Source organism: Chroicocephalus ridibundus, chromosome 14 (genome assembly GCF_963924245.1).
Source record: "Chroicocephalus ridibundus chromosome 14, bChrRid1.1, whole genome shotgun sequence".
Classification (NCBI taxonomy): domain Eukaryota; kingdom Metazoa; phylum Chordata; class Aves; order Charadriiformes; family Laridae; genus Chroicocephalus; species Chroicocephalus ridibundus.
Genome location: NC_086297.1, coordinates 4,671,957 through 5,224,274, shown reverse-complemented (window position 1 = coordinate 5,224,274; position 552,318 = coordinate 4,671,957). Strand labels below are relative to the sequence as shown.

Sequence of the window (552,318 nt, the reverse complement as noted above, 5' to 3'; positions counted from 1 at the left end):
TGACTTGGGTTTGGAGGTGGCTGCTGAGCCCACACCTCCCAAATCGCTGGACTCTCCAGGAACCTTCCAAACACCCAACACCTTTACAGAGAAGGCACCAAATCTCCTATTTTGCAAGGGAGAGATGGGGATAATCAGACTGATAGTTATAAAGCTGGATCTACCTTCCTGCTCTTGCTCACAATCTGGGATTCCTTGTGAGAAATCCTTCTCTTGTTTTATTTCCCAAAGCTGTACTATCGGAGCAGCCCAGCACCTGGGCGAAGCCAAGCCTGGGTGCTGACCTGGGGAAGGAACGGTGAAAGTCATAGCTGCACTCAGAAGTCAGGTAACAGAAAGGGGAGAGGAACGGGTCCATCATACCTGTTTAGGAAAGACCTTGGTTTCAAGTTTTAAACAACAGAAGTATTAGTAAGGACATTATTCTGACATTTCTAAAAGCTAGCAGCAAACCCTACAGAATAATGAAGTTGGACATGGTGATCCCTGAAACAAGTCTTTCTTCTCCAGTTCATACTGCAAATTCATGCATTTCTAGCCCATGTCACTCAGAAGAGCAGTGTGGTTTCATGAGACAAGTTTAGCAGATGTCATGCTGACCACGAATACTCCTCGAGCTATGTGAGCGAACCCCTCAGCATAATGCCAGCAGTACACAAACCTACACCTGAAAGACATACAGGTGTTTAGATCTCCTAATCTGAGCTCCAGATCTCACTCAGAGCCATCTTGGGTTCCTCATGCACCTTTTGATCTAATCCTTGTCCTGACTTGTATTGGTGATATTGCCACTGGCAACTGGCAAGGTCAGGAATGCAAGAACAAAGAAATGTAGAACAGAGAGAGACCATCCAGGCCATAAAGCCCAACTTCATGAAAAACTCATGAGCCTGGAAACTTATCTGCTGCTTCTATCCATTTCTTCTACCTTGTCAAATAAAAGTTTTTACATCACCCTGTAAACAGACTGGTACAGCCATTTTCAATTTGTTCAGTGAAAGTCTGGCAGGTTTTTTTTCAGTCAAAAAATTTTCGTATCAATGAGACTAAAATTAATTTGAGCATTTTCGTCTTTCAGATTAACAGGAAACTAAGTTATTGTTAAAAAATTGATGCTGATTTAAGTTAGCAAGTGCTAGAGTAGCTGGCATCTCAAAGACAAGGTTGAAATGATCTATTATGCCCAGAAGATCTTCCCTGATTTCCCAGGCCTTACACAACCGCCTGGCTCCTGCGTATCAGTCACGCACTGGACTTTACAAGGGGAGAGAGCGCACTTAGCTATCCTGCACACGTCTGCTCGTCAAGGCAGCAAACAACGGAAATACTAACACTGACTGTCCAAAGGCAGATGAAATAAGAAAGAACAAACTCTGTCAATACCGCAAGAGTCAAGATATTATAGAAACAGATGCCAGTAAAGCGGACAGAAAAAGAAACATCTATTATTATTTACTGGGAACACTATTATTTTCAGTAGCATCACACATAAAATGCCTGCTCCTGTTCCCATCGAAGTTAAGAGCAGAATTCCCACTGGCTGGCTCAAGGATCAGGCCCACTATATATTTTAAAAATTTAGATCAGCAGCTTTCAAAGTCTCTAGAGGGTTTTTATGATGCTGCCTAATTAATTCAGAAGCAAATAGATTATTTCTCAGGAGGTGAAAAGCAGGAATTATTTAAAAGCTGCCTTTAGGCAAACTACGAGAGAATAAGAAAAATGTAACTACTGGTTATGTCAGATTTCATTTTCCAGATCAAAATTCATTTTGTCAGCCCCTTTTCTTTGTTGTGATTCTTTAAAGATGTAACGAGAACCCTGCATGTGTGGGAAAGAAGGTGCTGCTTTGCAGAGCAATGCAGCTCCAGATACCCGAGATCTGCACTTTACTGTACTTTTCCCCACCTAATATCTTCTAAATGGGACTGGGAGGGGAGGGCAAGGCAGTCGAGTAAACAGAAGACAGAGGTGCTTCCCCCTCATCTCCAAGTTCCCTCTACATGGGACGGGAATGCTTTTCACACACTGAACTGTGCAATGCAAATGATATTATGGGTCAATTATTTAAGTGGCACATGACTGTAACCCCTTAGACTAACTTCTGCATAAAAGAATAATAAAGGAATCCTTATCCAGAGGTCTTGTCTTCTAAATACGTGAAGATAGGGTTGAGGGGATAGCAGAGCTGCAGATAAAGTCCCATAGTAGGTGAGTGACAGAACTAGAATTAGCCAAGGCCCTCTGCCGACACGGGCTGCCTCCAGCTTTGCAATCACAGTAGTTTGGCACAGATCTGCTGAAGCAACTGAAACTACGCCTGGCCACACCAGCTCTGGGTTTGCCCCGGGAAGGTGGCAAGCGTTTTTAGAAATGATGGCTGGAACATCAGGAGACCAAGAAAGGCATCGAACACCCAAGTCCTGGTGGAAGTCAATAAACCCAACTTCCATTGTTTCCCTCAAAACAACCCAGCTGAGATGGAGCGTGATAGGAGAGCTCTCATCTTAATACATCACGTATTGGTAATTTAGAAAAGCTTACTTAGTATTAGCTCTGTGTGTAAGAGGTTTGTGCCTCTTAATCCCATCTAAACTAAGACACTGCTTTTTAATTCAAGGTTTTACAAGGGAGAGTGTTAAGCCCTGTCCTGCACAAAGAAGCAAATGGTGCAGGCTGGGGAGCAAAGGAGCCCAGGAAAAGCGCAGCAAGTCCAGCATGCTGCAAAACTCAGCTGTGTGGCAGCCCACAAGGATTTGACCAAAAGTCTTTTATACTTTGCAGTATTTCTTCTAATTTGCTGCAGTACTGCTGCAGAGGCTCTTCAAAACTGCTTTGCCTGAAGGACGTGGGAATCATTCCTATGCAACAGGACAAGCAAAGGCCTCTGCGTTATTCAGTCCCACGACACTGTCAGCCTTGTTGGTTCTCTCCACGCACAGAACGAATTTCACCCACAGCAATAAAAGCCCAGCTTCTGGAAACCACTAGGCTGGAATAATAGTGTGTCTTTGCAGCGGCTGCTGGCTCCCAGCACCGCCGAGGCGATGGCTGCCGCTCCCCGGCCATAGTCTGGCTTTCCAAGGGAGCTGGTTTTTCTTTCGGGGTGGGGGGTGTTACATGGGAATTTTGAAGACCTTTAAATATTCAAACTTGGGCTTAACCAGTCAGATTCAGAAAGCACTTAGAAAACACCAGCATTTGAGAGGGCTGGCTCAACCTCCTGTTTTTCTGGGATGCCCTCCAGGTACCTGAGGACTGTAACGCGGAGAAAAGGGGAGAGTCAATAATTCACGCTTTTACAGGACAAAATTCAGATAAGCCTGAGCAAACCAAGCCAGCCGTGCACTCTGCTGGGGCTTAGCTGCTTCAGTCCTTAAATATTTTTGGCCGACGGCTCCTTTGAATCCTAAAGGGAAAATTAAGAAGGCCGCTGTTTTAAGAGGTTTTGCAAATCTCCTTCCTTTAATTCTCCTCATGTACTCTTTCTGGGTGTGTTCTCATTACAACTAGGAAAGACCTGAAGATCTTGTTTCCAGGTTCTTCTTTGTGGGGCAGATTTGAATTCAAGTCATAAGAATGTGAAAACAAAAGAGCTAAGGTTGAAGAATTTCCTTACTCACCAGCTTTCCCTGGTCTTGACTTAGATCTTGGTGACTCTACTAATTTCTGTATCTTTTCACAACTAACAGAGCCAAAATTGTATTTGATGTGAATGTGCTGAAGGCAACATATTTACAATATTTCTTTATAGAGTTGTCTATATTTGAACATATTTGCTGCCTGGGCCTTAGACAGCCATGAAGAAAATAAAGGGCCGATCTAATTCCTCTGGAGTCAATAGGAATTGGTTTTGACTACGGTGGGTTTTAGATGTCAAGTCTACACAGTGAAGCTGGTACTGTGGCAGTGAAAGTCAGAGTGGACTTCAGAGACAGCCAGCGACAAAGGACTAAACCCCTCTGTGCAATTCACTGACGCCTCTGGAATATCTGAGAGACGCAAAACTCCTCTGCAAATATCACACAGGTGAAGCGCAGAACACAGAGCTGTGCACAGTCACTTTTCATGTGTCCTCCCAGGAAGTCTGGGGTGGGATGGAGAGACAGAGGGACAGGGAACATCCCTGGGACAGGCAGCTTCCAGTTCTCCTCTTTCAAAAAAGATAGAGAAAAAAGAAGAGTAAAGGAGCAAAAGAAAAAAACCTGCCTGCTGAGAGCAGACCCTCATTTAGTCATTATTGTAGAAGCCTTGGATTAGTCTAAAGGAGATTCAGACAAGGACATCTATTTATGATTATTTTATAGCCTTCATAATGTTCACAGCAAACTAATGCAAGCAAGGACTCATTTCTGTTACATTCAAGAAAGTGTTTACGTTGGCAGAAAATGGATCTCTTCAAAGCCTATTAACGCAGCATTACAAAAGACAGAAAAGTTACTCAAACTGGAGACCAAACCTGTTTACTTTGATGAAAGAAATGGTTAAGGGCAACAAGGGGTGCAGCAACATCTGACAGGCCAATACGCGGAGCCCAGTCCTGCAAACGCTTCCTCTTCTGACAAGGCCAAAAATCTAAATAACACAAATGGTACGAACGCACACAGCAGCTCTGTTATTTCTAGCTGTAGTTAGGAATAAAACCCATCAGGCCATTTGTCAAGGTGCAGCCATGCAAAACACAATGGCGTTATCTTAAATGACACGTAAATAAATAACATTTCCTTTAAGTTCTTTGGTTGCTTTAGCCGCATATTGGCAGTCACACTTGCTAAGCAGAAAATGGTTGGTTTTTAATAGGCTCTCCTGGGAGTGACGGACAGCAGGGACACTTCAAGAGAGTTTATTAGTATTTTATCACTCTGTCTCCCTTGGGTGGCTTGTGGATTAGCCATGCCAAGAGAGAGACACTTGGGTTGCCTCCAGGCAGGACAGCTTGCTTCAGCAGAGCCTCTTGGTTTGTGTGAATGTGACCGTGCTGCTCTCAGCAGGCAGCCGGAGCGTCTCCGTCCCACATTCCTGACACCAGGACACCACTCCCATGCTGGGACGTGCAGGGCGCAGACATCCAGGCACGTTGCGTGGAGCCAGCCTGAATAGGAATTGCTGGCCCTGAGCCAGAGCTACGAAGGCTGGTGAGACCTGAGCTGACTCCTGCAGTCATGAGCGCAGGGAGCCAGGTCAGGTCCAGCGCTGCCCCAAGGCATCACCCTTGGCCAGGAGCGCTGGGAAACATGGCACAGAGAGTAGCTCAGATCCAGCAGAGTTTATTAGCACCAGCTAGACTTCTGTCATACCTGGGTATTTTATACTGCTCTTCCCAGTACTCATATTATCTAGTTTCTTTCCTTACCTGAACTATCCTGGTCTCTAACATGTAATGGTGAGCTGACCATGTTTGAAATTAATTTATAAAAAAATTAAAATACTCTCATGAGTTACAGCCAATCTGCCGTGCAACAGTTTTCAGCCAGATGGGCAGGCTATCATGACCATCTAGTCTGAGCTCCTGATTAACGTGGGTCACAGACTTTCCTACAGCCAGATTAGCTCTGAGATCTATCAGTCAACAAAGCACTGGGCCAGTGTGGTTCTCCGTCACCTACACGGTGGCTTGAGCAATGCAGTCAGGCAGGATGGGTCCTTTTGGCTAGTACGTAGTATGGCTGTCATGCGAGATTCAGAGAGGTGCAGAGGGCCTCAGTGCACTGGCAGTCTGCGGGGAGCTGTCGAAGGGCATCGGCTCCGGGAGCCGGCGCTGAGCTCTTGCAGCCAGCTCCCATTGGCAGGGGCCTAAGTCACAGAGTCCTGCCCCTGTTCGTAATGAAATCAAGTGGAGTTTTGCTTAAGTAAGGGCTGAGTCAGTCATGAGTCAGGATTCATGGACTTGGCCCAAAACACACATACATTTAAAAATAATTGCCTTGAGTGCTTGGATAGCTTTTCAGCAACACTGGGGAGATGTGAATAATTTTGGTCCAGTAGGAAGATCAAAGAATGCTGAAAACATCCATGTTCCCCAGCCTCATGGGCACTGTCCAGCCCAACCACAGGAGCTGTTCGCTTCCCAGGGTGAGAACCTCAACCCATGGGTGTCAAAGAGTGAAATCATAGTTACTCTTTGATGTATTTATATGGGTGGAGATTCCAGGTCATGCAATGAAATGGAATTACTCACACCCTTTTGTTCCCAAGGATTAAAGCCTTTATCTTCATATTCTCAGCAGGAATATCATAATAGTTTGGGAAAGAAACCCTAAGATCTATACCAGTTATATGCTACTGTTCTTTTAAATATATATGATATGTGGTTAGCCTTCAGGATAGAATACAGCGGCATAAGAGCAAACAAATGAATTAGCAGTAAAGGATGGCGCATGACTGTGAACAACCGAGTACGGCCTATCAGTATGGGCCCAATCTTTTTTTTTCCTCACTCCCACGGAGCACTCATCACTTGTAATCATATGGGAAAACTGCACCAGCAAAATAATGTATTGTTAATATTCCTATGTTGATTCTTTTCTGCCTGTGATATCTTGCCCTAGCTTGAACAGCCCCAGGCACATCTATTACACTCACCCAATGGAGACAGTTCCTTATGGTTTGAAGGTAATGAGGAGATCCGTGAAAGTGTTTGCCTGCTTGGTACCAAGTTCATATTTCAAACGATGAGCATGACCCCAACATATAAAGTAACTTTAGGAACAAGAACAATAACTCGAGCTAACAGGTATCAGCTATTCTGTAATAACTATCTTTGTGCTTGCTCTCCCCGCTTGGCAAATACAAAGTAAGCCAAAGTAGCTTTCCCCTTCCACAAAAAAAGGGGATAGCTGCATTGCCTTTACTGGGGTGAGAGCACGAACAAGGCAATTGTGGTGAAGAACTTGACGTGCAGGAGCTTGTTACGCTGCGGTAACTCGCCCGTACGTCAGAGCCCTTAGCGCAAGCAAGGCTCAGAACCAGTGCAGATCATAAGCTGGAAATGGAAATAGGTAATATCGGGTAGTCAAAGCTACAGAACCTCAGCACTTCTGTCATGGATCATACAGGCAAAGCCTCATGCTGTGTATTGAAATCATGCTAAGCCATTTGGCATTGTGGTAATTATTTGCTTTGGTGACATCTCCTTGTGATCTGTCTTGGCTAGGTAGAAGAGGCGTGAAACGGAGCAGCTATTAGGACTAATTATCATTATTTGCCTTCAGCAGGTGCTGAGAACCACACCACAGAGTGGTAGGTGCTGCACAAGACACAGCAAGGAACAGCCACGCCACAAAGAATACGCAACTGAAGTGAGTGGTATGTGTCAATTCACAGTTTTAAAATATGTCTTACGGTATCTGTGTGCTTCTCAGTCATTTAGTAAATCAAAACTTAACCACAGTTTCTGTAGGACTTTACTACGTACCAGTAATAGAATACATAATTCTCTTTTTATTCCTCAAGCCAAGCCATTAGGTGAGCATCGTGTATCCACTGCAAAAGAACGCGATGTCTACTGCTCATGGTTGCAAGGAAAAGTGTAAGTATCTTGAGCACACCCTGAGGCAGAGACAGCAAATCCCAATTAAAGACTGAAATTTAAAAACCTATGCCATGACTTTATGATGCCAGCTTTGGGTTTGGTTTGGGTTTGGTTTAGTTTGGTTTTTTAACATTTGAGCAAGATGGAAACTTGGTAAAGCCCAGAACAAGTTAGGGAAAACAGCCGACGAGACAGGCAAGTAACTGTGAGTGAGGAGGACAGCACAACACGCAGCAGCCGTGCCACGGGCGCTTTACTGGCTATTCAGCATTTTGCAGACATATTTAAGAGGACCTTAATAGGGGATTTGATGCTCTATTCCTTCATTGGACAACCACAAATTGCACTCATCTGCCATCAGGGCAGACCACTGACCATAGGCTCAGAAAAATGCTTTCACAGAGATCCCAGTGAGAGCCTCTTCCCCATCCTGCCATTACTCGGATAATGAGCGTGACCCAGTTGTGACTGCGAGAGGGCCAAGGACTTGCGAAAGACTTAAGCACATGCTTAAGACTGAGCACAAGAACAGCTTTAGTGAAGTTAAGCACATTTATGAGTGATTTCATAGCGTTGGGCTGAACTCTGCAACTGCTCGGCATTTTTGCTGATTGCATCTGCATCAATAAAAGGATTGTTTCAAGAACATGTATCAGCTGGGTGTTACATGGAAGGGAAAGGTGAAGAGAAGAGAAATCAAGGAGGAAAGTTGGTTGCTAAGGGAAAATTAGGGTCTGAAGAAAGACTTTTTGGCTCTTCCAGCAATTACAAAACCTCCCCAGCTCCCAGAAGGGAGAGCTCAAGTGAGCTGCCTGTCATAGTTGTGACTCCAGTATTCATAAAGGTCAGCCTGGCTACAGGAAAACACAGGCACAGCCAAATGCCAGGCATTTGTTTGGCTTTAAGAGTCACTTACTGCTTTGAAAACTGCAAATGAAACTCAGCACGAAGCTGGAGCACACCAGGACTTGAGCTCTCTCCAGCAGCACGGAGCATGTGGCAGGCTGCCTGCGTGCCAGCAGTGCTTGTGGCCCAGAGGTGGCCAGGCATGGGTCTGGGCTCCTCACCTCCTCCCAAGCCATCGCCCAGCATCGCTGAATCCCGCAGCGCCCTGGGAACGCCGGCAAAGACTCCATGACTTGACAGAGGTTCATCCGTGGTGGAGGACAGGGGACAGGACAAGTTACTGATCTGAGATGTGGCACTGGGACTTGATGAGCAGGGCCAGGACTCACAGGACCTGGTTTTTATTCCTGGCCTGCAGGATGACTGTGGATAAAAGCTCGATTCCTCAGTTTCCCCCTCTGTAAAATGGGGTTAAGGGTATTGACCTTTTGTAAAGCACTGTCAGACAGAGATATTCTCGTATTTCACAAGAGAGGTAACAGTGCTATGCCTGGCATTTATTTACACGCTTTAGGGCACGTATGGCTTTTTCTGTGTGTGTGTGGTGCACTGTATCACGGGGCTGCTGTCTCCGCAGAGCACCACTCTAACAGAAATCACCAGCTAAACGAATAAACTGTGTGTGTGAGCACCTGAACTATTGCGGTTGGTCAGTTATTGGAAGGATGACCAGACTGCAACAGAAATTCCTTCTTCTTTGAGGGCAGGCAGCCAAAAGATCAGCATTTACCAAAAAATGCACAGACAGGGCATCCCAAGCATTCCTCCCAGGAAGCGTAAGCCTCTGCTCCGGCCTGTGTGTTTTGGGGTGGGCACGGCACCATGCAGGGTATGAGCGGGCCAGGACGGGCCCACGCAGGTCACCCAGAGACATGGAGTCACGGGAATTGCGCTTGAATCGCTGAGCCCAGGATTTGCCCCCACTCCCCGTGAGGGTGACCATGGCATGAAGGCTCGGAGCAGGTCCCCAGCTCTCCCTCCGGCCGGCAGCCGCTGGGCAGCTCAGCCCTTCACACGCAGGCACTGTACCGATGAACTGAACAACTTCTCTCTCGATATTTTAAAAAATCTTATTTTTGAGTAATGTCTTTTTTTTAAAATCTCCACTAACTGCTGTGACCCTTTAATCCTTTCATCCCTTCCTTTAATTTCATAAGTCCCGGGGGTCAGGTCCCACAAGCCCACGAAGTCAAACCACGGGCATCCTCTGGAAGTCCGAGTGACCAGAGTGCTGATGGCAGGACAGGAATAACGCAGGCAAAACGCTCGGTTCCGTGGGGATCCCGGCAGCAGGGAGGAGACGACTCCCTGGCTTTCTCCAGCAATGCAGCTATTCCCAACAGCAGCAACATGCAAAAACTGGGGTTAAAACGATCACACTTGAGACGACGGGCTATATTTAAACCCAGCAGGCAGAGACCCTGCTCCAGCTGGCCCAGGATCAGGTCGTGGGACTGGACCCACACCCCGGAACCGGGGAGGGATCCCCAAAAAGAAGCGAGACTGGCCATGGCACTGCACGGCCCCGCGGCCAGCCCCACCGACCACTTCCACGGCCACTCGCCGGGGGGGATAAGCCACCCCCTGCTCGGGAACAGACCAAAGTGGGGTTGCGGTTTGCCACAAGAGGGAGCAAAGTTGCCGGTTGGGCACGGCGGGGAGAGCTCAGTGCCCGGGCTGGGGACCCCCGGGCTGGGGACCCCCCACCAGCCCCCGGCCTCTCCTCACACCTCGAGAAGGTCACGTCAATGCGCGGCACTTCCAGCAGGCAACGCGATTTCTACCAAAAAAAAAATAAATGGTTGCACGAATATAGAACAGGCAGAGGAATGAGCCATGAAAACCAATCAAGCAGTGATCAGCATCTCCAGATTTCACAACTAGGTATGCGTGTGTGTGTACGTATAAATATATATATATATATATATAAAAAAACATATACATGTCTATATAAAATCTTCCATTATCCCTTAAGGTATTTTATTGTTTTGTTAATTCCCAGGATGTAATCTGTTTTGCATTAAGTGGGATGTTAAGCATCTAATTGTCAAGTGCTGATAAGCCATGGGAAATTTTATTACAAGATAGGCATCAGCTGAATGGAGATAAAACACGTCAGATGTTAAGGTGCGATTTCCAGGTGAGATCAGTGTACGTACCTGGGAATACCAGAACCCGGGCATGCCAGGGGTGAGCTACAGAAGTGCTACAGGTGGAAATGGACAAATTGAGGAGTTTTAGATCAAAATCAGCTATTACCGACTGCTCCACATTCCCAGCTGTGCGTGGAAGTGGCAGTTTGCACCTGGGCTGATGTCATCATTTGGAAAAGGCCCCAAACTTCATGCATTTCATGTAAACCCTGTCATTTACACCTACAAGTACCACAGCATCTAAAAATACCATCAAGTACCCATAAGTACCAGAGCAGAGACTGTAAACATGTTTTTCTGCCCCCTTTCATCTCTTCAAATGAGACAGAATTTGCAGCTCAGCCCCAGCCTGACGACTGCCCGTCCGGGAGCCAGTCCCTCACCAGCCAGCCCTGCCGTGTGTAGTTCATGCCCTTCTGAGTGAAGATCAGAGACATTTTTGCAATTCAAACTGAGCTTATTGTCAGCCCAAGTAATTGCTTGATCTTGCGATTGCCAGCATTACCTTCCGCTTCCTCCTGCCTGTGAACGTCACACCATCTCCTATGGCAGGCAGTGAGGTCTCCAGGCAGAGACTCCCTTCTCGTGTCTGCCACAGCGGCTCCAAGGCTGCGTGACTCACGGCATGTGCTACCATCCAGCTAGTATCAACATCCAATATTAGAGTGTCACAGGCTACTCCGGGTCCTGGTCCGTTGGTTTTACTATTAAAATTCTTTAATCATCAGTAGGCCATTGAGCAACTTTGTCTGGAGCAGCACAAACACAAGGGAAAGGGAAGCGTGTCCCCTTGGCGCTGGCGCGTGGGTAACAGCTCCTCCACCAGACGCAGCATTGCGTCAGCCGGGTCCTACTTATCTCCATGACCTCCTGACACTTGCCGCTCTCTGTCATGATTGTGGAATGGCAGAAGCAAGATGCAGAGATTGGGTTTTGTGATGCTAACACACTTTGAGCTTTTTAACCTCGAGTACTATTTGTTTTGCTTGGCAGTTCCTCTGCGACCGACCATGCAGGGGCTGGACCTTGGAGCAGCCCTGTGGTTAGGAGCTTCTGACCAGAGACTGGAAGTGACTGTAAGCCTGTCCCTAACCTGCCCCACTGTGAGATCTCTGGTTCCTGTCCAGTGAAGCTCAACAGGTAAAGGGAAGGCCTAAGAAGTGCTGTGAACTTTGTGTATTTACTGGGAGCTAGAGAAGAGGACAAATAAGCCCTGTCCGCCTCCAGCACCTGGCTGGGGCAGAGGTCCCCTGCTTTAGCTGCCATCTGAGCTCGGCGGGGACAAATTGGCAGCTTGTACCCTGTGATGTTCATGCAGGAGTGGGAGACAAGGACCATCAGGGAAGCCTCACTATCTCCCCCTGAGCTTCAGAGAGTGGGCACAGGGGAGGCAGCGCAGGTCGGGGGAAGAGGGAAGGAGGCGGAGAGCGCTCCTGGCACCCTCCACCCTGGAGGAACCTGCCTTTACGCCCCCTGTGGCACTCTCAGTCCACACCAGCTGAAAGATTCCCCAAAAGCTTTAGCAGGGGTAAGGAGAAAACACTGCAAAACCCCAATTTAGGGAAGAGTCAGGAGCTCTAATTCATTAAAACAAACAAAACCTGAGCCATCACTCTACACTGCTGTTCACCCTGTGCTATCACCTAGCCCTGGCCGAAACAATTCTGATTTCTTAATGTTTCACATCCCCTTGCCCACCCAGGAATGGCCACAGCAGGTACCACACAGGAGCATTTCAGAGAATCATAGAATGGTTTGGGTGGGAAGGGACCTTAAAGCCCACCCAGTGCCACCCCCTGCCCTGGGCAGGGACACCTCCCACCAGCCCAGGTTGCTCCAAGCCCCATCCAACCTGGCCTTGAACCCCTCCAGGGATGGGGCAGCCACAGCTTCTCTGGGCAACCTGGGCCAGGGGCTCACCCCCCTCACAGCAAAGAATTTCTTCCCTTGGTTTTCAGGCTCTTGGTCATTTCGGTGTCACCTGCATTAGCATTTATTACTCTCCAGAGGCAGCAACTGCTGTTGGTGGCCTCACAAACGGCCCTTCCAGGGCATTTGGCTACTCCAAAACCAGTGTTTAGCACATCCTGCTGTTACTTTAAATCACAGCAGCACAGAGGAGAGATTCACATCCCGGTTTCGTGTGCTCCTCCTCAGCAGCTCCTGCCCTCTCGAGTTCTGCAACAAATGAGTCTCCATTTGTGAAGGGCTCAGCTGAAATCACCTTTTCCTCCTCTCTGGACTGCCCTGACAAATTTCTCATATTCTCTAGGTTCTGGTTGCAATGTCTTTCCTATGCACAATTCTTTTCTTTTTATTTTATTACATGTAAAAGATGACCATTTTCAGGTTACTGAAATTTCCTGATTATACATTGTTAGAAAGCAACTGGCAGTAAGTTCAATTCTAGTTCTTAAGAAGCTGCTTTTTTTCCTTTACTTTCTTTTCCCATTTTTGCCTCAGAAGGTGGGAGAGGAAGCCAAGGAGGAAACATTGTAAAATTCCTACATATTTTAGGGACAAAAAGCAGTTGTCATTTCAGAAGGTATTTTTAAGAAACATTCACTTCGTCAGTTGTCAGGCAATTCTGTTATGCACAGTGCTGCTGCAGGCAAGGTAACGACACAAACCAGTATTATATTGTACATAAAAATAAGCTTATATTCCCAGCTGAATCTGAGCTGCCTTCAAACTAGGGCTCTGACAGTCCTGACTGGCACTCGGGGCTGGTGACTCGGCAGCCGCTGGTGACTCAGCACCCACGGAAATCGATGGAAGCGCCTCCAGCATTTTTTATAAGAGCTGAATCAGGCCCTAATTGCATTTTAGCGGGGTAAGTGAAACGCACTTCTGACAACTTCGCTTTGTAGCTTCGAGTCATTTTTTGTATCTGCTCTGAACTAGCTTCTACTGTCTTTTGACAAAGACAGCATTTCCCCACTGGCTTTTTGACCTGAAATGGGCTGAATTTCAACACTTGGAGCTATTTGAGATCAGATCTTGTATGTGTTGCTTGCAATTACTGTAGGGATCCGAGAGACTTTTGACATGAAATCCTTTGGCTTCACGGCTTCAAATCAGCATTTCGGAGCACAAAACCTTTTTTTCTCTCTCTCTTCTCTCTATCTCTTTTTTTTTTTTTTTGTCTCGAGGTGAATTGTACATTCTTTGGGTCAGAAAAAGCGATCTACTGCTATTAGGACTCCTAGTACCTTGTTATTAAATCATTGAACATACAATCAGGCACTGCCAAGGCAAGTTTAACATGACCTGTTTACTGATTTGAAGCAGACTGCGCAGGCTGATGGGTCACTCTGTGGGCTGTTCCCTGGCCAATAATCCCCATTCTCCCCATTTACGTACAGGCCCTCTGCTATCCTCGGTGAATTTTTTACTGGCAAATAAAATATCTTAGAAATACCTAAAAGCCTGCCAAGCTGTAGCTATTGAAAAGCGCTGTTGCTGCATTAACTGCTAAGTTAGAAAGACTTAATAAATTCAGATGACAAGGCAATTTCTTGCTGGCCTTCCTTTCAGCATAAGCCCTCGCCCAGCTCCTTCCCTGGTGCGGTGGAGGTGTACGTCTGCCTCTCAGACATTTGCCAATTTTATCTAGGATGAAATTCTTAGTGGTAAAAGCAGCTTGTTAAAAAATGTGAGGGGGAGGGAGGAAAAATATTCAGTTGCTTTGTAAATAATTTTGCTCTGCTTTATTGCTCCTGATGTTTCTGGCTGCCTGACTGCAGCCCAGCTCTGTATCTCTTCCCCACGTACCACCCTCAGGATCCCCTCAAGTGATGGCTCAACGCTGAGTTACCCTAAGCCAGTTATGGTGACCCCACAGCTCCACGGCAAAGTCCTACCACAGCAGTGGTGGGCACCTGAAAGCCACGTATGATAACTGAAGCCATCCTGAAGAAACATCCTCCTGAGTTACTGACCACCTTTGGGTCTGACTGGAGATCACCACGCACCCAGCCATCAGGTTTTGCACTGCCAGGGAGGAGTAGCAGCAGCCTGGAGACAGAGATGCCGCCTCTTCTGGCACTTGAACCACCAATTCCCAGCCTGTGTACGCTGGGCAGCCCATCGCACGGGTGCCAGCCCGGCCGCTCCGTGCCAACGCTAGCCGCTCAGCTTGCGTGTGGGAAAAACACAGCACACCCACACTCAGAGTCACAGGCTCCAGTCCCAGCTGAGTCAACTCAGCCCCTGGTTTTTGCAGAGAAGATATGCAGAATCTGATGGAGCTTATCACGTGTGTGCGGGCAGGGAGCGGCTCCTTGGCTTCAAAGAGCAGATAAGGCCATCAAAGTGATTGCCATCTTTAAACACTGCCTACTTACTCACTAGACCTGATCACCGCATGAATTCAGACTCAAAGCCTCTGACTTCAGCAACCACGTGGATGCGTTTACTGCTTGCCGCTCCTGTTAGCTCATGGAGTCAGTGCAGCCCTGGGGAGAAGAGAGTCACTCCTGCTTTCTGCTTATGCATCAGCAACACTTTAGTTAGAGGCTTTTGCCCTGAGACGCAACTGTTGTACCTACACGACGTGGTACACTGAGCCTGGGGAGCGGGAGCCCCGGGAGGGCTGTGAGCGGGGACTGACTCCTCTTCTGTTCTCCACGAACGTCGCACAGGTACGTTTGGGAAGTAAAGGAGTTGTGTTAGGACACACTGTGGGTCTAGACAGTGAAGACAGCCACCTGGGAAGGAGAGGAGTCCTGTTTCATCCCAGGAGCCCGTTCCAATGGTGTAAGTGGAAAGAAAAAGCAGGCAGGCAAGATGACAAGTTCCCCACACTGGTGAGAACAGAAGATGGGAGGCACCACCCTCGGAGGCAGATGGGATGCCAGAGGGGAGGCAGAAGCAGATGAAAACAAAGCAAACCTTCTCGGTTGACTCAGGGGCAGGAGTAGGGACAAGACAATCTTCTGCCAAGGGCTCCACTTCACCCAGCACCACCTCCGGAGGACTCAGATGGAAAGAATTTCACTTGCGGGCAGGAGGGCAAGTCAGATACAATATCTTAGCACACTACCCCGCCCTTCCCTAGGCTTGTCCTAGGTTTTGATATGCAGTGTGCAAATCTGGAATGCATTCATAAATAAATGTCAAATTCTCAGATGTATTGTCAGCCTTAAAGAAAACGAGCAGACTTAATTAAAAATCCCACTGTTTCTTTGACTCATGACCTGAGTCACATCTCCAGCCTTGCTGCTTTTTATATATATTTAACCCACATGCACAGAAATACAATCAATACTTTTCCACTTCAGGAAGCCAGCAAGATGATACTCCAGTGTTTGAGAAAGTCATCTGTAAGCTGTAGCAACAAGAGGTTCAAGATCTCTGAGGAATCCCTGCGCAATACGCTTAGGTGATAATGATACACAGATTGCAATTTATTGAAATCACAAGATGCCATGACTCCGCTCCCATGTTTCTTAACCAAAGATTATGTATTTTGCTGCACTTCAAATATTTTGCTCCACCAGGTGACGGCACAGACCCATTGAGATCCAGATGCCTATTACTAAAAATCTCCTCATAGTGGGCTGACACATTTAGCCCTTAAAAAATAAAGTCAATTTGTTCCAGAATCAAATCCCTCACACCCATGTCTGTGCTTCCTTTTCTGTCCACTGCGAGTTCCTGTATCTCTGACCTGCGGGAACGCAACACTCCCGCCTGGCGCCCAGTGTTAGAAGGAAGCCAGTTGTGACCACCTACCCCACAAGCCATTCCCATGGCTGGCAATGGCCCATTTTTTTTCGGGCTTCAAAGGAGTGGCTGAGGGCTGCAGGCAAGATGCCGTTTGACAGGACAGGTTGGGCTGCGTTCACGGCGCCCGTTCTTGCTCCCGGGGAGCCAGGCGGGCTCTGTCCCGGCGCAAGGCCCCAGCAAGTAGCTCCTCTGCCTCCAAGCAGGACCCATAGTGTCTGCGTGTCTCCAAGGCGGATAAAAGATGCTCCAGAATCCCACCCCTGACCACAACTGACGGAAGACAACAGAACCCGCAGAAGGCACCTAGCCCTTGCACACAGAGGGTTGTACTTGCCAGTGTTACCCTGTGAGAAGGCTTCATCCAAACCACAACAAAGCCCATGATTTCCATGGGATTTGGCTGAAGTCTGTTTTAAAACCCTTCCTTTTCCAGGACAACCTCATTCTGGGCCCATTTTGGCTTGTCACAAAGCCAGTGGCAAACGCCCAATGATTTCAGTAGTAGATGTGTTTCATCAAAGCTTATCACAAACAGGGTTAAACCCTACTAAAGAAGGCTACAGACATCACCTACCCATCAAACACACAAAATAACCCTCTGGCTGGTGCGTTCTGTTGCTGGTCAGTGGGCAGCAAACTCTCAGGAGCTCAGCAGCAGCCCTTCCTGCTGCCCAGCACCGTGCCCAGCACGCCAGGCACACACAGGCTAGGTGACCCACCAGGATCTCTTCCAGCTGTAGTTGCTATTATTAGAGAGTTCCACCGTTTCACTGTATCTTATTTGCTACTAACAAGGTTTATCCTTAAGGCTCGCCACTAGAGAACAGGCACTTAGACCTTGACGATACACATAGAGAGAACAAAGACAACGGGCCAGCTGCTGCGGTGGTGATACTTATCATTTTTCAACAATGGGAGCGGACGTGTAAGAGCAAGCAGAATACACCTCAGGAATTTTGCAAACTAGGCTGTCAACCTCCAGCGCCAGGAAATCTACCTGTTGCAAAACGCAATCTAAACACCACATCCCGGTAACATCTGCACTGCCTACTCTTGGCTATGATCAATAAAAAGTCGCCATCTCCTTTTTCAGTAAAGCAATGTGGTCTGTATTTAGGCCCATGTGAGGAGTTTAGCACCTCTCTTATACCGCCTTTTCCCAAGAAAATAAATATTTTACTCTAGAGTGGCATTTAGCAGAGACATCGTCTTGGCTCAAATGCCAACACTTTTTTGGTAGCAAACTGAAAGAACCTCCATTCAAGCACCAAAGTGCCCAGACTGTGACACCAGTGTAACCATTACCCCAGGGAGGTTATTTGCCTTCTCATCTGTTCTACCAGACACAGGCCCATGCAGTAACGATAACCTCATTTAAGGCTCACTGAAGGGCAGCGGGAATTTTCCTATCACCTTCCAGAGCCGTATTAAAACATAACTCACTGACCAGTTTTCATTCATTTGCTTTTTTGCTAAGCATGATTTTACCTAAATCAAGCAGTCCAGCTCTGCTCAGTCCAGAACATTATGATGACCTTTAGTCACAGGATTTAAGAATGGACTTAAAAGCTTGGCTGATACCAGAACTGAGCGTCCATTTTGTTCATTATTCATGGCCCTAACGGTGCTGGAGCTGCCTTCTGAGATTGCCTGCTCCGCGATACTGCTTTCGACATGCGGAATCGCCAGCCCTTGTTGGCAACCGCAGCAATCCCCCTCCACTCTGGGAATGCATCATTAATTGTGGAATTTGGATACTAGTGGATGTCCTTACAGTTTCCAGACTCTCACTGTTGAGAAAGCAGAGCCCGTAAAAGGACTTGGTGGAGCTATTTCCTGCTTAGAAAACAGAGAAAATACAAATCCAGCAATTTAGCCCACTTTGGACCTATTGAAGACTGAAGGTCAGGCTCTAACCTCAGCTACTCCACTGCTCGTCCAGAACGCACGCTGAAAAGTTAATGGAATTACTTCAGACGTTCCCCAGCACGGCTGAGATCAGACACTGGCCGGCACTGTCTGGGGCTGGAGATATTCTGAGCCAGACTCTTCACCCTCAGCCTTGGGAACGTTTTCATAATGGAACACGATGTTTGCAAAAACTAGTCCAAAGGTGGCTTCTCCATCTGTAAATATGTCAAGAGTGAATTGGCAAGGCGACTTCTCCGACCCTGGAATGCGCAGGAAATAGCTGTGACTATACTTATCCATAAAACAAATAGCTTAATTCCCACCACCAAAATGGTCTCTGACATGTCATGCTCACAGTAGCGTTGATAAAAGGCCGTAATACACCGTATGCCCCGTAAACGGCTTTGAAATCTCAGCCCAAGCGTTTCATTACGAGCTCATTAAAAGATGACTGTTCCCTCAGACTGGCTGTGGTCACACAGCAGAACAGGAGGTAATTGGAACCACTTCCCCGGTCTTGTATAAATGTGTAACGTAGCAGTCAATGTAAACCTTCGCTTCGGTTGCCAATGTTGCCATACAAATCAGCACACTAGACTTGGCAGGAGTTCAGCCAAATTTGGCACAAGCTCTGAGCCAGTTCGCTTCACAGTTGTTAAGAAAAACAAATCTGTATCATGAACGTGCTTCAGAGCACTCACGTTTCTGCTTTGTTTTGGCAAAAAAAATAAGGGGCCGATTCTGCTCTGATTTACTTTGGTGCAAACCCAGAGTAACTCTACTGGGTTTGATTCTTCCAGGTTTATGCTGGTCTGTGCTCGAGCACAACGTGGCTCTCAATCTGACACAAGGGATGATTAAATTAGGCGAGATAAGTTTTTTTTACCATGTCATTAGCATCAAAATCTTATTCACACAAATTAACAGCATTTTTAGCTGGCAACATGCCACTCTGGATTAAGAAGAGACAAGCAAGAAAGAACTTAATTTGTTTTTAACTTTGAAATAATGTTCTAATTTATGTCCACTGAGGACAAGTATTATTTTTTGACTTGTGGTTTGGTTTGGTTTTTTTCCAAAAAATATTATTATCTGGGAAAAGCTATCATTGTCTTAAATTTGGGTTATTTTTTGTAAGGAGAGAGATACTGGTAGTTCACTAGTTATATTTTGCAATGTCAGATAAAAGAAAGGAAGTTAAATATCTGACAGTACAAAGTAATTTTGTTTTGTAAGGGATTTTAAGAGAAATCAAAACTGGATCAAAGCTACGTTCAGTACTACAGCATGTTTATCGTGAGCAATTTATCATTCTTCCTTTAACGTGGGCTAACTTCAATAGCCAATAAAGTGGCTTTAATTTAATTTAGAGTCTGATTAATTTCAGTAGTGAGGACTGGATGCTATTTGAATCACATATATTTTATTTAATATAATGTTAATTAAAGGCCTAATACTACACTTTATACACTCGCCAGCCAGCGACAGCACTACACAGCTGCAGAGAACAGTTACAGCCTCATAACAACATCCAACAATAGGCACCTCCTTATAATATCTAATTATTCATTTCCTACTAACTGCACTAACGTTTCAGAAATGGATTTTCTATACTTTAATTTCTTACAAATAATACCCTGGCTGTAAACTGTGCCCGCTTCAGATGCCGCAGCTGAGCATCCCTCCCTGCAGGGATGCAGGCCGAGGGTTTGCCAACCCAGCGTGCCGCGGCGCTCAGCACAGCCCACAGCGCATCCTCATCCAGCTTCAAGGTAGTACATAAAAAGCTTTAAAAAGTAAAGTAAAATATAGCAAAAAACCAGAAACTTTGAGGAAGAAGATGACAATCTGGGAAAGCAGTGAGGATGCCGGTCCGACCACATCAAGGCTCTTTACAAGGCACGGTCACAAAACCTGGGAAACGCCAAACATCAAAGTTCAACCATTAGAAATTCGTGTCACTGTGGCTTTCAGTAGCTCAAAAAAGCATGTGTTGGGAAGGGAATGAGAGCTCAGCTAAAATGCAAGGCACTTAAAAAAAGATATTTTAAGTCTATGTTCTGTAACAAAAAGAGTAGCATAACTGCAAATAATATCTCGTCAGGACAGTAACAAGAAAGCCATGTTAGACGAAATACCAGATAGCGTGGTGTTTGTGTGGAACCTGTCAGTAGCATTTGTCCCAAAATATCCCCCGACACTCAATAATTTGAACATATATCATCTCCTTGAAATGAAGCTATGCTGAAAGCATAAAATAGCAGTTGCCTAAAATAGGGTTTTCTGCACAGCCGTTACAGGAAAAGAAGGAATGTGACAGGCCAGTGCCCGCCGCTGGGTGGGGAGGGACAGAGACCTCTTCTCTGCTATCACACACCCACTGCATTACGTAGTCTCCATTTTAGCTCGATCAAACTCCATCATAATCATTATTAAGACATTTCTGCCACCTCCCCTTTAGCTGAAGGTGGCTCCAGAACTTCCCTGTTCTGTACTTGGAGACTGTCCTCCAGTTTCCAGCTTAAATTCATCCATGGCCAGTTTATAAACACTTGTCCTCCGGCCAGAACTGGGGTTCAAACTGATTCAAACCCATTGAAATTAATGAGTTTTTTTTCCCCATTGACTTCAGCGAGCCTTGAATTAAGGCCCTGTGTGTGGACAAAAAGGTTTAGGGCAGTTTTTGTAAAAGGAGAGTTTTATCCTGTTGATCTTGGCCTCTCTCCTCAGCCTGCTGTGAACTGTCTGCCTTATTTTAATGCTGTATTCTCATCCTGCTCTAGTGCAAAACTCCTATTGAAATCCAGGACAGTCTTGCCAAGTTGTTATTAATTACTGTGGTTCTCCAGGCTCAGTCCTGCAAACTGATCTGCATGAGCTCAGAGGTCCCTCTTCAAGGATCTTCTTTCAGGATCTGGGCTCTAGGGCTACAAAACCAAGCACTAAAGGGACTGATCCGATTTGGTTCCGCTCTGCCTGCGATCCTGGTGCCACTGCAACCCAAAGGAGCAGGCAAGCCCAGCGCTGCTGTTTTGGTTGGAAGGCAGGGGGCCAGCAGGGAAACGGTCCTGTACAGGCAGCCTGGCCTTGAAACAGAGCTTTCCAGGCCAAAATAACAGCCTTTTTGCTTGCTGGAGTTGAAGCACGCTTCAGCTGTGCTGGAGGAGGGCACAGTTGAGCTCCGCTCCTGCCGACGAAGGGCAGAAAGCTGTGCTTCACCGCGAGGGCCGCAGGCTGGGGATGGGAACAACTGCTGTCAAATTTGGCTTCTGTGGCTGGAGCACAGAATATTTCTTATCCTAAGAAATGGCAAGATGTCGCATAGGATGCGCTTGAGGTCAGAAGTGTATCGATACATGGGCAATTTATTGTATTTCCAGCACTGGGAAATCCTTCTTTTATTACAAAATGGGATCTGGACGAGTTTGCCCTGCCTTCATTACTGAACCTAGTACTTGGTGGTGCCAGGACCACATTAAAAGCAAGTTTTGGATACACTTGTGTTGTTCGTTTTAGCTGAATGGTGAAAAAAGCTGGAAAAAGCTGCTTTGCAGTGGAAACAGAAAAATCTCAACTAGTTTTTTAAAAAAGTTATGAGTTCTTCAATTAGACCACAGGCATTTTATAAGGCAAGCAGGTCAGGATGTACTTTACTCCCTGAACCTGAAATGTTAAAATAGTCATGTTAGGTATTTGCATAGAAATATGTAGGATGAGTTTAGATCTCACTAATCTAGCTAGTCAGATGCCTGTAAAAATAAATAAGAACCTAAAAAAGAATGACATCAGCCACAACTACTTATTCTGCTCCAGATTTGGCAGGTAAAAATCAGCAAGAAACCAACTGCATTATGCTGCCTGGGCTCTGCGCCTATTTCCCATCATGTAGGGAGCCAGGCCAAATCCTTGACACAATAGCAATTTTTGCCCAATGCCAACTATTCCCAGCCTGGCAGTGAGAATGCAGAGCCGTCTCCTGAGGTCATGGAACTGTAATGGCATCCAAATTGCAACGAACATCCCTGCTCTAGGAGGCGAAATGTCCGTTGCATGTGAGACCATTTCCACCGAGCCACCGGATTCAAATGCAAGCTGTCAGAAGACAAGTTGCAGTGACAACAGACCAGGACACCCTTAACGGAGTCACAGCTCATGCCAAGCAGCATGTAACACAGGGACCAGTGGCCTCCAGAGAGCCTGGAAAACAACTGGGTCAGAAGTATTGCTAAACACCCCAATATCAGGTATCTGTGCGAGCCATGACATAGCAACTGTCAGTCCCATTAAGTGACAAGTGACTTCTATTTAGATGTGCTCCACTCAGTCAGTGCCATGATAACAAAAGCACTTTACTGCACTACGTCCTTCCACGGGGACAGGGACATCTGACAACGGCACAGTAAAGAGTTTAGCTGCTAGACTGCAATTCACTGCAAGCACAGAGGAGCTCTTCCTCACCTTTATGGCTGATCATCATGTCCTCTATATTGAACAGCGGGTGGAACGGCACTGGCTTAATATTATACACCTACTGAGATGGACAAGCTAAAAAAATAAAATTATGTGTTATTTATCTGCCACTAACCAGCATGCCCTGCATGTGTTCTCTCTGTAAAGGGAGACTTTGTCTTCATGCTGGAGAGTCACAGCAATGGAGATGAACCTGCTCGCCTGGGAAGATGCCAAGCGCTTTATAAGTAATTCAAAGTCAAAGCGTCCTAAAAGCTCGCTGTGACATGAGTTATGGTATCCTCAGAGGTGTAGGAATGTGCTGGAGCACTCAGAAAGACAAAACGCAACACTGCTGAGCACCTGTGTCCACAACGCACTTGGACACACATTGGTAGTAGTAACTACAGGTATTGTCACCACGAAGCCTGGGACATCCCTGGCCTGTGCTAAGTCCTGCCCAGGGCCACAGTGTCTCCACCCCCCGCAGCTCATCGCTGGCTGACACCGGTAGTGCCTGTACCTGAAGGGGGTTAAGAGGCTCTGTCCCACTGCGAGGCAGGGAAGCCACAGCAGGACGTGACAGGACAGTTGTGATTTTGGGGAGCGTTACCATCTATTTTTTCATTCTAAAAACATTGCTGCTCACTTCTTGTGCACATTCCAAGTACCTCTGGATTCAGCACAGTCTCCGTGATGCTGCTTCAGACAATCTGCTCTTCTCAGCTGCTGGTACCAAGCTCTCAGGCTGTCTTCAGCAAACCTGCTCATATGAACCTTACTACAAATGCAATATTCCTTCCCCTGTCTGCCCCCCCAGTCGCCTCTCCCTGTCCTCGCGCCCTCCACTGTAACACAACAAGGTAATGCCAGAGCAGTCTAGGGCATCGCAACTAAATATGATAACTAACAAGAGGCCATATAGCCAGCGGCACAAAGCACTCTGATTCGCATCTCTCTGAATGGCAGCATCTGCACAGGCTGGACAGAGGGGAAATCAGGTTCTTCGCCGTGTGTCCTGGCCCTGGCAGCAGCAGTTTGCATGGTTTCTGAAATCCCATGGCCTAGCATCGAGCTGGCAAGAGAAGAAATATCCCCATCACTCTCTTTTACTTAGGCATGCAATCTATATTCTTCTGCAATCAGGAGAGAGACGAAGAGTTCTTAGAGCTTTATGGAAAGTGGATTGAAAGTTATCCAACCATTTAAAAACTACTTTAAGAGCGATCCAGAGTAGCAGCTCCACTGATGAGTCTCTGCATGTCAGCATCGGCAGAAAGCTCCCGCTGCCCGGGGGAAGCGCAGGGACTCCTCGGTGGACAGCCCCATCTCCCACATGGGCAGCGCAACTGCTCCTCAGCTCCGTGAGCAGGTCACGGGCACCAAAACAAATGCTAAACGCGTGGTGTGACCCCACAGCACGTTTCAGGGTAGCCTGGCCTACAGAAATAGAGGGATAAGAGCCTGCACACAAGGAAACAGTGCGGAGTAGCTGGTACCTGCAGTAACGCATAACCCTGTCAGAGATGATTCACATGGCTGTAACCTACTTCCACACAGGACTCACAGCAGTTCTTTCCAAAGACTAAGCAAGAGCATTACACTTTATGGCAAAGCCACCTCCCACTGACTGAGTGGAGCACTACAGCATGCAAACTAGTCAACGGAGCGCAGCTGCTGACCCCAGCAGGCATGCACGAGGCAAGCCCATGCCGAGAGACCCTCATCTGCCTGCACGGCAGAAGGCAGCAGCACTTTCCAGGGCACAGTAGCCGCAAGGTGCTCCTCTGCCCCCGGTCAGGAAGCTCCTGTCCTCCCCTCTTCCTGCTCAGCTGAGTTAGATGGGAAAGGATTCCCAGCACCCAACAAGCCGGAGGCAGACAGCCAGGTTTCCAAGCCCCTTTGCCGAAGGGGAGACCATGCTTCTGCTTTTATAAGTGCTCTGTGATCTTGCACTTGCAAGGCTTCTAGAGGCTTTTTCCTCCCACTGCACATTAGCAATTCATTGAGTGGTTTCTACAGGCCTCAAAGGGAACAGACGGACAAACTTTTACCATATGGAGAGATGGAGTGGAAGAATTGCAGAAATTTCCCTGAGAGACCATCGTTAAGCCCAGAGCAACAGGGTCAATAACCCGCTGCACTCTCCCAAAGATGGCACAGCCAGGGGGAGGTAAAACGGTCACGGGTAAGAAACTGGCATCTCCCAAGGGAGAAGAGGTGTGCGTCTTCCAAAGCTCCCCAGACCCGTGACCTCAGGTAAGTCATTTCTCTTTCCCAGTTTCCCTCTCTGTAAAATGGTGATAAAACTTCACAGGAGGCTCAATTCATTAATTCTGAAAACATTCAAATACAACAGCAAAGATTCTCTGTTAATATGCAAATCCACAACTCGGTGAGTGAAATTCGTAGGGGAGGAGAAATCACGGGTGGGGCTGAGAACATCCAGAATTTGAAGTCTCCACCAGCAACCTCCGCCTCCTGCAGTTTCCTGGAAAAAGTCAGTTCTGATACACGCACTGCCCTTGCAAGGTGAATTTTGTTCAACGGTCTAATATTATTATTTCTAAATTTACTAATACTGGATATAAAACCATCTGTATTCATGAAAACCTGCAAGTTTACAAGCTCTCGCACATACAAACAGAAGCCATTCCAGACACCGTGCTGTATTTAGAAGGCTGCTTTGAAAATCTGCCTCTTAGTATCACCTTTGGTTGTTAAATAAACTCGTCTGTAGATTAACCACAGCCTGCACAAAAATAGTTACAAAACGGTTTTATGACTTTGAGTAGAAATGGGTGCTGGTAAAGAAGCACGCTCGATTTTTTTTTCACTAAAGTTGAAATGTAAAAAAAATACAATATAAGCTCTGTAAGCAGATTCTTCATGGTAAATAAATATGCAGAGATGCAGAGAATGCTAAGTGATCATTTTTAGAACATTTATTTTTGGCAGGATAAACACTTTCAGACCCCAAGCAACTTCCCTGTGTGTACAGAATCTCCAACTGTGAAAAGAAAACAAATAGCAGAGATTCATTTGTTGTAATCAGGATTTTTTTCATGACTGTTTAGAATAAAGCTGGATCACATTTGAGTGGCTTGGAAATTCATTGTTTAGGCATTAGTCTCCAGTGGTAAACATCCTACAATATGTGTATAATACAGCAACTATTTTTGTACTTCAAAGCCTTCCCTTGTAATTTGGGAAGGTGCAGGATACAAACAACCTCTTCTTTTCCCCTGTAGGGAACGGTGGCTTCGTTGCTTGTCTTTACCTAGCAGAGATCCCTCATCGTCCTGCACTGGGCTCCATCTACGCACGTAGAAATTAGACACAAACACCAGACAGCAAATGGCACCCGAGAAATAGAACTCTCTCGAGAAACATTAATATAATGGGGGGACTGTACAGTCCAGGAGCCTTATTATTCCCCCCCTCTTCTGGGCACAGGGTTTTTTTAAATACAGGAACTCACTGTTGACTCTTCAGGATTGAATATCCTGCAGATGAGGAAATCTGGGACAAGGACAGATGCTCGGCTGGTATGAAAGGCCACAGCTCCATGGCCAGTGCCCGACTGCAGTCCCAGCTACCATCGCCCCCTTCTCAGAGGAGGTAACTTTCATCACTTTAGATAGAGGAATGGAAAGTTCAGGAGCAGAGTTGAAAAATGTATCCTCTTATTTTGAGCAACCTAGTGGAAATCTGGCTGCTCAACACTTCTGAAAACACCCATCCAAACTGTCCCACACTAAGTGTCCAAGGAACGAGCAGCCAATATTAGTCAACGATCTGGGAAATGTCAGCTTGCCAAGGTCACGTAAGTCTGTGGCAGGAGAAGTAACAGGATCATCTGGCTCTTCTCCTGTTTCTCAGCCACAAAACTTTCTTCCTCCCCTAACAATTACATATGTGGGTTTCCTTAACAGTTTCTTTTTACATTCCTGTTTAAATAGCACAGGGAAAGGGAAGAGGAGACTTGATGTGGAAAATTAGTTTTGGAAATGTTGATCAGCGTGGATTTGCCAACTTCTGTTCCTCCAGTCAATTCACTGTAGATGCTCTCAGCTCTCACCGAGATGCTATTTTTAGGCTGTACGTCAGATTTCACAACTGAGACTGACAGGATTTTTCTAAAGGCTTCTCCCTGAGAATTAAAAAAGAAAAACAATGTCGAAATTCTGCTTCCCCCTTTGTGCTGCTGGGGCTCCACCACAGCTACTCCAGCGCAAAGCGCCAAAGGGACCCAGCCCCACAGGAGAGGCTTTTTCAGCAAGCATCACGAGATTCCCTGCAGGAGGGAGATGGGCGGGAGATTCCCAGCACAATGGAGACGTGCAGGTCTTTCACATCTAAGGAGGCACGTGGAGCCTGAAACTGTTCTGGGGAGACCCTCTGCAGCAAAAGAAAGCACACACGCTGAGCGGGGCTTCAGCAAACGCAGCTTTCTAATGGAATCCTTCAGCTGTTGCCGGAGCTGCCAGGGGCTCCTCGGGGGCAGAGGCAGCTGCGGAGCCCCCAACCCAGCTTGGGCACGAGGGCTCCCCGGACCTTCCCCACCACTTCTTCCCAGTGCTCGGTGGTATCCACTCAGCTGTAGCCTTTAAATGAGAAGGCCAGAAATACAGAGGTGGCACCTTTTGTTACAGTGAAATGCCAGCAAAGCCTCCAGCAGCAACAGCCGGCTCCGTTGCGTTAGTTGTTGAGCACTTGTCATGCTGTTGGACACGCATATTAAGAAATTACGGTTTCTACATGGTTATTTCCTGAAGCTAACAGGTGTCTAAAGCCAGCTTCCAGCTCCGCTTGCCATCCAAATATAAGGAACTTGAATCAGGTTTAACTTTGGGGTTTTTTTTAGAGAGAGACTCTGTGTTTAAGATGTTTGCTATAGGTCTTTTGATCAGGCCAGGTACACGCTGACAGAACGGGGCTGCAGTGAGGACGTCTCCTCTGCACGTACATATATGGCTCAACCAAAAAAAAACATTGCTGCAAAAGACTTGCTATTGCAATGCTGCTAAGCATTTTTATTCAATATCCACAGGGGTATTTGAGACTGCCTGATGATAACGCAGATTGTTTTGAATAGCGCAGGGCCATTTATCTGTAAGAGGCTTTGGACAAGTAATCCAGCTAGATTTCAGTTTGCAGATCAATGTGTCTAGATATTTGATTGCGCGGTTCTACGTAGCGTCAGTGTGCTAGCCGAGGGCGGTGAGTTCACACAGGTGTAACTGAGCGCAGAATCTACCTCCCAAGGGTTTTCTGGTGCTTCCTGAAGCTGACAAGATTAATTTAGCGATTTGGAAATCTGTTGCCAAGCCCAAGTCCCCAGAAGACTGCATAGCAATAGGAAGATTAAAAGCAGATGGTTCAGCAACCAAGGTTTTACAGTTAAACTTTTAACAGACTTAAAATTCTTGGGCTTCATATCAGCATCTTCATTCTTTCCTTCAATTCAGTGTGTGTTACTATCTTTTGAGCACTTCCATAGGAAATGAAGCCAAGCACATCATGCTAACAATATGACCACAAAAGAGATACATACCTTTATGATAGGCTTAATAAGAGGTTAAGGAAATGTTGATTCTAGCTCAACCAAAGCACTATTGCAATTAGACCATCTCCACGTTGTTAATTTCCACAAAAGGATGCTGGAATTTATGAAGAGAGAACATTTCCGGGAGGGGCTTTAGCAGCTGTTAAACACAATTTCAAGACTGTTGCAGTTGACAAAAAGCCTCCTCCATTAAGGTGAGGCATTTGAAAAGGGTTAAGGGTGGCTCCTGGGAGACGATGCCCACACGCTGCTCTGAGTTCCAAGTTCCTGTTCCTGTCAGACCCACACGTCCAAGGAAGAATGTGCTTGGCTGAGTCTTTAGTGACTTGCTCCAAACTCCCAATTAATGTCAGAAATGAAGGGAGGAGAAGTGTCTGCCATTTGCCTACTAGAAACCTTCCCTCTCTGCAGAAGTGGCACTTAAAACAATCCCCCAGACTTTCCACATAAAGCCCAACAAACACAAAATACAAATCAAATACACAGAAAATCTCTATTGGGCATTCCTTCCTCTCTAGTAGCTTAGAAAAGATCTTTATAACACAAGCCCAGGATCACAACTGACTTTATGGCCACCCCGTGCAGAAGCTGAATGCCGGTGCAGAGCTAGCAAGGACACGACGACCCTTTCTTCATGTCGTCTGCACTGAACAGCCTCAGGATTTGCTTTCTACAGGTCATTTCAGTCAGCTCTCACAGAGGTACTCAGGAGGGACAAAGCAGCAGCTATTTCTCTCCATGAACGGCAAAAAAAAGAGCTTTACATTAACAGCCTTTCTTGCCCAGAAAACCCTGTGATACCACAGCAGCCTTTCACAGCGCCAGCCTTGAGGTTCCCGGCTGCCCGGGCTGAGGCATTGCAGAGACGGGTTTCCATCTCACAGGTCAGGCCCGTGTCAGCACACTCCCCGCTTCAGAATAAAGCAAGAGTAACACAAGTAACTGCAACGCCTGATACTGAAGCCTTCAGCCAGAGAACGCAGCTGCCCTGATTCTTCCCATCCCTGAAAACGGACTTGCAGGAGTGTTTCAAAGCCACCCCACGGTTCTGGGTGCCCACTGCGTGGTGCCGTTGTGCATGCCGTGGTGAGTCTCGCTTTACCCTCTCCCAGTGTCACTTTGAAGGCAAAGTTAGTTGCAAGGACAAAAAAACTGCACCTGCAAAAGCTGAGGAGGCCTGCTTTGAAAAACCAAACCCCAAAATACATTTGGACACATGACTGTAGCGGCCAAACCTCAACTTAAATCTTCCATATGAAGTGTAAGGAATCAAATAACCATCCAGAAAAGATGTCTGCAAAATAACTTGGCTCATAATATTTTCATTTGGGTTAAATTAAAATAATTGTAAATCTTCAGCGCACAGCACGAGAGCTTCATTCCGTGTCACACTGTACGTATCCCATTAAGCTTTACACTCAGTTCAGTCCTACAAAAATGCTTTGAAAACCAGAGCAAGTTGCCTTTTCTTGGGCAACCAATCACAAAACTGCAAGAAAGCAGAATAAACTCCGCGAGTGAACTTTCTCCATTGCAGTTAACCAGAGCTAAAAGAGGCAGGAGAACAGGAGGGGCAGAAGAAACATTCCTTGGAACGAAGTGGAAAAGCATCATTACACGCTGATCTCTTGGAGCGGCGTTAAGCCTCAGCTGTGCATGAATTAGAAGCCAGTGCCAAGTTGACTATCTCACACATAAACATGGTTTATCTAATGATCCATTTGTAATGATTTCCAAGTTGTGACTTCCTGGGCATCCTGGAGGTTTAAGGAAAGAAGGTATCCGGCCTCAAAGGCTCCTCACACTCAAAGAATTGAGCCCTGCTTGCTGCAACTGAGCTCTGCGGGGAGCAAGAAACTTTGGACATCATTTGCCAGGCTTTCTGCTAAATCCAGAGGATCAAGAAAAGCAAAGGAGGTGAAAAATCACCTCCATCCACAGCCCTGTTAAATCACTGTTCATCACTACAGCTCAGATTTTGATAATGTGATCAGAAAGCTCAATCCACACATTGGAATGGGAATTTACAGCACACCACGTGTGCAGTTGCCTGTGAAAACCATGCTAACTCCTGACGCTCCTCCCCTCATTTTGGAATATTTTGCCTCCACCATCCTGTCTTGACAACCCAGTCCCTCAGGGTATTCACAGATTGGTGTGAGCGAAGCATAGGAAGAAGAAGGGTTTTTGCAGACCCTGCCTTCACTCTCCAGGCTCAAGGATGGTCCCAGCTGGGTGAAACACAGACATGTGATGAGACCGCTCGGCCCCTTCCCATACACAGCACAGTTGCATCTGATCCCGTGGGATGATTCCACAATGCAGACGCTACGCAAAGGTACCGCAGAGGTCCATGTGGTACTCCTGGACTAGCAACAGATCACCTGAGCTCTGGTCTTCAATACAGGAAGCTGTCATGGAGACCAACCCTGCGTAATACGGCAACTCCTGCCGGCTCACCACAGTGTGCTGTTGCTGTGTGCTACCACCGCACGGGGAGCTGCATCTAGATCTGCTAGTGAAGGACGCTGATATTCCCTGCTGCCCTCATGAGCATCAGTCCGAGTTCTCCTGGAACCCCTCAACTCCTCCTTTCCACAGCACTGCGTTTTGTAGGAACTCAGCCCTAGCCATGCGGGTAGAGCAGAGTCGGCACTCGCGCCTGGGTCTCATTGAACCTCTCATTGACTTTGTGACGCTTGGAATTAATCACTCCATTTCTCCAGTCCAGCTGTAAACAGAGTATTAAAATTCCCACCCCACAGTTGTATTGGCACCAAGTGCCAACCTTAAAGAGGGTTTAAGAATTTTTTCTAAAGGTGGCACAGAAGGGCAAAGGTTAATGATTAATTGGCACAGTTCTGCTCATTAGTTCTTGTAAAGGAAGAGTTCAGAGTAAGTTAAACCCCAACACATGAATTTATTTCCAGAGCTCTTTCTGAAATTGCTCCTTCATATTGGTGCCAATAAATCTTACATTCCAGCCATGCTTCTCTAATAGATACAGACATAAATTCTTATTTTTAGTTGGCCAGATTCATGACAAAGAAAAAAGGAAGAATTAAGCAAAAGCTGCAGCTAGCGTTTCTCTATCTCTGTCCTGCAGCCTTCTTTCTCATTACTCCTGCAGCTCTTGTATTTAGAGGCAGCCAAGCTCTCCACATGCAGCTTTAATGGAACGCCTATCCCCCAGCATCCAACTGCAGCGTTCAGCTGGGACCACAGCTGCAAATAAAAACCATTGTACACTTCCTGAACAAACACAGCAATGACAGTGTGGATAATACCTTGTACCGCTGAAACAAGAGCCATCCAAGGATTTCAAAGTGCTTTACAGACATTCATAATTTAAGATGATCCACATCCCCCTAAAAGCGACACTGGATCCTCACTTTGCAGATGAAGAATAGAGGCACTAAAAGATTAAGGGATCAAGAGGCACAAAAGAGTAAGGCCGCACTGGACAAGGTCCTGCTCACGAGCCCATACATCACAGCAACTGGACTTTGTGATGGTTTCTGCAGGCACTGTAACCATTGCTGTATGCTTCTGAAGTTTGCATATCAATTTCTGGTTTATTTCCTAAATTACACTCTTAGATACTGTTAACCCACCCCTATTACGCTCACCACCTCTGATCTGTTTCCTACTGGTACCAATTATGCAGTCCATACCAAAGCTTTGGTGCAACAGCTACAGTGTTTAAGCTCTTTTCTACACATTAGATATTAGTAATAACTTACTAAACATACCCTACTTTTACTGACTTTCCTGCCCGGGCAGTGTACTTTCTGACACTGTACAAGTTATGGCTTTTATGAGATGAGCTCTCCTTTCCAGGAGGAATCTGGGGTGCCAGTCTTCCTAAGCAGGGTCTATTCTAGCCTAGGTTTTTCATTCAGCACATGTTCTGTTTACTGAATAACCCTCAAAGGTTCAGACCCCGGTTTAAAAGTTTTAATTGATGCACACAAAAAAGTTAGATGAGGCACTGTCTCTCCTGATGGGTCTCTCCCTGCAGACCGTGAGACTGGGGAGTTTTAAAGAATAGATTTTACTCTTCCCCTTCACCGCCATAAAGCCTACCTTCTCACTCTATAATTAATCCCAGTGAAATGAAACACAGCAGCCTAACGGATTCACCTGTTGTGGTGCAAAGTGCAAAAAGGCTGATTGAGTATACAACTTCAGAGGCGCAGTTCGGCTTTTCTAAAGTACCTCTTAATGAGCATCTTGTACATGAACATCACAGAGCACAGGACAGGCCAGAGAGACAACAGAACAAAAGGCTTCTACAACAGTAGGCAGAGGTGAAGCAGCGCTGCAGGATGCTGAATTATAAATGAGAAAAGCAAATGTAAAGACAGTCTGTCTCATGAAAAGCCAAAGCCAAACACAAGGCTTGCTCCAGCCAAAGTACCAGCTGAAAATAGAGAACCTGGTTTGCTTCTGAGATGACCTGAAACAAAGGGCTAAACTCACACCCAAGGAAGAACACTGGAAGGGAAACCAAACCTAGAAAAAGCCTCAGTAGTACGGTGGTATTCTTGTAAGCGCAACAGTTTTCCTCACTCCAAGTCACGGCTGTAACCAGGTGGAGTTATGCCGAGAGGGGAAGGGAAACATTCCCTGCTGTTGTGGTCTCGTTTGATGTGTGCATGGTTCCACCTTTGGGGAGAAGTGCTGGGTGAGGTTAATATATCCTCTGTGGTCCTTTCCACTTCTGTGATGCAGAAGGTGTCACTCTGGTAACTTTTAAAACCAGATACTTATAAAGGCTACCAGAGGACTATCAAGGGTGCAGTCAGAATAGCTTCATGAAAGAATGACCATTACAGCTACTGAGTGAGGCTCTTCACTGAGTGTAAATAGGTGTAAATCACAGCAGGCAGACAACCACTGCGCCTCTGGGCCAGCTGCTGGCCACCTTCTCCCCCTCCTACCCTTCCCTCATCAACAGCTGAAGGAGGGCAGAATCAAGCTCTGCCTCTCCCCACCAGCTCACTATGGGAATAACCCCTGCACAGGGATTGTTCTAGCTAAAATCTCAGGTCCATAACTCTGGCTGAACAAGGGAAGCAACAAAGTCCTTGTACAAGGCAACCAAGTCCTTGTACAAGGTGACAAAGGTGAAGAGAGTCCTTGAAAAGCATAAACATCACTCAGCAACAACTAAAACAATATGCATTATTGACATTCCTTTCAGGTCAATAACTAGAAAGAAAATTAACTCTTTGCCAGCTGAAACCAGGACAAGCAGAGACAAAAGAACAACATCATTATGGAGAAGAAATAACGATATTTTGTACTTCAAAATTGTACGATACAAATCTGAGATTCTACTGATGGACTTTAGTTAAGGAATTAGGCATCATTATACAATAGCAACTTGAATATCCTAGCACAGGACTTGTCACAGGAAAAATCATTCAAAGCTTGGCTGCATTTTAGCTATATCAATTAAAGTTGTACAACACAGTATGACATCAGATAGCAAAACTTATTCCAAGCAAGTATTTATATAGTGCTATTAAATGACAAGGATTTGGTTTAATTGGTGAGTAAATGGAGCTGGAGGTTGCTAAAGTAGTCTCTAGCAACCAAGAGGATCACTGAGGCAGAACAAATTGTTTTACTCTGTTTAGCGTGTCTGCATTTTAAGCCTTCCAGACGCTACAGTAAATGTAATAATAACATTGTATAATGAAGATGGGTAGAAATAATGAGTTTGGGGTGAGAGGGTGAAGCACTGACTTGTATAGCAGTATTTCATCAGGGAAGTAGAGAGAAGCTGACAGAATTTCTGCCTGGAAAGGGATAAGGAAAAGTGGATCACTGCGACAAACTAATGGAAATCCAGAAACAAAGGTGGCAGTTTAGATATGTAGGACAGCTTTACCCAGACTCCGTGAATTGCTGCAGTACCAAGAAAACTTGACAAGAGTCAAAGCTCTAGGAAATAGTGAAAAAAGGTTTGGAAAACACAGACAGACAAATCCAGACTTTTCATAAGCTTTCATGCAGCACTCACTTGAATGGACAAGGCACTGTAGCACCATCCTTTCCAAAAGAGTCGACCCAGAGGCAAGATCAAGAGACTGCTCTGGCAACATGAACACGTCCTCACAAGTACTGATCTCTTCCCTCAGCATCTCTGTTAGCAAAGCTTTACTCCTCCACATCTCCAAAAGAAGCTGCAAATACCATCTGGGCAGATCTATCGGTCAGGATAATTTACACCAGCTGGAAATCTGACCCACCTATTTAATGCAAGGGAATAGTCACGACTTCTTTCTTGCTGCATTGACTAAGATCTCCCCAACCCTACTCTGAGAACTCTCTAGGCGTTGGGATATTGACCACAGAAAACTGAGTGGAAATCCCCAGCCAGGAATAAAATATATGTCTAATAAATGGTTCTTCAGGAAAAAAAAAAAAGAAAAAAAAAAGAAAAAAAAAGAGGAGGAGGAGGAAGAAAGGAAAAGGTTTGTAGTTGTGAGATCACAAGAGTCCAACCATATAAGTGATGACTAAGTGTAATCTTGTGTTTCAACAAGATGAAGAAAAACATGTTTTTGAAACTGTTGAGTCTGGTGTTCCCAGCCAACAGATACTCCTTTATTGGCCTGCGAGTGACCCTTTCAACTTGGGCTTTCCTCCAGCCTGTGGGTCCACGGCAATGATTAGAAAGTAGAAAATCCCTGCTACTGGCCAGCTGTGCTCCAAATTACCTTACTCAACTGTGCCTATAAATGCAATTGCTTGTTTCCATGGAATTGCATCAGAATGACCTGTTCACCCCTCGCATAATTCATATATCTGCGATCTCTGTCTCTGTAGATAAAAATCTCTTTCTTCTGCAGATGTATGAAAGCACTGTGAGGACACAGTCAATTCTTCATTAACCAGGGAAATGGAGGGAGCAGATCACCCAGATACAGCAAAACCATGAAGAGTGCAAAGCATAGGTAAATTATGTCCTAAAGTGTACAATAAGAATATGGAAATAGGGAAGAGTTTAGTGGTGCTGCTGAGCGTAGGCACCATGTGTCAACATAAACTGGCAGGTCTACACCAGGCAGCACAGCACATGTGGGTATGGCATGTTGAGCCCTGCTTAACATCTCCAGTAGTTGAGTTACCATGGGACAGTCTGATGAGGGATAACTACAATTCACGCTGGCGGTGTACAAACCGTACGGAGAAACACTGTAAAAACACAAGCCCCAGTTCAGGTGAGAGCAGCAATGTCTCCGGCTAACCCGGAGGAAGTGCTTTCCAAGCTGAGTAACCGAGCACTCTCTCCTGCCTCGGTTCAGCCTCTCTTTTCCAAATTCAGGTAGCATTCCCTCCTTCTCCTGCTCCTTTTCTCCTTCCTGGCTCTTCCCCCACAGGCTGAAGGAAGTGGTACTCATAATTTCTATGTTAAATGAGTGCTGTTCCATCCCAAAGAAGCCCCCAGCAGAGCAGGCTTTCCTGTGGTCCAAGCAAAGGGGAAAGTCAAGTACAAGCAGAGGCACAGAAGGAGGAAGTTTTGGTGGCTCAGATGAAAGAAGAGTGTCCTGGTGCAAACTTCAGTTTGGGCCACACCGTGAGCCTCAGGTGGCTACAGGACAATGTTTGGCAAGAGCCTGTGTGATGTAGATAGAAAATTTTGGATCTAAGACCAAGGAAACCCATAGTTCAGTTTCAATAGGATCAGGTCATCCATGAAGAAAGATACGGACAGAGAGGAGGAGAGGTGAGAATTCACCTCTTTTGCTTTTAAAAGAAAAGCCAGAGAAGAGGAAAATCAACTAAATGTCACAGCCAGTGAAATAAGTAAAATGTCTGGGAGGCTATTTTCTTGGTAACAAGCTAATGTAAGTAGACTTTTGTATTAGGACATAAATGTGACTTCCACAAAGATGTAAGTGAACTCCCTTCATTCAAAGGCTGCCGTAGGATGGACATTTTCATGGCACTCCCTCCCTGCCCCACCAGACCCACCACCGTTTCCTGTCAGGCCCTTCACACGGCAGGGCAGCCCCGCTCCTGACAATGACTGAGGCTCAGGACTATTGTAACCAAAAAATAAAATATGTTCCCATTAAAAAATGTGGATGATAGCAATTAATTCCACATTTTTGTGAATAAATATCATGTGTTTAGTGCCAAAGCAATTTGGCTTGTTCGTAGAAGCTAACAGTGACACATAAATCTATTTTCCCTGTTGCTCAACAGACCATCTCTCTCTGCCGACCAGATTTTGCTGTGGAAGAGGTTTTTTCTTTCTGTCTTTCAGTCAGGACCTTAAATGGTACTTGCCACCCATCTTCATGTCAACCTGTGGGTTACAAAACTCATTCAGAGCTACAGAAGTCAAGGTAGTCCTGTGACTGTTCAGAGTTTTCACCAACCACTGACACCAATGACTTTATTTCCAAGGAGTGATGTCATTTGACTGGAGTCAATGACCAGGATCTGTCCCTTCTCCTGCAGCCAAACCCAGCAGAAGAGATGTGTTGCGAGCATCCCTGCCACCATGGCTAAGCTGAACCACCCATCCTGCCCTCCCTGTTGCACAGCTAGGAAAACGCTCTCCCCTGGCATCCGTGGTCCTGGGTTAGTGAGTACCAAGGAAGGACCAACATCTGAGCAGAGAAAGGTCAAGGCATTCAGGAGAAAAGCTAATATACCCCTGCCTTCTCCCAGCTGTATTTACTTTGTTTTATTCCACTGATTTCAGCATATTGAATTGTAGAAATGTAAAACCAAAGTAAAGCTGTATGGATTCTGGCTGTTTTGAAGCTTTACAGATGTTTGCTGGCTTTACATGGGAGAAGCATCACTATTTTATTGACCAAACTCTTTTTTGTTTTAATATGGAAAATCTCAGTGGCACTTCACTCCATTTGTCTTTTTTTCTTCTTTAGTCATATGATAATGTACACTTATAACCGGTGAATCATCCCCCCGAAAAGTCATAAAGAGAAAAATAGCTCGTATGTATGCCTCAGCGGTCAATGAATCATTGACGACAGGTATAATGGGAATAATTATATACTGCTGAGAAACTTTACCCAAAGCCCAGCTCAGAGAGCTAGTTTCAAAACTTCTGAGTTGTGCAGATCCAAGGTTGCGAGTGCCAGGTTAGGAAACAGCCAGGAGAATTTCAGATTTGTGTTATTGCAAGGAAATATCCTCTCCAAGTGTCTGTTATGTGTTGACAAATTGTTTATACTTAACCAAGCAATAATAATGAACAGTCTAAATAGACATTGATTTCTATGTTTTTAATTCACTTTTAGTGGGAAAATATCCTGGCAACAGAAATATGGATGTTAAGCTTTGGATGCCAGCCACTGCTTTATAACTGTGCTATTTTAAGCAGTAATATGTATTATTTGGTATAACAACATATACTTTCAGGGTCTAATCCTGGAAGTTCCTACTCCAATGAGCTCCAGTCTTCCAATCAAAGTTTCTGGCATTACACATCTGAATGTGAATTTGTATCAGACAGCGTCCAGACAAAAAAAAGGGTTCAGTCTCAATACAGTTTGCCTGCTGCCTCCTAGAAAGTCAGTCAAAATACAAAAGGGATGTAATTGCTCCAGAACGCAAGTGTAAAACCCTTCCTACACCAGCTCAAAAAAATGTAGCAACTACAAGAAGACATGTTTATTCCATCAAGCCCAGCTATAGAAGACTTTAATATCCCAGTGCAGTGACATTACCTATTTGGAGAAGCGTACATCACCCAAAGCAGGCAGGACTGCCTTGCAGTCTGCACGGGCTGCTGACTCCACTTTTCAGCTGGATTTTTATCCTGGGCTGAGCTCAGCCCCAGTGCCAGCTCTGGCAGCCCCCAAACTTTTGCACATCTTTAATCAAAGTGGAGCCAGGTCCCACAATCACCCTTGCAAGCAAAAACAGCAGCTATTTTGTTCTCAGATCTGCTGAAGCCTGTTAGAGAGAAAAGATGCACAAATGTCCCTCTCACAGTAACATACCTGCGTCCACTCCTGTCAGTGTACGACATGAATTCTCTTAAAGTGCAGAATTCCTCACACAAGGAAAACTAACAAAATGGATTTGGGATGAATTGGATCCGCCGTGTGCAGCATGAGCCCTGCCATCTGCCAATGGCAAACAGAAGTCCCTAAGCACCAAATATGCTCTTCCTCCCAAATATCCCAATGGTGCAAGGACATGGTGATCAGCACCATCCTGCTCCTGTCCCAGCAGTACAGAGCTGTACATCAGCATTCGAGTCAGTGAAGCGATAATCGCCCGTACCTGGGAGGAGAAGGTGGTTACAGGAACTCCTTCAGTGGAGAGAAACAGGCACCTTCTGAGAGCAATTCATCTGATCCATCTTATACGTCTGTCTTAGGACAAGCTGAATCACCCTCTGGAGGTTCCCATTTCTCCTTGTCAACTGCAAGGGGAGCACGGCTCCAGTCGTGTCCAGCTCAAATGTACATGTCTGATTTCTGGATGCCTTGAGTTAGAGCAGAAACATCTCACGCTTAGCTGGGAAAGTAGTTGAAAAGAGATGAGTGGCTGCTGTTGCATTTCTGGGAAATGTGAGATATTATATGACCTGTTAATTTATTCCAGAGTTTCCCTTTATGCTTTAACAATACTGTTCAGTATTCAATTCAAGTCATAACACTTAATGGCTTGTGGTCAGCTAAGCTTATCCTGCATTTCTGTGCCAGCTTAAAAAATAAACAAAGCTGTGTCTACTGAATGGCACAATTAGAGGGATTCATCCTGCTCCTACCCCAAAACCCATACCAGAACATAAAAATACTATTTCTGTATAATTCAGAGAAGATGGGAAAGTCCTTTACATCCTGCTGTAGGAGATTGTGAGAGTTGAACAGTTTGTTCAGATGAGAACATCGCTCTTTAGGGGACCTGCACACTTGGAATGGCTTCAAATTAACACAACTTTCACTTCAAAAATGTCTAGTGGCCTCAGATAAGATCAGAAATGCAGTGCGTTAGGGACTGCGCAGTTACTTAGGACTTGTTTCCACCACTGAGTTAACTCAGCTAATAACGCGACTCTTGTCCTCACTCAAAGTACCACTCATGCAGAAAGGCTTTGACTTTGGAAGATGCTTTTAATAGCGGCTAGTTGCTACGTAGGAGCAACGTGGCATCATCACCTATGAGCCACCCGCTCTGTCAATTCCCTGTACAGCTCACTGGAGAAGAGTTAACTCCACTGTAGAGTTAACTCTGTGCTGCAAATAATCACCCCAGTAGGAGATAATGCCTGTCCTGAAGAATTTACAACCAAAACCCACACACAAGGTGTGGCAGGAGGCACAGAGACAAAAAGTGGTACAGCAACTCTTAGAAAAGCACATCAGTTACACAGCTGGGAACAGTATTTAATACCCGGCTGGTGAAAAACTAAAACTAACAACCCCCAAAACCCCAACAACTTGCCGAAGATGCTCCATATGTCAGGCAATGGGAACAAAACTCAAGCCTCTTCAGTCTAGAGGTATTTTTCTCTCTCAATGTTGCCAGATCTTAAGCAAAATTGAGATTCCAAAATTGTTTGAAAGTAAGATCCAAGGTTGACAAGGTTGACTCTGAGGTTTAGGCCTAACTCCCTCAGTTTCTCTGCAGGCCTCTTCTACTATCCCCAGTTTCAGGCATCAGTGGAACAGACACCCCCGCACTGAGCCGCGTCTCTAACTGGGTAGTCATCCTGTACGGAGACACTGCCTGAGCATTAGCTTGAGTGTCACTGAGTTACACGGCCAAACCTCAAGCTCTGTAGAAGTCTGAAGCTGTAAGCGAGGACCAGCCACTGCAGGTGCTGACAATGGGTTCAGCTCTTCCAGACGTGCAATGCTAAAATCCTGACTTACAAAATATGTGCCACGCCAAGCTGCTCTGGGTAAGCTCACCAGTAAACCTTCCTCTTTGGCATCTGCGCCACCTCAAGAACACCCCTCCCTTACAGGGTCTGTGCACACTCAGCTGCTCCCATCACAATTCATAAAGGTAGATTGTAATTACTTGGCCCCAAAACAGTTCTCTAGAGACACCCAGTCTCTGAATCTGCTGCACGGACCTTCTCCGTGTGCTCAACTTTCTGGTTTAAAAGCCATCAGCCAACTTAAATGTCTCCATTTCTTCAAAATCCCATTTTAATTTAATTTCAGCAAATTGGATTGTAACTATTTAAAGCTGTTTTGCGGGTTGTGTGCTTTGAAGACGAAATCATTCCAAGAGACTTTAGAAAATTTCCATTTATCCTCTATTGTTTCTCTGCCCCTATGCACCTTTCCCACCAGCCGCTGGAACGCCGTCTGCCATCCCACCTCCTCCCGCTCCCGCATTCCACATTCAATGGGCTCCTCTGCAGTCAAAAGCTTTCTCCTACCTCCTGGTGCCTTTATGAAAGACAAATAAATTCTGTTTGTTACATTCAAAAGGGAATTGCTCGGCCCTGTCTTTAAAAATGTACGGCATATTTACAGAGCCTATCTGTCTTTTTTACCCTTTGCTTGGAAATCGGTACAATTATGATCTTAGGATGAAAGTGCATTTTTGAGTAGATCATGCAACGAGACAGGCCATTTTATCCTAAGTGTCTATATGGAACTTTGAGTGGTTTCTTAAATCCATCATAATAAAAGCACAAAACCAAACTATGAGGCCATGTCCAAAAATTCAAGCTCTTTCCCAATCTAAAACAAACTCTGTTTCTGCTAAACAGAATGCAGTTGGCCAATTTCAGGACAAGAGGGTGAGGAAAAGAGGGAATATCTAAAATATGTTTTCTACATACTCTTCCCTATTCTAAGCTATATGGTTCAGGTTTCACTCAAATGGAGACACTTGCCATCGCATGCTATCCTCTCCCTGCTGTACCACGAAAAGCAGTATTTAACTACTGAGTCCTTTGTTTCCTCCTTTAAATGTCTTCAGCATCTCTAGTTCCTGCAGTTACGTCCTTGTAATCTATAGATTCATATTTAATAATATCAAAGTTCTTCTGTAGCATCTTCTGAAGCAGGATTTCCAAGCTGTGCAGTGAACATACATTAATTTGCAGATCAAAGCTGCCGTTGTCATGACATTAAAATCTTTCTTCTCTTCTGGAGGACAATGTGGTGCTCAGAGCAGTTGGTAAAGGTGCCCCACAAGCACAGGAGATGAGTGGGGGCATCTCGCAGCAGTGTCTCATATGATAACAAAAACCCAGGGGCTGCTGGCACAGCACCCGGATGACGCTGCTGCCAAGGCAGTGGCACCACCAGCAGCAAACACCGTTACCAGCCTTTCCTTACACCTTGCGCAAAGGTGCAAATATGATGAGTCTTGTCAGAAGACCCTCGGTGCGAGAGACCCTCTGCACAGGGCGGGCAAAATCCCTACCAGCCTTTGCTCATATTTCCCGAGAGCTGCTAAAATCATGTGCTAATCCTGTCGAAGCTTTCTGCCCCCACTGCCAGCGGTGCCCACATAAATCTGCACCGTGCGAGCACCAATATGAGGACACATGCAGGAGGAGGAGCAGTCTTTTTTAGCACGGATCTGCTTTCAGGTTACCCTGCTGGGTCACCTTACACACCCAGTCACAACATACCGAAAGACAGTATCACGCCAGAACAGATTTGCAACAAATTCTCCTCCAGCCGCCCAAGAAGTGCCTTATCCCCGTCCCAGCCCAACGTACAGGACTGCGGTGCTCCCCCCAGCCAGCCCCCGGGCGCAGCCGCACAGGCACGACACGAGCTCGAGGGGAGGATGGCGCTCCAGAAATTGGGAAGGAGGGAGAGACAAAAAATGTATCCTCTTGTTTATCCAGGTTTCACATGCATGCTCTGTATGGCCGTGAGGAATTCCCTGTTTCCTTCATAAAAATGAACCGAGGACCAACTGCCTGTCACGGAGGGCGGCTGCAGTGTGCAGCAGGAAGAGGAAAGGAGGGGAGCACAAGCATCCTACCCGGCGCTCCTGCTGGGAACACAGAGGGTGGAAGCTTTAACAAATCTGTTTTGCAACACCTATTGCTCTAAAATGGAAGAAAGGGAAGGGGCGAGAGAGGTAGGGAGGCAGCAGAGTGAAAAAGTTTCATTACTGGGAGTCAAAGGATTTATTTTGAAATCCCGGCCCCATCCACGAGGTCACTGGAACTCCTCAGCTTGCCATTGACTGCTGTGTGGCTACAGGGCGGGCAAACCTCTGTGCCGCAGTTTCCAAACCTGCAAAGGTAGGAATATGAGCATTTCTCCTGCTTCAGCAGGGCTTGTTGAGGCTTGGAGGTTTGCAGTGTGCTGCAAGATCAAAGGATCAGAATAATATTACCTATTCTGTACACGGCCATGGACTATTTGCAACATCTGGAGGCGTGGCAGGTTGCTTAGCTTGCAAAGGAAAGCAGGAAAACAGAGATTTCACAAGCCCTTATAGTGCAATTACTTGGGTTTGAACTGGTCCTCTGCGAGATGGGCATGCAAGGCTGTTATCTCCCCAAAAGCACTTACCTCAGAGGTAACAAAGTTTCAAGATTTGCCCTAACAGTACCCTAGAAGGGAAGACACTGAGCTGGTTCTCATCTTTGTGAAAACACAAGTTTTTTCTTCAGCTTTTGAGTTGCCTCTCAACCATTTGCCCCTTGCAGACTTCCCTCTCTCTTTCTGAGGCCTTTCAGTTCGTTGCAAAACACACCATAAATCCTGGCATTCACAACACTGCCACAGGTTGTGGTACCCCGAGAGGCCTCGTATTTCTGAAGAAGTAACGACTCTTTTGCTTGTCACAGTACGTCAAGGTCTTTCTTACAGCAGGCACGAACGCAGAAGAAAATAAATATATTCCAGGAAAGCACAGGGATGAGTTCACGATTACAAACGGGACTCAGTGTTTTTGTAAACACATACAGACAAAAATATATGATACAGATCTCTTGTTCTGGCTACAATGAAAGGTCACTTAAGTTTGACAACTTGACTGGGGACCTCTGGTAGCAGATGGACTCTGTTCTTCTCCCTCTTCTGCCTTCAGAGCCTCGTGCTGCCACCAGTACACCCGCAGTGGGCAGGCTCCGTCCTCCCTGGGGCTCCTTGAGTCCGCAGCCCCCCGAGCTCCTGCCTCCCAGCCAGACGGGGGGGTTGCTGTTCACAATACTTTCAGGATTTTCACGTTTCCTAACTCGTGTACCACAAGTGCTCACAGTACATACCTATCTCGCTAAAACCAATCCCCTGCTTCCTCGTCATTCTTCCCACCCACCACACAAGACACATGACGAACACAACAGGCAGCACTGACATTCCCACAGACACACATACACGTCCACGGATCTCGTGTCCGGTTTAGGGGCTCCAGCCACCACACCTCTGTTTTTCAAATTTAAATATCTTAAAATGTTTGGCAGTAAAGTGTTTGCCAAAGATTAAATGTTGATCCAGTGCTTAATAAAATCAATGAGAGTCTTTCCCTCACCTTCAGCAAGCTTCACAGGCTTGGGCCCCCGACCGCCTGGCACAGCTCTGACCACACAGACCCCAGCCGGGGCACTCAGCGCCTGGCAGGCTCAAGACCTGGTCTTGCCAATGCAAGCAACTGGGACAAAACGGAAGCAAAAATCAGGACAGGTATTTTTTATAATTTACCTAGGCTCCTAATTTAGGGCTGAGATGCACAGAGAAAAATTTGTAAAAGGTGCAGAAAATGCAATGAAATAGAACTGCAAAAAACAGCTGCCAGGAAAGGTTGGGTTTGGTTCTTTAGAAAAGGGCACGTTATCAGAAAATATGATCAAACTGTGGAAACCTATGGAGGTAATGTGAGATGGCGGAAATGACTAAAACTTTTACGTGAGTATTGTAAGAATGCAAAGCCTTAAATGGAGGGGGGGGGGGAGGGCAAGCAAGAAATGCCTTGCTTGCAAAACCTTGGAAAAGTGGTCAAATGAAAATCCACATTAATGCTGGTCCTACCCAAGATCCTCATTACAGAAACAATGCTCGAGAGCAGACACCACCAATCCTGGACTTTACTCAACAGCAAGGACAGCCAAGATTTTATAAAAAAGTTTCTCAGCTGATGCAGACAGCAAATAAGCTGTTTGGGAATGATGCCAAATGCAAGAGGAAGGACGATGAAACCAGATCTGAAAGAACCAGGAAAGAAGTTTACATGGATACCGCCTGCAAGTTTGACAACAGGACTGAAAAGCAACACCCTCCACCCCATGCAGACACAAAAAGCCACAGGTCGCTTTACATCCCACGACCTGAACCAGTCATCTCCTGGCTGGAATGATACTGGAAGACCGTACCATCGAGGGGCCCAAAATGGAACAAGCTACATGATGTAGCTTAATCTGCTACCTCTGTGAAGCAGAAACAGGCATTAGTGACTACAAACTGAATCAAAAATTATTGAGACAGGAAATAATGCAGAAACTCTTCACACTAATTAACAATTATATATGCATGCTGTGGGACATGGTAGCTGGTCCCTCACCTGAAGTCTTTCAAGCTGAAGTACTCCAAGGGTCCTATGCATATCTGGAATATTAGAAATTCATTTCCTTCTAACTCTATGAGGTCCTTTTTGATAAAAGAACTTTAAATTGAGACTGGATGTTGTTCTCGGAGATATGTTCAGGTTCAGCCACATGTTAATGGCTGTAATGCAGAAAACACTAGATGAAGTGCCACAGGCTGTAATATGCAGGTGTTCAGGCAAAAGAATCACAGGGGCCCCTGTGGGCCTTGAAATCAGTGAACTGTGCAGAGAGCAATTAAACACTCTCACAATTGGAGATGACTTTGGTTTCCTTTGCTGAAAGCCTCAGTGTGCAGCTGGTCACCTCTTACTCTGAAGTTTTGCTCGGCAACTCTGAGCATGAAGACAGAACAGAATCTGATGTGTGTGTGCGTATACATACACACACACACACATATATATATATGTGTGACACCATGGAGCAAAACAAGACAAAAGAGATGTGAGAGATGAAGAAGGAGAAGACCTGATGGAGCATTTGCAGCTGCTCAGATTGTGTGTCCCACAGCGCAGTGACCTACCAATGCCATGCTCTGGGGTGATGCTCAAGTCAGAGCTTTGGCTTCACAGCCAAGTAACAGCTAAAGAGAAACTGCCCTTCAGGTAAATTGAGATCCGGGACTTGGGGAGCTCTCTGCATCCCTTCTACCAGGCTGTTACTGGTAAGTAATTCTACCAACTGAATTAGTCGAGCCAGCAGCTCAAACCGGAATGTGTCCTTATTCCCAGTGACCAAAGAAATGAAACTTTGCTTGGTAGCCTGTACAGAAGTATTGTTCTAATTTGGGAAGCATCCTTATTCACAAAAGCAATCAGAAACATGCTTAAAATTACACTGTGTTTACATGCCACCCTGAATAACAAAGGTCTTAAGCATATACTTAACAGCTTTCTTATGCTAGGTATTTGGAAGTATACTGGGGAGTCAAGAAGAAAAGAAATACACTTGTCCTCCTGCCAGGTGTTTTACAGAAGACCAAAAAAAACCTCAGACATCATTAAATAGTAATATCATGCTGTGAACACAAACTAAAAAAATGCACTGATAGAAGACTTTGGAGCATGGGGATTTACAAAACTGTATGCTGAAGTGAGGGACAAAAAGGATACTGGATAGTCTAATAAGCACAAAGGAATGTAACACTGCGTCTGTACGGCATTTCCCACCCTAATATTCAGTGAGTATCCTCATCTCCCAGAGAGAGAAACTGAGGCAAAGAACGGTTATATGACTTGCAAAATGCCATATCAGATCTGGGAAGGCGCCCTGCGAGGCTGACTCATTGATCTCTGCACCAACACACCAGCAAGAGGAATTGTTTCCGAGCCAACACCCCAGGTCATTGGAGCCGATAAGGAGCCAGGACAGGGACGTTACTGTTTGCTGTGATCGCAATCATGTGTCAAAGTTTTGCCGATACCTGTTTTAGGACAGAGGGTGACTATTTCTGATAAAAAGTTTAGGGTATCGTACAGCAAGCCCACACATCTCACAGATCCCAAAGTCTCATCTGGAATGAATCAGTATCAATTCAGACTTTATTTAAACATATTGTTTAAATACAGTTTATCCCTCTTGATGCTGGGTTGAGAAGTTCAGTCTTTCAAGTATACTCTTTCTTACACTGAAATTTTCTTCTATTTAGGAACAACTCGAAAACACATGAATGCAGAATTAAGTGCTCAGATACCTTAATCCTATTATCTGTGATGCTTTTCGCAGGACATTAGACTGCCGTGTCTGTGGGACTGTGCACACCATGCCACAGCCCTGCAGCGCTGTCTGGGAATAGCTACAACAGGGACCATATGAGCTTACAGCAGACTGTGCCACATGCATAATATGCACAGTATATTATGGAAAGTATCTGGAAAGAAAGCTCCCAAACGTCCTGAGCCAAGAGAATTTAAAGCAAAATGTATAGCTCAGCTTTATCTTTTCATTTTTATAACATTATGTTTCTCTGTGACAAACAGCATCTTCCTAGAAATTCACAGTTCAACTTCATGTAAGCTTGTCCTCTGAACAATATTATTTGCTGTTTCTCCTCAAAACCATCTCGCATTGTTCCCTACATTAATTCCTTCTTGGTGAAATACCTAGTATGGTAAAATGAACGATGAATGGCAAACTTACTAAATTTGAGCATAAACTTGTCCAGGAGTAAACCTTTTAAGGACACTTTAAGGAGACAGAAGCTTAAATCCCATTTTCAACAGTAATCTAGGGCCAGATTGTAAGGCTGCGTTGGCATCTAAAGATTTAGAGCAGTTCCTATTTTTATCCTAAATGGCTATATACCCTTCAAAAATCCAGCCGCTACAAACCAAAGACTGTGTTTACACGGACTGAGAGGAGGGCACAGCGATCTCTGAAACAGCAGCACAGTCCAATCCACCCACATGCTGAAGGAGAAACTATACAGGACTAGAGGCTCGGGCCCTGCAAGCAACACAGCTGGGATAGTGGGGCTTTAACAGCCCAGGACAACCGCTCAGTGCCACAACTCCGCTTTTCAGAGCTGGGCTGGCTGGTGCTGCGCTTCACTGGCCCCAGGTCCTTCTGAAATGGGCTGTCAAAATCTCACCCGCCAACCTCTTTCTCTTTCTCTCCTTGGTACAACTAGGTTCATACGTTTAATAAAAGATCTCTAATAAACAGCTAAAGAGGCTTTTTACAAGTTTATCAGCTGTTGTGAACGTTTACAGGTGTGATTGTGTGTTGCAGAATCTCATCGTCAGTATGAGATTCCTCTCCAGCCCAACTCCTCCAGCTATAAGCAGTCAGTTGCTCTCCAACCACTTATTGATCAGTAAAATTTACTAAAGTAAACTGGTTTTGACTGTTTACAAACTAAACTTACTTTTAAAAGGAATGACTGAGAGGACTGTGAACACTACCAGCTTCAGTGGTGTGAAAGGTCCCAGAGGGGAAATATTGTGCGTGGGGCTCTGCCACACCAGGGTCAGAGATGTTTCTGTCCTTTGCAGAAGCCAGTATCAGACGACGCAGGTGTTGCTGTGCACATCAGCACTCACTTCTCCTGCAGCTCCCTTGACTGACAGTGTAAAAGTGCTGGTTGTACTGATGGCACAAGATGCTCAGCCTGAGACAGAAAGCCCTTTCATGAAATGCACTTATGCCTTATCCAGAGAAGACATCACGAATTAAGGACCTGCTCCCTCAGCTCTGGGGTCAGGAGTTCATGCACTTAGTTTGTCCCCACTCAGCAAAGCAAACGCACAAATGCTGAAAGACAATAAGACTAATAAGCCCATGCCTCAAATTAACCATGTGCTTAAGTGTTTTCCTGATTGAATCTGGACTGCAGCCTGAGGACCAACAGGGCGCCTTCTGCCACCTCCCAGCACGCAGAAGAGTACCTGGCTCTGAAGAGCAAGAGCCTCTACTGGTTTCCACAGCAGTTTTTCTCTTGGGTAAGCATTGGCAAAATCCAGCTCAAGAGTACCACCTAGCCTTCCTACAACATTTTACAAACACTAACCAGTGAGCTCAACATCACCAAATTAGGTAGTTATCAACTCTTGCACCTGTCCTACAAAAGACAGATTTAAAAGACTAACTGACGACTAGGGCAGGTCTAGCTCTGCCACAGCATTAAGGACTGCAAGAAAAACAGACTTCGTCCCGTGTCCCACAAAGCCTGTGCTTGCCAGGCAAACTCCCCTCTCCTCCCTCCTCTCGCCAGGAGCTTCGCTACATGCTCTCCCTCTGAACAGCCGAGCTGGAGCTGAGCCAAGGTGACCGACTGACTCAGCAAGGGATGCTCAAGCCTTGGCTTGGTGTGAGATTCACCGCTGTCAGCCCCGTGGCAGTGCTATGCCTCACAAAGGTGACTGGCTTGCTAAGGCCCTTTTTCCTTATAACGATGGACTGGAGAAGGTTTGCATGTTTCAGGAATAATCACAGTGTAATACAACAGCCTACACTTAGTATTTTATAACACCCAAGCACCTTTGATTCATACACACTCCGCAAAGGCTCACTATGCCCACCAGTGACTGCAGTCACTTCTGAGCTGAAGCAGAACACCACATAACATCAAACAGCAGCATCTTCTAATAGTTCAGCCTAGGAAACAGAGGATATGAGCCCACTCCAGGAAACAACAGCACGTTTTGCACTGGTGGGTAACTCCAGCCTAAAGCACAGTCTTCCCACATAGCCTGGTATGTGGGAGGTAGGATATAAAAGCACCTATGTGGTGTGGTGCGATTGCTGCATCGAGCTGGCCAGAGGTGAGTCAAACTGAGCCTGGAAGCAGCTACGCTGCCCTCGTACCAGCGTGGTCACAAAGCAAGGGCAGTCAGACCACTCCTGGGCATGAGTTAGAGGCCTGAGCAATGCTGGCTTGTGCCTCTGGACTTACTGGCTGTAACTTCTGATCACTCAGGAAACACTACTCCAATGCACAGTGTAAACATACCCAGAGTTATCCAACCTGGAATTACGCCAGACCTCTGGCATGAAATCCCTTTTACTTGGGGAAAAAAAAAATAATAAAAAAAAAAATCAAGATGATCTGAGTGAACAAGAAGGGACACGTTGCAAAGGCAGTGCAGGAGGTTTGGGTTTTGTTCTTAGCTCTACCCAGCCCTGGTGATGATAATCCTTTGTTTGCCTTTTTTCTCTATTTAGATTGTAAGTTCTTAAAGATAGAGACAGTCTCTTGGTATTTTGTTTATACAGAGTTTATAGATCAGTCCCAGGGATTACTGCAATGATTAGAATAATCTTTAATGACCACAAATCACTGCGGCCCCTGTTTTATGAATCCTCTAAGGACATGCATGTCAAATAGGTGTTCAAAAAGAGGCTCTGAACTAATTACAAGGCGTAAGAAGCACACTGCTATATTCCTCCGTGCCAGTTTCTGTCCAGTATATCCAGCTAGGAATCAAATCCCTGTATGCTTGGCTGTAACCTACTTTCTAGCGTTACGGAGGCTGGCAAGCGAGCCTTAGTGTGACTGGGAACTCTGTGCCTTTCCTCCAGCAAGCTCACACTTGACAGAGAATGAAGAAAAGTTGCTTCTTTTTTTACCCTATTAAAAACAAAACAACAAGAAAAAAAATCAAACCAAATAACCAAAACTAAACTAAAAAAACCCCACAACTAGAGACAAATTCAACAACACTTCAGAGGAACTAGGACAGACAGAACACTCTTGTAACTGGGAGCTTTAAAATAAAAGCAGGAAGTCCAAGGCAGGGCTGCTGACTTTAAATGTATAGCTGGGGCACAGACGGGAGGGAAAGAAAGGTGCCAGGAGTAGGAGGGACTCGCTGATTGGCACCTGTTAAACCCAGAGTTGCATCTTGAATTTGGTTTTCACTTCTGAGCAGCAGCACCAAGAGGAAGTGCCCAGGGACAGAGAGGAGAGGGAAAGTGCAGCGAACCGTCCCTCAGCCCAGGCAAACCCAGAGCCCAGAATGCGCCTTACTGCCAGATTTGTTTCCCCGGGACTGCTTGCCTTTCTCCAATGGCTGACCACAGCTCCTCCAACTTCATTCATCTGCTACAGATTACTTTAGCACAGTCCTAGAGCTAAAATGTATTAATAACTGAATTCTGTACTTACAATATTTTTTTTCTACCCAACAAAACCCTGGCTCAGGGAAGTTCCATCCTGTTTGTCCTCCAGAAGAAGTGGCATCATGAGCACTGCAAGCCCTGTTTTTAAAGGAAGTTTGGTTCCTTGCTGCCACTAGTTGACCTCTCTTCAGTAACTATCCCCTGGTTAGGGGTGTCAAGTCCTCCAGCATGTCTAGCCCACTGCTGCTCATCCAAAGCCCAACAGAGTCACCAAAAAGGCTTTCATTCCCTTTTTGCAGGCTTTGGCTGAGGCCATAGACAGGCAGCTCTTTGCCCTAATGACTCGTGACACCTATTTCAGCTGTTCCGTGTGCATCCGTGGCGTTTCCCTTCCTCTCCCACAGCACAGTCCTGCTGCTGCAACAGCTCCTGGGGAAGCAGAATCAAATCTGAACAGTGCTATTCTGAGATTAGCGCAGACGAAATACAGGTTTGCCCATGTGCGGACTGCAGATCCAGGGTTTGTTTAGAAAAATGACTCTGTTTTACTTCAACCGTCCATCCCTATATGCTCTCCTTGCAGTTGAGATAATTAACCTTTTTGAGGAAACATTGATTGGTCCCTAATATTTGCTCAGTCCTGTAGAATGAGGCTCATTTTGATTCTGAAGTCAGTCCTGTTCAAGTAGAGTGTTTGTTTGCATTTAAGATCTTACTGGATGTTAAGATGAATCAAGGTGCTTGGGGCTGTCAAGTTGAAAGCTTAATATCTTTAAATTGCTGCCCAGGTTAGTTTGAAATATTTATGTAATGTACCTTTCTTTTCTGGCAAATTACCATTAATGGGAAAGGAGCTTGGAATTACCTAATAGAAGCACCAAAGTCCCTTTAATGGAAACAATTATTCATTCTAACCTTTTTTTAAATATATATTATTTTTCCTGTAGTATCTTAAAAATACCTGCAATTCCAGCAAATTCTTTTATGTTAAGCTAAACTCCGATTCCATCTTACTCATTTTTCTCAAAGCTGCTGCCTTGAGGAACCAGCCAAAGCAATAGATGAGCACTGATTTCACTCTTCTGACTACACATTTGATGTGAAAAAGCCTTTTGCTAATGTAGGCTGTTTTTAAAAAGACTGAAACCACTTCAGTCGGAAAGCATACTATCATGGTCTCAGTCCAAGACCTATTGAAGCCAAATGGAAAAATTCCAAAAACTGCTCCTCAAAAGGGTTAATAAGTCAACAGCGGACATTTTCATAAGGAGTTACTCAATTCTAAACAATTATCGTAATCAGAAAGGTCAACAGGCTTTCTCTTAGCTACCTAAAATACTCAACAACATGTTTATTCAAAGTTCGTGTTTTTTTAAAAAAAGCGTCCATTTGAAGAAAATAGTGAGTTTTCAGTGAAATAATGAAAAACAAAATATCTCCATGCTGAAATGCTTATATAATGCTTCATCCCCTCCTCCAGGGGTAAAGTGTCCTATTGAAACTCATTTAAGAGAACTGCAGGAAACTCGGGAATCTAGAAGAGGAAGGGTGGTTTGGGACTGCGCCAGCAGGCAGGACATTTGTGAGATCTGGGTTAATTTCCCAATATTGCTGCCGAGTTCCCACGTGAGCGATCACCACCTCTCCCCCGCCCCAGCCCCCTTTAGACTTCCACTTCTTTGGAGCAAAGAAAGACTCCCTCAAAACACATCGGCACAGTAGGTTTTTAACGCAAAAAGGCTTCGTTTGGGAGGAGGGAAGTTGGCCACCACCGTAATTCTAACAGCTGCTAAATGCAGTGGAAGTCATTGCCCTGCTGTGAGTGGTGCAATAAGCCAGAAAACGGTGGAGCTCGGACCAGCAGCGGTTCTGCTGTGTATACGCCCAAAGCAACTCAACTAATTTTTTTTCTGATGTACCCCAGGCAATTTTAGCAGGGCCTGCTAATTCATACTGTGCTCACAGAGTAATTCTACCAGCAGCCAGAGGCAGCGCGGCAGCCCCAGTTCTGCTGGGCCAACCAGCCCCACACCAGACTGGCACCACTGGCACCATGGCAGATGCTCCATGAGACACTGGAACTGGGGTAAGAAAATGTCATCTCCTGTGGGAGTTCAGAAGGTACCACACATGGATGATGCTGCTTGAACATCCCCGCGTGCAACATTGACTTGCATTCGGTTGATATGTCTGAGTCTCTGATCAGCGAGGTTCTTCATTTGCCCTGATTTAAGGCCTCCTGGGCTATGGAAAGCTTATAAAATTGGTAGGTCCCCGTATCAAGGTTGGTGAAGCTACGGGCAAGTGTGGAAGCTGAGGGGACAAGTCTCTATTTGCTGCCATGTATTGCACTTTTTACTGTTCTCTTAGTGTTCTGTCAGAGCAGGGAAAAGCTGCCTGTAAATTACTTGCCGTTGCTGAGCTGGAGAATATTTCAGAGAAGATGGAGACCTGGAAGGATAAACTCTTGTCACTGAAGGACTGCACAAGGGAAACACAGGAAATTCAGCTGTACGCTAACAAGTTCCAGGGATAGGCCAAGCTCTTCCACAGATGAGTATTAAAGTTAGTATTATTGCCCTCTAGGATAAGAAACATGAAGACAGAAGAAAACAGATTAAAGTTGTTGGGAAAAACACTAAGCACCGCACCTATTACAGGCACACTGTAAATAATCAGGCAAACGGCCAGCTCAATACATGCTCTGCTTTCTTCCTTAAGCTGATTGCAATGAATAGTAGGATGCTAAGATGATATTTTCATATGAGAACAAAACAAAATAAAACCAACAAAAAATGGCACCCCTCCCAGGAACTGCTGCCTGTTTATAAAAAACAAATCCATTAAGGGTCTTGGAGAAATGGAATACTCCGGTCCCGTCAATAGTGAGCAGGTAAGTAGGAGTGAGATCTAAAAGCTATGTAGGACTCTGCAATAGAATTGCAGCTCTTTCAGAGTCGAGTGCAAGTACTTACCTTCACAGTTATTGGTTTCAAATCAATCTCATATGCCCTATATTTACCCATCTGTACTTGTGCTCTGGCCTCTCTCAGACTGCAGAAGAGAGAGACTTCTTTTTTTTAAAAAATACATGTCTAGACATTTGTCTTTGCATCAGACAAAGGGATCACACAGGAAATTCAAAGGAAAATTGATGCGGGCTGCTACAAAATAGAGGTATTCAGGATGAGGATGGCAACTCTGTTCCCTAACAAGGTTCCCAACGTGGGGCGGGTGACCCACCTGCAAACTCTAACCACCTCCCACCACCACCCCCCCTGGCTTTGCCCCCAGGATGGAGAAAGTCGAAGGAATTGTTCAGTCCTCATCCGAGCTCCACTGAAACCAGTAAGAGATGCCCCACATAAATCGCCGCTACGTCAATAGGTGCAACACCAAAGATCAAAATCACCCACACGGGTCTCAAGTCAGTACTGAGAGAGAGAATCAAATGGAAGTCAGTGTAATTCCCATGAATTGGGAGTGAGTGAGTGAGTGGAAAACAGACACCCAGTTGAGCTCTGCTCCTTCCCTTTTTTAAGCCTAGTGTACGCTAACAAAATAGATCTTTGAATCATCTTATGATTCATCATGGCATAATATGAAGTATTAAGTTACCTATCTAGTTACATGGACAGGTGACACATGGTCGGAGCAAAGTTTCAAGACCAAAGAAAGAATCTGGCTACGTAAATAAAGCAGGCGTGAGCTCGACTCATTTATTTTCATAGTAACCATGCCTCTGAATGAACTTATTAAAAAGGAGAATTTAGAGGTATTTTAGATCTTTTTGGAGCTACGCTGACAAAACAAGAAGAGCTCTGATACGTATTTAATGTTCTTCTGACTTTTCCTTTTCCGCCTCAGGATGTATTACAAACAGGATGGGCAAAAACTACGACTATTTATGCAAAAACTGTCAAAGTTGTCAGTTTTTCTTTGCTCCTTTTTTATTTTATATGTTATACAAAAATGTTAATTATATTTCTCTATAACGGAAAATATCTGTAGACTGATAATATTTTAAATGAAAAATTAAACTACAGTAAAAAAAAATATGAAACAAGTTTTGAAGAAATGTACATTTTAGTGAGTTTTTATTTTAGATAAAAGACCATTTCTCAATGAAAGTCTTTCCCGATGAAAAATGTTTATTTTTTGTGTGTTATGCTTTCAAAATTCTAAAAACTGCTTAGGAAGAAAGAGGGGAAGGAGTGAAGGAGAAAGAGGTTCGGACGGGAAATGGACCCCTCTCTTTTAGAAACACTATCAATTTATCTCAGGTTCTGAAGCCAACCTAATTTACAGTGGTGGTCTTAAAGACATAAAATTTATCTTTAAACATAACCTTAGCTAACTATGGAGCACTCACAGTTAATAATTAAGTGCTTAGATGCTGCAAGAAAGTCCTATTGTTTTAACAGGAGCACCAAATTAATACTACCATTTTAAGTCAAAAATGATTACTGAATTGCTGTTGTCACCCAAATGACAATATTTTAAGAGACGCTAGGAATAACTCTTCCAGAAGCAATTGCTTCATCTTCTATAAAAAGTAGTGCAAGGCATTCGGTAAGACAGTATTCGTATCAGAGCAGCTGAAACTCCCAAAGCAAACATGAAACGAGGATTCCTCGTGGACCTTTTAATGGTCCCATAACATTTTTTTCTTGCCTTTTTTGGTTTTCAAATAATATACATCATTTTTTACTGCCAATAAAGTTTACTGGTATTTTCATGGCTAACGGTCACTCATGGTGGAAATCAGAGCCAGGGATTAAAGAGGATGCTATTTTTACAGTTCTTCTGGCATAAATTGCCTCTCCTCCAGCCCAGGAAGCGAGCCCCGGCTGGCACCTCTCCTGCAACAGGTACGGCCTGGCTACAGGGGCCAAACCAGAAAGCCAGGGGGGAGGGCTTAGGTTTGGGGATTGTTTTTTATTAACCATGGTGTGCCACACAGGGTGAAATCCATCCTTCCAACAAAAAAAGAAGCAAAAAAATTAGATAGGTATCATGTATGCTTTGTTTAGAGAGCTTAAAGGGGAAATGAGTGGCAGGCCAGCTTCAATTTCATCTGACTTGAGTCAAATCCAATTAATAAAAGAATTGCAAAATCAGAGGAGGGGGCAGAAAATCCTCATTTCCTTGCAATAACTTCGAGAGGGGCAGGCAGGGCAGCAGCCCGGCAGTCCTGCCGCCACTCACATGGGTGCTCCACGTCAGGGGTGCCAATTATTTATTCCTTCAAAAAATAAAGTAAAAAAGATTTCTGTTTGGAAATGATCATGCTTAGAAGTCTCTAACTAAGCAGTGACGTGATCACACCTGTGCTCCCCTGTAGCTTTGGCACTTTCCTTTCCTTTTCTTTGTCATGTATTTGCTAAACTTGCTCAGTCTTTTGCAGCTGTGGCTGTTTCCAGTTCCTCAGCCAGCAGCGTCCTGCCCAGGGCACCATCATAGCAGCAGCAGCAATGAAAAAAGACAAAAATCATCCAGTTATCTCAGGAGAAGTATTAAAATCTGGTATTTAATGAATTTGAAATATAAAGATTTGAAATGCAAAACTTATAGTACTAATAGTGCATAAACCAAGGAATCATGGTCAAGCATTAAGGCAAGAAACTGCAAGCCCTATCCGAGTCCCCAGCCTGCCACCTCCCTGCGGTGGGACAGAGTCCCACAGGCGTCTCCTGGAGCGTTGCCAGGCCGAGCCCTCTCTCCTCTGCTGCCTCCGTCTGCTGGTGAGAGCCATCGCTCGCCATCGCCAGGCCTCCTGGGGAGTCTTGGTCCACACGGGGAGGCAGAGAGGAGCTGGGGTAGGAAATAGGTGGAATTCCTGAGCCGGTCGGAAAGGCTGGCGGCAGTAGTCCCACAGACTGCGTGGAAACAGGCGTGTTGCTTTGTTTACCTCAAGCTTTATTTTTTAAAGCACCGTGACAGCTCTGAGACTCTCTCTGTCTCAGACTAATCTATTTTCCCCTCAACACCTTGCAGCAAGCTGTCTGCCAGCTTCCCGTCCAGCCCAGGGGTCAGAACCTCCCTCAGGGACGTAGCCGGCGGCTGAGCGCTGGACGAGCCGTGCGGGAGCAGCGGGATCAGCACAAGCCGACCCTCTGATAGCAGCTCTCCATGTTCAGGAGCTCCCCAGATCTCAGTCTCGGTACTCGGCAGATTCCACAACTCAACGCATACGCCTCTGAGAAGTCCCACCTCCTCTACAAGCAAAGCAGCAAGGCTTCGAGAAACCAAAGCAGCTGAAATGAAATACTGCTTTGTTTGCTGGCACTTCACTTTGGTACAGGTTTGAAACGGGAGGCTCCCGTTTCTGCATGACTCTGGACAAAATAAACTCTAGGCAGAGCAATGAAAATCCCATTACGCAACAAGGACTCATGAGCCTCCTGTTCGGCTGGATCTATCTCATGAGCATTTTACCAATCTTTCTAACACTAGACATTTAAAAAGTCATGAGTCAGACTTCTTAAAATCACAAATTAGAGTTTTTTCAACATCTCATCTCCTTCAAAAACCACAAAGACGAGAAACTTAGAGGGTATTTTTATATGAAAGCTGAGTCTTAAGCAACATCTTAACTCTAGGTGCTGGGACTTTCCAAATAACACTAATTAACGCAGCGCTCGTGATAAGATCCTGAGAACTGATCCTACAATTTTCGCAGGATAAACAATAATAAAATTAATCATTACTACAACTAGATGTGGGGCTTCGGATACCTCACAAAAAAATCACTCATAAATGGGAATCCTTAACTTCTCCCAAGTTTTGCTTAATCCCAGTTTGTTTTCTGTTTAGATTGTAAACTGGCTTGGGCTGAATCTTACCCTACTGTTTATATAGCATCTGGCACAGAGGGATAGTGAACCTGTTTGGAACTTCTGAACACTGACATAAAACAAAAAATACCAGTGTGTGTGTAATTTTATTTTGGATTTCAAAATATAGGTGGAAATTCCCTGGTGAGAACTATGGAGGAGTTATTGTGCATATTCCACTTTTTTATTGTATTCCAGAAACGTTATTTTTTCTGGAGGTTTTGGATTCATCAGAACACAGCCAAGACAAGAGTCTTTCACAGTAAACAAACAGATCAAACAAAACAAATTTCTGCCATTTGGGATTTTACAGGCAAGAAGCTAGAAAAATGTGCTTGAAGCAAAATCGTTTTCTAGGTGTTTATGGCTCTTCTTGCACGGCTGCCCCCCATTTCAGGAAAAAAAAAAGTTAAAAAATAGGATCTAACTTGTGACAGAGACCTCTAAATATTGGCACAGCACCAATTAAAACCAATAATGAGATAAGTGAGGTTTGCTGGCATAGTGCAGTAGGTGGAAAGCTAATTATGTCATTAGAGGAGGAATGGGTAAGTAAGATTTGAGCCGCAGGACACTGGCAAAGGCCCGGGAGCGCGCACATAGCCCGGCACGGCCCCGCCATGCAGGCGCCGGAGGTGGAAGCCAGGCTCAGAAGAGCACGAGAGCCATCTGTCCTGCTTCGGCCAGGGCAGGGGTAGCCCCCCCGAGGGACACCTCGCCACAAGACAGAACCAACAGCACAAACCCAGCCGCTCTCCCCGTTCCGTTTGGCTGGGCAGGACTCATCCTTCGCAGGTTCTGCGGTGTGGCGCCATGAACTGTCCGTGGAGCATGCTCAGTTAACAGCTCAAGTGAACATTTTAACTTGAAAAATCCTAACGTTTCCCAGTGATGGGTACAACACAGGTCACAGCGTTTGCTAATTAGCTCATTCTTTACTAGACATATTTGAGTGGTGTTTTGGGTTCTCTTAAAACTGTTGCCTAATGAAGTAGTTCATAATTAGTATACTCTTGTCACTTAGAAAATCATTATTTCACACACAGGATTAACAAAATATAAATTCATATCCAATATTTTTCTTTAACAGCCACATAGTCGCAAAGCAGCAAAGCTCACAGACCAGCTCCCTGCTCAAATTCAAAGTTATATACCAGTATATAAAAGGTAGAAAAACAGGGCTGGCAGCTCATGTCATCAACATCCTCTCTGCTACCGCAGCCCAAGAGGGATCAAGGCCAGGAGGGATCAGAACAGGGAGGAAAAGAAATCAGTACCATCTAGGGGACAGAAAAGCCTATGAATGAAGTAAGGAGCACGCCGGGTCCTCCTCCTAACTTTCTCAAGTTCTTAAATAAGAGGATCACAGCCCATGCGCTACCGATGACACCCAGGGAGAGTCCCTTCTCTGGCTCCTCTGAAAGCCTGGATTTCAGCTGGGAGAATTCAGAATATTTCCATCCCTCTCCAATATACATCTGTGTTTATTATTTTTTTGCCTGCAAGACTGACAATGAGCAACCCTGTTCACATATTTTCTTAAAGAGAGCACAGTTTGTTTATCTGTCAGCTATAGGTGCCAGTGCTTAACATGTCTGGGGTGACAAGAAAATAAATGGACTTACTATGCCATATTTAGATCCCCTTCCCGTCCCTCACCAGTCCCCTGACATGTTTGTCTCCTTTTCGCTCCCACAGGGGACTTGCAGCACACACAGCACTGTGCCCTCGCCTGTATTCACTCTGATGCTCAGAGAGCATTTTTCATAGTATGGGATATTTTTTTGAGGACTTGACCGTTTATCATCCCAATGGAAAAAGTTCTTAGTGATTTCACGAGGATTAGCCCTTCATCAACACTGCAACAGCTTTTACAGACTGACCAGATTCTGTCACTTCAACCACTTCCTCACAGAGAAGCAACAGAAGAATTTCATCAGATTTAAAGCCTGCAGTGATTTTTCTTCCTGGCATAGGAACCAGCCTGAAGGGAGGTGAAGGTCCCCGAGATGTATTTACAAAACAGCTTAGACTTTTTTCTGAGCATTCAGTTCTTAGACCTGCAGCCTAAGGCCCAGCAGGAGTGTGTTTTTCCTCAAATGCGTTTTTACACATAAAATCTGAAAAACCCTAGAAATGAAAATTCCAAGTTAGAAACCATCATGCCAAAAACCTGGTCCTGGATGTGTGTTTGCAAGAAATGCTGCCCCACACATCAGGCCTCTTCTGCTTCAGTGTTTTAGAGTAGATTTAGATGAGATCTGAGGAAGAAATTCTTTGCTGTGAGGGTGGTGAGCCCCTGGCCCAGGCTGCCCAGAGAAGCTGTGGCTGCCCCATCCCTGGAGGGGTTCAAGGCCAGGTTGGATGGGGCTTGGAGCAACCTGGGCTGGTGGGAGGTGTCCCTGCCCAGGGCAGGGGGTGGCACTGGATGGGCTTTAAGGTCCCTTCCAACCCAAACCATTCTATGATTTTATAGGGACCAGCCTGAGCCGAGGAGTGCAGGACTGGCCCCAGCCCTCCTGACACTATGGCAGGGATGGATGCCTGCAGCACTGTCAGAAATGCCTGCTGCATGGATATTCAGCTAAAGGAGAATTAAATGTGTCAGAGACTCAGTTTTCCCATCCTTAAGGAAATGTTGTAAAAGCCTGTCAATCACATCCCTGTAGATTAAACTAGATTAAGTATTTAGATGAAGTATTTAGATGTCCACTCTTCCTTTATACTAACATAGGCAATAAGTCAATCTACAGCCTAACACCAATGTGAACATGATAAACGCTCTGAATCCATTTTTGAAAGCTACTTACAAGAGCGAGAGTCCAGGGGGGAAGGAAATTCAGCAAGCAAAGTTAATAAAAACATTCCCAAACTGTCAGCATAATTAGCTTCAGCACAATATTTAATGTGGTTGAACAGCATGGGATGGTTTGGGAAACTCAGCATCAACTGGAGCAGACATGCAGTGCCTCAGTGAGAAATGGATGAAATCTCTTCCTGGTACACAGCAAACTTGCTGGGAAACATTTTGTTTGCTGGGAAACAATATCTGGCTGCAGGATGAATCTACTACCCAGTTTTGGCCAGTGGAGGGACTGAGGACGGTATTCATCCTTGGCTGCCAATCACACCAGGCTGCAGAGTCCTTTTGCTTCATGTCCCAGCGTATTACGCAAAGTGGAGCACGGGGGAGAGCCTAAGTGTGTCCCCCACCTTGAAAGGACTTCCAGGCTGGTTGGGTGAGATTTGGACATCTTTGGAACAGAAGGGAATCAAACCTGGGGCTCCCAGGCTGGAGCTGAGCCTCTTACCCAGTGAGGCACAGTACAGAGCAAGTGCCAGCATTTCCTCCACCTTGGACAGCTTTGCAAATCTTCCTTCCCCTGCCCCAAATGCAACAGCCCCAAAATTAAACATCTTATGTGGGGTGGAGTGGTAAATGGAACAACTTGTTGGACGCAAAAGGAATTCAGGGTTTGGTTTTTTCCCCTTTCACTTTCTGGTTGTCAAGCCAAAAAGTCATATACAGGGAGGGCATTAGTGAAATATGCAAATTATTAAAAAACTTAAGCATTCAGCCTAACAATCTGGCGCTATTATCTCCGTCCTTGCAAACAGAATCAAGATATCTTTAAATGGTAGAAAACCCTATTTTTGTAAAGGCAAGAACATAATGTCATCAAACCAAGAGTCCTACCCCAAATTGCCCCCATCTACACAAATTTCTAAGGAGGCTTATGAGGATCAGCTTTAAAGATCACTGCAAGACCAAAACCTTTATCTCTTAAACTGGCCCCATTTCCTGAAGACATCCAGAAACACTAAGCTCAAGCAATTTGTCATCTCTACAGTCATTTGAAAAATATGTAAAGAGAACCATTATATTAAACCCAAGATTAAAATGGCTGAAAACTTCTGCCACAAGCATCTTCTGGTGGGGGAAGGGAAGCTACCATTGCATAGAAAACTAAATCCCTGCTAAAGTTAATTCGCAGCTACATTTATGTGTTTGCACCATCTGAGGATCCTGGCCCCATAGTTGTTTTAAAGGAGGTCAAAGAACAAGTCTGAGAAGCTATGTACCACTTTCCTAATAAGATTGCCTTGTCTCACATTTCTGCTGATTTCTTTCATACCTTCAAAGTTGTTACAGCAGCTCATAAAGAGAAAATAAAGATTAGACACAAGCCTTTGCCCTTGAGACCATCCCTGACCTCTGGTTTGCCATTTACATTTATTACAAAAGAGCCTGAAATGTTTTTGAGTCACGGAAAAGCATCTGATGGTTACAGAGGGTTTTGCACCAATACTGCTCTGTTCGCCGGGTTTCCTCAGACGGAACTTTGCAAGGATATTGAAACTCCCTCAGTCACAGGCAATAAACACAACTAGGCCAAAGTTGGGAGGAGGGGAAGGAGGGGGATGGTTCCTTGCACACCACTGTTCTCTTATCCATCTGGAATTAGGAAAGCACGCCTGGAAAGCAAGAGCCAACAGCTTTGGATAAGTCAGCCCAATTCCTCGGCTATGACATATTCATTGTATGCACGCGCACGAGAGAATGCAAGTAACTCATTTGTCTGTATTCAGTCATTATTTAAAATAGAATAAATTAAAAGATGGACCATGGCAGTAGCAAAAGACTTGCTTAAAGGATCTGCAAGCCAGCCTGATCTCGGCTGAGCCCCTTCCTGCAAGAAATGAAGCAGTCCTGAGTTCAAAATGGGATTTAAGAGGACTTGAGAGCGCTCACATCTGGTAAAATTTGACCCCAGATCAGCGCTTCCCTGCAGGCTTGTGCCATTGAAATCAATAGGAATTACACTGGAGACACAAGTGTGGTTAGCGGGGAGTCACAGCAATGAGAAGGCAAGAGTGAACTGCCGTGACTGGTGGGATCCTGAAAAAGAGCATCCGACTCAACCCTTTCTAGCTTCAGTTTTCTTCATTAAACTAGCTATGATTTGTCTTTGCTGTGTAGCTATAGCTTCCTTTTTATCTGCCACTCACAAACTGCCCATTGCTACCACATGCTGCACTACAGCCTAGAGCAGAAAGACAAACTGTTTCTCATGAGTGTTCATATATTCATTTCTATCCAATTTAAATGTGAGCTTCATTATGACCTTGTTAGCACTCCCTCTCCTGTTTACCTTCCATTAACATTCAGGCTGTCAAACTTTATTAGCACAAATGACCACAGAAATTGGGAGCTGCTTGAATTCTCACAGTTTGAAACATATTTAGTGGGTGAAATTCAATCTGTCCAGTAGGCCAGGGGAGCTCTCTGCCGTGCCCCAGTCTTCTGCTGACTTGCAAATTTTAGAAGTGTTCGCAAGCAAAATGTGATGACAAGAATAAGTCTCTCTGAGTTAGGGAAAACAGAAACGATGCACGTGACTCCCAGGCAGCCAGCCACAGGTACGCTCACTCTGGATTGTCATAGACTGAAGAAAATGTAAAAGGGAAGAAACTGATTTCTTTTTTCCCCCAAAAATTAGGAAAAAAAAAAAACAAACGAATTAGGGGAAAAAATACTTCAAACCCAAGGTTATTCTACAAAGAGACAAAAAGTGGGGGAGAAAAGTCAACTAAATTATGATTCATGGAGCTCTGCAAACCACACAAGTATTTTGTATGCAGCCCACACTGTCACCTCTGTCTCAAGAGAAGATGACTTCTTTACTGAACTCACCCTTCCCTTTAGTCTCAGCCTGATTTCTTGTCCCCAGAAGAATATTATAACATATGGTTGACTTTTTCACATAATACCTAGTTCACAATCTCACACAAAAACTTCCACAATATATGTCATTTTGACACGGGTTTAAACATGATAAACAGTGTAATACAATCTCCAGCTGTTTGAACAATTCTGGTCATAAACTGCCTCACTGCACTGTCATCAGGCCCGTTTCTGCATCGAGCCTTTGTTCTCTTTTATTCCCTACATTGTTTCCCTTCCACTCTAAGACATTTTGAAGGAAAAATGCATAAATGCAATGTTAAAACCAACATTCCCTTGGATCTTCTATCTCTATGCAAATAAGAATCGCAATTTTCTTTTTTATTAAAATCAGAGATGGAGCAGAAAAAAATCTAGTGGGTTTTTTTTTAAAATCTGGTCAGGCCGTTCTGAGATATTATGCATAACTTTTCCACAAAGGCTTGTATAAAGCATTTCAAGAGTGGGAGAAAGTATACGAAAAGAAAATCCAGAAAAATCAAACCATTCCAATTTTTCAATTCAAAATATCCAGGTCAATATTTAGTTCACTTCTATTAAAAAAACATTTAAAAGATCAAAAAGCTTGTAAACAAAACATTTTGTCTATTTATTTATTAAGTTGTCACAGAAAAAATGTTTTGTTTTCAATCAACTACAGTGGTTTTTTTTTTCAATTTTTTTACTATAGCTAGAAGATCAGAAAAAACCTTTCCTTTTTCTGAGCAGTTCTACTAAAATAAACTTAACATCTAACAGCGAAGCAGATGTCGATTAGAAGAGGTTAATACCCACTGGCATGTTGCTTTCTAAGCCCCGTTTCCGAAGGTTCCCTGTGCTGGTCGATCATGAAATCCTATCTGCCTCTGCTCTAACGACACACAGTCCTGGCAGAAGACTGCCGAATGCTCTTGTGATGTTTGAAAGTTCTGGAGAATATGTATTTTCCTACTGTTCTTCTATGATGGTACAGGATACACTGAAAAATTGAAGGATGAGAGGAAACGAAACAGCAAAGATGAGACCTATAAAGGCGAGCCCGTGTCTGGGTCTACAACTGGCTGCAGTTGCAGGGGGTTTATTATTCCCATCAAGTTACGCATTTCTTCAGTGCTCCAGCATGCTGCAGAATGGATTTAAATCCCTCCCTGCCAACCCAGGTGTGGAAGAATGTATTTTAATACCACCAGAAACACAGAGAGAAGGGAAAGGACTATTTTACTTCATTAGTGTGCTTTAAAAAGGGAAGATCTAAGATAAAGATGAAGGGAAATTTAGGGTAGGCTAAGGAACGAGTTCCCCAGGGAAACCATAGAAGCCCCATCCACTGACATGTTTAAAATTAAACTCAGTAAAGCACGAGAAAGTACACGGGGCAAAACAACCCTACATCAGCAGAAGGATCAGCCACATAAAGTGTCTTTTTTCACTCCTGGTTTCTGTTGTTTCTCTTCACTTGTTGCCCAGTGTCCCAGGAGCATCTGCTCCCACACAGCATCGCTGTCACTCCTCAAGCACAGGGGCAGCTCCAGTTATTTTGTTTAGCTTCACGTTAGATTCCTATCTATCAATGCAGATGGTCACATTATTATAGGTTTACTCGTGCTGAGTAATAACTTACTCTCAGCTAGCTTGTAATGTTTGCTCTGAATACGGCTGGTCACTGTTCCACTACTCAGCTGTGAAGAAGGAACCGGGACCTCCTGCTAGATCTTGCCCGTTTGGTTTGCTTTCCCTGTGGCCATGAGACACCACCTTGGGGACAGCCGACAGGGCCACGGGACAAGGCTTTCCAAGTCCACACTGCTGTAAGTCAGTCGAGACTTAGTGGCAGTCCCCGATGGCAGCAAATGGGCAGGTACCTGCACGGGTGACTCATTCTTTTCACTGTGCAAACTTGGGGCAAAACTGGGGTAGTTCTGGTTTGCAAATACGATGGGGTTATTCCTAGTGTAAGAGAAAGAATTACCAAAACCAAATAGATTAAAAACCATGTTGGCTCATGCCAGGAAAGCCATTAATATAACTAAATACTGTCGACAGGGAAAAAGATAAAAATCACATGTCAAAGCTGGGGAGGGGAGGATTTGATTAAAGATGGCCTAACTGATTCAGCAGCAATTAAGGTTGCTCTTCAAGTGGTGCAGTTCGTTCCTGCCAGGAAGGAGGCAGCGGGTCCCACTCTCTCCTCTCTTGCACCAGCTTTACGTTGGGCAAACCTGCCACCTCTGCTGGGGCAGCTGCTGCCTCAGCTCAGCGCTGAGCGGAGCAGAATCCGGCCCCGGATCACAAAAGGCCTGTGGCAATTGTACAGGATCAGATAAGACACCTCAGGAATGCAGCACTGAGTGGAGCACTTCGGTAATGCTTTAATTTTCATCCTTGGCTCACTCAGTCCCAGCTTTCATTAAGAGACTACACAGTGGTTGGAGAAGAAGTTTTTACATGAATTAGTTTAAAGGGCAGGAATTACATTCGCATTTTAATGGTGTGGAAATGAATAATCTGAACAGGGAGCACCAAACGTGGGAAGGGCTGCTCCATGCTTTCCGTTCACCAAATGAAAATAACACTTGATTTTCATACTCAACTACGTCTCCGGTTGGCTGGCAGCAGTCTGGTAGACACCGAGGCTCCAGCCCTGCGGAGCGCACGGATGCCCTCTCGTGCAGCACGGGGGATCATTTCAGCATTTGTACTGGGGACCCCAGCTGAGCTCAGACCTGGCTGGGCTGGGCTTTGCACCACCATACAAGGCCATACATGATAGAAGGATGTGGTCCAACACGGCAGGCGATGCAGCTGCAGGGGAAGCAGGTAGCACCCTCTAACGCGGGAGGCAAAGCGAAGCCATCTGCCCACCTTCCCACTGTAGCTCCATCACCAGTGCAGAATCAGACCAGATTTTAGGAAAATGCACCAGTGGACCAGAATGAATCACAACACTTTCCAGGATAACCTGTCTCCTACTGCTGAGTCTAAAAGTGCTTTACAACTAGTTACTGATTCCAAATGCACCTGCTAGGGAGTTAATATTTTTATCTCCCTTTTATCAATATATAAGCTGATGTCCAACGCGTTAAGATGTTGCAGTGATCAATGGCAGAGTCAGAAACAGAAGCCAGGGGTTCTGCTCCAGTGGGAGTTTATTCATTGGGTAAATATGTGTTTGCACAGATGTTTTATACCTGCATAACTAAGGGAGACAACACACTTGCCTGAGGTTTCACAACGAGTCACTGCAACAGCCCGGAAAGGACCCCAAAAATTCCCTTAAAAAAAAAAAGACAAAAGAGAAAAAAGCAAGCTTTGCCCTAATACATTTTTACTGTATGTGCTTCATCGTACACACAAGTCATGTACTGACACTTGGAGCGCAGCATCCATCCAAAAGAAGAACCCTAATGAGGCTCTGACTTGGACACAATCAAGGCTTTTGATTTTTCCAAGGAGAATCCCACGGACTAAGAGGCCATGATTACATGTCACTTTAATCTAGCAGAAGAACATGCTGCTGCTAAAAGAGGCCAGGCACACATGGATGCTGGCTTTCCCAACGTTGTTGACAAGAATGAGCAATCAAAGGGAGGGGACGACCTCAGACACAGGGCAGCGGAGGCTCCATCCTTGCGCTAACCAAGGCCGCCAGGTTCTTCTTGTGGTTTGCCCCTCACAGCCAGCAGTGCGTCAAGCCCCCCACTAGCCCCAGGAGCCAAACCAGGCTCCAGAACCAGTGCCAGGGCTCTCCCAGTTGCTGCACAGAGTGGATTGCAGTTGCCGTCTTCATCTACTTCCGAAATGCAGCAAGGGGCCTGTTTGAAACACCTGACCCTTGTGTCTCGGGAGTGAAAGCTCCTGGGTGGAGCTGGTCTCCATATGGTTGGACTCGATGATCTCAAAGGTCCTTTCCAACCATGAAGATTCTATGATTCTATACCTTGCTCTAAGAGCTCTATAGTCTGGACTGCTGAAATTGCACCAGCACATGAGCTTAGGACAAGAGGCCATAGACAGACGTATCTTATTTGTGCCTATTTCCAACCAGGCTCCCGCCTGAAACCTCAAAACCACAATATCAGCCATTTGGAAATATGCAATAGCAACCAACAGGGCAGCGCTGCTGGTTTAAGACCAATAAAACATGAAGTTGGATGAATGCCAACCACGGAGCTGATTTCTTCAACATTTTCTACACAAAAACCTACCTGCTGACTTCAGTGGGAATTGTATGCATGTATGGTTACGAAATCTGAAGTATAGTTCCTGGCAATCAGAAATAAGAACTTGTGTCCAGTATCAGAAATACAGATTTGTGGTTGTGCAGGTAACCAACCTGCGTGCACACATGCCTGGCCCCTATGAGTAAGTGGACAAACCAGCTCCCCCCTCACACGTGCTGATCCACAGATCAGTTTCTCTTTAGAAAAGAAAGTGGTGCCATCACGACTGGGGAGTGGGGTTGGTTGATTGGTTTTTTAGTATAACTTGATTTTGTTTACACTACAATGCTCAGTCTTTGAAGAGAAACGATCACAAAGAGCCTGCAAAAAAACTCAAGCACGACTGCCTGCTCCCCAGGGAGCCCTCTATCACAACAACTGATTCTACTTAGAGAAATTAAGGAAACAGCACTCTTTTGCTGTTTGCTAGCTCTCCCAAAAGAGCATCCCACCCAACAGCAACACCACAGAGGATGGGAGCACGGGTGTGTATGTAACAGTGCCATCTGGTGATGGCAGCCTCAGCCATAGTCACATGTTTTGCATATGTGTACTTACATGACGTATTCAGTATGTATTCACTACGACAGCTTGTATTGCAACCGGTATTTTAATTTTTTCCTAGCTATGGCAGTGGTCTTAAGGTAGGCTACTGGTAAGGGCATCATCTCATTCTACCACCAGTTTTTGGTTGTTGACACACACTTCATGCTAAAAGAGTGCTGGATTGACTTGTCTCAGGGGTGCTGCTTCCCTTCATAAATCAGTATTCCTGCCGTGGATGAGGCCTCGCTGGCTGAACATCAGTCTTGTCATTAGAAGCAGCAGCAATTTTCAGCCAGCACGGAGGCACACCCACTACCTGAGAAAGACCCAAGGACACAAGAAGAAAGAAACAGGTACAGCTTAGTCTACGTACTAAAGTTGCTGTCTGTAAAGAAAGCAATGAACATGAGCTCTAAAACTACAGGCTGTGAAGGAAAGAGAGAGACTTGGGAGAACAGCAGAATGATCTGGAACAGACAAAGGGAATTTGGTGTTTACAAAGGGCAAGGACAGGAACAGCAGCTACGTGAGCTGGGAGGATGTTCTAGGATGGCACAGAATGTATAACTGATGGTCATTAATCTCTGCAAGAGAAGGAGCTCTTCTTTTGTGCCATCTGTTTCTAATTACTGCCCCACTCAGCTCTAGGCCTAAATTGTGCAATTCAAACTCGATTCCAAACCACCCAAAGTGCTAAAGGTTTTGGAAGGCACAGGAATGGGAGTATCGGGCATAAATTGCAGGGTTTATGGTATTTACACAGGAGTGCCCAAATAGTTCATGCATGAGTGCCAAAACCATATACGGGAGCACCCCACCAGTTCATGCATGAGCACCCAATAATTACACACATGAGTACCTAATCAGTGTGTGCATGAGCAGCCAATTAATTTATTCATGAGTGCCCAATTAACTCACGCATGAGCACATGATTAGGTTATGCATGAGTGTCCAACTGGTACATGCATGAGCACCCAATTATTTGTACGTTGAGTGCCTAATCAGTACATGCTTCAATGCCCCATTAGGTCATGTTTGAGCACTCAAATGCTTCATGCATGAGCACACAAATAATTCACGCTTGAGGGATGTATTTTATGCATGAGTGTCCAATCAGTACACGCATGAATGGCCAAGGACTTTATGCTTGAGGACCCAAATATTTCATGCATGAGCCCCAGTCAGTTTGTGCATGAGCGCCCCATTAACACCCAAGTGCTGCATTGGGCATTCACGCAGGTTTTGGTAGCTGGGGCTGCAGTGGTGCTTCTGCCAGGTGCTGGTCACAGCCAGTGCCCAGCCAGCTGTGAAACTGGTGGAAACACCCAAAATGCCCCAAAGCATCGGCCCATCAGAAGAGCTCCCAGTACCCCCAGCTCAGACATATTTAAGAAAGAGCAGCAGCTGCAAGCAGTGGAGACACGTGGGAGGGAGAGACGGCTGAGGACGTGCAGGGCTGGAGATGCGCTCTTGGAAGGAGGCACTCCACGCAAGGACTGCACCCCAAGGGACTGGCTTCAGAACGATTCATAGGTATTTTTATCTTCTTTACTTCTGCATGTTTTTGCAGAAGTATCAGAAACGTCACATCTGGAACCAGGAATAGAAGTTGCCTAGAGGCTCTGATACAGGCCAGCTGCTTGTGATTCTGCAGCATGCCCACAAGAACTCAAATCCAGACAATAATGACCGGCAGCCTCTAGAGAAAAGTCTCACTCTAACAAAATGTATTGGCTTAAGAAGGATAAAGGATGAAGCTCCACAGCCTGTGTTACACAGGAGCTCAGATTAGATGATATAATGACACACAGTGGTCATAAAATCTATGCTTTTATCAGCCCAACTTGCTTATGTCTCTTAATCACTGGTAAGTCCAACTTGCACAGCTTTCCTTGTTCAGGCGCAGAGAAAACAAGGTGGTATGTATTAAGCCTCACTCATGCCAATAAAAATGTATTACAGGAATGAATGTATTTATTAACTCTCAGCAGTGATGCCAATGGTTTTGGCTCAACTACAGTTTCCAGGCTTCAGACACAGGGTCACAGATCTCTAAGACTGTTGAATCTTGCCCTGGAGTAAGGAAACTTCTAAAATCTGAGCTGAAGCTGGCTGCCACACGGGACAGAAAGCAAAGCCTAGGCACCCTTGAAACAGTATGATAATTTTTTCAGCATTCAAACAGGACAATTTAAATATTTGCAAGAGCAGGGGAAAGGCTGGCTTCAAGATGTTTTGGATCGGGTATTTGCACTTACATCCAGTTAGATGCAAAGAAAGGGGCCAGGCAGAGCACTCTGCCTGCGAGACCCTGCCGCGGCCTAAAAGGGGAGGCTATTCCTGAAGGCACGCAGCAGCGCGTCCGTCATCCAAGCCCTTTCAGGAGCAAGACAAGTGCAGGATTGGCTGTAAGGAAAGAGGAAGCATGTGTCTACCTGGCTGGCAACCAAACTCACAAATGCAAAATTATTTATTATTTACCAGAACCAATTATTTCCTGATGTAACTGGCAAAAGCTACAAATGCAGTCCTTTTAGCATTTTATTAGAGATGCAGAAAATTACCATGGAAAGATGGCAAGTCATCCTTCTTACTACCTAGAAAACAGCAGATGTGGGCATAATCAAGTATCACTATTATGTATCAGTCCTAGCCATGATCATCTCATAACTGTAAGAGTCTTGCCATTAACTTCACCCCCCACGCACCCCTTCTCCTCTGCGTGCCTGAGCTCTCCTGTCCTTCACACCAGGACAGGACATATATCTTCATTGCTTGCATATTCAGGGTCTACCCAGTAAGAGGCAGATAACTCACTGGAGACTACTTATGCTCAAAACTAACAAAAATACATTTAGCATTTGCCCATGGCTAATCAACCCGGGTCATGGTCAACCTGAGCATTTTGAATGCATGCAAGCAGGCGTACCATACGCAACTGTAATGCTGGCACGTCACTAAAAATAACTCACTTTGGAGTCCCCTTTCTAAAGGTGGCCTAAGTTCTTAGAAAAACACATCTCGGTGAAAGCTGGTCAAAATTATGTTCCTAAGACCCAGACAGTCTAAATTTTACTTTTAAAAAATCAATGCCTAGTGATTCCTATCTGTAAGGCATCTCTCTAGGTCACATCCAACCAACAGCAAATAGTAAGCACAGGGAGTACGAACTGGCTGAATCTGGCCTGAAGAATCTCTTCTGAAAAGGGGTCTTGGCCTCTTAAATCTCTAAACTGTTACTGAGAAAGAAAGTGAATACACCACTAGATTCAGAGGTAAAAAGACTATATATGGCTGAAGAAGGGATTTAGTCAATGGATTTATGCAGAAGCATTTGGAGAGACTGAGCATATGCTCTAAGCAGAATTTGCCAAACAAGGTTTACTGAGGCTCCTCCTCTGCTTTCAGGCTGATGCTTTTTCATAGCTCTCCTGGGTTTTAACCTGGGAGAGCTAGAGACACATTTCTTCTAATGCAGGCAAGGAGCTGCATATTTGGGAAGTCACGAACCTCACCAGATGGATCCATCCTCCAGCCCTAAAGGACAGGACCAATAGATTTTATTAGAAATCTTTTGGATTCAGATTTCATTTACACCTCTCTGTCAGTTCAAAATCAGGGACGCTTTTCCCAGTCTGACCATACCCTGGCCACAGAAGCACCAAGTTTTACATTTCTCCAAGAAGCATAAAAGCGTTTTCATTTCTTAAGCAAAATCCATAGATATTGAACATTTCTTCATGCGTTGAAATCCCTGTTGTTAGTGCTGAAATTTAACCTATCAGAGTTTGCATTTAAGGAGACCATCAACAGTCTGTGGTTAAATCCTCAAGGGGAGATAAGGCACCTGAACACCTGTGAATGCCTGGATTTATAGGCTCTCAGCAGAATCCCTTTTGGCCCATAGCACTTAACATAGCCATGAGCTGTATGGAGAGCCACTGAACAGCCACCCCCACCGGTTTCAAAAAACAGCGTTCTCCTGTTGTCCTCCCTACCTACACGGGAGGTTTTCAGGGGAACATAGCCAATAATACTGTGAGCTAATAACAACATATTTTGGACAGAGAGCGATGTTAGCAAGGCAAAAAAAATCAAAATAAAAAAATTTGCATAATTAGGCTAGGATGTGATGTCAACCATGATATAAAGCATCATTAAATATATTTGGCCCACCTAATGAATTGCAGGCTAGTTTTACAGGCATAGATGATCTTTTCATAACTAAATGGTTTACAAATCCCTGACATTAATTCTTAGAATTGAGTGTCAGTGAGTTTCCAGATGAAACAGAGAAGAAAAGAATGTTGCAAGAAAAATCAGCAGGATGATTTAGCAGCCTGCTGTCTTGATTGTTTTTTAAGTAGGGTTTTGCAATTAGGCGAGAGGATGCCCTGTTACACGTAGACTTAGTGTGCAGACACAGTAGTTGAGAAATAATACGTCCTAGAAACAGAGGTTCAACCTACTGCATACAGATGGGAGAGAGCCCACACTCCTGCTTCCTCTCAAGACGAAATAACAAAATTCAGACCACGCACATGGGGAGCTCCTCTGTGTTCCTGCAGCCTTAAGTACTTGCCTGACCCCGATTCCTGCAGCATCTAATCACTACTTTGTGGTGCAATACACTCTAGATGCATTGATCCCCACAATAGTGGTGTAAGGTGGAAAAAACTTTAATAGCTATTTTACAGATATTAAGAGGAGGCATCAAGAGATTAATTGACTTGTCAAAAGTTACAGAAGGAACCTGTGGAATAGCAGGGAACTGAACACAGGTTTTTCACACTTCAGATCAACGTCATGACTTTGTTCTTCTCGGAGCTACTTTGTGAAAGATGCCTTGGTTGCAGCTGTTAAACTCTTTATCATAACAACTGATTTGTTTGCAGAAAGATGATGTGCATGCGCTAGATTGTGCCCATGAACCACGATGAGGTTATTTCATTTTCAATCACAAACTCCAAACATTCCAGAGTTAAAAATAAAAGTAGCATTTAGCTCTACGGTACATGTTTTTTGTTCCAGAAAAGGTTAGTGCTGCTCTTGTTTTGAGAAACTAATCATGTTTTTGTTTTTATCATTCGTACACAAGGTGTTTCTAAGCGTGTGTTTGGCCTCAGAACAGCTCTGGATCAGGCAGCGGCACGATGCATCCTCCCTGGCAAATGACTCTCTGCACTTTTGGGAGCTACAGGCTAGAATGAAACATAAATCTCCTCCAGTTTGAGTGCCTGGACTCTTCTCCAGGTCTGTTACAAAGCAGATAACAAGTGGGGTCACTGAATAGCACAGAAGAAAAGTTTGTATGGGGCTGGAATATGTCAAGCTTTACAGTGAGACATAAGCTTTAAGATTTGTACTTCCAATGCACTTGGACTCTTCTAGAAGCATCAGCCAAGGTACAAAGACAGCAAGAAAAAGATTCAGCAACTGCCTCCGTGCTGCGTAAAGCTGCAAGGCTGGGGGGGCAGCGGGACACACGTTACTCTGTGTTACAGCTACATACGGTAACAACCTGCTAGAGCCGTCAGCAGTTGGACACTACCAGTCCCGTGGCTGGACAAGCTGCTGTGTGCCCCTTCCTCTCGCCATGTCTTTCGCTTTTCTCAAGGAAGGATCCACACAAGCATGAAAGAATTCAAATAACAGCTCAGAAAGGAAGCACAGGAGTGAAACTCCGGTGATTCCCAGCTCTACCATCGCACTCTGTTTCCGACCATTCCTGAATAAGGATCCCAAGAAGAAAATACAGCTGTCTCTAACATGGGCAGTATTTTAAAACCTCCTGCAAATTTCCAGAAAAAAAATAAATCTGCTTTACATTGACATACCTTTTTATTTAAAGCTAGTTGAAGCGAACTGGATGTGTTTCCTAGGACATTGGTCAGAATTATCTGACCGATGTCCCAACACTATTTATTGCTTTTCAAGGCACGTACTGGATATTATATCAAATGCCTCCATAAGGCATCGTGAAGAGCTCTTTTCTTTCCACATTTGAAATTCCCTGTACGGGGCAGATCTTTGGAAAAGAAAACATCAGTATGAAGTGAAATACTTGTCAGAGGGAAGAGAATCACATACTCACACTTTACTAAACCTGCTTTTATCAGAGCAAACTTTCTTCTACAAAGAAATATTCACAGCTCTGGGAAAGGAAACACACTTATCAGATCAGTGCTGTTCGCAAAGGAAATGAAAAATGGTGAATGTTTATAACTTAAAGTGTTTTTAATGAGCTTAACTGCTGTATTTTAGTCTTGGAGGAAGAGTAAACGTACTTTGAAAAACAAGCAGTACAACAGAGATCACGAGCTCTATTAATTCCCCTTGAGCCACTTTGTACTAGTATGTGTTTTCACCATCTTTGCCAGTCCTGTTTTATGGCATGTGGGATAATTGCAGCCTGGCATAGAAGGAACATGCCTTTTGCCAAACGCCAAAGTGAGCTACTAGTACCTGTGCAACCATCCTGTTGGCTTCAGTAGAACTCATGACTGAATCGCCAGCCACTTCTGCCAGCCTGCTCACTATCTTTAACTTCCCAGGGGGATTCTTGCATGACAATCTCTGAAGACAGTGAAGCACATTCCCATTTTCCTGCTTCTGTGGCTAAAACACAACATCTGTGTTGCAGGTAACAGTACAGATGAATCCAAGTTTGAAACCAGTTAAAGACAGCAAGTTAGAACAAGAATCTGGGAGTGTAAGGATTTCATTAATCATCTTCATTATCTTGGCATACATCAGGGACTTATTAGCAAAACTTAGGCACTAAGCAAAAGAGTATGAATACTCGAAAAACTGCAATTAAAAGAGGACAACACACACCCAAGGGAAGATCAAATAAACACTAATCTGTTAAGAAGGAAAGAAGAATACAGAATATTGGAGAATAGGTCCTTATCGCCAGTATGTACGACACAGCCAGCTCCTTCTGCCTCCACTGCGCCCAAACGAGTTTCACTGCTGCCCCATAGACTTGAACGCAGGACTGGAGCTTGAGTGCTTTGAGAATCACGTACACGAATAGGCAGAGACTGACCGTAAGGTAGGGTGACCCTAAACAAATAGTGAAAGACAGAGATAGCAGCTGGGTCAGCCTGTAGTGGGCTTACTACAGCCCAGGAGCTCAGCGTGTTTCCAGGTTGCCACTATGTCCTTAAACACTTACTGGCATCTACAATAAATGCACTTACAGACCAAAGGGAAAGTCCAGCCCCTGCTGCCGCTCAGTGTGAATGACAGCTGAAGACAGATTGAAGAAACCTCCAACAGGATTTTCTGGAAAAGAGGTTCCCAGACAAGCATTAGAAAAAAAAAAAAAATCTCTCACATGGTATGTAAAATCTCACAAATTTGGACTAGGTAAAAAGCCAGCTGCCTGGGGAATTTTGTTTGGGTTTTTTTTTCAAGATGTAGTTTAAAACATTCTTCTTTCTTAAATTTCACTAATGGAGAGAAAGTCACAGTACCAACCTCGTTTTAGCACAGGGAAACCAAGGCCTGTCTGGGTTTACATGGAAAAACTGAGACTTGAGGGAACACTGAGCTATCGGTAGTCCCAAGGTATTATGATGGCAGACACTGAACCCTGGGCAGGCCATTCTGTTGTGGAAACACCAGGCGACAATTTTGGCTGAGCTACGTTGGCACATGCTACAGTCTGACATTCCTAAACATTGCAAAAATTTCCTTTGACTGCCAAGTGACTGGTGTTGCAAGGATTTTTGAAAACCCATAGCGCAAGAACCCTTATTACCTTCAACATAACAGTACAACTGGAGGAAAGAGAGGTGCCTCCCCATGACGTACTGAAGATGGAAAGGAGATATTCCCCGCACCAGAAGCTGAGACACAAGACAGTCTCATGTACTGGGATTTCAATGTAAGACAACATCTGAAAATTGCACTTTCTAGGAAAAACTTGAGAGAACCAGCTGGGCTATTTCCGATTAAGATGAAGTCAGACCTCCAAAGAGAAACTAAAATAGCAGAGGACATCTAAATCAGCTTATACATAAAGACAATTAAAAAGACAGACAACTCCCTCCAAGTACCCAACAAGTGAGTGAAATGCTTAAACACTTCAGATCTAACCTCATATTTAAACTCGTACCAGTTTACACCACCTTAGGGGTATATAAAATGGCCTAAATATGAGTATAAATAATTATGTGTAATCAAGAATTCAGGCTCCCCTTGCCTGAGGTGGAAAAAACCCATATTCATTCCAAATCCAAATTCATTTTGGAAATGAATTTTCATGACTGATCAGCGTTATCTGCTAATCAACACATCTACAGTCTAGCCCTGTAGCAGGAATGCCAAGAACAGACGGTACTGATGACAAAAGATGATACAATCTGCATGTTCATTGAATTTATCAGAGTCTGACGGATACCCTGTGCCCTGGGCAGATAATTAAATGTGATTGATTGGGGTTGGAATGGACCAAGCTGAAATCCATTTCAAAAATCTGTTTTTTCTCCAAAGCAGTAGCCAAGAGCAGTGACCAAGTCCCCAGCACACAACCTTACCATTCACTGCAGGATTTCAAGGTTGTTCTGCTCGGTCGGAGAGCCACAGGAAGACCTGCTGTGCCTGTATAACAGCAGGTCATGACTGCGGACATGAACTCTGAAGATGCAGTTGCTAAGCATCTTGCAGTGATGACAACAGTGCCTCTCACCACCAATTTTGACCTCTGACAGCTATTGCCAAGACAAGGCTACTTGAGATAGTGATGACTTGGTTCATGGAATCTCTTTGCCTTACATGTTGAAATAAAACTGTGGTAGTTTCAGAACATGATAGATAAGCAGCACAGACCTTCCCTGCTATGCCAGCCCCGATCTCAACTCCATGCCAATAAGGTTCACTTACTGCATTTTAAACTCCTACCACACATCCTTCAGAGCCTTTTAGCCTAAGCCATTGGCAGAGAAGGATTTGCAATGAGGTGATGGCTGTAAAGCAGTGCCCAGACGTGCCTTAGTTTCCCCAAGAGTGGTATGAGAGTGATACCCTGCAGTGGGTAGGCAGCCCTCATCTGCCAGAGCCCTGCACAAGTGATTCCTCCATCCATTAACTTGCTCGAACTGCCAGCCCATGAAAGCACACAAGTTTTGTGCAACTAGAAAGACTGAGTAAGGAAGCAGGCAGGCGGATATACTTGTTTCCGAGTACAGTCAGAGCTTACAACCAAGGAACCATAAAGGCAGACAGCTCTAGCATAAAGCTTAGCAATTTTGCATGAGCTTGTTGAAGCATTAGCAGATGAAACCTAGAAAGTCTAACTACAAAATGCAAGCCAAAAGCATTTGAGTAGTGCTCATGTAGACACTATCAATGATTAATTGAGATTTAGAATCTGGCCTTTCTTACTGCTTCCCAGTTCAGTTACCTGCTCTTTTAAAAGGACTGGTTCACAACCAGAAGCTTCTTGTTAGCTCACGCGTGACAAATGCCACTTTGGAGTCTACCATTTTCTAGACACTACTGAGGATGAGGAAGAGCTGAAGAGAGAATATAGAGATGAACTTTTGTTTTACTGCCTCTTGCTCAGCCCTTACTTCCCTGCAGCTTCATGAAAGAGAAAAAGGCAAAAGCCCAAACACGTGACAACATTTCAAGAATGACCTAGTTAGTTACTGTAGGTTTGGATCCTTTGCATTCTTGGCACCCAGCATTTGCAACTGCATACATGAAAACCAGCACACAGAAACAGGGATTGTTTTTCCCATGGCACTTCAAAATAAGGTAAAGATTGAATACTGCCTGGAAATTCACACTGAATGAACCCATCTGTCTGCAATCTTCAGGCTGTAAACAGCAGTGCTGCTGGCAAACAGGAAAATTATTATTTAAAGGGAAGAAATAGCCCGAGTGCGGTGATTTGCTGCACTGTGCCTGTGTTTTCATCCAGTACTAGAAGACTGCAGAGGTAAATGAACGTCTACTAGTTATTTAAATCTAGAAATGGAAAGGCAGCATCTACTGGCCTAATTCCCACGTCTGTCTGTTCCCTGGAAATATTTTACTTTGAACTTCAACACCAGTAACTCTTGCAACAAACTGAGTGCTAAGGTACATGATCTGTAACGGGTACTCAAATTTGGCTCTTGCTACTCAGCTTGTTATGGCAAGTACTGAGACGTGACAAACCTTCTCGCTGGCTCTTCATTCCCATCCACTGACCTCACATCTGGTAACATATTTGCTATATGAAGTCACCCATTATTCAGTAGCAAGGATTAGATGCTACAGCTAAAACCTGTGGGCCCTGACGTCAGACCTGAGTGCAGACCTATTGAATTGGGAAACTAAAAATTTGTACTTCCATTTACAATAGAGATAATTTAAACAATCACTCTCTACTTGAAAATCCCAAGTAGACAGGAGGAACGGGCTCAGCACGTCCGCCTCACTCCATATTGCTGGCCAGTGTCACATCTCTGCCGGCACATCAAGGCACGCACATGCTTTAAACAGGTACTTTTAAGAAAGAAAAGCTCTCCCTCAGACAATCCTGGCTCTGCACAGAATCCGCTGTTAGCTCTTCTAGCTGAGCACGCTGCTGCGTATCCACTTGGCACAGCCAAAGGAAAGTGCACTTTATCCTGCATCCGTCAGCATCGGTGACAAGCAGATTCCACATAAGGGCATGAAATAGCACATATCAGGGACAAGGTACTCATAAGAAACGTCTGATATTTAAACAAGAATTTCCAACTTTGCACCTCTGCCCTGGGAGAATGGACTTGAGATGCTGCTCAAGATGAGGAAAGATTTTTCCAGAACTGCTAAAGAAGTTTCTACAGCGTGACAGCAAATTTTCCTCTCTCTGCACAGTTTCTAGCATACAACTGCCGTGAGCGGTGCTGAGCCTTCTGCAGCTCATCTGAGCTTTTGTTGGCATCAGAAATCTCTGCAAAGAAATGCAAGCTCCCCTTTTCCCAAAGGAAGAAGCTCAAATAAAACAGCAGCATGTCGAGCTGAAGTGCAGCTTTTCAGAGGCCAAGGTCACGTACGGACAGAGCAAACGGGACAGCAAGTGCCTGGGCTCTGGGACGGTGCTTGGGTTGTGCTCCTGAGCTCTGCCGCCGCACAACTGTGGTGCCTGGAGAAGCCCATTCAAGTGGACCGTGCCCCAGCCTGTGAAACAGGTCTCTAACACTGCTCTGAGAATCAAATCCATGTTTGCTGTAAAGTCCTTAATACTGTCATAAAGAAACCTTTTTTTTTTTTTTTAAACAGTACTATTACTAAAATAGTACAAAAGTTACTCTTCTGGGGCTCACTTCTCCCTTTACACACATGATAGGCCAAAAAATTTAAAATACCTTACTCACTAAATTCATATATTTGCAAAGGCGTGGGTGTTTGTAAACGCACACACATATATACGTGGACCCTGCTGCCTGCCTTTCATTTCAATTCCCAGGCAATTCCACAAGTTCTTAAACCCCCCTTGGCTAATCACTTCAGACTATATATGGGCAGCCCGTTTCTGGAGTAACAGATGCTCCTAATTTATCCTTCAACATCACGCCTAGAAATTGTCACAATTGGATGCCAGAGTCCCTAATTTGGAGCGTTGCCTGTCGGAACAGGGATGGCCACGGAGCGAGCTTCAGAGCCGCTCTGCTATTCAAAACAACATGAACTATTAAAAAGGAAAAATAAAGAAATCAAGCCAGAAATCCCTGCTCAGTAACACACGCTGCAGAGAGAGGGCAAAGCTGCAACAACTTAGCGAGAGCTGAAATTCAGGCAGAGGAAAAGAACAACCAAAAATAGCTTATTAGTGAATCAGAGACATAGAAGGAGAGACAGTGAGCAATGGAACAGCACGTGGAGGAGCCCTATTGGAAAATAAAAGCACACATTATCATGCACAGAAAATAGAAGAAGTGGGACTGAAATAAAGCTACTCCTAAACAAATATTTCTGTGAATAGAAACATTTTAAAATTATTTTCTTCGTACTGAGTCCACATGGTTCTTTTTGTGTTTGCTCTATGTGACTGTTCTAGCAAATAAGGTTGTAAGTAGGAATGTGGTAAACAAGAGCATTTTAATCATATGTTGGCATATGCTTGAAGAATCCACATGCAAAAGCATTTTTACTGAAATCCTAAGAGTTATGTTCATCCAGTCCGAGAAGAGAAACAAAATCACATGTGTAAAGTGAAACAGCATATTATCCAAATTTAAAATACAGTATTGCCAACTCCAACCATTCAAATGTCATCAATGAAAACCTCCGCTTTCCATTTTTCTCATGGAAGCTGATATTACTGAATTAAAAGAACACTCTCATCAAATAGCGAGGCACAGACTAACGTGGTAGTGGCCATAAACTTGTGTGTCTTTTCCGAGCCTTCTGTCACCCTAGCTAAGTAGGTGGAGAAAGGAAGAATGAATTAGCCTAAAAGACGTGCTAGAAAGATCATCATTTACAAAAGGCAAATAAGTTTAACAACGGCTGGAGCCCAGTTACTGGAAAATAAATTAAGATCTTAGATGAGATATTTCTTGAGACTGTTGGAGTCACTTTCCCAGTAGCCAGTTCCAGTGGTCTTCAGAGTATGTGGCAACATGAGGAATTGATGCCACGTTGTCTTTAAAATACATTAATATGGCAACCAGGCAGCAAAAATTGGAGATATTTTTGCAGCCATATATCACATATAATGAATGTAAAGAAAACTTTTTTTGAAGCAATCTGCAGGTTCTTTTATGTGGGAATTGAAATGAAAATGTTGATTTGCTTTATGAGAAATCACCGAATTATGCACTAGTCTCAAAATATCAAGATGCAGTAATTAAACAAAGATTTCTAGACCTGCAGCAATTCCATCTTGGAAAGGTTTATGTTAAATTAACAGAGAGCAGATACATTTCTCAGCCTATTATAAAACAAAGATCTGATACAAAGGTATAGAAAACGCAGGCCCTTTTGTGGGATAAAGTCTGATTAATAAAGACATAAAACCCAACAAAATTCAGTCAAAGCCTTCTGCCAGATCTGGCTGCTCTTGGAGTGCCTCCATCACTCACGTCCAGCCCAGCTGAGGCTCTCTAGGGAGTCGCTTTTGCCTCTTTGGGGTGCATAAACCAAGAGGAACTGAAGACAGGCATGGCTCTCCTGTGCACGTTTGCCAGTGGAATCCCTTGAAAAGGAGCAGAGTTTGTTTTAATTTTCTTAGATGATTTGGTTCCACATTTAACAGAACTAGTGGAGACTTTAAAATATGAAGTGAGTCATATACTGCAGGTTTTATTTGCTTCTGCATTTTTTATATATAAATAGTAAAAAAAGCAATTTTTAGTATTTATTTCTCAATAGAGATAAGGGAGTTACCATGGCTACCAGTCTCGAGTACCAGGGTTTAAAAGGACGAAAAAAAAAGAAGGAAACCAGACTGAAGCTTGAAATAGTCAGGTTGCTTGGCCCAATACTCACACCACACATGTTATGATAGGAACAGGAGACTGAAATCAGTCAAACTGGAAATATACAACACTGAAAACAAAGACAAGGAAAAGGAGTCAAAAAGGTATGTGAGCCATGCATGCAACTTCAGATTCAATATATTTTCGAGTACACAGAACATCTCAGTAGAACCTAAGTGGCCCTGGATTTCAAGAAAATGCAGTAAAGTCCCTGAAACAAATTCAAAGACAACTCCTTCATAAGGAGATTAATTCAACTCCATGGGCAGCGTGCACAGGGTAGCCTGGTCTGTGGGATGAATGTCCATTTGAAGGCTCCGGTACAAAGATTAAACACTGGCCCAGCTCCTAAGGGTGCCACAGACCAGTTGTGAGTGACCTGGAAAGTTTCTCAGCATGTCCTTGCCCTAATTCCCCCCAGATAAAAACACGGATAAGAAACACTTCCCAGTGCTGCAGACACGTGCTGGAAGTTCTTGGGTTTTATGTGCTCAGATGCCCTGGCAATGAAGACAAGAAGGGAGCGCAGTAAACGCTGCTCACCCAGGCTGTGCCAGCAGGACGCTGAGTGGCAATGCACTGCATTAATTAAATGCCAGAGAATAATATTACATTTGTATTACGGGAACAAGCTCCAAGGAGAGAGTACTATTACTTTACTACTGAAAAAATCAATTTAACACTTTCAGGATGCATCACATCACACGCAGTTTAGATGGGAAAAAGTACACAGCCTTCTGCCCCCGCCAAGTGCCTGAGGAACCAAACTCCAACCTTCAAAATCACAGCAGCCCCCCAGCCTCCAGACCTGCCCCATACACGTCCCCACCTTGCCATGAGATCCTGCCAACTCCACCTGCCGCGAGGCATCACACCGAGGCCAAGGGCACCCAACACATTCCGGTTCCCAAAACCTTTGGTGGCAGCTCCAGTTGGTCACCTTTGAGTCCACATCAGCTGCCGGATTCATACATGAATATTTATAACAGGAGTAACGGCACTTTGGTGTACCTCCACTTACAAGTGGAACCAGCATAACCTGTTTCTACCAGCATTTTTTCGTCCTTCTGTTTTTATTACACAAGAGAGTTCAATTGTCTTCAAAAAAGGAAATCTGATGCTTCATATGCTTGATTTTCTGATATACTGAAGGCCTTTCGACAGATGTTTGAACTATTTGTTGGTACAAGGACTCTTTGTATACCAGACTTTCCACTAAGAATAAGCAAAGATATATTCTTATATTTCAAAAGCTGAGCAAAGGAGGTGTTAAGTAAAGGCCTGAGAAGAATATGTGAGTGTGATTCCTTTTATACTGATACACATGTTGTTCACAAAAAGAGTGAACATTTAAACGGTGTAATATATTTGGAGGAGGGAAAAAAATATCCAGCTGCATAAGATGATGCTCTTTCCAATTCATTGTCATATGAGTGAGCTGCGTGTAGTGATAATTTATTGAGAAAAAGAGATAATCTGTACTTATACAACTGGGTCTTTAATATTTAAATCATAAATAAAACTGTGGCCCTTGTTTTTTTCAAAATTATCTTTTTTTCTTCCCCCCCTCAGCTCCTTATATTCCCTTACTACTGATACCAAGTATTTAGAATGCTTTTGCCCATCCGGCGACAGGCCCCATTGTGTACACGTCTGAATACTGCTCAGCAGCGGTGGGGAAGGCTCGGTCCTTTCATACGATCTGCTTCCTAATTTGTCTCATCCTGAATTTTCTCATTACTTTAAATCATATGAGCAAAGAACAACAAGATGCCCCCTTGGCAATGCCAGCAGCATCAGCAAATTTTAACAATAGTTTGTTTGTGTGCTTTTCAACCTCATGATGGCCTCTGCATGTTTGGCTCAAGAGCTTGATATTTGTTGGAAATTCGGTAGTGCCAGAAGTGTAATCTTTGTGGAAGAGTTAGAAGTGTGAATTGTTTCCAAAAGCATCACAAAAATATCTCTCTGAAAGATGAGGGGACAAATATTTTTTTAATATATTTAAATTTTAAACAGCCCTAATTATACAAGCAAAAATTATCTTTCTGTCCCTCACTAATTTATCCCCACATGCCACTCGGCCACAGACCAATGAATTGCAGAAGTACTACATCCCGTGCAATGAAGCAATTTTTCCTCCAGCTACTAAAGCAGCGCCTTCTGCGGAGATGTGACTGTTCAAAGCCTGCATGTTATTTTAATGAAATATCATGATAGCTCGTTAAAGAAAGATGGCAACGGAATTGTGTATTCTCTCCTGTTCCCATGTTATGTATACAAATGAATGCTCACTTTCTTCCAAAAGGTACAAGCAGAGTTCAGCTGAGACAGATGTCTGCTGCATCAATTGTTCTAACAACCACCTCTGACAGCCAGCCTGCAGTCTGAGGCTCTGATTACCACAGCTAGACCCAACTTATGGGTCACTTGGGAATTATGATTAGACCATATACGTTTTTCTTAGAAGGCAGAAAAACAGGATAGGATGAGTAAATTTTGGCTCACTGGAAGCGTTTTCTTTTTTTTTTTTCCTCCTCCTCCTCAGGATGGAGATGCTCAAGTTTCTAATGAATAATACTTTGTAAATGGCCGAACATGGATGGAAGAAGGGGGGAGGGACAAAAGACAGCAAACAAGAAAAGCAAGTAATTTGTACTCGTAGACTACATTCTGCAATGCTTCCTGGGAAACAACATGGGGACTGACTTTGGCAGAATGAGACACACAGGAGAAGCACCTGAACAACCCACAATTCAGTCAGAAAGGATGCAGAGATGTGCAAACACTCCATCTACAGGTTTCAATACAAGTCCCGGTAGTTAGCAACCTTCTTCTCCCCCTTCCCTATGATGCTCTGGAGAGTCTCCAGGAAGGGCGCTTGCACGAACAAGATCCTGGACTGCCAAGGCTGAAAGTCCGTGAGTTTACAGGGAACCACCCTCCTGCCCTGCTGTCTATCTGAAGATTCGCAGCCAGGCTAACGAGAGATGCACAGCGAGGATATGCTCTGCTCTTGTGCACCATGTCCCTGGGTTCTGCTTGTGATCTCACTACTGATCAACCACCCGAGTTCAGGAATAAAAGTGAGAAAGGACAGATCAAGCCCTTAATTTCTTGAGTCTGCATAAAATGGGGAAACAAACTTTGCTGCAGCCCCGAGGCACCTCTAGGTAGAGAGGTCTTTGAGACTTTTGTTAGCTGAAGAAACTACAGAGTTCAATTATCATCTTGTAAGTATCACAGGAGGCTGGAGAGGACAAACGTATGCATCGGTTTTATTCCTTGTGATACCACTAGCTTCGTGTGTGACCTTAGCGACTCATCAGCCTCTCCTGGGCCTCATTTCCCAATTCAGTTTTTAAAGTCTGTGGTTTCTACCCAGACAGGTAAGATCAAACGATCCAGATCTTTGCCATTATAAAGTTCCCCAACTCTGTTTTATATCAGCAAGGAATTTGGCTCAGCATTTCTGCTGGAACAGTTCGTTGCTATTGCAAAAAAATTGTGGAAAATGGAGAGAGAGACTGAGAGAGTATGACGACCCTTAATTTAAATACTAGATGTTTAAATGCTAAAAGCGTGGCATGAGTGACACAGTTAAACCCTTCCAACATGGAGATGCCTAGGAAAAGCCTCCAGAACAATAAGAAAATGGCTTGACAGGAAAAAATACCAGAAAAATTGCCTGAGGCAAGTTGTGCCTTTTAGCAATCCCTCGGTCGTCTGTGTTTCCATCCTGAACAGAACAAAGGAAAAGGTTGAAGGGGAAATAAGATCATGGTTATTCATCAGATTTACCCTAAGAGACGTAACTGAACAGAAGATAAATCATCATTGTCATCATCACACAGATCAGGAAAAGCATCTGACAGCCTGCAGCAGGTTCACTCTGGAATACCTCGAAGCACCCTGCCATGCCAAGGAGGATCACGAACCTCCTCCGGGCTTCCTATCAAGATGCAGCACACGGAGTTCCACAACCAGAGGCTGGAGCAGTTGGGTGAAGTGATGTCCTGCCAGCCTGGCGCTGCCCCATGGCTCCCAAAGGAAGGAGAGCAGAGAGAAACACAAGTGACACCACGCACCTCTGCGCTGCTATACTGGGAGAGATGGGTTTTGTCAGAGACGCAGTCCTCTTCAACAGGGTCAATTTGAAGTGCCATCTCTTTCTCCTGCCAGGCCTCTGGGTTTTTAGGGTCCTGTGAGCACCCGCCAGGTGAGGAGCAAACCTTCCTGTAGACTCATTTGTTCCTTATGAGTGCACACTTGTACCCCTTTCCTGTATGTTAATCTAGTATTTAGTGTGCTCATTCAAAAATGGTTAACTTGAATGGTTAATTTGTACTAACCACTCCACTGATACTGTAGGACTTTACACACTCATTTAATGCAGCATTATCATTTAAAAAAAAAAAAAGTAGCAAGACTAGTATTTCATACCCACCCATTCTCTTTAAATCGACCTAGTGATTCAATTAAATTAATAATAAAGAGGAAAGGAGAGCTTGATATAGCACACTAGTCTGGAGATTAGACTTTGCTGCAAACAGAAAAGAAACCACCAGCAGATAATGCAGAGAGCGTGCAGGAAGGCAGAGAGCAAAGGAGGAGACGAGAGCAGGCAATTTTCAGGGCTTTGTTTTTTGTGACCTGCCATTTTCCAGTTAGGCTGGACTAGGATGGGGCGTGCACCAATCACCCACTTCAGGTGAAATCCAATCATTTGTGGAAGAATCTGTTTGTGGCTTTGATTTGGACTGAACTTTCCTGCTGCGTATACTTAATACACTCTCCACTTTCCTGCTAAGCAGAGTCTGTTCGCTCTGCTGAGGCACATGTGCCTACTGGCGTCTAGAACCTAGATCAGAAAGAAAAAAACCCAACGACTGCACAATACTTGATGAACACTAAAAAAAATGGGGTTTGCTTCACTGAATTCTTAGAAGTTGCCAACGTTGTGCTTAGAAATTACATGCTTAAAAAGGTAGCTAATTATTTTTCTAGACATAAATAATTAAAAAAAAAGGACTTTGCTAAAATGTCAGGGATTTGTTTGTTTCAATAGAAAAAATATGGAGTGGAGTTGAATCCCAGCAGATTTCGTTGCTTGCTTGTTTGAGCACTCAATTAACCCCCCAAAAAACCCAAACAGCTCTCCACACAGCGCAGGATGCTGAGTCAGGATATATATTAATGTCCACCAGCACATTACTGCACTGGTTGAATAAAAGTGGCCTTCAGGATGAGTCTTGAGAAAAGCTCTAGCTCACCACTCTGCCAAAATACTTTAAATTAGTCATCACTGCACCTGCGGCTCTCCAGGTTTCTTAGCTTCTTCCCACCACACAGCTATAAAAATGAAATGTCTTTACCCCATGTTACAAACGTGAGGCACAGAAAGACGAAGTGACTCGGCAACAGTCACACAAGAGCTGTGCCGCAGGTCAGAAACCGAACTCAGGTTCTTCGTGCCAAGGTGGTACTTGGCATAAGGCTCGTATTTAGAAAGAGGTTGAGCTCCAGCTTCACACAGACACTTCATAAAGTACAGAAAGCGTTCCTGAGAGAAGTGCCTTGGAGATAAAAAGAGTGCTGTTGTTACTACCTAAGTCTTACATACATTTTTATGTATACTCAAGTGATCAAATTAACAGTGCTGCCTCATTGCCAGGGTACACCGTCTCTACTACGTCTCACCTTCTGAGCTGAATTTAAGATTGAAAATAAACGGATCTTTTGGAATATCCTCAATAAAGTTTTGGCAGTTACTTCTACAATAGGACCTTTCTAAATTAAATAGGAATAACAATATGAATACCCAATTGAAAAAAGGAAAAAAAAGCCACTAAGAAGAATTCTTATTATTAAGATTTATATCTATCTCAATTTGTATCCTAATTATTGCAGAATCTTTTATTCACATTCTTTTATTTAATTACAAAATGTTATCAAGTTCAAAAATACATTAACTGTTAAAATCTGTACTTTGATACATATAGCCACCAGCATAATGAGACAGGACATTGCAAATCCTAACAGCCACCTCCTCCAAGTCATTCATTTCCACTGCCGCGAGGAGGAATTCCTGAGAGCATCCTTCTGGCTTAAGGTATATAGTTCATTGATTTATATATAAACTCATTTAAAAGCAACTGAATCTACCTACATAAATAAAGGTTATAAAATACCAATTCTAAAAGACTTTTTATTCTGTTAATCCAATAATGCATTTTCCTTTTATTTTTTTTGCCTTGATATTTTTTCCACCCATATTTTAAGGCAATTTCATGACAAGTAAATCCAGGCAATAAATATTTTTGTTGAGTCTGATCTGTGAATTATCAAACCAAATGACACACTGACACAGCGCGTTCTTCCTGCCATGCAAAATTTATCACATGCAACTTGAGCACCTCTGAGCAGGAAGAGTCTACCATTTTTGATTTATGTGGCTTGAAAGGAAATGGACACGTTTTAAAGTTGCAAAGCTGCAATTCCATTTTGTCTTCTGCTGGGCGTGTTTGATCAAATCAGAGCTTGCAAACCAAGCTCTCTACTGCGGTCTATGTTTGAGAGGGGAGGGAGTTCTTTTTGTGGGAATGATCTAGCTTGGGAAAAATGCCGAGGTTAGCACACCCTTGTGTAAAACACATTGCCGGCATTACTTGGCACTGCTGCCTGCAGGTCAGGCTTCTGCTCATGTCAGCAATCTTGGCTCTTTTGGAGGAAGCTAGGCAGGATGATGGAAAAAACCGTACATCTCACCGCGATGAATCCTCCCCTCCTCTCCTCACCCTCTGGACACTGGCAGCAGCACCACTATAGTTGGATGGTGCTGCACACCTGGGCTAGAACATCATCTAACACTATTTTTAACCATGGCTTTCCTCACGGAGAAATAAAAGTTATCTGGAGTTTCCTTGGCACCTCCCAAAAAGTTGTAAAGGATGAGAGAGAACGAAAGAAATAAAGTACTACTAATCACAGGAAAAGCAAGGGCAGATGGAGACAGGTTGAAATGACTTGATTAAGTGGCTGATTAGAATTGAAAATAAATCATATTAATGTGTTGTGATGAGAAACAAGTATGCTTTGATAGGCTAGTACGTATCACTTCAAATTCAGTGCACCTATGCAGTGACGTACATCCACGTGTTGCAACATCACCTCTTTCAAAGAGCGTTAAGCATCCCAGTGAGCGTGGCACTGGCTCTAAGAAACTGCTTCACAGAAGGTAAGGCTGACTTGGCAAGAGCAGGCATGGTGTCCCTGCCTCAGAGGACATGGGGGAAGGACAAAAAAAAAATAACGGAAACGAAAATAGGACTAAGATTCAAGAAAGGAAACTGCTGTAGCAAACCTCAAGGTTGTCTTGATGCTTCATGCTACAGTGAAGAAATATTTAACACTAGGGAAAACCAGGATTCAGATTCTCCTGCCCCATAAACCGGACTCTCGAGTGAAAACATTCCTGATGCATCAGTGACACTGGGACCAGGCACGCAGCTGAGTTCTCCTTCTATCCACGGGAGGGCAGAGCCGCTCACACATGTTAGACATATGACACAAGCATATTTTTACATAATATTAAGTCTGTAACTTCAGTACCAAATATCCCTTACACAGCTTCAAAAAGCTTTGCTTAGAGGAAGCAAAACTCTTGTCTTTTTAAATAGATGTCAGACAGCTGGAGGAACAAAAACCCAACTCAGTTCTTAGGAGATATCTGCAAAAGAGAATTGAATTAAACTCTATAAACCGCAGCTGCAGTCCCATATCCAGGATGAGGAAGTTCCAAGAACAGATGATTGAGGTGGCAATGGGATGGCAGGAAGAGTATTGACCCAGGAGAGGAAGAAAAGACTATTTACACAACTCTGATCGGGTCCTTCTTAAGCAGAATCATAAGGGCTTTAGTAAAAAGAAAGGGCAAGTACAGAACTTCCCCAATTAAGAAGATACACAATGACTAGGATTGTAGAAAATGTAATGTAACTTTGCTATATTAGGAATGAAGTTACTGAGATTTGTTTGCGTAGAGATTGAGTGACCAGTCCTTGCATACACAAATCTCCAAAATAACAACCTAATGTAGCTACAGTATTTCTATTTTCATCCCTCAATAGGTGTGCATGTTACTATTTTAAAGAAATCATAAGCTAAATGCCGTTCTCTGTAACCACAGCGTTTTCAGCTCATGTTATTCCTGTCACTGATGGAACAGAAAGGACTCTGAATACAAACCATACGTACACTTCTGCTTTTCATAGTTTAAAATAACACCTTAAAAATAACAGATTTTAAGGTTTTTACTTCACATGGAGTAAAAATGTTAACCTGTTTATTCACTTTATCAGGTCCATCAGTTCCAACTCGGACAAGAAAATAAAATGAAAGACACCACGCAGACCAGTGCACAAATACCGCACGTGAATCTTCCTCTAGCAAAAAGAGCAAAACCTGCCCTTTTTACAGGGCAGTTATATTAGTTTATATTATTTTCATAAAGCAGATCCAAGTTCTGCATTTGGCACGCATTATTCAGCAGCCAATAGAAGAATTAAATAAATCAATATAGCTGGCAGCGTGGAGCCCTGAACAGCTGGCCACAGAGTTGTGTGTGCAAACGTGCAGCTGCATGCATTGCTAATCCGTGCAAACATGCAAATGTGCATATAGCAGGAAGGTTTAAATTAAGCCATGTCAATTTAAAATACCTCAGGTATGAGAACTGAAACAAATACTCCATTGTGGAGCATTTCAAGGAAGACAAACATTTCTTTGGCAGCTCCAGTTTTTCTCTTTGGGACTCTCCACCTGCCAGGCCGTAAGGTTCCTTGCACATTTTATCTGAACACAGATTTCTCTTCTACTCGAAAGTCAAAGGAAGCTGGGCAGGAATTAGCACCTCCTGGAGCCATGGCTGTTAAACGAGGTGAGGTAACCCCTCCCAAGCTTTGCTACAGAGTAAGCAGAAGTGAAATACAGCACGGGAAAGAATCTCCAGACTTCCTGAAGGTCTCTCTCCTATGTCATGCAAGGACAGGTGGAGGAAGAGACCTCCTTTGCTCACACGTTCCCCTCAAAGGGCCAGTCCCCACCGTGCTGCCAACGGCTCTTTGCCTTTCTTCAACACATCCACTTAACAGTGATTTATTTCATTGTGCCTTCATGACCGAGATCATCTTAAAGTTTATCTTCCAAGACGATTTGGACCTTTGGTTTTGGGGAACAGCTGTTTGAGAAGGCGTTGTGCTGAATGTCTAGATTTGTGATCCTGCATGCTCCAGCGAGGACACGGGTGCAGAGAGGTTGTCTCCAGGCTGAGCACATTATTGCCCAGTAGCTTCAAGAACGGAGCACTGAGGAGAGGGCAAAAGAGTGCGTGAAATTCAAGTGCCCACAGGTGGGCTTTGCCCTACCACCTCCTGAAATACAGGTAACTCTATAGTAGAAAAGCACCGTTAGTGCTGGATGCCACAGAGAAACCACCTACATTATGCTCAGTAGGAATGAATGGAAAGCTGCCCACTTCACACCCCTGCCACTGTTTTGGAAAAGCAGATCAGAGCTCAGATCTACTATGATGGGAATTAAAGAGAAATAGGAAAGGGTGGAGGGAATTAAGAACCAGTCTGCACTGACATTGAGGTGCAGCACTCTGGGACCTGTTTGATAATCCTCGCCCTGAAACACACACCAGCCAGGTTCTCCTCAGGTCCCTGACGCTGCTCAGGTGGTCACTGCTAACTTCAGGCAAAAAGGGATGGATAGCATCTTGTTTGCCCCGTATCAGCGGTTAGATACAGCTCTCTGCCCTGTCAGTTGATGGTTCAGTACATCATAAAAACAAAGTACTAATGTTTAAGCAAGCCCCTCTCTCCTCTAAGCCCACCATGTCTCAGCCAACGGAGAAGACAACACACAGAGACAGATGAAGTCAGCAACAGGCAATACTAAACCACTCCTGAAGAAATCTGAGCTTGAGCCAATATCCACAGAAGTCACTGTGAAATGTTCTTCAGTAGGTGTTGGGTGGGAACTATACAGTTCATCACTCATTACTACATTAAATGGAGGGGAATAATAATTCCAAAACTAGAAGCCTTGGGGATATGATGCTTTACACGGAGATGGAAGATTTAACGTTACAGGCAAGATTTAACACTACTTTTACAGACAGGTGTTAACCAGGAGCAAACCTATTGAAGTCAGTGGACTTACGCCAGCATAAAACCTGCACGACTGAGAGAAGAGACAGGGTCAACATTAAATGGAGATAGCAGAGGCGGGGATTTTGAGAACCGCCTGTGGAAAAATGTTCACACATACTTTGCACACATCATTGCTATGATTAATTTCTTGTGCATGCATGAAGTACTCAAAATGTGGGCTTGAACTTGCTAACTCCAGCAGTATGAGAACAGACTCACACAGCAGATACTCAGCTGGAGTAAATCAACATAACCCTATTGAAGCCAAAGGAGCTACATCAATTTATAGCACCAAAAGATCTGGTCTGGAGGCATTCAAAAACCGCATGAGGAAAACAAACCCACCAAAAAACAAAAACAAGAGGAAACACATTGCAGGGAATGTGCTTTTCTATCCTAAAAGGCAACTTTGGTTTTCTTTCCCTAAAGATGTACTTATTCATCCTACTCCTCTGGGAGTTGCTCACAAAGCCTTCTTACATTGCTGTCCGTTTAGTGTCAGGTTTCACTCCCACCAGCCATTCAGTTTAGGGGCTCCCTTGCTGATTAAGAGACTTACAGTAATTCAGTAACAGTCCAGATGCTAGACACTGCCCCTCTAGGTAGCTGTTTGAGGCCTGGTAATTTAAAACCTTTTATTTAAACCCCCATCATCTTCCAAAATACAACTTTGGAGACCTAACTTACTGTGCTTTCAAATTACTGAAAGCAGCAGGTGGGCTATAAGGAAGCAATTTGTTATAAACATGATGCTGCCTACATAATGGTAGCTGTTTAATCCCTGCAGTGGTTAATGGCCGGCATGCTGGAGAAGAGCGCAGAACAATTTATGAATTCCAAATATGCTTTTTGTAACAGAATTCTGGCATCCAAGAAGAGTAATGTGATATATGGAGCCGACTACTCTGATTATGCCTCAACCCTTCTGCTAGAGCCTGAAGGAGAAGGAAAGATTTTAGGCTATTCATAACCTAGGGTTGTTTAGCAGCCTACACTTCAGATTGGAAACACCTTGAATCCCTGGGGTCAATTTAGATTTTCATCTTCTCAGTGTACAATAGGGGCATTGAGATTGGGACCCATTTCTGAGGATGAAAGCACTGCGAACAGTAAAGGAAGCACATCTTGGATTAGACCGTACAAATCAAGAGGCTCTACGTTGCTTACAGATACCCACAGCTTGGTGGCATGCATAAGTGCTGCCCAAAACCCTGACATGACACACCCCACCCCACCCCCCAAACAACTCTGACAACTATTTTCTGTTCATGTATTTGAATCTTGAGCATCTTGCCTGCAAACAGGCTCTGTATATGCTGCTGGGCAGTGAAATGTGCTCCTTGAAAGGAGATTTTTCGGACTTCATTAATGATTCTGAGAGTCCCTCTGAATGCTCTCATCCTAGCAAACATACCAGGGACTGACCATCACTCACAAAAAGGAAGAACTGCGAGGCACTTCAGAAGTTTCAGGCCACAATGAACATTTCTAACTGCCTTCTTACATTATTATAATAACAATGATAAATGCTTACAACCTGCAGTGGCCAAAAACTCACAAACACTTCTAACCCTAAAGCTTTGGACAGGTATGGAAAGGAAACAGATCGTATCTTTGAGTCTCTGTGCTGCAATTAAAGATGGAAATGTAACAAGACAAACATCAATCGATGTTGGTTCACAGAGCAAAACCAGTAGGAAAATAGCATTAATAGTGGCACTGGAAGGTTTGTTCTGTTTTGGGGGGGTTCGGTAAACATCTGAAGAATGAGTCGGAGCTGTACTGATGATGCATCACTGAAGACCAACGCTGCACAGGGGACAGCACAAGCTCTATTTATGAGTCCTGGATTCAGGACTGAACCAGTACTTTCTAGTGTGCGTAGCAAAAAATCCAAATGTGCAGAAGAGGAAACAACCCCACAAAGAGAACAAGGGAAAGCTTGAAAGTGATGTCCCTTCTAAATGAACTGGAAAGAAAATGCACTTACTGCTTTGACAGCAAATCACAAGGTAATTGTTTCTTCCCACAGACATTATTGTAACGTAGACAAAAATTGGTCACCATTAAACAAAGTTTACTCAGTGGCATTTTTACTGTTCTGCTGATGGGCCAGTTAAGAAAACACTGAATAAATTATGAAACAATAGAAGGAAGATGGCTCTTTATAAGCAGCGTTCGATATAACAATTTTAAAAGGCTATAACACAAGTTTATTGAATTTGGCAGGGCTTATAAATCCTAACTCCCATTACTGCGCTGCAACTTAAAAAGAAGTATTCTTCAATTTGTCATTGGAAATTTCAAGTTTAAGTGGTCCCAGTGCAAAATGATAACTTACTCACATGCTCAAATGTTTCCATGCACAAACCACAGGTCAAACATCTGGCTCAATGCAGCACTCCATGCTGCAGCCTGTCTGTGTATGCAAGCATGTGTGAGACATTGGTCTTTACAGATCCAGCTGACCAAATATTTATCTCATTTGAGATCTCATTGGTGGTGTTGGTTTGCTTTTTTTTTGGTTGGTTGGTTTTTGTTGCCCCCCCTCCCCCCTTTTCTTTTTTTTTTTTTTTTTAAAGAATTCTGACCCTTTTGAACAGCTTTCTACAATGACTTGGTGTTGCATAAGCTCAAAAGGAGTGCCACAGCATTTCAGTTAGGATGCCCGTGAGTACACCCAGCTGCTTTAATGACAATCAGGTAACCAAAGGGTGTTTCGGGAACCTTTGATTCTGTTCCAGGAACTGAAGTGCTTGTCTACAGATGGTTTCTGGCACGCAATGGTCTCATTTTGTGGAGTAATGCTCCCCAGTAATTAACTCGGGCTTTCCAGACCTTCCTCCCCATCCAACGACCAGGAGATCTTTAGAGCCCTGATTTGCAGCAGGGAACAGATGAGACACAAAATGCATCTGGTCACGAGGCAGGACTGTAGAACTAAGTCTGGAGGATTCCAAAAGGAAGGAGGTTCTTTTCCCCTTCCCTACATAACAAGCATGCTAATATGAAGCTGTTCTAAACACACAACTCTTTTCCAGAATATTGTCTTACAGGTAGGTCCAATTCATTAAGAGCAGAACAGGACTGGAGCATTTAACATTTATTTTAAAAGTAGAAAAAAAAAAAACAACTTTTAAAAGGCTTAACTAAAAGAGCTTCTAGAAATGCAGCTGCTCCAAGCCTGAAATACCAAACTATGACCAGAAGTAAATTATTCCAAAATTTGCCAAAAAAAGCCTGAAGCTTTCATTCTATGGAGGGCTCTGTATATATGCATATATATATGTATATTTGTGTGTATACATATATCTCTCTATATATATATGCAGGAAAGATAAACTGCTTTTTCACTGTGACAGAATGACTGGTAAATGCAGACTTTTCAGGGACTAGGCTGTGACATCTATTTTTAAATCTAAAAAAAAATGCTTTCCAGGGTTGTATTCTAGACCTACCTTGAACAAAATGCAGAACCATTTAAAAAGAGGGATGAGAATATCCATAAAACAGAGACATATCTGTTCCTCCAGACAGACAAATAGTTAAATTAAAAGCTTGAAGTTCATCACTTGTGTTTGTGTGAAAGCGCACTTAAGTCAACTGACAGGCTGCACGTTTCTAGCAGGAGATCAGTGATGTGATGCCTCTTGGGCCGTGCTGGCTTCTGAACACCAGCCTTCATTTAAGAGCTTTCTTTCAATACCAGCAATAATATTTGGACAGCTCCAACAGAGCAGGATTTACCGCGCCGCTTCTACAGCCCCCCTCTCTAGAATAAGTGCTTTCGAAAAACTAATGATTTTTTAAGCCTCCTTTTCTTGGTGAGGCGCAGAGAGAGTAACAGCTTTGCCCAAAGTCAAGTGAAGTGAGAGGAAAGCGATATTCCTGCAGGCCATGCTGAAAACCCAAGGCAGACTAAAAGCTGCGTGCAGATCGTGATTCTCAGCTCTGATCCAGGAGCTGCTGAAGTCGATGCAAGTCTCTCTGCTGACTTTAATGGGCAACAGACCAGGACCCTTTGGCCTTAACCCGTGGGTTAATCCATGGCACAAGCCTGAAGGTAAGTAATTGCAGAGCAACTATGCTTCTTACAAAGTAGCACATCACGATAACCGCCAAATTAGCTTCACACGGACTGAGAACACGCAGCACACTAAAAAGCACAATTCCCATTGTTATCGCATTGTTGAAATCCTTAGGAATTTGAAAGTGCAATCTGCTGCTTTGAAAAACAACCTCCCCGTGCATGTTTCATGCCACATCTCTCTGTTATTATAGGCTCATATGTATTGCCCAGGATCCATAAACTCTGTTGTTGGTTAGGTTTGCTAGACAAGACCAAACAAGGACATCGGGTCCCTGCCATTTTCTCACCTAAAAGTACTTTTTAAAATTCAGGTAGACTGATAAGGATTGCACGTTTTTATATGAAAACAGATCAAATTAAGGTATAAAGAGGGAGATTTTTCTCTAAACATAGGTTTTGTTTATTTCAGAACAAATACTCCTTATCAAAAGCACTGAACTCCTCTACATCTGAGAGTCCAGCTGTATTTTGATTCAAGGTAATCACATTAGCCCAGACACTGGCTGTATGCTAACAAAATCCTTTTTTGAAATGTGCTCTAAATAACACATTCTGAGATGTCGCTAGACTAAATGCAAACAGACCATGAGCCTTGAAGCGCTGTACACATAAAAAAAAAGGATTCCTAGAAGTTGCACTTTATGGGACATATCACACACTGCTGACGTCCTTGGATGCTTTGCCAGAGCCAAGATTAATAGCCCATTTTAAAGCCTGAAAATGTTTAAGAACTGAAATGCTAGTGCTGATGGCTGAGCTCCCTCATGTTCCACTGAGATCAATGAATTTGAAAGCATTTGGCATCTTACATGATAGGCGAGCTTTGCTCTAGCTACCAAATCTTGATTAGTCCAAAATAGAAGAACTTTGAACACAGTCTTGGAAGAACGTAGAGGAAAATGTGAGCTGTCATGGAAGAGAAGTAAATCTCCTCCCTGCCAGCCGCAGTAAATCTCTCTCCCTCTCTCATCAGTTTCCCTTTCCCCCCACAACCCCAAAGGAAAAAAAAAAAAAAAAAAAAAAAAAATTGATCTTAATGGACAAGCCTGGACCACCTGATAGTGTGTTTCTGACCAGCTACTTACAGCCTCCTGGGATTTTCAACAAACATCATAAACAAAACCAGGTGGGAAACTGGTTTCATTTATTTTCATTTTACAGAGAAGTTCAGACTGAAATTGAGTTGTTTACAAAACTACAGGACCTTGAGGGGCCAGGAGAGAAACCTATGTCAATCTGAAATCCACAGTCCACATCTCACTAAAAGCAACAGTATATTTATGTTATGTGCCCAGAATTAGCAATAAATAAAGAAACTCTGTTAAAGATGCAGAGGCAAAAATCCTAGTTTACACAGCTGCACCAACCCAAAGCATTTTATAAAACTATGCAGTACCTGAAAAAGGTTGAATTGCAGCCTCCTATGAAAGGGAGTTTCACAGCAGTTTACAACAGGATGTAAGGGTCATCAATACACAGTTAGAACTGCAAATTCATTTAAAAATAGGTAGAAGTAAGAAGTTGGAGTTTAGCCTGAATAGAGGGATAATTTGCAACATGACCTCTTTAAAGCTGACAAGTCATTTGCAATAAATGTTTCATCTCATTGCAAAGATGAAGAGTAGCCATTTACACTATGTGAAAAAGGGCTCAGATTGAGAACAAGAATGTCAGCTACCTGGTCATCCTAAGTATTCCTGAGAAATCTCTCTCCAAAGCATCTCCATACCCTGAAACTATGGGTAGAAAATACCGAATGAAAACTTCCATCTCAGAGGTCAGGTTAAGATCCATCTGTGGCCATACTTAACATTTGAGAACAGCATCATCTCAGCTGACCATGGCTAAGATCATACGGTGATACAGACCTCACTGTAAACAAGGACAAGTTAAGGCTGTGAGATGAACTCTTTGCTTAGAGGTCAGCAGCTCTACAACAAACACGCACCAACAGCTGAGTCAGGAGCATGCTCAAGCACAAGCGAAACTTCAGAAGGAAGCACGTGAGGCTTCGCCGCCTCCCCAGGTTTCTTGCTTATGAATGGGTGAATCTTAACAGCAGAGCACGACGAGGAGCCTTAACTGCAGGGCAGAGACATCGGTGTTTTTCCATTCTTATTGACATGACAGTAAGTGCTTGTCAAAGAGAAAATGGCAACAATTCCTTTATCAAAGCAAGGAGCAGTTTTCACCAGCTGAAAACATAGATTAAAACTTAACTCTGATGAAGCTGCTGTCAGACCAGTATGACTGAAAAAAGATTCACACCCTCGCAAAAGTAGGCTAGAGAATGTCATTTAAAAGAAAAAAATAGTTGGCCAGCACAATCTGATCTGCATGCAGCTCCTGTGCCATTTTTCATGCAGATTCAGAAGGTGCAATTTAATGAGAAAAGGAAAAATTGCAACTTCGTAAGAGATGAAAATTCAAAAGGCCAGATCCCTTTTTATATGAAACAGCCCCTTTCCATCATTTAGCTGAGCAAAGGAGCTTAAAAATACATTAAATTTAAATTTACTTTTATATCCTGTTAGACTGCTGGGGTGGTACAAATAGTCTTCCACGTAGTTCAGAATCAAATCACACTGCAAGTTACAGAGAGTCCTGAATACCCTATTTTATTAGCACAGAGAAAAGCACCACTCAATACCAAATAGCTTTCCACTGAGCTCTTCACGAAGTGGCGCGGCGGTGCAAACCCCTCCTGTGCAGCTGCACGTGCGCACCGGTGTCCTTTGTGCTATTCCATCGTAAGAAGAGAGGAGAAAATGGACAGATGGACAGTCTCCATAGTCCAAAAAGTGAGCCACTGTGTCCAAGCCTAGAGCTGTTGATGGATTAAGGTAATGTTGGGCTCCGTGTTGCCCGGATCAGGCAACAGAGGGATGAAAGTGGCGATATGTGTCTGAACAGCACTGCCACCCACCTCCCACTGCACTCATCTTTGCACAACTCCATTGTTATTTCTGCTTTCATGGCAATGAATGAATCCCTAAGTTTCAGTCACAGGAAAGGTTCTCCCAAGAGATCGTATGAGTGTATCAGTTCCAAACGTTTGCAGGTCACAAAGCAGAGATAAATGTAGAAAAGAAAGATTAGAATAAGAGCCAAGAAGAAAGCACAGACGATTGGCCAATATGTAACCTGCACTCCCCAGTGCTCAAGGCCTTCCCCCAGTATTGCTGAGTTCTAGCTGGTTACTACAGTGGCAACTGGATGGTCATGCAGCCACCTAGTATAAAGGAATTCGCTCTTCTATGTACGGCTTTAAAAAGTGACGTTGGCCACCCTCCACAACCCCAGCTTTGCTGGAAGCTGTCTTCTGCAATCACACAGCTCCTCCCAGCCAGATCACCCCCAGGCGTCTCTGATTTCTCTCTTCCCTAAAGCTGAAAACAGATACAAGACACAGGAAGCTAATACAAAATAATAATATAAAAAAAACCTAACCAATTTGCACTAATATTCAGGAGGAACATGTTGTGGAGCTAAAAGCACCAGGTAAACCCTTGCATTTTGTGGGTTTTGAAAGATGAGAATGTACAAGATGAGGAGAAGGCCAAGAGCAATAGATTGAGGGCTGTGTTGGAAAAAAGGCAGATGGGCTGTTCTGTCCTTATATGCAAAATATTTTTGGTTAATCTCTGCTGTGGTGGGAGTGTTCCGAAATGAGACATAAAATAAACTTCAAGAAGATTATCTGGTTTCCCCGTGCCTCAGTTCTCTGTCTACAGTTCCCTAACCAGCAGGGTATGATAAACATGCTAAAAGTTGTGATGCATTTCTGAAAAAAGTAGTTTAGAGAAGAAAAATTAACTTACTCCCAGTTGAAACCAAAGCCAGATTTGTGAAGCAATATTAGCATAAGACATGACACTGAAATGGCCTAGGCTGATACTTGATTGACGCAGTAGAACTAATACCAGTGGGGATCACAACAGGAGCAATCATAAATTTGCAAACGCGTCTAACTCAGGCAGACGAGCTCTCCCTGTTACATTCTGATCATTAACAATTTTACCTTCACTAACAGGGACAGTATTATGAAGTGCAGTAGTTCAGCTCTCAAGGTAAGAAGAAAACACCCACACATTCACTAACAGCATAACTTCTGTGTTCTTAGCACTTCTCGCCTCTATTTGTCAACCCAGTCCTTTTTGCTTGGAGACCTGCAAAGATCTTAATACAGGCATTCTAAGAAAATTGTGATCTGCATCCCTGCCTGTCTCTCCCTCCTTTTCTTTGTGTTCATAAAGAAGACAGATTAGCTTTTTTTTTTTTTAGGGAGATACTTGTGGCCAACAATTCAAGCCCCATCTGCTCAAGTCAGGCTTTAATCCATTTGATTTGGGAATAACCATAGTTCTCATGCTCTCGTTAGAAAGTAAGTTTTCAGCAGAGTCCAACTCGCACTTCTAAGAACCAAACATTTGTTTCATTTGCAACATGCCTGCTTTTTTCATGTTTCCTTTGCAATATGGATGCAGAGAAAAACTAGTAAACCAAGATTGAAGACTACACAAGAAACAGATACAAAATTTAAAGATTATAAGGTATACAAAGCAGATTTAACCTTTTTGCAGTCAGCATCAATACATCCATACAACTGACACTTTGCAATTCACATTCTCATGGTGGTCCAGTTATTAGACATAGGTTAGTTTACTGATACAGTTTTGCATCATAAAAAAAACCACATCAAATTATTTACATGAAGTAAAAATAAGAAGAACAAAAGCCAATTATACCCCCTCTGTCATGGGCAGCGTGTGCTTTTCTAGGAATCTGCTCTGAGTACTAACCACAAAACCACCCAAGCTGCACACAAGGAGGACACTGTTGTGGGAAACTGAAAAAGGACAGTGCACGGAATAACACACAGAGGAATCGGGCTGACTGCCGTTATCAGGTGACAATAAGGCGCTTAGTTATGTGTTTTCTAATTTGTCATTCCTAGTTTTCGAGAAATTTGTTGCCTTGAGCACTTCTCAATTTGGTTAATTCAAGGAAAAACTGTTGCTTTCATGGTAGGCCATGGTCACACGAGGACAGCTGTGCTTCACAGAACCTCCTGACGGTCAGAAACCAATTACGACTGTGTTGCTTATTCATCAGAATCCCCCAAAAGTCGTAATGGCTAGAAACATTGCAGATGTGAAACTGCAGATGGTTTGCCCTAAACTGGGAATTTTAACTCCAAATAGGATTTCCAACAACTCCATTAAAACACTTCAAATATATTGACCATTTTAGTTACAGGATGAGACATCTCGTCAAAGTCAGAAGAAAGTGAAGGCTCTTACAATTTTTCCTAAGGGTTTCTTCCTTCCTCCAAGTGACCCTTATGTATTTCCTGGAGAACCAATTTTTACTGTTACAACATTTACAGTCCTTCAGTTCCCACCTCCTATTGAGTCAGCTGCTGATACCTTCTAAGAAAATGTGAAAGTGCAGACATTTCTGTTTAATAAAAAAATCAGGGAGTTTTGTTGTCTAGAAACAATCCTGTAGGCTGCAGCACAAGAAGCAACAGACTAAGATCGCAGTCTAATGAGCCAGTTTCTGCTAGCGAAAGCAGGAAGAAAAAGGCAAGTAGCCATGTAATCTACAGTGGTCCCACAAAACAGTCCAAAAGACTGCAAACTGCTATAGTGCTGGCTTGGTTCTTTTGGGCTTTTTTTTAAATATCCACTAGGTCTGCACATATGTTAATTTGGTAAAGTTGTCACAGGGATCTCAAAACAAATACTTATTCATGATGTGGAGCCACATAGATCAGAGGCAGAGCATGCAGTGAAGACTCACACTTACTACAATGATAAACATCTCCAAAAAGCTTCATGAGTCACTTTTATAGAAAACTCCTACTTCAAAGGTCCTTATTCTTAATCGAGAAGTATAACCTTAAACATCTCACATGATAATCCTTCATAGTGTCTCTGAAAGGATTAATCTTTCCTTTTGCACATACTGTCCTGAAAAAGTTACAATGAGAAAAAAGCAGTTATCTTCAGTCTGATGCTGAATTTATGCATGAACTTGAAGAAGTTATGAGATACATAACTTAATATGAAAAGCAACCTTTCATAGTCAGTCCCATAAAGTGTTATTTGTAATGCTTTGCATCTACTGAATAATTAATAACACAGGAAAAAAAATGAACTAGCTCAAAGACAGATTCTCAGCTGAGTGTTGCTTGCATCGACCCTTTATAGAGAGCTATGTATGTTACAGGTTCCGCAAAAGGCATGATCTGTATCCAGGGTCTATTATGCTATATTCTGACAGCCTCTGCCACAGAAGAATCTTACAGCTGAAAGACAGAACAGATTGAGAAGGGAAAGCATCATGGAGAGAGATTTTTTAAGTACTCCGAGCAACTCAGTGGCGCAAGATAAAAAGAGGAGAGTGCAGCCACATTACCGCACTCAACAAAGCCCAGACGGAGAGCTGTGCTGCTGGGACCTTCCCTCCATGCCAGGTCAGAAGACGTCCTCAACAGTACTGCCAGCTTCCCCCTGAAACTCAAATGGGTTAGAAAAAACACCCATAAAGTTTGATCTTTCCCTTCTGCCAAAGATACCATAAAAGGCCTTTGACAAAAAAAAAGCTAAGTGAGTGGATTTTAATACCATCAGAGCAGGATTTACAGTTCTTTTTCCACTGTGGATTGGCCCCTTTGACTGTCTTTTCATCTTGCCTACACTGCCTGAGCTGTGTTCATCCTTCCCTCCTCTCCTCCACAACCGGTCTGCTTAGCTGCTCTCTTCCCAAGATATCACACAGTTATAAAACAAAATAATGCCACTAAATCAGTCTCCAACCCTTGCATCATTCGCTGTGCTTGCACGCAACGTCCTTTTCTCCTAGACTAAATCAGTCTTGTCTGTTTAGGAGAGGTCAGCTCCTTAATACTTACATTTCTACAGCGCTGACAGAGCTGTATCCTTGTCAGTTCCTAGGCTCTAGCATAGCACAGGTAATGATCTATTGAGGACACCAACTCACCGTAATCAAAACTTCAAACGTTTGCATCAGGTGATGACCCAAAGGGCTTTTATGGACACCACCTGGCAATACCCATGAGAAGGTGTGTTCAGCCGCTTTCTAAATCAGACTTAAACCAAGTCACCTTAGAAAAAGTCTTTTCATTCAACTGTAAAAAAAGACAAGTCACTGTCACCAAAGTAGTAGTAGTAGAGAGCAACCTAGATTTAGTGCTTTGACCGGTAAATCTCCAAGAGACACTGCAAGGCTGACCAGACAATCCAAGACTCACATGCACCACCCAAGCTGCGTGTTTAAGGACTCAGTTCGTGAGCCTTCAATAAATCCATCCTGAAAGTTCTGGCAGCAAGTTATCTCACACCAGAGGTGCTATGAGTGAAGGAGCACATCTTCAAAAAATAAATCATTAATGAGTTGGTGTGTATCATTATGCAACTCAAGAGCACATTGTGTACCTGGCATCCAGTGACACCTTGGAACAAGATGAGAGAGATGTTTGCTAGTGCACAATTCCAAACAACCACCACTCATTAAAGCTGCTTCCTTCTGCCATCTTCTTCCCTTATGGGATGAGCAATTTCTAGTTTTCCTGACATGACACGAAGTACCAAAAGTGAAATGATCTCTCTTATTCTCTTTGCTGCTGATGCACAGCAATGGTTTATGTCAACAGCAGTTATTTGACAAGTTGCCCCGAGGTTTAAACCCACAGATACTGTATATACAAACTGAAGAGATGAGTCCTTGCATCTTCAGTCATGCACACATCAGAAGAGGTAGTGGCACATTGTTAAGGAGATCAGCCTAATCCTGGGATTTTCCACGAGGATTGGTGTACTCACTCAGCCTGCTTTCACAAAGCCCCCCACAGGCATGATACAGTAACTACTCGAACACATACAACTATCCATTTCCTCCAACCAAGTTAGCTATTTCTCTATGATGATCTGATGCAGAACAGAACAGCTCGGGAGTCTACCCCTACAGAGTAAACTACAGCTAATACAAATTCTCTCTAATGCACTTCTCCTCCTCTCTCCCCCCTTAACCCCCTATTAGGGAACAAAAAAGTGTTTAAAGGTAAGGTTTGTTTTGGTCAAAGTTAGAAAGGAAAGACACTAACATGCTGGGATGAACAACTTGGAATTGAACTCAGTTGTCCCCACTCCGCATGTCACTGAGAAAGTTATTCCCTTCTGTGTGCCTTACATGCCAATCTGTAAAGCAGGGTAAGACCTACTGTTCCCACCTCTTGTCCACCTTGTCTTTTTAGACTTTAATTCTTCAGAGTGAACTTTTATTTACATAAGCTAAACCCCCCTCAAAATAACAAAAAACCCCAAACAACTCTCCTGCACCCACTTTTTCCATTTCTGCTTTTAATTTTTTTTTTTATTTTTTTGAATTCACGTAGATGCTGTCCAGATGTCCCCCACGCAGAGGTTTTCAGGGGTTAAATCTTTGCCTGACGCGTGCTAGCCACAAGGAAAGCACCATCAGCCAGTCCCCACCTGCAGACAGCCAGAGCTGAGCACAATCCTAGGGAGACGCAGCACTAACATCTGAGCAGTAAATTTCTGAAGAGGGAGTAAAGCTGCACTGCTGCTTTATTGCAGCTACTGCCAGCTCCCCCCAGCCTGTCCTGGCCTTGCTCCTCTGACCTCTACTGGGGCAAAAAAGAAAGGAAAAGATCACATCTCTACGACATACATCATTCACAGAGGCTGCAGCAGCCAAGCTGAAGGTGACTGTTTTCTATGGATCTCTACTTCAGAGAAAACTAGCAGTTCGGGACCAGAAGCTATGGCAAACGCCGTGCTACTGGGTTACCATCAGACCAATGGTCCTTTTGATCTTGGTATTTATTTTCTTTGCAGATACAGAGCATGCATCTTTAGAAAACAAAAAGTTAATTCACAAGCAGTTTCAAAGCTACAGACAAACACCTCCAGCAGGCTGCTTACTTTGGTCTGCAGCTGTGCCAGTGATCTGAAGACCAAGCTGGATAATACCATTAACAGGAATAATCAGTGGTTTAAGATCTAAAGATCTCAAGGTACTTTCACAGAAAATAATACAATGGATAACATCCATAGGAGATAAGCATCATTATTATAGCATATTTCACAGTGGGGTGAAAAATAATATAGGCTAAACTGAATTACCAAGAACATTACTAGAGCAAGCCAGAAATATAATGAAAATCTGATTCTCAGTTCCCGGCACTGGCTGGGCTGTGTTGCTTCCCCTGTTGTGCAATTACTACAGAACCCTGCTCATCTTCACTGCTGCAGAAACTGAGGAGAGCTGCTCAGAAGCAGAGTTCACCAGAGATAAACAGAAAAGCATTTCTGGTGAAAATTCAAAATGCCAACAAACAAAAAAATCCCCTTTGGCAGAAGAGATATTTTCATTTGGAAACGCTGCCAGTGTATCTTATGGGAGTTGTAGCCTGGGACCGTGAAAGCTGACAATCTGCTACTGAATGGCTGCATTCTTACCCTGCCACAGTTTTACTTTCTGAAGCAGGCAGGACCATTTCTTCAGAAATGGGAGACAGTTATGAGAAAAGGCATACCAGGGAGCCCAGTCCCAGAGAATATAACGTGAAATGCCTTGGAAGCAATTTGACATTTCATAAAGCAAGCACACTATTTCTGAAGAAACATTTCAGATCTCAGAAATGAGGATTTTCTTTTTAAAAAATAGACAAAACTTTTGGCTGAAAGCACTTTTTTTCACCCCCCAAAAGACGACGATTGCAACAAAATATAACTCTATTTCCCTGAGAGTTTTCTTTTGACAAACATTACTTCTGAGTATTTAAGCTGATGCTTGGGAACAAAAATGGAAACTGTGCAACTTAAAAAAAAAAAAAAACATCATTTTTATGTAACATAGAGGATAATATGGCCCACTATTTTTCTGATGAACTCTATTTGTTTTTTCTCCCTCAGCCCTTCCAGTACCCTGGATCCGTTTGCCTGTTGTGTCCACGTCCTGCACTCTGTTTCATATCTAAACTAAACCCCAGGCACAATGACAGCACAATGAAGCCTTGATCAAGCGCTCTGAGCTCTACTGTAAATACATCAGATAGGATGAGATCTTCCCATTTGCCCTCTATAAGCTCTGGATCAAGTCCAGGACAAAGAGAAGTTTATTAATGCACACACATTCCTACTGGCCTTTGAGCTCTTTGGCAAAAAATGTTTTAAAGAGGCCTCTGCAGAGACTGAATGAGCAGTATTCAAATATTTACATCGAACAACAGAGTTAATTACACTTCAAGACATTAGTAAGATTCACTTTGCTGCAACCTCAGCAACATACTACAGCAAACGAGCAACATAAACCATTTTCCACAATCTGAGGCGGGCAGCTTTCCATCTGGGTTTCAGCTAAGGCAGGAATGTTTCTGTCTACAATAGAACCTCACTAATCAGCACTTCACTAATCCACACATTTTATTAACTTCGCCAAAAAACTCACAGCCTCTCCCTGCCCCTCAGCAAAGATTTAATAGCAGAGACCTCAAGCGAGGTCTTTCATTACCAAAACATATTTTTCAGGCAAACGTTACGTGCATTTGAGTCAGACATTACAAAGCAGTTTGATAAATAATTTGAGCAAAACTAGAATTGTCGAAGACGGAGCCAAATCTTATGCATATCTGGAGAAGAAAACCCAAGGCAACTTGAAGTTGAATCTACAAAGGAACATTTTATCAAAAAACACTTAATCCTTAGTATCTCTCAGGATTTCGCCCTTTGTGAACAAAATAACACACACAAATGAAATTTACTTCCTTGTAAGTTAACACTGCATTTGCCCACTTACTTACTGGCTCACAAATTCAATAACTTTCAAAGAAGTCTCCCTCCAGCCACTTTTGACACTTCATTCTTCCTCTCACAGAGTAGTCCGCATCCTTTAAATGTAAGCCAACAGAAACAGCAAAGCCAACAAAAACATTTAACAATACACTGGAATGAAAGGCTCTGTCCATCCTAGTGTCTTAGCTCTGTGTTTAGCAGCTGTTCATACCTCTCTACCCTAACCATTATCACTTAAAGTTTGCAGCTATGACAGCTTCATTTTTCAAGCCTACCAGATATTATCCACATGCCACCCTTAAAAATGAAACTAAATGACAGCACACCGTTAATTATCCTTCCACTTCCAAGGGCATTTTTAAACAAGTGAGAGGATAACCAAATATTCTAACTTGCTGGGTTTTTTCTTCCTCATCAATTATGCTTGCTATTGATATAGAATATGAATAATACAATGTATAAATTATGTACATGCATTTATAGAGGAACATAAGGGAAATTCATATACAGAAACCCAATAAATTGGATGGCATTTATATTGATCCATTTCTACATTTTTGTATGAAATATTTAACAACGCATAGAAAAGAATGCCATTTAAAGTCTACAGATGCTATTTCATTACACCTGTTGTTTTTTGACTTTTTAGTTACAATTTCCGTTAGGACTCAAGCAATTAATTTTAGAAGCATGAATAAGTACATGCAAAGAGCATAGTTTCCATTATTTTCTTCATTCCAGAAAACTCATTATAAAAAGCTACCTTTACCTGTAGGGAACAGACACAAAAAACCAAGACAGAATTTAAGAAGTTCTTATCTTGTATTATTATGTTTGGAAGTGGAAGGAGAAATTACTAATTTGTGAGACTGTGTCTTTTCAGGTCATCAGCTTGAATTGGAAAGCCATACACACTGAAAGCTGTACATTCACCTAAATAACTTGTGAATGTCTGTTTTCCAGCACACAGGCATTCAAAACCCCTGGATTTACACCTTTGCATGGGGTCTCAAACTGGCCAAGCACTGAATTTGCACAAAGACAACAGGAAACGAAACAATACCTGAAAAGCAGCTTATTCTCTCACGTAAATTAAACAAACCAATGGATTAGAGGCCAGATTTGTCCAAAATACATTTGTGTACCCCTTTAAAAATTCACCTGTTCAAGAGATTTTGTTCCCCAGGCAACACTCTGCCCTTGCAGTCGCTTGGAGGGACTGAGCACCTGAACCCGCAGGGATTCTGCCAACCCCCCTTAGGTTACGATCCGATTCACATCTTACCAAACCCACCTCTCCCCATACTTCCCTGGTGTGTAACACAGTACAAGCATTCACAAGTTCTCTTTGGAGTGACAGATCACAGTTCCAGGCAAAGGTATGATAAAGACCCCACATATTCTCCTCGAGAGCCAAGGAAAAACAGAAGGGAAGGCTCATCAAGCCGATGGAGTACACAGAGGAGGGGAGGAAGCTGTGATCTCACACGTTCAGTCCAAAAGCTACAAACATCCTTGCTTCATTTAACATCCACTGTACTGCCACAGCCCAGAAGAGCACAGAATCTGGGTGCTTTTACACAAGCTCATTTAGAGAGCACATCTTCCAATTAGCCTCTGGTGGTCGAAGAGTACATGCAGGTAGATACAGCTGGAAAAAGGCCATCAGTTTGACCATCCCCATTTGGCTCTGGGCTCTTCAAAATCCTGTTTCCTCAGCCTAGCAAAGTTCAGACGGATACATCAAAAGCACAGTTCCTCCAGAGCTCTCAGCCCTGGCAGCATTCCTAGTTGCAGATGCATTGTGCTGGATTTACAGCGAGTAGTGCCACAAGGCTCAGGAATATAATAGTTTATGTCTGTTAATGATCTAACTCAGTTTATTACACAAATCTTGACATTTTAAATTAAATTATGCTCTTAAAGTAAAGAAGCATACAAGAAACCCTAAAGAACCATAACTTTAAGTGATAATAAATAAAATAAATAAAAGTAATCCTTGTACCAAGCAGTAACACTGTATGACTGCATGTTCACTATAATTCTCCAAGTTAGGATTTCTGCTCAATCCTTGCGATTAGCTCAGTAGGTCAAAATTGGAAAATACCACATTGCATTTGAAGAGCTGAATGCTGCTTCTGTCCTTGAGAGTTAAAGCAATGTTGAGATGTTCAGACTTTCTAATCCAATATTCCGCTTTGCCTCTACTTGAATGACGCTGGAAAGACAGGCTCTGTGCCTCACTAGTGGCAAGACCCATACACCCACTTGCATGTCATTCTCAGCTTCCCACTAGTGTTTACTGGAGGATATTTTCAAATAGATGCCCTGCAAAACACCCACCTCACCAGAACACACATGATACTGCGGCAGGCTTTGGCTTCGCACATCTTTATCAGTTACTCCCAAAGCCTGTGTTGTCTTAATTTTGGAAAACTACTCTGCTCGTTACCTCTTCATTTGAACTGCATTTAATAATAACATACATTTCGACCTTCTAGAGCATATACTGCCCATGAGTAAAAATCAGGTCTCACACAACTCTTCTGCATGAAATGGAGATTTTGTTCAGGATACCAGTGAAAGAAGTTCAGAGAAATTAGAAGATATGTCCTATATGCACAAAGCTACGTGGCATAATGAGGAACTGATGAGAGAACAACTCATTCTGCTGGTTTAAACAATCCTAAGTGTTCATTTTAAAAAGGCAAACATTCTCCCCTCACAGGCAGATGAGGAACAGAAGGTGCTTGATAGCAATCCTTCTCAAGCTTTGGAGCAGCCCATGGAACTGCAAACAAGGCAAGAAATCCCTTCTTAAAGGGTTTGTTTAAATGGCTTCTGAGGTCGGGTCATCTGATCTTCCCTGACATGCGGGCTCCTCTCCACTTCCCCCTTGCTGGGTTAACTCCGCTTTGCATTCTTCCATCTACGCTGCCACAAACACACCTCACTAGCTAAACTCTGTCTTTCTTAAGAAGCACAGAAACTTTCAACAGACCAGTCTGAGATCAACGAACGAGGGAATCCTTCCGTGATCTGCTGAAATCACGGAGCTTAATGCCAAATTGTATCCTTAGCTGAGCACGAGGGAGAGGTGTGACAAAGCCTTCTCTCCTACGGCTTGTAGAAAGCCGCTTTGCATCCAGCAGAACAGGAGAAACATACCCTGCTCTGTTATCCATCTGGAAATCCATCTCTGGCATGACTATTTCAGTCAGCTTCAGTACATGTGGTGTGATGCATATGGCAGAGACACTGCCTCTATCAAAGAAGCATCTAGCAGCCCAGTGTAAATGATACTAAGGAGAAGATTAAAACAAAAATATATCAACAGATCATTTCTTATTTGAAACAGTCAACCAATGTACCTGAGAAACTTGCACGCTCCATTTACCTATTGAAAAGCTAAGAAAACCATCTCTCCCACTTTATGGATTACACCTCATTTGTTCTCACTACTCCAAATTACATTGTAAGATTTCAATTAAATTTAGGCAGGATGCCAATGCCATATTCTGTGTGCCTCCAAACACCTACCTGTAAACATGCACATGATTCATATAAACATATGTACACACACAAAGTCACTTTATAAACAGAGGCAGACCACACCTCAAGCTTCCAGTCTGCGCAGAGATCCAACTCCTACACCACTGGGAATTTCTAGATACGTTCAAACTTGAAGTCAGTCCTGGGCGTGCTTTGACCCCTGAGGTTTTGGACCTAAGACGGATCTCAACTCGCACAGAAAGGTTTCACAGATATCTCCTCAATCTCCAAATCACACCTCCTATTTTGAAGAACCAATTTATCGATAGTAGCCAGCAAAAGAATTACAGCACTTAATGTAAACATAAATTAACAGCCTTTGGAATAAAATTTTTTTATATGCATTATTTTTATAAAGGAATTTAATATAACAAAAATCAGGAGAGACCTAGCATAGCTAATAAAATCAGTCTGAGGAGACATTATAAAATTCGTTAGGTCTTTGTCTCCATCTACTGTATGGAGGAATAACACTCATAACTCCTTGATGGATACAGAGAAAGATACTGAATACCTTTCTCGTTATAAAACCCCAACTTCTATTCCATAGAAATCACAACCTTTAGCAATTGTTAAAACAGCTACTGTTAAAAATCGAGTATCGAGAGACAATCACAATGGCTTCTTTTACTTAGAATAGAAGAGATCATTAGCCCATAATTATTGCAAAGTGGCAACTGTTACTGTTTTATGGTACACTCTTCCGTTATAATAAAAAAGTTTTGAAATACAAGAACCTGTTGAAAATAACTTACATAAGCATAAAAGGTGATTTGGAAGCTTCCTGAACACAAATGAAAATTAAAAGCCTTCATAATATTTACTTCAATTTTTTTTAATGACCAACAATTACATTTAAAAAAAAAAACCTGCAAGAATCGCAGTCTAAACTTGCACAGGCCTGTGAACACTCTCAGGTGTAAAGGCAAAAGGAATTAAACAAAACACTCTTAATTAAAACTGTCAATCTGTCAAATTCTAGAAGAGATTCCAGAGAAGTCTGATCCATGGTTGCTCTATACTTTGCACTTCCTAATTTAACAAAACAAAAATGTAAGTTACGATTTTTTTTATAAAGATAGCCCTTTCCTGCTATTTTAGTACTCACTTGACCAGTCCATTTCTTTCCTACCTGTCACTAAATTTCTGTACAATCAGAAGCTAAAATAAAGCTTTTCATCGCTATGGACTTGGGAAGACTGGTACCAGACTCTGCCTGAACAGAAACTGGGGAAGCCCCAGGAGTCCATTAAAAACTTGATTGAAATTGTCAGGCTGATGGCAGAGAAAGAGCCAACCTGTGCAGCAAGGGGGCACAGATGCACCCCAGGCAATTTCATGTTTTTATTTATTCAAACCAGACGGTGTCCTTTTCCAATCCTCAGAATTTGTTCAGGCAGCAGATTCAAAAATGCCAGAAAATTGAACTTTGAAACACGCCGATATTGGTGAACAGGCTCTTTCAGAAACACGCCCTGGATGTACCCAAGTACGTGCTTGCAAAGGTACATAGGGGAACCACTTTGTTTTCACAAACAACTATCTTGGCTGTGCGCTGCAGATCTGTGAGGTCTTTCAGCTATTTTCAAAACCGTTTGTAGGCTTTAAATAACCAGTTCCCTGTTTATTTAACACAAAAAAGAGGATATGGATACTGTGGCAATTTCAAATTTCAATTCCTTTCTTTTCTGTGTACAAAATAATATTGATTGTTCTTATTCCAACTCAAGAGCATGCAAAGAGGATAAAGGCTCTTACAGAGCAGATGGACCTAAAGATGTCAAAGGCTTAAAAGAAACGTCTTCCATTCAACTCCTCATAAACCTCAGGAAGGTTGGTATAGTAACCACCTATATATTTCATCTGAAATAAACAAGTAGTTTCATATAAGGGGTAGGAGACTTTATATACATATCCAAGCTGCAACAAAAGTCGCAGTCAATATTGCTTCATCACTTGTTTTTCACCCTTACTTAAGGAAGCCTTCAGGCAGTCCTAGAGCCTGCAGGAATCAGTGATGAATCTGGCCATGAGTGGTGCCTGAGAGACCCGTGATCACCCTCCTCTGTGGGTGCAGCAGGCTGAAAGGCATCGCACACCCCTCCGGCAGGACCAGCCCAGCCCACAGCAGACAGGACGGTGAGGAAGGGAATAGGGAATCATGTCACCAGGAATGCCGTGGCTTGGCCAGATGTGCACACGCACAACTAACAACTGAATGCTTTCACGTATCCTGACAGACTGTTTTCCTGAAGGACAACGCTTTGCAGCTCTAAAGCAAACAGACTTAATTCAGTAAATACTTTCCTTCCACTAGTTGTTATTTACACAAATGTACTTGTTAAAAATAGTTTTAAACCATAAGCAGAAGCTCTACATTGGATAAAAAAGGTTTGATAATATGTACATATGGCCACAAGAAGAGAGTCATCTTCGCATAATAACCCTAGCGGACATGATGGGAAACGCCTAAACACGCACTCTTTTGTGCTCAATGTAAAGGGAACAGTCCCTGACAAACGTAAGCAGCGTCAGAAGCACTTTGACCTTTGCTGGGCAGATGTGCTGGTGGTGCAGGCCAGATGCCACGATGACAGAGCAAAATCCTTTTTATTTCCTCTGCTTCACTCTGTATTGTTTATAACCTTCCTAATATTATCATTTATTGAGCTCAGTGAGGAAAGCTGGGTAGGAATTGTCCAACAGGATCTCACCGCGGAGCTTATGTCCATCCCTTCACATTACAAATAACGGGTTATATTTTCCAATGGATTCACAAACATTCCACAGCAATCAGCCATGATGACAGTGGTGGCAGCACCTGCAGCTTCAGAGAAAATGAGTCCTAATGGAACAATAATGGCATATCTTGACCATAAAAGTCATTCCTCCTTAACCTTTCCATTTGCAAGTTTCAAGAACAAGTGGGCATAAGTCACTCATGTAAACACAGTCAACCGTGTGACTACACATTCTCTTCATAACACACACACGAGACCCACGGTAGTGTCTGTTAGAGCTCTACCCACATTCAGTGGGTCGCTGTAAGCTGTACTTGTCTTCCCCAGCAAGGGACGGGTCACCCCTGCCCTACAGTACAGAACTGAGGGATGTGATTTAATGAGATGTAATTCAAAGATGTTGTGAAATAACAGCGCATGTTTTGGGAACAGCTATATTTACAGCTTTTCTGATTCCTCATGGCTAAAAGTTCCACCAACTAATTCATGCTAATTAAAAGCACTTTTGAAAGTTCTATTTCATTATACTGAAGGAAGGGGAGAAAAGAGATTCTTCTTTGAAGTGAAATGCATTGCAGTCCAGGAACTAAGGAAGCTTTGGTAACTATAGCAAAATTGTAATTTTCATTATAAATTTTAATAGATATTTAATTTGGCAAATCACAGACTGGCATTCAAGCCATGTTTTTTCAGCAGACCCAGGCTTTTCAATACACACTCAGACATTCCTGTAGTTGCCAACCCATCACTACTCTTCATGTCTTTGCTAGCACATGGGTCATCTCCCACCTCCACTGCAACAACAGGCTGCAAGACCTTGCTAGCGCTTTTACCCACCAGCACTGGCACGCTGCTCCCAGGCACCACTTTAGTCACTCTGGTTACATCCCTGTCCCCCTTCAATCATAGTTTAAAGCCCTTTCAATGAGTCCTGCTAACTCCTGTCCCAGAATCCTTCGCCCCCTTTTGGTTAGGCTTTCCCCACCCGTTGCCAGCATGCCTGGTGTCCTGTGTATCAATCCATGATCAAAGTAACCAAAGTTCTGCCGGTTGCACCAGTCTCTGAGCCAGGAGTTAATCTCCTGACTCTTCCTGTTTATCCCCTCATCAATCCCTGCAACTGGTGGGATAGAGGAGAACACTACTTGTGCTCCTGATCCCTTAACCAGCCATCCCAAGGCTCTGAAGTCTCCCTTCATTGCCCTTAGACTTCTGGTAGCTATCTCATTGTTACCTACTTGAAATATCAGTAAGTGGATAATAATCTGAGGGCCGAACCAGAGTAGGGAGTTTCCTCCTTGATCCTGGCCCCAGGGAGGCAGCTGACTACTCTGTGGGATGGGTCCGGTCGACAGGGCCCTCTGATCCCCTCAGAAGGGAGTCACCTACTACAATTACTTTCCTTTTTTTCTTGGTTGAGGAGGTCCCGAGTCGTGGGGGTGAGTGGCTGTGTTGTGGCTCACTAGGTGGACAGTCCTCTCCATCCTCATTTGCCTGGCCCTCCAATTCCAAAGACCCAGTGACTACAACCCCTCTTTTCTTCCTCGTGGCTGTGGTAATAATACACGCAGTACACCTTTCTGACTGCGGAGATGTCTCTAGCACAGATTGCACATCATCCACATCCTCGTTCGACTGGCCTTCCTTGTTCAGTACCTCACATCTGTTGTTCAGAGGTACCATGGGTGACGGGGGGACAAGGAGAGGGTTTGCCCACTGCCCCAACCATGAACTCACCTCCATTCACTCCCTTCATTTAGCCTTCTGCGTGGCAGGAGCAGGGTATAGGGGCCTCTAGATCCCGGCTGCTTTCTGCTGGGTGCTCCTGTTTCTGTTCCAAGCAGGGCAGAGCCTGGCTCCACCAGTCTATTTCTTCCTCGGCCTCCTTAATGCTTCTTAACCTTTCAACTTTCTCTCTCAGCTCTGCCACCAGGCTGAGCAGATCATTTATAGGAGATTCGTATGAGGAGAGGCTGAGGGAGCTGGGCATGTTTAGCCTGGAGAAGAGGAGGCTGAGGGGAGACCTCACTGCCCTCTACAGCTACCCGAAAGGAGGGTGTAGAGAGGTGGGTGTTGGCCTCTGCTCCCAGGTGAATAATGACAGGACCAGAGGAAATGGGCTGAAGCTGCAGCAGGGGAGGTTTAGATTAGATATTAGGAAGAATTACTTTACTGCAAGAGTGGTCAGGCACTGGAACAGCTGCCCAGGGAGGGGGTTGAGTCACCATCCCCAGAGGTGTTTAAGAAACATCCAGATTTGGCACTTCAGGGCATGCTCTAGTGACAGAGATTGTAGGGGTTATTTTGTGTGTGTATGGTTGGACTCGATGATCTCAAAGGTCCCTTCCAACCATGAAGAGCCTATGATTTACCTGTTCGCAACGTACGCGGCGGTTCCCATAGCTGCCTCCCGTTGTCGGTGAAGGGCTCCAGCACTCCCTGCAGCCGGTGACCTGGACGCCCGCGTGTCCCTGTGGGAGCTCTGTCTGGGTCCCCACATCCTTTCTGGTTGAGGCCTAGCGCACCGCCTTCTTGCAGGTGGAGGCCATAGCTAAAATCTTCACTACGCACAGCTGATCTTCACTTGAGGGAAGTGCAGCACCTCATGTCCTGCCCAACGAGCCACAAACAGCTGCGGCACCCACACTCGGTTTGCTCACCCCGTGGGCAGTGGCCTCCCGGAGGCTTCTTATAGTCTGATAAACGGCGGGCTTTGCTGGGCCCGCCCGCAAGCTGCCAGCCCCTGGCACAAGTAAACCGCTTTTCCCAGCTTCCAAGAAGACCCAAAAAGAGCTTTTCCACGGCCCTTTTGGCTTCAGCTGGCTTCCCCAGAGCACACACACCCACTCTCAAGCTCGTCTCCGCAGCAAATGGCCGCTGGGCGTGTTAATGCCTCTTTTAAGCCTTCCCGGGCGTCGCTGGGCCCGCCCACAAGCTGCCAGCCCCCGGCACAAGAAAACCGCTTTTCCCGGCTTCCAAGAAGGCCCGAAAAGAGCTTTTCGACGGCCCTTTTGGCTTCAGCTCGCTTCCCCAGAGCAGACACACCTGCCCTGAAGCTCGTCATCCTAGATACAATGACAGAATCAAGATTAAATGAATGCTAAATCCTCGGTCATACTTATTTCTTTTTTAAAGTGAAGTATTTATCTATCTAGCCACAAGTACCTATTCCTAGATTGCAGTCCCCAGGAAGACATGCAATGAGATCCCTCGGGTGGGAATTCGGAATAGCCAAGAATAAAGGAATTTCTTTGTTATTATTAGAACATGGAGGATATTTGATAAGACATGGAGAAAACAGCTGTTGCCCACATCATTAAGATAGCACTGAACGGTCAAAGAGAACCTGCATGGATTAATCATGGGAAGAAGTGCTAAAAATAAATACCCCTCTCACATCAGTGTCATGTCTAAGGTACCATAGCAAGTACAGCAAAAAAGGACACAAGGCACTCTAAACTAGAGAAGGGAAAGCTCTCGGCTCAACTAGGTGAGGCTTCAATTAATCAAAGAGGAAGTAATCAAGCCAAACGTGAAGCATGCTCCAATTGTAAAAATGAGCACGGCTCCTGCACACCCTCTCTCTCTCCGTATTCTCCCATATTTACCTTTTTTCAGCCTCTTCCCACACTCACTGTTGATACATTCCTAGAGTTGTTACACAAGGTGGACGCTACCATAATAGAGAACATATTTCTTCTTTTCTTTAGCTAGCATCCATTGCTGGGTCTTAGTACTACAGTTGGGAACAAAAACTAAATTTAACCCCAGGCAGAAATAGCCACGAGGTACAAAAAAAACAAAAAAAGGAAAAGAATCCTTCCAAAATGGAAAATTCAAGCATAAAGTGAAACACAAACCATATAGATAAGACCTGAAACCAGTAAAAATCCTATTGCCAGGCCTTGAGGACTGAACTGTGGTGGAAGCTGGCATTAAAGGCTCAGCAATATCCAATACCAAGGTAAGCTGAAAGGAAATAACTAACCCAAACTTGAAAGGATAGGTAGCAAAGGAGGTTGTTTCCCAAGTACCTGGAGTCTCAATTGTGGAACAGTTAAGTCCATTAGCAGGACACTGAACTTAGCCCTTTTGTTTACAGGCAGCCCGGATCACGAAGGCTGGGGAAACCGGTAACACCCATCCCCGTAACACCGAACAGCCCCACTGCTACGCGCTGGCAAAATGGCCACATCTGCCCCCTTTTTACAGAGAACCTAATTAAAAGTAAATAACAGCAACATAACCTGTAAGTGACAGAGAAGTGTGTGGCTGATTTAAGAAGTCGATACATCCTTTAATCAGAGTTGTGGAGGGATGGAAGGTGCCTCGCGCTGCCAGCGTACCCGAGAAGGGCTTCCCCTCGCGGTCAGTGTTAGGTGCCGATTTTAGGCAGTTTCTCCTTCGCACAACAGAAACCCTGCTGCATTTAATGGGGCACATGATGAAACTCCCCGTTCTTTGGGGAGTTTCCCAAAGAGTTTCTTCCCCAAAGAACTCTCCCCCCCCTGCCCTGAGGCCTGTGGGGGGCAGAGAAAAAGATGAGACAACATAATTCCCTCCCCAGGTAGGGCAGAGCCCCCCAGCATAGCCCAGGGCAGGGGGGAGGGAGGGGAGCAGCCATACCCCCCACCCCGCCCCATCTCACACCGCTCCATCATGTTTTTCCCACTCACCCTCTTCCTCCTTTCTCATCTTTCATCATTCTTCTTCCCATCCTGTTTCTTTTTCCCTTCTTTCCTGATGTTTCACCTCCACCCTGTTCCTCCTTTCCCCATTCCTCACCCCCGTTCACTCTTCCTCCTTTTCTTGCTTCCTCCCCGTCCCGTCCCTCCTTTCCTTATTTCCCCATCCTTCTTGTCCCTCCCCTCTTCCTCTTCTCCTTCTCACCCCTTTCTTCCCCTCATCCCCAGTTCTTTTCCTTCTTTTCCCATGTTCCCTGTCCCATGTTCCTACTTTCCCTCCCATACCATGTTCCTCATTTCTTTCTTTCCATATTTTTTACACCTGTTAGATGTTCCTTCTTTCCGCATTTATTCCCCCATCCCTGCTTTCCTTCTTTCTCTGGCCCCTGTCTCTCCTTTCTTTCCCCATTTTCCCACCCCTGTTCCTTCATTGCCTTCCTTCCCCCTTCTTTTTGCCTGTTCCTCCTTTACTTTTTCCCACATTCTTTCCTTCCCATCCCTTGTTACTCCTTTCCAAGGGTACAAGAAACATAGTAAAGCATTAAAAAAAAAAAAAAAAAAAAAAAAAACACACAAAACAGGGACAGGGAGCATAACAGAAGTAATCTGGGGTGGATTGACCTTGGCTGACCCCTGGGTGCCCACCAAGCCGCTCTATCGAGACTGGAGAAAAATTAAAATGAGAAAGTTTGTAGGTTGAGACAAGGACAAAGAGATCACTCAATTATTGTCACAGGCACAACAGATTCAACTTGAGGAAATTCATTTAATTTATTGTCAATCAAATAACACAAAATAAAAACAAATCTAAAAAACACTTTCCCAATACCCCTCTCTTTCTTCCTGGGATCATCTTCGCTCATGACTTCTCTACATCCTGCTCCTGGGCAATGCTGGGTGACAGGGAGTGGGGGTTGTGGTCAGTTCATCTCATGTTTTCTCTGCCGCTCCTTCCTCCTCCTGCTCTTTTTCTGCTCCAACATGGGGTTCTCCATGGGTTGCAGGAGACTCTGTGCCCCCGGCCAGCGTTGCTGATGGGCTCAGCTTTGGCCAGGGGCAGGTCCGTCTCGGAGCTGGGACTGGCTGTGCCCAACATGGGGGCAGCTCCTGGTGTCTGCTCACAGAACCCACCCCTGCAGCCCCTGCCCCCCGCGACTCAGCTAACAAAACCTTGTCACGTAAACCCAATACAACAGCAATCGGCTACAGGGCAGAGAAGGGAGCGTGAAAAATAGGGAAAGGGAGCCACAGGGGAAAGAAAACAGACCAGAGAGGAGGATGCAACAGGGAACCAGAGAGAAACAAAGAATAGTGATGAGCTACAGGGCAGAGACAGAGGAATTAAAAAAGGTGACAGTGAGGTGGACAGAAATAGACTGAGAAATACCAAAAAACCCTCGATGAACTGAAGGAGAGAGACAGAGGAATTAAACAACAGGGGCGGGGAGCCAGACAGAGAGAATGATGAAGGCAAAAATTGGCTATAGGACAGATGTTTTAATATGATAACATCCTTTATATAATATAGTTGATACAGGTTTTTATTTTGAACTCCTTTTTATATACATAAATTCATAGTTTTCAATAGGTATAAAAATGAGAAATTGGTCTTTATTTCAATGCCTCATATCCATATATACAGGTTTTATTATTTTTTTAAACACACATTCCCCCCACGAGTTTTCAGGAATTTTTGGGCTGTGAACCGCCTCTTTTACGGGTAACCCCATGTGACACACATCACCCCCCCAAAATGTCTTGTTTTGACTTAGAAATACCATCCAGAGTAAAACTACAACCTGCCATTAAAAAAAACAAAACAAACAAACAAAAAACCCACAAACATTACACCCCACACAAAGCAGCCTTAACATCTTCAAGGTGCAGTCTGCTTCCCTACTGATGAACAGCCCCTCCCACAGAGCTCTGCTCATCCCCAAAAAAACCCACTAATTAAAGAGCTGCCCACACCACCTGCTGATGGCTACTTGATGGGAGCTGACTGTACCACCTTTGCCTCAACAGTCTCATTAGATCAACATATGAACCGTAGACTCTTTTGCTGTTCCACCTACCCCTGACTCTACACGACCGGGCAGAGCAGCTACGAGCCAAACACACACAAACACAGACCAACGCTACACAGAATGCTACAAACAATGCACCTCAAAGATGAGAGAAAACTCTCAGCAAGAAGGATGACACCCAAACATAAGTGATTGTCAGGCAAGAAGACTTGTGGGACCATGATGGTGACATGAGAAGGCTCTAGGGAAACCCCAGGACATGAGTACAACGTAACGGCCCGGGACAACAGGTGACTCAAAGTGAGAGGATGTATGCGCAGGAAGCCTGGCTTCAAGACCTAAGAACTTAACGATGCAGGGAAGAAGTCCCAGTCACTGAAAACAGATGGCTAGAGAACAGAGCTGCTCACACAGCCAGGAACAATGCTGCAAGTGAGGACCACCCAGAAACTTCCGAAATGCAATATCAATCCATGCTTTAAGCTCATAATGCAAGAAAAGCAGCACCCAACTGGGGCAATGCCATTGAGTACAGGAATTCAAGATTCTAGGGATGGTGCCTGAAGTACAGGCTGTGCTCCTCAAGCGTAAAGAGGACATCAAGACCCAAGGAAGGTTTAAGACACAGAAGACAGACCACACAAACAACACAACAGACATGTGCTGGAAACTCCCTGCCTGGTTCATGCCAGCATTGTGCTGAGGACTAACCCGCTCCCTTTACCTGCCCAAAGGGGACTGCTCCAGGACAGCCCTCTGCCCTTCTCTAACTTTAAGATGCTGTCGCGTTAAAACGACTGTAGTTTCGATATTTGTCTGTCAGAGTCCCAGGACTTTCACTGATTTACTATCAGAGTCCCACCAAAGGGCTTTCACTGAATCAGATTCACAAATAATCAAAATTAGTTATTTTATTGAAAGCGATAGTCACAGACTCAAGATTGCCATTGATAAAAATCACTAACTACAACAGCACTAATTAATTAAGGTTAATATTGCTAGCAAAAATAACGATAGTACAACAGCCCGGGGTAACATTCACCAGAGAGTGAAAGGCGCAGCGCTTACCCAGAAAGGCGTCCCTGCCTGGGGTGGAAGAAGCCCCTCAACTGCTCCATTAGGTGTTGAGTTTCTTCTCTCCCAATTTAACAGTCATTTTCTCCATCCTTTTATCCCCAAAATTATGAGGTTTCCCTCCCCTTGGTGAGGTGTAGTATGATTTGGGTGGAGAGACAAGTGCTATAGTCATACATGTTCTGTATGATCTCCAAAATCTTCATTAGCATATACAGGGGTGTCAACTTTAATATGCATTTCACTGCTAATGAGGCAAAGGTCAATTATCGGGCATGGTAGCCTCTCAAGGAAACAAAGAACTACACAAAGTCTCTGTTATCTTGATTTTACTGTCTCTGCTGATGAAAAGCAGGGCTGTCCTGGCTCCCCAAGACTCCCCCGTTACTTACGTATCCTGTGATAGCCAGACAAGCCTTCACTCCCCTGCGTTGCACAAGAGATAGCAAAGCCAGTCTTAATTGCTCTTTGAGCACAGAGACTTCACCTCATTATCCAAATTCCATAGATGCTTCCCTGCAACTCCCAAACTTCTCCCCTCCTCCCAAACCCTTCCCAGGCCTGGCCACTCAACTTAGCTTTCAGAGGGCTGGAGGTCTTAAATCCCATGTTGACCAAAAAAACCAGCATATCAACTGTCTGGGACATTCCTGTAATCACCAGGTTCCTCTTCATCATCTGCAATTAAAGAAAACCAAACAATGACAGCAAGAAGTTTCAGAGAGGTCAGTGCCAACCTCTTCCACAATTTCCCCTTCCTCAAAAGCACAATGGGATTCCACTCACCTGCTCATTCCGGAGTCAGACGCTGTGGCCAACATTGCTTGAGATACCAAGAAACAAAATTACTGTTGCACATGTGAGAAGTCACCAGCCCCAAGTTCCTCCTCGCTCCTGCCTCGGCTCACCTCTAATGCTCACCCATTTCCAAAGATGGCTCACAGGGCACCTGCAAAACCAGAAGATAAATACTTAACCAAGTTGCCGTATAATACTTCACTATTAGACACCAATACGGCCCACAACTGCCTCACCTTCTCAGCCCGCTCATCAGCATGCGGCTTAGCCCCTCTGAGCCTGTGTCCTGCACCTGGAAAAAAAAAAAAAAAAAGCCAACCAAAAGGCATATGCTGAGATACTGCCCGAAACCTCAGCCTGCCGCAGCCATTCCTGTCTCCTACTCCTTTACCCTGGCCTCTCGTCCACCTGTCCTCCATGGTTTTGGGCTGCCACTTTGAGGCTTACAGATCATCTGTAAAACAGACCCAAAGGACACCTAAAACTTCACCCACAATGTAACATCTGAGAAGAACTGCTGCTTCAGCCTACTAGTCATTGCTCACCTTGCCCGAGTCACGCCCAGTGCCAATATTCTGCTTTACTCATCACTTCACACCTTCAAAATTAAAAAAAACCAAAAACCACCCCATCACCAACCCATAATATAGTCACATAGCCACCAGTCACATCTTCCCTCCAGCACCATGCACTGACCCACGTTCTTACGGGGTCCCGCTTGGCTCCTCCATCACTCCGTAGTGCACATCTTGTCCCTCTGCATCTGAAAAAATTAGTAAACAAGTCACCCAGATGCTAATCAGTAGCTGAACAATTCCAGGAGTCTTGTTTCCATTTAGGAATACCATCTAGGCTCCAACTACAGCCTGCCATTAAAAAAAATTGGACCCAACATTAATCCCCACACATACAAGCCTCAACACCTTCAATCTGCTTCACTACTGCCAAACAGGCCCTCCCAGAAGGCTCCAATCCTCTCCATAAAACACTATGGAAATTACAAGGAGCCGATGGCTCCTTGATCCCAGATGACCGTACAACCTTTGGCTAAACAGTCTTGGCAGATCAACATATTACCCATAGACTCTTATTGCTGTTCCACCTACCCCTGACTCTACACCCCCAGGCAGGGCAGCTCCACGCCAAACACACCCACGTGCAGCCCAACACCACACAGCACTACAGGCAATGTGACTCCAAGATGAGGGAAAACTCTCCACAAGAACGACTTTCAGACAAGAGACACTGTCAGGCAAGAAGACCTACAGGGCCGCAGCGCTGATGTGAGGAGGCTCTATGGCAAAGCCATAAAAGAGTCAAATGTAATGGCCTATTACAAGAAGTTCCTGTCAAAACTGAGGTGACATATGTGCAGGAAGCCTGGCCTCAAGACGTGAGAACGTAAGGATGCAGGGAAGAAACCCCAGTACGTAAGAGTAGATGGCTAGAGCTGCCAGAGCGTAGAGAACAGAGCTGCTCACGCAGCCGGGAACGACACTGCAGAAGAGGACCATCCAGGAACTTCTGAGGCAAGTCCGATCTGTGCTTTAAAGTTGTTATGCAAGAAAAGAAGTGCCCATTGGGCACTATGCCAATTAGCACAGGCATTTGAGACCCTACAGGTGGTGCCCAAGGCACATGCTGTGCCCCTTGAGTGCAAAGGGCAACGAGGGCATCAAAACCTAAGGAAAGTCCAAGACACAGAAGACAGAGCACACAAACTACGCAACAGACACACGCCAGAACTGCCCTGCCCAGCACACACTAGCTTTGTGCTGAAGAGTAACCCGCTCCCTTTACCTACTCAGAGGAGACTGCTCCTGGATAGCCCTCTGCTCTACCCTGACTTTAAAACTCCTCCCTGAAACTGTCAACCTTGGCCCCCCTCCAGTGCCTGTCCCTCTACTTAGCTTTCAGAGGGCCAGGGCTCTGAATTCATCCTTGACAAAAAACCACAACAAACAGCTAACTGATGTGTTCCTGCAGTCACCAGGTTCCCTCTCATCTGCAAAACAAAACGAAACCACAGCTCCAGCAGTGACCACCATGACAGTGGATGCCAACCTCTTCCACAACACCCTCATCCTCAGAGGTGCCACGGCAATCTGATCACCTGCTTCACGCCAATTCCCAAGTCAGAGGCTGCAGCAACAATTATTTATGGCACCTAAGATACCAACAAACACAAAATTACCATTGCATTTCTGTGAAATCACCAGTCCTGTGCTCCTCCTCGAAACTATCCAGCTCACCTCAAATGCAAGAGACTAGAACAGAACAGACCCTGTTGACATCCAAATCCAAAATCGATATGACAAAGACTGATGAACCTGCCTCCCTTTCCTAGCCAACCCCCAGCGCCAAAACTTTAGAAACCCCTTCTCGTCTCCTCAACTGTCAGGGAAGGACCCCCACTTCTTCCTGACAGCTCCCATCCTGTATTTACAACCCTGAACCCCCTGCATCAGCCACTCCTCAGGAGCGGCTCTTCCAAGCCGTGGCCTGCGTCCGGCAGGCACCTCCTATCTTCCCACAGACTCCGGGCTCTGCCACAGACGCACAAAATAAGTGATGCCCTGACACAATCTACGAGGGGCCTGCTGCAAGCTGCAAAAACTCTAGGGACACCGGGGCACTCTTTGGGCGATGGGGAAAGGTGATGAGCCATCCCATACCCTGAATGACGCTACGCCTTACATCCTGCTGCTTTCTTGAGAAATGCTAAAATGCCACATGCAGATGCACACAAAACGCTGGCCCTAACCCCTGCGAGATAAGCTCATCATCAACCCAATTAAGAGAAACAATATCGGCAACTTACACAGCATGCTGCAAAACTGGTGGAAAAAACCACAGTTCCATCTTCAATAAAGTCAGGAATTCTAGGAAAACGCAGCACTCCCAGAATAAAAGCAAAGCATACTATTAAACCACCTGGGCACCCCCTAAACCCCCATTACAAAGTTACCGACCTGAAAAAGAGAGAAACAAAATAGCAGCATACAAGTCAACTTTCTACTAAACAGGCAGCTGGATGTTTACCGGTCCGGAAGGCTTTAGCTCAGCCTTCTCACCTCCGCCTCTCTAAAGGCCAAAACGCGCCCGCCCCGGAGCTGCAGCCAAACGAAGGCCCAGCGCCGCGCGGGGCCCAGCGCAGCCCGCCAGCGGCAGGAGCCCCTCAGCCCAGGCGGGGGCTCGTGTACCCCGGGCCCCGCCCACCGCCCTTCCCACAATCCCCTGGGAAAGGGGCGGGGCCACCCCCCCCCCCCCCCCGAGGACCTCGAGGCGGCCACAGGCGCGGCAGCTGCCGGTCTCCTGCCTCGAGTTCCCAGCAGGCCAAGCGCCGCCCCTTCTGATTTCCGTTTGGGGCTCGCCTCTGGTGATTCTCTTACCGCTTTTGTTTGAGTTCTGTCCAGTTGTTGCTGTGGAGAAGAGAGTTCCGCAGGGGTCGCTTTATTTTTGCGGTCTTCAGATATTTTGTGGTTAACTGTTAATCGTGTTTTATGGTTTTGGAAGAGTGCTGGGAGCGCATGATTTCTGGAAGACTGATGAGCACTTCCGGGATCCTGGAGGACTAAAGTGCCATAGAGATACGTGTCGGAGGACTGAGGGGGCACTTCCGGGGTCCTGGAGGACCGGGTTGCCATGGAGATGGACACCCGGAAACCTGGCAGGCGCTGATGGGGGCGCGATAACGCATAAGAGCCGATAACGGAGCGCCGATGGCCGCTCTCGAGGCCGGGCGGGCGGCACCGATCCCATTCCAGGTGGTGCGGAGCTCGCCGGAGTCCCGGCGATCCCGGTTCGCCCTCCGCTCTCTCGAGACCGGCGCCGGACCGGCCTCCGCGAAGCCGCGCATGCGCACGAGCTGCGGAACCAGCGCACAGCGCCGCCGGGGGCGGGGCCAAGGCGGGCCGGGGAGGGCGGGAGGAGGGGCCAGGGCGCACGCGCGGCTCCCCCCCTGCAGCGCCGGCCTTCAGCCGCCGGGCGGCAGCACGCCCCAAACTATCCCGCTCCCAGCGCTCATTAGTGTGATGAGCGGTGACCGCTCTCAGCCCGCTTGAGTCCGGCCGGGGACCGGCCCTGCCCTCTTTGCATTCGCAGCCCAGGCAGCGACAGCCAGCGCCTCCGCACCAAAAACCTGCCGCACAGGGGCTTTCCCCCGCAACGAGCCCCAGGGACGCTGCATCGCTCAGCGCGGGGCACTACGGCTGGGGGGGCTGACAGCAGCGAGTCTGCTGAAAACTGGGGAGGGAGGCTGGGCTGGTGCTTTATCCGCAACATAAGAATTGGTGATTTTGGCTTTCCTGCATGATTTTATTTTTATTTCTTCCTTTCTGCCTGCACAAATCCATATATAGCACAGACATTTACACTCATGCATCTATCTACACATGTATATATATTTTATATTATCTGTTTACACTTCTATAGAAAATCTGCTTAGACTTATCCATTAACACTTATGATACAGAATATCTGTTTAGACTGTCTGCTTACACATCTATTTTGACACTAATATCTTTTTATAAATACATTTTTTAAAATTATTTTTATATTCTAGGATCTTTTATATAACACAGAAGCACAGAATTATAGAATCCTTAGAGATAGAGGTTTTTATTTTGAACTTATTTTACATACATAAATATTATTTCTCAATATATATATTGCTCATATATAAATGAGAGATTGTTCTCTATTTCAATGCCTCACGCCCACAGTTACAGGTTTTCACTTTTTTTTAATGCATCCCAAGAATTTTCAGACATTTTGGGGCTGTGACCCACCTCTTTTGGGAGACCATCACATAATGCCCCCATACCCCCCTCACCTGCTCCTCTGCCACATCATCGCTGCCCCAGTGACATCACGGTGCCCCAAATGACATCATCACCCACAGAAACACACACACAGAGACACCCTTCTATTCACCCCAAAAAAAGGCCCCAAACGCCCAGACCCAGGGCTGGCCCCTTCCCCTCAGGGGGGCTCCGCCACCAGCTGCAAACCTGGGCTGGGGCATCTCTCGAGCAGCACGAGACGCCTACAACGAGGCACCTGGAAAACAAAAATCCCCAATTATAGCTCAGCATCTTAAAAAATAGCCCAGAAGAGAGTAGAGGAATTCCGTCAGACTGAGGGGTAGAACAGTAGCTGAGCTACAGGAGGATTCTGGGGAAACAGCTCAGCTCAAAATACAGCACAGCCTTCAAAAGCCAGCGCCACCTCAACTCTTAAAGTCAGGATTAAGTGTAATTGCTACAATTTTGAACACGTTCTTAGCATAACAGTAAACCTTCTCACTGGTGTTGGGAAATGCCACGTCCCTTCCCTTTCGGTGAAAAGGTGTATGTTAAGTTTATACACACCACATAAAAATACTTATACTATAAAAGTATTTGACCTTCCTCTGGCACTAATTTCACTTGCACAGCTGTGAACTGATACCATAACACTCTCTCTCTCCAAAATACACAGTTATAATTGGACTACAAGGTTTTTTGTGTGCTACACGAGGGACATCTGGCCAGTGGCACTGCCCGAGAGAGATGCTACTGGGCTGCCGGGAAAAGGTACCACTGAAAGCCAGACAGAAATAAAGTACTTCAGAGTGCGCCATCTAAATATCAGGGGGAAAAAAAAAGCCCATTACATTCAGTTGCCTCTTTTTAAAACTTTAGAGCAAATACCTCCCTCGATCTCCGAGGCACCTTGTAGCACTTCAACTCCCTTTCCCTCTCTGTTGTCCCGTTAGAGCCCCCATGTTGGTCTCTGCTATGCAGCTCCTTTACCCTTCTCTCCGCCATCCAGGGGGTCCCTGCTCCGTTCCTCTCTCACTCACTCATCTTTCCTTTGCCAAAATGCTCCGTGGGGCTCCAGCGCTCCCAGAGGATTTGGCAGGAGCTGGTGGCGTCCCCTGGGAGGGGGAAGCGGGTGCAATGGGGCTCCCAGAGGGTCTCAGTGGGATGTGGGGGGTACCAGGGGGGACTCCAGGGGGTCCCAGAGGGCTCTGGAGGGGGTGTGGTAGGGTCCCAGAAGGGCACTGAGGGAATGTGGGTGTTCCCAGAAAGCTCCAGGGAGTCCTGGGGGAACATGAGGGGTCCCAGGGGGTCCTGGAGGGCCCTGGGGGCTCTTGTGGGGCGGGGGAGTGTCCCAGGAGAATGTGGCAGGTACCGGCAGGGGCTCCAAGGGGTGCCAGAGGGCTCTGGGGTGTCCTGGGGGGCTCCAGAGAACTCTGAAAGATCCTGGGGGGGTGGGGGAGGGTCCCAGGGGATCCTAGACAGCACTGGGGGCGCTCTCAGGAGGTGTGGGGGGTCCTAGCGTGATGTGGGGGGTACTGGGGGCCACTCCAGGGGGTCCCAGAGGTCTCTGGGGGTTCCTGGGGGGCTTTGGGAGGACCCATGGGGTGCTGGTAAGGCTGTAGGAGGGTCCCAGGCTGTCTCAGAGGGCTCTGGGGCAGGGTCCCACTGTCCCCATAGCTGGGACGTGGATGGCGATGGCACAGGCCCCCAGGGAACAGCTGGTGTGGAGGAGGCAGTCCCCGCTCGGGGGGAAGTGTGGCAATGACAGGGGGGACACTCCATTGAAGCCGAAGACAATGACCTTGGAGGAGTCGCTGAGCCCCTCGCAGATCCTCAAACACCAGGGGATGCCTTAACCCTCCCCTCCCACCCCCGGACCCTCTCCACACCCCCCCCCATCACCCCTCAGCCCACACCCATGACCCCCTCACAGCCTCCCTCAACTCAGGGCCCTCTTCAGGCCACAACCCCCCACCCCCCCAACTCAGGACTCCCACAGGCCCCCCCCCAACCCTCCAGCTCAGGGCTCCTCTCACACCCCACCATCACCACGGCCCCCCCAGGGCTCCCTTCAGACCCCCATGTCCCCTACCCAGCCCCCTACAGTGCTCCGCAGCTCAGGGCCTCCTGTTTGCCCCCATAACCCCTCAGGAGGCTCTCAGGACCCCCTCCCCACCGTCTGAGGCCCCTCAGCCCCCCCCTCACCCCTCAGGGCCCCTTTGGTCCCTCCGATCCCCCTCAGCCCCCTTGTTCCCCCTCAAAGTTTTCCCCCCCCGAGAGTCCCCTCAGACCCCCCCATCACCCCCAGTCCTCCTCGGGGTCCCCTCAGGAACCCCCAGCCCCTCTCAAGGCCTCCCCATTACCCTCAGGAGCCCCGTCCTCCCCCTCAGCCCCCCCGTTCCCCCTCAGGGCCCACGTCCTCCCCTCAGCTTCCCCGTTCCCTCCCCATCCCCCTTAAGACCCTTCTCATGACCCCCCCCACCCGCGTCGGGGCCCCGTCAGCCCCCCCCCGGTCCCCCTCAGGGCCCCCTTTCCCTCCTCGACTTCCCTCAGAGCCCCCTTAGCCCCCTCTCAGTCCCTCCGTTCCACCTCACGGCCCCCGTCTCTCCCCCTTCAGCTCTCTCCACCACCCCTAGGGGTCCCCACAGCCCCCCTGTTCCGCCCAGCCTCCCTCAAGTCCCAACATCAGCACTCCCAATCCCCTTCGGGATCCCCTCAGCCGCCCCCATCATTCCTCGAGGCACCCTCAGGCGCCCCACCACTCCCCATCATGTTCCCCGCCGCCCCCCACTCACCTTGACGCGGGCCAGATGCCTCACAACGTGCTCGCGGCGGCCCCACGGGCCCGGCCCGGCCGAGGACCCGCCCGCCGAGCCCCGCTTTCCGCTCAGCCTGCCCTGCTCCGATTTCGAGCTGGCCGCCATTTTCCTCCAGGCCCCTCCGCTTCCGGAGCGCCCCGGCCCGGCCCGTGCACGGCGCGCTCCCATTGGCCACCGCCCCGCCGCCCGCCCCCCTACTTGGACAGCCCCGCTCCATTGGCCCGTCACCGCCATCAATCCCCACCGCTCTCCACCCCCGGCAAGACGATCCGACCAATGGGAGCATGGCGAGGCGATCCGACCAATAGGAGCGCGGCACCCGCGCTCTGATTGGCCCACCCTCCCCCCCGGGAGCGGTTGCCATGGTGAAGACGCCCGGCCGGCGGGGAATTCACCCAAACTCGGCTTTTTCTCCCGTTGCGCGGCCTGCCCCCCCCGCAGCGCTCCCTGGGCTCCGGCACTTCGAGGGTGAGCCGGGCTCCCGCAGCTCGGGGGTGGCACTGACCGCTGCGGCTGCGTGTGGGTGCGGCGGGGCGGGAGGCGGGGCTGAGGGGGACGGAAGAGGAGGGCGGAGAGGCGGGGCCGAGGGGGCAGCCGGCGTCTCCCCGGCTGCAGTGCCGGCTTTTGGTCGAAAAAGCCTTGGGTTTGGACGAGCAGTCCCGCCGGTGCCCTGCGGTGCTGCGCTCGCTGCCGTTCCCTTGCTAGCAGCAGGCGGTGTGCTGTGCGTGCGCCGTACGGCAGGAGCGGGGCCGCGCGTGCGCAGTACAGCCGTACAGTAGGCGGGGGGGGGCAATAAATAAATAAATAAAAAAATAAAGATTTCTAAAGAAATCTTTCGAAAAATCTTTTCGTAGTCTAAACTCCTTTATATAATATAAAATCATGGAATCCTTAGAGATATAAACAGGCTTTCTTTGCGTTTTAGAGACCTCCTATGGCACAGACATCTACACTGCTGTATCGATCTACACACATATACATCAGAGAATACATAGTGGCTATTTACACTTCTACAGAATAGCTGTTAAACAGAGTCAGATCTATTTAGACTCATATGTTAACGCTTATTATACAGAACATCTAATTAGACTAGCTGTTTAGACATATATTCTGACATTTGAATAGCTTTATAAATACATCTTTTCAAAATCTTTTCATAGTCAAGCTCCTTGATATTGTATAGGATCCTGTGAGTTTTTTATTTTGAACTCCTTTTATATACAGAAATGAATATTATTTTTCAATAGGTATAAAAAAGAGAGATTGCTCTCTGTTTGAATGCCTCACACCCATATTTACAGGTTTAAACATTTTTTTAACCACCACACACACACAAAAATTTTCAGACATTTTGGGGCTGTGACCTGCCTCTTTTGGGGAGGAACATACCATAACCCGCACATCCCCCCCTCACCTGCTCCTCTGCCACATCATTGCTGCCCTGGTGACATCACGGTGCCCCAAATGACATCATCACCCCTCTGAACACACCGCTCGCCCCTTTTTTATTCATCCAAAAAAATGAAGAAAACGCCCAGACCCAGGGCTGGCCCCTTCCCCCCAGGGGGGCTCCGCCACCAGCCTGCAAACCTGGGTTGGGGCATCTCTCGAGGAGCACGAGACGCCTACAATGAGGCACCTGGAAAAAAACCCTCCCCGTTCAGTGTGCTAAAAATACGGCACAGAAGAGAGTAGAGGAATTCCGTCAGACTGAGGGGTAGAACAGTAGCTGAGCTACAGGAGGATTCTGGGGAAACAACTCAGCTCAAAATACAGCACAGCCTTCAAAAGCCCGCGCCACCTCAACTCTTAAAGTCAGGATTAAGACTAATTGATGTGATTTTGAACATGTTCTTAGCGTAACAGTAACCCTCCTGGCCAGTGTTGGAAATCCCTGGCCCCTTCCTCCCAGCATGGCCGCAGGGGGATCACCGTGGGGGGGCGGCAGGACCAGGCTGTGCCGAAACCAGATGGACCCACCGTAATGCTGATGGACCCACTGCTGCAGCTACAGCCCTCGTGCTGCTGCTGCTGCTGCTGCTCACCTCGCTTGCTGGGTCAATGCAGCCAAGAAGGGTAAAGAAGAAGGGTAAAACTGTGAAGAGCAAAAGGAACAATAAAGAACAAAGCTCGATCATTCACTTTATGCTGAAAAGGTTTATATACATCCCATAAAAATACTTATACTATGAAAGTATTTGACTTTTCCTCTGGCACTAATTTAGCTTGCACGGTTGTGAGTTGATACTCTCTCTCTCCAAAATACACGGCTATAATTTGACTATGGGGTTTTTTTGCATGCTACACAAGGAGGAGGGACATCTGGCCTGCTGCACTGCCTGAGAGATGCTACTGGGCTGCCAGCGAAATGTGCCACTGAAAACAAGACAGAAATAAAGTACTTCAGAGCACGCCGTCTAAATATCAGAAAAAGAAACCCCCATTACATTCAGTTGCCTCTCTGTTTAAAGCTTTAGAACAGATACCTAACTGGTAAAGTACACCTCATAAATTGTATGCTACAGCTATACTGGCAGTTGCAGTTTAAACCATGCAAGTCAGTTTGTAAATTATACAATTTAACTTTTTTTTAAAAGTTTCATTTAGCATAGAAAAATCAGCAAGATAAAAGGTCCCCCAAATTATTTTACTTTTCAGGACAAGGGGGTGTGTGGAATCAAATCGCCAGTGCTGCAAGCCATGAGGCTGCCAAAATGGACTAGAGGTTGGCTAATGCTTTTGGCTGTGCTGAAATGCAGAGAAACACATTTTTATGGTATTACAACTGAGAACCCAAAGACAGGCCATGCCATCCACTGTTGGAAGATGTGCTGTGCTTGGGCCTTTGGAAGGAATTTTCTTTTTCTTTTTTAAAAGGGAGCGTAAAGGCTTGTTGCTGATGACTTCTACTGCCAAGTGCATCATCCCTGAAGATCCACTCTGATGCTAAGTTCATAAAAGGCAACTTCTTTGAATGAGAAACTTTTATATTTCAGAAAAATTTCTTTCCAACTGAAGTGAAAATGACACACTGTAGGTTATGGACAAAGGACATTATTGGAAGCAACAGCTCATGAAAACCACACCACGACTCGCCATCACTAGTTACGCGGCTGCTGATGCTTCATGGGAAAGCCTAGAAAACATGCAGAAGCGACACTGATTTGTCCCGTTTTGTCCATGTCTCTTTGAGCTTGATTGCTTTCAGTACAGATGCCAGTATCTCAGTAAAGTTTTTGAATACTACATAAGATATTTTTTAAATTTACTGACTGAAAAAGCATAAAGCTTTTATCATGAAAACAAAGGCTGCTTCTTCTGAACACGTGAACCCTTACAAACAGTTTCTTCCCTCTTTTAGTATAAAATATTTTCACAGTATCATTTAATAGATAGCAGGCAGAAATAGAAGGTTATGCTTTCAGGAAAAGATAAATAAATGGAGGGAAGTAAGCTTTGCATGGGGGTAATGTGTTCCAGAACAGACCTTAATTTATTTTTAGTATTTGTATTAAAATATTTCATAGAAAAACTACAGAAGGAGAGCTGTCATATCCTTCATGTTAACTTCAAAGGCCATTCTACGAGGACCTTAGGGAAAAATGCAGGCACACATCGGAGATGTACCTTATACTCGCAGAGCACGCCAGATCCTTTCCGTCTGTCCTGTACTGTCGTGGCAGAAGAAACGGCGACCATGGAGAAACGCCGGCAGTTGACATTCTGACGAGAGGGGAAAAAATCCTTTAGTATAAAGCTTGGTAGGAATCTAAAGCTTCTTTCTTTCATGGAGGTTTGTGAAGACTACAGCCAAGTGGAGGAAAAAGTATCTGGCACCATCTCTGGCACAGTTGTTGATACGGGCCACTAGAGCTTTTGCATTTTTGGGACAAACCTGCCTTTTTTTGGCTCACTGGCAGCTTTAGTTGCACTACAGCCACTTTCCCAGACACACGCAGGTGACAGACACGGACGCCTCCACACATTTCTCGAGCCTACATAGAGCCAAGGTTTCCTCACCCCATACGTCCCAAGTTGAATATTTTTGTTAAAGGGTACAGCAACCCACCTGTCCTTCTAAACTGCCTCCTTGCAAAAAAGCGGTGATTTTTTTTCCAGGCTGTTTCTCCCAATGGTCAAGATCTTTTCAAATTGCCGTTGCAACACCAAAACTGCTCAGGCTCCCTCCCAGCTTTTGACTGCTCTTGGATTTATCAGGCACATTCTCTCTTCCACCTCCCAACAGCAAAAGTATGGCACGCTCTCAGACCAGACGGACCCACCACCACAGCTACAGCCCTCGCGCTGCTGCTCCTGCTGTTCACCTGGCTCGCTGGGTCAATGCAGTCAAGAGGGAAGGGTAAAACTGTGAAGAGCAAAAGGAACAATAAAGAACAAAGCTCAGTCATTCACTTTATGCTGAGAAGTTGTGTGTACATTTATATACATCCAATAAAAATACTCATACTCTAAAAGTATTTGGCTTTCCTCTGGCACTAATTTAACTTGCACAGCTGTGAATTGACACCATTACACTATCTACCTCAAAAATACACACTTATCATTTGACTGGGTTTTTTTTGTGTGCTACACAAGGAGGAGGGACATCTGGCCAGCAGCACTGCCCGACCGAGATGCTACTGGGCTGCGGGGAAAATGCACCACTGAAAGCCAGAGAGAAATTAAGTACTTCAGAGCACTCTGCATAATGTCAGGAAAAAACCCCAATCAATTGCAACTTAAAACAGAGTTCAGAGATTTTAATTTCTTATGGCAGCATATCCACTTGTGCATTAGATATCCTCATGTGCTTATATAGTAACTGTTGGTTTATGTTTTTCTGTAGGACATTGAATTTTACTGTATGTTTTTGAAGAATGACAGATTTTACCACAACTGCATTGATAAGCAATGGCTGACAAAGTTATAATGCCACGATGGAGACCGTGAGGCAAGACCGAGGATCTGAGATACACGGGCTGCCAGAACATTGCTCAGCAGCGATTGCTACCCTTCAGTTATAGGTACTGTGCATACATCTCTCATTCTGTCACTTGGAGACATTTTCAGCAATTGCAGAAATTTCTCACTTGGTTCTATGCTCTATAGTAATAATTTCAGCAATTATACTTAGGTTTATGAATTGTGTTAGTTATAGACATTTAGCAAACCACATAATGGCCATGCACTGCCATGAAGAACTACAAACTACTACACTGACCTTTCGTGGCCATCACGAGGCAAGGCCAGAGAGGAGAAAGCAAATGACTCTGATTTGTCTTGATCAAAAAGCTTGAGTGATAGGTAGTTTTGCAACATCCTTGCCAGAGCTGTGAGTAATAACCCATGATTTGCAAACCACTGATGGAAAGGGGGAACGCTGACCCATAGCTATCCTTTGGTAGAAGACGTTCCAAGACACCACACTGTTGCCTCTATATACCCACACCTACACTTTTTGATGAAAGTCAAGGGCATTGAAACTCTTACTCAGCTGTGATCAACAGTTCTGGTCCTATATTCAGCCTGCCTCCTACCACAAAGGCCAAGACTGAAGAAAAAAAAGTTTCCGCTTCCATACCAGCACTGCAGCTTCCTCCACAGGTACAAGGTTATGTATCTAAGCAGAACTCAACAAAGCTTGCCCTCTTGTGAACACAAATAGAACCCACTGCCTCTGCCATTATGCTCTAAACCTTAATTGCTTTAAGTGACTCAGAATGATCTACACAACACACATCTCAATCTGTACATATGGTCCAACACCCCAACTAATAGAGCATTGCTTCCTCCCCTGCCTCTGGCTGACCGCTCTCGTTTAAGCTGCTCTTGTGTACTCCTGCTACTAGTTCTGCCCATCCCATCAGAACACCCCCAACTCCAAGGCTGTGGAGCACAGTCTTGTACAGTGCACTCCCTAATACACATGCAAGGAGTACACTTGTCTCATTTTCTCCACATAGCTTCCTCCTCATATTCTAGCACACGGCTTTTCCTCTCAGCACAGGAGATTGCGGGGAACCGTGATTATCTCAGCACTGCTGCAGGCCAAATCACAGGGATCACGTGCATGACAGGGAGAAAAACAGCCGAAGTCCCTCAATGTTCAGTAAAAAGATCCCTTCCAGTTTTGAGTCTGCAGTGCTCTATAAGCACTCCCCATGCAAATCTGACACATATTCACACTCATTTTCCATAGGAAAACTCTGGGATACCACAACCTGACACATAAAAAGTTTTGCTGGTATTTGATCCCTCCCTTTGCAGCAGGACTCAGACCTCAACGGTTGTTGTAAACGGAAGTTTTGCTTAGCATACGTAGCTAGATTGGTGAAGCCTGCCTTAGGCCATGAGCTGTAATCCAGCAACATAGTGAATTTAGGCTGAACTCCTTCCTAGTCCAAGAAGGATGGCTAGTAGTTTTGTATGACTTTGATACATTATAATTTAACTAACATAAAAAAATTGTATAAGTAATAGTAATGAAGATTGTATGCTCAAACTATAATTCTTGGAAATGAAGAAAGGAACCATTCTACTTGGAGTCAGCAGATGACACGTGAATTTCAGGTGCAGATAGTAAAGAAAGAGACCATTCCCCCCAGAGTCAGCAGAAGGCGGATGAAATCCAGAAGACAGATGAGACCCAGGTGCAGATGGGACAAAGAGATTATGAAACTGTGTAAGGAGGTAAAAGCACCTGCCTCAAAATTCCAATCATTGAAGAGGACACTTGATTGGACAAAAGACATGCCTTTGTCGTGTGGACAGGTGCATGATCAGCTTATGTCATAGATTGTGAGGCTTAAAAAGCACAGAAAAATAACCAAGGGGGTCCCTCTTCTTGGAAGCACCCAGCTTGAGCTGCATTAAACTGACTAGAAGCAGTTTAGAAAGCAAAGGGCTCCAGTCTGAACCTCACGAGTCAGCAAGAGGGTCTTCCTGAACTCTTCTTCAGCAATAGTGCACGGAGGAATACACTACACATGCCACACATCTGAAGAGGAGTGACACGGTCCCATCAGGTTCCTAATGCATGCATTCTCTGACTCACCCCTCCCTGCACACTTATGCTGCAGGTTCTTAACAACCACCCTCCACAGGAAAACACGGGTACCCATATACCCTTGTAGCCTAGTCCTCCTGCTCAGATGCTGCTTCTTACGTCCAAGGGGTATACTGCAGCTCCTGCTCGACAGGCAGTTGTAGCTCAGGCCTTGGCACACAACACAGCAACCTCTGCCCTCACGGTTGGGTCTGCAACACCAACCAGGCAGAATGATCCAGAAAACCCTGCATCTCAGCAGCATCACTGGCAGAAAGCGTCTCCAAGATGCAGGCTTATGCATTTCGTTCACTTTCAGGACACAGAAAAATTCCCCCTCGCAGGACAGCACAGGAAACTACTGGAAGGGTACTCAGAGACTCTTTGCCTAGAAACTTACTGTGACTTAACTTTCCCCCCCTCTGCCATCCTACACCTCCACCACACACCTGTCTCAATACTCCCAGCCCTTTTACACCACCGTCCACTGCCATCTGCAGCCCAACCCGGCTCATGTCAGAAGCTGCCTTCATAACCCATCTATGCACTGGCAAGTGCAGTCCCCCGCTTCCCATAAGACAAGGCAACCTCGAATCATCCAATATAAGACCACTAGCCTGTCAAGGTCGTGCTTTCAAGGGGTCTTGCTGCAAGAAAAGGAGAAGACATGCAAACAGTAACATTTTCTCACCACTCATCTTCCACTGTAGCACAGGCACGTGGTTCCTCCACCCCACAGCAGGCCGCAGAGATCCCAACACTCCTCCTCAGCAGGAATGACACCTTTTTCCCTGAAATCCGCAGGGTCATGACTCAGACTTTGTCCCTGACGCCCCACGGTCAAACGAGCGCTCCTCGAGGCCCAGCGCAGCCGGCGTACCTCTCCACCGCGATGACCCGGGAGGCCACAGGCCACATTCCCCGCCCGGCAGACCCTCGCGGCACGGCGCTGACGGCCCGAGCGGGCCCGGTCCTTGGGCTGACGCGACGAGGCAGCAGCCGGTGCCGCCGCGAACGGCTCCTCCCCTGGGGGCGCCGCGCGGCGACGCCTGAACCGAGACGGGGCAGGCGGCAGGCGCGAGCGCAGTCGCGCGCCTGGCGAGCCCGGCGCCCGGCCCCGCAGCCAGCACGCCCCGCCCCCGTTGCTAGGGAAGTGAGGTCACGCAGTATGGCGGCCGGCAGCCGGAGAGGCTGAGCGGCCGGTCCTGCGGGGAATCCGCGTCCATCCTTCCCGGGAGCTACGGCGACGGTGCTGCCTGTCTCACTAGTATCGAGCGCGATCAAAGCCGCGATGGCATCGGGAACCGCAGGGCTGTGAGGCGGCAGAGCGCGAGCCGGCGGGGCGGGTCGCGGACGAGCCGAGTTGCCGCCATGGAGCTGAGGGTTGGGAACCGGTACCGGCTGGGCCGGAAGATTGGGAGCGGCTCCTTCGGGGACATCTACCTGGGTAAGGAGGGTGGCTCGCTGGGAGCGAACGTGGCGGGCCCGAGGCTCTGTGGAGAACGTCGGGGGACAGGCCGGGGTGGGCGCTCCTCGCTGCCGTGCCCGCTTCCAGCCCGGCGGGGTTGGGCCGGGGGCAGCCCTCGGGACCTCGTTTCACCCCGGCTGGAGCTCAGGCTGCGCTGCTGCCCGAGAAATGCCCTTTGATATGAAGTACCTTGCTAGGGACACAGCAATAGCAATTTAATATTTTGTTGACATCCATGTCCTAATTTGGACAGTGCGGAAATTCTGGCTTATTTAGCTGCCTCGTCTCATTGTTGTCTTGTGACCTTGGGCACCGTTAATCTCCTCATCTGTAAAATGGGGGTAACGGTATAAATCCCCTGATTTGAAATAAAAAACCCACCACGGTCAGAAACATATTTTGGGAAAGAAATATGTGCATCAGGGTTAAATATCACTGCAGTGGACTAGGAAAAATTGCTGTCATAAGGATGTTGTTTCTCTTGCGAGGCCTAAGAAAAAAATTGCACAACTACGGATGACTAGGTTGCAGTTAAAAAATCCCTCAAGTCCTTCAAAGAATCATCATAGTTTGGCTATCCTGTTGCTTGAATGGTGCCCTAATGCATATATCTTATTCTGCTACCATGATTTCTACGCAGTTGTAAAGTTGCCAGGATTGGCATTGTCCTTGCCTGTCTGTTTATGTGGTTCTCTGTCATAATGGTTTACTGCTTATGATTATGACAAGCAGTAGTGGGTACAACAAGTTTTGAAAGCTAGCATTTTTAAAATACTCAAAATGTTCTGCAGACTCTTAAAACAGAAGAAGTGGGTTAAGTTCAGAGAAATATAAATTTTATATCCTGCCACACAGAAATGAGTACTCTGCATTTGAAAATTGTGGTAACTTAAAAAAGCAAGTGAAAAAGCAGGGGAGGTGGAACTTGCAGGGGCTAAGGTGCGTTTGCTGCATACGTCTGGAGGGTAAAAGCAACGTCACTAGCTAACGTATGTGGAGTGTTTGACAGTGTATGCAGTATGAGAGGTGTTTTTTCTTCCTAGACAGCAGTGCTTCGTGTTGCAGCGCACAGCTGGCATTCCAAAATAATTTGTTAGATAAAGCTGCTTGTTAGCAGATAATGGTTATCCGTAATATAGATCATATACCTGATGGAAAATCTCATATTTCTAGCTGAAGGCATGTGGTTGTCTAGAGGCAGAGAACGTGATTCTTTCTCTCTGCAATGCTTGCATTAAAGATCGAAGACTGTTGTGAGAACGATGGTATGCTTGTGCAAAAATCCTCATTAGCTACCACTGGGATTTTGGGTGGAGATTAGGATAGCAGTTAAAGTCTGAAAAATTTTAGATTATTTGAGAAACTCCTACTTTAGCATTTGACTACTGCTCAGGTAAATCAATTTATATTATAGTATAAATTTAAAGTGAAAGTAAAATAAGCATTTTCTTATTTGTCACTTTTATGTTTATGCATACAGCCCACACCAGTAAAGTTGCACAGGAAATAATAGTTCTCCGTATATCAGTACTACTGCCATGCTGCCTTTTGCACAAGAATTCCTCATCCTCAGTTTTTGACCTCTTCTTTTTATCTCTTAAGTAGCGAACATAGATTTACTTTTAGGACTTGCTGCAAATGTCATGCCTGAGCCAGGAACTAGTACAGAATTAGATACCTGGAAGATCCAGCTAACAGAATGGGGGGGCTGTTTCTCAAGAACCGAAGCCTTTTGTAGAGGCCCGTTTGGTTTGCCTGCTGTTATGTGGTAAAACAGAAGCATTTGAAATCTATGCTTTTTGTGGTAATGAAATGTGTTGTTTTTTTAAAAAAACCCACAAGTTTCTACTTGGACACTCAGACTGTACAGTAGGACATAAGTGCCTTAAAATAACTTTTAAAATTCTTTCAGAAGTCATTAATTTTTTAAGTGCCCATGCCTTCTGATAGCCCTTAGTAAATTTGTAGATTACCTCAGTGTAGATTTTGAGCTTGGATTTATGCTTTGAAAAGGAAGATTTGATTATTTTTGCCTGTTTCCAGTCCTCCTCTATTTTTTTTTAATGCAGCTACAAGGGTGTTGAAGGCATTCCAGAGTACAGGGTAGGGACCTTCTTTCTTTTGATCAGCTCTTTGGAATACAGAGCTGATGTCTCTGTTGTTATTGTTCTTTCATAATCTCTTCTATTCTCCCTCATACTTCAAAATATGTCTTCTGGAATTTGGAATGGCCTCAGCTTTGCATGCTTAGAGTGGCGGGGTCTGTGGGACAGGATTTTGAAAGGTAAGGCACTATTGTAAATAAAGGAGTGTGGACAACTTAAACAAAATAAAATTTAGGAACTTAGTGTACCTGCATCTTTTGAAGTTACCATCCAGAGGGAGATATGAAAGAAATGGATTCCCAGATATTCTAAATAGTATAAAAAGTGGAGGGCAGAGTTTTGTTGCTTAGTCCATGAAATACGAGTCACAAAGGCATTGCAGTCGCTGTCTTTTCATTATTTTTGCATTACCTATATATTTTTTGTAATATTTAATTTTGGGTTTTAAACTAACTAAAATAATTTCCAAGGCTTTCCTTATGGTAGAGGATTTTACAATTCCAAGTAAATTGGAATTTTGCAGTTTAAAAGAAAATACTTTTGCAACTCTAGACTATCTTTTTCACTTACAAATGGTGAATTTCTCATTATACTGCTTATTACTACTTTTTAATTATTGATCTCTCTCAAATTACTGCTTCTTACTACTTCTCAAATATTATTGTGTTTTCCTTAAAGGAAGCTAAGGTTTTGGTGGTTACAGTTATTTTAGAAATTTTGTCCTAGGGTTTAGAAGTCTATGAAATCCTGATCATCATGGATGAAGAGAGTTCAAGATGATTGCTTACTGTTTCTTTCCAAACAAAAACTAGTAGGCCTCAAGTTATGCTTTTAAGAGTGGGGATCAGAACAAACAGCAGGTGATATACTTCATGTGATACTAAACCATGAGGTAATGCAGAAAAGAGAAAGCCAAATTCTGAAAGTAGAGAGACTTGGTGATATGTCTGAAAAGTGTCACGCATCTCCTTTTGCCAATTCCTGTTTCCCCATAGTTCCTAAATTGCTTGGCTGTGACAGTATGTCACAGGCAGGGTGGAGGCAAACGTTTCTTGACTCAGTTATTTTCCCTACATACGTTCAAACTTTGAAAGTGAACAGGTAAGCCAGTTTTTTAGTCACTTGATTCCTGAAACAAGAATTTAATGAAATTTTGAAAAAGGGTTTTGAGAGGACAAATTATTGATTTTAGATAATCTGCCTTCCAACCGGATAAAATCATAAGGTGTCTGAATACATCTGGAGTATGTTGAGATTTAGGGAAGTTGTAGTCTATGTTTCCAAGGCATAAGAGGAGGTGATCTGAATTCCTAGCATTTCTTAGGTTGGCAGGGATACATGCCACACCTGTAAACACTCTGTTGCGTGAAAGGGGCAAAGCAGTTTTGGCAGAAGATAAACCCCCTTGCGTTCTAACACTCCTCACCCAGGTGGAAGGCTAGGTGTGGCTAGGTTTAAATTCTGAGTGATGCCCAATTCAGCACTATCAGTCCAATTGCATTTAATACGTATTAAACTGTTACGATTTGGATACACTAATAGTGGACTGCACCTTCAGTCTAGTCATGCTCATGAACTAGCACGGCCACTCTTGAGTCTTTGGTTGCGTTCAGTGAGAAACCAAAATGGCTAGCTACTTAAAAAGTGCAGTTTATTTAAACAACAGATATATAGGTTCTTAGGATTGACGGTGATAAATAAATACACTGTCTGCAAAGCACGTGCAAATGAAAGTACCGTTACCTATACAAAACGCGACAAAGTTATAAATGATACAGCCTGGCTATAAATGTAGGAAAGAGATTCTCTAGAGAAATTTCTAAGTTTCCTGAGAAAGCACTCAGATTAATCTAAGTCTTACCCAAAGGCGTCCCTATGGTGGGGAAGAAAGGCTCAGCCCGTCGACTGATCCCGAAAGTCAGTGATGGAATTATTTGTGATGGTGTCTTCCCTTGGTATCCCCCCTCTCTCAGGCTATTTTTATACTATTTGTTATCTTCAAGGTGGAGTTTGAGTGACTTCAGTCATATATACTTTTATCGTGATTGGTGTAAAATTCTCTCGCTTCACAATTAAAGGTATAGTTTACGAGAAATTCAGGGCGCAGTCTCAAGAAGGAGTGGTCGCACCTTGGAGGCAGGTAGCCTTCGGGATGGAGGTGTGTTTTGGTATTATAATGACATTATAATGAGCAAAGTTCGCACAAAGGACAGCATTTCATCAAAATTTGACAAAATGTTGGCTCCGAGTATCGAGCGGGCAGCTAATTGGCAGCTTATCTGTATCATGGTATCATCCCATTCCCGTATCTGCTATACATCATAGGGTAAAGCCGCAGAATAATTGCATCCCGCCCCGTACCTCATGTAGCTTCACAAGCATCCTTATCAGGGCACCACAGGTGTTGTATTCTTCATGCCAACTGTGGCTGTTTTCTACCTCAGAAGCCTCTTGACTTTATACTTTTCCTTAATGTGTGAACAATGCTGTACTTTTGTATTTTTAGCCAATTTAGTAATTCCATACACTCATTCTGAGCACTTCCACCACCAACTGGAAGTGGAAAGACACCCCTCAGAAGATGTGCTCGTATTATGTTTGGAATGGGATAGCAGCAGGTTTGGCTTCGTGTGCTACAGCATCTGATAGTTGTCTCTTAAACTGCTAGTCTGTTGGAGAGAATCTGTAACACTTCAGAATAACTTTTAGATAATCGTGGTTGAAAGTACTTAATAATCTCTGGATGTTTCTCATCGAGAAGTAGTTTGCCAATATTTGTTTCATTCCAGTCTTGATAAAGGAAATGGATCTTAAAACGTATTTTGACCAATGTTTTAAATTATTCTGGTTTTAGGAACTGATATTGCTGCCGGGGAGGAGGTTGCAATTAAGTTGGAATGTGTGAAAACCAAACATCCTCAGCTCCACATCGAGAGTAAAATCTACAAAATGATGCAGGGTGGAGGCAAGCAAATTATCTTACTTCTTCTGAGATTTAACTTTTTTTGTCTTATGTATCTGCCACCTGGACGTATTTAATGGTTAAGATCTCTTTTGACATATAAGAAGATGGGAAAGGGGGCTGTGTGCACTGTAGAGTAGCAGCCTCCAAATCCATGGCTACAAAAAACTTCATGGTAAGCACTAAGACCTTCCAATGTTGCTCATGGTCCCAGAGCGTTAAAATGTGAAAACCTCGAGCAATGTGGAACGAAGTATGGTCCTGTATGGCAGTACGCTGCCATTACACTTTTGTTTCTCGCAGGTCAGTGAAAGATGGTAACCACTGTTCTGGAGCTTTGGCTTGCTTTTATAGTAGCACAATTCTAAACTTAGTAAATTCAGGTTAACTTTTGTTATATATGATAGTTAGTATTCTTTCTTCTGAGTTAAAAATATTTCCTTGCTGTGGGAATTTAACACAAAATGGCATTAGTAGTAGAGGAGTGAAGCAACTTTGTAGCTACTGCCTGGCACTCTGCTAGGATAACTCACTCCTATATTTTGGAATTCTGCAAATGTAAGATCCCCATGCAGTTCTGGGACATAAACTCTGTGTAGTTAAGTTTTGCTTTTGTTTCATAGTCCCCTGAATTCTTCTTAAGTGAGGCTATACTTTGCATAAAGACTACATTCCACACTGTATCTCAAATGCAAAGTACAGTAATCATACATCTGGGAATGGATGATCACGTGTATTTGCGTTTAGTTACTTTTTAATTCCTGCCTCATTCAGTTGCCGCCTGCGTGTAACCTGAGTACCCTTCATAGAGTAAAATGCTTCCTTTAGGGGCTTACTAAGGCTATGATGGCAGATTCCTTCTGAGGATGGATGCTGCAGAGGCAGGTGGCAGAAGGTTAAGTTTCCATCCGAATAAGGGTTTCTCTGTGAAGGGAATTCAGGAAAAAATAATGCATATCGAGTAAAGGTAAGAGTTTAAAATGGATGCATTATACCATTTCACTTTCAAAAGGCATACAATTAACTCAAAGTAAAGGCATCTGAAATTCTGAATAAGGCTACCTCTGTACAGGTTTAATTGAAAATTTTTCAGCAATTATATAGTTTTGTGTGAAATAACTTTACTGAGATTCTGCATAAAGCGAGGCTAATTTTATCGCTCTCGAGCCTCTTGTAAACAATGCTACTTTGGTAGATATTCACCAAACAGCAAATAAAATGGAACTATAGAACAAACAAGAGTATGAAGCGAGGGTGAAAATTAATTGCAAATTGAAATAGGAGAGAGAGGTATTTTATGGTGATCTTGTAGGCTTTGAAAATAAGAAGTTAATTTCTAAGGCCTTCTTCAGTAATAATATTTAGTGGTTTGTCAGTGTTTTTATTTTCAGACTTCCAGTTTGCTCCTTGTTGCCATCTCGGTAATACTTGTAAAATGTTTAAGGTTCAAATCCAGCAAAAACACTAAACACTTCCAAGTTACAAGCTAAGCACAAAGACTGGGAGGTTTCTGGGGAAGAGGAAAAAGACTATTTTTAGACCTCTGTTGCTATAATTTTATGTTGGTTCTGCTGCGAAATTATCGAACTTCATTTTGGAATGGCTGAAAGTAGCATAAAATATTAAGCTACACTGTAAATACAAACATTCTTAGTAATGACCCTCTCAGAGAACCTTGAAGATTTGTGTGTATGAACTGTATAAATCCAATTGTTATACTGAATAAACTGTTTCCTTTTTTTGTAGTGGGTATTCCCACAATTAAGTGGTGTGGAGCGGAAGGGGACTACAATGTAATGGTGATGGAGCTGTTGGGACCAAGTCTTGAAGATCTCTTCAATTTTTGTTCAAGGAAATTTAGTCTCAAGACAGTCCTATTGCTTGCTGACCAAATGGTAGGAGGCTGCTTTGTTGATCTTGATAGTGTAGTATGTTGGGATATTAAAGTTCCTTGAGAGACCATAACCAACTACGTTTTAGTTCTGTAATTCAGAGGGGAATAGGCTGTGTCATTAGAGAAAAGACTCGAAAATAATTTTGGTTCTGTAAATATAAAGTGCCCCAACAAAAGTGAAACCAAAGTCTTAATTTGATTTTTAAAAACTGGGCCTGTGCTGTTTGCAAACCAGGTGTTGCACTGCTCAAAGACAAAGAAATTCCCTGAAGAAAGTTTTTGGAAACAAATGTAAAATAGTTACAGGGAAAGAGCTGGAGAGAAGGTTTATCTATTGTCTTCTAAATTATGTTCTCTTTAACGCCCTTAAATTTTACAATAAAAAGTTTTGTTACCTCTTTTATCATTAAAACAGTTTTGCTAGTGTTTTTATAAGAAAAACAGTGTATGCCCAGTCTCTCTGATTATTTTTTTTTTTTTAATTTTTTTTTCTCTGTATTTAGATTAGTCGGATTGAATATATTCACTCTAAGAACTTCATTCACCGAGATGTGAAGCCAGATAACTTCTTAATGGGCCTGGGGAAGAAAGGCAATCTTGTCTACATAATAGACTTTGGATTGGCAAAGAAGTATCGAGATGCTCGAACTCACCAACATATTCCATATCGTGAAAATAAAAACTTAACAGGAACTGCCCGTTATGCATCCATCAACACTCATCTTGGAATTGGTGAGCTGGGGAAAGCAATAAATAGGAATAGTGTCGATGCACATAATTTTAGTGCAAGTAGATGTTGCTTTATGGAAGCACAGAAGACAGTCTCCTTAGTTCTGGCACTAACAGTGCAGCATGCTTGGCTTCCTGTCTCTTGATGGGGTGGGATTCGGTCACTTTGTAATTCTCAGGAATTAGCACGTTTTTTACTAACTACAAGGGCGATAGGCCTTTTCTTATACTGGATGAGTATATCATGGGCATAGTAACTCTCAGATATCTCTTGTTTTTCTAAGGGTTTTTATGACAGTCTTGTTGCACAGTCTTTTGTTTTTCCAGTAGAAAATGAAACCTAATGAGTCCACTTTTTTATGCTGTTGTAGAGCAATCTCGCAGAGATGACTTGGAGTCCTTGGGCTATGTACTGATGTATTTTAACCTGGGCTCCCTCCCCTGGCAGGGACTGAAAGCAGCAACAAAGAGGCAGAAATACGAACGTATCAGTGAAAAGAAAATGTCTACACCCATTGAGGTTTTGTGTAAAGGATATCCTTGTAAGTTACTCTTATGTGGCACTAGGCCTACATGTTCACGTTTGTAGTGGTATTTCTTTTTTCTTTACACTGAATTCTACCAGTCTTTTTTATTTCTCTCTCTCTCTCTCTCTCTCCCACCCTCACCCCCCCCAACCCCATGATTGGATACATCCATGCTAAAGATACTGTGCTTTCAAGACCAGGATCTTGGCAATCGTAGACCATTTCTATTTATCCCTGGTCTTAACTATTAGTAAACAATTATTGCGGTGCCCTCTAGTTGAAGTATAGCGTGGTACATCTGATTTGCACTGCACTGTGTGTGCATGCATCGATGCTGGCTGGATAACTCGAACAGACAAGTAGCTTTTTGCAAAACTACCCGTTTCTTCGTATGTGTGGGTACTGTTTCTTGGATAAATCAGATTGTATAGTCAGATGCACCTCTTAATTATTGCAGTTGTTTCACTTGGGAATTGTCATTCCAGGTTCATCTGGTTTGGCCTGTTGATGGTCAGCATCTATAAGAGGCATAAGAAACCCACCTATATCCTAGCATCATGCCTCAAAGCTGTTCTTTTTCTCAATTTGGTATTTGCACCACAGTAATAACTAGGCATTTTTGAACCCTGAAAAATTATACTTAAATCGGTTTTAAAACTTGTTAACATTAGCTGCCACTGGAGAACATTGTTGATCTTTCATGACTAGTTCTGTCTCTATTCTTTACACGTTCTTGTCTTCAGCAGCTAGGTACGGTAAGGAGAACTATAGTTTTTGTTGGGTTATATGAAAATTTACTGTCTTTGATCTGTTTCAAATGTTGCTTCATATGTGTTTCTTTAGATTCAGTGTATTTTTTCTCTGGGGTTAACAGACAGGGAAGACTAATCAAGTTTTCTTGTGCTGTTTGTTAGAATTTCTTTCTTAACGTAAGTTATTAATATATTATTTCAGCTGGAAAGACCTGAACTCAAAAGCTGGTATTTTGATACTGCTGTTATTTCTGGCGCATTGAATTCACAACGATATTCGTTTCTTTGCTGTGTAACTAATACTTTGTGTGCCATATAAAACAGGTGTTCAGTTTATTGCAAATCTAAAATTATAGCATGACGCATATGGGAAATTTATGTGGGTCCCCTAGTTTTTGCATGTTTTGTTTGGTAGCAGACATAAATCTTTATGTGCCTTAACAACCAAGAGATGCTAGTCCATGTCCTGCAATAAATTGCATTTAAATATATTCAAAGCAAAGAAGGGAAAAAAAACCATTCTCTTTTCTTTGCTCAACTGTAGTTTTAAACTTCTCCCCCTTCCCCCTTTCTCCTTTCCCCCCCAGCCCCAGCCAATGGTTGGGTCAAGAAGTTTAATATTAGTTCCTCTCTGATGATGACAAATGAGATCTACTCTGTGACAGACAAATAATTTCCTTTTCAGGGTTGACTTGATAGGTGGGCTATAGTGTTGCCTGTCGTAGATTTCTGGTATTACGTCATTATTCTTTTTCTTATATTTAGGAGATTCCCTATTTGGTGGGTTTGGACTGGTTGGGAGGTTTTTTGGGTGATTCAGAATTATAAAAAGCAAATGTGAAGCTGAAGGGAAAAAACAGGCTTTTTTTTATTACAGCTGAATTTGCCACGTACTTGAATTTCTGCCGTTCTTTGCGTTTTGATGACAAACCGGACTATTCCTATCTAAGGCAATTATTCAGAAACCTCTTCCACCGACAAGGGTTCTCGTATGACTATGTGTTTGACTGGAACATGCTGAAATTTGTGAGTAGCTGACACAGATTTCTAAAATTTTTTTTTTTGTAATGGTATTTTTTTTACTGCATTGTCAGTTTTGAGTATCTTAACTGATACTATAAGATTGTCTTGCCTTTCTCCTCCTGGAAGCTATATTGTCTAGAAAAAAGATCAGGAAATAAGGAAAGGCAGGAGATACAGGAGCCGTGAGATGGCTGTTGAATGAGTTGAATGACAACTAAGCTGAAGTTATAGAGTTTTAAATGTGTCAGGCTTCTGAGATACTTCCTTCAGGGCAGTCACCGTGCTAGGTTGCGGAATTCTTATTTTCTCCCACCTTGATCTTCAGCACAGGTCATTTGCAACTGTTGAGGAGGTGTCTAATGCCCTAGCAAACTTCAATTAATGGGTTGTCCAGTTCTTTATTTTCAGTATTTTTATCCGAATATATAACTGTAAACTCAGTAATCTCCCAGGTTGTTCACTACTCTTGACCCGTAGGGTGCAAGCAGGGCGGCTGAAGATGCTGAACGTGAAAGACGAGAACGAGAGGAAAGATTGAGACATACACGAAATCCAGCTGTGCGTGGATTACCCTCCACTGCTTCTGGCAGGCTGAGAGGAACGCAAGATGTAGCTCCTCCTACTCCTCTTACCCCAACTTCACATGCTGGTAAGTAAACAAATACCCAGATAGATGCACCTTGTAGACAACTCTTAATTTGCAGTTTGCTCCTGGTCATTGAAAATTCTAAATGAGAATTAGGATACCTGAATGGTAGTTGTCTGTGGTCAGGGTCTGGGTTTTTTGTTTTTTCTCCTCCTTGGTTTTCAGTAGATCGAAGGTAATTGTGTACACTCATTACCTGCCAGTTGCTATTTAGATTTCTGTGAACGTAAAACAAAGGCCTTGATTTCTCTTGTTTTAATCTGGAATTCTCATGTGCAAACAACAAGAGTGTAATTTTATCAGTGACCAGGTTATAATCGCATTTCTCATTATGGGAATCTAATGCAGTATTTTCTCACAGCCAACACCTCTCCTCGGCCAGTATCTGGTATGGAACGAGAAAGGAAAGTGAGTATGAGATTGCATCGCGGTGCCCCAGTCAATATCTCGTCGTCTGACTTAACAGGCCGACAAGATACCTCTCGCATGTCAACTTCACAGGTAAAAAAGATTGCTGTGTAATGGAAAAATGAGGATGATATGATAAAGTTAATTTGCCAAAAGAACATACCAGCTAGTTGATGTGATGTCATAGTGATTTTGCAGATGATGTTGGCTCATATAAATACTTGACATTTTAACTGAATGTTTGTGAGCTGGCTGTAGACTACTGTAAAGAAAACTTTTTTTTTTTTTTACCTTGGCAGCAATAAGCATAAAGTACTCAAAGTAATACAGAGTCATTGGTGTACAAGATGATGCTAAATCCTGGAGATACAGCATTTTTACCTACAATTATAGTGTTTAGCTCATTTGCTTATCGAATTTCTTTTATCTGTTATCAATGAGGAAGCAGAGTAAGTTAGAGGCAGTTGTGAGTCATTCTTCCAAATCAACAGAGCAGCGAATGTTGGTGCAGAATAGACAAGAAATAGTTGGTGAAGAACAGAAAAGTGCAAAAGTGAAGAAATGTTGTAGTGCAGTACTGTAGTTCAGAGCAGATAAGAAGCCACATACGTGGATGATGGATAGGTCGCAGAAGGCTCATTTGAAGAGGATGGCAGGAGGATGAATGATACAGTGATTCATAGCCACAGTCAGCACTGAAATCATCCTCATTGGTCACAGTGACTTAGCAAAGAGATTTTAGGAATGCTTCTTTTTAAGTCTGATAAACAATGTTGAAATATATTTTTAACTCTTTATGCTATAGCTGAAACGTTCCTTTTTCAGGGTATTCACACAGACTTGTCCTAAGTAGTGTATGGTCTAGCTTTTTACAGCTTACCTTTAGTCTTACTTACAGAATGGGGAATCACCTGTACAGTAGGCATACTGCAATATTGCCGGGAGAGCAGTCTGTCATGAGGACTGGTGCAGTCGCCTAGGGCTCTTTCCATCATGCCCCAATGCTGTGCTGGAGTTCTAACTGCATAATTTTTGCCGTGGACCCATTTTATTCCTCGTTGCCAGAGCATATTGATAAAAATTAACTCAGTTCCTTTTGGCTTCATCATTTAATTGGCAGAATGAATTATTTTGGATGATACATGTTCTTATATATAAAATCATACTGCTCGAGGGAATGCTCTTTTAGATGGAGGCCAGGTGGGTATTTCTAATGAAGACAGGGTGAATTGAATTGGAGAAACAATTCTTCTGTAACAAAAGTGGGATTTTTTTAGTTGATTTTCAGCTGAATGAATTGTTTCACCACATAGCTGCACAAAAATGTTCATGCTTGCACAACGGATAGAGAAAAATGACTGGATGAGAATAGGAGACAGGTGAGGTTTTCTGTGTTGACTTTGGTGGTGATTTTTGCCAGCTTAAATTGCTCACTGAACTACAATTCTTGCCACCAGAAATTCTCACGTTGAAATATTTTATGGCTGAAGCTTGTAAACAGTATGAAAACAAAGAAGGTAAAACTGCATATAGTTATGGATCTTGTAAATATGCGTAAATACCTGACAGAAGAATGTAAAGAAGGTGCAGCCAGACTCTTCTCAGCGATATCCAGTGAGTGGACAACGGACAGTGGGCACTAACTGAAATATAAGAAATTACCATTTAGACATAAGAAAACTTTTTTACTATGAGGGTGGGCAAGGACTGGAACAGGTTGCCCTAAGAGGTTGTGGCGTGTCCCTCTTGTGAATTATTTGGAGCCCAATTGGACATTGTCCTGTACAGCCTGCTCTAGTTGACCTTGCTTTGGGTGTTGGGTTTGGACTAGATGATTGCCAGGGGTCCCTTCTGACCTCAGCTGTTCTGTGAGGGTGTGGGGCCGAGTTCCCCCTGAACATTTACTCCGATGTAAAGATGGTTTCCTGGTATAGTGTGTGTGCCCAGGGTTTGTCTCTGGCATTCTGAGCAAATCTCAGATGCTTTGTCTCTGTTGCCAGTCTGATAACTAATTAATGGGAGTAACAGAAATAAGCACAGCGATGTTACTTGCCTGTGTTAGGAGAGACTTCATCTTTCATTTTTTTGTTACATTGCTGATGTAACTCGGTGTGCCAGTGATGCTTTTCTAAACATCGTAATGTATAAATAATGCAGGTGGGTTTGCAGATACATTTTGCTCCTGCCTAACTTGTAGAGTGGGAGTACTCTGAGATTGTGTAGGACTGTGGGTTCTTCAGAGTAATCTTTGAGTAATCAGATGTATAATTTGTGGCGTGGGCCAACAGTACAGTCTGGCTTAATGGCACATTTCCATACCCGCCCTTTTTAACACTCTGCTCCAACTATGGGATCACTTGGTTGACCTCTTGATAATCCCAATAGCAGCCTAGTCATGATCTTCTCTGAGTTTGTTAGAATTAAGCGTTCATCATCTGTTGTCTTCATTTAGTTCTTATCAAGGCAGTGAACCAATGCTGGTCTCCACTCGTGGTGACTGAATAACAGTGTGCAACCATAGGATAACTTAAACAGCTTCCCATGGGCCTCTCGGATTTGGAATGCAAGATAGATTTACTTAGACTCTACCTTATAACAGTTCCCCTTGAGCTCATTAGAGAAAATTTGCTTTTCATTTTCCCAGTTTTCACTTACTCCGTAGCAGGTGAGATGGCTCAAGTTGCAAGTCTTCACAGCTTATGCTCTTACTGTCTTCATAACATTAAGGTAGTTCTACCATAATCAAAATTTATCCTTAGATGTTTACCAGGTTACCAGTTAAAGCCATGGGTTTCCCATTATCTTATACCCTGTTCTTAGTCAGGAAAACTTAAAGTATTGAACTCGCATGGCAAGGTTATTAAGGAGAATTTTGATCGGCTAGGTGCAAGAATATAGAAAATAATCCATACTGCTTCTTATCAGGGGAACAGTAAAGAACAGCAACTCTTTGTCCATGCCCATTCCAAGTGTCTTAGTTTCCTTTGTAAGTCTTAAGTAAATAGGCTACCACTGCTCCTTTTTCAGGAAGTGCTTAAATCATACTGCTGGTAGAAAGCAGCTTTTAAAGTTTGCTGTGCAGATCTACAGATGTCTTATGTTAAGAAGTGCATTTGTAAGAGTTGCTATTTATAACTTGATAAATTAGTTTTGTTATTTTATTTTATTTGGATGCCTTGGTTTGGTAAGGCGATGCTGTGTCTGTAATCTCCACCTCTCATCGTCTAGAGGAAAGGCTACTGCTTGTTAAACTCTGGGCAATGGAAATGTGCGGAGGTTACTCAAAGAAATGATGAAGCTGCTTAGCTCTACGTAGAGTTCTTAAAGATGTCTCCACATTTTTATCTTTCTTTTTTCCAAAATGACTTCCAGTCAGTTCAGACTGAAACTGAAAATGAAGGCTGGGAATGTATATTAATACAAACTTACATTCTCTTATGTAAAATAGTTCTTCTCAGAGAAATTTAACACTCATGGAAAAATGGTAATTGGTAAGGATAGCAAAACAGGTGTCATGTATATTCCCCACCTCCAAGGTATGGTCCACATAGTACCTAAACCATTCTCATTAGAAAGACTAGCACTTTGTAACAGGAAGTAATGAGTGTTTATTGGAGTAACATCTAGCATGTCTGTGAAACTTAAACATTTCTAATGAAATTACATAAATTCTATGGCAGACGTTATTCAGTACTTTTCTCGATTATATGGAATTGAAGGCAACAGCTAAAAATCTGCAAGTTGTCAGATGTTTGACGGCCATAAACATCAGTGAGAGCTGAGCAGTCAGGTGAAGCCTATTCACATAAAATGTGTATTACTGCAGTACTCCAACACCTGATTAGGAAGAAGCAGTGGAGACCATTGTCTTATATTTTGGGAACTATAGCTGTGGTAACCAGTGACTGAGGAGGCTTTAGGTGTAATGTTGGAGCGGTAACTGTGATGTCTTCATGAAAGGGAGCGATTTCATCCTTGCATTTATGTATGATACAGTAATGACCAGAAATGGAGAGGTTCTTTCATGTCATTAATGAGACGGGTGCTGGAATATTATGCTTAGTTCATTTCTCAGTATCTTAATTGGAAAACTGTAACACTAAGAAGAGCAATAAAAATTGACCTTGGGAAAACAGGTCTGTTTCCTTGAGGAAACAGATTGTACAATGCAAGAATTTCAAATCAACATCTTTCAGTTTGTCTGAAGGGTAAGAGGTCATCTTGAGTTAGTTGGTGTAGTATTTTAGAGACAATTATTTTAACAGGAACTGACATTTATTCAGAAAATGTATGTGAAGAACTTATTACTTAAAATTAAAACCACTCACATTTAAAGAAGAGTGAAACAGAGGCCTAAGTGAAGGCAGCCACCTGCTGAACTAAAAGAAGTAGGTCATCTGTCCCCTTTGCCTTTGCATCAAAACTGTATTCGTTTCTAGGTGGTGTATTCAGGTCTAAAGCAAGCCTAAATTACAAGTCTCTGTGCAATGAAGAGCTGTGATCTGTGCTGGACAGAAAATCATACCAGCTGTTAAAAGATCCCTCTGCTCTTGGGCTCTGTGAGCAAACTGTTCACTAAGTCTCCTTTACATAGTCAGTCTTTAAACGTTAAGAAACCTAGTAAAGGAGGTCATGAGCATTCCAGTAAAGACTACTTTGAATCAGTTCTGTCTGTCCACATTGCACAGACTGCATCCCGAAAGCAGTGCTCATCTCAAGAGTCTAGTTGTGGGTGAGTAGCCTTCATTCCCTTTCACAGAAGGTTCAATCCGACTGCTCATGGTATACAGTAAGTTGTTTAATTTTTTTTTCCTGAATGTGGCATGTTCAGCACCCAACAGTCAAAGCCGTGCATATTTCCTGCTGGTAACAGAGGTATTCTCTCCATAGTTGGAAGAAGAGGTTGGAGTGCTGCACAAAGAAATATTTGATTAAGTCTCTTTGACAGAGGAAGTTTTTAGAAGACTGTAGCCAACACCGGCGTTGAACAACTGAAGTGTTGTGCCGCTTCCCTAGGGAAAAAGCAACATGCTTCCAATGCCTCTGCATTTTCCATCTCCTCATGAGCAAATCTTTCTCCATATATCCATCTTAATAGGCATCATACTCTGCGTTGTTCTTCTGACCCTGTCAGCTTTCTTTGAGGAATATGATTTGTTCCTTTTACGTATCTCTTAATATGATAGAAATGTCTTATAGAAGTCTGATTGCAGAGTTCCTCAAGAGATACATTTGCTACTGCAAGTTTAGGTTGGGTATTTGTTAGACATCTTTATATATTGGGGCAGTGGAATTGTTACAAATTGCTGTCTTTTCCCCTACCTCAGAATAGCATTCCTTTCGAACACCATGGCAAGTAGCTGCTCGTCTCCTTTCGTTGGAAGGCAGCACTGGGTGAGTGCTTCTCATTAGACACCAAAACTTTGGATGGGGCGGGGAAAAAAAATCCTTGGAAACATCCGACTTTGCTTCTTCTCCTCACATTATCTCATAGTTGTACCTGGGCCTTCCGGTCAGATGCTTGATGAAGCATTGGTTTTTCTCTAACTCTAACTAAAAGTAAATGTCCTTCCAAAAGTTGAATTATTGCTGCTGTTCCTCTTGGACTCTTAAGCAGAATTGACAAAAATAGTGACTTAAAAAGTCCCTAAAACCGTTCAAGTGTCAACAATAAAATAAAATAATGAAGTCTAAATTTTAGCTGTTTGAGAATTGCATGTCTTTCCAGGGATGTTCATGCGGCAGTGTGTCATCCATTCAAAACCAGATCGGCTTCAGAATTGTAAAATCAAAATACTTGTATGAAGACTCAATTGACTGTATTACTCGAATAAGGCTCTGTCTTGTCGTGAATGGAACGTTCTGCTACAGCTGTATCCATTTCTCCCTGGTTTATATTCTTATCCATTCCTTATGAGCTGTCATTTTAAAAATAGTCAGATCTATTCAGATCTATATTTTAAAAATGTTCACACACTAATGAGAATAGTTTGAACACGAGCATCTCGGAGGTAGGCAGACTTGGATCTGGGTATTTAGAACTCCTTTCCACTTTTCAGTGCAGTAGAAGTTTCTGCCTTTCTGTGTGCAGCTTTTGGCTTTTTAGTCTGTTCTGCTTTTGGCATTAACGGGTTTCATCAGGGAAATAACAAGTTTCAGTTGGAATCTGAACCTTGATGGCTGAAGGATGCTTTCTTAAGTATTTCAGGAGCTTCTTTGCTTTGCTTCTTATTAAAAAAAGGCTGTGAGATTTTTCTGTTCCTTAAGAAATTCTGTTGTATAACTGTCTGCTGCCTCACGTTCTCTATAAAGCCTAAGCTTGCACTAATCCCGTATCTCTAGTTGGTGAAGAATCCTGCTGTTCCTCTTCTGTTTTCTCCTCCTGCTTTGTGTGCTTGGCTGACTGTGCACAAGCTGCTTCGTAGTTTGTAACATTAAAAAGATCCAACTGTAAATGGCAGCTTAACACTTTTAAATTACAATTATCAGACCTTGGTCAAAAATAAATAAAAAATTAAAAAAAAAGGGGGGGGGGGGCAAACGTAGAGCTTTGCGTTGGAAAGAAAGCTTGTGTGCGGGAGACGTGCAGATTCTGGTCTGCTTAGGGTTACGTCTGCATTGGTTGGCCTTTACTGTATGCCTTACTATTTGTAGCTGTTTACAACTGAAATTAATACTGAATACCGATTCAGCTACTTCGACGTTTCTCGCTTCTTAAATTGCAGTGACGTATGGTGGTCGTTTTTCACTTTCACAGTGAAAGTGTTACTGAAATAGTGTTACACTGTTATTGAAATAGGTCAAGCTATGGAAATAAATGAAGTGTCTTTTAACACAATGTCCCATGAAAAATTAAAAGCCATTGAAAATAATTAAATTTTGTTACCCTCTTATTGGAATTTTTTTTTTCCAACTTAATTATTCATTGAGTCTGTTTCTACACATTGGTGGTGTTTTCATCTGGTTTGTTCTTTCTTCTGTGCATGTTTATGCTCTGTTTACTTTTCTTCAAAACATCCCCTCTGGCTGGAAAGGTGAATTTTCCATGTTAACTTCTAATAAAGAAGGAAAATACAGGGAACTTCGTGTAGCTACAGGTGGGTGCGAAACATCGTATAGCTCATTGGATTTTAAATTCACACACTTACTTTTGGCAACGAACTATTTAAAAGTACATTGAGAGCCACTTGTATGTTAACTGGAATGATATGTGCTGATGTTGTCTTGTTTTTTGGCTTTGGTAGATTCCTGCTCGGGTAACTACCAGTGTTCTCCAGTCTGCTGTGCACCGATGAAAATTATTTTGCCATGGAGGGCAGATAATGCATGGCTGATCTCCTATGTTACCAATGGCTTTACTAGCAAAAATACCTTGAACTAGAGCGGAAACATTACAGTTGGAGTTCTCCATGTGACTTAAAAGGTACTTGGAGGAACATGGACAGACTCCAGCAGCTGCCATTACAGGATGCTTTTGCCAGAAACCCAATGACCTTAAGAGAACCCTGTGGTAACAGGGCTGGAAAAGAAAGATGGTTTACAGAGTTGACCGCCTGTTATCGGACGGCCGTTTCAGTTTTCCCTCCACAGGCGGCAGACTTTACCCCCTTTTTATTATTCTACTGTAACTATAAATCTTTTACTTGGTTTAAGAAAGTTTTTTGTATCATTTTGCTAAAATTATTGGCTTAATTCTCTGTAAAGAACTCTTGCTTTTGTCTGATTTAAAAATGTAGAATATAAAGAAACCTAAACTAAAGACAATGACTTGAAATTTCTTGTTTAAAAAAATTAGTCTGGCAGGGAACATGTAAATGAATCAAAACCATCTGACTTTATTTAAACTGTTTACTTATTTGTATGGTCCCATTCTGACTGAGACGGTTTTCTCATGAAATTTTAAAAACTGTTAGAATTTTACTTTGCTGTTTGCTGTCTTCGTTCACACTTAACATTTAACTTTCCGTGTACCACAAAGGAATTTTTAATAATTGTTCTTTTTCATAAAAGAGGAAAACTAAATACCCTGCTGGAGAGTGTAAGTATAGTAGAGATGGTGATAATGGATTTCTTTTTTTGTAAAGAAAATGAAGGACAAAGTGAAAGACTCTGGCATTTGAGGGATTTAGAATTTGAAAGTTTGTCCTATCTCTCTGCTTAGTTTGGGTGAATGGATAGTTTCAAACGTCACTTTTATTTTGTTTCCTGCACTCTGAGGCTGGTTAGCTTAGAGGGTATTGCAAGTGGAAAATACGTGTTGCTACTGAGTCTTTGGTGAATTTGCACGTTTCATTCAGCATCTACATGTTTAAAAATAAATAAATAAATTGATTCAGGCCTTCTGTTTCATGCCGAGACTCAAAAAAGGAATTCTTTAAAAAAAAAAAAAAAAAACCAAACCCCAAACTAAAACCCAACCCAAAACAACCTATTCTTGCTGTGAAATCCTGAGACTTTTTACAGTTCAGGTGCATGCCATTATTGCTAATTGTATTCAACCTGAGTATGCCCAGAATCATTAGCTAGGAATGAATGACTCATCATGCTTAGGTTGTCCAAAAAAACTGTTGCAGGTGTTGTTAGCACCTGTTGGTTATGGAATAGGGGAGATTCTTCATATTGTTTGTTACCGTAAACTGTCTCATAAAATAAAAGTAAGTATTCTGTCCTCACAGTACTTAGAACAGTATCAGAAGTACTGTTGATACTAATGTGACTGAAGTAATGCGGAATTCCATGTTAGAAACGATAGTATACGCAGAGATTTTGTTTGAACAGTTAAGTATTTTGAGAAATTCTTCCCTGCTTGAAAACAAAATTTTTTTAAAGGCATATTGGTCTTCAAAGTTTTATGAAGAGTAATTTTTATTGTTTCGGTGTTTGTTTACAAATTCTTTTTTTGCCCCTCTCAAAGGTCCACATATTAAGTATTAGTCATGCTCTGGATGTTTTTAGAACACTAGCGACTTGCCCGTATGTACTCTGGGTCTGACTGGGACACCTGTGTTTGGGGAGAGTATAGTGGAAAAGCTTAAGAGTTTGATTCATTGATAAGTTTGCATAAGAGAATTATTTCCTCAGTTACTATAAACTTCAGTATTTTAGGCATGTGCACTACCATTTGAACAGTTTTACACCTCACTGTGCTTTCCTTGTAAATATCTGTGGTTAATAATGTACTGTTAGAGGGACTTACAAAGGCAGCCTCTTTATTCTCTCTGTATCTGGAACATTAGATTGCTGTACTCTACTTAAAGTTGACTGCAGACTTCTTGAATTGTACTCACGTGTGGGCAGTTTTTGTCCTTCATAATAGTTAAATTCCATCATGCGGAAAATAGACTGTCTATATAAACCTGTGTATTGGAAACCAGTATCTCAGAGCACTTCATTTGTACTACCACTGTATTTGTGTACTTTAACAATTGTGTAAATACATTCATAATAACTTCTTCTTTGGTGTAACTTACTTAAAATGAATCCTTACTCTTTACTTGGTGTAACTTCTTAACTTCTTTCTTCTTTCTTTTTTTTTTTGATTTTTTTTTTTTTTAAGGAGTCTCTGTACCTACAAAGAACGTTGTCAGTTGCAAACATTTGAAGACATTGTTGTGGTACTAAAATTTTCACTGAAGGATTTTGGTAGTCACGGTCAGAATGCAGCAGTTAGGGCGTACAGGAAGAAAGAGAAGGCATTCATTGCTTTGCTCACAGAAAGCATGTCTTTTGTCTCTGGAAAGGTAAATGGTTTTGTTTGAATGTTGCTGCTTTTCCAGAAGTCTTTTACAAATGCTTTCTCTTGTCAGTAATCCATTGTATTGATAGGAAGTATGGGAAGAGAATTGCTGTTGAGACTTGCGCAGTTCTGGGAGGTAGGACAGAAGCCAGAAGAATACTGAGCTCTACCCGCAGTGCCCTGTGTAATAAAAGTCCTGGCTTTTGCTATGTAATTCTCAGAAGTCTATTCATAATCCGAGGGCAAACGCACCTTCAGGAATCCTCTGTGTTTCTGATTAGCAGGTCTTTAAAAATTGGGAAGATACTTAATTTATCCTCACAGTTTTTATTTAGAACTGGCTGTGTGCTTTTATGTGGAAAAATGGCACCTGTGCAGCTGTTTTGCATAATCTTGATGGTTACAGAGTCCTTGAATTCTTTGCAGTACAAGTACCATGAAAACAATTTAAAATAAATCATAGGCTTTAAGACAGCTATTAAATAAAAGCATTGAAGGGGTCCATATATTCCACGTTAACTTCATAAAAGTACTCAAAATCTCCCTTGGAGGAAGAGCATGTAGAACTCGGAGACATCCTTCATTCTCCGATGGGGAAAAACATCACAAGCACAGCTATTTGTTGTCTTTCTCTCCCCAAGTTACAAACTTCTGAGTGGCAGCTCCTCTGTCAAATGTCAGAGGCAACACTTTCAGAAATTGAATTTCCCGACAAGAATCTTTACAATGAGTTTAGAGATTTGTAAGTAGATCACTGGCTAGAGCGTACATGTTTGTTTCAAGGGTATTTATTTTCACTTTGTAAAATAATGAAATAAAAAGGTATTTATTTTGTTCTTTAACTTTTGCTTTACAAAAGCAGCGCTTCATGTATACAAAACACTAAGTGAAAACAAGCAATGCTGATGTTTCTTTAATAGGGCTGAGCCATCTGGTCAGAAATCTAGATTGAATCCAGTTGTGAGGAAGTGTAATCCACCGTGAATTTATCAATCCTACAGCAAAGTAGCTCCTAAAATTCACTGGATGAGACAGGTCAAGAATAAAAAAGTTTTGCTGTTAAAGAATACAGTACACTTCCCTCTGGTTCATTCAAGGGACAAGTACCGGAATTACACGTACACGTCGAGATTTAAGTGATTGTAGGAACTTGTGTGCTCGGTTTGCATCGTTGAGTGGTTTGGTACCAGGAGGGTGCTTAGAGGCCTGGTCTTCAGTAAGAATCTGTCTGACAACAAAATCCTACTAACTTTATCAGCAAATATTTGCACAGGAGGAACACTTTATGACTTTTTCTCAGCCATTGGTGTTTTTTTTCCTGCTTAATCTTAAGACTAGTATGCTTTGGTTCTTTTGACGAAACCATTGCATGCTGCAGGCAGAGGGACAGCAGAAAATCAGATGAGTTCTGTATATACATGATCTACAAAAATACACAGTCGAACGAAAAAAAAATTTTTTAAGATAGTGGTTTTTGTTCTTGGCATTTTGGGAAAATTCTTGACTCAAAATGCATAGATAAGATGCAAGTCTGAGAAATATAAGTGTAATGGACAAATAGGAACGTGGGAAAACACAAAATTGTATATATCAGCCTAAAGCATTAAGCCCTAGTCTTCCGCGTCTTTGCTGTGACCAATCCAGTATACCTGAGGTGGGGTGGGATGGGATGCGGAACAAAACAGGAACTGGTTTGGTACATTATGCACTAGGAAGAAAAATCCACGACTCATAACCAGACAAACCATTTAGTTTAATTACAGTCCTCGGCCTGGTTCAGAGCTGCAAGGCACAAAGGCAGTGCAGCTTCTGGTATTTCCCGTAATCCTTAAGGAAGGGATACACCAGCAATTCACAGTATTTTGAGGTTGTGTGCAGATTTTTTTCTTAAAAGACCCCAAACAGCAAACGTTTCTCTGCTCTCACTGCTAAGAAATTGTATTTTAAGTTTGTCTGACATTGTCAACCACTGGATCTTAAGCCATATTTTTCAGCAAGACTGAAAAGTCTTTTGCTATTTAAGAATTTTAAATACTAAAATCTAGATAGGCTTCTTCATTGGATTCAGAGTTTTCCAGTGAAAGGCTTTAAACTGCTGAAACAGTAGTAGATGAAGGGTCAGAAGAGCAAGAGCTATCCTCATTGCTTACTGCTCCGAAGCATTCATCTAAAGGTAACGAGGGAAGTTGCCAGCTGGAATATTGCTGAGATGATGAAGCAGGTGTCGAGATCAGTCAAGGAACAAACAGCATCTAACTCGACGGGTAAGTAGCTTTTCACTCTGTCTGCCTCTAACTTTCTGTACTTCTTCAGACAGATGCAGGACGGCTGATCTCGCAGACTGGGTCACCAGCAAGATACTTTTAAGAGTCCTGACTTTTGCAGTAGATGGGCCTTTTTCCTACTGGCACAAAACTGAGTTCTATTCCAGAGGCATGGAGAAAGCTGCTACAATAATACATTCCAAAGCCGTTGCTTCTCACACGCAGTGCCTTTGCTGTTGTAAAGGTGTTTGCTCTTCAGATATTGGTGGGTCACCTTCCTATAACAGGTCCAGCATCAGGGAACAACAGCTGTGCGACTTGGGTCGTGCCAGTTTTCCTCCACAGTTAATGGCCTGAGTCCGTCCTTTTGGACTCGGAGAGTAACAGAAGCAAAGATAAACTCTTTGGTTTTCTGTCACAAGGATATGCTGACTGCACGCTAACAAATTCTGTCATTTCGGTCCACCCGGTAACGTTCCTTCTGCAGCAGCACATGGCTCGATCTGGCCAGCGGGATAGCAAAGCATTTGATTACACCTTAAGTTTTACCAATGTTTTACTAGCATAAAAAAGGTAATGGTATGTTTATTCAAACGTAGAGTTTTATGTAAACTAGACCTACAATCTTTTCAGTGTAAATAACAGAGAAACTTTTGAAGCTGAGCTTAGAGATCTCTCCAGAATTTCTCAGCAGCGATACTTAGAATTAGGCACAAGTAGGTGTGAGCCTCCTGGACAGCTTCTAGATAGCAAAATGTAGCTCTTGTTAAATTGAAGAAACTGTAATTTTGATTCACTTGGGTATATCCTTGAGAATTATACCTTGAGGAGCCAGTTGTAGCTGGGGCACCGCAGGATCCAAAAAAACCCCACCATAAATATATTCTTAAACTATGTTTTCTTAAGAACTTTCAAGTTCTATCGTCAAGTTCTATCACTTGACGATAAAGACCGCTTGCTGGCAAGTCAGTGCTTAAAATATTTAGGGCTTTATATGTCATAGCAGTTCACAAAACTACCTGCAATCAAAACCTGGAGCGCTCTTCAGAGGACAAGAACGGTAATTTCTATATGGACCACCACAAAATTAATAGCTATTATTTTAAATTAGTTGATGCTTTAAAATAGTCTTCAGGATCATTGACGACAGGAGCCCGTTTCTGCGTTGGAACTGGCAAACTGTGAGTCATGGCAAAGCCAGTCCCCTTGCCCAGGTGACCTTCTGGCTGCCCGTCAGCTCGGTGTCGCCTCCTACTTTCCTCTCTCTGAGCATTCTGCTTCCGCTTAGCCATTGCAGCAAGCCCAAATGACGCCCAATTTCCAAATCTGGGTGTTAAAGTTGGTTTTTCTAAGCTTATTTCCTCACACCCGCAATTTTTGACAACCAAATAAATATTTATTCACTACATTTGCAACAGTTTACTAGAAAAGCATAAAAAAAAATCTTAACTGTAAATGTACACGTTACATTAAAGTGCGTTAACAAGAAACAAAGTTATCTGACTTGCACAAAGCTGAAGTGTACTCCCATTAGCCTAAAGACACGCAGACACACGTACCCGAGCCAGTACTTACCGCTGTAACATGGAAGAGTTTGCGTTCTCCTGAAAGCCCTCTGGTCACCATTGCCTACCAAAGCTTTTCTTTGGGATGTAGCAAAGGCGCACACCGGAATGAATCTGGGGTTTTCATTTTGGAGTTCGATTGCTTGGCTAGGCGAATGTTTTAATTTCTTTTTAGAGAATGATTTTTACATTGTCTAACACGTTTGTTTGGATGGAATTTAATATTAACAAGCACAAGATCTGTCCAGTCCTTCACATCATACCTTCGTAGCGTCTCAAGTCTCAGCTTTAGGGAACGGGCTGCTTTAGCAGCAGGTACGGGTAAAGATTTGCTGTAACGTATTTAAGGACTGGAGAAAAATAAAACCTAGAGATTGTGGTAGCTGCATCACTTTCAGATTTTTAGTTCCACTGAAATCTTCTATGCCCCAAATAGCTACAAGATATTTTGTTTAGAAATTTTAAAAAAGCAAACGTATCTTTTTATAGGAGGAAGAAGAAAAGAGTTTTAACTCTGCATTGCTCGTTGTCCAGTAAACAGCCAAACTGTCTCTGTTCTGCTCTAGTGGGTATTTGCCATGTTTGATATAGATATAGATTGATACATACATATATATATATGCACACACATGTACACCTCTATATAGTCTCTGTGTGTTACAGGCATTTATACACACGCTCTCTCCTTGCATTAGGAAATTAATGGCCTAAGATCCATTACATGATCAAACATAAAATATTTTAACCATAAATCCTATATTACACAATTTATACAATGTACAAAGATCTAAAAAGCTTTAAAAACTATGCCAGCCTGTACACTAAAAGACCATTCATTAGTTTCAGAGACATAATCTATGGAAACTATCTTTCAACTGGTTTATAGTATTATACTTGGATTTTTTGCACTTGTGTTTTTGTTTCCCTCACAGACTTCGTAAATAGATTAATGAACTATATGTCTAAAGAAATTACATTTGTTCCGATAGTGTGTGATGCAAGAGTAAATTGTAACGTTGTCTTTGGGATGCTTGGCAGTTTAGTTGTATAATTACCTGCCTTCCCTTTCTCCTTTTCATCCCTTTTCTTTTTTCAAATCACAAGACTTTAATGAGATGAAGCTTGAAGAAAGGTTCGTCGAGGTAGATGTTGCACGGAACTGTTGTGCTTGCGGCGCTGGGCAGTTACCGTCTCCTTAGCAATGCTTTATGGCTCTGGCCACGCGCATCCTCAAAACGTATGAAAGAGCACATCTCACAAACTGCTCTTAGGGGATCTCAGTGGTGTTGAGATTAAAGAAATACTGTACCAAAATACCTAGAGGGGTTTAAAAGCAATTCCTGGTGAATTGACAGTAAGCAGAGTTAAATTAATAAGGAGCCAGGCTACTCTTGCCGAGAGAAAGGGTTCCAATACAACCCTCGCCTTCTCTATGTAACATTTTCTAGCTGGTGTTCTGAGACAGCGCTGAGCACCTAAGGACTTGCTGCCGTCTGTAAAAGAGGAGCTCGAGGTACAGCCTTTGTGACCACGTCCGCAGGAGCAGCCGGGGGTACGCCTCGGCACAGCCCGGCATGCTGTCCCGCAGTGGCCCAGGCCAGGGCTCTGGCACGCGTGGAGGAAGAGTCCATCTCTTTCCAAGGAGATAAAGGCAGCTGAGGGAAAGAGGACTGGAGGGGCTGGCACACACCCGAACGGGACGGAATGGAAGCAGGGAGCGTAACTGGCTCCAGAACTCAGCGGTACTCTCAAGCCTGTCAGTTTTGATATTGCTCAGAGATCTCCATTAGGAGTTTCTCATCCCTGCGTTGATGCTTCTTGTCAATAATGAAAAAGGTAAAAGATTTGACAGCCTGTGTGAAACTCCTTAGCAAATGAAATTCCCACCTTTATTTCTCACAGCCCTGTGACTTGGCCTCTCTCGTGCAGTGCGCATCTCCTGCTCTCAGGAATACTGCAATCCAGTGCTAGATCCATGCTGAAAATGGCACACGAGCACTGCCCGTCCTACGCAGAGCAGTTCACCTTTGAGTCCAGGAAAAGAACTTGCATAGGCCAACGAGGCACATTCTGTGAACACTAGATTTACTTCAGAAATTATTTATGGTGTCTTGTTAAAATGTGTTTCCCGTATCTTAAAAACTTCTGCCCCAATCACATAAAATTGTAACAACACTTCTTGTTTCCAGCGTAACCCTAAAGGTATTATGTATAGAAAATGAAACATAGTCTGGAAAGTCAGTATGATAAACCCAAATTTTCGAGATGTTACAGTCTAGACAATTTGCAGAATGTTCAGAAAATTAAAATTGTGTCAAAACCTGAGGTCAAAGGAATAACCATTTAGTTCTGTGATAACAGGATAGCATCGTTTAGCAAAGAAATCTGGTGATCAAAACCCACAGTAAGACAAAAACGGCTATTTGAGAATCTGAATTGACCTTTGGGAAGGTTTCTAGTTTTTGCTTTTTGAAACGGAACAGGGAACTCCAACCTGAAAGCTATATCGGGTTTTCACGTATCATCTGAAGCAGCTGCCAGGGATATCATAAACTGATCTGTGGATTCCATTTTCCTCTTGCCGTCTCGCACGGCGGCCTCTGGAGCCAGCAGTGTTGTGTTCCAGGGACTGACTGGAGCTGAGTTCGGTGGCTAAGTTCTTACAACGAGGACGTGCCAGCGCAATTCCTGCCACTAAATTAATAAAAGGTTTTAAAGTAATGCGCTATATACGATATAAAAATAAACGGTTTATTCAATGCAGCATCCATTTCTTTTTAAAATCATTTAAAAAAAAAAAAAATCATTATCCTGACTTTTCAATTTCTGTGCAACGTTGTCCTAACAATGCAAAACCATTTTGAAACTACCAGAATGGAAGCTGGTATCTAAGATCGCTCCATTAGGGAATGGTTCGTGGTTTTGGCACTTTGTTGGATTCACTGTACCTTTCTGCTAAAGTGGTCAAGTATGAAACAACTAATGATGCTATTTTTAAAAGGGATGCATGGTTTTAAGGGATTAGGGTCTTTCAGTCTGGGGTTTTTTTAAGTTTGCAGTTATTAAGTGGAACAATTTTGGCACCGGAAAGCCAGTATTCCTTTGCTACCAAGAAGAAAACTGAATCTGTTACAATTAGTCTGCTTTGAAGACTGTGCTGCAGTCACAAAGCCTAGAGAGCTTTTTATAACCATATCTGAAAGGTGGTTTGCAGTAGCATTTCGTGTAAAAGATTGCATTTCTTGAATGTGTTTGGTGGGAACAAAAATATCTAGAATACCTTCCTTCCTTTTGTATTCAGCGTCCTCACAATGAATCTTTTCCCTTCCCACGTTTCTTCAAATGTGCCATCGATGCCTTGTCTGATCTGTTTCTCGTTCTCCTCCTTCCCCCGTCCCAATGTCAGAGAAGATTTAAAGACTGGCCAGAGACTCCCTGTTCTGTTTGTGCAATGAGTAGCGGAGCCGGCCCCATTCTCGATTGGTCCTGAGGCTTTGCCGTCACAAATGCGATCAACAGTTCTTTCATGTTTCCTCAACCAGCAAGAATGGCACCTTGAACGTCCATAGATGAAGCAAAAGGATAAGGAAGTGGGGTAAATGGAAAAAAAAAAACCAAAAAAACTTAGGACCTTCCCATGTTGCATTTGAAGGGTGGCTGACGTGTTTCAAAATAGTGCAGTCCCTTCCCTAAGTCTCCCCGCTCTATTTTATAGGTCATCTGGAAACTTACACTGTTTCTTTTATAGACCAAATGGGCAGTCCTTCAGAAGACTCTTTAGTACTAAACCTAATATCTGTCTCCTCCATGTTACTTGTGGTATTTTTCAACGCTGCAGGGAAACTGTACTGAAAACTGGGTATGTAAAAGTAGGCTGACTTTGTTTGCTTATGGTGTGCCAGGATCGATTCTGCTCATTTTATTTTCTTTTAGTACTACCTCGGAATACCGCTTGCGTGATCTGCGGAGGGTAGCGTCTGTAATGTGCCATACACATAACAGTATTTCCAGATGATAATGACAAAGATTACAGGTTTAGACAAAACTCAGAAATACATTTACATAAATCAAAGTAACAGATATTATCAAAATTAAATTAGGGCTGAGCCAACTAATCTAAAAATCTAAAAAAGTAAGAAATTCAAAAACCTAATGGAGACCTTTAAGTTCCTGAGATTTTTCTCCATCTCAAACTCTTTCCCCTTCACAAAGCAAACAGAAAGGGAAATTATATTTAGCCGCACAACACAGCGATTTCACCACTATTGTCTGAAAACGTACATATAATTCCACTTTTCTTAAAAAATATTCTTCCTATATCTCTTCCAAGTGAGCAGTTTCTGGTGATGCATAGCAAGACTCTACTTGTGTTTATAAAAGCTTTTTAGTTTACATAAAAAGTATAGCCACAATACTCCACCTTTTACTGATAAAGCTAATTTTCCGATAAAAGGTTGTCTAGCTCATCAGCTTCCAGAGAGACCTGATGAGCTAAACGGCCTCCAGTTAATAAAGCAGATGGCCCAGCCCTAAACTAGTTCTATTTCTAAAATAAATAGTGTTGAAAATCTTTCTTTTCTAAACACTTTGTTGGGTTCCTGTCATGCTCACACACATGTTTCTGGGTTAGTTACAACTTCCCCATTTTTTTCAGGCTCATCTTTCAGAAACTGCTCCACTTCAATAGAGTCCACCTTGGCATCTTCAGGAGCTTTGTCTTCAGATTTGTTTAATTCCTCTCTTTCTGCTGCTTCTTCTTTTGTATGTGGTTCTTCTGATTTTTTCTTAATGCAGAAGAAATTTCCCAAGGCCAATACAAGTGCCGAGGTGGTAACTTCAATTCCAGCAATAATAAAAACAAACATGTATCTTCCTGTTGCATCCAAGAGTTTTCCTGAAAAAATACCACATTACAGGTAATTAACAAAAGTTACTATCTTGCAATGAATTTTTTTCTGTTTTTTTACACCACTGAAATGACTGTCTAGAAGAACCATGACTACCTAACCAAGGTTCTTGAAATAGCATTTTAACAAGTTTATAACAAAATATTTCTCAATAATTTCAGCTCAGTTTAGTGTTCACTGCTGTTACGTCACATCCCGAAACACATACTTCCCTGCACGCACAGGGTCGTGCAACTCCGCTGGAGTACAACCAGCCTTGCCTTCCTATGCCAGAGCAGAGCCAAGTACCGTGTGTTTCAGACCCGCATGTGTGCATCCGTGGCACGCGTCTCTATCATCAGCGGCCTCTCACTCCCTGTCTCATTTCCTTGCCTACACACGCGGTGCGCTGTCTGCTTAAAATGCAAATCTTGTTCAATAGTTGGTCTGGAGTAACTGGCTGATGCTGATGCTTTAGGAGTGAGGTGGAAGTGAAAGAGCAAGAGGGGAGGATGTGAAAGACGCGCCTCTCCAAACCTCGAGATCAAAGGAAGCTGTGCCTAGTGCTGTTTTTTCCCTGAGGAGTTCCGTCACACTAAAGATACTTTAGTGCTATATGGAGCACAATAAAGATGCTTTTAGTGTCTGGTATAAACAGTAAACATTTTACGGCAGTGAACTGCTGGGTTGTGGGTTTTTTCAGTTCAGGGTCTGTAAAATTTATGTTCTTTGATTAGTAATTAATCTGCAATTTTGAATTCAACTTAATGAATTTGAATTATTTTGTAATGTCCCCTTATTCTTGGGTTGTGAGACCCATCCAACAGAAGCAGTCTAACTTCCTTAAAACAATCCAGTTTTATAGTCCTCCTGGTAAGATTATTTTTTTCCCTCCTCCTCCTGTTGTTTTCTTTCCTCCTCCAAAGCTACCATGGGTATAGAGAATCTATCCTAGTACTTCCCAAAGAAAATTGACAGGTTTCATATTCCGAATCCCAACTCCAAAGAGGTCTGAACTTCACAGTGTGTGTAAAACTCGACTCATACAATATTAGCTGTCTACTAATAAGAGGTCCAGTGTAGGCTTTCAGTGAAGAAAGAGCATCATCTCCAGATGGCAATTCAACCAATCTTGAAATAGATCCAAGGAAAAGATTTATCCCACCCTGTCTTGAACTGTCTCAGATTGTAACTGCTGAAAGTCATTGAAGCATATGCAACACTAGCACAATACGCACTTCTCGAGTGACTCATGTTGTCTATTCCTCTGCTCCCTTCTCATACAATTTGTGTAAGTTGACGTAATGCAAATGTTTTTGGATTCTGAACGGAAGGCAGTACTTACCCGCTGATGGTGGACCGATAAGAACAGCCATAGCTTCTGCCAGGAGCACTAAACCAATCGCACTGGAAAACTTCTGAGTACCAACAATAGCCATGAGAACTTCAAACTGAAGAGCACCTACCATTCCATACGAAATGCCAAAGAAAATGCAAAAGACCACCAGGCCAGCATAATCAACAGACATAGAACCCATGAGATCTGTAAAGCCATTGAAAATCATAGCAAAACTGAAGAGGTAGACACAGCGTGGTCTAACCCATTTAAGACCAGCTACCATTCCACAAATAGGCCGAGCAAAGATATCAATGAATCCCAGAATAGTCAGAAGAAAAGCTGCTTTGGTGTCTTGATACCCTAAATCCTTGGCGTAACTCACAACAAAAACTGGGGGAACAAAGAGGCCTAGCACCATGATAGATGCCGCTAGCGTGTAGATTACAAAACCACCGTCTTTAAACACACTGAAATCCAGAAGTTTCTTCTTTGCTTTCTTCTCAGCTGGTTCTTTGGTAGCTTCAGACTTTTTGGGTGGCTCCAAAGGTCTCATTAATGCTCCACATACACAGCAGTTGAGCAGCATCCCGCCCAGTATAAGGAATCCTCCTCTCCAGCCATACTCGTGTTGTAGTATCTGCCCCAGCGGCGAGAGAGCACAAAGAAACACCGGACTCCCGGCGGCGGATAGCCCGTTGGCTAAGGGACGGCGTTTGTCAAAGTAACGGTTTAACATGATCAGCGAAGGCTGAAAGTTTAGTGCCAGACCCAAACCTGCAACAGATGGTACATAAAAATTAATACTTGCCTACAATATCAATGTTAAAAAATTCTAATTACAGTTTTTCTGACTCATGACTTCAGAGAAAAGAGTTTTATTTCAAATGGATAAAAGAATTCTAAGATAACATTTGTCAAAGCGTTCCACCCGCATAATATTCTTGTACTCTATGGTTACCCTTCACCGATTACAGCAGCAGCTATTAAACATACCAGAAAAATTCACGTTCGTAAAAAAATAAACAACAGTTTAATTCCACATTTATCTGCCATCTTTATAAAAGCCCATTTGGACGATCCTGATAATTTAGATATTTGTCACTTATACAAAACTTCAACCCAAAGCTAAGACATTAGCTAACTCATTTTCAACGGTGCATACTACTCACCAGTAATCACCCCTGCAGTCAGGTAGATCTGAACAATGCTGGTGCAGAAGGAGGCTATCACCATCCCCAGGGAGGCAAAAAGGCCACCCACCAGCATGACAGGGCGACAGCCAAAGCGATTGACACATACGCTACAGAGCGGACCTGGGCGAGAAGAGAAGTTACAGTTGCTAAGGTAAACCAATTTTTGCAATCGATTTTATGTCAGTTTGCGTTTCTTGGGTGGACTTGGCCACGTTAGGTTTACGGTCGGACTCGATAAAGGTCTTTTCCAACCTCAGTGATTCTGTGAATCTTTCCGTACTTTGTCCATACTGTCAGGCCAATCCGAAGAGTGTTCTTGCCTCTACAGTCATCTTCAGAGTGCCATGCAATTTTTATTTTTCATTTTTTATTTTTCATAGTAGCTACCAAGTTACAGACATAATTTTATATGCAAGCTGGATGTGCTTAAATAACTTTTGGATTTATGTGCTTAATAGTAATTCTTCTTTGGAATGCCTTATTTGCACACCAGTAATGATATGCAATCATGACTCATGCTGTTAATGGCTTTATGATTTACAAACATCATCGTATGACACGATACTGTTTCAAAAACAGAGAACTACCTACCTGTTCCATAAAGCATGGCCAAGAGAATGGAGGAAATCCATGCAGTGTCACTATATCCAATGCCAAATTCCCGGATAAGTTCTTTAAAGAAGACACTAACTGCCTTAGGAAAGGCGTAGGAGAATCCTGTGATGATAAAACAGCCGAAAAGGACAGCCCAGCCCCAGCCTCCATCGGGGGCTTTAACACCAGATGGTCCATCATCAGCTACTACAGCTCCCATGACGAAGCTCAAGAGTGTTCCCTAAGAAACAAAAAGAAATGACAGTCTATAGACACTGGGAAAATTATCAAACCAAAACAGGCAGAAATTGCACTACAGTTAAAGTTACAAATAAGATATGGGCGTATTTTAAATACAAATTTTGAAGATGCAGTGCAATTTTAACTGATCCTTGTTCGGGTTTAGTCCTTATGAAGCATGCAAAAAAAATACAAAAAAAAGAGTTTTAAATGAACAGCTCTCAAAGCCAAAACTGGATTTCAACAACATCATTGTTTCACAGAAAAACTGAATCCATTACAGCAGTTCAGGGGTGTATCTGACTCTCACAAATATGTAATAACTACTGCATTAAAGTCTGCGGGACTTTTGCTATAGCACCTTGTTATATGAAGCTCCTGGACTATTCCCTTAGGAGACCTGGATGCGAAATCCCGGTGCATTGCCAGTGTTCTGTGTGACAGCGTACAAGTCACCCGGGCTCTTTGTTCCCTACTGAGAACAGCAATACAGCCCTGATCCACCGATATTTTGAAAAGATGGACAAATCCCTTTGAACTTCTGATGAGCTATCTGTTTTCATGCATCAAGGACGTACCTAAGCTAAACTGCAACGAAAATCTGCACAGGCAGTTTTTGTGGATGACGGGAGCGATGCTCAGTATCCCTGTCTGCCTGAAGCAAATAACTTTAAATACTTTCCATTGTTGTTACTACATTATCGGTAAAATTTTTTAATATTTTATTTGATGAATCTTATCTTTCACATCTTCCATAGCAGCCACAAGCACCTGTGCATCTAAAAAATGAAATCTTTTTTCGTAAGAATGTTATGTACTAGACAGTAATGCTGCAAAGTTTTAAAAGGGCGGGGGGAGGCGAGACGCTGAAAGGGCAGATAGTGTCCCCGTACGTGAGGAGTGCAGGGAGGTACTGCATCACAGCAGGTAGGGCTTTGCAGGGTCTGCATATTATAGAAGTCTTGAAAATGTTAGAGTGAGCTTCAAACAAGTTATAAGTTAAATTGTAGATGTCCAAAACCTGCCCATTTCTTTTAAATGCAATTGATTGCTCCTGTTGGGTCAATGTGTCTCTCCGACAGTATTTAAAAGGGGAGCGCAGGCACAGCTGCACCGCAGGGATGTTCATCGCTAAAGAAGGCTTCTGCTTTCAGACGTGTAGGTCTGCGTGGTGACTGCTGTGCCTTGGGAATGAGGTGGTTCTTACAGCTCCATTTCAGAACCAGACTACGTATGGCACAGCCATCTAGCTGATGCAGGCTCATCCAGACAGCTAAGCACCCAGTGCACGCTTGTTAATAGGCCCGTATGAACGTACTTACTATGGCATTCAGACCAGCACTCCCACTTCTTGGAAGACACAACTTTACATACGGGATGCAGAAATGAACCCGGCCATGACTATAGCTGTTCTACTACCCTGGGCTGTACAAGGACAGTAAGCCTCGTACTACCGACTTCAGGTCTTGTTTTCTGGAAATCAAATATAAATAGAGAGCAATTTGTCTTAAGTCCATACAACTAGAACCTAAAATGATTAAATGATAAGTGAAACAGAATACCTCAATAAAAGTAGGCATCTAGGTGCCTCATGCTGCAGAGGGATGATTCACTGGCTGCCGTGTGTACAAATGCACAGCTCGTTAGACTGGGAAATTTCTGCACCAGGCTTTGGGGCACTAAATGGAAGTTTTAAGATGCATCTCTGCCAACCATCATGACACCGGGATCTGTCCACCCTTCAAAACGGTTTTTCCCAATAACTTCTGTATGATACAAGGTACAAAGCATTCTTCAAAAAAGGGACTGTTATTTTTTTTAAAGCAATAACCAGACAGTACAGAGTAGGTGCACAAAGTGTAATCCTTCATGACACTGGCAGCTCTGTAATATGAATGATAACGGGGAAAACGCTGATTCAAGTATCTCAGCTCAAGTGTATAAAGAACATGAATAAGATGACAGAGTTCAGGGGCAGGAGGAATCGTCGCTCCCACTACTTCCAAATTGCCAGAACGTTTCATTTGGAGTGAATGTTTAAAATCCTGGGGGAAGAGTTGGCTAATTTTTATTCATTTGTATTAACCATCTAGCGGCAACACAAAGTCAGTAATAACAGGTGAGCACGTTTTCTTGAAAAATAGGAATCGTCAGTTCCTCCAGACTGCTCACACAGTGCCGGACCGAAGTACCCAGCCCCAGGAAGAATCGGCTCATGGTGCTCGGGGCAGCCCCCGCCGAGGCTGCGCCCTCGCGGAGCCCACAGCAGAGGTGCCGTCGGGGCAGACCCCCGAGACCCGCGGAGCTGGGCCCCGACAGCCTGCGCCCCGCCACGGCAGGCGGCGTCACAGACGAATCGCCGCCCAAAGCTCCTCGGCCGCGCGCTTCCTTCTTCAAGAGAGAACCGTCCGAGCGTCGCCCAGTTTCTCCGGCGGGGCCGGGGAGGGAACTCCGCACCGGCGAACCGAGACCGAGGCACACGCGGCCCGGAGGCGAGCCCGGCTACCGCCGCGCCGCGACCCTCCGGGCGGGCGCCGCCCGGGGCCGCGCCCGTCCCGTCCCGTCCCGTCCCGTCCCGTCCCGCCGGCGGTGGCCCAGGGCAGGGGCCCGCTCGCCGCGGCCCCGCGTGACCCCACCGCGGTGACGTGCGGCGGCGCGAGCCACCCTAGCAGGGCGCGCGCGCGCGCCGGCGGCCGCCGCACTGAGACGTGCGGGACGTGACCGGGCGGGTGGGCGGGGCGGCCGCCGCCACTGCAGCAGAGGCTGCGCGCGGGCTGCCCGCCCAGCGGCCCGGCGCGGGCGGGGCCGAGGCCGCGCGCCCGCAGCGCTGTCGGCTGCCGGGAGGTGGGAGCCCGGCGCCTCCGCCCCGGCCCGCGCCCGCCCCGGGAGGAACCGCGGGTCTCCACGGCGGCCCGTGCTCTGCTGCAGGGGCACAGCCGGGCTGGCGGGCCCAGGCCTACGCCCAGCGCTTCACAAAATAAGCCTATGGGGAAACCGAAACATCCATTTAACTCTTCTTTATGTCATGTCCATTACCGTGTTTGGCTAAAAATCGCCATAAACCAACACACTGGACCTCCTAACGCCATCCTTTTAAGATTGATCTACATACGCACGCGCATACATCAATCTTGTTCATCTGGTTTGGTCCCTCTACCGACCGACTGTTAACACGCCCCAGTTACAAGAGCATTAACCAGAACTAACTGAGGCCCGTCCCTGTCAGCGCAGCAGAAGATGCTCTTCACCCTCTCCCTGCAACCCCCGCGACCCGGCCAGACGCATCCACCACACAAGGACGGCCGAGGCCGCGGCGGGGAGGTGCCCGTGTGAGGTGCTCCCGCTGCGTCTGCACGGGCAACATTTTTCTTATAGTTTTGCTTCAGCACCGGGACGCTGCCAAAGCCTCTAAGACAGGAGGCTACTGCGTAAATATTCCAAGAGTTTGCTTTGCTTTCTGCTTTTGCTGGCTCAGCCCTGTTCAGAGACAAAGGATTGCATTTAACGGGCTGCAGCTCAGCTTCCATGTGTCCACAACAGACATGATAGTATCGTCAGTATTTATTCCGGATTCCTCCTATTATAAATGGGTTCTTGCTTTGGTAACGTGTAAAACAAAGGGAGCAAATGTAGTTAAATCTGTGGGGATTCATGCTCCTGAGATTATCTTCCTGTTGCCATGGAGACTAATACAGGATCGGTTAGGAGGAAATATTAGGTGATTGTAGGTAGCATTGTGGGTGGTGTGTTTGGTGTGACGGTGTAGCGTATACAAAAGGAGAGCATCTGTATTACAAAAAGGAGCAGCTAGAAGTTGCAAGAATCTAATATCGGTGTTTAGCTAATACCCTTATTGGCCACGTAGCAGTACTTCATGATCTGCAGTATGGGTAGGAAGGACATTTGTGAGTACGTAGGCTGACCTATATATGGTACATATGGCAGAAACCTACCCAGCCTTGGAATTCCTAGGATAGAAATAAATAATGGTATCAAAAATAAAACATGAACTTTCATGTAGGGAACCCAGTTCAGATTGGAATTCGGTCTGGAACCCCACTAGGTTGAGAACGGTACAATTACAAAACGAGGAAGACGGTCTAAGCTGAGCAATGTAGAGATCCTCCTTCAGTTTCTTATCTGTGGAATGAAGAGGACAACGATCCTGTCTTCACAGGGTGTTGGGAGTATGGATACACTGAAAAGCACAGAGCGCTCAATACTGTGTTAACAGGAGTCATAAACCTCCTATATTTGCCCCACGGTATTAAAATCTAAGCAGACTAAACAAAAGATGTATGTTATCCTTGGTTTCGAGTGAAGAATCCTAAGACTAACCAACTCTACTGAAATTTTGCAGGAAATGACCCCTGCAAAAATAATTTTATTCTAATATCCTCCAGACCCTGGTTATAGCCCTCTACATATAAAGCAACTATCCTTTGCACTGACATCACTGACATCTGCCTTTTCAGCATGACTTTAGCTCTCTCCTGGTGCTCTAAAGCACTAATGCATCCATCTTCAATTCAAATTTTATTTATTGCAACTTGTTCCTAGGTACTTCATACAAGCCATTTTGATGGGCCTCTGGTATGACACAGAAGTACATTTCTTGTGGCTTACCTGCTTAAATATCAGCCAACTGAACTACACATTCATTTCCAAAGGCTGCTGCAAACTCCTGTTCCCTACAAAATCATTACCGTATTTAGCAATGCCTGCCCTGACCGCCCATCCTCCCCGCAAGGCCCTGCGGTGACTTTCACTCTCCCATTTTGGCCTCCTCCGTTTTATCACAGTTTACCGGCTCCACTGCATCTGCATCTCTTAAGGGTTTACCAGCTCTCACCAATCTCTCATCTATCTCTCAAAACTCCTAGGATAAACCATACAGTAATTCTGTGCTGTCTGTAGCTGTAGGTGATGTTCCAAACCCTCACTTACTGTTAATCAATCTCCAGTCCCCACTTACCCTCAAACCAGTTTAGCGTTCGCTGCTACACTACAGTAAGTAACATCCATCACAAGTTACTATCAGACTGCAATGACACACTAAATTCACACTGCAATTTTATGTGTGGCAAATACTACTAACCAGCGTGGATTCCATTATCTGGGTAAAGTGCTCTACAGGGGAAGTTGTGCTTATGTTTTTATTTATATGATGAAAGTGTTAGAACCTTGTTCTTTACATTATCTGGGAAAATCAGATTACATTATTGTTTTGGTTTCTTGTGTTGTTTTTTTTTTTTAACTTTTACTTAATGAATGTGTTACCAATAAGTACCCCTAACTTAAACTGGGCCAGAAGCAAAAGAATAAGTCAGAGCTCTGCATGCTAACTTCACATTTAAAGAAGAAGTATTATTGTGGCTTTCTTCTTAACAAGAAACAGCTCTTTTAATCTTGAGATAAATACTTGGAAAAATATTTTCTTTAATTACAAATACAACAGCAACTAACAGTTCAATCTTCTCAGGTCCCACCTTCGAAACAAATATACTAGTTCTATAACAATAGCATCGTCCACCTCTCCCTAGTTATTATCTCTGTATCAGATGCCCAGTTTCTGGAGAATTGGACTTATTTTTCTAAAGCCTACAGGTTTTTTTTACACCACATCCATTATGATAAATGCATTAATGTCAGCATCACAGCGGCACCTTAAGACTAGACAGCATATGCCCTTTCTGTCTGCCCAGAAAAAGTGACAAACATGCCTTCAGTTGCACTTGAATTATCTGGCTGCTTTCCATATGCTTTCAAAAATAGAAGTTGCAGAATCCAAACTTCAGTTGAATACTTACAATTCATCCTTCATGTATCATGAAAATTAATTTCAGCCCTGCAGCTCTGGTGGCTTTGCAATGTGTTGGAGCTTTAGAAAAATAGAAATTCTTGTCAATTGTTTATAGTAGAAAAGTGTCTTTATTTTGTCTAGTATAAAATCAAAAAGCTAGATGAATATTAATTAAGGGTCTGGTCCTGTCACCAGATGGACAGACGTGCTTATTTTTGCGGAATAGCATGGAACCACCCTGCTACAAAAAGTGCTTGCATGGATGTGCGCGGTGTCTCAAGCGAGGTTAGCACACGTAGCTGAATATAGCGGGAAAAGATCTGCCTGAGGGGTGTCATTTTATACAATCACCTCAGACAGTGCAGCTGCGTCACATGGTGTCATACATCCAGATACGCGAATTCCCACTTCACTCACAACTTAAAAATGTCAACTTAGTATTCTTGTAATTTACCTTGAGTTACAGGTCGGACTGAACCACAACAGGTGTACGGCACTCACAGATTCTGGTTTACATTTTTAAACTGCCGACTGCCACACCTTAACAAACTACCACTCCCTCTGAAATAAATATTGCAAAACCGTACATGACTTCACGCTGTGACATCCTGAACCAAACGGTTTTCCAACTGCTTTACGCAAAAAGCACGCAAACCCGCTGAGGAAGAGCGTGTTTCCACAACCGGTGCTAACGGTCTGCGCCGGTGAGGAAGTTGTATCCCTGCAATTCACCCACACCCTTGTGCGCTTTTTCCTTTCTCCACAGAACCGTTCCGAGTAAGGCAAAGCCGGAGACCCCTCCGCGCGGGTCGGGAGCGGGCAATACAGGGCTCTTCCCCCGCCCAGGCCGGGGGGCCGCGACGGCCCCGCGGGGGGAGGGGGGCGCGGGGTCGGCAGAACAATAGTGGCGGTGGCGGCGCCGCCAACGGCCAGGGCCGGCCGCCCGCCCGGCGCTCCGGGGCGGGCACGGGGCCGAGACGGCTCCGCCGGTGCTCAGGCAGCCCCGAGGGCCCGCCGCGCGATGCCGCGTCCCGGCGCCTCACCCTCCTCGGCGCGATCGCGGAACCGAGTTAACGGCGTTGGCGCCCGGGGCCGCGGCGATGTCCCGATGAGGGCACGGTCCCTCAGACCGCGCGTCGCTCGCTCTGGCGGATCCAAGCCGTCCCCGCTGTGGCAACGGGAACTCCGGACCTCTCTCCCGCCGGGGCTCGACACCCACGCGAACGGTGAGCGGCAGCGAAGGGACCGCGGAAGCGGGGCTGGGCGCGGAGACCCCCGGCACCGGGCTGAGGCCGGCGATGGCGGGAACAGAGCCCGAGCTGGCGGGTGCCTCACGAGCCACCGGCGTGGCACCGTACGTGCGCTGGGGCCGGTGGCATCGCGCGCCTCGGCGTGACCGGCCGCCGAAAGGGGAAGCCGGGGACAGCGCTCGCAGCCGGAGCGGGGCTCTGCCGACAGCACCGCTCGGCGCCCGGACAGCGCTATCGGGCCGACGGCGGCCGGGACGCCGGGCGACGCGAACCGCAGCGCGGGGCTCCCGAGGAAGAAACGCGCCCGCCTGGCCCCGTGCGCGGGGATAAACCCAGCAGGCGGGGGGCGGCGGGGGGGTGCCCCGCCGCCCGGCGTGAGGCGGCGCCCAGGGGGGCGAGGGCAGCCCGCGCCGTGACCACTGCCCCCCGGCGCCCTGCGCAGCCTCTGGCACAGGGATGAAGCCACGCCGCCGGCGCCGCGCTCGAGCGCGTCCCCCGGCCCGGGTAGCCCCACGCAGAGATGCGCCCCTGGCCCCGCCCGGCTCCGGACCCACCCGCGTTCCCCGTGGCCTTCGCCCCCGCGCGCCCGCCGGGCGCCCCGCAGCACCACGCACGACGACCCCGCCGCGGTACCTGAGTCACGTCCCGCGCCTCGGCGTGAGGATGCCCGCGCGCGCGCCGGACCGCCGCCCCGCCCGTCTACGCCCCGCCGAGCGCCCGGCGCGGCAGGTCGGCGGCCGCTCGCCCCTCCCACGCCAGAGCGGGGGCGCCGGGTCCTAGCGCCGCCACGTGACTCCTTCCCGCCGCTACAGGTTGGCCCGCGCAGGGGCATCGCGGCCGCGTGCGGGGCGGAACCGCGTGGGCGCCTCGGGCCCGCGAGCGAGGCGGCGGCGGCGGGGAGCGGCGCGGCCGGTCCCGGTCGGTCCCGGTCGGTCCCGGTCGGCGGGCGGGTAGCGTTGGCCTGTGGCCGGAGGAGCCGTCCCCAGCGATGGGCTTCAGCGTGGGCGTCGGTAGCTGAGGCTTGTTCTGTGCTGCCGTTTCAGTTTTCCAGGGAGGGATCACAGGTTCTTCGTTGTCTCCTCACGTAAGAAAGTCTTCTGTGAGCTTCCTGGGTTTTTTTTCTTCTTCTTAGTCATTTTGATTGTGATATTATGCATTCTGTAGATAACTTACAGGCCTCCCTCCGCATCCTTTACGGAAGGAGCGCTGCCTGCAAATAGGCCTGCTTGAGATTCCTCTTCTTTTACGTCCAGATGGAGTGAGCTTTCTGCACTCATCTGCTGTGGCTCTACTGCTATCCATACAAATGTTGAATTATAAAACTGAGAGGGTGTTGATATTGCTATTATTTAGCATCCACACAAGTTTTGATGGGCTTCGGAAGTGCAGTACAGAAAGTAGCCCTCCTTAGGCTACTCAGGGCTTGTGAAATTGGGGAGTGGGTGTTCCACTCCTCTGTGTGCTTACAGCACACGATCCAGCGTATGGGGGAGTGATCGTCCCCCGGTACTCAGCACTGGTGAGGCCCCACCTCGAATACTGTGTCCAGTTTTGGGCCCCTCACTACAGGAGGGATGTTGAGGTGCTGGAGCGTGTCCAGAGAAGGGCAACGGAGCTGGTGAGGGGTCTGGAGCACAAGTCTGGTGAGGAGCGGCTGAGGGAGCTGGGGGTGTTCAGCCTGGAGAGAAGGGGGCTGAGGGGAGACCTTCTTGCTCCCTACAGCTCCCTGAAAGGAGGGGGTAACCGGGGGGGTCGGTCTCGTCCCCCAAGGAACGGGCCATGGGACAAGAGGAGATGGCCTCAAGTTGCGCCAGGGGAGGTTTAGGATGGATATGAGGAAAAAATTCTTCACTGAAAGGGTTGTCAAACATTGGAACAGGCTGCCCAGGGAAGTGGTTGAGTCACCATCCCTGGAGGTATTTAAAAGGTCTTTTCCAACCTAAATGATTCTATGATTCCTGCTGCCTGTGTGGAGGGGTAAGGTTCTAACTAGAAGAGGATACAGTGTTGTCTTGTGAGAGCTATGGTGTTGCACAAATTAGTAGCTTCCAATATTTTAGAAGCTACTTGCTGAAATCAGGTAATACAGAGGGAGCGTCTGAAACTCTTTTGACTCTACAGAAGTTTTTTCTTTCCCCTACACATTATGTTTGCTTTGGCTTTTGATTAAGTTTTGCTCTAGTACCCATTTGTACCTGCTTAGGGATTCATTGCAGTAATGTGCAAAGATGAGCAAGGCTGGGTGGTTTGTTTTGGGTGGATAGCATACAGCCAGTGAGACATACATTGCTAATCTTAAAGATCAGTAAAACCAGTTTTTGAGTGTCTACCATTACCTGAGTTTAGGCCATTTGCTTAAAAAATAGATGAAGGGAATTGCAGAAGAGCAAAACCCACTGATCCTTGTGGAGCTTCTGAACCAAGCAATGGGTTTTGCTCTTCTGCAATTACCTTCAGGTACTTTGTGAAGATATTTTCAGGAGGGACAGAGGTGCCTAGGAGTGGAGAGGAGTAACAGTGAAAGTGAAGTTGGCAAAATAGCTAAACCATCAGTATCTCTTATAGCTACTCAAATGATATAAGAGGCTGGATAAGGAAAGAGGTTTTAACCAAACACGTTAAGAAGACAAAAAAGAGGACTGGTGTGTCCTTCACATCAACATTGCCCCACCAAAGCCTTACCTCTCTGCAGCCTAGTCAGCAGAGTGCAACACGTACTCTGTGTTTAGCGTTCAGTTGTAGAACACACACACCATTTAAAAGGTCAGTGTTTTTTTTCTGGAGGCAGAAGAATGTCACTGCAGTTGGTCTGTTTTTCAGAAGTGGACGTCCATAAGCATAGACCAGCTGTTGAGAAAACTGACTGGTCATCTGTGGTCTCACTTTTGTAGCTGATGGCTCCTATTGTTTTGGAAGAATGCGTTTTCTGAAAGAGATGTGTTTGTAGAGGATGACGTGCCAGGGTAAATGATCCCCCTCCAACATCAGCACCCAGATCATTGGATTTGATTCAGTATTCAACAAGGCAGTAGTGTAAGTGAGCAGAACACAGGGTTGCTGTGCTTGCAGAAGCCTGCACAGTCTGGATAACCTCATAAACAGTTGGAACTGAGAGGAAGGCACAAACCCCCTGTTAGGTGGTGTTATGTTGCATGTGTTTAAGCATTAGATATGCTGCAGTACACTTATGGGTAGAGGGAATATTCAAGTGCAGCAAAGAGAACTCACAGTGACTTCAGGCCTCTAACTACAAAAAGAGCTTTGAAAAATTCTTCTTTACAGTTCTAACTAAATTTAAAAAAAAAATCTGCATCTTAGTGTTGTTCATCTGTAAGTATACCACTTATTACAGATATTCTCAAAGTGTTATTGAACTCACAAGGAATCGTTAAATAGGCAAATTCTTTGTCCAGAGTAGACTGTGAAAGTGTCAGTTTAATTTCTTGCTGAAGGGGATTCGTAATAGGAAAGTATAATGTCATTTGGTTATACTTAGTAGACTTAGATTACACCAACCCTCCACTAGACCCTCAGCGTTACAACTGCCTGGCTCCCAGGCTGTGCAGGTGCATGGCGTTATTCCTCACCAGGTACAGGACTTCACATTTTCCTCTGTTGAGCTTCATGAGTTCCTAGATTGCTTCCATTAAAACCAGAGTGATGTAGTGAATCCGATATCTGTTTACCATTCACATCAGTAAAGACGGTCAGACAATGCTGGAATTTTTTACCTGATCAGGCATTCAAAAAGGCAGAAGTGACTGGAATATTGTTATTACAGAGTAGAAATAGGAAGAGGGTAGCTGACATGAGGACAGAGCTTCATTGCTCTGGCTTCTGGTGGCAAACGTCTTCCTTAGCACCTCCTGAACTGTAGAAATGCTTCTGTGTATTGTAATTGTTATGAGGGGTTGTTGATTCCTGTTGCAAATTTCTGCTGTACTCTTTGCTGTTCCTGCAGTTTGTAGGCGAGACGCAAATATTACCTTAAAAGTGCCGTATATGTTTATTCTTATTAAGCTTTTATAGATATTTTAGTTTTAAGGCTATATTTTCTTATTTGTTCTGGAATGCAGTCTGTTTTATTAATTAGGGATTTTTACTGCAGTATTTTTAAGAATGTTAACAGTAACATTGAATATATCAAATGGTTTCATACACGGTTAACCGTGCACTGTGCAGTGCGTACACGTCTGCCTTTGATTCAAAAGGTAAATGTAGCAGATCATGTTGTACAAAGAGCCCTTGTAAGATCTTTATTGCAGAAAGGCCAGTAATATTCAGAGTTGAGGTTTCAGTAATGTTTAGTTTGTTTCTAAAGCAAGTATGAAAATAAGGTCTTTTTATATGACTCTCCAGATGCAGTTGAGAAACATGAACTGTACCTACAAAGATGTATATACTCTTCAAAAATGTGAACCCACAGTTGTTGTACAGGTAGACATGGAAAAGAGAGACACGGAAATCAAGTTCTTCTAGGCTGGATGAAACTGGAATTTAAATGTGTCATTTAGGACCTAAGTAACAGCAGATCGAAAATTCCTCTGGAGTCCTTTGCAAGCTGTAAAGTAGGCCACTTTTATTTAGGAGATCATCTTTAAAATGTTAGTTTTTGAATTTTTTATATTTATTGTTTGTGTACTGTATACTAAATACATTTCTTGGGTTCTGTGGAAAGAAATTTATTCATTTGAAGGAAAGCTGCACTTGAAAGAAAGACTTTTGTGAATCACAGTTTAACTTCTATGTTTCATGAAGGTAGACTATGTCCATATTCATTTACAGAGTCCCTGCATGATATTTCTCATAAATCTGTTCCTCTGATTTTCCAGGTAAGCAACTTTGGAGTGTGCCATGGCTCTTGTGTGGCCCGTGTCTTGGAACTACTTTTCCATAGAAACAAGAATGAGGGTGGCAAAATACAGAGTTTGTGTAATCCTGTGTCTTGTCTTGTTATGGAGTTGGGCCATGATGAGTTGGGTGTAGCCTTTGGACTGGTGTTGTGGTTAAATTAAAAGTGATTTTGAGCCTAGTAGTATATCTGTAGCCAGGATATACCCTGCTTTTCCTATCTAAAATGCAGCATTTTCAGAGGGTGCGTCCATTTTTTTTCTTTTTTTGTGAAGCTACTTGTAAGTGTTGCTATTTCACAGTACACTGGTGGGGCCAAAGACTTGTATGCAGACTCTGAAGGTGGTTCTAAAGGTGGCTGAAATCTACCTTTAACATAAACCTTACAGAACTCACTAATGTTCGATAAGAACAGAAAATCTGTCTCTCTCTTCTAAATTCCTGTTCATTTTTGCTAAGAAGGAAGAAACGTTTCCTTTCACTTCCATCTATGAAACCAGGACATTTTCTGCATTTATTTTAGGTGTATACAGGTTTCTACTTGATCCCAAAATCCGTGTTGTGTAGACTGTAATCTTTTTGACTCACCACTTAAGATTAAAATTTACCCATTTCAGACACTGTTGAATCAGTAGAAACCATCAGTTACTCATTTGGGGAACCAACACACATTTAACTACATGACCACGGATTGTCTGAAGGTACTTTGGAGAAGATGACAGCTAATTTGAAAAGGGGGGTTGAGAAAGGGTTGCAAAAGATCATGTGGTTGATAGGTTAGGCAATTCTGGGGCAAGACAAGGAAAAGGAGTGCGCCACCAGTCAGCATGGTATATGGATTTAGACATTCACCTGCTATGTGTTCATTCTGATGAATGCTTTGAGAGGTCCACTGCAGAGTATAAATTATGCTGGGACTTGCACTATAAGTTTTGTGTGCTCAGATTTGGAAAATCATTTGAGGCCATATTTCACTGTTGTATTTTAAAGCAGAGGTGATTCATAGAAATAAATGAACTGTATCCCTTTAGTAATTGTAGTATTCTGAAGTTATATGTCATATATGTAATATGTCTCTCTCTATGTATAAAACCCCCTGTTTTCTTTTCATGGCACAGGGTTAGGAAATACAGTTCTTTTCTGATGACCTAAGGACAGCTAACAAGAACTACTGATAATATTCTGTTTTCTTCGGTGTACTTCAGAGAGAATTCATGCAGCGTACAGGTTTCTGAAAGGTCTCTCACCTGGCAGAGCTGTTTGTATAACCTAGAAACACGAAGACGTGAGAGAGCATTGCAGGAAGTTTGCCTCATGACTTCCAGACAGGCAAGTCATCTAGAGTGACTAAGGGAAAACCGTGCATTCCGGCCGGTTCCTGTGTCACGTCTTCCCCACTCTCACGTAGGCAGCGTCGGCTGGTTTAGTTGGTAGATATATTTTTTAATAATTAAATGCCTTGGTAGCAGAACTTGCCTGTGCAGCATGACCTCGTGTTGCAGTTGGCTTGAGCTTGTTTTACAAGCTTTTTAAAGTTTTTTCACGCAAGGCAGTGGCAGTTAGGAGAGAATGGGAAGTTTGTTCCAGTTTGTGCCCGTTCCTGACAGCTGGACTTGAAATGGGCCAAGGCTTCCCTTCCTGATCTACATAGGGAGAAATCGCTTGATACTAAACCATATGACAAACAAAGTTCATAGGAAGACACGCGAGCAAAAAACCGAGGGTATCGAACGAGCGTTCGCTGTGTTTTGTGAGCCCGGGGGTCATTAACAGCCGGAGGCTGCGGTGTGTCAGTGGCGAGGATGGAACGCGGAAAATACGCGGAGGCGGAGGCGGTACCAGGCGCCTGGTAGCGAGCGCGGCCAGCGGCACCGAGCGGCACCGGCTGAGCGCAGAGGGGGAGGCGCGGGGACCGGCGACCCCCGGCAGGAAACGGGGGGCGGGGCCAGGGGCGAGGCCGCGCGTCGATTGGGCGGCGGCGGTGCCCGCCGCTAGGCCCGCCCGGGGCCGCGGTTCCCATGGAGACGGGCCCGCCCGTCGCGCCGCCCGTGAGACGCGGCCTGCGCCGGGAGCGGGAGGACGCGCCGGTTCGTGCCGGGCGGGGCCGCTCCGCGGGCGCCATCGGGAGGCATCAGCGGCCGCGCAGCGCTTTGACGCGGCAGCCGCGCGCCCTTCTCTCGCTGGGGATCCGCGGCCTTCCCGCGCCCTCCCCGCTGCCGGGTGCCCCGTGTCCTGCCTCTCGGTCCCGAGGGCGGCCTTCTGCCGCCGTGTGCTCCTCTCCGCGGCCTTCCTCTAAGGAGCTCGACCTCGGCAGCCTGCCTGCCGTCCGCTCTTCTGCCTGGAGCATCCGACCCTCTGGGTCCTCCATGGGACTTCTCGCCCCTCCGCCGGCGATCTGCCTCCTGCCTGCTGGCTGTTCCCCTGGCAGCGCTTTCTTTTGCTCCCACTAGATGATGTCTTTCTCTCCCTCTCTGCACTGAAGGTGTACAACCTTCTGGTCCTGCAAAGTACGTGAACCCTGGGTTGCCAGTAGCCTTCCCGTCCCCCATCCCTGTGGCTGCCCCTTCCTGTCATCCCTGGGGGTATTTGCTCTGGAGACTTGGTGTCAGCACCCCTCATGGTGTGTTGCCCTCGGTCTGTATTCCTGGACGCTCTCTAGAATATGTACCCATTTCTCAGTCCCAGGAGCAAACGTTTCTTCCCACCCTGCCTCGTCTTATGCAGTCCCTTCTGCCTCCTACACTTCTGTCTGTCCTGCGTAATGGCAGAGCCTGCCGTCAGGCTGTCATGTACCCCGCAGCATAGCCTGCCCCGTGCTTTGCCAGAGGGGAATCCCTGCTCAGTACCTGACATCCCAGCTTTCTCTGGTATGTTATTGGTTCTTATCCTGTCCCCCAGCTTCTGCTAAATTTTATCTATTCTGATCAGATTGTATAATGCACGATGTATATTTGCTGTTTTACATGTCTAACCTTACTTTTAAATAGCAAACCAGCTACTAGCAGTAAAGAAAGAGATAGCACCAAGTGACGTTAACTTGTATCACTGATTGTCATAATCTTTTTCTTGGAATGGTGGGGTTTTTTGGGTTTTGGGTTGTTGTTTTTTCAACAATGCTATGGCACAACATGAGTGTAGCTGTGGCCTATGCTGATTGCAGCGCATAGTGAAACAGCTGTGCTAATGCTCAGGTGGTCTTGGTTCTGTCTGTTACTGTTTCATCAAGGGAAATAGTTGTGGCTAGAGATAATTAACTGATGCTGGCTGTGTGGCATTTTCTTTGTCCTCTTTTCTGTAATTTTGAAAGGACAGGAAGCAATCCTGGCTTATTAGCTCTGCTGGTCTGTTATGTGCATCTTATTCTTTGTACAACAAGGAAGTGTTTTCAGGACAGCAAGGAAGAGAGAAGCAAGTACAGCTTCTTTATACTTTGAACAAAACTTTAAAGCTTTACATCCCTTTGACAAATAGGGGTTGTATGGAAGTCTGAAGGTTCTCAAGTGTTACTCTAAAATGTTCTTTAGCATCACCTTGTTCTCCTTATTTGGTTGAAAAGCGACTAGCTCAAACATGGCATCTAACTTCTTATTGTTGAAGTAGCGTTTTAGTAGCAACAGTTGTGAAGTCTCCACTGAATCAGATATGCCAGCCGCATTCAATGACGTGTGATTTACAGCCGAGCCATCGCGTCTCCTTGGTAAAGAGGCTGATGTGAGTCCCGCTAGGGCCTGACGTGTGGGAAGAGCAGCACCCTTCACTCTTCTCTTTCTGGATGTGCTTGAAGTAAGTGGTTGGATTGTAATGGGTATCTTTGGTTGGATTGTAATGGGTATCTTTGGTTGGATTGTAATGGGTATCTTTGGTTGGATTGTAATGGGTATCTTTGGTTGGATTGTAATGGGTATCTTTGCCGTTTAGGTTGTACGGGTAAGCTGTGCTCGTTGTAAGGTGTTGTCACTTACATGTATGCTGTTTCCTAAATCATCTCTTAATCTCATCGTATATAGGTTTACTATTCTTCTTTTGACTGTGAGACATCCAGGCAATTGGCACAATTTGTATTTAAAATTACACTGTTGTTACATTATGGTCCTTATTAAAACTAACTTGCAATTATAAATACTGCTACTATCAAAGGCAAAATGCTCCCTTCTCCCCTATTAAATTTCTAAGAAATACAGCTCTTTGTGATGGAAAGCAATATTTTAAAATTACAGGAAGGTTAGTTATACTGCTTTCTACATGGTAACATGATTTGAAGATTGCCAACAAGAAGCAGAATATGAGGAGAAAACATAATTTATTTGAATTGCCTTAGGGATAAATGTGAAATCTAGACTAGCAGAATTGAAAGACCACCAGATCATTGTGTCCTCTAGCAGTGTTTGTTACTCAGTGTACCTGGGAAGAGCAAGCTTGATTTTATTTTTCATTTTTTTTTAATGTTTGTCACATCCAAAGATCAGAGACTCATTTTTTGATCCTGGAGAGTTAGAATTGTCTAGTTTGTTGGGGGGGGGGGGGGGGGGAAGAAAAAGGTTGTTTAAACTGTGGCATCTTTTATCATAGAGATGTTGCGTTGTGTTTGCTGTTCTGGAAATCTCTCTTTCATTTAAAGAGATTAAAGAGCCGCTATTTGAAAGGCATGCTTGTCTGATTTGTTATCTGCATCCCTGTGCTTATCCAGATGGGATTATCTGTAACCACTGACACAGAATAATACTGTACAGTGAGAGAAGCTGTATTGGGGAAATCTCTGGAGAGATCTGAGCAGAAATTACCTTTTTTTTTTAAGAAAGAAACCATGGTGCTTAGAAAAAACGTTTTTTCTCCTACAGAGTTTATAATTAGATATGAGGCAAATATGGAGAATAAACAATAGGAAGTGATGGAAGTGAAGCAGATAAAGGGTTTTACTGGTAAAAACACAACTTCTGTGTTGTTTATTTGCTTTTTAGGTTTAAAGGTACAGTTAATATATTACTGAAATTCAGCTATTTCCTCATACCTGTTGGCCTTTCTGAAAAGTAGCTTCAAGGTGGATTTAACTTTAAACAGAACAGTAGCTTTGTAGTCCTGTGAGTAATTGTGGAAGAAGACTTACAGGAAGAAAAGGGCTTATTAGAAAGATGGGCACAAACTTTTTAGTGGGGCCTGTTGAGGTAGGACAAGAGGTAATAGTTTTAAACTAAAAGAGGGCAGCTTTAGACTGGATATAAGGAAGAAATTTTTTATGATGAGGATTTTAAAATTCACTGGTAATTAATTATCAGTGATGCAGTAGATTGGGAGTGACAACATAATTGATTTGTATTAGTTATCAGTCTTAACTGTCTTCTGCCAGCTCCTGTTTCAGATTTATAGAAGTATTACAAATGGAGAAAGAACTAAACGATCTCCTTCAGTGGAAAGAAAAAGAAGGGAAAGAGCTACATGCGTGCCAGTTCCCATGTCAAACGAAAATGCTGCAAGGTATCAAAAAGCAACTCCAGGACATGCATGAAAAATTTAACAGATTGAAAGAAGATTTTGTCTATAACCTAAGAATTTTAGAAGAGAGAGATAAAGAATTAGAACACTATGATTTCACAGTTGCTCATCTGAAAATATCCGTAGATGCTAAACAGGCGGAGATTAGTGATCTTAGAGTACACCTGGGTAAAGTGCAGCAAATGCTTGTCAAGGAGAGAAGAAAAAGACATGAACTTCATCATCACTATCGAAAACACATTGAAGAACAAAAATTTGAGCTGGAACGGTTCTGCAGGTGAGATGTGACTTCCTTAGCGTAGTATGCAGGAAAAGAGAAATTTAGTTTCTCGAAGACATATTTGGATTGGGATAAAGCAGTAACATCATTCATAGAGTAGAGAGCACTTTGAGCATGGAGATACAATTATCTATTCTGACAGAGGAACACCTAGAACTTGAACAGAGTGAGGACTAGCAGAGGTGACTTGGTCTATCTTTACACCTCCTTATCTTGGCTTACACAGTAACTTGTTTGATTTCTGGCAACGTGTTAGAGAAAGGATAGCATTAGGTGAGGATGCTCTTAAATGTACAGCATGTCCCTACACAATTTACAAGGGTGTATGTTGGGGAGACAATATGACTGGGTGGAGATGGTGTGATTATAAGGCAAAGGTAGTGTGGGGAACAGAAAAGGATTTTTCAGAAAGAAGTGCTTTTTAATTGGGCACTGAAACACCTCTGGGAAATAAGATGAATCTGAAAGTGTTGTGATATGTCTCCTGTATCAAGATGCACTTGTCGTCTGTGTATGTGAGGAGACAAATGGTAATGGTATCAACCATTGTCAATAATATTATCTAAGGTTACTAGACATTAGTTGCTATACCGTGCAGTTGTTGTGCTATATTGTGAGTTGGGTTTGTGCACACTTAAATACATTTTGTCCCACCCTCTCTGTTAGGCCTCTGTGAAGGAAAGAAGTTGGTTTGGGCATATCAAGTCACAGGACCAAGATTTATGACTAATACAACCAAGTAAAAGATGAAGATAGCTAAGCAATGCACTTGTTTAGTTTGGCCATTCTCACTAATTTTTATTATTCCATATAGACTTCTAAACCTTGGGGGGGGGGGGGTGTGGAATAAACACTTATTTCTTGAGACCTGTCTGCACATCATTCTTGTTTGATATAACTACTATCTTCAGATATAACAGTATCTTTGGGAGTATTCTCTGTTTGATGTGGTAACTGCTGTAAAGTGTTTTGGATCAAACTGCATTTATAATGTAGAGATGGCTGGATACATTTTAAATAACTTTAGTTATTAGAAACGATCCGGACACAGATCCGGAATTCCTTAAAAGTCACTAACTGACTGATGTTACTGTGGTTCTGGAGCATATGCAAATTCATTTAAAGCCAGTTCAGGAATTTTATATGGAGCGTATCCTTTGGGAATGAAAGGGGGAGTTTGTCTTACGCACAGCATTGCCTCTTTGCCAGGCTGAGCTGGGTACCGATGACTGAGCAGTACCTCTGCTGAGGCGTTAGTGCTGAGCAGTTATTCTCCTGATCTACCTTGCCCTGGGGAGTTGTGGGATGAACGAGGGAGGTGTAAAAGTGCCTGGACAGGCTGCACTGAGACGACACTTCTGTTTGTTAGACTTTATTTATGTGCAGAAGTGTTGGCTATAGGATTTGGATTAATTCAGATGGAAGTGTAAATTCTGAAGCAAAATCTAGCAGAATATGAAAGTGAATTTGCATATAGCTGTTTGTGACCATACAGTTCTAGCTTGCAGTTCTGTCTGTGGAGTTATTATATGATCGACCTTATCTAACTAAGTGCAGGGGTCATTCAGCTGCATAAAGAAACTGTAGTATAGAGTTGAAAGTAATCGGAAGGCTGCAGAACTGCACGCTATCAATTCAGATGTGTTTGGCCATGTAACAGGTAGCACCAAGCCTGTTGACTCTTGCAGGGATTACTCCAAAGCTTGAAAAGGCTCAGTGTGTCATTAGAGAATTTACTGGTCGTGGTAGCAGTATCAGCTCTTCGGATTTGTTGGAAATGCTGGCCTTACTGGTATTCTTCCACTGTATCTCAGAGAAACATTTTTTGTTGATAGCAAATAAAAATAGGGAGGGGGTGAGAGGAAAAGAGATAGAGCTGCTTCTATTTTTAAATGTATCTAAAAGCTCAGATTTCTGCTGGGCAGCCCTTGGGCAATTTCTTCTCATGTAACAGAAATTTTTGGGTGGAGGAAGAACTCTGTTGTACCTAAGTGGAAGGCTTGCGTTACTTTTCAGCAGATCCTCAATATTCCATATGCAACTAACTTCTGAAGTATAGTTTTGAGAAATGGCATATACTTTTATAATTGGTCTCTAACTGACTGACACTTTTATGGTAACTGTTTCTTTAGGAAACTACAGCATCTTGTATTTATAGTTACATGTGTATGCCTCATTAGGTCACCAGAGATGCTCTTTAATGTAAGTTTGGTTTATTTTTGTTTATGGCTCTAGGAACAGTCACATAGATCATCAGCATGAGGAGCATGTGAACCTGAAACATCACATGGAGAGAAAAACCCAAGAACTGGAAGGAGAGCTTGCCTGTCAGAAACAGGTATAAGAATATGGAGAAACGATGTTGTGTTGCTGTGGTGTCATCTATCAATCCTTTTTTCAATTTTTTTTGTTTATTTGTTTGAATGTTCTGGTTTAACATTGCTATAGTTGTATAAGCTGTTATTTTTTGCATCTTTTGCTTAAATTTATGAGATTTGTTATGACAGTTTAGAAAATTATGCAGTACTTGTGTAGTAGCTGTTTCTTTGCTTGTCTGGCAGCTGCCCCTTGTAAGGAACTGTTAAGAATGTATTTAGTAATCTGAGATTGTGTAAAATGATTTTATGTAGACAGCACACTGCTAAATTTGTTAACCTTGAAACTGCAGGAAAGGTCAGCGTCTCAAAAGCAGGAGCAGCCTTAGGCAAGATGGGTAAATGTACGTTGTTTATCGTACTCCTAATTGCAAGGCTTTTTTTTTTTCCTTTTCCTTTCTGCCTTTTATATTGCCATCATTTCATCATAAAAGGGTGATCTTACTAACAGTGAAATTTGACCTTCAACTGTGATACCTTAAGGGGGCATTATACCACCTCTAGATATATATTACAGACTTTAAAAACAAAGAAGATTTTGTTGTTCTTTGTATAAAAATGTATTTGATATTAAAATGACTTTTAATTATTTACATATTAATGTGTTTAATCATTAGAACTAGAATGGTTCATTTTGGGCCTGTCAACCAAACCAATATATAATATAAATGGAAGTGGTGAAAGAGATTGTTAGTACCCGACACCTGTCGATCCAAATCCCTCTGCCCCTAGTGTAGTAGTCCTGCTAAAATACCCCCTCTTCATCCAGGAGCCTTTTGCCCAAGGGCTTCCCAAAGACAGTTTATGAACCTGCCCAAAGGAGTATGAGCACTTCTCACTTGAACAATACCTGATAACTGGCTTGATTTAGACGTTATCTTTGTGTGTTGTGTGGTTAAATTGTAATGATAAAGCTGATAACTGCTGTTCCGCAAGCATAAGGGCACATCATGTAATACACGCTATTTCTCTTAATTTCTTTTTTTTCTCCTCCAGTGTAGCATCTCCATTGTTTACGACACAACTAAAAAAGCATATCTTAAATGCTTGCCATTGGGTCTCTTTGCAGTCATTCCCCTTAACCTAACACATGATATTGCATCGATTAGGCAAAATCCCTTGTGGCCTCATCCTCTTATTTTTCAAGTTTCAGTCACGATTTATCAATTGAACTCCTGGAAGTAATACATCATAAACCCTTTTTTTTAATACTTTATCAGTCTAAGCACCTGAATGGCCGCTCACTGCAACAGTTTAATTTCTGGAAAATCAATGGCTCCCTTATTAGTGGTATCCGTAGGTTCCTGCATCTTGAATGTTGACGCAACTGGAGTTTAGCTCCTGGTTTTGTTTTCCTGCCTTGTCTCAGGCCTTCTTTAGAAGACAGTCCTGTCGTAATGGACCTAAAACCACTCTGTGGTTTTGCCTGTAAAGACTGCATGACCAACTGCTGCTGACTCAGTATGAACAAAGAAACTGCATGAATACTTATTAAATATAAATGTGCACATATTGCTTATTCTGTGATATGCAGTATAACTCTGATAACTTCAGAAGAAACCTTTAATCTGTGCAATTTTCAGACTTGACCACTTGATTGGATATTTCTAATACTCTTTCAGTTTGTAATACTGCTTGCAGCTGCACCTCAATGTAATAGCTCTCAGTAGGCCTCGTATGCTAGACGCTATTACATCGTTTTCTTTCTTTACGAAACATATTGTCTATATTGAGTTATGTATTTATATATCTATTCTTTGCACCTGAATTGGTGGTGGAAGTGTTAAGCAAGGGAAGGAGAGGTCATCTGCAGTCATTTGCCCCTTGTATTAGTGAGACCAGCTGCAGGGGAAGCCAAGAAGTCAAAGAATAAAAAACTTTCTAAAAGGAACTTTAGGCAGAGATAGGAAGAGGTAGTGTGGAGAATTAATGTTAATGTAGGTAATAGGTATAGGAAGAGGATATAAAATGGATATTTAGCAATAATATGGGAGTAGAAATCTAAATAATAGCAGAGGTTATAGCTTATGGAGAAGGTGTTTTAATGTGTTTTGTTGATCTAATGTTTATACCATGCAAAATGTTACTTACAAATTAAAAAAAAAAAACACAAGCAAACAAAAGAACTATACCCTCCCAAAAAAAAATTTCACCGCACAACTTTTTGTACTGTTTTGTTTGTTTACGGAGCTGATGTGAACACCTCAACTGTATGGACCTCTCAAAAACTTAGGTTACATCAGGCTCTCATTAGAATTCTTAAGTCTTATTCTCCTCCTCTCTAAGGTGAAGCTGCTGACCAGAGAACTGGAGACTCTGAAAGAGACTGGAGTGCAAACAGCAGAAATGTTTGATTTGAGACTGGAGAAAGAAAACCAGTTCAACGATTTTGTTGCTGTGAAAGATGCTTGGTATTGTACAATTTTTATTAAAATTGAAATAAACTGGTTTTTTACAGACTCTACAACTCCACAACACTTTCAACTTACTCTTCGTCACTTACTCTTATTTTAGCAACAGCTTGGGATGGCGTAAGTCAATTAATTGATCTAGTAATATATATTGTTACAACAGAAAGAGGTAACCCTTTGTATGAAATATTTGCCGAGTTGCATGGATTCAGGTTAATTCTGCTATATTCTTTCTGAATGTAACTTGTCTCACTTTAAAAATAAAATGTTGTCTTAGAAGTTTTAATGGTTCAGTGGTTCCTTCTGCCTTTACTGCAAAAAGGAGTACCTCTTCCAAGCAGTAAGCATAATGGAAAAAAAACCTTAGTTCATCCCACTTCTAGAGCGTGTGAGTTATTTTGATCATATTTCACACGCTTGATTTGAATCCAGTATACAGAATCACAGAATGGTCGGGGTTGGAAGGGACCTCTGGGGATCATCCGGTCCAACGCCCTGCCAAAGCAGGGTCACCCAGAGCAGGTTGGACAGAAACACATCCAGGCGGGGTTTGAATATCTCCAGAGCAGGAGGCTCCACACCCGCTCTGGGCAGCCTGTGCCAGGGCTCTGGCACCCTCAAAGTAAAGAAGTTTTTCCTCACGGGAGTTTCCCGTGTTCCAGTTTGCGCCTGTCCTGTCGCTGGGCACCACTGAACAGAGTAGGTCCAGTTATGTTCAGTCACAACTTCATACTTTCTCAAGCAGCTGCAGACAGATTGTGAATATTGTGACAGAAAATAACTTGTTTAAACCAGGGTGTTTTTATCTTTTGTTTTGCTCATCACTGGTTCAAACTTAAGAAATAAGAGTTACTCATAGTTCAATTTCTGTTCCTTCTGTTTTATCCTTTATATCCAAAACTTTGGATATATTTTAAAAATTTATATGCAGGTCAATTTCAGAGGGTAAGAACAGAAAACGGCTGTTATTTGCATGTCTCCTTTTTTATTTACTGTTCTATTTCAGTTTTCTATAGGAACTATTCAGTGGTCTTTTCTTCTAACAACTCACTTCTGTCTTATTTTAAACCTAATCTCTATTTTTCTGTGGTTGCATGCTCAGGAAATTAATCTGTGCATGAAAACTGAATATTCAAGGAAGCATTTTTGCTCCGTGGATTCCTGCAGTCTCTTATTTGGGCCACCTGATCATAGCTGTCTTTCAGTTGTTCAATTACTGTGAAGAATATTTTCAGTATGGTAAAAGTGAGTGTTGAATGGAGTAGTTCACCTGTTAAAATAGCTTCCCTGTGAGTTTAAAAAAAACCTAACAAAACAATACAACTTATTTTTTAGGATCACCCTGATCCTATAATTAGGTGAAACACTCTCTGCAGGTATAAGAAGGATTCAGCTCTGGTCCTAAGTCCAATTAATTAGTGGCATTCTTAATTTGAAAAAAAGAACGCAAAAGACCTCCCTGCAACCTGTTCCACTGACAAGTGGACATTGACTTCTGGTTCCACTGTATCCGACTGATTCTGTGAGTTTGCTCGAACCAAATTGATAAGAAAGCAAATCAAGAGTACCAAAAAATAATGTGCCTGTGTTGCTTGAAACCTTACTTTATTCCATCTCTCTACATCTTCTAGGCATGAAGAACTAGCTCATGCTGCTAAGGAAAAGGATGCAATGCCAGCTTCAGTGGAAGACGCCCAAGTTAAACAATCTAAAAAGTTGAGGCAGCAGATTAGAGAACTGCAGATGAGACACAGAAGTCTGGAAACTGAGCTACGTAGAAGAGAATGGCATCACAGTGCTTGTTCAAGAGAGAAAGATGCTCTTATTAGAAAGTGAGTGACTTATCTTGTTTCATATGCTGTGATGAAAGAAATTCAGAACATCATACTTACCAGTTTTGTGCCCAACTTATTTATGTGAAAAGCTCACAGTAATTCATGGTTAAACAGTTACCATGACTAGAGTACTGTGTCCGCTTCTTATCCCCACAGTTGGAAAAAAGACATGGACGGACTGGAGAGGGCCACAAAGATGATCAAAGGGCTGGAGAACCTGCCCTGTGAAGAAAGACTGAAGGAGTTGGGCTTTCTCTCCCTGGAGAAGGCTTGGGGGGACCTCACTAACCGTACATAAAGGGTGGCTACAAAGAGGATGGAGGCACTCCCTTCCCAAGGAGCCACATGGAGAAGACAAGGGGCCATGGGTACAAGTTGCACTGGGAAAGGTTTCTTCTCAGTGTAAAAAAGATTATTTTTTTTACAGTGAGGATAAGCAGTCACAGGAATAATTGCCCCAGGGACATCACTAGAGGTTTTCAAGACACAATTGGACAGGGTACTAGACAATCTCATCTAGGCTCTCTTTCTCACAAAAGGTTGGACCAGATGATCTTTCTAACCCGGGCTGTTCTATGTATATTATTGCAACCAAATATGTTGCAAAATTTCTATATATGCATATAAACATTAGTTTTACGATTGACATAATCAAGAAGCATCTCCTCAAGGTCGAACAAGAAACTGAGGTCACATGAAAAAGAAAGTATCTGGGAACTTAGAGAAGGAACAACACACCAGAAGAAAAGATCTTCTTTCGTAGCCAGGCTGGAGAGGGACAGCTGCCAGGCCAAGGCGGCCGCTGGAAACTAAAGAATTGCTTAGGTGGCCTGCATTTTGTATGGCTGGAAATCGTTTACAATATGCATTTGGCTCATGAAAAAGTCCCTTTGAGCTCCTAATTAAAAAAAAAAAAGAAGTAATTTAACAGTTTTATATCCAAGATTGCATCCCATGTTTTGTTAATTGTCTTAAGCAAGTAGGACTAACATGGAACGGGGGTTATTCTTTTATGTAGACTTGAAGAAGAAATTGTATTGCAAAAAACGGGCCAAGATTCTCATCTGATTGAGACTTTTAGGGAGTCTGCCTCTCCAGAATTCAAAATTCTGTCAATGCATGGGCAGGAAGAGAAGTTGAGGGCACAGTTGGCCAAATTCCAGAAAGATGCAGAATGGTGAAGATGACTAAGACTTTGTCTACAGTGACATTTACAACCAATCTTAACAGTGCCCTGAAGTCTTGATAGCTTTGTGTTTTAAAAGCGTAGCCACATTTTGCCGAGGAGATCAGCTCCAGTGCAGGTAAGTCTGTGCTGGGGAAGGAAATCGCGGCAAAGAAACGGCCAGGGGCTCGTTTTTGAGGCTTTTAAAGCCAGGAAAAGGGACCAGCCCGAGCCGGTACCCGGCCCTTCTGGGAGGCGGGGGCAGCTGAGGAGCCGAGGGCGGAGCCACCACCCCCGGCGGCAGATTTAAACGAGGCGTAAACACGCTAACGGTCATTTGCCGAGGAGATCAGCTCCAGTGCAGGTAAGTCTGTGCTGGGGAAGGAAATCGCGGCAAAGAAACGGCCAGGGGCTCGTTTTTGAGGCTTTTAAAGCCAGGAAAAGGGACCAGCCCGAGCCGGTACCCGGCCCTTCTGGGAGGCGGGGGCAGCTGAGGAGCCGAGGGCGGAGCCACCACCCCCGGCGGCAGGTGTTAACGAGCAGAGGGTGGGACCACTCTCTCCCCTCATAAAAGAAACCCCTTGGGAGCACTGAGCAAGCGAGCTGCAAGTGGGCGTTCCCTGGGTGTGACCCGAGGTATCACCCAGGTGCACCACAACGAGAGTGTACTTCCTGGGCTGGAGAAGGGGGTGGCCAAGCAGGGTGTGACACACCAGTCCAATCACAGCGGTCTGCACAGCAGTTCGTGCAGGACAGAGCTGAAAGACTGCTAACCTGGCTAGGTAGTGATGGTAACTACTCGCAAGATGACTGTGGCGTCCATGAGCTCCACAACCACCAGGTCTGATGCCGCCTCTCAGACGGAGCTCTTGTGGGAACATGCTACCACACAGACATCGGGCTGTAGGGTATGCCCTGCTCTTACGCCAGTGTCGGATGGCAATGATGGGCATACCTGTAGGAGATGTGCTCAGGTAGAGGATCTTCTCCGAGTAGTCATGGAGCTCAGGGAGGAGGTAAGTAGGTTGAGGAGCATCAGGGAATGCGAGAGGGAGATAGATTCCTGGAGCAGAATCCTGCATCCCATGACAGAAACCCAGCAGGCAGATAGAACCCCTGCAACAGAGAGCTCCATATCCTCTCTCACCTCAACTGAAGGCGGTAACCTGGAGGACAGGGGGCAATGGCAGGAAGTTCCTGCGCGGCGCAACAGGCGCTGCACTCGAGACTGCCCGATGACTACCCCATCTTCCCAGGTGCCATTACTTAACAGGTACAGTGCTCTACAGAGGAACCTGGATGATGACGAGCACAATACTTCTCCTATTTCTCCTACCCTGGAGCCGTCAGCAAGGCCTAGTCAGACCTCCCCCTGCATCAAAACCTCTGCGGTAAAGAAGAAAAGACGGGTCCTTGTCATAGGTGACTCATTACTGAAGGGAACAGAAGGCCCAATATGCAGGCCGGACCCGGTACATAGGGAGGTCTGCTGCCTCCCTGGGGCCCGGGTCAAGGACGTGAAGAGGATGCTTCCTTCCCTGGTACGGCCCTCAGACTACTATCCGCTTTTGCTCTTTCAGGTAGGCAGCGACGAGGTAACGAGAAGAAGTCCAAGGGCAATGAAGAAAGATTTCAAGACCCTGGGACGGCTGGTCAAGGGATCGGGAGCGCAAGTTGTGTTCTCGTCTATTCCCCCAGTTGCGGGGAATGATGAGGGGCTAAATAGAAGGACCCAGCAGATCAATGCCTGGCTTCGAGCTTGGTGCTGCCAGCAGGACTTTGGGTTCTTTGATCATGGCCTGATCTACAAAACGCCTGGCCTGCTGGTAGCAGGCAGGAATACCTTGACCTCCAGGGGAAAAAGGGTTCTAGGACAAGAGTTATCGGGGCTCATTGAGAGGGCTTTAAACTAGATCTGAAGGGGGGTGGGGATGGTACTGGGCTTGCTGGTGAGGTGCCAGGGTGTAGTTGCTCAGCGCTCGTGGGCCAGTGTGCCAGTATTTCTGAAAGCCAGAAGGCACACCACATCTCAAGGGTCAAAACTACACACACAACTCCCTCTCTGAAATGCTTATACACCAATGCACGCAGCATGGGGAATAAGCAGGAAGAGCTGGAGGTCTGTGTGCGGTTGCGGGGCCATGATCTCATTGCAATTACTGAGACGTGGTGGGACAACTCGCATGACTGGAATGCTGTCATGGATGGCTATGTCCTTTTCAGGAAAGACAGACCAGCGAGGCGTGGTGGTGGAATTGCACTCTATGTGAGAGAGCATTTGGAATGCATCGAGCTCTCACTAGGGGCGGATGAAGAGCGGGTTGAGAGCTTATGGGTGAGGATTAAGGGACAGGCAAATATGAGGGACACTGTTGTGGGTGTTTATTACAGGCCACCTGATCAGGATGGGGAGACTGATGAGGCTTTCTACAGACAACTGAAGGTAGCCTCGCAAGCGCAGGCCCTGGTTCTCATGGGGGACTTCAATCACCCCGATATCTGCTGGGAAGACCACACAGCCAGGCATGCACAGTCCAGGAGGCTCCTCCAGTGCATTGATGACAACTTTTTGACACAGGTGGTACAGGAGCCAACAAGGAGAGGAGCACTCCTGGACCTGGTACTGACAAACACAGAGGGATTGGTGGAGGACATTAAGGTTGGGGGCACCCTAGGTTGTAGTGATCATGAAATGATTGAGTTCAGGATCATGGGTACTATCCACAAAACAACAACAAGAAGTAAAATTACAACCTTGGATTTCAGGAGGGCTAACTTCGACCTCTTTAAGAAACTGCTTGGAGAGATCCCGTGGGCTAGGGCTCTGGAAGGCAAAGGGGCTCAAGAAAGCTGGTTGATATTCAAAGACCACTTCCTCCAAGCTCAGGATCGGTGCATCCCTAAGAGAAAGAAATCGGCCAAGGGACGCAGGAGACCTGCATGGTTGAGCAGGGAGCTTCAGAAAAAGCTCAAGTGGAAGAAGGAAGTTTATAATAAGTGGAAGAAGGGACTGACCCCTTGGGAGGATTACAAGAATGCCACCAGAGCGTGCAGGGATGAAACAAGGAAAGCCAAGGCCGCCTTGGAATTAGACCTGGCTAGGGACATCAAGCAAAACAAAAAGAGCTTCTACAAGTATATTGGAAGCAAAAGGAAGACCAGGGAAGTTGTAGGCCCACTGCTGAATGAGGCAGGAGTCATGGTGACGGAGGATGTGGAGAAGGCAGAGTTACTGAATGCCTTCTTTGCTTCGGTCTTTTCTGCTCGGCCCAGCCCTCAGGAGTCCCAGGCATTGAATAAAGTAACAGGGAAAGAAGACGACTTCCCTTGGGTTGAGGAGGAGCGAGTGAGGGACCAATTAGATCATCTAGATATTCACAAGTCCATGGGCCCTGATGGGATGCACCCGAGAGTGCTGAGGGAGCTGGCGGAAGTCATTGCTGGGCCGCTCTCCATCATCTTTGAAAAGTCCTGGAGAACAGGCGAGGTGCCTGCGGACTGGAGGAAAGCCAATGTCACTCCAGTCTTCAAGAAAGGCAAGAAGGAGGAGCCGGGGAACTACAGGCCGGTCAGCCTCACCTCCATCCCTGGAAAGATGATGGAACAGCTCGTTCTGGGTGTCATCTCAAGGCGCGTGGAGGAAAGGAAAGCTATCAGAAGTACTCAGCATGGATTCACCAGGGGGAAATCATGTCTGACTAACCTGATAGCCTTCTACGATGGCATGACTAGATGGATAGATGAGGGGAGGGCGGTAGATGTGGTCTACCTTGACTTAAGCAAGGCGTTTGACACGGTCTCCCACAGCATCCTCATAGGGAAGCTTAGGAAGTGTGGGTTAGATGAATGGACAGTGGGGTGGATAGAAAACTGGTTGAAAGATAGAGCTCAGAGGGTTGTGATTAGGGGCACAGAGTCCAGTTGGAGACCAGTGACGAGTGGTGTTCCCCAGGGGTCAGTACTGGGTCCAGTCCTGTTCAACATATTCATCAATGACCTGGATGAGGGGATAGAGTGCACCCTCAGCAAGTTTGCTGATGACACCAAGCTGGGTGGGGTGGCTGACACACCGGAAGGCTGTGCCGCCATACAGAGAGACCTGGACAGGTTGGAGATCTGGGCAGAGAGAAACCTTATGAAGTTCAACAAGGGCAAGTGTAGGGTGCTGCACCTGGGGAGGAACAACCCCATGCACCAGTACAGGTTGGGTGCTGACCTGCTGGAGAGCAGCTCTGTGGAAAGAGACCTGGGAGTCCTGGTGGACAACAGGATGACCATGAGTCAGCAATGTGCCCTTGTGGCCAAGAAGGCCAATGGCATCCTGGGGTGCATCAAGAAGAGTGTGGCCAGCAGGTCAAGGGAGGTCATCCTCCCCCTCTACTCTGCCTTGGTGAGGCCGCACCTGGAGTACTGTGTCCAGTTCTGGGCTCCCCGGTTCAAGAGGGACAGGGAACTGCTGGAAAGGGTGCAGCGGAGGGCTACGAGGATGATTAGGGGACTGGAACACCTCTCTTATGAGGAAAGGCTGAGGGATTTGGGTCTCTTCAGTCTGGAAAAAAGACGTCTGAGGGGTGACCTTATCAACGCTTATAAATACTTAAAGGGTGGGTGTCAGGACGATGGGGCGAGGCTCTTTTCAGTGGTGCCCGGGGACAGGACAAGAGGCAATGGGCACAAACTGGAACATAGGAAGTTCCACCTAAACATGAGGAGGAACTTCTTTACCCTGAGGGTGGCAGAGCACTGGAACAGGCTGCCCAGAGAGGTGGTGGAGTCTCCATCTCTGGAGACATTCAAAACCCACCTGGACGTGTTCCTGTGTAACCTGCTCTAGGTGACCCTGCTCTGGCAGGGGGGTTGGACTAGATGATCTCCAGAGGTCCCTTCCAACCCTATGATTCTATGATTCTATGATTCTATGATTCTATGACATTTGAACCTGTCTTGAAGCCCTTGAATTCTGAATATGAGGTTTGTATCATTTTGTGCACCTCCTGTCTCTTCTCTTTGTGTGTTTTCAATGTATGTATATGCAGCAGCCTTTGATCTTGGGAATTTTACCCTGACAATCCAACAACTTTGATTCCTAGTTATTTTGTATCCCATTTCCATTATTGGCAAATGGGAAACATGCTGTGGATGGTATTGCCAAGAGCAATATCGGTGTTGAAGAGCAGTTTATGCCACTTGAGCTGAGGTGACCTCCAAAGTTGATTCTAAATACCCATACAGATGGACCCTAGGAGACTGCTGAGCCCTAAGCAATTAAAATGCTTTTGTCCAGTAAAATACTTAGAGTGGAATAGAATAAAATAGTTAATTTGGAAAACAGAACAAGAAAAGGAGATGAGAACAGCAAACAAGGCTGAAATTAAAAAAAAACAAAACAAACTGAAACAAAAAAAACCACGGAAAACAAACACAAAACATCCTCAGTATTTTTGCTGCTGAAATCAACAGCTTTGCTCTGTGTATCATAGGTACAAGCAACAACTGGCTCTGGCAGCTGAGCGAGAATGGATTCTGGAACGGAGTGAAATGCAAGCAGAACAGGACTGGCAGCAGCTCTGTGAGAATGCTGAACGTAATCGGTATCAGAAATCACAGGATCTAACACAAAGCCTGTCTTCAGCAAGAGAGCAAGTGAGAATTTCAAATTAACGTTGTTTAGGAACCATCTGTTACATAGAGAGCTACAGAGATTTTCCATCATGGTGTTTCTCAGGGGAGGCGTGACTTCAGTCTTCTTTCAAAAACCTGTACAATAGTAGTTCTGTATTGTGCACGGAAGTTTATCAAATATATTTGATCAGAGACTAGATTAATTTCCATGGGCAGTCTCTAGTAGCAGTCTTTTCTCCTTTGTAATGATGTCAAGTCAGTCTGAGAGATTCCACTGCTTTGCTCTTGGCATTGTAGCAGCAGAAGAAAAATCCATCTTAGAGCAGCCCCAGGCCAAAAGGAGTTTCAGATCACAGTACAGCTTGAATTCTAACAAGGGAACAATGTTAGTCCTGGAAAATTCAGAGTATTTTTGTAGGGAAAACAAACAACCCCAAACTATCTTGTGAAGTGTACAAGCTTCTGTTTCTGAAAAATTAAATACATGTGTATTGTTTAGAGCTATTACGCAGTGGGCTCACAATAAATCTCAGTGACTAGTTGCCTGGTAAAGTCATTGGTACAGACAAAACACTTGTTTACGGAGTTTAGAATGCAGGCATTTACTCTGGTGTTTTATTTTACCATTATCTTACCAAAACGATTCATAGGCATCAATAGGTGTAGCATAGGAACACGTGAGAGATGAATTAGCATTGTCCATTTCACAAACGGAAGACGAGTCATTGAAGCCAAATTATTTTTCTGTGAAGGCAGTTTTTGACAGAGCCAAATGCTTCAAGTCCCTGTCCTGTGATTTAAAATATCTTTTTATTTTATTTCCTTCTTTTCTTTTTTCTTTTCTTTTTTCTTGTTTTTTAATCTCTACACCCTTTGTCCTTGAGATACTGTTGTCCTCTGCTTTCGCTCCCTTCTCTCCCTCCGAGGTTGAAGCCGATCCACAGAAAACAAACTACGAGTTGCACGAAGTGAAGGCTGTTCTTTCTGCTTTGACGGCTGAGAGAGAACAGACAACGCGAGCATCATTTAATCACAGTATTTTACCTGAAGGGGAGAAACGGGTTAGACAACACTTAATGTCTTGACTTGGATGAATTCATTCTGAGATGACAGCTTTATGGGGCTTGTTTCCACTGGACTTCTCGTAAGCAGATCATCTGATTCATATGTTTAATTCAAAATATAGACACATCTAGCCTGGAATACCCGTAGATTGGGTGTCACAGGCGTCATTACAGCTCTGATCCATTACTCACTAGCAAAATGAGCAAGCTGGATGTAGACAGTTGCTCCAAAACGGGACAAGGTACTGTACCACTATGGCACATCATAATGGGAAGAATTAATTTCTGGAATGTTCCTGAGGCTCTGTTTTAGCTGCAGGTCAGGGTAAAATTTTTAAGGCAATGCTTCAAGATATGAATTTGCTAGCTGTTTAAAATAATGTATTTTATTTTAGAATCACAGACTAGTTATTATTTCATTGCTACTTATTAAAATACATCTTTTTTAAAAGCCATTCAAAATTGCAAACGTAACGCTGGTTGGAAGCCATGAAGGATAATGCATTGTGAGTAGAAAATTGTCTTTTGTAAAAGAATGAAAGTAAAGAGTGTGCTGCAGCGCGCTCTACTGGGCAGCTGCGGGTGGTCGGCAGGGAGCCGGTAGGAGAGGTACCAGAGCTTGCTGCTAAGAAAAAGCAGTGTTAAGCGAGCCTGGTCGTTTCTGAATGCAGAAAGGGTTGTATTCAGAAAGAGACTTCCTGAAAACAATTTTTGTAATGGATTGACAAAAGTAGACTGCTAGCAAAAGCTTACTATGGAGCAAGTTGTTGTTCCAGTTTCATTTCAAACTGGACTGATTTGCAAACTGATCGTTCAAAGACCAAGAGAGTCAGGGTTGGGGCGCAATCTTCTTTTACTGTTCACATTCACTCTTGTCGTCCACTGTAACTGACTTACTATTGTTGGCAAGACTTCGTTTTTGTCGTCACGCGTTTCTTTCTGTTGCTAATATATTCTGTCTCTGTTTTGCACTTTTGGCTTGTAGGATAAGCAGTGCCCATCTCAGCAAAACTGCTTTTGTCTCTGCTTTGTGTGAAGGGACACTGTTTAAAAACAAATAAGAAAAAAGAAATCTGTTATACTGGACTACAACCTTTTCTCATAATTTTTCTATACAAAATGAATTTTGAACAAACAGGAGGGGGAGAAGTGATTAAAAGTTTAAAATTGATAACATTTGTGTCAATGAGTCATCTTGAAGAAGGAATTGTATGTTGGCTAGCCTCTGGTTCAGACAACTGAGGCAAGAAAGATTAAAGTTTAAATACACCCTATCTTCAGCACGCAGGTCCTTTCTTCAGATTGGTCTGAGAGCCCATGAGGGTGTTAGAAATATTGCAGTAGTCATTCTTGGCCTTTAATTAAGCAACAGAGATGTGAAACACACCAGCCTGGAAAATCTTGCTTGTAACTGATTCTGAGTATGGCTTAGGTCATGTCTGCCTAACTCAAGTGTGCTAATAATACCATACAAGTGCACAGAGAAGAAAAGATTGCTTACAATAAGTCTGGATGATTATGTAGTCTTCTGTCTAGATCCTTTTCCACTAGCAAAAATCTGGAACGGTTGTATTTCTGGTTCAAACTGTGATAGTTCGTGTGTATGTTGCAGGTCGAGACGAACTTCTGGGCCCCAAATTTCAGAACACACCTGGGTGGTGCGTGCCTGGTGCTGGTGCCTTTTCCTTCATACCCTTACAATCTCCCTTTCCCGTCTCCTCACCTTAACAGCCTTGGAGAGATTGTAAAAGCAGAATGGAGATTATCCTCGTCTTCTGCATGCCCTGTGCTGTTAGGGCAGAAAGAGCTACAGGAGGGAGAGGCTGTAGGGCAGCTGTTGTCTTTGTGACAGGGAATTTTAACCTGAAGGCCATTAGCCTTCCAGATCACACTCACGGAACAGACCTATGACTGATTTTCCTAAACATACGTTGCTGACTATTGTCAAGAGTTGGATTCTGGAGCTAGCAACCTTTGGTGTAACAGAGTAAAGCAATTCTTAAAGTCAGTGATCCAGAACGTTTCACATTCTGGTCCTGATTAGGCCATCACCTGATTCACACAGGACTAGATTTCCAAACTAAATCTCTAAGATAATCTTTAAGGCTGTGTGCAGCCCATAAAGCAAATGCTGAGCAATTCCCCTCCAAAAATTTAAGAAATAGAATGATTTTGGGATGTTTTACTCTATAAGCAAGCTGCTCGTATTTCACTAATATAAATTAGGTTTTTTATGGTAGTTAAAGCCACTTTGGCAGCCTGGGTTTTGTCAGCCTCTTCAGTTCTGGAATTCTGTAAGAATGACGTTTGCTCATCAATTCATACTTCAACCAAGTATAATTCCAAAAGTCAGATTTCAAGGCCTTTGTGAAGGCAGAGCTTCAATCATTATCTGACAAATGTTCCTTTTACATTGTTTGCTGTTAGCTTATCTGGAACTAATGCGCAGAAGGAAGACATTACTACTTATTTTAGAACTTAAGTGCTTAGAGGTTTTGTAGATGTTGTCCTTGTCCAGGTTATCTAGATGTAATCCATACACTCCTTCCCCTTTTCCAGTTTAGCAGAGGATGTCCAGCCTCTTTATGTTCTTGTGAACAAATGATCTCCAATGACGCTTTCAAGAATTTGGCAGGTCAGAAAGGGGACTGCTGTTGAGCCAGTGAGTTCTTTAAGGAGGTGGGTTACCCATGCGTGGAAGAGATAGAGGTCGCACACTTCAAAGAACAACAGTGATAAGACAGAGCCACCTCTGTGGCTGTTCTCTTCCCCATCTGTGCCTGCTCCCCCATCTCAGGTTCTCATCATGGCACTTTTTTTCCTGGCAAATCTCCAGAATAACCAGATCTTTCTTTTCTTCCTATAGTTCTTTTCTCGCAAGCCTGTTAATGGATTGAAAGTATTAGGATCTCTGTGCGTGGTGTTGTGGAGAGAATATGTGTTGCTCATTAATGAAGAGGTGTTATTGTGTTGTACTTTTATTTTACAGATATTTGAGTATGATGATAAAAGTTCTCTGAGCAAAGATATTCCTACCTTGGAAATAAAAAAGCTGCAGGAGCAGAATGCCAGCCTTCGGGCTGCTGTGGCACAAATGAGGAAAGAAATGGAGAGTCTTGATGAGCAGATGTTGTCTTCTCTTCCTCTGACAGAAAACAGACAGCTTGCAGAGCAAGGTGACAACTTTCACCACAGAACTATAAATTCAGTTAAGGAAGCGTAGCGGTCGCTGTCATGACCTATGAGGGCTACGCAACCCACAGGTGTGTAAAGATCATGACCGTGGGGTTCTCAGGATTCCACAATACACAAGCACACAGAGGTCTGAAATTCTGAGAATTTCTTTATTACAAATTACTACAAAACTATTATTAACAAAAGCAAATCATAGAATCATAGAATCTTCATGGTTGGAAAGGACCGACCGTTGAGATCGTCGAGTCCAACCATACATATACAGTATAAGTCACTACAAAATTACCACTAGGAAAGCAAATGTATATATATTGCAAGAGTAAAGCAAATATATGTATATTACAAGTTATTACAGAATTCCAACTAGCGAAGCAAGTCTATAGAATCATAGAATGGTTCGGGTTGGAAGGGACCTTTAAAGATCATCTAGTCCAACCCCCCTGCCACGGGCGGGGACACTTTCCACTAGACCAGGTTACTCAAGGCTCCATCCAACCTGGCCTTGAACACTTCGAGGGATGGGACATCCACAACTTTGCAGGGCAACATGTTGCAGTGTCCAGCCACCCTCATCATAAAAAATTGCTTCATAGGAGAAGGAGTCTAGCCTTCTGATAAGTTTCATGGACCCCACCTTTAACAGGTTCATGTCTTTCTTACAAACCTTTATCTGTGCACGCGCCTACAATTATATGAAGCGTTACTGGTAAGACACTCACCAAACTGCTCGCAGAAATGGGACTAATCGACAATGAGAAAAAAGTCTCACTTCAAAGATGATCCAGATGACTGAGTCTGCAGTCAGCCAGGTGTCTCCAGGGGGGTCTGGTCTGTCCCTGAGATCATGTGCAGGGAAGATCTTGCAGAGGCTCATTTTGAGCAGGTAGTGAGTTACTTTTTATACCTTTTTGGTGTAGATACGTAAGTGGGCATAGGGCATCAGTTCCAGGTATAATTGTTGCTGACTCCTGTTTTCCTGGAAAGTCAGTTTGATATCACAGTTTCTTTGTCGTGCACCCATCAGGCTTTCTTTGGCCTGTCTACTACGTCTGAGCACTAAGGAGATACCCTTCTTTGTTAGTATGTTGACCTGATGGCCTTTCCTCCATCAGGAAGCTAAAAATTTAAAAACACCTCAATATTAAATATATATAATACTTTCAAATGCACTCCTTTACCAGATATTGTCACACATTAGTTGGGTGATTTTTAGCATCTCTTAGAAACGTCTCCATATCTCATGTCTGTCTTATTAATTTTTTTTCATTATCCTTCATGGGAAAGTCAAAGCTGATAACATTAAAAAAAACCAAACAAACAACTGCAGAAGGTACGTCCATTACAACTAGATACATTTTATAGTACATTTATGAAAATTTGCTAGGTTTGGTTTTGATCAAACACTCTTGTGACTTTTAGACGTCTGTAGAAAAGAGGAAAGGGAATTAACTGTAACTTGGTGATGGAATAACCAGGCCCGATTTGGTTTAGTTTAAAAAAAAATAGGCAAGGTGTAACTTTTTCAAGGACGTCTTTTACTTCTGGGGAATAAGTAGCCCTGTGTTTAGCACCTTTTACCAGTTATATAAATGTAGGTAGATAGCTGCTTTATACATCTCTGTGCCTCATCTATGTAAACATTTAATTTCTAATTGCTTCACGCTATTCCAGAGACACCATGCATTGTTTTCTGTATTTCAGAAAAAATAAGATGGGTTGATGAAAGGTGTTTTGTTGTATCAACTGTTTTGCTGTCGTTATGCTTCTCTCTTTTAATTTTGCAGTGAGACTGGATCTGTGTGTTTCCAGTTTGCAGAAATGGTTTTAAATTGTCATTTGTACAGTAGCATGAAATCATGAGCTAATTAAGCGTGCAGGTATTTTTAAAGAATATAAGCATATTCTAGCTTTGTTAATAATGAGACATTAATAACCAATTAAAGTAAAACCTCTGGTAATTTTAAATAAAAACCAAATTCAAGCATAGTTTTTTGTCACAGGCAGCTAAAGTTAGTCCGCTGTTTTTTGAAGATGTTGTAGCCCAATATGTATGGGGTTAGCAGTGTTCAAGAGAAGCAATAATCTTGGTCAGCTGCTAAATGTAAGTTTTCAGAAATGTATTCTCCATTTTCTTTACAGATGAAATACTTTATTCAACTGAAATAATCTTTCTTATATCCCTTTTAAAAATGTATAGAGATTATATTCTATCACTAAAAGAGATGATAATGTTAAAATTTGAATTTTTAAGACAATGGGAGCGTAACTTGAAGGGGCACTTCTGGTTTCCAGAGTCAGCTATTCTTTCCCCTGACTTGTCCATATACATGAATATGTTCAGACTCTACATTTTTATTGGAACTAAAAGAAGAATTTTGGGGGATTAACTTCCATTTATTGGTGGATTTTCAACTGTGATTGAATGACGCTAGTGTGTCTTAATTATTCCTCTTATATTCAATATTGCTAGTTTCCCAAGAATGATTAAATACTGCAGTATTGAAAGAAATAAAACCTTCTCTGTGCTCTTTACCCACAAGTTGACCTTTCTAATTGTGTCATCTCTAGTCACTTCTGTATTTTGTAGCTGGCTGATGTCTGTGTACTGTGAGACTCTACTATTTTTTATATTTCTTCAGCTCTGTTTACAATATATCTACTGAAGATATACTGTTTACAATATATCTATACATGTATATTAATGAGACAAAGTTCTGAAGCGGCTGTTGCTATGAAAGCCTAAAGTCTGTGTAAATACGTATACATTCATATTATACTCCTCTTCTCTTTTAGGTTCATTGTGCACAAACAGGATTTCATCTGGGACCACTTTAAGCAATATCAAAGTCAGCTCAGCTAACTTGGATTATGTAGTAAACCCAGACACAGAAAAGGTAGGAAGAGGTTTAAACTACCTAAAATATCCGTATTGCACGTGTGTGTGTAATAAAATACACAGCATATTCTTTTTGTTTGAATAAATATTAAAAACTGAAGCAATATACACTTATGTGGTCGGTTAAGAATGAGTGTAAGTTAGATGAGAGCCAGCAATGTTTTTTTCAGCCAAACTTGTGCTTATTCTTTCTAGGGAATAAATTTTGACTGGTCATTCCCTGGCACAAGTCACTCCTGATCTTTCAAGCCCTTCTTGATATTTTTTTTCCACTTGCAAATTCTTAAGCTACTGTGTATCACCTCTTTGAGTTTTCCATTGTAAATCCAGATTTTAGCCTTTTTTAAAAATACCCAAAATCTTTCAAGGTGCCTTGTAATAAGGTGAATAGAGGTGAAACTGTAGGTACTCTGTCACCACTGGACTCTGACGAGGAGGTCCTGGGAAGCCGTGGTTGGAGAGGCAGATGCACAGGGTTTGCACAGTTAGTGGGTGGGTGGCTATTCCCGGGAGAACCTCGAACTGCCGGCTCGGGGCTCGCTTCCGCCAGCCCACGCCAGGGACCAGCTCCAGCCGCGGAGGGCTCCTGTGTGTGCCCTGTAGTCCCCTGGGGAATGAGTCGGTGTGACCAGGAGAAATAACCGAGCGCTATTAGGTTTGCAGAGACAAAACCGATGGCAGAATCTTTAGTTTTCACTCGCAGCCTTTCTCTTTAAAACAATGTTTTAAGTCATATCTATACCATATGTGTGTGTGCACATGACGATTACACAAAGAAGGGTTTGTGGTAGCTTGCTATGTGCTGTAAAGTGGTTTTTCCCACATTTTATCTTAAAATTAACCACTTATATGTTTGCATGTTTAACCTATGTCTATTATTTTACACTTACAGTTAACGATATTTGTGGGAACGTCCCAGGCTGTTACAGTGATTTGCCCCACAGTTTAATTTGCCCTGTATTGCTAACAAAATCCTGAAAACGGACCCTCAAAAATGGGTCATAGAGTTCAATTTTACACTTTTTTTCTTCAACTGGCTTCTAATGTGTGTTTGTACAAATCTCTAAACCTGCAGACCACACTTTCAAAATACTCATGAACACTACCTGTTTTTTTCAGGGGCCAAACCCCAAAGTTCTTGAAGAAAAGATGGTAGATCTTGAACAGCAGTTACCTGACGTAAGTCCTGGAGTTGGTCTTCAATATGGTGTCAGCTGCACTCTACAAGGAATGCAAAATAAACTGAAGGAAGCAGCAAGAAAAATCTCAAATCTGAACCAAGAGAAGCAGCAGCTGATTGAAATGGGAAACGGACTCCGGGCAGAACTTGGAATGGTATTAAAGGAAGGTAAATTTATTCTACAGAAGAGTGCTAGCTTATACATTCAGAATAAAACCTGGGAATCAGCTCATCCTTTGAGCTGGAGAGAGCTAGGCTTTAATGTGAAAACGAAGTGTTGAACCTGACTGATTCTTGACCTGCATGGCTTGTGTGAGACTGTGGTGCTACTTGTTGCAAGTAAGATTATCCTGTGATAGGAGGTGCTAACATAGAACAGTGAGAGTCTGTAGGCAGTAATTTTTTGTTGATGAAGATCTTAGATGGGCTCCCTGGTGCCTAGACGTCAGTGTGGGAACTGGAAGTTGAACTAAGACTTCTTTTAAGAGTAGAAAAGAGGTAGTTTATCTCTTGGAATAAAAACTAATGATTTATGAAAGTGGAAGAGAAAGCAGAATAGACTTACTATAGAGTAAACTTGAATCAAGAGTGTACGTAATGTAAGAAGATTTCACTGTGGACATTTAAGTTCCATGCAACAATTGCTCTGGCAATGAAGCAAAGGAAAAAAACAGGAGCGCAGTTTCTGCGTAGCGTTGAATCCATCTGCAATGAGAAGGCCTGTGTTCTGTGATTCATCTATATCTGCTATAAACACTTGCTGAGAATGTAATATTGATGACAAAATAACAACAAAGAATGCCTTCCTCGGTATTTTCTCTCCCTTATAGGACTTTGGCATCCTGTTAGCTCTAACCGCTGCACAGTTTGTGTTGCCTCTGGTAGTCTTCTCCCAAGAGAGCTTCTCAGAAGGACACAGTGTCAGCTATCAGCCTTAAAGCATCTACAGCACAGGCTTACAACACAGGTAATGATCTGCTCTCTGAAATCTAGTGGTAACGAGCAGTTAAGCCAGTTCTAATTCCATTAATATAACTTTCCTTGAAATTCTGCATTTAAATGTCTTTTTCTGACTTTATCTCAAATCTTCCTTTGGGACTTGGAAGATTTCATAGAATCATAGAATATCCTGAGCTGGAAGGGGGACTCATGAGGATCTTCGAGTCCTGACTCCACACAGGGCAACCTAGAAGTTAAACCATGTACTTAAGATCGTTGTCTAAATGCTTCTTGAACACTGACAGGCTTGAGGCCACGGCCAGTCCCTGGGGAGCTTGCCCCAGTGCTTGACCACCCTCTCAGGGAAGAACCCCTTCCTAATACCCAGTCTGAACTTCCCCTGGTACAGCTTTAAGCTGTTCCCTCACATCCTATCACCAGACACCAGGAAGAATAGATCAGCACTTCCCTCTCTGCTCCCCCTTGTGAGTAAGTTGCACCAGGGGAGGTTTAGGAAAAATTTCTTCACAGAAGGTGTTATCAAACACTGGAACAGGTTGCCCAGGGAAGTGGTTGAATCACCATACCTGGAGGTATTTAAAAGACGGGTAGACATGGTGCTTGGGGACATGGTTTAGTGGTGATTTTGGCAGTGTTAGGTTGATGGTTGGACTTGATGATCTTAATGGGCCCTTCCAACCTAGATGGTTCTATGATTCTATAAGGTTCAGCCAGCAATGAGGTCATCCCTCAGTCTCCTCTTCTTTAAGCTGAACAAACCAGGTGTCCTCAGCTGCTCCGCATAAGTCTTGTCCTCTAGTCCTTTCACCATCTTTGTTGCCCTCCTTTGGACACATTCTAATATTTCTATATCCTTCTCACATTGTGGAGCCCAAAACTGCACACAGTACTAGAGGTAAGGCCACAGCGATGCTGAGTATGGTGGGACAATCACTTCATTCAGCCAGTTAGCTATACTGCGCCTGATGCTTCCCAGGAAACAGTTGGCCCTTTTGGCCACCAGGGCACGTTGTTGACTCATATTGAGCTTCCCATCGACCAAACCACCCCACATCTCTCTGCAGGACTGCACTCCAGCCTCTTGTCCCCCAACCTGTATGGACATCCAGGATTACGCTGTCCCAGGTGCAGAATCCAGCATTTGCTCTTGTTAAATTTCATACAGTTGGTAATTGCCAAGCACTCCAATCTATCAAGATCTCTCTGTGATGTCTCTACCCTCAAGAGAATCAACGAGTCCTCCTAATTTAGTATCATTGGCAAACTTACTTCATGTGCATTTGACTCCTGCGTCCAGGTTATTCATAAAACCGTTGAAGAGAACTGACCCTAAAATTGAGCCCGGGGGAACACCACTAGTGACTGGCCACCAGCCGGACGTTACCCCTTTTACTTAAGGGGTTATATTTGGGACTCCAAAATTAACTTTTCTAAACATGATTTTCATCCAAGGAATTTCAGAAACACTTGTGTTAATGCAGCATAAATGCAATCCTGAATTATGAGTTTCATAAAGCTTGGTTTTGAATAAGTACAATAAGCATTTGCAGTAAATTCTAAGATAAACTTGAAGATGATTAATCAGTGAGCTTATTTCCAAATATCCACAGTGGTGGGATTTTAAAGCACCCTTGTCCAAATTATTGTAATACCACATTTTGCATACACAAGAGCAGGGTATATCATTAACCTGTCTCTTACATCTTGTGATTAAAATACAACTTTTAATAGTTAAATTTCAGCTTTCATCAGAGACCCAAATGGATAAATCCTGGCTCCCCTAGTAGTTAGTGGCAGACCTCCCAGTGACTTCGATAGTCAGGATTTCATTGTGTACTTTACTTAATTGATCAGCAGATTTGTTCCTGTGAGGATTGAGTCAGAGCAGCTGATTGTCGTTGTAGTTTTGAGGGCAGTAAACAGTGTTCTTTCAGAAAGGGTGAGGTTGTTGCTCCAAGGTATAAAACTGCAGTAGAATTATTAACCAAGTTCAGTTGGGGAAATACTTCCTCTGGGAACCTCTCCAGGCAACTTGTTCCAGTGTTTGATCACCCTCCCAGTAAAGAAGGCTGGGGTTTGGTTTTTTTTTTTTCCCCCTTATGTATAGGCAGAGTGTCCTGGAAGAGTCTGGCTCGTTCATCTGTACCTCCTCCCACCACCCCCATCAGGTGCTTATACATGTTGGAAAGATCACTCCTGACCTATCTCTTCTGGAGGCTAAACAAGGACAGCTTCCCTAACCTCTTCTCCTATATCCGATGCTCCAATTTGCTCATCATCTTTGTGGCTGTTTGCTGGACTTGCTTCAGCATGTCCATGTCTTTCTTGTGCTGGGGAGCCCAAAAGTGGACACAATACTCTAAATGTGGTTGCTCCAGTGCTTGGAAATCATTCACCTCCCTTGACCTGCTGGCAGTCCAGGACGCTGTTGGCGGAAGGCCTCAAGAACGCATCGGTGCCTCGTGTTCAACATGCAGTCCACCACGTTTCCTGTTTCTTTTCTGCTGAGCTGCTTTCCAAACAGTGAGCCTCCAGCCTGTTAGATTTAAACTGCAATCTCCTCTGCCTCCGGGGAAAAATCAGCTGAAGTAAAGCTGATCTCCTCTGGAGGATCCTGTTTATTTTTAATTCTGTCTACGCATTCTTATTTCTCTTAACTGGAGTCAAGAACAGATTGAGAGCCTTTTTGTGTATTACTAAGGTTCATCCAGGAATATGTAGGAGATTGAAGTTTAATGTTTCTCTTTTTACATGCTAAAATCTCTTGATAATACAAAAACTACACAGGAGATAATCCTGTCATGTTGTCAGATTGCACTAAGAAATCACAACTGTCAGTCATTTACTTGAAAATTTTACCATCTGAACACATTCTAAAAACATCTTGGATGTTTTTACATCTAGACACTTTCTAAAAAGATAAGAGGGAATAACCGCATATTAGTTTTGAGCGTGCCATCCTGTGATTTTTTGAGGCTGAAGTTATCACTAATTTCTCAAGATGTTATCTGGTTGGCTGAGGTGTATTACAAAGTATATGTCCCATCTGGCCAGACAGTTTGAATGACAAAGGTGAGCTTCTTAAAAGAGCCAGTGGAAGTAAATTCTAATGAATATTTTACTTTTCTTAAATCACAACAAGAATGGTGTTAAGGAAAAAAAAAGTATTAATCTCTGTAGTTGCTTAGAATAAGTGCTGCAAATTAGAAAAATGAAGGTTAAGTGGCTCAGCTGGTACTAATTTAACCAGTTATATGTCTGGGGATGATGCATTTTCAATTTGCAATTTAGTTCTGCCAAAAAGAGATTTATTTGTTTCCTGTGAAGTAAAACAGCGCTGCAGATTAGCCATGTAATTATACCCATGAGGTGTGTTAGTTGGACTAATTACAGAAACTTGTGGGCCAGTAGATTTAAGAAAATATTGTAAAAAGTTGAAGTGCAAAAATAATCCAGCAATTGAATTTGAGAACAAGTGTTGACAGGGTGAAGTTCAGTGTTCTGCTGTGAGGTCTTTAGGCAGACAGTTACCCAGCTTCTGCACAGGATTGCTATTCTCTTGGATAAAGAATAGTAGTAAAAACAGGTAGTACTTGTTTGGAGGGCTCAAGTGTTTGAATATGAAAGGAAAAGGCTCTCCAAGCATCCAAAGTATGTATCAGTATTTCAGCCTGGAAAGGCATATATTTGGGGAAGAAAATGGGTACACGCGTTCCTTGTCTAAGGTGATTCTATCAGATTGAATCTTTGGCAACATTTTGGAATATGCTCTAAGGGAACCTGGCAGGGAAGAACTCTGTGATTGGACATTCTATCACAGGTGCTTGAATTTCTGTTAGCTTCTTCCTGGCGGAAGATATCCAGCGGGAGGGGCACTCCTGTTTGATAGAGAAACGTTGCCTGAAGTCCGAAAGGCTATGCTGTTAGAGCCAATTAGAACCAAATTTGAACAGATTGCTTGAGTGAAAGTAAGCCCCTGTTCTTCTTTACTGCCCATTAGTCAATGAAGAAGTTTTAAAGGTTGCAGTGTGAGCAAACATTGTAAACCATCCATCAGACGGTGATAACTGAGAATGCCATCTGGTGTACCTTTACAGAGCTAATGGAGACTTACCCTTCCTTAGATATAGCCGTAGTCTGAGATAACAGAAATTGAGATCGGTAACAGGTTAGTCAGGTAAGTGCAATGTGACCTAGACAATCTGGTATATCTTACCAAATTTATCTAATCAAGATCTTTTGGCATCAAAAGTATTAGGGAAGGTATCAAAAATATCAGTTAGAACATACCATAATGAAAGCCACATGGTTTCGAGACTGGGAAGGCTCAGATTGTTCGAGGTCTGTGAGAACAGGTCCGGGAATGCAGTGTTGTTTTTCAACCCTTCATTGGCAGTCTGAGGACCTGATGAAAGAGCTGTCACAGCAGCGCTGCCACGAGAAGTATTAGCGTCTTCTTGTACTGTGAGGAAGGTCCTTAGAGAAAAGAATTGGGGAGCATTAAATAAAGAGCCTCGCTGGCATATCAATGATGCATCTTATGGGCTAATTCTGGAGCAGGAGATCTTAAATTTCTTCTAAAACTCCAAGGTGAAAAGGTCAACTCTGGTCCTAGGTGACAGTCCTGAGCTTATGGTTTGATCTCCCTCTGCTGGGGTGTCAGAAGGAGATAGGTGAGGCAGCTGTTAAAGTGCGCTGGCAGAGTGGTCTGCCCGCAGGTGAGCTTACCGTGGAATGCCTCAGCAGCGTTCCTGCGGATATGTCATTTGTTCAGGATCCTTGTGAACATCTCAACGTAAAGGCACAAGCCTGGCATCCTTTGTTCAGTGAACTGTTTCTTAAGATCTTTAACACTGGGAGTAATTTTTATGAAGGAGATTAGTGTCCAGCAAAGCATGTGGATAGACCTTTTGTAGCCTGCTTGTTTCATCTGTGCACTGCTTGATCGAGGTCTAAAAAGGATTCACTAAATGCATATACTAAACGTATGTAAAAGCTGTTTCCAGATCTGGGCCAAATTGCAACAATTCAAACACGCATGTTTTACAATTTTTTTTTTCTTCTTCACCTCTTTAATTTTTCTTTCTTTCACAACTCATCTTAGAACTTAATCTTCCCGTGCCTTATTTTTAATGAGCTAGGTACTGTGTTTTCTATTTTTTCTGACATCTCGTGTCTCCCATGTTCTTGCTTTTGTACGAATAAATCAATTTTAAAAATACGATGTGTCCACAGCTCTTGTAGAGGTAGCATTTGACTCTGAGTTTCCAGAGGTGCTAAACTCCAGGAGTTTAGTCCAACCTCTTCAGCTCATGGATTGCTTGGAGGCCACAGTTGAAGTGGCTGTCACTGAGGACCTTTCCTGCTCTGGAACCTTTGGGATCATCTCTGTTACTGCTGGACTTTGTCCAGACTGAAAAACTGGACAAATACGTATCCAAACTGGGCATCTTCAGTAGTCCCATTCCAGGCTGCTCTTTACCCAGAACATACCTGCTGAGGCTGAGCTCCGGGTTGAGTTTCCAAAGACTGCTACTCTAGTTTGGGTGTTTTTCTTCTAGGTAATCACTCTTACTAGCCACGCTACATTGCTCCTGTGTTCAAGATCATCATCCTGACCAAAAATTGAGAGAATTTATTACTATAATACCTGCAGGAATTTCAGTGTCAGTTACTTTACATGGTGGGCTCGTGTTTTGTTTCTTTAGTCTTAAATATATAGCAAAATACTTTGATGGTTTATTTTCATCTTCTTTCACAGGGCTGAAGGAGTTTGCTTTTCATCAAATCTCACTTTAATTGCTACATGTTGAAAGTTGGTGAAACTTTGTGGGGTAATTAGGTTTTTTTAGTTGCTGACAAATTACTTTTTCAGAGCTGCTTTATTTCATTTGGGTTTTTTAGGACTTCTATGTGAATATTTCTTCTGTAATTTAATCATGGGAAAAGACAAAAGTGAAGAATGACCCTGACAATATAAACTTGAGTAACGAGCAGAATGATAGTAACAGCAGCAAGAAATGTAGATTTTGAACAGGTTTAGTAAGAGGTTTATTAGGAGGGTAGTTTGGCCCTGTTGATCTGAAGGGAATGTAATTTTAATGTTATTTATAAGTTATTATTTTAAATCTATCAGTGTAACAGCAAACTGAGATATAAGTGTGTTTTTTTTAGAGATCATGAATTTTGTGCTAACGTAGTATTTCATATTAGGAGCTGCAGTGTGCAAAGCCACAGCGTCCCTCAGGGATCTCTTCTCTACTTGCCTGCCCTAGCTTAAAGGAAGAAGCAGCTCCAAGCGCCTGTGGGGAAGAAACAGAATTGCCATCCACTGAGGTACGGTGCAGTTTTATCATCAATGTCATTTACCTTCAGTTGGGTTTTTCAATTGCAGTGGCTCAACAGCCATCTCCTGGAAGACTTAAAAATACTTTTTTTTTTTTAAGTTACGGATTGTTCCTGTACAAAATAGTATTTGTTAATACCTAATAAACAGGGTTTCTCAATCACTTTCATGACGTTGTAATTAATCTTCTGGTACAACCTTTCACAATTAAAAATAATTATTATTTTTTGTCTTGTCTCTTACTGAAACCTTCTGTCTTCCCAAGACCAAGATGCCACTATGAGATTTAATGAATTTTCAAATGTCTTTGATGTGAAAAGTATGTATCTCTGTAAGACTGTGTTTGAATTTGAACAGGTTCGGGTAGATTTCTCTGTTGAAAATCACGGGCCAGAGCAACGAAAGGCTGATAGATCCTCAAAGATCGGTCAAAGTCACCCACTCAGGCAGAACACTAGTCAAGCCCAGCAGGTCCAGCTTTCTTCATCTAGAGCACATGATTTCTGCCAAGGTGTTTGGCAAACTTTAGAAATGGGATCAAGCCCTTCTATTCTCAGTCCTCAAAAGAACGCTGACCAAGGTAAGCATGCTTCGTAAAGTAGTCACAGTATTGGACTCTTCTAGAATTGAACTATGGTAGTGGATTCTGCCCCCTACCACTAAATTTTTTACACGACTGCTCCTGTTGTTACAGTTCTGTAATCAGAATCTGAAGATCTAATGAGTTACTTGAAAAGAATTTAACTGTTGCCAACAGCAGTAAGAATTAAGAGGAATGCCTATATAGCGCCCTGGTTTTAACGCCAGTGTTGCAAATGCTTCTCCCCTTTTATTAAATACTCCTGAAAAATTCAAATACTCTTCCATTTTCACATAGTCTAAACTTTATCTGGGGCAGATATGAAAGTGTCTATCTGAGAATTGCACACTTTGTGTGTTGCCAAGTGACTGTTAGATCAAATTGTAATTTGGCAAATCCTTGCTTAATCATTATTTTTGTGGCAGATTAATAGCTACAATACTGCTTAACGTGCTAAGACCTAAAGGCCGAAAGTGAGATCCTGGGCCTAATGTGGTATACGCTGCGGACACGCATTGTTACTCACTAGAATTTTATAGTCTAGTGCAACAAGTTGGAACATAAAAAAATAAAAGCAGACACAAATTCTTATATGTGAGACAGCATCCGCACCTTGCACATCAGACAGTATCACGGTTAGGGTGAGGGCGGAAGGTGAAACCTAGGACACAGACTGAACATTAATCAATGTTATACTTTACAAAAAGTACCACATGTTCTTGGAATTTTTAGCAGAAGCGCCATTTGTAAGATATGTGCAGTAAAAGTGTAGCCTCTTGACAGGCAAATTGTAAAGGTTCTTTTTCATGGTGGCCGTTATGTTGAGCAGTGTATTGCAGATGAATGTTATGTCTCCCAAACTATTGGCCTGTTCATGAAGTAAACCTTCATCTGCGAAACTTTGGAAAACTGTTCTAACACCTGCTGTGGATGGGACAAAAAGCAATGGGCTTAAATTATAATACTGGAAGAACTTAAGGATGGCTAATAATGAAGTATGTTCCCCAGAGGATCATACTCTTCTTTATTAAAGGTCTTTATAAATAGACAGACAAACATTTCTCCAGAATGTTCCAAGTAAAGGTGATTTTTACTTTTTAACAAGAGGCGTAGCATTCAATAAATTATTTCTTACAATGCTGTGGGGTTTGTGTGGGTTGTTTGTTTTTTTGGTTTTGATGTTGTTATTTTTATCATCATTATTCCTAGATCTGATGCCAATGCCAGCTGTGGAGCTAATATGGCAGCTATTTAGCTTTTTCAAATGAGCTTTATATTAATAGTGACCGGTTACCGTTTCATAGATATTGGTGTGCTGCTAACCACATACCAGAATGCAGGAGCAAGAATGCAACTAGTGGGTTAAGGGAAGTGATTTGTTCCCCTCGATTTGGTACTTGTGAGGCCACATCTGGAGTGCTGCGTCCAGTGTTGGACCTTCTGGTACAAAGGATTGACACACTGGAGTCCAGTGGGGAGCCACTACGATGGCTGGGGTGCTGGAAGACGTTACACGAGAAGAGGTTTAGAGAGCTGGTTGTTCAGTGTGGAAAAGAAAAAGTCAATAGGTGGTCTGATTGCTGCTTTTTAGCTACCCACTGAGGGATTTTGGAGAAGACAGAGCCAGACTCTTAGAGGCGCACACTGAAAAGAAAAGAGGCAATGGACACAAGTTGTGTCAGTATATATTCTGAGTGCGAAGCGCTGTGACATTTCACCCAGAGATCCTTTACAACCTATATTACATCTATTTTTAAACCAACCTACAGATGCAATGAACCATCTTTGGCAGCACGCAAGAAGAAAAATAGATTTAAAAAGGCTTTCAAAATGAAGAATGGATTACAAGTGTATTTATTCACAACAGCAGGGCATTGCGGGGACAAAGCAATGTGCATGGGCAGACCTGTAGGACTGGAATGGACATAGTGCTGACAGACATGATTTGTGTGCTTTTTTTGTGGGGCTGGGACTGAAATAGAAGGAGTATTTCAGGTCAGGCCTATATTGACAGGATAAGCAGAAGGATGTCTTTGAAACATTACTGATAGTGCCATGCAGTTTCGTGCTGCCGTATGCATGATGCAACACCACTGGCAGCCTTACAAGGACATCAGTTTCTTAATGTCTAGAAATTTCCAGCCGCCGTTGCAAAACTTACTGTAGATTTTTGGGGATCTAGAGAATAGCAAAAGGGAAAGATTACACTGCCAACATGAAACAAGTGAAACATCAATAAGGGATGATATTTTCCTGAGAACAACCTTAATTTGATCTCTGTGTCCAGGTTCTTGAGCGGAGCTTCTTACTCAAACGTGCAGGCCCTGAAATACTGCATTGCAAGAATAGGACTTTTAAAAACTCTTTTATGTTTCTTAGCTTTCTCCTTCAGGAAACCACACAAATGGTATCTTTAATTCTACTATACTGAATACTGCATTTCAGAAAACAAGATTGTGAAAGCAAGATCTTTCTTTTTTGGAAGAGCGTCACCTCAGAGCAGAATATACAACATTTTCAAGGAGTTCTGCTTCTGATTTTTAGCAGAGCCTTGCATTATTTTTCATGCCTGAGCTATGGAAAAGTAATTCAATCTTTCCTGTTTACAACCACTCACCTGAATTTAACACATTCATCAAACACATGGTTACAGTGGATAGAACCACTATTAAAACAGGGTGACTCGGTCCTGGGCTTTCAGGTACAAGTGATGCACACACAGACTTGAAAGCTCAGTAACAAAAAATGGTTTACAACAAAGCAAGCAAGTTAGTTTGCTTATTCAAACATTTATTTTACAAGTTCAACTCTGTACAAATCTGTCACACGAGTAGCTGTGCGTTATGGGCATTTCTGGTGAAACAGAAACAACTGTAGTATGAGAATGATTTTTTTTTTTTTTTTTTTTTTTTTTTTTTTCCTGAACCTGTTGAACAGCTTCATTCATTTTTTTCGTGTAGAAAACAGCCTATTGGGACTTAAAATGGTTGGCATGTCAAGTAAGCCTTGCAATTTGCTGTATTTCCAGCATATGACACAATTAAATGACTCAAATGTGTTTTGGAGTGTTTATGACTACCTGTTAACACTAAATTACTGGACTGTTATATACTTTATTCATTTCATCATCAAATTCAGAACTTGTGGAAGTTTCCAAGCAAGTCAGAAGGCTATGAGATATTTTAACATTTTCTCTCCTTACCCTACCAGCTGATTTTTAGTTTGTACTGTAGGAATGAGATGGATTTAATAATATGTATGTTAATTTTGCAGATAAGTAGAAAGAAAGGGTTTAGAAGAAACGCAGGTTCCTTCTTAAGGGGTTTTTATTGTTCTGTGTTATTGAAAGAAAAAGATCCTGCTACTGAGGTAGACAGGTACGGGCCACAATTATATTAAAAACATCAGTGTTGCATACATAGGCTGTTCTAGTAAGAAAAACGGTTCTGTATTTCTTACCTTTTTATATGCCCTATCCCAGAGGTTGAGAGCAGGTGGGAGACTTTGCCTGGTGATCCATACCGTATATGTCTGGAATGCTGATGACAGGCCACCCCCAAAGGAAAGCTGTTTTTCAGAAGAGTTGTGTGCTTTCCTCTGAAAATCCTGACAGATGGGTACAACTGCGTGATTAGCTTCTACACATTCTGCAAGGTGTCTCTATTCACCTCTGGGCTATAGGGCCTTTTTTTGATTTTAGAATAAATGTTAGGCAGGAGGAGGGGAAGCTTTGCAAAACATGTAGAAAACTGGAATTTCTTTTTCTTCAAGTAATTCGGCTTAATAAAGTTTTTACTTGCTATTGGAAACAATAGGTCTTCTGGAAAGAAAGGCAGCATCACCAATTAAAGTTCAACTGTGAGACGGAGCTTCGGGTGACGCCAATACGGTGAAGGCTGCTTTGTGCTGCCATGTGGAAAGTTCCTGATCAGCTGTATCTCCTTGGGTCAACAGAGGCTGGGGTCAGTGCAGAGGGAATGCGGGTGGAAGGCAAGCTGTGTCCGCACTCGGAATGTCCCCACTGGTCACTCGTTTTACACATTTCTGGGGTAGAGGAAACTTTGCAGTTTCCATGCCAGAGGAGGGCTCCGGTTGGGGTGCAGGGTCCGGCTGGACGTTTTGGGAAACCCCACCTCCAGAGATACTCAACTTGTGTCCTGGGCGCCTTGATTTGAGTTTACATTGTAGCCTAACAAAGAACGAGATTGAGCTGCTTTTGAGGCAAAGTAACTTTTCTGGTTTACTACTTGAACTTAGATAGGGGAGTTTCTTTTACTATAATTCTCATTGTTACTGTTACTTGCAAAGCTCTGTGGTCTGAAATTCTACACTTTATGGATCAAAAGTTATCTTAAGTGTTTCCACACTAGACAGAATTTCAACAGCTTTGACATCACTGACAGTTCTAAGAGCAATCCATGTGGGTAAAAAGCTGTCCAGAGAAAGAATCTGGTAAAATATTAACAAACAGAAAGAGCGCTCTGGCTTCATTCTGGCACCAATCAGAGAAAGACTCATGATTTCTTTTCTGTGTTACATAAAACTTCATCTTTGAAGTGTTTCACAAATATTAACTAATCCCCTAGTTACATTTTCTTCACTCATATGTTCTTCTCCTGAATAGGAACTTGTTTGAGTTGGTGTTCCTTCAGAAACACTGTTAGCTATAAGCAAATATCTAGTGACAAGTTTCTTAAATGAAATTTTCCATCTGGGGAAATTTCAGTTTGCTTATACAACATCTCTACCTGTGTCTCTTTAGTTACAAAAAAAAAATAATCTGAATATTAATTTCTGACTGTAGTTAACACATATCCAATAGAAAATATGTTAAACATTTCAATACACTAAACATTTAAACCCATTTTCAAAAGCAGTTTAGGCTCTTAACTATTATCTTACTAGCTCTCGTTGCCAAGGTCACTTCTGAAAGTAAGTTACAGGCTTGTAAATTAGGTGTGCTTTTTCATTGTTTCTTTGTGAAAACCAAGCTACTGCATTTAAATTTTGCTGCACAGTCCATATTCGTGCTGATTTTCTTCAAGGTCCTTCACACACGTGAACAGTCCCAAGAGAACCAGTAACGTGTGAAGGCCCTTATTCAGTGTTCTCTTAGGATGTTTCACTTTAAATAGCATTTCTGATTCTGGGGTATTGGTTCTTTGTCTTTTTCTACTTTGTAGAGCTAACCTTACAAGTTTGCAATTTTATGGTTTTCAATTTCTGTGTTAACACAGATTTTTGACATTCCAAAACTTTACAATAACCATATAGAACGCTTGTGCTCTGTGTTGTTGTTCCAAACACCTAACTAAGTAGCCTTTACTGGTTATAACTGTAGTTTCTCTACTAATGTCAAGAGACAGACGTGCAAAAGACTTCAGAGAAAGGGATGCATGTGACGCATTGGTGCTTGGGTACTTTGCATTTCACGCATTATTTCTGAAAGTCGTCCCCTTGGTTGAATACAGAAGACCCTTCCAAACTGAGGGAGTATTTCAAAAAACAAACCGTCTGTAAGCAGTGTTGACTGTAGACTATTTATGGATCTGCTCGTTGCTGTTATTTAGACCACAAACAAGAGGTAATCTCATTCTGCTGCAGCTCCTGTTTGAGCAAAATGATCTTTGAAGCTGTGTCTGGTACCTTTCAGACACGGCTGCCTGCACTGTGCTAGACTGGAATTCTGCTTTATTATCTGCTAGATGTGGTAAAGGTCTAGGGTAATGCACTATAATGATTAAAGTCCTTTTTCCAGGCAGGAAAATACACCCAAAGGTCTTCCCTGGGCTCAGGCATCCTCTTTGGCATCTTCTGCGTCTGTAGGTGACCACTAGGTGGCAAGCTGAACAACGGGATTTCGTACCCACAGCGCAAGAGCCCACTGAGCTTCTGCCACCTGTAAAAACAAATGCCACCAAGCTGACTCAATGCAGAGATTGCACACACATGAGTGAACAGCTGGTTCAAACTAAGCCTGAACATAAAAGTTATTTTGAAAAGTGTCATGTTTTGACACTAGCCACAGTGTCGGGCTTTGCATAGAGCTATAAACCCTCAACAGATTAATTCATTCCATAATTCAAGAGTATTTTTTATTCCCTTACTTGTAGAATTTTGTTTGGACTCTCTGCCATGTTCTGTTGACTATGAAAATTTACCTTATCCTACTAATAACTTATCTTTGTCAATTTATGCACCTCTTATTCTTGCTCTGTGACTAAATAATACCTGGGACTGAAGCCTGTCATGGTCAAAAAATTCAACGAGTAGAGAATGCTGTAGTGTGTGTTATGGCAAGCACATTATGACTGCTTCTGCTGTCTGCTTTGGCTCTCCATAGGAAAATCTAAAGTTAAAATCTCAGTGCCTAGAGAAATAAGGACTAAGTGGCTGGAGCCAATCATCTGTAAATATTACCTCTACCTTAATGAATACTGTGATTGACCAGTTCCACTTGTCTTTTATTACCTAATGAAACCTGTGATAAGACTAAAGTTCAGTTAGTTGGAGATAGTGGTTTTCAGAGAACTATGCGAGAGGCAGCGGAACGGACTCCGATTGGTATTAAGACCAGTCTCCCTGCTTCACAACCAAAGATGTTACTTTTTGAGTTAGTCCTCTCTAGCACATACAGATATTTTAGACAATAGAATGAAGATTTCCACAGTAAATGCCTTCCTCTGTGAGAGAAGATACTAAAAAAACCACAAACCAAAACCCAAAAGATAATAGTAATAGTGCAGCGTTCTGAAGCACACAGAATTGCCTTTGAGCCCTTTGGATCGTGCATATCCAAGCACGTTTTGCTGCAGCTTTTGCGGCTGCTGGTGATTTCTTGAAACAGATCAAACTATTGCAGCCAACTACGATCGAACTATTGCAGCCAACTACTTTATCACCATTTCACAATAGGAGAACAGGTAGGTCCAAGTTTGTGCCGTGTTGTCCAGTGTGTTGGTGTTCTCTCACAATGGAGAGGGGGGTAAACTTGTAAAATGTGATGTTTAAAAACAGCTGGACAGATAGGTAGTGCTTGACTTGAACACTTACACTGACCTTCCAGCTGTCTTCCTTTCCCTTGTCTTAAGCAGTCTGACGCTAACGGAGAACGAACAGGTACAGGTAAAGCGAGGCCTGAGCAGCAGCTGCTGATGTATTTTACCATCAGCGTAGTGAGCGTTAATGGATGGTTCTGTGCCTCCTGGGTACAGAAATGGTTCTGGTACTCACTCAATATAAGACTTTGACAATGTGGCGCTATGGCAGCAATATGTTTAGCGAAAAAGAGTAAACCGGTTCTCTTCAACTATCCAGTCTCATAATTAAATACAAACATAACTACAAAGTATTTTTATTTCTTTTTTTGAGCAGGGGAGTTTGAAGTTATACGTTCAAATGAGCAATCTGAAGAATCGCAGCAAAATATCAAAGCCAAGGATAAACTTGAAATGCCAGCTGCAGATTTGACGGTCAGAGGAACCAGGCTGGAAGTTCATCAGAAGTTAAAATCCAGGAATTTGTCGTATGCTCATCCCATAAAACCAAAAATCTCTTCTAACATGGCAAAAATCCGCAACTATAATATTAGAGACTGATTTCTTTGTTGGCAGCAAGTTCCAGGTCCACACTCGCTTTTAACTTACTTTGAAGTCTATAAATCAGATGTAAATACCGGCTTCATTTTTGTATGTTGAGTTGGGATTTTTGCAGCCAGAAGAGAGAACAAATACCCTGTTTCATACTGTGAACCCTAAAATAAAGGGTTAATATGTGTACATTATGAGATCAGTCTTCACTGTTAATACCGATTTATTTTAATTATATATGTTAAATATTGCTTGCATCATGGATTTAGAAATGCCCAATTAATACATATGTAAAGCCTTGTGCCTTTAGGCAGGGCTTGGAGCTCTTTAGCAAATATTTTGTTGAGAAACTGTAGATGTGAGTTAAGCTTAGAAGTGGGGTGCCTCAACTTACTTGTTTTCTTACAGCTAACAATGCAACCGTTAATCCTGCGCAGCTATCTTTCTGCTTGAAAGGGGTTTGAAAAGATTGCACCCAAATGTGTATTGTTTCTCATTTTACGTAGCTCTTCCCACTTGTTCAGGCAGCATGCAAGAGTATAAACCTAAACTTCTACTGTCCCACCGGTTATTATATTGTTCTTTAACAAGAGATCGCGTAGAGCTTAAAGCAATGAACAACACATTCATTAGCAACACTTAGAATCATACAGAAGCATTGGAAGAAATAAATCTTACAAAGATGAAATTAAAAGAAAACTTGAACACGTTGCAGTGTAATGAGGGATATCTATACAGTTATGAAAACGCCAGGACATTGAAACAAGTAATCAGTGTGGTTTCGTAATATTTCCAGTAATGCTGGGCTGTCTTGGGATATTACAGTGATGAGCTTTACTAAAAGCAAAGGAAATACACATGAAAAAGGCAAGAAAAAACCTTTTTTAACTGTGAGGATGGTCAAGCCCTGGAACAGATTGCCCAGAGAGGTTATGGAGTCTCCATCGGTGGAGATACTCAAAGCCCAACTAGACATGGTCCTCGGCGACCTGTTCCAGCTGACCCTCCTTGAGGAGAGGGGTTGGACTAGGTCATCTCAGAAGGTCCCTTCCAACCTAAGCGCTCCTGTGAGTGGTATCACTGAAGTGAATAATACTTCTCAGTTGCTGCGAAAAACATACAAGCTCTAAACAGGATTAATGAAGGAAGAGAGCTGCTTGCCCATGAGCGCTTTTTTTTCCTGTAGTGCTTTTCTTTTTAGAAATGCATTTCGGGTGCTCTTTGCAAGCAGCTGCTCTCTTTGGCATCAGACAATGTGGTAGTAATCATTTTGAGAATTTGAATAATTGTTTTTCTACTCCCTGCTGAAAATGTTTTGCGTTAGTGCAAAGGAGCTATGATACTATAACCAGATGTTAAATCTGCAATAAATTTCATTGAGATGTTACCAAGCCAATATGAGGCCTGAGAGACCTTGTGAGCTTCTTTCTAAGACATTTAATTACTTGAAAATCCTGTCATTGGATTCAACATTTAACATTGTTCATGAGCCGGAACAACATGATGCATTCCCTTGAACCAGGCCCTGAATGAGCTCTTTCTGTAGCTCAAAGCATAGTGGTTTCTCACAAGTACAGGAATTTTGGCCCAGATCACAGCAGTTACAGCTCTCACTGGTTATTTCTAGAACATAGTGTGTAAATTCCAAAGTTTTTAATACCCGTAGATTATCCTGAAAAATGTTTTTTTAATTTCCAATTACATGTTTAATATTAAACTGTGGAGATGCACGGTATTTCAGAGCTATGAGATTCTGTGCATTTACAGGTGTTAAAAGCAGCGTGCACTTAGAAAAAGAGCAGTTTGTTCCATCATCTTTGTGACACTGCCTGCGAGCCTGCAAAACGTTAACTCTCTATTCCGTACATCGTGGATGTGAGCTCATGGGCTGCAGACTTCGGAAGTGCCTTTGTGTTGTTTTCGTTGCAGATTTTTAGGGTTTTTTGCGTGCTTGTTTGAGGGGGTTTGGGGGTTTTTTTTTGTGGTTGTTTGGTCTCCCCCACCCCCAGTATGTCACCTGGCGTGCCTGGTCATGCAGACCTCTTGCCAGAAACACAACTTTAATTTATTCAGTTTCCCTGAGAAACAGGTTTCCTTAAGGCAAGTGTAGGTAAGGGAAGGTGATAGCTCTTGGTTGTTTCATTTTGTTTTACTTGTGATAGAAAAAAAGTAGTTCAATCATTGCATATATATTTCAGAGTAGCTATGAGAACATAGTGTATAAGTATGCTGAAAATGAACAAAAGTATGCATAATAACAATAAATAACACAATCATAGTATTTGGGTGACGAGTGGGGAGGTTGTGCTAAGTGTGTACTAAATACGGGGTGGGAGGGGGGGAATTCTCATATGTTTCTCTTATGACCAAAATACTTAACAAATTGGGCACTGATTCTTACAATCCAGAGGAGAAGGAGTGGTGACAAGGTGGCACCGTGGGTGCTATTGAGTTGTACAGAGAAAACAGAGCCTATAAAAAAAGAGCATTCCAGCTGGCCACGGAGTACTGAAGAGGTAAAACACAGTAAATTGCTGAAGGGTTAAAAAACTATCATAATATTGAGGAATAATAAAGGCGAAGGCTGAGCCGGAGGAGGTGCTGCCCGCCGTACCGCGCACCGGCCCTGCCGCGGCCTTCCCGGGTGGTGCGGGAGCCGCAGGTGATGCACCACAAAATTCAAATTTGTTTAATATTTTGCCGTAAAACGAGGAGTGTAAGTTACAAAGCGGCTAAGGGGCGCCCGCACGCAGAACCATCTGCGCCTCTCCGCCCGTCGCAGAGGTGGGCGTATCGGGGCCGCGGGGCCGAGCAGCCCGGTCACGGCGGCGCGGAGGGCCCGGCACGGGGCAGCGCATCCGCGGCCGGCGTGCGCGCTGCCCTGTGGTAACCCCGGGGCCGCGCTCCGCCGGGGTGAACGACCGCCGCGCAGAGCGGCGGGCGCTGCTCGCTCCGCCGGCGGCCCCGCCGCCCCCTCCACCGTCACCACATCGCCTTATCGCCTAGCAACACCCCACGGGCCCGCCATTGGCGGGGCCGCGCCCCCGCCCACACGCTCCCGCCCCCGGATTGGGTGCCGGCGCCGCGCTGCGCCCCCAGGCCGGCGCCCCTTCCCTTTGTGCGCCGCGGACGCCCCGCAGCCCGGCCTGGCCTGGCTTGGCCTGGCGCTGCGCCCGCCCGGGCCCCGCCGAGCCCCGGCAGTAGCCCCCGCAGTGTGCACGCCCCGGGGTTGGGGTGGGAGAGGGACACGAAGAGGCCCCCGCCCGCGGAGGGTCGCCGCTGCGTCGGCCCCGGCCTGGCAGGCCCCGAGCCAGGCGACCCCCGCAGCGCCCGGCCTTCCACGGACTCCAGTGCGGGGCGGGGCGCCAGGGCTTGGCCCGGTGCCGCGGGCGCGGGGGCCCGCGTGGGCCCGCCCCGGCCTGGCCAGGACCCCTCCTCCCGTGGAGCGGCTCCGGCGGGCAGGGGCTGGCATCACCCCGGGGCCGGCTGGGGGTGGCCCTGCCCCGGCTCTCATTGGACTGCGGCGAGGAGTAAACTGTCAGCCCATGTGGCGTGGCCGCCGGAGGTGGCGGCTGCTTAAATAGCGGTGGGAGCTAGAGGGAGACAGTGAGGAGAGCGCGGAGCATCGGCCGTGCGCAGACAGGCATCGGCCGCCGCAGCGCCCACCCGCAGCGCCCGCCCCTCAGCAGCCCGGTTCGGCGCTCGGCTGACGCCAGTCTCCCCGGCACGAAGCCCTCCGCCCCTGTGCAGGTACCGGTGGGACCAAGGATGCGGCGGGGCCGGGGGAGCGGCGGCCTCCGCTCCCGCCTCCGCGGGCCGCCGCGCCCGGCGGGCGCGCCGGGGAGGCTCCATCTTGCCCTCTCCGCCGTGCGGGGCTGCGCCGGCGCCTCGCGGGGCGAGTGGTGGGGGGTCCGCGGGCTCGGCCGAGGTCCGCGGGCCTGGCCCGCACGACCAGAAGGTTCCGCGCCGTGGTCGCCGCTCCCTGTTGCCGCGGGCCGTTCTCCCGTGGCCCAGCGCGGCCGCATCGAGGAGGGTCCCCGCGAGCTCGGCGGCTGGTTACCGAGCCGCAGCCCCCCGCTCCGCCCGCCCAGCGCGGCGGGAGGCTGAGCGGCTGCATTGTGGTGCCGGCGCTCGGCCATCTTGGCGGCGGGCGGGGACCCCTCGCCGCGGGGCCGGGCGGGCTCGGGGGAGGCAGGGGCGCGCCCGGGGATGCGGCCAGGGGCGCCGCCGCCCGCAGTGCCGGCGGCAGGAGCCTTACCGCCGAGACGCCCCCCCGAGCTGCGGCGTGCCGCTCCCCGGCGGCGCGGCTCGGCGGGTGGTGGGGGGCCGGGCGGCCTCGGCGGCCCCGCGCTGCCGCAGCCCGGGCGGGCGCCGGGGCTGGGGGGGCCGTGGTGCCCCGGCGGCCGCGCCGCGATCCCCTGCAGTGCCGAGGGCGTGAAGGCACCGGGGGGCCGGCCGAGGAGGCTTGTCCGGGAGGAGATCCGGCGTTCGCTGTTGCGAAAGGTGACTTGTCAATAGGTACTGGGAAACCGTGTCCAAAAAGGTGCCGCATAAACTGCTAAACTTCTTTTTTTTCCACTTCGGGACGAACCAGCTGCCCACATGAAATAACCCATTGATCGTGCACCAGCCTGGCTTTGATGATGTGATTCTGTCAGGAGCATGATGATCATCTTCTCTCTTGTGCTGTTTTTGCTCCTATTTGGTTTTTCTTCCACATTCTTTCCCTGGCATAGGGCCCTTTGAGATACTGAACGCGCATTTTCCTAGCTAAGAGCTTTATCCGGATGCTTAAATTGAAACAGGCAGCGTTAAAGCTGTGTATGTTAACTTGCATTCTCGTTCAGAGGGCGGTGTTGGGGGTTTTGGAGCGTGTCTTGCCTTAAAAAAAAAAAAAAAACAAAAGGAAGGAAAAGCCTCAAGCCACATGAGCAAAGAGTTCACCTTTTCCTCCAGCCTCTGTGCTTCTTGAAACAAACTGAAAATCATAGTACATTGAGAAAGGCTGCGTTTAGCAGACGAATTCAGAGGATGAGCTCTCTACACGGAGGGCAGTTACAAACATGATATAGTGATACTGGGGACTTAAATCTCTCTATAAATCAGTTCTGACCATTTGGGAATCAAGAGAGCTGTGTTGATTCCATGAGCAAGATCTAACCTACTTTTCTCAAATAACATGTCTGAACCAGATCGTGTTTCCTGCTAAGTAGTGCATTTTAAATATGAAAGCACACTACCATTTTTCATTTGTCTTGTGGTCAATGGGACAAATCCAGCCTTGAAACAAAAAGACACAGTGAAAAGGTCTTTGTTAAATCGAAGTTATAGCACACCGGTTGATGGTAGACAAACGCTTTCAAAAAATGAAAAGCAGCCTGTGTTTCCCTCTGTTTTTGTAAAGGTTTTTTTGGAGGCGGGCATTATTGCTATTCACAAGTGAAGTTTCTATGCAATGACCGTTCTAATTACAAATTTTGGAATTGATAATCCAAGATTAGGAAAACTGGATTATGATATAGTAGTACTGAAAAACTAAGGAAGCGATCATTTTGCCAGCGTCTGTGCTGAAGGAAGCTATGGAGGAGTCATGGACGTTTCAGTTTACAATAACGGGAGCTCCAAAAAAGATCAAGATTTGGACTGCCTAGAAGCGGTAGCAGAGTTGGCTTTGAGGACTCTGTCCCACTGTGGTGACAGCCATTGAAATAACAGTGAGATAAATATAAGCGATGGCCTCCTGTCTAGGAAAGAGAACTGTGCATCAGGCAAAATAAGATGGGATTTTATTTGTTGTTTCTTTGCAAACAGTTTCTTTGTAGTTTCTGCCTCCTTCCCTCTCCCCCTCCTTTCCTCACTGAACCTTAGGTGGACATAGGTACAGCAGAATAAGATAAATATTGGTGGTTGGCAAGTCAGGTATGAATGGGAGAAGAAATAAAATTTTACCTTCACTTTTTTTTTATTTTTCTTTTTTGTCTTTCCCCCTCTAAAAGCTTACAAGTTTAATGGGCACAGAGATATCTTTGTAGGGAAGCAGTAGACAAAATTGGAAAATGATGATTAATACTTTTCTTCTGGATTCAGTATTGGTGCTGGATTAGTGAGGTACTTAAAGACAACTGTTTTAAATGCAATCGAGAACAGTATTTCCATTTAAGAGTAGGTTTAATATTAGCATTAAGCTGACAAGATACCAGTAGGTATCCAGTACGTAGAGAACAAGGTTAAGAAGGTACAGCATGATTGGGGAAAGGAACTGGCATCAATAAACACACCAACCTTGTCAAGTGGCTAATGTGGGAGGTAGATAACCAGAGCACAGGTATAAAGTGATGAAAGTTGTTACTAGTCAATAATACCAGAAGGGATTGTTAGTTATTACCAGACACAAACTGAATGAGTCAGCAATGCAATATCATTGCCAAAAAATATTGTGTAAATCCAATGAGGTGGTAGTTTATGCTTAACTGAGGTGTCTATCAGACTGACATATTGGGGGTGGGGGGGTGTATGCTTCTCCCCCCCTCTTCTCACAGTTAAAAATGCAGGCTGTCTAGGAAGAATTCACATAATTCAAGCAAAACCGTGGGGTAAACAGAGGAAAAAGGATGTTAGGTGTCTGGTTGTGTCTGACAAAATACAGCCTTAAGAAATCGAAGAATCCTGTTTGTCCCCCTTTATCATCTTTGGCTGCTTTTTTGACCTCTTGCTTTTCTTCACTTTGGTCGTGAAATATAGTAGGAACAATCTCTTCTGTATATTTGCTGTAGTCCAAGCTCCTTTAAAACAGCTGGAGAAATAATTTTCTTTCTTGATCTGTGCTACGTCCTCTACTTCAAGAACTGTCAATGTACTGTGTGTGGTCTGAAAGTGCTCTACAGGGAAGAAAAAAGTCTCTAATATAGTAACAATACACCACTGGGGGCTAAAGGCAGACTTTAAAATGGTCTACCTGCTTATCTGTCAAGGAAGACCAAAGACATTGTTGGTAGCTGTAACATCTACTTTAATCACTGTTTAATCAGGGATGACTTAATATTCATTATTTTTCCTCTTGCCACTCTTGTTTTCCACTGCAAGTCATCTCTACTGTCTGCTGCTAAATCCACAGTTTGCCTGTTATCTTAGATGTAGGCATTTGGAGCGCTCCGTGTCAAGTCTACATCTTTCCCGTTCTTCGTGTATAAAAAATCCTTAACTTGTGGCTTTTCTTACCCATTCACCCAGCTAAAATTAACTTTTTGGCTCTTGTTCTTCTGCATTTTGATTACTGCAGCATCTTTTTCTCTGCCTTTGACACAGTCTTGCTCAACGACATTCATAACATGTTGGCAAAAATTGCTTTGCTGATAAATTCCCTGACTTCGCTGTCTCGGAATAACGTTTTGTCAAGATTGGCTGTAGCTGGATGGATTTTTTTTTTTTTCTGGTAGTCCGGGAGAGATGTGGAATGGGAAAGAACAATCCCAGAAGTGACGTTTCAGTCCCCTGACATACAAATTATACTTCTCTCCCTAGAGATCATCACCCAAAGAGGTGAGGCGTAAAATCGAATCATAATCACGTTATCATCTTGTACATCTCTTGCCTTACGCTTTATGCCCGAGATCCATTCTTGCCCTGCCCCTAGTGCCGAACTGCTGCAAGCACGGGGAGTTGTGGCCCTTGGCTGGGTTTTCCAGGCACGGTGGTGATGGCGATAATAAAGTTGACTCGGGGAGAGCCTCTCGGAGGGGAGCGGACTGGCCCTGTTGCTGCCAACTTCAGTTTTGGAGAATAGGCTTCTCAGTAAAGGGCATTTGGCCCTTAGTTGTTTCCCCTTTTAAATGAACAACCGGAGTGGGACGGAACTTCTGTTGTCTGGTGTTTAGCATAAGACTGAGAAATCCAAGCTGTCCTTTTGGGAGCACTTCTGTTTCTGCTCCCAGAAGGGATGGACTGGATGAGGTAATCATCGCTTCTGCTTCAGCGTTGCATAATTCCACAGTTACTCCACAGGTCTCCATCAAGATAACTGCTGAAGGAAAGACGGGTAAAAGAGATCGGTCAGCCTCTGCGGGGCTGTATGCTGGCGGGGCTGCGCCTCGGCTGACAGAGGGCTCTGCGCTCCCTCCGCCCCACAGCCTCTTCTAGCCGCAGGAAGGCTTCGGCCTGAGCAACATGCGGATGGAAGAGGTGTCTATTTCTGGCTCAAAAGCATCAGGAACTCCTGAAAGAGGCTGCAAAACCATGCCGAAATGGAGCGTCTTGTGTTGGAAGAACAGCTGTGAAGCGTTCCTCAAAGAGTACTCGTTCGTGCTGTTTTGTGGGGGAGATGCTCAAGCACCAGCAGCATTTAAGCGAAGTGTCTGCATGGCACTACGGAGCATAATCCGTGATGGAAGTCAAGGTTTAGGTCTTCTGTAGCAGAGTCTTTCACTCAAAGTTATTAAGGCAGACTTTCAGCTATTTGAGTCGTCTTTGTGGTTTTTACTTGTTAAAATTCCACACATTAACTCTAAAGAATATTTTTCCTCTACTTACCAGAAGGATTGTGAATGCTTTCTAACTCTTCGGTTCATGCAACCACACTCTTATTTATTTTTTTTATAGCTATAAAAATAACCCATATATATGGGATTCCCCCCCCTTTTAACTTGCCTACTTAGGGTTTAAAAATTGAATTTGAACCTAACCAAAATATCAGGTTAACTTTCCTTCTCTCTGCTTATTTGCTAATGTATTTTTAGTGTAATAGAAAATAAATTAAATGTGTGTTGACTGTAATACATGCGCGGTCACTCGGTGGTGTGATCAGTGTAGATGGCCTGCCATGCTGCATTACGCACCGTGATGCTCTCTGGTGGTCTTTGAGACTGGGGTCTTAGAATGCAAGTTTCTTGGAACAGCGGCTAGGGTTTTTCATCCCATCTGGAATCCAAATCTGTTTTGCCAATTCTTACTTCAAAGCCCCACTCTCTATCATACGTGCTCAATTCCCCATTCCCAGCCCTCCTAACGTGTGGCCGTGCAGGGTCCAGTTGGGAAGCACTTCTTATGCCAGACTTCTTGTTTGGGGTATTTAAAATGCTGCTAAGTTGTAATCTTTGCGCTTTTGTGTAGGTTTTCTCCTCTGTGTGTGTCTTAGGGTGGTGGGGGTGTTTTTGGTTTGTTTTTTTGGGGTGGGGGGAGTGGTTTAGTTTGTTTGGTTTTGTGTTTGTTTCTGGTTTGTTTTTTGGCTTGGGTTTCTTTTTTTCCCTCCAACAAACTTTCTGATTATTGATTCCTAAGTTAGCATTTAACTTTGTAATGATCGTAGAACTTGTTTTGCTACCTGTTAGGTTTGCCTTGTAATTATGTATTTTACTATATGTATTTCATAATTTCTCCACCCACCTCTGCTCCAGCATGTTAATCTCTCTGCTGACTTCACAGAGGCTCTGTTCATTTTCTAGTTGTCGTGTAGAAACTGTTGGTTCTAGGAGCCTGAGTCTCCTCCGGGATCATTTTTTTTCTCATCCTCGTTGTCCCCATGGATCTTATGGCCCATTTGATTAGTTGGGATGTCTTTTTGTAGTAAGAAGCTCCATGGGCTCTTCCTGTGTGGGTGTTTCTCCTGCAAATATGCTTGTTTGTCACAACACGTCAGGAAGACAAGAGACACACATACTCTCATCTGTGTGAAATCTTACTAGTCTTACTGCTTTCTGGATCTCAGCAACAGGGAGAAGCTCAGAGATGGAGGACGTGGTGATTGCAGGCATAGCAGGAAGGCTGCCAGAATCGGAGAACTTGCAAGAGTTTTGGGAGAACCTGCTTAATGGAGTTGATATGGTCACAGAGGATGATCGGAGGTGGAAACCAGGTGAGTGCTTATTGTCTCTCCTTTTGGAGCCCTGAGTTCTAGAGGTATTATCGTGTGAAAGAAAAGGACTTATCAGATGCAACACCCTGACAGAGCTTCTGAATTCCCTTTTGATGTATCATCAAGACGTTCAGGAGCAGAACACTTTTATGAAGGTCTCATGCAATCCATTTTATAATGTCATGTCCCATGCAGTAGTAGCTTATAAATATCTAGCTTACTTCCAAGTAAAAGAACATTCTGACAGAGCAGCTAGGCAACATGAATCCTGAACCTCCTGTTGATAGCTGCGGCACTAAGACAACTTGGTCATTTTTCTGGGTTCAGGAGTAGAACAGGAACTCCAGTCCTGTGATTTATGGCTTTCTAAAACATTCCCTTCTATCTGATTGTCTTTCTGAAGTGTTTGGCACATGCCTGTCCGATTCGAGCTAGTGATTTGCAGAAGTGGAAAGTAACTTTTGTTTTTCTTCTGCCTGGTAACTGACAGGAACCACTGATTTGGACTCTGATTATGTGCTTGGTACAACTTGCCAAAGCAAAGATGCTTAAACTAGATGGATGTCTTTTGCTGCCATATCTGTAAGAGACTTAAAAATGACACTTGTTTTTGTTAGTGCAGCATTGTCATTTCCAAATGAGATTCAGGGAGCTGGATAGGTAGATATTAAGGCAGCACTCTGGGTGCTGCAACAGGGAAGTGAGACTTCGTGCGTAATTGAGAATCGACTGTGGTCATTCTGTACTTCGTCTCAGCTGGTAGCTGCTTTAAAACTGATGTATTCTGTGACTCAGTGTCGAATTTTTCTTCTCAGGAATTTATGGACTGCCCAAGAGAAATGGAAAGCTTAAGGACATAAGCAAATTTGATGCATCCTTTTTTGGGGTTCACCCCAAACAAGCTCATACAATGGACCCACAGCTTCGCTTGCTGTTGGAAGTTTCTTACGAAGCTATTTTGGATGGAGGTAAGCAGCTGAATGACTGAAGAGGGAGAATTATGCTGTATTGTCTCTGTGCAGCAGGCGCACACGTGCACCTGTGCGATGAGATCTCTAACAAGAGAAAGCCATCACAGTAGAGAGACCAAAGAACTGGTACAGGCGTTAGAACAAAGCTGTTTCCTCTGGAACTCAGTGGTGATTGCCAGCAAATCTTTATCTACCTCGTATGGTACAACCAGTATGACAGAAACACTTAAACAGTCAGCAGTTGTAGAGCTTTTGTATGTTCTGCTCTACCCTAATATTCTATAATAGATCCTTTTGTTAAAGGCTTATTTGCAGTGCAAAAGGAAGTTGACTTGATTAGAATTCTCATCCATGGTCTCAAAGAATGGCAGATGGCCTGATGTATTCCTGTCTATTGGCTAGGTTCATGGAAAACTTGTGGCATTTGATCTGGTGCTTCTATAGAAGGTTTGCCCAGGCAGTGTGCTTTCAGAAGTAGAAGCCTCTTTCCTCCATCACTGACAGTATCTTGAGATTTTGAGTTACATACCTATGGAGACAAAAAGTTTATTCTTCGTGTTAATCAGTATCGTGTCTGAACATAAGAAGCACATGGGGGAAAAACTTGTAATCATGTCACAAGTACTGACTTACTAAAATTACCACTTAGTCTTCTGCTGCTGAGCCTCAGTCTGAAGGCTTGAATATTTTGCTTGTCTCCAGTACCCCTGAAGCACAAAGAAGAAACAACAGAGATCACTGCAAGTTGAGCTTGCTAAGCAGTTTTTTAAAGCAGAGTTGTTTCTTCTTATGATTGTTGGATTTTGTGCTTAAGAACTTTGCTTTCTGTCTTGTCCTCCAGATCTGGGCTTTGTGTGTGGCTACAGATAGATACTCATGTACTCACATGACATTCCAAGTGCTGTGATTTTTCTCCCCTTTCCTCTGCTCCTTTTCTTTACACTGGAAGTTGGCTGTTAGCTTATCTGATCAGCACTTGTCTTTGATAGTCCATACACTCTTTTACATAAGACTCTAGCAATGCCCAGCTAAGCTGAAAAGCTGTCTCTGGGCATCGTATGTTCTGGCCAAAAGCCAATACCAAAGTCGTGGTGGACTTTGCAGAAAGACTTGCAAGGTCTGCAATTGAAACAGATAAAAGGTGACGATAGGTAAGGGAACAATGCTGCAGCCCTGCTAGAAAGGGAGAGTAAGTAGTATTTCATGAACTGGTGACAGTGTACCTGATGTCTCCTGAGTTTGTCTCCTGTAATCTACCTTCCAATATCCTTATAGGTATTAATCCGGCCACCCTCCGTGGCACGGACACAGGTGTATGGGTTGGTGCCAGTGGGTCAGAAGCTGCTGAAGCCCTTAGCCAAGATCCAGAAGAGCTTTTGGGATACAGTATGACTGGCTGCCAGCGTGCTATGCTTGCCAACAGGCTTTCCTACTTTTATGACTTAAAAGGTAAGTGCCCCCAAACCTGTTGATGCTGATCAGCAGTTGCAATTTGAGCGTGATCGTATCACAGTTTCTGTAGACAAGTGGGATGGATATGATGACGTAGACCCCTTTTAGGATGAGAAAGTAGCATGCAACTATTGTAAGGAGGCATATAAGAAGCAGCAAATGTATTGTAACTGTGTCATAAGACTTGTTGTAAGGTTTTGTAACTCGGTTGCTGCTGCTGGGCATAGCTGGCATTCATCTGAAAGATGACGATGTCGGGAGGCCTTCATAAAAAGGCCTCGGTTCTTTCCTGAGTTTAGACTGCTATTTGGTATCTAGTTATGCAGAAGTTGGATAGCCCACAGACAAACAGACTGCAACAGTTGTCTCTGACTAAAGTGGAAGAAGTGGGAGAGCCACCAGAATGATGTAATTGAAGGCATAGACAGGACTTGAACTCTGTGTGGCACTGAAGATAAGAATGGAGGGATAGGAATTGCTCGGGAGAGCAACAGAGATACTGGGAAGGGAGTGGGATTTTTATTGGTGAGAATGAGGAAACTACCTGCAAAGCTACAATATCTCCCTTTGATGGAGATAGAATTCTAAAAAAAAAAAACCAAAACCCTTAAAGCCAAACTATTTGCAATTTTTTTTTCCACCTTTCTCATCCTTGTTACGTGGTAAGCAGGCAGAGATGGTGATTCTTGTCTCCCATTGTATCAGGATTACCTGTTATGTTCTAAAGCAACTCTTTTTTATCATTTTTTTGAATATGTTTCTCTTGTGATCCTATCTTGTAGTTTTTGAAGAGCATCTCTAGGAAATAACCAGTAAAAAAAAGCTTTTTTGTTTTCCCTTTCTGTTCTGTAAGGACCAAGCATAGCTATTGACACGGCCTGCTCCTCTAGTCTCGTCGCTCTGGAAAATGCTTATAAGGCAATTTGTCATGGACAGTGCAGTGCAGCCCTAGTAGGAGGGGTCAACCTTTTGCTGAAACCCAACACTTCTGTGCAGTTCATGAAACTGGGTTTGCTTAGTTCTGACGGTGCCTGCAAGGCTTTTGATGCTTCAGGTAAGGCATCAGTACAAAGAGTTACCATGTTGTATGAGAGGATCTTATTGTGGAGTCTGTGACCAGATACTCTTGTAATAGAGCAAAGAGCTGGCCTCATAGTTGTTCCTAGATGTACTGTTTGGGACATATGCTGGACCTGATCTGTGTCGCATGCTCCATTGAACCTGGAAAACTAACTGTGGGGAAGAAACTGTATGGTTCATGCCTTAGCCATTGGGGAGAGGAAATAGCTGTCTCTTGGTGGCAACTTTCTGTCATCATTTCTGATGAGCAGCGAGCCTTTCTAGGACATAATTGTTATTATTTTTAAAGAAATGGATGTGTCATACTCTCAAAGTCGTCTATTTTAAGTGGTAGCACAGGAATGAGGTGATCTCATGGCATGGTGTTTTGCAACTTCATTCAAAGCAGAGCAGAGTTAGTGACTTGTTCTTCTTTCTCTACTCTCAGGAAGTGGATATTGTCGCTCTGAAGCTGCTGTTGTCGTTCTTTTGACTAAGAGATCTATGGCTAAGCGGATCTATGCCACAATAGTCAATGCTGGAAGTAACACTGATGGCTTTAAGGAGCAAGGTAGGCCTTGAGCCTCTGAAAAGTGAGATGCCTACAGAAATGTTCAGTCTAGAGTCTTTGTCATCAAAAATGGGCCGTTAGAGGGTGTCGGCTCTTTCAATGTGTGAAGGGGTTTTTTTTATTGTTCTTTTTTTTTTTCTGTTTTGGTAATGCAAAGTTCAGGACCCTATTTTATAAAGAAGTTAAAGACAAGTGGTGGTTTCTACTGTACAAAGCAATAGGAATGTCCTGTTGCTAGTTCGGCCATCCTCAGGACATCTCTACAGTAACTTCTGCACTGATGGCAGAAATGTAGGTGGTGTTATGACTATAAGGTGCTGTCCCACTTCTCCCCCTGTCCAGTTATGGAGACAACAAGTTTCACACATTCTGCTTGATCTAGACGAGTCCTAGTATTTTGCTAACCAGTATCTTCCCACACTAGTCTAACTCATTGCTTTAGGTCTGTTTCTGGTTCCTCTGCTCTTCCTCCAAAGAGCCCGAGAAGCTGATTGTGTCTGGTGATAAGAACATTGGGGTAAATCCTTAAAAAGTCTCTCTCTGGTTTTTTTTTAGTTTTTTTTTTTTTTTGGACCTGGTAGCCCCAGGCAGTAGAAAAGGTGCTAAAATCAGAACAGAAAGCATCTGATATAAGATAGGAATTGATGGCAATTTTGGTCCTAGGTGTGACATTCCCATCTGGAGAGATGCAGCAGCAGTTGGTCAGAGCTTTGTACAAAGAATGCGGTATCAAACCTGAAGAAGTGGAGTATATTGAAGCTCATGGGACGGGCACCAAGGTCAGCATGGCCCCTTTGGGTTTGGAGTGTGAAGGAGTTTTCTTGTCCTTTATCTTCTTCTCTGCATCACTTGCCACACTTTTCCATCAAACTGTTCTTTGTTTTTCCAAAGCGAACTATATTTCTCCCTTCCACAAGTTACTAGAATGTATGCTGCTTTGCCACTTCTGGATTTTGCCCAAGCTTCTTAATCTTTCAGGTTTCTCTTTTGTGGTGTGTTTTGGAAGTGCTCGCTAATAGCCATTCTCGTTCTCTTCCTACTAGGTTGGAGATCCACAGGAAGTAAATGGCATTGTAAATGTCTTCTGTCAGTGCAAGAGAGAGCCACTGTTGATTGGATCAACCAAGTCAAACATGGGTCATCCAGAGCCTGCCTCTGGGCTTGCTGCATTAGCCAAGGTAACAGGTGGTTTCAGAAGGAAAACTGGGGGAGGAGGGGAACACAACAGCGTATGGGTTTTTAATGTTTGTTTGTTTTAAGGAAAATTTGCACCGATCCAGATAAGATGTTCACTGGTAATGAGAACAGCTCAGGTGCTTATCATTAATTACCTACTTCTTGCTTCACCTGCAAATACCTTTAAAAGCTCAGGTGGCTATTCTGCAAGCTGGACACAAATGCCCAGGTGGCCCTCTGCTGTGTGCACACACACTTGAGTTCCCCCTTCCTACTGAATCCAACATGAGCATAACTCTGCTCAGAATAAAGGCTTTGCAGTCACTTTATTGATTATCTTTACACTGGACCTTCCAACAGAACTCTGCTGTGAGTCGTTTGGGTTTGGGAGGTGTACAAGTAGAGGGATTTAAATCTTTGGACTAGTTGACAATGACCAACCATAAGAGGCAGTGTGGGCTTGTGGTGCCAGAAGTGTAGCTGATCCTTCTGGCTGTTTGTCATCATCTCTTCCTCTTCTCTCTTGTGTTGGCAGGAAGCCAGGTGAGCTCTTCGGGATGAGGCTACCAGCTTGAATAACTGGTTGTCTTAGCAACCAGCCTGCTACCTACTGCGGTAGGCAGACAGTCGTCTATTGGCTCTGGCTGCTAAACTGCTTAGCGGAGAGCTGGCTAATGTTCACACTTGGTTCTAAGCCTATTACTGACAGCCTTGGAGCCATGCAAGTTGAAGTCACGTACACTGTCACTGCTAGAATTTTGTGCTTTTTAAAGTGGTTATTGTGACCTGAATGCATACAACTTGCTTTGGATAGCCTCATCTGCAAATAGATCATCATGGAGACAGCGGTGCCTTATCTGTCTGTAGAGGAAAGTTTACTTTTCTTAGCACCTCTATCCCTCAGATTGACACCCTCTTAATAAAAGGAATGATAATTGAGTCTGAAAGTAAACCTCTCCATCCATCCTGTATGGTAAACTATGAACAGTTTGTTTAGTGCCGTTCTGCTGTGATCTGTCAGGACAGGATCAGAACTTTCAGGTATTGTTTCCCTGTCTGTGTCTTAGAGGATGCAGAACTGCAAAGACAAGGGCCGTAATGTCTTTTTGAAGACTTCTCTGACACCATGTTTTCTCACTCTTTTCATCATTTTTTGTCACTTAACTTTGCATGGGAACTTACATCTGCAGGCAAGAGCCCATGGCACCCACCATGCCTGCTAGAGTATCTTTTTGCTGTGCCTCTAAGTTGTGTTGTGTCTCGTTTCCAGATCTGGCATCTTGAAAGTACTTGAAGCTTTGTCTCTATCCTCAATTCTTTGAAAGTTGGGCAGCACTTCATATTTAAAGCTTTGGAAGTTGATCAGAATGGCAGATCAGGCGTCCTTGAGACCTAGACAGAAACTGCACCAAGGCCACTGTCTCTTAAGACAGTAACTATCTCAGGAAGTTTGCAGTTTCTATAAATGTTTTCTTTTGGAATTCCATAAAATGGGCTTATATGGGAGATGTCAGTTAGGAAAATAGATCTTGAAAGTATCTAATCTCAGACTTGAAGAGAATCCATTAATTATGTGGATAGCTACAAAAGAAACTAGGGCTTGCCAGAGCCACTTAAGTTAAATTCTGGTGAGGGAGGGAAAACTCACCTGCAGCTTTGAAGTACTCAGCCTGTCTAATTACTTGCTGTACAGTGAAGACAAAGCTTCTTGGTGCTCTGGTGTATGCCCACTGTACTGTACTCTCAAACTTGTGTAGAAGCCGTGGCAGACTTAAAAGTACAAATATGTGTGCTGTGTAAAGCAACATCAAGTTCATAGTGCGTAATGTTGTTGGTGTAGGACAGCATGCATGAAAATAGTTGGGTCATTGCAACTTTAAACATGCTGACTGGAGTTGAAATCATGCATTTATGCTGGTTGTCCTCCTAGGTAAGCTGCCATGTCTCGTTGTCAACTTGGAAGAACAGTTCCCAAAACAATATCTGTTTATCTGACCATTTTGGGGGTGATGAAGGAACAACCAAACATGCAGAGCACTGAGTGTTTGCAACGGACCTTGTGGCCTGTGATTTGCTCGACTTGTGCTACAGAGGAGCTTGGTGTCATGGGCTGTTTGTAGAGATGCTGCTGAGAGAAGGGAATTCTTGCTTTTTGGCACAGCTATTCTAACTCTGTCTGTTTCTGTACTTCCCTTTGGCTTTGCCAGTTCTGACCAGTCTGCTGTCCCTTCTTTTTTTGGATCAAGAAGACAACAAACGGGTGCGAAGCAGCAAGGAAACTCCTTAACCAGTGCTTCAGCTTGGCTCATTTGCAGCAAAGGCAGAAATGGAAGCATTCATTGTGATAAGAAAGAGCATGTGTTGGCTACGTGTGGCTGGGGAGAGATGAAGCCGAGCGTGATGAAGCAACAGGATCTGGAGAGGGAGAAAGAAAATGTGATATTCTTAGTAGCCAGGCTGCTTTTCCAGCAAGGCTGCACGGCTTTCCAGTTAGAAAGGGTCTGGAAGCTAAACTTAAAACTATCCCCCTCACCTTCACTGATGGCTTCCTGCATGGACTTAAAATTTGCCTAGGTGAAGTAGGTGCTACCTCTGTAACATCAATAATGCTGTTCTCTGAAGTGTCCCTTTATCCAAACATAGAGCGCTGCTTTAGTGTATGCTACATGGTAATTTACAGTAAAACAATAACAACAAAAGAATGTTTGTTACAAGAAAATGTGGAGCACAGAACACTGTTGGTTTTTTTTCTTCCAGGTCATTCTCTCTCTGGAACATGGGGTGTGGGCTCCAAATCTTCATTTCAATACCCCAAATCCAGATATTCCTGCCTTAAAAGATGGCTCTTTGGAGGTAGTTTGTAAACCAACACCAGTGAAAGGTGGCCTTGTCAGCATCAACTCTTTTGGCTTTGGAGGTGCTAATGCTCATGTCATTCTGAGGCCAAATAAGAACAAACGCCAGCCTGTGGAGACTTCTGGCGTGCCAAGACTGGTTCAAATTTGTGGCAGAACCCAGGAAGCTGTGGAAATACTAATTCAAGAGAGCAGAAAACATGGAAGCTGCAGCCCATTTGTAAGCCTGCTCAGTGATATCTCTGCAGTTCCTGCGTCCTCCATGCCCTACAGGGGCTACACACTAGTTGGCACTGAGAGTGACATAACAGAGGTTCAGCAAGTTCAAGCGTCTGGGAGACCGCTGTGGTACATCTGCTCAGGTAGGTGTGCAGCAGTGGGTCCAGGCTTCTGTTTTCCTCTGTAGATCTGGGGCTTGAGCAATTAGATTCTGTGCTCTAATGTTTTCCACTCTAGCATGAGGCGACACCTTGCAGCCCTGTGATATGTCAGGATGCTCATGTTTCCTGTGTTTTATCTAATCCTTCCAACTTCGCCATCTTCTGATGATAGCGAAGTCCAGGAAAATAAAAAGCAGTGCCGAATTCAGAGGATGTTAGGAATGTACACTTTGCTCTTAGAATTCTTTCACTGCCAGAGCGAGCGTGTGGCGTCTACTGTTACGGAGCGTTACTGAAGCTCACTTTCTTTGCCTGTCCTGCAGGCATGGGAACACAGTGGAAAGGTATGGGCCTGAGCCTTATGAAGTTGGATTTGTTTCGCCAGTCTATATTGCGCTCGGATGAGGCTTTGAAGAACACAGGCCTAAAGGTCTCAGACCTCCTTCTGCAAGCAGACGAGAACACTTTTGATGACACTGTCCATGCATTTGTTGGATTAGCTGCTATTCAGGTAAGACTCAAAAGACTGGTGGAGGGGGTCATGCACTCAATCCATATAGGCCTGCTCTGCTAGTGTGTCTGTTTAGCCAGTAACGTTTCATACTGATTAAGGGAAGCTTGTTTTGTGTAGCTAGCGAATGGCAGCTGTTAGAAGTACCTCTCTGGTAGGAGGGAGCATGTTACACCCTTGACAGTTTTGGACTGCCACTTGCAGGATGCTTGGACGAGTATTGATCTAAACTGATTGGAGGGGGAGGGGGAGGGGCAGTTTCTCCTTTTAAGAGGCTAAGGAATATTTTAAGTTTTACATAAAGGCTCGTGCCACGGAACAAGGTTCCATAGAATGCCTTCTAAAATCTGTTCTGCAAATGAACTAAAGGATGCTGAATGAAGTCTCTTTTAATTTTGGGTGACAATGTGGGATTCGTTGTTTCTTAACAAACTAAAGGCAGAGCTTTTAAAGGGATCTGGAAAACTGGTCTTGCCTCTTACTTTGTACAGATGTGCTCTAGGCGACCTCCTGTTGTTGGAAATACTTTCCTAGTGGAAATGTACATAGTGGAGAGGCCCAAACAATGATGGAGTCACATAGTGATTCCTGGGATTGTTTTGAAACAGGCTGGAGCTGCAGTTGCGGGGGGTGGGGGATAGCAGTGAGAGTCTGTACCAAAAAGCCATTTTGTAATATACTCACTTCAGCTGCGTGCCTTTGAGGCCTGACACCCACTTAACTCTGGCATGGAATCATTAATCCCTACTTTTCCTTGCAGATTGCTCAGATTGATCTGTTGAAGGCTGCAGGTCTGCAACCTGATGGGATTTTGGGCCACTCAGTGGGAGAACTAGCTTGTGGCTATGCAGACAACTCCTTAAGTCATGAAGAAGCCATTCTTGCCGCTTATTGGCGGGGACGGTGCGTTAAAGAGGCCAAATTACCCCCAGGAGGAATGGCTGCTGTCGGTAAGTATACCCTTACCAAAGGAGTGGTACAGGAGAGTTCACCTCATCTCTCTTGTATGGTCGGAATAAAATTGGGCTCTGAAATGTGTTGGTGGAGACAATCATAACTGTAAAATTTTGGCTACCGTTGCCTCTTCTTTTTCTTCTTATGTAGAACAGATATTAAGTGTTGAAGTTGATATAGTGGTAGGAATTTCTGACCTGGAATAGAGCAGGATTTTGGTAATCCATCCAAAACTTGAGTGGAAATTGAGAGATTTATTGACAGGTGACCAATGACAGAGGCCTGATAAATAACCTGCTTGAAAAGAGGTGAAAATCTTGGGCAGGGCACTGGAGTTTTTGTTGGGTGTTTTTGTTTGTTTTTTTTTTTCTTAATAGAGAGATATCTCTATAGTGCGTGTATATGTACACACATATATGTATTTAAATTACTGAAAAAAAATAGAGAGAGATATTTATGACTGTCAAGAGTAATGAGATGTGAAACCAGTAAGCCACTACTACTTAGTAGGCAACTAGCTAGTGGAACTTAATGCCAATAGAACTTACATGGGACTAATAGCACTGAAGCAGCTTTCTCCTGAACAAGCTTTGCTCAGTGTTTCTGCAAGTCCTATAGTTTTTGCCCACTATTGGGAGAAATTTTGAGCTTTGGACCCAGCAGGTTGTCTTCATGGTGTGGCTTCACAGTGACTTAATGTTTAAAAATAAGATTATTCTTGGTAGCATTGTTGCTCTTCTGCTTCTTATTATTGGATGCAGTGGTCAATTAAAAACTGAAACACTTAAGAGAAAAGCTGTTGCAGGTCTACTGTAGTATGTCTGGTGACTAGGTCACTTGCTACTATCCTAGACTCCTTACTTTAACTAATGCCACAAAGGATACCTACCTAATTTAGCTTTCTTTTCTTTGATATTAAATACATGACACACACTTATTGCTGAACTTATCTTGGAGTGCTGCATATATGATTTTTGTAATCTGATGTTGGGTTCAAATTCTTCCTCTGACTTGTACCCATGTAATATATGACCAGATGCTGTGTATGTTGAGCTACCTTAAGCCACTGGAGTTGTCGATTTCTATGGGTATTCTGTGGTGCTCTGTCTCTGTGAGTCAAGCTCATGTGTTCTCTCTCCTATTCTAGCCCGGATTGCTAAGGGCAAGATGAGACAAAACAACCAACTCTGTAGCTTTGAAAGTGTGTGGGTTCCCCCCCACCCCATCCCTTAATGGGATGGTACAAAGATTCAGTCCTTTGTTCCTGTGCTCAATATCGCAGTGACAAACGTCACATTAAAGCTCTGAGATAAATATCCTTAGCTTTTGCAGAACCCCTTTTGGGGCAGAGGGCGATGTCTGTCTTTCTCTTAAGAATCCTTCCTAGTTTTGCAAAATGCTGAATTAAGCGCAGTGATTGTGCCGTTAAGACTGCCTCCCCTTATGAGGCTCACTGCTAGAAACACTTGTGTTGTCATTCTGTGTCTTCCTTCTGCAGGTCTGACATGGGAGGAGTGCAAGCAACGCTGTCCTCCAAATGTGGTGCCAGCCTGTCACAACTCTGAAGATACTGTCACTGTTTCGGGGCCTCTGGTGAGCAAGGAACTGATACTGTGCATACCAGAGTTGTGAGTGGGACCCATGAAGAAAGCATGAAGCTGAGTTAAAGCTCAGCTACTTGCAAAGAGGAGCTGGATTAAAGTGGTGGGAGGGGACATGGTGCTTTGTATAAACTTAAACACTCAAATATTCTATGAAAGGAAGTTATATTAGTGCCTCAGTAAGCTAGTAATAAAAGATCTCATGTGCTGAATAGTTTTATAGCCATGGACATAATGAGAGATAAATTACGAGAGTGAGAAGGCAATAACCTCATCCCAGATATGGCTCCCCTTAAGTGTCAATGATGAAGGGTGTGGGGGGGAGTACAGGCTCATACAGATCCCAAATACATTGTGAGCTTTTATTTTTACTTCACTTATATTTCTCTTCTTAGAACTCTGTGAATGAGTTTGTAGCCAAACTGAAAAAGGATGGTGTGTTCGCAAAGGAGGTGCGCAGTGCTGGAGTCGCATTTCATTCCTATTACATGGCGTCTATTGCACCAGTGCTGCTCAGTGCCCTGAAAAAGGTAATATTGCCAAACTGTGGCTCGCGTGGCTTATGCTCAGGCACCTGGATTTGAGTGTAGGTCACGTTGAGCGTAAGGGGGGTTCCTTTCTTTAGGAGGAGAATGAAATCTTAGAAGAGCATGTAAACTGCTGTGAGACCTAAGGTTTTAAGTCCTATGGCCTCAAGCAGAAGGGTGTCCTGAGCCATCAAGCTGAGAAAAATGGCCTGCAACAAGGAGGGTCTGCTTGCTTTTGCCTGTCTTATTGGTATCTATGACATGTAATTCTTCCTCCTTTCCCTCTTCCTTGTCTGTCTGTAGGTCATTCCACATCCCAAACCTCGTTCAGCACGGTGGATCAGTACATCTATCCCTGAATCTCAGTGGCAGAGTGATCTTGCTAGGAATTCCTCTGCCGAGTATCATGTGAACAACCTAGTGAATCCAGTGCTGTTCCACGAAGGGCTGAAGCATGTTCCAGAGAATGCCGTGGTAGTAGAGATTGCCCCACATGCTCTTTTACAGGTATTGTATTTGTGTCAGTATGGTGCTATATTGATATGCTGCTGCAGGAGGGAGATTGAGGGGCTGAGGGGTAGGGAACACTGCTCCCCCCCATCTAGTTCTGAGAACGCTTTCTCACTCCAGTACTTCTGAGTCTCTCACAGTTTTAACGTTTTCTTGGGTGTGTGATTTTTTTTTTTTTTGGGGGGGGGGGAGGGGCAGTGTTCTGTGTGATTATTTTTTTGGAGGGGGGTGTATGTTAATGTATAAAAAATAAATAAAAAAAAAAAGTCCCAACACATTATCACTTCCCCATCCAGAGATTCACATTGTTGCTTTTATTCATTGCCATGCATTTCGGATAGCTGATGGTCAGCTCTGAACAGTGCAATGAGTAAGAGAAGCATTTAATTGTTTGTATCTAATGGAGAGTGTGTGTGAAATTGGGGTGGGAGGAGAAATCCAAGGCTAACAGGCCTTCTCTATGGAAAATCTGTTATCACCATCTGTACACTTGATTTGGTTTGAAGTTCTTGTCTTAGAAGGTGGTGGCTGGTAGTTCTGGGCGTTTTTTTCTCCTCTTCTCCTAGACCAAGTAGCCTGAGACCACAGGAGCTTTCTCTCTTCATAAACTCCTTTCCACTGATGATTAGATCATTACACTTCTTTCCCCATCCCATAAGAATTGATCTTTGTGGAATTAGCTCCATAGTAGAAAATGCAGAACATGAGGTGCGTTAGGATACATTTGCTCCACAAGATCAGTGCTGGGGTCTTGTGCCTGTCCTTTAAGGCTTAAGGACTGGCCTTTTTTATTTGGTCTGCGGCTTGCAAGAGGAGAAGAGTGTTAAGAAGAAGAATTGTTACTTGTGAGTCAAGTTTAAGAGTTAAACAGTGCTTCTGAGTTCCAATCCGGTGTATATTTATTACGTCATGTTAGTCTTACTTATGCTTTGAAAGTGATTTGTAGGAAGAATCAGAGGAGAGCTTTTAAATTAGACAGGTATTTTTCTCTATTAAAAATATTTTACACTTCGTGTTAAAATCATTGTACAATTCTTGACTCTAATGCAAGTGACTAAAGGCTTCATCAGCTGGGTTTGAGAGTGTTCTGGTTTCTGCTTCCCCGTTTCCTTCTCCCCTTTAAAGACTGTGGAATCAAATTGAAGAGGAGATACAAGCTGGGTCAGATGTTCAAGGCTACGTTTTTTGATTTAATAGCTGTCACTTGGAAAATGCTCTACGATGCTTCAGACTAAAAAGGGCTGCTCCTGGGAGTAAGGGCCTAAAGCTCTGTGTGTGCATGTGTGTGTGCGTGAGTGGGAGGCTTGAGAAGAGTGATCTTGCAGTTCTTGAAATGCAGCTTTTGTTTCTACTTGAGAATCCGCTTGGGAAAGGGAGATTTGTGTTTTGGCAGATTTCGTTAATATTATGTAGGTTCTGCTTTACCAGATGTGCAACTTCTTGGGTTGCTGGAAGGGTATTGTGCTGCTCTTACTCTTGCCTGTTAAAATGTCGTATGTTCTAGCACCTAGCACAGAAACAGAAGTGGTTTGAGATCTATAGAGAGAAACTCAGAGACAAAGTAGTAAGTAGTGCCTTCCACCAGTAATTTATGGACTCTACTTGACCAGGCTATCTTGAGGAGAACTTTGAAACCAACTTGCACCATTCTACCTTTGATGAAGAAAGATCACAAAAATAATTTGGAGTTCTTCCTAACACAGACTGGAAAGATTCATTTAACTGGGTAAGGAGACAAAGGGAGGAGGGCGAGTGGGGTGTCGGGAGAGAATTCAAGTCTCTTCTCTAGCGTGCATATCTTCACAAGGATTGAAATACTCTTTCAACAAACCTGAAAAAAAATGGTGTTTACATCTGTGCTTTACATATTTAACCTGCTCACTTATGAAACGTTGCCTTGGGTTAGAGACTGCTTGGGCTGGGAAGATGCCTTTTAAAGAGAAGGAGTGCCATTCTAGAGGCCTAGGCCCCTGGAACTAGCTCTTGGAAATAAACTTTGCATCTTGTAGACTATTAGAATTACAAACTTGTCTGCAGTAAGTGTTCATGGTACTCCTGGAGAAATCTCAGACATGGAGCCCAAGACCAATTACTGTCTGACCTCTAAGTATTATGGTCAATTTTTTTCCCCCTTCACCCCACACACATTGTCTTGATCCTTTTTGTCTTCCTAGGATAAATGTTCTTGGAAATAACTTGTTCCCACTTGTGGAATACCCTGTCCCCGCGGGAACACCCCTTATTTCTCCATACATCAAATGGGACCATAGCCAGGAATGGGATGTTCCAAAAGCTGAAGACTTTCCATCAGGTTCCAAAGGCTCTGCATCTGCTTCAGTCTACAATATTGGTGCGTTTGCCTGTTTGGGTTTTTTTTTGTTTGTCTCTTTCCTGCTTTACCACTGCATTTCTTCTGTAAAACTATAAAAAGTTTACTCAAAGCAACATCCCTGAAGCCATTTTCTGAAGTGTAAGGCTTGGCTTGGTTTGGTTTGGATGGAAAAAGACTGGATCTGCTTCTGAAATGGGATGAAAGAACGTGAACAGAGCTGGGAACTGCCTTGATTCAGACTCACAATGTCTTTGAGCTGTATGTTGCCAGGCAGGATATTTGGGGAAACCACTAGAACCTCTTACAGACACTGAGGGGAAAAGACCTCTTTGTTAGGACGCTGGTAGTATTTTTATTCTGCTCTTTATTCTTTGGCAGATGTGAGTCCTGACTCTCCTGACCACTACTTGGTTGGTCACTGCATTGACGGCAGAGTCCTGTACCCAGCAACTGGGTACCTAGTGCTGGCTTGGCGAACTCTGGCACGGTCTCTTGGCATGGTTATGGAGCAAATGCCTGTTATGTTTGAAGATGTCACGATTCATCAGGCAACCATCCTTCCCAAAAAGGGTGAGTGAGGAGTGCTGGTACAACTGCAAAACTGTGTGATGAAGATGAAGGGAGTGGGAGGAAAGAAGTGCAAGGGGGAAGTGAGGAGGAACATGGGAGAAAGATATAGAGAAGGGTGCAATATGACTGAACAAAGAAGTGAATTCATACAGTCAAGTAGCACAAGGTCAACTTTATTCCGTGGTCATCTTTATTCCATGTTGTGTGCAGTGAGTCTGGAGATGGTGAGAGAGGAATCTCTGCTCAAGGATGGTAGCAACAAATGACCTCACAGTCCTGACTCCCTCAATGTTTCTTGCAGGATCAGTACAGCTGGAAGTAAGACTCATGCCTGCTTCCCGCTGCTTTGAGGTGTCAGGGAATGGGAATCTGGCTGTCAGTGGTAAGTGAAAGTAGTGTAAGTATATGCACTGTCCTACTAAAATCTATTATTTATGGACACTGATGATTCTTACTCTTGACACTGTGCCCATCAGGGAAGGTTTCCTTCCTAGAAAACACGGCTCTGAAGAACATCCATAACCAGCCAGTTGACTTTCAGCCTCAAGTAGGCAAGAGCTCAAAGTTAAACCTCTTGAAAGAAGACATTTACCAAGAGCTGCATCTGCGTGGATATAATTATGGACCAACTTTCCAGGGTGTTCTGGAATGCAACAGTGAAGGTGAATTTACTTTCTATAGAAGGATGATGAATATTTGATCTTTTACTTCCATTTGTATTAACGGTCCAACTGACTGTGCTTTGTGTGATAATGGAGAACAACCACGTGCTCTGACAGAGCACTGGGAGAGCTGTTATCTCCAATGTAGAACTGACTATTGGAGTTTACAAGGGAGGCTGGGCAGACTTTGCATTTGATAAGCAGTGACTTCTGGTATCTGCTGGATGACAAAAATCACAGTGAGGCTTCCCCTTCCTCTTCTTTGCAGCAAGCGTAGGGAAAGTTCTGTGGAATGGGAACTGGGTGACCTTCCTTGACACCCTGCTACATGTGATAATCTTATCTGATTCTGGGCGCAGCCTACGCTTACCCACCAGGATTCGCTCAGTGTGTATTGACCCAGTGCTGCATCAAGAGCAGGTGTGCCAGTACCAGGACAATGTAGAAGGTAACGTTTCTCATGCTTGGGCTTTTGCTAGTTGCTTTGACTGCTCTGTGGATGAATGTATGGCTTACTAAGAAGTAGGGTGGACTTCGAGGGGCCCTCTTAATCTGCAAGCTATTCTGCAGCTTCTGTAACAGTCTGACATAGCACTGTTCATCTGATCAACTTGAATAAAATATTGTGGTGTTTGATGCTAGCTTATATTTCTTTCCTGTCTTTCAGCTTTTGAGGTTGTTGTGGACCGGTGTCTTGATAGCCTTAAAGCAGGAGGTGTTCAGATCAGTGGTCTTCATGCTTCTGTGGCACCACGACGACAACAGGAACGGATCCCTCCTACCCTGGAAAAATTCTGCTTTGTGCCCTATACTGAGATTAACTGTTTGTCTTCCAGTGTCCATCTTACTGCCTATCTGGAGCAATGCAAAGGTAGTGTGGGTTTAGTTTCTTGTCATATTAGGGGAATCTTCCAGTGTGGCAGAAATGTCTGAGAGAAGCTCTTCATACTCTTCAGAACATCCAAGAAATAAAGTGTTGGTCTCTGTAGAAGACTTCAGCAGGAGTCTTCTGTACGTACACTTGCTAGAAGCTAAAAGCTACTTTTGCCTGAGGTATCTCTAGAATGTGGGTAGGCGTAAAGCCTAGTAGGGCAGGAGGGGCATCTACCCTTCTATAATAGTCGATGCCATGTCAGATGGCACAACCCCCTCTTCAAGCAGAGGGGCACAAATCATCTTCTTCAAAGAGAAATCCAGCCCACTCCCTCAATTCTTTAGCTTGTTTTGTTTTCCCCTGAGAACTGCCAAGATGGGTAAGTTGACATGGCTGTTCCCATGTGGTTGTGGGCACAAGAGCATATCCAAGGAGGGAAAGTGATTTAATGAGGCGTGCCAAAAAAAGGTTTGTGTTTGCTTCAAGAATAGAATAGGAGCATCTTAGTCTATAGTGAAGCTGGTGGCCTAGTACGGTGCTTTTTGGATGGGGAGACATCCACTCAGCTCATCGCTTTGGCTGCCTTTTCATCAAAGGGAAAAAAATTTACTACTTTTTTTGGAAGTTTTTACTCTAGTGATGAATCTTATATCTTGAGACAGCAATTTTTTTTCATTCTGTATTCGTAACGTGTCTTCACGCATCCTTTGATTTGGTGATAGATTTTAAAGATTTCTCTTTTTTCTGCAGCGCCTAAATACTGTCCCCAAAGTCTTTTACTCATGCTGTAGTGGGATTTTTTTGTTTGTTTTTTGTAGTGCTGTTTCTGCTCTTAGTTGGGATGAGCTATTTTCCATCTGATTATAAAGCAAAAAAGTATTTTAGCCTCTGTGGAAACTTACAATTTCCCTCCACAACTCCCTAAATCAGTCAGAGGTCTTCTGTTAGTTGCCCTCTTTCAGTCAGCCTTGCCATGGGTAACTTCGGTGTTTTAGGCTGTCTTGCCAGAAAGCCCAGTTGTTTGGGGGCTGCCGCTACGGCACGATACATAATCATGTGAATGTACAGGAGCATGCACTGCGTCTTTGTGTGTGGGGTAATGAGACAAGATGCTGTAACTTGTGGTGCCGATCAGCTGGTATAGCAAATGGGGACAAAGAGGAAAAGAAAAATCTTTGGAAAATCTGACTCTGTTTTGTTTCTCTTCTGTTCCATAGATCTAATCCTGAACTTAAAGGCTAAGGTGGCAGTGCATGGGGTCAAACTAGTTGTCCCTGGATTAGAAACTGCAGTGGCTGCTACAGAGTTCTCATCCGCCCAGAAGGGCCTTCAGCATATCCTTGCTGAAATCTGCCGCCTGGAACTGAATGGAAACCTCCATTCTGAGCTGGAACAGATTGTGACTCGAGAGAGGAGGCACCTGCAGGATGACCCTCTTCTCAATGGATTACTGGATTCTTCAGAGCTAAAGACTTGCCTGGATGTGGCACTGGAGAACATGACCAGTCACAGGATGAAGATAGTAGAGGTTAGCTGGAAGCACGGGATGGGACCATAGCTAGTGTTCCTAGAGTTTCCAGTAAACCGATCGCATACTTCTGTCATTACAGGTATAATTTCTGGGTATCATTCAAGCTTCAACTTAGTTTCCCCTTTTCCTTCTTCTCTCAGGCTCTTGCAGGAAGCGGACATCTGTTCTCTCGTGTCAAAAGCATTCTGAATGCTCAGCCCCTGTTGCAGGTGGACTACATTGCCACTGACCGCGTCCCAGAAACTCTTTCAGCTAATGAAACAGAGCTACAAGATGCTGGAGTTTCCTTTAGCCAGTGGGATCCCTCTAGTCTTCCCTCTGGAAATCTGACTGATGCTGACCTGGTGGTGTACAACTGTTCAACAAGTGTTCTGGGGAACACCATTGAAATTCTCTCTAACTTGGCAGCTGCAGTAAAAGAAGGAGGGTTTGTTTTGCTACACACCCTTCTTAAAGGACAAACTCTTGGAGAAACTGTCAGTTTCCTTACCAGTCCAGATCTACAGCAGAAACACAGCTTCCTGAGTGAGGTAAGCCTCCTGGAAGGAGAAATACTTTCCCAGTGGATAGTCTGGAGTCTGCTGCTTGCAGATGCTCTTGTGATGAACGTTGATTGGGCATCACTTACATCACTCTCCATTGAGGCCCTCTGCAGGACTTCTTCAGCACACTTCTGCAAGCACTTCTTCAGAAGAGTTCTGAATTTCCAAGTTATTAGGTTGGGAGAGTAAACTGTGAGTTCAGTCAGGAGTGCCTTAATGCATTGAAAATTATTCATTGTCATTTCTGTATCTGTATGAAAACACTGGCCAGGACAATTCCTTTGTAGCTAAAATAAAAATAATGTGCTGCCTCGTTGGATGGGGTACAGCTTTATCACTGTAGGATCCTAAAATGCTTCAGTATCAGAATCTTTCTCTTCTTTCAAATATCACTGCTGGGAGTGAGGCTTTACAACCTAGTTAAGTTCTAACATTGAAATTCTCCCGGAAAGGAAGGTTTTTCTCTTGTACTTTTTGCTTTTTCCTTCCTTCTCTTCCTCCCCACTTTATCTGATCCTGTAATGAGATACAGCAAAACAAGCCCTTGGAGTCAGGGGGCTGGAGGGCAGGGTGTCTGCTTTATATCTGCAAACCAGTATAATGGGCAGATGAACTAAGGCCGATGCTGGAACAAGAGGAGGAGAGTGAGTGGCTAGGGTGAGGTGGGAACTGGGACATCCCTTTCTCTTGGCAGCTGTTAGACTAAGCAGTAATGGGGAAACTGCCCCTTTACAGAAGGTATGCGTTATTGCTGATTTGAGTGGCTGTAGCCTCTCAGATCTTTTACAATAAGAGAGTAGCAGTTCTAATAGTTTAACTTTTTTGCTTGTAATTCTGGAGTGTGGTAGTTGAATTTTGAATTTTGCGATGACATAGATTCACTTTCTGCAAAGATTTTTCAAGGAGATTTGAGAAGAAAGGGTGAGTTCTTCAGATTTACGTCTCACCTAGTGAAGAGCGGGGTAAAAAGAAGACTCTGAGATGCTACTGAAGCTGATTGCTTAAAACCTGTATCTGTCATAAGTGTCAGTAGCCTGGTATTAGCAAACTTCTTGGATATGATACGTGTGAGTTGGATGCACCTTCTCTAAAGAAAACAATACTATGCAGGCAAGAGTGGGCAGGACTTAACATAGTTCTTAAAGTTTTCTAGATAGGGACGCTGTCCCTAGCCCTTGATAGAAGGGATCATGCTCTAAAAACCTTCTGCTGTTTTGCGTCTGGCAAATGGAAAGCAAATGGATGCTTTTCTAAGAGACTGAAGTAATCTTTATTTCATTCAGATAATAGAGCTTCAGTATTTCTGGATATGCCGTATGTGCATTTTCACTTTTTTGTTGTTCTGGAATGCTATTTCAATGTAACTTACATGTATAGGTGCTTTTTACCTGCTAGGGGTTGGTTGCTTCTCCCCACTGCCCTGCAGCTGAAGGATTTGGGTGACTTGGTTTTTCACGTTCCCTCTGTCCTGCTTTACTTTTTCTATTGCAGGCAGGGCTTATGTGACACGGACTAGTAACATCTAAACTCAGCGTTTCCACTTCTGTTATTCTCTCTGTTGGGATCTCTGTTTGTCTTTGGAGGTGTGCCTTACTGCTGGAATTAAATTCTAGACACGTTCTAACACCCTATGGAATTTGGCAGCATGGTCACTGGTCTGGTTTTTTTGCACACCTGGTAGGGTGGTGAGACTAGTTCCCTAACCAGGATTTCTAGATACTTGTACTACCACTTTCTGAGGATCTTTTAGGGAAGAAGGAGTAGTCTAGATGTGGATAAAATACTGTTATGTTAATCAAACATACATTTGTACTGAGACACTACAGAACAGTTGCAAGATTTCAAGCAAAAGCAAGGAAGGGGTGGACAGTGCCTGTTGTTCATGGTGAAGCAGTCTTTGAGGAGACTCAACACGAAGTATAGATGTGACTTGTATTTTTAATTGACTTTTGACTTTCCTGTTAACTATTGTTTTACCTGATTTCACAGGCAGAGTGGGAGGGCTTATTCAGCAAAGCCTCACTGAATCTGGTCGCCATGAAGAAATCATTCTTTGGCTCTGTTATTTTCTTGTGTCGTCGCCAAGTCCCTGCCAAAACACCCGTCTTTCTGCCAATAGATGAGACCCATTTTAAGTGGGTTGAATCCTTAAAGGTGAGAATTCCCATGTCCTAGATACCTGCATTTCCAAATCATTACACTTTCTAAATGAGATATTTGACAGTGTTAAAAGAAGTGTATGTGTTCAGCTATTTTTCTTAAAATATGTTATTGATCTCTGCCTTAAGGATGTGAGGGCTCTTTCCTTTGTGGTTCCTAGTAAAACAGTTTGGGGTTTGTTCTGTAGGAGATCTTGGCTGAGCCATCAGAACAGCCTGTGTGGTTGACTGCCACCAGTTGTGGGAACTCAGGAATTTTGGGAATGGTGAACTGCCTTCGCCTTGAAGCAGAGGGCCACAGAATCAGGTACGTAAGCTTGGCCTTGAGTCACAGTTGGGGATGAGACGTTTTTGTGTTAGCTTCTTTTCAAGCCTGTAGCAAAACAAACAAAATGACAACTCTTGGCTTCTAGGTGTGTGTTTGTTTCCAACTTGAACCCTTCATCAGCTGTCCCACCCACGAGTCTTTCTTCCCCGGAGATGCAGAAGATTGTTCAGAGGGACCTGGTGATGAATGTGTATCGTGATGGAAAGTGGGGCTCCTTCAGGCATCTCCCGTTGCAGCAAGGTAACTCCTTTGAGGTCTGAGGATCACTTGCAGGGTCTTGAATCTGAATGGATTTTGAATAGAAAATTAGTAGCTGTTACTCCTACGATTATTTTTTATTTTATTTTTTATTATTATTTTTTTAATGGATAATTTGGAATTCTTCTGCTCTGGCTCAGAGTGAATAGTAGCATTCTCCGGTGCCAGGAGGAGGGATGAGCTATTTGGGGTATGGGTAGAAGTGCATGGTAAGAAAGGGCTTTCTGGAGAGCAAATGGAGGAGGAGGTAGCAATTACACAAGGAATTTACTCCCTCTGGAGAGTATCTGCCTGTGTTAATGTGTGTAAAGTTCATATTGTTCCTTCTGCAGCACAACCTCAGGAGTTGACAGAATATGCCTACGTAAATGCATTGACTCGTGGAGACCTCTCGTCTCTTCGTTGGATTGTCTCCCCTCTTCGACACTTCCGTACAACTAATTCCGACGTTCAACTCTGCAAAGTCTATTATGCATCTCTCAATTTCCGGGACATCATGCTGGCCACAGGAAAGCTTTCTCCAGATGCTATCCCTGGTGAGTTAAAATTGCACTAGAAGAAAATGTATTTATGTTCTGTTCTAGAATTTATTCACATAGTCTCCTGAATATTAGCTATGCGCTGGCTAAAGCGTATATCAGTTTTTGTTTAGCAAAAAAAGCACTCTTGAAATGGAAGTATAGCCCTGCTGCAGGACTGTGCACCAAGAACTCATAAGCTTTACTTCCAGTTGCAGTCCCATTTTTCATATGGCAGAATTAATAATTGCTGTGAGGAAACGTCACTAGCCCTGTTGTATTGATATCAAGCATGAGGTGAAACAACGTAATGGAGGTTCCAGAGATGGGCAAGGTGCATGCCTAGGTGAGAATGTTGAAGCTTCATGCTGCCATGCTACTGGACATGCTTTGCTTTTAAGGGAGGAAAAATGCAAGATGAAGTAATCCCCTGCCTACAGAAGGGAGGTGATAATATCTTGCCTCATAAGCAATTAATCTCATGCCTGCTGAATGGTTTTAAAGCTCTTGAAAGGATGGGGGACGACGATGATGACAGATGTAAAAAGTGCATTTGGAGATTCTTAGGAGCAGCTTGACTAGGGCTGGGTTTCCCTTCGTGACTGAGATTAGTCTCTGCCTAAAAAGGGTGTTTGCAAAAATTAAGGTTTTACAGTAAAGCTATTTTTGCTGTTGTCATCCTTTCTAGCTTATGTAGCATTCTTTTTCAAAGAGGAACAAAATTGTCTCCGAAACTGGAAATTAAAGCAATATCATTAAGGATAAATAATAAGATTTAATGAGACCGAGTCCCTTTCTGCTACGTTTGTTCTTAAGAGCAAGAAATTAACTGTGGTGACTTACGAACTGTGTACTTAGTAAACAAATTCCAGCACTTCTTCTGTTTAGGGTGTTTCAGCTTTCAGGGATTACTGTTGTAGTAAATTCTTGGCCAAGGGATTTTAGAAGAGAAATTGCCTTTGTAAAAGATTCTTACGTTCTTTCAGGTAACTGGGCTTTGCAGCAGTGCATGCTGGGCATGGAGTTCTCGGGACGGGACCTGGCTGGCAGAAGGGTGATGGGATTGCTGCCAGCAAAGGGGCTGGCTACCGTGGTAGACTGTGAGAAGAAGTTTCTGTGGGAGGTGCCTAAAAACTGGTAGGTCAACTTCTGTTTTCTGGTTTGTGTATGTGGTTAGGATTTGCCTTCCTGCCTGAGGCTGATGACAGCCCTGCTCAGACCAGAGGACTGCACAATGGGAAGATTCCCTTCTGGGAAATGGCAACAGGGCTCCAGCCTCCTGAGCAGCTGTAGGATTTGGCTTTGATTCACTGCAGGAGTTGAGCGCTGTTTTTTGTACAGTGCCTTGCACAAAGTTCTCGTCTCTTTCTTGGGCTTTTAGCTCCATGTGTTTCAGTATACGCTGGGATTTTGGTGTTGGTTATGTTGCTGGTTAGTTACTAAAACATTTTTGCAGAATGGTGAAGCTCTTGGCTGTGCTTGGCAGCTGAGGTAGTCTGATGTGTGATTGAGAACTGTTTATACTTTTTTGGCCTGTCAGGGCAGTTTAACCTTTCCATTGCAGTAAAGCAGACTTCGTCAGGAGAATCTAGTAGTCTTTTCCAAGGCTAAAGATCTCTTCTGTCTTTCACTTTGCTCCTTAGGACTCTGGAAGAAGCGGCTTCAGTGCCTGTGGTTTATGCCACTGCTTACTATGCCTTGGTGGTTCGAGGCGGTATGAAGAAGGGTGAGAGTATCCTTATTCACTCTGGCTCAGGCGGTGTGGGCCAAGCAGCCATTGCTATTGCCCTGAGCATGGGCTGCCGTGTCTTTGCTACTGTAGGTAAGTACTGAGGGCCCAATGTTGGGGGCACAAGGGAGAAAAGATATATATAATACATAGAGGAAGTGTGTCTGTGTGTGCGCACGCATGTGTTTACATATAAAAATATGGTTTTATGCATATATTATTTTTTTTCCCACAACATGATCTCCTGTAACATTGATCTAGTTTCTAGACTCGGAACAGGACACATGATAGATACAGCTACTGACTATACACTTGAAACTTCCACAGCACAGAGAAGTTTATATAGTGTACAGAGGTAGATAATCAAAAGTACGGAAGAGAATCAAGGCTTCTGCACGTTAAATTCAGGAATGTGATCAAAGAATGCCGATCTGTTTGTAAGGCTCCGTCTGGTCTTGGTCCTTGCTCTATCTCATAAATGAGCAGTAACAACTAGACAGCCTTTGTCCTAAGGTTTGACACCTTGAGAGACAGAGAGCTCTGAAGCAAGTGCTTGATGGCACTTGCAGTCCTTGGGGAAGGATGTGCAGATGAAAATAGGCTGTTTAATCAAAAAAAAAATTAAAATTAATGTAAGCATACTGACATCATTCAACCTGTCTTCTACTTCAAGGCTCCACTGAGAAACGTGAGTATCTCCAAGCAAGATTCCCACAACTGGATGCTAATAGCTTTGCCAGCTCCCGAAATACTACCTTTGAGCAACATATACTGCGAGTTACCAATGGAAAAGGTAAGTTCAAGGAATAATTTTCCTTCTCTTGTTGTTACGCAGTTGCACTTTCTAAAGATGAAATGAGTCACTAGAAAACAGGCTTAGGCTCTCAGCAGAACTGAGTTTATTAAATAGTTTCTTCTCCTTTCGTTGCAGGTGTCAACCTCGTGTTAAATTCCTTGGCAGAAGAGAAGCTCCAAGCCAGTTTGCGTTGTCTTGCTCGACATGGGCGATTTTTGGAAATAGGCAAATTTGATCTGTCTAACAACAGTCAGCTTGGTAAGATGGGACTTTGAAATACATCTTGTTAGGTTTAAGCAAGCACAAACTTATATACTGTCTTAACACAGACTAATTCTCAAATTTAGAAAAGCTTTTAGCTGGAATACTCATTTCACTTCTGTCACTAACAATTTCTGTAGTCTTATCAAAAAATACTTTCTTGGAGAAGCACGGCACTCAGCATTTTTTTTTTCAGGAAGCCTGCATAAAGCGTGCAAAATAATTAAGTTACTTTCCTCGAAGTCTGTCTTTAAAATAAGTATAAGACATGTTGCCTACAAAGTGTTTGGATAGGAAGATAGTAAGAATCAGTATTCATTTCACATGGCACTGTTTGCCGTTGCGTCTGTTAGCTCGTAGATTTCATAGATCTGTTGGACTTGACTTAAAAACCTTTTGGGATATAACATATCCATTTGTAATAGATGAATGCGCTATGAAACTGAGCAAAATGAACTTCATAGGTATACAAGTTGCAGTTTTGCCCTCTCTTCTGGATAAACTTGATCATTTGTAGAGTGAAAGTAATTGGAATTTTTCAGATAACTACAGAGAACCTGATCCTTGTTTTGAGAACCTTGATTTGTTGTTTCAGCAAATATCTGTGCCATTTTGAATAGAATATGATAGTTCCAATCGGAAGGGACCTGCAGTGATGATCTAGTCTAACTGCCTGACCACTTCAGGGCTGACCAAAAATTAAAGCGTATTATTCAAGGGCATTTTCCAAATGCTTCTCAAACACTGACATTTTCGTTCTAGGGATTGCTGTGAAGGGAATGTCAATAATGCATATTGGTTTAGTTGTTGCTAAGTGATGTTTATCACTTTCCAAGGACTCTTTTCAGCTTCCCACATAAGCTGAGAAGGATCCTAGACAGAACAATGGAACAGCCAAGGGAATATTTCGTACCATAGATGTCATCCTCAGTATCTAAATGGGGGTTGGCTGGGGGGCAGGAATTCATGATCACTGCTCAGGAAGGTGCCAATTTTGCCAGTTCACCAGGTGGTGAGAGTGACTTGTGCCATCATTATTATTGGGTTTTTTCCCTTTTTTGTTTTATTAAACTGTCTTTATCTCAACCCACGAGGCGCTTTTCCCCTTTCTTCCCTCTTCTCCCTACCCTTCTTGGGGGAAAAGCAGGGGAACTGTGAGAGCAGCTGCGTGGTCCCAGCTGGCGGCTGGGGTTAAACAATGACACCTAGCATCATAGAAAACTTCCTATGGGGGAAGAGTTTCCTGTGGAGATGGACAGGATGTACCTGGGATTCGAACTCGGCTGTCACTAGACACAAAACGTCCTTTTTAATATCAGACTGACCATGTTATATCTTGTCCTCTTGACTCACAATTTTTGTGAGTCAATTTCTGTTAAACTGGTCTGCTTTTAAGAGAACAACCTAATTAATATAGCATTTAGAGAGTACATGCAAGAATGAGTTTGAAAAATGTAGTATTCTAGCAACTAATGACTGCTTTACTCCTCAGTCTTACACTGCTGACCTACACAGAAATGTTTCTCGAGCAGAAGATAGACTCTGTTTCGAAATGCAAGCAGCATCAGGTGATAACCAAATTGCTTTTTCTAGGAATGGCTCTCTTCCTCAAGAATGTGGCATTTCATGGGATCCTACTAGATTCTATCTTTGACAGTGGAAACGAAGAGTGGGAAGTAGTATCAGCGTTGCTGACGAAAGGCATAAAAGACGGTGTAGTAAAGCCCCTGAGGAGTACAGTCTTCGACAAAGAAGAGGTAGAAGCTGCCTTCAGGTTCATGGCACAAGGAAAACATATTGGCAAAGTAATGATCAAGGTAATGAGATAATGACTTTGGGTCTCTGATGCATCTGTCATCTTCTGTGGGTGACTTTATTGGATATTTTGATTCAGTTCAAGTGAAGTTGTATAACTAGGACAGCACAAAGTTACATACGTTACGACATCAGCAGTAAAAACAGTAACTGTCAAGTCTGTCACTCTGATTCTACACTTCCCACTGCCTGGAGCAGCATAGCATGGAAAGATCAACGTATTGTGTATCTCATCTTAACTGCTTTTTTTTTTTAACCTCTTCTTTTTTTTTTTTTTTTCTTTTGGGGGAAAGGTCCAAGAAGAGGAAAAGGAACATCCTTTAAGAAAGTCAGAGCCAGTTAAAATCTCTGCTATTTCTCGAACGTCCTGTCCACCTACCAAGTCTTACATCATCACAGGGGGCCTAGGAGGATTTGGGCTTGAGTTGGCACAGTGGCTAGTTGAGAGAGGAGCACAGAAGCTTATACTGACGTCTCGTTCTGGCATACGAACTGGTAAGCAAAAGCTGTCAAGGAACAGGGAATGTGACTGACTTTTAACAGCCCTCAATTTGTAGCTTCTTTCAGTTTTCAAGTGTCCTACCAGCAAATAATAGTGTCTTGATCTCTTTTCTCCTCATGTGTATGTTCTCTCACTTCGAACAAGTTGGCGTGCCCTTTATTTTAAAGGAGGAAGTGTCTTTTCACTAGACCTGTCTTCCAACTATGTCTTTCCTGGTTTTTGTGGTTCCTAATTCTATCAACCCATTTTCTCCCTTACCCACAATTTTTTGTGCGGCTTTACTTTGATCTTTATCCCCTCTACAGAGTCTGTATCCAGCCTCCTCACTGACTTGCCCGGTGGCTGTAGCATGGTGGATCACATGCCACCAGGAAAGGCCTATGACCTCCTTGCTAAAGATACACTCTCCTTCAAGTTATACGTGGGGCTGCTTGCTCGTGCTCCTTCAGATAGCTCATCTTTACAGATGAGCCCTGCTATCCGATAACATCAGTAGGCGTTTTTACTCTAATTTAAGCCATTACTTTGATTCCAGTCATGGCATTGAGATTTCTTATCAGTGGTAGTCTTCAGTGTTTCCTCATACAAATTCAGCCGTAACGAAACTTTTCTCCGACTCTATAGATTTCTTCTTTCTGTTTGCAATTGCACCACTTGAGCCAACACATAGATGTTGGCACGTACTTCTGCTTCTAAAGTTCTGGTTGTGCTACTGTAATCTGTTGCCTTGCTCTAGTCTAGTCATTCTTTCCTGTCTCAGTACCCAAATTCACGTTAATTTCCCTTCACTGTTTCTTCCCCTACGCACCTCACGTTCTCCCAACTCTGCTCTCCACTTCAATCTATTTAGAATATTTCTGAAACTCAAGTGTTTTCTATCTACTATACAAGAGGAAAATGTGGAAAAAAACCAACAAAACTTGAAGCTGAATCAGTCCCTGTTCAGTCACTATCTGGTCAGAAAAGCGTGAGGAGCAGGTTAACCAAAGCCTTATGGTTTGAATGCTTCATCCCAGGCACTGTTTATTTTTTGTAGGCTACCAGGCTAAACGTGTTGAGGAGTGGAAGGCACTGGGAATCCAAGTATTGGTATCTACCAGTGATATTGGAACACTGGAAGGAACACAGCTATTGATAGAAGAAGCTTTGCAGCTTGGCCCAGTTGGAGGCATCTTTAATTTGGCTGTGGTAAGTGACAAAAACACTTAGGACTTGTAAAAGGCAGCAGCCACAGAAGTGGCTTTTTTACTGAGGGCAGTCAGGCTTCACACAGTTTTAGATTGCCTCTGTGTGTTTCAAAGGACACTTTGCTTTGGCCTTACCTGGTGACTAAAGGCTAACAGGTCTGGCCCCTTGATCTGGGAAGCGGCATTCGTTGGCCAGCGAGCTCAGTTCTGGAGATGAAAGTCATCCAAGACCCCTGGGGACAAGAAAAATCCCATACAGACCTTGCCAGTTGAAGGCTGCAGTGGCAGTACTGGAAAAATGCAGACTTGCCAAAAGCCATGTGGTCCTTGTCATATTTTAGGACATTCAAGATATGTCTGTACTGTAAAGTTACAAAAAGGCGTTGTGTAGTGATAGCCTATCATATCTCAAACCACAGGGCAGATTTAAATGGAGAAACTGGAGATTCTGAAATCGCACCTCTCTCTTTTTTCTTTTCTCCCTCCCCACTAGGTCCTTAGAGATGGCATGATTGAAAATCAGACCCCAGAATTATTCTGGGAAGTCAACAAGCCCAAGTATTCAGGCACCCTTCATTTGGATTGGTAAGTGTCTGGAGAAGGGATAAATATGAACTGCTTTTATGGTCACAAAGCTGATCAGACGTAGCCATTTTAGTCTCGTGCTAGCCTTCCGTGGTAACACATAGCAGGTTTTTCTGATGGGGTTTCTCTCTCCTGCTCTGCTCCAAGGGTGACTCGTAAGAAGTGTCCAGACCTGGACTACTTTGTTGTATTCTCCTCTGTAAGCTGTGGAAGAGGAAATGCTGGGCAAAGTAATTACGGCTTTGCCAATTCTACCATGGAGCGTATCTGTGAGCAGAGACATCATGATGGACTGCCAGGTAAGATGAGTTTACTCATTGCGCAGAATAATCTATCCCACCAAACATCCAGAGGAAAATCAGCTCACCAGAAACTTCTGCACTTGTCTGGAACGATAATGAATGTTGAAGGCTGTTTCCTCCCCTAGCTGTTACCCTGGGTCATTCATGTGTGAATGAACACTGACCATTTAACAGTACAAAGGAAATGCAGGCCTTTGCTTAGCTGTTTTTAAACTCACTTTTGTTGCTGCCATGTGCTTTAGCTAGTTTCCTAGTGTGTTCTTTCTTCTGACTTCTCCTCCAGGCCTGGCAATCCAATGGGGAGCCATTGGTGACGTGGGTATCCTTCTGAGGACAATGGGAAACAAAGAGATTGTGGTTGGGGGAACCGTGCCCCAGCAAATCAGCTCATGCCTGGAGGTGCTTGATGTCTTCCTGAATCAGCCTCATCCTGTCATGTCCAGTTTTGTCCTAGCAGAGAAGGTCTCTGTGAAAACTGAAGGAGGCAGTCAACGGGATCTTGTAGAAGCTGTTGCTCACATCCTGGGTAAGTGCTGTCAGACAAGCACTGCTGGGCAGTGTCTACCATCCCAATGCTTTTGGAAAGCAGCGGTGCTGCTGCTGCAGGTGCTCTGTTCAGCATCTCCTCCTGATTCTTGTGGTGTGGGTGTGGTGGTGGTTTGGATACTTTTTCTTTTACGCTGCTCCTTCTCTCCAGTAACCAATTTGTTTCTTCAGTGTGGGCTTTTCTCCCATAGCATGTTCACACACGTGTGCACACATACTTCAGTTTCTTGGGTTTTGCTTAGAGTGGACTGGTGCCTTTCTCCAAATGGAGAATCAATAGCATCGCAGAATCATCTAGGTTGAAAGGGACTCTTAAGATCATCAAGTTCAGCTGTTAACCTAATGCTGCCAAAACCACCACTAAACCATGTCCCTGAGCACCACCTCTACCTGTCTTTTAAATACCTCCAGGGATGGCGATTCAACCACTTCCCTGTTCCAGTGCTTGATAATCCTTTCTGTGAAGAAATTTTTCCTAATACCCATCTTAAGCCTCCCCTGACACAACTTGAGGCCATCTCCTCTTGTCCTAATAGGACAATAGGAACAGCCCCCAAGAGCAAAATTCTGTGTCAGCACATAATAGGGCAAATACGTGATTAACTTTCTGGGTACTATTCCAGTTTTCAAACATTCAACTTGGGATGTGCCTATGCCACAAAAAGCAGCTCTTATGTACTTAGTGACTTAACTGGTCACTGAGTGGTTATGTGAACATCTAGTAACTGTAGCTGAACTACGCGTTACAAGAAGTGCCATGTCCTCCTGTCTTGAACCTGCTTCCTTTTACCATCGTGTTCCCTGTTCTTGTGTTGTGTCGACAGTGAATGATCTCTGTCAACTGTACTATGTCCCACTTCAGTTACCTCTTCAGCAGACTGAAGTGTGTACTGATTCTTTGTTTTCTACCAAAAGAGGTACTGATAAATTAAAGACAAGTCTCCTGAGTTAAGGAATTGCATGCAGTAACTGACAGCACATCTGACCTCAGAGAATAGACGTGGCTTTTAGAAGTCCTAGGAAAGTGTCTGAGAAATTTTACCAGCTGTAGAGTTAGTTTGGAAGGAGAGAGTGTGTGAAGATGATAAAGGGAGAAGCCAGTACGAAGCCTAATGATGGAAAGGGTGGCAACACGGGGCAGCATAAGGTGGAGGAGGGGAGGAAGAGCTGTAGATGCAAGTGTTATTATGAGAAGCCCCTTACAGGTAAGGAAAGGGTGAGAGACTTGAACAGTGTGAAAACTGAAGGGGAAAAGGTGATGAAGACTAGATGAATTACCGCCTCCTCTGATGTGATAGACATCAAGTGTTGCAATCAACCATCATTCACAGTGATAACTGCTTAATCTCCTGTTGTAGCTGAGGATTAGTTGCATTATGTCTAGGACTGCAGTTTCAGTTAGAGCCTCCAGTATGTGAAACTACACTAGCTGGCTGCTCTGAACTTGGTCTAGAGATGAAGTGACAATGTTCGTAGCTATTTAGCCGAGACTAATGTCTCCCATATTATAAAGCCGTGCACATTTAACACGTGCTCTAAAGGCTAGATTCCCATATGACCAGATGTAGGTTGCAGAAGGGATGACTTGTGAGAGCGTTAGATGATCCTGAAAGGTAATTCTCTGTAGCTGCAGTTTATTCAGGGTTTAGGAGAAAAAAGGAGGATGAGAAGACTTAGAGAGGCCTAGAGCCGAAAAGAAATAGGCCTTTTCTTAGTGTGCTGTTTTTCCTTCAGGTGTCCGTGACGTGAGCAGCCTGAATGCTGAGAGTACCTTGGCAGACTTGGGCTTGGATTCCTTGATGGGTGTGGAGGTGCGCCAGACACTGGAGAGGGACTATGACATCGTAATGACCATGAGAGAGATTCGGCTCCTCACAATCAACAAACTGCGTGAACTTTCTTCCAAGTCTGGGACAGCAGAGGGTACGGTATCTGGATCGGCATTGCTACCAGTCCCCTGAATCCGAACAATTAAGCTCCCAGTCTGTTGCTTTCATCTCTGGTGATATAAGCCTCTATCAAATCATGAAATAAGGTTATAGCTAAAAGGCTGTTAAGTGACAGACGTGTCATTGAAGTGCATTGACCACTGGGTCGGGCCTATCGGTTCTGGGGCAGGGTATCAGAAAGGGCTTGAAAACAGCTTTTTTGCCTGGCTAGCATCTGCCTGCATGAGTAATATTATGCAGATGCATGCAGGATGTAATTTGAGACCTTTTACTTGTCTGAGGAATGAACAATGTAATGTCATGCTTACTGTAAGGCAAAAGGATATGCAGTTGCCACAGAGGAACTGACAATAGGAAGATCCCTATGTCTGTGCCGTGATGACTAGTGAGCCAGTGGGCTAAACCCAGAGCAGCCCTGAGATTCTCCTTTAGGACTATGGCTACATGACAAGACTGATCCTGAATCTAATGTGTGTGTTTGGTGTGCTTCCCTTCAAAGAGCTGAAGCCATCCCAGCTGATGAAGACAGGCCCAGGCGAACCTCCAAAACTAGACTTGAACAACTTGCTGGTGAACCCAGAAGGGCCAACGATCACCCGTCTCAATGATGTTCAGAGCACAGAGCGTCCTCTTTTCCTTGTTCACCCTATTGAAGGATCCATTGCAGTTTTCAACACTCTCGCCTCCAGACTTCATATGCCCTGCTATGGGCTGCAGTGTACAAAAGGTATCTCAGTTCTTCAGCATCTTGACTTTTGTAAATGTAGCATTCTGAATTTTAGTTGCCTTATAGAGAGAGCTTTTTTCTAGACTCTTAAATGTGGAGGACCAAGCATCAGTACCTATAGTCTGCATAGGGTTGTGTCAGACATCCCCAGGTAACAAGGGAAGTACAAAGTTAGACTGAAGAGCTTACGTACAGGGAAATGGAACAATGAGATGATGATTGTGTCCCTGCCAGCAGATAAGCATGCAGGAGGAAAACAAGAGATGCAGTTCTACTTGTCTCTGGAAACCAGGAACATTACTATTCCTTGTCCAAAACATAAGTTGCAAACCATAATTTAGAAACTTGCCTTCAAAATAACCCATATGTTTCCAGCATGGTTGTTTCTGAGGTCTTGAAAATGTAATTGTCTCTGCTAGTGTCTTTTTACCAGAGTCTGTTTCTGACTCGCTTCTGTGTTGTAGCTGCTCCCTTGGACAGCATACAGAGCCTGGCAGCCTATTACATTGACTGTATGAAGCAGATACAGCCTGAAGGACCTTACCGTGTTGCTGGATATTCCTTCGGTGCCTGTGTAGCCTTTGAAATGTGCTCCCAACTGCAAGCACAACAAAATGCTTCCCATGCACTCAACAGTCTATTCCTCTTTGATGGGTCTCATTCCTTTGTGGCCGCATACACTCAGGTAAGAGATACAAAGAAAATCTGTCTGGGGACCATCCTGTGTCATCAGGGCCCGTGTTCTTAGAGTTTACTATCCTAGATAGGAGCCATCTGAAAAGCTGACAGACTTTTCTTGGCGGGGGAGTTGGGAGACAGCTGTAGACAGTGGATGTTTAGGGATGACCGAAGGGTGGAACCATACGGGGGGTGGTCTTCATTAACTGGAGAGGGCTGGGACACAAATGTTGTTGTTGCTCTTGCTGTGATAAATCATGGTATTAGTATGTCTTCTGGAAGATCCTGGAGCGCGCAAGATGAGATTTTCATGTAGGGGTACTAGGAAACCTTGCTTAAGCCTTCCTTTCTGTTTTCATTGTACTTTCTAGAGGATTGTAGGCTCTTGGCAATTGCCGCCTGTGGATTTTCTTTCTAATCTGTCCTCAAGGGATCTTCTTCCCCCACCCCACCCTTTTTGTTTTGTTTTCCCCCTGTTTCTTTTTTCCCAGTTCAGAGCCCTTTGTTCTGTAACTGTTTTTTATCTAACGTTCAAGATCGGGCACATTCCTCTCATGTTTGCATTTTATTCTTCTCTTTTTCCAGAGCTACAGAGCCAAGCTGTCCCAAGGAAATGAGGCTGCATTGGAGACTGAAGCATTGTGTGCCTTTGTTCAGCAGTTTACAGGCATTGAATACAATAAGGTAATGTTTGGGGGTTTTTGTTTGGGTTTTGTTGTTTTTTTTTTTAATATGTCTTTATGTTGCATGGGAGGGGTGCAGGTTTTTTTAATGGAGATGGATTCTCAAATATTGAGACTAATGGGGGGAAAAAATGTTAATATTTTCCAGCTGCTGGAGGTTCTTCTGCCCCTGAAAGATCTGGAGGCTCGTGTGAATGCTGCTGCAGACCTGATAACTCAGATTCATACAAACATCAATCGTGAAGCACTCAGCTTTGCTGCTGCTTCCTTTTACTATAAACTGAAGGCTGCTGACAAATATATACCAGAGTCCAAGTATCACGGGAATGTGACACTGATGCGGGCGAAGTCTCACAATGAATATGAAGAAGGTCTGGGTGGAGACTACAGACTCTCAGAGGTCAGTCTGAGTCCCACTGGTGACTGTTGAGGTTCTCCCGACACCTGTGAGAGCAAAAGAAAAGCACAAAAACCATCCTTACTGAGAGAGAAGGGACGAAACCAACCTGAAAGAAATCATTATTCTGTGGCTATCATGCTCTAACAAGAATTAGAAGTCCCCAAAGCACATGAGTCGATTTGGTTCTGGGCACTTTCTCAGGGTAGTGAGGGTCAGAAGGTCTAGCCTCTATATTGGATAAGTGAGCGTTTTCTATAGCTAATTGTTGCAGCTCTTTTGATAGACTTTAGATAATAAAGATGTGTAACTTGACAGAAGTAACTTTTAGTGTCCTCCTTTCACTGAAGGCCCCTAAAGTTTGTCCATTACATGAGGGCAGACTTTTGAAGAGCAAGTGTCAGCCTGCTGACAATAGAGGTGGCTTTTTCTCGGTTATATTTCGTGGACCACTTAGAAGTTCATATGTGGGTTTCTTGTGGGCCTAAAAAAACTTAGGTTTTCAGCCTGTAGTCCAGATAAGGTCACTGTTCTTTAGCCCCTGTTAACACAAAAGGGTTGAGTGTCTTAGGTTATGGTACAGGTACCAGGAAGAAAAGGAAGTGATTTTCAGAATTACCTTCCTGCCTCTGGCGTCTCCTCTCCCTTCAGACTTCTGACTTGCGTTCGTTATTGATTCCAAGCTAACTTCCATGTTATGAAAGTTATATAATGACCTTAAAGGAAGATTCATGGTGGTGGGAGAAGGATTAGGCAAAGGGGAGGATTATTTGATTTCCTTAAGGGCGTGGAAGTTGCTACTTTATCATTCGTTCCTTGATATTGTAAATAAGTTGCTCTGTTAGCATCAGGTTGGCTGACTTCCTGCCTAGCTTGTATTTGAGTGGATCACCTGCCAGGCTGTCAAACTGGCATGCTTTAAAGCACTGCTTCCAAACAATGCCGGGCAGCTGATCTATGAAAATGTGGTGCTGTTTTCATCTGAGTTTGATACAGTGGTGTAAACTATGAGTAACTTGGAAGACTGACAAACCCAAAACAGCTACATGACCAGCTGGTTGTGAATTGTGAACGTAAAGTTTTTCTTTTTTGTATCTGTGCAGGTATGCGATGGAAAAGTATCTGTCCATGTTATTGAAGGGGATCACCGCACCTTATTGGAGGGAAATGGCGTTGAATCAATTATTGGGATCATCCACAGCTCACTGGCAGAGCCACGTGTCAGTGTCAGAGAGGGTTAACTTCTTCTGCTTACTTACGGTCAATGGTGAAGAAAACACCAACAACATTCCTTGTTATGACAGACCCCAAGGAACTCTTCCTGTTGTTCGACATCTCATCTGCTCTGCTGCCAGAACTGGGAAGTCCAGCTGAACTTGATTGGTCTCTTTCTCTCTCTTTCTTGCTCATCTTTTCCTTTCCCAACTTTTATGGGTTCTCTCTCCTCCTTCCCTTCCTGTGCTTTGTTTTCCCCTAGTATCCCTGTCCACGTTACTCTAGTGCCGTGACTCTGTCACTGTGCACAGCTATGAGGGTTCCCTACCAATGGTTGCTTCCTAAACCCTTGGCAGTATGAAAAACAAATTTAGCAGTAGGTTTCTTGTGCTCTATATTGTTTGGTCTTAACAGTATTCCAAAGGGTATGTGATAGCACTTGTTGACCAAGCCCAGTGAGCAGGGAGGGGAGCTGCAGCTGATTTCGGAGATACTTTTTGTCTGTGAAGAATCTGTCTGTAGTTAGGTCAGAAAGAGGATTCCATTAAGGCTTTTGTAACTATATTTTTTTAATTTGATATATTCTAAGTATTTATTGTGTCAAACCAGAGACGACTTACTTGGTTTTAATTTATCGTGGGTTATAGGAGAAAAGAAACATCCCTTTTTGGAGGGGAAGGTTTATTCTACGAGGGGAAGTTACCCATTTGTTAAACCAAAGTGCATCTTTGGAACAGTCTGGTTTATTTTTGTTTTTTTTTTTTCTTTTTCCTCTTTCTCCCACTGCCCTGCCCTGTTCAAAAAGGAAAAGGTAGAAGGGAGGGTTCTTGCCATCATACACTCTTTTCACTCTTTTTTTTGGGGGGGGGGGGGAAGGGGATGGCTTAATAGATGCCACTGTGTATTGAACAGCCTTAACTTGGGTGTGATTAAAAACAGGCAAAGCTGTCCCTAGGCAGGTACTTTGTTTATATTTGTGCGAGGTTCTGTGCTCCGCTCTATCAGGACCTTAGTAAAGCATTAAGACTATTTCTTTACTTTATTCCCTCCCACCTCCAGTCTCACCGCCCAACCAGACATTTGGAACGGGGCAGGAAATAGAATTCTTCAACAATAACTGAACAAATCCTCCTACCCCTGCTCTCCCATAACCAAAGCTCAGGCAAACATACAAGCATCTACCCAAAGCCCCTGTTTTATTTAGCACAGGGCTTGCTTAAGCCTCGTGTATTCATTTTCCTCTTAGTAATGAGACTGGAGATCCCACATAAGTTAGCTAAGTAATCAGTTTGATGGTATGATTTTAAGATATAGTACCTTTTTAAAGGAAACTTGCATAAGATTCAATTAAAAATTTCTTGCCTTTGCTATGCTGGATCTGTCCTTTCCGAAATCAGTAAATCCTTGCTACACTTATGACACAGAGGAGACCTGGGTAGCAACAAAGCACCAAACAGGAGGAGCTATTGTGCCTCTCAGAACCGCTGTAAGACCCCAGTTCTCTCCGACTTCATTCCCCCGTAAAGTATCCTGTTTAGTACAGGAGCATTCCAGTGACAGGAATGGGTGGCTCTTCACTACAGGTTCTGACCTAGTGTCTTTTGCTTCTACCACCCTCTGTTGATAGTGGCTGGGTTAACTGGTTTTAGTTTTATAACGTATTTCTTTTGTGAAATCTGAAATAAAACCAACATAATGTCAGCTTAAAGCATCTCCAAAATAAGTCTTGTTCTTTTTTTCTTTTTTTTTTTTTTTAATACTTTTTGGTCTGAAGAGTGTCTTTTTCTCTTTGGCTTTCCTAGTATTAAACAGAATTGATCACTAGTTGGCTTTTTGTCTTATTCTCTACTACCATTTCTTAATCCTGTGTTTCATCTGGAATCTCTCACTTCTTGGTATAAAGCAAAAACTGCTGCTGGCATATCTGATTTGGAGTCTGTAGAAATAATAACAATAATAAAGAATACTTATTATTCTGGAGCATGGCTTCTTGTTGCCATGATTTTGATACCTTCGATACAACCAAACAACACACCCCCAAGCCTGACACGGAAACTCTCAAATTCTAATTCTGGCTCCATTGTTGCAGTTTTGGACAAGCCGTTAATGCTACTGCCTCAGTTTCCCTATCTGTAAAATGGGACTAATAGCATCTACCTCAAGGTCGTTGAGAGTGTTAGATAGGCAATGGGTATAAACGCTATTAAGTTGTTAAGTGGTAGGGTAGCAAGGAGGGAAGCAGGCACTGTGTGAGGGTGAGGTGCCTTACAGCTGCGCAGAATCTAATACTGAAGAGTGGCCATGTGAACTGGGCACACGTGCATACTAGGGGACTTCATTATATCTATTGCATACTACCATGCACATCGTAGCGTAGGATACTACATAAACCAACTGTGGGCGGGAGATTGGTTGGTTTGTTCTAATTTAACAACTGGCAGTTGTAGTGAGCCTGAAAAAGGAGTTGAAAGAATCCTACTTGCCTTGGTTGTCTTGAAAGCCTAGGAGGAAAAAGAGAGTGATTAAACTTTAAGCAAACAGGTACGACAGTTCTGTGCTAAAGCGTTTAACAAGCCTGACCGGGCTCTGTGGAGGGAGCAAGGACTAATGCTCTTCCACCTGTTGAAGCAGGAGTTGGACGAGTTCTCTGTATAAACATAAATGTGCATGGTCTCATCTAAGCAAAGCTCGAAGGTACTGGTTTAGTAATAGAAGTTCCTCAAGAATTCCTTACAGCCTCTATACTCTCAATGTTCTTGTGGTTGTTGTTTGAAAAGCAGGTTGTTTTGTTTTGGGGTCCATCCCCCCCCGTAATTGTCTAATTATGAGCTGCTGCCCTGTAACCCATTATGTAACTGGCTGCTGAATACAGTGTGCCAAAAATAAAAACCTTATTAGCGCTGGTACTGCTTGTTGTTTCTCAGTAGTCCATCAGATAGACGTAGGCAGAACAATAACAGCATAACGCAAAATCAAATACTGCAGTTACTTGTTTTGAGAAGACAAGGGCAGAAGCAAAGCCCTTCACACCACAACCCTTCTATGTGAAACGGGAGTGGGAGTCTTCTGTCAACTGCTACTCCCTTTCCATCCTCCCTTTCAGCAAGCTTCCCACAGGCTTCTCTACACCATACTGATCTTAATCTCGAGACTGCAAACCACACTCCCCTGTTGGCCCTATAAACTTACATAGGCTCAAAAAGTCACAGCGGGGGCAGCACACCTTCAATCTGCAATATAGCCTTAATAGTAAGAATACGGATGCATGGCACACAGCACATCTAGCAGTTGGCATTGAAGCTATTATTTTTCCTTTGCTATTCTACCACCTTCCTGAGGGAAAAGAAATATGCCTCTTTTGCCAAAGATGATAGCTAAAAAAAAACGCAAGAAGGGGCACGGTTTAAAGGAACTGATGGCTTTAAGCAGCAATACCAGACCACGGAAGTAGAGAAACTTTCTGGTTGTGAGACAAAGGTCAAGTAAAACCCAAAAGATTTAAGGTGGAATAGTCATAAAGGAACCAGGTGTTTATTTCTCCTGCAATTAGTTTAAGTTACCATAACTGAAGATCAGATACCTTGCCAGCACAGGAGGGTCAAAAGAAAGAAAACAAAAAACAAACCCAAACCCTGGAGCAGCTGCGTAAGAGGGAAGGGGACTGCTGAAGGAGGGTGGAGAGGCTGGGTATTTAAAATAGCAGAAAGGGTTACTTGGGCCTCTAGAAGGTAGTGGAAGATAGCAGAAGAGAAAGAGAAGAGCCTGAAGCTCAGCTAGTTCTTGCAGCAGGGTTTGTCACGTGAGGGCTCGGGGCAGGGGCTGCACGGGCCGCGCACCGGCAGACGCCCGGGGCTTCTCGCCCCGCCTCACGGCCCGCGGGGCTCCGCGGCGGGGAGGCCGCCCGCTTCCGTCCTCGCAGCGCCGCGCGGGTCGAGGGCGCGTCTCGGACCGCGGGGGGTGCAGCACCTGCCGGCGCCGCGGGAGGGGCCTGTGGGGTCCCAGCCAGCGCCCGCCGCCGCGGCGGGAAGGCGGCGGAGCGCGGGGTCCCCCCGCCCGAGCCGCGCCGATGGCGCCCGGACTCCGCCGCGCGCGGCCCCTGCTGGCGGTGCCGCGGTTTCCGGGGGGGACGACGCGCGGCTGCGCTGCGGAGCCGGCCGGAGTGAGATGGCGGTGGCACCGTCCGGCCGCCTCGCTGCCCCGCCAGGGCCCAGCCATCGCGGCCGCCTCCGGGCCTCAGGCGGCGGCTGCGAGCCCCGGTACGGCGGCACGGGGTGGCGGCTGCCGCAGCGCCGCACGGGCGGGCAGGCGGGAGATGCCGAAGCTGCGCGGGGAGGCCTTCTGGAGGGAGACGCTGCGGAGCGCCCACTACGTGGTGGCGCCCATGGTGGACCAGAGCGAGCTGGCCTGGAGGCTGCTGAGCCGCCGCCACGGCGCCCAGCTCTGCTACACGCCGATGCTGCACGCCCAGGTCTTCCTCAGGGACGCCAACTACCGCCGCGAGAACCTCTACGGCGAGGCCTGTCCCGAGGACCGCCCGCTCATCGTGCAGGTGAGCGCCGCCGCCGGGAGACGCCGCCGGTCCGGCCTGGGGCGGGAGCGTCAGCGGGGCCGGCCGGGAGGAGCCGGCCCGGGCTCGCCTTGCCCCGGGTGGCGCCGCCAAATGCGGCTCCTCGCCTGCCCCGGTGCCTCAGCACGTCCAGAGCATCGCCAGATGGGCGAGTTCAAGCGAGGCAATCTCACCCCGATTTTAAAGTGATTGTATGGGGTGACAGGTCTCATTTTCTTCACCTAAATACCGTTAGCGGTACTTAGCGCATGTAGATAAGTGTGTTTTCCTGTTTATCCCCTGTCTAGCAAAGAGGATTTGGCTTCCTAACAACAGGGGCTGGAGCACTAGACTTCTCATGGGGTTTCAGTCCTCCACACCTCATCTTTAGAAATGGAGGGCAGCCGGTCTTCGAGAGTCAAGGGTTGTTCCAGATCTGATACCACTCGGGGAGGATCATGGTTTTTTGAGTCATTATCTGAAACCATGATCTCAGTGCTTAGCTCTAGAAAAAGAATGCAAGGAAGGTAGGACACACTTTTAAGCTTGTGTTGCTTCTGCTTCTTGAGTACTGTGTGAGGTTCAGGTACCTCCCTCCACTCCATCCCAGAGAGGGAGAGGGGCCCGTGGAGGTGGAGAATAGTACAGGGAAAGGCAGTCGGCATGAGCAGAGGAATGGCGTGAAGGCTTTTGAACACAGATCTTCAGCTCCGGAGGCGGTGTGTTCTGGGTGAGCCTATGTGAAGAGTGTCCATTACTGTGAGCTTCTTCCCACTCACCACTGTTGGACATAAGGCACGGAACTAACTAGAGTAGTCCCTGAATCGACCCAGGAAAGCAGTCCTTACTGATTTCTGCAATATTTCGGGGCATGCTTGGGTTTTGGTCACAGACTCTTGGAGATGGGTTAGGCAGAGGTACCTCTGAGCCCAGTCTGCGTTGTGGGCTTTGTTTAGTGTGTAAAAATCCTCACTGATGTGGCTTGGTTGGAGGCTTTCCATTGTTTCAGTCATCTCACAGAAAGAAAACGCCTTTTCTAGTTTTAGTTGGTGTCAGCCATAATTTATGTAGTGCTGTTAGGTTTGAATGACACCTTTTGCTCACACGTGTTTCAGTTTAAATACGTATTATTTAAAGATGTGATGGCATTGTTTTTTGTTAACGAATTTTAGAAAATCTGTTTAAGAGCATAAATGAAAGAATAGTCTGGGTCTCTCCTCTTCAACAAAGCAGCTTCAAATTAACCTAATTTTTCTTAATAAATTGATTTTTGCACTGTGCTTTAAATTTAAATATTAATTATATTCAAGACTGAGCATTTGACTAACAGCCCAGCGTGTCTGTTTCACACTCCATGCTAACGTGAATTCATTTCGTGGTGCTTATTGGTACCTACAAAGTTTGATTTGTCTGAAGACCCAGAGACACCACAGGTAACTCTTTTCTTCTGCACCACCTTTATGTATGAAAATGCTACAGCTGTTCATTCTACAGGGGGTTTTAACAGTTGTTCCCTCCTGTTCTTGGATCCTACATGTACTACATTCTTTGCCTCTTGAATGCTCACCTTTCTCATTTTGTCATTTGAAGGTTGAGGATCTTGAGCTGGTAAGCGTCCCAGTTTTTGTTTGGGTTTTGGTGGTTGGTTGGTTTTTTTTTTTGAGAAACGATGTTTTCTATTATTAACTGTGCGTATTATGCCTGTTTTCTGTAGCAAGTAGTTGCTTCGTAACTTATGTCATAATGTGTTGTCAGTACTTGAAGAAAGTTATCTCCTGATTATTCCACTTTTCTGTGTCTTTCTCAGTTCTGTGCCAATGACCCTGAAGTGTTTGTCCAAGCAGCGCTGTTGGCTCAAGATTATTGCGATGCCATAGACCTAAATTTGGGTTGCCCCCAAATGATTGCAAAGAGAGGTACATGCAAATCTGAACCCTGGATAAACGGAGAAATGGCATGTTTCAAATGTGAATGTTGTCAGTAAAACATCGAGAGGACCAAATTAAGCCTTGGGGTGGGGGAGTGGCTGCAGTACTGCTGAAGTCAGACTTAGTTATGCCTCCTTTAACAGGTAGTGTTCTGTAGTACCTAGAGCAAAAATTAGATATGCTAATAATTAATTCTAACTTCTCTTGAGTGACGGCTCTTGTGTCTAGAATATCCTTCAGGAAAAGTATTTTTAGCAAGAGCTTGATTTTCTTTCCGATTTCAGTTGCTCAAACAGCCTAGTTTTGTAAAACTACATTTGAAATTATATCATGCAGGCACTTAGTGTCTCCTATTTCCTCGATACTTGCACAGTTTATTCACATTAGCATATAAGAGGATAAAACCTGCTGAATCCCTTAAAGGTATTGCAAAGATAGCTATGTTTGAAACCCAGAACCAGTGTTTGAAAATTTTAGATCACTTAGAAGGTTGAGGAAAGATTTGTTCAGTAACTGCCCATTCATCTTCTAAAATCTCTTTCTAAGACTAATAGGAAATCATCAGTGGTGTACGGAGCAAATAGATCTTTTAATATGATCAGGTTTTATCCTGAAGGGAATTTTTAAACACCTGGTATAAAAAGTTGGACTTTGAGCTGCCAGTGTCAACACACCAGCCCATGGCAGTAGCGGTGAAAGTAGGGTGTGGGGATTCATCGTTCATCCTGTCCGTGTAGGGTGGTGTGGGGAACAGAATGATCCAACTATTCCAGTCTGGGCAGGACAGAGAAACTCTCTTTCTGCCAGGGAGGTGTGTAAGTTTCTGGATCTTTGTATGCGAACGTTTATGAAAGCTGTGTACCTCAGAATCTTACTCTTCTGTACAAGTCAGTCATATGCTATTTTGTTACAGGTCACTACGGAGCATTTCTGCAAGAGGAGTGGGATCTTCTTCAGAGAATGAGTAAGTCTTTTGAGAGGCCTCACTTTGAGAGGGAATGGGATGAACTTATCATGGAGAGGAGGTTTAGGGATTTTGGGGGAAAGGAGGTGCAGCATGTTTCTTTGGGGAGGGTTGTGTTTGGGTTTTTTTTCTTTCTTACTGGGTTCTAGTGGCACCCTCAAGATGGTGGTGTCCCACTACAAACTCATGCTGGATCTGATGAAAGACTTCAGTACCTGAAACAGACTTTGGGTGAAAGTGAGTCAATTAAGTCCCAATCTAATGATGGCTTAGTGCTAGTGCTAGTGCCTCTCCAACTCTAGAAACAGCAGAGCTCACAGTGCCTTACTTTTTCACTTTGAAGCTCTCGGGTGCCAGGAGTTGTGTTTCTGCTTGCAGCCACAGTTGCCCTTTTCCGATCAACTCAGCATACTCTTTCTGTCCACACTGTAGCAAGTTATGCCACTGTTCTCCAAATTTTTGTAGGATATTTTCAGACTATCGGTAGCCATAGTGAACTGTATCATATTTTTTTTAAGAAATACATTCAGAACTGATTTAAAAAGCAAGGTTTTGGTCATTGTGTAGAGCTGAGAATATGCCTTTACCCCACTTCAAAGCAAGGGTCTGAACCATGAATTTAAAGACTCTCACTTCTGTTTGTGTTCCCTGTGGTCTGGGGAATCTTGAATGATGTTTAGCACAAAGACGCTGCTGAAAACTTGGAAAGATAGACGGTGCTTCCCTGCCCGGTGTGTAATGTGGTTGTTAGGGCACTTTTCTTAGGAATGAAAGATGCAAATCAGAACAGCCTCAAGGTGAGAGGAGAACCCAAGCCATCTAGTTGGGTGAGAAGCCAGGCTGTCTAGTAAGAGAGTTGTCTTGCTAGGCTGTTGTATAAAAGGTGGTCAAAGCTTCCTCTTCCTCCTTCTTCCCCAGCCTTCTTTAAAATGATGGAGTACTATTTTCTGCTTTCACCTGTATATACCTTGTTTGCTCCTTTGAAAGGGTGATAAGAAGCACCTATCATTAGAGCTTCTAGGATTTTGATTAAGAGGAGGCGGGTGACGTCTTACATTACATATCCAAGCTCTGGAATAGAAGAGAATTTCAGGCATGCTATTGCTCAGTGTTTTCCTGTTGGCCGTCTTCAGTAGCTTTCTTTTTAGTACTTTTTTGACTCCGTGCACTGTGTAAAGACTATGGGAGTTTAACATGTTGTTCTAGATTTCACCCTGACTCTGTAACCTACGTTTACTACTTAATTGGGTCCACAGCCTACCTCAGTTGATAAGCCTCTGCTTACCATGGACATGACTGCTTGTCATGATTATTTGGGTGATAATTTGGAAAGAAGCAATGCATCTCTTGTAGGAAAGGTGGACAAGCGACTATTAATGTTGTTGGCAGAATAGAAGGAGTACAATAGCCTGTGATGGTGGCAAACCTGTATCAATTACTAAGATTTGAGGGGGGTGGTCCTTCAAAGTAAAGGTTTGATGCAGTGGAAACGTTAAGGCTATTAAATGCTGACTATTTTATGCCTTCTTGTTAGAGTGCAGATTTTGTGCTTCATGTTTTACTATTACTTGATTAACCTGTGCAATAAGGATTGCAGAGGAGGTTGCTGATTGTTTAAGCTGTGAGAACTGCGTAGCATTAACTTCAGGGTTTTTTCCATACCACACCCAGTATCAGATCTTGAGAGTAGGCACTTTTCATAGCATTGTGCAGCCCACTTACCTGTCTTTTCAATCTTTCCCAGTTTTACTGGCTAACGAGAAGCTCTCTGTTCCCATCACATGCAAAATCCGCGTTTTCCCAGAAATTGACAAGACAGTGAAGTATGCACAGATGCTGGAGAAAGCTGGCTGCCAGGTAAGGAGGCAGCTGCTCCCTGTACTCTTGCATTGGACACGTGTCTCTATGTAAAGCATCTGATGACCAGACCTTGGTGTACTGTGGAGATGAGTAGGCTACATTGTTTTACAGACGGAGAAAACGGGATGCAGAGAGATTGTATGTTTTTGGAGCCATAGGCAGCAGGTCAATGGTATGATGTGGAAGACATCATGACTTCAGAGTCTGTCTTGTAATCACTGCGCAGTGCAGCATCCTTCACTGTGGCTGAGCATCTCAGTCTAACATAGTGCCGCAGGAGGCAGTGCACATGCATGAAATCCACAGGGTTATAGCAAAAACAGTATCCAAGAACCTAGGCAGCCTTCTAGGATTTAACTACAGTTAAATTGGAAGAGACAGTCTGTTAGAGCCAGTACTGACAGTATTCAGGTCTGCTGAGGAACAAGACACATCAACATACCACAAATTCCATAATGAATCACTAATGGGAGCCAATGCAATAGGAAATACGGAGGTTCTCCCAAGATACAATCTTGTCATGCCGTGGAATAGCAAGGTGAAAGAAGCCCATGCCATGGTAGGTGAGCTGCTGGTATCTTTCTGTAATACCAAAGTCTCTGCACTGTTGAAATTGCAGTGGGAATTCAGGGGCATCCATGAAGTGTATGGGGTAAAAGGAAATTTTTGTCAGTGGATTTGTTCCGGTGGCTCATACACATGAAAAGTAAATGTAACTTTGTGTTCTAGCTGCTGACTGTGCACGGCCGTACTAAAGAACAGAAAGGACCGCTTGCTGGCGTGGCATCTTGGGAGCACATTCAAGCTGTCAGGTTAGTGAGTAGGACCAATCTTAGTGGATTTTAGCGGGGCGTGCAGTGACATTGAAGAGCAAACAAATTTGTGTGACAGGAGTAGACTTTCTGGCTTGACTCTAATTCTCAATTTTATGCATCTTTTATTCACTGGTATAGAAAGGCTGTAAGCATTCCTGTATTTGCAAATGGAAATATCCAGTGTCTCAGTGATGTGGAAGAATGTATTCGTAAGACAGGAGTGCATGGTGTCATGAGTGCAGGTAAAGAAAATTAACTTCTACTCATCATAGATGAGAATACGAACTGTTTCTTACTTCCTTAGCAGCCCCATATACATTTATTAAGAGATAGACGTAGACTGACTTGGTGAACAGCTTTGATTGAGAGCTGAGTGGCCATTCTCTCTCCTCTCGTATTGGCCATCTCTCACCAGGACCAGGAATCACTTAAAGATTTGTAAGAATTGTTATGTTGGACTTGTAGTACCATTGAGTGGGCAGCTCAAATCTAATTACTTGACAAAGGAATGTGGGACTCCTGTTGTGCTGGAATATTTTCATGATATCTGTTAATCAGTGGAATAGTTTTTAAGTGGATCTTGATGCAGTAAGTGCGTCCACTGATATTCCTGCAGATGATTCATGTTGGGTTGGGACAAGAAAGAACTGGCATAACTTCCTACAGGAAGAGCTAGGATAGACATCAGAAAAAGCTTTCAATCACTCGCACAGTTAAAGCATTCAAACATATTTGTAGAATATGTAGAATATTTGTAGAGGTTGTAGAATCTTATTTTTAGAAAATACTGGTTAACAAAAGGCTTGTGAAGCTAGTAGAGAAAAGCATAGTGAGAAGCATTGTCTGTACACTTAGCCCAGACAAATGTGAATACAGACACAGGGTAAGACACCCATTGTCCAAATATTTAACCATTGGGCAACAAAAGCAGTGTTTTTTCTATTTATTTTTTTTTTTTACGGTCTTGGTATCAAGACTGGATGCTTTTCTGTAAAATGTACTTTAATTAGATATGAGCTATTTGCCTCAATTAAGAATTGTATAGTGAAATATAGTATCCTGAGTTCAGGCTAGAGCTCAGTGGACCCTGTGTTCCTCTTTGTTGCGTACATGGCTGATGTTTCTGTGACTGGCTGGTAGAATCACAACAGAGCTGATCAAGCTCCAGAGCCTAGATTTTGTTTTCTGTTTCAATCCTGAAATGAAAGTTTGAGTATTTCTTTTCATTCCCTAGAAGGTAACCTTCATAACCCAGCTTTGTTTGAGGGCCGAAACCCATTGGTGTGGGAGATGGCTGAGGAGTATCTGGAGATAGTGCAGAAGTACCCTTGTCCATTGTCTTATGTTAGGGCTCATCTCTTCAAGCTCTGGCATCACACGTGAGTATCTCCAGAGAACTCTTAATATTTTCAGGGCTCATCCTGCTTAGCAAGTGTCTGGCTTTTCTGGACAAGGATTTGTTTGGCCAGAATTAGTGTGCTGCAAGGTTTTCTTTCCTGGACCTGGCTGGAGAGAATGTGGGCTGAGGCCTTTACCCTTCGCTGCATATCTGGGAAACAGGGCACGGGGAATGAACAAGTTACCACAAGATAAGCTAGGGCGTGCGCTCCCAGCACATCAGCTACCGTGTGGTAATTGCCCGTACGCACACACGCGCTTTATGGCAAACAGGAGTTAACTAATTCCTTGTTCGTTGTGAGGCAAGCTGTCTTGCGTTTATTGTGGAGTAAGAGCATGGGCAGTTACTGAGGAGCAGCTGATGGATGCACTGTACGTTCGTGTCAGCTTATCCCTAAGTACCTTGGTTGTGTGCCAAGTATTTATTTGGAAAAGAGGGGCAGGTATGTGTGCTTTTCTCTGGACTTACAAGAAAGAAGATAAGCTTCTACTAAAGGCAAGTGCAGCAAGAAAAATCTATATAAAGCTTTTATAAAGACATTTTTAGTTGATTTCCTCAGTCTAGCAATAATGAATAAATATGACTTGATGTTTGGGATTTGCCTCAGGCTTCAAGTTTACCAGCAGCTGCGTGAAGAATTAGCAAAAGTGAAGACTCTAGAGGGCATTGTAGATGTCAACAGGGAGCTGAAACTACGATGCCAGGTACCAAGCTGGGCCCTGATCTCCCAGAACAGCACTGTCCGCACTTGGTGGGAACTTAGCCTGTGTGTCACGCAGTTGATGTCTGTTAGTCACTCCACTGGAACTTTGTGGCTTACCAGCCTTGATATTGGTAGTTTACTACAGTAGCGGCCCCTTAAGCGTGAACGGCTTTACGTGGGATAAAGTTGATTTAGGAGTTACAAATCTGCTTCAGTTCATCTGTCTTAGTAGTTTGCCTGTATTTGACTGTCAGTAACTGTTAGTATAAATTACAATTTGTAGTTTCCTGGAGGTTGAAGTATTATTTAGAGCATTTCCTGAGAACTCCAGGAAAACTGACTGTAACTCTATGCCGCAGGAAGAAATAGCTAACCAGAAAGAAGGAGAAAAGCCAAAAGAAGGGTTGCCTTTTTTCCACTGGATCTGTCAGCCATACATCAGGCCAGGGTGAGTTATCTATTCTAACATGAACAGGTCCCCAAGGCCTTTCCCGCCCGTACCGTCAGTACAGAGCTGATAGTACGGGCGGGAAAGACAGAACTATCCAGTTCTGTTCTAGGAGCTTACATTCATTTGAAAATAAGTGAAGATATTGGATAATTTTTATTCTGGTTTGGGTTTTTCCTGGTTGTTGCTTTGTCTGTGGGGATATTGCTCACTGTATGCAGCTTCTCCTTTAGATCCTCCTCAGATTTCTCTTTCTCTGGAAAGTAAAAACGAAGAATTCCACTGCATTGCAGCTCAAAGAGAATCTGATATGCAACAGATATGCTACCTGACAGTACTTTATTGTTATACGTAACACGAATGTTGCTGGTAACTGCCAGGGTAGCAAAGATGGGCACTCGACTGTATTCTATAAAGGATGCTTGTGTTGTATGGACAAGCTTTTCAGTTAGTTTGTTCCCTTTCTGTTGTGAAAATTGGGCTGAAGAAGAGAGCAAGCGTGTTAAGATTAATACTTCAGTAAAAACTGAAGTAAAACCTGGGAATAACAGGTTAACAGGTGCCTAACCAATTTAACTGGCCAACTTTTATTGACTTTCCAACCAATATATCTGGCAGCGTGTCTGTTATTAACAATGGTAACAAATGGTAACAAAAAAGTTAGGTTTTTATATCCCACTTCTAAGGGCAATGACAATTCCTTGTAATTTTGCCATGATAGAAAGGTTTACCGTTTACCCAGAGTTCTGTAAACCAGAATAGTGGCCAGGGAGCACCTACTTCTTCCCTTCAGACAACTTAGGATGATATTCACTGTTTCAGGCCAAAGGAGAGATGCAAGGAGAATGGAGCCAGTGGGACTGAAAAAGGTGTGCGCGGAAAACGTGCTCTGGAAGAGGAAGAAGATGGAAATGCTGAGCTTCTGTCAAAGAATAAGCAAAAAAAGAAGTTAAGAAATCCAAATAAAAGCTTTGATCCATCTTTAAAACGTAAGTTCCATTTATTGGCGTAAATGCATGGAAAGTTGCTAATACCACATTTGTCATAAATTGCCACTATTTTCCTTGTCAATGTAGTTGTAGAAGCTTCTTTTAAAAGAGGGAGGATTATTGGGAAATTTTGATAGTATGCAATGTGACTCAAATTATGTTCATTAGTTAAACAACCAAAGAAGTTGGTCACTGATCCACTATAAGAATCTTTTTAAGATCAAAATGCTTTACAAAGTAACTTGTAGCTGTAGCTAGTATTTGAAATTGGAATTTCATATGCATTTCAAGCAGATGTCCTCGTCTTTTACACCTTATTTGAGGATTAAAATTTTCTATGCTTGGATTTAGCTTAGGGGCACTTGAAAAGTCAAAGTATCTTTACCTTTGCACTGTTCTTTGAGGTACTTTATTTCAAAAACAGTCTCTCTCTGGCTAGAAAAGCGCCAAGCTTTGTCTGATCCTGATTATTTTTTTTAACTTACCATTGCTGAAATCAGGTCTCTCTCTTTTCCAGCAAAATATGCAAAATGTGATCAATGTGGAAACCCTAAGGTAAGTCAGTGCCAGTGTCCATTAAATGGGAATTAAACGACCAGGTAGTGGTAGATGGCTCAATGGCCAGATGGAGATCAGTGACAAGTGGTGTCCCTCGGGGGTCTGTACTGGGACCAGTACTGTTTAATGCCTTCGTCAGACGTAGACAGTGGGATCAAGTGCACCCTCAGCAAGTTTGCCAACACCACCAAGCTGCGTGGTGCGGTTGACGCAACTGAGGGACAGGATGCCATCCAGAGGGACCCGGACAGGCTGGAGAAGTGGGTCTGTGGGAACCTCATGGGGTTCAACAAGGCCAAGTGCAAAGTCCTGCATGTGGGTCGGGGCAGCCCCCGGTATCAATACAGGCTGGGGATGGAGGGATTGCGAAAAAGGACTTGGGGTTACTGGTGGGTGAAAAGCTGGCCATGGGCCTGCAATGCGTGCTGGCAGCTCAGAAAGGCACCCGCAGCCTGGGCTGCATCCCCAGCAGCGGGGGCAGCAGGGCTGGGGGGGGATTCTGCCCCTCTGCTCTGCTCTGGGGAGACCCCCCCGCAGTGCTGCCTCCAGCTCTGGGGCACCAACAGCAGCAGGACACGGAGCTGTTGGAGCGGGGCCAGAGGAGGCCCCGGAGATGCTGGGAGGGCTGGAGCCCCTCTGCTGTGAGGACAGGCTGAGAGAGCTGGGGGGGTTCAGCCTGGAGAAGAGAAGGCTCCGGGGAGACCTTCCAGCCCCTTGCAGTTCCTACAGGGGCTCCAGGAAAGATGGGGACAGACTTTTTTAGCAGGGCTGTTGCGATAGGACAAGGGGTAATGGCTTTAAACTGAAAGCGAGGAGATTTAGACTAGTTAAAAGGAAAGTTTTTTACGCTGAGGATGGTGAGACCCTGGCCCACGTTACCCAAAGACGTGGTGGATGTCGCTGCTTGTTGCAGGGGGGGTGTAGAATAGATGGCCTTTAAAGGTCCCCTCCAACCCAAACTATTCTATCATTCTGTTCTATGATTCTAAATTCTCTTACTAGGGTTAGTGGTGGGTGGTGTTTTCCTGCGAGGATTGGGAATTTGAGTAACTGGCGTGGTTATCGGTGTACTAATACAAAGATTTTAGACAGCACGGCAGCGCGGTCTGTGGCGAGTGTCGGCAGCAGCTGCAGCTCTGGCTTTTGTTGGGTTTGTATCTCTGCCCTTAATCGGAACAAGAATGAACACCCAGTCAGCTCTGGTGTTGCGAGCAGATTAACATCAGCTTTCACCAGCTGTTTTTCAGGTTGTGTATAGTATATATATTTGAAACTTTATATATGAAACTTCATATATTTTGTATTTGAAAAGAGTTAATTGGGTTTTTATTTTCCCTCGGGGAACATAGCCGTTTCCTTTGACAGGGTGATGTTGCTGAGCTGAGTGAGCAGAGTGTATTTATTGCTGCTAATACACCTGTGCACGCAGACACACGAGCAGGTCGTAAGACACAAGGAATAATTTTGTGTTCTAGCAGAAACTGTAGCATTGCAGCTAAGGGGGTGAGGACACAGGGACACAGGCTTGTGGCGTTGCTCTTCTGTAACGCTTTATAGCACCTTAGAAATAGCAGACAGCTGGGGCTCAATTTGGAGCTGCAGCTACAGAGGAAAATATTTTTCTTGCTGTCTTAGTTATTGGGAGAACATTGCGCATTCATCGGGCCTGCTTTCAAGGCCGTCCTGTTACGTGGCTAAGCCAGGTGACACGGCTTGGTGCATCAACCATGACTGTCTGAGGCTGGGCTTAGTGTCATTTTTGTTTTGCTCTTACAGCGTTGTAATGTCGCAGGCAGCCCTTGAACTCTTGTGACTGGGCCTGGGCTCGTTTGTGTGTGTTGGTTTTTGTTTTGGATTGTATGTGTCTAAGCCATGTCATGGAACGGGGGGAGACCAAAAATACAAACAAACAAAAAGTTCAACCAGGGCTCCCTCCGTGGGGTGGAGGGAGACACACCAAACAGCAAAACCCCACTTTCCTAAAGGGTCACTGAGCGTGTGTGAGCCAAAGCCCCAGAGACGCTCTGTCCGCTACAGCCGAGACTCAACTGCTGCTCTCCCCTAAGGGCCATACGTTACATTTTAATAGATATTTGTTAAAATATATACTATATTTTAAGCTGCAAGTAGGGAAGTAATTGCTGGGGTAACATTTATTTTAAGTGTAGCTACAGAGAGCAGCAAGCACGCAGGTCAGGCGCTGTGTTTCACATCCTGCTTTTGCACAGAACTGCAGCAAACGTCACAAGGCTTGTTCCAAAGTGCTGGTGGCACCTGCCTGCTTGTGTTGTGTAACTCAGGCTGCCCAACAGATTCCTGATGTTGCAGAAGTTGAACGTGGAATTTTTTTTGTTTATTTTGTTTTGTTTTTTGTTCTCGAAATGCAAACAGTTGGTAGCTGCCCCCCCGTAGGACAGCTCTGTCAGCTTCCTTACACCGAGGTGTGACAGCCTAACATACGAGTTTGTGTTTTTAACCCAAGGTCTAAATGTGCACAGCTGTACCGTTGTTGCTGCTTACTATAGAAACCAATAATAATTTTATTTCACTGATCCAAGCTTCTTTATGCTCTTCCCAACCCAGGGCAATAAATGTGTGTTTAACATGTGCCGAGGATGCTGTAAGAAAAGGGCATTCAAAGAGACAGCAGACTGTCCGGGTAAGTGCAGCAGACCTCACCTTGCAAGGCCTTGAGCAAATGCCTCGTCTCCCGTGTCTGTTCATTCCTGCAATCTTTGGTTTATGGGGTGTGTGTTAAAATCTACATACATACCTATCTAAAATTCTAAAGTACAAGTTTAAAAGCCTACTCTTCGTTCTATGTACAGAACTTCTTCTGCTTCCAAAGCTTTGGGATGCATAATTTCCAGACTATGAGGACCCAGTTTGTGTAACTATAAGGAATGAGCTATTCTGTTTAGCAGTGCAGTCATCTTATTTCAGTTTCTTTTTTTTTTTTTTTTCTTCTCTCCCCCCCCGCCTTCATCCTTGCTTCTTCAGGTCATGGATTGCTTTTTAAGACCAAATATGAAAAATCCCTTTCATGGCAGAGTAGTCAAAGAGTAATTCAAACCCCAGAGATAAGTCGGAGAGGAGCTGTAGATGTGGGGGAGACGGCCGCACTGGAGGAGGCTGGTGACAGCGCAGTGTGACGCTTGGGAAATGAGGAGTTAAAGAGCTCCTGCCAGGCCTCTGCTTCCCTGGGCCAAAGAAGGTGTCGTCTCCAGCTCACCCTCAGCTGTGTGAACTTGTTCCACGGGTTTATTTTAAGTTCTGGAAAAGTTTTATTTAAGTAAAAAGCTGCTTACTCAGGGAATTTTCCTGCATTTGAAATAAAAAGGATGCAATTGAATATCTCATGCTGTGTTTGAAAGACTGAAAATGCTGCATTTTTGAGCGGAGGCAACCTCTATAAGCTGCCATCACAGTCTGCCTCTTGTATGTCCATTAACCCTTCGTGTCCTGTTTTTAATATTGGGGAATAAATTTCTTGTATTAGAACAGCCTTCTGGTGCGCTAAAAGTAGCAATCTCGATTTCTTCACTAACAGCAATGTGTCACGTTTGTCCGAGTTTCAGCAGGCCGCCTTTGCGCTGCAGAAGGAAATGTAGCAGCACTTTGAAAACGTGACTGTAAAACTATAGGGTGTTGCTATAACCACACTGTCTATTAATGATTATTAGTTTTATACAGTATGATAAAGCTTACTGGTCTGCCCTGAGCCAAAGGCTGGGGGGGGGGATGAAATCCCTATTTTAATAGTGAGGGGTGTCTGAAATTACATGCTGAATTAGACCGAATTCCACGACCCTTTCCATGCTCAAAGTCTCATACTTAATTATATGATCATTCTTTCTCCTTCCCACCTGATACTTCTGGGAGAAGTGTGTCAAAACCAGATGCAGGTCTGCACCCACAAGGCCCCTACCTGGCTTTTACCCTTTTCCCCCGGGGGGTCTGGGTGTCAGCGCAGTCTCCCAGGGCTCAGGATGCTGTAATGGATGTAGCAGCCAAAAAAAACCACCCAGAAACCAAAAAAGCAATAATCTGCACCTGTTGAACAGACTGAAGAAATGGAAGTCAAGCCATCCCATGCTTAAGCTTAACCACTGCGCAACGGCAGGACCCACTTCCCGCAAGTCAAACCTCTGCTTCCCAGGAGATTGGGAGGGCAGGCCCCGCTTGCTGGACTAAGCGTGCCTGTTCTGAGCCTGCAAGTTTGCCTCCATGGAGGCAGGTTTTATTCATAACTGGTCTCTATTTTTTTTTTTTTTTTTTTTTTTTTGTTAGTTTTAGTTTATTCTAGGCTGGTGTGTAACCTAACGTTTCTCTATCAGCCAACTGCAGCACTATGGTGTAGTCAAGCCAGCAGTTTTGTAAGTTTTGCAAATAAAGCAAGCAAATTGCCAACACAACGTCTGGCAAGTTGACCATCGTACAGGATGCAGTAACGTGCTGAGTGGAGGCGCTGTATTATCAGCTTCTGTCTCTAGTTGTGAAGAGCTGGTGGGTGCTGGGGGTAGGGGGAGCCTCTTCCTTTCACAACCTGCTCATCCTGTTGTGGCTGGTGCTGCGTGTTCTTCTGTTCAACCTGTGCCACCCAACCTCCACAGACTGGAGCTGATTCTGATGTGTACCTTACACAGGTTAAAATCGGTCGTTCAGCATCAGCGCTGGACGTACGTATTTAGCTGTTTTGAACACCACTGGGAGGACAGGAGCCAGGAGAGAGACGTTTAGGGCTTCTTTCTTTGATCCTTCATCTGACAGACATTGATTTTTCTAGAATTCTGATTGCAGATAGTCTTCCTCTGCCTGTCAGAATCTGTCGGATATTCCCTTTTGGAAGTGACACTAGGTCTGAAAGGAAAGGAGCAGGAACCCCAGCACGCAGAATGCTACGTCTGCATGAAGTTGTGTCAAAGTGTCTTCTCGCTGCGGCCTTGCCTTGGAAAACAAAGATTACTGAACAGTAACAAACCAAAAACGAAAAGTGCCCCAGAGGTGAGAAGCCAAATGCCGCACCAGGCAGTTCTGGGAACAGGGCAGACCCTTCCCTGCCTCATACCCGCCCCCACTACCCCCCCCAAAAGAGGGGCTCACAGTTGTTTTTTAATGATGGAAACACAGCACCTTCAGGAATCGGGAGATAACATCACACCCTGATTATTTTATAAACCATTTTTAACACCTTTTTTGTGACTGCTCAACAACCGTTCCCTGTTTATGCACCCATGTGTGTGTGTTCACACATGCACACCTACGCACGCCCCCTCAAGCTCTGCAAGAGCAGTTTGTATTTCCTAACGTGCATTACAAACTACGTTATAGTTTAGTCATGAGTTCATACATGGACTGGAAGAGTCTGCTGAAAAAAACCCCTAAACTACCAGTAGCTGTAGACATAGTCGATCCACGACGAAACATTCTCATTCAAAGCATTAATTAGCAGAGAGCCCACAAGCAAGATTAACAGACCACTAAGCACAGCGCCACACGGGAAGCAGAGGCCTTGACCTACCCTTATGTCAATCACCCTAGTGCTCATTTTCTTCTATTCCGTGTTCAAATTTTCCATGCCGTTTCTTCGGGCACCTTCCCTGTCGCAGGAACGTGGGCAACGTAATCTCTTTGGACGTTTGTCCGCATCTAGCTGGCTTTTATCCAGCTGTTCCCATTCAGTCACACAGTCCTCCGGAGGGACCACAGGAGGTAAGAACAACGTATCCATTTGGAGGATGGACTTAAATGCTGCCTAACATTTAGTTGTGGCTTTCTACGGATTATGACAGTACAAGTAGCTCAGACTCTCCTTTTGAGTCTTCCCATGTCATTTGCTCATGACTTGAGCAAAATATTTCCCATGATGTTCTGGGAGTAGCATCGTCTAACCGTAACTGGTTTGTTAACCAAGACTTCCAGCAGCTTTCATCATTTCTCACTACCCTTGTATTCAAATCACATCGCCACTAAGCCGGCAGGTGTTACTCTAGCTTGCCTTGGGGACTGGAAGCGAGGGGAGGGAAAGGGTGCGGCATTTACCAACTAGCCCCGTGATTAGTGTGGGAGAACCAAGAGTAAAACTGCTTCTCTGCTTTATTTGAACTTGAAACCGTACCTTCCACCTCCTGTGGAAACAGTCCACTTCTTCCCTCGCACGCACTTCAAAGCTGGCAAGTATTCTAAATTCCCCTGTCTGATCAAAAAGCCCCTCTTCTAATAAAAAGCTAGATGTTCGTTATCATGGAATTTCAGACTGCTTCCCTGACCTCTTCTTGTTTACACAGTTTCCCAAAAACATCAGAAAGCGAAAATTTACAAAGTCAGAAAAGCCGTTTGCATGAGAAACATCCGCTGTTACAACCCAGCGGCGGCCGGGCGCTATGGGAGAGATTCGGGTTATATTCTTAAGCGCACAGTGGGATTTCAGAACAAATCTCTCCTGAGTACTGTTTCACCACAGAATCACTTACCAGTGTGCAGAAAGGATCACGCTGGCTTTAGGCTCCCCGAATGCAGGAAGGGCCTTGTACTTGAGAATCCTAAATGGATGTATTTCTACACAGAATTAGTATTTAAGGCATATTCGTCCCCACCCCCTCTTCCAAAGCGTTCCTCAGCAGGCGATGCGGCCAGATGCACGCTGATGTTGGCTCCTGTCCCGCGGCTCGGCAGAGGCTGCAGAGCGGCGAACGCGGGACTGAACACCCTCTAGCAAAGCGCTGCGACACTCGGCGCCCTTTGTGCCTCCAACTACAAATCACGAATGGGGGGGAAAAAAAAAAAAAAAAAGTCGCAACCTGAACTTTCAACAGACATTCTAGAATATGATAACCTTGCGATTAACAAGGTAAAGATGACCAGTGTATCAATTCCTTAATAAACAACGCTTGTGAATTAGGAGGCTCTGTTACAACACGGGTGAAGCTGAGCCATTTACTGTTCGTGCCGGGCACACCTGCACCTACACTAAAGAGGGATTACTTTCAGGCTAGGCAATATACTAATTATCCTGTTTATCTCTAATCAAAAAATTGCAGCCTGCCAACTCAGCGAGGTGATGTCCTGTTTCGGTTCTGTTTCACAGGCCCTCAGGAAGATACGCACTATTCAATTCTAATGGCAGTAGGGGGAGGAGAAGGCAGTGCCCCGCATGGAGAACGATGGTGAAAATGATACTCGGTCTCTGGGTTTGAGAGAGACTGGATTCTTGTAGCTAAATCCATTTTCAGAGGCACACAATAAAAAGTAGTAGTAGCTCACCCGACAAAGCCAACTGCCTTTATTTGGCAAATAGCTTATGAGATATCAGAGAATTAAAAAAAAAAAAAAAAAAAAAAAGAAAAAAGAAGAAAAGTAGTAGTACATCTCAAAAGAAAGCTTGAAGACCCTGGATCTCAGCATGTATTTACAGGGTACAAACTTCATGTACACAAAGACTTCACAGTTCCATAAACTACAGGCACAAGGAGTCGCAGTGTCAAAGTGGGATCAAGAGCAAGCTCGCCCGGCCTGATCTACCGCCTACGACAGATTTTCAGGTCTTGCCACTTGAATTCTTGTTTGAATTAGACCATCTCTGTCTAATGCTGCTACCCTGCAGTCTGTGGCTTCTAATAAGTTTACTAAAGCCTAAGCTTGAATTATTTCTTTGCTGTCAAGAAACTGTCTTACGTGCATTATGAATTCACCAAACTTGTAACTACTGAGCCCCGTGCATTTCTCTTAGAGGTTGACATACCCTATTAGCCAGTTTCTGATCCCTATCTAATGAAATTAATCTGATCAAGTTATCCTATGAGATAATCTAAAGATAGGTTATTCTGTCAGACCCTATAAAACGCTGAGTGGAATTCACAAATCCATGGGAGCGCAGAAGACAAAAATAATCTCAGATGAAGTACAAAGCTCATTTGCAAAGCAGGGGGTAATTCATCCCCTGTTCCCTACCAGCACCAGAGAAAAGCCTAAGTCCGTTCCGTACCGGTTTGGTGGTTTTCACCCTACTGCAAATTCACAGCTGACGGGCTACCAAAAAAAAATGAAATGCTGACTTCTGTTAGTCAAGCAGGGGTGGCGCAAGAAAATACTGAGAGCACTGTCCTGTGGAGCACGCTGCTCCCCCGCTGCAATCTGCTTCATATAACAAGTAACGAAGGAGATTGCGTAAGAACCTCAAATAGCCCAATTAAGTTGTCTGAGACTTTACTCCTAAAAAAAAATAAATATTTTTTTTAAAAATCAGTGCTTGACCAGCACACTCTACCTGTGTATGATGGGTCTCTAATAGAAGCACTGTTGCTATGACTGAAGTTTCCGCATTTGTTTTTCTGAAAATTTATATTTTTTACACTGCATGTATCAGAAATAAGAAATGATTCAGCGGCAGTTTTGGGAGGTGTCCAGAGAATGGAACAATGCTGAAATTTCAACTAAATTAGGATGTAACGCCGAGACTCAGAGTCTCGTTATGGCAGAGTCCCAGAAACCAATGTAGAGATCGTGCGTGCGTGGCGCGGGGCGAAGACAGGACTCCATTACTTTCTCCCCCATCCACTTAAGTCTCCCAGATGACAGTAGCTCACAGACGATGCTGCACCAGCCGCAGTCCGATATCATCTCCCCGGCTCGCCAGCCGCCCTCTACAAATCTTAGCAACACAGACCACTATGCTGGACAAGTTCCAGCCAGACAATCCTCAACTACTCCAACACAAATCTCGTAATGGCAGTTTCTACAGTACCACTACAATTAGTTGTGCTAATTAAAACTGCCTTCGCCAAAAGAACCGTGTTCTTTCCACCCATTTTTCCTTTATCCCTAGCTAGGTCAAGTAAAGAAATCAGGATTTACACTGCACGAGGACACCATCAATTATGGCCTACCACGGGCATCTCCTTCCTCACCAATAAAAAGGTGCTGCACAAGTTCATGAAATCCACTTCAGTAAGTTCCTCTGAGCGTATCTTAGATATAGCACCATGCTACGGATCCCACAAAACTTCATCCCCTCAACTACCGTGGTGGTCACAGGGAATCACTGGAAATTCATTCTACGCGAGTCACTATTTCTCATTTATTACTCGGAAATTACTTAAGACATTTAAGGTACGAATCGTCTTTCATTATGGGAAACTGCTTATGAATGCAAGTTACACAGAACTGTATCTGTGCTGGGTTGTACTTCCTGATTTCTGGGCTGGCGGGTAGTTAGGACTGAAGCAGGCATTGAACAATGTCTAGAAGAAATATGCCCAGACAGCCCTGACTCACACCTTCAAGGTCCTAAAGCAACAGCAGCTTCTTTCCCAGGCCAAAGGAGCGAGGTACATGCTAATGGCGCTACACAAAAGCGCACACCAGGCTCGACCAGCACCAAAGAACTAAGCAATACCTATCTGTCCAAAACGGGCTGTACGCGTTTTTGTCTGGAGAGAAGAAACTGATCACGCTTCTGCCCCAGCCACGGAACTGCCTCGGGCCACGGCAAGAGCTGGGAACTGCGGATGCCACCTCGTGGGCTCCCTGCGACTGCCGAAGGACACGCGCTTCCAGCCAGCTCCTGAGAGCGGGCAAGCGGTAGCGCCTGGCAGAGCAGACTCAAGTCAGCGTGCTGCAGACGTCCACTTACACTTGAGGATTCCTCCCGCAGAAAGCCTCCGGGAAGGAACAGGTGTAATCTAATAAAATCAAGAGAGTGGAACCTGTGCACAAGCAAAGATAGTCGGCTGACACGATGCACTTAATTGGGTTGCAAAACCATCTTTTCAAGAGCAGGGCATAAGACCTTTTCCTTATCAGTGTCCCATTTTAGGAAGAAGGCAAGAACATTTAAGTAGCGTTATAGGACTGAATGGCTTTCCTTCAGCATGAGCAGAAGGCACTAAAATTACTTTCGCAGCATTTCTACAAGGACGTGCAGCAATTTGCCTGAGGACTCAACTTGCCTTTCTCACTAAAACAGCCATCAGCGATGGCCATTTTAGTGAGAAAGAGCTTAAAGTTCTCGGTTAACCGGCTTTCTCCTTTGTCCCCTCAAAAATGTGAGACTTTTTCCATGCGAAATGGAAGACATTTAATCAAAGACCTCACACAAACCGTTGCTTCCATTTTCAGCACCGAAGTCACAAAAAGCACGGGAAGGCAGAGGGAGAGAGAGGGCACTGTTGCAATTCAGCAGCAGCGCAAACGCAGTCCAGGGATTTTCTGTTAGAACGTTCCCTCAAATTGCACTTTCTTCACAGTTCATCCAAGCTACATCTCCAACCAGATCAGAAAGCAAAACACAACGGCCTACAGAACATCCTCCAGCTTCGCAAAAAAATCAACGACTTGGGAGCAAAATACCTAAAACACAACTTTAACACAAAACTCCAAATACTCACAAGCTTTTTAATCCTGCTGTTTAATACACTAGATATAACGACTTATTAAAAAAAAAAAAAAGGAAAAAAAAAAAAGCATTAACACATTAACAGTAACATCTGTAGTCAGTTGCCAGACCAGTCGGCGCTGGATCGAAATTCTTAGCTTGCCTTATGGATCAGATGAATGCAAGGCTGCAGTGACTTCAGAAAATTCAGTGCATATCTCCTTTCATTAACACAGAACACACACACACCCCCCCGGGCTGCCACCTTTAATCCCTTTATAAAAGGAAAAGCAGAATAAATGCACCTGGAGAGCGGGCACCTAGATTGGATGCCTTCAGCTCTTCCACAGGACTTGGGTGGTGTTTTACGGCATTTATCCATGCTACCAGAAGCAACTGTTGCACGTGTTGGGAAACCATCACACGCTATGGCGGTAAGACTGGACAAGCAGCAATATTTGCACGAAGTAGAGATTTACTGCTAGGGTAACACTGGACCCCAAAGCCAGGTCATGCACAAGTGGGAAACACATCAGGAAACAGGTCTTCGAAAACAGACACCAGAGAGAAAGAACCTGGATCCAGGTAATCATAACACCCTAAAATAAAGGCCTGTGACTGAATGCATGGAAGCGGTGCCATGTTTTCTGGTGTTAAGTGAAAAATCAGTAAGAGTTTCTCAAACGAAATGTCTCCCATCAGAACTCTAGCTCCGTAATTGAGAGCAACACTTGTAAGTTTATCTGGAATAAACAGAAAGCTCAGCATCACTCAGAATCAAGGCAATACTTTCAGGCCAGAGAAATTCATCTTAGTTCACGCCTGTCCATTCAACTTAACACTAACTATTTTTGCAGCTTCTAAACAAGAAAACTAACAGCAGCTGAAAAACCTCTCAAATCGGCATCTGTATGAATAACCTGACAGCTCTTTATGGAGTGGTGGAAGAAGGAGAATGAAGGAAGGTGTTCTACCAAAACTGAAATGATGACCCATTGCAGGGATGGCGATTTTAGAAAGAATTTCTTTTCAAGGAGAGTTGAAGTTATTGGACTATTCATATTATCCACCATCGGCCCTGACCCTCTCAATCCAAGTAAGAAGTGAGGGAGGCAGGGACAGTTTGTGAAGCTCAGCAGTTAGTGGGTGAGACACTGGGTACAGTCCTGGAGGGACCATTTCTTTTGGTAGTGCACGAAGTTTTTCACATGTTGGTGCTCATCCTGGACTGGCTGTTAGCTGGAGTAAGCTCCCCTTGGCTACCTTCTCTCGGAGGAGACTGCAACAAGACCAAAACACATCCTAGTTAGTGATGTGTAAATATCCTGCAGAGTGCTTCCTGAGAGACCAAACGAAGCACAGGTGAGGTACAGCAGGGTAACAGCAAGGGGAGAGCATTCCCCCAACTCATAAATAATGACGATGGCTTTGCAAAAGCTTTGCGTTTACAACTTCTATTGTTACAGCTCACAAGAACTGTTCCTAAAAAAGTCAAACCAGAACTTTCACGCCACTCTTAGTTACTACGTACAAGGTGCTGTTGGCCCCCTGGAATCCTGTCTGGCATTTAGTTATCACAGAGATTAATATACTACAGAATTTAACATGTTCTGTGGCAGATGGCCTATCCTCCCCTCAGGGCATTCCTTTGGAATTACATCCTGGAAGGAATACTCCAAGCAATTCATGCATTTTTTATTTCCTCTACTAAAAAAAAAAAATTACTTCAAACAATCTTTGTTTTGGTAAGATAAAAGATATATGTCTCAAGAATTAGTCGGAATTAATTAGTTAGAATCAACCCAATCATATAAACTTCACAGGACATTCTGTGTTGTACAGGCCGGTCAATATATGGGCTAGAAGCACTTGCTCCTTATATATTTAGCATTTACTATTGTAAGAATTCGCCCAATCGTGAGCACAATAAATCCATTCCCCCCCAGAATCTTCAATTCACCAACTTCTATGGTCTCAGTTAAAAATCTTAACCCTGTCTCAAAGTCCACATTTAACACGCCCATACCTTGACATGTATCTGGTTGCGCAGGACTGCAGCTCGCAGGATCATGGCTTTGGCACGTCGCTGAAATTCTTTGCCCATTAGTAAAGATTTCTCAAAAGTTGTGCTGCGCTGATCGACATCTCGAGCATAAAGAATCTGTAACCAATACAGAGAACTGTACGCAGGAGCTATGCCAGGGCTCCACAGCATGAAGCTCTTCCTGCGCAAGGGAACAAAGCTAAGGTATCCCAGAGTCTGAGTTTACGCACAGATCGGCCCTACTGAAAGATGAATCCAATTTCAAAGTGTCCCAGGAATGGAGAGTTTCTAATCTTAATACAGCTGTTCGGTCTATAATCCGTGGCTCAGATGCACTCACCTTACTGTGTGAGTCTATTCGGGCGTTGATCAGTCCCTCCAGGATCAGCTGAGTAAGTTCATCTTCCAGAGCAGCCACTGTGGTATTAAAGGCAGTGGCCATCTTGCGCATATCTGCCGACACATAGGGGCTGAAGTACTAGGAAGAAGGAAATATTCAGTTGCCAAAAGTGTACTCCCCGCCCTCTGAAAAACCATGTGAAAAACAATTACGAAGAGATGACCCATCTCACTGTTCATCCATCTCTGAGGATTACAGGAACAATTACCTGGATAAGGGCACGATTTCGAATCTGGGTATAAAGTGTCCTGACATGAGGTGCGAGGTACATATCCAGCAGCAGGTTATCCTGTGCAAAAAAAACCCGAAACACGTAAGAAGCTGAGAAGCAGCCAGGAAAAACATATTATTCCTATGTTGTGAAACATGTACGTACGTACTCAAACCTTAAGGATGTTACATTACAGCAAGACAATACCATAAAACAAGAACAAATAAAAGAACTGGCAATATATTTTAAAAATTTATCATTTCTCCTCCCTCTCTACTGCTAAACTACTCCCAATTGCCATTCACCGTGTCAGGGGACAGAAGACACAGAAGAGGTGAACGCTCTTAGTAGCTTCTCTTTTAACAGTCACTGCTTCTCCGAAAAGGCTAGGCGAAGGCAACTTCTACTGTCGGCACTGTTCGACACTGCCCCCCTGCAACTCACCTTCATCTCATCCAGCATCTTCAGGCATGAAGCATATTTAGATTCATAAAACTTGAAGATGATGTCACGAACTTGTGGCTCCAGCTCCAAAAACAATTTGAAGGAGCTACAGATAAAGACGGCAGCAATCAGACATTGGAACTCACCGGTTAAATACCCTACAACCCCAGCACTCCAAGTCGCAAGGTTACAGACTCTCACTACAAGTTAAAGGTTCCAAGAATTTACTCTCTAACAGACCAGATGGCCCATTTTCAGCAGGGCTGGGAGCCTGGAACATGGCGAGATGCAGCGCAGCGTCACAGCTGTGGTGAAGAAAGGCAAGAGGCTTTTGACAAACCAAGCAGTGGAAGTGTTTGTCCACACAAAACAAAAAAATTAAATGGGAACAGGTCAAAACGAGGATTATACCACCAGAAAACATAGTCCACATCTGTGCATGCCTTGTGTCTGTGCTGGCCAGCTTTGTGTTCCCTTTCAAAGGACAGCCTTCACTACGTACAGCGTGCCAGAAGTAGGTTAAGCATGCAACTGTCTCAGGAAAATAACCTATCCCAAGTGTGAGAGATCTTTGGGATGCACACGGTTTCTCAGCACTCTCCCAATTCCCCATCACAGATTTCCAAACCTTGGGATCTCACCCTATGAACCAGACAATAAAAAAGCCACACTAACAATCCTTTTTCCACATCGATTTAAAATTAGTGCTTCCATAAACTTAGCTGACAGGAATTCAGTATCGCTGTAATTCAATCTATGACACACAAATATCCATTTTCTTCCAAAGACTGTAATTCGTTTAACCTTGTTTATGTCATAGTTAGATTACACTGCAAGTTGCATTAACAATTATTAAACTGTATTAATACAGTAAAGCATACACCAGAACAAGTGGTAACGTGAAGGCAAATTATCTTAGAGCTGCCTTCTGCAGGGCTCTGTCCCTCTGAGTCAGTATCCGATACGGACTGATGACTGCGATAGGAAAGTGGGCTACATAGGTGTTGGATTTGAGCTGGCTTGGGAACTTCTGTTTTACTGCGAAAATTTCAGCTGTGGTTAACCACCGTGTTTTAGACAATAAAACATCACTTAATGCTAAAGCCAAACTAAGGCTCAGTGATTCTTTCTCTTCTGTGTGAGACAGCCACTACTCCTGCCAGAATCCACTCTCGACCGAAGTCCCATGTCCCAAAAGATGTCCAGTACACACAAACTCCTATTAAGGCATCACTTACCTGCTGGAGATAACGTTTCGTTGCAGTTCCTGACGGTCAAAGGTAGCAAGGGCACAGAGACCACCATACACAGCCACATTGCTAGGAGATAACAGCTGGAGAGAGAGAGAGGGGTCACCAACTGATAAAATGGCAGAAGGTTGGAATTAAGTATTCCACCCCAGGCCTTTCCTTCACTCAGTGACAAGATTAGTCCTTGTCACATGCAGCGGAACCACTCGGGATGCTCTCAGGCATCCACCCAGAGCCCAAGGATTGATTGTCCGCTGCTAAGAGAGCAGAAACCACTTCCAACAGCCAGTCTTTTGACTGAGCTACACCAAACCGTGGTTCACAGCACTACCAAACTATACAAGAGGGCTGTGAGAATAACTACAGCGTCTGAATTTTACAACCTAGTACTTAGAATTACATCCCCTCCAAGACCTGCACAAAGCTCCCTCTTGGTCCTCACCTCAGGGAAATCACAGTGATCAAATGATGCCAACAAGAAGCACTTTGCTGCCTGTTTGTACTTCCGAGCAGCTAGTTCAGCCAAGCCTAGGAACCACAAAAAGTTAGTCCTTTGTTTATGATAGCATACAAATTAGGAGAAATTGCGAAATCTGGGGTAGGACAGGCGCCCCCAGCATTGCTAGTGCCTTCACTATTGAAGTGAAACGAAACTCTCAGGCAGTATCTAGCATCCTTGGAACTACGTTGACTCACACTGGCATCCTCTCTGAAGAAATTTAGGGAGAAAAAGAAATGGCAAAAACAAGTCAGCAATTCCCTCTCATCGGCTTTATCAAATCTTGCATTTCTGGTGAGAAAATACAAAGTCTGTCAAATCTGAGAGGAAAAAACAAACAAACGAAGCTAACGGGCAGAAAGGCGGGCAGACAATACAGGAAGCTGAAGGATTCGCTTACCTGCTGCACATTTCAGTTTGGTGAGAATCGCTTGTGTCTGGCTGTCTCTTTCTCCTCTTTGCTAAACGATAAGAAAAAGCAGTAGTGAGCAAGCAGTATGAAAACCATTTTGATTACAAATGTCCTTGGGATGTTTCATCCTAATAATTAACTTGCAAATCTCAACAGCAAGATAATTTTGTCTTATTTGTCTTGGGAGACATGGCAAGAACTGAAGATGGAAGGTCTCTCTGTTTTTACCATGAGACAGATTTCCTACACACCTACGATGGAAGAAAAGCAACAACGAATCTCAAAAGAAATAGTACAGCAGCCAAGGAGGCTGGATTAAAGGAAGAACAGACTGTAAGATGAAGGGAGGCTTATAGGGAGCAAGTTGTAAAGGGGGAAAGTAAGAAATTGTTTTACAAATTCTGGAGACGGAAAACAAAGGGAAAATTCTTGCAAGTTAAAAAGCAGGACCTTACTTCTGCAATTTCTGGTGTAGACTCAGCCTTGCTTACGTAGCTCAGAACGTGAGACCAATTCTGGAGGTAGACACTGACCTGCAGAAACAGTGCAGAAAAGATGGTGTTACTTGGATAAGCAGCATCACTGCAGACGCATGAGAGGTAACCAGAGCAGAAGCACAGGCAGATGTTGGGGCAGATATCAGAAAGACATCAAGTACCATTTCCCGCAAACTTTCCTACCTTGATGACATTGAGACACATGTTGATAACATGTTTAGCACTGGTGCAGTAATCACGGGCTCGCGAGTAGCACTTGAGAGCGTTGCTGAGGTCCCCACAGTCAAGGTAATGATCACCTAAGTCATCATGGCCTCTCCTGGAGCACAGGAATTAAAATACCAATGAACTGTGTGCTCAAAAAGGGACACAGTCAGTTTGTACCAAACAAGTAATTCAACGCACTGACCTAAGGCACTGAATGCAGTTGACATTCTGCGTTAGGTGTCTGGAGGAGCAAAAAATGCTCTTCCTTGTTCCAGCAGAGCCTTCTGCATCTCACCTGATACTCTCCTTGATGGAGTTCCCTTTGTAATTTTTCAGATCTGTGTCGAGTTTCTCCAGTTTAAGAAGAGCTTTTTTGCGTGTAGCTTCAACCCAAGCTGTGTCAAGAGGAGGGGGTTCGATTCCACTATCAGGGACAGCATCAGGTGTATTCTGCAGTTCTCTGAAAGGAAAGAGTTTGAATGGGGCAATTATGCTGCAAACTTCTCAGAACAGAGGTCTGCCAAGAACCTGGCACTGTTGCCCTAACAACCAGTACCTCATACACAAAACAGACCAAAGAGAAAAGAAGGGTGGTGGGGAAAAAAGAAAAAGACTTACAAGATTTCCAGTGAAAACAGTAACATAAGTATCACAGACATTTACAAAGTCTTTTCAAAATTATCCTAATATCTTTTGCAGATCTTTGCACAAGTCCAGGCCGATGACAACAGTTGCTCTTCCCTTATCAATGGTGTAACACCATCATAGAAGGCCACCAAATTTGCCAGGCGCTATTTGCCCTTGGTGAAGCCATGTTGGCTGTCACCAATCACCTCCTCATTTTTCATGTGCCTTAGTGTAGTTTCCAGGAGGATCTGCTCCGTGATCTTGCCAGGCACAGAGATGAGAGTGACCAGCCTGTAGTTCCCCGGGTCTTCCTTTTTCCCCTTTTAAAAAATGGGGGTTATGTTTCCCCTTTTCCAGTCAGTGGGAACTTCACCAGACTGCCACGAATTCTCAAATATGATGGATAGTGGGTTAGCAACTTCATCCACCATTTCCCTCAGGACTCATGGATGAATCTCATCAGGTCCCACAGACCTGTGCACCTCCAGGTTCCCTAGATGGTCTCGGACCTGTTCTTCTCTTACAGTGGGCGGTTCCTCATTCTCCCAGTCGCTGCCTTTGCCTTCTGCGACTTGGACAGTGTGGGTAGAGCACTTGCTGGTGAAGACTGAGGCAAAAAAGTCATTGAGTACCTCAGCCTTCTCCAGGTAGCCAGGTGTCCTGTTTCCTTCCAGAGAGGGCCCACATTTTCCCTGGACTTCCTTTTGTCATTGACATACCTATAGAAGCTTTTCCTGTTGCCCTTGACATCCCTGGCCAGATTTAACTCTATCTATCTGTCCTTTAGTTTTCCTGGTCTCTGGCTGCTTGGACAATTTCTCTATATTCCTCCCAGGCTACCCGTCCTTGCTTCCACCCTCCGTCGGCCTCCTTTTTCTGTTTGAGATTGTCCAGGAGCTCCTTGTTCACCCATGCAGGCCTTCTGGCATTTTTGCCTGACTTCCTCTTTGTCGGGATGCATCACTCCTGAGGTTGGAGGAGGTGATCCTTGAGTATTAACCAGCTTTCTTGGGCCCCTCTTCCCTCCAGGGCCTTATTCCACGGTACTCTACCAAGCAGATGCCTGAAGAAGCCAAAGTCTGCCCTCCTGACGTCCAGGGCAGCGAGCTTACTGTGTGTCTCCTCGCTGCCCTAAAGATCTTGAACTCCACAATCTCATGGCCACTGCAGCCAAGGCTGCCCTTGAGCTTCACGTTCCCCACCACCCCTCCCTATTGGTGAGAACAAGGTCCAGCACAGCACCTCTCCTCGTTGGCTATTTTACTAACAAGCAATTCATTGCTAATATTAAAGAAACAACCTGCTCTACAAAGCAATTGAAAGCAAGTTAGTAACAGCGCTGCAATGAATTATTACATTCTATGAAAGCATTTAGTGACTCTTTAGGGTCACTGAATCCAACCAAACACCTCTGTATGGGGCACAGGGTGCACATGTTTACAAGTTCTCTCCCCAGCTATATTGCAATGGCTTGACAGCAAAGCTACACTGTACAGATACTATCCAACTTTTTCCATCCAGCTCAGACCAACATATCTACTTGCACCGAACTCAATTTCCAATCTTTTAAACAGAAAAAAGACAATTTGCACAAGAACATGCTTGTATTACATGCCAAGTCCCCCACTGTGGCACACTGGTCTTAACTCAGTCAAAAAAGCTCCCCAGGTTCCCACGATCTCTTAGTACCTGGTGGCCTCAGACAACTTTCTGTGGATTTCTTCGTACACATCAACATTGAAAGTTCTCTGGACAAATGACAGTGCCATCTTGAGAGCTTCCACCCGCAGCTGTGGACAGTGATCAGCAATAAATTGCAGCCGCTCAATTCGCATCAGACCACTGTAGCTGGACGCATACTGCTCCAAATCCTGCAAACAAAACCTGGTCTTAGAAGGCGAAGACAGCAACGCTACATCAGGCTCCTGCACTGTCACCTGCACAGGTTTTCCTGCAGGCCTGACCCCTTCACGAAGGGCAACGTGACTCAGGCAAATGACAAATCAGGTAAGATTATTCCATTTCTGCTTTCTTCAAACGCTAGTAGTTTCCTCAGAAACGTGCAGTACATTACAATTTACCTTTTTTCATTTGAGTCGTGATGCTGTCCGTTAAGGCTAATCAGCTCATCCACTTTAAGCATTGGTTATACCACCCGTTAATAATTTTGTCAAGATTCCATCATTTGCGCTGAGGTTTCCTAAACCAGACAACCATCCCAGATGTAGTTTTTCCTTGAAAAATAGTTTCCATAGGACAATTTGCATTCTTTTGCACATACTAATTTCCTAAAACATCTCCTTTGAGAAGAAACAGGGTCTCTTACTCTTGAGGAAAGGTCTGAGGTTTAAATTCTGAACACTTAACAGATTTTAAGCCTTGGGGTGGGGGGTAGAAAAGGAGCACAAAATGTCCAGTAAAGATATGATATGGCATTGCAGGGAGATTTCCTAAAGACAGAAGCACACAAGCAAACAACCACAGCAGACTGTTCAGGGCAAAGTCAAGCATCCAGGCAGTAGGAAAGACTCGAGTCAGGTTGGCTGTTCACATTTAATATGCATCCTGTGTCACGTCTGACTCCCTCGCCCCGTATGTCTGAATTAAGATACCGCTGTAGATGGCACAGTAACATTTTCTAACATGATTCTTGCCTGATTCAGTGCAAGAATGATTTTGCTCTGAGACTGAAACAGGACTGTATGCGCTGAAGATTTGTATTTAGGATTCCTGCTTTATTTGCTACAGAACTTGAAAAACACAAAGGCAGGAGCATTCCTTCTGCCACAGTTTTATGCCTGATGTTGCACAATACTCCTGAAATCACTGAGTAATTTCACTTTACTCCTCAACTCTTTGAATGACAAAGGGGAATTATGGTCCTTCGCATCAGTTACAGTGAAAAGAATATCACTGATTTTTTTGGAACACTTAGATGCTATAGCAATAACAAAGGCATAAAGGTCGCAACATAATTGCTTCGTCACTCTAGCTTCAGAACAGAACTGAAATGCAATGAAATCAAGTAAGGTGTCGGGTCACATGCTGAAAAAACCCCACAATCAACCCAAAACCAAATAAAAACCCCCAACAACAACAAAGAGAGAGAGGTCTGTGCAGTAAAAAGCGAATAACTATGTGATAACCATTATAAGGCACGGGGACAAGAGGAACAAATTAAAGCTTCAGAGGTACCGAGGTGAGATCCAAAGCTTCCTAACTGAATGCTTTATTTTGCAATTTTAATGTTGCTTTAACTTTTTCCAGTTAACATTTTTGTTCTCTTCTGCAACACCCATCTCTCGCTGTTACAGAGCTGATGCATAAAAATTGGCCAAAATCTCAAACCATTAACTAAAAACTGAAAAAAACGACATAAGCAAATACAGGCTTTTATAACTCTACAGCTCTGGGGGGTTTAGCCAGTCTCCAGAGGATCAAACAGTGAAAGAATTATATCCTAACTATATACTTAAAGCTCCTCAAAGAACAAGCCTCAAAATAAGTGAATGATGTCTCAGAAATGTACTAAACTATTTCAGAATGAAAACTGCATCAAACGGGCAGCACGCAGCGAGTCACAAAACAGCAATTCCTCCTTCATCTCAGAAGGTGCAGCAGAGGTCAGTACGTGACAAGGAGCTACAGAAGAGGTCACTGCTATTCCTACCCCACCTTGCTTTGAAGATAATCTATTAATGTCTAAATGACAACCTGACAAGGAGTAAAAGGAGGGATTTTTTCAAAAACCTTAAAGGAAGAGGCCCTGACCATGAAATGTAACCCGCTAGCCCTCAACCAGCACCTACCAGAGTGGGGTTCTCCACCACATAGTTGATATCAGGTGCATTTTGCTGATCTTCTTGTGGATCTACGTCAATCTGCATGGGCTCTACTGCACCCTAGAATAGCAAAAATGAGGTCAAAGGTAGCATATTACATTTGAGCAGAAAACAACTAGGTCATTCAATCTATTAAGGACTTGCTTAAATACACATTAAATTTTAAAAATTAAACAATACCCCTCCGTCTTTAGACATGTTTAAGATTTTCCTCTAGCAACAACACTACTCAGCATGATGCTTTGTCTAAAACAAGCAGTACTAAGGCTCAGCATTCACACAGCGTGTTTTATTTTGTTTGGTAGATTATCAAGCAAAAAAGTGAAGGCATCAATAAATCTGATTCTACAAAGTATGTCAGGTATTCATGCTAAATTCCAAATGACATTCCATCTCTCTTCCTTGAGCAAGAGCAGACATTAACACTCAGCTCAAGAAGTTCCAAAAGTACCCAAAAAACCTCACCAGAACCTTTCAAAGCTGCTTTAATGCTTAAAAGTAGTAATTTTTTTTTTTTTGGGGGGGGGGAAGAGGGGGAACAAAACCACCAAACCAAAAATGACAACTCTTACACTTTTTTAAAGTATTAAAAAAATGTAAAGAACAGAATGCAGAATGGCAATTCCACAGTTTCTAACAAATACCGGGGAAAAATTTATCTGCACTGCAAAAATTTACCATCAGTTGAACTGTCCTGCTAAAGTTATCCGAGTCCAATTGTTTAGGTAGATTCTCTTTTGCAGGAACAACAGAATTTTTATTCTCCCGGTATACCTTGCTTTGAACCACATGAGGAATCATAACCAGTACAGCGACCTCAGTACGACTGCATCGATAAAACACCTGCATGTGTTCCCATTTAAAACTAATTTACCGGGCAGTCCCACAATCAAAATCGGCATGCTATCATGAAATTCTTTTCCTCCTCCTAGTCAAGACCGTGCTGAACATTCCCCCTAGGTATTACCGATTTAAACTCGGGAAAACCAAGATGAATGTCATCTTATAAAATGCTGACTATGTGCGGATATTACCATAAGCAACACCTGATTTCGGGCACATCGCATGAGTGGACCTTAGAAAGGACAAAAATGCCAACTACCTCATCCCCACCAACACCAAGTTATTTCCATGTTTTTATTGATTTTGCTGTCTGTTAAGAAATCAAAGATAGAGCGGGCTTGGGGTTGGGTTGGTGATTTGCCTGTTTTTTCCTTTTTGTGAGTAGGAATAGGGCAGATCCAGATTTCCTAACTCTAAAAAAATTGATGCATCTTGTGTTTACCCACAGCCTGCTTATTCCTTCAATATCAAATAGGCACATATCTCAACAGTGATGCGAAATCTCGCAAGATCTGAAGCAAAAGCAAGTAAAGCATATAAAAGCTTGTTTCCTAGTTATTCTCTACGCAAAGGGAAAGGGAGGGAGGGTGCAAAGCAGAGTTTGATTGTCCAGATGACCCCTCAGGAAAAGCGGGCATAAACCCACTTAAGTCACCACATATTGAGACGATTACTTTTTTCCATATTTATCTACTTTATCTCTTTTCTTATATCATAAACAGTGTCAGGGTTGCTTCTTTTATGCTGTGTTTGCCTACCATAGTAAAAACCTGAAATGGTCTCCTTCGAAATCAGCGTTACAGAAACTACCCGTGACTCCGGTTGGCGGAGCAGAATGTCCTGCTCCACTGGTGGGCTGCACTCTGCGCTTCCCAACTCCCAGACAACAAAAAACACAAGTGGGCTGCAAGTCCCACTGGGATAGGTGAACTCAGACGTTCTCAAGCTAACGCTTTATTTTGGAAGGAAGATGCAAGGTTTACTTAAGAACTACTCGCAAAGCGAATAAAACAATGCTCGCTCCCCGAGGTTTTGTGAGCCCAGAAGGGCACGCTGTGGGAAGGTGCCTCACAGAGCCTCACACAGCTGGTAAGCTGCCGCTCCAGCTGAAGCATCCCGCGGTACTCAGGGCGGGGGGGAAGAGCCGTGCCCTGCTGCCGGCGGGGGCACCGTACAGACCGGTCACTGAGGAGGAAGCTGAGCTGCAGCCTGTCCCCGTCCTGACCTCCCGCGCCCCGACAGCCAACTCGCCGGCCGCGGCAGGGCGGGCGGTTGACCCGTAAAGGGATGGCGGGCGCGGCCACTGAAGGCCCGGGCTCAGCACACCGACCTCCCCGGGCTCCTGCGGCTTTCCCCCTGTCCTGCAGACCCTCAATTCCTCTTCATCCGCCACCTCGCTGCCCCACCTCCGCCGCCGGGCCCTACCCACGGCACGTACAACGCGAAAGCCAAGCACGGAGCCCGCTGCAGCGGCGGGGGACGCCGCGGGCGCCGGAAGACGCTCGGCCGGGCGCTGCTCTCCGCGGACAGCGGGGAACGACACAAAGGGACCCGACAGACGGGCGAGCGAGGGCCCGGGGCCGACCGAGTGCGGCTCCCGTCCCGGCGAGGCGGCCCCGGGCCGAAGGGGAAGGCCGCGCCGCCCGCAGGCCGCGGCAGGGCCGTGCCGAGCGCCGGGCGGGAGAGAGGCCGAGCGAGGCGCGGCGACAGGCGGCGGGGCGGGGCGGCGCGGCCGGGGGCGGCGGGAGGCGGCTGCCCCGTACCTGCAAGTTAAAGACCTGGACGGGCAGCGGCATCCTTCCCCCGGCGGCCGCGCTTCCGGCTGACCCCCCGCCCCTCCCTCCGGAGCGGCTTCCACTTCCGGGCCGCGCCGTGCCGCCGGGCCGCATCCGACAGGTGAAGCCTTTAAAGGGGCCGCGGCCCGTCTCGCCTCTCCCGCCGGGGCACCGGGCGGCGGGGCGGGGCGGGGCTGCGCAGGGCTAGGCCGCGCTCGCTGGGCCGCGCTGCCCCGGGCGGGCCTCGGTCAGCGCGGCCTGGGGTGTCCGGGCGCTGCCTGCCGCCGGTCGCGGGGGCTGCCGCCGCCTCCTGGAGCCGCCGCCCGGCCGCGGGGCCATGAGGCGGCCGCGCAGCGCGGCGGGGGCCCGCGGGGCTGCAGCATGAGCGGCTCCTGCCTGGGGCTCCGCAAGGCCTGCTTCCTGCTGTCCGTCAGCGCCGCCGCCCTCCTCCTGCTCCTGCTGCCGCGGGGGCAGCCCCCCGCCGCGCCCCGCCGCCGCCCCCCGCCCGCCGCCGGGCCTAGCGGGCCCCCGGAGCCCGGGGGGAGCGGCCTGCCCGGCACACGGGCGGAGGCGGGCGGCGGGACGGGTGCCGGGGCGGGCAGCCCGCAGCCTGCGCGGAAGGGCCGCCTGGGCCCGGCCGGGGAGAGCCTGGAGCTGAAGGATATCTTCATCGCCGTGAAGACCACGAGGAAGTACCACAGGAGTCGGCTGGACTTGCTCCTCCAGACCTGGATCTCCCAGGCCAGGGGACAGGTGAGGCTTCGCCGGTGGCCGCGCCCCCCCTGTCCCGGGCAGCTGCTGCACCTTCTCACCGAGCTTTTCCTGCCGTGTGTTAAAAGCATCTTTTCTGGTAAGACTGAGGAAGGTTGTCTTATCTAAATAGTTCATCTGAACCGACCTCCAGAAGAGTTCCTGGTTGATGAAGCTAGTGACTTGCAATCCGGGATCGTGGTCCAAGCAGAAATGGTTTGCTGGCTCCTGTATGACCGTGAGAAGTACTACATGGTAGTGAAAGATCCCTAGCATTGATGCATCTAAGCCAATATTTTGGACTAGCTGATCTTTCAGTGACTTAGGTTTTCCCATAGAACAGCGCAGAGTTTGTTCCCTTGTTTGGGAATTTCAGTCCACCTAAGCTTATTAACCCAATTTTGTCCAGCAGCTGGGACAAGACAGTGTTACTGCCTGGCACTTTGCACCCTGGCTTTCATTTTTCCTTTTATCTTGGATAACTCCTAGCCAGAGAGAGGAGGTGAAGTTGCAGAGGGAGGTACTGCCAAAAAAGACAGTCATTCATGTCTAGAAATTGGTTGTCTGTACCCTGAGATGAGGAGAGTAGAATTTTGGATGCTTTACTTGAATGAGACTCTTCTGGTTTGCAATGCAAAAGTTTATGAAATAAGGCAAGGGCTGAAGCTGCTCATGTTCTCCCACTCCCAATGGCTGCTGTGAAATAAACTAACAAGACAAAACATTCAGAATTCTGACTGCAACCGAACAAAGCTGAAATTTGTTTCTGAACTTCTCAAATGTGGACACGCCATTTTTGTCTCCCACAGACGTTTATATTCACGGACTGGGAGGATCGGGAGCTACGCCTGAAAGCAGGTAAGCTGTGTAGCATAGGTACATGCTGTCTGTTATAACTGAGTTTTGTTTCTGTCATACTTCCCCTGGAAGTCCTTATTTCGTGCTGTACAAGCAATTAGGGAAGTTCAGATGGAGAAAACTTCTCCTTTCGCAGGAGAGTATGCTGTTCCTACTTACCACCTGGACAAGATGCCTGGAACTTCCTGAATGGTGGCTTCACCTTTGCACCCTCTTCCTTCCTCTTAGAAAGCTTAAGTTTATCTGGTCCAAAGTTATATTAGGTATTTCCTTTGCATACAGTCTCATGGCACTATTTATATACCCTGCACTCACACGTTTTTGTGTACTCTACAGCTTGCATGCCATATGCATAACCCGTGAGCCCTGCCGGTCCTGCAGTGTGCTCTCCATGTGTGCACCAAATGCACTTCAGATGTACAGTATTAGTGCCAAATGTACGCTTCTTTTGTAGTCTTTTTTTGGACTACACATGCTTCTGAAACCTGAAAGGGCTGATCTTTGTTCTTCTAGGGGATCATATGATCAACACCAACTGTTCTGCTGTCCATACCCGGCAAGCTCTCTGCTGCAAGATGTCTGTGGAATATGATAAATTCCTGGAATCTGGGCAAAAGTAGGTGAAACACGTTGTTCTGATTGATTTTGTTTCTTCCAGTTCTTTGTTCACAGGAAACTTGAGTAACCCTCTCTGCTCCAGTAAGGAATGCAGCATCAGCTAAAACGTGGTGGTAGGCAGAGGGCAGGGAGCGCAGCATGAAGGAGTGTTTATAAACAAGCATCATCTGAAGGGTGGAAAGGATGATAATCTTAAGGAGGTTATTAATTTCATCCTCTTTCCAGAATTAGGATCTGTGGCTGCTTTCAGCTTCCAAATTTTGTAATTCAGGACAATGGGAAATGCTTTCTGTTCCAAGGCTGGAAGACTAACGCTCAACTCTAAACCTGTAACTCATTTCTCTGTCACTGCTCTGCAGTAACTGTCTTATTTTGTTTTGTTTGAAGGTGGTTTTGCCATGTGGACGATGACAACTATGTGAACCCTCGGACTCTCCTGCATCTCTTATCTGCTTTTTCACACAGCCAGGATGTCTATGTGGGGCGGCCGAGTCTGGACCATCCCATTGAAGCAGCTGACCACGTCCAAAGTGATGGATCAGTAAGCACACTCTGCAGTTAGTCTGAAAGACATCCTGACCTTCTAAGCTTTTAAAACCTTGCGAGTTCGTAGGATACCCCCATAAAGCCCGAGTGATTTAATCTGCAAGCTTGGGTTGCAGAACGTGGCACTGCTCACTTTCAGAGGCAGGGGGCTGGGTTAAATGAACCTTCCATCTGACCTCATATGCGTATCTACAAGAGAGTTTGTCTCCTGGGTGGATGTCTGTTTCTCTTCCTTGACTCGTGTCTGTTGGTGATCTCCCCCACACTGAGGTGAGGGGGGCCCCCCACCTTGACTCTTCCTTGAGTTGTTTTGGGTGCAGTGTTCCTTGTGTTAGGGTGTTGGGATTTGGGTTGGGGTTTGCGTTGGTTGGTTTGTTTTGAGAGCAGTATCACGTTGTTGTCATCTTGAAACAACCTCAGATGGGTGACAAAGGCCCTCTGGGTGTATAAGACATTTCCAGCACTGAGTGGTTACTAGGTTTCCAGGAAGGGGAAGCAAACACATGTCAGTCACAAGATACACGTGCTACAGGACAAGTCCTCACCAGGTCACCTATACTGACAGGCCTAAAGATAAATCAATCCATTGTCCAGAAAGTCAGTTACAAAGCAGCTTGTTAGGGAAGACTCTGCACAACGAAATAGCCTCCTTGGACATGGAGCCAAGCAACTAATGGACACCTTTGATTTTCTCAGGAACGCTGAGCTGGCTGTGGCGCTTGGCTAGGATGGCCAGGGTACAGGTGGAGTTGGGTAGGAGTGGTTCTATGGTTTGTTTTGTTTCATGTGTGCTACCTCGGTTGTGCTAACTTGGTGGTTCACCTGTTGTCAGTTCCAGGATAGAGTTTCATTTGAGAGAACAGCTACCTGTGCTTTCAGCAGCCTAAAGAAATAGGAATTAATCTGTAGTCTTGTTCTGACTCAAGCGCAATACGTGATATCCAATAGAGCCTCAAGTTCCCTTCCCTGCCCAGCCAAATGGAAAAAGCAGATTATCAGTAACTGCTGTGTGTTTTTCTTGTTGCTCTTCAGAAGACAACCGTGAAATTCTGGTTTGCCACAGGTGGAGCAGGATTCTGTATCAGCAGAGGTCTTGCCCTAAAGATGAGTCCTTGGGCCAGGTAAATGCGGTTCCTAGCTGAGCTCCATCAGTACGCGTTTGGTAGGTTTTAAAGCATATTCCATCTTGTCTCCTGTGCTTTGTCTCACAGCCTGGGTAATTTCATCAGTACCGCAGAAAGAGTGCGTCTCCCTGATGACTGCACTATTGGCTACATCATTGAAGGGCTGCTGGAGGTAAAGCTGCTGCACAGCCCGTTGTTCCATTCCCATCTGGAAAATCTGCAGAGACTACAAGGCGAGTCTGTACTGCAGCAGGTAGGTCTAAGCCTCGTGTAATTACACCCCAGTCTGATCAGAAAGAATACTCTCCATGGATTTAGCACTCTTCAGCAAAAAAGGATGTCTGCAGACTCACTCGGAGCTGTGTCCTGCCTAATTCCTTCATTTAGGTAAAAAGCACGCTTTCACCCTAGCCAATGAGGTGATATAGCTGACGCGTTCTGCTACGTTAAGCCTAAATATGGTGCTGCCCATCTTCTAAACTCTGACTTCCCGTAAGTCACAGTAGCAGCAAGTGTAGAAGGGGGCAATATTTAGTCTGCCTGCCACGTAAGAAAGTATTTCTGTCTTTGCCTGACAGTCCCAGTCTTAATTCATGCTGTTCAAAAAGACGAGCGTCGCAGCTATAGCAAGTACCTCTTCAATAACTAAGACAGTCAAATGTTTGATCATTTTTAAGAGTAACATGTCTGAATCTCAAGAAACTTAATCAGTGTTTCTTAGGAAAAAAATCAGTTTTCGGAAAAATTAGTTTTTTAATTGCTGGGATACCTTTTTACTTGTGGGCAGTAGGTGGAGCTGTAAGGCAATCCAGAAGCTTTGTCTGCCCTTTCGTGGTGCCAAACAGTAAAAAACGAGAGAGCAGTTTTGCCCCTCCAAACTACTTGGTTATATTTTCCTGCTAATTGTATTAGGCAGCAGAAATGTACAGTTGGGGGCAAATTCGGGCATGATGTAATCTCCTTCGTGTTAGTGTATTTAACTGTAGGCTGAATACAGCCTTTCGTTGGTGTTCATTGTTTCCTCGAGACTGTAACAGCTAACCCAAAATCCAGGAAATCTACAATTAGAAAGAAAATAAAAGTAGTCTGGCACCTGGCACCTGAAAATTTCTCAATAGGGTGCTTGTGTGGATGAATAGCACTGAATTGGGAGTTCCAGAGATCGAAATTTTGTTGCCAGGTTTGTCATGTGGCAGTCCTTTGCTCAACATTTAACATCCAAATGTTTTTAATTTTCCTCTGCTAGGACAGTACTATTGCAGACTTCAGGCAGTGACTGGCGAGGAGGAATGTATGTTATTTAGTGAAGGTACAGACATTAGCAGGATTGATGCCCCTACAAAGCTTACAATTGTAATTCATCTTGTCCTTCAGGGCAAGGCGGCTTTCAGCTCCTCTGTTTATTCTCCCACACTGCAGCGGTCCGTTTGATAGACACCATTCCGTGCCAGTATTGCTTGTGGCAAAAATAACCACTTTTTTCAGATGTAATCCACTGTTCAGATCATAGGATTCTTGGAGTCTTTCTTCATACCTCGTCAATAATCCTGCTATCCCCGCTCTTTTTTTTCTGCATTAGTGTTACAATTTCTGAATATTTATTTGCTTGTACAGGTAACCCTAAGTTACGGGGACCCTGAGAACAAACACAATGTTGTGAGTGTGGGAGGAGTGTTTGGCCTTCAGCAAGATCCAACACGGTGAGTGTCCACCTCCAAAACAAGATCTCCCTGCCTTGTTCATGTTTATCAACTGTAAGATGATCAAACTCACCAATGGGGTTATTTTGTCATGCCAGCTCTTGTCGCTGTGCCTAAGGCAGGTAGACCCACCCTCTATTCAATGATAGTGTGTTCCTTGTATGGAGAATTCCAATCTTATATTTTCCTTTTTTTTTTTTTTTTTCCTTCACAGATTTAAATCTGTCCATTGTCTGCTCTATCCTGACACTATTTGGTGCCCTGCTAAGAAGATGTCATAATTCTTGACCAGTCGTTGACAACTGTATCTTACCTAGCTTGTATAAGACAGGAGTTGTGGTGGACTTTGCGGGGTTTGGGTTGGGTTTGGTTTTTTTCTTCTTCTGGGAGACAACCAGAGGTATCTACAAAGGAGGTAAACAGACTGTTTACAAAAGCCAGGTGGTGTGGTTTGTTCAGCTGCAGCCTGGGACATTCCAAGAATAATCCTTGTTCTTTTGTCCAGTGGCTCTTTGTAGAATGACTACAGTCCTATGTGTACGAGTCACTTCACACTTAGGTCTGATGTCCTGTGAATCTGTGCTGGGACACGTCCCGGGCAAACGCAGTACTTGGTCTGATAGCATTCTTACAACTGTTAGGGGCTTTTAGAGGCGGTTGTCTTGAAGCTGGAATGCTATAGCAGACTGTAGTCCCCATGGTGACAAGAGAGGGGAAGTTTTCACTCATCTTTCTTGGGAACAGAATTAACACAATTATTTAAGAGCTTCTGTGGCCTGCCATATTAAAACTCCACCTGTGGGCCGGAACAGGGTCTGCTCGTTAACAGCAGAAATCCTAGACTCACGAGGGTGAACAAGGCGGAAAGCCTTTGTCGTGGGAAAACCCCGTGTAAGGGCGAGCGTACCCAGGAGTGGGTAAGAGTCGCTTACAGTGCACGTTCTCCCCTGTAGCCCGTGTGTACCTCCCATGGAGGTGATTGTCAGACTTGGCTCTCTTAGCAGCTGAATTGCAGTAGTTGTTGATTATGATGGTGGTCTGCCAGGTCCGAGACTATTCCCTTGATATTTGATACTGAAGAAATACTTGCCAGAGTAGATGGTAATCGTTTCTCCTGCTTTGCCCACAGCAGGCTGTATGAGCTGGAGCACGATCGCTGGCTGATGAAACACGCCCTGTTTCTGAAGCTGTGTGTAATCGTTTGCCGTCTGTGAGGGAGGAATGCTAGATAGCTGTAATGCCCTGAGGAAGCTTTGATGGTATCGTTTGAGGACCTTTAATTGTGTGACTGTGGTTACTCCACTTCGGCTTCTTCAGATAATCTTTTGATTACCTTTAGCTCAAGATCAGTGTTTATTTTCACTCTACTTCTTAATGTTTCAGTAAATAGTTCGTGCAGTCACTAAGAGGAGACTGCACACTCGCACAAAGGCAGAAGTTCAATGCTGTAGCAGTTATCGACTGCTGCTGCTTTATAAATAAAGTAAGCTTAGTTTTGAAAATGGAAGAAATAGGGTTCCCTATACTTACTTTTCTATTAGCCCAGACTTTGGCCATGTGCAATCCTTACCTGACATGAAGAATGGCATTAAAAAATTACTTTGCAAAACCACTGTTTACTCTCACAAACTCTTCAGAAAACACTTGCTGGTTTAGTGCTAGAGTCTGAGGCTGAATTAAGGGAAGAATAATAGAATGACATTGTATAACCTGGAACTATGATTAACAGCTAGAATGTGGACCTAGCAAAAGTTTCAGGTTTCTAAACAGCTGTGCTGAGCTGTACTGTGGACTTCAGCTGGTTGCTTAACTTCCTACCATTTGAAAAGTGGTGTAACGTGGGCAAACGCCTGCAGCGTATTCAAGTATGAAACTTTGCAGAGGTGTCAGCCTCCTGAAGTACACTGTTCCTTGCACTCTATTTTTAACACAAACCTTTCAGCATTTACCTGGGTACGTTGTCCTCTCTGCGTGATTTTAGTTAATTCCACTGAGGAGCAAACAAGCCGACTGCTACTTGCCTCAGTCCTGCAACTCATTCTTAAATCCCTCCTTTCCTTCAGGTCTACTAAGGTGACCATGAGGTACGGGAGTAAGAATGCTGCGGGGCATCGGATCAGATTCCAGCCAGCACAGTGGCTGTTCCGTAACGGGTACACAGCAGGTACCAGTGTTCCGTACACCGGTAACACTGACGGCCCGTTACAGAAAACAGGGAAGGTCTTGTGGAATGGTAGGTTGTGGTATGTTCTACCTCTTCGTTAGGTCTTCTGCTCACTAAACTGAGGCATCCTATGGTTTAATGATTTGTCATTAATAGCTCTGGAGATTCCTGGTATCTATAGAAATACTCTTTTTTTTAAACACTTACTGGGTTCTTGTTTTCAGCCTTCTGTAGCAGAAAGCTGTGAATCTTCATGAGCTCTTGACGAGATTTTTGTCTTCAAACACTGATTCTGAACTCTTCTGTGGGAGCTTTTTTCCCCCTTACACTGGTAGCAGCCTCTTGTAAGGTATCACAGATGGCATGGACCGGGTAGGGATTGTGTGGCAAACTGCAGTTCAAAACCGGCGACGCTTCACGTGGGTGGCGGCAAAGCTGAGTAGTAGAAGTTCCACACTGCAGTCACTGGTCGCCCTAAGCCAGCTGTGCCAGGGAGGCAGGTACTCTAAGCTGGTGGGGTGTTTATTAAACGGAAAAAGGACCACATTCTCCTGTGTGGCAATACAGAGCTGTTCAATGTGTTCAAGCTTCTTCTAAGGTTTCTAGTGTTGACAATACAGTAGGCTGGGTGGATATATCAGGATGGAGCTTTTTAATCAAACTACTGTCTCATACATAAAGCAATTCTACAAAATAAATATTTAAATATGTAAAAGGCTGTGTTTTGTCACATTTCTTGACACGTTTTCTACACCCAAAATGGACTATAAACTCTGTGATCCAGGAAACTACAGTCTCCCGTCAGGCTGTTGTGATGCCAAACGGCCAAAAAGCATGAGACAGATGACTTGGATGTGCAGAGGAATGAATGTGGATAAGAAGCGTATTTGCAGATGATAATTAACAGAGTAAAGTAATTGGAATAAGTTAATTGTTGTAAACTTGTCTCGGCACTGCCCTACGCTGTTGCTGCACTTACGAAATATGCAAATTATTAGCATAATTTAAAAGAGTCCTCAGAAGGCAACCTCTGAGCTGGGTGGTCTTACAGCGAGCCCTGTTCAGGGGGCGGCGGATGGTCAGTGCCGCTCTGCCACCGCGCCAGCTCTGCGGGCCGGGCGGGGGCACGGCCGCGGTGCGCTCCTTCACCGGCCGCGGGGGCGGGCAGCGAGGGCAGGTCTCGCCTGGCCAAACGCCCGCCCTCCCGCGGCCTCTCCCTTCGGGACCTCGCGGAGAACCGGAGCCCGGAGAGCCCATCCCCGCCCGCCCCTCGCCGGCCGAGCCCAGGAACGGCCCCTCGGGGACGGCCCCGCCTCCGCCCCCTCCCACGTCCCCTGGGTGAGACCCGGCCCCCTACAACCCCCCCTCGCCCCGGAACCGAGTCCGCCCGCAGCATGGACCCGCATCCCAGCTTCCGCGGCCGCCGGGCCCTGGTGACCGGGGCCGGCAAAGGTGGCCGTGCGGCGGGCGGGGGCCGGAGCCGGGGCGCCGGGGGGTGCCGGTGGGGCCGGGGCCGGGTCTGACGCGTCTCCCCGCAGGGATCGGGCGCGCCGTGGCCGTGGCGCTGAGCAAGGCCGGAGCCCGCGTGACCGCGCTGAGCCGCACCGCGGCGGACCTGGAGAGCCTCGCGAGAGAGGTACCGGCCGGGCCCGGCCCCCCGGGACCCCCCGCCCCTCCCCGGGACGCACCCCACCAGCCCCCGCCTCGGGACCCCCGAGATCCCCCGCCTCGGGACCGCCCTCCCGCCCCCCTCCCCCGGCCTCGAGACCCCCCCCCCGGTCACGCCTCCCCCTGCCTGGGGACAGCCCCCCGTCCCCGCCGCGGTGACCCCAGCCGAGCCCCCGCCCGCAGTGCCCCGGCATCGAGCCGCTGTGCCTGGACCTGGCCGACTGGGACGCCACGGAGGCGGCGGTGGGGGCGGCCGGGCCCTTCGAGCTGCTGGTGAACAACGCGGCCGTGGCCGTGCTGCAGCCCTTCCTGGGGGTGACGCGGGCGGCCCTGCAGCGGTGAGTGCCCGGCGGGACCGCGGGATGCCGGCGAGAGGAGCAGCCGGTGCTCAGGCGCCGGGCAGGTGACGCGCACACCGTTAGCAGTGCCCCACCGGTCACCTTCTCGATGGGCTGTTGATTGCTACTGCTCATGGCCACGTCCTTTCCTTGACTGTGTTTTAATACTTTATGTAATCGCCTTTCACCCTGGAAACACCGCAGGGAAGGCAAGTACAGCACCGACACTGCTCCACGCTGTTAGTGAGTACCCAGAACCTGCAGTTTCACCTCTTAGTGGCCTGCACAGGCCATCCAGCCTACACGGGGGAGAAGAGGCTCTTTGCTGTTAATCCAGCTCAGAGCGTCCAGTCCAGCTCCCGCTCAGCCTCTGTTACACTGAAAGTCAGCTGTCGGTGAGACAGTTCAGATAGACAGAGAGAAGACAAATCCAGGTTAAGGGAGTATGAAACTGCCAGAGTGGGAAATTAAATCTGCTTACTGCAATAACACACCATCTTTTTTTCCCTCAAAAGATCCATAGTTCCAGCTGGGGGTAAGCTTTAGGACACACGACACGGAGAGTTGATGGGTCACGCGTCGTCCCTGCATTAAGAATGGCTACTGTGGGTCTATTTGTGACCAGCATATAAAATGTATGGATTCTACTAAGACCATTCTGCAGAACTAGCAGGTAAAACCTGACCAAGGAAGGACTATGTGGCAAATAGAAGAAAAGCTGCTTCTACCCATCTCACAGCGGGTTTGCTATTTTAAAGCCATGTGAAGGGTCTGATTGACCTAAGAAGCGTCACTGGCTGAGGCCCAGGGCTCCCTGTTTACACTTTAACAGGGGAACTACGTTAGTTTGCTAAAGATCAGAGTCCTGCTAAAGATCAGAGTCCCACCAGTGTTTCCAGGATACCAGCTGCAACCTCTCTGTAACTTTTCAATTTGATTTATTTGTAGGTCTCTCGATGTGAATTTTGGGGCTGTGCTTCATGTTTCCCAGGTGAGGAAGAACTGTCACTGCAGTTGTCTCCATGAACAGCGGTGACTAAGTTGCTCTACACAGCAGAGATAAGTGTCCGCTGTGGGGGCTAAAGGGACTGTGACCCAAAGTTAACCTGACAACAGCCCCTTCACTCGCTCGCTGGCTTTGACTTGATCTCTTCTAAGTGGGAGACAGTGAGGACTTACTTCCTCCGGATGTTTTTGCTCTTTTGGCTACCATAATAGCCCATCAAGATTCCTACTGAATGAAATAATGATTTCTTCTGTTACAATTCTGGCATCCCTGTGGGTTTTTTTTCTTCCCTCCCCCAGATTGTTGCTCGGCAGATGATCGCCCAGGGGGTGCCAGGTGCTATAGTAAATGTCTCTAGCCAGGCATCTCAGCGTGCTCTGCGGGATCATGCTGTTTACTGTAAGTATGTCTGGCTTTAGCAGTGCCCCTCTCATTTCTGATTAGCTGGAGACCCACAGCCACCAGGCTGCTGGCTGCCAGTTCTGGGCAGTGACGTACTTCTGTGCGTTCCAGACCAAGCGCTATGCGCTTAAATGCCTCCTGTTTTTCCCTTCTCTTGAAGGTTCCACAAAAAGTGCTTTGGATATGCTGAGCAAGGTAATGGCAATGGAACTGGGACCCCACAAGGTAGGATTCTTTCCGAGAGAAAGGAAAGCATGAAAGCTGAACCTGAGCATTTCCCCTCGGAGCAGTCTGGTTAGATTGTTTGTTGCTCTTGGTCCCAGATTAGGGTGAATACTGTGAACCCCACCGTGGTTATGACCGACATGGGAAGAATTAACTGGAGTGACCCTCAGAAATCTGCTGCCATGATTAATCGGATTCCGCTGGGAAAGTTTGCAGGTCAGTGGCGTGCATTTGTTGCCAGGCTGGGCTTTTCTGTTGTATCCGAGCCTTCCCTCTAATCGACATCACAGCCACAGGTACCTTGCTTCTTTTGTGGGCAAAGTCACAACCCTGCTGAATGGCTGTGGTTGAATTCCTAAAGGATACGATGAAGACAGGGTGAGCATCAGCCTTATCTCCCCTCTTCTACAGCCTTCTCATCTTAGGATAAGTGAAACACTATATTGTTCATAAATATGACTGGGAGAGGAGCATAGGTGCTTGCTGTGAACTAAGTGTCATTTGATCACAAGAAGGACTTTTTGATGCCCAGCTCTCAGCTACACTGTCCTGTATGTTGCACCAACCACGGTCTGGGGGCAGAGATATTTCCCTGCTCCAATTACCTGTAGAGGTCAAAGACATACCTTTTGGGATGCTTATTTTTCTAGTACAATTTGAGGGGTGCATCGGATGTTCTCTGTGTTTGATTCCAGAGGTGGACGATGTGGTGAACAGCATTCTCTTCCTGCTGAGTGATAAGAGTGCTATGACAACTGGCAGCTCACTGATGGTTGATGGGGGATTTCTTGTCTCCTAAGATGACACCTGCATTTCACACCTGGCCTTAATTTTCATACTAGTACTGCATAGATGTAAACTGGATAGAAAACAATGACACAGACCCAGTCTTGCTGGAGAAGAGGGGCAGCAGGGCTGGAACCTGTATGAGAAGTGAGGCAGAAAATTACCTTTAGAAGGCTGCTGTAGATAATAAAGCTCACATACGCCGTCATGGAGAATGTTTATTGCACCAAATAAGGTTTTATCTTGTCACTCTACATGATGATTAGAAATTGGACCTGTCTTTCTTCCAACCCTATTCCCCCCCCACAACCCTTCAGAAGCTCTCCCTGTTCCATCCAAAGCCTGCACTTTTTGTGGGAAGGGAAAGAAGTTAACAGACTCCTCATTGCTTCCTTTGCCGTCTTTAGTAGAAAAAAACAAAACAGAGGCAACAACCACAGCCCTGCTCTGCAGAGACTGGGTTTGGGGGGGGGGGAGGCCCTGCTGAAGACTGATGGGGGGAGCAGCACCACGCTGTCCTAGGGTGTGCACACACAAAAAGGCAAATACATGGATTGCACAGGGCTGTTTCACTCACTGAGTTTGGCTAGTACCCAATAAAGCACCTAATGATTAGTTCTTCAGCTTCATATGTAATTTACTTCGCCCCTTTCCGGGGCTGGTTATAATTTCTTTAACAGTCTCAGGCACGTATCTGCTAGAGCACCAGTTTGTTAACTATTAGCCACAGTAGGCTGGGCAAGGAGACCCTACCACTCTCCCAGCTGCTCTTGTCATTCAGCACCGTTCATATCCGCTCCCTCCCCACTCCCACAAGGATCTTCACCACCTGTTTCACCTGTGGGTTGAAACCAGGGGTTTCCAGGACAGGATGGATGTCTCAGCCCTTTCAGCGTGGAGTTCAGGAGAGTCAAAACAGCCTGTTGCCCCGAGGAGCTACCTTGCCTTCCCCATTGTACCTCCCCTGAGGGCTGTACAGCCCCCAGCTAGTCTCCTGCCCCCGCTGCCCCTTCACATCAACACTGACGTTAAATCAAAGAGACATTTAAAAAACACTGACTTCATACATGATGAAGGGCCCTACACATCCCAGCCCCCTCCAGAAACACCCAGCTAATATGCAATCTGTCAGAGGACGACAACATGCTGAGCCAGCACCTGGGCCACAGCCCTCAAAACACGGTGCACTTTTTGCCGGGCTTCTTCACGGGCGGTGGGCAGAGCACAGCCCGGATGGCTTCATCAAACACCGTCTTCAAGCCCCGCTGCGTCAGGGCAGAGCACTCGAGGTACTTTACCGACCCTAGGGGAAAGAGAGCTCCAGCTCAACCACTCCAGTGCTACCAGGACATACTGTCCCTCACCCACTCCAAAACAAAAAGCTCAATGCCAGAGATCTGCCAGTACATGAGACTCACCAATCTCCCGAGCCATGGCCAAACCTTGGGGGTAGGTGATGGGGGCCAGTTTCTTATCACGTAACCTTTCAATAGTGTCCTTATCATCCCTCAAGTCCAGCTTGGTGCCCACCAGGATGATAGGTGTATTTGGGCAATGGTGTCGGACCTCAGGGTACCACTGAAACAGAGAGGCACGATAAGAAAAGTAGCTATAGCAGGAGATTCAACCATGAGGCTGAATCTCTATTTCCCAATAGCAGAATAGTATCTACTATTGGGAACAAGATTTTTACTATGACCTGACATGGTGGCAACACCTGAACAGGATACTCCTGCCTGTAGTTCTGAATATGCTCTGCAGAAAGGGACAGGTGCAGATGTAGTAACGAAGGCACTGAGACACGGAATCACGACAGACAGTGCCAGCCAACTCTGCACACAGTGCTTCCCTTAAGTGCATTTTAGCTTCTAGGATGTCCCTTATCTTAGTCAAGATGCAGATTCAAAAAGGCAAAAAACTTCGCCAAAGAAGTAATGAATAAAAAGTAGGCCCCTCTTAAAACCTGCAGACTATGACCTTCCCTTATAAAAACATGACTTCTAGAAATTTTGGGCTTCTTGGTGTGGTGCTGGGTGGGGCAGGGGATTTCACTAGTTCCTCCCTTCCACTGTTTCACCCAGAAGGAGAATACTTTACCTTGGCTCTGACATTCTCAAAGGAGGCTGGACTCACAAGGGAGAAGCAGATCAAGAAAACATCCTGTGCAGAAACAAGAGGGTCAGCTGCGTAGAAAGAAACAGCCAGAGAGAGTGGAGGGAGGGTGGAGAGGGAGACTTACAGCGGGCAACCTCCTGCCACAAACAAGGACTGTGGCTGTAAGAAATTTGTCCCCATTAAGGATGCTAAACTAATTCAGAGAGGGAAGGAATGCACTTTGAGCATATGACTTCATCTTCTTTTACAGTACTGGGCTCTACATGTTAAGAGCCTGTGACCACAAATACCTTAACAGTGCTTTGGGCTTCATCCCTGGTGGGGGGCCATGTGGGAATTGCTACAGACAGGGAAACTACTACTGCAGCCCAACGGTGACCTGTCCCACCGAGAGAGAATGGGAACAAGGAACGTGGCTCGGCTGCACAGCAGCCCCACACCATTCCTTTCACTTGAGCCTCCCCATGGCATGCATAACTGTCCAAACACCATTACAAAGCAGGGACTAGAATAGAACGATCTCTTAGGAGAAATTCAGCTGTGATACTTCTTACCAGAATTATGGCTACAGCTGCAGGAACTTAGATTTTCCTCAAAGGAAAGCCTGGCTGTACTTGGGAGCCTCCCTGTCCCAGAGAGGGAGCAGTTACAAGCCAGTCCCAGCCCAGACTCACCGTCTGTGGATAGGAAAGAGGCCGCAGTCGGTCATAATCCTCTTGCCCTGCTGTATCCCAGAGGCCTAGGTTCACTGGCTTTCCATCTACCATCACATTGGCAGAATAGTTATCAAACCTGCCAAGGAAGAGGCCCCATCAGTGACAATCTTGTTGTGACCTACTCATCTCTTTATACAAAGTCCAAGGGGGCAGTGAATCGGGAGAAGACACTGCAACCCAGTTCCAGTGGGGACAGCCTGCCCTCCTTACACACACAGCCATGCCACCAGCATCCTCCTCGGGTGTGAAGGTTGTAGTCTGATTTGGGACAGCCTACAACTGCCTTCTCCACACCTACAAAACCAACTTTTACAGGACACATGCAAACAGAGCAAAAAGCAGCTGAAGTCCAAGGCCAGTACTCACACAGTGGGGATGTATTCTCCCGGAAAGGCATTCGTGGTGTAACTGATCAGCAAGCAGGTCTTCCCTACAGCTCTGCAGAGGGAAAGAGTGACAAGCATAAAGAAGGGTACAGCAGGAAGCACTGTAAAACTCACCCTTGCCCCCCACAAAAAAAAGGTTAGATAAAAAGTTAGCATGTGAGAAAACAAACCTGTAGTAGGCTGGATTTCTCTAGCTGTCGGGGACCAGGCCTGAACTCACAATGTGCGCCTTGCCTGAGCACTTACCTGACCCTGCCCTCTCCCACTCCCTTTCCCCACCCATTCAGCCTCAGCAGAACACCAGGCAAAATATATTTGTTCCAGGATCCAAAAGAGAAGAAATAAATTAGGGTTCTCTATTGGGCTCAACACATCCCTAATAATCTAGCAAAACGGGTAATCAGTGAGATGAAAAAATGTGCAACACAGAATTATTCAGGCTCCTCAGATATGGGAATTCAATGCCAACAACTACAAAAGTAAAAAAATAAGCATCCATAAGCAAAAATGATCTTTAAGATCTACCACTGCCAGTTTGGAAACAGATTTTGGCATCAGTGTAGATCACTGAAAATTATCAGCTCAGGGCTTTGCTGAAGGCGGGTGGGATTGGTCAGCCCAGTGGTGGCAGCTGTTGGGCCCCACTGGCAATCGCTGAAGTGTATGAGCTTTAGCTCGCCCTGTAGGAGAAGGGGAAAGCTTAGTTATAAGAACAGAGGAGTACTAGGGGCCTAAACCACCTATTTATCACTGTGAAAAAGTTGTGAACTGCAGAGAACCTCCCAGAGAAACAGATCGCGGGTCACAGCAATGGGAACAGCTGTCTGTTAGGTGTCCAAGTTGAAGCTGAAGAGCCAATGGAGATGGGCATCCTCTACCCAATTCTATAACCAGAAGAACATGAGGAAAGACTTCAGGAGTAAGCGAGAGACCCCAGGGGACCCGCACTCCTGACCAGGATGACACAGCAACAACCACTACAGTAACCCACCCAGCTTTTCCCCGGGGATCCCCTCTCCTGGAGAACAGGGAGGTGTGTGAGGAACCGCTACGCTGACCAGCCTGACCTTCCTCCTGTGTCACAGCCTCTCTCCCACCAAACAGGGAAGTCATGTAATTCACAGAAAGCACAGACATCTACGATTAAAGGGTTTTGATATCTGAGTTCATTTAGTCTCTACACTATCACTTTGGTCTTAAAGCAGAACACCGGACTTGCAAGCCTTCAGCTGAAGTCCCCCTCCAACACGCCGTGCTCCCCCCCACAACAAGGCTGTGCAGTTTTGGCGGGTGGCTCTTTCCCCCGCTCCCCTCTTTGGCCCCCACAGTCTGGACCCCGGGAGGCCTCGCTCCAAATATGTATTTGAGGGGGTGGGATGCGTGGGAAGGTGGGAAAACCAGTCCCTGCCTAAGACTGGTTCCTGTTTAGTTGTCCGTATCTCAGCTCTGTGCTTGCTGCAGCGAACAGAAAAGCAAAGAGGAATTATCAGGTAAAATATGCAGGCCACGCTAGGAAAAGTAAGTTATGAAGCACCATAAATCTACAGCATGCCTGCATCTTGCATACAGATGTGTTCACAGAAAAAGGCATATAGGAAAAGCCTAAAGAAAAGAGCAAAAAGGACGACAAGAGGCACATGGTGAAATCAGGACCAGCAATGTATTCCCCCTTGGAACACAAACAACAAAAGGAGATACGAGAGAAACCTGTGAACGTCAAGGTTTTTAGGGTGGACTTTGTGATAAATCACGCTTGTATGACGAAAATTACCAAAATACAGGCACCCTCTAACGTAACGAGGAGAAGGTGTAAAGCCTGGGAAGAGAAGCCGTTTGTGTTCCCGGCAGCACGACCCTGGATGCGGAGCCGAACGGCGTGAAGAGACGGAGACCCAAGTTGATGCGCGGGAGCGCTGGGCCGGATCGCGGCGCCCGCGGGGCCCCGATCTCCGGCCGGGCACGGGCTGGGCCTGGCCCCGCCGCCGGGCAGGGCCCAACGCCCAGCTCCTCGCCCGCCGCCTCTCCCCCGCCGAGGGGACTCGGCCGTCTCGACCAGGCGGGCCCAGCGCCGCCGAGCGCCGCCCCACCCCGGCCGGGCCCCACGGCGCTCCGGGCCGGGCCGGGCCTCGCCGCCGCGCCGCCCGCTGGCGGAGCCGGCGCCCCCGGGCCGCGGGGCGGGGCCGCGCCGGGCCCTCCCCTCCCCCGGCTCCGCCGCGCCCGGGCCCGCGTTGTGCGGGACGGCGGTGGCCGCGGCCGCCGCGCACTCACCCGTCGCCCACCACCACACACTTGATCGCCTGCATCTGCCCGCGATGGCGGCGCCGCCGCGACTCCGCCGCAGTGACAGCCCGCGCGCGCCGGGCGGGGCGGGGCGAGGCGGGGCCGCCCGAGCCCAGCCGAGAACAGCCGAGCCCAGCCGAGCCCGCGCCGGCGGCGGAGCAAGCGCCCCTCCGGCCCCGCCCCCCGCCGGCCCCGCCCCTCCGGTGCCGCCGCGGCCCCGCCGGCGGCTCCCGGTGCCGCGGGCGCTGGCAGAAGACGGCCGAGCGCACGTACCGCGCCCCCCGCCCCCCCCCCCCCAGAATTCCCTTCCTCCGAGCCGCCGCCCCCCTGCCGTACCGTCCCCGAGGGGCAAATTACCGGCGCGGAGCGCACGGCCGGTGCTGCTCAGAACCTGGCGGAGGCCGGTTCTCTGCTCAGGGAAGAAGCTCTAGGCCTGGGCCACGTTGCAGCCGCAGATTTCACCCTCACCCGCCCAGAGCTGCTGAGGAACAAAGACACAGCATCAAAAATCCTGCAGCATAAAGATGAATTTTGGTTTCCTCCACCTCTCCCGGTACTCTGCCGGTACTCGCTTTTCTCCTACCCGCCGCCCAGCACCTGCAGACTATGGAGCCTCAACACGGGTGCTGTGCCCTCCCCTCCCTCTGACCAGCTGCTTCACTTTTACCTTGGTTTAGAATAATTCTGTAGTCCTACGTGGCTGTTAACACCTGTAACAGCCTGTTCGCTCCAGGACAGATGCGCAGGATCGGCCCCTCCCTCCACATCAGCCAAGCACCCAGCTTGTCACCGGCCGTGTTATGGCAAAATGAAAAAACTCTTTATTAAAAAAGAAGAGCAAAACCCAATATGAAAAAATCACAAACCACCCAAGTCCACACAGAAAGTTTCACTTTCCAGTTGCCTCATAAAATACGTACCGCAAGTTCATTTCTCCCACCACAGACACACTGGAGAAGCTCACAGGAGGCTCTGTCCTGACAAAGGTCTCCATTTTCTCCGAGTCAGACCCTCACTCACACCCCTTCCCCTTCCCCGTGACACAGGAGGACTTGCGCTGCCAGGAAAAGGAAGCACCTTCTCCCCTTTGTGCTCTGAGAAGCAGCTCCGAAGCATCGCTCCTCTCCAGGGTAAGGCCCAGAAAACAGCACTCAGCTCCAGGACCCTGAGAAGCCAGCAGGACAGCCTTGCCATTTGTCATCGTGGAATGAAATCCTGTTGCATTTTGGCCACCAGAACTCCACCCACAGGCTGCAGTTACAGCGAGGAAGCACCGACGCTGCCCCCGATGCCCTACCCCACGCCTTTCCGTGCCCATCAGTGCTGCAGGGGCTTGAACCACGGCCAAAGCCCAGCTGCCCAACAAGAGTATGGACGGCCACTGCACAGCAGTCCCCCTCTTCACAGCTCTTTCTACGTATAACAAATGCATATCTACTGCCCATCACCTCAGCCAGACCACGGAGGGGCAGGGGAAAGAGCACACGTGATCCCTGCCCGCCCCCGCTTCCATCAGTAAGCACTGGGTACAAAAGCACAGGGGTAAGATCTGGTGCTTCCAGCAGCTTCGGGACCCCATGAGCAAAGTACGTGGCTCACACCTACAGGGAACTGTAAACACTGCTGCCCGTCATTCATCGCGTTTCACTGTGGACAGCCCAGGCATCCAAACGAATGCTTCAGAGTGACCGCTGCCCAGGGAATGTACAACCCCCCCTGAAACAACAGGGTGTGCTGACAGACTGGCGCTGTATAAAAGGACACAGAAACTACTTAAAATGCTGCAGCAGTGCAGGGTCAGGGCTCCACATCGTGAACTCAGACCCACGAGTCTCTATCCCAGCCCTGGATGGTTGTTTCCTCCTCTCCTTTATGCAGTCGGGAGCAAGATTTCAGAAGAGCAAGAGCGATTGCCTGTGTTTGCAAGCCTTCGTGTCACCCCACTGTGACAAAACTGTCCCACTTAGAAAGAACGGGTTGTACCTGAGTTGCTCACTCTCTTCCTGACAGCAGGTATCTGGATTCTTTAAGCCACTTTCTCATTTCCTAGAACCATGGGTTCCCAAGGGGGAGCCCTGCACATATGCCATGATGGCATTCTGCAAGAAACTTGCTCGCTGGGCCTCTTCTTCCCTCATCCTGGCGATGTCAGCCTCTTTCATTCTCAGCTTCTCCAGCAGCATAGAGATTTCACTTTCTTTGTCCAGCAGTGCCTCGCGGTGATTACTTGATAGGGCTGGGAAAGAAAAGCAGTATTAGTAAAGAAAATCAGCGCGTCCCTAGAATAAACAGGAACACCACGTTATAGGCACGGCCAAAGGCAATAGAGGCAGGATGATCAACAGGCAAATGAGAGAAGCTGCATCAGACAACGTGAGAGGTTTTGCACAGACAAGATCTTACACTTCACTGTGCAGGAAACCCAAAACATTTTGCTTGCTGTGCAGCTTTGGGTAGTTATCTGAGCCTTGGTCTCTACAAAACGAGGACAAGAATCCCTGCAAATACATCAGGGTGGGTGGAGGGTGCAGTTCACGGTCCTACGCGCCGGCAGGAAGCGCCGTCGTCGCTGCCTGTAAGTGCAGCTCAGTTCCAGGCCCACTGCAGGGTACCCCAGCATTACCATTTGAGAAGCATGAAGGGATCCATCACCTTTCAGCTGTCTCTCCAGGGCTGCAATCTTCTCTCTCAGCCCTTCCTGTGCTGTGCGTTCAGCCTGCAGGTGTCCAATCTGCTCCTGTAATTCCACCTTCACTTTATTCACCTCTGTCACTTTCTCCTCTTCTTTACTGTTCAGGTCCTGACACACAAAGACAAATCCATGAATAACCAAACAACTTCAGCAACCTGTTCTGCCCCTGTGGTGACCACGTCTCTACTGCAGTCCAGATTACCTGCTGGAGTTCCTCCAGCCGCCTTCTGAGCCCGTCAGCATGCAGGCTCAACTGATTGGCTTTGGCTTGGGCCTCAGCAACCATTTGTTTCTGCTTAAGGCAGCAGTTCTGAGCTTCATCCCGTGACTCAGTCATCAGCCGCAGCTTCTCTTCTAGGTGTTCTAGTCGTTGCTGCTGTAAGACACAAAGGAAAATGAAAATACATCAGTCCCATTCTATTCCTGCGAAGGGATTCTTCCCTTTTTGTTCCCAACGCAGTGAACCCTTGGTTGAATCAACTGGCACCGAAGAACAAGAACAGGACTTCGCCGTAACAGATACGGCACTTCCCCCTTGCATTCAGCAGTGAATCTAAGCTGCTTTCTGCTGCCAGGGAAAACATTCTGATGGAGACACTGCAAAGCCCAGCCCACTCGCTGAGAAACAGAGGCATGGCCTTGGCAGCAGCACCAATGCCACCACTGATGTTTACAACTAATGCTCTGTCTTCGCGTCCTCATACCCCAAATGGCTCTGAAACACCGCTGTATGCAGCCAAGTGACTGCTGCGTCCCACCACTGACACACATGGCAGCCTTCATATGTTTGTAACTCGGTAAAGCAAAATCGGTGATGTTACAGGTAAGTAAATGTTCTAACAGTTTTGGTGTATTTTCCTCATCCTTTATTCTCTTTCACAGGGTGTTGACTTCATTGTCATTTTCACAAGGTTCAATTCTACAGTCACTTTTTTCATCCAGCAGCAGTAGCCACCTGTGGGAATTCCTCTCAGTCCAGAGAAACAGGAGCAGCCCAGGAAAGCTGCTGTTGAACAGAAGGATCAACAGCTGGCTGCTAGCTTCAAAAGTTGGCAACTTAAATGGAATCTGCTATGACAATATCCACATCAACTCCGTTACTGCTTGAAAAGCAGAGGGCAGGGGGGATAGCGGTTACATTCTGGAGACAATTAAAAGCAGACTTTTCAGCACTCCTTCCTCAGAAATCACACTATTTGCAGGCCAGTGAAGCCCAGGATGAGGAGGAGTGATGCAGCAGTTCCCTGAGACAAAAGCATCGGCAGCCAAATCCGCTCCTTCCCGCAGAGACAGGGCCCAGGGCCAGGTCTCGTCCTTACCTCCTCCAACCGTGCCTGATTCCGGACTTTTATTAACTCCTCCTCTGCCTGCCCTCGCTCAGTGAGTGCAGCTGCTTTGACTCGGCTCAGCTCCTGCCACAGAAACACGAAAAGATCGTTCCAGATAAAGCTGCATCACTGCAACACTCACTAGAAAACATCATAAGCTTCCAGCAGCAACGTGACACAGCGGTCTCCCTCACTCAGCGGCAGGGAAACAAACCCAGAATACATACCTTTTCTCACCCTGAGACTTCCATCTAAATTCAATGAGAATTTCAGTTACATGAGGGCAAGGAATGGGTGACACTTTCCAAAGACAGGGGAATAGGAGAGGGCAGTGCTGGATCTAGCTCGGGGAACAGACAAGGAGAAATAGGCTACACTGCTTGGGACCACATAGGAAACCTGTGAAGTCAAATCCTGGTAAGAATTTAACCACATTCAATGGAACCTTTATTTTTGTACAACCAGAATCTACAAGTTTCTCCTTGGAACCTTCTCGTTCCTTAGTCAAAAAGCAGTAAAAATTATTTTAGCTGGTAAACTGCTGCTTTCTGTTCTTCCCTACAGCACATGACAATCTTTACATAGGTCATCAATGGAAGACTCCACAAAGCTCCCCAGCACCTTGTCCTGCCATTGCTACCTGAGCATTCCAATGCACCCGGAGCATCCTTCCTCACCTCCTCCAGGGCTATCCTGATGGCCTCCAATCTCTGGATCCTGTCCTGCATGGAACGTTCACTGGCCTCAATGTGCTGTGCCATATGATCCACCTGCAAAGCAGTAGAAATCACGTCAGCAAATGCCAGAAAACCACTCCTACCTCCAGGCACATCAGCATGGCCACTCGGCACGAGAAAGAACATTCTCTCATTGACACACCTACAACCAAAGCAAAACTCTTACCTTCCCTCCTTCCACTAGGAAACTGTAATATAGATAGAATCTGCCCTCTAGAAACCGTGAGCTTTAGACAGAGATCCCTTCCAGGCCAAGATGAAAGATACAGAGTCCAAGCTCTCATCTTCAAGTGATACGAAACACCAGAGATTAATATTCTAGTTGTTATGTAGCTAAAAATCTTCCTGGCTTACGTCTTTTCTTACAAGATTTCAAAGTCTTCAGAGAAACCTACTGGTAGGATTTTGAAAGATTTCACACCTCAATAAACACTCCAAAGAGAGCTGACCACAGCCTCTTGTCCTGTCCACACTCAGACAGAATCCCTCTGAAACACAAGGAAGTAGCAAGCTGAGCACCGCTAAAGGATGGGTTGTATATAGCACATATGTCTCGATTTCCTCCATTAATGCAAGACTGACACAAAGGCCAGCCTACAGGCTTCTTCTGTGGAATCACACACCTCTCTGGTCCACACTCTTGCAAGCGACAAAATCTTACCAGCTGGTAGAACGTCTTGTGATCTCTTCAGCTAGGCTTTGCTTGTAGAAATGGCCTATTATTCCCACAGTAAGTCCACTAATTAAAAGGCAGCTGACAGCAAACAATAGCCTCCAGTGGCACCTGTATGTCAGGACCAAAGGGATGCTGCAGAAAACCCACTCTTACCTCTTTTAACCGAAGGGATTCCATGTCTTCAAGGCTTTGTTTAAATCTTTTCTTCTCCATTTCCAGGCGTTCTGCAGATTAAAAGCAGGCATATCCGAAATATGACATTCCTGCTACAGAGGGTATATTTATTTATAGTCTATCACAAGCTCTTCCACCTTTCCCCTTGGCTGCCTTGCACTGTTGACTCAAGGACAGTAATCCCAACCCACAGGGTCCAGGAGCTGTTTCTGCTCCTCTGCTCACCCTCCGCCTGCACAGCCCGCAGCTTCAGCTCCGCTGTTGTGTTGGTCAGGTCTTGTTTCACCTGGAATAGCTGGTCCTGCTGAACTTTGCACTTCTTCTCCAACTCATCCACCTACAAGGAAATTACCACCACAAAGGATTTTTTTTCCTATTAGCAGAGAAAGTTGGCTGTACAGAACGATCAGCAGAGACACAAACAGGGATCAAAGCAGAGGACATATATACAGAGCAGAAGCGAACAATGCCCAGGTCCCACTTCTCAGCCTTGGACTTACTTTCCTACCTGGTTTCTTAGAAGCAGATTTTTATCGCTGGCAGCAGACAAGTCACGCAAAAGCTTGCCTTCTCGATCAGCACCTTCCTACAAACAGAATCAAAATTAAGAACCTGTACTCACCTTAGTTCTTGCACTGCCAACCTACTCCAGCCAACACCACACACAAGGAAATCCAAGCACCCCACAAGCACCATGGCTCCTCTCCACACCTAGCACTCACCGATCTAATTTACACAAGAATTTCCATCAAGGCAGCTGTGGTTAAACCACTAAAAATCATGCTTGCCTATCCCACCCAGCATCCCCCAAATCTACACAAACAGGTATGACCCGGAACCCTGCTCTCAAACCTAACTAGGACTTGTCCACCTCACCTGCTTTTGCTGCTGGAGCTCTGTAAAGTGGCGCTCAGCCATGCTGGTTTGTTCCTGTTTCGTGGCATTTAGCAGCTCTCCCAAATTGTGCACCTTCTGCTCAGAGAGAGCCAGGGCAGCTTCAGTCATCTGCAGCCTACACAGAGAAACACTTTCCAGAGTCCTTTCTGAAGGAGACACTGCCATGAGTTCTCCACCCCACATGGTACAGGATGTTAACACGCGTTTGGCAGTGGATGAAATCAGCTAAATGAGGCATTTTTTGCTCCTAGGAAAAGGACACCACTTATCGTTACCAGCACCGCTTATCGTTACCCGAGGTGCAGCAGCCTCCACAAACAGCAAATGACGTGGGACTTCTCAGAGCCTGGTGTTCCGGCGCCCCACTGCGCTTTCCCCGTGTTGTCTTCCATGAGCTGCTTTCCCCACCTGGACCGGTCTAGGATTTGCCCGCTCTCACAGGAGAACAAAGCTGGCTATTTTATACCACTGCAAGGTTGTTTAAAACGAGGGCCAGAATTTTAAACGCAGGTACCAGAAGCAACTTCCCTGCTCTGCACAGGAGGGGCACGTCCACACTGAGGCATGGCGTAACAAAACCACCTTTACCTGCCAGAACCGAACGAGGCTCGTCAGTGTTTGCTCTAACCACTGTCACGCACGTATGGCTCTGCTCCACCTCACCGTTCCCGAGCAAACAACCTCACTGCTCAGGTTCCTCCATTCCGGCAGTGGTTCTCAGAGGATACGGCCAACTGCCAGGGGAAGCAGGTACAGACTCTTGCCAGGCCGTACACGTGCAAGGAATATTCCCCCATTTTTGCCTTTTCACCCTCTGCGATTCACTTGCTCTTACACCAATGCACTGTAATTGCACTTGGAAGCAGGCTAAATATCTAGCGTGGCAAACCAAAAGGCCTGATCTGACCGTAATTTCTGGATATTGCTGCAGAACTAAGAGAAGTAGTAAGTTAGCCACTCCACAAGATTATCCCTTCTTAACAGCTCTGCTCAGCACTGCCTATACAGCACGGAACAGTGGGAAGGCGAAGGTTTGCCTCCTCCGTACTTGGCTCTCAGTGAATTCATAATAGAGTGCTGCTCATCCAATGCTTCCTGCAGCTGGCTGGCTCGTGCTGCAGACATCCTGCATTTGGGGGGAAAAAAAAGAAAGGAAAAAAAAAAAAAGGTGGGTAATGTCTGCCAGGAAATGGAGAGGGACCAATTCTGCTATCAAAGAGAAGAAAGCACTCAGAAATTCAACTCACCTGCCACTCCTGGCTATTTCTTCTCTCTGCTTGTCTATAGTGTCCATCAAATCCAAGAACTGTGAAGAAGGCAAAGATCTATAAGAAAATTTTCCATCATATTTGAGAAGTCTTGGCAGTCCAGTGAAGTTCCCACTAGCTGGAAATGGGGAAACACAACCCTCATTGTTAAAAAGGGGAAAAGGAAGATCGGGGGAACTACAGGCTGGTCAGTCTCACCTCCGTGCCTGGTAAGATCACGGAGCAGATCCTCCTGGAAACTACACTAAGGCACATAAAAAAAATAAGGAGGTGACTGGCGACAGCCAACATGGCTTCACCAAGGGCAAATAGTGCCTGATAAGTTTGGCGGCCTTCTACAACCAGGTTACAGCGATGGTGGATAAGGGAAGAGCAACTGACATCATCTACCTGGATTTGTGCAAAGCATCTGACCCTGTCCTGTATGACATCCTTGTCTCTCCATTAGAGACATGGATTTGACAGATGGACCACTCGGTGGGTTAGGAACTGGCTGGATGGCCGCACTCAAAGGGTTGCAGTCAATGGCTTAATGTCCAAGTGGCGACCAGTGACGAGTGGTGTTCCTCTGGGGTCGGTACTGGGGCTGTTCAGCATCTTTGTTGGTGACATGGACAGTGGCATTGAGGGCACGCTCAGCAAGTTTGCCAACACCACCAAGCTGTGTGACGCAGTCAACACGCTAGAGGGAAGGGATGCCATCCAGAGGGACCTGGACAGGCTTGAGAGGCGGGCCCGTGTGAACCTCATGAAGTTCAACCAGGCCAAGTGCAAGGTCCTACACATGGGTCATGGCAATCCCAAGCACAAATCCAGGCTGGGTGGAGAATGGATTGAGAGCAGGCCTGAAGGGGGGCTTGGGGGTGTTGGTGGATGAGAAACTGGTGAGGGGTCTGGAGACCAGGGCATATGAGGAGAGGCTGAGGGAGCTGGGCATGTTTAGCTTGGAGAAGAGGAGGCTGAGGGGAGACCTCATTGCCCTCTACAGCTACCTGAAAGGAGGGTGTAGAGAGGTGGGGGTTGGCCTCTGCTCCCAGGTGACTAATGACAGGACCAGAGGAAATGGGCTGAAGCTGCAGCAGGGGAGGTTTAGATTAGATATTAGGAAGAATTACTTTACTGCAAGAGTGGTCAGGCACTGGAACAGCCTGCCCAGGGAGGTGGTTGAGTCACCATCCCCAGAGGTGTTTAGGAAACGTCTAGGTGTGGCACTTCAGGGCATGCTCTAGTGGCAGAGATTGTAGCGGGTTTTTTTTTTGTGTGTGTATGGTTGGACTCGATGATCTCAAAGGTCCCTTCCAACCATGAAGATTCTATGATTCTATGCTCAACATGAGCCTGCAAGGTGTGCTGGCAGCCCAGAACCCCCCTGCAGCCTGGGCTGCATCCCCAGCAGCGTGGCCAGCAGGGCAAGGGTGGGCATTCTGCCCCTCTGCTCCGCTCTGGGGAGACCCCCCCGCAGTGCTGCCTCCAGCTCTGGGGCCACCAACAGCAGCAGGACACGGAGCTGTTGGAGCAGGGCCAGAGGAGACCCCGGAGATGCTGTGAGGGCTGGAGCCCCTCTGCTGTGAGGACAGGCTGAGAGAGCTGGGGGGGGTTCAGCCTGGAGAAGAGAAGGCTCTGGGGAGACCTTCCAGCCCCTTCCAGTCCCTAAAGGGGCTCCAAGAGAGATGGGGAGGGACTCTTGATCAGGGAGAGGAGTGATGAGGGGGACTGGTTTTGAACTGAAAGAGGGGAGATTTAGATTGGATATTAGGAAGAAATTCTTTGCTGTGAGGGCGGTGAGCCCCTGGCCCAGGCTGCCCAAAGAAGCTGTGGCTGCCCCATCCCTGGAGGGGTTCAAGGCCAGGCTGGACGGGGCTTGGAGCAACCTGGGCTGGTGGGAGGTGTCCCTGCCCAGGGCAGGGGGTGGCACTGGATGGTCTTTAAGATCCCTTCCGAATCTAACCATTCTATGATTCTAAAATGAACTGCATCAGCTTAAAGCACTTACATTTTTTTCCTAGTGACAGCTGAAGGCAGGTCAAGCCACTCTACTGAAAGAAGCAAATTGGAGGTTTGACAGGTTCACGATCACATCTGACTGAGGTCATCAACTACAGGGACTCTGCACCATTAGGTGTCAGAAGGAAAACAGACTCGTATTTCTAGGTTTTCACCACTTGGAAAATATCAAGCCAGTTGCAAAAGAACAGAAAGCACAAACATAGGTGAAAAAAATCACCAAAACTGCTCCAGAATCCAGAGTGAACATGTTCAGCAGGGCATGTGTCCATACCCATACTGTGATGGATTTGATTCCTGAGCAACATAGCTCAGAGGAAGGACCCGATGTACTAAAACCATGCTGTGTGCCCTCACATAAAGATGCACATGCAACTTCCAGTGCACAATAATCCTGTCACTGAGTGTTTCATGGGGACACCAAGGGAAAGCATAGGATTCCAGCTGCCCCGCTTGAACTGCCAACACGTAAGATTGCTGACCTGCTTGGTCTTCTCATCCTTCAGACTCAAAACCTCCTTGGTGAGTATGTACGTTCGGTTCTGGGTCTCATCCAGGATAGTCTGACGGTCTTGGTTGTGATTCATGGCTTGTTCTGATGCAGAGAGAGCAGCAGAGCATGCACGTGTTTCTAAATCAACAGAATAGCAAGTACTGCTGGAAGAGATAGCACTCAAGATGACATCTGGCTACCAGAAGCATCAGGACAGTGGCCCACGCAGAGACCATTCTCACCTTACAGACACAACGTGGGGCAGAATTGATGGGGGAATGAACACCCCATCCAGAGGAGAGCCATTCGACTCCACTGCGGGTAGGACAACGACAAAAGGACACGCTGCGTGAGCCATATCCAAACTTGTCTACTCAGAGGGAAACTAGAGCCCCACGCTCTCCCACATTTACATGGCACAGTAATCTCTAATTCAATCCAAATAATTTTTTTCCTCTTGCTGGTAGAAGTGACACCTTCAACCTGACCAGCCCTCGTTAAAGGACAAGAGGAAGCAATGCAGAGCTCTGTGTAAATGCTGTTGAGAAAGGGAGAGGAGGAGGGACAGCTGTCTTCTGGAGCAGCAAGTGCCCTATATGCCTCCAGTGCTGCAATGGGAAAGGAGTCACTGATGCTTTCCTACACAACAAGTCATACTTACCCACGGCTTTCAGGATGTCACTAGGAACGTTGTTCCCAGCCAGCTCCAGCCTCTTCAGTGTCTTATTGCTGTGCAGGCAGTTCAGCAAAGCTCGGCCACCCAGAAGCCCAATATTGTTCCAACGCAAATCTACACAGAAAGCAAACTTTCAACCCCAGTAGTCACACATCTGCTGAACGATGTATGTGTACATGCAGGCATACATATAGGTGGGCAAAAAAACTAGACACTCTTACCCAGCTCCTGAAGACTGGCGTTTTGTTTCAGTGCCATGGCCAGCTCTCCAGCCCCTTGGTGGTTGATCTGGTTATTGCGCAGGTCTAGCCGCTGGAGAACAGTGTTTGCTCCCAGTCCTTGGCAGAAAAAGGAGAAACCCTCCTCCCACACGCCAAGGCTGTTCCATTCCAAGATTAAGCTAGGAAAAACCAGACAGGATTGGAGTTCGTGGACTACAAGAGCCTGAATGACACCTGGATCATGGTACCCATTTGAACACCCAGGTCCCCTAATAGGGACTCATTTTCAGACAGCAGGATGCTGCTAGGGCCATGCATCCTCAGAACGGGCACCTCCAGTTCTCACTCCCTCACCTGTCCCATCCCTCACAAGAGACTGCACTTGACACTCCTCCTACCCCAACAAAAAACACCCTCAACCCTTTTCTAATGTTGTCCTCCATCTGGCAGGAATAGCAGAAAGAGAGGTAGATACGGTGTTTTACCTTCTGATGGATTTGTTCTGCCTAAGAAGTTTTCCCAAAGCCTCAGCTCCCATGGTTCGCAGGTTATTTCCCTGAAACAAAAGTCCCAGGTGATCAGTAGGCTACAACCCAGCCATCCCATCAAATGCCACCAGGTGCACCACAGTGTAACGATGACTTCAGTCTGTCAAAGATGGTCTAAAGATGGTCTGAATAACATTTGTCAGCTTTCCAGAAAATGAAAGAACTCCGGGAGGAACGGCAGACACATTCACTGCTAGTCTTGTGAGGCATCATGACTGAGAGCTCACAAATCACAGGATAAGCACAGCCCACGATGGGACGGAAAATGCTGATTCTAGATAAACAGAACCATTTCAACACAGTTCATTAAAAAGGGCTGGGCTAGCACCAGCAAAAATGAGAACGAAAGGTGTGATGCGGTTTAGGGCTGTAGATTCAAGGCAGTAGCTATGTGCTAGAGGAACACAGACAGCAGTCACTCTCACAGTAGCGCAATCATCACATCTGAAAGTGGACGCTTGGTTCCAAGCCCCAGGAGAGCTGAAGGACACTGGCAAGCCAGATAAACTCCACAGAAGTGCAAGTCAAACAAGTAGTAACTCACTGATTAATACAGAAACTCAAAGAAAAGCCTACATATGCTTCACCTGACCAAGCAGCAACTAGCAAAAAATATACAGCAATAACTTCCTATCAAAACAGAGTAACTGAATAAAAATGGACAAAGGTGAGCTGCAAAGCAACTTCGCAAAGTCGTGACAGAGTGTCAGGGAGGCAAGGACCGAGTCACTTGAGAACAGGAACTTTGCAAAAGTACAACTCTTGTGGAACAATGATTAAGCTTATGCTCCTATTTCCTTCTCCACCTCTTTGCCTTAATTTCATTTGAACAGACTCACCTTCAAATCTAAAGTCTTGACTGTGGTGTTGGAGCAAAGACCATGCAACAGAAGTTTTGCACCTGGGTAGAAAAAAAAAGAGACAGTTGTTTATTTCATATGTGTAACCTCTGCCCGAGCTGGAAGATAAAGCATCCTTTCAAGTGGCCAGCTCGGAGAACGTGGCTGTGATAAACATATGACTTAGTAAACGGCCACTTACTAGAAAGTGTGAGTCTGAACTTTGAGGGCAGGAGGTTTGTTGTATGCTCAGGGCAAGAGGCGCCTGGGCAGGGAACTGCGTGTCCCCCTGCGCGTCCCCCTCCTGCCGCAGCCCGTGCCCAGACACTTGCTGGTTTAATGAGCCCCCTCTGAGCTTAATGAGTCCCCGCTGCCTTAATGAGCTCACGCAGCAGGGACCGAGCAGAGACTCATCCCGCCTCCGACAGGATCCCCAGCCGGTGCTCGCTGGGTTTAACGATCCGGTCATTACATCCAGCGGATCATCGGCCGACCCGCCCCCCACCCCCCCCCCCCCGGTACCAGCAGCCGCTGCCCGTCCCGGCTGCTCCAGGCCCACACCCGCAGAGGCCCGAGCCCCGCGGCACCTCCCCGCCGCTCGCCACCGGGCGCCTCGGCCGTGTCCTCTCCGCCCTCCCCGCCCCGCTGCCGGCGGCTCCGACGCGGTCCCCGGCCCCGCCGCTTCGCCCCCGGCCCCGCACCTTCCTCGCTGAGGCCGCAGTCGCCGAGCGCCACCTCGGCGAAGGGCGCGGCGCCGGGCAGCAGCCGCCCGAGCGCGCCGCAGGTATCCAGCGAGAGCCCCAGCGCCGCCAGGTCCAGGCGGGCGCGGGAGGCGGGCGCGGGGGGCTCCCGCAGCCGGCGCAGCACGTCCCCCTGCGGCGCGGCGCAGAGCCGCGCGTAGCCCCGCCGGAACTCCTCCATGGCCGCGCCGCGCCCGGCCCGCGCGCTTCCGGTGGGCGGGAACGGCGGCGGCGGGATGGAGCAGCGGGACGGCGGCGGGTTCCGGAAGGTGCGGCGGCACCGGGCGGGGGGCTGGGCTCGGCCCTGCGCCGACCCGCTCACCCGTTCCCCTCTCCCCGCAGGAGACGGTGGACCGGCTGCTCCGCCTCCACTTCCGCGACGGGAGGACCCGAGGTACCGGGGCGGCGGCGGCGGCGGCGGGGCCGGGCCGGGCCCCCGCCTCCCGTCAGCGCTTTGTCGTTGCAGTTAACGGGGACGCGCAGCTGCTGATGGCGGAAATGCTGAAAGTGTTCGTCCGAGGTGAGTGCGCAGCCCCAGTCACGGGCCGGCCGGGCCCCGGGCCAGCCCGACCCGCCGTGGGGCCCGGTACCGGCTGGAGTGAACCCCCCCCGCGCCGCCCGCCCCTCGAGCGCCCGGCGGCCGCCTGCAGCGAGCCGGTGCCGGGGGACGGCGTACCTCCCCCGGCCGCCCCTCAGCGCTCTCCCCACGCAGAGACGGCGGCGAGGGCGGCGCGGCAGGCGCAGGCCGAGGACCTGGAGAAGGTGGACGTGGAGCATGTGGAGAAGGTGCTGCCCCAGCTGGTAGGGAGCGGAGGGGCCGAGCCGCGGCGGGATGGGTGAGGACGGGGCTGGAGCAGCTTCATCGTCTTCCTCCCGGGAGCCAGGGAGGCAGGCGCTGTGCCCACGGGCTTCTGCTCTCCTCACAGCTCCTCGACTTCTAGAGGCCTCATGGAGCTCAGGCAGCTGCCAGCGGAAGATCCTGAACTGTGAGCAAATGCCTGGCTCATCCTCAGTCCGGCTCTAGGAAGAACAGTCTCGACTCTTTATTTCTCTGCCCTTTTGCTTCTGTTTCCCCTCTCCTGTACCACGCCAACAAAGCCCCAGGTAATGTGCTGTTAGAGGCTGCCACGCGCTGGGTGCGTAACTGGTTTCCATCCTGCTGCTTCGCCCCTTCAGCAGCCGCCCCCAGCACGGAGAGGTGCCGCTGCTTTCATCCGATGTGAGAAACAGGTGCCGCTTCAGAGACGCGTGGAAAGACTCAATGGCTAGAAACGTCGTCCAAACTTCAGGCTCTCATCACCTCAGCAGGCAGCTGTGGCAGAAACATCAGGTCCAGCTCCAAGCCCGTCTAATGAATAGGTTGTTAACAGGAGCTCAGTCACAGGCTCTTGCCAAAAGCAGGTAACTGATCTTTATTTTATAAATAAACAGTGCCTGCCCCTCACTACCTTCCAGTATTTCTCCAGGGCTGCGACATCAAAGAACGCTTGGAACCTTTTAACCATTTGATATTCGCCTCAGAAGCTGCTTCCCCTCTGCTATAAATTTGTTCTCACAAAGAAACATCAATAAATTAAAACCGAGTCACCCTCCCTTGTGTAGGCTCTTTGCTGCAATTAATCATTGAAAGTCAACTTGCTTCAAAGACTTGCTAAGTTTCCCCCTCACCCACCCTCTTCTCTAAATCTTTGTAAGCCGAAAGGAAAAAGGACAGAATAACAAACAGCATGTGTGAGAATCCCACATCACGGGACAGCCTGGCCCCGCCGCCAGCAGGGGGGCCGGGGGCTGTGAAATGAGAAACCTTACACATGTAGGCAGGACCCACCCAACCGAAGCGGCTTTGTGGGGAAATATATAGCTGGCTGCTCGGGAAGCAGCTGACACCAGCGCGTCTGAAGGACGGCACGCTGTTGCTGGCTGGCTGGCTGTACTCTTCATGACTAGTAATAGCCAGCCGTTTTTTCCCCACTGGCAACTGTAGCAGGCGGAGGCTCGGTGGGTCACCCTAGTCCTTCAGCCAAGAGCCATCAAGGTCATCGCTCAGGACACCAGCCACTTGGAAACTTCAACTAAAACCACAATTTAATACACATTCTTTCTGATGACAGTACCAGCTTGAGCAGTGCCCCATCCCTCTGCTCTGCAGCCTCTTTGCCAAGACAACTGTTTGTGCAGCTGTACGAAACCAGTGAAGGAACTGACCTAGTTCAGCCTTCAGCCCCGCAACCCTATGGTGAAAAAAGGCAATAGCAAAAAAATGCAAGTAATACTACCTTTGAATGCCCCAAGCCCCCAGGGGTGAGTTGAGCTACTATAGCAGAAGCGATATTGAAACAAATGGGGTATCTGCATGTATTGTTCGGTGGCAGGGTAAGAATCCTTGTAGCAACTACCTTAGTGAAGAGCCTGCAGTTTTAAATATCGGGGCATCGTGTCCCTCTTAAAAGCATGGACACGCTCAAGCACAGCCGGCTGAGGTAATGCACACAGTCAGCAATATGAAGTCTAATCCTCACCCCGTCACCCATGAAACTGCCCCAGTAATAATGATGTTGCTGCTTGTGTCCCTGAACTTTTCCTTCCGTTTTCCCCTATCGGGTACTTGCAGGTGATAGTTATGGCGCTTGCTCTTTGTCAAAACTGGTGTAATCAATCCGCAAAGCAAATCAGTACTATTTGACACTGCCCGTGCTCTTCAAAAAGCAAGACCAGCGTATCTAAAAGCACACTACAACTTCCTACCTACCAGGCTGCTTCTGTTTATTCTAACCCTGTCAATCAAACACACCAGCACAATTATAACATCACCCATCATTAGCTATGGCTGTCCGTTGGCCCCTGATATATCCTGCATAAATTCAGCAAAGCAGCTCTAGCTACAGTCTACCTCTGACTTCTGTGACACACATAAGCCTGAAACAGCACCTGAACCAAGATACAGGCAGTCCTATGGAGTGTAGGCTCAGCCCACACTTAATCCACTAAAGTAATACGCTTTCAACATTATTTTAATTATTTTTTTTCCTGTACTATGTCTTTCATAGCCTGTCAAGTGCAAGAAGGGCTTGCTTTCCACAGGAAGGATTTAGAGCAGCAGCTGTACATAGTGCATTCCCCGCTGCCAGCGGCCGCACGCATTCCCTGTTTATGTTTGGGTGTCATATAAGAAATCAATCAACATTTTTGCTAAAGCATTCTGCTCCCTCCACTTTGAGTCTCCTTTTTCCTCTTCCACCTTCCTTTCATGCCTCCCCCTCCCTCTGAGTTTCTTCAAAGCATCTGGGAGCATTTGGAAGTAATTAGACCTGAAGGGAAATGTTGGCCAGGCTGGGAGACAATGACAAGTGCCAGGAACCCTGGGTGCCCTTTCTAGCCACTTTGAAGTTCATTCAGATGGTACAAAGCTCCGTTTTGCTTTGTTGAAAAAAAATGGGAGGAAGGGAATGAGGCACGACAGGCCCATTGAAAAGGGAGCAGGTTCCTGTGAACTGAGAAACTGAGCACTGGGGGAAGAAACGTATTATCAAAGAGACCGACAAAAAGGCCTCCTATGGCCACTCTGCTTTATTACATCTACAAATTGTGCAGATGCACACGTAGTTCAGGGAACAATTGTCTATACAGGGAAAATGGAAAACATGTTATTACCGTAACAGGGAACCCCAGCTGTCCAATACGAATCACTGATCCATGGAGAAGACTTCAAATAAAATACAGCACCATGGCTACTGTGGCACTACAGAGTTCATCTCCCTTGTGTGCGCAACTCTAACCAACAATATCCATCCCAGTACAGCATCGCAGGAGGCAAAGACCCGGACTAGTGCCTCCCTCTGCGCACTAACTGCTCTGCGGAGCGCAGCTACTCTGCTGCGGAGACACTCGCACCCCAAGTCCATAGATTGAAGGTCACGTGAAGAGACCCTTTTACTGGATGTTTTTTTTTCCTCACTGTTAACTGTAATTACTGATGTTAATTATATGTAGTGAAAATAAAACACAGAGCTTGGGGCAGAAACAAACTCCACATGTATTCCATTAACAGATACCTGTCTTGTTTGTTAACAAGATTCTGGCAACGGAAAACCAGACGAGTTCAGCAGATCCAGAGGCTCACGGGAAAAGCCTGTTTGAAGTGACCTAAGTGGTTCCTCTTTACCCACTTTCCAGCCATCTATGCCCAGAATTATCAGCAGCACTAACCCCAGCCAGCAAGAAGCAGAGAGAAGTCTTGTTCTAGGCAGCACTGAAGTATAGGTGAAACTGAATTGGATTGTATTTTGATGCTAGAATTCAAGCAGCTAGACTCAAGTTATCTCTGAAGGTAGAACTGGGAAGATGTGAATTTAAAAATATGGATAGAAATAAAGTCCTTCACAGAAAGTACACAGGAATTATTTGCCCATTAATTCTCTATTCGTATTATTTGCATGCAAGAAACCTTAAATTTAACCTCTAACCTTGCTTCTGTAGTCACGAAAACCACAAACAGGCCTTCCACTCCTCCAAAAGGTGAAGCTAGCATCTGAAATACCAATTTTCTATTTATAACTAATGTTCATACTGATTAGATCTCTCCAGGGCCACCAACAATTTCTTACACATTCTGAGTAAGTTCATCAGGAAAGAGGCACAGCTGACGGCTCACTGATCCGGCAGCCCAGAACGTTTCATCTCTTCCCACCTACAAAATAAACACAAGAGCATTAAAATGCTTAATCACATAATTGGCACTGTATCATTTCTCACTAACGTGGTCTTCTTGCTGAGGGTTCTATACGCTGCTGCGCTCAGGCAACGGCTGCGTACCACGTAGGGACACTTCTTAGGGAGATGGAACAGGGAATACACCATAACTTTCGGAGTGGGGAAACTTAATCCTACTTGTTATTAACATGCATGTTAGAGCATGTTATTAACGTCTCATACCAGCTGTTAATGGGTAACCTGCACAGGTGGACGAGATGTTATTTCGTACTTCATCCATATCATCTTTACTTTGGAAAGAAAGTCCTACTCTAAAATGGAATGCTTCAAGCATAAAGATACTGTTCCCTCCATGACCTGCAGCAGCGTCCCAGTTCCAGTCTGGCCGAGACCAGCCACAGCAGGGAATGACACCAACCCCCTGTCCGCAGCCTTCCAGCAATCATTTCACACCTTACGCTGTGCTTGCGGATTATCTTCCATAATCAAACACTACAATTCTCATTCAGGAAGTTAACATTTGGCATTATTAGCCAGAGAATTCCATATAATTCCTCCTAGTTTTACTGTCGTTCATCGAATGTCTGTCTCCCCCTCCCCCCCCCGCCCCTTTCTCTTTGCCACTGCATCAAAAAGTGAATATTGGCAATTGTTTAATTCAGGAATTATTCCTCTAGTTCCTTCATATTTTGTATAAATTCTCATATAAAACCACACATAAGCTATTGGTTCTCAGACTAAAAATAAGGTTGCCTTTTCTGATCAGGATAAACCAAGAAAAAATTCATAATGGAAACTTGGTCGTAATCTTAACTATGGAAAACCACTACTGTTTTCAGTGAAGATTAAAAACAGAAAGACCAACTCCAAAAAATGAAGAGAAAGTACTAAAACAGACTGTACCAGCAAAGGAAAAATAACGATAAGAGCTTTAACAGATGACAAGGCCCTTGGTATGTAGAATATCATTCCTATTAGTATTTGAACTACACTAGCATAGTTAAGAACTCAACACAGCCTGCCTTTCTGGGCAGTTCCGAATGAGAAGAGCCCTCCTCGGATTTCATGATACCTGGCAGCTTCAGCCACTTGGGGATTTTCCCAGGGGCCCTTCTCAACACCTGTGGAGCTTCATCCACACTTGCTGGTTTTGGCTGCTCATTGGTCTTTTTGTCACTTCCCACTTCTTTTTCAGACAGAGATGGAACTATTGATTCTAAAGATGATGAAGCAGAAGGTACTAATGATTTGGACAAACATCTGAGGAAGAAAATAAGCAAACAGAATTAATCTTATTTTTTTTTTATAATAGCCCCTTGTACCACCTTTAAAATCAGATTGAAAAGGCTCTTTTTCATGATAAAAGCCCTAAGATTTACTTGATTTAGTCACTGAAGTCCTACTTTGCAAAGAAGGACTCACAAAGCTATGAAGTCAAGTATGAGAGTATGACTCTCTCCCAGGAGAAAATGAAGTATCTTCAGAGCACATTTCTTTGTAGTAAGATGGGCTCATTTCACGCTTCCTATCCCTGAAATATTCACCCATTTGCCACTCTATTCAGTCCTACGTACCTGGCTACTAATAAATCAGCTGCAGAAGGGGAAACCGCAGAGCTCAGCAGGTCCGATTTCAGGTAACAATCTGTTTAAAAATGAGATCCAAGCAGAGACATCAATCACCACAGAATTGCAAAGCTCTTGGCTCAGCAAATACCTCCTGTATTCTACAGTAAGTCTCCATCACCTTCCCCTAGCTGACACAGGACACTTTTAAACTATGATAAGTTTCTTTCACAACTCAAGGTGCCCTGTTTCATCATTCAAACCTCAAGATCTCAACATTTTCTTTCAGTGCTTGCTGCATCTCAAGATACTTTTCTGTGAAGCCAGAGCATGCTCTAATCTCTGGGAGAAATGGAGATTCTAAGCATAAACCAGAGGTGTCAAAGAATCAAAGCTTCAGATCTGTTCTCCCATCTCCAGACAGCCCACTGCACCAGGAGGTCTGTAAAAGTGTTTCGTAGTCATTTGTCCAGTTAACATTTTGAACAATGGACTTCCTTCTACACGGTGGTTGTTCTATCATTCTTGTCCCTGCAGCAGACAATGCCTGCTCCAGAGCCTAACAAATCTCCTAAGAAAGGTACCACGTTTCCATTTGTGCTGAAGCTAACTGACCAAGCTACCTCTGAAGAGCTTCAGCCATTTGGAATGGGAACACTGACCAGCATTCCTGGGGACTGCAGCATCTTTTGTTAGAAGAACTCTGAACGTAAGGATGTAACTCTTCTGGGTCTACTACAGGAGCTATACAGTCAGCCGGAGAATAGAGGAAATTCACTCACCCCTGCACTCCTCAGATCCAAAATGAATGACAGCAGTTGGAAAGAGTTTAGCCTGCAGTAAAAGGGGAAAAGATCACCGACTGTAGATGCTTTCAGAGTTCACTGCGAGCATTAGGGACAGGTTAGACAGCTGCGGACAAATTCACAGAGTTTAAGCTGAGGTCACCGAACCATCTATAATTCAGAGAAGGCGAAACTTGTGTAGAGCCTAAGGCACTCAGGGTAAGGCATGGCGCAAAATTCTAAGAGCTGTTCTACTACACAGGTGATGAGACCTGCGCAGCAAACGCTCGTTGTGCTGATGATCTGCCATTTGTTTTCCTCTGCCCCCGTATCTCAGGCCATTATTTTTCACCCACATTCTCCGCTGCTGAGCGGATAACGTAGGATTAAGAATCTTCCAAGACCTGGGTGGCTGATAGTAAGAGAAGGAAAATCCAGCTATGCCCTCAGAAATCTCTTCTAGATTATTCTATTACATTTATACCCTGTCTCTAGTTGGAATTTGTTTCAACAGCTTCCCAGGATGCAGTCTACCCTTTCACAAATCCAGCCCCAGTTCCTGGTTCCTACCTGTCAGAATAATTGCCATATTCAAACATTTTTTTCCATCCGTTTAGCTCACTATGTGACCTAGATAAACGCAGACATGAAAAAGGCAGTCCTACAGTTATCTGTCTGATGATCTTTACTTCACCTGGAAATGTTATTAATGATTATTTTGTATTTATATATCTACCTCCAAACCAGATAAAAATAACGAACAGAGCGTGGCCAGAACTAATTCCAGCAAAACACCAGCATAAGTGATTTATGTTTTCCAACAATTCCTCTCTGACTATTATTTGAGATGTCAGGCAGCCAAATCATAGTTCATTTAGTGGGTGCTTTAATTACTCTGTGTGGCACATCTTAAAAAAAAAAAAAAAAAAAACAAACCACATATAGCTCATGAAGCACTGAATCAAGTAAAAGTAAGTTTAAGTACAGAAATTTGTTGAGTCTGTGATCTCGTAAGGTCTGTCTCCACACAGGAAGACCTATGGTAAAGATAGTGCCACGGTGCCGCGTCTGACCAACACCCGTGGAAGGCGGGAGACCCCGCCTGTCTTACCGGGAATGGCCCCAGAAAGTTATGCATCATGCTACCTTCCGTCTTAGCTTTTCGCCTACCCCTTCAGCGCTCCACAAGAACAAGCCATTTCTGGTCAAACGCGTACACAAGAAACACATTAAACTGAGTTCCCATTAGCTCATAATCCAAGAGAACAAACTTTTCCTTCTGCAACACAGAAGCGCAGTAAAGCTGGAGTCATTTTTGCCACTCTACCATTAACCCCCACTCCACGGAGACACTCTCTGCAGGAAGGGAAGAGAGGGGGGAAAAAAAGAAAAGTGGAAATGTCCACAATTCTAGTCAGCAGACCCGGTTCCTAATTTAGCCTGTTTGTAAAATTACCACACTGCTTTATACTTCATTTTCCCCCATTTTAAGGTGTAGACCCATCGCACAGAAGAATGAGATGGCAACTGGTACCTCTCAAGTTACTCAAACGTAATGCACCAGACAGTATCCGGCTTGTTGCAGTTCACTAAGTTTTTCTCTAATTTTAGATACCAACAAACCGAAGTGATGACGCTTCTGACAACTTGTGCTGACAACGGCCATTCTCAGCATCTTCTCCCCCTTTCAGTGCTTTACACTCAGTCTCTTATGTCATGGCTAAATAACTCTATTCATCCACCTCTGCATAAATAAGTACTGAATAAAATTCAATACAAAATATGAATTATGTTTAACATATGAACACATTAAATGACATCATAAATGACATAAATGACATACTGCTGAGAAGTAATTTGTCAGTAGCTCAAATGATGACCTACTGAACAAATCATTGTAAACATAAAAGAATTCTTTTCAACTAGCCCTAAGTAATACAAAGAATCAGATTCAAGCCAATAAGAAACACTGATTACAATGTAATAAAACTCAACACCATAAGAAATGAAAATGTATGAACAATTAACACAAACACCGTATTTTAGAAAGAGAGGGTTAACAAAATTAAGCATGCTGATTAGAGACCTGGAAGTCAGAGGAAATGGAAGTAAAATCCTTAGCTATTGAGTAAACATTACTTGGAAAAATGGAGTCTTCGAAGCGCTGTGCAGCCCTGACTGGAAAAAAAGCAAGCAGGGGAGGAAGCATTAAAGCAAACTAGCAAATGTTGTCATTTACCCATAACTAAAAAAAATGACAAAAGATCTTTCAACTTTGGTAGCTAATACTTCTGAGGTGAGTAATAAGGAATGAAGCAGCAGTATGGGTGTAGGGAAGGAAATTCAGAAAGCTAAAATACAATTAAAGGATTAAAACAACAAAAAGTTACAATAAGAAGTTCAGATAAAGGGAGTCCCTAAAATAATTGCTTGGGCCACCAATTATTAAGATTAAGGAATCCAATTAAAGAAGAGAATTTCAATGACTTCTTTGTATCAGTTTAATCATCAGGGAGACTTGGAGAAGAGTTAACTGTTCTTCACCTGTAACAAATGACAACCTGGGTACAACTGTGCAGCTACAGGGGCAGGAACGTCCTGTCCTGCAGCACCGTGGCCACCACAGCATCGCTGGGAGGTTGAGGCTGTAAGAGCACCTGGGGACTGCCTAGTCCGAACGCCCCCGCTCCGAGCAGGTTTCTCAGGACCACGACGTCGAGTCGGGTTCTGAATATTAACAAGGATGGAGACTCCAGAACTTGCCCAGGCAACCTGTTCCAGTGCTGGACCCCCCTTTTCAGTGGGCTTGGGTGGGTTTTTTTTCTCCTTTTATTTCAATGGAAATTCCCATAATTTGTGTCCATTTCCTCATGTCTTTTCTCAGTGGTGCCCAATAAAAGGTCTGGCCCATCTTCCTTGCTGTTTCCCATCACGTTTATTACATGCATTGACAGGACCCTCCCAGAGCCTTCTCTTTTCCAGGCTTTACCACCCCAACTCCCTCTGCCTCTCAGACGCATCAGTCCCTCAAATTAACCTTTGTTCCTTCGCTGGGCACCAGAGAAACTGTAGAACTGGACTCGCAGTCCCACTGGTTCAACCGAGGAATCACGAAAGCAACTGCAGGTCAGTGCAGAGGGCACCCACTTACGAGCCACTTACAGCAAGTACAGTACGGCACCGCGGCCTCACAGGAACTGAAGCAGTAGAAAAACTGGGGCTGGAACTAAGTCATGCATTAAAAAGCACAACATCACCCTGTCCAGATGGTACATCCAAATGTTCTCAAGGGACTGCAGAGTAAGAGATTTAAAATCATTAAGCTTTGTGCTAAAAACAGACACTGCTGCAAGCACAGGCTTGTATTTTTAAAAGGTGATATGCAGAAGATTAATACGATATGGTGTAACCAGCTGTACCAGTAAGGATTCTGAAAGAAAAATATCGTACTTGCTACCAGAATTAACACATCAATATAATACTACCTAAAGAAAAACTAGGCGAAACAACTATTTTAAGCTTTCAGAAAGCCTTATACTAAGAGACAGGTAAAGAAACCAAATCATCATAGTGTAAAAGAGGTAAGTACTGTCATAGCCAGAAACTGTACAGAAAGTGTCGGTTAATGGTCTACATCTACCCTGGCAAAACAGCAGCACTAAATTTCTCACCTTAATCCAATAAATAAACAAATAGATAAACACAAACAACTGCCCCTCTCGGTACCCTTAATGCACGCTCAGGAATTGTGCAGGGCAGGCTGCCTGCTCTTGAGTTTTCTTGAACCTCTGTTGCCACCATCAGCACAGTCTGGATACTGGAATGACGGTCCTTGGACCCGACCCAGCACAGCGATTACCAGAGCTCAAAGGAACCCTGATCTTCACGGGGCAGTCTGTGGATTGCTACCTAGTACAGAGACTAATAGAACTGCATTAACTGGAGGCAAAACGAAACAGCTTCACCTATCTTCCTGACTACAGACTTCAAATGAGTATGTGGTACTACCATTTTTTTTTTACATTAATCCAAAGGCTGCAGGAGAGTTTCACATACAGTATAGCCTACATCATGCCAGACTGAAGCAGGAGACATTCATCACTCTATTCCAACTCTCAGCTCCTGCTAAAGCGGCCAGGCATCTTCACATCCTTGAACTGACATTTTGGCAGAAATCATTATTTATTAGGTCTTTTAACATGTAATTCCTCAATCAAGAGGGCCTAAGGTTGCCTGTTCCACTCACAAAGACGGCTCTCCATAAACTTTTTTAATTAAGAAGTACCAGACACGGTTTAGAAACCCCAGAGAAAACTCTTGCAAGAGCTTTGATGTTTCCGCTGCATTCGTCTGAAGGACGAATTTTTTTCTGAAGGACGTCCCTCTATTTAGGAAATGGGTGCCTTAAAAAGGGCCCCCCCAACACACATACACTCAAGCCCTTTTACACACAACATCCTTTTCATGCCAGCTGCAAGTTGGAAAATGAGGTTTTTGTAGCGTGTTAGTGTTGGAATTTTTTAATAACCTCCCCTCTCTTTTTTTCCCCTCCCGACCAATTATCTTGGTAAATAATTAACATTCTGAAGGAGATAAGTAAGCACAGCATCTCAGAGCTCAAAGCCCTTTAGTTCAAAGCCCTGCCCTTTTCTCTTCGTTTCCCTGCTGCCGCCACCGAAACTTCCTTGTCAATCACGGTCTGGGCACACACATCAAAGCTTCATGTGGGAATGGCCCCAAGGGGTCAGAGAAAATTCATAGCAGGGCCTGCATGAGGCACAAAGAGAAAAAGAGAGTGAGAAACACAGACCAAGAGCTAGACAGACACACTCAACCACACAAACACACAGACAGAACGTGCCCCAAGATAAACCTCTACCCTATTTACTCACAGGTTGACAAATAACCATAGTTCTAAGTTTCAGGATCCACCTCCACAACCGTTTCCCACTGCTGGCAAAACATCAGTCCAAACGTTTCAGTTCAAAATCTTTTAATTGAAAGAAACTTAAAGGAACTAGACAGCAGCTCACAAGTACACAGAACGCAACCTCCTTCCCATGGCTCATTTCCCTGCATCCCAATCCTCTCCTCGGGGTCAGCCAACACAGAGTCCCCTCTTGCCAAATTTACATCCAATAAGTTCTTTTTCTTCAGTTCAGATAGACTCCTGTCTCCTTCGTACAACCCTTTGTCTAGCGTCCTTTGTGCAGAACTCTCAGGTACCGTCCCAACTCAGCACTTAGGGACGGTTCAGTGCAGAAGGCACCTAGCTACATCTCACCGACCACCCCAGGAATTCTCCAGCCAGTCACTGGCAGGACATGACACTGTCTGAGATTTTTTTGTAACATAAAAGTATTTACATCAGCACCAATTTCACATTAAAAAAAAAAAAAAAAAGCCAGTGGAATGATCCCACTGGCCAAGGAATGTCTTGGCATAAAGATGAGAAGGCTTTAGTAGCTGCAGTCCAGGAACACATACAAAGACAAAGATGGAGCCTTTATTATTCTCTAACATTGCTAAGAATGCAAGGATCAAACACTGGGCAGACCATTACCTGAAAACTGTTCTCAAGTGAGAAGTATTTCCTCATTTGCAGTTGTTCTAATGTAAATTATCAATGTCTCTAGAAGAACTCTGCAGATGTTAACCTCACTGCACAGGATTCTTACAAGAATATCTGTGAATCAGAACAGATTTAGAAACCTCTTAAAGAGTCACCCTGAGCCCACCAAATTGACCAAAGAATCATAAGCTATTTGAAACAAATATTCGAAAAACTCCATTCAGTTATATGTGAAGAATTACTACAATACGAATGAGTCAACAGCTAGTTACTATCCTCAAATATCCAACATTTCTCTTTCTTGCTGCTTTGATTTCCAGCCAGAGTGCCATTCCGTCTGGGAAAGTGAACGCTATTAATCTATCGAATTACAATGTTCAAATCACACTGTGCAAGGCACACTTACAAGAAACAGTTAGATTATTATTTTTATTGCAACAGCACCTAGAAATCCAATTGAAAATGCTGTCCCATTGTGCAATTACAGATCTGTAAAGAGCAGCAACATGCAGTATAAATAAAAATGTAAGAAAGTATGATGTTTTAGGGTTTTTTGGGTTTGGTTTGGGCTTTTTTTGGTACAGATGAAAAACTGAGATCTAGAGATTAAATAACTTATTCCAGGTCACACAGGATGGTAGCAGCACAAATGAGAACTAAGTGATTAAGTCTCCGGAGTCCCATCCAAGGCCTTAATCGCAGGACAGCTTTCTTGTGAAGGCATCAGGAAGTCACTGATGAGGCAAGAAGTGGAAGAAGCCAATATCCTGCTTACCGTCCTCCCACGTAAGGAGTGTCATTCTAAATGACCAAATCCTCAGATTTTAAAAAGATCTAAATAACACAGCTTCGTCAATTTACTTAGTTACAGTTGCAGAAATTTAAATGAACGCTTTCCATTTCTGAAATCTGAAGACCAGCCTGTTACTCATAAAGCCACATTTATCTGAAACTGCGTCGCTAAGTAACTCCAAGTTTTATTTCAGACGGGCAGAGTGCACTTACTCAGACACCACAGTGGTGAGCGTGGTTTGTGACAGCAGGGCATCCTGGCTGCAGAGTGGCACACTGGGGCTGCTGCATCTTGCATTCCATGATAAAAATATCGACACTACAACAACATTTCCCTGTGAATCCAGCTGCGATACACACGAGAAACATTTCTGCTTTGTTCTACGGCATGTTTTAGTAGCTTTTTCTCTAGAGCACAGAAAAGACTTCAGGCAGAAGCCTCCTCAAATAACGTCTCCGTATTTCCTCCTTCACTAGGTATCTCCAGACACACATATTCAAAAAATCCTACAACAGAATATTGCAAAATAAGTCCATTATCACCACGCAGTTATTCTGTTCACAGACAGAGTGATGCTTTCAGACCAGGCAGACACTGCTGTCTACGGGGAACTCGCAGCTGCCAGGGTGAGCAGCATTCTTTCCGTTACACGATCTGAAAAGATTAGAGTGCCACAGGTCTGCTGTTAGTTTGATGTTCAAAGATGAATAAGAAAACAAGCACTTCAAAGGAAAACGCGCATGGAAGGAGAAACCCAAGCTACCAACGTGAAATACTGCATAGTACACACACCCCAAACACATAAACTAGCTCTTGGAAAATTCAACCGGAAAGCCGGTGGATCAAAAGCTTCTCCAGCAAGACTGCAAAGCATCGCTGAAACAGAAATAAACACTACAGTCATGGTGAAAGGGGCAAACTGACTAAGTGGTTCGTGTTTATAATCTGAGAACAAAGCTGCTCAATGTGGACTGCAACTGCCAAAAAAGATGGATATTCTGCAGCCAATTCAGAGGAGGTCTAACCCAGCTAGAGCGGGGGACCTTTAAAATTCATAAGGCAAAGATAAGATTTGAAAGCACTATTTTCAAAAGGCTACTTAAAAAGGAATTCAGGTATAAAGGCGTTCATTGAGCCCTTGAGCTGAGATAAGAAAGATCTGGCCTCCAAAACTGACAGAAGAAGAGAGAACATTTTTGGCAGGATTTCCACTCTAAACTCAAATGTACAAGGACGTCCCTCATCCGGACTGAGGGGATGAGTCTTACTCGAGGACAGCTTAGGCAGCAAGTACGGACAGCCTTTGCGAGCACGGGTAACAGACCTCGCAAGGCAAACAGGAGGCGAGCTGGCTACCCAAACCTAGTCGGATGAGAAAACCCTGAATGGACAAATAAAGGGCTAAGAATTCATACGGGAAGGTGAATGCCATCCTCCAGGCTGGATGAATTTCACTATTAATTGCAATTTTCTTTGCTAGTGAGTGGAATAACCGCAGGGCCTGCCACTGGAAATAGCTCCGACGGACTGACTCTGATGAAGTAATTTTTTCTGAAATTGCATCCAGACTCTTGCCAAAAGCAGAGAAGGCTTCACACTGCTCAATTCGTAGTCGGCTTCACTGAACAAGCATGCCAGACGTACTGCCCGAACTAGCATTAACAAATAGGATATGGAAACAGAACCAAAGGCAAAGGAAGGAACAAACAGCTCCTCTGGATTTCTGCCCCACAGTACACGCCAGAGGAAACACTCGGTGCACTCTAAGATCTGATTAGAAAATCTAAATATTTATGTGGAAGCCTGTGGATTCCTTTAGCTCCTCTGAAGATGGATGGCGGCCTCCTGCCCTCTTCACTGCCTTGACTTTTCCAGTGGCTGGTATTCTTACCTTCTGCTAACTCTTTCCTAGTATTAAATCAGCAATCAATGATTTTTTTTTCCACTAACACACCCCAGATATGCACTACACAAGCCTCTGTTTCTGGGAGGAGAAAGAAGGGAAGAAGCAACTCTGAAAAGCTCAGCTAGCCTAGAGAAAACAAACAAGCAACTAGAGCTATAAGGAACCCAAAGCCAAGTGCTACAACAAGGAAGCCTGCAGTTGATCAGTTCTGGAGAGCAGAACATTATAAAACACTTCAAGGGACATGAGGATAAGGCAGCCAGCAAAAACAGCAATAACAAAAAATCAAAGCAATGCCTTGAAGTCTTTATGGGTTCCAAAAACTCCACGTTGCTGCCAATCTGTGTGCTCACTATACTGTAAATACACACATATTTTGGGAGAATTCACTTCAGACAGTTCTTTCAGCCCAAGTATCTTGGCAAATAAGTTGACAATATTTGTCTTTTTCCCCAGTTTTGCTTGCAGCCTAAAGGTTCTCCCTTCATTGTAAGCAATCAGATTTAATGACTGTGGTTCCAGTCTTATCAGCTTGAATGGAGTGAGAGGGTGGAGAGAGAGCAGAAGTGTTGATAACATGGTACTCCACCATCTGCAGTGACTCCTGTCATTGGCTTCAGCACAAATTTCAGTCATTCATAAATGTCTGAATGCTCAAATGTGCTCACATTACTGCCTCAGACACCATCCGCTCTTACAGACAGCACCAAGGCAGCCTACAGAGTGAGGATAACCTACTGCTAACGTCAGACCTGGGAAAGCTAGGTGCAACTCCATGACTCATGTCTGACATTGGACAAGCAATCCCAAAGAACCAGCTCCCAGCCGTGTCACAGAAGCAGCAGCTCTGTCCTAGCGGAGGGTGGGGTTGTGATACCATCAGAAACCATGCAGTGTCCACAACAGGTTCCTGAAGCGTTCAGGCTGGCAATGGTCAATGTCCAGAACAGCCTGTGCTTGGGCTCAAGCAGGCTCTGCCTCTGCCAGCCCCAGCAAAGACCCCGAGTTTCTAGAAAATCCTTTTGAAGTTCATCAAGAGAATTCCCATATCCTTGGAGGGTGTTGCTAGCATTCTCTATGTACCAAGACATGTCTCAAAGTAAAGGAGAAAACAGAAGGCAATTAAGTAGCCTATGACTAAACTGGAGGGAATAAATAATTGGATGCTTCTCTGCCACAGTCCTGCTTAAAAGTAATAACAGTCCACTACATTTAGACATGAGTGTGTCATGTATTTTAAGAAGACACGAGACAACATAGAAAACCAAGAATGGACTGTGCAGAAGCTGTAAATCAACCTGTATTCCTTTACTCTGTTTTTCTTAACTGTTTCTCATTTTCTGTTTCTCGAGAGTTTAAGCACCGTATTTGGGGAACAAGAATCTAAGTCGTCCCTGAGAGCAAAAGGAGAATAAAATGCATTTAAAAAATGGAAAAGCATTTATGGAACGGAGCAATTAGACAAAATCTCATGTTTGAAAGTTAGGAATTCTAAGGCTCATATAATTTCAATCATAGGTCACAGTTATTGCTGAGATAAGGAAGACTGCACTGAAATCTAATTATGATTGCTTTTGCCTCCCCTGAAAGTCACTTTATTCCTGAAATGAATATACACTCCAGAGGTGTTCTACGAAGCACCTACCTTCTACCTCTATTTTCGTATGTTGTCTTCTGCTCGAGTGAGATGCGTATGAAAGAGTGAACAGCCTGATAATAAAAAAGTTAAACATTGAAAAAATCCAGAATGACCAGATCCAACATGGTAGTACCTGTTTTGGAAGACCTGTTTTGAACAGAAACATAGGTTTTCTAGTCATCTAAGAAATATCCCATTAAAATCAAGTGTCAGGTTATGTGCAGGCATCTTTGCAAGGGAACAACATCAGGCAGAAAGCATTCCAGCAGGCTATTGCTAACACTACTGACACCGAGCACCGGGAGCGAAAGCTTGAAAGCTGTGAATTCTGGCAGTTACACGATATGACCTGACAGTGTGAAGAGATGTACTACTGATAAGGCAACATCCCTCCTCAACCTTTCACAGATTTTCAAAAAAAAAAAAAAAAGATACCACAAAAAAGCTTAAGAAATTAGCTGTTACATTACTTTACTCATGCTCCCTTTTCCCTATGATGTTGGGAAGAACCACATGCTCCATAGCACTTCATTCAAGTTTGCATCCTACCAAAACACAGCGTTATTCCAAAACAAGCTCTCCCACTATGGAGATGCTGAGTACTGCAAGGGCACCTCAGCATAAAAGGCTCCTCTTCCCCCAGCCCGAAAGCCACACATTTTACAAAATACCTTAACCTGATGCCTTCTATCTTTACAGAGCAGCTCTGTCTTTTCATCTCTTTCCTTCTAGAGGATGGGAACGGACAGGGAGCTCTGACTAAAGTATAAAAAGTTTCCCTTTGACAGACCACGTGATGCCTGAAAGGGGCAAAGTCTTCTCCTGACCCACCCACGCGGATCCCACGCCGTCCAGTGCAGGACCAGCACCGCAGCCGGCTTTGCGGCGAGTGTGGACACTGACCCGCACCAACTTCTTCCCAGAATGAAGACTTCGTAGTTTGGAAGGTAACACTGGAGAGCAAGTCCTGTCCCCAGCGCTGCCCCACTGGCCCAGCACCAGAGTTACCACCTCTCCTGCTCCTGCTCTGGGCCGGCATCATTTTTACTGAGCACCGAGGCTCGGGCAGAGCAGCCCGATCAGTAACAGCCGCCTATAAAAAGGGCATCCAACAATAACACAGTTGCCAGGGACACGAAAGCCAGAGCGACTTCCGTGCCCGTTTCTTCCTGGAGAAGAAAGCCCCCTTCAGCCCCTGCCAAGTGCTCAGATCTGCAGCAGAAGGGAAAGCCTGCCCAAGCAGAAGACATTATGGCACGGGGCCTTCGCTGACTCAAGGCAAAAGTCAAAGATGAAAACGGATTTATATTGGTAATGGGGAGCAAAGCTTCACCCAGAATCAGCCGACTGGAACTGGAATAAGGCACCATCCCGGTGAGTTCTGTGGTCTCTGACACGCAGTACGGGTAACCAGAATGGTATGACAAGCTCTCGGCAGGAATTGTTTTTTCCTGTTTGATGCTTCATCCAAATAAAATGTTTATAAACACACAGAATCATTCCTGCCATAACAGACTGTGTCCTGAAAGGGCTGAAGGGCCCCAGGCAAGGGACAGAGGCTACATGGCCACTGGCACTAATCGCAGCTCTTCCCATCCCCAGACACGTTTTACGTAACAGCCATTTTACGCCCAGCTGCACCAAGCAACTTCAAGGCTTTAATGTCCAGGCTTTGTCTGCCCTTCCCCAGCACACGCTCCGGGCCGCGCAGAAGCCACTGCTCCAAAACCCACAACTCCAAACAGTGGAGCCCAGCCCCGTCCAGAGACGCATTTCTTTCTGCTCCCTCTCTTCACCCCGTTCTGTCCTTCCAAGTTGCCTCAGCCCCTTGCAGCCTTCACCCTTCTCACCCCGAACTTACGAGAATTTCTTGGCTCCTCAAACAAATCAATTCTGTTGCTGTTTCTTGACAATCCAGTGACACGTGTCTTCCCTTATTGCCGAGCCTCTACTCGCTCACCTCATTAGCGTTGCCAGCCTCAAGCATTTGGGTCAAGTCACTCATTTCCAATGCCCTAGGGCCCTGTAGTCAAGGCTAAAGCCTCCCTGAATATAATTTGAATTTAAAAAAATTATCTTTTTTTTTAAAGAAAAAACACTTGATTACAGAAATGCTCTGGCCTGCTCCTTTCACCATCAACTCATTTTTCCAAGTCAACTGTGATGAACTGGATGGGCTTTCCTAATTCTGCAGATAAACTTCTGAAAACGATAGCATTGTGAAATGTCACATTGAATGTGCATGGTAAAAAAATCTAGAAAGTTAAATACCTATAGCTGCATACACACGTCCAACCGTCTGAGGTTTCTGCACCAGATGGGCTATGGGGACAAGATACGCTGCAAGTACAAATTTTGCAAAGTTGATATACTCAACAGCAGAAGGAGAAAAAATACAAAATTCGAAAGTGAGTTCTTTAAACTGACCGTGAACTTTAGCAAGGTCTCCTGCAGAAAAAGTTTGCTTGGGTTCATTGGCATAACTGCATCAGCAAACTCTTGTAGAGCATGAGCAGCGTATGTGAGCAAAACCTTTGCTGTCACCACGCTGCAGACACACATCCCCTTTCCAGCTAAAACCACACCCCTGAGCAGGGCTCCTCCTTCAGCCCATCGCTACCACCCATACCAACAACCACTTGGATTTGCACGTTATGAGACTCTAAATCCACTTCAGTCAAGAGCCTGCAAATGTCCATTATTTAAATTATTTATATTTATCCAACTCATCTAGAACGGAATACACAGCAGCCCAGGGAACAGACATGACAGTAACTGCGGCAGCAGTCTCTTCATCTGACTCAGCAGCTACGCAACCACTGTCTAAATTACTCAGTGAAAGTTACATCCACCTTAGGGTTTTCAGCAGAAGTGTCTTAAGAAATAGTAAAAATTAGTATGCAAAAAAAACCAAACTTCTACAGGCCACCTAGTTAGTGCCCTTACTGTTCCACATACTCATTTTCCATTACTTTTATGTGTCACATCATCACTTGTCCTGTATGGAACACATCATCTCATAAACAAGCTGCACATAGTCTGCATCTTTTTTTCACAGACGTGAAGTGCCACATAGGATGTCACATAGCAAAAGAAAATCTAACAAATTCCACTGAAATTATCAGCTGTTTGCCCCAGGGCTCTAAGGCTCATACAGTCTGTATTTTTTTTTCCTTAAAATTGGAAGAATTATATACAAAATAGTTCCATTAATGAAATCATAAAGCTAAAAAAAAAAAAAACAAACAAAAAAAAAAACCAAAAAAAACAACCTAAAATGTAACAGGCAGTAAAGTTACAAAGGCTTAATTATTCCAGGATATTCAAAGAAATAAGTCATATATACCAGTTTAAATCCTGTGCTATATATGAATTTTTGTGTACTGTTTCATGTGTATTAGTCCATTATCATGCCATCTATAGGGCAGTTGTACCAACACAGGAATTTCTGTTAGGTCAGGTAAGGTCGCCTGGTCATAGAATCATAGAATTGTCAGGTTTGGAAGGGACCTTAAAGATCATCTAGTTCTGACCCCCCTGCCCTGGGCAGGGACACCTCCCACTAGATCAGGTTGCTCAGAGCCCCGTCCAGCCTGGCCTTGAACCCCTCCAGGGATGGGGCTTCCACCACCTCTCTGGGCAACCTGTGCCAGTGTCTCACCACCCTCATGGCGAAGAACTTCTTCCCAACGTCCAGTCTGAATCGACCCATCTCTAGTTTTAATCCATTCCCTCTAGTCCTACCATTACCCGACATCCTTAAAAGTCCCTCCCCAGCTTTCTTGGAGGCCCCGTTAAGATACTGGTAGGCCACCAGAAGGTCTCCTCGGAGCCTTCTTTTCTCCAGACTGAACAACCCCAACTCTCTCAGTCTGTCCTCACAGGAGAGGCGCTCCAGCCCTCTGATCATCCTCGGGGCCCTTCTCTGGACACGTTCCACCAGGGTCAGTCCACCCCCAGCAATACACAAGGATAGAAGAACAACTGGATGCAGACCAAAAGTCCATTCAGTCCAGCCAGTACCCTGTCCCTAACAGTGAATAAAAAAAAACTGATGCACAGAGAAGAACATCCTTGCTCTTTGCTTCTTTGTGATACTTTCCCCTGACACTACTAGCTAGCAATGATTTTCAGTTCAGAAGCTTCCCGAGATGGTTTCTACATATTAAGAGAGACTCTCAGCAGGTCGGAGCAGAGGCCGTGGCCCGGTGCAGAGCAGGAGGCTGGCAGAGACAGAGCGGCTGCGGGCTCCGAAGCCGGGTGGAGACCAAGAGCTGCCACACACAATTCCTGAAGCACAGAACCAAACAGGCCACCATCCCCAAGAGGCTCAGAGCTCCCAAGGAAGCTAAACCTGTCACAGGTGTGGTGACAATACTAGGAACTCCAACATCAACAAAACCACTCCCAAAACTTCAAATTTCAGCAAAAAAATTCTTAACAGGGCATTAGGAAGGGGAGAGACTTCCCGCTGTGAACACCGAGATCCACAGTTTGCTTCCCTGAACGTTCAATAGTCCAAAAGCAGCTGCACGTGTACCTTTTCCACATGGCCTGCTCAGGAAGCTGTGGAATTTGGAAAGCTCCATTACAAACAACTTCAGAGGCATGCTAATCCCTACCTAATTCACCACACTGCCTGAAAGGTGCCTTTCTCTATCCCTCTCCCTGAATGACAGCACATTTTAAACATGGTGAGTTTGGGGCAAAGTCACTCGATCAGTCTCTTAATACGTGAGTGATTTACACAGCCAAAAGTCTCAGGCCCAGATACTTCAAGACCACCTTAACTGATGCTTGCAAAAAAATCTCCAGGAATCTGTATTTGAAAAAAAAAAATAAATTTCAGCCTTTGAGCAAAGTTACACATAGAGATTACATATTCTTCAATGTATAAATTGGCTGAAAATAAATTCTCACATAGTGATTATCAGAAAGGTCAGATTTTTGTCCACTATGGCCTCTAGCTCCTGCCGTAGAAATTGAAAACAGTTACCTATCCAAATCCAGTGTCACATCTCCTACTATACTACCCCAGCTACAGATACAGCTCACTCGCGTTAGCTCAGCTCTCGCAATAATGTTTTGAGGTTAAATACAGCTCAGATTCTGTAAGGCACTGAGTGTACAGATGCAACAATGCGACCCCCCCCCAGCCCTGCGACAATACACCAGTGCATATTGTTGCACAAGGTGGACCTCTTCTGGTGAAGAGCTTGTGCTCCAAAACACCTGGTGCCATTAGTCTTGGCTAAGCAGAAGTCTACAGGGATCACAGCATCATACTGCTTCTTTTAAAAGCAACTAACGCACATGGCAGGGTGAAGGGGAGCAGCAAGTCAGAGAGAATCACAGAGCACACATGTGAGTCCTTACCTCAAAGAGTGTCAAACTTTCATCGTTCAAGATGATTCTGGGAGGTGCAATAACTGAAGTTAAAAAACAAGTTACAAAACAGGACCACCCAGCAACCAAAACAATAAATACAGCAGATATGGGAGGGATTACTGATCTTTAAAGGAGTGACACATTCACACTGCCCACACAGGCTTCTTATGAGGCAGAAGCATGATGTGGCTAAGCGAGCAGGTCACACCTCCTTTGCGCTCTGAGGCATATTTAGGGAAGGAATTCCTCCCCAGGTCATACCTCAGGGCATCACAAGATCCCATATGCACCACAGCTAGGAACAGGCTTTGTAAAGTAAGGCCAAATATTACCAACAGCACACTCACACAAGTAAAAGGGCAAGTCTGCATCTGCAAGGTGGCTTCTCACAAAGTCTCTCAAAACGCCAACTGTGAAAAAAGAAGAGAAAGGGATGCTGAATTACAGTTGTTTCTTCAGATGCTGGGCAAAAAGGCTAACTTGTACCAGCAGAACTGCCCTCCTACAGTGTCTGTAGAATGCCTTTTCCTCAAAAGAGCACTGTTACTATTACTGATATCTTGGAGAAAAAAGGAAAACCAAACCAAACCAAAACACAAAAAAAACCCCACAAACCAAAACACACTTAGACATGCTGGTCCCTTAGCAAAATCTAAGGATGCCAGTGAAGTTCTTCCTAGAAAATCCAACAGCAGCTGCAAGATGTCCAAAGACCAGCCAGGTGAGACTCTGGTAACTAGTTATTAGTTCTTATTCCATACGAAAGTATCTAAAAAATTGCACGGGTAACCATCACTGCCAGCTGAGAATAAGAGGATCTCAATTAACAACAGTAAGAGCTACTTGGTGTATGGTCTGACCGCCTTTTGTGAACTGACGGAGGCAGAAAGGTTCATCCCCTTTTATTCTTATTACAGCTTCTTTTTTTTCTTCCTATTTTTTTTGTTTTGTTTTGGATTGGGGGATGGGGGGGTGTTGGTTTTCCCCAAAACTTTTTAAGCTTTAACATAGAGGAATTGTCCAAACTCATCTCAGTAACATACCATTTGGACACAAACAATGCGATATCAAGTGGGACAGTTTCCTGAGCAGATGTATTTTGCCATCGAGCAGCCTGACAGTCTCCATTCAGAATTTCTGGAAATAAATTCCCCCAGACCCTTTTCTCATCCACTTCAGCGGCCCTATAAGGACAGTGTAACTCACTACTGCTGCTTTTTTTACTGTTACTTCCCTGGACAGCAGAATGATCTGTCCAGAGCCATTCTGCCACTCTCTTTTGTCACGCAACTAATCAATGATGACAGAGGTTAGCTGCAGCTACACAGAGTGAAGTGGAGATTGCTCTTACCAGTTTCACTAGGATGGAAGAACCCCTGTAGAACATAACGGTCTGGAAAACGAACTCTCAACACCACCTAAGTCAGAGGTAAAGCACGTTAGGTCAATTCTTTATGGCTGTTCTGTAACACCTGTCCTTGGCTTAGAATTTGTGAGCAAGTTGGTATTTTTAAATGGGGATATTTGAGGTATTTACTCTACAGGGGTAGAAAAGCATACTGGCTAACAATTACTGTGCAGCTCCTCAGAGAACACGGGCTGTCTGGCTTTCAAATGCTGTAAGAGAGCTGACCTATAAAAACAGTATGGTGTGCAGTGCACAGCCCTTACTCAGAGAGTAGAAGCTCCCTGTGCTTAGTGAGGCACACAGAAAGTAGAAGTCATAGCAGCAGGAATCGCCCCGCCATAGGTCTGAAGTAACCATTCTATTTCCAGCATTGGTCAGAAAGCACTTAACTTGGGAACTTAATCTCTTATTTTTTCCCGCAATAAATCACCACAGACAAAAACTGCATTAGGATCATATTTACCGAGTAAGATATCTCCAACCTGTAACATCTTATCATTTAACTTGTAATGAGATACTATGAAAATGTAAGAGTCTACAAAGGCAAGGCAGATAGGAAAGCTCAGGTCATACAGACTGACGTGTGCACTACACAGAGAGTCTGAAACATCTGGAACAAAATAAAAGGAGCTATACTGCCCACTACTCAACCATATCGTTACAGGCCAGCTGATTTTACATGGTACAACTGTTATGCAAGTCCCACAAACAATTAACAGCGACAGGAATTTGCCAAGTCTTCCTGTAAGTAGCTCAAGATCCTGTTGATCACAATTGATTCCCGAAGTTACTCAACCCCCAAGTCTGGACTAGCCAGAGGGACTGGAAAAAGAACAAAGGCTACCTTTGGGTAACGCTCCAACTTTTCCTTCAGCTGAGCTTCCCTCAAAGATTTTGTCATCAGTGGAGCTTCTTCCAGGCGTTTCCTAGACACATGGGAAGACGACAAGCTGTCACTTCTGTAATTTTAAGATGTATTTTTATTTTATTAAGAAAGCAAAATGTCCAAGCAGGGCTGCTGAGAATTGTTCAACTGTTCTGTGTATCCCTCACAGCATTTTGCCCCCCTCCTGTGGTTCCTAGCCCAAAATCTTATTTATGGAACAACTGAGCACCAGCAACAATACTGTACAAAATTACTTTTCTTGTATAAGTTTAAAAATAAGTTCACTACAGCAGATGCCAGAAAAGATACTAAGAAGAACAGGGGAATGCTTCCTTAGACTACTCAAGAAGAGATGGACTTATTTATTCAATAAATCAAGAGACTAAAGTTGGACATGATTACTCCAGGGAGGAAGAAGAGCTACTGAAGCTGGCACAAGAAATGAACGTACCAATTGCCAATTCATACCAATTCTCAGCTCTTCATGAAGTCAGAATTAAATTCTAATTGCATTTAAAATATTGCATCGTATGCAGCTAGGTTTTGTTAAGATTCGCCAGCTGAGATCAGAAACCAAATGGTATCAGTTTCATGTGTAACTTGCCTTTATTTTTATCCCTGGCTGTGAGGGGAAAAGGGATTACAAGCATCAGCAAATTTGGAAATTAGGTCTTTTTTTGAGGGGGCTGTATTCCAGTAACCCCCAACCAAACGATCCTACATTTGTACCACTAAATACTCCAGGCCCACAAGCAGCAGAGCAATTTTCAGGCCAATCTGTGTACTCATGTGGATTTTTCCCCACAGTGGCCTGTGGGGAAAAAAAATCAGCTCTAAGTAAAAAGTCCGACTCAGACTTGGTTCCCGTGTAAAGTAGGCTGTCCCACGGCCTCAGAGACTGCTTGTAGTGTGTAAAGGAACGTTATGATCCACTTGAAACTGAATACATTCATGAGATTAATTTCTTTAAGGAATATATAGACAACACAATGCTGGTGCAATGAAGAGGCCAGTTTATCTTAATCTGAGTTCTTAGTTCAGAACTAGAATAAAAGTACAGCAAAATCATGAATATTTGACAGCAAGCTACTTGAACAAGGAGATGCATAGTTAGTCCAGCTTCCTATCCTTCTTCCTCCTCTTTGTGCGTGTTCCAAATATTCTCATGTCTTGATTTGTGGCTAAGTTTGAGTTTGCTTTATTTCCATCTGGGAAATTTCCGTCTGTCTCATAGCCAGTCTCTTCTGATGATGTCTAATAAAAGGTTAATTCTCTTACTTAAAATACAAGGCGTTTCTCACTGGTTGAAAATACTACTATCTACTACTGAAGTCAGGGGGAGTTACTCTTATGAAGCTGGATCATTGTGTCCATCACAAGTTACAAATTCCATCCATTTAATTCCTAATAGTTAAAGTGAAGTCAGACCAAAACAGACAGCAGAAGCTCACCACTGCTTTGGGCCTCTAGGAAGTAAGAGCACACCTACTTACAAAGGCAGTGCCTTCTCTTTCAGAAGAAGGGAGAAGGAAAAAAAGAAAAAGAGGTGGGGTGTTAAGTGGCTTTGAATGACTCCCTGAAATGCAGAATATGGCAAGGAATCTTTCTCTTAATCCTTTCTCAGCGAGGGCCCATCCCTGATTAGCTTACGGTTCTCAGATAAACCTATCCCCACACAGGCATCACAGACACTTCACGATGAAATTTTCAACATCCCCGTGAAACCACGACCCCATGCACAAATGCTCAAATGATTCACATAAAAACACAGGTTCTGTCAGAGAGACATGACACAGCCCTTGAATTCAAATGGCATAAAGGGTAGAGACTTTCAGTGCTGATCATTAATTCCACACGCAGTAACTTATCTACAACCCTCTACCCAGAGATCACAGCCAGCTATAGGTGCATAGTGCCACTTTGCTCAACAAAAGGATATGGAGCAACTTCAGTCGCCAGCAGAAAGGGAACTTGCCTCTCGCTCTGTAGCTGAGCCAAACGTTTCCGTACATCATCCACCGTGACTTCAAAAAACTCATCAGGAAGCTCTTCGGGGCCAGCAGGAAGAGGTTCTAGTAGGTCTAGGTGACATACAAGTGTCTCTCGTTCTACAAGCTAGAGAATAAAAATGAACTTCGATTAGTCTTAACTGCATTGCTTTGCTTATGCTGTAAGGTTCCTGAAAAAAGTAAGAGGACAGTATTTGCAAACTGAAATACAATCACTAGTGTGGAATTCGTGTCGCTAAGACCAGACTAACAATACAGAGGTGGTCAGTGTTGTCATTTTTTATAGCTGATAGAGCTCAGGGCACAATTTCTCCCAAGGTGCAGTAGGAATCTGGACTGTCAGATGAGTCACACCCCAGCAGCGAGCTGCTCTCCGCTCTCCGCGTAGGAAGCCCAGGGTAATAACCTCAGCAGTCATCTAACGTAAGGAGAGATGACTCCTTTCCAGGGAGTGCCTGTGGAATCTCTTCACTTACAATACAATGATATTTTGCAGCTGAACCATACTTCCAGCCAGTTACAATCTTGTTACAAGTACTCAGAAATTATTCCTATCCCAAAACCATAACCTACCTCTCTCTGCTCTACCCCAGACCTCTCTCTGTGCATAATCACTTCCTGACCATTCTACAGCAGCATACAACTTACACAGGCGCTATTCTTCATACGACAGACTATAAACTGCCCTTTTAAGTTTTTCATCTTCCATGCACTCCTGGCTCGCATCGTATCTTCTGTTCACTTCACGTTCTCTTGCCACAGAACCAACAGCACTAGCTCCCAGACAGAGCTCACTCCATCTCTTCTTACTCTAGAGAGGAATCCTTTGTTTTGGGGTATTTTTTGACCTGTTGAGTTCACTGAACTGAGCCACCGCAGGGTTTCATTGTACATGTCTCAAATTTTTAACCTGGCTTCTGGTGTGCAGAAACTTCCCTTAGACAGTGAAAATCCTTTTGTTTTGCACTTACAAAGAACTTAGCACTGAAATCGGCCTTTGCTGCAGGCAAGCAGACAGAGCCGAGGGGAGCGATTCACTGTATGCACTGGCTGCAATAAAGGTACTTAATACATATACTGGCACCTTTCCCTACACCCAGCTGCTGAGGACAGGCCAGTCAAGCAGCCAAGAGACCCCTCTCGCATGCACAGGTAGCCCCGCCACTCAGCCCCCTTGCCTCCAGAGCCCACAGCCAGCTATCACGATGGCAAGCCTTTCACCACAACTGTGTCCTGGTCTTTAACTATGGTTACAGTCATTAAAAAATGTCCATCCCGCCCCCGCCCCGCCAAAAACCAACAGAAAACAAAAAACACCACCAAAAACCCAACCCCACCATCTTATTAGACAAACAGCATTCACCGTCTCTGAAGGGAGAATAGCGTTATGTACCCTTCCCAATTTACAAAAGGTAGACACCGGCTACTATCCCTCGCATCAAAAGTAGCAGCTGTGTCAGCATGTGAATATAATCCACAAGAGGCATCACACCTATTGGCTCTTGGAACAATTCAGACTTTTTAAATCACAGAAATGTTTAAACACAACGCTTGAAAGCAAACGTACTGCAGGCCTCAGGAGATGCAGGGGGGGAAGCAGTCCATGAGAACAAAAGCTTTGACAGTTAATACAGCCTTTCTTTAGAGCAAGCTTCCAGCCAAACACAGCTCTGTGAACAAACCTGATGCCCGTTTCTTCTCCCCTTATTCCCCCATATACTCTTTCCAATCCTCATTAATACCCGAATGTCCTCCCTCCATCTGTTCCATCCATGCTCCCTTCCCCCAGGCGCAGGCCCCTTGGGAGCAGGAGTCTCCCTCAATTGTCAGAAGCGACAACACAAATTACAAGGCAATGTTCACTCTGCTTGTGGGCACTAAAGGGTAATTTGAGAAATGAGAAGAGATAGGTTGTGTGGGTGGGACCCTCGGCTACTTTTAGAAAGTTGAGCAGGGTCAGCTCTAACGAGCGGGTGAAGGAGCTGATGGCAGCTTTCCCGGGGCACGGGGGGGGATGCCCAACACTGGGGGAGCGATCCCAAGCGAGCAGAGACACCCTCCGGGAACCGGGCTGCTGTACAAGGGCACGAACCACTGCCAGCATCTGGTCTGGTACCCTCAGATGGTGTCAGAGGCCAGAGGAGAATTAATCAGGCCTCCCCAGTCATCAGGTGTGCCTCAATCTCCTCAAGCAGGCTTAAGTTTCATTTCATTCCAAACACACACGTGCTGAAAAAAGAATTCTTCCAAAAAGAACCGAATACGAAAGACTGAGCAGGAGTATGTTACGGCATGTTGCGAAGGGTGCTGGGATACAATGGACAGAATTCCAATCTCTGCATTAGCAAGTCCTAAACTTACCATTTAGTACTGGCTCTGGCAAGGACTTTACCTAATCCTAACAGCAGCAGGATTCCACAGGGAAAGCGTCAGTCAGTGCCCGAACCATGGTACTAGCTAAAAACTTCAGCCAAGACATCAGAAACCACGAGACAGCAGAAGGCTGACATATATCCCAGTCCTAAGTGTTCACCCCTCCTCCTCGCTGCGTGTTCCCTGCTCCCGACTGGATATCCGAACTGCCATTCAAGCATGGATTTCCAGACATCTTCGTTCAAAGGAACGGCTCTCCGCTGCCAACAAGGTTCTGCAGACAGGCAGCCAGGAGCCACTCCCCAGCCCACCAGAACCACCTACCTGCTGCGATTCAAAATCCACCACTGCCCAGACATAAGGCACATTATTCTTGACCCCCAACTTGCATCCAGGCAAGATATCCCCCTTCGGTTCTCTGCAGGATACCTGTACTGGCCTTCCACAGACACACAGCTGCCTTTTAGCTCTTCAGTCTGCAATGTTACCTGTTTCCCCAGCCAACACCAAATGCTGAATACCTTAACGTTCAAACCAAGACACATTATTTAGCTAATACCTTAACATGAAGAAACATACTTTCCTGTACAGAAGAAGGAGCAGATCTGTCCATGTCTAACAAGACTGCAAAAATAGACAATTAGAGTAAGAATCCCCCAACATTAAATTTTCATCTAACCCCCAATAACAGAGTGGAGCCCTCTGGAGAGAGCTGTAGTGAGTGAGTTTTTGTGAAACATAATTCAGGTGGTTTGATTCAGAGTTTCTGCGACTCAATTCCAGAACTGCAATGGGATCTGATCAGAGAGGGGCGGCACAAGGTGTCTACTAAGCACTGCTTAGCAACCAAAAGACATCATCACTTTGCCACTGAGCAGGCAAACACTGCCGCATCATAACAATATCATAGTATCTCTTCTGCCATGTATTTAACAGCCCCTGGAATCAACGATACATCTCGCCCCCTTCCAGACATAAGAAACACGCTTCAGAAAGAGGTATCCAGTCCTGTTGGTCTACCAATTCTCTCCTTCCCCAGAGTCCAGCCATCATCCTGTTCCTCTCTTCATCCAGTACCGTTTGCTCACTTAGGTATCTCTCAATCCGAGTACTCTCAATACGGCCTTATTTTAATCATAGAATCATAGAATGGTTTGGGTTGGAAGGGACTTTAAAGATCATCCAGTCCTACCATTGCCCTGGGCAGGGACACCTCCCACAGACCAGGTTGCTCCAAGCCCCGTCCAACCTGGCCTTGAACCCCTCCAGGGACGGGGCAGCCACAGCTTCTCTGGGCAGCCTGGGCCAGGGGCTCACCTCCCTCACAGCAAAGAATCTCTTCCTCAGATCTCATCTAAATTCCCCCTCTTCCAGTTTAAAATGGTTACCCCTTGTCCTATCGCTACACTCCCTCATAAAGAGTCCCTCATAATGTGTCACCAACAATCCTAAAGTGCAGACAGAATCCGAAAACCACCTTCCCACAGTGATTTACAAAGAGGAGGCTCCCAGGTACACCAACTTGCTTTCCAGTCCACCACAAACCTAGTGTTTTTCTACAACTGTGACAAAAAGTAACCATGTCCGCTAACAATAAATGGAAATTTCTGCCTTCCATTACGTAACCCTGGAGGAAAGCAAGCTGTGCATTTTGCTGTCACATTTCCATCAGTGATACCTTTCAGAAGCCAAAGATGCTGTGTCACGGTTTGTCACCCTTGCTCTTCAAAGTCTCTACTTGCACCACTAAAGCTGAGATGTTAGGCACTTCTCACCAGTAGTCTGAAGTCACCTATTCATGTCTATTGTGTCTACTGGACAGTCTACACAACTGCAGTCTGTGCGATAAAGCCAGGTGTCAGGCAGAACACGGTTCACTCTATGGTCACCGCCCTGGACCTAAGCAAGCAGGTAAGATGAGGAAAACTTATTTCATTGTAAGTGAAGCAGTGGCTATTGTGCTTTCCCCAGCAGCGAGCTCTCCCTGGAGACCCACCTCCTCCCTACCACCTCAGGGAGCTCTAATCTCATGGGGAATCTGGTGTAAAGTTACCTTCTAATAATTAATGTTCTGACATCAAAGTCAGCATGCAGCTGTCTGTAAACCATCTTTAGCCCAAGAAACGAAGGGACGCCGGCACAGATTTTATCCAGCCTCTCTCTTCAGCTTCAAAAACCACACACAGACAAAGCATTAATGGGAAGATTCTTTTACAAAAATGGACCTTTGATGTTTAAAAATAATTTGTTTTGTTTTGGGTTTTTTCCTCAGGACTGAAAAGGGACAAAAAGCAGATGCCATGTGGCTAGCCCTGCTCTGCTGCTGCTGCTGAGAGCAAGGAGAGCGGAGGATGGCAGGAATGGAGGAGGGAACAAAATGTAATCAATCAGCAGCAAAAGCAGCAGAGATCAAAGGGCTTGAAAGCAGCAGTCAAAATCACATGCTGTTTAACACAAGGGCAGAACCCCCCCAACAGAATCTGCAGCTGCTTCCAAAGCTGCTCTCAAACCGGGAGGGAGGCTGGCTCCAGAAGTGCCGCCGAGTGGTTTGAACTGGACTGCAATTCTGAGAAGGATGCCGGATGGTGAGAGTCCTTCGGCCGCTGCTGTTCAGCTCTGGGCCCAACAGCACAACTTCACATCAAGCTGTAGCCAGTAAAATGATAAAACAAGTTCTGTCGCTCCAGCCAGCATACAGAGAAGCACGGACAACAAGACTGGTGAAGAATTCCACCACAAACCCTCGCACTTCTTCCTTCCCTCCTTTTCAGGCGCAATTGGAACTCCTCCTTTCCAAACCCCTCACAGGTGAGGATGCGACTGAAGCAAGCGGCACATAAGACTGGACAAATCACCAACCTACTGTTTAGTGCTCCATGCTCAGGGTCTGTTCCAAAAGGTAAATAACACTGATTAAACGAACCCAAACATGTGTCTAATATACTGAAATATTCACCACTGGTTGGCAAGGCCTCTTTCTGCTACGTTTGTAACTACTCCAGAGTCCTTCCAGGGTCTGGCTTCTGCTCCTAAACAATTCAGAAACTCGGTAAGAATGGACTGCAACCACAAAGAAGTCAACCAAGGCAGAACCTCTACATCACCGCGAGAGCATACAGAGTCTTGCTAAATTCCTCCTGGATGGAGCTCCCTTTGAACCTCATCAGGAACCCTTTCTTTGTGCTCATGGCTTTCCATTGTTTAATCCCATGGCTGGACCACAACTAGAGATAAACACAAAACTCCAACTCCAGGAAGAACTAAAGAGCGGGAAACAATGAAGGGGATCTCTGAACGCTAAAGCCAGCCCTAGTGATGATGTATGCAGTGAAGGGGCAAGGGAAAGAGCCGGTCACAGAGCATCCAGGATGTGAAACACCCAATGCGTGATAATGTGGAGTAAGTTATGAATTTAGTGCCTCCTGTGCTTCATTTTACGCTACTTGCCAGACATATCTAACCTTGCTGAAGGCATTCAATTCCATACAGCTGCCCTACAGAAAGCATACTTAACAACATTCAAAGGCCATCCTGTGTTGGCATCGCAGCACTCTTGAGCCATCTGTTCCGGTGCCTCTACATGGGTTAAAGCATTTTTAATTTTAACCAATATAGCTTTACTTCAGAGACACCAACAATGATGATAGATGTGCAATTTGTCTTTCTGGGAAAAGGGTTAGAGAGAGTTAGACTTTATTTAAGAAGAAGAATATTTTAAAACAAGACAGAAAAGATTTGTAAATGCAAGCAGAAATAGAGAAGGAGAAGGATGGAATGTTTCTGCTTCACCTGCAATACTAAGAAAATTAAGAGTCATAGAAGGGATGGGACTAGAGTGAAAGGAAGATAAGAAGTCCAGACCTGTTTGGGTTTTCTTTTTTTCAAATATCGAACTCTTGGCAAGTAAGATGCAACTGTAGCTTAAAAATTCCTTTTCTACCACACGTATCACCAAAAGAGTTAAACTATAAGTCAGAGTGACCACAGGCAGAAGGAACTCTGAGGAAGCAGATCTTAACAACTACCAGCATGGGATACTGCTTTTACAATAGCTTTACTATGGAGTTCCACCTTACACAGAAAGGCTCAGACAAGAAATCTGAGGACACCTTACAACCTAAGAGTTAGAAACTCTGACCATCTTCTCTGATCTTGGAAGTCATGGCATCAAGTTGCAACAAACCTATTAAGACCACTTCAGCTCCTAGGACAATCCTACAACAAGCTAGAAAAGTTATCCCTTTCCATATGTAAAACTCTACCAAGCTTATACCTTCTGCATCATCTGAGAGATAAGTCAGTCACAACAAGCAGTAAACACCTTCAGAGTATTATAAAACACAAGTCTGACCAAACTCTGCTCATCTTTAGCAAAACTGCCCAGCAGATAGCAATTTTTAAGAGAAGGGCAAGTACCCAGGGCTCAGGTGACAAAGCGGGCATTTGTTAATGAAACTTGCATGGGATTTGAAGCACAGAGGTTAAGGCTCTTCTGGGACTGCGCTTTTAATGCAGTTGTGTTGCCTCCGTTAGAACCATTCATCAAGGATACCTCAAGGTTCAAAGCTTTGCTTGCCTCTGGATAGGAAATTCTTAAATTCCCATCCTTCATATTCCCTATAGTAAACTGTCCAAAATGCAGTACTTCCTTACTGAACTCTTGGCAGAACTGTATGTCACCAAGGCACCTAATTAAGTATGGAAACATCTTTTTCCTCATAGAAGCTCGGCCTCGGGCAAGGCAGGATAAAAATAGCACTCATTGCAAACAAATATTCCCTTACCTGTTCTTGCTCCTTTTGCAGTTCTTGGCTGTTCTTAGACTTCTTTGGCTTAGAAGGGCCTCCAGGGCTGGAAAAAGTTGTTGGCAGCTTTGAAGATGGCATATCTAACCCAAGAGATGGTGCAGCTACAGAAGAGTCCCCCAGCCGCTGCCCATCTCCAGAAAAAGGGACAAATGGGGTAGACTCGGGCTCTGAGGAAGGCCACAGCTCCTCCAAGCTGGCATGAGATTCTCTAATGGAGTCTTGCTTGTCTGTGCAGCTGTTTAAAGACATGGCCACATCCCTGTGGTCCAAGTCCTTTGGGAATGTGTTTGCTTGAGGTAGGGGCACATCCACTGCTCCTTCAATAGAGCCTGGCCTCACTGGCAGCTCGTTACACTGCACCGTGGCACCCACAGCTTCCTCCTGACCAGATGAGCCGCATTTCTTCATGACAACTCTTAAAGAAGACACCAAAAGGAATAAAAGCAAAATCATTCATCCTAACAGTACGGCCCTCCCCATTCTCAACATGACTGTGACAAAGACAGCAGCTAGACTCAAATATACTCCTAATTTAATGATCTGCTTCTTCCAGACACTCACAAAGAACAAGCTCCAGTTGCTCTGAAGTTAGGGGTGGGGGGTCGGGAGTTGGTGCAAAAAAAAGCAGAACAGGAACTACCCACTCTGCAGGAAGAAAACTGCCTTCCAGGGAAAAACAGCAGTCAGTTGTAAAGCACAGCTTCTAATCACTCCTGCTTTCTGTATATACTGCAAAGAACTGGCTAGAAGATCACAGCAAGGCTGTCCTTGCCCCCCACCTCACCCTCCCAAACAGTCAGCAGGAGGCACTGCAGGGATTGGGAGTTTAATGCTTGAAATCCAAAGCAGGGAAGAATGAAGTGGTAGATGATTGTCCTCTCAGGGAGGCTTTTAACTTTGAATTGTCTGTTTCACTCACAGGAAAAAAGGAAAGAAAAAAAGAAAGAAGCAAACAAGCCCCTTTAATCTGCATATGACTGGTCAGTGCCAGCATCTGCAGCTGTGGGAAGCACATCTGGGCAGCAGTTTCAGATAAACAGGCAAATGCAATAATTACTGAATGCCGCGATGTTTGTCTTTTTGAACTTTTTTCATGGTTTTTTGGGTTTTGGGTGGTTTTTTTTTTTTTTGGTATTTGAAACAAAACAAATTCACCACCGGAGTGGAAAGGAAAAATAAAGAACCCAAACTTTGCTCCTCCCAACCTGATGATGGCACTGCCTCCAGTCAGGCCAAGTGACTTCAGTGTTGTCTTCTCTAGGGCATCTTTTCCTGACACCTGCAACAAAAACAGAGGAAAGTAATTATGGCAACTGCCTACCTGCCAGAGCATTTAAAGTGCTCTTTGTAGAAAAAAGCCTGTATCAAAGCAAACACAACACGGCACCAGAAACAGCTCAAAACACACTTTTTCTGCTGTTGGAAATGAGACCTGAACCCATTGGTATTCACCTGCACTGCTTTACCGAATTCACTGCTTATTAAATTATCTCACGGGAAGATAACCTACTTATATTTCCGTCCCATACATCCATCCAAATTGGATCCAATCTCAGCAAAGCATTATTTTTATGTCAGAAGTTAAATCACAGGCAATATCTCAGAGCTGAAAGACAGACGATTTCATTACATACACCTCCCATCTGCTTGTAATGACCCGTTCCAGAATAAAGATGATCTGTCCACAGAGGTCAGTGGGAAGTGAAGGGGACAGCTAGGGAGAGCAAATTCCGTAATACGCACATACAAAATATTAAACAAAACATTAATAGCGAAAGATCAAAACACAGAGAAAAGCAAATATTTATTAAAATGAAACCACTGTTTTGACTCAAGCTTTAAAAGAAGTTGGAAAGAAAAACACAAACAGGTCATTGAGCTCATTTTATGGGCTCAGAGGTCTAAACGGCCCAGGGTTACGTTCCAAGAGAGCTTTTTTCCATACAGACACGTCATGCTTTGAAAAGACCAACATTTTTCTACTTCCCCTCCCAAGAAAGTTCAAAAGAAACACTTTCCAGGTTGGAAAGCAGAGCTGAGTTTTTCTTATTTTTTAGGGACAGGACAAGAGACAGTTAAGAAGACTTTGCTGACCTACCTCATCTCGCATGTAAATACAGACTGGAGAGAATTCACCATGCTGTTCCATAAACTCCCTGTAATAAAGAACAAAATACTGCAGCATCTGGTTTTGGAGTGGGCAGGCTGTTCTACAATGTCGAGCAATAGTAAAAAATGAAATTAGCTTGCAAAACTGTCCTCCACGTTCCTCCAGCAACGACCATTACACAGTTCACAGAGTCAGTATTAGACATTAGGTAAAGACTCTGCTCCAGTGCATTCACTCTTCCTTAAACACAGCCCTGAAAGTTTAAAAATAAAGGAGAAATAATTACAGCTAATTCTCAAATTAGTCAATCTTACTACATAAATATGAGCACATCATTCTTCATGTGCCTCAGAACATGACTTAATAATACTTGCTCTTTTTAATCCCTTATCTAAGGTTAAACAGTTTATTACAGTTTAGATGGTACTTTCCTTGGGGACAGGTCAGTTTCTTTCCATGTACCCAGACAACAAATAGAATGAAATACTGCTCTAAAGCAAATAATCTGAGGACAGAGGATTTGCCTGTCTTAGCATCAGACAGATTAAAAAGAGAAAAAAAGAAAAAAAGAAACTGCAGAAGCTTTCAGATTCTGGAGGCCAGGGACAAAACAAAGCCAAAGCAAAGGCTGCCACAGCAGACAAAGTGCAGATCAAGCCGCACTTGAGCATTTCAGTGAGGCAGGACACACATTAGCAATGATGACAACTGCTGACAGGCTATCTGCAGAGGGAGACATAAGTGAAGGACTCTTAGCATAGAGAAGGTGAGAAAACAGGAAGATGCTACTCTTGACAAGATGCTGCTCTCCCCATTTTCCTCTAGATAAGCAATTCTGAGGCATTCAGGTAGAAGAGAAGCTTTATCACACATTCACTTGACCAAACACAGAAGACGAACAAGGAAAAAACAATCAAACAATCACTGCCTGTCCCAGAAAGTCTCAGTTCTCATCCATCCAAGACCATGCAACTTCCAAAGAGAGCACATGTGGAAAACCCTACAACAGGGTGCTCTTAATGGGGCTGGTGGGTGGGGGGGGAACAAAAGACTAACACTTTTAGCAAGGAAACCTCAGATGCCTGTAGAAAAATAAAAAGCCTTAAAGAATCAACCAGTACATTTCCTTAAAGCACTGAAAACGGTGAGACAACTAGATTCAACAGCAGAAGAAACCCTCATGTTGGTCTCCCCTTCAGGAGTCAAAGTAAAACTCAAACTGAAATCAGCTGAGAACTTGGCAAAACATGAAATTCAGCAGAATGGTTTGCTTCCCCCCTCAAGCACATCAATGGCAAAAGGTGACCAGGAGACACTGTCCATGCTGAGATAGCGGTGGTTTGGAAAGATAACTAGCTGAATTCTCGCCAAGTGCTTTTTTCAGAAGTTTTAGATTCAAAAGTTTCAGCCCAACTTAGCAGGGGAAACTACAAAACAAAAGGTGAGAAAGTTGCCCCAGGATATTCCCCATCAACACAATGAGAACTGATGAGATTTTTCCTGCTCCGTATCACTCCAGTAGCTCGTTAGCGCATTCTGTCCTGAGCTCTCTGCCATTTCAGTTGCAGCAGGACTCCGCTTGGTAAGGAGCTGGTATGTACCATCTGCACTGCGACAGCTGTTTTATTGTCAAAAGCAGAACAGCTGAAATTCTTCCTCTTGGCAAACTCCCTTGATCTTAGTGCTCTCTGGAGTCCAGTCTCTGAGGGGAAAAAATGGCTTTCCTCTACGCCTCATCCCACCAGGAAACAATCACCCATCACCTTGGGTGACTTGAAAAGAAACCACCTCTCTGCAAATCAGCTAACGAAATCCACCTGACAGCCCAGTACGGCAACGCACCCCTGCTCATCTCCCGAGGACCCCGACAAAAGAGGTTGAAGATAGGCCCTGAAGACAGCTTGTCATTTTAAGCCCTGTTACGCCACTGCTGACTACTGAACTCACGAGGAGCTTTGCAAATGACTGACTGACAGGGTTATGTGAACACTCGCACTTAACTGCCTCTTCAGTCACTGGATTCTAGTCTCTGCAGTGAACTTCACAGGAAAAACCAAACCCTGCAGCACCCTGGCAGCCTGAAAAAAAAATCCAGTATTTTTTACTGGAAACTAGAAGTTTTGGAAAGATATTTCTACATCAATCATCTCTTTGCATTGTTTGTAATTCTGCAGTAGCAGTCATAGCCACACAGTCTCCTAAATATACTTGCAAAACATTCATCAACTTGGTGTCTAAGTGCCACAAAATTTAAGCAGGAACTCAGACTGCTCATAGCTAGTGCATTCACTTACACCTGTCACTTGTACCCTCAGGGACTCGTTCTCTATCTTGTGCTTTACTTTGTGAGCATCATACCCGGGGAACGGAACTCAGAATGACTATAAGAAAAGGACGTCAGTGATCAAGGCTGGGTTCATTCTGACTTTCCCTGGAAAGCAGTTTAATGAGCAGAGTTCCACTACTTAAAACATTCTGCCTTCAGCATCATGTAATTTAAACATACATAATTTGGGATGCAATATTACCATACACAAAGTTATCTCCAAGGTTTATGTAGGAAAAGGGTCCCTTAAGTAATAGTCGAAATCCATTCAGTCAACCAAGCATCTTAATTCTGAAGTGAGTGCATGCCCAAATGCATCTTACTACTTTCAGTGCATCAGTTCCAATAATCTGAAGTATCACCATAATGTTCCAAGTTACTTAACAACAGCTTTGCCAATATTATCTTATGTAGTCTTTCTATTATGTCCAAAATACGTCACAGATGAGCAGCTTAGAAGAATATATACACAATCAACGTCTTACGTAATATGTTAACACCCATCTATTTAGCCCAGCACAAAGCGACAAAACAAACTGAATGGGAAGGAGTCAACCAGCTTACAGAGTAGAAATGGAAGGAAAATAGCCATTAAGTTCTGGGAAAATTCATGAAGGACATTTACATTTAGATACAAACCTCAGGTTAAATGAAATGTTAGTGAAATAGCTGGTACACTCGGGATTGAGAGCGCCACCGTGAAAATTATGATACTCAATCTTTGAGTAATCCACAAGAGCATGTCAAAGAGTTCCAGCTGGAGGATGTGGGGAAGTAAACCTGTTAAGCACAGACCAGAATTGCGACTTCTGTTTGGTTTAATTGTAGCAATCTATCTCCCGTCTTGATGTAAAGATTAAAACTTAAGCCTTTCTAAATAAAGCATGCAACAGCATGGTGATATGGGACAAGGTGAGTCATAATGAAATGGAGAAGTCCACTCGCTAGAGTTAGCAAATCCAAACAGAGTGACATGTAAAACCAGTCCTGAGGGTCAGGTCTGGCTTAGGGAAGTCAGGGGCTGAGAACCACTTCCAGACCAGCTGCAGCAGATCACAAGGGGTGTATAGTCCTGAGGTCCCATTCTTTCAGAATACTTCTCCCAGCCACCGCACCAAATCCCATGTGCAGAAAGCGACAGACACACCCAGAGCATCCAAACTATTACATTCAAGCTTCAGATTATGAAACACAGTTAACTTTCTAACTCAAGATGAACAACCAAAACAACACTAGAATAGATCTGACACCGCTTTGCAGTTCTGCAAATAGTTATTCTATGTCAAGGACAGAAAGCCATATACAATGCTCTGCAGGAATCGAGAGATTCAGTTCCCAATACAGAATGAGCAAAATCTTGTTATTCAAGACCCAGGCTCCGACCTCCCTCACTGTTTTCACAGCAGCAACCAAGTAAGTTCCAAAGGCCAACGCTTGACGAGGACAGGCAGAAAAAAATCCTGTCTTGATTGGAAGACTGGAACAAAACAGCACCTAAGAGACTACCTTTAGCACACCAGAGCAGGCTACGCGCACTCAGATTCTTCCAGACAATCCAGGAGAGCTAGTCACCCCTACCTTATTTTCAATGGTTTTTCTTCCAATAACGATCAGCTGTATCCCTACAGGAATCCTCAATAAAAGTGCACGAAAGTTGAAGGATGGCTGAGACATGGAGGAAGCAGTACAGGATCACAGAAGAGGCAGACAAAATAGCCCCGAGGAATAAAAGTTTGAACCTCAAGTTGCCTGTCTATCAGGAAAGGTGAATGATCGCCATTTAGGAGGGGAGAAGCCGAGGCACGATGGAATGCATGTCCTCACCAGAGACCCACAAGAGAGCAAGTCAATTTGACTTACACAACCTAGTTTCATTCACCTTTCCAAAACTCTTTTCCGCTTCAATCCAAACAACTCTTTGGACTGAAGATCCTTCTAAAAATATATGGAAAATATCTGAACTTAATGAGCGATACCACAAAAGTAGCAAAGAGTCATAGTCATTGTCAAAACTGTCTTCAGTTGTCCAGCCTGCAATCACTTCTGTGTAAAACAGTCTATAAAGCTACTGAAGCTGCCAGACAGGCAAGAGTGGGAGACAGAAAACCAACAGTTCTCCCAGGCCTTGTGCTAAAAGGGTATACAAAGCCTGTGCCCTCAACCGGTCTCTGCAGAACAGACTCCAAGGAAAGATCCCCCTGAGACTTATTTTTGTATAACTCTTGGAAGCCAGCAGGCTCCTCCTCCAGCTGCTGTTAATCCATTACATGCATTCACTGAGGCAAGCACACACATCAAACACACTGTCATTTCTTTGATGTGCTGTTCTTCAGAAGGGGAACGGCAAGCAGATTAGATTCCTTCATGTAGTGATCTGACAGGGCCTGTAAACATCTTGTGCAAGGACTGCCGCACGCTGAGAGGAGGAGCAGCCTTACAATAGCTTCCAGACCTTCTTCAGACCCAATTAGCCAAGATGGACGCTGGAAACCCGGGGGAAATTCCAGTGGATTTAGAATACTTCCCCTCACGCACTTAGAGCAGCTGAGCATTCCAGGAAAACGTCTCCAGTTGGAAAGTCAAAGGAAGGATTCAGCAAAAGTCAACAACTAGCTGACTGGTTAGTCAACTGAGTCAATACACCATGAAAAGCAGCACAGCCAATGAAATCTATATGGATGGCTATAGATCCAGCTCGTTTTGTCACACACAGCATCTTTGCTGCTTGTTGAACTTAATCAAAAGTTTGCAAAGTCCATCCAAACATCTGAGCACAGCTTCCAGAGGGCAGAAGAGAACAGCTGTGTCGTATGAACTGAAGTTAACAATGCTTAGCACACTGTAGCAGTTAAAATCTTAAAAAGAGCAGCATGTACATTAACTATCAGTATTACAATAACCCATAACAAATAAAACCACTCCAAAGGAGTAAAATTATATAAAAAGCTCAAAATTTAAACCAAAGAAATAACCAACTAATGTGCAAGAAAGTGACACAAAGGCTATTTGCCACTGTGCGTTAATTACCACCCTCACCAGTCTACCAGTTCCCAAACTGCAACAGGCACTCTCCTCCTCCCAGAGGGCACAAAGTATGTACTAAGGTACAAGAGGGGCCTTAAAACACCCAGGAAAATGATACCTGGCTTTTTTTGCCTACCTCTTTCCTTGATCAAAAGAAAAAGGGTTCTTTTCTCTCTAGCATTTACATGAAGACTGTCCCTTTTGACTTAAGGGTAAATGCCACAGTGCAGACCTGGTTACGGACCATTAAAGATAAAAAGAGAACGATAAGTAAGACTCATTGATATTACTTCAGAGTCACTAGACTGCCTCAAGCATTTCCTCAAACTACGGTTCAATGATACAAAAAGTTGAGTAGAAAAACGGACCTATGCCATTCCTACCCATCTGCTGCATCCTCCTTTTGCATCCTCGTTTCCAGACATACTACACTTCTTGTCATAACCACCTATGGAAGACAACCCTTAATTGGGTTAGGAAACTTATCTACCTGAAAGATAATGTAGGGAAAATACTATTTTTCAGCTGTATTAGCTACTTAAGCTCATTCTCCATAAAGCTGCATAAGCAGTATGAGGGGAGTTAGATAGGAGGGCAGGCAGTGAGCAGTAACTGTTCAATCCCCCACTGTTACGCAGAAGATGCCCCCAATACAAACTACCTCACTTGGGCCAGTACTAGTCACCCCTTTGATCTTGTTGCGGGCCAGTCTGGGAGCTAAGCTAGCAGAAAATTAACAGCACATCATTGGGAGACTGGAAGAATTAGTTCCTTACCCTGGAAACAGCTCCAGAGCAACTCCAGTCACACAATTCAACTGTGCAACCCTGACTTAATGAGATAACGTCAGCCAATTCGAGCCCAGAACCATGCTTCTCAGGCTATTTCAACTGCAGTGTAGAACAAGCAACTTTAAACTTTAACTAAAGTAATTTATGCTAGTACATGTTAGTCTAGTACTAACACATACCCATAACCAGTCAATTACTACAGCTCAGCTAACAGGTGACAATTCATCATTCTGCATCCTGTAACTGCACCCTAAAAGGTTGAGCTTATCTGAATGCTACTGCAGCATCACCCCCACTACTGCCTCTTTAGATGAGTATTTAATTGGCTTGAGAAATTAATAAAAATAGTTCCAGTTTGCACAATACCACAGCACAGTATCTGTACAGATGAGCACGGGATTCAAATGCAAAGGAGCAACTAGCAGAAGGTGAGGAATGTAAGAAAAAGAACAAGCTAGAAATACAGGATCTGAAAAAAAAATTATCAAGAGAAAGGTAAAGCCAACTACAATACAAAAAAACCCAAAATTTGGAAATTCTGTTCAGAATGGGATGGCTGTCACAGCTTCAAGGATTCATCTTCCAAGCCGTGACAAAATTAAAAGAACTGTCTTTAGAGAAAAGTTTATTAGTTTGACATTTCAAAACAATACAGTATTTTTAAGTCAAAACTAACGACAAAAGCAAGCACTGAATGTAGGCTGGACTCTAATAAGATTTCTAACCCACGTATATATTCAACAAACGGAGGACCAGAAATTCTTCCATTTAAACAGGATCTAAACAGTCTTTTGAAGATGCCACATCAGCCCGCTGAGAGCTCCAGACTTCCTTGAAGAACTTGCATGACAGCAAAGCCTCAAAAGCAATAGCCAACTCGCTTAAGAAAAAAAACCAAAACTCCACCACATGGAACTGCAGCACAGAAATACTGGTGATCAAGATAATGGAGGCTCCATCTCAACTCTGGCCGCAACTTGACTTCAAACAAGTCTGCGTTAAGACAGGCGTGGCAATATATCCAGTTATAGCTTCTTCCTAGCCTTAGCAGTTTGTTACTAGTTTATGCCCTGAAACAGGAGTGCTATGCCATGACTAAAAAGTAATAATGAAACCATGGAGCGTCAAATCTGAAAAAGCAAGGAAAAGGCAAACACCTGTGTTGTAGAGGAACACCAACACCGTCAAATAAATGCAAATTCTACAAATCTGCAGGATTTAGCTGGATCACTGTAACAAATGTAACTACCGTCATGCAGAGATACATCCAAACAAGTATTTTCTCTCAGCATTACTCACCTGATCTTTGCAAAATGGTTGACAAGTTCCCACAAAGTCTGTTGACAGACAAATGTGTCTTGTAAACGGGAGCCATCGTCTAACTGTAATGCAATCCGAACCTATAGGAAAAATACACTAAATCAATCTAAAAATTGAATAAAAACTTTTTTTTCTTCACAACAACTTTTTTTCAATATTTCAGTGATCTCTAGAACCCGCTATCCAAAAAAAGCCCTTCTTGTTGTCTTTGACATCCCTGGCCAGACTCAATTCCAGTTGGGCTTAAGCTTCCTTAACTTCATCCCTGACTGCTTGGACAAGGTCTCTCCATTCCTCCCAGGTTACCCACCCTTATTTTCACTCTCCGTATGCTTCCTTTTTGTGTTTGAGTTTGGCCAGGAGCTCCTTGTTCATCCACACAGGTATCCTGGTATTTTTGCCTATTTCCTATTCATTGGAATGGACCGCTCCTGAGCACGGAGGCGGCCGTCCTTAAACATTAACCAGCTTTCTTGGGACTCTCTTCCCTGCCATATCCTGAACCGAAATATATTCGGACAAAGGCCAATGCAGGCGTCCCAAATAACGTGTCATCACAAGAGACTGAGATGTTCTGTTTTACACTAGCTGAAACTTTACAGCAACGGTCTTCGCAGCTATTTAAAATGCATTCCAGTAACCCAGACAGGATTGATGCAGCTGCATAAACTAAAACATCAACCCAGAGCTCTGTCGACTTAAGCATCGATTTGCAGAACACTTCCCCAAGGCAGAACAAACAGGATACGTGCACAGCCACACAGAGAAAGGATGAATACGGTCCAAATCTATCTTTGAGTTATTGAAGACCTATCCAACTATTATCAGTCCAAAGAGACTACATGTGTAACTTGCAACTCACTAATGCTTCCTAACCACAAAATTTTGACATACAATTTAAGAGTAAATTAATCAAAAGTCTCAAAAATCATTCTGGACACTCAGTTATCAAGTTCTCAAACACCTGCAGAAAAAGACAAAGGAGAGGTAGCTGTCTATTCTAACAGGCCTTTTCCAACATGGAATGATTCACGTTCATTAGCAGGTCTCATGCAGATCCTACATATTCTACAGAGAATTGCTACCAAAAAAAAAAAAACCAAACCCCAAGGCATTTCTAAAATGAACACACTGAGGACAGTCCTGAAGAACTGCAAACTCAACTTTGGGGGTTGGACTAGATGACCTTTAAAGATCTGTTCCAACCCAGACTATTCTGTGATTCTATAAACTCCTGATGGTCCCAAAGGAAAAATCCAGCAGCTGACCCAACAGGTGCAGAACGGCAGAGCACTTCAGGTCTTATCTTTACCTTTTAGGGAATATTCAGCTTTCCTTTTCAAAATGTGTAATTCTAAGTTTTCCCAATTAGCTCACCCATCTAAAGAAAAGTAAAAAAAAAAAAAAAAAAAAAAAAGTCCCTATTAGACAGCACCTAGTGTCTCTAGTCAACTACGTTTTTCTGAAGTCCACAGACATTGGCCTTGTTCAAAAGTCTGACGTAAGCCTAGGACATCAACAGAAGCTTTCTTTCGTTCTGTTTTCACGTGTCCCTACCGACAACCTCAGAGTGTCCTCTCTCTGTGAGAGCGTGTGTCTGTGCATGTGTGTGAGCTGAGGGGGGAGAGAGAGATGGGAAAAAATAGACACCACATACTCCGGCAATGTACTGTGATTTCCTTGGAGGAATGTGTTTGTCATCTGCCTCGGCTCCTACCAGTCCTTGCAGGACTGCAAATTGTGATCTGCTGGAGACAGGAATTTTTCTACATAAAGGAAACAGTGGCATCGTCAACAACTAGCCAACAGAACTAAGTCGTTTCATCCCACCACTAACACAGTCTCCTGGTTTCTCCTATGCTGGAGACAAGCCTTAGATTATCTTCAGCTACAGCGGAGTGATGACAGCTGACATCACCATTCTATAAGAATCCAGCCCAGAAATTCAGACTACCAGTTGCATCAGTTTTTGGGCAACAGTTCAAAGCTAAGCATGTCACGAAAGTCATATTCAGTCAATTAAAAAAGTCTTCTTAAAAATTCCAGGCTCTCTATAAAATAATAGAGACACCACTGCCAATTATCTTCTAAGTTTACAAACATATAAACAAAAGGCTAACAACTTTAACACTAGAACTGTACTGATGTACAGTTCCCCTGAACTGTACCCCGAGATCACCTGCCATCAATAGGGGAATTCGTTCAGTTTTTCTCTAAAGAACTGTCTTATAGGAATCAATGATTTTTACACGCGAAGGCAAATCCAAAAGCATTCTGCTTCCCAAACATCAGCTCTGCTGAACAAACTCGTGATTTATCGAAACCTGTGTCCTTTCTCTAGGGGTAACTGCTGCCAACGCACGACAGGAACGCACACCTACTTCCACGCGCATTATCTCAATAAAAGAGACAACAACAAAAGGCACAGAAGCAAATTCATCCCAGCATTACCGCAGTCAGCCTGCATGACTGAGTTCACATCTCAGCTGCCACCGTATTAGGGCATAACACTAGTGCCAATTCTGGTCACAGAGTTGTCTAGCTGTTTTAAACTTCCTACAGTATTTGACACTGTGGCGGGGAATTCTTTCGGTCAATTGTATTTTGTACAAAGTATTTTCTTACACCGTCTGTAAAATTCTTCCAAATTAAATCTCTGTTCTTGGTTTATGGGACAGCAACTCTGTTTAGACTACACCCTTCACAAGCACATTCGCTGTATCTTCTCAAGTCCATAAAATAGCAAAGAACACATCAAGGGAAGCCTCACTTCTGCAGATTCTTCTGTTGAAATATAACTAAACAGCAACAATTTAAACTTTCATTAAGTCTTCTCTTTTGTGACCTAAAGTAGTGATTCCATGTTACAACCCCTCTCCTACAGTACACAGTCCTTCTCACCCTTTCTGATATGCTGCGTGTATCTTCTTGGAAAAAAAAATAAAATCACTGTTTTTGTTCAGTAAAATACCTCCCAAACTGGATGCAAATGTCAGATCAAGTCATCACTGTACCATCTTAAGAGAAACACTTTCCTCTGGAAGATGAACTCCATGCCATCGCTTTTTTAACTGAAAATTTTAAGCAGATGCTACCAGCTTGTGGTATTTTTTTTAAATAAATACGTCATTTGGAGCACAAACTTCTTTCTACCACAAAGTCGTAAAGAAAACATTAGTGCCAAAACAAAGCACATGCAGGTTTTACAGAGGAAAACATGGACATCAGTGACCCCCAAAACTACGCTGCATGCCCACAGTGAACTACAGCAGAGATTCCAAAACCTTCTCACACTACAAAGTTCACTTTTCAATGTATGTATCGATTTATCTTTGTGACAGCGAAGGCAGCTGCCTATAACAAAATGCCACTGATGCAATTTGGCAGACAGACATGGAGATATTAGCACTAAAAGACCTGCAACTTTCAAAAAAATCAAGAAACTCCATAGGAGGAAGTCAGTAGAGAGACGACTGTCAGGGATAAACAAATTTTCATTCCGAGGCTACTTAAATAAGATCACACATCATTTTTACTACATAAAATGTTTACACTCATTAACATCTATGCATTGTTTTAGAAGTTATGCCTCCAACTGCTATAACAACATGCATAAAAGATTCTTAAATCTCCTAAATGTAACAAGAATTCAAACACAACACAGCATCTGTAAGCGCTTTGCAAATTTTACTGAATTGGGACATTCAGCAACTGCTAAACGCAGCACGCGTCAAAAAATTCTAAAGCCGTGTGAACCCACCGTGAACAGCAATGCTGGGAAAGAAGCAAAAGAGAATCCTGTAAGAATTTGAGATTTTAGTCAAAATCCAGAGGCAGACAAGAGTGACTGAAATAGAAATTAGGAAAAGGAACTGAGTTAGTAGCTCTACTGCTGAGCAAAGTCATCAGTGATGTTTAACTTTGTATACATTCATGGCTACTAGCTTTTCAGCTCCCCAAAAGATCTCCCTATCCTCCAGCACAGAGCTGGAACTCCACTATCATAGCAACCGCGAGCAAAGACTTCCAGCTACTAAATTACCATTTTCCACCACACCTCAGCTGCTCTTTGGGTGCTCTTCCACTCAAGCATTGGCTGAGCCCAACAATACTCTTGCTCATTAGATCCGAGGAGCTCAAACCCCCAGCACAACCGATAACTGAACAGATCAGGTGACACTGTGCAACAAACATACCGTGTTTCCAACTCCCACTCTATTAGAGACTGGCACCATCTCCAGCTTGGCATTGTTGGGCAGCCTGGCGAACCTCCACTGTAAAGAGAGATCCAACACGCTCCTCTGAAACCTAAGGAAGAACACAGCCCATGAAGACACCAGGAACGGTCCTGTACCGCCTTCAGATCACCTCAGGGACTGGCCACAATGCAAAGTCCAGGTACTGAACAGGAGAATTCCCCGCAGGCGGACCAGAAGCCATAGAGCATGATTCAACAACGCACACCAGGTAATTCAGGAAACAGTCATTGACAAAAATTACACGGCACACCAAAAAAGTTGCAGTCTGTAGAGGTCACAGATATAATACTCAAATACATGTTTCTCCTCAGGCTTTAGGAGATAAACAGCAGCTGAACACGTATTCGAGCATGGTGTTCACTGTTAAATAACAAGGTACTTTTTTTTTTTACAGCTGCTCAGGCAAATAACTTCGTGGTTATGACTCCGCTGAGGTACAGAGTCTCACACGGGCCTAGAGGGGCCGAGTCCCACCAGCCTGTGAGCCGGCCGCGGCGCGCGCGGGGAGGGACGCCCTGGCGCAGGTGGCACGGGGTCTCGGACATCCACCCCAAAAGCGAAGGGAACCTGGCACGGGGAAATCGGGAGATTCGTGTGCACAGAACTCTGTTCGCGAACAGCGGGGACCCGCGGAGCCTCTCGCCAGGGACGACCTGACCGATCTCCCCCGGTGACCGGCGGAGAGCGGGGCCGGCCCTGGGCGAGGAGCTCCGTCACCCCGGGCCCCCGCCCGCCGCGGGGCAGGCCCGCCGCACCACGGGCAGGGCGCCCTGGAGAGCCCGGCCCGGGAGGGCGGCCCCGGGCGCGGCGCCGACCGGGCCCGCACGCGGCCCAGCGGGGCGGAGAGACTCACTTCAGGCCGTACTCGCCGGGACTGCCGCCCTGCTTCCTGCAGACCTCCTCAAGGATCTGCGGAGAGAACGGAGGCGTTACGGGCCGGCCCGAGCCCCGCCGCGCCGCGCCGCCGGCCGCCCCCGCGCGGACCCACCTGCAGCAGCACCGTGCCGGGCCCCACCCGCACCGTGACCCGCCGCCCGCTGGGGGCCAGCACCGACACAGCGGCGCCCCCCCCGCCCGTCGCCGCCATCTTCCCGCCCGCCGCGGCGCCGGCCCTCGCACAGCCGGGGCGGAGCCGGGCCCTGGGACGGGCCTGCCGCAGGCCGCGCCCCGCCCCGGGCGCAGCCGGGCCCGGCCGAGCCGAGCCCAGCGAGCGGTCCCCGGCCCGAGGTGGGCCGGGCAGGCGGCTGTGCGGGCCGGGGCCGCGGCCGGGGCGAGAGGAGAACCCCGAGAGCCGGCGGGGCCCGGCTGGGGCTGCCCCGCAGCTCGGCGGCAACGGCAGCGGGCCAGGCCCGGTGCTCGCCCGGGTCTCTGAGGAGACATAGCCGGTCTCCGCGGTGCCCCTGGGCCGGGGGTGGCTGCTGCGGTGCCTGGCACGGCTCAGGGACGGGCCCCGCATGCCCCAATTAGGGCGAGAAATGTGCAGATTTAAGCTCTCGCCTCTCTACCAAGCAGTGAGGGCAGTGACTGACAACTCTGACAATACCTGTGCGTGCAAGAAAGGTGCTCCTTGGCAAAGCATAAAAGCCATTGCAACAGCCAAATTTTGGTGAGAAGAGGGGTGCATCTCGCTACCTTCCCATTGCCAGATGAGTGTCACACAGTGGCACTGGTGGGATGACTAATTATGGCATCCGGCTGCCTTGGAAAGCTATTTCTTTGGGGGGAAAAAAGTAAAAATGTTGATCAGGCATCTCATGATTAGTGTTGCAAACTCAAGGTGCACTGCAGCTAGGGAACGAATATTGTCTTGCATTTTACAACACAAAATTTCTCAGAGACTTCATGAGTTCTCCACTCTCGGCACCGCCTTTTCAGCGTCAAAGGCATTCTCAGAGATTCAATTACAGTCTGTTTTGTTTGCTATCATAAAAAAAAAAAACTTTAGTTTGGGTAACCACTGGAATTTATTTAGCCTAAGTTGTTACCACATGCCAAATATTTTCTCTACTACTTCTATATTTATCATATATGTTAAGTCCCCACCACCACCCCCAGCGCCCACAAAAATGTCTGCTTTGCTTGGCCTATAAAGGAAAAAGATCCTTTTAAGGAAAGACACTTTTGTAAAAGATAACACTTGCTCTTTTTTTACCATATCAGCAGTGTAAGCGAAGGGAGAAAAAGAGAGGATGGGAATTTTAATGATGGTGAGACATGCCCTTGCTTCTGCGTGTGGATTCCTTAACACCGTAACTGCTCAATAAGATGTAGTAATAGTAATAAAGGATGCCCTGGTGTATAATGTGTTGTTTAATGCTTAGAAATGTCTGTACATTTTTTCTTTCCGTTCTGTTGGGAGATGTCATGGTCCTATCACTTACACAGCTACAGTATTCAGGATACTGGCATCCCAGTCCGTTTCTGTAATTCCTAAACACATTAAAATGGTTTAAGTTGAGGTAGTTGACTTTCAGAGCTGGGATGGACACGGGGTGTATATATGGCCAGTTTCCACAGAACAGCTGATTTGTAACTTGTCAGCCCACATCAGCTGAATGACCTTCAATTGTACATCACTACCCTGTAAGTTGTCCATGGGCACTTTTTTTTTCCTACTATTTTAGCCAAGCAGCCATGGAACTTTCTGAATACAGTCATGATAGCTATGTATGGAGGTATTACCACCATCCTCCTCTTGTCAGTTCTCAGCTTACGTAGTGAAGAACTTTGTTCATACTCTGAAATTCAGCGTTGCATGAGGAGGTTATGAATTACCATCCTCTCGAGGATGCTCTTTTCTAGGAGAGAGGCCCACATCTTAGAAGTGCTTCTTGATAAGGATGGCTACACTGCTCACAGCAAGGGATGCGGAACACAGCGTCTGACGGCCACTGGGAACAGCACTGGAGCACTCTGCGATTATATTTTCCCCAGTATCAACTTCCAGTTTTCAGCAATCTGCATCTTCTAGACTTCCCGAGTCAGGGGTTGTGTCTTTACATCTGATCATACCTGATGGATTTTTCTTACATGAATTTGCCCAGCCGTGTTTTGAGCCCATCTGAGCTTTTGTCACGCCCAGGATCATGGAGCAATGGATGCCACAGTTAAATTGTGTCGTATGACACAAAGTACTTCTTAATTTTGTTTCGTTTAGAACTTCTTCCTTGGTGTTCCCCAGCTCTTGTTAAGAAACAATCACTGATCATTCTCTGTTACCAGCTCTGTAACATTCACAACTTGAGAGATATATTTCTTATAATTCCCTACCTTTTTAATTGCTTTTTGCTGTAAAATATGCGAAGAGGCATGAGGACTTACGGGCAGATCAATCTGAAAGTTTTCACACTTTTTCCTACAAAGGGTGCAACAAGTATCTATGGTGTGCAAGTTCTTGGTTTTTAAAATAGGGTAGAGATCCAAAGCCCTGCAAGCATCTAACACAGAATGAAGATATCCTGTCCTTCCACTAATTAATACCTTCATAGAAGGTATGAAGAAGAAAAAACAACTAAAATGGTTATGTTAACGCCAGTGATTATTCAGCTGCTGAGGTGGAGCAGCCTTTCAATTTTAGAAGATAGATTTTGGGTTTCACGGAGCCCAAAAAAGTGGTCTCGTTTCTGGATAGGGGGTAGCTCCTCTGATGTCTGAAGCAGGCAGCTGTTTCCGATTTTGCATTTGAAAGTGACACATCCCTTAAAGAAACGTTGCTCCTGTTAAAAAAGACACTGATGTAATTTGAGCTGAACGTTTCCAAGTTGCGGGATTAGAGAGATGAATCTAGTTTTTAATGGCATGTCATAATCAGAGAGTTGCATGGAGGTTAAGGGTCACATTTCATACCCAGAGCCACTTCTAATCTCAAATATTTATCTCAAATTAGAAGCATCGGGAGAGAAAGAAGGGGGAGGTAACTACAACCTGGAGTTCATTAAAGTGCTACAAGGAAAGAGGAACTCATTAAGGAATAGCTGAAAATACCCTTCACAATTCGGATTTCTGTCACTGTCAGGATCAAGAGGATGCCCGCAAATCTACCAGGTGAGTCTCTGCAAAACAACATCTGCCGTGCTGAAAACTTCTCAGAAATCGCATTTCTCTAGTGATTAGAGTGAACAAACTGTCGAATGACCTTTCCCTAAAATCACCTTTTCTGCAGCTGGTGCTTTGCATTAGAGATGTATCCCTGCATTATCCACGTTTGCACTCTGTCACACCCATGCAGAGAATAATGCATACATTTGCTTCTCAACAGAGCATGGAAATCCCTCTTTTTTTTTTTTTTTCTCTTTCAAACGTATAGGAAATTAACTGCGAACATCTAGAAATATGTTGTAGCCAGTTCCAAAACATGATACAGAACAATAGTTACTTATCGTGGTAACGATGATTCTGAAAAGGATTTCCTCCTGTCTGTACCAATGGTACGTAGAACCACAGAATGGCTTGGGTTGAAGGGACCTTAAAGATCATCTAGTCCCAACCTCCTGCCATGGGTATTCTGCCTGCCACCAGTCGTGCCAAGTCCTGGGGACGCTCAGGAGAGTGGTTCCCACCAGAGCATCCCACGGCTCATTACATTTGTACAGAGGGTATAAATGAGCTCTGTTGCCCTGTGGGAGTTGCTTTGCCCTCACTCACCACAGATGCTAGAAGAGATGTAGCGTGCCTGTGCGAAAGCAGGGTTTATCTGCTGGTGAGTGGTCTTCTGTGGGGTAACTCACACCACGAACACACTTTTGATCAACACAAGACCCAAGAAACAACCTGGGGAACTTCATCTGAGCCCAGGCTGTGGAGCGGTAGAGCTGGCAATGGAGGGGAAACACACCTGCGGCACAAGTCCCTGCACAGGGCTTCAGGTGTAATCCTCTCGGCTTCCGATAGGGAAACGTCAAAAGGGCAAGTACTGGAGCTGCCTTGGTCCTGGCAGAGTACGAGGGAATGTCAGAACTGTCTCATTTGCTATTTATCACGTAGTCCGGTATACTTCAACATATAGAACAACATTAGGACATACTGGAACATACTATGCAGAATATTTCATTTTTAAAGGTATTACACGAAAACACCATCTCCCTTAGCATTATTCCCAATCATTAAAAATCTCCTGCTGGCCTCCTACGTGCCTTAATCCTGCCAATAAAAACATCTTCAGTGCCTGGAGAGGAGTCCAGCTCTTTCACAGCTTTCCCCGAGCTACCTTCCGCGCCGAGCCCCATCTCTTCAACGTAGGGTGGCTTCTACCAAAAGGTGAAAACTTGGTGAACCTCTCATGCTGAAGGACACTATCACAAAATTCTCCAAAATCTGTGTGCATTTTGATGTTTTCTCAAGTTCAGTATGTCAAAGAGTTAAACTGTACTAGATTTAAATGTCTAGAGGTGAGAAAGCGGTCTGTCACGCCATAACCTCACGCAGCCTTTCCTTCTTCTTACCCGCCCCTTGCTCCTTCCTGACAGGGAATCTGAACATCTCACTTGGTTTTGGAGGGAGGACAAGTAAGAGTGCTCTGAAATAAACCCTCCTGCGCTACCCGAACCAGAAGAAAGCAAGCTGAAGGGGGCTCAGTAAAGCCAAGATGGGCAAAATTTAAATTTCTTTGCTTCACCTCTTTGGACACAGGCCCAAAGATCTGCAACTTTAACACGCATTCCTCTTTGCCCTAAGGTTCTTCACATTCAGTCACCCCTTTGTGCAGCAGCTGGTACAAGGTCTTACGGAGCCCCATAACTGCAGACCCCCCCAAGGAGGAGCATGGAACCCAGGAAGCCTGCAAGGGGATCAACTTCACGCCTTTTCCCTAAAGAAGTAGGATGGAGTTCAGCAACCTTATCCATCCCATTTTCTTGCTGTAGCTAGTGGAATTTGAGGTCCTGGAGTTGTTTATGCTGACTGTTCCAGTGACCCTGAGCACTCTCGGGGACTGACTTAGTGATTTAGCTGTTCGGACTTCGCACAAACTAACCAGCTTCCAGCTGCACCTCTGCTCAGGCAGACAGAGGAGCTCTCTGACTAGCTATAACTAGTCCTAGTGACCACTTGCTCATACCTGTCATGGCCAGTGAGGAAGGGATGTTAAACCCAGTATAGAAAAAGATACGGTGATACAGAATTTTGCTGGGACCAAAAATATATCAGGGTGTGAGTGTAGTGCACATGTAGAGGGGTATGTTCAATTTAGTGGCTTTTCCTGGCTTAAAGATACTGTTGGTACTATCAGCGCTTAAATAAAACATTTGGAGGTAAAAATCCGACTGAGGACAGAGCTAAGGCTGCGACTATATAAGAGTAACTGAAAGATTAAAAAACAACACAGAACAACCAACATGGCAAGCAAATTGCAAACCCATGTGCTACGTATGTAGGAAATTCGGAGTTGAGAATACACTTAGAAAGTCCAAGCGCGCCAAGGTAAAAAATGTAGTTGCAGCAGCTGGACAGCCTTACCTCTGTCTCTACAAAAGACCCCTCCGCTTAGTACTTTAAGATTATACTATTTTCACCTTTTCTGATCCCAGATAGATTACATTTCCCGGTAAAGACAGGCTGTTTCCCTGCTAGGGGGGCTGTCGAGGGGGGTGAGCTGTCCGTTCCGGAATCCACAGGAAGATGGAATTATTCAAATCGTAGCATTTTCTCTCTTTTTCCTCGGTTTTTAATACCGAGGTCTGCGACAAGGACGGCAGGTCTCTGACACTCCTGGCTCTCGCAGACGGGAGCCACTCTGCTCGCTGGGACCCGACATGGCTTTTTCTCCAGGACCCTGTCTGCAGTCACGGGGATGTGCCCGCCCCGGGCACACGGCGGACAATCCCCTCCAGCTGTGAAGAGCAGAGTCCCCCCGACCCGCCGCCGCGCCCCGCAGGCTACCCGGAGCTGCGGGAAAGCCCCGTCCGGCGCCGCTGCAAAGGCGGCCGGTGCCACCGCGTCCCCTCCCGTTCCACGGCGGCGGCACCCCCCGGCCGTCCGCGACCCGCCACCCGCCCCGGCCGTCCGCCGCTCTCTCGGCCCAAATGACGGTCCCGGCTTCCCGCGGCTCCCGAAGCCCGGCACCGCGGAGCACCCCCCACCCGCGGGGCGGCCCGCACCGACGGCGGCGGGGGGGCGCGGGGGCGGCGCGGGGCGGGGCGGGCAGCGCCGCCCGCGCGGAGCCGGGGAGGAGCCGCCGTCGGGGCGGCAGCGGAGGGGGGGGGAGCGGGGAGGCGCCGCGGGCCGGGGGGCGCCGCCGCGGGGGCTGCCACGTGCGGGTCCTCGCGCCCGCGCGGCCCGACCTCCGCGGGCGGCCCCGGCCCCGGCGAGCGGCCGCCCCGCGCCCCCGCCGCCCCGCGGGCGAGGCTGGCGGGCGCCGCCGGCCGCCGCCGATCGGCCCCGGCGCCGGCAGGGGCGGCGATGGCGGCGGCGCCGGCGGCGGGGGGCGCGGGGCGCGCCCCGACGGAGCGTCCCGGCGTGCCGGTGCGGCGCAGACCCCCCGCTCCCTCCGCCTCGCTCCGAGGGGGCGGAGGGCAGGGCAGGGCGGGGGCTGGCCGGCTGCTGCCCCACGCGGCGCCCGGGCTGGCGGCGCCCCCGGCGCGCTCCCCGCGCACTCCGTGCCCCTCTGTCATGCTCGCCGCCTGGGAGCGGGCGGCGGGCTCCTGCGCCGGCAGCCGCGCCGCCGACCCCGCGCCGCCGCTGTCCTCGCCGCCCTCGCCGCCCGCCGCCGACCCCCGTCCCCGCGGGCGGCGCGGCGGGGCGCGGCGGAGCGCGGGCGGCGCTGCCCGCCGCCGGGGGCTGGCTGCCGCCGCGGCGAGCGGCGGGTGGCGGCGGGCGGCGATGGGCACGGCGGCCGTGCACCTCCTGCTGCTGCTGGGGCTGCTGCACGCCGGGCCCGGCGGCGAGGGCAGGAAGGGCTGGCGGCGGCGGGGCCCGGCCGCCCGCGAGCGCGGGGAGGCGGCGGCGGCGGAGAGCTTCCCGCTGGACTTCACGGCGGTGGAGGGGAACATGGACAGCTTCATGGCGCAGGTCAAGAGCCTGGCGCAGTCGCTGTACCCCTGCTCGGCCCAGGCGCTGCCGCACGACCTGCGCCTGCACCTCCTGCACAACGCCTCGGTCACCTGCAACGACGGCAGCCCGGCCGGGTGAGTCCCCGCGCCGCCGCCGGCCCCGCCGCGCTCCCGCCGCTCCCGCCGCCCGGCCCCGGCCGCCGCGCGCCCCCGGCCCGGCCCCCGCGGCTCTGGCGCCACCTGGCGGCGACGCGCGGCGCAGCGGCGACAGGTGCAGCGAGCGCCTCCCGCGAGGCGGCGGCGGGGCCCGGCGGGCGCGAGGCCCCGGCCCGGCCCGGCCCGGCGTCGGTCGGGCCCGGCGGCCGCTGACTTCGCGCCGTCCCGGCGCGTTTGTCCGCAGGTACTACCTGAAGGAGTCCAAGGGCAGCCGGCGGTGGCTGCTGTTCCTGGAAGGTGAGTCCCGCCGCCGCGGGCGGCCCCTCCTGCCCCGCTGGCGCCCCCCGCGCCCCGACCCCGCCGCCCGCGGCCCCTCGGGCGGCCGGCTGAGCCCTCTCTCCCCCAGGAGGGTGGTACTGCTTCAACAGGGAGAACTGCGACACCCGCTACGACACCATGCGCAGGCTGATGAGCTCCCGGGAGTGGCCCGCGACACGAGTGGGTGAGTCCTGCCCCCCCGCCGCGGGACGGGCCCGAGGCCCCGGGGATGGGCCGGGCACCGCAGCGGCGGTGGCGTCGTCCTCGTGGGCACGTGGTCGCTGCCGTGTGACAGGGACGTGTCGGCGTGGTGCGGCCCGTCCATCGGTGCTGTGGGAAGATGCCCCACGGGACGTGTTCCCCCCACGGCGCGCGTTCCCCCGTGGCACGCGTTCCCCCACGGCACGCGTTCCCCGCTCGCTGGAGCTGTCACAGACGCCCCGACGTGCGCAGGCGTTGGGCACGTGGTTGTCACCGGCCGACAGCGCCGGACGTTGGCCAGTGTGTTCTTTCTATGTTAAATGCACGCGTGCACTCACAAACCTGCCGGGGTCTTCAGAGCTGGGGTTTAGTTTTTTCTTTTTAAAGAGTCTCTGTGCTTCTCTTAGCCCTGTCAGAAGAGCCGTTCCCGAGCCTCTCGCTCTGTTTCTTGTGACAGATGCGTTTTCTTGCTGGGTGCCCTTTACCCCGCGGTCAGACGGGCCCCGCGTGCACAGGGAGGAATCGGATCTGGCTTTTACCTTGAGCTGGGTCCTTCCACATTTTCCCCGCTTACAGTTGCGTAGCATTACTTAGCCAGCTCAGTGGTTCTCTGTGTGTAAGCATCCATTTGGTGCATACGTGAAGCATTTGTAGCATCTTCCGTCATCGTGCGTAAGGTGGAATTAGCACCGCGGATACCCATGCTCGGGGCGCTCCTGACTCAGCACAGAAGTCTTGAGCTTCTCTTTTCATTCTCGCTGCTTATGCTCCAGCTTTCTGAATATTTAAACCTCCATCATTCATACAGATCTTGTAATTGCGTGTGTTGGAATTAACTTGCTAGGATTTGTTTTTTGGAGAAGTGCTTAATTTTACGGATGTGCCACAGGTTCTTCTCTGTGCCACGAGAGGCTTCTAGATAGGCTTCATCTCGCGTGAACCGAATTCTGAAAGTCACATCTGCCTAGGAACAAATTTAGAAATGTTCCTTCCGCTTTCCTCACCAATGTTTTTCATTGTGGATGTTTGTTTTGTGTGTGGTCAGAGATCCCGCGTGAGATTCTTACTGTTTCTCTGAAGTCACAGACTGTCATCTGTACATTCCATGTTTCTTTGTGCCCATCTGCAGGAACTGGGATCCTGTCATCGCAGCCAGAAGAAAATCCCCACTGGTGGAACGCAAACATGGTGTAAGGAGGGACAACGAGGGGAAATAGGTTTATACTTAGACAGCATCTCCTGCCTTGTGGCCAGCAGCAATGCTACAAAGACAGACTAAGACTAGTACTTGCAAGAGAAAATTGTACGTTTCCTCATTTGTTCTAGTTCAGCTCTAACAAGTAGCGTTGGCAAGGTCTGGAGAAACTTTAGTCCAGTGTCCTTGGAGTTGTGGGGTCTAATGAAGACAAACTGGGATAGCTCAGAGACCCTTCTCGAATAGCTGAAGTGGAAGATACTGTTGTGCCTGGTAGGCTGATGGTATGTTACACATTTGCCAATGGGAGAGGAGCGTGGAGCAGCTCTTCTAGCTCAAAGAGAGAAACGAGAAAGACACCGGTTTATATATGCGTCTAAATAGGAGGGAAAGGCAGAAGAGAGGGATGTTAATTTGCATGCTGCAAGCTGGAGACAAAAATGTGAAGATAACTTCATTCCTGCCAAAACCTCCAGTGGCTGCAGTCAGCATTTACGCTGCATTGACAAGGTCTTCTCATTTTTCATGTGAAAAACGGAAGCACAGAGAGTTTGGCTGTGGCAGGCCGTCCACCGTATCAGTGGGGCAGCTAAGAGCAAAATCTTGGCCCATTGTTCTGTCCACTGGACTCAGTGCTTCAATTAGATTGATAAAAGACACATTATTTATTGTTTTGACTCAGTAAAACTACCAGTGTTCATGAGAAAATTCAGGACAGTTATAATTGTCAGTTGGTGTGCAAGAAGGTAAGTTGTCTAGCTGGACAAGAAACTCTTCCCTTCTCCCCTCCCCAGGGTTTAATTTTCTTCCAGTTACTTGACCCTGTCCTCACCCCTGCTTGCATGTCAAAGGAACGTCAGTGCTCACACAACTCTCTCTTACAGATTCATCCCGTATTGCTCAAGTGATGTTTGGAGCGGTGCCTCTTCCAAGTCTGAGAAAAGTGAGTGTTGCTGATGGGCTGTTGCTGCCCCAGACATCACACATTAAAGGATATGGCCAGACTTCTGTGAAATTACGTGAATGAAGAACAGGCTTTTTCTTGCTGAAGGGCAGGAAAGAATATCAAGCTACTTCCAGATAAAACATCCTGATCTCTTTAGCTCGGGCTGTTCTGACATAGTTCAGAGCCACTGCTTGCAGAGCTGTTACACTGCTGCAGTACGCGACGGTTAGAGGAACCGGATTCCTTTTAGATGAATCTCCAGGTTCCAGCATGTGGCAAATTAAATGGTGTAGCTGAGGAGCCGTGATCTGTTGCATGCGACTTTGGTTTGGCTCATCTGAGAGGCAAGCGCCGTGAATTTGGTTTCAGACTTCTCTATCAGGAGGATATTTGGCCTTTGACAGGAGCCGTCGTGTGTCAGGGTAAAGCTGTCTGCAGGTTTCTTTGCGAAACGAAGAACAGTTCGTCTTGATACTTGCATTACCATCGGCTGTCGTTTTGATGATGATGGAACTCTGGGAGTCTGCTCAGAGGAGTCCACTTCCAGATTAAGCTGGATGTTGTGCAAATGAATTATTCTACCTCAGGTGCTTCTCTGGTTTTCCCAGTTTAAGCAGGATCGGTGTCTGGGTGCAGTAATGTCTATAGAAACACCAGGGGCTTAGTTCTCCTCTCGTTTGTTCGCGAAGGGGTTTTTTTGAACAGAATGGAATTACTGTTGATGTACGCTGCTGTGAACAAAAGAATGTGGCCTAAGATGCTCTTGTGACATGGCACTGAAAAGGCAGAAGGTTAATGCTTTTCTTTGAGTTGGTCTGTGAGGTCTGTCCTTAAACCAGAACTCGGTGTCACTCGATGGCTCTTCCACTAACTCGTACATTGAGAAACTGACCACTCGTGGATACCACAGGTGCACTTTTTGTCACCGTAAGGGACCTTTTCACTTCATCATAGCTTCTTGTGGTTGTTCCCATGAAGCAGTTACACCTCAGCACGCCTGGCTGCCTTTCGGTGGCTGTCTATGTAGGTGTAACATTTTGTGAAACATTGCTTGTCTGAATTGGCTTTATGAACTGGGGAAAAAAAGGGATGCAGTAAGTTGGAACTGAGATCCTGGGTGGGAGGAAGGTCTGCGTGTTCCTCGTGTATCAAGGAAGGGTCCCAGCGCCTTCCTCTTTGCTCTTGATTTCCTTCTCCGAGATTACCGGTTCCTAAGCGCTGCTGTAGGAAGGCGTGCTCGTGTTATTGTGTATTCTCTTCGCTCTCTATGCAGTCTTTTTCAGGGAAGCGAGCTTTGTACAAGTGGGAGTATCTCTTGCTGGATGTACTTGATAGAGGTGGAGAAAAAGGGCCGGTTTTAGGCTCATGATCCCTTCCTAAGGTTCTTAAGCATTTGTGGAGAAGAAACAAAAGTCTTAGCCTGGACAGGAAAGAGTTTTATTGACACTGATCTATCTCTTCCAGATGAATATGCCTTCATGGGAGCACTGATCATTCAGGAGGTTATAAAGGAGCTGGTGGGAAAAGGCCTTAGCACTGCAAAGGTGTTGCTGCTAGCGGGGAGCAGGTGGGTATCAACAAGATTTCCTGTGGTGAAGACATTTGCACAGTAGAAAGCTGTTAGGGAGGAGGTCTCAGCAGATCCTGAAAAACCTCTTCTAGGAGTACAGTAACACCAACACAGCAAAGCCCGTGTCTCTTCTCAGTTTTCTTCTTTCAGCTGTGCAACAGGGAATGATATAATGTTATTTACTCAGCTTTTGGTCCAGGTACACTGATGAGAAAATGGAGAAAATAACAACGAGGTACAAGCTTTGCAAGAGGGAGGGAATGTGTTCATTCTTCCCTGCATCGAGAATGCTGGCTCCTGTTGGCCCACACCATGAGACGCATTCCTCTTGTGAATAGATTCGGGACATCTGAATTAAAAAATCAGACTTGCCTGATGCGGGTGCTCTGAATGGTGCTACGTTGCAGAAAGCTGTGGCACACTCGCCGTGTGTTGCACAGGGGTGTATTATGGAAGTTGCAGAGGGTGAATTTGTCTCACTTCGGGTTCTTCCGGGTTTTAGCAGCCAAACCCCTTGCAAATGATGTACAGCATATTTATCTCCCAGGAGAAAGAACAAGAACAGGGTTTGGTTTCTGAGGTATCAGATGGTTACTCAGCCGTGGCTTTTTTTCTGAGTGTTTTGCAAAGCAAGGAAATATCTTGGTGACCACCAAGTTAGCAGTGGATTGTCCTGTGGGTAGGCAAAGTTATTTAGGGAGTGGGAGGGTGCGTGTGCGAGGCCGTGCGTGCTCCGTGACTGCAGCATGAACGTTGCCGTTGCCGTTGCAGTGCTGGAGGGACAGGAGTGCTCCTGAACGTGGATCGCGTGGCAGAGCAGCTGGAGGAGATGGGTTATCAAGGGATTCAGGTTCGAGGCCTGGCAGACTCCGGATGGTTCCTGGATAATAAACAGTATCGCAGAACTGACTGTATCGATACCATAACGTGTGCTCCAACAGAAGCCATCAGAAGAGGAATAAGGTACAGTCAGATGCTCTAAAGAACAATTTTGTAAGAGATTAGAGTGCGGAGAAGATGTCCTCCTTCTCTGTCTTCCTTCATTTTGATACTTAAAGAATATTTATCATCTACATGAGTGGTTTTTCAATGATTTTATTGGAAAAGATGATCATTTAAAATCTAGACATGCAAAAGAAAGTGTACAATTGTAGATGCTCTAAAACGTGTTCAAGGGACAATGTAGCCAAGCAAGAGCTCTGCGCAGTAAGTTGGAACTATAACCAGAACAGAAACAGACCGGGATATGAAAAGGCTGCTGTTAAGACTGTGCTATGACTTTCATTCTGTTATCGCTTTGTCTTCTAGGTACTGGAATGGTATCGTACCTGAACGCTGTAAGCTGCAGTTTAAAGAGGGAGAGGAATGGAATTGCTTTTTTGGATATAAGATTTACCCTACTCTTCGATGTAAGTATCAAAGGAGAGACATAAAATGTATTCTAGGGTTTCCTCTGTATCCGTAGCTAACTTAGAGCAATTCCTTTTCCAAATTTTTTGTCTTCCTAGGTCCAGTCTTTGTTGTCCAGTGGCTCTTTGATGAGGCCCAGCTTACTGTAGACAACGTACACCTCACTGGCCAGCCTGTTCAGGAGGGGCAGTGGCTCTACATCCAGAATCTGGGTAGGGAGCTGAGAAACACCTTGAAGGATGTGACGTAAGTATTTCATTGAGGAAAACCTGGCACATTTATTTCTAAGAGACATTCCTATCCGGTATCCTAGCAGAATTTCTGAGATCTCTCAGATTCAAGGCCAGGCTGGATGAGGCTTTGAGCAGCCTGCTCTAGTGGGAGGTGTCCCTGCCCAGGGCAGCGGGGGTGGAACTAGATGATCTTTAGGGTCCCTTCCAACCCAAACCATTCTGTGATTCTGCGTGTGTGATTCTGTGATCTCTGCAGAAATCAATGTTGTAAATTTGGTAACTCTTAGTCTACATCAAGAGTGTTGCCTTTTTAATTTCTGGATAAGTGCAAAGTAATTTCCAGCTTCACAATTATCAGCTACCCTTTGTTATTGATAGGAAGGTGGTTTTTTTCTTTCCTACCTCCAAGGTGAGGTCTGAGACTCCTTGCCATTGCACGGCCGTTAACCTCACAGGGATGTTTGAAAAGTGCTGACTGTAAAACATGCAGAGAGCGGATGAGGCAACAGAGGAGGAACCGTTAATGCGCCTTACTTGGTTTATGCATTCGGGAGTCTCTTGTTGCAAATGTGCACCGTTAGGCAGGGTGGAATCCCTTTTCTTCTGGATGTTTTCCAGTCCAGTCAGGTTTTATGTCATGATAGTCATTGCTGTTTCTAAAAATCTTGCCAGGAGCAGCAAAAATTCCACCCTCTATCTAGTCCGGAAGGTTCTATTTAGCAGGAGTTACTTTGTCCTTCGAAGACCTAATCCTTGTTTCCTTTTTTCCTTTAGCGCTAGCTTTGCTCCTGCCTGTTTGTCTCATGAGATCATTACACGCAAGTGAGTGCTTTTGCAGATTCTATGAAAGGTCACAGGGAAACGGTAGGGGAAGGAACCCTTTCCGGCAGCCCGGCCCCTCTGATGCAGTCTGTGCGGTTTGTCTTTTCAGCCACTGGACAGACATCCAGGTGAAGGGGACATCGTTACCCCGGGCCCTGCACTGTTGGGATCGGAGCCTACACGAGAGCAACAAAAATGGGAAGGCCCCTCTGAAAGGCTGCCCGATTCACCTGATCGACAGCTGTCCCTGGCCCCACTGCAACCCCTCCTGCCCCACTATCAGGGACCAGTTCACAGGGCAGGAGATGAATGTCATCCAGTTCCTCATGCACATGGGTTTTGATGTTCAGAAGATGGCACAGCAGCAGGGCCTGGAGCCCAGCAAACTCCTGGGGATGCTCAGCAGTGGTAACTAGGAAGGGGGCTGCAGAGGGGCAGAGCGATTAGATCCGGAGGAGACTCCAAGCCCTTCTCCCACACTTTCTAATCTTCTTCCTTACGCTCATGCAGGCAGACGCACGCTCACACCCACGCATGCTCAAACCTGTACACACCCACGTGCTCCCACACTCTTGCACACTTAGGATGTGTCAAGAAAGAAAAAAAAAAAAAAAAAAAAAAAAAGGGCAATTTCTTGCTTACACTATTTGACTGGAACTCATTGCCTCCAAACGCCAGGGCTGAGTTTTGGCCATTCATATCCTGTGTTACACAAGGCAATCTGATACAGGGAGTAGCAAAGCCATAAATAGCAGCAATGAGAACCTTCCCCAGATCTAGGACTTCTTCCCTTGCCATGAATTTTACATCATAGACTTGATACAAGTGGTGAAAAAAGCAAGCACTGGATTTCTTTTGTCCAACTAGAAGTGAAGGAATGATTACATGACTTCCTGGAGGTCAGCATCTCATGATGAGTCATAACATACGAACCCAGGACACGTGCTAGGGATGGACACTCTTGTACTCAATTTACTTTCGTATTATTTTATAAAATGACTTTTTTATTACTTTTTTTAAACTAAGCAAGAAATATAAATGATATTGTTTTGTAACATATTTTTTTTAAATAACGAAGAAACCTCTTGCTACTTTGGCAACGTGGACATATTTATTTTAATATGTAAAACGCTATTTATAAGGGCTGACCAGAGAACCATACATATGTCTTTGTAAAGTTGTTTATGCTGCTCATTTGGATGGGTTATCCTTGTGATCACTTGTGCCTGGGAAAAAAGGGCTGAGGGTGGTATTGACGTTTTGTAATAATTAGACTTCTGTGTTCCCCTTGCAGTACGCTTTGTCATTGTTGCGCTGATGAGAGGTTGCAATACGAGGTCTAAGTACAGAGATTTTCACCCGGCGTTGATGCTTGCCTACTTGCACGGCGTTTTCAGCTTGACTGTGATTTGCCAGGTGTTGGGGGCGTTGCATTTTAAGATGCAGGGAGATCTGGTTTTGCAGCAAAGGCCTCTGTTCTAGTGAGAGAAGTGTTTGATCAGACCGTCTGGCCCGTCTTAAAATGGGGAGCACTTGGAACATGAAAGGCAGAGAACACAAGACAAGCACGAACATATTTTTGTTCTTCTAGTCGTTTGCGAACACGCCCACCTCGGAAGGGAGAATCCCCGTCGGTGGTAATGGGAGGAGAAGACGGGAGGGATCGTGAATGCGGAGCTGGAGGGAGCGGGAGACCGTTCCTCGGCAGGGAAAGCGCTTTACGCTGCCGTGTGCGCGGCTGGAGCAGACAAACCTGCGCGAGGAGCATAATGACATCCTTTCTGCAGAGTCCTTGATACCGACTTTGCATTCGCCTGCACTTGCGTAAATGGTTATACAACGCGTTTGGCCACAAAAAAATTAGGGCCTAATTTTAGAAGAATTCCATGCACTTTGAAGATAAGTCTTGCCAGGTTAAAATGGTAATGCTGCTTGTAGCATCCGCTGTCTTAGGTGAGTAAAACCAAAACTGAACAAAACTGCAGCCATTTGGTTACTTTTCATGGGCTTCAGCAGCCCGGCAGCGCCACCCAGGAAATTACCCATCCTGTTGTACAAGATGGGTTTAGTACGCATTTAAGGTAAAAAAGTAGCTAAAGAGAAAATGAACGGTGCTCCCAGCAGAACCGAAACGTAGGAAAACTACGAGTGGAGTTTCCCTAAGAACAATATAGGGATTACTAATATCCTTTATGTTTTAATGACTTGGGTATACAAGTAAAATTGTTCTGATTACATTTTTCATGCCACCAAGTTAAGAGGCTTCTTCAGTACAGACAACATTTGGGAAAGCGTCCAGGAGGATGGGATTCCTTTGGGGCTGGAGTCACGTGGAGTCAAAGTGCTGGTACTTGAGCAGCGTCCGGAATTCCTGCTGTGCGCTGGTTCATCGGGAGCACCGCGGGGACCGCTGCGCGTCAGCTCTTCGCAGGACGACTATACACAAGGTGATGCACCCGTAGATGTGGCAAGTGCCCTGGGCTGCGTCCAGCGATGTATTCCTACTAGGAAACAGTAAAGTGTAAGTGCCACTGTTGAAGTTTGGAATACTTTTTTTGCAGAGCTGGTTACGTGTATCCAGGTAAACTAATTCTAAATCTAAAACATTAATTCAAAGGTTAATTTCTAAAAGGCAAAAAGTGTTTGGGGGGGATATTTTCCTTGCAAGCACAGGAAAAAATCCCTGGGAGTCAGGGGTCACTCTTCTCGCTTAGTGCGCCACTGCAACAGTCTTTTAAAATGCCTCGGAAATATTTTTAAAGGGGAACTTGGTTAATTTGTTAGAAAAATTATACAATGTGGTTACATGTCATAGCCAGAAATCGGGATCTGTAACCCAGGAAGTCACATCCAGCTCTATACTTCTTCTTGTACTTGTGCAATAAATATAATTTTCCCAAGCCTTTGGTAAACTGGCACTTCTAAGTTCATCCCCAGTGACATCTGCTGTGTGGAAGCCAGTGGCAAAAAGGGCAAGACTGGAAAATACAATACAGCGTGTTTGTACACTCAGATCTTATGACTAGATGATATTCTTTCTGTCTGAGAGGGAAGAGTTGTCCTCTGGTAGAGGTGAAGGATTAACATCACAGAGAGTCAGGAAGAGCAAGACCTGGGGGTGAGAGCACCTTCACCAGGGGCTCCTTGGCTCTCGCTGCATTTCCTGGTTGTTGTGATGTTAATTGTGCAACTTCCACCCCAAATGAATGCAGGTTTTCTACATTTAGCACCACAGGTCTTTTTAAGGAAAATGGGAGGGATTTTTGTGAGACACTGAGGTTACAAGACGGTGACAAAGCTGAAGTTAGACACATTTTATCTTAACATCCACAGAATTTTTACTGTTCTCCTACAAATCGTTCCGTAGAGTTATTCCTGGCCTACAAAACACTGGCGGGGAGCTGCTGGAGCGCTGCAGCTGCTTTCCACCGCGAGCAATCCTGCCGTAACCGACGTCTGCCTCCATCTGTCTCTTGTCTTGAGCCACAGCTGGATCACGAGTGACTTTCGGCAGCACTAACGTAAACAGTTCCTGTCCAAGCCCCCGGTCCTGGCTGCCCCAGTTGTCGATGCTGCGTGGATGCACCCGTGCACGTCTGCTGTGTGCATCAGACCAGAGACGCCTCCAGGTTAAAAATAATCCATGTCAGGTGCAAGTTTTCTGCTGGTCTTCTTAAAATCTGAGATTAGTGCCCTGATCCAACTCCTAGAGCAGTTGTGTTGGCAAGATGTATGAGAGCAAGGGAGGAGGGGGGAACCAGCAGCCGGGAACCTGCCGCGTTGCCTCCAAAGCCCATTTTTTCCAAGCGGAGACTCTGGAGTTGCATCCCGGCAGCCTGAGCTGTGGTCGAGGTGCCGCGCAGGGGCCACGCCAGCGCTGGTGCCAGCAGACCTTGCTGGCAGCCGTTTGCTGACATGGGTGTTCTTCCAGGGGCTGGGGGCTTCCAGCTGCCCAAGGTCCCCGAACCGGCCGTCAGAGCCCCCATCCAGCAGGAGGGAGGGTCATGGGGGAAGGCAGAGCCGCGTCCCCCACCTGGACGCACCCGGGCTGCCCCAGAACTACGTGTTACGGTCAAAAACTGGAGCAGACACTCGCTTTTGTCAGATCTTCGTTGTAGTATCTGGCACTGCATGTGGCGATTCGTTGGTTAGGTGTCTCATCGTTACATTAACATACAAATCAGAAACAACAATATTAAGCGATTAAGCAATTATTATTATTGTTGCCAAGTGTGAGGGTCGTTAGGAAGTTACAGACTTTGTCAGCACAGCTGATGCCCCCCCGGGCCCATTCAGGGTGGTTTTCGGGCTCCAGGCTGGGCTGGCCCCGGCTCAGGCTGCTCCCTGCAGAGCTCCTGGGAGCACCCCGCGTCCGCGCTGGGACCAGCACGGCGAGAGCTGGTCTGCAGGCGGGGAGTCAGCGGTGCTGCCATCAGGTAAGGGAGGAGTTTTTCTACTATGTTGTGTGTTTCATTTTTTCCCATTCTGAAATTACATCAGAAATTTTCTTGGGGGCTTTCAGAGTTAGAATTAAGAGACTTTTGGGCAGGGGCCAAGTCTGGGGAAACGTATACCAAAAACGGCTACCTGGGAAAGCTTTGATCCAACAGGAGGGAGGGTCTGATGCGATATATTGAAATCTGTCTTCCAAAACAGAGCTAAGAATATCAAAGCAATTTTTTTTGCCTTTTTTTTTTTTTTTTTTTTTTACAATTGTATCCAGTTTTGGCATTCAGAGATACGAGAATAACTGGTTCCCGTATAAGTAAAGCAGAGACAGGGAAGAGTTTAAGGAGACGGTGAGGACTAGTGCTCAAAACCTTCACAGCCACAAGCTCTCACTAATGCGCAAAGCACGGCAGGGCCTTTCACAGCAGGCAAATATATTACTGCTCCAGATCAAATGCAGCAAAGTGAGTCAGCTTTTATCATAGCCTCTGGCCTAAATCTTTTTACAGGGCTTGTGATGCCTTCGGGCTCGTGCCCCCGCGCAGGGGGCCCTGGGTCTGCAGGACCGAGCTCCTGCTCCTGCAGCGTGGCTGGATCCCGGCCCGATTCCATGGACAGACCCCGCTGTGGGGTGGCTGCCGGGAGAACCCCGGCGTTCCAGGGACCCCCGCGCTGCCAGAGGAGTAGCAGAAGGATAACCAAGATCCTCTGATGGGGCTCGCAGTTTCAGTGTTAAATAACACCCGCTCACGGCAGTTGAGGGGGGCAGGACTCATTCCAGAACTATTAATATAGCCCCTATTTATACTCCTGGGCTCCTGCGAACAGCGCGGCAGAGAGCTACAGCTGCAGGGCTGAAATGGAATAAACGTCAGCCTCCAGGGAGAAAGCGACCCTTTCGGCCATCACGCGGGAAAGGAGACGGGGAAAGGACAGAGCACGGGGCAGGTCTCAGACCAGAGGGAGCTGCTGGCGGCACCCTGAGATCGCGGCCGGTGGCAGAGCCAGCCAGTAACGTCCCTGCAGCCGGCAAGTCTGCGCCGAGAGGCTGCCAGAAACGCACACTCAGCGTCAGAGGCAGCACCTCCGGCACCGGGAGGGACGAGGCGGGGATTCGAGCTGCGGCTCTGCTGCTCCGGTACCAGGTGTGACTCAGGAAAAAGCAGCAAAACCCTGAAAGGACGTTTTGTGGGGGCTTTAACTGCATTGTCTGCCGGACTGCAAAGATGATGGAGAGCACAGGAGGGCCGTATCTGAACACGGCGGCTGTGACGTCCCCCGTGGGAATAGCTCGTTTGCTGCAGATGACGTTAGGATGCACCACGTTCAGCCTGGTGGCCCACCGGGGGGGATTCAGTGCAGCCTACGGCACGTTCTGCATGTTTGTCTGGACCTTCTGTTTCGCCATCACCGTCTTCATCATCACCTGCGAATTCACGCACCTGCACAGCTGCCTGAGCATTTCCTGGGGAAACTTCACTGCCGCTTTTGCCATGCTGGCCACGCTCATGTCTGTCACGGCGGCGGTGATCTACCCGCTCTACTTCGTCCAGCTTGACTGTTACCCCATCGGCTGCGAGGTGAGAGACTTCCGCATCGCCGCCAGTGTCTTCGCAGGCCTCCTGTTTGTCGCGTACGCCGCCGAGGTGTTCTTAACCCGGGCAAAACCGGGACAAGTCACCAGCTACATGGCCACCGTCTCGGGGCTCCTGAAAATTGTGCAGGCCTTCGTGGCCTGCATCATCTTTGGGGCGCTGGTGAACGACAGCCAGTACAGCAAATACGTGGCGACACAGTGGTGCGTGGCCGTCTACAGCTTCTGCTTTGTGGTGACGGTGGTGGTGGTGGCCTTCAGTGTCACAGGTAAGACGGCCGTGCTGTGGTTCCCCTTCGAACGCTCTGTGGTCATCTACACTTTTGGGGCTGTGCTGCTCTACATGAGCGCAGCCGTCATCTGGCCGGTGTTCTGCTTCGACAGCAAGTACGGCTCCCCGCGGCGCCCCGGGCTCTGCGCCAAGGGCAGGTGTCCCTGGGACAGCCAGCTGGTGGTCGCCATCTTCACCTACGTCAACCTCCTGCTCTACATCGTGGACCTGGCCTACTCCCAGCGCATCCGCTTCGTCTCCCACCTCTGAACTGTGGCTCTGCCGCCACACAGCCGCCCTGGTGTCGTGAGGGACGGCCACTGGGGATGCGGGGAAGTGGGTGCTGGCCAGGCACGGGCATGAGAGCCATCAACCAAACTTCGAGGTCAAGACCGACTGGACCAGCAAATCATAGAATCATGGAATGGTTTGGGTTGGAAGGGACCTTAAAGCCCATCCAGTGCCACCCCCCTGCCCTGGGCAGGGACACCTCCCACCAGACCAGGTTGCTCCAAGCCCCGTCCAGCCTGGCCTTGAACCCCTCCAGGGATGGGGCAGCCACAGCTTCTCTGGGCAGCCTGGGCCAGGGGCTCACCACCCTCACAGCACAGAATTTCTTCCTTAATGTCTAATCTAAATTTCCCCTTTCACTTCAAAACTGTTACCCCTCGTCCCATCGCTACACGACCTGTAGCTGCAGCTGATGCTGGGAAAAGCCCACATCCCCCATCGCCCAACATCTGCCCCAGCCGCCTGGAGAAACAATGCAGTTCGGAGCGTGGAAAATGGCTTTTCATCTCCGGGCCACAGGAATGGCTGCTGCAACAGAGGGTCTGCAGGCTACTGGGCTGCTGAGCCCAATATTAGGAAAGACACCGAGGATTTTGAAACTCTTACCAACGCTTAACCGTAATCAAGTGACTACCCAGGAAGTGGGAAAGTTAAAAGCTGCATCAAGGAACACCAGCTCTGGGGATGAAAAACAATCCCTCAGAGTTTGGGTTAGTTTGGGCTGTGTGGTGAGATGTGAAATGCTTGCAAGTGTGGGAAATTCCAGTCGGGATGTTTCTGAGAAGAACATCATAGCTGTAAGAGTATTTTGAAGATTACCAGTCCTTTCCCTTCCTCTCCTCTCCCTTGCTGTTTAGCGCAGGAAAAGAATATCCTCAGGCACGCACCTTGGGGGGAAGCATGGGGTATTCCTATTTAGCAAACACTGAGTCATTACAGGAATGAAAATTTGCGAAATCAGGGCTCTACTGCCAAGAAACAGGGTGCAGAAAAGAGCCGAACGGCAAAATAACTGCGTGTAGCTTGACATCTTCGCTCGAGCAGGACCAGAAGGTACCTTGGCACGTGCTTTGTCTCGGTTCATGTGCCACCGTTTATTTATACTGATGTCAGGAATTCTTCTTCTGCAAGCTTAAAGATCAGTTCTGGGGGGAGGGGGGGGAAGGGACGCAGAGATTAACCGATCTCGCAGTGCTGCGTGAAAGACCAAACCTGGGCGGGGGTGGGCACGGACGGGACACGACAAAACTTGTGTAGAATGGTGACAAGTTGTGAGCGCCGCCGCAGAGCAGAGCGGGCACGAGGATTCCCGATCTCTCTGCGTCACCGAGGAGCTGCATTTCTCTGGCCCATCCCTGACAAAACACCCGCTTTGAAGTCCCACACTGCATAGCTCAGATTTCAAGCTTAATAGGAAGAAATGTTCTTCGTTTCTGATCCAGGGAGAAGCCAAAGCAGCCCGAGTACTTGTGCAGAAAGCATGCGGTCTGGATAGGTTTGATTAAAATCTAAAGTAGCTGACTGTCAGAAGCAAGATTTATTTTTTAACCAAATTAAAATAAAGCTGAATGGCAGGCATACATGCTGCATCTCCAGAGATTTGTGTACTTTCATCTTGCTCTCCACACAGCTTCTGTTTCACCAGGAATAGCCCTTCGGCTTTCTGCCGGAAAGCACAGATCAGTTTATTTTGATGGATGGAGCCTGAACGCAGCCCCAAAAAAGTATATAGACAAGACGTCCGAGGCTTGACTGACATTCTTTGTGGCAGAGTCACTCAGGAAAAAGGAAGGAAACTTAACTTTTCATCAGTGCTTTGTATGGGGTTTGAAAGGCAAAGGAAAAAAACGTTGGGACAGATTGTGTTGGATAATTCTGCTACTGAGTGAGAACCAGCCGTTAGCGGTGGGAACCATTAGCCCATGAAACAGGTCAAGAATCGGCATCCAGCATAAAGGGAATGCGGGAAACAGCCTCCCGAGGGGAAAAAGAGCCTCCCGAGGAGGGAAACAGCCTCCCGGGGGCTCTTCCCTCCCGCACGTCCCCCCCGAGGGCAGGAAGCCGGGATGGTGACGGCCCAACAAGACGCTGCCCAGCGCATCCCAGGGCAAGACCCAAGACCGTCTACTCTAGAGATAAAACAGGGTGGGAGAGAGCTCCGTTTCTTGCCACCCAAACAAATTAAGGGGTTGTACAAATAAGAAATGCAAACTTGGGAAAAGAAATCTTTTCTGTTGCAGGAGGCAGCGTACAAAGAGCCATTGCACACAAAAGTAACCTCGAGCGTTTACGGTGTATCCTTTTTAAACCTGCCAACCTGGACAAATCGATCTGGGTCACGCTTGAAAATGACACGTTTTTTTATTATTACAGAGCACTAAAAATCAAAGAGGTGACTGTGAGCCATCACGGCTTCTCTTACAAAATTGAGCACAGCAAACCCAGGAATGCCCCTCCGTGAAAGCCCCTTCCCGCAGCCTCCGGGGCGGCTCCGAAGGGCCCAGGGGAGGCCGGCAGCGGGACGGCGGCGTCCAGGGCTGCAGCTCCCAGAACGACGACGCGTCTGTCGGGAGTGGGGTCTGTCGGAAGCTCCTCACGCTTTTTTTGCTTTTTGCTGTGAAGAGTTGGCACCAAGTAGGAGCAATTAGCAGGAGTACGATAAAATCTGCTAATGACACGAGTTGATGCAACTTACCCAGTGCCAGAAAGGCCCAAGAGAAACAGGTAACTGGGAAACAATGGGGGTGAAATTTAGTGCCGTCACAATAAGGAGGAATTTAACATGGAAATGATGATCCCAGTGACTGGAGGAGTGGAAAGACAAGTCATTGCCAAGAACAGTGTGTTCAGATTTAGCTTTCTCATCTGCCAGCCAAAGACTGAGCAAAAAATGTTAGCATGGTCAAAATGGCAAAAAAAGATTGTGTGGACAACAATCCACCCTTTTAGGAGGAAAAAAAAAATCAAAACCTCATGCTCCAGTGGTTAAAACACTCACCAACCAGTGGAAACTATGAGATTACCCAATCTAGGACAGAGAACATCCGATATCTGCTTAATATGATTTTAACAACCAACCCTGTCATGATTCAGTTAATTAAAACCCCCTTTATTTCCAGAGCTCGTCTTTCCCCTTAATTAATAAGTCAAGTAACTTGTCTGCTGCCATCCCGTGTCACCACTCAGTCTCAAATGTTTTTGGTAAACTATTGCCAGCAAGTACATGCCTTAATTTTGAATTATGGATTTGTGTTTGCAAACAATCTAGACGGTTCCTAGAGGATCCCAACCCGAAATATATAGATGTAAAACATCTTAATCTTTAACGGGTTGGACTTTGGTAACGTTCTTTTTTTTTTCTTCTTCTCTGTCTGAAGACCGGGATTCAGTGACCCCAAAAAACTATGTTTAAGAACGTTCCTCCGCAGGAGATGTGCCGAGATTTGTTTCTGTGGATAAAGGAGTAAGAAAAAAGCCCGAGGAGAGGAGAGAAGCCGCTGGGTTCGGATCACAGGCAGGACACGAGCGCCGTCCCGCTCCCGGTTTTCACACTGACCCGTTTCACACCGGCCCGGCCCGCAGCGGCCTTCCCCGGACTCAGCACCGAGCCCTCAGGCGACAGAAGGCCCGCCCGGCCCGGGGGGACGCGCCTCACGCCGGGATCTGACCGGCGACGCCCGGGCGAGGCAGCGGCCGCTCGGGGCCGGGAATGCTCCGGTGGAGCGGAACCGCTCGGGGCCCCCTCCCGGGCAGGCGGTGCCCGGCCACCGCCGCCTCCCGCCTCCCACGGGCAGGAGCACCGGGGCGCACGGCCACCTCCGGGACCGGGCCCGGACACCGGGACGGGCCGCGCTGCGCCCTACCGCGTCCGGCGGGGGCGGGAGTGGCCCAGGACCGTCCGGAACGGCGGCTAGGCAGGGCCCGGGCCCGCCGCGCTGCCACCCCGACCTGCGGTGCCAGGGCCGGGCCCTCAGGGCAGCGCCACCGAACCTTCCAGAAAGGCACACGCCGCCGGCGCGGAGCGGCGGGCGGACAGCACCCCCTGGCGGCGCGGCGCGGCGGCGGACGCCGGCGGCGGTGAATGATGCAACACCGCGCGCCGGTTGCACCAATGGCTGGCGAGGGCCGCGCCGCTGGCACCGCCCCCCGCCCCTGAGTGGCGGGAAGCCGGCACCGCCCCCTCCCTGCCGCTCGCCGATTGGCTGCGCTCCGGCACCCCGCCCCGCTGCCACGCGGCACCGCCTCCCTGCGCGGCCACGTGGACGGCGGCGCGGCCGCGGGCGGGATCTGGTGGGGCCGGCGCGCCGGGACGGTCCGGTACGAACAGGGCGCACGGAACAACACAACACAGCACAGCCCCGGTCTGCACCGGGCCGCACAGCACCGCTCCGGTCTGTAACCGCCCCGCCCCGGGCTGCACAGCATCGCTCCGGTCGGCTCCACACTCGCTCCGTACCGCCATGAGCGTGGGGTTCATCGGGGCCGGGCAGCTCGCCTTCGCCCTGGCCAGGGGCTTCACGGCGGCAGGTGGGCCCGGGTCCCGGGGGGCGAAAGGGAGGGGGGGGGCCCGAGCCGCACGGTGTGACGCGCGTTGCCGTTCGCAGGAGTCCTGGCCGCGCACAAGATCACGGCGAGCTCCCCGGACACCGACCTGCCCACCGTCAGCGGGCTGCGGGTGAGTGAGGGCGAGCGGGCGAGAGGCGGGGGACGGGCGGCGACGGCCCCCCCGCGGGCCGCCCTGGGCACAGCGGTCCCGTTTGTCCCCAACCGGTGCAGAAAATGGGCGTTAACTTCACGGTGAGCAACAAGGACACGGTGAAGAGCAGCGACGTCCTCTTCCTGGCCGTGAAGCCCCCCATCATCCCCTTCATCCTGGAGGAGGTGGGCCCCGACATCGAGCCCCGACACATCGTGGTCTCCTGCGCGGCCGGTGTCACCATCAGCTCCATCGAGAAGGTGAGGGGGGGCTGGGGCCGGGCCGGGGCCCACCGTGGCGACACCGGTGCCCGGGAGGCGGCTGCAGCAGGGCAGGAGCGTGCAGGAGCCCGTCCTGAGCCCATCCCGTCCTCTGGCGCCAGGAGCGAGGGCCAGGGAGGGAATTCACGCCGCTGTGGCTGGCTCTGCCCGTCCGCAGCAGAAAAAGCTGTGAGAGTTTGTCCCAGCTCTTCCATTACATGACGGGCTATCAGATCTTTTCTCTCTCAACAGCGGTGGGCCGTCTCCCCTGAATTTCTGCAGACTTTGTGCTAAGTGTCTTTACAAGCTGTTTTGGAGGCTCGTGAGTTGATGCGGGATGAGGCGTTCAGGGTATTGCTTCCAACAGCAGCTCGGCCCAGCTTCCTATTTGCTGAAATAAAGCTTGCCTAAAGACTTCACATTTAAGTTCTGGCTGCTTTGGCTCAGAGTTGGGAGTTTGGAATACAGGAGTCTCTCTTTTCCCTCTGCTTGTGACTTTTTTTTTTTCTAGACAGCCTTTTTGGTATGCCAAATACGCACTAAAGCTCATTTCTCTCTCTCTCTCCAATAATTTTCTATCCTAAGAAACTTTCTACCTTCTGCCCCACACCAAAAGTGATCAGGTGCATGACCAACACCCCTGTGGTTGTCCGGGAAGGTGCTACAGTCTACGCCACTGGGACTCATGCGGATGTGGAGGATGGGAAGCTCTTGGAACAACTCATGGCCAGTGTAGGCTTCTGCACCGAGGTGGAAGAGGACCTGATAGATGCCGTAACGGGGCTCAGCGGCAGTGGCCCTGCATATGTACGTGCTGCTTCCTTAATTCGCAACAGCCTTGGGGAGGATAGTAGACTTTGCCCGCAGTGAAATCTTTGCAACTTCAGTTTGTAATTTCTTGTTTTTCTCATCACTTGCATTCGCGATGGGACAGGTAATCCAGGTGTCCAGTTTATAACCAGTTTGGGTCAACAACAAAAGTCCATTACCAGTTGGATGAGTCTGAAGTCCACAGCCAGCGTGCAGTGGCCACACGTCTGTTGCAAAATGTGGGCCTGTATTTAGTACGACCCAGACACTGAATTTCTCCCATTCCCCCTATTCCTGAGCTGGAACCAGTGGGAGGGAAGCCTGGCAGGGCACCCATGCAGAAAAGGGGGAGGCGTTTGTCAAGCCTGTAAGCAACAGGAGTCACAGTGTGATCCTGGAGCCCTGGATTCTCTCCGCCCTGAGAACATCAGTCTTGGAGTAGAGATTTTCCATCACCTTTTTCCTCTGTCTGGTCTCAGGCGTTCACTGCCTTGGATGCTCTGGCGGATGGGGGAGTGAAAATGGGACTTCCCCGCAGGCTGGCCGTCCGACTGGGAGCACAGGCTTTGCTGGTCAGTATTTCCTCCTCCAGAACACCTTGTGAGTCCGTGCCTGCTCTCTGCAGAGTATTCTGCACATCACAGTTTGAAATTATCTCAGCCCTCTTACTGAATCTACTTTAAGAAACGTGTTTGGTTTGACTGCACACAGGTTCCTGATGAGGGAACGTAGGAAGTGTCCGCAGCAATCTGCTGGCGCTGATGGTGGTGTGGGAGCTGGGGCCTGGGGAACCGTGACGCCTCTGCAGGCTTTGTCCGCTCTGACCAGTGTTTTGGCAGCCTGCTAATGGCTCTCGGGCGGGAGACTGGTTTTGCCCACTGTGAGTGTTGGGTGCTGCTCCGTGCAGTGGAGAACGGGAGTATTTGACAGTCAGTTCCTCAGTCAGAGTTCTGGCAGCTGTTTTCTCTTCTTCCTTCCAGGGTGCTGCCAAAATGCTGTTAGAATCTGAGCAGCATCCCGGTCAGCTGAAGGACAACGTCTGCTCGCCCGGGGGAGCCACCATCCATGCCCTGCACTTCCTGGAGAGCGGTGGCTTTCGCTCACTCCTCATCAATGCTGTGGAGGCTTCCTGCATCCGGACAAGGTGGGCACCTACGAAGTCCTAAAGAGCCTGCAGAACATGTCCCCCGTGCTCTCTGTCTCCTCCTTTTCCTATGTCTTTCTCTCCCACCATGCCGTTGCAGGGAGCTGCAGCATCTGGCAGACCAAGAGAAGATCTCCCCAGCAGCCATAAAGAAGACTTTGTTGGATAAGGTGAAGCTGGAGTCTCCTTCTCTGTCCATGGCACCTGCCAGCAAAGTCAGTCTGTTCAACAATAAGAGCCACAGCAGCAAGAAGAACTGACCAGACTCCTGTAGTCTGGCTGTGCTGGACATCAGTCTCCTCCATGCCCTTTCTTTTTTATCTAAGGAAAAACGCTCTCTCTGGATGTTGGTGTCCCCCGTACCTGGCTCTTGGCTCGCAGCAGCTGTGGGGCAGTGCAACGCTGTAGAAGAGGGTCTTTAACCCATAGTGGGGTTGGTGCAAACTGTCCCTGGCATTGCTGTTCTCTCTTGGGCAGGGGCGATACTGTCATCAGAGTTTCATCAAGGGCACTGTTTGTCCAGAAGCCTTGGATACTTCTAGGACTCGGGCAGCGTCTGGTGTCCCATGCAGAAATGGTTTCTAATAGGATTTTTTTTTTTAAGAGGTCTCAGAATGCCTTTTGGTCTCAAAGGTTAGAACCAGGTCTGGACCCCTCTTGCCCCATCTTGCATCTGCTGCCAGAGCTTGTGTCTTGTCGCTGTCTTTGTTAGCTAGAGCAGGTGCTGCCACGCAAATGCAGCGCTGTGCACTACGTTAGAGGCCCTAAAGCACCTCACAAGGGACCAAAGTCCTTCTGCCCCGTCTCCCATCTGCCTTGACTTTGAGAGACAGACGGTGTGAACCTCTGGACCACGCTCTGTTTCTCTCTTTGCTGGCCACCCCTCTCTCTGCTCTGTCTGGTTTGGGGAGCCGTGAACTGCTCTCGCTGTCCCTCCTTTGCTGCCAGCCTGGCTCGGGGGGTTGGGCAGGTGGAGGGGCAGTGGTGCTCCCTCTTCCCTGTCTCTGGCACCTCTTCATGCTCTCCATGGGCAGAATCTGCTCCCACACGCCCATGGAAATGTTTCAGCGTCACTGTGCTCCCTGATGCTCTCCTTGCTCTTTGCACTGCTCCGGGGCAGCCAGGAGAAGAGTTGAACTCGAGGACAACCTGCTCCAGAGAAAGGCACCTTCTGCACCATTCCCTTAGGCTCCAGCAGGGTTTGTACCCAGGAGCTGGGCTACTGCGTGGCAGCAGGACTCTTCCTCGGCACCTTTCCTCGCACCAGGCTGTACCTCCTTCTTGGACTGCAGTCTGGATGCCTGTTGACAGTGGCTGCTCTGCTTCAGCTTGCGCAGTCCAGCTGTGTTGTGGTGGACTGGTTGTCCATTCCAGACAGCGTTTCTCCCAGCAGAGCCCCTGGGCTGGTGAAACCCAGCAAAGCAGCCCCATGGTGTCACCTTATGTTGGCACAATTATGTCTCTTTGGTGTTTTCTAGATGGTTTTTTGTTTCTTTTTTCCTGTTTTCCTTGAAGGTGTTGCACTGCTAATGGCTAGAAGGGAAAAATACCTAGAAAGAAGTTGGAGGCTGCTTCATGCAGTTGCATTCTTAGTTCCTTAGAATACAAGACTAAAGGGAAACACTGTCACCTGGTCTGGCTCCGATCTTGTCCCGTCTCACCTGGTTTGTCCTGTGTGAGACCGAGGAGGAAAGTCAGACTCTGCTTGACACAAAAGAGGTTCAGGGAGGACTTGAGAATGCCCGATGCCTGTCCAACAACAACCTGCTTGGTGAAATACACCCAGATGAGTACGCTTTTGCAGAGGAGGAAGACTCTTGCTCTTCTGGTCTAGAGAATTTCCCAAGTCTGACTTTAATTTATAAGAAAGAACAGCAGTGAAGTACGGGGTCTAGAAGCAGTGGTCCTTTCTGCCCCTGAATCTCCAGTGTTTGTGAGGGAAGGCATCTGGCCAGGGTTGTGTAGCCGCGTCAGAGGGTGGCCCTGCGGGACAGCCCCAGCGCAAGCAGGGCCTCTGCAGTGTGGGGGGAGACGCAGCTCCCCGTCCCTGGGCACTTGGGAAAGGAAGGAATGAGGGGTGTAGACTCAAATGGCGAAAGGGACCAACGCTCTGATCAGACAGAAGGTGGAATACAGCTCGTCCTTTAGGACAGCTAACCTCTCCTTCAGGCTCAGTCTTGGGAGCCAGCCCCGGAGCAGCAGCAAAGAGAAGACGGTGTCTACTGCTTTCTGTGGTTTCTTTATAGCCAATGTCCCTGCGTGGCTTCCTTGCCTCTCTCCTTTTCTCCCAGAGCCTGAGTCCTGTCCCAAGCTGGAAACCTGCACGAAGCATCACTTTCCGCTCTCACTTCTACGGGGCTGCGGTGGGAGCAACGGGCTGGAGGGGATGGAATGGATTTGGGTGGGTGGATAACTGTCATACTGTAGTCTACGCTGGGGTACACCGGGGGGGTGCTGGTGAAAGGAGGACATTTAAGATGGGCTTATTCTCTCCTGAGGAATCTTGGACCTGCAGGGGATGCAGGAAAAGCATTTTGGTATCGACGCAGAGGCTGACAAAGGTGCTAGTAATGTTAAAGCATTTTTAGTTGTTAGGCTTTCGGCAGGTAGCAAGGTATGACCTTATAGGCACAACAGATGGTTACTCTTCTTCACATAATAAACTGCTTCTCTGGCAGAGCTGTGGCTCATCCCGGCTGTTTGGAGCGGGTCTGTCTTGCCTCTGGCAGCAGCCGTTGCCTGCCCGCAGTGAGTGTGCTCATGGCGTGCTGCAAACCTGGCGCTGAGGCTGGTTTGTGTGGGAGACCGGGAAGCGCATCGGCCTGTTTCTCAGCATCACCCGTGGTTCCTGAGCAGCAACACAAAAGTTACTCTAGGGCCAGTTTTTTGAGATTCAAAGGGAATGGAAAGAGGAAAGCCGCCTGGCTGAAATATGACATGAAGGACTTGGGAGTGTTAATCCTTCTCAGAGTATCCCAACCCTTTAGGCTTTCTAGCGGTTCTGCCACTACACGTGAGGTTCCAGGGGAGGTGAGTGGGTGCCACGTGTTCCTCCGCTTCCCTGCTTGGAAGCTGTGAATACCCCATGCAGACGGGCCAAGCGGGAAGTCAGATGGCTGAAGCATTGGCTGATGCAAAATGAAAGGGAGCGTTGCAGAAAGAGTTTCCACTCGGCTGATAAAAGTACCGATGCAGAATAAAAGGTAGGATGGCTGAGCTTGAGCCCCCTTGCAGGGAGGCGTACGGACTGCCCCAGAGAGGCAGAACTTCCTAGATGGTTGTACACCTGTAACAGGGCTGGGCACCACAGCAGATGGAAAACCCAGCCTGTGAATGGCTACAAAAGAGCCCCACAGGGCTCAAGTTGTCCCCCACACAGCAGAGAACAGCGGTGCTGCTGCTGAATGCCAGGGCCTGGGCTGTTTCTTCCTTCGGGACCATGCTTTCTCCATGATGTGGCCTTGACTCCTGTAGCCCCGGTTTCATCGCTGCACCTTCCCCTCGGCCCTCAGCCCTCCCTGCTGTGCTGGTCTGCCCTGCTGCCCGTGTGGCACAGCAGTAAATGCAGTAGACACCAGTATTGCTGTTACGGACCCAGAACGGGGGGCAGCACACCCGGGGCAAGGTGGGCACGACCTGGGAGAGCAGCACGTCACTGCAGAAGAGCCGGCCCCGGTCTCGATGCTTCTCAGCCGGGGCTTCAGCGCTGCCACCCAGTGTCTGCCGCCAGTGCCCGGCGGAGCTGCCGCAAAGCCTCCGCTTTAACTCGGCGTTTTCGGTGGGGACCTGTCTGCTCCTCCGCGCAGTTTCCGCAGCTCTGAGAAACTGTGGATGCAGCACCCCCCCACACACACACCCCCCCACCCCAACGCACACCGCCCCCCAGCTGCACCGGTCCCGCCGGCGGAGGCCGCCTGGCAGCGCGACCCCCTGATGCCGATCCGGCGGGGCCCTGGCGGGGCGGGGCAGGGCTCGCCGCGGGGAGGCGGCAGCGGCCGTGCCCACGGAGCCCCGCGGCGGGTCAGTGCGTGCGGGAGGGGTCGGTCCCGGCCCCGCCACCGCCCCTTTAAAGCGCCGCCCCCGAAGCGCCGCGTCCCCCTTAAGGCCCGGGGCGGTTGCGCCGGGCGCTTCATGAATGGAGCCACGTGACCCAAACATCACGTGACGCATCCGTGAGCGGCGGCGGCGGCTCGCGGCGTCCCGGTCCCTCCCAGCGCGGCCTCCCCGCCCGGCCCGGCCCCGACAGGAGGTGAGCGCTACCGGCGGCGGCGGGCGCGGCCCGGGCGGCGGGCGCAGCCCTGGGACCGGGCGGGGCGGGGCGGCGGGCCGGTCCCCGGGGGCGGGCCGGGGCGGGGCGGGCGCGGCGGGCCCGGTATGGCGGCGGGGACCGCGGGGCGGCGGGGGCCGCCGCCGCCGCTGACTCACGGCGGGGTTCCGGGGCCGCGGCCACCCCGGCGCCTCCCACCCCGCCCGGGTCCCCGCCCCGCGGCCGCGCAACAGGTGCGCGGGGCCCCGGCCCGTCCCCGCCCGCCGCCTCCCGGGGCACCGCGGGCGCCTCCCGCCCCGGCCGCCCAGCGGACCGGCTGCCCCGGGGCCGCGCCCGGCCCCGCCGCGCCCCTGGGCGCTCAGACTCCGCCGAACCCTGCGCGGTCGCGGCCTGGCCCGCGACGGGTCCCCGCTGCCGGCAGGGGCGGCGGCCCCGGGGGTTCCCCCGTGACCGGCCTCCTCGCCCGACCTCCTCGCTCGGTGATTTTCGTCCCGAGCAGCGGAGGCGAAGGTCGAGCGGGCGGCGGGACGCGGCGGCGTCTCGCCCGTGTCCGTGTCCGTTTTCTCGCGGGGGGGCTCGGCCGCGGGTGGGACGGACACGGTCACCGCTGCCCTCGCCTCGCCGGGGCCGGGCCCACCGGCAGGGAGCCGAGGGGCGGCGGGGTGCGGTGCTGGCCCCTGTTCCCTGGGGGCCTCGGGCTCGCCGCCCACCGGAGCCCCCGGAGCGGGCTGGGGCCGGGGTCTGCTCGGTGCTCGGCGCTGCGGCGTCCTCGGAGCTGAGCCGGTCCCCTCTGCGGCGGGAGGTGAAGCGTCTCCGGTGGGACTGCGGAGCAGGCGGTGACCGGCACCGAGCGTCCGTGTGTGTGCATGGGGAGGGGGGTCTCGGTGTCCAGAGCCGCCGACTGCCTGGGACACGCCATGTCGGAGCTGCGTGGGTGGAGGAGGGCAGTGCCAGGAGGCTGGAAGAGGGCTCTGAGAGCCACCTCTTTCTGTTATCTGCGTAAGCAGAGTTAAAATCGTCTGGGTGAGCAGATCCCTTGAGGGAGGAACTGCTGCCAAGGTGCTCTGGGTGGGACGCGGGGTTGCCAGGGACCCCCACGGGGAGAGAGGGGGGACGGGAAAGGCACGGTCCTGACTCCGTGTGTAATTGGGGGAGTCACCAGGTTTGTTTGGATTCCTGGGAGGGCTGCGTGAGCTAATTCGGAAGAAAGCAAATAAACAGAGTATGAAATCCACACCGGGAGAGAGCGTTCTTGTGCAGAGCGCCCGACTGCTGCCAGCAAACCTCGCTCCTCCAGCCGCCCGGGGCTGCAGAGCCCGTTGTGGGGCACAGCCCCTTCCCCGGCCTCCCTCTCCCTACCCATGGGTCTCCCTCCCGCCATCCCGCCCTCCCGGCGCCGTCCCCGGGCCAGCCTGCGCTGGAACGGGTGACGTCACCGTGTTTACACGGGGCTCGTGGCACGGTTCTGTGATCAGGAATGTGGAGAATGGGGCCTGCGTTGAATCATGCGCGGTGCCGTCAGCTCCCTTGTGCTGCCTTTGAGCTGAGGAGAGAATTGGCTGCGCTTGTGCTGAGTTCAGGCCTTTTGAGCTCTGGGGAAATGTGTTGAGGCTGCATTTTCTTCATTGCAGTCATCGCGTTTGGCACTTTTCAGTGTGATCTTTCTTCAGGAAGCTATCAGAAGCTGAGCAATCATCAGTCTGGAGAGTTAGGCCAAGTTTGGTCTCTGTACCAGTTCTCTGGGTGTCCTCTCTGTGAGCTGCCAAAAAGCCCCATCTCTGATCCTTTAAATGGGACCCAAAAAATAGCCAACAACTAATCTCTGGGTTGTTCTTCCCACTCTGACTCGTGCGTTGCTGGGTCTCATTTTGACCCCCTTGGGCCGGGGGACCTCGCAGGGTCCAGACGGTGCGAGCCCCGCTGCGGGTTGCCCGGCCTGCCCCAAGACGCTTTCCTCCCAGCACCCTGCCTGACGCCGCACGTTTGTTGCCTTGTTTGTTGTATTTCAGCTCTGCTGTAATGAAGGAAGCTTGAGCGCTTGCCAGGCAGCTGGAAATTCTTTAGTGCCACAAGGCAAGCAAATTTTGGTGGTCCCGCTGACCGTACCTGCCCTGGGCTGCGTGCGCTCGCCAGTGGAGGGGGCGGAGAGGTGCTGCGGGTGACAGTACTGGTCTCCCAGCTGTTCCCTTCCTTCTCCCCTTTCTCCAGCAGCCGTGTTCTTTGCCAAGTAGGAGCAGAGCAAAGAAATACAACAGTACAGGAAAGTGCAAAAAAAACCCGGATTTTATGAAGCCGTTGCTTGTGTGCTGTCTGTCCTGCCTTAGCCTGCGTCTTTGCAGCTACCTGCCGCGGATGGCAAAGTGACCCTTTCTGCACCAGCACGGTTGGGTTGTAGCGGACGTCTCGCGGGAAGCATTGTCCTCTGGGTATAAATAGCCTGCCTGCTGGCGGGCTGGAGGCTTTAGGAACGTCTCCGCTGGTGTCCCAGGGAATGCTGACCCCATTCACCTCTAATAAGTGGTAGATGCATTGCGGGCAGCCTGCGCCACAGCTGCTAGAAGAGCATAAATTCGTATTTGCTGACTTGTGCATCTGGTTCTCGGCTATGACTGTACATCAGTGCCTCTTACATTGAGCAAAGCGGTAGCAAACAACATTTTTGTTGACTGGCACCGAAGAGACAAAAGGTACAGAGGTGTTTGTAGACCGTGCTTGCACAGGAACGTTTGCCTCGCTTAAGGAGGCGTGGGGCTCCTGGCTGCTTGAGGCGCAGCTCTGCCCGTCAAGTAATACCTGAGCGGATTAATTAATTGGGCAGTGTAGTGGCACTCTGAACTAGAGCCTGAGGGGAGGAGATATGTGGGGACAGAACACGAGCTTGGGCATGATTCACTGTAAAAACGGGCGTGGGAATTGCTCTTACCAGTTCTGATGTCCTGTCTCCTGTGGCAGCAAAGGAGTTTGCCCTCCTCTGTTTTTGGCCACCCTTAATCTTTGTTTTCTTATGAGCATACCTTCTTTCTGAAGATAAGGGAGGGAGAAGGTGGGTCTGTGCCCTGGCAGTGCAGGGACCAATAGGGACTTTCTCACAGAAGAGACCTACGTCTGGGGTCTGCTCTGCGCGACCGGGAGAGGTGAGGGCTGCTGAGGCATCAGCCCAAATTCGTGATGGGGTTCCTGCGTGCCCCCATACTTCCTCGTGCTTCAGTATCAGGGTGTCCTTCTGCTCCTTGGGAAAGGTTGGGTGCAGAACTTTTGCCTTGAACCTGGGTGTGCTTCCTTTCCTGGGAAGCACAAAAGATTTGGAGAGGCGCGAGTGCAGCAGTTCTCCCATCCCGCAGGATGCCCAGCGAGGGGTCTCACGGAGGCAAAGGCTCCCCCTGTGCTCCTCGCTCAGGGTCGCGTGTTCTTGAGCCGTACAGGTTTGGGTCCTGGGGGCACCTGGAGTCTGGTAGGACTCTTGTCCCGGGGAGTTTCTGGTCTGTGCTTGGGCACCTTGGGAAGGGCGCTTGGAGCGACGGGCTCTGCCTGGGAGTGACGGGGATGAGGCTGGGAGCAGGAGGCGCAGGGAGCCGGTGTGCTGAGTCAGCATGACTGGCCCTGAGCAGCCGTGCTCTGGACCCAGCCCGCTGCCTGCCAGGCTATTTTTAAAAATGTGGCTTCCGTGTATTCTGACTCCTCCTAGTTTTTTAATTTCTCCCACCCCAAGCAAAAAAAAAAAAAAGGCAAAACAGCATTGTCACAAAGTCGCCGTGGGAGTAGGGGTGTGGAAGGGCAGCAGTTTCTGCTCGGGGACGGAATCTGCCGCTTGTGAGTCCAGCTCAGTCGGGTGCTTGTCGCGTGTCGTCCGGGGAGGGGGGAGTGGGATGTACGGCAGGACAGGCCGTTGCTGCTGGACCCGGCGGTGGGAATGTCGCAGGCTCTGCTGCATCCTGGGGGTCTAACCTGTCCTTCCTTCCCTTCCAGAACCTGATTGACGAGGCTGTCGTGTTATGACGACCCCCAACAAAGGAAACAAGGCCTTGAAGGTAAAGCAGCAGCAGGTGGAGGAGAGGGTTGTGGGCGGTGGGTGCCCCCGCTCTAGGTCTCACGAGTGTGTGCCGCCTTCTCTTCCAGGTGAAGCGGGAGCCAGGTGAGAATGGGACCAGCTTGACAGATGAGGAGCTGGTGACCATGTCTGTGCGGGAGCTGAACCAGCATCTGCGGGGCCTGTCGAAGGAGGAGATCATCCAGCTGAAGCAGCGTCGGCGCACGCTGAAGAACCGGGGCTACGCGGCCAGCTGCAGAGTCAAGCGCGTTACCCAGAAGGAGGAACTGGAGAAGCAGAAGGCAGAGCTGCAGCAAGAAGTGGAGAAGCTGGCCTCCGAGAACGCCAGCATGAAAATGGAACTCGATGCCCTCCGCTCCAAATACGAGGCTCTCCAGAACTTCGCCAGAACCGTGGCCCGGAGCCCCGTGACCCCCGCGCGGGGGCCTCTCACCTCCAGTATGGGGCCCCTTGTCCCTGGCAAGGTTGCTACTACTAGTGTCATCACGATAGTGAAATCCAAAACGGACGCCCGGTCTTAGTGAAGCGAGTGTTGCCTGAGCTTGTCTGTGCAGGGCAATTAGGCACAAAACCAGCCTGGAATCCCCAAAGCACAAACCCTCCCCACATGGGTCCGGGTTCCTTCTACTTGGCCCAGGACTGGCCTGCTGATCACTCCAGTTTTGTTTTGTTGTGTCCAGATTGGTATGAGCAGTGGTGATGCGTCCCGTGTCCTGTGCAGACAGAGCCTCCCACCCAGCGGTCTGTAGCCCTCGGGCGCCCTTGGGACAGACTGCGAGATCTTGGTTTTCCAGCCAAAGAAAGTCTGTGCGGCGTGGCCGACGGCAGGGCCGAGGGTAGCTCTGGAGGGAGGTTTTCTTCCTGGGGGCCGGGAACCCTAGTTTTCGGTCACTTCCAAAGGCTTTATTTCATTACTCTTCCAGGTGGTGCATCTCGGCGCCTGACTGCCAGGCGCCTGAACCTGCTGCTTTTGTCTCCTTTGGTACCCATAGTCGCAGTTGGGGTGTTCTGTGTAATAGGTTTTTATTCCTTTCTAGGTGTGCCTCTGTGCCCTAACAGTGGGTTTCCTTCAGACGTCCGTTGCGTTAGCCGTGTAAACTAGCAGTGGTGGGAAGGAAGATGCTGCCGTGCCCCGCTGCCTCAGCCCCGGCGGGGGGGAAGGAGCCGGGACAGGGCCCAGCACCCCTGGGGAGGGAGGGACGGTACCGTGTTGACTGCAGGCCGGTTTTGTGCCTAATGCGTTGCACTGAACAAGACCAAAATCACTAGTTGTTCCCGTGTTTTGAGGGTATCAAGTGTCTCTAGTGTGATGGTTTACACGACCAGTTAAATAGCCCTTTATTTAAAGAGAGAAACATCATTTTAAGAGTTATTAAATTATCTAAGTTTAAAATTAAAATCAGACAGAAGAGAGAGCGTATTTATAGTCAGCTTTTTTATCTGAGAGGGCGAGAATATTTGACCATGTGAATGGGGAAATATTCTCGGAGACTTTGCTAGTTAAAAGTTAATAAATAAATAATTTTAAAGTTTCTCATGAACCTCCCGCAAACTGTTTGTGGCTCTGAGGTTAGTTTTTATAAAGAGTTATCAGACTTTATTTATAAAACTTAGAAAAAGACAAAAAAAGAGGCAAGTCCTGTTTGATATCTTTTTGCAATTGTACCAAAAGTGACTTATTCTCGACCTTGCTGGCTTCCGTTGTGTCCCCTCGTGTTGCGCTCTCTGTGCTCTCGGAGCTCTCGCGTGGCGCTGTGGTGTGGTGGTGCCAGTGGCTGCCTTTGCCGTCTGCTGTCGTTTCACGCTGCCGTCGTTTTCCTTAAGCTCAACGGAGAGATTGAGCTGGAATCTCTCCCAGGTTCTCCAGAAGGATTCTGGCACATGGGCAAAGGTGCTGCTGTTCTTGAAGGCAAAAACGAATGGCTGGTACAACTAGGTAGTGACGCCTGCCCAGAAAGTGCTTCTCTGCAGAGGCATGCTGCAGGAGCTCGGGCTTCTTGCCGAGCAGCCGACACCGGGTAGCTCGGTTACCTGAATGGGGAAAACCTTGCGCTTTCCTTCCAGCAAAGCTGGTAGAGAAGTAACACAAGGGAGAATTGTCCAGGTTTCGGGGGAGACCGATGGGATTTGACTCTGGAATTGGATCCTGTGGTCAGAAGTTGTGTTGCTCATCTGACAAGAGGGGCAATCTGCCTGCCTTCTGGGCAGTGCGGGACCAGCGCTAGTCCCGAGTGTCTGCATATTACTGAAAATTAGGCTGTGGCATGGTTGCTGTCTTTCCTGGTGCAGCTTCTGTCTGTGGGTGTTGGAAGAGTGCTTAGACTTACAGCTGTGCGACACAGCTGAGAAGCTATTTGTGGCCAGGCTCCATTTCCACAAACGCTTTGATCCCCCTCTCCCCTCCCCACAGATTTGAGCTGATTACTGAGTTGTTTTAGAGAAGCAGGATGTGGGGGTGAAGTCCATGTGATCTCCTGGCTGCTGAAAGTCTCCTGAGCGGAAGGGACGGTCCAGGATGGCACAAGTGAAACTGCAATCTTGTGGAGAGGCACGGTTTGCCATACTGGGTGGGTTTTGGTGATGTGTTTCTCACATAGCTGAGCAGATACTGCTGTCCTCGGGGCTGAGAAGCAGGTAAACCTGATGAAAGCCGCAATGTGGCGGGAGAGGATCAGACAGTTGGTGGGGATTTCCTGCTGGAGGGGGAGATCAGCTTTGCTCTGGTTGGTTGGGAGTTTAGGTAGAAGCTGTTTGGGATGGTTTTCTCAGTGAACTTCCTGGATGAGGAGTGGGTTAGAACATTGCCTCCAGGCTTCCCCCTCCCATCCCTGGGCTTTCTCTTCTCTGAGCTGAAGTGTCTGACATGCCACTTCCCAGCTGTTCACTGGATGGGCTACGCACTGAGCAGTGCTCGGCACCGAGCTCTGGGCTCTAACCTTTGTCTTCCAACTGGTGATGTGGTGCCTGGAAGAGGTGAGATTTCCCAAAAACACGGAGTGCTCCAGTTGGCCTGGGCTGTTGGTCCCAACCTGTCCCTCCTGGAGCCAGCCTGAGATCGAACCCAGCTGGAGGCCTGACCTCAGCAGGGTGAGCAGCCTGGGCTTTGTGGCTAGGATTGGTTAGGAACTGAGCTCTGGGGGCTGGAGGCTGCGGTGTGAGGAGGGCCCCATCAACAGAGCAGGCGATGATGGGCGATCCTGCAGCCATGGTGTGCTTGCTTCCATTGTGCTCTGCAGCAAGGAACGTCCGGGCCCTTCCCTGCCTGCTGGGTGGCAGCTGCACTGCTTTGGAGTGAGACTGTGAGTTAGGGGGACAGAGCAGGCGGCAGCACCGACTCCACCAGACGTTAACGCTGTTGTTTCTCCTCCCTCGTGCTCTGCTTGCTGGCTTGTGGCCCCAGCCTGCTCCGAGTGGCCCAGCGTGTTTGATGAGGACGGGTCGCGTAGGGGGGGAGCAGGGGCAAAGCCATGGCTGCAGGGTGCCTGTGTGGCAGACGCGCTCTGCGGGCGCTGGGCTGGATGTCAGCGGGGCCGTGGTCCCCTCGTGAGCGCTGCTTCCTTGTGCTAGCGCGTTGGTTTTGGTTTTGTTCTCAGTGAAGTGCTGGACCCCGAGTGATGTATTTCTGCCGTGTCCAAGGAGTCTCCCGTCCCGTCCCGGGGACCCGGTCCCCTGCCAGCTGGCTGCCCGTGCCCGCGCGAGGTGGCCCTGCCCGAGCCGTCACGCTGACTCTCTCTCGTGTATAGCGTTCTGGAGTGTGACAGTTCTTGTTCCTGAGGTGCTCGTCCGTTTGGTTTCCTGCTGTGAAGGGTGTCGTGTTTCCTTTCTCCTTTTCCCGGTGCCGTCGCGCTGGGGCGGGGGCCCTGCGGCGGAGCGACCCCGTGGAGCGGCCCCCGCCGCCGGTTTGTGTATCTTGTGGTGAATTGTGTAAAGTGACCCCCGCCTTGCGCAGCCTCGGCGGGCATCGCTCCCCGACAGGGCCGGGGCGGCTGGACGAGGGGAATGGTCCCGCGCCCCCGCCCGGCTCCTTCCCCGCCGCCCCCGGCCCGGGTCTCCCGGCGGCCTGAGGCCGCGGCCCGCCCCGCCCGGGGCTCCGGGGCTGGGCGCGGCGGGCGGCGGTATTTATTGCTAAGTTATTGCCGGGGCGGCGGGCGGGCGTTATTTATTGCTGTACAGAGTGTCCGTCCGCGGCCGCCGCTGTTTTGTACGTGACAATAAACCGCTTTCAAACAGCCCCGCCTGGCGCTTCCTTGGGGCGCGGTCCGCCGCGGCGCGGGGGGGGCGCTGTCGCACACGGGGCGGCGCCGCCGGAAGTGGCTCGCGGCCGCTCTCGCCGGATAGCGGAAGCGGCGCCGCGGCGGGGCGGCCGGCAGCGGAAGCGGGGCGCTTCCGGGACGATGGCGGCCGGCGGCAGCCTGAGCCGCTCGGAGCGGAAGGCGGCGGCGCGCGCCGAGATCCTGCGGCAGGAGGAGCAGCGGGACCGGCGGAGACAGGTACGGCACAGCCCGGCCCGCCCCGCCCCGCCGCCGCGGGCCGCCGTGACCGGCCGTCTGTACCGGGCAGGTGTCCCGCATCTGGAGGAAGCCGCCGGCGGAGCGGAGCCCCGAGGAGTGCCAGGCGCTGAGCGAGAGCGAGGACATCGTCCGGGAGCTGGAGCGGCGCCGCAAGCGGCGCGAGCGGCTGCGCCGGCGGCAGGAGGAGGTGGGCGGCCGGGGGCGGCACCGGGCGGCGGCATCCCGCCTCTGCAGCCGCCGCTCGGTTCGCGGGGAGCGGCCCGCGGGGAGAGGAGCCCTGCGCTCCCGGGTGTGTGTGGGGGGCGGAATGAGGTCTCCGGGCTGGCGGCTGCGTGGGCCGCGGTGGAAAACGGCTGAGGCGCCTCACCGGGAGCGGCGCTGGCCCCCGGGGCTGCGGCCTCCCGCGGCTGCCCTCGGTTTGTCTCTGCATCAGCCTTGCTTTCAGCGGCTGCCAGGTTCCAAACGTGTGTTTTCCAAATGCGTGCGGTTTTCTGGACGTGGGCATGTCTCGGGAGGGCGGATCTGCACGCACCGCTCTCCAGGAAGATTTTTCCCTTGGCCTCCTGTGGACAACGCCCATATTATTTTATTTAGAAACCACTTCTGATAATGCTGGTGGTGTTTTATCTGGCTCAGCTAGGCACATATGAAAACTTGCAGGGAGCTCCCTGTTCCTCCGATTCAGCGATGCACTGTATCTCAGAAACACGTGAACTTGCCCAGTTCTATTTTCTAGGTGTGTGATGAACCAGAGGAGTTAAAGAGAAAGGTGACTGAGCTGGCGGCTGCTGTCCGGAATGCCAAGCACCTTGTCATCTATACAGGAGCCGGGATCAGTACGGTAGGATTCTTTGGGGGTGAGTGGCTGGAGCTTTGGGAGCTCCTTCAGGAGTGTTGCGATATTGTTTGGACTATTTTTGTGGTTTCCAAATGACTACGTGATGCGTGTTCTGAGTCTGGGCTGCTACATTAACGCTGCTGCGCTGCAACCCGTGACCAGGACGTTCTCTAGTTTGCATCCCGGGCTTGCGCCTGCTGCCCAAGAAATTCCCAGGCTGCATCACCTCTGCGACCGTGTGAAGAATGCGCTTCTTAAACAAGGAGATCTCTAGTCTTACTTCATTCAAGTCTCTTCAACTACTTTTGGTGTAAAACCTAAAAAAGAAGTTAGCTAACTAACATTGCCTGTGTTAACGGACAAGCAGGAGTAGCTGGTGGCTATCAGAACTTATAAATGATGCTTTAAGAAATGTTTGGTTTCAGTGGCCTCTGGGAAAGCGGAAATCTGGTTCTGCCTCTTCTAATGTGACATACGTCACCTTTGTCTGAAGTCTGAGACGGGAACCTTCTTTTTCTTTTCCTTTTTCTACAGTTTGTGCTGATACTGAGCATGATTCTGGGCAAGGTGTATGAGTGCTAATGTCACAATTTTTTTTGCTAAAGAACAATGAGTGCAAGGTACCAGAAATCAGTCCGGTGAAAATAAGGATAGCTTCAAGAATTGAGTTCTATGTAGGGAAATTGGAAGTACCAAGAGTCAAAAAGAGTTCTGGAGGGATTCCTTGACAGTAAAATTGAAGAAAATAAATATTGAGGTGAAAATGAGAGCTGTAAGGCAGGAGAAGAGATGCTAGAAAGAGAGAGAGAAAACACATGAAAAGAAGGGTTTCCTGCAATTAGGGAACCACTGTGCTAGAAAACTTGGAGTGAATGAAAAAGCACCTGTGAGTGAGGTGTATCTGGCTGTCCTGGGTGAGACCGGGTTGATGTGTTTGTGGACACGGGGTACGAACCTTCCCTTCAGGCCTCCTTTTTCCTCCCCTGCTAACACAGGCAGCATCAATCCCAGACTACAGAGGCCCTAACGGCATATGGACGTTGCTGCAGAAGGGCAGGAGCATCAGGTAAGGAGACAAATTCTGAGTTGTGTAGCAGAAAGCTGATACTGAGAGAGAGATTAATGGCAAGAAAAAAAAAAACCTCTTTTATTTCCTTGCTTCTTGTCAGGGCTACAGACCTGAGCGAGGCAGAGCCCACGCTCACCCATATGAGCATTGCCTGCCTACACAAGCATAATCTGGTAAGATATTTTTTCCTCACCTCACTTGTGCTCCTCTGTCTGAAGTATGATAAATGAAACCCACCAGGGGAAAAAAGCTTTTCACGAGATTGCCTAACGACTGTTTTTACTCAGGAGGCCACACATCCATGTAGGGAAAAGCGCCTGTGCTCACGTGTGGCTGAGCCTTTGTTAGGCTAGCTCCAGACTGTAGCTCTGGCAGGTTTTCCCCTGGTGCCTTTTCTTTAACACCTTGTATTTGCCTCCCGGTGAGGCTGGTCTGGGGACCAGTAGAGCCAGTAGAGCTCTGTTTAGCAGGAGGAGTCTTTTCATTTAGCTTTCCCAAAGGTCTGCTCTCCACGCTTTTCTTCTGTGGGTTCTGCTCAGAGGTACAGGGCTATTTGGTGCATATTGAGACATACACGTCACCTGCATTTGAGTAATACTTTCAGTCTTCTGTGTGTGTGTGTTAGCTCTGTTTTATTCTCTTCAAGGTGCAGCATGTGGTGTCTCAAAACTGTGATGGGCTGCACCTGCGGAGCGGGTTACCCCGAGCAGCAATATCTGAGCTTCATGGAAACATGTACATAGAGGTGAGCAGCCAGAACAGGATAAAGTTATTGTCTAGCGGCCTCACAAGATGATCATGTAAACTATTTCTCTCTCATTAGCCCAAGAATTAGTACAAGGGCTAGCCTCTGCTTAGTTCATACCTTCAGGCCATCAGATTTGGGGTGAACTAGATAGCAAGTGCCAAAACAAAGTGTTCTGTACTTGCTAGAGCCTTCTCCTTCCAGCTACTGTTCCTCAGACCTTCTCTGAAATCACTCCTGTGGCATAGTCTGTAATTCCACTTGCTAGTGGAGGTTTTCCAAGCTTTTCCAAGTCAGCGTCTGATCCCTGATGGATCCCTTCTACTGCTTCCATTTTATTATCCCCCCAAAAGTGCTTTTCTTCTGAGAGAAGTGGCTGGCTCCTGGCCTTTCACGGGCTGGATGCTGATGATGTAACTGCTTTTTTGCTGTCGTCCCGCACCAGGTCTGCACTTCCTGTACACCCAACAGAGAGTACGTGCGAGTGTTTGATGTGACGGAGCGCACAGCCCTGCACAGGCATCACACTGGCAGGATGTGCCACAAGTGTGGGGCGCAGTTGAGAGATACAATCGTCCACTTTGGGGAGAAGGGGACGTTGAGGCAGCCCCTGAACTGGGAAGCAGCAACAGAAGCTGCAAGCAAAGCAGATGTGATTCTTTGTCTGGGTTCCAGCTTAAAGGTAACTTTAGAGACTCGGTGAAGATTGTTAGCAGCATTCCCTCTTGGTGATACACCTTGGTGCTGAGCAGTCTCCTCCCAAACAGACAACTGTAAACTCTGGTGTCAGGATTCGCCCACCATCTGTGATAGTCTCTCTTCCTCCCTCTTTCCCCTCCTGGTAATACATTCCTTTTCCTCTCGCTGATACGGTTTGCAGTTACGCGTGCCTTTGGCTGTACTGATCATCTCTATTTTGTGGCAGGTCTTGAAAAAATACCCCCGTCTCTGGTGCATGAGCAAGCCACCCACTCGTCGTCCAAAGCTGTATATTGTGAACCTGCAGGTGAGGGCCATTTGTGCAGGGTTTGAGGGGCCGAGGGGACGCTGGCGGGCGGCGAGCCTGTCTCTGCGGGGTGCGGACATTGGCCGGATCCGGGGCCCGATCCCGGGCAGGGCCCCCGCTGCTCGCGGGAGGTGTCCGCAGCCGCGGCTCTGCTGTCGCCCCTGCAGTGGACGCCCAAGGACGACCTGGCTGCCCTGAAGCTGCACGGCCGCTGCGACGATGTGATGCGGCTGCTGATGGCGGAGCTGGGGCTGGAGATCCCGCGCTACGACCGGTGAGCAGCCCGCAGCCCTGCGGCGGCTGCGCCCGGGGCAGACCACCGGGGCCGGGGGCCGGTGTCAGCCGCCTCACGGTCCCCCTCTCTCCGCAGGGCGAGGGACCCCATCTTCGCGCTGGCCGAGCCGCTGCGCCCCGGGGAGGAAGGCACGCACTCGCGGAAGCCGGTGGCCCCGCCGCCGGGCGACGAGCGGCCGCCGGGCGACGAGCCGCCGCGGGAGGAGGAAGCGGCGGAGGCGCCCGCCCGGGCCGGGGGCTGGCTGGGCCGCGGCTGCGCCAAGGGCGCCCGGCGCAGGAAGAGCCACTGAGGGCGGGCGGGCCCAAGATGGCGGCGGGGGCGGGCGGGCGGCGCGGCGGGGCGGGGCGGGCGGCGGCCCCGCTCGCTCGGTTGCGGGCGGGCGGCGCCGCCGGTGACAGCGCGGCCATGCTGCGCAACGGGGCGGCGGGCGGCGGCGGCCCGGCGGCGGGCGGCGCGGCGGCGCAGCGGCCGGTGCGCGTCTGGTGCGACGGATGGTGAGTGGGGCGGGCGGCGGGAATAAACCGTGTTGGCTGCCATGGTGCCTCCGGCTTCTCTGTCATCGCGGCGCGGCCGGGCCCCGCGGGCGGCAGCGGGACGTGACCGCTCCGCCGCCGGGAGCGGCCTCGGGCCCGCGGTGCCCCGGTTCCCCAGCGCTGCCGGCGGTACCGTCCTGGGCGCCCGGGGCTGCAGCCGGACCCGGCGCGCAGTCGGGGGGGACCCAGCCCGGCAGCCCCGTCCCCGGCCGGGGCGGGTTATGGCGGCGTGAGAGAGCCGCCGCCTCCCCGTGAGTGGCCGGTCGCCGCCTGACAGCAGAGACCCCGAACCTCCGAGCCCCGGGGCCGGTCCCCGACAGCGTTGCGGGGGGGAAGGTCACCCCCTGCCACTGCCCGGCACGGCGCGCCCCGTGTCCCCGCACTGAGCGGCCCTTGTCTTTCTAGCTATGACATGGTGCACTATGGCCACTCCAACCAGCTGCGCCAGGCTCGGGCCATGGGAGATTATCTGATTGTTGGAGTCCACACGGACGGTAAGAGGTTTTCGCAGTTTTTCACCTCGTGCTGCCTCTAGAATCTCCGGGCAGTGTTAGCCCTGAGAGAACAGAAATATCCCGATACGAAGCGGGCTTCTTCCTGCATCTCCTCAAGGAGCAGCAGCCTCCTAAAGGAAAGTATCTTCCCTGGGTAAAGGAGCAGAGTTGCCCGTTTCGTGCTTTCTGGCGTGAGGGCTGGGGGGTTCAGAGCTTGCAGGCTTCCTTTTGAGGGGTGATCTGTGTTCTGTGCTGTAAAAACAATTGAACCGTTTGAAAAGCAGTGTGGTTTGCTGGTGCGCACTGCAGAACTGATATTCCAAAACAACTTACTGTGCGGACAAAACTCGTTTCAAGTCCCTAGAATCGTAGAAGGGTTTGGGTGGGAAGGGACCTTAAAGCCCACCCAGTGCCACCCCCTGCCCTGGGCAGGGACACCTCCCACCAGCCCAGGTTGCTCCAAGCCCCGTCCAGCTTGGCCTTGAACCCCTCCAGGGATGGGGCAGCCACAGCTTCTCTGGGCAACCTGGGCCAGGGGCTCACCGCCCTCACAGCAAAGAATTTCTTCCTCAGATCTCATCTAGATTTTCCCTCTTTCAGTTTAAAACCGTTACCCCTTGTCCTATCGCTCCTCTCCCTGATCAAGAGTCCCTCCCCAGCTTTCCTAGAGCCCCTTTAGGGACTGGAAGGGGCTCTAAGATCTCCCTAGAGCCTGAGAGTTAAGCGCTAGGAACTAGTTCTTGCATGTGAGGATGGATTTTAAATTGGTTTATGGATGTATATTTTCTAGCACAAACCAAGCGTAGCATGAAGATATTGTTTAAAAGGGGAATTTTCCCCTCGGGGGCTGCCAAGAGGCCCAGGTGGTCCCCCCAGTAGGAAGCGTCTGAGTACAGGGGGATGCTGAGACCTTTTGCTTTCCGAGTGAATTCCAGGGCCCTTGTCACGCGCTTAGGAAATGCAACTGAATTACAATATTTTCTGATCTAGCTGTGGCTTCCTTCTCTACCACAAACCATTCCAGGCAGCATCTAGGCCCACAGTGAGGTTCACCTACTCGTGAAATGAGTGCGGCTGCTCTAGGTGGGCATCTTTGTAGCCGTAGTATGTGCTTCTAACTGGGTTTTTCTGTTTCTTGCCCAGAGGAGATTGCCAAGCACAAGGGCCCCCCTGTCTTTACGCAGGACGAGAGGTACAAAATGGTGCAAGCCATCAAGTGGGTGGATGAGATTGCTCCAGGAGCTCCCTATGTCACCACACTGGAAACCCTGGACAAGTATAACTGTGACTTCTGTGTGCATGGTGGTGAGTGGTATTCTGAAGCCATAGCTGTATTAACACAGGCCCTCCGGGTCTTGTGTGCTCCTCATTTCCCTGCTGCAAACCGAGGAACTTTCTGACCATGGGCAGATACCTCATGAGCGGAGGTCTGCCTTACCAACACCTGCGCTGGGCAGAATGGCTACTCCTGTTCTGGAGAAATATGTCTATGTGCCAGGCACCCTAAGAGTGGCCAGATCCCTTGGTTTAAAGCATCCCTTTCACTTACAAAGGTGAAATGTGTTGTCTGACAGTTATCCTGAGGTTGCCCTTAGCACAAGCAGAAATTTGTGCATAGGGAAAAGTAATTTACAAAACTTAAACATGAAAAATGCTGTTAAAAAGGTAAGTGTGCAGAAATGCAATCAGGTTTATATCTGCTTATCCTGGGATGAGATCAGCTCTAAAAGCTTCTCTCTCTTTATCCAGCTGATAAGCTGTTCAGGGGCTTAGCTGACCGTGTGGTCAGAGTCCTAGTTCTTACTATGAACACTTTCTGTTTACAGTCACTGGAGAGAACCAGTGTTCTGAGGAAACATTCTTGCTTTTGTACTCTGTCCCTTCCTGGGACTGCTTCTCGTGTTCATCCAGCCTCAGCCCCTCCTCCCTACCCCTCTGAAGGTATTGTTCATTTAATCAGGAGTAGTCTTTGCGCTCATTTTACATCTTCTTCCTCCTCTGATCCCAGCCACCTGCCATCGGTGAGCCAAGTATCTAATTAAATGTGAAGAAATCATTAATCTTCTATGAGATAGATACGCTTTTTCACGTGGACAGGGTGATTACCAAATTCCTTGTTAACTTCATTGCCTGCCCTGGACATGTGTTTGGGGCACGTGACCCCTTACTGGACTTGGTGAGGGATTATGGCAACAGAGAAGCGCCGGTGGCCTTTGCTCCAGTTTCCCTGCATTTATCCCCGCTGCCAAATCATTCAGTACTTCCACCTGAACAATACCCTCGCACGCTGCAGTTTTGCCAGGCTGCGTTTTTGCAAAAGATAAGTTTTGAAATAGCTGAGCTTAACTGGGGAGGTGACAGACAGCAAACCTGCTTTCTGCCTCTCCCTGGCACGCAGAGCTGTGCCCACAGCATGTTCTCTTCTCCTGCCCCTGCGCCCTCATCGTGCCACCCAGATGCGTGAGGGAGAATGCTCCTCAGCTGCCAGCACTGCAAACTGGCTGTTCTGCCAGGTGAAAGCCAGCTTAGGTTTTCACTTGTGAAGGTTTTATACTGTTACTGAAAGTAGATGAGAGGTGTTTTTGTAGATAAGAGTTAGGAACCGTGCCAAAGAACCACCAGAATTAACTCTGTCCAAGGGTGGCTTGATGTCACTGTAGAAGTGCCATCGCTGAGGGGGCGAACTGGCTGTTGGAGGACTGTTTAATTGACTGAAAAAGTTGCAAGATGAACCAACAGCTAAAACCGGTCCTAGAGAAGTTGTTAAGGTGGTTTTTAATACGGAGACTGATGGTAGCTGGTTATTGTCATTCAGGCAATAAATCAGTCGTTCCTGCTGCTGGATTCACTGCAAGGGCAGCCGGCTCAGATTTTCTGGACTATCTAAAAAACATGGGACCCTGTGGTTGATGGTGTTTATCATCCAGGAATATGCTTATCTCCACGGATAGGGCAGTCTTGCAAACCCCTGACGTTTCCATGGGGTGCAGGATGGATCCCATGTGTGTGCACAGGGATTCAGACTGCAGGAGTTCTGGTCTGGCTTGTGCGATGGACCTGTTCAGCTGCTGCTGTCGTTCTACACCAGTTTTTGTGCAAAAAGGCTTGGGGTGCGGTTCTGAGGCTTTTATCTCCCTGCAGATGACATCACCTTAACGATAGATGGCAAGGACACTTATGAGGAAGTGAAGACAGCAGGGCGATACAGGTAACCCATTGCTATTTACCTTTTTATCCTGTTTTGGACAGAGTTTCTGGGAGTTCATGCCCTGAAGGGAAGTCAGATGAAACACAGCTCTCTTCAGGTCACACTTTAATTCTGATGTAACGTGTCTCAGAGCTTCAGTTGCTCACACTATTTTGGCTTCTGGGAAGTGTTGCAGACTCGCAACTGGCAGGGGCTTCCTGTTCCGGGCAAATGCTAGTTCTGGTCCTGAAGCCTTGCTGGGAGTGAGCTCTGTTGGGAAGTCTGTGCAAGGTAAGTTTTCCTCCTATGAGCAGTTGCTGTGGTGTGAAGAAGAGGCAGAGGCTCAGCAAATGAGTGTTATATCAAGAGCAGGTAGAAGGAAGACTTTCTCAGGACGGTCCCTGGTTTGGATTTGTCAGGTGTCGTGGGTGTTCCTGTGGTAACGGTGGGAAGAGAAGAGGCACACGCTCCTGTGGCTTCTGCTTTATCCTTTGCTTGTCTCCCTGCAGGGAATGCAAACGCACCCAAGGTGTGTCCACTACTGACCTCGTTGGCCGTATGCTGCTCATGACTAAGGCTCACCACAGCAACATAGTGAGTCAGAGGGCTTTGGGTGGGAGTTTGGAGTCCAGGGCATACGCCAGCTCTTTCCTTTTGCTGTCCCAAATGGCAGTAGAGCTCCTGGGTCTGGCTCCTAGGTGCACGGAGAACTGGCAAGCAGATTACGGGCAGTGGCAGCAAAACAACCTGCTTATGTTTGCTTAATCCTGTCTGAGATCACAGTGTGATCTCGGCCTGCGCTGCTTTGGAAAGGTGTGGGGGGATAAAAGCTTCGATCCCTCATGATTGGTGTGGGCTTCAGGAGTGTTACAGGAACTACAGGCTAGCCTATGGCTTCTGCGAGGGTGAAACTACATGGTGCAGCCACATTGATCTAGCAGCCCAGTGCTGCTAGAATTGGAAAGTCCTCTTCCTTCCCACTGAGCTGCCTGCTTCTGCCTTCTGCTGTCTCTAGTCTTATTGGACCTTTCTTGAGTCTCCTTGGCTCACTACCTGGTAGATAGACAACCTAACCAAAGAAAAATAAAGGAAGTAGTTTTATGTTGGTTAATGAGTTTAATTGACTTGGTAAACAAGCAATCCAGAGAACAGAATCACCTAGATAACAGCAGGGACAAGACGAGGGACGCATGAGAGAATTCAGGGGTAGAGGGAGGTCTTTTATGTGCTGAGCTGTTAGGTTGGCTTAGCCTTAATGTGTAAGTTCACACCAACATCTGGCACAGCGCTACTGTCTGTCTGCAGAGATCTGAGCCTGTCCCTAGTGGAGTGTCTTCAGGAGGAGGAGGGATGCTGTCCTGTTAGGGGCTTGCATAGTCGAGGCAGGACGTAGGCGTGCAGCGCCATCGGGTCTGCAGGTTGGGCAAGAACCACCGTCACTGTGTGGTGCCAGGCTGGGATCAGATGAGGATGTTTCACCTCACTCATGCTGGGACACGACTCTGGTTTAGATATTAACTAGTTTGTCAGCATTCAGTGCCAAGGATCAATGATGTGCAACCTGAGCCTGGACTTCCTGGCACTTCTGCCCCACACAAGCGTGTTCTTGGTTGGATGAGCTATGTGAGTGCTTAAACGTTTTGACTCTTTATCTCCCTTCAGGATGAGGACCTAGACTATCGGAAGCACACTGACAACTTTGGGAAGGTAACGTGAGTTCTGGTCGTGGACGTCTGGTTGTTGTCCTGTCTGAGAAGGATTCAAAATGTGCTTTCTGGCCTGTGTCGCATTTAGTAGTAACCTCAGTTAAACATCTGCCCTCCCGTAAAGTAGCTGCTGTAGTCAGTGGAATAGGCAGGAGTGGCTGCACAGGGCTGGCGAGTGAACTGTACGTCAGCGATGCCATAGAGCTGTTGCACCCATTGAGCCTTCACTAGTTTTCTGGCTTGCGTGTAAATTCTGTATCGCCGCTTCCTTTGGGACCGAAGTGCCTGCAGTTCCAGCGCAGGGACAGCCTCTGTGGATGCTCCTTTTAGCGCTCGTGTTGTTAAAGGTGTTGCATTAGGTCTGGGAAGGGTTTATGTGGCAGGCACGTAGCTAGCATGCTGTACTGCAGAATTAGTATGCCTGGTTTTCAAATCTCAGCGCACTTCTCCTGGGGCTCTCTGCCATTGTGGCCAGCTTGTGTCCTGGACTACCTCCAAAGAGCTTCCCCCCTGCCCCGGGTGTTGGGTTGTCCCTGATTAACAAGCATCTGGGCCTGTGGCTTGAGTAAGTCTTTTACTAACAGGGGTTTGCTGACCAGGCTGAATCATCCTCTGCGTTCTCCACCACATTGGGTTTTTTGAGCAGGCTTTATGGGACCTGTAGTTCCAGCATGGCTGTTTCCTGGTGCTTGGATCCGGGGAGAATATCTGTGCACCAGGTCCCTGCATGACCCTGCCAGCTGAGCCCCCTTCTGCATGCTGCCGTTGGATGGCTTGCCGAGTTGTCTCCTTCCTTCCAAGTCCTGTAGCGCCGGTTGCTTTAGAGAGGGAGCGAAGCAGGGGCCGGAGCTGATGATTCGATGGCTGTTTCCAGAACTGCCACATGGCGGGGATAAAGCTCCGTCTTCGGTTTCACCGGTCCTGGGATCTGGCCCTTGCTGGAGCTGTGGGTGATCCCCTGCCAGCCCTGGTCCGGGGGAACGGGTAGGCTGCCTTCGGGCTGGAGAAGAGCCTGAGTAGGTTGTGTGTTGTCTCCGTTAGTAAGTCTTGCCTCTCCTGGAAATCCGAGACTGCCCTGTTGCTTTCCTCCTTCCTGAGCTTTTCTCTCGGCATCTCCTTAGCTGGCTGTTGAGGGGATGATTTAGACCATGTTTGATAGAGTGAAAAGGGATTTCATGAGATTGCATAAATATTTGGTGTCAGGAATGTAGAAAGTCCAAGCTGCTAGGAGCTGTAGTACTTGCTAGCAAATGAAGGCTAGCAAATTGCCTGCAGCTGCATTCTGTGTGTTGTCCAAAGCCTCTCCTGGAGCCTGAAAAAGAAACATGTGGGGTCTGTGTTTTCCCAGGGGCCGAAAGGTCACAGTCCCTGGACTGGTGTCTCACAGTTCCTACAGACATCTCAGAAGATCATTCAGTTTGCATCAGGGAAGGAACCACAGCCAGGAGACACTATCATCTACGTGGCCGGAGCCTTTGATCTGTTCCGTATCCTTGACTCTGTTTTGTCAAGAAAGTAGCGTTGGTCTTTTTGTTTGATGTTTTCCTGTTTTGAGGCACCAGACTAGGATATTTACCTCTTTTTTTTTTTTTTTTTTCTTCCCGCCCCCCCCCCCCCCCACCTTTTCTGTAGGTGTGCATGTGAGGGAGGAGGCAGGAGTTCTTACTGGCAGTTTCTTAAGTTTCTTAGTCACAGGACACTGAGAAAGGAGCTACAGTTCCTCTCTAAATCTCCTTAGAGAGATTTGTGGCTGTTGGAGGATTTCAGGAAGACAGTTGGATACTCTCAATGCTCCAGTGCTCGCGCTCTAGTACCTCTTGAGGACTGTCTGTCACAGACCAGCTGACTGCACAGGGCGTCTGGAGCAGATGCTTCATCCCTGGGATGGTCTTTGAGGCATTGTGCCGGAACACCTGAAAGAGGTAGAGATTCTGGAGAGAGGCAAAGTTGAGTCCATGTGAGGTGAAGCTGAAAAGATGTCTGGCTTTTGCCTAGAACCTGTGGAGCCTGAGGCGGAAGGAGGGAACTGTTGTTAGGACATAGACAAGTAATGCAAAAATGAAATCCTTGGGATTCCTGTCTCCCACTGCATTTTTTCAGTGCATCTGTTTCTGTCTTCCTTTCCCTGTTTTCCATGTTAGTTTCAGTTCCTTAAACAGGTCTACAGATATTGGGCATGTAGATTTCCTGGAGAAGGTTCACCAGCTGGCAGAGAAACCCTACATCATTGCTGGGCTGCACTTTGATCAGGTCTGTATGTAATGTTGTCCAAAGACAGAGCAGTTTGGCCCCTGTGCTTTCTGAAACAAGCAGGCTGTGCTCTGGAAGAAAGGGATGTATTGGCCAATACAGGATTTTCATGTTGGGAGAAAGTGAGAGGGAAAGGGCGTTGCTGTGTCTCTCTTCTAATTGTGCCTGGTGCTTTGCCTTAGGAAGTAAATCGCTACAAAGGGAAGAACTATCCCATCATGAACATCCACGAGAGAACGCTCAGCGTCTTGGCCTGTAGGGTAAGTGCCTGTAGGGTGGGTGCCCCTGCGCTCCTCCTGGAGCTGGGTGGTGTTCACCTGTAGCCAACAATCCTGCGTGAGTTCTTTGGCGTGCACTGAGAACGCAAAGACAAGACTGATCCCTTCAGGCTGCCAGAGGTGCTGGCATGCTCTCGGGAGGAATCGCTAGCCCCTCTGTCGTCCTGGCTAGCCTGAGCTGCTGAAGCCATCCACCTCTGTTCCACGGGCAGTGAAAGGCAGGGTGCCTTGCAGAGTGCTGCTCTGCTCTACCGCTGTGTTCTTGTAGAAAACTCCGCTCCCTGCAGCAGGGCAGAAAATTCCTGGGAAAGAAATGTGGGGAGGCCCAGAACTGTGTGCCTTGGGCAATTAACTCTTGGATTTGCTGTATATGCAGTACCAGAAAACATATTCTTTAGTGGAACAAAAAGCTGCTATGCGACAAGCAGTGGCTGCTAAATTCACTTTCCTCTTCCCTCATTTGGGTTGCTGACTCTATGATCAGATGATGTGTTCAAGCCTGTTTAGGAAGCAGGCTGGCCTCTGTTTTGGTTCTATTTTTGTCTTTCAAATCTGGACTCTTTACCTGGTTTCTTTTCTAGTATGTCTCGGAAGTGGTGATCGGAGCCCCGTACGCTGTCACTGCTGATCTGCTGGATCACTTCAGGGTGAGAGTCTTTGCCTATAGATGTACGTGAAGATGTTGGGGTGTGATGTGCTTAGGGAGCTAAAGTGGTGCAGGAAAACACAGGGGTGTAGAACAGAGATGATCCTGCTGAGCAGGATTACCAGGAGCTCCAGGTGGACTGCCAGGCCTGGTACAGGAGGGTGGCTTTGCTGATCTCCAGGCTGTGCTGCAGGAAAAGTCCCTGTCATCTTTTGGATCTTGTCAGCGACTTTGTGTCCTTCTCCAGGTAACACTTGTGTGCCACGGGATGACTGAGGTGGTACCAGACAAGGACGGTTCTGATCCGTATGAGGTAAGTTACTGACTGCTGTTGTCCATGCTTCTTTGTCAGCATTTGACAGATACCACATGGCTTTGTTCGTGTTCCTGAGCTGAGAATCCGTATGGCAAAGGATGCTACCCAGGCAAGTCCTTGGCAGGTGGTGCTGTTTTTAATCCACCCTGAGGGTAGCTACTTGGAGCAGAGCCTGTAAATCATTCACAACAGCTCCGTTCTTTTTCTTCTTCTTCTTCTTTTTTTTTTTTTTTGTTTTGTTTTGGCTGTTTCTGGTGACTTCATGGCAAAATAAGAAATCCTGTAATCTTTGCTCTGTGCCAGTCCTGGGCAGCTCCCCTGTACATGAAGCTTTGCTTTCAGCAGTTATTTATTCTGCCTCCTAGGAGATGGTTTTGTGTCATGCCTGGCTGGGTGCCCACAGGACCTGCCGTGACTTCTGCTCAGCTTTCGCTCCTGAGCTGTAAACCCAGAGGTCCTGCATGTTTTTCACAGCTGAGTCCGGTGTGTTTGTTCACAGGAACCGAAGAGACGCGGCATTTTCCAGCTGGTGGACAGTGGCAGCAATCTCACCACAGATTTAATTGTGCAAAGAATCATCAAGAACAGGTTGGCTTTGTCCGTCTCCCAGTTCTGTTGCATACTGTCCCATCCAGCTTGTCTGAGGACTAATTAATGGGATCAAACAGGAAGAGAAGGGGGTATCTAAAGGCACAGAATCAGTGAACTGGTCCTTCATCTTCCATAGCTTGGATGGGCTGCTTAAATGTGGAAGTACTGGACTGTACGGGAAAAGGAATAGCTAAACCCTACTATACTAGAATGTGCTTCACAGCATGTTTTATTATTTTTCCTCCTCTATTAATGATAGAATTTCCTTGCTATGTTCTTGGGGATTTAGCACGTTGCTTCTTTCAGAGTTTGCTCTTTTAGGCCTGAGCCCGTCACCTTCAGTGACCTTGGCTCAGGTCAGTGGTAAATTTGATTTCAGTATTATGGCACTAAATTGTCTGTCCCAGGGCAGACCAAGTATGAAAGAGCAGCGTCTTCCGCAGAGGGAGAAGTAAGTCTTGTTTGGCCAGTGTGGGAGCCTAGGACTGTGGAGTTATGGTAACGGTTGTGGTAAGGTCTGGGTGCTGGCTCTCAGAGGAGGCTGGGGGTTACTGGTGAGGTTTCTGAAGTCCTCTCAGGACAAAGCAGCATAGGAGAAGCAGTGCTACCCTGCTCCAGGTGCTTTTAGTCTACTAGAAATACGTATGGATGAGAATCTCATGGCATTTTGTGATTAATGCAGGCTGGAGTTTGAAGCTAGGAACCAGAAGAAGGAAGCGAAAGAGCTGGCAGTGTTGGAGGCCATGAAGAGACTGGAAGAGGAGAAGCACTAGGCTGGCAGAGAGCCAACGTGTGGGTCGCCGAGCGCCACAGCCTCCCCCTCCTGGGGAGCAGAGAGCTCTTCGAGAGGGGACCCCGGAACGGGGACACTGCTGCCGGCACGTAGGATGTCCTGTCCTACCCTCTTCTGTCCTAGCTCCTCCTGCACTAATTATGCAGACGTAACGAGTCAGGATCCTGCTGCCTAGCTTTTCCTCCATTAATCAGCCCCCGTCCCCTTTCCCAGGAGGAGATTTGACAAAAGGAAAAAAAAAAAAAAAACCAACAAACGGTTTTAATTATAACTAATATTTTAACATGTTGATGTGCTTTTACCTTCTGCCATTTCTGGCTTTTAGCAGGAGGGAAACAGAGTGGCCGCACAGGCCCCTTCTGCCCCTCCAGGTCTCTCTGTCCTGGCCCAAATCCGTGTTCCAGAGCGTCCCGTTGGGTGGTGGGGGGCGGCTGGACAGACTGGCGGGAATGGCCTCCCCGGGAAGGGATACGGCACCCCTGGTTCCACCGGACAGCGTTGGGCTGGGGGCGCTGAGCCGTCGCTGGGCCGGCTGCGGGAGGTGCCGATGTGCCCTGGGGTTCGTTGTGTCGCCTCTTCTCAGCCGCTGCCTCGGCGCGAGTGCCCGACCCGAAGCTGCTTGGGGCTGAGCTGGGTAAAGCCTCTCTCCACTGTGACTGGTGCCGGTGAATCATCTGTGGCGCAGTGGCTGCTGCAAGGGGCAGGTGGCCCAGGGACCCCCAGTTCTGCCCTTTCCCTGGTGGGTTTGAGGGATTTCTCCGCACGAGGCGTGGGAACGCTGGGGGCTTTTGCAAAAAGCTTTTCCTGTCGTGAGGCAGCAGGACCCGGCGCTGCCTGTAGACCGTGCTCGGAGCCCTGCTTGCTGCTGCCGCCAGCGTCCGCCTTGTTGCCCGATGGGTTGCCCAAGGGAGGGACTGTGTCGGCTGAAATGTCACGGCTGTTTTCCGAGGGCCGGCACGCAGCACGCTGGCCCTGCGGGGAGGAGCAGGGCCTGGGGAGGAGGGTGCTGGGCCGGGCCCCTTTCTGCCTCTTACATTCCAGGGTGCTGCGGTGGGTGTCCTGGGCCGCTCCCTGCGCTGCGCGGGACGGTCCTTCCACGCCAGTTCTGTTGTCTTCTCTGTTGTAAACTTTTGTTGCTGATCATTAATAAAATGTTGAAGAGTACAGTGTTGGTCTCTCTGGGGCTGGAGCCCGAGTAGCAGGATGGGGCCTGTCCCCTGCCCAGAGACTCCTCTGCAGTGGCTCCTCCCGGGATCTCTGGTGGGAGCTGGGGGGAGGCTGCCATGGCCCGGGAACGAGTTGCCCTTGGTCAGCCTGGACGGAGCTTTGGGACATGTTTGGTTTGTTCTGGTGCAGGGGTTAGGGATCACTCTGGCTAGAAGCAGCCATTTGTTCTCACTGTGGGGGGAGGTTTTTGCTGAATTCACTAGAAAATTGAACTAGACTGTGTGAGGGGGTCTTGTCTTTGCTGTCTTCTGGGCTTTTACGTTTTCTGGACACTAAAATTGCAGCAGACTTTGCAGTGGAAAGGTGAGCGTCTCAGCAGTTCAGTGGGCTCATAACCATGGTGGGTATGGAGGGAGGAGGTGACCTGAATTCTGCTGATGGCTTGGTGCATCGCGATGCCAAAGCAGCGTCTAGGAGAGCCTTGGCAGGGACAGATCAGCTGTGGAGCTCGGGATCTCACGGCTGCATCGTTGCTAATCCCAGAGCCTGTGTTTGCATATTGGCATTTCAGTAATGAATGTGTCATCCACGACAAGAGCCAAGATGCCCGCCTGTGTGGGAATGCTCCCACAGAGCCCCCGGCAGGAGGGACTGGAGAACTCGGAGCCTCTTGTCCTCTCCCGATGCTGCTGGAGCCCCTCAGGTGCCTGCGGCAGGAACAGCATCCCACCCCTGCGCTGCGTTGAGCACAGGTGATGCCGGGAGTGTATCCGCTCATCCTGGGCTCCTCCCAGCTCTCCCTTCCAGCCCCAAGGCGGCTGCTGAGCCCCAGATGCTCCTGTTCGGATGGTCCTTGCTGCTCCCAGCCTTGGTGGCTGTGCTCCACTTCGTACTCTGGGCTCTCCTGCCCCCGGGCTCTGTGGGGAGATCTGCAGCTGGAGGAGAGGAAAGGGCAGCCCTGGGGGGTGCAGGAGGGATCCCAAACTTCTGCCGCCCTCTTTGGCGAGAAGGAAGGTGCTTCCTCTGGAGGAAGGTCTTGCCTTGCCGGCTGGGGGGAGGTGGAATGCCTGTTGCTGTGACCCCCTGCCTGGCTGGAGACACTTCCCAACGTCTGGGGAAGGGACATCTCCCTCCCGGGGGGCCCAGGTGAGCCCTTGCTGCTGCTGCTTGTCCGTGCTGGGCAGCAGCTGCTCTGCTGCAGCTTTCGGATGGGACCAGGGCTTTTCCCTTCCTGACCAAAGGACATGGCGGCTGCTGTTGGGGATTCACCCCTGACTGAAGGGGCTGCTCTGCAAGCTGTGCCCTGGCTCGCTGTTCAGCTACACCCCAGCAGGAATCAGGGGTGAGTCCGTGCTGGCTGGGGGGGTCTCGGCTTCCTGAGGGTCTGTGGGACCAGGCTGAGCCCCATCCCAATCCTGCCGCAGTTGGTGGGGGGGAGCGGGATGAGTCCCAGCGTGGAGCAGAGCGGCTCAGGCCGGCGCTACCCCTGCTGCGGGGCGCAGCATTGCACGGCAGGGCACAGGGGACGCGTGGTGGGACCCCCATCGTGCTGGGGAGGTGTCGCAAACCCCATCTCCCTCTGTGCCCTCCTGGGACCCCGCTGCTTCGTCAGCGCTGCCTCCCGGAGCGCGCAAAGTTTCTCCTCGCCCCTGAAGCAGCCACGACGCCAAGCTGTCAGCCCCTTCCCAGACACACCCCCGCGGCTGCCGAGCGCTCAGACCCCTCTGCAGCCTGCGGCCCCCTTCCACAGAGACTGCCGAAGAGTTTGTCGTGAAAAACAAACAACTCAGCCGTGGTGACGCATTTATCCCGGGCTGAGCATTTGCATGTAAATGAGCTGCCTCTGGGACCTAAACAGGTACCGTTGTTATTAAAAAAATGACGAAAGTACTTTATTTCTGCTCTCATCATGCGCGGGTGCTTGCCCGCTGGTACAACTTATTTGCGTGGAAACGTCAGCTTCGCTTGCTCAGCTGGAGCGCGGTGGAGCTGCTGCTCCTCGGGGCCTCCAAGAGCCAGTTCTGAGTTTACTCTGAAAACTTCTGCATATGATGTTCTGTTCTCCAAGTGCCTCTGGGCCCTTCTTCTAAGTGTCTGTTTACTGACAACCTGTGAGTCCCAAGGGCGAAAATGAGCGTGGAGTTAAAATAGGGAGAAAAAAATTTGAATTAATTTCAAGTTTGTGACTTTGTTTTCTCTGGTTTGCTTTTTTTCTTTTTTTTTTTTTTGTTTTTTGTTTCTCTCCCTCAAGCGCAGAAGCTCAAGACGCTGGTTCCTGCACCCCTCCCAAGGAGCCCTCCCCCCGTCGCGATGCAGCCTGCAGTGAGCACCCGACGTTTCTCTAACGGGAACTAGTTGACTGGAACAGTTGTGGCAGGTGCCCTGAATCTCGTTAAGAGCAGCCAGGACCCTGCCATGGTGCAGGGCCCCAGAGCCAGGCTGGGGCTTGTCCCCAGGGCCCCGGTAGCCATTCACGGAAGGAGCAATGGGGTGAGCGGACCTTGATGCCCAGCGCGTCACCATCAGCCGCTGCTGCCCTGGGCAAAGCCCGGCCCCGGCTCCTCGCAGTGCGTTGGTCCTGCTGCGCTGGCATATTCGTCCTGCTGCGGAGGGAAGGCTAGGGCTCTGCAGCCACTTGTCACCAGTGGTGGCACCGGCACCATGGCTGGTGCTGAGCCAGCATGTCACCACTGTGGGCAGGAGGGTGGCTGCACCCAGGACACTTGTGTGGCAACACCGCTGTGGCTGTGGCTGCCTGCCCGGTCCTGAGCCGCCACAGCACTGGTGCTGCCCCTGGGATTTCAGAGACAGGGCTGAACTTAAGAGGTGGGTGCTGGCATCCTGCGGCAGCTCCAGTGGGTGCCGTGGCAGGGACACTGTGTCATGTCCCCCATGGTGGTTGGTGGCCCTGGTGCCCATCTGGCTCCCTGGGAAGACCCTGGGACCAGCGGCCTCTGCCTTGGCCGTACCCTGGAGAGGGGGAGAGTGTTGCCAAGGGCAGCGCGGCAGGACCTCAGTGGGGCTGGGCTGCAGCTGGGGGGGAGGTGTGTGTGTGCTCTGTTCATAAAGAGTGCGGTATTCTGACGACCCACACAGGGACTGCAACCTTGGCCCTTGGAGAAGTATCCCCCCCAGATGCCTGGGGCGGGGGGGACCTTGCCACCGAGCCGCTGGTGTCAGGGGGCTGCTGCCACCCCACTCTTGTCACCGAGCCCTTGTCCTGCTGCCAGAGCACAGCCAGGGTGCCCCGGTACCAGGCGGGGGCTGTGCCCGGGTGACCTGCAGTGCTGGGGGTCAGCGGGGCCCTCCTTGACCGGGGTGACACGGGGATGGCAGTGCCCTGTCTGCGGTCATTCACCGCCCAGCAAAGCCCCGTCAGTTCCTGCTGCTCCCCACAGCTCCGCCTGGTGCTGTGCTGCCCATGCAGGCTCCCTGCGCCGTGCCCTGTGGCCACCACGGGTGTCGGGCTGGCCCCTGGGGCTGATAGCAGGGTGACAATTTGCCGGTCATGATCAGGGAGTGATTTTTTTTTTCTGCCAGGTGTTTGAGCAGCTGCAGCACCTGCGACTGGGGGAATGGCTGCCCCCAGGGGCCCGGGCGGAGAGGGGCTGTGAGGCCAGAGCCACCCCAGCACTGTTGAGACTCCCCGTAGCTTGGTGGAGCCCAGACGTTGAGTGGAAGTGGGTGGCAGGAGGTGGGCACTCAGCTGGCTGACCAAGCCCCTGCCACCATGCCCTCGAGGAGACAAGGGATGGGGCTGCCCAGGGACTTCCTGGGGACACCGGGGTCCCTAGCAGCCGCAGGCTGGGGACCGTGCTCAGATCCAGCCCTGCTCCTACTGCAGCCACCCCTCACACCCCCAGCTGAGCTGTCACTGCCCTCTCACCCGGAACATCTCCAGAGCCCCGAGCGCCATGTCCAGCCCGTCCCTGGCTTTGTTTGGCCTGACCCAGGGCAGCCCCCAGCCCCAGACAAGCCCCCGCAGGGCTCAGGGAGCTGGGGGGGCAACAGGAGGGGGCTCCCCCCACCCCACAGCACCTCCCTCCCCTGCAAGGACAGACGCGATGGAGCCAGCCCAAGCACGTTTATTATCACCACAGAGACACCGCTGCCGGCTCAGGCATCCGCACACTCCCCGGGGTCCAAGGACACGGTCACGTCCGCCTTGCATTGGAGAGCGCTGGGGGCTCCAGGCAGCACCCGGCAGCTCCGCGGCTCGGGGGCCACATCCGTCACGCACAGTGCCTGCAGGGAGACCATCAGCAGGGACCGGGGTCCCCAGGATGCGCGGCACCGGCTGGCGCTGGTGGGGGGAGCCCCGGTGTCCCAGCCGAGCCCCGGTGGGTGGAGGACCCCGGTCCCACCCCGGCACAGCTCGCGTCCGGCATCCCGCGGGGAGCGACCCCAGTCCCCACCGAGCACCCGGGGACGGCCCCAGTACTCACCGCGGCGAGGAGCCGGTCGGGCTGACCGGGCAGCAGCGCGGTGCCGTCGGTGCCGGAGCGGCGGGCGTGGGGCGGGCGGCGGAACCCGGAGAGCAGCCCCGAGGCTCTGCCCACCGAGTAGTGGGGGGGTCCGGCCGGCAGCCTGTACCAGGGCTCGGCGGGGCGGCAGAGCCAGAGCAGCAGCCCCAGCCCGAGCCACCGGGCAGCGCGCATGGTGCCAGCGGCAGCGCAGCGCTCCGGGGCCGCCGCCGCCGCCTTTATAGCCGGGCGGGGGTCCCGCCTCGCCCGCCCCCGCCCCGCTGCGCCGCCCGCCCTCCGCGGGGAAGGAGCCGCTCGCCGGCGGCCCGCAGCCGCTTTCGGGTCACCGAGGGGCCGGGGCCCAGCACCGACACCCCCCGCTCCCGCCCCCGGCACCGATCCCGAGCGCAGAACGACACCTGACACCGGAGGGGCGGGCGGAGGGCGCACGTTTATTGAGGGCGGCCCAGCCGGGAGCGCGAAGCGGCGGCGGCAGGCGGGCACCGTCCCCGTCGTTCCCCGCACCCCTCCCCGTCCCCCCCCGGGTGCGCCGGTACCGGCTGTCACTCCTTGAACTTCCACTCCTGGCGGCACATGGGGCAGTGCTGCTGGACCTGCTGCGAGTTCAGCCACTTGAGGATGCAGTGCATGTGGAAGCAGTGCGAGCACTGCCCCCACACCAGCGGGCAGTCGTCTCCGGGAACCTTGCCTGCGGCACGGACACGCCGTCAGGCCCGGCCCGGCCCAGCCCGGGGCCACCCCGCCCGCCCGTCCGCCCGCCCGTCGCTCACAGTCGGGGCAGCAGCCGTTGAAGGCCATCCGGCAGATCCCGCAGTTCTCGTCGTTGGCCACCCACAGCCAGGAGGCGACGCCATGCCAGCTCCGCACGCGCACCCGCATCCCGCCCCGCCGGAAGTCCCGCACCCGCCCCGCCGGCCCCGCCAGGCGCGCGCGCGGCCGCCGCGCCTTCGCCGCCGGCCCCCCCCCTTCCGCTTCCGGCGTCGGCGCAGCGCGGCCGGAAGTGCAGGCCCCGGAGCGGAGCCGCCATCATGGCCGACAAGATGGACATGTCCCTGGACGATATCATTAAGCTCAACCGCAGCCAGCGCGGGGCCGGCCGGGGCGGCGGCCGGGGCGGCCGGGGCCGGGGCGGCGCCACCCGCGGGGGCGGGCCCGGCCGGGGCGGCGTGGGAGCCGGGCGGGCGGGCGGCGGCGGCCCCGTGCGGAACAGGCCGGTGATGGCCCGGGGCGGCGGCAGGAACCGGCCCGCGCCCTACAGCCGGGTATGGAGCGCGGCGGGGGCGGGCGGGCAGCGCGGCCGCCCGCGGGGTTCGGCGGCGCGGCGGGGGAGCGGGCCGGGGCCGGGCCTTCGGCGGGGCGGGCGGCGGCGGCGGCGGGATGGGGCGGGGGGCGGGCCCGCCGGGCGGCCCTTTGTCCGCTCCCGGCCGGGCGGGCGGCGGCCCGCGGTTCGCCGGCGGCGCTCAGCGAGGTGCCGGTCTCGTTGCAGCCGAAGCAGCTCCCCGAGAAGTGGCAGCACGACCTGTTCGACAGCGGCTTCGGGGCGGGGGCCGGCGTGGAGACCGGCGGGAAGCTCCTCGTGTCGAACCTGGACTTCGGCGTCTCGGATGCGGACATACAGGTGGGGCTGGGGGGCGGCCCCGCGGGGGGGTTAATTCACAGCGGGGGTGTTGGGCGCGCTGGGGGATCCCCGGATGAATGGGCTCTGCCTTTTGCTGGGGCTTGGAGGACTAAGGACCCTGTCCTGCGGCGGGTCTGGTGATCTCGAGGGGCTGCCATTCGGAAGAGCCGCCGTCTCCTGCAGGGCTGTAGCTGGGCGCATTGTGAGTGGCTCTGCCACAGCGCAGGGGTGGGAGAACGCTGCTGTGGGGCTGAATCCAGCTGTGGCTGGAGAATTTGAACAGTGTTAAGCTCTCAAGAGCTGCGTAACTGCAGAAATTTTGTAACTGCACAGCGCGTACATCTGCCTGTTCTGGTTTTATGGGACCTGTTTGCACAGCTTTGTTAAAGTCATGTTCTGTTGAGTGTCGAGGTGTTCCTACGGATGTGCCCATCAGTGTAAGTGGAAGGGTTCTGTGTGAGGGAGAGCGTGCTCCCTTGCACTGCAGTGCCTGCGGTACCTGCTATGTTCTGTCCTCCAGATGAGCTGCCTGTCGTATCCCTCGTTTCAGCCGTGTCTTGGGCCAGAACCTGCCGGATTCTTTCCGTCGGGTGTGCGGTGCACTCTGTCCCTGGGCTGTGTGGGTCAGGAGGGGCTGAGGCGCTGTGCTCCTCTGGCCACGGGGGCATGGTCACTGGTGGGCCATGAGTTGTGCAGAAATAAACATTTGCAAACCCCAGGCGCGTCCCCACTGGGGCTGTGCTGGCTTGGGCACGCTGCAAAGCACCTCCTTTTAAATCGGCTTCTGATCCTCGCATCCTCACCAGGGAGAAACAAACACACACTTTTATTTTTCTTAATCAGTTAATTCATTCCAGTTACTCCATGTGCCGATCTGGCTGTGCCTGGGGAATTGCAAGTGAGCTTTTTCAGGTCACCTAGTTACTGGGTAATGCTCTCAAAACCAGCTCTTTTTCTCATGTAACTTCAGGTTTGGTTTAAATAAGTTTCTTGTTTGTTGTAGTGAGGCCCCAATGTGTAAAACGTGACTCCGTGAAGTCACCTCAGCTTAACCAGCTCTTGCGCTTTGTGTGGTGGCTGAGATTCGCCTTCTCTGCTGCTGGCTTGTGCTGAGGTGTGGACAAACTTCCACGTATGGTTTATTTAGCAGGAAAGCCAACTTAATGGCGCTGCATCTATTTGTTACTACTCATCCCATAATTTAGCACTGCCTAAGATGTGGTGATTCCTTTCTTTGTTTCCATGCTAATCGCATCATTACTGCGGTGCAGCACAGCTTGGGTGCTGTGTTGGCTGGAAGGAACCTCGGAGGTGCGTTGCTGTGGAGGAGCTGCACGGCGTCCCTCCCTGAGTGTTCCCCGCTGCCGGGGAGGAATCTGTGTTCTCCACTATGCCCAGGGGAGCTCTGGAGCTGTGGCTGAGCTCCGCCGTGCTGGGACTGTGCTCTCTTCCAGAAACCTTCTGTCGAGTGCCGTGTAATGTTCACCTCTGGTGAATAAGTCCAAGAGGGGAGCTGGCCGTCAGCCCTGCCTGAAGTGCTGCTGGCTTAGGAAGTGGAAGACTATTGTCTAGTGCTCCCTGAGATGCTTGGGCAGTGACTCGCAGAGAGAGTGGTCGTCGGGCTTTGCAGCAGATGCTGGAGAAGGTGGCCTGTCCCTTCGGGCGCCCCTGGCTGCTCTGGTGTAGGGGTTTTGCTTCTGAGGCACGGGGCGTAGCAGAAACTCGCCAAGATGAGGTGTCCTTGTTGACTTTCTAAACGTAGCGCCTGTGAAACAAGATGGGTGGCTCCGTTGCTGCCTCTTCGTTTCCATCCTTCGTGACAGCAAATTACGTACTTCAGTAGAGAGCTCTTCCTATTCTCAGTTTTTGGGGTGTATTCCTAATGGGCTTTGTTTTTAAATTGCACCTGGTCTAGTAAAGATTTAAAAGGGAAAAATAATTCAGCACAATGCAACCATGATCATTCTTTGTCTATGAAATGGACTAGCGTCTGGGTTATTTTTAGTCTCCCCATTGACTCAGCCTCAACAAAAAGACCTGAGGTTTCTCTTGAGTCTGCTTCGCTGACTAAATGTGCACCCTGCAAGTGGTGAATGTGAAGTCCCACTTGGTTTTGCGACCTGTGGCAACTTTCCGAAATCTGTCTGATGGGCTTGTGCTCCTCTTGTCAGTGTCAGTGATGTTTTGAAAAGTGCCTGCAATTGCTGAGATCAGTTGTGTGTACGCAACTGCCAGCGCTGTCTCTTGGCTGTGCGGTGTTTGCAGCGCTGATGGACGTGTGCGCTCTTCTTCTCTTTCTCAGGAGCTCTTTGCAGAGTTTGGGACCTTGAAGAAGGCAGCTGTGCACTATGACAGATCTGGCCGCAGCCTAGGGACAGCGGACGTGCATTTTGAAAGGAAGGCAGATGCTCTGAAAGCGATGAAGCAGTACAATGGCGTCCCCTTGGACGGTGAGTGTGTGGCTGTCTCTGTAGGGTATTTCACTGGCTGGAGCAGCCCGTGTGCCCGAGTCCCGCACGCAGGCTGACGGGCTGCTCTTCCTCCAGGGCGCCCCATGAACATCCAGCTGGTCACATCACAGATCGACACACAGAGGAGACCAGCACAGAGGTGAGATGCCGCACGGCCGCGGGCGTCCCTGTGCCTGGTCAGCGCGGGGCGGGAACATGCCTGGCCCCTCTTTGTGTGGGGCACGTGGATCCGTCTCTCATTTGGCAAACTTCTGCGTGCCTGTCTGGGGTAACCAAAATGCACTAAACCAGTTATTTTTTAAAAATCACAGTGTAAACAGAGGTGGCATGACCAGAAACCGCGGTGGTTCAGGAGGATTTGGTGGTGGAGGAGGCAACAGGCGAGGTACTCGTGGTGGGAACAGAGGGAGAGGCAGAGGAGCTGGGAGAACTTCCAAACAGCAACTCTCCGCAGAAGAACTAGATGCACAGCTGGATGCTTACAATGCCAGGGTAAGTGCTGCTCGGGCGCTGAGTACAGGCTCCCCGCAGCTTCTCATGCTGGTAAACATCGGCAGCCTGGAGCCGGCAGGAAAGAGAAAGGGTTTTGCAGGTCACTGGGTTAAAGCAGTCTCCCTTTAAAGCGGAGCAGTGCCTTGGTCCGGTAGTTGGCTTTACTTTGCAGAACACTTTGTCAGCTACTGTTAACTGAGAGCCAAGAAACGGCCCCTTTTCCAGCTCTCCCACTTGCTGGGGCCAGCGTAGGGCAGGCTCTTCCGTAGCTGGAACAGCCATGGGGAACAGGAGCTGCATAACTAAACCCACAGAGACAATGGGCTGCAGAAATGGAAAAACAAAAAGAACCACGTAAAATAACGACGTGGATGCTACCAGAGGAAAGGTCGGTGATGCTGATGGTGGACACGAGCCCTCACCTACAGAGTCGCGTCCGCCGTTTGCTGCTCAGACCTCTCTGTGCCGCAGCCAGATTAGAGTCTTGATAGAGAACTGAGGTTGCGTGTGTACGCGATGACAGCGGGGTCGGTGTTGTAGGAATGGGGTGAAACTGAAGTGGGATGAGCAGAATTCTGAGGAAAAAAACCAGCATGGGGATGCCTGGTGTTTTAGAACAGTCTTTGGCGCCGGGGATGCGTAAATAGAGTTATTCTGCCGCAGGTCGGGTGGGGCGGGGGGAGCGCAGCGGGGCAGCTCTGGAGAAGCGGGCTGGGCGCGGTGGGACGCGGCGGGCGCCGCGGTGCGCGTGGTGACGTCCCCTCTCCTCTCCTCTCTTGCAGATGGACACCAGCTAAAGCGGCGGTGGGCGCAGGGAAGGACTCGGATCCGGCCCCGGCTGCCGGGGAGGGGGCGGCGCGGCGGCCACTCACACCGCGGTGGATTTGTTTTACTTTACGTTCTGGGATAGGTTTTAAACTCCTGTAAAGGTTTTTTTTAATTCTGACGCAGACCTGTTTTGTACCGAGTTATTTTTGGGATAAATTTTACTGGTTGCCTGTTGGGCCGAGGTGGCTTTTTCACCTTTGCCGTAATAAAATAGAACCGTGTCTAGAGCTGTGGACGCCTCCGCCTCGCCACGCCCCCTTGCCACGCCCCCCCGGCCACGCCCACTGCCCGGCCCGCGCGCGCGCGCCCTTTCCCGCGCCCGGCCCGCCGCGCGCCGCTCTACCCCCTGCGCCCCAACTCTATCGTCCGTCCCGCCATCGCGCGCCTCTCCCCCGGGCCAATCAGCGCGCCGGGCCGCGGCCGGAAGTGAGGTGCGGGGCTCAACCCCTCCGTATAACGGGAAGTGACGGGCGTGTCCCGGAAGTGCGGGGGCGCGCGGGCGGCTGGGCGGATCCCGGCGCGTTGTCACCGCAGCGCGGAGAGCGAGCAGGGCCGGTAGGGCGAGGCCGGGCCGGGGCGGGGCTCGGCGGGGACCGGGACCGGGACCGGGACCGGGACCGGGACCGGGGCGGGTTCGGGCGGTGGGGCCGCGCCTCAGCCCCCCTGGGACCGGGCCGCACCGCGCCCCGCCGTCCCCGGGCCGCGGGAGGGGCCGGGGCGCGGCCGAGGTGCGGGAGCGGGGCCCCGCGTGCCCTTGCGTAACCTTCCGAGGGCCGGGGAGCGCCGCTGTCCCGGCGGGGGCCGTTCCCGAGCGGAGCGGAGCTCGCGGGGCCCGCGGTTGGGGTGAAACGCGGAGTGTTGGGATCGGCTCGTGCTCCCGTGGGGGCCGGCGCTGCTCCGCGCCCGCCCCGCCGGCTGCGGGGGCGTTGAAGGGGAGTGCGGGGTCCTTCGCGTTTCCCGGGCCTCGGGAGGGCTGAGTGTTCGGTGTGTCTCACACGGATTTTACATAAATGGCTCCTGGTTACGAAATGAGGAACTTGGAAGCGACTTCCTCAGGGTCGGTTTCCTTCCGTGTGACAGTAACTGAAGAGCCCATTTGATCCCCCGTAATGCTGCAGGCCTGGTGTGGGCTACAGCAGCTGGGGCACCAGGCACAAAGGCCGCAGTTCGGCTCCTGGAGGAGTGGTCAGTTCTCCCCCCACCCCTTTACAACCCTGCCGGAGGATGGCGAGGTCTGCCCTGGCTCTGTAGGCTCTCTGCAGCAAGTCTGAAAGTCGAAACTTCCTTTTCTTAAGACGAGAAAAACTCCTAGTCACACCAAGCGGATAAATTGTTGCCTTGAGGGTTTCGTGTCTAGTCCAGAGCGCTTTGTTGCTCTGGTTTTCCAAGTGTTCTCCCAGTGTGAGTATCCTTGCCCCGTAGCTGCTGAGCAGAGACGGTTTCGTCGTTGTGTTCCACTGTGGAGGCGAGGAGCAACACTTAGGGATGGGTCACACTCTCAGCGGTGTCCGGGGTCACTGTGGTTGCAGCCCGTTTACCCACGCAGCTTGTTTGCACCTTGTGTGTGAGACTGCGAGACTTTTTTAAATTTCTGAAGTTGTGAGCATACAGAGCTGTCTGCTCATGCCTTTGGTTTTGCTCTTGACAGTTAGCGCCTTCTAGGTGAACTGCAGCTCAGGGTTATGTCGTAAGCAAAAAAAAATTAAAATAGAATATTACATCTCCAAATGGCCGAGTCCCTGAAAGGCAGCAGACTGTTTCCAGAGTTGTCCATCTCCACAGCCATGAGCCAGTGGCAGGGATCAGCTGAGTGAGAGGTCTCGGATGCTCTTACAAAGCAGCTGGTGCAGTGGCGTTTTCTGGATGTTCCTTTGCCTCGAAATTCCCAGTGGTGTCAGAGGGCAGCGCTCAGCCTCAGGAATTGTCACTGAGTCGCTGGTTACTCCTTTGCCGCTGATGCATTTGCGTCCCCCGTTCCCCCCGGCTGCCCTGGGAACCATCTGAGCCCAGTTCAGCTCTGATCCAGCCTCCTGAGCTGCCGTGGTGCGTGTAGAGCAGCAGCGCAGCCTGAGCTGGTTTCAGCAGTTCTCTGTCTCCCTGTCCTCACAGCATAGCAGCGTTTGTAGCCACGTAGCGAACTGAAGCAGCGAATTGATCTGGCTGGAAAATAGCCCTGCAGAAATGGTTTTAACTGGATTAAATTCCAACTGAGTTTGCCGTGTGGCTGCACAAGCTTTCCCTTGCGCCACGGGGGAAGGAAGAAGGGTGGGGACCTCTTGAATTGGCACTGCTGCGCGTCCATGGCTGCGCTGTGTCCTAACGGACGTCCGAAGCCAATTAGCTGATCTGAGGAGAGACTGACTAACTCTGGTTTCAGTAGTACCGTGGGATCTTGATCCTGGGGTATGAAGAAGCCGCTGTTTACTGCTGTCTGCCTGAAAACAGGGTTATGTTCCTAGCAGTTTTTCTGTCTGGCAGAAGGTGGGGCTCTTGCATTCACTGCTCTGAGCTCCCTGGTCCTGTGTGAAAAATGCTGAGAATCCAGGAGAAACTGCTGACTTGAGGAAGCAGTGAAGGCAGCTGAGTGTGGATTCCTGGATGGGAAGCGATTCAGGCTCCTGCTGTCTCCTGCAGGCTTCTGTGATCGGCGAGGATCTGAGAGTGCCCAGGGCTGTTTCCCTAGACAGGGCCGAGGAGCTCACCTCCGGTAATTTGCTTTCGGGCTGAGTGCAGGCTGGGATTCCCCTTCCCTGCCGGCCGTGGCAGAGTCCACAGCAGGTCTGTGCCATCTCCTAGGAGCTGCGGAGGCACCAGCTTGAGCGTTCTGTGACTGAGTCTTAAAGAGTCTTAAGAACCAGAGAGCCGCTGTGCAGAGGTGCTGAGCAGGGCATCCGAGTGTCAAAAGGAGCTGAGGAGGAATTTCCTTCCCAAGACCTTGGAGCAGTGCCTGAGGTTTGAGGTGTTGAGCTCCTGTGAGGCACCCGTGCCCGGCTGCCGGTCAGCAGCGTAGCTGCTTTTGTTCAGGAGCTGAGCCCTTTGAAGGACTGCGTTGCAGGTCCCCTCTCCTCTGCGTGTCGGTGCGCACTTGCTGGGGGTCTCAGCACGGCACATGTGGGACACACAAGTGCAGTTCTCTTCTCTCCTGGCAGTTCACATGCGATCGAGTCCCTTGGCTTCTCTTTGTCCAGCAGTGGTGGTGGTTCTTGATTAATCCGTGTGGTGGTGTGCATGATTGTGTCTTTAGCTCTGGATCACAGGATTAAGGCTAGAGGCATAGGAACACAAGCAAAGAGCTGGGGATTTGGATTTTTTTTTCCTTTTAATTTTTTTTGGTGCCCTCTATGGCACAGTTGTTGCTAAATATCTGTTTGAGAGGGATTACCCTAATGGAGCTGATGAAGATTGGGTGCTGGTGATGCATGGGAGGAAACTGTTGCCCCGCTGGTTACATCTGGAGGTTGGTTGTCAATGAGTGGAAGCTCTGTACTTGGTTCAGACCAAACTGGGTCATTTCTTAACTGATGAGGGTAGGATACCGGATCCTGGAAATTGTCTGCTATTTCAGCTGCTAGAAAGCAGTGCTGTTTGACGCTAAGGCTGTTCCTGTGCAGAGCACAGTGATCTTCCTGACCTGACCCTGCTGTTGGGAAGCTGCACTGTGGCCGGCACTGCTCTGTTCACCTCGCAGGGATGATCCTTTGCCACCTGCAGTCCTGGCTTCAGCAAGCGTTGGTTCTTCGAGGGGAGGCTGTCTGACGGCTCCTGTGGCCTGTCGCTGCAGGTGCTGATCAGGCCATTTGCTAGAAGTTTTGTCTCTGCTTGGTCTGAAAATTGGAAGGTGGTGGACACCCGTGGACAGTAATGCTGTGGATAGGGACGCAGCACCGTTGGGGATATGCATGTGGGTGGTCTGCTGTGTGTGCGTCTGTTTATTGTATTCATACTTTCAAAGAGGGATCAATCACAGAGAGTTTGGAAGTCGACACAAGTCAGTGACTTGGGACTTCAGTTATTTAAAGCTCTCACTGAATTCCATCACTTCCATTTCCTGAAAGCTACAGGTCTCTTAGGAGGGGTTCAGGTATTCTTAGAAGGAGTTCTTCAGCCTACAGAGAGAGAATGACCTGTAGTGCTTGGGAGGTGAAATCTGACCTGGAGGCGAGATGAAGGCCTGCAATAAGGGGATCAAGCAGTGGAGTGGGTACTTGGGTGAGTGTTTGCTCAGCGCTTCTGGGAGTCTTCAAGGCTGGAGGGTTTTTTGGGCAGGAGTGCAAAGCAAGTGACTGAGTTTGATAGGGAAATACCAGGGTGAAATCCAGTCAGATGTTTGTGTATGCCATGAGATTAAATGGCCTTTTGGATACAAATTTCCACGATATTCAGTGCCAGGATATTGGAGAATGCCATGCAGAAGGGCCAGCTGCTTGTTGTAAAGCGTAGGGGTCAGAACCGGTGGTTGTTTGCAGCTGTAAGTGTGAAGGTACAATGGGGAAAGCTCCCCTACACAGACGTGCTTGTGCCACGCGGTACCAGAGCCCTTGTGATAATCCCAAAGTGTCACATCGTCCCCCCACCTTTGTCTGGTGATAAATCTTAGTCAAGCTTTGATACCCAGAAACACCAGTTGCATCCATTGCATGTATCCTACTCCAGGACGCCCCGAGCGCTGTGCTAGCCTCTCTGGGGAAGCGCTGCCAGCCCAGGGCACGTCAGTGGAACGTCTATTCTCGGGTCTGACAGTGGGCAAGAAGTGGCTCCCCACCGGTGGCCAGGCTACAGCTCTGTCTCAGCACTGGCTCCGCAGCCGAGAATCCTGGAGGAGAGCTGGTCACCGGTTCTCCCTCCCCCTTTCCTTTCCTCTCTCATCTGTGGCTGATAGGTCTGCTGTAGTGTCTTCTCTTCTGGCAGAGATGTGCAAAATTTCACTTCCTGTGTCTAATCTGTTTCCTTTGCCCTGTTCCCCAACAAAATATTCATAATATTTATGGCTAAAAACATGAGTGGAGCCCAGGTGGCACCTCCACTGTTCTGCTATTCCAGCCATTGCCAGGCTAGAACTGGATGTGGAGTGAGACCAGCCCTGGCATCTGCGGAACTTGCCCTGCGTCACTATAAAATGTGCTCTGTAAACTGTGTGTGACTCATGTCAGCACTGAGGTCTGTCGTTCCCCCTCTGGGTGGCACATTGGGTAGAAATGGAAGAGTTGAACTGTGCGCTATTATGTCAGCTTAAAGACAAAAAGAATGGATGATGGTTAGTTTATTTAGTGTAACCTGTATGAGAAGCTTTAGCTGCATGTTAGATCATAATTAAGCCTCTAGTTATGTACGTTGTGTGTTTTTCTTGTATTTGTAGCAAATGTTGTAGTTCTTGATTTATTTGGAAACTAGATGCCAGAGCAGTGAATGCAGTTCCACAGTCTGTTGCAAGTGGTGTGTGCTCGTACAGAGCTCCAGGTGGGAATATTGAGCAGGATACAGGAATACGAGACTGACAGGAACACCTGGATCCATCAGCAGATCATTTGTCAAAGATTTTGCTTCTTCAGAAAGCCCTTCAAAAGCTGTCACTGAAAGAGTTTTTTGAGTCTTTAGAGTGTCCAAGTTGATATTTGCTGTAGGGCGACCCTTAGGACAGTGCACTCTGTGGAATTACTGAGGATGTCATTGGCTTTTACTGAGGTTTTTAACAGGGTGTTGCCATCGCCTTTCACCAGCCCTCAGTGTGCAGCTGGCTGTTTCCTGGTTAGAGTCTTGGGTGGCCGAGCCAAGCTCCACACATGTTTTTAATCCATTATCTGTTTCACTGGCCGTGTGTGACACAGATCTTTGCAAAGGACCGAGTGTGATATCAGCTGAGCCAGGTGTCTCGTTCCACTCCTCCCAGGCACCCAGTGCAGAGCGGACTGATCTGATTGAGTTACAAACTGTGAGCTCCGGGTTGCAGCTCCTGGCGTTTGTGCCAGTGGTGGGGCAGAGGCCTGTTCTTAGCTGGAGTCGTGTGTTGTAGAGAGCAGAACTGAACTGTGTTCATTCTGAGCTCAGGTTTCGTATAAGTGAAAGCCTGACCCGGTTGATCTTGTGGAGGAGAGTGTTTTCTCTATGGCTCGGGGCATTTACCTGTTACAGCTCATGGGTAAAGCTGAACTGTGTGGGCCTCCATGGGCTGAATATGAGACCTCGTGTATCGGAGCAGTCTGCAGGGTGGCGGGGTACCCTTGGCAGGGTTGTGTCCCCCAGAGCTCCCCTGGGGACAGCCCATGAAGGGCCTGAGTGACAGAGGGAGCCTGTGGAGTCACAGGGAGCGGTTCTGGGGAAGCCTGGCTGGGCTGATGAGCTGCTGGGAAGGAGCCCATGCTGGCGGAGGGGGTAGGTGCAGTTACACTTCTCCTCCCCACTTCAGTGTAACTCGCCTGTGTGAGGATGGCAGAGCAGGAGCCGACGGCGGAGCAGCTGGCACAGATTGCAGCTGAAAATGAGGAGGACGAACACTCTGTCAACTACAAGCCACCTGCCCAGAAGAGCATCCAGGAGATCCAGGAGCTGGACAAGGATGACGAGAGCCTGCGCAAGTACAAGGAGGCACTGCTTGGTGCTGTCACTGTGACTGCAGGTGAGCAGAGGACATGGCTATGCCTTGCTCCAGCCAGAGCTCCATCAGCCACCCCTGGCCTCATCGCTGCTCCTGCCTGGGAGCTGTTTCCCTCCCAACTCTTTGCCCTTCAGCAGGAGCACCGCCAGGAGCATAACGGCGTGTGTCTGCGCCCCCCGTGCTGATGTCAGGCCCTTGGAATAAGGCACCAGGGACTGGGGGTGGCAAACCCAAGAAGTGCCCTGGAAGGAAAAGGAGTTGTGTTGGTTGGTATTAGGGATGGGTGTTTAACAGCCTTTTCGCTTGTCTTCCAGATCCCAATGCTCCGAATGTGGTGGTGACCAAACTGACTTTGGTCTGTGCTACGGCCCCTGGCCCTCTGGAGCTGGACCTGACAGGTGAGCTGGGCAAGAGCCAGAGCTTCCACTCCCTCGCCAGCCCCGTTTTGTAGAGGTGCAAGCTGCCGGGTGGGGGAGCCAGCTGTCCTCCAGCCTGCACAGCGACACTGGTGGCAGCTTCGAGATGGCGACAAGCTCGGAGCAAACGTCTACAGAGGAACATTCTTGAATTAGCTGCATTGCTGCGCTGCAGAGTCCTTTCACAGGGCATCGCTTGTCCACCTCAGGTAGCCTGGGCAGTGCAGCAAGGAGGCTCCTGTCAGGCAAAAATGAAATGGATGAACCGTGTGCTGCCCAGGCAGCAAGGGTCATCCCCTGCTACCACAGACATTGTCCTCGTCACCTGTCGCATCTTATATTTGCCCCAGAGCACAATACAAAGGGACTCTGACCTCTCTCTTCTTTGTAGGTGACCTGGAGAGCTACAAGAAGCAAGCATTTGTGCTGAAGGAGGGTGTGGAATACCGGATAAAAATCTCCTTTAGGGTAAGAATTCAGATTTGAAAACTGAAGAATGAAGGGAACACTGAACTGCTGCAGTCCCAGCGTTGGGAGTGCCTGAGCCCCAAAAAGTGGTGTGATGGGGGAAATTGTCTCCTCCTGTGGGCGGGGTGGGCAGGGCAGTGTCTCTGGGAGAGATCTTCTACAGTCCTTGCTTGTGTCTCTGCAGGTTAACAGGGAGATTGTGTCGGGGTTGAAGTACATTCAGCACACATTCCGGAAAGGCGTGAAAAGTAAGTGCTTCTCTGTGACTCAAGTAGTGCTTTGTGTGAGGGCTTTCTGCTCTTCCCGCTGCGGTGATGGGGGCTCGCCCGCTGCTGCCCCACAGCCCACAGCGGGAGGAGACGGTCTGCAGCCATCTCTGTGCCGCTGAGCCTGTGGCAACGTGTGGAGGCTTCTGGGTCTGCGGTGGGTTGGCAGCCTGTGGTCCTGGCTGCACCCGTGCCTCGGAGCTTGGTGTGCGATCCCCACTGGAGCGTGGTGGCGAACAGATTGCTGCTGACAGTGGTGCCAGTGTTGGGGGGCCGCTCGTGGAGTGAATGGAGCTGTTAATGTGGGCGACATTCTCGTTCTCGTAGCTCCGCTGTGGATTGTTGTAGCAGTAACAGACCTTTCATTTGCTTTAGCCTTGCCCCAAATGCAGGGGAGGCTCTTGAACAGCCTCCATAGACCTCTCTTTCTCCTCCTAGTTGACAAGACCGAGTACATGGTTGGGAGCTACGGCCCCCGAGCAGAGGAGTATGAGTTTCTGACCCCCATGGAAGAAGCCCCTAAGGGCATGCTGGCCCGGGGCAGCTACAACATCAAATCCAAGTTCACAGATGATGATAAGACTGACCACCTGTCCTGGGAGTGGAACCTGACCATCAAGAAGGATTGGAAGGACTAGCCCTTCCCAAGGCCAAACCCCAGAGAGCGTGAATCAGACAGTGGCTACCGTAGAAATCCCCCCCTGTACCAAAGTGCTGACATCGGAACCCTCCTACCTTTCACCCCCTGTTATAATTTGACCAGAGAGCTCAGTTTTTTAATGTGCCCCCTCCCCAGAGAATCACTGAGTGCATTGATCAAACCGTGCTGTCTGCATCTGATCTCCAGCTGCCCGTCCCCGGGCCGGGCTGTCCCAGCGCAGAGGTGGGAGCGGTTCCTCCCTCGCCAGGCCCTTTGCTGCTTCTCACCTTCCTCTGTTCGGGTAGGTGCTGAAGGGGAGAAACTCCTACGCTCTGTGTGGGATCCTGTGCTTGGCTTTCCTGTGCACAGCTCAGGGTAGCTACTGCCTCCAAGTAGCTGAAGAACTTTGATGCCAGGCAGCTATTGAATCCATTTGTTGGCTCAAATCATGTCCGGCCTGTCCCTTCCACCCAGTCAGTGTCCTGGGAACACTGGCAGCTTCATTTGTGGATGTTCCCTGTAACCATGATGCCTTAATGTGTAACACGTATCCTCTAGGGAGGGGGCCCTGCCCCTGTTACACTTTTTAAACGCCACCCGCCCTCCCCCTGTTTGTTGGCATGGCACTCCTCTTGGTCACGCCCCTCATGGGTTATTAGGAAAGAGTCACAACTTCCCGCTTTGCTGCTGGTCCGTTCTTCACCCAAGACGGGACATCTCCAGAGGGGAGGGCAGTGTGACAGCCTGGGTGACGCCCGGCCACCCCTCCCGCTGCCCAGAGAGCTGGGCTGGCAGGACCCCGGCCCTGCTTGCGTAGAGCTCCCAGCTCCGGCAGCCTCGGCGCCTGCGAGAGACAGGGGGGGCTGCGAGGCAGGCGGGTGTGGGAGTCCCCAGTGTTGCCATCACCTCACACTTCTCATTGCAGCCAAGGTCGCTGCAAAGCACTGAAATTCCAGGACTGCACCTGCCCTCCTGGCTGTTTTGGGCTGAGGATGGACTAGTCTGTTTCTGCAGCTGCTCTCCTGATGCGATCAACAAAGAGCTTGCAATGGACAAGTATTCAGAAGCGGTTAATGCCTTATGTATCTGTTCTGCCTTTAAAATCTGTGCCTGGCCTGTCAGTATTTATTGCCTTGACACTCGCCTGCCCCGTGCCCGTAGCAGAGCCCTGCAGCACCCAGCCTGCCGCCGGGGCTGACTGACACCGCGCTTGGGGCCAGGGAGCCCTCCGTGGCCCGCGAACCCCCGCGGGCTGGGCAGGCACCTTCCAGCTCCGCAGCCCTCTTATTTGGATCCTACCACGTTGAGGTCGTATTAGAACTGGGACCAAGTACATGTGGCTTTCTCGTAGCTACGTCTTTGCCTCTAACTCTCCCTTGCCCCGCCCCTAGAGAGATTTTTGTTAATTTGATTTGGTGCATATTGTCTGTAAATCCTAGACCCGGGTTAACAGGTTTGGAATCATCATCTGCTTCTCCTTTTATGACAGTTAAATAAAATCTTTGAACTGACTGTCTGCTGCCCGCTCTGGTTCTGTTCTGGAACTTCCTGGTTCTGGGTCTTTGGGGGCAGTGGCAGAACTTCTGTTCCACGGGGGATTTCTGCAAACACCGGGGGTGGGAGAAGACCAGAATCCCTGGGTTTGCTAAGCTGTGAAATGGGGCCTGTGACAGTCCTTGCCAGAGAAGGAGAGGCAAAAGGGCCCCCGTGGCAGTGTTTGTCGTTGAGATCTATCCCTTGCTTTCACTCTGTCCTGCGGTGTGAGAGGTGAGAAGGGTGTGGGGAAGGGAAAACAAGGGGTCTCTGCCAGCGAGGAGCAGGCGGGTTGTGGGCCTTGGCTGGCCTGTGCTGCGCACCAAGTGAAATTCCTGCGCAGAGGAATGGGGCAGGCAATCGGATGGAGAACAGAACCCAGGAGAGGTGATGGGCGATAAGAGCCTGTGGATGTTTACAGAGCGTGTGGCATGTTTGTGTTAAGGATAAGAAAAGTGTAGCCAGGAAAAGTTCTTTACAGAACCTACAGCGCTGGAGAAGCTGTAAAGGAGATGGCTCGGCCCCTGCTCCCGCTCTAAAAGACTCACGATGGTAACTGAGAGCTCCGAGTACAAGAGGGAATGAGGGAACATGCTGAGCCAGCAGCACAGGCCCCTTTCTTCTCAGTCCCAGGAAAACCGCTGTGCTTCCCAGATACCGTAGCTAAAGGAAATGGCGCGACTCGGAAACTGCAAGGAAGTGGAAGGGCTGAAATGAAGCACCCTCAGCTGAGCAGGAGCTGCCCACCCCGATGAGGAGCAGGCGAGTGGCGGAGCCCGCTCCTGGGCACGGCACGCTTCCCTGGTGCTGCTGAGAGCTGTGGCCGCCCCAGCCCCCTCTGGCGCGGGGACGTGAACAGCAGCGCAAAAGCAGGAGCCTGGAGCAGGCGTCACCCTCTGTCACCCTCTGTCACATTGTCGGTTAGAGCGAGCCCAGATGTGCTGATAAAGAGAACAAAGGCCCTCCCTGTGCTGGCCCCCAACAGCCGCTCTGTGGGCAGTTACTGTCAGGGCGAGATCCTGTCTGACGCAACTGCCAGCTCTTTGGCAAGTCTTTCCAAACGCGAGACGTTGTTGGTTCTGTTAGATCGTCTCCACGATGGTGGGATGCCTGGGGAGGGCTACGCAGGGCAGCCGCGACCTGCTGTCACTTGGGGGACTGAGGGGCTGCAGTGGCAATTTGCTGCCCGTGATTTCTCTGGCGCGTGGTTGCTGCTGCAGGGCCACAGCCTGGGCTCTCCCACCCCGCAGCCAAGCCCACACCGGCACGAGCAGCCCGAAGGACATGTGGCTCTGGTCACGGAGCCAGGACGCGACGGATGATTCCCACCACTTGTGCCTTCCATAAAAGCCTCAGCCCGTTCCGGGAGATGCACCTAAACTTCAGGTCGGTGCTTGCGCAAGAGCGGTCTGGGCGGCTTTTCTGGTCAGGCGTCTGCTGAGCAGAACGGAGCTGCTGCAGCCCAGCAGTCGCCTCCAAGAGCGGAAATGCAGCTCCCCAAGCGCAGAGCTCTCACCTGGCTGTCAAAACGCAGCCTGGGAGAACCGAGCGGACGGGGAAAACTTGTGAATTAATGTCCTGCAGTGCTGTACAGCCCTGGCCATGGGCCTGGCCCTGCTGTGCCAGTGGCTGGCAGGTAAAGCATGGCAGTCAAGTGAGACACTGCCCCAGCTGACAGTCCCAGCAGGGCGCAAGACACCAGGGGAGATGCGCTGCCGCCATGGAAGGCAGGTGGTGCCCTATTGCGCGGCTTTCCTCTGGCAGACACGGCCATGCAGAGACATTTGAAGAAAACAAGAGAACTGTGCTCTATCCATGGGGTGGCACAAGGAGGCCGCACTCGGCAGTGGTGGGATCCCTGACAATCACCGAGAGCTGCAGCACCTGGAAGTCGTCAGTGAGCGCTGCTGGCCATGCCAGAGCTGCTGAGCACACGTTCTGGTGCCCCAGCACCGTGCTGGGCCCCACTGCCTTTGCTGACGTGGTAGAACAGCTCGCCGCCACGAGCCCCAGGAACCTGCTGGCAGCGGGACATGCCACTTCCCTTCGGCAGCTTGCTAAGCCAGCGCGTCAGGCGAGGGTTTTCTGGCAGGAACTGCCCTGATGCAGGGTCTGGCCCCTTCAGCAGACAGCAGCACTGCAAACCCCCCAGCAGGGCAATGGCTCCCAAGCGCTCCCTCACCTGTGGAACCTGACAGGCTTCAAGGTGGCCGAGCATTAACGCAGGATCTTGTTCTGGCAGCAGCCGATCCCCACCCTGGCAGCCCAACGTGCCTGTGCCTGCACAGCCCCGAGCGGCAGTGGCCAGGCAGTGGCTGCTGCACACTTTGTTCAACGCAGCTTCGTCATCTACAATCTCACCGGACTCTTTATGGGCTCAGTTCTGCTCCTGGCCAAAGCTCCTGAACAGACAACTGCTCCTTGTGGAGCGACTGGGGCACCTTGCTCCGATTGCTACCATCATGGGGCACCGGGCCCAGCCCCTGCCACGGGAAGTGGGAGAGCAAAGAGCAGCAGCTCTCCTTTGCAGGGTGCGGCCGGGAGCCCGGACGGAGCCTGTCCCCGCTCCAGCACTTATCAGCGGGGCAGCCTGCGTGTACCGGAGGTGCCTGCTGCAACCCCACTGATTTCCTGGCGCTGGCACTGCCAACGCCGCAGCCAAAGGCCAGCTGGTTTCTGCCCGGGGCGCGGGGGCTCTCCTCCCCCAGCCCAGCGCTGGGAGCAGCCCCCAGCACCGAACCTGTGCTGCATCAGGGGACGCTGGAGCAGGGCAGGGGGAGGCGCGGGACGGGACCATCCCTGCCACGGCCACGGGACCCGTCTCTCGTGGACCCCTCTGCAAACCCAGCACACAACTCTGCGCTCCGCACTGGAACCCTCTGCCCACGGGCCCCCGCTCGCCGCCGGGGGGACGAGACACCCCGTGCCCCGCCTCCCCCCGCCATCGCCCGGGGAAACGGGACGGGGCTCCCCTGCCCACGGCGGGCCCAGGGCAGCTCGGGGCCGGGGGTCACCGGGGCCACCACGACGCCGAGCGGCCGCTGCAGCCTCAATAGGACGGGGCGGGCCCTGAGCACTGCACGGGGCCCCCGGAGACCCCGGTACCGCCCGGCCCCAGCCCGGGCCTCGCCTCGACCTCCGGCCTCGCGCGCCGTGACGTGTCCCGTGGCGTCACGTGCCCCGCGGACTTTCCCTCGGCGGGCGCCGGAAGCGCCCCTTTCCCTTCCGGGCCGGGTCAACGGGCAGCGGACGCGGCCCAGTCAGAATCCACCACGCGCGCCTGGCCGCGCGCAGGCGCAGCGCGCGCCCGGCGGGGCAGCCCCAGTGCCACGTTCGAGGGCGGGCGGCGGCGCGAGGCGGCGGCTCTGGCCAATCGCGGGCGGCGCAGCGGAGAAAGGGGCCAATGGCGGCCGGCGGGAGGGCAGCGAGGCCGGCGGCCAACCCGCGGCGGCCGGCGGGGGACGTGCCCAGACCGCCGGCCAATAGGAGGCGGGCGGCTGCCCCGGCGGCGCGGCGAGCCAATGGCGGGCGGCGGCGGGGCGGCGCGGCGTGGCCAATGGGGCGCGGCGGCGGCCGGGGGAGGCGGGTTTATAAGCGGAGGCGGCGCCGCGGCCGCACGCCCGTCCCGGCCCGTTCCGACCTGCCGCCATCAGCGCCATGGCGGGGCTCTGCGCCGTCGCCGCCCTCCTCTGCCTCCTCCTGCCGCCGCCTGCCCGCGCCTCCGCCGCCCTCGAGGAGGAGGATGGCGTCCTGGTGCTGCGCGCCGCCTCCTTCGAGCAGGCGCTGGCGGCGCACCGATACCTGCTCGTCGAGTTCTGTGAGGGCCGGGCCGGGGGGCGGTGGGGTCGGGAGGGCCGGGGAGGTGTGCGGGTGCTGAGGGACCGGTGCGGGTAGGCTGCTGCCGGCGGCCGTGCGGGGCTGGCTCGTCGAGGGGGCCGCTATGGTATCGGCCGGGATGGGGGCTCTGCCGGACCCGGGGTGTGGGCTCCGCGCTGGCCTCGGCCCTGCCCCGGTACCAGGAGCGGGGCCCCCGGAGCGTGAGGGGGGAGCGGGACCGGGACGGCTCCGTCCGGCGCTGACGCCCTGTCCCGCCCCGCAGACGCCCCGTGGTGCGGGCACTGCAAGGCGCTGGCGCCCGAGTATGCGAAGGCGGCGGCGAAGCTGAAGGCAGAGGGCTCGGAGATCCGGCTGGCCAAGGTGGACGCCACGGAGGAGTCGGAGCTGGCGCAGCAGTTCGGTGTGCGCGGGTACCCCACCATCAAGTTCTTCAGGAACGGCGACAAGGCCGCACCCAAGGAGTACACCGGTGAGCTACGACCTGGCCCCGTGCCCGCCCGGGCGCAGAGGGCAGCGACGTGGCGGCAGGTCCGTGCCCCTGGCCCCACGCTCCTGCCTGCGCTGGGGCGGCTGGACCAAGGTCCACGGTGACAGCAGTGACAGTGGCCCAGGCAGTGGTGCCACAGTGGTTGTGCGCTGGGTGGGAGTTGGGGTGTTGAGGAACAAGTCTGCCTTTAACAGGCTTTCACACGTAAAGCTGGGGAAATCCCTAACATGAGCTAAAGCAGATGGAATTGTTTTTGTGTAGGAAAGCAAAGCAATCCAAGCTTGGTTTGTTGCTCAGCTTGACTTTACTTGAGCATTGTAGCACCCAGAACTGAAAAAAATGCTTTAGCAGTTGGATAAAGGGGCAAACACAGGACATAAGACAGATCTGTGAGGAAGACCATGACAAGCAGAAGTCAGTCCAACTAAGCTACACTGTGATGGATGCTGGGAGTAACATCCAGAATACTGATTTTGAAAGGAAAAGGTGATAAATTTGCATGGAAAATATCGGCATCTTGGAGAAGTGCTGTGTTGCTGGTCAAAGTTTAAGAACATGCTTGGGCTAGAAGCAAGAGAAGAATGGGTTCCTGGGAGCCCCTTGTACCTTGACTTTTGACAATTAGTGATTACGTTAATTACCCTAGGAGTGAAAGGAAAAATGTTGCGTAAAAGATATCTTGATTCTTCCCAACCTCTCAGCCACCTGCTGAACAATCTGTCTCAAAACTTAGGGATTTTGTGTTCTTAAACTTGGTGGGATGAAAAGGTGAGTCGGTGTTTTTATCTTTCTGGTGTAGCTGGCAGAGAAGCAGATGATATTGTCAGCTGGCTGAAGAAACGCACTGGCCCGGCTGCGACTACCCTGACAGACGCTACTGCAGCAGAGACGTTAGTGGATTCCAGTGAAGTGGTTGTGATTGGTTTCTTTAAGGTAGAGTTTGTGCTTCGATTTGAGGAGCTCTTGTGTATGTCCAGGGCCTTCCCTGCTTTGTGCCCTATGGGGACCTGACAGCTGGGGAAGGCTCTCTGTAAGTTGGGAAATACTTGCTGTCCTGCCTTACTTGATCTTCCAGTTCCCTGCGTGGTAAGCCCTGGGATGTTTGTGCTTCTGTTTGACATGTCCCATGTGAGACACTTTTCTTTATGCTCCAGGATTTGACATCAGAGGCTGCAAAGGAGTTCCTGTTGGCAGCAGAAGCTGTGGATGACATTCCTTTTGGGATTTCCTCCAGTGGCGATGTCTTCACCAAGTACCAGCTTAGCAAGGATGGTGTGGTCCTCTTCAAGAAGGTACTGGTTGGTGCCAAGCATGAGCACCATGCTTGAGTCTTCTGCCTTTTGTTACCTTTTCTCTAATTACATTCAAATGAGGGCAGCTCTGGACAAAACAGCAAAAGTTCCTGTGCTGTCAACCTGGCTGTTTCCAAGCCTCAGAGCCTGGGCAGGGGGAAGAGCAAAGCCTGCAGCCACTCTGCAGGGTGGCAGAGCCCCAGGTCCCTTTGCAGGGCACAGCTGGCCGTGGAGAGGCACACAGAGGGCAGCTCCCTTGGTCTCCCAGCGCGGTGCTGCCCTCCCAAAGCTGCTGGGCTTTGGGTCCAATATGTTGTTTCACTCGCTTCCCTGTTTCTCAGATATCGGGCTGCAGTGCAGTAATGGTCAGCACAATGTTTAAAATATTTATGGCTGTAACTAGTGAGGCCTCCTGTGCCTCTCCCTGAACTTTGAAGGTCTTAAACGGAATGGTAGCCAAGTTCTTGATAGCTCGCCATGGTGCTCTGTGTTTGATTGTGGCTTAGCAAAGTTGCTTTTAGACATACTCAATATTGACCTCTGCTGCAGTCAGTCAATGGCTGTGTCCAAGAGTTGTTCTGTCTCACGCTGCTGTGGGTTCTGCAGTGTAGTGATTCCAGTGGCGTTCCTAAGAGGATTTGCATCTGACCAGGCTGGGGCAGATGGATTATACGAAGAGGGATGCTGGCAATCTACAGAATCAGAAATAAACTTACTGATACCTTTTACTATTAAAATCCAGGTCACTGGGATGAAATTCTACTTGTCTTCAAACCTAGAGGTTCCTTAGACCTGGTGGTGGTACCGCATGCTTGGGTGTGGTGAGGCAGAACAGAAAGCTGTTTTGGGTTCAGACTTACTAAATCTGTAATCTAATTAGTCATCGGTCTTACCAGTTTGACCTAAGGCAGGCTAAAGAGTTTAATTCTTATTTCATTCTTTCTTTGTTCAGCTAAAATAGCATATTTTATGCTACTACCCCACTGAAATGGTAGATATTTTTATGGTGACAGAAACTTGTAAACTTAAATTTTCAGTCAGAGGTTGCTCAGACAAGTATGACTGAGGGTGTAAGTAATTATCTGGTGAAGGAGTTCAAAATGTTAGGGTTTTGCAACTGAAAAGTTGGGGTGAGTGGAGGGATTTTGTTCTGACTTATACATGCGAGAAGAGCAAGATACAGCTTTCTGTGTGTAATCTTTTTGTATGCCCTATTCATGGCTAATGCTAGGCTGAAATAGCTGTTGGCAGGGGTTTTCTCAATTTTTGTTCTGTCCAAACACTGAAGCCCAAATAGAAATGCTCCTCTAACACGGACTGTCTCTTTGGGGCTTTGGGGAGTACCAGCTTCGGGCTCCAAGCAGGGCAACACACGAGACTGCTTTGGAGTGGCCTGGTTACAGCTAGGGCCTCCAGCGCTGACAAGTTATTACCCTGAGTTTTGTTCAGTTTACATGTAGGTTTTCTCATGTTTAGTGCTCTGTAGAATGGACTTATATTGATTTGATCTCATGTACCATCCTCTAACCCTGAAGTCCTGTGAGCTCTGTTACGGTTTCTTCTGCTTCTGAAGAACTGGGGCAGGACCAGTAAAGGAGTTTTCAAGCTGTTTTCCGTAAGTGTGGTCAACTTGGATACATCTGGAATGAAATGCAGTTCTGTACCTGGCAGCTTCTCTGTCAGGTGTGTTAGGAGTGGGAGGAACCGTGGTCTGAAAGGCAGTTCATGAGCTGCTGCAGGGCTGGGATGCTGCAGAAGTGCTCTGCTCTACCTGGCAGAAAGGAGGCGAGATGCCTTTCAGCCTGTGGATGTTGCCTCCATGTTCCTGTTTAGGTGTGATGTCATGTTATTGCCAGGAGAGCTCTGAAATATGTCCACCCCAAACCGAAGTGAAAATGAGCACCAACGGTAACCAAATACTAGGGCACAAGAACCAGATGGTTTATTTTACCGACAGTTATGTTTTTGGACTTTGGCTCAGCTTCCTGGAGTTAGCTGGGTCTAAACTGAGAGTTTGTTGGCTGGCCATTCTCATTCTTTGTGTGAGCTGTCCAGACTTGCAGACACCCTCAAACAACTGTTCCGAAGGCATAGGGCAATATTGAATGCTCTTTCAGGTATTTACAAAGTTAACTTCCAGTGTTGAGTGTTTTGCTCAGCTTTTCAGCTGAGACTGGTATGCTTCCTCTAACAGAAGGTTATCCGAGTCCACTCTCGCTTCTGCCAGTAACTTGAGCATTGCCCTGCCATGGGACTGCTGTGTTATCCTCCACATCCTCTCATTAACCTTGATGGTCTGCTACAGCTGTTCCCTTTCCAGGCTGCCAGAGAGGGTTCTGAGAATCCTGGTCAGGGATACAGGTGAAGCCCTAATATAAAAAGGGATCTGGCACCTCTAGTGCGTGTTAAACGTGTGCTGTTGTCTCTAACAATAGAGACTGAAACAACCCCACAGAGCTGCGTAAATTACTGTTTACTTGCTGTGGTTAGTGCTGTTTGTCAAGACTTCTTGCCTAGCACTGTCTGGTTAAAGTGGTGTGTGCTCTGACACTGCCACTTCCTGCGGAGCAGAAAGCTGCCTGTGTGCTCACTGGTCTGTCTAATGCCTTCTGCAAAGCTGTAAGGCAAGGGTTAAAAGTCCTTCTTGGTGACCTGATTCACAAATGGTTTCATGAGCTTGCAGAACAAAGCTAGGATCTACACTGATGGTCTTGTTGCTGCTCACTTTTTGCTTCTTGAGGGTGATTTAAGGCTTGAGAGGTGGATTTCTGCTCTGAACAAGCGCAGCTGAGATCCACTGGGGCAGTGATCTGGTGTGAATGCGTCTTATTTCTTGAAAGAGACTCGTATGGGATATGGAAGTGTTCTAACACAGGGATACCTGTTTTTGCAGTTTGATGAAGGCCGTAACAACTTTGAAGGGGATCTCACAAAAGATAATCTGCTGAACTTCATCAAGTCTAATTCATTGCCTCTGGTCATAGAGTTCACTGAACAGGTAGGTCTTTAGATACTTGGCAAGGCTTCTTCCCATGGCTACTATATGAATATAGCAATGCTTAAATTGTAGGTTGGGTGGTTGTGTTTTATCTTGGAGCTGACACTAGTTTGGGGCTATGGAGAACACAAGGGAAAGGAGGCATAAGCTTGCTGTGCAAAGCAGTCCTGCAGTGTTGGAGGGTCTAGTCAGAATAGCAGAGCCAAGGTGGTCTTGACACTGATTTACCTCTCTTCCAAAAATGAAGTTTATTTTCTACTCCTCAGACTGCTCCTAAAATCTTTGGAGGAGAGATCAAGACTCATATTCTGCTGTTCCTACCAAAAAGCGTGTCTGGCTATCAAGAGAAACTGGACAACTTCAAGAGTGCAGCTGGAAACTTCAAAGGGAAGGTGAGATGGATTTCTTGGCTTATGAATTCAGTGACCACCTCCTGTGGAGAAGCGTAGCACTGTGTCTATATCCACTTAACAGCTGTGGAGGAGGACTTGAAGTTAGCGCTGCCTCTGCCTGTGTCCCTTGATAATAGGTGACTGAGTCACTGACTTACACGCTGGCTTGCACAACTGTTGAAGGAATAGCAGTTAACTCTTGAGTTTCCTTCTTGTGGATGTAAACCTGACTGCCTTAATCACCAGTGCCAGGTCTGTCACATGCCGCTTGAACTGCTGCGGCTCCATCGCTGGTGCTCTGACAGGGTGCCATCTTCATGGATTTGGGGAAGGGAGAGGGGCCAGTTCAGCTACTGCCCATGCGAGTGTGTGTAAAGTATCAATGGCCAAGAGGTGCTCGTCCTCACCATATACTGCCTTTGACTTTTTCCTCCAAAGATCCTGTTCATCTTCATAGACAGCGACCATAGTGACAACCAGAGGATTTTGGAGTTTTTTGGCCTAAAGAAAGAAGAATGTCCAGCCGTACGTCTGATCACACTGGAGGAAGAAATGACCAAATACAAACCTGAATCGGACGACCTCACAGCAGACAAGATCAAAGAGTTCTGTAATAAGTTCCTGGAGGGCAAGATCAAGGTAACAAAGATAAATGCTGCTGGTGGGTAACCTGCTGGCTAAGCAAACATTAAAAAAAAATGCTCCCTGTGAGGAGTTGTGTGAGTCATCTGTAGAAAATCCTTCCAACTAATTTGGGGCTTTGCTGAGAAACGAAAGGCAAAACCACTGGGGTGTGAAGACGAGGGAAGCAGGCCATGTACTGGCACTGCGTGCAGTCAGAGCCTGCTGCTGCTTACGGTCACTGTGCTGTTGATCCAGTTGCTCTTTGCCAACAATCTGTGGAAGGTGTGAACTTGTGGCACAGTTTAAAGAGCTTTCAGCTCTCATCTGCTGGAGGTAGCCACATGCAACTTACTCCAGTAGTGACTGTTAAGCTAAACTGGGTCCTGTGGGAATGATACTGTCAGCAATATTGTTTCCTTCCTACGGAGCTCAACTGCGGTTCTCTCTGCACAAGAGCACTTGTCATTCCTTGTTCAGGACGGGAAGGAGACTTTCTGTAAGTGGAAGAGGAAGTGAATGATTCATGTGATGTCTCACAGCCTATGATGGAGGCACTGAGGCGGGGACACTGAGGGGACTGCTTAAACCTGGAGTTCTTAGGATATGTGACTGCATGGACATGCCAAGCAGCTGTGTAGCAAACCATTTCTCTGAATTTCTTTTCTTATTCCAGCCCCACCTGATGAGTCAAGATCTTCCTGAAGACTGGGACAAGCAGCCTGTCAAAGTTCTAGTTGGGAAGAACTTTGAAGAAGTTGCGTTTGATGAGAATAAGAATGTCTTTGTAGAGTTTTGTAAGTATCTTTCATGCCAGTTACTTGGAATCAGCTGTTGAAAGGAGTGTCAGAATACTGCATGACTGGGATTAGGGAGAACGCATTTTACAGAATCTAAGCCACAAAGGGAGCGCCTTGGTTGAAAAGATGCGTGTGAACTCTGTCTGGCTTGGGGGGGTGGTGGTGGTAACTTGTTAGGTTGTTGGTGCTAGTGATGTCTTTGTAATTAACAGATGCCCCCTGGTGTGGTCACTGTAAGCAGTTGGCTCCTATCTGGGACAAGCTGGGAGAGACCTACAGGGACCATGAGAACATCGTCATTGCCAAGATGGATTCGACAGCCAATGAAGTGGAGGCGGTGAAAATCCACAGCTTCCCCACACTCAAGTTCTTCCCTGCAGGCTCTGGCAGAAATGTAAGAAGGCAGCTGACCTTTGTATATCGCATAACAAGGGAGTGCTAGAAATGCGTAGTTGCTTGCTTGAGTTCTGTTTCGGACAAGGCCTTTGGGAGAGCTCTCTGTTCTGTAGGGATGGAACATCTCAAGTCTACAGGACACCTGAGATGCTTTCTGGGGGGCTGGGCTGTAGGGAAGAGTTTGGGGGGGTGGGAATGGGGAAAAGAGGGAGCATAGCAGAGGACAGTGTGCTCATCTGCAGGCTATTCTTTCCTCGCAGTGATCTCTGAAGTCTAGTGGCTGAGCTGTTTTCCTTCGTCTCATATGGGTGAAGGTGAATTTTTAAATTCCCTTTTGCTTGGCATGTTGACTGTTGCTCAGAAAGAGAATTCTCCTCTCCAGGGGCGTGGTTCTGTGGGTGCCTGTAACCATTATCTTGATGTTTTTTCCTGTGTAGGTGATTGACTATAATGGGGAGAGGACACTAGAAGGCTTCAAAAAATTCTTGGAGAGCGGAGGTCAGGATGGGGCAGCAGCTGATGACGTGAGTAATATTAGTACAGTACTCTGGGCCTTCAGAATACGGAGCATGGGTTGGATCTGGTGCTGTGCTTGAATCCTCAGCCCTAAATAAAATCCTGGGTGGTTATGTGGCAGGAAAGAATATTGTTGGTGAACAAAAGTGCCCATATCATAAGTCATTTGTTCGGTTGCTGCCTGGCTGGCCGTTGGCCTGTAATGGACTCCTTTTATTTAGAACACTTCAGTTTGTGTTTAAGCCTCCCAAGAACATTTACTTCACACACCAATGTGTAGAGACTTACGTTATAACCTCTAAATTTGCACAAGCTGTCTCTGGTTGTCTGTGAACTGGAGTACTTAGAGGGCTTGTTCTTTATTGGGAGCTCCTGCTCAGCGCCTGAACTGAGCGGTGTAATGAACACTGCGTCTGCAGAATGGTAAGCTCCTTGCCTGCCGGGGTGGAGGGTGTTAGAGGTGCAGGTACCAGCTTCCAGGGGTTTCTAATCCTTAATGTCCCAAATCCAGAGCTCCTGGTAGAAGTCTCTGGATGTTTTGTTAACACGGCAGCGGAGAGTAGTGAACAGATTAGAGATGCTGTTCTGTGCTTGGTTTTGGATCTGCCTGATGTGCCAGAAGCCAGTAGCTGTCTTTAACCTACACAGGATCTGGAGGACCTGGAGACGGATGAAGAAACAGACCTTGAGGAAGGGGATGATGACGAGCAGAAAATCCAAAAGGATGAATTGTAAAGAGAAGACTGATCTACATCACCCAAAAAATCAGACACTAAATTGGCTGCTGTTATGCAGCCCAGTGAGTCAGAAACCCATTAAGATTTAAAGCAGAAGGTGAATGACTGGAAATCCAGGGATTGGCTTTTAAAATAACACTTTACCCTCACTTTTCTGTACACTTTACTATCTTTTCTTTCTTTTTGCTTTTGAGAAGGGATCTGTCACTAGGTAGCCAGCCCAGCCAGCTGGGCTAATTTTTTTTTTATTGTGATGTACTTTTTTTGTACACAGCTTTTGTTTGAAGTATTCTGTTCTTCTGGGTAGAAGCAGATTGTGAAGCGGTAGCACATGTTCAATGGCCCAACACCCTGGAGCCTTGCCACTAACATCTTCCAAGAATGCTTTTTTTTTTTTCCTTTTTTTTTTTCTTTTTAAACTAAAGCCTGTAGTTGATTTCTGCACCTGGCAGGGTCCTTAATAGTCTTGGCTGTTCTTCCCTGGAATCAGCCTTCAGTATATGTAGGGGCAGAGGCAGTAGGCTGATGGCATCATCCTGGTGAAAGGTGTATATGAAGGTGCTTCTCTTCATACTGGCCAGATGTTTTCTCTCCCCTCTGCTTTAAAACACTTGGAGATGACTATTCCAAACACCTGGAAGGGTGGAATACTGTGTGCACTGGCTGTGGCAGGCTCTGAGGGCGGAGGTGATAGCTGGCTCACCAGCTTATATGAGACCTAGCTGTGTTGCCATCCTTTTGATCAAATGCAAGACTGTTTTGCAATCACTTTCCATGAGTTATTTTGAATGGGTTGACCAGGCAGGTGGGTGGTGTGGGAGGGCCTGATAAAGTAGATCAAACAGGACATTTGCAATTATTGGGTTTTGGGGAGGAACTTGAACAGAGGAGTGCCTCAAAGGCCTGAGCTGCATCAGGCTGGTTCTTAGCATTCCGCTACAATAACATTGGAACTGAATTTGTTGGCCAAATAAAGTTGAGATTTTAATACTATCCTGTGTCTCTGCCTTTATAAGCATATAGAATGAATGTATTTGCACCTGACTTGAAAGACGATCAGAGTTCCAGGATGATTCTGGAGGGACTTGGCCAAAGTGGTGTGTGTTTGTCAGCTTTCTCAAACTTTTACTAAATACCACATTTCTGAGAGAAACTACACTTTCTGAATGCTTCCAGTTTTGAGGGTGGCTTCTGGTACCTTAACCTGCAGAAATTTGTATTGTGTAACTTACAAAGGAAAAGGACTTAAAGATGACCATGCGGTGTCCAGGTTAAATCAGCTTGTACAGGTATCGACTACAGCTCCGTTAGCAGTGAGCGGACACGGGCTTGGGCTCTGAGAACAAGGGGCTCCGCTTGCCAGCTGGCCTGAGGTGAGGGGACGTTGTCGCTCTGGAGCAGTTCACTGAGGAATTTGCCTACAGCGAGACCTGGGGCTTGGCTAGTCAGGCGCACATGATCCAGTGAGCTACGCTGCTATTTCCAAACCAGTCACTTACTGCTGAAAATATTTTTGTAAGAAAATATGCTATAAATGTCACATGGGAGGGCATGGTGAAGCTAGAGGGTAACTCAGGAGGCTACTGGTGCCTGTCCCTGAGCGTGGGCGCCCTGGGGTGGTGGAGCAGCAGCGTTGTACCACGCTCATCTGCAGCTCCAGAGTCCCTGCCTGCTCCTGGCAGGGTGTGCGTGGACATCCGCCACAGCGGCAGCTCCTCGCCTGGGGCTGAGCAGGCACTGGCCCACCCTGGGATCAGAAAACAGGGTTTGCTACTGCCTGTTCTGTTAGTAATCAGTTGGGTTTGTGACTGTGACCTGCGGTTACGGGGAGAAGGATCTTTGAAGATGCCTCCCCGCCAGGGCTGTGGCCTTGTGCCTCTGGAGGCAGGCGGGGGACCTGTTGGTGGTGCACCCAGCTGCCATGGCCCTGCCCCAACATGGCCGGCAGCGCTGGTGGCTGGTGTTGGGGCTGGTTAGTGGTACCTGCTCCAAGTAAGAAAGCTGCCTTGCCTTTCAGGGTGGGGAGGGAGAGAGCAGTGCTAGTAAGAAGCTCCACTGGAAGGTGCTGGCTTGGACTTGGCTCAAAAAGGCCCATTTTGTGGAGACAAAATGTCAAGAAGGCTGAGCCCTGCAGTGGTTGTCCTCTGTTTATGGTCTGAGATCTGCCTTGCTCAGCCAGAGGAGGGGGTCTTTTCTCATACATCAAGGCTGCTCCATCGGAGTCATCTTGGGTACACAGCTAATTGCTGTTCCAAGAACTAAAAGCTAAAAGCGTTCTGTCTCCACAGCAGAGAGCTCGGCCTCCTATTGAACAGTGTTCTGTCTGACGTGCCGCCGAGCAGAGATGCTCAGCAAAAAGATCGATGTGTTTGCCAGAAGATGAGAAAGTGCAGCGGGCAGTTCTCGGGTCGTGGCTGGCTGAGCTGTCGGCCTCGCTGCTGGCTGGGGTTCAGGACAAGGGTCCTCTGCAGAAGGGGCAGAGTGAAATCCCCGTGGCTCCTGACACAGGACAGGTATTTTTCCGGCTGTACTGCGGCAGAGTTCATTGTCCTGTCTGGACAATCCCCTTCTGCATGAAACAGAGCACAATGTGTTCATGTGTCTGAAATGACCAAACTTTGATGGGAAAAAGCATAGAGGAGCGGTTGTTGCTTGAGCCCTTGGTGGATCTGAAAGATTCCTCTGTGTAAATGGTCCGTTTTGGGCCTTTGACAGCTACAGCTGGCAAGTAAGGAGTGCAGGAGTGGTCTGGAGGTGGTGCTATTCCTCAGCCGTTCTTCTGAGGCTGTTCCATAGAAGCCTGCCCTTACAGGCAGCTGGTTCTGAGTTGGAAGCAGGACGTTGGACACCGGGGACTGCGATTGCAGGCTTCTGGTTCTGTGCCTGCATGAGGAGAGCCCGCAGCACCTCTGTCCTCGCAAGGGCACCAGTAACATCCAACGTGCTGGTGGTGGTCTCCACGCTTAGCTGTGCGCTGTCTCACAGCCGTGCCAGGCAGCACAGCTCATTCTGCTCCTTTCAAGTTGTCTGATGCAACTCCAGGAGAGTGACTTCGCTCTGAATGTATTTGGCACCACAGCTCTGACACGTCCGCCCTGCGCTGGCTGGTCGGTATGAGAGTGGCTGGTTTCCCTCGCTTGGTGACCGTGCTTGTCTCTTTTTCCTGGCACATGTGCGTGTGTGTGAGGGCTTGTTGCTGGGAAGGTCTGTTCTCAGGCTCTTGGGCTCCTCTGAAGGGCTATCCATGCAAAAGCAAGAGTAGATTTGACCCCTTGGATGGGCACATCAACAGGTGGGTGGTAAGATGAGACACCAACCTCTGCCCAAAAGTGGGAGGCTGCGGGCCTGGGCGGCTCGATTACAAGGTATCATGGCAAATAGGATGAGCTGCATGTCCTGAAAATAGCCCGCGGGAGCCTATATAACGCAATGCCCCTGGAGAACCATCAGTCCTGGCCAAGGGCCTGCGGGTGAGCTGCGTGTGCCCGGTGCCACCTCCTGCGTGCAGCAAGGGAGCGCAGGGAGAGCCAGCGAAGGGACCGGCACCCACTGTGGACACGGTCACGGGCGCAGAGGGAGTGCAGTGGCGCGGGGTGCCATCGCTCCTCCATAGCGAGGAGGAGCCTGCCAGGCAGAAGAGGAGAAAGCAGTGCTTGGAGGCCAGCAAGTTGTAGGGCCAAGCACTGAGCGACTCCAGCTGCTACTACAGCCCCCCATGCCCCTGCTCCTCCCCCTCCTCTGCAGTGCCTGAAGGCTGCCATCAGCATGAAGGACTATTACCCAGTCTCAATGCCGCGGTACAGTCGGTACGCACAGAGACTGAAAGCCTCGCGCACTGTGCGCTTCCCCAATGACATCGTCTTTCAGGACCACATCAGGCAGGGGGACCTGGAGCAGGTGGGCAGATTCATACGGGCCAGAAAAGTGACACTGGACACCATCTACCCTTCTGGTGAGTGCTGCCGGGGTTGGCAGAGCTGGAATCTGGGTGGCCGCACGGCTCAGCCATGCTGCGAGGGAGACCAGAGCGAGCTGTGTGGCCAAAGCTGGGATGTGGGCCACCTTCGGCAGGGTGATAGGTTGGAATCGACTAATTTTTCTCCCTAGCAAGGAGTGCTACCCCCAACACTGCCCGGCGGGGCCCAGGAGAGCCCTGTGCCAGCGCCCCAACATCTCCCCTCGACAGCGTGGCCCTCATGCGCTGTGGGGAGGGGGGAGGATTACCCACGGGTCCCTTTAAGGCATCACCACTCAGCTGCAGCATGGTGGGACCTAGAAAAGGAGCCGTGGGCACAGGCTGGTCTGTGGAGCTGTGGACGGGACAGCGGGGCTCCTGCCTTTGCCCCGGCTTGGGGGAAGAATGGGAAGAAGGGAGGCTCCGCATTTGGGTCCTGGCTCTGGCCATTTCTCACAAACACTGTTCTCTCTCGCACATGTGGATCTGTGGACTGGTGGCATTTATGTCTGTGGGGAAGGCGTTGTGTTGTGTTTGCACCCAACCTCACAAGCAACTGTGTATGGAATGCCTTGATCCGAACTGGCTGGTGCAGAGCCCGGATTTGTCCCTTTCTTGGGCTTGGCTTCAGCTTCTGCTGTCACATGGCCATGGAGGCAGGGGCTCAGATGACCCCGGGCTCCCTCCTATCTATACTGATTGCTTCACTACTTGCTCTGTAAGGAGCTTCCAAAACTTGGACAGAGCAGGACCCCGGAGACACTCTCCTCATGTCCCCACGTGAGTCCTGGCTGGGACTCAGGGCAGGCTGCTGGCCAGGAGCTCTGCAGGACAGGGCAGCTCCTCCTTCCTTCAACCATCATGGCCAGGGGGGAGGTGGGTGCTGTGCCACCTTAGAGAGGGTATTTATGCTGTAGAAGGGGAACAGAAACACGTGGTGGCTCCTCTTGGTTCCTCAGTCTTGGTTTCTTTCCCCAAACTCATCTCCCTGTAACGAGGGTTTGCCGGCAGCGCTCTTTCCTGGGCTGTGGACAACCCGCACTTGTCAGCTCTGCATTAAGAGACTCCTTCCCCAGTCCAAGGCTAATAAACCCTTTCCTTCCAGGCATGGCAGCCCTCCACGAAGCTGTGCTTACTGGAAACCTGGACTGCGTCAAGCTCCTGGTTAAATACGGCGCTGACATCCACCAGAAAGATGAGAATGGGTGGACGCCCCTGCACATGGCCTGCAGTGACGGCTATGCTGACATAGCCAGGTGAGGAGCACCCGGCCTGGGCTGTGACGGGACCCCCGGTGCTTGTGGAGCCCTGAGAACCAGAGCCGACAGCGCTGGGGCTGGCCAGGGCTCCGGGGTCTGCTCCCAGGAGGGTGCCCAGTACCTGCGGGGCTGACGGGGCCTTACAGTTCCCCGTGGCTGTGCCCGGGCACCCTGGCAGCAGACCCGGGGAAGCCGGGGGGCCGTGCTCAGCGCTGTGTCTCCTGCAGGTACCTCATGTCCCTTGGGGCCAGCCCGGAGGCCACCACTGATGCCGGGGAGAAACCCTCGGACCTTATCGACCCCGAGTACAGGGACCTGGTGGAGCTCTTCCAGGCCACCGCCATGGGCTGAGGCGGGGCTGGGCGAGGAGCAGGCGGCGGGGCGCCGGGGCGGCGGGGCCGCGCCGGGCCCGAGGGTTGGGCCCGGGCTGGGCCCGGGCCGGCGGGCGGGCAGGGGCTCGCCCGGTACCGCGTCTCGGGAACCACTTTGTACTTTTCCAATAAAGCATATTCACACCGACGGCTGCGGGGCTGCACCGAGGCCGGGGCCGGGACTGGGACCGGGGCCGGGGTTGGGGTTGGAAGCAAGGCCGGGGCTGGGCCTGGGCCTGAGGCGAGGCCGGGGGCGGGCGGGGCCGGATCTGACGCGGGGGCGGGGCCGCGCCTGCGCGCTGCGGCGCTTCCGTCGCGGCCCGAGGGCGAGCGGAGGCGGGAGCCGGGCCCAGGTGAGGGGCGCGCGTTGCCATGGCGACGGGCGGGGGGCGGCCCGCGGCCTAGCCCGGCCTGGCCGCCCTCTCCTTTCTCCCCGCAGCCGCGCCGAGCCCAGCCGAGCCGCCGCCGCACCCACGACGCCATGGCCAGGTGAGCCCCGCCCGGCCCCGGGCCCAGCCGCGGCCCCGGGCCCGGCTCAGCCCCGCGCTTCGCTTTCAGCTCCCCCGTGTCCCGCGTGGTCTACAACGGCAAGCGGAGCGGCGGCCCGCGTTCCCCCGGCGCCGGCAGCGAGATCTTCACCCCGGCCCACGAGGAGAACGTGCGCTTCATCTACGAGGGTGGGTGGGGGCGGAGGCCGCGGCGCTCGGCGGCGGTGGGAGCCGGGGCTTGGGGGGCCCCGGCTGCGGCCCAGGTGGTGCCCGAGGCGAGCGGCCCCCTCTCCCCCATCCCTGCAGCCTGGCAGTGTGTGGAGCGTGACCTGCGCAGCCAGATGGGCTCCGAGCGCGGCCTGGTCGAGGAGTACGTGGAGAAGATGCCGAACCCTAGCCTCAAAGGTGAGGGGGCGGGGGGCACTCTCCCCGGCCCTGCCGGAGGGGACGGCCGGCCCCGGGGAGCCTGCGCTGGCCGGGAGTGGGCTGCGATGCGGCCTCTGCCGCCAAAGTGTCTCCTGTCTTCCCTGCAGCGTTTAAACCTGTCGACCTGGGTGATCTGAAGAGGAGGAATACACAGGATGCAAAGAAGTCCTAAGGCGAGTCCTCCCTGTGGATCGGCTGGTCTCCTAAGGTCCTCAAGCAGATTTAATTTGAGATTTTGTGTTGATTTCCTCCTCTGGTCTGTACTCCCAAAAGCCCGCGGGAGAGCCAGTCAGCTTTGGGGCTGGCTCTGAAGCTACCTGAAATCAAAGATGCTCAGGGCCTCACCGAGGATGCCCAGAGCCTGTTGCAAAGGATTCCAGTCCCCCCAACTCATAGCTTTCTCTGGCCTCAAGCTGTACTTCCCCACTTCATACTGGGCTCACAGACCTCCCGTTCTCCTTTCATCTCTGCCCCTGGTGTTGAGTAGGTGGGCTCCCTGGGCTCTGGTGTGCGGCAGGGCAGAGCAGAGTGGCTGTGTTGTCGGTAGAGGCAGCGCTAGTTCTCCGCTCCCTCCTGAGCGCGCAGGATCCACGGTGGGCCAGGGGGAGAAGGAAGGAGAGCTGGTTCTGTCCTTGTGCCTCAGGACAGGCAGGCAGCCGCACTTCAACACCCTTTGTGCAGCTGACTGCTGGGCAGGTGGCACTCTGGCTGTTCCTTGCTCCCTGGTGGGAGGGCTTAACTTGCACCTGGGCTGCTAGTGCCTGGGACTCCTCAGAGCTGCCAGAGCTTGTGGGTCATATCCGAGGCCAATTTTCCTTGTGCTTAGATTGGGCCAGGTCCCTGTGGTGCTGTGGGTGGAGCTGCTCCTCTCTCCCCACAGATGGAGAGAGATGGAGCATCAGCGCTGGCCCCAGCCCCAAGCGCCCGAGAGGTGCTCAGAGGCGGGTGTTGGGCTGCGTTCAGCCCCCTTGGCCTCGGTGCGCTGGCAGCTCCACGGGTGGTAACAGCAGTGGGGGGTGGATGGTGCTGACTGTGCGGAAAGGAGCTCGTTGGCGTCTTTGCCTGAGCAGCGCCGCGCTGTTTTATACTAACACCATTTTCCAGACATGCACCCTTGGAAGAGATCTGGCCTCCACAGCTGGCAGAAATGTCACTGTGTGGCGGCTGCTGTAGTTGGTATAACTTGTCCCGGGGGGCTCTTTCTTGGGACCCCCGCCCCTCACAAGGCTTGGGTGGTTTCTGCATCATCATCTCTGAGCGAGGGAGAGCGACTGTGCCATCCTCACCCATCTGAGCAGAGCAGCCACGCCGGCCGTGTCTGTGCCCCCAGCAGACCCTGGGGAGCGGTGGGAGCAGCCCCCTGCCCGCTGTGCTGCGAGCCAGCGGGCAGGGGGCTGCCAGGGGGCTTGGGAGCGGTGTGGGGGGAGCTGGGCCTGCCATTACCTTTCCTTTGTTGAGTCGGTGAGCTATGCTGTCCCCTTTTCTTTTTTTTTTTTTTTTTTCTGTTGTCTGTCACTTGAGGAGTATTGTAAATAAAAGCTGGTGTCCTTTTGGCTGTGCCTCCCTGTGACGCTGCCGCAGCCCCTACCGTGCGTGGCTGCTGTGGCCGGGAGCGGGGCCGGTCCATTGGCTGTTTGCCGCAGCGGTTGTGGCTGGTGGTGGAGCAGCGTGTGGAGCCCAGCTGCTCCTGATGGTGCTGGTGTGCTGTGCCCAGCGTGGCGCTGCCAAGACCCATTGTCTCAGCCATGGCGTCCCGGCAAGCTGTTCCCTGCCCGATCCCCACCATGGTTCCTTGGTGCCTGTGCCCGCAAGCTGTGTGTGCCCCCTGCTCTGTCCCGTGTGTGCCTGCAGCTTGGCTGGGGCAGGGCCCTCGTTCTGCCCTTTTTTAGACTTCCAAAATGTTCCTATTTTGTTGCTGAAGCCCCGTGTTTTCCGTTTTAGACCAGCACTGGCAATAGAGGCCAGGGCTTTCTGTGCCTCTTCAGGCCTGACCAAGTCCTAAGGAGACATAATGCAAAGTGTAGAAGCTGCCTCTTACTTTTATTTCTTTACATTTTTTCCAGAAGGGATCTTGCCCTTGCACTTTCTCTGGGCTCTTAATTTCACCACAAGCATGTGCAGCCTGGCGCTGCGTGCTGGTAGCACAATGCCCTTGGGCTCTGGCAGCCCTCCTGCAAGCCAGCATCCTCTGAGTTGTCGCTGGACCAAAGTTTTAAATGTTGAGACTATTAATACACTCGTATCTTCTTCCCTCCGCTGCTTTAGTGGCATTTAAAGTATACTTAGCATTGCTAGGATTTCTTCTCAAGTGCATCTCTTTACACTCAGCCACGACCCTGTTTACCTCCCATCACCAGAACATGCCCAAGGCACGCTGCCAGGTTCTGGCACACGGGATGGTACCTCGGCACCTCTTGTTGCCGACTCTGCTGGAGCCTGTGGGGAGCTGGTGCCCTCAGGGGAGCAGGGGCAAGAGGTGACATCGCTGTCACGGTCCTTCTCCTTTGGCTTTCCCTGCAGGGTGGGCCCCGTGGTGTGCCCCACGTCTGGGGAGCGTGGAGCCGAGTGGGAAGCCCTGAGCACAGCTGTAGCCGTGTGTCCCCCGGTCTGTGTGTCCTGAGGGAATGGCAAGGGGCTGGAGGAAGGCAACCTGTCCCAGCCGGCCGGAGACCCTGCAACTCGGGTGGCCGAGGGAAGGAGCAGCGCAGGGCTGTGCGAGGGGCGTGGGCGAGAGCCACGCCAACATTCTGGGAGCTGCCCGCACGCTGCTGGCGCAGCCCCCGAGCTACTCCTCTGTGCCACTTGCATCTGAGCTCCGATGGCTGGTGCCGGATGGGCTCTGTGTGGTGCCCACCTCCCCTCCTACCCGGCCGGGCAGGCTGCTGTCTGGCTGCCGCAGAGCCTGGCACTGCTCCCCGCAGCTGGGCACACACCGCAGACCACTTCTGGGGCTGTCCTGGGGGCTGCAGTGGTGTCCCCAAGCTGGAGGGCATGTACAGGGGTCCTGCAGCCCAACCCTGCTGGCCACTGCCTTGTTTTTCTCTTGGCTTGGGCGCTGTAAAGCTGGAGGCGAAGCAGTCACTCAAACCCTAATGAAATGTCGTACCAAAATCATTCTATAAACAGGCAATTTTTATAAAGACTAATAACAAACCACGGGGGTGAGGGCGGTGAGGCGGCGCAGAAGTGTGGAAGTCAGGTGGCGGGGGGGGGTCCCCCTGCAAGGGAGCGAGGCCCCAGGCCAGAGAAATCAGGCTGTTTACCTATAAAAATCGAACTCGGCAAGGGTTTATTTTCCCTGTGACTCGGATACAGTGCTTATCATTAGATTAAATGGTGGGAGGAAGAGAGGTATGTGTTGTATCATTGAATTAAGCGGTGGGAAGAGGGGACGGCAGCAGGCAGAATCTACTTAGAAGACCAATTTGTGGTGCTCAATTCCCTTGATAAAGTGGGAGTATTCCTGCGAGGCGCCACGGCCCCGGGGTGCAGCCCTGGAGGTGCCACGGGTGGTGATTGAACGCTCCGGCCCCACGCCGTGGGTCCAGCCCCACAGCCAGGGCCTCGTGCTGTGGCCGAGCCTGGCGTCTGCCCCCCCACTGGCACCTCTAAGGAAGAAACGTTTTACACTGGGGGTGGTGAGCCCCTGGCCCAGGCTGCCCAGAGAAGCTGTGGCTGCCCCATCCCTGGAGGGGTTCAAGGCCAGGTTGGACGGGGCTTGGAGCAGCCTGGGCTGGTGGGAGGTGTCCCTGCCCAGGGCAGGGGGTGGCACTGAGTGGGCTTTAAGGTCCCTTCCCACCCAAACCATTCTATGATTCTGTGATTCTCTGCCCAGACTGTGTGGGCTGGTGGCACCACCTTAGTTCCACCAGTCACGGGGAACAGGCGGCTTCTGCCGGGCAGCCAAGGTCTGTGCACACCCGCCTGTGTGTGTATTTGTGTGTCTGTGTGAGTGTGCGTGCACGCATGTGTGTGATGTGCAGGTTTTGCTGCCTGAGGTGCACCCCAGCGGTGTCAGGGTGCAGGCGGTGACCCCCAGGGGGCTGTCGGGGTGACCCCCCCACTGTGGGCAGTGCGAGGCTGCAGCAGGGAGCAGCTTCCCCAGCCCACACAGCAGGGTCCCCAGGGCGAGGGGCACAGGCACCTTCCTCCAAGCCACCCTCGTCCTGCCAGCCCTGTCCCACAGCCTGGAGCAGGGTGGGTGCCATGAAGGCTCTGCCCTCAGCCTGGGGTGCAGCCAGACACAGGGTGCAGTGACGCAGGGACAATGAGCTGTCCCCTTCCAGAGGCTCCCCATGGTGATGGGAAAGGATGCTGGTGGCAGTCTTGAGGGACCTGGGTCCCTGGGCAGGACTGGCACCCTGCTCCCTCTCCCCAGGGTCCCAGCAGCAGTGCCGCCGTGCCCAGAAGTGCTGGGGGGCCATGTGTGCCAGGGAGCTGCTGGCTGGGGGGGGGGACAATCAGGGCATGGGGGCTGCAGGCTCACCCCCGTGGCACAGGCACTGCCCCGGCTTTGGGGTGGCAGCCGGGCTGGCGGCGGGGGCTACGGGCATGTGCTCCAACGCGGGACGGGCGGACATCGGGCACTTGCACAAGGCTCCCGGCCACCCGCAGACACCGTCCCCGCTCAGGGCTGTGCCCGGTGCTGGCAGCTCTGACCCCAGCCAGCCCCTGCCATGTGCCTCGGCCCCGCAGCAGGGACAGGGCAGGGGATCTGCCACCCCCAACACGGACCCCCGGGGTGCCGGACTTAGCCACGCTGCGGGCAGGATGGTGGGACATGACATGGGGCTGTGCGGGGGACAGCGGGCTGTGGGGACATAGGGCAGTGCTGGGGGCTGCCCCGTGGCACCAGGGGACACAGGGTGTTGCTGCAGGGACACCCTGTGGGCTGGGACTGGCTTGGGGTCCCTGAAGGGTCCCCATCATGCTGTAGCAGACGGGGGGGAGGGGTTCATATCACCCCTCCTGGGCAGGGTCTGGGGGTCCCCGTGCCCTCTGCGCCGTGGGGCCAGCAGGGCATCACCATGTCACCAGGGGATGACAGTGGGGTGTTGCCACGGCAACGCTGGAGCAACATGCACAGGGCCCGGCGCCACGCGATGACCATATTTACCTTCCCAGAAACCGCTTCGTGCTCCAGCAATTTGCCTCAATTAGGCTTGTTACCACGTCAGGAGGCCACAGTGACGGCAGCGGCCATGGGGGCCAGCCCCGGCCGGCTCCGGCACCACAGCGCTGGGCAGGGTCCATCCCTGTCCCCCTCCCTGTCCCTATCCCCATCCCCGCACCCAGGGAGCCGGGCAGACCCCAACCCCTGCGCCTCCCTCCCCTTGCCCGCTCAGCCCCATGGCTACTGTGGGTACCCCATGGGTACTGTGGCCCCACAACTGTGGCCCCACGGCGTTGCTGCCATAGGCTCGCAGCCCCCCGCACCACGTCCCCGTTGCCTGCGCTGCACCAGCCCCTGGATGCTGGGTCCCCACTTGGCCGGGGCAGACAGCAAGTTGTCAAGTAAACAGAGGAAAATTACTGCATGCTCGGCCCACCGCTGCCGCCGGGAGCCAAGGGCTGCGCAGCCGGGGCCGGCGCTGCGGCCATGCCCTCCCCGTGCCATGGCCAGCCCCGATGACGCCCTCGCCGTGGTCCGGGACCCCACCGCCCCCGGGCAGACAGCATGGCTCCCGCCGTCCCTCGTGCCGGCTGGCGTGGGCGGGCAGGGCCGTGGCCGTGGCCGTGGCAGTGCTGGCGACGCTGGGACAGAGTGGGATTTGGTGGGGAGGCGGCCGCCTGCCCAGCGCTGCTGTTTCCTGTGGGAGGCTGCCGGTGGCCGCCGGGGCACGGCTCCAAGCGCTTGCCCCGCTCGTCATGTCCCCTGTACCGGGCTGTGCGTGGGGTCTGACAGCCAGGGTCTGTCATCTGCTCAGGGCCAGGAGGGGCCTGCCGTGGATGGTGATGGGCAGTGCCCCGTGCCTAGGGCCTGTGGGGTGGCTGGGGGTCACAGCAGGGCTGTCTGCCTGTCCCACCACCCCCCACCGGGCAGGGTGCCCCCGGCTGCGGAGGTGCCGGGCTAATCCCTGCACACCGGGCCATTGTGGTGCCCAAAGCTGCAGCATCCGGGCTTAGCGCTCATGTGTGCGGCACAAGCCTCTTAGGGTGCCGGCCCGCCGCGCTCCCACCCCACCGCAGACAGCCCAGCCCGCCGGCCGGGGAGACCCGTGGCCCCGCACCCCATGGCACTGCTCACGGTGCTCAGTGCTGCCGGCGGCCGCTGCCCGGACCGTGGCCTGGGCCAGTTCCCAGGAGAGAGGGGGTGCCGGCAGGCAGAGCCAAATGATTTAATTAAGGGCTCCTGGCAGTGAGAGGACAGAGCCGATTAGCGGCCGGAGGAGAGCATGTGCTGGCGGGGAGCTGGAGCCCCGGCTGGCAGCGCTGCAGCGGCCGCTGCCTCACATCGGCCTCGCTCACCTGTGTGGGGCTGTGGGGCAGGCAGTGGGGCTGTGGGGCAGGCAGTGGGGCTGTCTTCTGGTGCAGCCCATCCGTGCCGGGTTGCCCAGCTCCCCCTCCGTGGCTGTGGGATCACCCGTGGGTGCTCGCGGGCACAGTCTGGGGCCATGGTGTCCCCGGTCCCCACCCGCCGGACACCGTTTGTGGACAGAGAGGCACACACAGAGCTGGCCCTGCAGCCCGGCACGGGCCCACACCTATTTACAGTTACAACAGATAAATTACAGCACGGCGCAAAGGGTCTCGAAGGCGCACGAGGGCAGCACCACAGGACAACCCCCCCCCTCCCTCCCCTACCCCCCCCCATATCCCCCTGCCCCACAGATCCCTCTCCACAGAGGTCCAGGTCCCGCTTGCCGTGCCTCACCCGCAGCTGGCCCAGCCGTGTCCATCGTCCCGTGCACGTCCAGCACGGCGCCGCGTGCTCCCCGGGGCGGGCAGGGTCCCGCAGCGCCCGGAGCGGGACGGGGCTGGGGAGGGAGGTGGCAGCCGCCCCAGCCGGCTCAGCCTGTGGCAGCCGGGCCGGCACAGCCCTCCCGCTCCGGCTGCAGGCTCAGAAGTGGCTCTCGGCCGTGGTCTCGGGGAACTCGTAGCAGTGGTGCCGGTCCCCCAGGGCAAGGTGCTCGACAGTGCTGTGGCCGGTCCTCTCGAGGTAGTGGGTGCCGGGGCGCGCAGGGGCCACGCTGCGCCCCAGCCCGTTGGCGCTGCCGCTCACCAGCTGATGCTTCTCGCAGGCGCTGCCGGCGCCGTTGCGGGCGCTGGGTGCGTGGCTGTAGGTGTGCTTGTACTCCTCCGCCAGGTCCTTCCCCAGCTTCCACCGCTGCCACCTCTTCAACAGCTCTGCCTGCACCTGCGGGCAGCCACCGTCACCATGGCCCTGTGCCTGCCGGCTGCCCGAGCCCCCCCCGGCTGCCCGAGCGCCCCCCGGCTGCCCGCTTGCACGCCATCCAGCTCACCTCCTTGTTGACAAAGCAGTAGAGAATGGCCACCAGCATCCCCTGGGCAGAGGGAGGAGAGGCATGAGAGGCACACGGGGTCAGACCCTGACCCCAACCCTGGTCTGGTCCATCCTGAGATGGAGGGGGGTCCCCATGGAGAATCGGTCCCGTGCGGGGCTGGGCTCACCTGGAAGGAGCTCAGGAAGAGGTCAAAGAAGAGCTTGACGTAGCGCAGGGTGCCCTGGGCGTGCTCATCCGTGATGAAGGCGAAGACCACCTCGTGGATGCCCAGGAGTGGGATCAGTGTCAGTGTGGACTTGGCCAGCCTGCACGGCGAGGGGGGGCCCGTCAGCGCTGGGGCTGTGGGGTGGGCAAACACACACGCACGCATACATGCACACGCAGCAGCCCGTGCACCGTGGCCGTGCAGGGCCGGGGCTGCGCCCACCACCCACCTGAACTTGTAGTCGGTGTAGCGCATCTGGTGCGCACGGAGCTTGGAGACGAGGATCTGGATGATGCGGATGAAGATGAAGAAGTTGATCTGCAATGGAGTGGCGTGAGCCATGAGGGGCCGGGCAGCTCTGTCCCCTGCCCAGGGCAGCCCCTTTCGCAGGGGGCTGGGGGCCCTCGCAGGCAGAGCCGCAGCCCCGGACTCACCAAGATGGCCAGGAACACAGGGAAGCGAAGGATCCACCAGAAGCCCATATTGTTGTTGGTGGTCCAGCACCTGCAGAGGGGCGGGACAGGGACTGCCAGGCAGCCCCTCAACCAGGCGGCTGCCAGAGCCTGGCCTGGCATTGGCAGCCCCAGCCGAGCGACCGCCACGGCCCGACGCCCTGCTCCTTGCACAGGGCGATGGCACGGAGCCTCTGCGGGGCTGTCACACCGTCCCCACCATCCCTCAACGTGTCCCATGCGCGCCTGCCCATCCCCGCATGCCCGCAGGCACCGCTTGTCGCCCGCTGCAGGGGCTGGTACTCACTGGATGTTTTCATAGAGGAACTTCACGACGACCCAGGGGATGAGGAACAGCACAGGCGCCCCTGGAGGGGAGGCGGGCGGGGGGACGGTGAGGCATGGCAGGGGACAGGGTTGGGGGACGGGGACAAGGAGCCAGCCCGCCCGCACTCACCCCAGCCGATGCACAGGTAGAGGGTGAAGTAGCTCCTCTCAGAGAAGACGGCCACCACCAGGAGGTTGTGCAGGTAGATGCCCTCCACCAGCAGCCAGCAGTAGTTGGCCACGATGCCGTACTGCATGAAGACCGTGGCCGTCCGGCAGCCCGCTGCCGCCTGCGGACAGGGGTCAGGTCTGCCACGCCACCCACGCCCCCGTCCCCGCCGTCCCCGCGCTCACCTCGTCGCTCAGCCAGATGTGCACGTTGTAGTCGTCAATCTTGTCGCTGTAGTGTGTCTTGAGCAGGGCGTCGATGACCAGCACGGAGACGCCCTTCAGGATGAAGGAGGCGAAGAGGTTCATGTGGATGTAGTTCCTCATGCAGTGCAGCTTGCTGCGGAGGGGGGAGCTGCCATCAGTGCCCGCACCCAGACCCCGGCATGGCCCCCCCATGCCCCCCGGCTGTGCCCATGCCCGCGCCCCTACCTGAAGCCCAGCAGCAGGGCCAGGGCGAGGAGCAGCGCGCAGAGTGACACTGAGTAGCCCACGGTGTACATCACCTTGAAGCTGCCGTAGGTCTTGGCAAATTTTTCCTGGAGAGGGCAAGAGCCGATGAGGGCAGGGCAGGGTGGGCAGGGACCCCTGCACCGGCTGCCCCCGGGCTCTGCCCACCTGCGCCTCCAGGTCCTCGGCATCCAGCTCGCACTGCGTGGCATCGCGCAGGGACTGTCCCCGGGGGCCCGTCACCCACTGCCCGTCCGGTCCGCAGGTCTTGAAGACGTGTCTGTGCTTCACTGCGAGGGGAGGGGGCCGTGGGGGTCCCAGGCACCAGAGCTACCCCGGGCACTGCACACCGGCCCAGAGGTGACCGCTGGGAGCAGCACCAGCACACACATGTGTGTACACACAACACATGTGAACACACACACACACACACACACACACAACACACGTCACACACGCGTCCGGCCGTTACCTTTCTGGTACCAGGGCAGGAACCACGGGCAGGGGACGCTGGCGGTGCTGTTGGGCAGCGTGTCAGGCCAGCAGGAGAACTTGTCGAAGGTGCGGTTACAGACCAGCTCTGCAGAGGGACGGGAGATGGCGGCGCCCTCAGCCAGGCGCTGCGTTGTCCCCGGTCCCCAGTCCCCGTCCCCCGGTCCCCGTCCCCCAGCACCGTGCCCTGCTCTCACCTGTGGGCGCGGGCAGGCGGCTCATGTTGCGGTGGCACTCCTCACTGTACTCCTTCCAGCTCTCGAAGAGGAAATCTGTGATCTGGGCAGAGGGGCCCTGGGGACACCATGGAGTGTCACCCACCGCCTGCCCGCGGGGCCACCGTGCCAGGCAGGGCAGTGACCCCGGCTTGGGGACAGTCATGGGCGAGCGCAGGCTATGCCATGCCACTCAGTGCCGTGCCATGCTGTGCCGTGGCAAGGTCTGCCGTGCGCAGGGGTGGCTTGATGGTGGCTCGGGGACAGGTAAAGCACCATGTTGCCGGATGACCCACCCTTACCTGGCAGCAGAGGAGCAGCAGCAGAAGGATGAGGAGACATGGCTGGGACATCCCTCCGCTGGGCCACGAGCCGCATGGGGAGCGGCGCAGGATGCTGGGCTTCCTACCAGCCCTCGGCAGCTCCTCTGCCCCGGCGGTGGTGGCCCTGGCACGTGGGTGACCCTGCACGAGACGCCGGGTCACGGGGACGTGGGTGGCGGGACCCATCCGGGGCAGACCCGGGGGACGCGTGGCCAGGGGCAGGCACCGGAGGGGAGGCTGCCCCAGCACAGAGCCACCCCTGGTCACTGCGCCATGGTCCTCGCTTGACCCCGCCTGGCTTTAATGTTCAGCTGGTTGTTTATGCGTTTTCCCGTCAGGCTGACAAGCCGCTGTGTACCTGCCGCTTCCTCCCCAGGATAAGCATTGGAGCCACGGCCGTGCCCCCCCTCTGCTCACTGAGCCCAAACCAGACCCCTGGTCCCTGCCCTCACACCTTCCCCAGCCCCTGCATGGCCACACGTGGGACGTCTGCCCCGTGCAGGGCAGATCCGGGCCAGGGCCACCCCACACTGCTGCTGGTGGCCGGTGGCACATCAGTGCTGAGCTCCGAGAGCCCAGGACCCCTCCTCACGCCCGAGCATCTTCCCAGGGTGGGGGCTGACGCCCCTCCCTGCCACCACCGCTCCCAGCAGCGCTGATTTCGCACCTGGCTCCAGTGGTAGAGGCAGCCTGGCCCTGGGACGGCTCCACAGGGTGGCTGGGCATCCCTCGAGCCACCCTGTCCCTCGCCCCGCAGGGTGGCTGGGCATCCCTCGGGCCACCCCAGCCTTCGCCCCGCAGGGCTCCCCGGCTGTGGGCAGGGAGCTCCCAGGGCAGGGACAGGGCCAGCGGCCAGCCCTGGGGCCGTTAACCATTAACCGGACGCCTGGGAGCTCCCGTGCAAAGCCGGGCTCACGAGGTGCCATAATTCCTTACATCCCCCTAAGCCGGTTATGGGGCTCCTGAGCAGGATTTCATCTCTTCCCACAAGGGGCCATTCTGACGGCAGCCCCACGGCGCAGCGTGGCCGTGGCGGGTGAGGGCAGCCGAGCTGGTGGGGATGGGGACAGAACAGACGGCAGTGCCGGTGCCCCCGCAGACACTGCGGCATCACCCCCCCCAGCCTCCTCCCGGGCACCAGCCGGACCGTCGCGCTCCCCAACCAGCCATCGCTCCCAGGGCTCGCTGTTCTGCCCATGCCTATTTTTATCCCTGGGAAAGTCGTGTTTCCTCCATGCAGACCCACTCGCCATGTCGCAAGCGGCTGCCTGAGAAGCTCATTAATCAGCGCGTGGGGCTCCAGATGCGGCTCGGGGAGCTGGACCTGCCGGCGCGTGCCTTATTTAGACAGTCCCAGGACAGAAGGAACCGTCTCCTGGGACAGACCTCACTGGGTGGGCTCTGGGAACAGGAACCTTCAGTGGGTGCCCGCCGGCCACCTGCCCGTGCCAGGATCCCTGTCCTCATCCCCCGCCAGCCCTACACCAGCATCCCTGTCTCTGTCCCCCTGCCAGCCCCATGCCAGCAGCCTTGTCCCCCCCCTCAATCCCCCACCAGTATCCCTGTCCTCATCACTCCACCAGCCCCATGCCAGCATCCCTGTCCCTCCCCTCAGTCCCCCACCAGCATCCCTGTCTCTGTCCCCCTGCCAGCCCCACACCAGCATCCTTGTCCCTGTCCCCCTCTCAACTCCCCACCAGCATCCCTGTCCCTGTACCTCCCTCGGTCCCCCGCCAGTATCCCTGTCCTCATCCCTCTGCCAGCCCCCTGCCACCATCCCTGTCCCCCGACAGCACCACTCTCCCCTCGTCACCCCCCGAACAGCAACCCCATCCCTGTCCCTCTGCCAGCCCCACACCAGCACACCCCCGTCCTCATCCACCCACCAGCCCCACAACAGCATCCCCATCCCTGTCCCTCTGCCAGCCCCCTGCCAGCATCCCTGTCCCCGCCTCAGCCCCCGGCCAGCATGCCGGTGCCCGGCCCCTGCCCCGAGCATCCCTGCCCTGGGGCAGTGGGGGGGAAGGCTCCTCCCGGGCACCGCAGGTCAGCAGCGAACTCGCTGCCGGCCCCTCTCCGCAGCTTTGGGGCAGAGGTGTCTCTATTTTTAGTTGCCTGCGATGGGATTTAGCGTCGGGGAGGCCTCTGCCCTAGACTCCCCCCCCGGCTGGCAGCGGCTCCCCCGGCCCCGGGGCGCTGCCGTGGCCAAGCTGGGCAGACTGCACTGGGTGAGGGGTCCTGGCGCGCGGGGCTGGTCACGCTCCTCGCTCCGGCACGGGGCTCCCCGCTCCACAGCGGGGCCCTGCCCAGGCCCTTTGCCCCAGCTGCCCGCGGTGCCGGCCCCCGTGCCCACGGGGCAAGGGACCCCCGGCAGCTCGGCCTCCCCACAGTGCGCGCTCGGAGACACAGGCTATTTCTAGCAGACACCCGGGCATGCAGGAGTAGCCATGGACCAACTGTCTGTGGTTCGGGGCAGACGGGCAGCGGCAGAGAAGGAGCAGTGGCCCTGCGTGGCTGGGAGAGGGGATCTGGGGCAGCTCGGACCACTGGTAGCACCGAGCACCTCCCCAGCAGCTGGCACTGCCCAGCATCGGTGCCCGCAGTGCTCGGAGCAGCCGTCGTCGCTGGCTGGATGTGCTGTGGCCGCTGGTGCCGGGAGCCCCTCTCTGCCATGTCCAGTGCCAGAGGCAGCATCGCGGGAGGGACCCAGCTCCAAGCCACCACCTCCCGTCACCCTGCCGTGCCCAACTGGCTCCCGGTGCCATGTTCCCCCGCCCCGGCACCTTGCTGCCAGCCGGGGCCAGGCTTTGGGGGACCCTCCGCCGTGCCTGGCATGCGAGCGGGTGCATTTGCCGGGGCTGCGGCGTGCTGCAGCGGGCACACAGGGGACTTTTGCCCCACGCTGGCGTTGGGCAACGCGACATGTTCCTGTGTCATGGCTCTGCGGCTGCTGACCCCCACGGAGGCCGGGCTGCAAACACCCGGCGCTGCTCTGCTGACGAGGGGGACCTCGCGCCTGCCACGGGAGAGGAGGAAAATAGAACCAGCCCCCGGGACGGCTGCACCCACGCGGGGAAGGGGCCAGTGCTGGCAGCCCCAGTGCTGGGGTACGGAGGTGTCAGACCTGCTCCATCATCTGCCCTTGGGGTTGGGGGAGCGGGGCGTCGCTGGTGCCCGTGTTGGTGTGCTGAGCCCTTCCCGAGCCAGCGGTACCAACCCCTGCAGCAGCAGGGGCAGAGCAAGGACCCCCCTCTCCGCCTGGACCAGCTTCTCCACGGCCCCTGGACCTGCCCCCTCCCAGTGGCTCATGGCCCGGCAGCCGCTGGCCCCGTGTTTGCCAGCAGTCAGGGTCCGGGACGCGCAGCCTGGGGAGGGGACGGGGTGAGCTGGGTACCAGAGCAAGCTGTGCCGCTGGGCTGCTGCCGCCGCTGCGGCATCGCACCAAGCCACAAGGAATGGATGGGAAAAGGCTTGTGTTGGGATTTTGCCCCCCACCTGCGGGTGTGCAGCCCCCGCGCTGCCCTGCGGCAGCTCTGTGCCCGCGCAGACCCCCCGCAGCCAGCTGAGCGCCCGCCTCTGCCCAGCTCGGCTTCCCAGCGGGATTTTGCTGCCCCGGACGGCACCCGGCTCCCGCTGCCACCACACGTGCGAGGGAACGAGCTCCACATCTGGGATGGCTGCGGCTGATTGCTACATGGATCAGCGGCTCGGTGAAGCCTCCACGGGGACACTCATGGGCATCTGCAACGTGACCCGGGAGCACCCGGGCACAGCCACGGCCCCGCACAAGCGCCGGGAAAGCCGGTGCAGCCCAACGCAGCCCCCACAAATGCAGCCCCCACAAGCGCAGCCCCGCGCCCAGCACAGCACCGCTCGCTCAGGACGGGGCGGAGGGGGCTGCGTGCCCTCCAGACAGAGGGATTAGCCCCCAGTGCGCTAATGCAGTGCTTTCCACGGCTGGCTTGGCTTTGAGCTCAGCGCTACAAGCCAGCGCGGCAGGGGCTTCGGCACTTGGCAGGGGAGGGGACGGTGCAGGGCCAAAGCTGATGCAATGCCAGCGCGATCCTGGCCCTGCAGATGCTGCTCCACTTTCCACCCAGGACCACGGCAAGCACGACAAGCGGTGCGGGGAAGACGGCCGCGGTGGAGAGGGCCAGGAGGTCTGTCCCGCACCCTGTGCTGTCCCTGCCTGTGTCCCTGCCCCGAGCTTGGGGGTCCCTCCCGCTCCCCACCTGCGACCCACAACTGCTCCAACCCCCCGCCACGAAGTGAGAACGAGGAACTTGGGCAGCAGAGGAACAGCAGAACTGCCTGAAGCAGCCCTGGCGCTGCAAGACCGCAGCTCGTTTGCACAGAGCTACATGATTGTGGAAACGCTGAGCAGCGGCACACAGTGAGAGCCGACGTCACCAGCCACCGACGATGTCGGATTCTGTGTCACTTTGGACCAAGAAAACCTAAACCAACCCTGACAGCGTTTTCGTCAACAGCAACAAAGGATGCAAACAAACGGCACTCGCCCCCGTGCCGTCAGGACGAACGCTCTTTGCATCACCTCCGTGACTGCCCTGGTACCAAACAGCACTGAAAGGGACAGTCAAGGGCATCCTCCGCAGCCGCCCAGCACCAGAGAGGGAGCGTGGGCTGCCAGCACGAGTGGGCAGTGGCCAAATAACCTTGCTGCCCGGCAGGCTCCGGCGAGGGGATGCTGAGGGAAACGGGTTTTTCTTGTTCATCACATTGCATGAGAGCCCATGGAACACAGGAGGATGGCACGAGAGACACGGCGTGACACGTGTGGTTAGTGTGCCACAGGGGAAGGACAGGACTGGGAAAAGCCTAGGAAAAGGTCAGTGCAGACAGGCATGTGTGCACGCGCGCCTGCACCAGGAGCTCAGCACCCGCTTCCCCGGAGCAGCTCATGTCACGAATGAACGCTGTGGTCATCACGGAGCTCGGGACAACCTCCCGGCACCTCACCGAGGGAGCTCAAACCCTGCCCTGCTGAGGTCCAGATGTGCAAATGGCATCGCACACAGCAGCCCGTCCTGGCAGAGTCCCTCCCTGTCCCGAAGCACCCGCAACGCTGGGGTGGCATTTGTGCCCAGCATCTGCTGGCGCCTGCTGCTCGCAGCCAAGTTCCCCAGACCCCTGGGCTGGGTCAGACACACAAGGACAGGGCTCTAGTCATGGGGGACGCAGGACAGGGCAGGATGCAATGGAAGAGCATGGGAGGACGGAGCAGAGCGGCCATCCCATCCCATCCCATCCCATCCCATCCCATCCCATCCCATCCCATCCCATCCCATCTCCCCTGCAGCCGGCTTGCCCAGACCCTGCCTCTGCCTGGCAGAGCGAGGAGCACGGAGCAGCGCTGCGCTCAGCGGCTGGTCTCAGCCCTGCGCTGCTGATCAGGGCTTGCGGTCGCATTTTTTCATTAACTATTTTTAATCCACATTTTGCCTCTTCTCTGTTGAGCCTTTTTTTCTTTTCCCCTCTCCAGGCAACAGAACATAAAAAAAATCTGCACCGCAGCGTGCGGAAAGGCATGGGGATTGGTGGGAAGGACAGGAGCTGGCAGCTGGAGCGGCACTAACACGCCGAGGAGGGGTCCTGCGGGCCCTAAATTTTCCTGCTGATGCACAGATAAAGCCGAGGAAATCACGGGGGCACCCACCGAATTTGGCATGGGTCAGGACACCCACAACACACGCTGAGCACTGTGTGGGGCAAGGCGGCTGCGTTACAGGGTGCGTGTTGAGGTGTGGGGCGGGCGCTCGGCAGCGCGGGCTGGGCAGCAGCAAATGCCCCGTCCTCTGCCTGTCCAGCCGCCATGGCTCGAGGGGAGCCGGGCTGACACCGGTGTGCCCTGCTCTCCCCTCGCCGCCCCGCGGGAGCTGCCGGGCCAGGAAACGCAGCGCCAGGCAGAGGTGATCTCGGCAGCCGCTTTGGAGATGCGCTTGCAACCACGAGGGCGGCAAGGTCACATACCCAACATGTCCTGGTTAAACAAAGCCATTTACCAACACCGTGTTGACACAGCAGAGCTCGGGACAGAGTCACAAAGGGCACTCGCAATGGGCCCCTGCAACACCCGGAGAGCTTGGGAGCTGGGAAGGGTGGAAAAGTGTCCCCTGCTTCTGCCTCCCAGCAAGAAAGCTCTAGGCACTGCTGTGTCCGCGGCAGGGGACCCAGCGGGCAACACCCCGGCGAGGGGCTTCTCCGGGAGATGCTCCCAGCGCGTCAGAGCCCGGCTGGTACCACTCGCCCTGGGCTCACGACAGCCACGGCAGCACCCAGAGGCGCCCAGAAGCCCCACGGCAGAGCCCCTTCCCGGGGGTGGCAGCGGCAGCGGCTCAGATGGGGAGGGGGCACAGCCCAGCCGGGACCTCCCCGGCGCAGGACGCCCCTTGCCGAGGGGCTCAGCCCCCCCGGCGCCGGCGCCCAGCACCGGGACGGCTCCGAGAACTGCTGCTCCGGACCCCCGTGGCTCACGACGCGGCCCCGGGGATGCGCCGCCCGGGTCCGCATCCCCGCGTCGGGTCGTGCGGCGTCCGCCGGACGGGCAGCCCCACGGCCGCGGGGATGAGCGCTCCCTCCCTCCGCCCCTCCTTCCCCGTACCTGTCGGGGCTGGGCTCGCGGCGGCTCCCGGGCGCATCGCGGTGCTGGCGGGGACCGGGACCGGCGCGCTCGGCCGCTCCGCCGAAAACTTTTGCCGGAGCCGCGGCGGCGGCGGCTGTGGCGGCTCGGGGGGAGGGACCGGGGCGGGGGGAGGGACCGCGGGCGAGGAGCCGCATCCCACCGCCCCGCTCCTCCCGCCGGCACGGGGGGGGCGCAGCCCGGTGCCCCCCGCCCCCGGCTGCTCGGTGCGGCGCTGCCCGCGCGGCCCCTCATCACCGGCGGACGCGACCGGCAGCTGCGGGGGCGCCGGCGTTTGTCCCCGCCGCCGGTCCCCGCCGTCGGCGGCTCCGCCCCGCCCCGCTCCCGGACACCGGCTCGGCTCGTCGGGGCGGGCGGAGCGGCGGGGGACAACCGGACCGCGCCCGCCCCCGAGGGAGCGGGACGGGGGTGCCCGCGGCTCCGGGAGGGGCGGTGCAGCCCCCGCGGGGTCCCCCGGGGAGGCTGTCCCGGTCCCCGGTGCCGCCTGTGCGCGGAGCTGGCGGCTCCTGCCGCGGGAGCGGAGCTCGCCCCCCCCTCCCGGGACCCGGGCAAACCTCCGCCGTGCGGCCGGGAGCTGCCTCGGGCCCCGCGCTCCGGCGGCCGCCGGCGGTGGCGGGTCCGTGTGTGCCACTCGCCGTCCTGCTGCAGCACCAGCAGGTAAACACGTCCCAGCGCAGCAGCGACGCCCTGGGCCCCCCCAGATCCCCGGGCGAGGGCCGCAGCGGGGCCTGGGCAGACCCCCGGCCGCGGGGGTGCAGCACCCACCCGCCGCACAAACGCATTTACCGTGGGCCGCAACGGCCACGCAGGCCCCGGCAGCTCGGGGACACCAAGCGTGCCCCCCCCCCCCCCCCCCCCAGCTCAGGGCTGGCTGAGCGTGGGGCTCCGTGGCCCTCCGAACTGGTGCCCCCCGCCGGGGTCCTGCTCTGCTCAGACGCCCGCTCGCCGGGAGACCCCACGGGTGCAGACAGAGCCACCTGGGCACAACCTGGGGTTTGTGGGTGCCTCGCCAGCGCTGGGGGGTCAGACTGATAGCTGCACCCCCCCACCCCGAGACAGCCCTTGCACCCCTCTGGGTGCCGGCCGTGGAGGGGGGGCCGGCAGCCCCCATGGCGCAGCAGAGGGGTGCCCTGTGGGACCCCCCACAGGCAGCAGGGCCTGGGCTGGGCGCACTGCCCGGGGCGGGCAGAGGGCAGGATGAGGCTGGGGGGGGCCAGTCAGCTCCGCGAGCGCAAACACCGCTGGCAACGAGCTGTTGACAGTCCCGAGGCCTCTCGTTTTCCGATGCTCAGAGATAAGAAGCTCCCACTCTGTGCAGCTGCCGGACGCTCCGTGCTCCAGGCTGTGTCTGGCACATGCTGTCCTGCCGGCGTGGCCGCGGCACAGCTCCGCTGGTGAGGGACGTAGGAAGAGGGAATGCGGGTACGGGGAACGCAGGGCTGACGCAGCCGGCGGGACCATGGCCTGGCTGGAACATCCCTGCCGGTGGCCAGCACAGGGCTCCATGCCACTAGGGGTGATGGCCAGGCAGGGCCCTGTGGCTCCATCGCTCTCCCGCTCCACGCTGGCCTTTGGCATGGGTGCAGAGCAGCACGTGTCAGCCCCAAAGCAGTGCCAGGGGGTCCGGGGCACAAGCCACCGCAGCCCAGCCAGGGCCAGGCAGCCCCCAGACCCTCATGAGGAAAGAGGGCTCCACTGGCCCCACATGCACCTGCCCACGGCTCTCACCCAGAACCAGGCACAGGAACAAAGCCGCGATGCCAGCCAGCATCATTAGACTTCGTTAAGGTGACAAGCTTTCACTTTTCTGCTGTCCCAGGCTGGCTCTGTTCCGCCTGCTGGAGCCCAATTAGTGTCACATCCAGGAGGCAGCTCCCGCGAGGAGGAGGAGGAGGTGGGCAGGCGCCCTCGGCACGGCTCTGCCCAGGGACTGCCTGCAGGGCTGAGACCGGGCACAGCTCGGAGCCGGGCTGGCACGGGGGAGCCCAGCCCACAGCTCCCACTCTGCAGGGCCGGGAGGCGGTGGGCACACACCCCCTCAGGGCTGGGGGCATGGAACAGGGTAAAGACCCCCACTGCTCCAAGCCTGAGCCCTCCTACAGTGGGAGGGCACGCAGCATCGCCCCCCGCCAAGCAGGACACTCAGCCCTGTGCTTGTTCCACTGTTTATTATATATTAAGGTCACAGATACTCCAGTTCTTTGATCCCTCGGGGCCACCACGCACAGGGGTGCACAGGACAGAGGGGCTGGTGCCGGCAGCCCCCATGCGCAGGGCGGTGCAGGGAGAGGGGGGGCTGTGAGGCGACCTTGGTGTGAGGGGTGTGGGGGGGTGTGAGGTGGTGCTGGACAGACGCCCCCACCCGAGGCCAGGTCTGGTGGAGGGTGAGGGCGCTGCAGGCAAGCTGACACCAGGTCCTCAAGCAGGCACTACCCAGCCCCAGCTGGAGCCAGGGGCCAGGGGCGCAGCTGTGGCCTTGCCCTGGGCCGGCCAGGTGAGAAGGGCTCCAGCCCATGCCTGGCCAGCAGGGCAGGGGGGCCGCACAGCTGCCCCTCGCCTGCAGAGTCCACTCTCTGTCATCATTGGTATGAGGCACAATCCCTGAAGAGCCCAGCAGCCATTGGGCGCTGGTGAGTTTTGGCCAAGCAGAAGCGGGAGGTGTTTGGGAGCAGAGCGGGGATGCCAGGCTGCACTGGGGCCGGCGGAGGAGCGCGTGGGGCCAGAGGCACTAAGGGAGGACAGGGCTTTGCTGTGCTAAAGCCACGTCTCCCCTTGCTGCTTGCAGGAGAGGCAGGAAGCACGCCTGCTCTGCTGCCACCAACACAAGCCCTGCTGCAGCGTGGGCACAAGTGGAACTGGCCCCCCCCAGCCCTGTGAGGCTCCGTGAGCAGGGACGGAGCCAAAGGCTGGATGCCCCAGAACAGCACAGTCCTGCTCCCAGGAGGCAAATAAGGGACAGGGCTGAGGGAGGTAAGGGCAGAACTTGCGGCCAGTAGTGCAGTGGGAAGAAAGCAAAAAAAAAAAAACCCAAACCAACAGTGCAGAGGGGACAAGAGGCCCAAGAATACCCCAGAGGTAACGGAGGTGCTGAGAAGGGGGGGTGAGAGAGGGAGGGAGAGTGTGGGACTGGCTGGCCACAGGCACTGGCAAGGCACAGGAGTGGGGATGAGGGGCAGGGGGAGCAGCGCTGGCCCCAGACAGGGGAGAGGGGTTCTGGGATCTCAGCGGTGACCTGCATGCTCACCCCCCTGGGGCGAGGGCAGGGTCCCGTCCCTCCTACTCAGGTGGTCACTTTGATCCCAAAATATTTGCGTAGCTGTTCCAGGAAGACAAAGGTGAGGATGGTGTGAGGAATGAGCCGGACAGCAGCAGGAACAAAGCCCTGGAAGTGGACAGCGAGAATGAGGAGAGTCAGCATGTGCCTGACCCTGGGCTTCCCCGCCAGGGCTGAGGGTGCCCAGCAGCCCAACCCACGGGGAGCGGCACCAGCTTGCAAGCACGGGGGGCCAGCTGGCCGGGCATGCAGCAGAGCTGCCACAGCGGTGAGGGAGGCACCGCAGCCATCGCTGTGCACACAGAGCTCAGCATCATGCATCAACCCCTCTTCCCCCAAACACATCAGTGCTGGCATCACCACTACGTAGGCAGAATCTCGGTAGAAGCCCCGGTCAGATCCCACAGCCCCCGGTTCAGAAGGGGGTTGGACGCTGCCTGGGAAGATGAGCAGACAGGCTGTAACGGGGAAAACGCCTGACTGGCAGCATCTGGAATAAACCTTGGGTGCAAAACCCCTTTGCAGGGGCCCTCCCAGGAGTGAGGCTGAACACACAGGTGACTGCACCAAGCCCGGGCACGTAGGGCCCAAGAGCTGACCAGTGTCTGCTGGTCAGTTACACCCAACGAGTGCTGGAGCACCACTGCCCGTACCTGCATTCCCGTTTGGGAACCCAACGGGTGCAACAGGGCAGCTGCTGTGGTGCCCGGACCCAGGCTGCAAGCCCAGAAGAGGCCAAGGCTCCAGGGCCAAGCCGGAGGAAGGCCTGACGCAGGACGCAGTCAGGCTGCCGCAGCAGCGCCTGGAAGGCTCCTGCCCCAGAACCGTTCTGGACCTAAACCTCTGCTCCCAGGCAGTTTTCCCACACTCCACCCTGCCAGCCCATCCCGCACATCCCCAGATCAGTACCTTGTAGAACGCGAGAGGGCCGAGCTTGGCAGTTTCCATGGCACAGTGGGCAACACCCTGCAGTGAGATGGAGAGAGATGAGGAGGTGCAGGGAGGCAGAGGCCAGTGTGCAAAGGGGACTGGACCAGCAGCAGCGGGGCGGGCAGGAGGGGCTACTCACCCGGTACTCGCCCTGGGAGTTCATGAGGCGGGTCTTGAGCACATCCAGGGGCTGGCACAGGAATGTGGCACATCCACCCTGGGGAGAGTCAACCAGGGTCAGCAGCCCCAGCTCACAGAGAAGACCCAGGTGCCAGCAACAGCCAGGGCCCCTGGAGAGACCCAGAGCCCGGCCCGGGCCAAGCCCCAGCCTGGGAGCCCCATAGAAGCCTCTGTGCCTGGCCCTGCTGCATCAGAGTCCCGAGAGGCAGCTCTGGCAGCCCCAGCCTGGGCTCCTGCAGGCAAACCCAGTCCCAGTCCTGCCTCCCTGTGCCCAGCCCTGCTCACAGCGATGAAGCTGGCCAGGAAGTGAGTGAAGATGTTGTCCGACAGCAACCCAGTTGAGAGAACCAGCTGCTTGGCCTGGTCATAACAGGCGAGCTGCAGAGACACGGGGTATCAGTGACACTTGCCAAGCCAGGGACTCCCCCTGTCCCTACCCCGGGCACCTACTGCCCAGCAGAACTGTCCTACCTGCCCAACGGTGACTAGGGCCCCTCGGCTGGATGCCATCGTAGCTCCCGAGAAGAGCTTCTTCAAGCCCTCTGTGGACAGACAGATTGGGATCAGCACAGTCCTGGGACATTACTCACACTCCCTTCCCCCCAGGAGCCTCCTTCCCTGCCTGGTCCGTGTCCCAGACTCCTCATACAACAGTGCTTAAACCACACAACAGCAAATATCTGCAGGAAAGGAGACCCCTTCAGAACAGTCCTGCCTCCTCCCATTCCTTCCCACCTGCTCCGCACTCTTGTGCTTTTTCATAGCAGCTCCTGGCAGGTCTCTCTTTCCCTCTGGAGTAAGGGCAGGCTGCCTGACCCTCAGCTCCCCTAGCCCCACAGGCACTGCAGTCACCATCCGCCCCCTCTCCCTGCCCTGGCTGAGCCAGCACCTGCGGCGACTCCCAGACAGAGCACCCTGGGACACTCCTGCCACGGTTTCCCAGTGTCAGTGAGGACACCCCAGGCAGGCTCACCCTACCCCGGCTGGCACGGCCTCACCTTCCCGGAAGACGCGGTACATGCCGTCCAGGGCATGGGAATAGCTGGAAAGAGCAAGAGGGGAAGGTGTCAGGGTCCGAGGCTCCCCAGCCCCCGGCAGCCCCACCGCACCCACCGGGCAGCTGCAGCTCCCGGGGCCGCGGCCACGGTCCCACCACCCCCGGGCACCGGGCGCGCCGCCGGTGCGGTGCTGCCCCCCCGCGGCCGCACGGACCCCCGGACCCGGGAGTCCCGGGTCCTCCCGGCCCCCCTTCCCACTGCCCCGGCCCCTCCCGACCCCCATTCCCGCCGCCCCAGCCCCCCGCCCCGGCCCACCCCGGGAGCCCCCGCTCCTCCCGGCCCCTCCCGACCCCTCTTCCTGCTGCCCCAGCCCCCCCGGGAGCCCTGGCCCCCCACTCACTTGCGCCGCAGGGAGGGTGGCTGCTTCATGTCGTTCTGCATCCTGTAAGGTAGAGCACCACGGGGTGACCTGCCGCCCACCCCCAACACCAGGGGCCCGGGGCAAGTCTGTCCCTGCTCAGAAGAGCAGGCAGAGGCCCAGCAGACAGACTGCATCGGCTGTTTGCAAAGGGATAAGAAAGCTGCTTCCAGCCCCGCACCCCTCAAGGGCCAGGCGTGGGGCTGGCCCAGGGCTGCACACTGAACACGGAACAACTCTAGTCTGTTTGGGCACAGAGCTCCCCACTGGGACGGGGCCAATAGCCACAGGGCAGTCTGTTCAGGAAAGCAGGCAGGAACACGGGGTGTGCCCCACCACCCCGACTGCTGCTGCACACCAGCAGCACTGGGACGCGGGCAGAACTGACCTGACATTCACCAGGTCTGCTGGGGTCCCCACCAACCCGCCGGTGAAACCTGCAGCCAAAGAAGAGCTGGGGTTAGGGGGCTCCTGAGCCCGAGGGAGCCCGGGGCTGAGGGACTCTCCTCCTCACTCACCTCCCACTGCACCCATCAGCACTTTTTGGTAGAAGGGGGGAGGCCCCTGGTTGCCCCGGCTCAAGCGGTCCCTCGCGGTCTCGTAGATGGCAAAGCGAGTCAAGGAATATGTCATCTGGAGGAGAGGGAGAATGAGCCGCTGTGCCCCGCTGGGCACCCGCCTCCTCTGCCCTGCAGCTCAGGGCAGCCTGTCAGTTCCAGCCCAGCCACCAGCACAGCAGGAGCTCCGTGCTGGCCTTGGGGGACCAGAGCCCATCAAGGGCATGGTGGCACTCACCTGCCGGCACATTGAGGCACTGAGCCCGTTATAGAGAGCCAGGAAGCCGTCGGTGCGGATCACATGCATGGCCATCCCCATCATCCGCATCTTCACCTCCTGCTGCGTCTGCAGGTGGACCTGGGGCAGAGTTTGGCAGTATTAGCGCACCAGCCAAGGGCTGGGGTCAGGCAGAAAACAGGAGAGCGCAGGGCAGGGATGGCTGCTCCGAGTCCATGTCAGGGTCACTCGTTAGCGCTTGCTTCCGCACAAACAGCAATAGCTCCAGGCTCCCCACACCTAAGCAGTACTTAGAAACAGGCCCAGCCCACCATCAGGGCAGTGGAGGCTGGCAGGAGAAGGGGCAGTGCTGAGGCACCTGCCCACAGTCCCTCCCAGGCGCCTGCCCAGCTCGGTGGCCTCAGCAGCATGCCTCAAGATGAAGTGATAGCGCCTGCTCCTCCAAGAAAGGACCTGGGCCACATCGGGGTGGGGAGGATCCAGAAGCACATGAACAAGTGAGCAACCAGCATGAGTTTGTTTGGAGGGACTACAACAGGGCAAGTGAATCTGTGACCTCCTGTGCCCTACACCCTTGCCACGTGAGGCAACAGGCCTCCAGAAGGAACTTCCCCTCCTCCCCTGCCACAGGAATTGCAGAGGCAGGAAGACAGCCCTACAGCTCTGTGCACCAGCTCCAATCTATTTCATGCCACGGCCAGCACAGCCGGGGCGTCTGGGCGCTCCCCTCTGCACTCGCAGCAGCCCAGCACTTCCCACCATCACCAGAGAAGCGGCAGCAGGACCGTGGGGGCTGTCTGAGACAGAGGAGCCATACCAGCCGGAGCACGTTCTGAGCGCACCCACCCGGCCCCACGATGCAGGTCAAAGGTCCCAGGAGGTAAAATTAAAGAGAGCAAAGGGCTTCTGGCAGGGGATCAGCCCTGGCTCCTGTTACAGAAGCCCCGGTGCGGCCAGGGCGTGGGACACGCAGCAGGACGCTGGGAACAGCCTCTGCCTCCCGTGTGGAGCAGCAGCAGGGATGCAGGGAAGGGACTGGCTTTGGAGCCCGGCAAGCAGAATTTGGATGTCGGGGACCAGAGCTCGTGGTGTGCTGGGGAGCTAGCTGGGCAAGCGGCTGCTGGGCAGGCCGGGGCAGAGGGAACGGGCAGAAGCGCTGCACTGCCTGCCTGTCCCAGGGCCACAGAAAGGGCAGTCAGGGAGGGGCTGGCCAGCGCTGTGGTCACTGCTGCAGGGCAGAGCCCCGTGGGCGGCCAGAGGTTGTGTGCGGTGCCAGCTCAGGGGCTCCAGCAGGGGTGCGAGCACCATCCGGCTAGGCTGGCTGGGGCCTCCCATGGGGGCCAAGGTCCAAAGGTGTAGCAAAACACCCTTGGCCCCCTGCCCTGCCAGACCCTGAGGCCCCTCCTGCTTCCCCACGCCTGGCAACAGCCCCTGCCGTGGGGGAGCTCTGGGCCAAAGCAGGTCCGTGTTCAATATTCAGGTGTGAACCCTCTGGCAAAACCAGCCAGCTGGCCTGGGCTGCTCATGGCCAGGGGGCACGCAGGGGCTTCGCATCCGCAGTGCATAGCGTGTGCGGACGCAGCTGAGAAGTCACACCCGTCACACTGGCTCAGATACAGACCTAGAGGCATGTGCCAGACTAATTCCCCTTCTTAGCGGCTTGCCAGGGCATCCTACACGAGCTCCCATGGGCTGCCAGCCACCTTTGCTGGGCAGACAGGGCCAGCCGGGCACGGCAACAGGCCGAGCACTGGGGAAGCGGCATCCTCCTGCCAGTGCTGGCTCCTCTCCTGGGCCTGCGCCCGGCACATCTTCCGCTCTCTCCGTGGGATGGGAAGGGGCTGCCTGTCCCCAGCCTCACCCATGGGCACAGCCCTGGGCATGGCACAGCCTGGCCTGGGCTCGCTCTTCTGCTCCCCCTCCGCAGCCTGCCTGGCTGCCAGCCTTGTCGCTGCTTGGCTGGCACACAAGGCTCCGGGCAGCGCTGGCATTCACCCCGTCCGTGGGTGCTGGCAGCGCAGGGCTACGCGCGGCGCTCTTTGTGTGGGAGCGGGGATGCCAGGCCGTCCGCGGTGCCTAGGTGACATCTTGGCCTGAGGACACGGAGCCCAGTGGGCCTGCGTCCAACACCACAGGGCCTGGAGCCACTGCCGTGCCTCACACGGGCGCCTGGGCCGCCGTGTCCTCCATGCCCCACAGCCCAGGAGCCGACACCCTGAGCTCCACAGAGCCTTCAGCCCCACACCTGCACCTGTCCCGGTCCGTGTCCCCTCAGCCCTGTCCCTGCGACCCACCCCCCGCCCCTGTCCCCTGGCCGCCGGGCCCCACAGTCGTCCCTGTCCCCCCCGGCCGTCTCCCCCCTAGTCCCTGTCCCCTCCCCGAGCCCAGGGCCGCGTCCCTGCGCGCTCGGTCCCCTCACAGCCGCGAGCCGGCCCCTCAACCGGCCACCCGGCAGCCGTTCTCCGGCTCCTCCGCGGCCGTTCCCCGGCCTCTCACAGCCGTTGCCCCCAACAGCCGCTCCCCGGACCCCCAGAGCGGTTCCCCGGTCTCTCGGAGCCACTCCTGCAGCCGCTGCCGGTCCCCCCAGAGTGGTTCCCCGACCCCTCGCAGCCGGCCCTTCAGAACCTGCTCTTCACGGCCGTTCCTCGGCCCCTCACAACCGCTCCCGGCCCCTCACAGCCGCTCTCCAGACCCCCGTTGCTGCTCCCCGACCCGTTCCCCGGTCCCTCACAGCCGGCCCCCCACAACAGCGGCTCCCCGGTCCCTCACAGCCGTTCTGTCCCCTCACAGCCGCTCTCCAGGCCCCCAGAGCGGTTCCCCAGCCCCCTCAGAGCCGGCTCCTCACAGCCGTTCCCCGGTCCCTCAGAGCGGGCCCCACAGCCGCCACCGACCCCTCACAGCCGCCTCCCGGTCCCCCAGAGTGGTTCTCCTCGGTCCCCCCGAGGCGGTCCTTCAGAACCAGCCCCTCAGAGCTGTTCCCCGGCCCCTCACAGCCGGACCCACAGCTGCTCCCCAGCCCCTCACGGCCCTTCCCCGGCATCCTCAGAGACGGCCTGTCAAGAGCCGGCCCCTCACAGCCGCTCTGCAGACCCCCAGAGCGCTTCCCCGCACCCCTCAGAGCCGGCCCTTCACAACCGGCCCCTCGCAGCCGTCCCCGCTGCCCTTCCCCGTCCCCCCGCAGCCTCCCCCCGCCGCAGCCGCCCCCTTTACCCCTCACCTTCAGCAGGTCCAGCGGGTGGGTGCAGCAGGCGGCCCCGCACGAAGCGAGGCCGCCGAAGTACCAGCGCGACACGCGCCGCTCCGCCATCGGCGCCGCTCTCCGCTAAAGCCACGCCCCCCCACCCGCGGCGGAGGCCCAAACCACGCCCCCTACGCTAAGCCACACCCACTCCCCCGACAAGCCACGCCCCCTCGCACAGCACCGCGGGGGGGGGGGGTCTGTATCGCGCCCGGGGGGGTCGCGACAGCTCCCCCGCGCCGCTACGGCGCGGGGGAGCTGTCGCGACCCCCCCGGGCTCCAGGAGCACCGTTCCCAGCCCCCAGCCAGCTCCACAGACCGAGAAAGGCACCCCTCCCCTTAATTAACAGTGACTAATTAACGGAGTGGGGGGGGGGGGGGCAAACTATCCCGTTTTGGTGTGGGGGCACTAAAAAGCAGCTGGAGGAAAAGGGCTGCTGCGGGGTGCGGTGGGCGTGGGGTACGCGCGTTGAGCCCAGGGGCTGTTTTTCGAGAGATTTAACCATTTCGCAGGGTTGTTTTGGTTTTTTGGTTGGTTTTTTTTTTTTTTTTTTTTTTTTGGATATTTGTGAAGGTAGAGTTCATTGCCATGCCGGGACTTGAGAGCAGCCCCGTCAAACCGTACAGCATTCTTGCACCGGATGGTTTCGAGAGAGCATTCCCACTGCGCAACTAGGGGACGTCCCGCACGGGGAGACGTCCGGAGCCCGGCCCGGCTGTGGCCGTCGGCAACGGGGAAGGCTGCGTCACACCAGTCCCTCCGTGGTGCGACCGGGCCGCCTACTCCAGAACCACAGTCCCTCCTGCTGCCTCCAGCGCCGCTTTGATCTTCTCTGCTTCCTCCTTGGAGGCGTTAGCCTTGATCTCCTGAGGAAGGGACTCTACCAGCTTCTTTGCCTGCAGGAGGGACAAAGTACGAGACTCGTAAACTGGCATTTCATTAACCGGATTAACAGACTGAGAGCCACGAGCCTGACCTCTGCCTCAGCAGACCAGGGAAACTCACCCATTGCTCCAAAACCCAAGACTTCCACTTGAACTACAGCACATCCTGCCGGAAGACATCTAAACCTGGCTGCAAGTGATGGCGCATCCACTACAGCCCTGGAAGACCTTTTTCAGCGAGTAATTGCCCATAAATTCCTCCCACCACATGCACGGTGCTCCCAGATGTGCAGCCCCGGTCTAAGAAGGCATCTGGGACACACGCTGAGCCACCACGCAGTAACCTGCCAAGGCAGCTACCGGCCTGCGCTGGGTCGACTTTTTTCAATGCGAATGTTTTGTTTCACATATTTCTGCCAGTGGGGAGGAGAGGCTGTCAGGGCTTATACGTGGCTGTTCAGGAATCCACTGTACCAGATAAAAACAAAGAGTTCCAGTACAGACTATGCTTCACCACAAAATCTTGGTATTTTCAGGACTTTTTATACCGAACTACTGGTACTATGCAGCACCACAATATTTAAGGCAAGCTGAAAAGATTTAAAGGGACTTCCTGCAATTCTGCTGTGCAGAAAGGGACAGGAGCCCAGCAGGATAAGCCCCTGCTGCAGTCAGATGCTCTTAGACAAAGCAGCATCAACAAAGCTATTTGGTTCCTTAAAAACAAACCCTGGGGGAATTGCTAAAGAGCCGCTGCCAGCTCCCTGCCGCGTGGCACTGCAGGTATTTAGCACCCAACGGATTGACCACTGCTAACAGAAAGGTTTTGTTGTTTTCATTTACGTTGGGTGCAGTGACAATGTATTTGTGGTGGCAGAAAATGCTCTTTTTGCTCATGAGAAGGGGCAGCGGTGCAGGCAGAGCTCGGCAGGGCAGGCATGGCTTCACTCACCACAGGATCTGGAAAGGAGCCTGTTCTTGGCTTGCTGTGATAAGGACAGGCAAGACAATTGGGGTTATTCATTTGAGATCCTTGCTCACTAATGCTTAACTTCTGTTCTAAAGCAGCCCCGGTCAAAGGAAGCGGCTGCTCAGAGCTGCCAGCAGGAGGAAGAGCAGGGCCTGAGCCAGGCTGCACCTGCGCAGTAACAGCCACGGGGCAGAGGCAACGCGTTTCCAAAAGCAGGAGAACGCCACCCCAGGGCTGGCGATGGGTGTGTTGGGTCGGCTCTGAACACGCTTTCAGAGCTGCAAACCGATGTGAGTCCAGCTTGTGCCGACGATGCATGTCTCATCAAGCGGTCGTTCCCGTAGGGCTGACCTGCTCAAGTCACAACAGCACCCAACATCCAACGATTTCACTAGCAATGCCTTCTTCCAAATCATTAACAGCCCTACAGGCCAAGAATAGGTTCCCTGCAAATCTCATTAAAAACACCTCAATTGGATGGCAATAAAATTGACAATAAAAACGTATTGCTACACTTTGCATACAACCTCTGTAGACAGAACCATCAGTAGCAGTTTGTTCTGTGTGTGTGTTTTAACCAAAATCCCATGTTGGGTAAGTCACACTTGACGAGGTTTACCCGCAATAACCTGCACCTACCAACCTTGTACCTGCCTCGGAATTGTCGCCAGCCTGTTTGACAGGTTCCACATGCTAAGCCAAGCTGATCTAGCATTAGTTCTCCAGGCAGATTTAATTATTCGCTGATCAGGTCCGTTACAGGGTTTTGGCATTTTAATGGTTGCTTGGGACTGATACTGGATAAACAACTGCCAAGACTGACCAAGCTGATACTCAGTTAATTACCCCAGTGGGCCAATGCAACTCACATCTTGCCCCCCAGCGTTTCTCTGTTACTGAACTGTTTGCTTTGCAATACAGCAATATGAGCGGGTTGGATTTTCTGCAAATCCTTCTGATATCCCAGGCTACTAATAAAAGTACATTTTACGATACTCAACATTTTTTCCTTGCAAGTGGATAAATAGAAAGTGCTACTACTATCCCCAAGATATGAAAGCATCATCCAGTGGAGAACTGAAGCACGTTAAAATGCTTCTGCAGTAGCAGATGTATGTTCTTTGCTCTGAGCCTACATCACAGCTCAAGCGCACGAGCTCAGATGGTGCACAGGACTGTGAAAGGCCCGTCTCCCCCGAGAAAAAGGAGGAGGCATCGCCTACGAAAAGAAAAGCTCTGAAAAGCACTGGAGGCGTGGATTGCAAGACGCATCAATTAGACAAACTCATCTAAATTCAGAAAGTTATTGACCTTGAAAAAGCAAAAAACTTTAGGGGAAGGCAAGCCAAATCCATCTGTAACAAGGAATCCTGGCTGCTCCTGAGTTCTGCAGGAAAGCTCAGAGCAGCTCTTAGATTTGGAGAAGGTGAGGCTGGCACGGAGGACTCTGAGGTCTCTGCTCTGAGCCCCCTCTTTCACCTCACCGCTCCTGCTAAGGGCTTGGTTGCTCGCCACACAGCAGAGCTGGGATGGAACAGCCTTCTCTAATAAAGGCCAAACCGGCGCAACCGACTCCTGCTCTACACCTCGTCCGTATCTTTGCACAAAGATGTGCAACAGGCAGAGCGTTCTCCTAAACACGTAAATCCAAGCTCCCTTTTGAACAGAGAATTGAGGCCGCCACTTGCAACGTGCTTCAGAACCCGTCCAGGCACGGGGGCGGTGCGGTGGGTGGCCAGAGCCTTGGGCAACCCCCTCCTCACCTGCACCAGGTTCACTCCTGGCACGAAGTTCTTCACCTCCTTGATCAGCTTCACCTTGTCAGCGGGTTTCAGCTCTGTCAGCCGGACGGTGAAATGTGTTTTCTCTTTCTTGAGCGGGACCTCCTCCTCCTCCTGGAAGCAGCCAGAGCTTGGTGAAGACGCCCGGCGGCGCGCACGGGGCCCCCTCCCCGCTGCCCCACGCGTGGGGGTCCGCGGTGCCCAACCCCCGACCCCTCCCCCGGTACCTGCGGAGCCGCCTGGGAGGGCTGGAGGGAGGCAGCCGCTGCCGGCATCACCGCCACGTCTGGGATCTTCAGCGTCTCCTGCGGGAAAAACAGTGGCACCGGCGGCCAGTGAGACAACGGGCCGGGCCGGGCCGGGCCGGAATGAACCGGGATAGGCCCGGCCGGTCTGGGATGAGCCGGTCCGCGCCTGGCCGGTTCGGGCTGAGCTGGGATAGGATGGGATGGGACGGGCCGGGCCAGGATGGGATGGGATGGGACGGGCCGGGCCGGCCCGGGATGGGACGGGTGAGGCCTGGCCGGTCCGGGATAAGCGCGGCTGGTCCGGGATGAGCCGGGAGGGGCCTGGCCGGTCCGGGATAAGCGGGGCTGGTCCGGGATGAGCCGGGAGGGGCCTAGCCGGCCCGGGATGAGCCGGTCCGCCCCGCCCCTCGCCACCCACCTTGAGGAGCGCGTTGAGGTCAGCCACCTCCAGCAGCGTCAGCCCCGCGATGTCCCGCACCAGCTGCCGCACCTTGGGCGAGTACTCCTTGGCGGCCGTGTCCAGCGGCGCACCGGCCAGCGCCTCCGAGCGCCGGGCGCGGCCGGTGCTCAACGCCCGCAGGCCGGCGGCGGGCGGCCCGGCCGGTGCCCAGCGCCAGGCGGGCGGCGGGCGGCGGGGCAGGCGCGGCGGCAGCGCGCGGGCGGCGGGCAGCATGGCGGCCGCAGAGGACACGGCGGCGCTCTGCCCCGCGCTCGATGGTTCCGGCGGCCCCCGCGCCGCCACGGCCGCTCTAGGCCCCGGCGCCGCGCCTCGGTGGTGGGGCGGGGGCGGCGCTCTGTCCGCCGGGTCCGCCGGGACTCGCTCCCCGCTGGAAAAGCCCTTCACAGGAGCCCGAGGGTCTTTTAAAGAAAAAAGCAGAGCTTTTAGTAGCTTCCTTCCCAGAATAGCTGCTCCTAAAAAAGCAAGATATTTCTTCAGTCCTGACTTTGTTTTACAAAAGGTTAAAAGGAAAGTAGTTTCAGGTGGATGTAGAATTTTGGGGTGTTCTGGGCATGAGGGTTCCTGGGGGCCCACCCAGGCAAGAGACCCCCCCTCCTCCCCGGAGGATGTCTTCCCTCTCTCCATAGCTCCTGTCCCAGCAATCCGACACGGACAGGCTCCCCGAGGTCCGGAGGAAGAGGGGGGGGGTCTCCGTCCCGCCATGGCCAGGCGAGAGCTGCCCGGGGAAATGAGCCTGTGCTGAACCGCAGCCCCCAGCCCGCACCGAGCCCGTCTTCTCTGGCTGGGGAAGAAAAGGCAGCTGAGGAGCTCCAGCTCCGCAGGCCCACACTTCCTCACCAGGGAGATAAAGCCACTTTTGTCTCAAAAACCTTTTTTTCCAGACCATCTTCCTCCTCCCTCAGCAATTTCAAATCATTCCTCACATGCTCAGAGCAGCACCGAATGTTGCCCTCTCCCCTTTCTCCCTTATCATGTTTCCGATTCCTAATTATACAAATGCTAAAGGCATGTTTTAACACCGCTTCCCTTCGGAAGACAAAAGCCTCCCTTCTAGAATAAGGTGCATAAAGTCACTTGACTCAACAAGCTCAACGAACCTCCTTTGGTCTCTCCCAGCCCCATGGGGCTGGCGATGCTCCACCACACCACAGCGCAGCTCGTTCCCAACACTTTATTAGTCACCGTTGGCGCTCGGTCTCCCCGCAAGGAGCGGGCGGCTGTGCCACGGGGACGGGGATGGGCAGGGAAGGGAGGAGGCGCTGGCGGGGAACGGGGCTCGGCCGAGGGGAGCGCAGGGGCTGCGGCCACAACGCCGCCCAGCCTGGCCATGGTCCTGCGGGTGAGGAGGGGAGCAGCCGCGGTGGCGGGCGGGGGGTTGCCCCCCTGCCGCCGGGTCCCCAGAGGGACACTGTGGTCCCGCATCCCCCCGGCCAGGGACAGAGGCGGGGGGGCTGAGCGGGCAGAATGAGGAGGCAAAGTACAGAAGTGATGTCAGATGAAGAGTAGTGTTAAACGGGACCCCCCCGCCCTGCGGCAGAGATCAGTCGAAGGAGATGAGCTGGGCCTCGCTGCTGCCCTGTGGCTGCTGCACAGGGGCGGGCGCTGGCGGGGGCGGCTGCTGCTGGGGGGGGCCTCCAGCCGGAGCCATCTGCAACAGACGAGGCAGCTTCGTTAGAAAGTGAACCCCACTGAGGTCCCAGCCCCCGGGTCCTGCAGCACTCACCTGCTGGTAGAGGGGCTGCTGGCCAGGCAGGTAGGACTGCTGGGCTGGCAAGCTGCTCAGCGCGGCCTCTTGGCCAGGCAGGGCGGACATGAGGCCCTGTGGGCGTGAGGGGCTCATCAGAGGAGCTGGGGGATGCACAGCCTCTGCCCGGCCTCCCCTGCCCCACCACTGGCAGCGTGGGACTAGGAGGGCTCCACGGGCCGGAGCCCACCCGCAGCTCATCCCCCCAGGAAGGGGGCCGTGGGGCGGGGAGTGCTGACCTGCATGCCGTAGGGCTGGTAGCCCATGGAGACCGACTGGCTGCCCATGTAGCCCATGGTGCCCGACTGGGGGGCCTGGGAGATGGCCGGGATGCTCTGCGACTGCGAGGCTGCACTCTGGGGCTGGGGGGAGAGGACAATGAGGGGTGGTGCAGGCAGTGATGGCTCGTCTATAACAGCCCCCCCAGGACCAGCACCGCTCTCATCGCTCTGCTGCAACCAGGGCATCTGCTTCCCTCTGCGCCATGGGGAGCCCAGAACTGGCTCTGACTCCAGCCCACCCCCACAGCGAAAGCAGCAGCAGATCCAGAACCAACCAGCCCTTTCTCCCGCCCGCTCAGAGATCCCGTCTCTGAGACAGGGTGAATTGTGCCAGCCCTGCAGAATACCCCAGTGGCCACAAGCAGCTCTGCCCTCACTTGCCTGGTAGCCCTGCGTTGGAGTTGGCTGGTAGGAGGAGTACGCCGGGGTGGTGGTGGGCACCGCCTGCCCCTGCTGAGCTGCCTGCCCGCTGCCTGCCGCCGGCTGGTACATGTAGGCGTTCACCATGCTGGGATCTGGGGTGGAGAGGGCAGAGGCTGAAGTAACCACCGTGCACGCAGCCTCCACCCAGGTGGGCTCAGCTGGCCAACATACCTGTCCCCGTGACGGGCATTGCAGTGTACGGCCCCGTGCCCCCTTGTGCTGCCTGGTTCATGTACACGCTGTGCATGGGAGAGCCCTCCACAGAGCCGGCTGGGCTGAAGGTGCCAGGGAAGCTGGTGGGCCCAGAGGGCTGGTAGATCACCCCGCTGGCTGCGGGCATGGCCTGGAGCTGTTGAGGGAAGAAAAGCAAGCTTCAGGCCATGTCCCCTGGGACCTGGCAGGAGGGCCTCTGGCCCAGAAGCCGTACCTGGGCATAAGGCAGCGAGAAGGCTGGCATCTGGGCTCTCATCTGGATGGTCTGCTTCTGCTGCTCCAGGCGCATCTGCCTCTCCTTCTCCTGCTCCTGCAGCCGCTGGATGGCCAACTGACGCTGCATCTCCAGGTACTCCTGCGGGAACAGGGCCGTGATGGCTAGAAGCCAGGACACCACAGCATCCTCCCCTGCCAGGGCAGCTGTGCCAAGGTGCAGGCAGGCCTGCGGGCTGACGCAGCCCCGGACACCCTGGGAATGCTTCCCTGCCTCACCTGCTTCTTCTGCCTCATGATCTCCAGCTTCTGGGCCAGCTGGATCTGGCGCTGGCGCTCTGCCTCCTCTGCCGCACGGCGCAGCTTCTCCCGATGCTCCTCCCGCAGCGCGTTCAGAGCCCCACGCGCATCCCGGATCTGGGCCAGCTTGTCCTGCAGGCCTTCGTAGTACACTGGGGAGCGAAGGGACAGCCTCAGGGACCCTTTTGGGGCAGAGCACTCCGACCACCCCTGCAGGCTGCACTGGCTTCTCTCCAGAGAGGCTGTGTCACAGGAATACCAAATCCCGGCACTGGGGGAAGCCCCGGCAGCCACTCGCTCCTCCCCAGGACACTTGCCCACGGCCAGGCAGCTCCCACTTACGCCTGCGCTCGTCCAGCTGGTTGAGCAGCTCCAGCAGCTGGGGGTGCATGTTGTTGATGGACTGGAAGAGGGACAATACGGCAGAGTCATTGGTGATGCTGCGGCCCCGCATGTGGTTGCTCTTCATGCGGTTGACAAATGTGGTAACCGCATTCTGCAGCGCCTTCAGGAACTGCTCGTGGTTCTCCTCGGACTCGCCATTCTGGTACTGCTGCTGGAAGGACAGGGCAGCCAGTCAGCCTCAACTCTGCCATGCCGAGAGCCAGCAGCAGGCCCGCAGAGCTGCATGACTGGGCTGAACAAAGGGGCTGGGCACTTCTTGCCCCTCAGAAGCTGCCAGGCACAGGTCCAGGCCCCCCTCTTACCTCAACAACGCCGAGCGGGGCAGGGTGGGCGTCCCCAGGCTGAGCAGCTGGCTCTGTGAGGGACAGAGGTGCTGACGGTGTGGGGCTCTTGCGAACCTCCTCTTGTTTCTTCTCCCAGTAGTTGCGATTCAGGTACCGAGCCAACTGCCAGAAAGAGAACAAAGATAAGCATGGCAGCCCTGCTGGGAGTGCGCCTGTGCCACAGACCAGTAAGGCCTGGGTCCTTACCTCTGGATCAATGTCCTCAGCCAGGGGAGCAGAGGAATTCTGGAAAGAGATAAACAGGGAAATCTGGTTCAGAGAAACAAGACCCACAGCTCTCACACATGTCCTGCTCAGCCCTGGCCATGCACAACCACCAGTGCTGAGCACCAGCAAGGGACTGGAAGGGGACAGCCATCTCCTTCATCCAGACACAGGCTGTAGCTACGGGAAGCAGCGGAGGCACCTAAATGCCATCTGAGTACAGACCTTCTTGCTGAAAACACAGTAGTGCTGTGAAAGAGCAAGGAATTGAATGGGGCAAGTCTTTTCTCTCGGAACAGGGATTAAATCTGGCCCAAGCAAGGCAGAATTGGGCTGCATCCAGCCACCTCACGGTCAGGGGCTCCCAAGAACGTACCACGGGTGGGGAATAGAGCGTGCTGACCGGGGGGGCTGACGACGTGACGGGTGTGGGCTCAGCCTTCGGGTACATGGAGTAGGTTGTTTTCTGCCTCTGCAAAAAAGAAAAAAAAAAGTGAACTCAGGGACTGTCCAGACTCCTCCAAATCACCCACTCAGAACAGACTGGGCACACGGGGTGGTTGAGGTTCCTAGTGATGGCCAGGCACAGCCAGCAGACCCAGCCTCACGCTTTGTACAGTTCATGCAGGCCAGCGTGCCCCAGGGCACAGCCTGCTTCCAAGATGTGGGACTGCAACACAGCACATGGCTGGCTCTGCTTTCACCCTCTCATTCCACAGGCCTTGTGACTTGCTCACACCAGGACGTGCCTAGAGACCTGTTACCGCACAGCTAGGAGATGCCCAGCACATCTGGGCTGTGTGGAAACAACCACTCCCAGACACCAAGCAGGGCACGAACCATTCTCTCCTTCTCTTCGGCCTCCGACTGAGACAAGGCAATAGCTAGCTGGAGCTCTTCCTCCTCTTGCAGAGCTGTCTCGTCACGCTTTGGAGGCAGCTGCAAGCAGAAAGATGAGGAGGTGGTCAGTCAAGGGATCAAGCAGCAGGTCAGGATCACAGGGCAGCCACTCACCTGGGACTGCTGCGAGAGGGGGCTGGTCAGGTACTCGGGGGGCAATTCGGAGGTGGCAGCAGCTTTACCCTCAGTTTTCCTGTAGTCAGAAAGAGGCGACAGTGGAGACCGAATGCTGCTTCCTCCGCACTGGAGCCCCAGCTCTGCACAACACTACAGCTGTAACCCCCCTCCCCAGGAAGGAAGGGAACCCAGCCTGCACAGCCTGGGAAACTCTCGCTCTAGTCTGCAGAAAGGTGGCTCCACACCAAGCTTCTCCCCTCAGTCACAGATGTTGCAGGCAAAGAAACACACTATAAAGGGTACTGACTTGTTGAGATGCTCGTAACAGGGCTCGCAGACTCTCACTTCCTTCTCAATCCCAAACTTGGGGATGGTGGAATACTTGGAGGAGCATTTGCCACAGAAGATCTGCCCGCAGGCCCTGCAATGATGCTGCAAAGGATGGGAGACATCAGTGCAGTAACAACACACTCCTTCACCATTATACAACATCACTCGGACACTCCTGACACTTCCCTGCCAGTGGCCAGGGAACGCGATCCAGCCCCGACAAACTTCCATGCAGGCTTGGGGAGTCCTGCAAGTCCCGGGGGCCTGTGCAGGACCAGGGAACCCAGAGGGGCAGAGCGGCACCCACCTTCCGCGTCACAACGCCAAACTGCACTCGACATCTGTGACACTCCTCGGCATCGACCCAGTCTGGAGCCTGTGAGGGTTAAGGAAACTTGTGTAAGGAGGGGAGGAGGGTGTTGAGGAGCGTGTTTCCACCAAGCCCTTCAGCAGCTCCTAACGCTAACTAAGGCATTATCACGAATGGGGAGACTGGAAGTGTTTGCAGCTTAACAGGAAACACTAATCCCCACAAGTTATTTCCTCTTGTGTTCCCAGAGACTGTGATGCTTTCCCAGTCAGCAAGAAATCTTCTAGGGACGTATCTGCACAGCAATTGCTTTAGCAATGCCCTGCTGCCATACTCAGATTGCCATGCTGCTGGAAGGCCACTGAGAAGGGTAAGATGAGACTAACTCCCCGTCCTGGTGAATTCTCCCCTCCATCACTGCCCGTGTGACAGCTGGGAGCAGTATGTACCCAGCAAGGTCTCTAATTCCATGAAATGGAGGAATGCAAGAACTGAAGGGTTAGTAGGGAGGGGACAGGAGAGCAAGGTCGGTCCTGCAATGCCAGCTCCCTCCCCACCAGCAGAGCTCACCCTTTCTGCAGCAAACATGGCATCGCTCTCTTTGAACTCCGGGAATACGTGACCTGCGGGAGAAGCGACAGTGTCCCATTGTGAGAGGGCTCCTCCACGCAGGGAGGCCATGGAGCCCACAGCCTTGTGCCATAGTGCCCAGCCACACACGCCAGATCCAGCTCAGCACGCCTGCCCTGACCATTATCTTACTCTGACACAACTAACAGCAATCTCCCTCCTGCAGGAGGCCAGAGGGCAACGCTCACACAGCACTTGCTGCTGTCTGCGAAGTACTGGGCTCAGCCACGCTCTCGAACGCACCGGACAATCCCCTGTTGGTTTCCCTTATACACCTGTAAGGCACATTGGGGCCCTTTGGATAAAGCTTATTTCTCAAGACCTTGAACTCAGCACAGAAAGGGGGAAAGCTCACTGCGTGGGCAGGCAGGGCGTTGAGTCTCACCCCTGGAAAGCCAAGAGTGTGGCAACACTAGCTCAGCAGGGGACCAAGACCTCCAGGCTTTGCCAGTGCCCGTGGAGGTTCTGCTGGGCAGCAAGAGGCAGAGACAGCAGCGCGTCCCTTCCCAGGAATGCTGCCATCCCCAGGACAAGAGAGAAAGGGCCATACTGGCACTGTCAGGAAGCAGGAGCGTGGACCCATCCTGGAGGTACTAATGAAAGCCTGGGAGGAAGGAACCACCCCACTGTAAATCCCTTCCCAGAGGACACGCTGATTTGCTGCCAGTTTCCTGAAGAACATTTGCAGCTCCTGCTTTTCAGGTCTCGCTGCCAACCCTTAGCTGGTAGCTGGGCTGGAGGCCCGGGGCAAGGCAGCCCCTGATCCTGGGACAATGGGGCTGTCCTCTCTCTGCAGCGGGCCTCAGTCACTCCAAGAGGTTCATCTGGTATCGGGCACCAAGAAAAAGCTCAGTACTGCAAGTCCAGAATTTCGCTAACAGCAGGCAGGGGCCTGACACCTATTCCTTCTCCTGCAAGGCTCCTCCACAGCAGAGCTGCTTGGCCAGTTGTCCACCCGCCTTCACCCAGAGTCCTCACCTTCAACCTTCATTATCTGATAGGTGTCCTGCACCACCTTGTACTTGGGCTCGTTGCGGAAGGCGTGAGCCCAGGCCTGGATAAGGTACAGGATCTTACTCCGGACGCTTGTCTCCACTTGCCTCTGCACAGAAAGGGAGGAGGCAAAAAAAAAAAAAAAAAAAAATCTGAGAAAAATAGCCTGAAACCCAAAGGATGGTGTGAATTCCACAGAAGAGAAGCCAGAAGTACCATTCATGGAAAGAGAGACTTTAGAGTACTTGTGCAAGGTAAGAGCTGTCAGAAACCTGCAATAAGGACAATTCGCAGCGAAGACTACATATTCCTTCAGCTTCCCCCCACTAGCAACAAGAAAATGTCCTTCAGAGCAGCACAGACCAACTTGAAAAGGGCTGTGGTGACGGTGATTTGAGAAAATGCCCAGAAACTTGCACAGCTGCTCCCCGGGGCAGGCATAAGCACTCTGGCCTGCCCAGTGCCATTGTTCACATCTTTGCTCCTCACAAGAGTTGCTCATCGCGCACTCAGAAAGTCGCAGGACCTACAAACCCAGCTGGGCAGAGCAGTACAGCCCGCTTTGCCCGAGGGCTGACAGGGCACCACCAGCTCACAGCTGGAGGGTGTCTGGAGCATGTTGGTGCCAGGCTGTCAGTGTCCCCGGCCCCGAGACTCCTGCCCAGGAATACCCAAAGCTACCTTGGGATGTGACGCAGTACGGACAGCTGGGGAGCCTGCCCTTTGGAGAGAGGGGCAGTTGTATCACAGTTCAAGGAGCCGGAGGAAATTTGGCAAGCCTGTTCCTATCCCAGCCAGCCTCCGAGAGCAGCCCTGTCATCAGCTGACCAAGTCATCACGCATTCACATGACCGGTTGCTCCAGAAATCCTCCAGGAAGCAGAGGAGCATTGTCAAGCTCCTATTTCAGCTGAGAGCTCGGCCCACACAGCATGACTTACTGACAATTCCTGGAGCTCCAAACTTCTAGATTTCACAAAATCCTGCATTCCACACGTCACGGCCCTGAACCTCCTCAGAACTAATGCTATTTTACCAGCATTAGGCATTCAACAAGCAGCAAAGTTCCAAGCATAGGAAAAGAATGGGTCTGTGGCAGTTATGAAACTACCAAGACAGACAAGGACTGCAGAGAACCACAAAATCTCTTGATCTGATTTTCTCAGCGCTCAGAGTGCCTGCGCTACTACACCTGGCCATCACATTGTGGCAGCATTCCTATCTCAGCAGGAGATCCTGCCCAGAGACTGAGTCAGCCCTAACAGGAAGGTGACAGGGGAGAGACACCCTGCTACGGTGTGTGAAATGATGAGACTCGCACAGCTCATCCACCTGGGTCATCTGGTCATCTATTTCTGGCAGAAGACGGAGGCTGTAAGGAAGGAACAGCACTACTCTAACAAGCTCTTGACTGTTCTTGAGCTGGGAACTGGAGACGGAAGTTCCCATTTCCACTTTACTTGTTGAAGTCTCCAGTCCAAGGACGCACAGAGCTCGTGCAGGCATCATGTTACATCAAACTGGCAAGTGACGGCTTGTGACAACAGCTCATCAGTGAAAATAGCCATCCTGCAAAGCTCCTCACACAATTCCACAGGCTAATGAAATGGCCACGACAAAGAGGAAGCTTCTGCCCGTTTTTAGTCTGCTACTTTACCTTCCCGTGTGCCTCATACTGTACTATGGGAAGGAAATTCTCCCCCTGCTGCTCAGGTCCTTAGTGCAACTGCCAGACCATCACCTCTGTCTTCCTTTGCTGTCTCAAGCCAAGCAGAGTGTTGCACCCAGGAGCATTTACCATCATATGGTCTAGGCATTTACAGCATATTCCTACCCTGCCTTACCGTATAGCCAAACCCCCACACTCATCTCTTCACAATCACGCAATACAGTTTGCTCTTTTTTGAAATGCATTTCCGAACAGTTTCCCTTCTGTTCCTTACACAAAGGGAATGAAAGACATGCACATTTTCTTCTGCTGCTGCTTCTTTTCCGACATCATTCAAAAATGGTAGTAAAATTAGATATATTTACCTTGAGTATTTCCTTCAGTTCCTCCATAGTCTGTTTATTGGCCACCTCGTCATGGACTGTTTGGCCACAGTTTTTAACCACCGACTCCATGACCTGCAAGGACAAAGGACAATATTAGCCTGCTGCTTTCTTCCTTCCCTGTGGCCTGTGATGAGTCACAGCAGCGTTACAGGTTACTGCAGCCAGCACACCAAGACGGGGGAACTATTTAAGCAATGAGTTGCATTAGGGCAGTGTCAGTCAAGCCAGAGAAACCCACACCACCAAGCTGGAGGAGTTAGCTATGCTTCAACTGCACAGTGGCCTTTGTACCTTTGCTGTGTAGAGACAGACCCCCAGGGACAGTGTCTCAAGTTCCAGCTCTGTCTGTTTCTAACTCCAAGACAGAATTAAAGAATGAAACTCACAGCCTGCTGATCAGTCACGAAACCTCTGCGCTAGAGGCAGGAGGAGGCAAGCTCCAGGCCATGACTCTGCCACTCCCCTGGCAGGGCAGAAAACACCGTGCGGGCTGCGCAGCCCTGGATGCTGCTTATAACAGATGGGAAACTCCCTGGCCTGCGAGCTGGGCCCCCACGGTGCTTGGGTTTGGGCTGACGTTACCTCCAGTGCGTAGAGTGCCACATGGGGATTCTTGTCGTTGACTTTTTTCTTGATAGCATTGACGGCGTATTTTGCTCTGGGTAAGGAAAGAGAGTTTACGTCCTCAGGTGATCAAGAATGCGAGGGGAGATTCCACCCGCTGCTGATAACCCGCTAACCCCGGCCCTGACACAAGGGTACAGTTGTGTCTTGGTCTATGTGATTCCCCCAAGGCAAACCGGGAAGAGAGGGAATAAGCACACTCAAACCTGAGTTTCTCTGAGGATTTCAGGACAGAGGTAACCCACAACTCAGGGAAGTGCCTCAACACATCAGGGTGTACAGTACTGCCCTCCCAACACTTTTCCAAAAGGACAACAAAATGCGTGCTGCGGCAGGCTGGCAGGTCCGAGACCCTCATGCCTTGCCTTACAAAAGCAGGGAGCGCTGGTCTTCCAGCACATCCAACTTACTGGGTGTCTCCCTGACGGATCATGTCGCAGATCTGCAGGATGGATTCCCAGTCCGTCTCCAGCAGGAGTTGGCTCGTAGCCTTATCTGCAAGGAATAAACCTGTGAGGCTGCTTTAAGCGGTTCTGCTGATCTCCCTCTGCTCCGCCGCCCCGGTGTCGTTGCGGGGAAGCTGCCCCGGGCGCCGGCGATGCCCCGGACCCGAGCGCTCGGGAATAAAAACCCCCGATTTTTCCCCAGACGCGTCAGCTCTTCCCCTTCAGACGCCGCGGAGCGCCAGGAACCCTCGCACCCGCCGCATCAGCTCCGGCGGGGCCCGGGCCCGGCTTGGCCCGTAGCCCCGGTCCCTCCCCGGCCCCCCCGGGGACAATCGCTGCGGGGCTCAGCCCGGCCCCGGCCCCTGTCCCCGCCCGCCCGCCGAGGGGAGCCCGCGGCCGGTACCGAGGAGACGCTCGAATGTGCCGCCGCCGCGCCCCATGGTGTCCCCCCGCCGCCGGCTGGGCCTCCCCTGCTCTGCCCCACCGCCCCTCCTCCGGCGCTTCCGCTTCCGCCTTCCGCTTCCGGCTTCCGGCAGAGGGCGGGGCTCCTTCCGGCGGGGCGGGGCGGATGGCGGGCGCGGGGCGGCCCGTGCCCACGTGCCTGCTGCTGGGAGCGGCGGGCGGCGGCAAGAGCCTGCTGGCGCGGCGGCTGCGTCATATCCGGCGGGGCGGGGGGGGTCCCGGCGGGGGAGGGTCCCGGGGTCCCGGCGGGGCGGGGGGTCCCGGGGCGAGGGGGGGTCCCAGTCGGGCCGTGTCCCGGGCGCCGTCGAGTCCTTAACGGTGGGCACAGCTGAGCGCCGAGGAGGGTCCCGCGGGGCTGGGCGACCCCCCGGCCACGCTGCCCACGGTAGGCAGGGCCCGGCGGGGGCGGCCAGGCGGGCAGCAGGCCCGGTGCGGGCGGGGGGCGCCGGTGCGGCCGTACCAGCCCCGCCCCCGTCCCGGCAGGTGGGCACCAACCTGACCGACCTGCGGCTGCCACGGAAGGCGACGGTGCGGGAGCTGGGCGGCTGCATGGGGCCCATCTGGCCCAGCTACTACGGCGAGTGCAGTGCACTCATGGTGAGCCACCGCCACGCTGGACCCCACGACGGCGGCGACCCCGTCTCGAGCCGTGGCCCGGAGGGAGGGCCCCGGCCGGGGGACACGGGGCTCGGCGCTGGCCCCTGCCCCGCTGTGGGGCGTCGAGCCCCGCGGTTCCCTCGGTTTCCCTGGCCCGGGGCTGCCCCACACACCGCTTTCCTTCTCCAACAGTTCGTGGTGGACGCCGCCAACCCCAGCCAGGTCTCCAACTCCTGCGTCCAGCTGCTCTCCGTCCTCTCCGCCGCGCAGCTCGCCTCCGTGCCCGTGCTCGTCCTCTTCAACAAGATGTGAGGGGGGGGAGAGCCTGGGGGGGGACATGCTGAGGGCCTGCGGTGGGCTCCCATGTCCCTTCTGTCAGGTGATGCCCCCCAGGCACGTCCTGGGGGGCAGCAGCCGCACTTTCGCCTGCGGAGACCCGCGGGCGGAGGCCGGGCCGGGCGGGAGAGCCACGGCAGGGGGCTAACGTGGCCCCTTCCCCTCCCGGCTGCAGTGACCTGCCCTGCTACATGTCGCTGGCGGAGATGAAGTCACTGTTCCGCATGCAGGACATCGTCTCCTGTGCCACGCAGCCCATCACCATGCTGGAGACCAGCGCCCGCGACGGCACCGGCCTGGCCGACGTCCTGCAGTGGCTTCGGGCTGCCCTCGGAGACCCCCGTTGACCCTGACCCCGTGGCAGCTCAGGCGAGTCCCGTCACCGACAGCGGTGGCCGGCGAGTAGCTGCCCTGAGCGGGGCCAGGATCGGGGCCCAGCATGGCGTCACGGGACAGGACATCTGTGGGACTTGTCAGTAAAACTTCCACTGTACTGTCCAGGCTGGCAGCTGCCCCGTGCTTGGGTGGAAACCCCGGCCTTTTGGGGAAGGGATGAGCAGGAGCCTCAGAGGCCAGACTGTGCCAGCACGGGGGGCTGTGGCAGTGCCCGGGCTGGGATAAGGAGGGCTGGGGCTAGTAATGGCCCCCGGGTTGGAGGCCGAGTGCACGTGGGGCTCCTGCTGGGAGCTTTGGCCCTGTGTGGAGTGACCCGGGGAAAGACCGCAGGGGACGTGGGTGGGTGTTGGGAGCCAGGGCAGGCTGAGCCGCAGGAGTGCCTCAGGCAGGGACATCTCATGAACCGCAGTCCCCAGCACTGCTCAGGCCCAGAGAACGGCTGGGTCTGTGGACTCCTGTCTGTGCCGGCACGGAGAGCCCAGCCCGGCACGCTGCCGTGCGGGCAGCTGTGGCACTCGTCAGTGCGAGTGCCAAGTCAGGGGGTAGTTGTGGCTGCAGGGGCCTGGTACACGCCACGGCACAACCTGCCCTGGCTCTATGGGTGCCATGCCACGGGGGCAGCCGGCTTTCCGGGGCTGGGGGCTGCTGTCGGTGTGCCGGGGTGGAAAACAGCTCCTGGGGCTGCAGGCATGGCACCACGATGGCGAGTGGCTCCCGGGGCTAGGGACACCACACCGCGATGGCGAGTGGCTCCCAGGGCTAGGGACACCACACCACGATGGCGAGTGGCTCCCAGGGCTAGGGACACCACACCACGATGGCGAGTGGCTCCCGGGGCTAGGGACACCACACCGCGATGGCAAGTGGCTCCCGGGGCCGTACGCGATGAGGTGGCACTGGTCCTTGCTCCCACGGTGTGGGCTGAGCTGAGGTGTTCCCAGGGCAGCCCGAGTGGCAGGGGTGAGGAGCCTGAGCACACCCTGTCCTGGCTGATGAGTCACCACCTCTAACGAACATTGACGCACCAAACCCACTTGCCCGCTTCTAGCCCGACAGGTCCAAAGGCTGGAAGGGCTCCTGTGCAGCTACGCTTTAATGGGCCCGGTGAGCCTGCGGCTGGGGTTCCTCTGCCCAGCCCTCAGCACCGTGGTGGTTTTCCTGTGCCCGTCCTGGCAGTTGCAGTGTGCCAGAGGGCTGCCTGGCCCGGGGGGGGCCAAGTGGCCTCATTCATGGGGGTGTTGGCCAGTTGCTCTCCTCCAGGCGAGCCAGACACGGGGCGGGAGCTGGGTCGGTGCCTGGCAGCCGTCCCTGGGCAGCGCAGAGGGGGACGCAGGTTCTCTCCAGCCAGAAATCTTCACTGTCCCCAAAGGCTTCTGAAAACAGCCCAAAGCTGTTCTGGTGTTGGCAGGGGGAAGAGCTGTTCTCTGCTAACGCCCACGGAGAAGGGCTCTGCTGGCAAGCCAGCCCCGGGTGGAGCTGTGCCCTGGGGCGCGATGGCAGTCCCGGCCCTGGTCCTGCTGTGCCTGCCGCAGCCCCAGTGGCTCCGGGCCGTGGGAGCACCCACATCCCTGTGCCGCAGTGTCCCTGCAGAGCTGAGGCGCGTCCCGGTGCTACAATGGGTCCTTGGCTGCTGCATCCCGGAGGAGAGGATCTTCCCCGGCACCCCACGGCCCCGCTGCCTCCAGCACCGCGCCGCCATGGCTTAGAAAGGGGCTGATCCCGTCCCTGGCTGTGAGCAGAGTCCTGTCCTGTCCCACTCCTTCCTGGGGACTGTGACACTAAGGGGAGAGATAGAGTCCCTGAGACCCCCGAGGGTCTGCTGCCAGGGACAGATGTCACTGCCCCACGATGAGAGCAAAGATGGGGCTCTCTAAATATCGCCATCCCCATCCTGTTCCCTCTCCCAGTCCTGTCCCCATCCCCTACCCTGTCCCCGTCCCCTACCCTGTCCCCGTCCCCTACCCTGTCCCTGTGCTGGCTCTGCTGGCAGGGTCTGCCATCCCTGGGCCGCAGCACCACCAGGGATCCAGCGTCCTGTGGCACAGGCTGGATGCTGGGGCAGCCCAACCGTCTCCCTGGCCCCTCATCCCCAGCCACGCTGCCGCCCGTGCCAGCAGAGCAAGGGAAAGGCTGGCTCACCCCATCACCTCCTGCCCCTTCCCGCTCCCTGACAAGAGGTGCTCTGCTGGGGCTGGGCTGGCTCTGGTGCTCCTGCCAGCCCCGCTCCGGCACGGAGCCGAGGAACATCCACGCGCCTGGCTGAGCTCCAAGCACCCCGGCAGCCCCCTCTCCCCTTCGTGCAGGGCTCACCTGGGACTCAGGCGCGTCTCTCCCTCTGCTCGTAAATGGAGTGAAGCTTCTGAATGAGAAATATTTTATCTTCCCCCTCCTGTAACAGCAGAGACAGCACAGTGAGCAGCCGCGGGATGGGCTCTCGCACGTCCCAGGTGGCAGCACTGTCGGGACTAGAGCCTGAATCCAGCTGGACCAGGGCATGGAGCAGCTGGGATGGGCCAGGGGCAGTGTGTGGAGCTCACGCACGTTGGCGATCTGCTCCTTCAGCAGGCGGATGATCCTCCGCTGGCCTCTCACCACCTGGATGTTGAAGTAGATCACAGCTCTGCAACGACAGGCAGAATGGGATGGTGGCAGCCGGGGCGGGAAGCTGGGAGACACTGCACTCCTGGCACCAGGCCGGGGCACAGGGCTCTGGAGTGACACCCCAGCTCCCAGACCCCCCCACTCGGGGCTGTGACAGCAGGACCCGCAAAGCGTGGGCCCAGGTTCAGCCTCAGGCTCGGGCCCCTACTCACAGCAAGACCCCGGACACGAAGAACAGGAGGGAGGTGTTCTCCACCAAGTACTGGTGGACCCAGGCAAACCAGGTGATGTTCGGGTTGGACTTCTCCAGCAATTGCACCCAGGTCTTCCCTGATTTGTAGATGGTTTCCAGCCCCTGGAAGGGACCGCAGGTTTCTGATGGCCGCACCCTGAGCAGACAGAGCGGTGGGGTCGGTCAGAGCGGTGGGCAGCCCAGACAGCCGCTGCCCCCAGCCCAGGGCACTGCCCAGCCTCAGATGTCCAGCCCCACAAGGGACCAAGCCTCGCCTGCCCCAGCCATCCCCAGTGGCTGGACAAGGGGGTCCTCATCCCCTTGCCCTGCATCAGGAACAGCTGGGAACAGCTGGAAGGAATGGGCACGGGCCAATCGCTGCCACGCTCTGTGCGGTGACCGGTGGCTGGGCAGCATTTCCCTGCCAGGGGCACGGTGCCGTGCTGGGCACCATGCGCTCTGTGAGCCATCGCGGCGGGAGGGACCGTCTCCCCAAGCCCCTCTCCTTGGCCAGCCAGCCGGTGGGTCTGTGGCCCGAGCCCACTCCAGCGAGTACTCACGACCAGATGGTGTAGGAGAGGAAGATGGCTGCACCCAGGAAGGACGGGAAGCACAGCAGGCTGATGAAGACGGTGCTCATGTGAGACGCTTGCCAGGGCTTGCTGGGGGACTGGCAGTTCTGCATCAAGCTGGTCTGCAGACAGGGATGAGTCCTGTGTGCTGCTGCCTCTGGGGAAGCAGCCCCCACTCCGCACCCCGTCCCTCTGTCCGCCGGGAGCTAAGTGACACCCTGTCCCAGCATCACCCCCTCCCTCCCTGCGTGCTGCCCGCCACGGGGACGCACAGGGAGCTGCCGGGGGGGAACACCTCTCACCTTTTTGATATAGAACAGCAGCACGAGCTTCAGTGTCTGCACAGCCGGCAGGAGCGGAGCGAAGAGAACACCCAGCCTGGGAGAGAGGGGGGAATGGGAGCTTGTGCCGGCTCTGGGCCCCGCGGGAGTCGGGGGCAGTGGCCGGCACTGGCCCCAGCCGTGGCCAGGCTTTTGTAGAGCAAAGAGCAGGCACACCAGGGCCGAGCCGGGTTTGCTGCGCAGCCTGTGCCAGGATGTCACTGACCCCCGGGGTGGCTGTGGCCTTTGCGGGTCCCGGGTGTGTTGGGAGTGGGCACGCAGCAGCACGTGCATGGATCCCCTCCTCGGGCCGGGGGGGGGAAGGCTGGGGGCTGCAGAGAGGCACTGGGGGGTGGCAAGGCAGGACCCTGAGGAGCCGAGCGGACAGGCTGGAGGGGAGCGTGTCCCTTCAGAGCAGCAAGTGCCATTACGGTCTGGACTAAGGAGCAGGGCTGCGTGTGCACTGGAGCCTGCGGCTTCCCCAGAGCTCTGGAGGGGACCAGCTGGGCAGGGGACGCTGGACCGGTGCCAGAACGCTCTGCTGCTGATGCCCCTGTGGCTGTCACCCTGTCACCAAAGCCAGACCTCCCGGGTTGTGGCTGTAAGGTGCTAGCCCCAGGTGCTGTGGCTGCTAGAACACCCATCTCTCTCATCCCACTGACGCAGGGCTCAGGGGGTGTCTCCCATGTCCCCGCTCAGCAAAACTCGTGCAGTTCCCATGCCTGGTCCCTACCAGCTGCGGGGCTCACATGGGACCATGAGGTGTTTGCCAGCAGAGCCGCGCCAGGCAAGACGGCACCTCACCAGGTCAGGGTCTGCCCGTAGATCAGCTCCAGCACGTTTCGGGCAATGTCAAACTCAGGTCTCTGCTTCCTCTTCAGCCTCTTCTCCAAGATCAGCCTGGGAAGGAGCGAAGCTCTGCTCCCACGCTGCTGCTGGGGGGGATGCTCAGCCCCCCCCCTCTCCCCCGACAGCGGCAGAGCCCGGGTGCAGCAGAGACCCAGGGCTGTGTCAGGGACACCACGTCGGTGGGGGGACCCCTCCCAGGGCACGTTACCTCCAGATCAGCTCCCCGAAGAGCGTGTCCAGCAGGGTGAATATGAAATCCATCACCACAAAGCGATACAGGTCCTGCCCCACACACGTCTCCCAGCACTGGGGAGACAAGCAAAGGTGGCATCGAGCGTGCAACAAGGTCTCTCCTCCCCCATGGCTTTCCCGTGCTCCCCAGGGCTGTGAGGGGCTGTGGGACCTTTTCCTCCCCTTTCCCCAGCCACCCGGTGTTTGGGGTGCCCTTGTCTGGCTGTCACCCCCCTCTCCCCAGCAAGACAGCCGATGGTGCCTGCGGTGCCGTCCAGCAGACCCCTGCCCTGCCACCTGCTGGTGCTGGGACCGCAGCCTTGGCTTTGCTCCGCGCTCCCTGGGCATGGGACAGTCCGGCTGGTGTGGCCCAGCCGGCTCAGGTGGGCTCCATGGGCTCCTGGCACGGCTCCGCACAGAGCCCGGCCCCGCACGGCAGTGCTGACCTCCTCTGTCGAGCAGACGACTCTCCGGCTGAGCCACTGGTAGCAGAGCAGGCCAAGGACCACCATCTTCAGAATGAGGTTCCTGGGGAGCAGGAACGGTGCTGGGAGCCCCTGAGCCCTGGGGACGGAGGGGCCGAGCCCCGCAGACGGGGTGCCCGGCCCCAAAGCCTCCCCCCACACCGCAGGTGGGGGTGCAGGACGCTCCCCCCGCCCCCGGCCAGCCTACCTGCAGATCGCCACGTAGACCTCTACCACGGGGGACTCCTGCTTCTCCCACATGGCCAGCAAGTTGTACAGGTGGGGCATCAGCGCGTTGAGGAGGGACACCACGAGGGGCAGGACCAGCAGGACGGCTTCCTGCTGCCGCTCGCCACTGCCCCGCGCGCGGTGGTCCTGATGAACCTGGTGAGCGGGTACCGGCGTGAGCGCGTGGCTGCTGGGAGCCCAGTGACACCGGGATGGGAGCTGTACCAGGGCTGCCGCTGCCTCCCTCCCTGGTACCCTGACACCAGCTGGGGGAGCCGTTGGCGAGGGGCCGCACTCACCGTGTGCATGTGCTCCGAGAAGTAGCGCACAGCCAACACGCAGCCCAGCACCGTGCTCAGCGAGAGGGCCCAGGCCAGGAACAGCACAGCCGTGTGTCGCAGGCGCTGGCAGAGGCTCAGGGAGCGGGAGCGGGAACGCTGCTCCGCCAGCAGCTCCTGGAAGAGAGCAGGGACGGTGCTGCCAAGCACGCTCTGGGGCTGGAGCGAGGGTTTGTCCTGCTGCACTGAGGTGGGACCCGGAGGGCTGATGGACAAAGGGGTGCTGCAGCGTCGGGTCAGGGGGTATGTGCAGCTGCAGGAGTCCCCTGTGCAGTGGGCAAGAGAGGGGTGCTGAGCCCCGGGGTCTGGACCGGCTCCTGCAGACACCTTTGCATTCCCAGTGCAGGCGCAGGGCGTGCAGGGACCAACCGGCTCCTCACCTTCAGCTGGGTGCGGATGTTCTCACACTGCAGCTTCACCGAGCGCCTCTGGATCACCTTGAAGTCCCAGGCACAGAAGACTTTGACAGCCAGGTTGCCCATGGAGCTGCCCACGCGGTAGCTCTCCCCGAAGGAGCGGGACATGCTGCAGCGAGGGGGAGGGTGTCAGGGCATCGGGGCTGGGCACAGGGGGAAGGCTGGCAGTGCCGGAGGTGCTGCCGACCCACCTGTACACCAGCAGGATGCAGGTGATGAGGAAGGAGACACCAACGCTGAACACGTACGCCAGCGGCATGTTGTATGGGAGCAGGGGGGCTGCAAGGGGGCACACGCTGCTGTCGGGGCTGGAGGCGCAGGGGTCATTAAGTGTGATGTTGCTGTAGTAGCCGTAGTACAGCAGCGAGTGAGTGAAGTAGCCCTGTGGGGAAGCGCACGATGGGGCCCACGGTGATCTTGCTGGTGCCTGTGGTTCCCTGCTCAGCCTGGCACATCTGTGCCGGCCCCCGGGGACACAGAGCCCTGGGCTGGGGCAGCACCAGGCACCCCCTTCTGCAGCCACAGCACTGCTGGTCCCAGTGCCCTGGCTGTGTGAGGGCAGGGACCAGGGCACTGCCGTGGCAGGGATACAGGGCTGAGCCCCGGGCTTGGACCAGCTCCTGTCCCGGGGACGCTGGCACTAGCATCTGGCAGTGCTTACCGCTCCTGTGAGGAGCTCGAGGCCGGTGAAGGGCTGGGGGTTGACCGAGGCAGGGGGATACGCAGCCTGCAGGGCCACCACAAAGACCAAGAGGATGAGGAGTGAAAAGATGTTGAACATCAGGAGTGTCTTGAGGAAGATGAAGTAGGAGAGGACACTGGAACCAAAGCGGCCGCCGATCTGCTTCAGGGCGTAGTGCCAGGGCTGCGCAGCGGAGAGCAGGGAGAGGAGCCGGTACCAGAGCCCCCGGCAGCCCTGGGGACAGAGAGCCCGGGGAGAGCACTGGGGCTGGAGCCTGCACCGGAGCCCCGGGCGGCTGCTGTGCAGACCCGCGCCCCAGACTTACGAGGACAATGTAGTCCTTGGACCGGCCGCAGGGAGAAGAGGATGCCCGGTGCTGGGCGTGCTGCTGCAAGGGGCCCCTCTGCCCGCTCAGCTCCCACCTGTCCCGCAGAGAGGGGTGTCAGAGGGCGGCGCAGGCCCCGGCATGGCTCCGGCTGCGGGAGCCCCGCCTGGCCGGGGTGGGGGAGAGGACCTACCGGAGGGTGCGTTTCTCTGCCAGGTTGAGGGGCACAGTGAGCAGCATGTGGCTGCGCTGGCTGGGCGAGAGGCTCAGCAGCTCCTTCACCAGCAGGCTGCGCTTGTCTGGGGGCACAAGGGGCTCAGCAGGATGCAACCAGCGAGGACATGGCATGCCCGTCCCAAACCCGGCATGGAGACGGTGCCCGGCATGGAGACGGTGCCCGGCACTGCCTGCCCCTGCTCCCAGAGAACCCTCACCTTCCAGTGTGGCCATGGCAGGGTCAGTCTCCAGGTCATACTGCCGCAGGCTGGGCCGTGCCGCGCGGCAGAGCTGCTGCAGAGGCGGGCGGCTGCTCCGGCGCCGCAGCCGGGACGTGCGGTTGTAGTACTGGGAGATGATGGCCCCGCGGCTGCGGCCTGCGGGCGAGAGCAGGGCAGGAGGGTGGGCGGCTGCGGCAGAGCAGGGCAGAGGGGAGAGCTCTCCCGAGGGGCTCTTGGCCTGGGGAAGGGCGGGTGGCACCTACCGATGGTGCGGCTGGGCATGCTAGCGAGGATCCGCAGGGTGGTGGAGGAGTAGCCAGGGTGCTGCTCGCCCTGCCCGGGCTCCAGCCAGGCCGTGGCACAGGCGTCTGGGGAAGCCAGATGTGACGGGTGCTCTGGAGAAGGAGGGCAGGACGTGGAGCGGTGAGAGCTGGAACACCCACAGCTCCAGTCCTCGTGGCCCCGCTGCCCTACTCCAGCACAGGGCCAGGCACCTTCCCCCCGGAGTGTCCCCTTCTCCAGGGATACTCTCTGTGTCACGGAATCACGGAATCTTCAGAGTTGGAAGGGACCTCTAGAGATCATCTAGTCCAACTCCCCTGCTAGAGCAGGATTGCCTAAAGCACATCCCTCAGGGCTGCATCCAGGCGGGTCTTGAAAATCTCCAGAGAAGGGGACTCCACACCCTCCCTGGGCAGCCTGTTCCAGTGCTCTGTCACCCTCACCATAAAGAAGTTTTTCCGTGTATTTGAACGGAACTTCCTATGTTCTAGCTTGTGCCCATTGCCCCTTGTCCTGTCACTGGGAACCATTAAAAAGAGCCTGGCTCCGTCGTCCTTGAACCCACCCTTTAGGTACTTGTAAACATTAATCAGGTCCCCCCTCAACCTTCTCTTCTCCAGGCTAAAGAGTCCCAGCACTTTCAGCCTTTCCTCATAAGGGAGGTGCTCCAGTCCCATAATCATCTTGGTTGCCCTACGCTGGACTCGCTCCAGTAGTTCCCTGTCCCTCTTGAACTGGGGAGCCCAAAACTGGACACAGTACTCCAGTTGTGGCCTCACCAGTGTGTCCCCGAGGGCAGGTCTGCCCTGCTGCCTGCACTGGTGAAGGCATCAGTGGGTTCCTACAAGTGCTTTGGCTGTGGCCTCGGCACAAGCCCTAGCTGGCCAGGCGGGGTCTGGGAGGCTAGATGGCCCTGGGCATACACGCTGTCCCCAACCTAGCTGTGACCGTGGCGCTTTACCTCTGCCCCTCGCCTGCATCTCCAGCTCCAGCCCCGCCTCCACCAAGCTGCTCTGCTCCAGGATGAGCTGGTGGAAGGACGTGTGCAGGGCTCCCTCGTTGTCCGGGCTCGGCTCCTGGCTGCAGGGACAGGGACCCACTCACCCGGGGCTGGGCTGGGCACTGGGGCCTGGGGATGGAGCCGTGGCAAAGCCCCGGTGCCAGCCCAAAGCCCGGCCACAGTGCCCTGCGTCACAGGCACCCAGTGCCTGCGGGATGCCGGGGCCGAGCGTGCGGGGCACGGCTGGGGCAGCGCAGGCCCCCACTCACCCATCGCTCCCGGTGTCCTCAGAGACGCGGAGGGTGAAGGAGGGCGGCCGGGACATCCTGCGCTCCCTCGGGCACGCCGCCCTGCCACGGCGGGCGGACGGGGTCAGCACCGGCGGCCACCCCGAATCCCACGGCTCCCCCGGGGCCCCGGGGTCCCGCCCGCCTCTGGGACGTGGACGGAGCCGCAGCCGGAGCGTGCCGGGGAGCGGGACGGCGGGGCTAAACCCGGGACTAGCCCCGGGCTAGCGCTGCCGGCGGCAGGAAGGAAGGGCGGGCGGGCGGATGGCGGAGGCGGCGCAGCCGGGGCCCGTCCCGGTCCCGCCCGCGGGAGGGGCGGGGCGGGGCCTCGCCGCCCCCGTCCCGGGGAGGGGACGGAGCCCCCGGGCGCCCCCTGACACCGACCCCGGCAGGGCACGGCAGGACCCGCGGGGGTCACACCCGCCCCGGCGGGGGGACACCAGGCAGAGACCTCCGTGCCCCCCGCCAGCGCCGTCCCGGGGCCGGAGCGCGGCTCCGCCGGGACCGAGCCGCCCGCGCCCCCTCCCACCTCCCGTCGGTGCGCCGGGGCAGGGGGGGATTCAGCGTCTTCCCCGTCCCCTCCCCACCACCGGGCTCCGCAGCCCCCCGGGGCGGACTGAGGCTGCTCCGGGCCGGCGGCCGCCCCGGCTGGGGTCCCGACCACCCTACCGGCGCCCCGCTCCCGGCCCCGCCACCCCAGCGGGTCCCCGGCAGCCCTTCGCCCTCCCTGGTACCGGGAACAGAGATGAGTCCCAGGGCTGCCGTCGCCTCCGCGGGGCACCGGAGGAGGCTCGGCGTGGGTGTGAAGCCCCTCCATCCCATCCCATCCCATCCCATCCCATCCCATCCCATCCCATCCCATCCCATCCCATCCCTCCAGCCTCCTCCCGGTACCGGGCGAGGGGGGCGGCGGGAGCACCCCTCTGCGAAGCCCAGCCCCCTCTTCTCCACCGGCCGCTCTCACCGGGACCCGACCGGGGAGGGGGATGCGGGACCCTCCGCCGCAGGACCGGGCCCCGCTCTGCAATATTCTACGGGGCACGGAGAACACCGAGGGTGACCGGGGGGGGGCAGAACCGATCCCGCCGGCTTGAGCACGCCCCACTCCGCCCCGAAGGGGGAGGAAGACGACGGGAACCGCCCGTTCCGTCCCTCCCCGGGGCGGTGCCGCGCAGGAGCGGCGGCGGCTCCGGGGCGATGGAGGGCGGCGGAGGCGGCGGAGCGTACGGGGCGGCCAAGGCCGGCGGTGCCTTCGATCTGGCACGTTTCGTGCAGCAGCCGCAGGTCCTGGCACGGATCGCCAGCGCGGTGAGTTCCACCGGGAACTGGGGCGGGCGGGACGGGAGGGGAAGGCCGGGATGGGTCGTGCGGGCTCCGGGGCGCGGGCCCCCGCGCCCCGGAGCCCGCACGACCCATCCCGGCCTTCCCCTCCCGTCCTGCCTGCCCGGTGCCACCGTCCCGTCCCGGGGAAGGGTCCCCGGTACCGCCGGGGTGCCACCCACCGGACACCCGCTCCCACCTTCTGTAGGTTTTCGCCCTGATCGTTTTCTCCTGCCTGGTCGGGGAGGGTTACACCAACTCGCCCAGCTCCCCCCAGCTCTTCTGCATCTTCAACCGCAACGAGGACGCCTGCCGCTACGGCATCGGCATCGGCATCCTGGCCTTCCTCGCCTGCATCTTCTTCTTCATGGTGGATATCTACTTCCCCCAGATCAGCAACGCCACCGACCGCAAGTACCTGGTCTTGGCGGACCTCGGCTTCTCAGGTACCCGGCGGCCGCGGGGCAAGGCTTGTTCCTTCTTGCTGCTACAATGGCTGCCCTTGTCCCGTGACGTGGCTGCCGGTGCCTGGCGAAGGGAGTCGCTCCCGCCTGGCGTGCTGCCCGCGGGCCACGCGCTGCCTGCTGAGAGCGCTCCGACGAGTCGCGGGTGGTGGCGCCGGGCTCCGACCCCCCCCACCATGGCAGCAGGCGCCCGGTGGGAGCAGGGTCTAGCCTGGGGACCTGCCTGGGAGCAGCGGAACAAAGCCTCAGCCCCTCACGCCACCTTCTTCCCGCAGGTCTCTGGACCTTCCTGTGGTTCATCGGCTTTTGTTTCTTGACCAACCAGTGGGCCTGGACGCCAGCTGGGGAAGTGCACATTGGGGCTGACTCGGCCCGTGCCGCCATCACCTTCAGCTTCTTCTCCGTCTTCTCCTGGGTGAGTGAAGCTGTGGCGGAGCTCAGGGGGGAGCGTGGAGGGGCTCCCTGGCGCCGCGCAGCCCTGACGCCGCAGCCCCTTGTCTCCCCAGGGCCTCCTGATCACCTTTGCCTACAAGAGGTACAAGATGGGGGTGGAGGACTTTGCTCGCAGCTACGTGGACCCCAGCCCGGAGGTTCCGACTCCCTACTCCAGCTACCCCAACATCAGCCACGACAGCTACCAGCAGCCGCCCTTCACCCACACGGCAGAAGGCCCGGAGGGCTATCAGCCGCCGCCAGTGTACTGAGCCCCTGCCCGGCGGCGCGGCGGGGCCGGCTGTACCAGTGCAATTCTCTTCGGTGGGGCGGGAGGGGAGGGACCTGCGACTCGGAGGGGGAAGGTGGGGCGGGAGGGTGGCAGCTGCTCCGTGTGAAGCCACCGGGCCTCAGTGCTGGGGCACAGGAGGGGCCTGGTCCCAGCGGTGGAGCCCCGCTCGCTGCCGCTGGGACCGGGAGCCTGGTGTGTGGTGGGTGATTCAGCACATAATGGGTGATTTGGCACATAGTGGGTGATTCGCAACTGCTGAGCGTGGTCCCCAGCCCCTGCCCTCGCTGTTGTGCCTTGGGGAAGTGGCAGGGTGGGTGGGTGGGTGGTTTTCCCCCCCGGCTCTGTCCTGGCTGTGCCCCTGTGACTGCTGCCCTGGCCCCGGTGCCTTTCCAGCCCCTCAAGTGCTGGCTCCTGCTGCCGTGGCATGGCCGGGTGGCGTGGCCCAGCTCCGCCGGCTCCCCGTGCCTTCCCCTCGGCTGCTGCTGGGTGAGCTTGATGCCAAAGCCCCAACTTCTTTAGACTGCACCCCCGTGCTGTGCCTTCTCACAGCCTGCACTCGAGCTGCCAGCGCTCGGAGGACGCGGTTTGGGATCCGTGGGAGCAGCGAGTGCCAGGATCACTCGGCAGGGCTGTGGCTGCTCCAGGCGTCCGAGGAAGATCCCGGAACGCTTTTCCTGCTGATTTGGTACTGGGCCCCCTCGCTTGCCTCCCACCAAGCACTGCCGCCGCAGAATCGCGGCTGCCATCCCGCGCCGCATTCCTGGCTCTCCCGGGCTGCCCGTGCCAGCGCCGTCTCAGGTTGTGTTTTCTGCTGCACCTGCTGTGAAGCTGTTCCCAGCAGCAGTGTGCGAGCTGTCGCTGCTGGGGCTGGCCTTGAAATAGTTCTTTCTTTGTCACTGTAGAGAAGGAATAAACTTTTTCACCGAGCCATCACGTGCCTTTCTTCTCTGGGGAAGGAAAACAGGGTTGTTTCTCTTCTCTCCCCAGAGGGCTGGGGGGTTCCCGAGGCAGGGAAGCGGCAGAGCAGCCCCAGCCAACTGCTGGGCTGCAAACAGCACACTCATGCTGGCATCTATTTTTAGGTGATCCCTCCTCCCGCTCAGCGGAGTCTGCTTGGTAGAAGGTCTGGGCAGAGAGCTGCCACGAGCAGCTGACCAACCTGGGCTAGGGCTGCGAGCGACCAGCCCCCACCGTTCGCACACTGTGAGCTGCGGGGAAGCCGCCTCAAAGCAGTCTGGTATAAAACACACACAGACAACTTCATTAAGTTATTTATTAATCTAAACCAGTAGCAGTGCTGCCTCCCCGCCCTGCAAGGGGAAAGCCCAGGCCTGGCAATGAAGTGCTTGTGAGTACAACTGTCATCATGTCAAGTGACGCAGAGGGAGCAGGGGTTCTCAGATGGCTCTTGTAACCTTCTCGGGAGGTGCCTCCTCCCCCTGGAGGGTGTCAGCAAACAGAGAGCACTGCATTCACACGTGGAGATTTGACCTGGCCAGAACCAAGAGCTGCTGCTTGGAGCTCGCGGACACTGGCTTACAGGGAAAAGCACTTTTGCAAGGAGTAAGGAAAAAAACTCCACAACCTACCAGAAGCCAAGTCAAGCAAAGGGGAAAGAGGATCCTTCAGTCAACTTACAGCAGAGGAAGAATCAGCCTCGAGAATTTTTAGAAGGCTCAGGAGGGAGAGCAAGATACATGACTAGAGTTGAGAACCACTCAAAGCAGAGACCCTTCTCCAGGTAGCTCGATCTGCACAGAAACAGTAGCCCAAACCTTTACAGATAAAGTCCTGAGCCTCCAAACCCTTCACAGGTAACCAAGCACTGAAGTGGCAGCACGAAGCTTGGACCTGAGCAAAACCACCCTGATTTTGGAGAGGAGGCTCTTCCTGAAGTGAAGTCAAGAGTCCTTTTGGAAGAACTAAATACACAGACTACTACGAGACTACTGCCAGCCCTTTTAAAGTTCAAGGGTTCAGAAGAGCCCACTGTCAGGCTGTCAAGACAAGCCTTCCTTCTCCCCCCCGCCGCCTCTGTTTCAACAAAAGTTTACAGGACAGTTACAGCAGGTGATTGTAACAGCAAAGGGACAGGCCGTGCAGAGTCGTTCAGAGGGACTGCTGAGGGCCGGGCAGCTGCTACGTGTGTCAGTTGAAAAGTTGTGCCACAGCTCTACGACAAGCAACGAGTTATCCCTCAGGCTGCTAAAAAAGGAAGTGGGCTTAAAATACTAACTTACTGTACATTGTCTTAAGAAACCTGGAATTTAGCAACAGTGTGCAAGAGATAAAGAAACGGTTGCGTTGACAGGCAAGTGAACCATCCACCAGTGCCAGCCTGAACACAGGGAGGAGACCAGGCCGAACTATGGCAGGCGATGGAAGCCCTGCAGCCTGGCTTGCTGGGACAGTTTTTTGGGACCTGTTTATGTGGCAGCATCAGTAACTACACCTGTCGCTTTTCCATGTACGAGAAAGGAACTCGCTTTTAGTCAGGCTCCTGCTTCAGCTTCCCCCCGGCATCACATCGGGTTGATCCTCTTCTTTCCCGGCGCTCAGTGCAGAGGAACAGCGGCTTGGCAGGCAGAGCTAAGACACTTAACAGTTTTGCTAAAAGCAAGGGAAGCCAGATCTGGCATCTGGGGGCTGCAGCACGTAGCTTCCTTCCTCTCATTTTTCCCCGTGCAGGAGCCCAGCAGTCAAGAAGCAAAGATCTTCCGTGAGGCAGCCACGTCCAGCTGCTTCACCCCCATGGGCACATTCTCCTTGTTTTCCAACCCAGTCTGCTGAGGCCGCTTGCGGAAGTAGCAGGCTCGGCAGACAGAGTGGTACTTGTCTGCTCCTCCAATCACTTCAACCTGGCAAGAAAATTGGGAGAGTGACTCTGCAGATCTCCGTTCCCCTGAGGGGATCCCTCTAGACTGGCAGGACCGGCAGGGTGAAGCTACTGAAGTGCTTTCTCTTCCAAGGGAACTCACCTCCCTTTCTGCTCCCAGCCTCTTTGTGTAGGAGGCTTCTCGGTAGCACTCCATGCACACGGCATTCAGCTTCACCACACTCTCTGCCAGCGGGACGAGGTTCAGGATGCTCCCGAAAGCCTGTGCCAAGACAGCAGGGGCAGTTCTGTTGGATGGGTTCTACGTGGAGCCCAAAGCAGCTGCTGTACTAAAGAAAAGAGTGGTTTACCTTTCTCTGGAAAGTCCCATCAAGAGCAGCAACAATGACGGTTTTCCCAGCATTTGCCATCATCTCACAGAACTCCACGATGTCTGGGAACTGGAGGAGGGACAGAAACAGCGTCAGGAGGAAGAAGAGGCATCACTTCGCTCAGGATCCAGCAGCACATGCCCAGGGCACAAGAAAATTAGAGCCATGTTGCCCCTCCATGGACCCCAACCCCACTGCCCTCAGCCTGCAGGGACTAAGGGAAGGGTTTGACCATACCAGCATAGTCCAGCAGGATCAAACTGCCCCAGGGTATGTCTTCCCATCCCTCCCTCCCACAGAGGATTCAGACCACCTTCTGCACAGGGTGTTGAGAAGAGGCTGCATCCTACAGAGCTCCCCAGGACCTGCCGTGGCCATACACTTACAAATTGGCCCTCGTCGATGCCGATGACGGCAGAGCCCAGCGCCTCCTGGTACACGTCCATGAGGAGGCAGGCTGGCAGGGCCTCCATGGTGCTCCTGCGGGGAAGGGAGGGCGAGAGGGTGAGCCAGGCTGCCTGGCCCGCAGTGCGGGGTTCCTCCTGCCCCAGGGACTCACTTGTCGTGTGTGGAGACGCCGGAGACGGAGTAGCGCGTGTCCTTGGCGTACTTCACCAGGAGGCACCGGTACTGAGCCAGCTGGAACCGCCGCACCCGCCGCATGAGCTCCGTGCTGCGAGAGACAGCAGTCAGCAGGGCCTGCAGCCCCCTGCCCACCTGGCCCCTGCTGCCTTAGCCCCTGCCTCCCCCCTATCCCCCAACACCTACCTCTTCCCGGAGAACATGGGGCCGAAGATCACCTGGGGCAGAACCGTGGGGGTCAGCGGGTGTGAGCACAGCTCGGCGGGGGCACCGTGCAGGCAGCCCCCGGTACCAGCCCAGCCACAGGATGGCTCCAGGATTCCTGGCTCCCCCCCGGAGCTGGTGCGACCCCTGTCCCCCCGCAGCCAGCGCATCCCGCCCGGAACCGGCCCGGCATCCCCGGTGTCCCCTGCACCCCAGGACCAGCCCAGCCCCACTATGGGTCTGAGAGCCTGGGCCCCAAGCAGCTCACCCCAGCCGTCCTCCCGCACAGCCCGGGCACACCCTCCGGTACCGGCCCGGCCCAGCCCCGCCCCGCATCCCTCTGCCCCGTCCCGGTACCGGCCCAGCCCCGCGTCCTCCCCTCGGGATCAGCCTGGGCCCGCAGCCCCACCAACCCCCAATACCGGCCCGCCGTCGCCGTCTCAGGGCGGCCCCCGCCGATACCTGTATCTGCCCGCGCGGGCGGCTGGGGGAGCCGGGGTGGACGCCGGGCACAGTCAGGCAGTTCATGGCGCCAGACGGCCGAACGACCCGCGCGCGCCTCACGGCCGCGCCGGCCAATCCGGGGAGAGCTCATGCCCACGCGCCATCACTCCAGCCAATCGAAGGAGGGCTCATGCCGCGCCAGCCAGTGGCAGCACGGGCGCGAAAATTCTTATATTCCTGCACGGCGTGCACGGCGCCGCCGCCCTGACGTCATCGCCCCGCCAGCACGCGCGCCGGCCCGGGCCCCGCCCCCTGGGCTGCCAATGGCAGCGGGGCGGACCCGCCCCCCCGTCCACACCTCCCAGCCCCGCCCCCCGGCCGGCCAATGGGAGGGGGCCTTTCCCGCCCCATGGTTCTGGCCCCGCCCCTCATCCCGCCCTCGCCCCGAACGGCCAATAGGAGCAGGCTGGCCCCGCCCCCGGGCTCTGGCCCCGCCCCCGGGGCCGCGTCTGGCGAGGCCCGGAATCGGGACCGGGACCGCCACCGGGATCGCGATCGGGACCGGGACCGGGACCGGCAGCAGCATGGGGGTCTGGCGGGACATGCCGGTGGAGGTAGGGTCCGCGATTCCCGCCCGGGGCGTCTCTCCCGGTCCCCGCCGCCCCGGCGGAGCCGCCCCGGTGCGCAGCCCCGTGCACCCCCGCAGGCGCTGGAGCAGCAGTACTCCCCCAGCCGCTGGTCCCCCCGCCTGGACAGCGAGGCCGTCATCCAGGCCCACCTGGAGGCCACGGCGGCGGGTGAGGCGGGGGCGGTGCCGGGGCGGCGAGGGGAGCGGGGGACGCGGGGGGGAGCGGGGCTGCCGCGGGGGAGCGGGGCGCCAGGCGCCGTGTCCGTCCTCCCGCAGGGACCCAGCGGGCCCGGGCCGGCGCGCAGACCTCGCTGCACGTCCCCTACGGCGACGGAGACCGGGAGAAGCTGGACATCTACTTCCCCGCGGAGCCCGCCGGCGGTAGGTGCCGGGGGCGGGGGGTGGGTCGGCGGAGGGGCGGGCGGTGGCCGGGCTCCCCGCTCACCCCGGGCTGTGCCGCGCAGCATTCCCGGCCCTGGTCTACATCCACGGCGGATATTGGCAGTGCCTGAGGTGAGGTGGGCTGTCGGAGAGGGGGTCCCTCGGGACAGGACCCCCCCGGCCCGCTCCCCCTGCCTCCCTTCTCAGGACACCCGGACTTGTTCTGGGTGCTCTGGGTCTGCTCGGCCTCCCGGCAGCCCCCGGCCCCCGTGGCATGGCTACCTTCTGTTTCCCCCCTAAGTAAGGACGAGTCGGGGTTCGCAGCCCCCCCGCTGGTGTCACAGGGGGTGGCGGTGGTGGCAGTGGGATATGACATAGCCCCCAAAGGTAGGTGCTGCCCAGTGGAGGTGGCGGCTGCCAGCGCTGGCTCGGCGCCCTCCTGACTCTGCCCTCTGCCCTCTGCCCAGGCCACATGGACGCCATGGTGCTGCAGGTGCGGCGCAGCCTCGCCTTCCTGGTGCAGCGGTACTCCAGGATCAGGTGGGCCACCCGGGGTCCCCTCCACCCCACCACCGTGGCCGTTGGCGGGCCTTCCGGGCAAACGGTGCTCCCGCGTCATTGCGTGAGGCGCCAGTTGATGGATCGGGAGATGTGTCCGAGCTGCCGCAATTGGGCTGCGGTGCTTGCGGCTGCACCGCCTCCTCCGTGTGGAGCGGGGTGTCCCTGGGCAGGCGCCATGCCATCCCCTCCTGCACTGGCTCATGGCTCCCTCTCTCCAGAGGCCTGTACCTGTGTGGACACTCGGCCGGGGCCCACTTGGCAGCCATGGTGCTGGCCACGGACTGGACGGAGTATGGAGTGGTGCCGGATATCAAAGGTAGCGCAGCTGTGTCCAGGGTGTCCGTACCTGGGACGAGGCATCTCTGCTGCCGATGGAGACAAGCTGCCCACAGGCGCGGGGAGTGCAGGACTCTGGGCTCCTGGACAAGCTGCCCCCGGGGTGTGCGTGTCCTGCACCCACCAGCAGCTCACCGAGGCCTGGGGATGTGGGCACAAGGAGAGTTCCCATGCACAGGGCTGTAAGGAAGAAATTCTTTACGCTGAGGGTGGTGAGCCCCTGGCCCAGGTTGCCCAGAGAGTTGGGAGATGCCCCATCCCTGGAAACATCCCAGGCCAGGTTGGACGGGGCTCTGAGCAGCCTGATCCAGTTGAAGTTGTCCCTGCCTATGGCAGGGGGTTGGACTAAATGGCCCTTAGAGGTCCCTTCCCACCCAAACCATTCTGTGATTTGATGGTTCTATGAGAGAGGCTCAAGCTGCAGGGCCCCTCACGCGCCGGCCCCTCTGCCTCTAGGAGCCGTGCTGGTGAGTGGCGTGTACGACCTCGAGCCCATCCTGCACACCTACGTGAACGATGCGCTGAACATGAGCCGGTGAGCTCACCCACGGCGGGGCAGCAGCTGGGAAAGGCCACAGGCCGGCTGCGCACATGCGTGGCTTTGGCCAGCACAGCCTGCGGGCCAACGCCATCAGCTCTGCAGCCAGCTCTGCCCCTGCCTGCACAGAAAGCCCGAGCCCCAGGCACTGGCGACCCCCACGCCCCCTGGACGGCTGGTGCGCACAGCCGAGGATGCGGGGGTCCGTGGGCTGTCACTGCGGTGTCTCCTCCAGGGAGGTGGCCCAGAGGAACAGCCCCATGCTCTGCATCCCCTCAGCAGCGCCCATGTCCTGCGAGGTACTTGTGGCTGTGGCCCAGCACGACTCCCCAGAGTTCCGCAGGCAGTCGCAGGAGTATGGCCAGGTGAGCCCCCGGCAGCCCCCTCTCAGCTCCGCTGCTCCTGCCAGCCCGCTCGGACCTGCTGGGCTGGGACAAAGAGCTCGTGTGCTGTATTTCTGCTGCTGTGCGGTGGCTGCTGGCGAAGACGACAGAGGCTCGGGGGAGGACACTGGTCCTTGCCAGGCCGTGGTTCCTGCTGCCCTGCCCAGGGAGGATGGAGGTCGGCTCCCTCCTGGCAGTGCCACTCCCTCCGCAGGCCCTGCGTGCTGCCGGCTGGTCCGTCTCCCTGCTGGATCTCGCGGGCGTGGATCACTTTGACATCATCGAGAAGCTGTCGGAGGAGAGCTATGTCCTCACTCAGGTGGGGGAAGAACTCCCGTCCGCCCTTTGCCCCCCGAGCATGGCTGAGACCGGCAGCCCAGGAGCGCTGTGCCGAGGGGAGCTTACCTGGGTGGGTGCGGGGCTGTGGCTTCAGGGCTGGACATCATCTCCAGGGGTGGAGGAGCGGGGCCGGGCACTGCTCACAGAGCTCGGTTCCACATCCCAGGTGATTCTGACCATGATTTCAAGAGCTTGATGGCATGTTGGGAGCAAACTGAACGGGAACCACAGCCCTGCGTGGCGGTGACAGGCAGCCTGTGCACACCCTGCCCTGCTCCGCTCCTCGCTCCTGCAGCACAGGGCAGCCTCTGCCTCCACACACCCTCTGTGATCCCTCCGCTCCCTCCAGCCTGCAGCCGGCGGGGCGGCCTCAAGCACCGGTTATCACCGATTCTCGCCTGGGCTGGCGTTCCTTTGCTGGGGTGTTCCTGCCTGTCTGGAGTGCCCGGAGCTGGCAGGCCTGCAGGGCTCTGTCTGGATGACCTGGTGATGAAGTTTGTTCCATCGGTTTCCTTTAAACTGCTTATTGCCAATACAAAATATAACGGGAATAACTGCTGCATGGGTGTAACTCTGCTCCCTGGGAGTTGGGGCTGTGCTAAGCTGGTGAGTGCACACCAGATGTGGCTGCAGAATCTCCTCTCCCAGCCCGGAGCCCCCGTCCCACAGCCAGGCTCTTCATGCCGGCAGCAGGGAGCGCATCAGAGCCCGGCCCGGCTCTTTGCACGGGCAGAGTTGGGGACTCGCCAACCCAGAACAGAGCCTGGCTGTGGGACTGGGGTGACACGAGCCTTTGGGAATGAGGGGTGACGGAGGATCACACTGGGGAGCCATCTGGGCCAGGCTGGGCTTGTGCCCTTGGGACAGTCCTGGCCAGATACAAACTTGTGAGATGCTTTTACATCCTCAGGAGCTCTGGTCCCTCAACGGGGACCTCTGGGCTGTGACGACGTCCCTGCTGCACGGTAAGGGAGGAGCATGTTTGGGAGAAAACACCCTGCACAGCCGCAGCACTGCCAGAACATGTTTATTTTGAGCCCCTAGCATCCCTCGGGATCTGTCTCCTTGCTGCAGCATCCCTGCACACGTGCGGTGCGCATGGGCCAGGCGCAGCGTGTGGCCTTTGGGGTGGGAGGTGTCTGGCTCTGCTTTTGGGTGCAGGACCTGAGTTACAGAAGCAGAGCTGCTGTCGAGGACTAGATGGTGCTCTGAGGCTGTGTTTGCTGGGTCTGGGCGGTGGCGTGAGATGTGGGCTCCCCACTGCCCCTCGGCATGTCTGCGAAGGTGCTCCCTCCCTCCGGGGAGGTGCGGTGCTCCCACTTTGGGGGTGGGCTGGGGTTTCCCGGGGCTGGGCTGCACGCAGGGGTGGACGCTGTGCTGCAGCTGGCTGGGAACGTGCCTAGAGCACGCTGTGGCTGGTCCCAGCCCCTCTGCTGCTGGCTGCTGGGACAGAGCCGGGAGAGCCCAGCTCGCCTGCAGCACCAGGGGAGCAGCTGCCCCGGGCTGGGGCTGGGGGGATGCTCAGGCTCCCCCTGCGCTCGGAGGAGTCGGGTGCAGTCCCAGGGCCAGCTTCTCCTGGCACTTCCTAGCCACAAACTCCAGCTTGTTCTTTGCGAGCTCGGTGTCACGGGCCGAGACATCACGGTGCCAGACGGCGCGCACGGTGTGTGCCGACCAGGGGAACAGCAGGACGCTGACAGCTTGGCCAGTCTCGGCCAACTCCTCCTCACTCACAGCCTGCAGGTGTTCGCAGAGCTCGGCGGGGGACGGCCAGCCCCCCCTGACGCTCACCATCACGATGTTTGTCTCCACCGCCATCAGGTTGACCGAGCACAGGGGCGAGTTCAGCTCCTGGATGCCTGGGGGAGGCAGGGGGGAGGCTGAGAGCCTGGTGCCCGGGAGCGGAGGCTGCAGCGCTGCCCCAGCTCCCGGCTGAAGGAGGGGCCCTTTGCCCTCCCCCTGAGTGGCACCAGGGGTACCATGGGGACAGGGAAAGCATCGTCCCATCACTCCAGCCAGGCAGGGACCCCAGCGGCATCTGTCCCTGGCTGGACACCCAGCATAGCTGCCTGGGGAAGGTGTTGGCACCACGGTTACCCCCGGCAGTGCCGGGAGGTGCTGGGTGCGGTGAGCCCCACCGGCGGGGGGCGGGGGGGTAAGGCTGGGCACACGCCGAGCTGTGGGGCAGGGCAGGACCCGGCTGCACAGCAGCGTGGGCAGAGCGTGGCATTGGGCCGCAGGCGCCTGCACCTCCCAGTGCGCCAAGGGGCCCCAGGGTACCTTCAGCGAAGCGTCGGGCGTTGTCGTGGTCTCTGCGCAGCGTCGCGGCCGCGTGCTCCAGCCCGACGCGGGCAGCGGCTGCCAGCACGCCTGCCTGCCGCATCCCCCCGCCCAGCAGCTTCCGCGCACGCCAGGCCTCAGCAATGAACTCCCGGCGTCCGGCCAGCACCGCGCCGGCCGGGGCGCCCAGGCCCTGTGGAGCCACTGGGAGGGTGACCTGAGCTGCCCTGGGGGGCTGCCCCTGCCGGCTGGGCGCTCAGCCCGATGCCCCTGGGCAAGGGTAAGGCCCCAGCTTGTGCTGGTCCCACCTGGCCCCGGGGACCCCCTCCCCGTGTGAACACACCTTGGAGAAGCACAGGGACACAGAGTCACAGTGCCGGGTGATCCGAGCTGGCTCCACATCCTGGGCCACCGCCGCGTTCATCAGCCGCGCTCCGTCCATGTGCACCCGCAGCCCGTAGCGGTCAGCGAGCCCACGGACCTGGGGGATGCAGAGGAGGAGCTGGGCTTGGAGGGACCCCCGGAAGCACCGAGCCCCGTGGAGCAGCCGGTGCCAATAAGAGCCGTGCTCTGAGCTCCTCAGGCAGGCCCTGGCGTCCCTGCGCTGGCGTCCTGCCAGGTCCGGCCGGCTGCCTGCGCCGAGGCAGGGCTGCTGCCAGCCGCTGGCTCCTACCTGCTGGAGGTAGGCGAGGGGCAGCGCCCGGCCCCCCGCCGAGCTGTGCGTGTTCTCCAGGCAGATGAGCTCGGGGCGCGGGTGGTACCGGCTGCTGTGGGCCTCACGGATGGTCAGCTCCAGCTGGTCCAGGTCAAAGGTGCCGTCTGGCAGGTCTGGCAGTGCCTGGGAGTGGACGCCAGCGACCTGTCCCCGGGACAGGGCAGAGAGCAGAGGTGACAGGGGACAGTGGCGGTGCATGGGGGTCCCAGCCCTCTGCCCCTCCATCCCCTGCACCAGGCGTGCTCAGCTGAACTCGTGCCCCAGGCCGTGGCTCGGGGTGACCCGGGTGATGCCGCTGCTGCAGCTCAACGGGGGATCCCCGGGCCCGGCAGCCAGAGGAGGGCAGCAGCAAGCCACCCTCCAGCCCCTGCCTGCGCCGCCGGTGCCACCGGGCCCGCCGTGCCCCGGGAGCCCGGCCGGAGCCCGCCCGTCCGCAGCACCCACCTGTGCGGCTCCACCGTGCTCGTAGACGTGCAGGTGGGCGTCCCGGCCCAGCAGCAGCTGGGCTCCCCTGCGCTGGCAGTGGCACATCACTAGGAGGGAGAAGGGCTGTGAGGGAGGGGGCATGGCGGCAGCACCCGGTGGGTGCGGGAGGGTGGGCAGGCTCAGCCGGGGCGCCCACGAGCTGCCTGCGCTCTGGTGCTTTGGGGGGCTCCAGCGCGCGAAGGCTGGGCTCACAGCACAGTGGCACCACAGCAGCGTGGGCTCCTGCGGGCACGGGGCACCCGCTCTGCCCCAGAGGTGGGGGGCTGTCAGAGGGGAGTGCCCGCAGCAGCTGGGGGGACATGGCCTCTGCCCCCCAGTGCAGGCGCATGGCTGGGGCTGGAGCAGGGCCCACGCAGTGCAGAGTGGAGCCCCGCTGACAGGAGGGCAGGCAAGCGAAGCGGGTAAAGGTTAACAGAGCAGAGGCTCAATGTGGGTCGGGAACAAGCAGCCCCAAAGTTCGGGGGGGGTTTGCTCATCCCCAGCGTGAAGCAGGCAGCAGCTCCGGGGGCTGAGCAGGGTTGTGCTGCTACAGATTTGAGGTGGAGGGGGCCGAGGAAGGGGCGAGGAGATGCAGTGGGGTCAGAAGGGACGTGCTGCCCACAGCTCTCCCCTGCGGCCACCCCGGCAGCCTCCTAAGCAGAAGCGGGGCTCTGTGGGGCCTCTGGGGAGGAGCGGGGCTGGTCTCGCCCTCCGCACCCTCCATGGGATGGGGGGCATAAACCAACCCCTCGGTGTGTGGCCTGGCCGCCCCAGGGTGCGGGGCAGTAGGGCCGGGCACAGCCCCGGGCACTCACCGGCGATGAGGTTCGCCATGGTGGCCGTGGGCACAAAAAGAGCCTCCTCCATCCCCAGCATCCCTGCGGCCAGGCGCTGCAGCTCTGCAGGGGAAAAGCACGGGGGGGCTGTGGGGGGGTGTCTGCTGGCCCTGGGTGGGTGTGGGGGGGGACAGCCAGGAGCCCCCCAGGTCCGGGCTGCCGCCCCCATTCCCCCCAGCCCCGGAGAAGCCCCGCTGGGGGCTCCCCATCCCGGCTGCCCCCCGGGCGCCGGGCGGCTGCAGGCAGGGACTCGCCGCGGGGGGGCGCCCCCCGTCTCTGCCGTGCCCGGGGCCGCGGGGGGGTCCGTCCCCGCCGCCCACCGTTGACCGCCGGGTCCTCCCCGTAGTCGTCGTCGCCCACGGCGGCGCGGGCCATGGCGCGGCGCATCCCGGCGCAGGGACGGGTCACCGTGTCGCTCCGCAGGTCCACGGTGCGCGGCGGGCACCCGGCGGGGCGGGGGGAGCCCCGGGGCTGCACGGCCCCCGCCCCGGTCCCCGCCGCGGGCAGCCGCCCCCGCCGCAACGCCGCGCCCGCTCCCCGCGCCGCCAGCATGGCCGGGACCGCCGGGACCGCCCCCCGCAAGGGCTCCCGGGACCGGCCGGGCGGGGCGGGCGCGGCGACCCGCTGCCGGGGGCTGCGCGACCCGCAGGGGTGGCCGGGCACGGGGCTGCGGCTCCGGCGTGGGCACCGAGCGCGTCCCGGGGCTGCCCCCGCAGCGCGGCCCCGCAGACCCCCCCCCCAGCCCTCCATCCCCCCCTCCGCCCTGCACCCCGAGCCACGGTGCAGGGACAGGCGGAGGCACTGGGGGACACGGGTGGGTGCTGCCCCCGACTCCCCGGTTCTCCCGTGTGCCCTCGCTTTGCCGGAGCGCCCGTCCTGGACGCCCAGCTGCAGGGAGCATCAGCACAAGGCCGTGTGTGCCCGCTCAGCTGCAACTCTGCGGGGATCCATGAGTCTCCGCAGGCCCATGGTGCCATGTGCTGAAGAGCGATGGCTCCCGCCATGCTGCTCCCGCTGCTGGCAGGGACAGCGCGAGGTGACCTTGCTGCTGGGAATCGGCCCTGGTTTCTGGCTGCGTCTGCCCTGGCAACAGCTGACGCCGTCCTGTGGCTCTGCGGGCAGGCACGCACAGCAGCAGCGCTCGAGTCGGCCGGGGGCAGCTCCACAGCTCGCGGCACTCTCTGCCAGCAGTGGGGAGGGGGCTTACTGGCGCTTGGCAGAAATCCCCACTGCCCCCGGAGCAGGGGGACACCTGCCTGGCACAGCAATGAGACCGCAGCCTGCCCCGCATTGGGCTGGACCAGCCCACGGCACAGCTCTGCAGCACTCGGCACTTGCAGGGGGAGCGGTGGGGTGTTCGGGTGCTCCCCTTCCCCTCGGGGGCCACGTGCTGCCCGGCCCCTGCTTGCCCGGTGCCTCCCTCCTCGCCCGTGCTGTGCTGCTGCCTCCCCAGGCACGCAGCCTCCCTGGCATCCCCGCTCCAGCCACTTGCGCCATGGCCCCGCTACACTGCCGCCTTCCTCCTCCCTCTGCCATGCTCCCACACACACCCCCAGCCCCCCCAGGCCCTCCACCCGCGAGCCCCCCGCCACTGCCCCAGCTGCCTGCCCGCACCCCTGCGCGCAGGGCCTCATCGCCGCCTCCCGCTGCGCCCCGCGCTGCCAGCCCCACAGATGAGTGAGCCATAAACAGTTCTTCACGGAGACGTTTTTCACACGCAGGGCCACATGTTAACAGTTTTTCTTTATTTACTGCCTCCATTTCCTCTTTGTTCCAGGAACTTGTCCTCCAACTTCAAGCTGCTCATGATTAGGCAAAAAGGCCTCTAATCTCCCCGATCTGATTTACCGTCACTGAGAGCAGACGCTTCCCGTTACTGGCCCTGGACCTGGGAGCATGGACAGCCGAGCTCTGCCGGCTGCTGAGCCGAGCCTCTCCTCCCCAAAGCTGCCCCGCTGCCTTCCCAGCAGCTTCCTCTTCCAGTAAGCGCCGGCCAGCCTGGCCGGTCACGCCGCAGGTGAAGGGCTGGGGGGAACTGCAGCTGTGGGGCCCTGGGCTGGGGACCCCACCGTGGCTGGGGCAGCTGCCCTGGGGCAGCGCAGGCTCCAGAGCCGCTTCCCCGGCTCCTTCGGGAAGGGCTGGCTGGACGGAGCATCCCTTGGCAGTGGCCTCCCCAGCCACTTGCCCATCCGCTCACGCTGCTCCCGGCGGGGGTGGCCAGGTGGCCCTGGGGTGTCCCACGGTGCCACGGGGCCGGCTGCAGCGCTGTGGAGAGCACCCGTCCCGGCTGTGCCTCTCATCTCAGCCCCTGCAAGCGCTGCCGTGGGTGACCTGAGGGGGCTCTGCGCTGTGCAGCCCCCCCGGCCCGGCAGGGCCTGGGGTCCGTGGCCACGCAGGGGGCTCCTTCGCTGGGAGGTGGCCACATCCTTGGCAAGACCTTGAGGCATGGCAGGGCCTCCTCCGCCGAGCCCCACGTCCTGCCAGCCCCCCCAGGGCCTTTCCCCGGGGCGCTGGGCTGGGACCTGCCTCAGGGGTCTCCCCGGCTGCTGGCACCTGGCAAGCCCCCCCCCGGCGGGGCCAGTGCTGGGGCCCGCAGGAGGGCTTGTGGCCACGTGTGGGGCTGGCCGAGCCAAGGCCGCAGGCACGCGGGCAGCGGGAGGGCAGCACCGGCGCCTGGCTGGCGGCTCAGCAGGGGCTCGTCCAGCAGCTGGGGGGGCTCGCTCGGGGGCTTGCCCGGGGCTGGGCTGTGTCGCGGCTGCCATGGCCGCCCACCTGCCCGTGCTGGCTGGTGGCTCCTGGCTCCCGGCGCCACTGAACGTGTGGCCATGGTGGGCTGAGCTCACGCTCCAGCGGTGCCTCCCCAGGGCTAAAATTAGCAGCCGAGGCCCGGCGGGGAGCGGAGCCCGGGTCCCGCCGGGGAGGATCGTGTTTCCCCCCCCCCCGCCCTCCCTGCCACAGGCCTGGCAGCTGCCGGGGCGATTCCCGGAGCCGGCCGGGCTCCCCCAACCCCCGGCCCC

At 49.1% G+C, this 552,318-nt stretch overlaps 35 protein-coding genes across 67 annotated transcripts; 21 read left to right on the top strand and 14 right to left on the bottom strand.

Annotated features, from left to right (window-relative positions):
* The first annotated feature begins 136,974 nt into the window (after positions 1-136,974).
* On the top strand, positions 136,975-156,748 carry CSNK1D (casein kinase 1 delta). Of its 5 annotated transcripts, none has more exons than XR_010073267.1 (11): positions 136,975-137,282; positions 142,263-142,373; positions 144,117-144,265; positions 144,768-144,996; positions 145,365-145,535; positions 147,150-147,298; positions 147,773-147,944; positions 148,303-148,442; positions 153,677-153,743; positions 155,384-155,446; positions 155,594-156,748. XR_010073267.1 is itself a non-coding variant. In XM_063351927.1 (10 exons), exons 1-9 carry the CDS (start codon positions 137,207-137,209, stop codon positions 153,707-153,709), a joined length of 1,230 nt encoding a protein of 409 aa, XP_063207997.1. In that variant the 5' UTR covers positions 136,976-137,206; the 3' UTR covers positions 153,710-153,743; positions 155,594-156,748. The 5 variants fall into 5 exon arrangements, 3 of the variants coding, with proteins under 3 accessions (XP_063207996.1, XP_063207997.1, XP_063207998.1); XR_010073268.1 differs by having other exon boundaries at positions 154,078-155,446; XM_063351927.1 differs by lacking the exon at positions 155,384-155,446 and having other exon boundaries at positions 136,976-137,282.
* A 2,304-nt stretch (positions 156,749-159,052) lies between these two features.
* SLC16A3 (solute carrier family 16 member 3) lies at positions 159,053-177,978 on the bottom strand. 2 transcript variants are annotated; one of them, XM_063351925.1, is made up of 5 exons: positions 177,853-177,978; positions 169,924-170,167; positions 169,309-169,452; positions 168,146-168,913; positions 159,053-166,808 (listed from the first exon to the last, which is right to left on the bottom strand). In XM_063351925.1, the coding sequence occupies exons 2-5, from the start codon at positions 170,144-170,146 to the stop codon at positions 166,522-166,524; spliced, it is 1,422 nt and encodes a 473-aa protein (XP_063207995.1). In that variant the 5' UTR covers positions 170,147-170,167; positions 177,853-177,978; the 3' UTR covers positions 159,053-166,521. The 2 variants fall into 2 exon arrangements, with proteins under 2 accessions (XP_063207995.1, XP_063207994.1); XM_063351924.1 differs by lacking the exon at positions 177,853-177,978 and adding an exon at positions 171,489-171,616.
* A 5,814-nt stretch (positions 177,979-183,792) lies between these two features.
* On the top strand, positions 183,793-226,391 carry CCDC57 (coiled-coil domain containing 57). 5 transcript variants are annotated; one of them, XM_063351921.1, is made up of 14 exons: positions 183,793-184,577; positions 184,756-185,853; positions 187,415-187,837; positions 190,076-190,178; positions 192,502-192,626; positions 194,258-194,458; positions 201,107-201,269; positions 205,302-205,488; positions 208,301-208,401; positions 209,523-209,751; positions 210,414-210,550; positions 216,757-216,879; positions 217,247-217,469; positions 224,844-226,391. In XM_063351921.1, the coding sequence occupies exons 2-14, from the start codon at positions 185,843-185,845 to the stop codon at positions 225,065-225,067; spliced, it is 2,250 nt and encodes a 749-aa protein (XP_063207991.1). In that variant the 5' UTR covers positions 183,793-184,577; positions 184,756-185,842; the 3' UTR covers positions 225,068-226,391. The 5 variants fall into 5 exon arrangements, with proteins under 5 accessions (XP_063207991.1, XP_063207990.1, XP_063207988.1 ...); XM_063351920.1 differs by having other exon boundaries at positions 183,793-184,937; positions 185,747-185,853; XM_063351918.1 differs by having other exon boundaries at positions 183,793-184,937; positions 185,671-185,853.
* A 2,200-nt stretch (positions 226,392-228,591) lies between these two features.
* FASN (fatty acid synthase) lies at positions 228,592-272,598 on the top strand. Its single transcript, XM_063351679.1, has 43 exons — positions 228,592-228,808; positions 234,759-234,905; positions 235,721-235,873; positions 237,152-237,325; positions 238,182-238,382; positions 238,836-238,958; positions 239,622-239,737; positions 240,002-240,136; positions 242,892-243,351; positions 243,693-243,880; positions 244,641-244,830; positions 246,333-246,427; positions 246,831-246,965; positions 247,266-247,469; positions 249,083-249,198; positions 249,647-249,822; positions 250,183-250,374; positions 250,676-250,756; positions 250,851-251,036; positions 251,305-251,484; positions 251,704-251,907; positions 253,128-253,438; positions 253,582-253,971; positions 255,973-256,137; positions 256,331-256,449; positions 256,556-256,710; positions 257,061-257,264; positions 258,233-258,383; positions 258,890-259,068; positions 259,649-259,768; positions 259,907-260,029; positions 261,626-261,849; positions 262,141-262,342; positions 263,386-263,537; positions 264,030-264,121; positions 264,269-264,420; positions 264,707-264,949; positions 266,704-266,892; positions 267,418-267,645; positions 268,110-268,330; positions 268,909-269,007; positions 269,155-269,406; positions 270,507-272,598. The coding sequence occupies exons 2-43, from the start codon at positions 234,779-234,781 to the stop codon at positions 270,642-270,644; spliced, it is 7,545 nt and encodes a 2,514-aa protein (XP_063207749.1). The 5' UTR covers positions 228,592-228,808; positions 234,759-234,778; the 3' UTR covers positions 270,645-272,598.
* Positions 272,599-274,312: 1,714 nt separating this feature from the next.
* DUS1L (dihydrouridine synthase 1 like) lies at positions 274,313-288,187 on the top strand. 2 transcript variants are annotated; one of them, XM_063352224.1, is made up of 13 exons: positions 274,313-275,167; positions 276,972-277,080; positions 278,006-278,056; positions 279,801-279,913; positions 280,646-280,728; positions 280,870-280,973; positions 281,966-282,110; positions 282,738-282,834; positions 283,193-283,281; positions 284,104-284,270; positions 284,788-284,825; positions 287,412-287,487; positions 287,829-288,187. In XM_063352224.1, the coding sequence occupies exons 1-13, from the start codon at positions 274,685-274,687 to the stop codon at positions 287,978-287,980; spliced, it is 1,707 nt and encodes a 568-aa protein (XP_063208294.1). In that variant the 5' UTR covers positions 274,313-274,684; the 3' UTR covers positions 287,981-288,187. The 2 variants fall into 2 exon arrangements, with proteins under 2 accessions (XP_063208294.1, XP_063208295.1); XM_063352225.1 differs by lacking the exon at positions 276,972-277,080 and having other exon boundaries at positions 274,674-275,167.
* A 7,013-nt stretch (positions 288,188-295,200) lies between these two features.
* On the bottom strand, positions 295,201-308,374 carry GPS1 (G protein pathway suppressor 1). Its single transcript, XM_063352228.1, has 14 exons — positions 308,240-308,374; positions 305,601-305,693; positions 303,481-303,662; positions 301,460-301,624; positions 301,141-301,276; positions 300,916-300,993; positions 300,449-300,509; positions 299,992-300,077; positions 299,538-299,632; positions 298,300-298,405; positions 297,853-297,933; positions 297,585-297,722; positions 297,227-297,361; positions 295,201-296,479 (listed from the first exon to the last, which is right to left on the bottom strand). The coding sequence occupies exons 1-14, from the start codon at positions 308,363-308,365 to the stop codon at positions 296,405-296,407; spliced, it is 1,557 nt and encodes a 518-aa protein (XP_063208298.1). The 5' UTR covers positions 308,366-308,374; the 3' UTR covers positions 295,201-296,404.
* A 41-nt stretch (positions 308,375-308,415) lies between these two features.
* On the top strand, positions 308,416-316,725 carry RFNG (RFNG O-fucosylpeptide 3-beta-N-acetylglucosaminyltransferase). The gene is made up of 8 exons (XM_063352229.1): positions 308,416-309,004; positions 309,811-309,859; positions 310,373-310,475; positions 310,865-311,018; positions 312,056-312,144; positions 312,235-312,400; positions 313,762-313,847; positions 314,062-316,725. Exons 1-8 carry the CDS (start codon positions 308,633-308,635, stop codon positions 314,126-314,128), a joined length of 1,086 nt encoding a protein of 361 aa, XP_063208299.1. The 5' UTR covers positions 308,416-308,632; the 3' UTR covers positions 314,129-316,725.
* A 578-nt stretch (positions 316,726-317,303) lies between these two features.
* On the top strand, positions 317,304-320,644 carry DCXR (dicarbonyl and L-xylulose reductase). The gene is made up of 8 exons (XM_063352231.1): positions 317,304-317,463; positions 317,550-317,647; positions 317,863-318,017; positions 318,966-319,008; positions 319,323-319,422; positions 319,586-319,650; positions 319,749-319,866; positions 320,346-320,644. Exons 1-8 carry the CDS (start codon positions 317,406-317,408, stop codon positions 320,447-320,449), a joined length of 741 nt encoding a protein of 246 aa, XP_063208301.1. The 5' UTR covers positions 317,304-317,405; the 3' UTR covers positions 320,450-320,644.
* On the bottom strand, positions 320,637-326,113 carry RAC3 (Rac family small GTPase 3). The gene is made up of 6 exons (XM_063352234.1): positions 325,922-326,113; positions 323,634-323,705; positions 323,226-323,343; positions 322,534-322,596; positions 321,855-322,014; positions 320,637-321,739 (listed from the first exon to the last, which is right to left on the bottom strand). Exons 1-6 carry the CDS (start codon positions 325,954-325,956, stop codon positions 321,609-321,611), a joined length of 579 nt encoding a protein of 192 aa, XP_063208304.1. The 5' UTR covers positions 325,957-326,113; the 3' UTR covers positions 320,637-321,608.
* A 616-nt stretch (positions 326,114-326,729) lies between these two features.
* LRRC45 (leucine rich repeat containing 45) lies at positions 326,730-339,407 on the bottom strand. Of its 3 annotated transcripts, none has more exons than XM_063352220.1 (17): positions 339,188-339,407; positions 338,487-338,548; positions 337,585-337,655; positions 337,100-337,278; positions 336,864-336,992; positions 336,192-336,340; positions 333,685-333,743; positions 333,486-333,563; positions 332,417-332,552; positions 332,049-332,126; positions 331,766-331,877; positions 331,520-331,590; positions 330,631-330,723; positions 329,945-330,037; positions 328,828-329,001; positions 328,586-328,733; positions 326,730-328,169 (listed from the first exon to the last, which is right to left on the bottom strand). In XM_063352220.1, the coding sequence occupies exons 1-17, from the start codon at positions 339,405-339,407 to the stop codon at positions 327,973-327,975; spliced, it is 2,049 nt and encodes a 682-aa protein (XP_063208290.1). In that variant the 3' UTR covers positions 326,730-327,972. The 3 variants fall into 3 exon arrangements, with proteins under 3 accessions (XP_063208290.1, XP_063208292.1, XP_063208293.1); XM_063352222.1 differs by having other exon boundaries at positions 328,828-328,998; XM_063352223.1 differs by having other exon boundaries at positions 336,192-336,304.
* CENPX (centromere protein X) lies at positions 339,373-340,818 on the top strand. 2 transcript variants are annotated; one of them, XM_063352233.1, is made up of 5 exons: positions 339,373-339,495; positions 339,569-339,620; positions 339,693-339,746; positions 339,939-340,027; positions 340,153-340,818. In XM_063352233.1, the coding sequence occupies exons 1-5, from the start codon at positions 339,406-339,408 to the stop codon at positions 340,165-340,167; spliced, it is 300 nt and encodes a 99-aa protein (XP_063208303.1). In that variant the 5' UTR covers positions 339,373-339,405; the 3' UTR covers positions 340,168-340,818. The 2 variants fall into 2 exon arrangements, with proteins under 2 accessions (XP_063208303.1, XP_063208302.1); XM_063352232.1 differs by having other exon boundaries at positions 339,406-339,495; positions 339,923-340,027.
* Positions 340,819-342,775: 1,957 nt separating this feature from the next.
* On the bottom strand, positions 342,776-388,009 carry ASPSCR1 (ASPSCR1 tether for SLC2A4, UBX domain containing). Of its 2 annotated transcripts, XM_063352226.1 has the most exons (16): positions 387,887-388,009; positions 387,752-387,807; positions 386,836-386,947; positions 382,619-382,719; positions 375,167-375,224; positions 374,274-374,347; positions 373,045-373,483; positions 365,854-365,993; positions 363,837-363,918; positions 362,936-363,002; positions 361,932-361,994; positions 361,573-361,625; positions 346,284-346,335; positions 345,511-345,580; positions 345,009-345,196; positions 342,776-343,913 (listed from the first exon to the last, which is right to left on the bottom strand). In XM_063352226.1, the coding sequence occupies exons 1-16, from the start codon at positions 387,983-387,985 to the stop codon at positions 343,900-343,902; spliced, it is 1,668 nt and encodes a 555-aa protein (XP_063208296.1). In that variant the 5' UTR covers positions 387,986-388,009; the 3' UTR covers positions 342,776-343,899. The 2 variants fall into 2 exon arrangements, with proteins under 2 accessions (XP_063208296.1, XP_063208297.1); XM_063352227.1 differs by lacking the exon at positions 387,752-387,807 and having other exon boundaries at positions 387,887-387,959.
* A 6,642-nt stretch (positions 388,010-394,651) lies between these two features.
* NOTUM (notum, palmitoleoyl-protein carboxylesterase) lies at positions 394,652-405,303 on the top strand. 2 transcript variants are annotated; one of them, XR_010073335.1, is made up of 12 exons: positions 394,652-395,018; positions 395,284-395,336; positions 395,446-395,541; positions 396,688-396,748; positions 397,638-397,696; positions 399,164-399,266; positions 400,041-400,232; positions 400,578-400,678; positions 400,778-400,925; positions 401,687-401,734; positions 401,844-404,255; positions 405,102-405,303. XR_010073335.1 is itself a non-coding variant. In XM_063352420.1 (11 exons), exons 1-11 carry the CDS (start codon positions 394,714-394,716, stop codon positions 402,148-402,150), a joined length of 1,473 nt encoding a protein of 490 aa, XP_063208490.1. In that variant the 5' UTR covers positions 394,652-394,713; the 3' UTR covers positions 402,151-404,607. The 2 variants fall into 2 exon arrangements, 1 of the variants encoding a protein (XP_063208490.1); XM_063352420.1 differs by lacking the exon at positions 405,102-405,303 and having other exon boundaries at positions 401,844-404,607.
* A 1,205-nt stretch (positions 405,304-406,508) lies between these two features.
* Positions 406,509-409,919, top strand: MYADML2 (myeloid associated differentiation marker like 2). The gene has a single exon (XM_063352534.1). It carries the CDS (start codon positions 407,410-407,412, stop codon positions 408,316-408,318), a length of 909 nt encoding a protein of 302 aa, XP_063208604.1. The 5' UTR covers positions 406,509-407,409; the 3' UTR covers positions 408,319-409,919.
* A 2,653-nt stretch (positions 409,920-412,572) lies between these two features.
* Positions 412,573-417,917, top strand: PYCR1 (pyrroline-5-carboxylate reductase 1). The gene is made up of 7 exons (XM_063352391.1): positions 412,573-412,866; positions 412,944-413,014; positions 413,116-413,295; positions 413,881-414,102; positions 414,585-414,677; positions 415,086-415,249; positions 415,350-417,917. Exons 1-7 carry the CDS (start codon positions 412,800-412,802, stop codon positions 415,507-415,509), a joined length of 957 nt encoding a protein of 318 aa, XP_063208461.1. The 5' UTR covers positions 412,573-412,799; the 3' UTR covers positions 415,510-417,917.
* Positions 417,918-419,365: 1,448 nt separating this feature from the next.
* MAFG (MAF bZIP transcription factor G) lies at positions 419,366-427,795 on the top strand. 7 transcript variants are annotated; one of them, XM_063351971.1, is made up of 3 exons: positions 419,366-419,498; positions 423,483-423,544; positions 423,633-427,795. In XM_063351971.1, exons 2-3 carry the CDS (start codon positions 423,509-423,511, stop codon positions 424,083-424,085), a joined length of 489 nt encoding a protein of 162 aa, XP_063208041.1. In that variant the 5' UTR covers positions 419,366-419,498; positions 423,483-423,508; the 3' UTR covers positions 424,086-427,795. The 7 variants fall into 7 exon arrangements, with proteins under 7 accessions (XP_063208041.1, XP_063208047.1, XP_063208046.1 ...); XM_063351977.1 differs by lacking the exon at positions 419,366-419,498 and adding an exon at positions 419,627-419,749; XM_063351976.1 differs by lacking the exon at positions 419,366-419,498 and adding an exon at positions 419,844-420,318.
* A 13-nt stretch (positions 427,796-427,808) lies between these two features.
* On the top strand, positions 427,809-432,339 carry SIRT7 (sirtuin 7). The gene is made up of 10 exons (XM_063351969.1): positions 427,809-428,054; positions 428,125-428,262; positions 428,812-428,916; positions 429,909-429,979; positions 430,083-430,155; positions 430,629-430,727; positions 431,173-431,409; positions 431,653-431,733; positions 431,901-432,007; positions 432,104-432,339. The coding sequence occupies exons 1-10, from the start codon at positions 427,959-427,961 to the stop codon at positions 432,315-432,317; spliced, it is 1,221 nt and encodes a 406-aa protein (XP_063208039.1). The 5' UTR covers positions 427,809-427,958; the 3' UTR covers positions 432,318-432,339.
* A 49-nt stretch (positions 432,340-432,388) lies between these two features.
* Positions 432,389-443,986, top strand: PCYT2 (phosphate cytidylyltransferase 2, ethanolamine). Of its 2 annotated transcripts, XM_063352009.1 has the most exons (13): positions 432,389-432,522; positions 432,967-433,055; positions 434,199-434,360; positions 436,197-436,263; positions 436,752-436,836; positions 437,905-437,949; positions 439,297-439,435; positions 440,116-440,198; positions 440,381-440,458; positions 441,058-441,123; positions 441,370-441,435; positions 441,938-442,026; positions 442,712-443,986. In XM_063352009.1, exons 1-13 carry the CDS (start codon positions 432,434-432,436, stop codon positions 442,800-442,802), a joined length of 1,149 nt encoding a protein of 382 aa, XP_063208079.1. In that variant the 5' UTR covers positions 432,389-432,433; the 3' UTR covers positions 442,803-443,986. The 2 variants fall into 2 exon arrangements, with proteins under 2 accessions (XP_063208079.1, XP_063208080.1); XM_063352010.1 differs by lacking the exon at positions 437,905-437,949 and having other exon boundaries at positions 432,455-432,522.
* Positions 443,987-448,094: 4,108 nt separating this feature from the next.
* ANAPC11 (anaphase promoting complex subunit 11) lies at positions 448,095-449,412 on the bottom strand. 2 transcript variants are annotated; one of them, XM_063351892.1, is made up of 3 exons: positions 449,244-449,412; positions 449,010-449,161; positions 448,095-448,234 (listed from the first exon to the last, which is right to left on the bottom strand). In XM_063351892.1, the coding sequence occupies exons 1-2, from the start codon at positions 449,350-449,352 to the stop codon at positions 449,016-449,018; spliced, it is 255 nt and encodes an 84-aa protein (XP_063207962.1). In that variant the 5' UTR covers positions 449,353-449,412; the 3' UTR covers positions 448,095-448,234; positions 449,010-449,015. The 2 variants fall into 2 exon arrangements, with proteins under 2 accessions (XP_063207962.1, XP_063207961.1); XM_063351891.1 differs by lacking the exon at positions 448,095-448,234 and having other exon boundaries at positions 448,974-449,161; positions 449,244-449,411.
* On the bottom strand, positions 448,106-448,647 carry NPB (neuropeptide B). Its single transcript, XM_063352474.1, has 2 exons — positions 448,435-448,647; positions 448,106-448,234 (listed from the first exon to the last, which is right to left on the bottom strand). The coding sequence occupies exons 1-2, from the start codon at positions 448,645-448,647 to the stop codon at positions 448,106-448,108; spliced, it is 342 nt and encodes a 113-aa protein (XP_063208544.1).
* Positions 449,413-449,472: 60 nt separating the features above from the next.
* Positions 449,473-454,109, top strand: ALYREF (Aly/REF export factor). The gene is made up of 6 exons (XM_063351888.1): positions 449,473-449,735; positions 449,960-450,091; positions 452,394-452,541; positions 452,638-452,701; positions 452,874-453,054; positions 453,837-454,109. The coding sequence occupies exons 1-6, from the start codon at positions 449,502-449,504 to the stop codon at positions 453,849-453,851; spliced, it is 774 nt and encodes a 257-aa protein (XP_063207958.1). The 5' UTR covers positions 449,473-449,501; the 3' UTR covers positions 453,852-454,109.
* A 187-nt stretch (positions 454,110-454,296) lies between these two features.
* On the top strand, positions 454,297-463,776 carry ARHGDIA (Rho GDP dissociation inhibitor alpha). Its single transcript, XM_063351889.1, has 6 exons — positions 454,297-454,437; positions 460,286-460,495; positions 460,789-460,872; positions 461,282-461,358; positions 461,543-461,606; positions 462,063-463,776. Exons 2-6 carry the CDS (start codon positions 460,306-460,308, stop codon positions 462,260-462,262), a joined length of 615 nt encoding a protein of 204 aa, XP_063207959.1. The 5' UTR covers positions 454,297-454,437; positions 460,286-460,305; the 3' UTR covers positions 462,263-463,776.
* Positions 463,777-467,368: 3,592 nt separating this feature from the next.
* P4HB (prolyl 4-hydroxylase subunit beta) lies at positions 467,369-476,866 on the top strand. Its single transcript, XM_063352307.1, has 11 exons — positions 467,369-467,614; positions 467,897-468,103; positions 468,921-469,054; positions 469,276-469,413; positions 472,307-472,411; positions 472,678-472,803; positions 473,242-473,442; positions 474,101-474,221; positions 474,437-474,618; positions 475,058-475,144; positions 475,785-476,866. Exons 1-11 carry the CDS (start codon positions 467,455-467,457, stop codon positions 475,869-475,871), a joined length of 1,548 nt encoding a protein of 515 aa, XP_063208377.1. The 5' UTR covers positions 467,369-467,454; the 3' UTR covers positions 475,872-476,866.
* A 2,469-nt stretch (positions 476,867-479,335) lies between these two features.
* PPP1R27 (protein phosphatase 1 regulatory subunit 27) lies at positions 479,336-481,606 on the top strand. The gene is made up of 3 exons (XM_063352251.1): positions 479,336-479,825; positions 480,934-481,084; positions 481,315-481,606. The coding sequence occupies exons 1-3, from the start codon at positions 479,639-479,641 to the stop codon at positions 481,436-481,438; spliced, it is 462 nt and encodes a 153-aa protein (XP_063208321.1). The 5' UTR covers positions 479,336-479,638; the 3' UTR covers positions 481,439-481,606.
* Positions 481,607-481,743: 137 nt separating this feature from the next.
* MCRIP1 (MAPK regulated corepressor interacting protein 1) lies at positions 481,744-483,925 on the top strand. The gene is made up of 5 exons (XM_063352436.1): positions 481,744-481,811; positions 481,898-481,947; positions 482,017-482,135; positions 482,253-482,351; positions 482,480-483,925. Exons 2-5 carry the CDS (start codon positions 481,940-481,942, stop codon positions 482,542-482,544), a joined length of 291 nt encoding a protein of 96 aa, XP_063208506.1. The 5' UTR covers positions 481,744-481,811; positions 481,898-481,939; the 3' UTR covers positions 482,545-483,925.
* Positions 483,926-489,210: 5,285 nt separating this feature from the next.
* GCGR (glucagon receptor) lies at positions 489,211-499,410 on the bottom strand. 3 transcript variants are annotated; one of them, XM_063352035.1, is made up of 14 exons: positions 499,093-499,407; positions 492,450-492,611; positions 492,130-492,226; positions 491,913-492,020; positions 491,609-491,730; positions 491,423-491,529; positions 491,177-491,330; positions 490,953-491,073; positions 490,803-490,863; positions 490,478-490,547; positions 490,273-490,361; positions 490,005-490,143; positions 489,836-489,877; positions 489,211-489,729 (listed from the first exon to the last, which is right to left on the bottom strand). In XM_063352035.1, exons 1-14 carry the CDS (start codon positions 499,363-499,365, stop codon positions 489,433-489,435), a joined length of 1,842 nt encoding a protein of 613 aa, XP_063208105.1. In that variant the 5' UTR covers positions 499,366-499,407; the 3' UTR covers positions 489,211-489,432. The 3 variants fall into 3 exon arrangements, with proteins under 3 accessions (XP_063208105.1, XP_063208104.1, XP_063208102.1); XM_063352034.1 differs by having other exon boundaries at positions 490,953-491,112; positions 499,093-499,405; XM_063352032.1 differs by having other exon boundaries at positions 490,005-490,361; positions 490,953-491,112; positions 499,093-499,410.
* Positions 499,411-501,289: 1,879 nt separating this feature from the next.
* Positions 501,290-509,100, bottom strand: SLC25A10 (solute carrier family 25 member 10). The gene is made up of 11 exons (XM_063352406.1): positions 508,944-509,100; positions 505,727-505,846; positions 505,450-505,564; positions 505,320-505,368; positions 504,914-504,955; positions 504,514-504,557; positions 503,987-504,057; positions 503,801-503,893; positions 503,475-503,552; positions 503,315-503,371; positions 501,290-502,513 (listed from the first exon to the last, which is right to left on the bottom strand). Exons 1-11 carry the CDS (start codon positions 509,031-509,033, stop codon positions 502,412-502,414), a joined length of 861 nt encoding a protein of 286 aa, XP_063208476.1. The 5' UTR covers positions 509,034-509,100; the 3' UTR covers positions 501,290-502,411.
* Positions 509,101-509,718: 618 nt separating this feature from the next.
* On the bottom strand, positions 509,719-514,730 carry MRPL12 (mitochondrial ribosomal protein L12). 2 transcript variants are annotated; one of them, XM_063352061.1, is made up of 5 exons: positions 514,406-514,730; positions 513,267-513,760; positions 512,828-512,905; positions 512,583-512,714; positions 509,719-509,861 (listed from the first exon to the last, which is right to left on the bottom strand). In XM_063352061.1, exons 1-5 carry the CDS (start codon positions 514,728-514,730, stop codon positions 509,745-509,747), a joined length of 1,146 nt encoding a protein of 381 aa, XP_063208131.1. In that variant the 3' UTR covers positions 509,719-509,744. The 2 variants fall into 2 exon arrangements, with proteins under 2 accessions (XP_063208131.1, XP_063208132.1); XM_063352062.1 differs by having other exon boundaries at positions 513,267-513,706.
* An 88-nt stretch (positions 514,731-514,818) lies between these two features.
* Positions 514,819-524,348, bottom strand: HGS (hepatocyte growth factor-regulated tyrosine kinase substrate). 2 transcript variants are annotated; one of them, XM_063352059.1, is made up of 21 exons: positions 524,243-524,348; positions 523,804-523,888; positions 523,352-523,427; positions 522,749-522,841; positions 520,701-520,824; positions 519,663-519,715; positions 519,090-519,158; positions 518,760-518,884; positions 518,450-518,528; positions 518,276-518,374; positions 517,812-517,907; positions 517,418-517,456; positions 517,190-517,333; positions 516,825-517,038; positions 516,462-516,634; positions 516,184-516,324; positions 515,928-516,105; positions 515,715-515,848; positions 515,292-515,414; positions 515,032-515,127; positions 514,819-514,956 (listed from the first exon to the last, which is right to left on the bottom strand). In XM_063352059.1, the coding sequence occupies exons 1-21, from the start codon at positions 524,277-524,279 to the stop codon at positions 514,849-514,851; spliced, it is 2,286 nt and encodes a 761-aa protein (XP_063208129.1). In that variant the 5' UTR covers positions 524,280-524,348; the 3' UTR covers positions 514,819-514,848. The 2 variants fall into 2 exon arrangements, with proteins under 2 accessions (XP_063208129.1, XP_063208130.1); XM_063352060.1 differs by lacking the exons at positions 523,352-523,427; positions 523,804-523,888; positions 524,243-524,348 and adding an exon at positions 523,061-523,334.
* Positions 524,349-524,380: 32 nt separating this feature from the next.
* Positions 524,381-525,743, top strand: ARL16 (ADP ribosylation factor like GTPase 16). Its single transcript, XM_063352058.1, has 5 exons — positions 524,381-524,496; positions 524,629-524,686; positions 524,785-524,898; positions 525,091-525,206; positions 525,410-525,743. The coding sequence occupies exons 1-5, from the start codon at positions 524,408-524,410 to the stop codon at positions 525,579-525,581; spliced, it is 549 nt and encodes a 182-aa protein (XP_063208128.1). The 5' UTR covers positions 524,381-524,407; the 3' UTR covers positions 525,582-525,743.
* Positions 525,744-525,996: 253 nt separating this feature from the next.
* On the bottom strand, positions 525,997-535,923 carry TMC6 (transmembrane channel like 6). 4 transcript variants are annotated; one of them, XM_063352263.1, is made up of 21 exons: positions 535,789-535,923; positions 534,877-534,957; positions 534,569-534,687; positions 533,589-533,720; positions 533,323-533,481; positions 533,082-533,187; positions 532,889-532,985; positions 532,543-532,797; positions 532,073-532,263; positions 531,846-531,990; positions 531,427-531,582; positions 531,108-531,283; positions 530,882-530,963; positions 530,413-530,510; positions 530,160-530,255; positions 529,338-529,413; positions 529,024-529,157; positions 528,444-528,620; positions 528,172-528,250; positions 527,941-528,019; positions 525,999-527,408 (listed from the first exon to the last, which is right to left on the bottom strand). In XM_063352263.1, the coding sequence occupies exons 2-20, from the start codon at positions 534,930-534,932 to the stop codon at positions 527,948-527,950; spliced, it is 2,406 nt and encodes an 801-aa protein (XP_063208333.1). In that variant the 5' UTR covers positions 534,933-534,957; positions 535,789-535,923; the 3' UTR covers positions 525,999-527,408; positions 527,941-527,947. The 4 variants fall into 4 exon arrangements, with proteins under 4 accessions (XP_063208337.1, XP_063208333.1, XP_063208334.1 ...); XM_063352264.1 differs by having other exon boundaries at positions 535,859-535,907; XM_063352267.1 differs by lacking the exon at positions 535,789-535,923 and having other exon boundaries at positions 525,997-527,408; positions 532,543-532,746; positions 534,877-535,701.
* Positions 535,924-536,036: 113 nt separating this feature from the next.
* Positions 536,037-538,330, top strand: SYNGR2 (synaptogyrin 2). Its single transcript, XM_063352269.1, has 4 exons — positions 536,037-536,202; positions 536,423-536,660; positions 536,954-537,093; positions 537,185-538,330. The coding sequence occupies exons 1-4, from the start codon at positions 536,092-536,094 to the stop codon at positions 537,380-537,382; spliced, it is 687 nt and encodes a 228-aa protein (XP_063208339.1). The 5' UTR covers positions 536,037-536,091; the 3' UTR covers positions 537,383-538,330.
* Positions 538,331-538,661: 331 nt separating this feature from the next.
* Positions 538,662-542,094, bottom strand: TK1 (thymidine kinase 1). Of its 2 annotated transcripts, XM_063351794.1 has the most exons (7): positions 541,858-542,094; positions 541,378-541,409; positions 541,169-541,282; positions 540,996-541,089; positions 540,589-540,678; positions 540,381-540,500; positions 538,662-540,260 (listed from the first exon to the last, which is right to left on the bottom strand). In XM_063351794.1, exons 1-7 carry the CDS (start codon positions 541,921-541,923, stop codon positions 540,102-540,104), a joined length of 675 nt encoding a protein of 224 aa, XP_063207864.1. In that variant the 5' UTR covers positions 541,924-542,094; the 3' UTR covers positions 538,662-540,101. The 2 variants fall into 2 exon arrangements, with proteins under 2 accessions (XP_063207864.1, XP_063207865.1); XM_063351795.1 differs by lacking the exon at positions 541,378-541,409.
* A 235-nt stretch (positions 542,095-542,329) lies between these two features.
* AFMID (arylformamidase) lies at positions 542,330-545,626 on the top strand. 2 transcript variants are annotated; one of them, XM_063351791.1, is made up of 11 exons: positions 542,330-542,453; positions 542,546-542,636; positions 542,744-542,848; positions 542,932-542,980; positions 543,150-543,235; positions 543,316-543,388; positions 543,628-543,725; positions 544,202-544,280; positions 544,519-544,648; positions 544,881-545,075; positions 545,172-545,626. In XM_063351791.1, exons 1-11 carry the CDS (start codon positions 542,424-542,426, stop codon positions 545,199-545,201), a joined length of 966 nt encoding a protein of 321 aa, XP_063207861.1. In that variant the 5' UTR covers positions 542,330-542,423; the 3' UTR covers positions 545,202-545,626. The 2 variants fall into 2 exon arrangements, with proteins under 2 accessions (XP_063207861.1, XP_063207862.1); XM_063351792.1 differs by having other exon boundaries at positions 542,380-542,453; positions 544,881-544,985; positions 545,172-545,602.
* A 401-nt stretch (positions 545,627-546,027) lies between these two features.
* LOC134523183 (uncharacterized) lies at positions 546,028-549,872 on the bottom strand. The gene is made up of 7 exons (XM_063351756.1): positions 549,622-549,872; positions 549,281-549,364; positions 548,445-548,533; positions 547,959-548,144; positions 547,629-547,766; positions 547,286-547,478; positions 546,028-546,864 (listed from the first exon to the last, which is right to left on the bottom strand). Exons 1-7 carry the CDS (start codon positions 549,851-549,853, stop codon positions 546,527-546,529), a joined length of 1,260 nt encoding a protein of 419 aa, XP_063207826.1. The 5' UTR covers positions 549,854-549,872; the 3' UTR covers positions 546,028-546,526.
* Between the last annotated feature and the right edge of the window lie 2,446 nt (positions 549,873-552,318).

What these genes read in the sequence shown, in the direction of transcription:
- CSNK1D (XM_063351926.1), top strand. Translation starts at nt 137,207, where the DNA reads ATGGAGCTGAGGGTTGGGAACCGGTACCGGCTGGGCCGGAAGATTGGG. An exon ending in ACTGGAACATGCTGAAATTT is followed by an intron (nt 147,299 to 147,772) that starts GTGAGTAGCTGA and finishes CTTGACCCGTAG; the next exon opens with GGTGCAAGCAGGGCGGCTGA. An exon ending in TACCCCAACTTCACATGCTG is followed by an intron (nt 147,945 to 148,302) that starts GTAAGTAAACAA and finishes ATTTTCTCACAG; the next exon opens with CCAACACCTCTCCTCGGCCA.
- SLC16A3 (XM_063351925.1), bottom strand. Translation starts at nt 170,146, where the DNA reads ATGGGAGCTGTAGTAGCTGATGATGGACCATCTGGTGTTAAAGCCCCC. An exon ending in GGCCATGCTTTATGGAACAG is followed by an intron (nt 169,453 to 169,923) that starts GTAGGTAGTTCT and finishes CTTCTCGCCCAG; the next exon opens with GTCCGCTCTGTAGCGTATGT. An exon ending in GACTGCAGGGGTGATTACTG is followed by an intron (nt 168,914 to 169,308) that starts GTGAGTAGTATG and finishes CATCTGTTGCAG; the next exon opens with GTTTGGGTCTGGCACTAAAC.
- CCDC57 (XM_063351921.1), top strand. An exon ending in TAAACCCAGACACAGAAAAG is followed by an intron (nt 208,402 to 209,522) that starts GTAGGAAGAGGT and finishes TGTTTTTTTCAG; the next exon opens with GGGCCAAACCCCAAAGTTCT. An exon ending in TCAAAAGAACGCTGACCAAG is followed by an intron (nt 217,470 to 224,843) that starts GTAAGCATGCTT and finishes TTTTTTGAGCAG; the next exon opens with GGGAGTTTGAAGTTATACGT.
- FASN (XM_063351679.1), top strand. Translation starts at nt 234,779, where the DNA reads ATGGAGGACGTGGTGATTGCAGGCATAGCAGGAAGGCTGCCAGAATCG. An exon ending in GTACCAGGACAATGTAGAAG is followed by an intron (nt 251,485 to 251,703) that starts GTAACGTTTCTC and finishes CCTGTCTTTCAG; the next exon opens with CTTTTGAGGTTGTTGTGGAC. An exon ending in TGGGAGGTGCCTAAAAACTG is followed by an intron (nt 258,384 to 258,889) that starts GTAGGTCAACTT and finishes TTTGCTCCTTAG; the next exon opens with GACTCTGGAAGAAGCGGCTT.
- DUS1L (XM_063352224.1), top strand. Translation starts at nt 274,685, where the DNA reads ATGGCGCCCGGACTCCGCCGCGCGCGGCCCCTGCTGGCGGTGCCGCGG. An exon ending in ACCGCCCGCTCATCGTGCAG is followed by an intron (nt 275,168 to 276,971) that starts GTGAGCGCCGCC and finishes TGTCTTTCTCAG; the next exon opens with TTCTGTGCCAATGACCCTGA. An exon ending in TTCAAGCTCTGGCATCACAC is followed by an intron (nt 282,111 to 282,737) that starts GTGAGTATCTCC and finishes GATTTGCCTCAG; the next exon opens with GCTTCAAGTTTACCAGCAGC.
- GPS1 (XM_063352228.1), bottom strand. Translation starts at nt 308,365, where the DNA reads ATGCGGCCCGGCGGCACGGCGCGGCCCGGAAGTGGAAGCCGCTCCGGA. An exon ending in ATCACTGTGATTTCCCTGAG is followed by an intron (nt 299,633 to 299,991) that starts GTGAGGACCAAG and finishes CTCTCTCTCCAG; the next exon opens with CTGTTATCTCCTAGCAATGT. An exon ending in GAATAGACTCACACAGTAAG is followed by an intron (nt 297,362 to 297,584) that starts GTGAGTGCATCT and finishes TATTGGTTACAG; the next exon opens with ATTCTTTATGCTCGAGATGT.
- RFNG (XM_063352229.1), top strand. Translation starts at nt 308,633, where the DNA reads ATGAGCGGCTCCTGCCTGGGGCTCCGCAAGGCCTGCTTCCTGCTGTCC. An exon ending in GGAGCTACGCCTGAAAGCAG is followed by an intron (nt 309,860 to 310,372) that starts GTAAGCTGTGTA and finishes TTGTTCTTCTAG; the next exon opens with GGGATCATATGATCAACACC. An exon ending in AAGATGAGTCCTTGGGCCAG is followed by an intron (nt 312,145 to 312,234) that starts GTAAATGCGGTT and finishes TTTGTCTCACAG; the next exon opens with CCTGGGTAATTTCATCAGTA.
- DCXR (XM_063352231.1), top strand. Translation starts at nt 317,406, where the DNA reads ATGGACCCGCATCCCAGCTTCCGCGGCCGCCGGGCCCTGGTGACCGGG. An exon ending in GGTGACCGGGGCCGGCAAAG is followed by an intron (nt 317,464 to 317,549) that starts GTGGCCGTGCGG and finishes GTCTCCCCGCAG; the next exon opens with GGATCGGGCGCGCCGTGGCC. An exon ending in ACGCGGGCGGCCCTGCAGCG is followed by an intron (nt 318,018 to 318,965) that starts GTGAGTGCCCGG and finishes ATTTATTTGTAG; the next exon opens with GTCTCTCGATGTGAATTTTG.
- RAC3 (XM_063352234.1), bottom strand. Translation starts at nt 325,956, where the DNA reads ATGCAGGCGATCAAGTGTGTGGTGGTGGGCGACGG. An exon ending in GGAGAATACATCCCCACTGT is followed by an intron (nt 323,344 to 323,633) that starts GTGAGTACTGGC and finishes CTTCCTTGGCAG; the next exon opens with GTTTGATAACTATTCTGCCA. An exon ending in GGCCATGGCTCGGGAGATTG is followed by an intron (nt 321,740 to 321,854) that starts GTGAGTCTCATG and finishes TCTTTCCCCTAG; the next exon opens with GGTCGGTAAAGTACCTCGAG.
- CENPX (XM_063352232.1), top strand. Translation starts at nt 339,406, where the DNA reads ATGGCCGCGCCGCGCCCGGCCCGCGCGCTTCCGGTGGGCGGGAACGGC. An exon ending in GCTGAAAGTGTTCGTCCGAG is followed by an intron (nt 339,747 to 339,922) that starts GTGAGTGCGCAG and finishes GCCGCCCCTCAG; the next exon opens with CGCTCTCCCCACGCAGAGAC. An exon ending in AGAAGGTGCTGCCCCAGCTG is followed by an intron (nt 340,028 to 340,152) that starts GTAGGGAGCGGA and finishes CTCTCCTCACAG; the next exon opens with CTCCTCGACTTCTAGAGGCC.
- LRRC45 (XM_063352220.1), bottom strand. Translation starts at nt 339,407, where the DNA reads ATGGAGGAGTTCCGGCGGGGCTACGCGCGGCTCTGCGCCGCGCCGCAG. An exon ending in CAGAACAAATCCATCAGAAG is followed by an intron (nt 337,279 to 337,584) that starts GTAAAACACCGT and finishes GGTTTTTCCTAG; the next exon opens with CTTAATCTTGGAATGGAACA. An exon ending in GCGGGCTGTGCAGGCGGAGG is followed by an intron (nt 331,591 to 331,765) that starts GTGAGCAGAGGA and finishes TTTAATCTGCAG; the next exon opens with AACGCCTGGAAATGGAGAAG.
- ASPSCR1 (XM_063352226.1), bottom strand. Translation starts at nt 387,985, where the DNA reads ATGGCGGCGACGGGCGGGGGGGGCGCCGCTGTGTCGGTGCTGGCCCCC. An exon ending in AACCATTTTGCAAAGATCAG is followed by an intron (nt 375,225 to 382,618) that starts GTGAGTAATGCT and finishes TCTTTATTACAG; the next exon opens with GGAGTTTATGGAACAGCATG. An exon ending in AGACTTGCCCTTTTACTTGT is followed by an intron (nt 361,626 to 361,931) that starts GTGAGTGTGCTG and finishes TTTTAACTTCAG; the next exon opens with TTATTGCACCTCCCAGAATC.
- NOTUM (XM_063352420.1), top strand. Translation starts at nt 394,714, where the DNA reads ATGGGCACGGCGGCCGTGCACCTCCTGCTGCTGCTGGGGCTGCTGCAC. An exon ending in GATTTACCCTACTCTTCGAT is followed by an intron (nt 400,679 to 400,777) that starts GTAAGTATCAAA and finishes TTGTCTTCCTAG; the next exon opens with GTCCAGTCTTTGTTGTCCAG. An exon ending in CATGAGATCATTACACGCAA is followed by an intron (nt 401,735 to 401,843) that starts GTGAGTGCTTTT and finishes TTGTCTTTTCAG; the next exon opens with CCACTGGACAGACATCCAGG.
- MYADML2 (XM_063352534.1), top strand. Translation starts at nt 407,410, where the DNA reads ATGATGGAGAGCACAGGAGGGCCGTATCTGAACACGGCGGCTGTGACG.
- PYCR1 (XM_063352391.1), top strand. Translation starts at nt 412,800, where the DNA reads ATGAGCGTGGGGTTCATCGGGGCCGGGCAGCTCGCCTTCGCCCTGGCC. An exon ending in CAGGGGCTTCACGGCGGCAG is followed by an intron (nt 412,867 to 412,943) that starts GTGGGCCCGGGT and finishes TGCCGTTCGCAG; the next exon opens with GAGTCCTGGCCGCGCACAAG. An exon ending in GCGGCAGTGGCCCTGCATAT is followed by an intron (nt 414,103 to 414,584) that starts GTACGTGCTGCT and finishes GTCTGGTCTCAG; the next exon opens with GCGTTCACTGCCTTGGATGC.
- MAFG (XM_063351971.1), top strand. Translation starts at nt 423,509, where the DNA reads ATGACGACCCCCAACAAAGGAAACAAGGCCTTGAAG. An exon ending in AAGGAAACAAGGCCTTGAAG is followed by an intron (nt 423,545 to 423,632) that starts GTAAAGCAGCAG and finishes CTTCTCTTCCAG; the next exon opens with GTGAAGCGGGAGCCAGGTGA.
- SIRT7 (XM_063351969.1), top strand. Translation starts at nt 427,959, where the DNA reads ATGGCGGCCGGCGGCAGCCTGAGCCGCTCGGAGCGGAAGGCGGCGGCG. An exon ending in CAGAAGGGCAGGAGCATCAG is followed by an intron (nt 429,980 to 430,082) that starts GTAAGGAGACAA and finishes GCTTCTTGTCAG; the next exon opens with GGCTACAGACCTGAGCGAGG. An exon ending in GTCTGGGTTCCAGCTTAAAG is followed by an intron (nt 431,410 to 431,652) that starts GTAACTTTAGAG and finishes ATTTTGTGGCAG; the next exon opens with GTCTTGAAAAAATACCCCCG.
- PCYT2 (XM_063352009.1), top strand. Translation starts at nt 432,434, where the DNA reads ATGCTGCGCAACGGGGCGGCGGGCGGCGGCGGCCCGGCGGCGGGCGGC. An exon ending in AGGCTCACCACAGCAACATA is followed by an intron (nt 436,837 to 437,904) that starts GTGAGTCAGAGG and finishes ATCTCCCTTCAG; the next exon opens with GATGAGGACCTAGACTATCG. An exon ending in ATCTGCTGGATCACTTCAGG is followed by an intron (nt 441,124 to 441,369) that starts GTGAGAGTCTTT and finishes GTCCTTCTCCAG; the next exon opens with GTAACACTTGTGTGCCACGG.
- NPB (XM_063352474.1), bottom strand. Translation starts at nt 448,647, where the DNA reads ATGCGCGCTGCCCGGTGGCTCGGGCTGGGGCTGCTGCTCTGGCTCTGC. An exon ending in CCGACCGGCTCCTCGCCGCG is followed by an intron (nt 448,235 to 448,434) that starts GTGAGTACTGGG and finishes GTCTCCCTGCAG; the next exon opens with GCACTGTGCGTGACGGATGT.
- ANAPC11 (XM_063351892.1), bottom strand. Translation starts at nt 449,352, where the DNA reads ATGCGGGTGCGCGTGCGGAGCTGGCATGGCGTCGCCTCCTGGCTGTGG. An exon ending in CAACGGCTGCTGCCCCGACT is followed by an intron (nt 449,162 to 449,243) that starts GTGAGCGACGGG and finishes TCCGTGCCGCAG; the next exon opens with GCAAGGTTCCCGGAGACGAC.
- ALYREF (XM_063351888.1), top strand. Translation starts at nt 449,502, where the DNA reads ATGGCCGACAAGATGGACATGTCCCTGGACGATATCATTAAGCTCAAC. An exon ending in GGCCCGCGCCCTACAGCCGG is followed by an intron (nt 449,736 to 449,959) that starts GTATGGAGCGCG and finishes GTCTCGTTGCAG; the next exon opens with CCGAAGCAGCTCCCCGAGAA. An exon ending in CAGAGGAGACCAGCACAGAG is followed by an intron (nt 452,702 to 452,873) that starts GTGAGATGCCGC and finishes TAAAAATCACAG; the next exon opens with TGTAAACAGAGGTGGCATGA.
- ARHGDIA (XM_063351889.1), top strand. Translation starts at nt 460,306, where the DNA reads ATGGCAGAGCAGGAGCCGACGGCGGAGCAGCTGGCACAGATTGCAGCT. An exon ending in TCTGGAGCTGGACCTGACAG is followed by an intron (nt 460,873 to 461,281) that starts GTGAGCTGGGCA and finishes TCTTCTTTGTAG; the next exon opens with GTGACCTGGAGAGCTACAAG. An exon ending in GGATAAAAATCTCCTTTAGG is followed by an intron (nt 461,359 to 461,542) that starts GTAAGAATTCAG and finishes GTGTCTCTGCAG; the next exon opens with GTTAACAGGGAGATTGTGTC.
- P4HB (XM_063352307.1), top strand. Translation starts at nt 467,455, where the DNA reads ATGGCGGGGCTCTGCGCCGTCGCCGCCCTCCTCTGCCTCCTCCTGCCG. An exon ending in ATACCTGCTCGTCGAGTTCT is followed by an intron (nt 467,615 to 467,896) that starts GTGAGGGCCGGG and finishes CCCGCCCCGCAG; the next exon opens with ACGCCCCGTGGTGCGGGCAC. An exon ending in TCCTGGAGGGCAAGATCAAG is followed by an intron (nt 473,443 to 474,100) that starts GTAACAAAGATA and finishes TTCTTATTCCAG; the next exon opens with CCCCACCTGATGAGTCAAGA.
- PPP1R27 (XM_063352251.1), top strand. Translation starts at nt 479,639, where the DNA reads ATGAAGGACTATTACCCAGTCTCAATGCCGCGGTACAGTCGGTACGCA. An exon ending in GGACACCATCTACCCTTCTG is followed by an intron (nt 479,826 to 480,933) that starts GTGAGTGCTGCC and finishes CTTTCCTTCCAG; the next exon opens with GCATGGCAGCCCTCCACGAA. An exon ending in GGCTATGCTGACATAGCCAG is followed by an intron (nt 481,085 to 481,314) that starts GTGAGGAGCACC and finishes TGTCTCCTGCAG; the next exon opens with GTACCTCATGTCCCTTGGGG.
- MCRIP1 (XM_063352436.1), top strand. An exon ending in CGTGCGCTTCATCTACGAGG is followed by an intron (nt 482,136 to 482,252) that starts GTGGGTGGGGGC and finishes CCATCCCTGCAG; the next exon opens with CCTGGCAGTGTGTGGAGCGT. An exon ending in GCCGAACCCTAGCCTCAAAG is followed by an intron (nt 482,352 to 482,479) that starts GTGAGGGGGCGG and finishes TCTTCCCTGCAG; the next exon opens with CGTTTAAACCTGTCGACCTG.
- GCGR (XM_063352032.1), bottom strand. Translation starts at nt 499,365, where the DNA reads ATGAGGGGCCGCGCGGGCAGCGCCGCACCGAGCAGCCGGGGGCGGGGG. An exon ending in ACATCTGGCTGAGCGACGAG is followed by an intron (nt 491,113 to 491,176) that starts GTGAGCGCGGGG and finishes CCCTGTCCGCAG; the next exon opens with GCGGCAGCGGGCTGCCGGAC. An exon ending in CTGTGTTCCTGGCCATCTTG is followed by an intron (nt 490,362 to 490,477) that starts GTGAGTCCGGGG and finishes ACTCCATTGCAG; the next exon opens with ATCAACTTCTTCATCTTCAT.
- SLC25A10 (XM_063352406.1), bottom strand. Translation starts at nt 509,033, where the DNA reads ATGGCGGAGCGGCGCGTGTCGCGCTGGTACTTCGGCGGCCTCGCTTCG. An exon ending in ACCCGCTGGACCTGCTGAAG is followed by an intron (nt 505,847 to 508,943) that starts GTGAGGGGTAAA and finishes ACTCTGCCCCAG; the next exon opens with GTCCACCTGCAGACGCAGCA. An exon ending in GTGCCTCAATGTGCCGGCAG is followed by an intron (nt 505,565 to 505,726) that starts GTGAGTGCCACC and finishes CCTCTCCTCCAG; the next exon opens with ATGACATATTCCTTGACTCG.
- MRPL12 (XM_063352061.1), bottom strand. Translation starts at nt 514,730, where the DNA reads ATGCGGGACCACAGTGTCCCTCTGGGGACCCGGCGGCAGGGGGGCAAC. An exon ending in GCTGGGAGAGACCAAAGGAG is followed by an intron (nt 513,761 to 514,405) that starts GTTCGTTGAGCT and finishes TTGCTTTTTTAG; the next exon opens with GAGCAGCTATTCTGGGAAGG. An exon ending in CCTCCCAGGCGGCTCCGCAG is followed by an intron (nt 512,715 to 512,827) that starts GTACCGGGGGAG and finishes GGCTGCTTCCAG; the next exon opens with GAGGAGGAGGAGGTCCCGCT.
- HGS (XM_063352059.1), bottom strand. Translation starts at nt 524,279, where the DNA reads ATGGGGCGCGGCGGCGGCACATTCGAGCGTCTCCTCG. An exon ending in CCGAAGAGAAGGAGAGAATG is followed by an intron (nt 517,908 to 518,275) that starts GTTCGTGCCCTG and finishes TCTTTTTTGCAG; the next exon opens with AGGCAGAAAACAACCTACTC. An exon ending in CCCCGCTCGGCGTTGTTGAG is followed by an intron (nt 517,039 to 517,189) that starts GTAAGAGGGGGG and finishes CTGTCCTTCCAG; the next exon opens with CAGCAGTACCAGAATGGCGA.
- ARL16 (XM_063352058.1), top strand. Translation starts at nt 524,408, where the DNA reads ATGGCGGGCGCGGGGCGGCCCGTGCCCACGTGCCTGCTGCTGGGAGCG. An exon ending in CTGGCGCGGCGGCTGCGTCA is followed by an intron (nt 524,497 to 524,628) that starts TATCCGGCGGGG and finishes ACGGTGGGCACA; the next exon opens with GCTGAGCGCCGAGGAGGGTC. An exon ending in CCCCGGCCACGCTGCCCACG is followed by an intron (nt 524,687 to 524,784) that starts GTAGGCAGGGCC and finishes CCGTCCCGGCAG; the next exon opens with GTGGGCACCAACCTGACCGA.
- TMC6 (XM_063352263.1), bottom strand. Translation starts at nt 534,932, where the DNA reads ATGTCCCGGCCGCCCTCCTTCACCCTCCGCGTCTCTGAGGACACCGGG. An exon ending in TGCTGTTCTATATCAAAAAG is followed by an intron (nt 529,158 to 529,337) that starts GTGAGAGGTGTT and finishes CCCTGTCTGCAG; the next exon opens with ACCAGCTTGATGCAGAACTG. An exon ending in TTCGTGTCCGGGGTCTTGCT is followed by an intron (nt 528,251 to 528,443) that starts GTGAGTAGGGGC and finishes CTGTCGTTGCAG; the next exon opens with AGCTGTGATCTACTTCAACA.
- SYNGR2 (XM_063352269.1), top strand. Translation starts at nt 536,092, where the DNA reads ATGGAGGGCGGCGGAGGCGGCGGAGCGTACGGGGCGGCCAAGGCCGGC. An exon ending in TGGCACGGATCGCCAGCGCG is followed by an intron (nt 536,203 to 536,422) that starts GTGAGTTCCACC and finishes CACCTTCTGTAG; the next exon opens with GTTTTCGCCCTGATCGTTTT. An exon ending in TCTTCTCCGTCTTCTCCTGG is followed by an intron (nt 537,094 to 537,184) that starts GTGAGTGAAGCT and finishes TTGTCTCCCCAG; the next exon opens with GGCCTCCTGATCACCTTTGC.
- TK1 (XM_063351794.1), bottom strand. Translation starts at nt 541,923, where the DNA reads ATGAACTGCCTGACTGTGCCCGGCGTCCACCCCGGCTCCCCCAGCCGC. An exon ending in GCCCGCGCGGGCAGATACAG is followed by an intron (nt 541,410 to 541,857) that starts GTATCGGCGGGG and finishes GTTCTGCCCCAG; the next exon opens with GTGATCTTCGGCCCCATGTT. An exon ending in GCATCGACGAGGGCCAATTT is followed by an intron (nt 540,679 to 540,995) that starts GTAAGTGTATGG and finishes TCCCTCCTCCAG; the next exon opens with TTCCCAGACATCGTGGAGTT.
- AFMID (XM_063351791.1), top strand. Translation starts at nt 542,424, where the DNA reads ATGGGGGTCTGGCGGGACATGCCGGTGGAG. An exon ending in GGATATTGGCAGTGCCTGAG is followed by an intron (nt 542,981 to 543,149) that starts GTGAGGTGGGCT and finishes TTCCCCCCTAAG; the next exon opens with TAAGGACGAGTCGGGGTTCG. An exon ending in GCCGAGGGGAGCTTACCTGG is followed by an intron (nt 545,076 to 545,171) that starts GTGGGTGCGGGG and finishes TCCACATCCCAG; the next exon opens with GTGATTCTGACCATGATTTC.
- LOC134523183 (XM_063351756.1), bottom strand. Translation starts at nt 549,853, where the DNA reads ATGCTGGCGGCGCGGGGAGCGGGCGCGGCGTTGCGGCGGGGGCGGCTG. An exon ending in CCCTCGCCTACCTCCAGCAG is followed by an intron (nt 547,767 to 547,958) that starts GTAGGAGCCAGC and finishes TGCATCCCCCAG; the next exon opens with GTCCGTGGGCTCGCTGACCG. An exon ending in CGCCCGACGCTTCGCTGAAG is followed by an intron (nt 546,865 to 547,285) that starts GTACCCTGGGGC and finishes TGCCTCCCCCAG; the next exon opens with GCATCCAGGAGCTGAACTCG.